The sequence below is a fragment of the Pongo pygmaeus genome, chromosome 11 (genome assembly GCF_028885625.2).
Source record: "Pongo pygmaeus isolate AG05252 chromosome 11, NHGRI_mPonPyg2-v2.0_pri, whole genome shotgun sequence".
Classification (NCBI taxonomy): Eukaryota; Metazoa; Chordata; class Mammalia; order Primates; family Hominidae; genus Pongo; species Pongo pygmaeus.
The window spans coordinates 24,977,983-25,508,336 of NC_072384.2; the positions used below are offsets into that span (position 1 = coordinate 24,977,983).

The window sequence follows — 530,354 nt, forward strand, 5'->3', positions numbered from 1 at the left end:
AAGCCCATTCTGGGTGACACAATGGGTTTATTTTGTGGTGGTTTTGGTAGCCCAGTATCCATTCCCTTCTGGGGAACCACAGCCTGGCCAGGGTGCCCTCTAAGGCAGCGCCTGTGGAGACACCATCCACACTCCCTCCACCTCCACTGCTGCCCATCTTCCATCTTCCTGTCAGTCCTTATCTTTCCAGTGAGTTGTTTTCGCTACTTATTGGTGGCTTTCATTACTTATTGCCAAAAAATTCCTTTTAGAAGAGCTCCTGGTACAGGTGATTGAATCTGGGTTCTAGCCTCTCTCCATACATCTCCAAAAAGCAGAGAAAAGCTCCTTAGTTTCCAGGGCCCAACTGGGCCTCTCTCCCAGGCAGAAAACAGAGGGGAGAGGGAAAGAGACTTTCAACTTTTCTCAGCTTTGCCAACACCCATATGGTGCAGTATGACTCTGCCCAGCAGAAGTCCTGAAACCAACCTAGGTGGCACTGTTCCTCACTGGATGGTGCAGTGCAGACCTACATAAGGCTGGGGGCTGGTGGGCGCCAAGGGAAGGAGAAGTCAACCCCTGCATACTCTCTACTACATGCTGTGACACATACTTCATGTGCCATTTCAGACAAAAAACCTGAGGTATTAAGCAGTAGAGCCCAGATCCGATGCCCAAAGCTGTGGTGATACTGCAGCATGCCGCTCCTTGGAATGACCACTGTGCCTTCCAGGATATGCTGGGGATGACCAATGAGGTTTTCAACCTTTGAAAATGCCCCTACTCCCAAATCTACACCACAAACACGGAAATCAACCTAAAAACAGTGCAGCTGCTTCTGCTCACTCCCTCAGGTTCGTACCAACAGTGGATCTGGTCTAACAACTCTGTTGAGGTCAGCATGTAGGAATCACAGTTCCAAGAAACAGAAACAGTGCACAAAAACATGAATGTCTCACGAAGTTTTATTTGAACTGAGTTACATCTAGACTTCTCATTTCAGTGTACAAACAACTCAGTGCAGTGTTTCTAATACAAGTCATATAAAACTGGAACACACTAAATGAATAGTGCACTTGATAGAAAAATAAATTACACTTTAAATGCTACTGCAAAGTTTTACACATATTAAGGGTAAACACAAAATAGTTAGTGAGACCCTCATAACCACTTATCATATCCAGATAAGGAGATAAAAGGGGCAAAGGGATCTGTGCTATAAAAAAAAAAAAAAACTCTCTGAAGAGGAGAAATCCTGACAAGTAACTGAATGATCATTTCAAGCAATGTGGTGACATAGGGACTTACAGATCCTATCTCTTAGAACTGGGAAGGAATCATAGCTCTACCAATGTGTTAACACAACCCAGTTCAGCTCAGGGCAAATTTCTATAATTCAAACAAATGTCCTCATCCTAACGCCTAATATGTAGGAAAAGTTTCCAACTTTCTTCTGACCACTGAAGAGGTACAGTGTTTAAATTTTTGAGAGGATAAAAAGGACAAATAATCTAGAAATGTGTCTTCTTCAGTCTGCAGAAGACCCCAGGTTTCCAAGCAACTACATGGCCAAGGGCATGAATAATTAAAAATCAGTGGGAACTCACAAAGACTCTCAGAGCTGAGACACCCACAACAGCACCTCGTTCAGCTGCCACATGTGTGAATGAGGATGCAATGTCCAGAAGTGTTGGCTGCCTCCAAGTGACAGGTAACACTGCAGAACCCATCTGAGTACCTGTTAGCCTCCCGTTTCACGCAGCCACTCTGCTGCTCTACAAAGTTTCACATCAGGGGTCAGCAGCTTTGTAAAGGAGACTCCATAGGAACACAGCTGTGCTCAGGCTGCTGCTGCTGCTGTGCTGCACCAGCAGAGCTGAGTGGGACAGTATTTACCATCTCTGGTCCTTTACAGAACAAGACTGCTGACTCCTCTCAATGACAAGACAAAAACTCTACTTCTTGAGACTGTTACTTAGAAAAATAGCAGATTTTTCTCTCTGTGACTGATAAATAATTCTGCTAGCAAGACTTCTGAAGGAAATCTTCATTTTTGGGGCTTAGCTAAGAGAAGAAGAGGTGCAAGTTTTAGCCAGAAGTGAGAAGCATAAGATAACAAGTAGTCCAGATCCAAAAACCCAAGAACAACTCAGGGCTTTCATCCTTAAATCTCCATAGGATATCTGTGATTGTACAAAGGCAAAGGCTAGAGACAAATGTTAGGAGACTATAAGAAATATTTTTAAAAGTTTTTTCTTAAAATAATGTATAAATGTTAAGGAAGTAAGCACACAAGGAACAGAATCATTCCTCTGTTCAGCAGTGTCTCCTGAAGAGCAAGAATGAAATGACCATGACCTCCTGTGTGTCAAAAGATGATGCTACTGACATGTTACAAATTAGGTCTCACTGATTCATTCACAAGTTCTCAGGCAAAGTCTAGAGAAGATAACTGAAACCTTCACATCTTATTTTAAACCACCCTGTCAACTCCCACTTCCCCTATCAGGGCTACGAAATGGACTGAGTTGAGGTTCCTCTCCTGTCTGCCCGCAGGGAGGCAGCACTATCTGCTCCCCGCCACCCCACCGTGCTCAGAGGCGTGCACAGCAAACCCTCAGCAGTGCTCCTGGCTGCCCCTTCTCCAACCTCAGCCCAGTCTCACCAGCCTGCTTCTCACCCACTATCATCTCCAACCTCTCTCTTTGCCAGCATCCTTGATGGGTTCACACATGCTTCTCTCTGAAGAGACAGACATCTCCCCTTCCCTACCTGCCACATTCGTAGACCTCCTCAGCCCTGCCTCTCCCCACCACACTGTTCTCAGGGGAGCAGAACAGGAAGAGCTGTTACAGCAGCTCTGGGCATGGCAGCAGCAGCAGCTATGACAGGAAACCAATCCCCGACAGGCATCTAATCTGTTGGGACCAATTCAGCATTCAAGTATTAACTTCCGTGTTTGCCACTTCATGTCAGCGCATGAGACAAAATTTCCTCTTAGCTTGAAATTCAAGTGAATTTTAACAAAGTCCCTATCAATATTCTAACTGTCAAGAATACAGGTATCCAAAGACATAAAGGTCACAGACTGTGTCCAACTACCTAATTCCTAATTTTATGAAGTTTAAAATAAGGATGATGTCACCTCCTGAACTGGATGGGAAATTTAGGTCTTCCAAGCCATAATGCCTCAGCTGCTCTGTGGTTAGCAGCACAACGGTAATCCTGCAGGACATCTACGGTTGCCAAGACACTGAAAATGTGATGCTCATTCCGTCAAGTCCTGGGTCAAGCCCCTGGTTCTAGGTGACACTTTCAGCTTTGAGAAAATATGTCCTATAATTAAGAACTGGCAAGAGCCCCACCAGTGAAACTCAGAAGCTGTGTTTAGCGTAATGGCTAAGGGGAGGCAGCCAGCAATAAGTGTTGACTTTCCTTCTGCAAAAATGTTTTGTGCAAAAGTGGGTTCCAATCACTACAGCTTCCTGGGAAACAGTGCAAGATTAAAATTCCTGAGCTTTCCAGTCAGACACTAGCGTGTGTTTGCCTGGACACATGATTATGTTATAAGGAGCCCAGGAAAGTCCAATCCATGAAGTTTTAAAGATCTAAGACTGGATGTTCTTTTATGCTAAGCAGTACAAATTAGTGCTTAATTATATACATATTGCAGGACAGAAAACTAGAAAGCAAATTCCAGGAGGTACAGCTTAAGATCAGTTCTCCATAACAAAGGATTAACAACTTTACCAATATGGTTTCTACATCATCCTTCTTCCCCATGGCAACTGAGGTTTGCCTTGTTCATTCGAAAATTATAAAGCTAAATAGTGTTATTTCTGGGTATTAGAATTACAGATGGACATTGCTATACTTTATTTTTCTGTGATGAGTATATATTATTTTAACATCCAGAATTTCTTTGTACAGGCCCAAAGGGATGGGGAAGTTTTAGAGATCTCTTTTAAACTAACACAGAATTCCTAGTGCAATGCAAATTCTTTCGGTATATGCTGTGTATAGCTGCTTACATGGTAGGTATTTGAGAAACAACATCCCTTCACCCCTGTTCCTATTCCCTATTTTGGTCCTGGTGTATTTATTTTGTTTCATTTTTCTTTCCAGTTTGAAAGCTCTAAATTTATTCAGCTTATACTGAAAGGAAATAAGTCTATGTCCAAATAGGAACCAATGTGGAGTACAGCTGTGCTGTGCCTTCATTACCTGAGACTACAGCAGCCTGCATTCCCCACCGGGCTCAGAGGAGTGCAGATGCCTGAGGTAAATACCCCAGGGTCTCTTCAACAGTAACCCACCCCACTGATAAGTTACACGATATGTGTGTGGTGCCTGTGAGTGCTTCCTGTGGAAAGGCAGGCTGAAAAAAATATGACAGGATTTTATTTGATTTCTCTGTAGTTCTTCTCAGGGTTTATCTTGCGTAAACTTGAAATATTAAGATAGCCAGTACAGTAAGAAATCAAAAGAATGGGAGACATTTAAAAACTCTCTATATTCTAAACTTCTCTTTAGTATTGTAATAATTGTAAAAAAAAAAAAAAAAAAAAAAAAAAGTTGGCCCTAAGTCTGCCTTTATAGTGTCCACATTAATTTCCTAAATTCTTGATTTCTAGGTAAGTCAGGGAAAAGTGCAATTTCTCTAACAGGCAACCAGATCAAGGATGCTCACCCTGATACTAGATGGAAATAGCTTTCAAAAGGCTGTTGACTACCAGAGGCAGGCTTGTTATGAAGTTGTTATGAACAAATAGAACCGCTAGGTGGAGCCAAGAGTTTGAAGGAAACCCCAGAAAAAGAAATTCCCTTGTTTCAGGAATTTGTAACATTTATAAAAGTATAGAAAGTTCAAGACCAAACACTCTCGTTTGGGCAGCTATGCAGTGTGATTCAACACTTCCAGTTGGACGGAAAATACAGCTGTCTTTTTTACGGAGTTGAAGTCAAATCTACGTGCAGCTTTTTTTTTTACCTACAAATAATGGACAAGCTCCTGAATCCAACATATTCTAGCTGAAATGGATCCCAGGACGGAATGCTGGAGAGATGCGTATTCCAGTTACAGGCCCTTAGAGCTCAGTGGTCAGTAAACACTTCTGCTTCAGGACAGCTTCTTCCACCAAAGTGGGATCAGAGCTGAAAGGAAGAGAGAATGGGTTACTCAGGGAACCCCTGGGGTTTGGGGGAGGACATTCATGTCTCCATTAGTGCCACACAGAGCATTTTGAGGGTACAGCAGATTACAGACCTAAGTCAATATGTAGTAACACCTAACCTGGCAATGAGATAGTCCATAGAAGGGAAATTTCTGGATAAACACTGCTTATTTCATTTTGAAATAAAAGATAAAGATAGCACAATTTCTCCTTCTTAGCAAATATGCTAAACACACACTTAACCATTTCTTAATGAGTCAAGGTTAGTATGAGTATCAAGAACAGTGCTGTGCTGAACACAAGGGCAACACACTCAGGCTGTTCTCTGCTGCTGCTGCTCCTTTTTTTTTTTTTTCTGTGAGACGGGGTCTTGCTCTGTCGCCCAGGCTGGAGTGCAGTGGCATAATCACGGCTCACTTGCAGCCTCAGCCTCCTAGGCTCAAATGATCCTTCCACCTCAGCCTCCCAAAAGTAGAAGTAGCTGGGACTATAGGCCTGTGCCAACATGCCTGGCTAATTTTTGTATTTTTTTGTAGAGATGGGGTTTCACTATGTTGCCCAGACTGGTCTCAAACTCCTGGGCTCAAGCCATCTGCCCTCCTCAGCCTCCCAAAGTGCCGCGATTACAGGCGTGAGCCTCTGCACCCAGCCCTGTGTTTCTTTACATATTCCTAGATGGCTGTGTCTGTGTTCCTACCAGTTAATCTATTTTGTTAGAGCTGCGTGAAAAATAAAAAGACATGGGCTCTGCATGAGGGTTCATGAGTTTCTGCTATCAGTGAACTGCTGAGTTTAGATGCAAGGAAGTAACATCTAATTTGGTTTCATAAAAACTTAAAACATGCTGGGTAAGGTGGCGCACGCCTGCGATCCCAGCACTTAGGGAGGCAGGAGAATCGACAGACCAGGAGTTCGGGACCAGTCTGGGCAACAAAGTGAGATGACGTATTTACAACAACAACAACAACAAAAATAGCCAGGTGAGGGTGGTATATGCCTGTAGCCCAGCTACTCAGGAAGCTGAGGCAGGAGGGTTGTCTTAGCCCAGGAATTGGAGGTTGCAGTCAGCTATGATCATGACACTGCACTCCAGCCCAGGTAATGGAGAGAGACACTGTCTCTAAAAAAAATGTTTAAAGACATAAAACGATATCAAAGTACATAATACAAAGGACATAATTTAAAATGTCAAAAGTGGTAACAAGATTTATAAATGAAACAGCAGTCACCTGTACCACTCTCTATTCCTACTTCGAGGGACAAACACTTTCAACTGGTTCTTTTCCTGGTATTTTCGTTCACTTTTCTGTGTCCCTAGTTCTCAAAGTGGGGTCTCTAGAATTTGGGAGAAATGCAAATTCTTAGACTCCACCCCAGATATACTGAATCAGACTATGAGGGTGGGGCCCAGCAGCCAATGTTTAAACAAACCTGCCTCCAGAGATTCTGCCTCACAACCCCCCAAAGTTCTGACTGTTCTGGGTGATGTGTTTATACAATGACTTCCTCCTATGGACTATGAAGGCTTACCTTTCTTCCACCCTCTCCCCAGCCCCACAATCCTGCCTTCTTATCTTTTCAGCACAGCTATAAGACCAATTTTGATGATGTTAAAATTCAGTGTTTGTTGTAATTACGTAAATATTTTCACAACTATCAGTATATTTCATGATTTATGTAACTTTTATTTTCCCTGAATAAGTGCCTCATTTTTTTGTTGTTTTGACGGCTTAGTGGGTTTTTTTGTTGTTGTTGTTGTTGTTTAGAAATGAAGTCTCAGTATGTTGCCCAAGCTGGTCTTGAACTCCTGGTCTTAAGCGATCTCCTTGCCTCAGCTTCCCGAGTACTTCTCAGTTTTCTATACAAATCTCTCATCTATCCCTAACCTCTCAGGTAAACCATGGATCTCTTCTCAGTACATTCAGACATGTAATATAATTTTTTAAAAACTGGAGGGTGAGGAGCCTGTTTGTGTTTTTCTTGGCAAACTCCTTTCTGCAACTCTATATCCTCCTTTTTGAATCTGGACAGGTTCCTTTCTAGACCCATTGGGCAGCTACCATCTTGGAACTTCCTTCACCTTTCTCTGGGTAAATCCCTGCACCTCTCTACTGCCTCCTGGGTCCCACGACTTCTTTTTTGGATAAAAAAGAGGAACATATCTTCCATTTTAGATGGAACACATCTTCCAGTAGCTTCCTGAGGAAGGCTACGTGGAAAGTATATATTTTAGGGAAACTGTATGTCTAAAAATGTATTCTAATCTCACACTTCACTGATAGTTTGGGAAAACTCTGGGTGAGAAATTATTGCCCTCCAGAATTCAGAAAGCACACTGCTCTATTATCTCCAGCTGTCAGTAAAGCCTGCTGCCATTCTGATTACCAATCCTTTGTACGTACTCCATTTTTCCCCTTTGCTGGAGACTTACATCCTCTCTTAACTTTGACCTCCTAAAGATTCATGACGCTCCTTGGTGCAGTCTATTTTCATTCTGTGTTGGGTACTCAATAGACCCCTTTAATCGAGAAACTCAAGTCCTCTGTTCTGAGAACGCTTGATTCCTTTCTTTGACAATTTCCTCCCTTCCATTGACTGTAATCTTTCTAGATCTCCTATGATTCATATATAGGATGTCCTAGGCCAATCCTCCAATTTTCTTTTCTCTCCCAGTTTTCATCTTTCTGTTCTACACATTTTGGGAGATTGTCTCAATTTTATCTTTTACACACTCTTTGGATTTCATTTTTAATACAGTTAATAATTTCTAAAAATGCTTCCTTGTTTTCTTTTTTTTTTTTTTTTTTTTAGTTTCCTGTTATTGTTGCATGGATACAGTGTCTTCTCTCTAAATTTAGATACTATCATTTTGTGACCTTTTCTTTTGCTATTTACACTGCCTTTTTTTCCTACTTCTATTTGTCAAAATTCACATTGCCTTTATTTCCTTCTTTTTCAGTTTACCTGTTCTGGTCTTTCCTCACATATCTGACAATCGTTAGCTCTCTTTGTATTTCAAAGAAAGAAAAGCTCTGGAATCTGTCTGGGACCTGTGTATATATGGGCAAAACTCATCAACGAATGGGTTCTCTGGTGATTATTTGGCAGATGAATGTGCAGGCCTTTTTCTCTTTGGTTGGTTGGTTTCTCCAGAGAATAAGCCTCTTACTTTTTCAACTCAGACATTTACACTTAGCTAACAGCATTCAGAAAACTGAGAAAAGAAGGAACGTTGGAAATTTCACCCTTCAGTGTGTGGACTTTGAGTTAGTCTTCCCGTGTTCAGTCTAGAGCCTTACTCCAAATGGAAATTCCCAGATCCAGAGCCTCTCTGGCCTGGCTCCTCCCGAGGGAAAACTTCAGAATTATGCTAAAATGGGCAAGGGTGGTGGGATGGCAGATGGGTGAAACAGGCATAAATACTTTCAACCAATCCCCATATTCTCAGCCCCACCTTGTACCCCATCTTCACAAGTATCTGGTACCTACAATTTCGTTGCCTTTTCAGGGTTCTGCAGTGTGAACTGGCTTGCTTTTTATTTTCTGTTTCTACTCCCCCCCATTCAGGCTTAGATTTTATTTTACTCCACTCTGCTAAACTGGTTACTACTTATCATTTAGCTGCTTCCCAAAACTTGTTGAGGTCTCTTAATTGCTGATGTCTCCTCTCCTGTTCTTTGTCCTCATGATTTGATGCCTTTGAAACACAGTATCACACAGAGAACCCTGCAAAGTAAATCTAAATCTGCGGAGATGGGACCCAGTCATCATTTTTAAAAATTACTATAACATCCATATATTAAAGCACATAAGGCATGAGTTTACAGCTTGAACAACTTTTTGCAAATTGAATACACCTCTGTAATCAGCATGTAGACTATGAAACGGAACACTACTAGCACTCCCAAAGCTGCTTTTGGGCTCTCTTCTATTCACTAGCACATCAAGGGCAACCATTATAGAGTTGTGCTTCTGTTTGAACTTGATTTTGTTTATCCTTATTACAGTGAAGAAACTCCAAGATGAACCCCAAACCCAAAGATCTCCATCTCCAGCTGTTCACACTCCTATGTAATCTCTAGCCCTTGGGTGTGGAAAGGACTTGTGACTTGCTTTAACCAACAACAGAATATAGCAAAGGTAAAAGGATGACATTTCTTTGATTAGACTATACAAGATTGTGACTTCTGTCTTGCTAGCAGACTCTACTGCTTTCTCAGTTTGCATGCTAGAATAAAGCAACCAACTACTTTGGAGAGGCCCACATGGTAAGGACTGAGGGCAGCTTCTTGCCAATCACCAGCTAGGAACTGAGTTCCTTAGTCTAACAGGTCTTCAGATCCTGAATCCTGCCAAGAGCCCTGGCTGGTGCCTCTTCTTCCATTGAGCCTTCAGATGAAAACCTGGCCTTTGCCAATATTTGACTGTAGCCTGTGAGAGACCCTGAAGCAGAGAACCCAGCTCAGCTACATCCAGATTCCTGAGCCACAGAAAATGAGATTATAAGTGTGTATTGTTTGAAGCTGTTAAGTTTTGTGGTAAGTTGTTGCACAGAAGTAGAGAATTAATACAATTATGTTTATGTGATTCATCTATACTGCTATATTTTAGTTGTAGTTATTAATTTTCACTGCTCTTTTCTAATATTTATCTAGTCAACTGCTAATGTGCAGTTGGAAGGTTTTCAGTTTGGACTATTATGAATATAGGTGCTATAAAAATTATTGTACATGTCTTTTGATGGACATATATTCATAGTTCCATTGGGTATTTACATAAAAATAGAATCACTGAATCACTGGATATGTTCAGCTTTAGTAGATATTGCCAAACCTACTTCCAATGTGATTACTCCAATTTACAGAGTTTCAGTTGCCCCATATCTTCACCAACACTTGGTACTATGTGTCTTTCATTTTAGCTGACTCATTTTAGCAGACTCATTTACTCATTCATTTTAGCAGACTCATTACTATGTGTCTGGTGATAATGTAGCACTGTGACATGGTAGTTTGAATTTACATTCCCCACAGACTAATCAAGTTGCACACTGTCTAGAATGCTTACTGGCCATTTGGATATTGGTTTGTGAACTGCCTATTCAAGCTTTTTGCCCATTTTTCTATTATGCTGTCTTTAGCTTACTTATTTGGAGGAGCTCTTTCTAAATTCTAGATATGAGTGGATCCTTTGCCATACAAAGTTAAGACTGAGGTTGGGGAGGAAGGAGAAGGGAAGGGGTGAGAGAGGGAGACAGAGACAGAAGGAAGGATGGAGAACAAATGTTTTCTCCTATTCTGTGGCTTCCCCTTCCATAATATCTTGAAATTACATCTTTTGATGAACAAAATTTCTTGATATAATCCAAGTGATTTTTTTCCTGTAAGACTAAAGCTCCTTGTGAGCTGTTTAAAAGATATTTGCCTATTCTAAGGTCACAAGTAAGTTCACTCATATTTTCTTCTGTAAGTTTATTATCTGATGTTTCATATTTGGATCTGCAATCCATCCAGAATGGATTTTTGCGAATGGTATGGAGTTGGGTCAAGATTATTTTTTTTTCCCCACAGGGACAACTATCTGTCCAGCTGATTTACTAAAAGACCATTCTTTCCTTATAGCATTGCATCATCATTTTTTTCATAAACCAGAAAACTGTATTACGTATGAGTTTGTATCCAGACTCTATTCTGTTCCACTGGTTTATTTGTAATTTTTATGTCTTTAAGCCCTTTATTACTCCTTTCCATGAGTTCTAGGAAGAAAGAGATAAGCTCTGCTTTCATCTGTAATTTTTAATTTGAAAGTCCTTAAGAGCTCACATTTTATTGTGTAAATTCATTTACAAAGGATTACCATCGGGTTCTCTGTATGCAGCTCTATTTTTACAGTGATCATTATTAGGCACACAAATGCTTAGAAAAATAATCCATTACATTTGTATAAAGTGCTCTTTTACTAGATGTAAGCTTCCCAAATGTAGGTCTCTCATCTGTCTTGTTCACTGTTATCCTTAGTGTCAGATATCAATCAATGCCTGGTACATCACAGACATTCAATAAGTGTTTGCTGAGTGAGTAATATGCTACTTTGAACACTGTGGAGACAAGAGAACAATTTTGAAATTAAACTGAATTTCTTTCAAGTTAATGATCTCTAATAATTCACCCCACCTTTCTCTAATTAGGAAAGCATGTATTTCAACCGACCCACATTTTCAAGGAGGATATGTGAAATGTGGGATATATTCAGAAAAAAGGTCTGAGGTAGGAGTGAAGGCAATTCTAAATCTTTGGTAAAACAGGTGCAGTTATGGTTCTAGCAATCAAAAGTTGAAGAACCAGATGCTGAACAAAAAGCTCTAGTTTTTGAGTCTAGTTTCTGTCTGTAGCAAGCAACGCGTTGCAATGAGCTCACAACATGTATCGGTAAAGCCATCTCAGGGCTCTCACCCTGGGAGTATCCTAACTTACCCATTTATACTGCACCTCTTCACCTGTGTTGACGGGCACCATCATTCATCACTATTACAGTAGGCATAATCATAATAGTAAAGCATCAAAGGAAACAATACAAATTGATTTTAAAACAAATATTACAAAGATAAGCCTGTTAATATCTTTAGCAAAGACTTGATAAAGAAACGCTAATACAATCTACTTCATAATTTTGTAGAAAATTGCTACTGACAAGAAAAAGCCACTACACTAAATAACAAACAGAAAAAAGATTTGTCCAATTTCAATATAGTTCAGTTAGGGAAGAAATGACATTGCTGCTTTAGAGATGATGCCTAAGAACTGCAATTGAGAAATAATTTTCTCACCTGGTCACAGCATCTACCAAGAATGGCGCTGGGGGAGAGATGAGTGAGAGTCCATCCTTATTACCATGTCCCTCCTTCCCTGCCGAAAGCACTGCACATCCCGCAAGTCCATTAGACATGGCACCACTCTGCTGTGGGGATACACACATCTAAATACAGAGGTAACAATACCTGCCTGGTCAGCACTTCAGCTCCAAATCAAGCTTCACTAATGACTATTAGATTAACGAAGATGGTTTTGATAATTATGACTGTTTTGTTTTCTTAACTATTCTTCATCTGAGACTTTTACTTTTGTTTCTGCCAGCATCCTGACAAACATTTACAACCAGAAAGGGTAAGCCACTAGCTTGAAGCCATTAAGTTCAATTAACAAGGCTTTGATAACAACCCTCATGTTTTTAAGGAAAAACAAAGAACCTAGTAATCCTTTAGGCCTTACCCTGAGAAAGTAGCCAGAAGAAAAATCACAAATAACATGAACTTACCGGAACAATCCACCGGGGTGTGATCATGGATGTGGAAGACACCTAAAATAATTTTATGTATGTATTTACTTTTTGGAAAGACTGACTTATTTTCATACTTATAATACTTATATCTATTATGAAATCCATTCTAGGAGGGCAATTCTTAATTCTTAATGGTGGTCCTTGAGCTGACATGAACTTCTAAATCCAAGACCCTTTTCTATTATACAACACAGATGCCATCCCTCACCACTTAAGAAAGTGTCATAACTTTGAGAATCTCTTATCTAAAAATTTACCATTCAAGAATCTATTACTACTTTCAGTTCACTTAATAGGACTGCCCCTACCCCACACCCAGTATTCAGTTTAACATTTTCTGAAATTTCAGTTAATTACAAATAATGATAGCCTTCTTGATAGCAGCCTGAACAATGGATTGTGACCAATCCAAATAAATGGCAACAAGAAAGTACACAGAAAAATAATCTGTTTAGATACAGATCATTCTCTAATTATCATGTATGCATGAAGATAGCGCAATAAAAACACCCATATTGCTCCTGGTTCACAGGGCCTTTGATATATTATTTTTAAATGTTTAACTTTCTATTATAGGTCATCTATGTGTAGAATTATAAACTAAGGAAACCCACCCATTTTACTAGTAATTTAGACTAGTCCTTGCATTGGTGGCCTTACATACTCATAAGAAAAAACTAATGTTAAGTCCAGGTATTTATTAATAAATTAGATAACCACCAAAAGAATAAAAACACAGGCTGGGTGCAGTGGCACACGCCTGTAATCCCAGCATTTTGAAAGGGCGAGACGGGCAGATCACGAGGTCAAGAGATCAAGACCATCCTGGCCAACATGGTGAAACCCTGCCTGTACTAAAAATAAAAAAATTAGCTGGGAATGGTGGCATGCGCCTGTACTCCCAGCTACTCGGGAGGCCGAGGCAGGAGAATCGCTTGGAGGCGGAGGTTGCAATGAGCTGAGATCGCGCTACTGCACTCCAGCCTGGCGAAAAAGCAAGACTCCATCTCAAAAGCCCCACAAAATATGACTTTCCTACCAATACTTTTTAGATGCATGTTAACAGTAGGAAATGAGAGAAAAAACATCATCAATAGTAAACGAAAAATAGTTTGACAGACTTTTCCACACTTGCAGTTAATTCTTATCCTTGGTGAAGTCTTTGTTTATTAATCTAAGCTGGTCATTCCCAATGGGTGGTTCCCAGACCACATCTGCACCACCTGGGAACATGTTAGAAACACAACTTTTCAGACCCCACCCAAGATATACCAAAATTAGAAACTTGGAGGTGGGGCCCAGCAATCTTGTGTGTTAACGTCCCCTCCAAGTGATTCTGATATACACAAAAATTTGAGAATTAATGATCTAAGCAAACATTCAGTACCACAGAAAGTATCATGTGTATTTCCAAGCCTTCAGGATGGCATCTAGCCCCTACAGCAATTCTCGTCATATCACTCATAAGGTATAAAGTTAGTCATTTCTGGTTTTTTTTTTTTTTTTTTTTTTTGAGATGGAGTCTGTGTCGCCTAGACTGGAGTGCAATGGCGCTATCTTGGCTCACTGCAAGCTCCATCTCCCAGGTTCCAGCAATTGCCTTGCCTCAGCCTCCCGAGTAGCTGGTGCTACAGGTGTGCACCACCACCCCTGGCTAATTTTTGTATTTTCAGTAGAGACAGGGTTTCACCATGTAGGCCAGGCTGGTCTTGAACTCCTGACCTCAAGTGATCTGCCCGCCTCAGCCTCCCAAAGTGCTGGGATTACAGGCATGAGCCACTGCGTCCAGCAAAGTTAGTCATTTCTATCTCTCTCATCCCTGGAGGGAAGGAACTGTTTCAGTTGGCCCTCCATATCCATGAGTTCTGCATCTCTGGATTCAACCAACTGTAAATCGAAAATTTTTGGAGGGGGAAAAAAAGGATGGTTGTGTCTGTACTGAACATGTGCAGATTTTTTTTCTTGTCATTATTTCCTAAACAATACAATATAACAACTGTTTACCAGCATTTACACTGCATTAGATATTAGAGGTAAGCTAGAGATTATTTAAAATATACTAGAGGATATGTGTAGGTTGTATGCAAACGCTACACCATTTTATATGAGATTTAAGCATGCGTGGATTTTGGTATCCAAGGGGAGTCCTGGAACCAATCCCCCACAGATACTGAGGGACAACTATACTTAATACAGTATCTTCCAGACTGTAATAATGATTGATATGTTCAATGCCATTCTTACGCTCTCATCTTTCTATAAAACTTTTTTAAAAATTAAATATATCCTTATTGTCTTAAGAAACTGCTTGATCCCCATGTTTTCTCTCATGTTATTTAATATGATGTTGAATTATAAAAGGCTTATAGAGACATGTGATTTCTATACAGTGATACACAAATTCAAAGTGGTAAAATTTTAGGACAGAGAGAGAGGCAATGCTAAGTGGTTATTAAAACATAAACTCTTATCAAATGAAAAGTTTAACTGCGAATTATTAAAAAGGGAAAAACTGGAATCTAGCAGGAACATTTTTCAAAACAGAAATTTCTTTCCATCATACTATTTTAAAGCATATTTACCTGAGGTGCAACTGTGTGATCAATTAGATTCTCAGTTAGAGATGCAAGCAAGGCATCCAATTCATCTGTAGCTTCCTATGGAAGACAGGAATCTAGAGTTGTTAAATGACCCTTTATCATCAGATGTTAAGTTTTTTCCATATCCTCTCAATTTATAATTCTGACACAGGCCTGATTAGTGTTAATCCTTTAAACACACAGGGACACTCATAAATCATGGTTGTTAATGATTCCACTTCTGCATGGAGGGAAACCTGTACTACAATCAGGATGTGAAAAAGCTAAAGTGCTATGTAAATTTTCAAATAGCTATTCTCCTTTGGTAAGACAAAACTTGGGTACGGTTATGACTATTCTGGCTCTTAACTTTTTCTTTTTAATTACAAAAAAATTTTTTTGGCTGGATGCAGTGGCTCACACCTGTAATCCTAGCGCTCTGAGAGGCCAAGGCGGGAGGATCCCTTGAGCCTAGGAGTTCGAGATCAGCCTGGGCAATATAGTGAGACCTCATCTTTACAAAAACTGAGCAAAACTAGGTGGGCACAGTAGCACTCAGCTGTAGTCCCAGCTACTCAGGAGGCTGAGGTGGGAAGATCACTTGAGCCCAGGAGGCAGAGGCTGCAGTGAGCCAAGATTACACCACTGCACTCCAGCCTGGGTGACAGAGCAAGATTCTGCCTCAAAACGAATTTTAAAAAAGTAAATACAGCCGGGCGCTCCTGGCTAACACGGTGAAACTGCGTCTCTACTAAAAATACACAAAATTAGCTGGGCGTGGTGGCGGGAGCCTGTAGTCCCAGCTACTTGGGAGGTTGAGGCAGGAGAATGGCGTGAACCCGGGAGGCGGAGGTTGCAGTGAGCCGAGATCGTGCCACTGCACTCCAGCCTGGGTGACAGAGCGAGACTCCATCTCAAAAAAAAAAAAAAAAGTAAATACAATAAAAATAATTAAAAAAAATTGAGACAAGATCTTGCCCTGTCCAGGCTGAAGTGCAGTGGCACAAGCATAACTCACTGCAGCCCCAAAATGCTGGGCCCAAGCAATCCTCCCACCTCAGCCTCCCAAGTAGCTGGGACTACAGGTGTGCACCACCATGCCCAGTCAATTATTTTTTTATAGAGACAGGGTCTCACTTATGTTGCCCAGGCTGGTCTTGAACTCCTGGGTTCAAGTGATCCTCCTACCCTGGCTTTCCAAAGCACTGGGATTACAGGTGTGAGCCACTGTGCCCAGCCTTTTAACTTTTAGACTAGATGAGAATGGCACTACTCTGTATGGTAATATCACACTTTGAACTTAAAAAAAAAAAACAAAAAAAAAAAACCAGTAACAGGTTCAGCACAGGAGATAGTGGATAAAGGAGGTGCCTAAATTCCAAATGCTCCTTTATCTAGACTTACGGGTGCTTCTGTTTGTAAAATAATACAATATGAACCCTCTCCCTGTAAATGTTAATTAATACTTTTTGTTTAACCAGTATTTGAAGTACCTTATAAAGGACACAGTTCTCTACTGTGAGGGAGCGGGTCTGGCAGAATTTTAAAACAACAAAAGATAAAATGCCAATATGGCAATAAACAATAGGAACCTAGGGCATAGCACACAACAAAAACGGGCCCTTCATTCATACATTTCTTTCTTTTTTTGGGGGGCGGTGGGCAGGTCGGAGGGACATGGTCTTGCTCTGTCACCGAGGCTAGAGTGTAATGGTACAATCATAGCTCACTGCAGCCTGAATTTCCTGGGCTTACACGATCCTCCCACATCAGCTGCCCAAGAAGACAGGACTACAGGCATGCAAAACTATGGCTGGCTAATTTTTAAAAAATTTTTGTAGAGACGGGGTCTCCCTATATTGCCCAGTCTCATCTCAAACTCCTGGCCTCAAACCATCTTACCGCCTTGGCCCAAAGTGCTGGGCTTATAGGCGTGAGCCACCACACTTAGCCACCCATTTACACATTTCCATTTCTGCCTATATGCCTTCAGGTCTTGGAGAATGTCCTATTCATATTTCAACATGCAACTTAATTTAAATCACAAAAACATGAAAAATTGTTCTCTCCTCTCGCATCTTCCCACCCTGCTGCCTGGACTAAGTGCACCATAACAGCTTGTGCAAGTCTACCACAATGTATTATGATTCTCTCTCCCGCTAGACTATATGCAGTTAAGCTGAGACCACGTTTCATTCATTCATTTTTGAATCTTTAATGCTTAACAAGTTGTCTGGTGCATACTATATATGCAATAAATCTTTGAACTAAATGTCCTTCTCTGCTTCAAAAACATCTCAGGTTCTGCTTAATGATTTCCAATGATTAGTCAGTGTATCTTTTCATATTTTCATCAGCAGAAAAGAAATGCCTGATTGAAGATATTTTAGGTTGGGTTTTCTCTTTAACCCTAAAAATCTGAAAGATACTTATATACCTAAATACCAACTATACACTTTCATTGAGTAGTGAGAATACAGGTGATCTTTAATTTTTCCTTTTTGTGAAGTATTTGGCAAATTACAATAGATGTACATTATGCAATAAAAGAGACAAATGGTAAGTGTTCATGCAAGGGCAATTTTCAATTTAACTTGCAAATTAAAACATTCATTGGCAATAAACTGGGTTTCTATGATTTCCAAATTGTTAAGGGTTTAGCAAGTGGATACAGAAAAGGCAGAAGTTGGGATGAGGTGGTTATGCTGCAATGCAATTAGTGATAGGTCCCTGTTATTTCAAAAAGTTTGTTTCAATCAACAAATATTTAGTGCCTACTAGGTACCAGGTACTATTTGAGACACTTAGGCTGCCTATAATCCCAGCACTTTGGGAGGCCAAGGTAGTAGAACTGCTTGAGGGCAGGAGTTTGAGACCAGCCTGAGGGATACAGCAATGAACAAAACAGGTCAAGTCTCTCACACAGCTTACATTCCCTAGAGCAGCAGTCCCCAACCTTTTTGGCACCAAGGACCAGTTTTGTGGAAGATAATTTTTCCAAGGACCAGGTTTGGGGGTGGGGTATGGTTTCGAGATGAAACTGTTCCACCTCAAATCATCAGGCATTAGATCCTTATAAGGAGTGAGCAACCTAGATCCCTCATGTGCACAGTTCACAGTAGGGTTTGCACTCCTATGAGAATCTAACAGCACTCCTATGAGAATCTAACACCACAGCTGATCTGAGAGGAGGTGGAACTCAGGCGACAATGGTTGCCTGCAGCTCACCTCCTGCTGTGTGGCCCAGTTCCTAACAGGCCATGGACCAGTACCGGTCTGAAGCACAGGGATTGGGGACCCCTGCCCTAGAGTAAATGAAACTACTAATTCAACAAGATCCCTTAATTCTTTCATCTAAGAAGCACTTAGTCACTATTTGCATGCAACACTGTATCTTAAAAGGAAATATGAGTGGAAGCATAGCCAACATTCAAAACCACCCCCAAAATATAAACAAAGTACATACAAACTGGAGAAGAAACCCTAAGATCCTCTTGTGAGTGGTGTGGCAACAGGATTCTCCCTAGAGAACTGTGGCTCAATGCTTTTATCACTTTTTTTTTTTTTTTTTTTTTTTTGAGACAGTCTCACTCTATTACTCAGGCTGGAGTGCAGTGGCGTGATCTCAGTTCACTGCAATCTCCACCTCCCAAGCTCAAGCGATCCTTCTGTCTCAGCCTCCTGAGAAGCTGGGACCATAGGCACATGCCACCATGCCCAGCTAATTTTTTGTATTTTTGGTAGAGACAGGTTTTGCCATGTTGCCCAGGCTGGTCTTGAACTCCCGAGCTCAAGTGGTCCGCATGCCTCGGCCTTCCAAAGTGCTGGAATTATAGGTGTGAGCCCCTGTGCTCGGCTGCTCTTCTCACATCTTAAGTCCCAGTGTCACTCAGTAATCACTAGATGCCCTTGGTTATACTGCAAGATTCAATTCAAAACTGTCTTTGGCAAAAATTTTAAGAAGTAAAAGTATTCTTACCTTTAGAACAGAACCACTGTCAGCAGGTGTGATAAGCGTCAGAGTCTCAAGAGACTCTTTGGGGAGGGGCACATTATTCTCATTTAACACAGCACTAGGAAGAAAAAGATAAATTCACATCATGTAGGACCTGTACAGGTACAGGCAGGATTTTCAAAGAAAGGGCTTAGGAAACAAGTGCAACAAATTCATGTAGGGGAAGGTATATGAAAAAATGCTCAACATCACTAATCATCAGGAAAATGCAAATCCAAACTATGATGAGACATCATCTCACTCCAATTAAAATGGTTTTATAATAAAAAAGATAGGCAATAACAGATGCTGGTGAGGACCCATAGAAAGGGTAACCCTCTTACGCTGCTGGTGGGAATGTAAATTAGTACAGCAACTTTAAAGAACAGTATGGAGGTTCCTCAAAAACTAAAAAGAGAATAACCATATGGTCCAGCAATTCCACTACTGGGTAAATATCCAAAAGAAAATCAATATATCAAAAAGACATCTGCACTCCCATTCTCATTGCAGCTCTACTCACTACAGTCAAAATATGGAACTGACCTAAGTGTCCACCAAGTGCTTAACGTATTGTCACATGTACCCTGAAACAAAGTACATCTATAGTGCATCAATATTTTAAAAAGTTAAAGAAAACCATGGACAAAGTAAAGGAAACCAAGAAAACAACGTGCCAACAAATACAGAATATTAAAAAAATTATAAAAAGGAATTAACTTTGAAGCTGAAAAGTATAATTTTTTTGTAACTTCAGAGGTACATGTGCAGGTTTGTTATATAGGTAAACTTGTATCATGGGAGTCTGTTGTACAGATTATTTTGTCAGCCAGGTATTAAGCCTAATACCCATTAGTTATTTTTCGTGATCCTCTCCCTCCTCCTGTGCTCTACCTTCTGACAGGCTCCACTGTCTGTTTTTCACCTCTATGTGTCCATGTGTTCTCATCATTTAGCTCCCACTTCACGCAATATTTGGCTTTCTGTTCCTGTGTTAGTTTGCTAAGGATAATGGCCTCCAGCTCCACCCATGTTTCTGCAAAGGACACAATTTCATTCTATTTCATTCTTTTTTATGGCTGCATAGTATTTCAAGGTGTGTACATACCACATTTTAAAAATCCAGTCTGCCATTGATGGGCATTTAGGTTGATTCCATGTCTTTGCTACTGTGAATAGTACTGGAATGAACATATGTGTGCATATGTCTTTATGATAAAATTATTTATATTCCTTTGGTTACATATCCAGTAATGGGATCGCTGGGTTGAATGGTGTTTGTTTTAGGTCTTTGAGAAATCACCACACTGTTTTCCACAATGGCTGAACAAATTTACACTCTTGCTCTCCCTCTCCCTCCTCCTTTTTTCGGTCTCCCTCTCCTTTTTTCAGTCTCCCTCTGTTGCCGAAGCTGGACTGTACTGCCATGATCTCGGCTCGCTGCAACCTCCCTGCCTCGGGCTCCTGTGATTCTCCTGCCTCGGCCTGCCGAGTGCCTGGGATTGCAGGCGCACGCCGCCACGCCTGACTGGTTTTTGTATTTTTGGTGGAGATGGGGTTTCGCCGTGTTGACCGGGCTGGTCTCCAGCTCCTGGCCTCGAGTGATCTGCCCGCCTCGGCCTCCCGAGGTGCTGGGATTGCAGACGGAGTCTCGCTCACTCAATGCTCAATGTTGCTCAGGCTGGAGTGCAGTGGCGTGATCTCCGCTTGCTACAACCTCCACCTCCTAACCGCCTGCCTTGGCCTCCTAAAGTGCTAAGATTACAGCCTCTGCCCTGCCGCCACCCCGTCTAGGAAGTGAGGAGCGTCTCTGCCTGGCCACCCATCGTCTGGGATGTGAGGAGCTCCTCTGCCCGGCTGCCCCGTCAGGGAAGTGAGGAGCGCCTCTGCCCGGCTGCCCCGTCTGGGAAGTGAGGAGGACCTCTGCCCGGCCACCCCGTCTGGGAAGTGAGGAGCGTCTCTGCCCGGCCACCCCGTCTGGGAGGTGAGGAGCGCCTCTGCCCGGCCACCCCGTCTGGGAGGTGAGGAGCGCCTCTGCCCGGCTGCCACCCTGTCTGGGAGGAAGTGAGGAGCGCCTCTGCCCGGCCGCCCCGTCTGGGAGGTGAGGAGCGCCTCTGCCCGGCCGCCCCGTCTGGGAGGTGAGGAGCGCCTCTGCCCGGCCGCCCCGTCTGGGAAGTGAGGAGCGCCTCTGCCCGGCCGCCCCGTCTGGGAGGTGAGGAGCGCCTCTGCCCGGCCACCCCGTCTGGGAGGAAGTGAGGAGCGCCTCTGCCCGGCCACCCCGTCTGGGAGGTGAGGAGCGCCTCTGCCTGGCTGCCACCCTGTCTGGGAGGAAGTGAGGAGCGCCTCTGCCCGGCCGCCCGGTCTGGGAGGTGGGGAGCGCCTCTGCCCGGCTGCCCCGTCTGGGAGGTGGGGAGTGCCTCTGCCCGGCCGCCCCGTCTGGGAGGTGGGGAGCGCCTCTGCCCGGCCGCCCTGTCTGGGAGGTGTACCCAACAGCTCCAAAGAGACAGCCACCATTGGGAGCGGGCCATGAGGACGATGGCGGTTTTGTTGAAAAGAAGGGGGGAAGTGTGGGGAAAGGAAGGAGAGATCAGATTGTTGCTGTGTCTGTGTAGAAAGAGGTGGGCATAGGAGACTCCATTTTGTTCTGACTAGAGAAGTTCTTCTGCCTTGGGATGCTGTTGATCTATGGCCTTTCCCCCAGCCCCCTGCTCTCTGAAACATGTGCTGTGTCAACTCAGGGTTAAATGGATTAAGGGCGGTGCAAGATGTGCTTTGTTAAACAGATGCTTGAAGGCAGCATGCTCTTTAAGAGTCATCACCACTCCCTAATCTCAAGTACCCAGGGACACAAACACTGCAGAAGGCCGCAGGGACCTCTGCCTAGGAAAACCAGAGACCTTTGTTCATGTGTTTATCTCCTGACCTTCTCTCCACTATTATCCTATGACCCTGCCATATCCCCCTCTCCGAGAAACACCCAAGAATCATCAATACTTAATAAAAAACAAACACAAAAAAACAAATTTACACTCTTACCAACAGTGTATAAGAGTTCCTGTTTCTCTGCAACTTTGCCTGTTATTGTTTGATTTTTTTTTTTTAATAATAGCCATTCTGACTGGTTGAGATGGTTATCTCACTGTGGTTTTGATTTGGATTTCTCTAATGGTGATGTTGAACATTTTTCTTTAAGCTTGTTGGCCACATATATGTCTTCTTTTGAAAGATGTCTGTTCAATTCCTTTGCCCACTTTTTAATGGAGTTGGATTTTTTTTTTCTTGTAAATTTGCTTAAGTTCCTTACAGATGCTGGATATTAGACCTTTGTCAGATGCATAGATTACAAAAATTTTCTCCCATTCTGTAGGCTGTTTACTTGGCTGAGTTTCTTTTGCTATAGAAGCTCTTTAACTAGATCTCATTTATCAATTTTTGCTTTTGTTGCAATTGCTTTTAGCATCTTCTTCATGATATCTTTGCCTGTTCCTATGTCCGGAATGGTATTGCCTAGATTGTCTTTCAGGGTTTTTATAGTTTTGGGTTTTACATTTAAGTCTTTAATCTGTCTTGAGTTGATTTTTGCACATAGTATAAGGAAGTGGTTCAATTTCAATCTTCTGCATATAGCTAGCCAGTTATGCCAGCACCATTTATTGAATAGGGAAGCCTTTCCCCATTGCTTGTTTCTGTCAGCTTTGTCACAGATCAGATAGTTGTAGGTGTGTGTCACTATTTCTGGGCTCTCTATTCTGTTCCATTGGTCTATGTGTCTGTTTTTATACCAGCAACATGCTGTTTTAGTTACTGTAGCCCTGGAGTACAGTTTGAAGTCAGATAGCATAATGCCTCCAGCTACCTCTTTTTCCTTAGGATTGCCTTGGCTATTTGGGCGCTTTTTTGGTTCCATATGAATTTTAAAATAGTTTCTTCTAGTTCTGTGAAGAATGTTATCAGTAGTTTAACAGAAATAACATTGAATCTATAAATTGCTTTGGGCAATATGGCCATTTTAATGATATTGATTCTTACTTTTTTTTTTTTTTTTTTTGAGACGGAGTCTCCCTAGGTCACCCAGGCTGGGGTGCAGTGGTGCGATCTCGGCTCGCTGCAAGCTCCACCTCCCAGGTTCACTCCATTCTCCTGCCTCAGCCTCCCGAGTAGCTGGGATTACAGGCGCCTGCCACCACGCCCGGCTATTTTTTTTTGTTGTTTTTTTTTGTTTTTTTTTTTTAAGTAGAGATGGGGTTTCACCATGTTAGCCAGGATGATCTCGATCTCCTGACCTCGTGATCCACCCGCCTCGGCCTCCCAAAGTGCTGGGATTACAGGAGTGAGCCACCGTGCCCAGCCAATATTGATTCTTTCTATCCATGGCCATGGAATGTTTTTCCATTAGTCTGTGTCATCTCTGATTTCTTTAAGCAGTGTTTTGTAGTTCTCCTTGTAGAGATCCTTCACTTCCCCAGAAACCAAGAAAATCCTAGGTATTTTATTCTTTTTATGGCAATTGTGAATAGGACTGCATTCCTGATTTGGCTCTCGGCTTGACTATTGTTGGTGTATAGGAATGCTAGTGATTTTTGTACACTGATTTTGTATCCTTAGACTTTGCTGAAGTTGTTTATCAGCTTAAGGAGCTTTTAGGCTGAGACTATGGGGTTTTCTAGATATAGAATCATGTTGTCTGCAAACAGGGATAATTTGACTTCCTCTCTTCCTATTTGGATGCCCCTTATTTCTTTCTCCTGCCTGATTGCTCTGGCTAGGCCTTCCAATACTATGTGGAATAGGAGTGGTGAGAGAGGCTATCCTTGTCCTGTGCCAGTTCTCAAGGGGAATGCTTCCAGCTTTTGCCCATTCAGTATGATGTTGGCTGTGGGTTTGTCAGAGATGGCTTTTATTATTTTGAGGTATGTTCCTTGAATATTTATTTTATTGAGAGTTTTTAACCTGAAGCATGTTGAATTTTGTCAAAAGCCTTTTCTGCATCTATTGAGATAATCATGTGGTTTTTGTCTTTATTTCTGTTTATGTGATGAATCACATTTATTGATTTGCATATGCTGAACCAACCTTGCATCCCAGGGATATAGCTACTTGATTGTGGTGGATTGATGTGCTGCTGGATTCAGTTTGCCAGTATTTTGTTGAGGATTTTTGCATTGATGTTCATCAAGAATACTGGCCCGAAGTTTTTTTTTTTTGTTGTGTCATTGCCAGGTGTTCGTATCAGGAAGGATGATGCTGGCTTCAAAGAATGAGTTATGGAGGAGTCCCTCCTCCTCAATTTTTTGAAATAGTTTCAGCAGTAATGGTACCAGCTCTTCTTTGCACATTGGGTAGAATTCAACTGTGAATCCATCTAATCTTGGGCTTTTATTGTTTGGTAGGCTGTTTACTACTGATTCAATTTTGGAGCTCATTATTGGTCTGTTCAGGTTTCAATTTCTTCCTGGCTGCCTTGGGAGAGTGTGTGTGTCCAGGAATTTATTAATTTCTCCTAGATTTTCTAGTTTATGTGCACAGAGGTGTTTGGTAATATTCTCTGATAGTTATGTGTATTTCTATGGGGTCAGTGGTAATATCCCCTTCGTTGTTTCTGATTGTGTTTATTTAGATCCTCTCTCTTTTCTTATTAGTCTACCTAGCGGTCTATTATTTTTTCAAAAAGCAACTCCTGGATTCATTGATCTTTTGTGGGTTTTTTTGGATTTTTTTTTTTTTTTTTTTTTTTTGAGACAGTCTCACTCTGTTTCCAGGTTGGAGTGCAGTGGTGCAATCTCGGCTCACTGCAACCTCCGCCTCCCAGGTTCAAGCTATTCTTGTGCCTCAGTGTCTGAAGTACCTGGGATAACAGGCGTGTGCCACCCCGCCCAGCTAATTTTTGTATTTTTAGTAGAGATGAAGTTTCACCATGTTGGTCAGGCTGGTCTTGAACACCTGGTCTCAAGTGATCCGTCTGCCTCCACCTTCCTAAGTGCTGGGATTACAGGCGTGAGTCACTATGCCCCGCCTCATTTTTTGAATGTTTTTTTTGTGTGTCTTAATCTCCTTCAGTTCAGCTCTAATTTTTTTTTTTCTTATCTTCTGTTAGTTTTGGGGTTGGTTTTCTCTTGGTTCTCCAGTTCTTTTAGTTGTGATATTAGGTTGTTAAATTGAGATCTTTCTAACTTTTTGATGTGGGCATTTAATGCTATAAATTTCCCTCTTAACACTGCCTTAGCTGTGTCCCAGGGATTCTGGTACATCATATCTTTGTTCTCATTAGCTACAAGTAACTTCTTGACTTCTGCCTTATTTTTATTATATACCCAAAAGCCATTCAGGAGCAGGTTATTTAATTTCCATGTAACTGTATGGTTTTGAGAGAATTTCTTAGTTTTGATTTCTAATTTGATCGTGCTGTAGTCTGAGAGAGTGGCTGTTCTGATTTCAGTTCTTCTGCATTTGCTGAGGAATACTCTATGTTCGATTATGTAATCAACTTTAGAGTATGTGCCATGTGGCGATGAGAGGAATGTATATTGTTGTTTTTGGGTGGAGAGTTCTGTAGATGTCTATTAGGTCCATTTGACCCAGTGCTGAATTCAGGCCCTGAATATCTTTGTTGATTTTCTGCTTCGATGATGTGTCTAATACTGTCAGTGGGCTGTTGACGTCTCCCACTATTACTGTGTGGGAGTATAAGTCTATTTGAAGGTCTCTAAGAACTTGCTTTACGAGTCTGGATGCTCCTGTATTGGGTGCATATATATTTAGGATAGTTAGTTCTGGTGTTGAACTGAACCTTTACCGTTATGTAATACAGGTCTGTGTGCTTTCTCTGTGCACTGCAGGCAGGGGTGGTTGCTCAGGATGGGGGAGAATCTGCTGTTCTCCACGCCTATTTTCACTCCTGCCACAGTGCTGGCTGGCCCTGTGCTTGCCAAGGTTGTGACTGCAGTGGCAGTTGGTGGAACATGGGAGAGACCTGCCCTCCTGCTGCAGCAGTGGCAGGGGAGGGTGCATGGACATAGGTGCACTGGTGGGGCAAGGAAACAAAGCCAGCCCATGCACACACATGCTAGCAAAGCAATGTGGGGCATTGCTGTAGCCCCAGGGGGAAGCTGAAGTGTGGGGAGGGTGTGGGCAGGCTGGTGCATGGCCGTGGGGACCGCCCTACAGGAACTCTCTGCAAGTCAGGCACAGTCTGCCAGTGCAAAAGCCAGGATGCTGGCTCCCAGGGCACCAGAGGCTTCCCTGCAAGCAGGTATGGCCAGGCTGGGGTCCTGAGGGACCAGCAGACCAAGGGGTGCTCAGTTCAGAGCAGCCCTGCCTGATGGACAAGATCGCCCTGCAGAGTTCAGGTCTGACAGTTCTCCTTGGGCTAAAGTTTCCTATGGGAGCAAGTTGACCCTAGCGGGATGGCTGTCCTTGGCCATGCTCCGCAATAGATGCTCCTGCACCAAACCCTCTCGGCTCCACATCAGCTGGCTTGCTGCCCCACTGCTTTTCTAAGCAGCTCTCCCTGCAACTTGAGTGTCCATGGTGGTGGGGCCTCTTCCTGCCAGGATTCCAGAGGCCCAGGGTGACAGCAGATTGCTACTTGCCAGTTAAATTCACTCATCCCCTTGGAGTCATTGGGGGCTGGGAGCAAGCCCCAGTGTGTGGAAGCCCCATGGGGGGTGCCCAGCTTCTGTGTCTCCATTTTTTTTTTTAATAAAAAAATCACTAGAGGATTTCAATAGCAGATTCAAGCAGGCAGAATAGTCAGTGAACTTAAAGACAGGTCAACTGAGATTACTGAGAATCAGGAGGTGAAAGAAAAAATAATGAAAAAAATGAACAGAGCTTGAGACACTTGTGAGACATAATCAAGCATATCAATATATGTATTATGGGAGTTCTATAAGGAGAAGAGAAAGGGATAGAAAGATTATTTGAATAAATAATACTTGAAAATTCAACAGGTTTGATAAAAGACACGAATCTACACATCTAAGAAGCTCAATGAACTCCACATGATAAACTCAAGAGATCCCCAACAGACATATTAATTAAACTGTCGGACGACAAAACAATGAGAGATTCTCAAAAGTGGCAAGAGAGAAATGACTCATCATTTACAAGGATCCTCATAAGAGTAATAGCCATCTTCTCATTAGAAACCATGCAGACCAGAAGGCAATGGGATGACATATTTAAAAGCACTGAAAGAAAGTACCCTGTCAACTAAGAATTCTATATTCAACAAAACTAACCTTCAAGAATGAAGGCGAAATTAAGACATTCTCAGATAAACAAAAGCCAAGAAAGTTTCTTACAGGTAATCTTCAAGCTGAAAGAAAAGAATACTACCCAGTAACTCGAAACCATATAAAGAAAAATAGAGAAAATTACTGTTAAAGGTAATTATACAGGTAAGCATAAAAGTAAGTATTTTACAATTTGGGTATAACTTCTCTTTTATTCCATTATTATTTAAAAGATAAATACATAAAACAACAATTACAAATTAACTTTAATAGGCCCACAATGTGTAAATATGTAATTTTTTGTTTGTTTGTTTTGATACAGAGTCTTGCTCTGTCACCCAGGCTGGAGTGCAGTGGCATGATCTCAGCTCACTGAAAGCTCCGCCTCCCAGGTTCACACCATTCTCCTGCCTCAGCCTCCTGAGTAGCTGGGACTACAGGCACCCGCCATCACGCCCGGCTAATCTTTTGTATTTTTAGTAGAGACAGGGTTTCACCATGTTAGCCAGGATGGTTTTGATCTGACCTCGTGATCTGCCCACCTCAGCCTCCCAAAGTGCTGGGATTACAGGCGTGAGCTACCACGCCTGGCCCATAAATATGTAATTTGTGACAATAACAATATAAAGGGACAGAAACACACACAGGAGAACAAAGGTTTTGCAGAGTATTGAAGCTATATATAGTATTAATTCAAACTAGGCTGTATAAGATGCTAATTTGATTCCAAAATAACCACTAAGGGATAAATTTTTAAATATAGGGAAGGAGGGGCTGGGCGCGGTGGCTCACGCCTGTAATCCCAGCACTTTGGGAGGCTGAGGCAGGCAGATTACCTGAGGTCAGGAGTTCGAGACCAGCCTGACCAACATGGAGAAACCCTGTCTCTACTAAAAATACAAAAAAAAAAAAAAAAAATTAGCCGGGCATGGTGGTGCATGCCTGTGATCTCAGCTACTCGGGAGGCTGAGGCAGGAGAATTGCTTGAACCCGGGAAGCGGAAGTTGCGGTGAGCCAAGATTGTGCCACTGCACTCCAGCCTGGGCAACAAGAGCAAAACTTGGTCTCAAAAAAAATAAATACATAAATAAATATAGGGAAGGAAATGCAAAGGAAATCAAGGGGTATGCTCATGAAAAAAACATTAAACACAAGAGAAGACAGTAATGGAGAAATGAGGAACAAAATTGACAAAAGACATACAGAAAACAAATACTACAATGGAAGAAGTCCTTTATCAGTAATCACTTTAGATGTAAGTGGATTAAAGTACAATTACGATGGTAGAGAGTGGCAGAAAGAATTTTTTAAAATGATCCCTCTGTATGTTATCTACAAGCCTCACTATGATCCAAACGTGAATAGATTGAAACTGAAAAGACAGAAAAAGATATTTAATGCAAATAGTAACCAAAAGACAGCTGTGGTTGCTATACTAATATCAGACAAATAGACTTCAAATCAAAAGATAAAGGACAAAAGACAAAGAGAAACATTATACATTGATAAAAGATTCAATCCATCAAGAAGATATAACAATTACAAACATATACACAACTATCAACAGAGACCCAAATATATGAAGCAAAATATGTAAAGAACTGAGGGGGAAAAATAGACAATTCTATAATAGTAACTTGATATTTAAATATTTCACTTCCGTTCATCATTATGGGTAGAACCACCGGAGAAAAGATCAATAAGGAAATAGAATTAAACAATAATATAAACCAATGAGCCCTAATGAACACATATAGAACACTCCACCCAATAACAGCGGAATGTACATGTACATTCTTCTCAAGAACATACGAAACATTCTCTACCAGACTGCATGTGTTAGGCCACAAAACAAACCTCAATACATTTAAAGAGACTAAAGTCATATCACATATCTTCTCTTACCATAATGAATGAAATTATAAATAACTTAATTGGAAAACTGGAAAATTCATAAATACAGAAATTAAATAAAACACTCTCAAAAAACAAAGGAAGAAATCACAAGGGAAATTAGAAAATATTTTGAGATGAATGAAAAAAACACCAAAATATTTGAAATGCAGCAAAAGCAATGCTCAGAATAAAATTTATAGCTGTAAATCCCTACATTTAAAAATAAGATCTTAAAATCAATAACCTAACTTTACACCTTAAGGAACTAGAAAAACAAAGAACTTAGAAAAACTTATATCCAAAAGTTAGTCCACTGAAAGATCAACAAGATTGACAAATATTTAGCTAGACTTATGAGGAAGAAAAGAGTCAACTAATTTTAGAAATTAAAAAGGGTGAAACCTCTCAGTAAAAAACAAATAAAAAGGATTTGAAGAAAATACTATGAGCAATTTACTCCAGTAAATTAAATCGCCTAGGTGAAATGCAAACATTCCTGAAAACAAATTACCAAAACTGACTTAAGACGAAATGGAAAATCTGAATAGACTTACAACAAGTAAAGAGATTGAATCAGTAATCAAAAACTTTCCAACAAAGAAAAGCCCAGGACCATAGCTTCACTGGTGAATTCTACCAAACATTTAAAGAATTAACAATAATCCTTCTCAATCTCTTCCAAAACACAGCAGAAGAAGGAACACTTCCTAAACCATGCTATGAGGCCAACATTATTGCCCTGTCACCAAAGTCAAATAAAGACATTGTAAGAAAATTACAAACCAGCCAGGCATGGTGGCTCACAGCTATAATCCCCAGCAATTTGGGAGGCTGAGGTAGAAGGACTGCTTGAGGCCAGGAGTTGGAGAAACCTACAGACCAATATCCCTTATGAATATATATGCAAAAGTCCTAAAAAAAAATGTTATCAAACTGCATCGAGAAGAATATTATTAAAAAGCTTACATAACATGACCAAGTAGGATTTGTTCTAGAAGTGCAAGAGTGGTTCAACATCAGAAAACCACACCATATTAACAGAAAGAAGGAAAAAATCTCAATTGATGAGCATCTCAATTGATGCAGAAAAAGCATATAACAAAAATGCAACACTTTTTCACGATAGAAACAAACAGAATAGAAGGGAATTTCCACAGTATGGTAAAGGGCATATATGAAAAACATACAACACTCAATGGTGAAAGACTGAAAGCTTTCCCTTTATCCCTTTCAGGAATAAAATAAGAATGCCAGTTTTTGTCTCTTCTGTTCAACACTGTACTGGAAGTTCTAGCCAAAGCAATCAAGTAAGAAAAAGAAATAAAAACTTCCCAATTGGAAATAAGGAAGTAAAACTATCACTATTCACAGATGCCATAGTCATGTATAGAGAAAATCTTATAGAATGCAGAAAAAAATGGCTGGGTGTGGTGGCTCACACTTGTAATCTCAGTACTTTGGGAGGCCGAGGCGGGCAGATCACCTGAGGTCAGGAGTTCAAGACTAGCCTGGCCAACGTGGTAAAACCCCATTTCTACTAAAAATACAAAAATTAGCTGGGCATGGTGGCAGGTGCCTGTAATCCCAGCTACTCAGGAGGGTGAGGCAGGAGAATCACTTGAACGCAGGAGGCAGAGGTTGCAGTGAACCAAAATCACGCCATTGCACTCCAGCCTGGGTGACAAGAGCAAGACTCTGTCTTAAAAAAAAAAAAAAAAGGGCCAGATGCAGTGGCTTATGCCTGTAATCCCAGCACTTTGGGAGGCCGAGGTGGGTGGATCATGAGGTCAGAAGATCGAGACCACCCTGGCTAACAAGTGAAACCCTGTCTCTACTCAAAATACAAAAAATTAGCCGGGTGCCTGTAGTCCCAGCCTCTTGGGAGGCTGAGGCAGGAGAATGGCATGAACCTGGGAGGCGGAGCTTGCAGTGAGCCAAGATCACGCCATTGCACTCCAGCCTGGGCAACGGAGCAAGACTCCATCTCAAAAAAAAAAATAATAATAATGCAGAAAAAAGCCTATTAGATCTAATAAACTCAGCACAGTTGTAGAATACAAGATAAATACACAAAAATCAGCTGTGTTTCTATACACTAGCAGTGAACAGTTCGAAAACAAAATTAACAACTATATTACAACAGCATAAAAGATTTAAATACCTAGGAAACAATTTAACCAAGGAGACAAAAGACTTGCACACTGAAAACTACAAAACACCAATGAAATTAAAGAACACCTAAATAAATGGAAAGACATCCTACATCATGTATTTGAAGACTTAATACTGTTAAGATTATAGTACTAACCAAAGCAATCTACAGGTTCAACACAATCTCTATTAAAATCCCAGCAGCCTGTTTTGCATAAAGGGAAAAGCTGATTCTAAAATTTATACAAAATGGCAAGAGATCCTTAATTTTCAAAAGAATCTTGGAAAAAAGTTGGAAGACTCACACATCCTAATTCAAAACTTACTACAAAGCTACAGTAATCAAAACAGCGTGGTACTGGCATAAGGATAGACATATAGATCAATGGAATAGAACTGAGAGTCCAGGACCAGAAGGAAATGGCCAATTGATTTCGATAGGACTGCCAAGATCTAGGACAGAGATACCCATTTAGCCACAACCAAAAGAATGAAGTTGGACCCCTACCTCACAGCATATACCAATTTTTTTTTTTTTTTTTGAGACAGGGTCTCGCTCTGTCACCCAGGCTGGAATACAGTGGTGTGAACATGACTCACTGCATCCTCAACCTCCTGGCTCAAGCAGTCCTCCCAAGTATCTAGAACTACAGGTATGCACCACCATGCTTGGCTAGTTTTTTTTTTCTTCAATTGTAGAGACGGGGTCTTGCTATGTCGACCAGGCTGGTCTTGAACTCCTGGGCTCAAGCAATACTCCCACATCAGCCTGGATTACAGGCATAAGCCACCATGCCCAGCTGAAAAAATTAACTGAAAATAGACAGAAGATCTAAATATAAGTTTCCTATACTGGAAGTTGTAGCCAAAGCTATGCAACAGTTAATCATTATGATCTTGAATTTGGCAATGGTTTCTTATATAAAACACTAAAAGCACAGGCAACCTAAGAAAAGTAGATAAATTAGACTTCATGAAAACAAAGAATTTTTATGCATCAAAAGGCTGATCACTAAGAAAGTGAAAAGACAATCCACAGAATGGGAAAAAATATTTTCAAATCATATATCTGGTAAGAGTCTAGTATTAAGAATTGATATTCAATCAAGGACTCCTACAATTCAACAATAAAATAAACCCAATTTAAAAATGGGTCATCTGTCACGGGATTAGAAAAAAAAAAGAAATAAAAATAAATGGGGTGGGCAGGCACAGTAGGTCACAGCTATAATCCCAACGCTTTGCAGGGCCAAGGTAAGAGGAGTGCCTGAGGCTAGGAGCTTGAGACCAGTCTGGGCAACTTAGTGAGGCTCCATCTCTTAAAAAAAAAAAAAAAAAAAAAACTTTTTTTTTTTTTTTTTTTTTTTTAAATTAGCTGGGCAGGGTGGTGTGTGCCTGTAATCCTATAATCCTAGCTACTCAGAGGGCTGAGGCAGGAGGATCACTTAAGCCCAGGAGTTCAAGGTTACAGTGAGCTATGATTGTGCCACTGCATTCCAGCCTGGGTGATTGAGCAATAATGTCTCTAAAAAATAAGAAAATAAAATAAAAAATGAGCAAAGGACTTGAATAGACATTTATCCAAAAAAGTTACACGAATGGCCAACAAACACATGAAAAAATCCCCAACATTCTTAATCATTAGAGAAATGCAAATCAAAAGTACACTGAGGCTGGGTATGGTGGCTCCCACCTGTAATTTCAGCACTTTGGAAGGCTGGGATGGGAGGATCGCTTGAGCTCAGCAGTTCGAAGACCAGCCTGGGCAACATAGTGACACCTTGTCTCTTCCAGAAATGAAAAAAAACTTAGCTGAGCATGGTGGCATGTGCCTGTAGTCCCTGCTACTAAGGAAGCTGAGGTGGGAGGATCATTTGAGCCTAAGTTTGAGGCTGCAATGAGTTGTGCTCGTGCCACTGCACTCCAACCTGGGTGACAGAGCAAGACCCTGTCTCAAAAAAAAAAAAAAAAAAAAAAGTATGGTGAAATACCACGAGAGTGTAAAGAAATAAAAACCCTCACTCATTACTGGGAGGAACAGAAAATGGTGCAGTGGTTGTAGAGAACAGTTTGGCAGTTCCTTAAAAGGTTAAAAACAGAATTACCGTATGACTCAGGAATTCTACTCTAGATGTGTAACTGAAAAACAGGTGTTCAAACAAAAAATTGTACATGACTATTCATAGCTGCAATATTCCTAACAGTCAAAAGGTGGAAACAATCTAAACGTCTATCAACAGATGAATAAACAAAATGTGGTATATCCATACAATGAAATATTATATAGCCATAAAAGGAAATAAAGTCCTGATACATAATAGTACAAGTATGGACGACCCTGGAAACATTATGCTAAGTGAAAGAAGCCAGACACAAAAGACCTCATATTACAGAGTATCATTTATATGCAATGTCCAGATAGGTAAATCTATAGAGACAGAAAGTAGAAAAGTGCTTCCTCAGGGTTAGGGGAAAGGCAGTGCAGGGTAGATGGGGTTCCAGTTAAAGAGCAGGGGATTTCTTTTTGAGGTGACGAAAATATTCTGAAATTTGTTACTGATGGTGGTTGCATGTACTAAATACAGAATGTACTAAATGTACAAAAATGTACCAAAAACTATTGAATTGCACACTTTAAATGGATGAATTGAGTGGTATTTGAATCAAATTTATCAATGAAGCTGTTACTACAAAAATAAATGATCTGAATAGACATTTCCCCAAAGAAGACATACACAAAAGGATGTTCAACATCATTAGTCCTTAGGTAAATGCAAATCAAACCACAATGAGACAAGACACACTTTATACTCACTAGGATGAGTATAATAAACAAGGAGAATAATAAGCACTGTCAATGACACGGAGAAATTGGAATCCTCATACATTGCTAGTAAGAACGAAAAATGTTACAGCCATTTTGGAAGACATTTGGCAGTTCTTAAGAAAGTTAAATATAGAGTTACCATATGACTGAGGAGAAATGGTGTTACTCCTAGGTATATACCAAGGAGAACTGAAAGTATATTTACAAAAAAAAATTTGTATGCAAATATTCATTTCTAGCTTTGTTCATAATAGCTAAAGAGTGGAAACAACTCAAATGTCCATCAACTGATATATGGATAAATAAATGTGGTATATCTATATAATGAAATATTATTTAGCCATAAGGAGGGACAAAGTACCAATATATGCTACAATATGGACAAACCTACAAAATATTATGTTGAATGTAAGAAGCCAGACACAAAAGGACACGTATAATTCCATTGACATAAACTGTCCAGAGTAGGTAAATCCACAGAGACAAAGTAGATTAGTGGTTGCCAGGTGCTGGGGAAGAAGCAGAATATGGAGTGACTGCTAATGGGTAAAGTGTTTCCAGACCTTAGGTAAGGTAGAAACCTTCATACTCACTATAATACTCATCCTAGTGAGTATGAAGACCTTAGGTAAGGTAGAATGAGGATGAGTATATATGAGAACTAGGATGAGTATTATAGTGAGTATGAAGGTTTCTACCTTACCTAAGGTCTGGAAAGGGTAAGGAGTGAGGGTAAGGAGTTTCTAGACCTATGGTATTTCTAGAACATTCTCAATGTTCTAGAATGTATTATAGTGGTAATGGTTGTACAATTTTGTAAAATTACTGAATTGTGTATTTTTAAAGAGTGAATTTTGTGGTATGTGAATTATGTCAGTAAAAAAAAGACAAATGATCTAAATCTATTATGGTAAAATGTTAAGATGTGACAAAAGCTTGATATCTGGTATACAGGTATGTATTATATACTTCTCCATAGTGTCTCCGTGCCTAAAATATTGCATTTTCAAAAAGGAGGTACAGTAAAACAAAACAGTGTTGTATAGCATGGGAAAATAGATTAACAGAGAAGGAAAAGATCTAGAAATAGACCATGTTTATACAAGAACCTAGTATATTTCAAAGGATGCATTTGAAATCCTAGGGGAAAAATAGGTTATTTAAAATATGAACAGGCATTTAGAAAAATAATCTGGATATATGTTCTAGGCTCCTTCCAGCTTCAAGAGTTCAATGAAACTCCTGATGAACATGGGGCAGTCCTGTTCCCATCATCCTTCTCCTGGCAAACAAAAAATTTTATTCTGAAAGACTTCAATAATAACAATAGTACTAAAAATGTTATTACTAACAGTGGTTATTAGAATTTTCTTTCCTTTTTTTTTTTTTTTGAGACAGAGTTTCGCTCTGTTGCCCACGCTGGAGTGCAGTGGCACGATCACGGCTCACTGCAACCTCTGCCTCCTGGGTTCAAGCAATTCTCCTGTCTTGGCCTCCCCAGTAGCTGGGATTACAGGCGTGCGCCACCACGCCCAGCTAATTTTTGTATTTTTAGTAGAGACGGGTTTCACCATGTTGGCTAGGCTGGTCTTGAACTCATGACCTCAGGTGATCCAAAGTGCTGGGATTACAGGCGTGAGCCACCGCGGCCTGGCCTCTTAAAAAAAGAAACCAAGGTCTCACTCTGTCACTCAGAATGAAGCGCAGTGGTGCGATGATAGCTCACTGCAGCCTCAAACTCCTGGGCTCACGAGATTGTCCCTCTTCAGTCTTTTGAGGAGCTAGGCCTATAGCGTGGATCACCATGCTCGGCTAATTTTTTATTTTTAATTGTAGAGACAGGATCTCACTATGTTGCCCAGGCTAGTCTCAAACTGCTGGCCTCAAGTGATCCTCCTGCCTTGATTTCTGAAAGTGCTGGGATTACAGGTCTGAGACACTGTGCCTGGCAATTAGAATTAGTTACAAGGTCAAGTTGTAATTCTAGCTTTACCCTGATCACCAGTTAGTACTTTTGTTGAGTACTAACTAGTATAATATAAAGTGCTATATACTACGCATGCTATGTGCAGTACTATGTTGATTACGGTATCTGGAACTGAATATGATTAATCATAAAACCCTTGACTGAATAAGTTTTGAACAGTAAAAAAAAGAAACAGCATTTATTTGCTCAACATTTTTTAACACTAAGCAAAGAACATCAGATTCACAGTGATGAAGAAAGTCAATGGCCATAAAGCGTGGAATAAAAGCCTAACTAACAAGACAAATAAATGCCAAAATACTCATTAAAGGGAAGAAGGGCAGAAGAGACTTGGAGGGAGTAGCAAAGAAAGTTAACTCAGTTACTGTGAGAACCCATGGCAAGTAAGTTGATAAGAACAAGGCCATTGTGATAACAGGATGACATGAAAGTTTACTGTAAGAGAATAATACACACTCCTTACCAGGTGACTGAAAAGATTACACATATCTTTAAGATGGTTTCTGCTCTGTTGGTTCGGATCAGTTGAAGATAAATGGGAATGTTGGGAGACTAATTAGGAACATCTTCCAATAATATAAAACTAGGTACTAAGTGGTCTGTAATGGATACAATAGAGTGAATTCAAGCTATCTTTCAGACAGACATCCTGAAACCATGTAGTGACAGACTGAGAAGAAAAAAAAGACAAAAAAGATAGTAGATAAGAACATCAATTTAATTGTCTACCCAGAACTGTACCTGTTTGTGGCAGCATCCTGAACATTGGCATTTTTATGACTTAATAAGCTATCTTCTTTTGTAACCTAAGGAAAAGAAATATTAACAAAAGTAAATCTTTATTGAGGATACTAAAGTAACAAGAAATTTACATTTCTTTCTGGTAAAAATAGAAATACCAGTTTGCTTTAATTAAAGTAAGAGGTAATCATACCTTATCTATGGAAATATCAGCAGTGTACCTAGTACAATCTTACCCCATACCTAAATTAATAATCAAAGATTCATTTTTTTTATTTGGTATACAAATTCACACGATCTTACTAGATGGTTCTCAATAATGCACCCACTTTTTATTTTTTTTGAGATTGAGTCTCACTCTGTCCCCCAGGCTGGAGTGCAGTGGTACAATCTCAGCTCACTGCAACCTCTGCCTCCCAGATTCAAGTGATTCTCCTGCCTCAGCCTCCAGAGTAGCTGGGATTACAGGTATGTGCCACCACACCTGGCTAATTTTTGTATTTTTAGTAGAGACATGGTTTCACCATGTAGGTCAGTCTGATCTTGAACTCTCCTGATGTCAAGTGATCCACCTGCCTGGGCCTCCCAAGGTGGTGTGATTACAGGCATGAGGCACCGCACCTGGCATCAATAATGCACCAATTTTTTTTAAAGTACAGTTCAATAAATTTTTTTTAAAGGCATACAAGTGTTTAGCCAACATCATGTAACATTTCTACTATCTCCCCCACTCCCCGCCTCAATATTCCCTTGAGGCTTCCTACATAATCCCATGAAAAAACCCTTATTTGAGGTAAATGATGATCTATACTTTACACAGTTTCATATAATTGGAATCACAGTACCTATCCTTTCCATCTGCTTCTTTAGAGCAGCATGGAGATGTCTTTGAGATTCACTCATGTTGTTGTATCAATCACTAATTTATTCCTTTTTATTCAGACATTTCATTGTATAGACACATCACAATCATCTGTTTTTAGCTATTTCAGATAAAGCTGCTAGGAACATTCACGTACTAACATCTGTGTTAACCTGAGTTTTGATTTCTCTTGGGCATATATCTAAGAATGTAATTGCTGGGTTAGATGATATGTGTATGTTTGGTGCATTGCCAAACTCTTTTAAAGTGTTTATACCATTTTATGTTCTTACCAGCAATGTATGTGCACCGCAGGAGCTCCACCATCACCAACACAGGGATGGTCAGTGTTTAATTTTAGCTATTTCAGTGGACGTGCCTTTCATCATTAATTATGATGTTGTAGATTTTGTTCAAAAATGCTCTTTATCAAACTGAAGGAGTTTCATTCTATTGCTAGTTTGCTGAGAGTTTTTATCATGAATAGAGTTTTTATCATGAACAGGTGTTTCATTTTATGAAATGCCTTTTCTACATGAGACAATTTTATGTATTTTTTAATATGGTGAACTATATCTTGGGTTTTGAATGATAAACCAACATTTTCCCCAAGATAAACCCTACTTGGTCATGATGTATGATCCTACTTATAAAGTTTTGAATATATTTTGTTAAGAACTTTTAAGTTAATGTTCAAGAGGAGTAGTAGTCTGTAGTTTCTTGTAATTTTTTTTCTGGTTTTGGTATTGGGGTGACACTAGTCTCATAAGATGAATTGGGAAGTGTTCCTTCCTCTTCTATCTTTTTGAAAAACTTTGTAGAACTGCTAATATTTCTTCCATAAATGTTTAATAGATTTCACAGTGAAGGTATTTGATCCTGGATTTCTCTTCATGAGAAGGTCTTTTCACTGTAAAATCAAATCCCTTTTCTTTAGGGTTACTCATGTTATTTCTCTATTCTTCAAGTCAAGAAAGATCCAAAATGATAACTGAAATGTAAGGTAATGATTTCTTAGTCCATTCAGGCTGTTCTAACAAAACAACATAATCTGAGTGGCCTATAAATAACAAATATTTATTCCTCGCAGTTCTGGGGGCTGAGAAACCGAAGATTATGGCACTGGCAGAATTAGTGCTTGGTGAGGGCCCATTCCTCATAGATGGCACCTTCTCACTGCATCCTCACATGGTTGAAGGGTTAAATAAGTTCCCTCTAGGTTCTTTTATAAGAGCACTAATCCTACTCTTGGGGGCTCTACCAAAGGCCCCATCTGTTAATACCATGGCTTTGGGGATTAGGTTTCAACATAAAAATTTTGCGGGGGGATGCAACCATTCAGACCATAGCAAATAATAACTATTACTACTACTGCTACTATAACTATTGAGGGTCAACACTTTCTAAATGCTCATTATGTGCCAGGCACTATTCCATGTCCTTTAATTACCTTATTTCACCTTTACAACCCACCTTAAGGTAGGTACTACCATTATCCTATTTTATACATAATTAAACTGTGGCTCAGAGAAATTAACTTGCCCAAGTCACAAAGCTAGTAGGTGATAGAACAGAAATGAGATTCTAGAGTCAATACTATCATATTTTATATTTATTTTATATATAAATATGTTATAAAACATGTTTATATTCTAGGGAGAAAATGGATAAAGAACATGAACAATATTCCTAAAGTCCAATCAGGTCTCTTCAAGGCTTGTACTTGAGGACAGGATGGGTAAAGTGCATCTTCTCAATAACAGGTGAATTTGAAATCCTGGTTGACAACTGACTTAGTGAGGCAGGCTTCTGTCCTGGTTTTAGGACAGAATGTAAGTTTGAAAGTCACAGAGAGCCAAGGAAAAGCTGATTTTGAGAACAAGGCTGCCGCATCTCTCATGGAAGCTAGTCCCTACCCACTCCATCCTTCACCATGGCACAGCCCACTCTTCACCTTGTACCTCACTCTTTTTGCTAATTACATAAACATATTGAGGGTAGATGGGTTGTGGGGAAAAGTGGATGGATAAAGACAGCCCTAGAATCATAGATTTAATACTGAAATAAGGCTTTAAAAATCACAAGGCTTTCTGGCTATCAAAGTGGCAAACATTGAAGGCTCACTTCTATACAAATTTGGCTTTTTTAACCTTCGTATCCCCCTGAGCAGCTTTACTCTTATTTTTTAATGCCCTGACTGCACCCTTAATATAGCTTGATTAGAATTTAGAGTTGGGGAAGGCAACTCTCTACATCCCATGCTCTTTTCACTTCACCAGGGCTATCTATCAAAGGCAGCTTACCTTATGCACTGCTTCTACTTGAGCCTTCAAAATGTTACTCTTGAAGTCAGGAGGAACTCTCATGGCATTCAATCCTGGGTTCTCAATGACATTATTAAGGCATTTCTCAGTCAACTTCACCACTTCCTCCTAGATATTTTAAAAATATACTGTAATCAACTCTGATGCACTATAGTTATATGGAAATAGGAAATAGACTGATGAAAGTTCATCTTCAGACAATCAGGAAATCATGTGTCTTAAGCAGCCATATCTTATTTCAGGCATAAGCAACTCTTAGAATCACCTATCTGTGAAGAGCTCTGGATTTAAAGGGAACAGCCTCTGTAGGGCCTAACCTAAAATTGTAGCAAACTATAACCCAAAGGGCAAATCTGGCCAACCACCTGTCGTATAAACACAGTTTACTGAAATTCAGCCATATTCACTCCTCTGTGCTGCTTTCATGCTACAACTGGCAGAGCTAAGTAGCTGTGAAAGAGACTACGAGGTTCTCCAAGACTAAAATATGTACTATCTGGTCCTTTACTGAAATAATCTGCCAACCTCTGGTCAAGAGAACAGTCTTCATGCCCTACTTTTCATCTTTTAGACCAAAAATACTAGTTGCTAAAGGTCACATATGCCTTAATTGCACCCACTGTCCTCGCTGAATGCAGTTGAGATTCTGTTCCTTTATGCTTTTAAAACAAAGTACTGCTCATCAAAGAACAAGAAAAACTGATTCCTGAAATAAAATTTGAAGATAAAGAACATTCTGAATTGCCTTAGGAAATTAAGGGGAAGGAAGTAATTGAAAAATCTATAGATCTTGATATGGCATAAATCCTAAAGGATTTCAGACATAGGTCAAGAGAAAACCGAAGTCTGGAAGGGGATAATGAAGGAGACAAATAAGTAATATAAATGTATTTATTACCACTGAACAATACACTTAAAAATGGTCAAGATGGTAAATTATATATGTATATTTTACCTTTTTTTTTTTTTTTTTTTAAAAGAGAAAGCACAGAGACTAAGTTGCAGAGAGGAGGAGGGATGAAGAAAGAGAAGAATCTTGACAACTCCTAGAATCACAGCATCTCAAAGTTGGAAGTTAAGAGAGTCCATCCAACGACCAAAATACTTCAAGAGGTGCGTAATTTTTAGTCCTAGCCTGAGAAACATCACACACTGGAGAACTTGCTACTTCCTTGGTCAGATGACTGTTAGGAAACACTTTCCTGTGTTAAGGTCAAATCTGCATACCTCTAACATATCCATTGACCTTAACTCTTCCCTGAGGCCATTAAAAAGCAAGTCACATTAATTCCTCTTTCACATAATAGCTCTTCATATATCTAAAGATGGTTAACATGCTCCCTCCTGAGATTTCTATGTGGCAATCATCTAGCTAATAATCCCAAATTGTAACTTAGTTTCAAGACCCTTCACCATACAGATCCTTCTCTTCTCAAACTGCCACTTTTCTATATCATTTTTAGAGTGCTATCCAGAAATGAAAAAAATAGTTGAAGCTCCCCTTCTGAACCCTTTGAATTAAGACAACATAGCTCTTTTGCAGCTGATTCATATTTCATTTACATATTCTTACTTTTTAAATACATGCTGCTGTAATATTCTAGTCCCCTACCCTAGCCGTGTACTTATGATGATTTGTCAGTCTATGTTCTTAAACCCAGTCTGTCATTCCAATCTATTCAAGCCTTCATGGATCCTGATTTTGTCTTTCAAAAACTGTGCTTCCCAGCTGTTATCATCTGAAAATTCAATTAGCATAATAGACCTGGGAAAGAAAGTCGTCACTGGAGATGGCCATTTGCAATATTAACTTCTGTGGGCTTTAGACAGGGCTAAAGTTTCCTGAGGGCCAAGAACTTGTCATTCGTCTGCGAATTCCACACAGTATTTATTATTTTATCTTACAAAAAGTAGGCAATAAACACATTTTTAGAACTGAACCAACAGTACATAAGGCATGTCTGGTGACTGTATAAATCCTGCATAATGCAGGCCGGATGTGATCTCTCTACAATGGGCTCTTACAACACTGTCAACTCTGCTGTCAGTAGTGCTAGTCTGAGCCTTAAGATTAGGTTGCTGGCTAAGACATTCTCAGTTCTTAGGGCAAGTCATCCAACAAATCATGCTTTACTTTAGAATCATGTATTTTATTTTCAGTAGGTTTTCTTCCTAAAATTACTTTAGTCAGGCTGACATTAAGATTAATTTGCATTCCTTAAGCAAACAACAACTGTTGATAGTAGAGGTAGAGAAATCAGCCTTTATTAAAAATGCATCACATTAATAAAACATGAATCAACTTTTTCACAATACAGGTTGTGCATCCCTTTTCCAAAGTGCTTGGGACTAAAAGTATTTCAGATTTTGTATTTTTTCAGATTTTGGGATATATGCATTATACTTACTGGTTGAGCATTCCTAATACGAAAATCCAAAATAAAAAATGCTCCAATGAGCATGTCCTTTGTGCATCACATCAGTGCTCAAAAAGTATTAGATTCTGGATCATTTTGAATTTTAAATTTTCAGATCGGGGGGCTCAACCTCTACTCAAGTTGACTAGAGTTAAGGCAAGGTAGTCAGATGTCCTTTATTAGTAGTACAATACTGAATTCTTCCTTCTATTCTTTAAAGAAAATCTTTTCTATTTTTATGGGTACATAGTACTTGTATATATTTATGGGGTACACGAGATATGTAGATACAGGCATACAATGTGTAATAATCACATCAGGGTAAATGGAGTATCCATCACCTCAAACATTTATCATTTGTGTACAAACATTCCAATTATACTGTTATTTTTAAATGTACAGTAAGTTATTGACTGTAGTCACCCTGTTATGCTATCAAATGCTATATCTTATCCATTCTATCACTCTAACTATACTTTTGTAGCCATTAACCATACCCACTTTTCCCCACACCCTCCATACTACCCTTCCCATCTGGTAACCATCTATCTCCACAGATTTAATTCTTCGTTTTTTGGCTCCCATAAATGAGTGAGAACATATGAAGTTTGTCTTTCTGTGCCTGGCTTCTCTTAACATAGTGTTCTCCAGTTCCATCCATGTTGTTGCAAATGATAGTATCTCATTCTTTTTATGGCCGAATAGTGCTTCATTGTGTATATGTACCAGATTTTCTTTATCTATTCATCTGTTGATAGATATTCAGGTTGATTCCAAATCTTGGCTACTGTGAACAGTGCTGCAATAAACATGGGAGTGCAGATATCTCTTCAATATACTGATTTCCTTTCTTTTGGGCATATATCTAGCAGTGGGATTGCTGGATCATATGATAGTTCCATTTTTGGGTTTTTGAGGCACTCTGTACTTGCTGTACTAATTTACATTCCCACCAACAGTGTACAAGGGTTCCTTTCTCTCCACATCCTCGTCAGCATTCATTATTGCCTGTCTTTTGGATAAAAGCCATTATAACTGGGGTGAGATGATATCTCACTGTAGTTTTGATTAGCATTTCTCTGATCATCAGTGATGTTGAGCACCTTTTCATAAACTTGTTTGCCATTTGTATGTCTTCTTTTGAGAAATGTCTAGTCAGATTTTTTGCCCATTTTAAAATCAGATTATTAGATTTTTTTCCTATTGAGTTGTCTGAGCTCTTTATATATTCTGGTTATTAGTCCATTGTCAGATGGGTAATTTGCAGATATTTTCTACCATTCTGTGGGTCATCTCTTCACTTTGTTGATTGTTTCCTTTGCTGTGCAGGAACTTTTTAACTTGATGTGATCTCATTTGTCTATTTTTGCTTTGGTTGCCTATGCTTTTGGGATATTATTCAAGAAATCTTTGCATAGACCGATGTTTTGGAGAGTTTCTCCAATATTTTCTTTTAGTGGTTTCATAGTTTGAGATCTTAGATTTAAGTCTTTAATCCATTTTCATTTGATTTTTGTATATGGCAGAGATAGAAGTTTCATTCTTCTGCATATGGAAATCCAGTTTTCCTAGCACCATTTATTGAAGAGACCGTCCTTTCCCCAGTGTATGTTCTTGGCACCTTTGTCAAAAGTAAGTTCACTGCAGATGTATGGATTTATTTCTGGCTTTTCTATTCTGTTACATTGGTCTGTGTGTCTGTTTTTATGCTAATACCATGAGTTTTGGTTACTATAGCTCTGTAGTTATAATTTGAAGTCAGGGACTATGAGTTCTAAAGTTTTGTTCTTTTTTCTCAGGACGGCTTTGGCTATTCTGAGTCTTTTGTGGTTCCATATAAATTTTAGATTTTTTTTTCTATTTCTGTGAAGAATATCATTGGTATTTTGATAGGGATTAAATTGAATTGGCAAACTGCTTTGGGAAGTATGGACATTGTATCAATACTGAGTCTTCTAATCCATGAACATGGAATATCTTTCAAATTTTGTGTCCTCTTCGATATCTCGTACCATTATTTTGTAGTTTTCATTGCAGAAATCTTTCACTTCTTTGATTATTTTTATTCTTAGGTTTTCATTTTATTTGTGGCTATTGTAAATGGGATTACTTTCCTGATTTTTTCTTCAGTTTGTTTGCTGCTGGCATGTAGAAATGCTACTGATTTTTGTATGTTGATCTGTATCCTGCAACTTTACTGAATTTATCAGTTCTAATAGTTTTTCTTTTTCTTTAGGTTTTTCCAAATATAAAATAGTATCATCTGATGATAATTTGAATTCTTCCTTTCCAATTTAGATGCCCTTTATTTCATTCTCTTGTCTGATTGCTCTAGCTAGGTCTTCCAGTACTACACTGAATAACAGCAGTGAAAGTGGGCATCCTTACCTTTTTCCAGATCTTAAAGGAGGCCTTCAGGCATGATACTAGCTGTGGGTCTGTCATAACATGGCTTTTAGTGTGCTGAGGTATGTTCCATCTATACCCAGTTTTTTTAGAGTTTTTTTTTTTTAATCACAAAAGGATATTGAACTTTATCAAATGCTTTTTCAGCAACAATTGAAATGATCATATGGTTTTTGTCCTTCATTCTGCTGATATAAGGTATCACCTTGATTGATTTACATATGCTAACCCATCCTTATTACATCCTGGGATAAATCCCACTTGGACGTGATGACTTATCTTTTTAATATGTTGTTGAATTCAGTTTGCTAGTATTTTATTGAAGATTTTTGCATCAATATTCATCAGAGATACTGGTCTGCAGTTTTCCTTTTTTGAGGTATCTTTGTCTGGTTTTGTTATCAGGGTAATACTGATCTCATAAAATGAATTTGGAAATATTCTTTCCTCCTCTATTTTTTGGAATAGTTTGAGTAGGATAGGTATTAGTTCTTCTTTAAATATTTGGTAAAATTCAGCAGTGAAGCCATCACGTCCTGGGCTTTTCTTTGCTGGGAGACTTTTTATTACAGCTTTGATCTTGTTACTTGTTATTGGTCTACTCAGGTTTTGGATTTCTTCTTGGTTCAGTCCTGGTAGGCTGCATGTGTCTAGGAATTCATCCATTTCTTAAATGTTTTCCAATTTATTGGCATATAGTTGCTCATACTAATCCCTAATGAGCCTTTGATTTTTGCAGTATCAGTTATAGTCTCCTTTTTCATCTACAATTTTATTTATTTGAGTCTTCTCTCTTTTTTTTCTTAATCTGGCCAAAGGTTTGTCCATTTTGTTTATCTTTTCGCAAAACAACTTTTTGTTTCATTGATCTTTTGTATTTTTTTTGTTTCAATTTCCTTTATTTCTGCTCTGATCTTTATTATTATTTCTTTTCTTCTACTAATTTTGGGTTTAGTTGGCTCTTGCTTTTCTAGTTCCTTAAGATGCATTATTAGGCTGTTTATCTGAAATTGTTCTACTTTTGTGATGTAGGTGCTTATTGCTATAAACTTTCCTCAGTACTGCTTTTGCTGTATCCATAGATTTTAGTGTGTTTTGTTTCCATTTTCATTTGTTTCAAGAAATTAAAAAATTTCCTTACTTCTTCATTGACCCACTGGTCATTTGGAAGTATATTGTTTGATTTCCATGTGTTTGTATAGTTTCCAAAGTTTCTCTTGTTATTGATTTCTAGTTTTATTCCATGTGGTCAGAGAAGATACTGGAAATGATTTGTTTTTTTTGAATGTTCAGACTTGTTTTGTGACCTAACATATGGTCTCCTTGAGAATAATCTGTGTGCTGAGGACAAGAATGTGTGTTCTGCTGCCACTAGATAAAATGTTCTATTAGGTCCATTGGTCTACACTGATTAAATCCAATTTTTTGAGTTAATTTTTCTGGATTATCTATCCTCTGCTGAATGTGGGGTGAATTTTCCAGCTACAATTATACTGAGGTGTATCTCTCTGTAGCTCTGATAATATTTGCTCTACATATCTGGGTGCTCCAGTTTTAGGTACATATATTATTTGTAATGTTATATCCTCTTGCTCAATTGACCATTTATCAATATATAATGACCTTCTTTGTCTCTCTTTTTACAGTTTTTGTCTCAAAATCAATTTTATCTAATATAAATAACCTGCTCTTTTTTGGTTTCCATTTGCATGGAATATCTTTTTCCATCCCTTTATTTTCAGTCTTTATGGGGTCTTCATAGGTAAAATGTGCATCTTGTAGGCAGCTGATCATTGGGGGCTTTTTTTTTTTTTTAAATCCATTTAGCCACTCTGTGTTTTGATTGGAGAGTTTAGTTTATTTACATTCAATATTATTATTGATAAGTAAGGATTTACTATTGCCATTTTGATCTGTTTTCTGGTTGTTTTGTGGTCTTCTCTTCCTTCTTGCCTGCCTTTTTGTGAAGGGTGCTTTTCTCTGATGGTATGTTTAAATTTCTTGCTTTTTATTTCTTTGTGTATCTGTTGTAGGCTTTTTTATTTGCGGTTACCATGAGGTTTGCAAATACCATCTTGTAACGTGTTATTTTAAACTGATGACAACACTGATAGCAAAAAAAAAAAAAAAAAAAAAATTAACAAGCAAAGAGAAAACTAATAAAAACTCTATACTTTAACTTCAAACCGCCACCCCCACCCCCAGCTTTTTAACTTCTTGTTGTTTCTATTTATGGCTTATTATATTATGTCTAGAAAAGTTGTTGTAGTTATATTTTTGATAGTCTTTTAGCCTTCCTACTCAAGATATGAGTAGTTTATACACAACAATTTCAGTGTTATAATATACCATATTTGTTAGTGTAGATACCATTACCAGTGAGTTGTGTACTGTCAGATGATTATCTTATTGCTCATTAACATCTTTTCCTTTCAGATTGAAGAACTCCCTTCAGCATTTCTTATAAGACAGGTCTGGTGAAATCCCTCAGCTTTTGTTTGTCTGGGAAAGTATTTCTCCTTCATGTTTGAAGGGTATCTTCAAACAAGGATATACTATTTTAGGATAAAAATTTTTACTTCACTTTAAATATGTCATGCCACTCTCTCCTGGCCTGTAAGGTGTCTGCTGAAAAGTCTGCTTCCAGACTTACTGAAGCACCCTTATATGTTTGTTTCTTTTCTCTTGCTGCTTTTAGGATTCTTTAACATTGACATTTCCCTCGTATGTTATTTGTTTCTTTTATCTTGCTGTTTTTAGGATTCTTTAACACAGACATTTGGGAGTTTGATTATTCAATATCTTGAGGTAGTCCTATTTGGGTTAAGTCTGCTTGGCGTTCTATATCCTTCTTGTACTTGAATATTGATATCTTTCTCTAGGTTTGGGACATTCTCTGTTATTATCCCTTTGAATAAACTTTCTACCACATCTCTTTACCTCTTCTTTAAGGCCAATAACTCTTCGATTTGTCCTTTTGAAGCTATACTCTAGATCTTCTAGGAGTGCTTCATTTTTTTCTTGTCTCCTCTGACTACATTTTCAAACAGTCTGTCTTCAAGCTCACTAATTCTTTCTTCTGCTTGATCAATTCTGTGGCTGAGAGACTCTGATGCATTCTTCATTACATCAATTGAATTTTTCAGCTCTAGGATTCCTGCTGATTTTTAAAAATTATTTCAGTCTCTTTGTTAAATTTATCTGATTGATAGGATTCTGAATTCCTTTTCTGTGTTACCTTGAATTTCACTGAGTTTCCTCAAAACAGCTATTTGAATTATCTGCCTGAAAGGTCACATATCTCTCTCTGTCAATCTGGGATTGGTCACTGGTGCCTTATTTAGTTTGTTTGGTGAGGTCATGTTTTCTTGGATGATCTTGGATCCTTGTTTATGTCTGGGCATTAAAGAGTTGGGTATTTATTGTAATCTCTGCAGTCTGGGCTTGTTTGTACCCGTCTGTCTTGAGAAGGCGTTCTAGTTATTCAAAGGGAACTGAATGTTGTGATATAAGTTTTTGGTCACTCCAGCCATATCTGCATTAGGGGGAACCTCATGCCCAGTAAGGCTGTGACTCTTGCAGGCTTGTTAAGATACAGCCTTGGTGGTCTTGGGTAAGATCCGGGAGAATTCCCTGGATTACCTGGCAGAGTCTCTTGTTCTCTTCCCTCACTTTCTCCCATAGTCTCTCTCTTCTCGGTGAGCGGCATGCAGTTGGGGGAGGAATGACACAAGCACCCCTGTGGCTCCCCACTGACACTGTGCTGAGTCAGACCTGAAGCCAGTGCAGTACTGGGTCTCACCCGAGGTATGTGGTGACTATTGTTTGGCCAACACTGATGTTTATTCAAGGCCCAAATGTTCTTCCATCAGCAAGTGGTGAATCCAGCCAGACTTGTGCTTTTCTCTGTAAGACTGCAGGTTCTCTTCTGGCTCAGGGCTGGTTCAGAAATGCTGTCTAAGGAGCTAGCGCCTGGAGTTGGGAACTGTAGGAATCTACTCAGTACTTTATTTTACCGTGACTGAGCTGTTACCCAAGTTGCAAGACAAAGTTCTTTTTATTCTTCCCTCTCCTTTCCTCAAGCAGAAGGTGTCTCTCCCATGGCCACCACAGCTGAAAATGCCCTGGGTCACACCTGAAGCCAGCATGGTACCAGGTCTTGCCCAAGGCCTATGGCAAGTACTGCCTGGAAACCACTGACCCAAGGATTCTTTTGTCAGCAGGTGATAGATCCTGCCAGGACTGGATACTTTCCCTCAAGACGGCAGGTTCCCTTCTGGCCCACGGTATGTCTAGAAATGTCATTGGGAGGTGGGGCCTGAAATGGAGGCTTTAGGACTCTGCTTGGTGCTTTATTTTACTGTGGCTACACTGGTATCCAAGCTACAAGACAAAGTCTTCTTTACTCTTCCCTCCCTCACCTTTCCTCAAGTGGAAGAAGTCTCTCCCAGAGCTGTAAGCTCCACTGCCTGGGACTGGGAGAGGGTGATGCAAGCACTCCTTTGGCTCCTCCAGCTAGTATCTCTCTAGGTCATGTGTATCCCAGGTCCACTGGCTCTGAGCCCAGCACAGTACCAGGATGTGCCCAGGAATTGTAGTCTTTGTGGCCTAGACTATCTTTCAAATTTATTTAGGACCTTACAGCACTTTAGCCCACAGCAGTGGGCTAGCTGGAACTCAGGTTCCAATTGCTGGGATGGATGATTCTTCTCTGGCTAGGGCTGCTCTAAATGCAGCCTCTGTGGGCACCAGCGAAATTGTGCCCTGCGTTGCTTTCCATTCTGACAGACAGACCAACAGACACTGAGTTCCAATACAAAGTGCCATAGTCACTGTGCTCTCGCTCCCCCAAGCACAGATTCTCTCTCAGCGCCACCCTCCTCCATAGGGGAGGGGTGGCATCAGCCATTCAAGACTGTCTTTCCTACCCTCTTCAGTGCCTCTTTCCTTGGTATAATGTTAAAACCAGGTACTATGATGGTTCACCTGATTTCTGGTTCTTATGAAGGTGCTTTCTTGTATGGAGAGCTATTTAATTTGGTGTTCCTGCAAGGGGGATGATCACTGGAGGGTTATATTTGGCCATCTTGCTCCATCCCCTCCTTCCTTCTATTCTTGTCTGGCATAGAGTAAACCCTCACAAAATATTGTTATTCTTCCTAGCTATATGATCCCCCAAATGTTCTTTGATGGCACTCTGTCCTTCACCTAAAGTGCTCCTTAACTCTCCTATCCTGAACCTACACTCCTTCTCATCTTTTCAAGGCTTCAAAACTAATGCAGCAGACTCTCTGCCTCAGAGGATCAGTTATATCATAGCGAGATATGCAGGACATTTTACAAAAGAAACAAGTAGCTGTTCAATAGATTTCCATGAACTCTGAGCACAGCCAACAATCGCCGCCCCCCACTCCTCCCTACCCCCAAGTTTTACCAGGCTTCATTCTTTAGGGTCATTCCAGTCCTCCACTAAATTTCCATTAGTTATTAATCATTTAAAGCTTTTATCTAAAGTTTGCAATTTATCCTTCTGTCTCTGGCCCTGCATTCCCCTACTTTACAGAGCTATATTTAAAAACTGACACCATGAAAGCAAACAGACAAGTGGGATAGAATACTGAAAAGTCAAGAAAATGGAAAGCTATTTCTAAGAAAAAATATATTAGAAAGAAAGGGGGAAAAAAAGGCTTGGATCCAGAAAGACAGTTTTAATAATAACAGTGCAAGACAGAAGAAAATCACTTTCTACTCTATACTGGTCTCTAAAGAAATTCCAGTTAGTTATCCAAGAATGGAAGAACACTGTGAGTCAGCCGTTCTCCTTTCCTCTTTAAAACAAAAACAAAATTCATCTTGGTCATGTTATTAGTTGTCTACATGTAGAGAAAAAAGGCCATTTCCAGATCATTACCTAAAATCAACTCTTCCATTTAGTGGGGCCATCTGGTAGCTGATATGATTAATTCTAAAATTTCCATCTCATTCAATTTATTTTAGCTCTTTATGTAAGTTACTTAACATAGAAATAAGAAAATCATAGTCAAACTATAAATTGAAGCTAGATTGGTGTAACCGGTATGTATCCCCCACCCCACAACAAAAAAAATTCAAAGGGGACAGGGGAGAGAAAGGAATGATAGATGAAGTTAAAGCATCTGAAATTCTATTCTCTTTCTTTCTTGTTTATACCACAGAGCAGCTCTCTTTAAAACAAATCCTTCTATAATTTCAAAAGGCTTCAGCAAGTCTTCCAACTAGACTGGGTGAATCAAACGTTTAACGCTCATCTTGACTGTGTTGTTTTTTTTTTTTTAAATCATGAAATCACCTTACAATTCATTTTGCTGTGCAAGTTTCCCCCTTCCCTCCTAAAGATCTACATATTTCACCCTTTAAAATGAGAAAACAAGTTTATAAGAACTCAGCACAGACAGATTTCCCAGCTAAAGAAAAAAGAAAGTACTGTCTTTGGAAAGAAAATATTTCTGGGAGCTTTGGAGGAGATGTGTAACAGGTGTATACCCAGGGGAAATCTGAATACCTGGCTGTTTATGTTAACATCGATGTTGGATCGAGGGGACAGCAAAGGACTGTTCTCCATCTCAAGCTGTTTGAGCTTCTCTGAGGTGTCTTTTAATGCTGAAAAGAAAAAAAAAAAAAGGCAAAATAACCCCTCAGTCTGCCAGGCTGTCACAGCTAGCTGTGTGAGGGTATGGTTTTGTCTTGTCTTCTCAACATCAGTTATCATCAACTAAAAGTAATAAACACAAAATAAATATATTTTCTTTCCATAACCAGCTATCTGTCCATTAATTTGACTAAGAGTTAATCCTAAGTAGAAACACCACCCTATATCTGCAGCACTCCTAAAAAGCAAGTAGATGTGAAATCTCCATAGCATGTGTGGTTAAGAAGGTTTACCTAGCCAAGAGACTCAAAAGGCACAGAACACTTGTGACATGATCCTTTTCTTTCATAATCACAACCCAGGCTCATGTCTAACCTCAACACTTTGCCATCTTTGTTGCTTGGCCCTGACTACTGCCTAAAACTAAATTTATGTGGAACAAACTGATGAAGAATATATATTTATTCATTCACTGATTCAACATATTATATATTGGTACCATCAGGTGTGACGCAAGACAAGCATTTTGTCTTCATAATGTTCTTCCTCGTGACGAAATACATTACAAAGTCCTCTAACCACTGAAAAGATAATACATTAAACAAACACAATTCATCTTTAAATGAAGACTTTTAAAATTAACTGTCCTGAAATAATCATATTTGGCAGAGATTAATTTGATGTGCGCATAAAATTTTACACTGTCACTTGACAAAAAATGTTGAATGCCTAATAATTTCTATATAATCAGAAAGAAGAAAAGAGGAGAAAACTTTGAAATCATATCCTCTGGGTCGAAGGGATCTTCTAAAAGTGGCCATCAATTAACTGAGTGGAGGCCCTGGCTACACATTAAGAATCAGCTGGAGAGCTTTCAAGAAACACTCATTCCCAGGGCTCACACAAGAATAATTATAACAAAATCTTTTGAGGTAGGATTCTGGCACTGGTAGTTTTTAAAACTCTCCAGGTGATTTTAAGTACAACCAAAGCTGAGAACCAGTAATTCAACACTGGTCTTCTCAAAATCTTCCCTATCCATTTACTTAATTGCCATCTCCTGGTTTTCTTATGCTTCAAGTTACTCCATCCTGAATACTTTTTTTGTTGTTGTTAAACCTTTTTCTGCTACATTTTTTTGTCCAAGGAACATCCTGCCATGCAGCACAAGCTATTTTGGTTACCATTTGTAACTATTTACCTATGTGAATCAGGATTTTGACATTACAACCAAAATAAAATACACAATTGGATATCAAGACTGATGACCTTAAACTCTTAACATAAAAATGTTCTAATTATTCTCACTGATTGATTTTGAGCAAATGTTATAAGTCTGAATGGAGTAGGTCATATGAATTAAACTCCCACACTATGCAAGAATTTCCTCTGCCACAACCTCGACAACATTCAAGCTCCACTTTAATACCTTCTGTAATGAGGTGCTCACTAACTCTTAGGAACCTTTTTTTTTTTTTTTTTTTGAGATGGAGTCTCACTCTTGCCCAGGCTGGAGTGCAGTGGTGTGATCTCAGCTCACTGCAACCTCTGCCTCTTGGGTTCAAGTGATTCTCCTGCCTCAGCCTCCTAAGTAGCTGGGATTACAGGCGCCTGCCACCATGGCCGGCTAATTTTTGTACTTTTAGTAGAGACCAGGTTTTGCCATGTTGGCCAGGCTGGTCTCGAACTCCTGATCTCAGGTGATCCACCTGCCTTGGCCTCCCCAAGTGCTGGGATTACAGGTGTGAGCCACTGTGCTTGGCCAGGAACCTATTTCTATTATACAGCATAAACAGTTAAAAAACTTCCCCTTACTGATCTACAATCTATTTCCCCATACTTGCAAATTGCTCATCCAAGGTTCACCAATAAAATGCCATAAAACTAATTCTTTGATATATCAGATTGCCAAATATTTGGAGAGTTATATTTCATTTGATCTTTTTTAAGCATCCCTAGTCTATGTAAATCCTAAGCTAATATATTTTGCAAAAAGTATGTACTCAATAAGGGATACTAATACAACACTATTACAGCACTGAAAAAAATAAACTTTGTGAATTAGTGTAATGGATATCAAATGGAATGTAAATAAAATCAATACTGCCATCTCTATAAAGGAGACTATTTTTATTTTTAACCCTGGAAATACTCTGCATTAAGATAGTCGTGGTTCTGGCTGAATCTAAATCCTGATGGCTTTGCTATGGTCTCAATTCTTTCTAGAAACAAAAAGAAAATTTCTTTTTTTAATTTTAATTTAACTTAATTTTTTCTTTTTTTTTTTGAGACAGAGTCTTGCTCTGTGGCCCAGGTGGAGCTCAGTGGTACAATCTCAGCTCACTGCAACCTCTGCCTCCCAGGTTCAAGCGATTCTCATGTCTCAGCCTCCTGAGTAGCTGGGATTGCAGACATGTGCCACCACATCCAGCCTAATTTTAATTTTAGATTCAGGGAGTACATGCGCAGGTTTGTTATAAGGGTATATTACGTGGTGCCATGGTTTCGGCTTCTACTGATCTCATCTCCCAGAAAGTGAACACAGCACCCAATAGGAAGTTTTTCAGCCCTTTCCCACTCCATCCCTCCTTTAGGAATCCCCAGTGTCTACTGTTCCCATCTTTATGTCCCTGTGTAGCTTCCACATATAAGTGAGAACGAGAGCAAGCATTGCTAACAAGAAGTGGAGTCCAGGGCAAGGCTGTCAAAACTGGACTATTTGAAATAAATTACTACAGAGAAAGTACATAAGAAATAGTAATGGGGGATATTTTCTTAATCTAATAACAGACTACTACCTTAAAAAATCAAATTACTTTGAAATTACCAATGTAATAAGTGAAATTCTTATTTCTCTGATCTGAGACTAACAAGCACAATTTAAACATGTTAGATGTCAAAAAAAAAACCATGATGTACCAGAACATTTGTTTGTAGTGATTTCTTAGGAAATAAACAAATTTTTAGCACCACTTATCAGTAATACTTCAACATGTTCTATTAATCAGAAGCACTGTGTGACTTTTCACTAACATTTATTTCTAAATTACTAAATACTATTGTTGTATTTTACAGTCTCAGAGACAACAGCATACTTAGGGCAATTTTCTGAGTTGTTTAATGATGGTGGCTAATTTTAGCCTCCAATAGAAATCAAATTGTCAAGAGCCAAATAAATACAAGCTGCTTTAAAATGAACACGCATTACAGTCAGATTCAACCGGAAACTGCTGTTTATAAACAAGTTATGCTTTCATATCAAACTAAACTCACAAATACATAGACATTTTCAATGAGAGATTTACTGTCTCCTTTTAACCTTCAAAAATGTGTGTGTGTGTGTGTGTTTTAAAGCATCATTCTTTCTGTGTTATTTCTTTTTGTGGGCCTAAGCAATAATAATCCTCATTAATAACAAAATACTTTCTAAGAGCTAATGGGATGTTCAAACATTCATTCAATCCTATGCCCTAGAAAATGTTTCCATTCTAGAAAAAAAGCAAAAAGCAAGTTTGAAGACTCTTAAATGTTTAATGTCTTATAAATGACACACATGTTTAATGACCTCAATTATGTTATCTTAAATATTTCAGTGTTCCCTTAAGTCAAAAAGGCAAGAGGGCATAACTCTTCTGACTTAAATTTAAAAGTTGAACTAGTACAAAAAATATTATTGGAGAAGCTGATTTAAATATCTTATTTCAAAGGAAGATAAAAAGGTATTACTGACGTATAATGGAACATTTACTTACTCTCATATTCAACTTCAGGTTCCCCTAATCCAGGAAGCCTGGTGGCTACATTAACGTCATTCGGTGCTCGGGATGTTTCCATAGTGTCAGATGCCCCAATTACATCACCAATCGTTGTTTCCAATAAGTCTGGGCTATTCAGCAAATCAATATTCAGAGGAATGCTGCAATGGAAATAGAAAATTTACTTAGACCAAGAAATTTAACATGAAAAAATTGAAACACTACTCACCCTCTGTATCTGCAAGTTCCACCACATCTGTGAATTCAAGCAACCATGAATCAAAAATAAAACAAAAATTAAAATTTAAAAAACATAAAAAAAATAGTTTAACAACTATTTACATAGCATTTATATTGTATTAGGTTTTCTATGTAATCTACAGATGATTTAAAGTATATGGGAAGACACATGTAGGTTACACGCAAACACGACACCATTTCATATAAGGCACTTGGGTATCTGTGGATTTTGGTATCTCAGGGAGGTCCTGAAATCTATCCTCCATGTATACTGAGAGACTATACTAACAAGGTCTTTGTTGGAAAAAGATTCATGGAAAAGTTTTTATCTCAAATGGTTTTATTCATTTCTCACAACCCTTTGAGTAGACTTCTCCTCCCAGCCAAAATGGAGTGAAAGGGACTGGTTTGCCCTCCCACCTGAAAACCTAAGGGAGAAAAATAACCTTAATAAGTAAGGTTAAATAAATAACCTAAATAAATAAGTTCCACAAAGTTGCAGAATACAAGATCAATATAAGAAAAATCAATTGTATATCTATACATGAACAATGAGTAAACTCATGAGGAAACTGAAGTTATGTAGACAATTTCATTCACAGTAACATCAAAAGGGATAGAAACTTAGGAATAAATTTAATAAAGGATATGTAGGACTTGTACACTGAAAATCACTTATAAAGGAGATCTAAATAAATAGACTTTTAATGTTCACAGATTGGAACACTTAATATTCAAGATGGCTTCTCCCCAAACTGATGTGTAAATTCAATGTATTCACTATCAAAATCCCAGCAGGATTTTTTTTTGTAGAATTGACCAGCCAATCCTAAGATTTATGAAAGCCAAAGCAGCTAGAATAGCCAAAACAATTTCAAAAATGAATGTACACTATTGAATTTGAAAACTTACTAGAAAGCCACAGTAATCAAGACAGGCTGATATTGGCACAAAGACAGGCATGTAAATCAACAGCAGAATTGAGAGGCTATATTATGGAATATAAGGAACTTTTGACAATATAAGGCTTTTTGACAAAATAAATCAGGAGAAAAGACAGACTTTTTAACAAATGGTACTAGGACAACCAGATATCCACATGCAAAAATATTAATTTAGACCCTATCTCACACTATACACAAAAATTGAATCAAAATGGATAAGCGACCTAAGTGTTAAGAGTAAACACTGTAAAACTTTAGAACAAATATAGAAGAAAAAAATCTTTGTGACTTTGGGTGGGTAAAGTATTCTTAGATATGATACCAGAATATCCATAAAAGAAAAACTGAAGATGAACTTCATTACAACTAAAAATGTTTCAGTGTCAAAGAACCATTATGAAAATGAAATGCCACAAATTGGGGGGAAATTTTTGCAAATCATGTATCTGGTAAGGGGCTAGTTATCCAAAGCATACAAGGAACTCTCTGTATATATATTAGTATAAGTTAATATAGTATACATATATTACTTACTATATTAAGTTGTAGTTAAGTTAGGATGAGGTGATACTACAGTAGGGTGGGCAGCTAATCTGCTATGACTGATATTCTTCTAAAATGGGGAAACTTGGACACAGATACACATAGGGAGAATGCTATGTGAAGACGAAGGCAGATATCAGGGTGATGCATCTACAAACCAAGAAACACCAAAGACTGCCAGCAAACCACCAGAAGCTAGGACAGAGGCACAGAATAGAGTCTTTCTCAGAGTCCTCAAAGGAAGCAACCCTGCCAACACCTTGCTCTTCGACTTCTAACATCTTCCTGAGACAAAGTTCAGTTTGTGGTACCTTGTAACAGTAGTCCTAGCAAACCAATACATCTCATATTCTAAAGACCTGCACAGGACTAAAGGAGAGCCTTAGAGCAGCACATCAGACCATAAAAGAAAAGACAAAAAAATCCCAAAAGGCATTCCATGAGGGAATTCAAAGGACTAAAAAGAACTGTGACTTTTCTCCTTCCTTCCCCAGGAGAATGGGGCATTGTAAAATCACATCAGGTAAATGGAGGCTCTAAAAGAACCTGTGAAAGTGGAGAAAGGCATCTTACTCTGTGGTGGGGGATTACTGAGCGGCAGAAACTACCAGGCGTATGTCAGGTGTGGGTGGCACAGGGAGTGTTCTTAGGAAGATTCAACATATGAATCTGCACATTTGGGAGCATATGTAAATATATTTCCCATGAGTTAAGTGCCTCCCTTAGCAACGAGAGGTCCAAACTCAGTAAGTTGACTGGAGCCAACTTTACCAAGGGAGGAAAAAGGCCAGCAGTTGGACAAGCGGCGTTTCCACTGTTTGGCAGGGCAAGAATGCATAGACTCCCTAGAGGACGAGTTTGGAACAAGCTGCACAACAAAATGCAAAATTACAGAAATAGATAATAACATGCTGAAAAAATCCATGAGTCTATGCTGACAACAAATTATTTCTTTTCAAGGTGGGAGAAAAAAGGAAAGTTGTTCTTTACAGAAGAAAACCAACTTCTCTCTATAGAAGAAATGACAGAACATCACCATATTATAAATATCAAGTTAATAATGGATACAGGCAAAAATTATCAATGAATGCTAAAACTACAGGGTAAAAGACTGTTAGGGAATAAGAAATCCATTCGGTCTTAAAATGACACTCCACAGATTACACAGGAAAAAGTACTTTTACAAAGAACTCTGGTGATATCACCTTAACAAAACATTAGTAAAAATGTTTAACCTCAATCTCATCATGAAAAAACGATCACACAAATCTAAGTTGAGAGGCATTCTACAAAAGAACTGGTGTAGACTCCTTTAAAAAAAAGTCAAACGTTGTGAAAGGTAAAAAAAAATAGGCTGGGGGAACTGTTCATGAATAAAGAAACATGAAAAATGAACTGAAATCTTTATTATACACTGGATCAGGAGGAAAAACAGCTATAAAAGGTATTGAAACATTTGGGAAAATCTTAATAGGTACTGTATATTAGGTAACAGTATCATACCAATGTTAAATTTTCAGAGTGTAACATAAAAAAACATATCTTTGATTTTTGGAGATTCATGCAAAAGTACACAGGAATGAAGTAATGTCATGTCTGCATTAGGATTCTCATTAGCCAGCCAAGAAAATGAAATAGATGCGAGCAAATATGGTAACATATTAAGTTGGTCAATCTAGTGGAAGGGCATATGGTTATTCACCCACCATTCATTCAACTTTTCTGTAGGTTTGCAGTTTTCCAAAATAAAAAGTTGAGAGGAATAAAAGAATGCATGTACTTCCCCTGGGCCAAGTGTTAAGTCCAACTTTAAGCCCAATCAATGAAACTCCAAAATGTACCAAGGTCAGATGATCTAAACAGTAAAAGGGTACTTGTGGGCAGGAGCTGAGCCAGAAATGAGGGGAGTGAAGAATGGTTTCAGAAGAGGTGAAATATGAAGTATATTGCCTGTGTTGGGGAAGTAACTGGTTCTGTGATGGCCTCTGAGAAAACACACTAATGAGAAGCACGAAAGAGCAAGCATTTGCACATACGCCATCACTGGATTACCAAAGAACCAACCAAGTAAGTCTTTGCCCCCTTTCCTCTTCTTTATTCTTCATCCCTCAATGTGAGCACCATAAGAGTAAGGGGAGAAAGTAAAGACTAAAAGAACAAACAGGCCAGGTGCAGTGGCTCACGCCTGTAATCCAGGCACTTTGGAAGACCGAGGTGGGAGGATTGCTGGAGTCCAGGAGTTTGAGACCAGCCTGGGAAACATAACAAAACCCCATCTCTACTGAAAACAAAAAAATTAGCAGGGCATGGTGGCGCACACCTGTAGTCCCAGCTACTCAGGAGGCTGAGATGGGAGAATCACCTGAGCTTGGGAGGTGGAGGCTGCAGTGAGGCGAGACTGTGCCACTACACTCTAGCCTGGGCAACAGGAGTGAGACCCTGTATCAAAAAGAAAAAAAAAAAAAGGGACAAACACTCCCCATCCCCATTCACCACTGCACCACTGTACATTTCGAGAATGGGGAAAGGGGAAACTGTTAAATTAGAAGTGGACTTTTTGTAATTTAAAGTATGTTTCAATGATTACAAGTAAGATGGTTCTTATATCTATAAATGATGAGCTAGAAATGGGGGAAAAGTTAGCTTTATATGGATCAATACAGTAAGAGACAAGTCAAGTGGGATATTCAGCCCTTTCTAAAAACAAGTGATGAACTCCTAGTAATGAAGTGTGGCTCAAGCGAGGGGGCACGTGAAGGGCTGAGAGTGAAAACAGGCACCAGGGTCAAAAATCCAGCACTGGGGAAAATGAAAACCAAAACACCTCATGTGAGGAGGCAGTGAACAACAGTCAGATGCACTACTTGAAACCAGGGGACCAGGTTTTCTAGACAGGAACAGGGGCTGAAAAAGTGCTATTTACAAGTTTAGAGTTTTAGAGTTTCAAGTGAAAAAAAAAAAAAAAACAACTTTGTCTGCAATGAAGGGAAGAATTAGAAATATCTGTGCAACCAACAATCAGACCCACCATATCCTGGGCTCAAGGACTGAAGGTAATTTTTCTAAAAGATCCTACTATAAAACCTTCAGAGCTGAGGATTTCAAAAAGTGAGGCTGAGGAAATTTCAAAACTAACTTACAGGGCAGAAAAAGCATGGCAAGAAGGAAAGAAAACAAACAAATCTGTTTAACATAAGACAATTTGAACTCACAAACAAAAAATTACAAAGCACATGTATCTGATGCTAAGACAGACAACCAACAAACCCAAGAAACAGGAGCATTTACAGTAAGGAAGTAGAAAGGATATAACACAGTCTAAAAAGGAATTTAAGTATATTAAATGTGCTGAAAGATATAAAGGAGGGATAGAATAAAACAGGAAAGCAGGCTGTGAAACAACAGCAGATTCTGAGAGGTGTCATCAAATTAAACATTGAAAAAAAAAAAAACACAGCAAGCTAGACCAAACATAACTGAATTAAAAGATATTAATAAAAATTAGGGAAATCACTAAGAAGGTAACAGAGATAAAGACATAGTAAACATGGGCCGGGTGCGGTGGCTCACGCCTATAATCCTAGCACTTTGGGAGGCTGAGGCGGGTGGATCACTTGAGGTCAGGAGTTTGAGACTAGCCTGGCCAACATAGTGAAACCCTGTCTCCACTAAAAATACAAAAATTAGCTGGGTGTGATGGTGCACGCCTGTAATCCCAGCTACTCCAGTGGCTGAGGCAGGAGAACTGCTTGAACCTGAGAGGCAGAGGTTGCAGTGAGCCAGGATCATGCCACTGCACTCCTGCCTGGGTGACAGAGCAAGATTTCATCTCAAAACAACAAAAACAAAACAAACAAAAAAGACATAGTAAACATGAAAAATAAGAAATACAGAAATTGACATGAATTGAAAGCTGCAACATACATTTAATAGAAATTCTAAAAGGAAAAACAGAAATGATGAAAGAGAAGCAATATTAGAGAGGATAATGATTATCCATTATAATCATGATACTGATTATAATTACCAAAAGAGAAGACATTCATGAGTGATTAAACATTGAATAATGAACACACAAGTTTGACTTCTTTCTCATAAAACTACTCTAGTGTGACAGTATAAGGACAAAAAAGAGCAGAAGAGATTTTTAAATATCTTCTGAAGGCAGTGAAACACATTAACAAGTGGCCATTAATTAGAAGGACTGAGTTAATCTATATCTAATCAAACAGTAGGGAAAGCTTAGAAAAAAGACAAATTTCTGTACAGAACAAGAAAAGTTGCAAATACTTTCCTCCCAATCCATGGGCTGTCTTTTCACTTTCTTGATGGTATCCTCTGAAATACAACAGTTTTAATATTTGATGAACTCTAAACTTAATCAATTTTTCTTTTGTCACACATGTTTTTAGTGACCTATCTAAAAGAACATTACTCTAAAACTTTCATCACTATTAAATTTACATCTGACTGCTTCTCTAAGTGGAACCCTGATCCATTCCTCCTCACTGGGTGGGGCCTCCCTGTGGGGGGGCTTCAGCCACTCTAGCCAGGGTTATACGGACAGAGCTCTAATATCTCCCTGGGACGGAGCTCCCAGGGGGAGGGGCAGCCACCATCTCTGTGGTTTGATTGACTCAGCTGTTCCAGCCTGCCAGCTCTGGAGAGTACAAATGGTCCAGATGAGGAAGGGTCCCCAATGCAGCACAGCTGCTTTGCTAGATTGTGGCCAGACTGCTTCTTTAAGCAAGACCCTGATCCATTCCTCCTCCCTGGGCAGGACCTCCCTACAGGGGCTTCAGCCACTCCAGCCAGGGTTATACAGACAGAGCTCTGATCTCTCCCTAAGATGGAGCTCCCGGAGGGAGCCATCTCTGTGGTTCAGTCAACTCAGCCATTCCAGCCTGCCAGCTTTGGAGGGTCCAAATGGTGCAGAGGAGGAAGGGTCCCCCGCAATGCAGCACACCTGCTCTACCAAAAAAGCAGCCAGACTGATTCCTTAAGCATGTCCCAGGTCCCAGATCCCATTCCTCCTGACTGGGTGAGACCTCCCAACAGGGGTCTTCAGACACCTCCTACAGGAGCATTTGGGCCAATAACAGGTCAGTGCCCCCTGGGACAGAGCTTCCAGAGGAAGGAGCAGGCTGCCATGTTTGCTGTTTCATAGCCTTCGCTGGTGATATTTCCAGGTATGAGAAAAACCAAGGCAACTAGAGTCTGCAGCAGACCCCCTGTAGCAGCCCTATGGAAGAGTGGCCTGACTGTTGAAAGAAAAACAAACAGAAAACAACATCAACCAAAAAGACCCCACAAAAATTCCATTCAAAGGTCAGCAATCTCAAAGACTGAAGGTAGATAAACCCACAGAGATGAGAAAGAATAAATGCAAAAATGCTGAAAACTCAAAAAGTCAGAGTGCCTCTTCTCCTCCAAATGACCACATCACCTCTCCTGCAAGGGCACAGAACTGGGCAAAGGCTGAAGTGGCTGAATTGACAGAAGTAGGCTTCAGAAGGTAATAATGAACTTTGGTGAGCTAAAGGGGCATGTTCTAATCCAATGCAAAAAAGCTAAGAATCATGATAAAAAGGTATAGGAGCTGATAGCCAGAACAGTCAATTTAGAGAGGAACATAACCGACCTGATGGAGCCGAAAAACACAATAAGAGAACTTCACAATGCAGTCACTCAATCAAAACCGCTCAACTACATGGAAACTGAACAACCTGCTCCTGAATGACTACTGGGTACATAACAAAATGAAGGCAGAAATAAAGATGTTCTTTGAAACCAATGAGAACAAAGACACAACATACCACAATCTCTGGGACACATTTAAAGCAGTGTGTAGACGGAAATTTATAGCACTAAATGCCCACAAGAGAAAGCAGGAAAGATCTAAAATTGAAACCCTAACATCACAATGAAAAGAACTAGAGAAGCAATAGTAAACAAATTCAAAAGCTAGCAGAACACAAAAAATAACTGAGATCAGAGCAGAACTGAAAGAGACAGAGACACAAAAAACCCTTCAAAAAATTAATGAATCCAGGAGCTGTTTTTTTTTAAAGGATCAACAAAACTGATAGACTGCTAGCAAGACCAATAAAGAAGAGTGAAGAATCAAGCAGATGCAATAAAAAATGATATAGGGGATATCACCACCGATCCCACAGAAATACAAACTACCATCAGAGAATACTATAAACACCTCTACACAAATAAACTAGAAAAATCTAGAAGAAATGGATAAATTCCTGGACACATACACCCTCCCAAGACTATACCAGGAAGAAGTTGAATCAATAGACAATAACAGGCTCTGAAATTGATGCAGAAAAGGCCTTTGATAAAATTCAACATCCCTTCATGCTAAAAACTCTCAATAAATTAGTTATTGATGGAATGTATCTCAAAATAATAAGAGCTATTTATGACAAACCCATAGTTAATATCATACTGAATGGGCAAAAACTGGAAGCACTCCCTTTGAAAACTAGCACAAGACAAGGATGCCCTCTCTCACCACTCCTGTTCAACACAGTGCTGGAAGTTCTGGCCAGGGCAATCAGGCAAGAGAAAGAAATAAAGGGTATTCAATTAGGAAAAGAGGAAGTCAAATTGTCCCTGTTTGCAGATGACATGATTGTATACTTAGGAAACCCCATCATCTCAGCCCAAAATCACCTTAAGCTGATAGGCAACTTCAGCAAAGTCTCAGGATACAAAAATCAATGTGTAAAAATCACAAGCATTCCTATAAACCAATAACAGACAGAGAGCCAAATCATGAGTGACTCCCATTCACAATTGCAACAAAGAGAATAAAATACCTGGTAATACAATTTATAAGGCATGTGAAGGACCTCTTCAAGGAGAACTACAAACCACTGCTCAGAAATAAAAGAGGACACAAACAAATGGAAGAACATTCCATGCTCATGGATAGGAAGAATCAATATCGTGAAAATGGCCATACTGCCCAAGGTAATTTATAGATTCAATGCCATCCCCATCAAGCTACCAACGACTTTCTTCACAGAATTGGAAAAAACTACTTTAAAGTTCATATGGAACCAAAAAAGAGCCCACATTGCCAAGACAATCCTAAACAAAAAGAATGAAGCTGGAGGCATCATGCTACCTGACTTCAAACTATACTACAAGGCTACAGTAACCAAAACAGCATGGAACTGGTACCAAAACAGATATATAGACCAATGCAACAGAACAGAGGCCTCAGAAATAACACCACACACCTACAACCATCTGATCTTTGACAAACCTGACAAAAACAAGAAATGAGGAAAGGATTCCCTATTTAATAAATGGTGCTGGGAAAACTGGCTAGCCATATGTAGAAAGCTGAAACTGGATCCCTTCCTTACACCTTATACAAAAATTAATTCAAGATGGATTAAAGACTTAAATGTTAGACCTAAAACCATAAAAACCTTAGAAGAAAACCTAGGCAATACCATTTAGGATATAGGCATGGGCAAGGACTTCATGACTAAAACACCAAAAGCAATGGCAACAAAAGCCAAAATTGACAAATGTGACCTAATTAAATAAAAGAGCTTCTGCATGGCAAAAGAAACTACCATCAGAATGAACAGGCAACCTAGGCAACCTACAGAATGACAGAAAATTTTTGCAATCTACCCATCTGATGAAGTGCTAATATCCATAATCTACAAAGAACTCAAACAAATTTACAAGAAAAAACCAATCCCATCAAAAAGTGGGCAAAGGATATGAACAGACACTTCTCCAAAGAAGACATTTACGCAGCCAACAGACACATGAAAAAATGCTCATCATCACTGGTCATCAGAGAAATGCAAATCAAAACCACAGTGAGATCCCATCTCACACCAGTTAGAATGGCGATCATTAAAAAGTCAGGAAACAACAGATGCTGGAGAGGATGTGGAAAAATAGGAATGCTTTTACACTGTTGGTAGGAGTATAAATTAGCTCAACCATTGTGGCGATTCTTCAAAGATCTAGAACTAGAAATACCATTTGACCCAGAGATCTCATTACTGGGTATATACCCAAAGGATTATAAATCATGCTACTATAAAGACACATGTATACTGCGGCACTATTCACAACAGCAAAGACTTGGAACCAACCCAAATGTCCATCAATGATAGACTGGATTAAGAAAAGGTGGCACATATATACCATGGAATACTATGCGGCCATAAAAAAGGATTAGTTCATGTCCTTTGCAGGGACATGGATGAAGCTGGAAACCATCATTCTCAGCAAACTATCACAAGGACAGAAAACCAAACACTGCATGTTCTTACTCATAGGTGGGAATTGAACAATGAAAACACTGGGACACAAGGCAGGGAACATCACACACTGGGGCCTGTTGGGAGGGGGACTGGGGGAGGAATAGCATTAGGAGAAATACCTAATGTAAATGACGTGTTGATGGGTGCAGCAAACCAACATGGCACTGTATACCTACGTATCAAACCTGCATGTTGTGCACATGTGCCCTAGAACTTAAAGTATAATAAAAAATATATAAATTTTGGAGGGAAAGGGTGCAGCACAAACTTTCAGACCATAGTAGAGTCCCTTCAATGGCTTTACCATTTCAACTGGACAGATATTTTAGATGGAGTTTTTTAGATGGAGTTTTGCTCTTATTGCCCAGGCTGGAGTGCAGTGGCACAATCTTGGCTCACTGAGGCCTCTGCCTCCCGGGTTTGGGCGATTCTCCTGCCTTATCCTCCCCAGTGGCTGGGATTGCAGGTGCCGGCCACCACTCCCAGGTAATTTTTTGTATTTTTAGTGGAGACGGGGTTTCGCCATGTTGGCCAGGCTGGTCTCGAGCTCCTGACTTCAGGTGAACTGCCCGCCTCGGCCTCCCAGGGTGCTGGGATTGCAGGCGTGAGCCACTGCACCTGGCCTAAAATAATTTTAATTGAAGGAGCAATAAGAAGAAAAAGCTGGGACAGTTTCTTTCCCATCTCACTTGCAGTTTTTCAAAACTTACAGTTCTCAATCCCCTCATTATTTTAATCTTTAACCCCAAACAATACCATATGAAGACCTTCTTGGGTTTTTTTGAGCTTCCAGGTGTAACAGCCTAGATGGTCACCTTCTTTCTTTCTTTATACTAATTTTATGAATGAGAGGTTTTTTTAAAAAAGCACCTGCTTACATGTCTATGTTCACATCAATTGTGATTAGAATTAAACAATCCTAGGGTGTATGTTCCATTTTAGCAAACTTTTGGTAACTGCTTCTACTTGCCCACAGCTTTTTTTCTTTTTTTTTTTTTTTGAGATTGAGTGTTGCTCTGTCACCCAGGCTGGAGTGCAGTGGCGCAATCTGAGCTCACTGCAACCTCTGCCTCCTGAGTTCAAGCGATTCTCCTGTCTCAGCCTCCCATGTAGCCGGGACTACAGCCATGTGCCACCACGCCTGGCTAGTTTTATTTATATTTTCAGTAGAGACAGGGTTTCACCATGTTGGCCAGGCTGGTCTCGAACTGCTGACCTTAGGTGATCTACCCACCTCAGCCTCCCAAAGTGCTGGGATTACAGGTGTGAGCCACTGGGCCCAGCACCCTGTCACATATTTTTATCATATCCATCTCAGACAACTGAAGTTTTTCTTTTCCTCAAAAATCCAAGATGAGAGGTTATAATAAATACAGTGGAGCATATTTATTTGTATTCTAAACTGGTCAAATAGTCATGTAGATGGAATCTTAGAGGAAAAATTATGAAAGATTTTAAAATTAAAAATGCTTACTCATCTAGCGTACTCTACTGAGTTTTCTTAGCTTTTTATTGTCTTTGAGCTTAATATAATTTATTATGTAAATTATATTGAGCTGAAAATCATGCAAGTGCTTTTGCCCACAGAAATGCAAATTAATTGTCTCAAACAGACATGTATTTGATTATGCTATTGTGGATGTTGACTTGTTTTCATCTCTGTAAATTCATCACAGGTTTTTCTGATCGCCTACATCTATGTACGTTTTTAAATTCTCCTTTGGATGGGTTACACCGTCTTGCTGATTCTCTCTTAACTAAATAAATCTTCAGCATGTGTTAAAAAAAAAAGAAAGAAATGGAGAAAGGACTCCATATTTCATAAATAGTGCTGGGATAACTGGCTAGCTATAGGCAGAAAACTGAAACTGGACCCCTTCCTTATACCATATATAAAAATTAACTCAAGATGGATTAAAGACTCAAATGTAAAACCCAAAACTATAAAAACCCTAGAAGAAAATCTAGGCAATACCATTCAGGACAGAGGCATGGGCAAAGATTTCATGACGAAAATGCCAAAAGCAACTGCAACAAAAGCAAAAATTGACAAATGGGATCTAATTAAACTAAAGAGCTTCTGTACAGCAAAAACAAAAAACAAAAACAAACAAAAAAAAACTGTCAGCAGAATGAACAGACAACTTACAGAATGGGAGAAGATTTTTGCAATCTATCCATCTGACAAAGATAATATCCAGAGGCTACAAGGAACTTAAACAAATTTACAAGAAAAAAAACACATTAAAAAGTGGGCAAAGGACATGAACAGACACTTTTCAAAAGACATACATGCGGCCAACAAACATAAAAAAAAATCTCAACATCACTGATCATTAGAGAAATGCAAATCAAAACCACAATGAGATACCATCTCACACCATGAAGAAAGGCTATTATTAAAAAGTCAAAAAACAACAGATGCTGGTGAGGTTGTGGAGAAAAAGGAATGTTTTACACTGTTGGTGGGAATGTAAATTAGTTCAACCACTGTGGAAGACAGTGTGGCAATTCCTCAAAGACCTAGAGGCAGAAATACCATTTGATCCACCGATCCCATTACTGGGCATATACCCAAAAGAATATCTTTCCATTGTAGAAATACATGCACGCATATGTCCATCACAGCACTATGCACCTAAGACATGGAATCAATCTAAATGCCCATAAATGACAGACTGGATAGAGAAAATGTTGCACATTTACACCATGGAATACTACGCAGTCATAAAAAGGAATGAGATCATGTCCTTTGCAGGGACATGGATAGAACTGGAAGCCATTAAACTAATGTAGAAACAGAAAACCAAACATGTTCTCACTTATAAGTGGGAGCTGAATGATGCAAACACACGGACACAAGGGAGGGGGAACAACACACACTGGGGCCTGTCGGGGGTGTGGGGGAGGGAAAGCATCAGGAAGAATAGCTAATGGATGCTGGCTTAATACCCAGGTGATGGTATGATCTGTGCAGCAAAACGCCATGGCACACATTTCCCTATATAAACAAACCTGCACATCCTGCACATGTACCCCTGAGCTTAAAATAAAAGTTAAAGAAAAAATAAATAAATAAATAAATAAATTTAGATCTGAGACGGGGGTACAATTTTATTCTTTTCTATGTGGACATACAGTTGCCTCAGCACCATGATGAATTTCTTGAAAAGTGGGGTTGACATAATTGGAAAGCCATCTGGAAAATAACAAAATTAGATTTCATTACTCCTATCTTAAACCAAGTTTCAAAATGGATCTGAGATTCAAATGTAAGAAAATTAACCCATACAGTGCTGGAGGCAAGGATAGCTGAATTCCTCTAAAATGTAGCAGTGAGGAAAACTCTATTAAATTCCAGAAACTATTAAAGAAAAAAATGGATCAATCTGCTTATATAAAAACTTTTAAAACTTTTGCATAGCAAAAATACTAAAAGCAAAGTAAAAAGTGAAAAACTGAAAATATATTTTTGCAGCTTAAATAGAGAGTTAATATCCCAATTGTCCATAAAAAAAGCTTCTTAAAAGTAGAGAAGAAAAAGGCCAATGGCCCTGTTTAAAAATGGGGAGCGAGCAGGGAGAGGGGAACAAGCAATTTACGGAAAAAAATGCAAATGGCTCTTAAATATACAAATATGCTACTGAGAGGGATTTAAATGAAAACTACATGGAACATATTCATCATGAATCTTGATTATGGTGTTGGTTTCACGGGTGTGTGTCCAAACTCAAAACACTTTAAAGATGCACTTTATTGCATCAAGTGTACCTCGATAAAGCTCTAAGGAAAAAAAAAACACACTTAGATACCATATATTGTTTTTCAGATTGGCAAAAATCTCAGTCTTTCTTGATCCTTTGTTGGTGAGGCTATGAGAGGTATGAGCACTCTCATACTCTGCTGGTCGAATGTAGAATCCTCAATGAAGGAGAGTCAGGCAATATCTAGAAAAATTAAAATTCATCTACGACCAAATAAATACCGTAATCACACTGAGGGGGAAAGGGAACTAATCCAAGTAAATTTAAATGCAATACTTCAATTATATACTCTGTCTAAAAAGGAGAACCATGAAGAAATACTAAACGTCACTTAGATTTGTTGTTGACAGTGGCATGGGTATAGCAATTCTGAAACTGTGTAGCACATATTATCCAAATAGAAGCCAGGTTTCTCGCAGGGAAGAAGGGAGATAGGAATAAGGAATTAGGGAAGGCAATGAACCCTGGGAACTCACTTGGGAGTTACAGTGTTGGCATAAATTTGGATTAAGAGAACAGAAGAACTTCTAAAGAAGTGGTAATTTCTATTTCTTAACCCGAAGAAAGATACTCAAACTGGAACTATGTTTTATAGACTTTTCTCTATATATTTATTTCACAATAAATTTTTAAAATAAAGGGCAAATGAAAAATACTTTCAAGGGTAACATCCAAGATGTTTTTATTATTTTCTAGTAGAAGCTTTAAAGGGAAAAATCCTTTTGGATTTTTATATTATGCAAATTCCTAGTTGGTACTGTTTTCACAAATACACTAGTCTATTTTGACATTCATTCTTTTTTTCCATAGTAGCATAAAGACTTACTACATTTAGGTAGATGTAGCGGCTCATGCCTATAATCCCAACACTTTGGGAGGCTGAGGTGGGAGGATCACTTGAGCTCAGGAGTTCAAGACTAGCCTGAGCAACACAGGAGACTGTATCTCTACAAAAAATAAAAAAAAATAAAAAAATTAGCCAGGTGTGGTAGCATGTGCCTATAGTCCTAGCTACTTGGGAGGCTGAAGTGAGATTACTTGAGCCTAGGAGATTGAGGCTGTAGTGAGCCATGATCAAACCACTGCACTCCAGACTGGAAGAGAGAGCAAGACCCTATCTCAAAAAACAAAACACCATTCATCATTACTTTTAAGAAAATTTTCCTTCTTTTGGCAAGAAACATTATTTTCATGTTTAAGTTTCCAGTATAAGGCTTTTCCTAATCTTCCTAAATTTGAGGGTAAGAACCAGATTGGTGCAGAAGACTCAATTACCTCCTTCAATCATATAGGAAAAGGAAAGCGCACTGCAGAATCATTGTGAAAGCTGGAGGAAATTATGAGAATACTGGAAAAATGTTTTTTCTAAATTTTAAATCTATGTTGATGGGCATACAATGCACAGAGACATATTCTGTATGAGAAAAACAGCACAAAGTGGGAGACAAAGCTCTACAGAAGCAAAGTTTACATGTACTACTGACATTAAATTGGTATTTAATGTCCAATTAATCCAAACTAGATTGTTTTAAATGAAAATGTTAATTGTAGGCTGGGCAGTATGGCTCATACCTGTAATCCCAGCACTTTGGGAGGCTGAGGCGGGCAGGTCACTTGAGGCCAGAAGTTCAAGACCAGCATGACCAACATGGCAAAACCCTGTCTCTACTAAAAATACAAAAAATTAGCTGAGTGTGGTGGTGCATTCCTACAATCCCAGCTACTTAGGAGGATGAGGTATGAGAATCACCTGAACCTGGGAGGCAGAGGTTGCAGTGAGCTGAGATCGTGCCACTGCACTCCAGCCTGGGTAACAGTGCAAGACTCTTGTCTCGAAAAATAACATAACACAACATAACATAACATAACATAACATATCACATAACATCAGATCACAACATAACATAAAATGTTAATTGTAATCCCCAGGGTAACCATTAAGAAAACAATGTTTTAAAATAGTTAGAGAGGGCCAGGCGCGGTGGCTCATGTCTGTAATTCCAGCACTTTGGGAGGTCTAGGCGGGCGGATCACAAGGTCAGGAGTTCGAGACCAGCCTGACCAACGTGGTGAAACCCCGTCTCTACTAAAAATAAAAAAATAAAAATTAGCCAGGCATGGTGGTGGACACCTGTAATCCCAGCTACTCAGGAGGCTGAGGCAGGAGGTGGAGGTTGCAATGAGCCAAGATGGTGCCACTGCACTCCAGGCTGGGTGACAGAGTGAGACTCCGTCTCAAAAAACAAATAAATAAAATAGTAAGAGAAGAAAAAAGAACTGAAATGGTACACCAGAACATATCTACTTAACACAAAAGGCAGTAATGGAAGAAGTGAGAAACAAAAAAAGACATGACACAGAGAAACAAATGAAACGGCATAAGTCCTTCCTTATCAGTAAGTACACTGAATGTAAATGTTAAACTGTCCAATTAAAAGACAGAGATTGGCAAAATGAATTAAAAAACATGATCCAACTGTATGCTGTCTACAAGGGATACACTTCAGATTCTAACACACAAAAAGACTGAAATAAAAAGGAAAAAATACACCATCCAAACACTAACGAAAAAAGGGATGAAGTGGCTATACTAACATCAAGCAAAAGAAACTATAAGATAAAAATTGTTGCTAAAGACAAAGAAGGACATTTTACAATGACAAAAGGAAAATCATCAAGAAAATATTACAATTATAAACATACATGTAACTAAAACCAGAGTCCCCAAATACATAAAGCTAAATCAGAAGTTTAGAGATAGACAACAATAGTTCTTTCACTTTATGAGCAGAAAAACTAGATAAGTTTATCTTCTGATCAATAAATAAACAGAAGATGAACAGTATTATAAACCAAAGACTGAACAGGCATATACAGAATGCTCCACTGACAGAATATACATTCATCTCAAGTACAAACGGAACATTCTCCAAAACAGACCATACTGCACAGAATAAAAAAATTTTCAAAAGTATATATCTGCTAATGGACTTACATCTTAAATATATAAAGAACTCTCACAATTCAATAATAAAAGGACAAATAACCAAATTTTTTAAATGGGCAAAGAATGAAATGCAGGTGCTCTTCAACTGATGATGGGGTTACATCCTGATAATGTAAATTGAAAATGCACTTAATACAGCAAACCTACAGAGCATTATAGCTTACCCAAGCCTACATTAACTGTGCTCAGAACACTTACATTAGCCTGCAGTTTGACCAAATCATCTAACACAAAGCCTATTTTTAAACAAAGTGTTCAATATCTTATGTACCACATATTACAGCCCAGGAAAAGATCAAAATTCAAATTTCAACATTATGTCAAAATTACAACAGTTTCACACCATCATAAGTCGGAAACTCTTAAGCCATTAAGTTGGAAACTGTCTGTAGATACTTCTCTGAAGAAGATAAGCAAAAAGTCAATAAGCAGATCAAAATATACCAACATTATCCAGCTCCACAATACACTACTTCACAACTAGGATGCCCATAATAAAAAAGACAGGTAATAGTAAGTGTTGGTGAAGATGTGGAAAAACTGGAACCCACGTGGTGTGGCCACTCTGAAAAACAATTTGGCAGTTCCTCAACATGTTAAAAATAGAGTTACTATATGACCCAATAATTTCACTCCTATGGATATAACCATGACAATTGAGAACACATGTTCATACAAAACCTACACCTGAATGTTCATAGCATTATTCACAAAAAGCAGAAATTCAAATATCTATCAACTGACAATGGATAAATAAAACACTGGGCATCATAGAAGGGAATATTATTAAGCCATTAAAAGGAATCAAGTACTGATACATGCTAAAACAGATGACCCTGAAAACATACTAAGTGAAAGTCAGACACAAAAGAACACCCATTGTATGATTCTACTTTTAGGAAATTTCCAGAATGGGCAAATCTATAGAAACACAAAGTAAATTAGTGTTTGCCAGGAGATAGTAGGAAGGAATAATTGATAGTAACTGCTAATAGGAAAGAGGTTTCTTTTGGGGATAAAAATGTTATGGAATTAAATAGTGGTGATGGTTGTACACCTTTGTGAATAAACTAAACCCACTGAATTATACACTTAAATTTTTTTAAATGTAGTTACACATAATATTATTAATCTGTGGCTTTGGTAATGTCTTAGTTCATATCCATCTCTCAAGAATGTATAAAGAAATATGTGAAGACATTCTTTCTTCTACCTATTTCCTTACTTTTCATGGACACTTACCTGTGTAAACTGAAGCAGTTTTTCTTGTCTCCTTCCATACTTTGGAGTAATTTATTGTTAAAGTTGTGAATGATAGATTAGAAAAGCAATGTTACCCTCACCCACATTCTCTGAAAGCCTATTTATCTAGTTAGCTTCTTGTGTTTGTGTGTGCACTTACTAATATATACATGATTTGGTTGCTTTCACAAAAACAGGAACAAACCTCAGACACTTAACAACTTAAGTTTTAAACTCAACAGTGTCACTGATATCCTCTAGTAACAGTACATGAAAACTGACCTGATTCTTTAACAATTACATAGAATGGAGGCAGCATATTTTTATAATACAATCCAGTCTTCCACCAATTGGAATTCATTCTTCACACTGCCTCCTAAAATAGAATTATTACATTCCTTTTTACTCTCTACAATCTGGACCCCAACAACCTTTACAGAGTTATGGAGGCAGTACAGTAGCCAAGGCTGGGTTCTAGGACTAAGCTGTCTGAGTTTGAAGCCCAGTCTCATTGTTCTGTGCCTTCATTTCTTCACTAGCCTGAATGCCTTATAGATCCTCAAAAGGATTAAATGAGGATGCTTTGCTAGAGTGAATACTTACTGCTGTACCTCCAGAACAATGTCTGGCACAGAAGCACTCAAGTATTAGCTATTATCATCACTATAACTTCCCATAAATTCTATACTCTTTACTCAAACCTGATTCATCATTCCTGGACTACATCTTGCACTTAGCTACTTTAGAATTTTCTTTTCCTATAGGTCCCTGGGCCTGTAATGATTTATCCATTCAAAACTCCTCATTCTGTTTCACTGGAAACCTGATGCAAATGCCAAGAAGGCTTCTTAACTTCAACCACTTCTATTCTTGCTTGCTGGATTTAGCACTTCATCAGTTATTTGTAAAACTGTTTATCTCCACAGTTTGAGTATAAATTTCTTGAAGCCAAGAACAGTATTTTGAGTATTTCTGCATCACCAGCTGTGCCAAGACATGCTTGGTATTCATTCAATCAAATAATATATATGGAGTGTCTGAGGATACAGAAGAAAACAAAATAAATGCTCTCCCTTAACAGAGCGTACATTCTGTTGAAAAACACAGATACTCTGACTTACCCAATAGGGTTATGTCCTGAGAAACCCATCGTAAGTCAAAAATGCACTTAATACTCTGATAAACCCATCATAAAGTTGAAAAATCCTAAGAATCATCATAAGGGACTGTCTGTATAGAGAGGACAAACAAACACATACTAAGATGAAAGGAGTGAGAAAAAATAAAGCAGGGTAAGGCAGACAGGAAATAAAAAGAAGACTGGGCAGGGGGTGGGGAACATGATTATTTCAGAGTGGTCAGGAAAGGCTTCTCCAATAAGAAACCTGATGGTGCCGGAATGAACCATAAGAGATTGAAGGGAGGAATACTCAGGAAGCAGTAAAAGTACAAACATCCTGAGAGAACATGCTTGGTATGTTTGAGCAAGTATAAGAAGATGAGTCTTTGGATGTAAGCAAGGTCAGGATTGGTAGAAGATAAAGGGAGGAAAAAGCATGTTTCTATCAACGTGAGGAGCTGAGGTTTTACTCTGAGACAAGGACACTGGCAGATATAAGCAGAGAAATGACATGATCTGCTGTTATCACTATAGCTGCTGAAAGGAGTACCAGACAGTAGAGGAGCAAGGGCAATGGCTAAGAGGCCAGGTAAGAGGGCAGGGCTGACAACAAACAGAAACAGGATGGGTGCAGTAAAGATGGTAACAAGCAGTAGACCTGGATACATTATGAAGACAGAACTGACAGAATTTACTGATTCTGAAAGACATCTGGAGTATGAGACAAAGAGGAGTCAAGATGACTATAAGGTGCTCTGGTCTAAGTCAGTGCTTCTCAAACTTCAGTATGCATTAGAATCTCCAGGAGGGCATGTGAAACAGATTGCTGGACCTCACTTCCAGTGTTTCTGATTCAGTAGGTCTAGAGTAGAGCCCAAGACACGCTTAGCAACACGAAAAAGAGAAATGCCACTTACAAAGCTACAAAAAGCACAAAGATGGAAAAAACTGCAGGGGTCAGAAGATATATGTGGTCCAATTTTGAACATATTAAATTCGGGATGCCCAATATCACCTCTGCAGTATTTTCTCCCAAATCCGTGGCCTCAAACCAATCATGTGAAAATACCACACAAACCCAAATCAAGGAACATTCTACAAGACATCTGGCCAACCATGAAAAACATGGAATGGCTGTCACAGGCTGAAGGGGACTAAATGTAACATGGGATCTCGGGTCAGATCCTGGAAAATTTGTGGAAAGACTAGTGAAACCTGAGTAAGGTCCAGTTTAGTTTGTGGTATTGTACCAATGTTAATTTCTTAGGTTTTGTTTGTTTGTTTCTTCTTAGGTTTTGACAATGTTTTGTCAAAACTAAGAAACAAACAAAATCTAAGAAATTAACATTGGTACAAGTTATGGAATGTATGTGGAATGTTAACAACAGGGGGCCGGGAGCGGTGGCTCACACCTGTAACCAGCACTTTGGGAGGCCAAGGCGGGCGGATCAGGATCACTTGAGGTCAGGAGTTCGAGACCAGCCTGGCCAACATGGTGAAGCCCCGTTTCTACTAAAAAATACAAAAATTAGCTGGACATGGTGGCACACTCCTGTAGTCCCAGCTACTCGGGAAGCTGAAGCTGGAGAATTGCTGAAACCCAGGAGGCGGAGGCTGCAGTAAGCAGAGATTGCGTCATTGCACTCCAGCCTCGGCAACAGAGTGAGACTTGGTCTCAAAAAAAAAAAAAAAAAAAAAAAATTAGGGGAAGGCAGGGCAAGAGGGTGCGGGAATTTCTGTACTATCCCTGAAACTGTTCTGTAAGCCGAACATTACCTCAAAATAAAGAATTTTTAAAATAAGATGCCTATATTAGATGCCTAAGTAGAGATGTCAGATAGGCAGTTGGATATGTAAGTGTGGAAATTTAAAAGTCCAGGGTGATGATATAAACTGAGAAATTGCCAGTGTGTATAGACAGCATTTAAAACCATAATGTTGGATGATATTACAAAGGGAATGAATTGTTACAGTAAAGTTCCTTAAACAGAGTTTAGGGGTTGGAGAGATAAGTAGGCATTAGCAAAGGGGATTAAAAACAATGGCTTGTTAGAAGACAATGGCGTGTTAGAAGGGAGGTTAGAAGACAATAAAAAATAGTGGCATCTCTAAGCCAGGTGATGACAATTTCGTGAAGAAGTGAGCGACTGTTCTGAATGCTAATTGAGCTGACTAAAAGATGGACTGTGGGATTAGAAATATGGAGGTCATTTGTGATCTAATAAAGCTATTTTGGTGAAGTAGCAGCATAACACTATTAGCTCAAGGCAGAGCCTTTATATGGATTAAAACAATGCTCCTCTTAAAAGACACTTCCATCTCTTGCAAAATTGTCAAATACACTAATTTTTTGGAACAAGACACTTAGTGCCATCTGCTGGAAAATCACTGTCATAAATTATGTGAACATCATTCTGCTAAATGTGGCACTCTTGTACAGTATGCAATCTGCACAATCATACCCAGTCCTTTGTGTCAGGGACAATGTTTGATTAGAATGGGTTCAAGAGATTAAGAGAAAGAAGAGATAACAACTATAGACAATTCTTACAAAGTTTTGCTACCAGTGAAACAAAAAAATGGAGGAATTGCCAAAAGAGGTAGATTCAAGGGATAGTTCTTTTTTAAATGATGTGAGCTATCTTAGGAAGTTTTTGTTCTGATGAGAATACTTCAGTAGAAAGGGAAAACTGATGCAGTAGAACAAAAGGGAGGATTGCTCAAATGATGGTCTTGAGTAACTTGAGGTGAGGATCTAAATGACTAGTGAGGACCTGGGCCTTAGAGTATGGATGGTTCACCTAGAGTAACAGCAGGGAAAGCAAGGAACAAATTCCCAAATGCAGGTAAGTTCCCTGATAAAATGGTAGGAGTATAGAGAAGACCTCTTCTGATTGCTTATGTTCTCAATAAAGTAGGAAGCAAGGTCATCAGCTGAGAACAAAGAGTAGGAAGGGAGGAAGTGGTTTGTAAGAGGAGAAAGTCAGCCCAGCATTGTAGGAGAACAAATAGATTAAGGAAATGTAATATGGTATCAGGGAGCATTGAAGGCTCACTTGAGCTTAGTGGTCAAAATTTCAAGACCATTCAAAAATTTTCTGTGTATTTCACATTCACCATCTATATGCAGAGTATACAGAGTTGGATTTAACCAGACGCATACAACAGGAAGAGGGTCAAGAAATTCAGGGGTATGTGGAAAGGCATAATTATAAGTGGCTGTGTATAAAGAAGACCCAATGAGGTACTCTGGTAGGTGTTCAACAAATGAGATGAATCAAAAAAAGAGATATCAATACAAGACTCCTGAAATCTTTCACTGCAACAAATGCCCCAGGCCTCCTTACCAAATGTGGATGACTCAGACTGATATTCAATGCCTTTACTACTCAAATATTTTAATGTTATTACTCCAACATGATTGTGAAATTTCAAAGTGATAACCTCGATATTCCAGAGAACCGAATCTTCCCAGGTCTTTCTAATTATCCAAGAGTTTTGCTGATGATGTCCCCAAAAAGATTTAATGCGAGTTATTAAACACAGGTCTTATCTCCAAACTTCTACAGAGTTTATAATTAAATAATTCCTGAAGCTATTGGCGGAGCTACAAATACAGTTTTGTAATAAGAAACTCTTCTCTGTTAATGGGTATAAATTCCAACGGTATTGTGCATCCTCTAATGTTTTCCACAATTTATCTGAATACTCCTCTAACTAGTTCCACAAGGTAAATCAAGCCAGCAATCATCTTCCTATTATCATAACCTCTTATTTTTCATTTTTTAACTCTACCCCTAATAAGTTAAAATATTTTGCATTTATTATTATCAATGATTAGTCAAATCTGTAGATGTGAGTTTTATTAAGGAATCTGCAATTTCTTACAAATCTTAATCATATACTGGATCTCAATTCTTTATTAAAAGTAGTTAAAAACAAAACAAATGAAACTTCCTTCAACAACAAAAAATGAGCTACAGCTGTCAAACCTGTTTTTATGAGGAGGTACATTATTACACCATTAAGGAAGTCTTCAGTTACAACCCTTGGAAAACATTGTTCTCTGAATCAGATATCTCTTTTCCATGCCAATATAAACACAATGCTGGCCAGCTGTCAGGAACAAAATGTAAAATGTTCACTCAAGCACCACCACCTAGAACTGAGGCCACAGCTTGTAACACAGAAGCTTAGGTAATTATCTAATAATAATAAAATTGTGAGAACAATTCCTTCAGGAAGAACAGGAACAATTGTTTTTCTACTTCAGTATAAAAATAACAATAAAAAAGCCAAAGTTATTTTCCTTTCACCAATTTCTTTTAAAATTTTCTCTTCTCTTCATTGTTGAACAAAGACACTAGGTATTTCCCTTCTCACCAGCCCAAAGTGCTCAAAGCAACTGAAGTGCATTACTACATTAGCAATTGTTGAGAATTGATGAAAGAAATGAGGTTCCTTGACATATTTTACACTGAAAGTGACATGCTTCATGTCCTAATTTCTACCCCACCAAGGTTAACGTTAATGGAACAAGATTCCATTCTCACAATGTTTTCATGTGACTAAAGTAAAAAATTTTACGAACAGAGGATGAGAAAATTTTATGTTCTGCAAAAGGGGGGTAGAGGAAGACTACCGTATCTAAATCCACATGACTCATAATATCTGGAAAGGATCTGACAAATCACATTTTATACATGGGGGTAGGGGAAGAGGCCGGCATGGAGAAGGAAGGAGAGAAAGTTGTTTCCCCACCACAGAATTATCTCCAAATCCTAGCCCTTATGTAAAAGCATCTCACATACAAGCATTCACAACAATCCTGGAAAGCAAGATATAACTGATGATGTGGTATAACACATATTAAAATTCAGGAAGGAAGAATGTGGTGGGAAAGAGATAAAATGTTATTGAGACAAGATGATTTTGTTTTAGCAAATCCATAAGTCCTAATACCAACCATAAAAAATAGTAACTGTAATATTTTCAAACCAATATTCAAAGACTAACACTAAAATAACAGCCTCTCAAAGCAATGAACTATGGTTTAGAAATGAAGAGTGTGCCCTGACCAAAGACAGTACCACGACTCAAACAACTGTAGCTCCCACCACTGGGACATGATGCACTAATAGGGGACAACCACCTTCAAACTTGTTCAGTTTACGCTGGTGAATAAAAAGATCCAACCTGGCGATGTACCTTTTGAACAGTGAACAACAACAAAAAGAAATTTTTAAAAAAAGATCCAACCAAGTGTTATAAATAACATTTTTTGGCCAACACTTTAAATAAACTCCCCTGCAAAAAAAAAAAAAGATGACTTGAATTATACTGGTATTACAATATTAGTGTTTGTATACTAGGTGCTTTTCAAAACAGACATATTATACACATAGAAGGACAAATAAAACTTATTTTTCTCTGTAAATTCATTTAAAAGTATATTATCTATGATTATCCTATCAAGGTCAGAAATGTTAGGTCTTACTCCAAGATAGGTAAACGCCTTTGAAATGCAACAAAAAGAAACAATGATCTTATGAGCTCATTTATGTTCATGCGTGAAAGTGTGAATGTCACTAGCTTTGCTGTGTTTCTACAAGTTTCCTTGACTGTAAAAAGTCAAAATATAAACAACCTAATTCAAGATGTTAAATTAGTTATGTTAAATAAAATTAGCCAAAGCACTGTAAATTAAATGACATAATACTTAAGTTCTGTGCTGATGACACCCTTTGATCAAAAGGATGGTGACACAGTAAGGTGCTTCTGGAGGTTATTACTTCTCTAATTCCGAATTTATAATCACTGACTCTTTAGGCATAATAAAATGTAGAGTGTTAAGTAGGTTAGTGACAATTTATTTAATTTAGGTTGAGCTACTTGTAAATACCTGATAGCTCTGGAAACAACATATATATCCATCTTGCAAATATCAGTAAAAAGAACAAGTATTTGCAATATCTGATATGAAATTCTGAAGCATATGGGAACTTCTATAAAATAGACAAGTTTAATTTTACTACCATCCAGCCTTAGCCCTTTACTTTCCTCATCCCTATTGCTGCCTCCATCCCTAACACCCCTTCAATCCAGTTTCTCTCATCAGGAATTCACAAATCAATTCTTTACAACAAGGTTTTCAACAAAAGAAAAACCATGATGTGAATCTTCCCTTAAATGTAACAGTACTGATTAACTCAAATTATAAATATAGAAATGGCCACTTTCAATATGAACTGAAGATCTTACTCTTCAATTACAATCTGCTAAGATATATATGGGGCATTATATGAGCATCTGTCCTGCAGATTAAGAATAATTTTAAAGTGAGTGAAGTCAAACCTTACAACTTCATTATGCCTCTTTGGTTTTTATTATAGAAACAGTACTTTTTTTAATGATATACATACCCATGAAATCTTTTCTTGAATGGCACAACCCAGAGCTTCTGTGCTTAAAATATTATAATCCAAATTCCTCTCTTTTAAGAAAAAAAATCAGCCATGACAATATTTAGCAATTATCATCTGAGCTATTTTAAGTAAAGTCTAAAACAACTATAAGGGCCATACATTAGTGGCCATTTTTAAGCTTGCTAAACGACGATGGGCTTATAGAGGTGGGAGCTGGGCTATTTAAGATACAGATCTATTTATATTTAGAGGATGTGCTAAATACTTTTGAGTGGCCATCCTCTTACACATAATTATACTGAACTCAGATTGAAACCTGCCTACAAATTTCATTCTTTAAATATTAGTCAGTTCTGCTTATTTAGGTCTTCTATGGACAAACTGCAACCAACCATTCAGTATTAAACCAATAGTCCAGTATTAAGCCCTCTGAAACCTTAATCTTTGTCTGGCAGGAAGGATTTGAGATATAAAACCAACGTCTGTGTGAGCAGGATGCATTAAATGAGTTAAGCTGTTCATAATGAAGCTTCATTATCTTGAAGCATTATAAACTCTTCGAAATATAAAATATCTATAAATTTCTATGTATATAGTTTAAAAGTTTGAAAATTTTTCTAAAATATAAAAGAAAACTAAAAAAAGACAGAAGAAATGCTTCCCTTAACATGTTTTCCTATCAGAAATGGACTTTTTTCCAGCTAATTCACTTCTATTAATTAAACCAAGGAGCTTGAAATTCTAAAGTTCAAAAAGGATCAAAAATAGTAATACAATCTAAAAATCATATGGTTTTGGCTTCAGAATTTTATTTTAAAGGTTATACAGGATCAGATTATGAGACTGTTGTAAACCTGGGTAATCTGTCAGGTGTATGAGATGAAAGAGAAAAGCCAGTAAAATGAAAAGACAAAGTAAATACGTTTTTCATTTTATATAACCATTCAGTAGTAATGTAACCATTCAGTTAACCACTGGTTAACTGTTATGTTAACTGAATGTTAATCAGTTAACCATTCAAAACTAACCATTCAGATTTCTCTATACATGAGCCACATTATTTATGTGATCTCTAAATCTTTTGGTAAGTTAAAATATTTGTGTTTATTAAAAAGTAAAAGTGTTTGTAATTAAAAATTACATTAATTAAAATCTTAGGCACTTAAATTAAGGCATGTGTCACTTTAGACATATTAAAATAGTGTGTAAGAACAAGTTTTTAATAAATATCTCAAAAGGCTGATATATTATGCCTGGACATGCTTCCACTGTCTTTTTAGTGTGTCTGATTCTTTTAACCTCGATCTCTTTGGATGGCATGTGGCGGGGGAATAATGGGCACCTTGTTCACAAACATGAACCTTCTCCTGAGATACAGTCTGGTGATGTGTGAACATACTAAGATCTGAAAACTCTTCCAAAATCACAATGGTATACACACTCTTTTCAATACAAACATTTGTCATTATCATTGATGGTATATGGCTTCTTCGATTCCTTGCCCCTTTCATGGAAGAATTCAATTACAAACAGCACTAAACAACTAGCGACTCACTGTAAATTCTCCCAAATACTCCTAATGCAATCAATCCTTTATAAACACCAGATAATGTATACCATCAACTTGCATGACAAAGAGTCCCAATGCCTAAGAGGCTCAACACTCATATCTCAGTCATGGCTGTATGGCCAGGAAAATGAACATCATGACGGATTCCTGCATTCTTCACATTGTGCTCATAAACAAAGTCAGTGTAGTTTCTATGTGCGGTCTGGGGTGAGGGCAAGGCCCTTGTGTTCCACTGGTTTCCACCACGTTGACAGCAGTCGCTGGCAGCAGAGAGCCTGGATGGTTGGGGAGTGGGAGGGGAGCACAGTTAGTCAATAGGAATAGGAGAAAATGGATGTGTAAGAGATAGTAAACGTGAAAGGTAATGTGACTAGCATGCACCGCTGCTATGAGTAGTTACCAACATCTACTCCATGCAATGATAACATTCAAGAATAACAAAGTGGGGGAAATCCACAAAGTTACATGTAATGAAAAATACCAATATGGAAATACATGTAAGTAATCTGAGTCAGTTAAGTGAATTAAAGAAGAAATTTCTCAGAAAGCAAGACACTCTGTATCTGTCCCTGATGTTGTTACTAATATTAAAAGCAGAAATGTTGTTAGGGGTTCTAATCAGAAGAAAAAAATATTCATAATCTACTTGCTTCAAATATTTGAAAAAAGAACTCTACATAAGGACAAAAGCATATATGGAAAAGGAAAACTTTGAAAATTCTTCCTCAAATTATGGGATTTCACAGAACTGAAATCCAGGAAACAAAATTCAGAAACAGCACTAAAAATAAAAAATCTACCTTCAGAGGCCATGTAATTTTACATCAATGTTCCCAATTAGCAATAGAGAATCATCGCTCCTTATATAATCAAAGTTCACAAGACCTCAAAATGAAATTCAACAGGTACAGATAATGTGATGAGATGATACACCCTCTCCAAGAAGTAGTTTAGTAAGCATATTAGGCACCTTTTATCACAGTGCTATAGAAAAGACCTATAGAATTCTAAGAGTGAAACATGCATACACACAGTTCTTGGTTAGAATTGATCAGAGTCCTCCAGTAGAAAGAAAGCAAATCAAAGTCTTGTGACATGGCAGAAAGGGCAGCACATATTTAAAATAACTACAAAGGAAAATACCGCCCCAAATATAAAATATGTGCAAAAATACATTTTTAGTAAGTGTTATCTTTCTAACTCAACCAAAACATTAATCTTCACCTTTATCCCTTAGGGAAACTGAAAATAAATTAACTAAAATAATTTTTCAAAACAAAATTGGAAGGCTTTTTTATAACAAAATCATCTTTCTTTTAACTGAAATACAATTTGTTCATCAGACCTGGCTCACGGAAATCACAACCCTCAAGTTACGGTCTCTAAAAATTTAGAAAACTAAATTAGGTTTATGTTCTCCCCTACCAATGCAAGATTTTCTAAACACCATTCAGTTTTGTTTCTGTTGTTGCTTACAAATGATTTATGGGTTTACAATACATGAATTGTTTCTCAAAACGTGAAATTTTAAATACTTGATTATTCTAAGCCACTGATACGCCAAATCATTCACTCTAATAATGGTGTCATTTAAAAGATACCAGCAAAAAAATGCTGAAGACTTGAACAGGGAGTAGGTTTAGATTAAACTGGTTCAAAGTTATCTGCCAGAAATAGAATGGTCCATTATTCTGCCCAATTGTTCAAACATAGGAAGCATTTCCAAATTTTAACCACTTATCACTTTCTAAAGGAGGACTGCTTTATATTCTTTTGAAAGCATTAACAAGAATCAAAGCATGCAGAAAAAAGAATGAAATGCAGAACATATGTGAAATTAAGGCGGGAGAGTCCATTATCTCCAAAACATGCCAGCTCTATATTCAGTTCCATGCCCTTGTTGACCTACACTGAGGCTTATTATGTTATAAAGAGCACTACTTTACTCTATTTCAGCAAAGGAGGTCTCAGCACAACCACATAAAGAAAGGAGAACACACAGCTCCAAATTTTTCATTTTCCTTAAAATTTAATAAATTCAATGCTCTTTCTAAAGGATGCATCAAAGAAACCAAGTAGTACCTAACAAATAAAATCAAACAGATTTAAAAAAGATTCAGTGTCATAATATAGTATGCCAACTAATCAGACTCTCACTCCATATTAATGTAAAAGGCAAACAAATAAAAGACACTTCTTTTATAGCTGAAGTCTCAGTACTATTTTTCCTTGCAAACAGAACTTGGTGGTAACATCAATGAGATAAAACATAACTGCTTACAGGAGCTGTGTTTTCCATAAGAAATTGAAGAAACTTTCTAAAAATGACTTTCAAAAATAAATTTGACATTTATAAGCCTCACTCTTTACACTTTTAAGTGTGTCCCCAGATGCACATAAATATACCCAAAGTATCACCACCACACACCCATGTAGAAAGAAAATAAAAAGGAGAAAATGGGGCCGGGGGAGAAGGGAACTCAATCTTATAAACTAATCACAAGTTATTTGGAACTGAAGTAAAAATATGCCCAAATATCAAGAGCAAGGCACCTTGCAGTTAGTTAAGCCAAAATAACAGTGAAAAATAATCACATAGCAAAGACTGAAAATAATCACCAACCACTGTTGACCCACCACCATGAAGGAAGAACTGGCTGCACAGAAAGCTGACCAAAACCTTGAGATCACCACAGAAATGCATTAGATTTCAGGTACTAAACAAACTAAGAGCAAGAGAAAAAGAGAAAAATCCTATGAATTATCAAAATTCATTTCACAAACAGACAAATAACTTGAACAGGTGATACACCCAACATGACCACTGAATCAAATAATCCCTAAGGAGCCCCCACCAAGCCACATATATTTATTTGGGAAAGGATAAACTCAAGTGATTAACTCCAATAAGACACAAAGTATCCATATTTGTATATTTACTATTAATCTAAAAAAAGAACCTGGAAGTCTAAATAATTAAAGTATCTTTTTCCTGTCATCAGATTCTCTCTCAGTCTCCTTAGGGTATCTCATGCTTTATTAGATTTTAATCATGTTTTGCTTCTGACTTTACCCTTCGTCTTTAATGAGAAAAACACATTCAAAGTAGCATCATGTTGTGTGGAGTAACAAGTAGTGGATATACTTTCTTTACGGACCTGGGAAAATATTCTACTGTCTTTTTCAGCAGAGAATCATCCACCACTACATCAAGCTAATAAGGGCAGATTTATTTTAAATGTATTAATGTTTTGTTTCAAATAAATAATAAGTAAGGACAGCTGTCTGATGGTCTTCATTTAGACAACTGCACTCCCTTTATCACCAACATCCTTATTTTCCCCATCTCAATATGATTATTTAATAATATGCTTTCCAGCTCACAAATATGAATAATTTGCTTTCAATCATATTTAAAGTACTTTAAGATTATGGCTTGGAATTCCAAATACAATTAACTAGGCGATATTTTATTTTAGTTTAAGGAATTAACAAACCATTTCCTGTCATGCTGGTCTGTTCCAGGATTCTGTGGAAGATTCTCTATCTCCACTGGCACAGGAGCAGAGGAAATGGAAGGACTCACAAGCAGAGCAGATCTCATCCCCCAAGCCTTTGGACAAAAATTATAAAAATTATCTATTTTGCCTCGATAACAGATCTCTTCACCAACAAATACTAAAATGGAGTACTATTTACAAAGCCAACAATTAAAATGTATACAAATGCTTGAATTTTATATACACCTTAGAGATAATGAATGAAATATTAGTAGTCAGTTAAATTATGTTCTTGGATTCACAGAGACATAAAATGTTTTATAGAGCACCTGTTTCCTTTACAAAATCTTAGAGAATAAAATAACAGGAAGTTATTACTGAACCACTTAAGGGAAAAGGAAAAGAAAATGCACATAATTTGTGCAGGGTTACATACACCACTATGAAAATCCAATCAATACTACTACTGTTACCATAATTAACGGGTGATCCAGTGTTTTAGAAGCTTAGTGTTGTCTTACCTGTTGGGAGCCATTACTTTGGGTCGAAACATTATTGTGAACACTGTAATGGGAAAAAAAAAATCAATTAAAAACGAAATTTCAGGACTTCATTTTGTAAGACAACACATACACTAATAAAATATTTATTTTAAAGATATTAACGTTTTGTTTCAAATAAAGAATAAAACTACTGCTAGTACCTAAAATAAGAATGTCAGATACCTGAAAACATTTGTTCTTATAGGCAAATAACTTGCTTTTCTACAGTTGCTCATTTGATGTTTCCATATAACTATAGTTTAATCATGCCTTAGAGGTATACTTCACAACTAATGTTTATTCATTGGACAACAGCTGTCAAGGATGGCCTAACAAAGAAAGCAACACAATTCCACATAAACTTATCTGTCACTTCTTTTGTATGTTCCCACCCTCAAGATTTTCCAGTGTCGGCAACGACTCAGCATTTTATAACTCAGAAGGCTTTAGTATAAAAGGTTTAGAAAGTTTGAAACTTCTGTGTGTACACCTTCCTCTCCAAATGACTTATAAATATGTTCTAAAATTTTCAGTTTAGGCCAGGCACGGTGGCTCACGCCTGTAATCCCAGCACTTTGGGAGGCTGAGGTGGGCAGATCACGAGGCCACGAGACTATCCTGGCTAACACGGTGAAACCCCATCTCTACTAAAAATACAAAACATTAGCCGGGTGTGGTGGCAGGTACCTGTAGTCCCAGCTACTAGGGAGGCTGAGGCAGGAGAATGGCGTGAACCCAGGAGGTGGAGCTTGCAGTGAGCTGAGATCGCACCACTGCACTCCAGCCTGGGCAACAGAGCAAGACTCCATCTCAAAAAAAAAAAAAAAAAAAAATTCAGTTTAGTTTGTACCCATCCCCACCCCGCCATCCCCACAAAAAGCACTTGAAAAAACCCTCAACCTTAATACAAAAAAAAAAAAAAAGAAACTATAGAACAGCAGAAAAAAATTCAATAAAATAAAAACTCAAAGATGAACTATAACTCACAACAAAATGAGAAAAAAAGTTTCCTAATGTCAGACATTCTAAAACAAGGATAAATGGTATCCCTGAAGTAAGAAACTCAACTAATGTAAAAAATAATTCAAAGATATAAAAAAATTCCTTGAAAGTGAGAAAATAATTTACAGATTTAATGACAGCACTGTGTTTCAGGAAAATGAGACAGAAAATGAAATGCAATCAATCCTATATTGTTCAGCCACTAATCTTCAAGGATAAGGAAAGAATACTTCGGGTACCCCGAATAGATTTAAAAGCAAATCACTACCAATTATCAGGTTGGCAAAGACCTCCCATAGCAGTAATCAAGAATATTATTTTATAAACAGCCAACATGTCATTCTACTAAGAGGAAACAGGCAAAGCTCTCAAGCACAACCTCTGAATAGAGGATCCAGAAGCCCTTCTAACAAGGTGAGAGCAAAAAACCACTACCTGATAATGAAAGCCAACCAGTTAAGAACCTAAGAATGAAGAGAGGCCCTGCTAAAAAGCTGGGGAATGAAGAGTGAACATATTTTATATTCTATTTTTTTAAGAACTACAGATCAATTACAAATTGAGTCACCATAACTTGCACTATCACTGTCTGGGTTCAAAGCCAAGCTGTGTCACTAGGTCTATTCTGTACACCTTGGGTTACTCATTTGCATGAGACTGTTAGAACGACTAAATGAGTTAATATTAGCGAAATACAAATAACAGTGATTACAACAACAACAAAATACCTTTCAAAGAGATACTATTGGTGAGGCGTGGTGGCTCATGCCTGTAATCCCAGCATTCTCAGGGGCCGAGCCGAGGCAGGAGGACTACCTGAGCCTAAGACTTTGAGACCAGCCTGGGCAACAGAGCCAGACCTCCAACTCTACAAAAAATTAAAAAATAGCTACGTGTGAGGGTGCGTGCCTGTAGTAGTCTCATATACTTTGGAGGCTGAGGCAGGAGGACTGCTTGATCCCAGGAGGTTGAGGCTACAGTGAGCTATGATCATGCCACTGCATTGCAGCCTGGGTGACAGGGCAAGACCCTGTCTCAAAAAACAACAACAACAACAACAACAACCAAAAAAAAACCCCACCCCACCCCTCCAAAACACACAAACACACACACACACACACACACACACACACACACACAAAACAAACAATTTAGTGCAGATCCACTGCCATGGCAATTTTAAAGATTATACCCATCAGGCACAATTTCTTTTTACTAACCATGTTGTTCTTCCTAGAATACCCATGATCCTAAGTCTTAATGAAATCTCACCCAGCCTGCTTGGTACAGAAGTTAGACCTACTAGTCCATGGTTCCTTGGTTATTCTCTGAAGCTTTTCCTTTAACTAGAAATAACTTTAGTAGGTGATCAATAAGAATAACATGAGAACAAAATACTTATAAGTGATGTTAATTGAATCATAGCTTCCCGTTTTAAATTGTTTGAAATACAGAAAGCATTATTTTCTGATAATTATATACCTTCTTTCACTTCCATGAATATGAAGGAATTACTGAATTATTTCTCATTACTAACCCAGTTCAAGCTTCCCTTTTTAAAGGACTACATACAATAACTGACCCTTTTTGCTTTTACATAGTATACCTTCTACTCATTTGATTTCCTCTACCATTTTTTCTTTTCCTCTTTCCTGTCTTCAAGACTGCATATTAAGCCTGTATAAGAAGTACTAGTAATTGAAATGTCAACTATCCTTTAAAACATCACCTCTTAAAATACTTCATAGTATTCATGACTCACAAGAATAGTTAAGAGCTAAAACAGTACAAGAAAAACGACTGACATCAGCCAATTAAAAAATCCGTTATTCAAATGGGCATTTTACAAAACTGCAGAATACAAGGTTGAGAAACTTTTCAGGTCAAATAGTTGTGTCTTTTCAAACAGTACTGTTTTCCATGGTTCAATGGAGCAAAACTGTTCATACAAACAGAACTGGACAGGCAAGAGTGAAAGGGCATACAACATGCCAGTCTGAGCTCAGGTTTTCTCAAGCACTGCGATGGGTAGTGCTCAATAACCTCCAGGAGAGTTGGGTCCCCCCCACATCTCATTTCTAAAAGCTTAGTCTAAAAAAAAAATCATTCCTTAAATATACCATTTCTGCTATGTTTTCCAGAGCCAAAAGCATCACTAATGAAGAGACACTAACATTTAGCCATTAAAGTTAAATTAATCATAATTCCAAAACAGGCACTATATATATTCATATTTTACCACAAATGTGTTTCAGAACATCTTAAAGAAAAACCTCCTATTTTGCAAATAAAAGCCTTAATTTTTCAACTACGTACCATTGCTGAATACTTTGTTTACATTTCTGCTAACTTTAGCAGGTACTCACTTTTTACTTTAAGCTCTAATATTCCATATCCCAGCCTCCTTTTCAGGAAAGCAAGACATAATCCATTAAATAAACAAAATAGCTTCAAAGGTAAGAAAAATCTCAAACATTACTCCATTTTTCTTTTTCTTTTTTTTATTTGAGATGGAGTCTCACTCTGTCACCCAGGCTAGAGTGCAGTGGTGCAACCTCGGCTCAGTGCAACCTCCGACTCCAGGGTTAAAGCAATTCTCCTGTCTCAGCCTCCAGAGTAGCTGGGATTACAAGCACACGCCACCACGCCAAGCTAATTTTTGTATTTTTAGTAGAGATGGGGTCTTGCAATGTTGGCCTGGCTGGTCTCAAACTCCTGACCTCAGGTGATCTGCCTGCCTTGGCCTCCCAAAGTGTTAGGATTACAGGCATGAGCCACTGCTCCCAGCCATTACTCTACTTTTCTGAAAAACATAGCTTATAAATAAATCCAAGAAAAATAAAAGTATACAGCACAGAAAAGGCACAAAATGTTGTTTTTTTACCTAATAAAAATTTCACGGAGAGAATTTCACAGAAATTTCAGTTCCTCCCTGTTATATTTATTTATTTATTTTCAACAGCCTATTGACAGCTAAAGAAACTTGAGGGGAGTCCTTGTTCAGAAAGCGGAGTGCTATTATAGTCAATCACTAATCATGGACTGGCTTTAAACAGCTTTCAAATTGAAAAAAAATGGGCATTTCAAGGTGAGGCTGATGATACTCAATATCAACTGAATATTCAATTTCTTTTGAAAAAGGTCTAGTGAGACACCTGCCATATAAGAGTACAGAGAAATTCAAAAATAAACTAGATTTGTGGGTATGGTCTGAATCTTATCTTTAACAGGCATTCTAGGAGACTCTAATACATACCAATTATTAAGCATTACATGAGACTACAGATATAGCCTCATTGTAATAAGTAATATTAAAATTAATGGAGCCGGCTGGGCGTGGTGGCTCACACCTGTAATCCTAGCACTTTGGGAGGCCAAGGCAGGCAGATCACTTGAGGTCAGGAGTTCGAAACCAGCCTGGCCAACATGGTGAAACCCTGTCTCTACTACAAATCCAAAAAATTAGGTGGGCATGGTGGTGCATGCCTGTAATCCCAGCTACTTGGGAGGCTGAGGCAGGAGAATCACTTGAACCTGGGAGGCAGAGGTTGCAGTGAGCCAAGATCACGCCACTGCACTCCAACCTGAGCAATAGAGCAAGACTCCGTCTCAAAAAAAATTAATTAATTAAATTTAATTAATAGAGCCATCAGAAGCAAGACCTTCAGAATGGTAATTTGAAAACAAAAGTAGATACTTTCTCCAGTGAAACAAACATTTAAGTGGTTTAAAAAAAAAAGATCAGTAAGCTTGAGGACAGGTCAAATGAGATTATGTAGTCTTAAAAAAAAAAGGTATAAAGAGAAGCAAACAGACTCAGAGACCTGCAGGACACCATCAAATGTAACAACTTACATGTTAATGAGAATTCCAGAAGGAGAAGAGAAAGACAGCATAAAGAATATCTAGAGAAATAATGGGTAAAAACTTCCAGACTTGATGAAAAGGTTATATCATGGAAAAGCAACCATATGAAAACTGGACTGGCAATATTTACATCAAATAAAATCAACTTTAAAACAAAAGTTACTAGAGATAAAAAGGAACAGTCCATCAGGATAATATAACAATTAACAACACATACATACCTACCCCTAATCCACAACATACATGAAACAAAAACAGAAAGAACTGAAGGGAGAAATAGACAATAGTTGTAGACTACAATACTCCACTCTCAATAATGGATTAAATCTAGGCAAAAGATGAACAATGAAACAGAAGATCTGAACGCAATAAACTAACAGACATCTATAAAACACTCCACTCAGAAACAGCGAAATATATACTCTTCTTAAGTACACATAAACTATTTTCCTGGGTGACTCATATGGAGGGGCCATAAAAAAAGTCTCAATAAGTTTAAAGAGATTGAAATCACACAAAGTATGTCCTCTACCCATTATGGAATAAAATTAGAAAAAAATAAAATTTTGACATTCACAAATACATGGAAATTTAGCAACACACTCCTAAGTAATCAAACAAGTCAAAGAAGAAATCACAAGTTAGAAAATAATTTGAGGTAACCAAAAAACAAGAACACAACATAGCAAAACTTACTGAATTAAAGCAGTGCTTGAAAGGAAATTTAATATCTTTAAATGTTAAAAAATAAAGATCTCAGATAACCTAATCTTCCACCTTAAATATTAGAAAAACAGCAAACCAAACCTAAAGCAAGTGGAAGGAAAAAATATTATAGAGCAAAAATTAATGAAACAGAAAAACAGAAAAATCAATGAAACCAAAAGCTTTTCTATTTGAAAATGTCAACAAAATTGACAAACCTTTTGCTAGACTAGTCAAGAAAAAAAAAACCTCAAAATACTAAAAATCAGAAAGGAATGAGGAGATATTACTATGGAACTTTCAGAAATACAAAGGAAAAGGGAATACAAACTGTATCCCCACAAACTAGATACCATAGATAAAAGAGACATAACTCTAGAAAGACACAAACTCCCAAACTGAATCAAGAAGAAAAAGAGAATCTGGGAGGGCCTGGCGCTGTGGCTCACGCCTGTAATTCCAGCAAGATGGGAGGCAGAGGCAGGAGGATTGCTTGAGCCCAGGAGTTTGAGACCAGCCTGGGCAATACAGGGAGGCCCCATCTCTACAAAAAATTTAAAAATTAGCCAGGCATGATGGCAAGTGCCTGTAGTCCCAGCTACTTGGGAGGCAGAGGTGGGATGATCACTTGGGCCTAGGAGGGTGAGGCTGCAGTGAGCCATAAGCCATGCTCAAGCTGCTGTACTGCAGCCTGAGTGAAAGAGCTAGGCCCTGCACGCCCCCCACCCCTGCCCCAACAAAAAAAAAGGGAAGAAAAGAAAATCTGAATAGATCTCTTGTAAGAATTTTTAAGCTTCATATAAAGAGAAAGATGGCTTTAATGGTGAATTCTACCATACATTTAAATGATTAATACCAATTATTTACAAATTCTTCCCAAGAAATAGATGAGGAGGGAACATATACAAACTTATTTTGTAAAGCCAGTATTACTCACCCTACATAAAAAACCAGACAATGACATTGTAAGAAAACTACAGGCCAATATTTCTGATGAATAGACACACAAATCCAAAAACATACTAGGCTAATGAAATCCAGCAAGATATAACATAAAGAAGGACTATACACCACAACCAAGTGGGATTTATCCCAGGAAGAAAATTGCTTATTTGCAAATCAACCTTTCTCCTTTGTGCTCCTTGTGTATAAGGATCATAATTTATCTTTAGATCCTCAGCCACTTGCCAATAACAAACGTATGTCATTCTCTTTATGAATGGCTCATCTGCCCCGACCCCATTCTTTACTTCCTTAAACTGCTTTAATTTTTCATCATGTCAATTTTATCTGGCATTACATGTTCATTTATTCCCTGACATATCCCTGGTGCCTTACGGACAACTTGACATTTTGATAGGTCTTAAATATTTGTTTAATGATAGCAACTACATACATCCCAAACATTCTATATCAATTCCTAAGTTGCAAAACATTACTTACCTAAGTTCTTCAGGTTTTGTAGCACATGCTAACAGAAGAAAAAAGATAACGCCTCATTAGTTTCACCTTACATGATAAACTGCTGCACTATTCAAAGCAAAATTTTAACTAATTGCTTTACAAGCCGTGTTTCACAACCATAAATTTATTTCTTTGAGAAAGGATCTTTCATGTTTTTGTAGAGATAGGGGTGGGCCTCACTACTGTTGCCCAGGCTGGTCTCAAACTCCTAAGAGTTGAGCTTTTGGGCTCAAGCAATCCTCTCACCTTGGCCTCCCAAAGTGCTGGGATTAAAGGTGTGAGCCACCACATTTGGCCTCAACCATAAATCTAAAAACCTTCAATTCACCGAAGTGTTTTGGGATTCACACCATAGAGTCAACAATGACAATTATTTTCATTTTTCAAATAAAGCAATACAATGCATATATATCTCCTCCTTTTAAACAGAACCGATCTGTAAGCCTCCAGAGTGAGCAGACTGATTATGAATTATCATCAGTGGAAACCAAGAGGAAACTTAGGGTTTTAAAATCATCACAATTCACTTATAGCTGTATATTTAATTTACAGCCACACCAAAACTTATGAGTATAAATCATTTTTATAAAAAAGTCAATACTGCCAAACATCAGATCATTACAGTTGTTTTTGGACAACTGGTGATGACTCTGACAGTGGAAATACTTAAAATTAAATTTGCATTTTAATGCAAATTCATTTTAATGCAAATTCAGTTTAAAACCGAACACAAGGTTTAATTTATTTGTCAAGGTAAACCGTGCTTTTTCTTATATAATTGACCTTAATCAGCAAGTAACAATTATGAATTAGGAAATGTCTATGTATAACAATGATGAATATATTTTAAAATAGTATTTAATAGAATCTTTAATATTATAATACAATATGAAATAAATTTTACTTAAAAAACATTCATCACAAGACAATGTTTTGGCCAGGAATGCCTGTAATCCTTTTAGGATTTGGGAGGCCAAGGTGGGCAGATCACTTGAGGTCAGGAGTTCAAGACCAGCCCAGCCAACAAGGCAAAACCCCATCTCTACTAAAAATACAAAAATGAGCCTGGAGTGGTGGCGCATGCCTGTAATCCCAGCTACTCAGGTGGCTGAGGCATGAGAATCACTTGAATCTGGGAGGTGGAGGTTGCAGTGAGCTGAGATCATGCCACTGCACTCCAACCTGAGCAACAGAGTGAGACTATCTCAAAATAAATAAATAAATAAAAATGTTTTTAAAAATTCCTAAGGGGATTAAGGGATGTTTTAGAATGAGATCTATAAGTCAAAAAGGGAGAGAATATGTTGCTCTACAGAAACAGTTTTGTATACAAAAACTGAACATAACCTCAGACTATCATTTGAATTGGGATTAACATAAAGTTTAATCTCTGCTAACAATACAGGCAATTTTTCTCTGTGTATCCCATGAAATTGATTCTGCCAGAAAAGTACTTTAGTTGACTGGAACAGACCTGAGGAGGAGATTCAGGTAACTTCCTCTTATGGAAACACCACCAACACATAATTAATTGTCAAGGAAAAATAATCCGTTGAAAGAGGGTTGCACTTCACCTTTCATTTGTAGAGTTCGTCTAGAATATCGTTTGCTGGGCCTTCTTTCAAAGGATGTTGATCTTCTTGCTTTATTGGTTTTTGTGGTCTGATACTCCGTTTTCCCACTAAATGAGGCATAACAGAAGTAAGGGAAATTTTAAGTCTACAGTAATAAAACACACACAAATAAGACAGTCTACATTCAGGTTCTCCTTAAAAGACTCATCCTAAACTTCATCGCACAGGAACAACTACTAATAGTCTTGATCTCTCTCTTTACCATATGCTTCTTTCACTCTTTAGGCTTTTGTGAAAGATGCAACAGATTATGTTGGTTTTATTTTTCTCGTATGCATGCATATCACCTAAGTACACATTAAATAAGTTTGGAATATCTGTCCTTTCATGGAAACTCCCTCTCTTTCCCATCTACATTCCTCAGTGCAAAGTGTGTAATTAAAAGAATATTTTCAGTTACTTTTTCTAATTGTGATATTCACTTTTCAGTATAATTTTCCAGAAATGTTTTTTAAGACTATTGTCTTATTCTCCTTGATTTCCATTTAAATTCTGTTCAGAAAATGCCTCCTTACTTTTAATATAAGTAGAATAAAATACTACTTCTATTAACGCCACATAATCAACTGGCCCCATTATTGGTACAATCCATTCCTTCTTTAACTGATTTCCATGGCATGCAGAAAACTCACAAGCAATAATCCACTCTCCAGTAAACCAAAACATTTCTAACTCATGACAACAAACAAGGAGTCATGAGAATAATGACCTTCAGGTTTATAAAGGACCACAAATGTTATCCAGACTAATATCCCATTCAGTACAAGAAACCCTCTTCTATATGGGTATCCAGTGGTGGGTGGAGAGTCCATAAACCTCTTGTTAAATAGATAAACTGGGAGTGGGTTAATATATAAAGTAAACATCCAGAGGGATATAAAAGCCATTATACAATTACTGTTTCCCATCTATTCAAGAAATTATAACCAATAACAATACCATTTTTCTATTTTATTTTGGCCAGTGGAAGACTCTGGCAAACCACTTTATTCCTCTCTACCTTAGTTACCATATCTGTAAAAAAGAGAAGGTTGGCCTAAATTTTTTGGCCTGTATGCAATGAAAGATAGATAAAACAGCTATTAAAATTAACCTATATCTAAATCGTGATCCTAGTCGAATAAATCCTGATCGATGAGAACTCTTTTGGACGGGGCCTCGAAGGCGGAAGAAAGCATGATGCTCCACAGCACATTTCCATAAATGTTTGCATGCTTTTGGATGATCCAGTCTAAAGACAAATGTATGTTCCTGTTCTTTGCCCTGAAAAAGAAAAGTATATATAAAAGGATGATTACTAGCTCAAACAGTCCTATCTCCTATTCTGAGATACAAACACATCCATGAATAAAGGATCTAGTATGCTCCCTGAAATTGACACTCTTTATAGTATCAACATAATAAAGGCAGAGTTGAAATCAAGTTGCTCATTTCATCAGCCAATACAAAATTATTCCTAGGAGTTATTCCCCTCTACTTACATGATCTCATTTGTCAGAGAGATATAAAATGAGATTTCATCTGCCATTATTTGGGATAACTGTATAATTATAATTTGAGGAATCATATCAGATCTGGCAGTATGTATCAACAGCCCTAAATATGCTCACATTTTTGTCCTAGTAATCTCACTCCCATGAGTCTAATTATAATAGTTAACATTCATATAGAAATTTTTCTAAGGATTTCACATAAATTATCTCAATGAGTAGATACTATCATTAGCCCCATTTCATAGATAAGGAAACTGAGGCTCAAAGAAATTAAGCCCAAAATCACAAAGCTATTAAGAAAGAAAACCAGAAATGAACTTAACCATTAGTCTTGCTCCAGAATCCACACACACCTCTAACAACTAAGTTATACTGCCTCTCTGGGGAAAATTATTTCCTAAACATCAAAAGTTATATATGAAGATGTATATTTCCTCAGTCTCATTTATAATAGTAAAACTTGGTACAAACCCTAAACGTCCAAAAAAAGAGAAATGGTCAAGTAAATAGTGGCATATGTAAAAAATTATACAGAGGGATAAATGAATAAATGATGAATGAATGAATGTGCTATTGTTTATTCATATTACACAATAGCATATATATATGTTAGATCTACATAGGTACACGTTTAGATAAAACAGGCAAGCTGCAAATATATATAATTATGCAAGTTTTTAAAACAATTCTAATATGTGTTAATATTTGGAAAAAGTTACAAAATACATATAATACCCTCCAATATTGGTGACCAGGTACCAGAAAAAAGGGGGTAGGTAGTCAGGGGGTTAGACTTTAGTTGGTATTATTTATTCATGCACATAATTGTATTTATCTTTCTCTAAAAGGGATCTGAAGCAAAATGTAAAAAATGTTAAATCTAGATCATGAATAAGATGGTTATCTATTTTATAATTTTTGGTACTTTTCAGGTTATTTAAAGACACTATTAAGACAGTAAAGATGGATATGCTAACTACCCTGATCTGATAATTACAAATTGTATACATGTATCAAAATATCATTCTGTATGCAATAAATATGTACAATTATTACATGTCATCTAAAAATAAAAGCAGTGGAAAAAGGGCAAAACAAGGAGTAGACAATACTTGCAACACTAATATCTGACAAAGAATTAATATCCAGAACACACAAGGAATTTTTTCAATGAATAAAAGGCACATGACCTAATAGAAAAATGAGCAAAAGATTTGAGTAGGCATTTCATAAAGAAGATATCCACATATCCAATAACTACATAAATAAGTACTAAATCAGAGTCGTCATTAGGGGAACACAAACTAAAACCACATTCTACTCCACAAGAATGGCTACAATGAAAAAGACAGAATTCCAAACATTAGCAAAAAAGAAAAAAAACACCAATAACATTGCTGGCGGGAGTATAAACTCATATTAAATACTTTGGAAAGAGGTTTGGCAGTACCTACAAAAGCTAAATATACATACACCTTAGTGTTCAGAGCAGCACTCTTTTTTATTTTTTAACTTTTATTTTGGGTTTGGGGTACAAGAGAAGGTTTGTTACATAGGTAAACACGTGTCATGGTGGTTTATTGCACATGTTATTTCATCACCCAGGTATTAAGTCCAGTTATCTTTCAGTTAATTATCTTTTCTACTCTTCTCCCTCCTCCCACCCTCTCCACTCAAGTAGATCCCAGTGTCTGTTGTTGCCTTCTTTGTGTTCATAAGTTCTTATCATTTAGCTCCCACTTGTAAGTGAGAACATGTAGTATTTGGTTTTCTGTTCTTGCATTACTCTGCTAAGGATAATATCCTCCAGCTCCATCCATGGTCCCGCAAAAAAGATCTCATTCTTTTTTATGGCTGCATAGTATCTCATTGTGTGTTTAAAATGGGAAAAGTATAGCAGTCAAATTACTGAGCAGAGGAAAATGAAAGAACTGGATTAAAAAAAAATCTTTTCATCGTTATAAAAATGTTTAAACAAACAGAAAAACTGAATACCCATATACATAGTGTCTAGATTCAACAACTGTTAACATTTTGCTCAAATTGCTTTTATCTATATCCGTATGCATATGTTAAAATTTATTAATTTGCATAAAGTAAAATTCTTCTTGCCTTTTCTAAAGTATCATATAAATGCAGTCATTCAATACATAATTTTTTAAATCTGGCTTCTTGCATTAAGAACAATGCATGTGAGTTGCATCCATGCATGTATCAATTAAGAACTACACTGTAACTGATACAAAGGTAATCTTTAATTCAAAAGGCTTTATTATTATTAGGTAGATCTTTTTGATCAGTTAATAAAGAGATAAAGTTGGTCTGCCACAGTGGCTTACTCCTGTAATCTCAACATGTTGAGAAGCCAAGATGGGAGGATTACTTAAGGCCAGGAGTTTGAGAGCAACCTTGGCAACATACTGAGATCCCCTGTCTCTACAAATAAATGAAAAAATTAGCCAGGCGTGGTGGCATGTGCCTGCAGTCCCAGCTACTCAGGAGGCTGAGTGAGCGGGAGGATCACTTGAGCCCAGAAGGTCAAGGTTACAGTGAGCTATGATAGTGCCACTGCACTCCAGCCTGGGTGACTGGCTGGGTCACTTAAATGTAATTTTTTATACACCTCAGATATATGATCAATGAAGAAACAAGAAGACACTTTTATATTATTTTTTCATCCTAAGGGCAGAAAACCATATTTTTAGCATGGTATGACCCAAGTAAGGAAATTATTTAAAGCATTAATTATACTGTCTGCATTCTGTGGCTCTTTAAAACAATGACGTACATTCCCTCTTTCAGAGAAATACGTTACCACATAATACAGTCACTGCTAAATTAAACAAGTAATATAATATAATTTCATTCCTACCTGATCATCATCTTCTACAACCACCAAGGTTAATTTATTCTTCTTAAAATCCAATCTGGTTATCTTTGGCCTATAATATAATAAGAGAATAAAAGCCAAATTACAAACAAATGTTCTCTAAATATGAAAAAATTGTTATTTCAAATACATTTAACCATCTAACTCCTGAATTAAAAATTGACAGGAGGGTAAACATTACTTGCAATGCCCATGAAAAGACAGGAAACAGAAAAACACAGCACATATTTCAAAAGCAACATCTCTGACAAAATTGAGGCTGCACATATCAGACATTAAAAATGTTAACGCAAACGAAATCTATGTATTTGATAGGTCTCGATTATGGTGTAAGAGATTCTTTAGGTCTAGGGAAAATTGTTTCAGTGTTAAAGCAGAGCAGCAGCACAGGAACTAGACATAGGAACGACCATAAAGCTTAAAAAAGAAAGCCATAAAGAAAAACACTGATGATGGATTTCAACTCTTTACGTTTGTTTGAGATAGGTTCTCCCTCCATCGCACAGGGTGGAGTGCAGTAGTGTGTTCATAGCTCACTGCAGCCGTGAACTTCCCAGACTCCAGTAATCCTCCTACCTCAGCCTTACTCCCACACCACACCAGGCTAATTTTTGTGTTCTTTGTAGAGACAGCCTCGCTACGTTGCCCAGGCTGGTCTCAAATTCCTGGGCTCAAGTGATCCTCATACCTTGGTCTCCCAAAGTGTTGGAATTACAGACGTGAGCCACTGCAACTGGCCTCAACTCTGTTTTCAACGAGAATTTTGGTTTGAGGAAACACATCTTAATTTTTTTAACCTCGCTTTATGGCCCACTTTCCAACTGTATCTCCCACTTGTAAATTCCAAACCACCTACCACACATTTGAACTCTGTATTTCCATAAATTGTGAATGTCGAAACAATGTGACACTCTGATTGACTAATCTTTAAATATAACATATGAAATAGATGTAAAACATAACTTTACAAGAGCTTTACTAAAACAATAATGAATAAATAATAGCAGGAAAAGGAAAGGAAACAGAATCTCGCTCTGTCACAAAGGCTGGAGTGCAGTGGCGTGATCTCAGCTCACTACAACCTCCACCTCCCGGGTTCAAGAAATTCTCCTGCCTCAGCCTCCAGAGTAGCTGGGATTACAAGTGCGTGCCATCATGCTATGCCTGGCTAATCTTTGTATTTTTAGTAGAGACAGGTTTTCACCATGTTGGTCAGGCTGGTCTTGAACTTCGGATCTCAGGTGAGCCCCCCGCCTTGGTGGGGATTACAGGAGTGAGCCACCTGGCCTGCCCTAAGTATTCTTCTAAGTGCTTTACAAGTATTAATTAACTCTCAAGACAACTTTATAAAAACGTAGAAAAGGAGCCTTTATCTCTCTGCCTAAAGCATTCTTAGGCCTGGAAGCAGGTTCCATTTGCCCACAGGACAAGCTGGAGGTATGAGGGGATTTAACACCCAAGAAATTGTAAGATAATTGCCCAAGGTTCTTCACACATCAAGGGACAACTGTAAAGGTGTTCAACTCAAGCCTCTCACAGAGTCCCCAGCAAGAACACTCAGATGCAAAACTAAATGAAATACTACCTTCGAGAGCAGTGGTTCTCCCAGCATGGAGTTTGAGATCTGAGAACGGACAGACTGCCTTCTCAAGTGGGTCCCTGACCCCCGAGTAGCCTAACTGGGAGGCACCCTCCAGTAGTGGCAGACAGGCATCTCACACGGCCGGGTACCCCTCTGAAACAAAGCTTCAAGGGAAACAATCAGGCAGCAACATTTGCTGTTCAGCAATATTCACTGTTCTGCAGCCTCCGCTGGTGATACCCAGGCAAACAGGGTCTGGAGTGGACCTCCAGCAAACTCCAACAGATCTGCAGCTGTTGGAAGGAAAACTAACAAAAAGAAAGGACATCCACACCAAAATCCCATCTGTACGTAACCATCATCAAAGACCAAAGGTAGATAAAACCAGAAAGATGGGGAAAAAACAGAGCAGAAAAGCTGAAAATTCTAAGTCAGAGCACCTCTCCCCCTCCAAAGGAACACAATGGAACAAAGCTGGATGGACAATGGAACAAAGCTGGATGGACAATCACTTTGACGAGTTGAGAGAAGAAGGCTTCAGATGATCAAACTTCTCCGAACTAAAGAAGGAAGTTCGAAACCATCACAAAGAAGCTAAAAACCTTGAAAAAAGATTAGACAAACGGCGAATTAGAATAACCAGTATAGAGAAGTCCTTAAATGACCTGATGGAGCTGAAAACCACGGCGTGAGAACTACGTGACGCATGCATAAGCTTCAGTAGCTGATTCGATCAACTGGAAGAAAGGGTATCAGTGATTGAAGATCAAATGAATGAAATGAAGCGAGAAGAGAAGTTTAGAGAAAAAAAGAGTAAAAAGAAATGAACAAAGCCTCCAAGAAATATGGGACTATGTGAAGAGACCAAATCTACAACTGATTGGTGTACCTGAAAGTGAAGGGGAGAATGGAACCAAGTTGGAAAACACACTGCAGGATATTATCCAGGAGAACTTCCCCAATCTAGCAAGGCAGGCCAACATTCACATTCAGGAAATACAGAGAATGCCACAACGATGCTCCTCGAGAAGAGCAACTCCAAGACACAGAATTGTCAGATTCACCAAAGTTGAAATGAAGGAAAAGATGTTAAGGGCAGCCAGAGAGAAAGGTCAGGTTACCCACAAAGGGAAGCCCATCAGACTAACAGCAGATCTCTCAGCAGAAACTCTACAAGCCAGAAGAGAGTGGGGGCCAATATTCAACATTCTTAAAGAAAACAATTTTCAACCCAGAATTTCATATCCAGCCAAACTAAGCTTCATAAGTGAAGCAGAAATAAAATACTTTACAGACAAGCAAATGCTGAGAGATTTTGTCACCACGAGGCATGCCTTACAAGAGCTCCTGAAGGAAGCACTAAACATGGAAAGGGACAACCGGTACCAGCCACTGCAAAACCATGCCAAATTGTAAAGACTATTGATTCTAGGAAGAAACTGCATCAACTAATGAGCAAAATAACCAGCTAACATCACAATGACAGGATCAGATTCACACATGACAATATTAACCTTAAATGTAAATGGGCTAAAAGATCCAATTAAAAGACACAGACTGGCAAATTGGATAAAGAGTCAAGACCCATCAGTGTACTGTATTCAGGAGACCCATCTCACCTGCAGAGACACACATAGGCTCAAAATAGAGACATGGAGGAAGATCTACCAAGCAAATGGAAAACAAAAAAAGGCAGGGGTTGCAATCCTAGTCTCTGATAAAACAGACTTGAAACCAACAAAGATCAAAAGAGACAAAGAAGGCCATTACATAATGGTAAAGGGATCAATTCAACAAGAAGAGCTAACTATCCTAAATATATATGCACCCAATACAGGAGCACCCAGATTCATAAAGCAAGTCCTTAGAGACCTGCAAAGAGACTTAGACTCCCACACAATAATAATGGGAGACTTTAACACCCCACTGTCAACATCAGACAGATCAACAAGACAGAAAGTTAACAAGGATATCCAGGAATTGACCTCAGCTCTGCACCATGCAGACCTAACAGACGTCTACAGAACTCTCCACCCCAAATCAGCAGAATATACATTCTTCTCAGTACCACATTGCACTTATTCCAAAATTGACCACATAGTTGGAAGTCAAACACTCCTCAGCAAATGTAAAAGAACAGAAATTATAACAAACTGTCTCTCAGACCACAGTACAATCAAACTAGAACTCAGGATTAAGAAATTCACTCAAAACCACTCAAATGTACATGGAAAATGAACAACCTGCTCCTGAGTGACTACTGGGTACATAACAAAATGAAGGCAGAAATAAAGATGTTCTTTGAAACCAATGAGAACAAAGACACAACATACCACAATCTCTGGGACACATTTAAAGCAGTGTGTAGAGGGAAATTTATAGCACTAAATGCCCACAAGAGAAAGCAGGAAAGATCTAAAACTGACACCCTAACATCACAATTAAAAGAACTAGAAAAGCAAGAGCAAACACATTCAAAAGCTAGCAGAAGGCAAGAAATAACTAAGATCAGAGCAGAACTGAAGGAGATAGAGACACAAAAAATCCTTCAAATAATCAATGAATCCAGGAGCTGCTTGATTTTTGAAAAGATCAACAAAATTGATAGACCGCTAGCAAGACTAATAAAGAAGAGGAGAGAAGAATCAAATAGATGCAATAAAAAATGATAAAGGGGATATCACCACTGATCCCACAGGAATACAAACTACCATCAGAGAATACTATAAACACCTCTACGCAAATAAACAAAAAATCTAGAAGAAATGGATAAATTCCTGGACACATACACCCTCCCAAGACTAAACCAGGAAGAAGTTGAATCCCTGACTAGACCAATAACAGGCTCTAAAATTGAGGCAATAATTAATAGCCTACCAACCAAAAAAAGTCCAGGACCAGACGGATTCATAGCCAAATTCTACCAGAGGTACAAGGAGAAGCTGGTACCATTACTTCTGAAATTATTCTAATCGATAGAAAAAGAGGGAATCCTCCCTAACTCATTTTATGAGGCCAGCATCATCCTGATACCAAAGCCTGGCAGAGACACAACAAAAAAGAGAATTTTAGACCAATATCCCTGATGAACATCGATGCAAAAATCCTCAATAAAATACTGGCAAACCAAATCCAGGAGCACATCAAAAAGCTTATCCCCCAAGATCAAGTGGGCTTCATCCCTGGGATGCAAGGCTGCTTCAACATATGCCAATCAATAAACGTAATCCATCATATTAACAGAACCAATGACAAAAACCACATGATTATCTCAATAGATGCAGAAAAGGCCTCTGATGAAATTCAACACCCTTTCATGCTAAAAACTCTCAATAAATTAGGTATTGATGGGACGTTATCTCAAAATAATAAGAGCTATCTATGACAAACCCACAGGCAATATCATACCGAATGGGCAAAAACTGGAAGCATTCCCTTTGAAAACTGGCACAAGACAGGGATACCCTCTCTCACCACTCCTATTCAACATAGTGTTGGAAGTTCTGGCCAGGGCAATCAGGCAGGAGAAAGAAATAAAGGGTATTCAATTAGGAAAAGAGGAAGTCAAATTGTCCCCGTTTACAGATGACATGACTGTATATTTAGAAAACCCCATCATCTCAGCCCAAAATCTCCTTAAACTGATAAGCAACTTCAGCAAAGTCTCAGGATACAAAATCAATGTGCAAAAATCACAAGCATTCTTATACACCAATAACAGACAAACAGAGAGGCAAATCATGAGTGAACTCCCATTCACAATTGCTTCAAAGAGAATAAAATACCTAGGAATCCAACTTACAAGGGATATGAAGGACCTCTTCAACGAGAACTACAAACCACTGCTCAACAAAATAAAAGAGGACACAAACAAATGGAGGAGCATTCCATGCTCATGGATAGGAAGAATCAATATCATGAAAATGGCCATACTGCCCAAGGTAATTTATAGATTCAATGCCATCCCCATCAAGCTGACAACGACTTTCTTCACAGAATCGGAAAAAACTACTTTAAAGTTCATATGGAACCAAAAAAGAGCCGATATAGCCAAGATAATCCTAAGCCAAAAGAACAAAGCTGAAGGCATCACGCTACCTGACTTCAAACTACACTACAAGGCTACAGTAACCAAAACAGCATGGTACTGGTACCAAAACACAGATATAGACCAATGGAACAGAACAGAGCCCTCAGAAATAATACCACATACCTACAACCATCTGATCTTTGACAAACCTGACAAAAACAAGAAATGGGGAAAGGATTCCCTATTTAATAAATGGTCCTGGAAAACTGGCTAGCCATATGTAGAAAGCTGAAACTGGATCCCTTCCTTACACCTTACACAAAAATTAATACAAGATGGATTAAAGTCTTAAATGTTAGACCTAAAACCATAAAAACCTTAGAAGAAAACCTAGGCAATACCATTCAGGACATACGCATGGGCAAAGACTTCATGTCTAAAACACCAAAAGCAATGGCAACAAAAGCCAAAATGGACAAATGGGATCTAATTAAACTAAAGAGCTTCTGCACAGCAAAAGAAACTACCATCAGAGTGAACAGGCAACCTACACAATGGGAGAAAATTTTTGCAATCTACCCATTTGACAAAGGGCTAATATCCAGAATCTACAAAGAACTCAAACAAATTTACAAGAAAAAAACCCCATCAAAAAGTGGGCAAAGGATATGAACAGACACTTCTCAAAAGAACACATTTATGCAGCAAATGGACACATGAAAAAATGCTCATCATCACTGGCTGTCAGAGAAATGCAAATCAAAACCACAATGAGATACATCTCACACCAGTTAGAATGGCGATCATTAAAAAGTCAGGAAACAGCAGGTGCTGGACAGGATGTGGAGACAGAGGAACACTTTTACACTGTTGGTGGGACTGTAAACTAGTGCAACCATTATGGAAGACAGTGTGGCGATTCCTCAAGGATCTAGAACTAGAAATACCATTTGACCCAGCCATCCCATTACTGGGTATATACCCAAAGGATTATAAATCATGCTGCTATAAAGACACATGCACATGTATGTTTATTGTGGCACTATTCACAATAGCAAAGACTTGGAACCAACCCAAATGTCCATCAATGATAGACTGGATTAAGAAAATGTGGCACATATACACCATGGAATACTATGCATCCATAAAAAAGGATGAGTTAATATCCTTTGTAGGGACATGGATGAAGCTGGAAACCACTATTCTGAGCAAACTATCGCAAGGACAGAAAACCAAACACTGCATGTTCTCACTCATAGGTGGGAACTGAACAATGAGAACACTTGGACACAGGAAGGGGAACATCACACACTGGGGCCTGTCGTGGGGTGGGGGGGGGGAGGGATAGCATTAGGAGATATACCTAATGTAAATGACGAGTTAATGGGTGCAGCACACCAACTTGGTGCATGTATACATATGTAACAAACCTGCCCGCTTTGCACATGTACCCGAGAACTTAAAGTACAATTAAAAAAAAAAAAAAAGAAATACTACCTTCAATTTTTTGAGAGAAATAATTTTCAACCTAAAATTCTATCCTCAGCCTAATTATCAAGAAAGAATAAAAGATAAAAAAATCATTTTAAGGCATTTAAGGATTCAAACAAATTACTTTTCTTAGGCAGTTACTTTCTTTACTTAGGCAGTTGCCGGGGGCAGGGAGGACAAAGAAAAAGGAAACCATGGGAGGACCACACAGGACCCTAGCTGAGAACACGGGAAAGGGAAGTCTCAAGATAAAAGCTGGAAAGCAACCTGTGCAGCAAACAGTTCCACGGGGAACAGAAGAACCATTTAATGTAACCCTTGATAACTTAAAAAAAGCTTGAGGAGAAGACAAAGGCAGGTAATTTAAAGGAATGTGTGGGGTATGTGAGATGGGGAAGCCAAGAACTCTAGAATAAAAACAAAAAGCTAAAAAGAAAGGAAATGTAATACCAGTTGTGAGTTCCAGGACTTCAGAGCTGATCAAGAAAATGTACTGCATAACAGGCTTTATTGAGCAGGGTTTGGAAAGGGTTGCCTGATAGGGGTGGTCCTTCATAGCAGGTGACCTTCCAGAGACAGCAGCTGCAAGGCTACCACCAGATGGGGAGGAGGGCAAGGAAACTCTCAGTAAAGAGGGGAATCTGAGAGGGGGCTTAAGTGCCTAGGGGATGGCATTCAGCAGTTAAGTGTGAGGGATCTGAGTCAGAGAACTCAGAAAGGCAGCAGTGGTTTTGGGGTCCTTTAACCTACAGAGCTTGACTTATCTATGGCCAGTAGATGTTAGGGTGCAGTTTCATGGGATATATAAAGCAGAAATGGCTAAAAATATACATAGCGGGCTATGTTTAAAGTAACCGGATGTGTCAGAATTTGAGTTTGATGCCAGAGGTCTTTGCACTAACAGTCCCTGTCTAGTGTACAAAAGTAAACACCTAAGCTCCGTACTATTCTGATAGAGACATCTTATTGTAAACATTACCCTGATTCTCAGCTTTTAGAATACCAGACAAAATCTGATGGACTTAATTATGGCCAAGAAATCCAAGTAAAATCTATCCTTGATGTAAAAGTAAAACATAAATGTAATTTAAAAGTATGAACGATAAAAGCTGGAACACTATAAGGAGCACAGCTTAGAGAAGGGATAAAAATATTAGTATCTTCCTCTTACACAATAGAGAGTAAAGGGATTGTGGAATAATAAATATTGAAAGCAATGACATGACTACATGGAGGGAGAAAGTGCCCATGTGAACATCTGATACATATAAAAATATAAATATTTATATCAAGATATAGATTGTGGTATACTTTGACACTAATGGGAAATACAGCTAGAAGAGTTTTAATAATTGCCTCTGGAGAGGAGGAATAATGATGCGTAATAGTGTGACAGGAGACAGTTGCTTTCACTGACAAGTTTTTCAAAACTATTTGATTTCCAAACTTGTTTATGTATTAACTTTATTTACTCATTAAAAACCAAAACAACAGTAAGTATCTTTGACAATAACTCTTGCTTACCAAAAAAATAAGCCAATTTTGGTATCTCCTTCAAAAACAAGGACTCCTGTTGGTGTTAGTCCCAAACTATAGTCATTCCCATCTCTAGCCTAATTAAGGGGAGAAAAATGTGTTAGCTTTATTTGTACAAAACAGGTTTCATATTGACACAACTTTTAAATTTTATTTTTGTATTGAATTGTATTAATTATATACAGGCTAATATTAATATATGAGATGTTTTCAACAATTAGAGTATCCATAATAACATTCTCAGAAAAATTTATGCATATATTTTTATTTCTAGTCATTGAAACACTAGAGTTTTAAAGTGTATCTTCATTGAAAGTGAAGTTACACTCCCACTACAAACAAAGCTGTTTCCACATTCTTCCCATATTGTACTTACCACTTAAATCACGTATTTTGGAAAAGACTGCTGATATGGTTTGGCTCTGCGACTACACCCAAATCTTTTGTCAAATTGTAATCCCTAGTATTGGAGGAGGGGCCTGGTGGGAGGTGACTGAATCATGGAGACGGACTTCCCCCATGCTGTTCTCATGACAGTGAATGAGTTCTCACGAGAACTGGTTGTCTGAAAGTGTGTAGCACCTCCCTCTTTGCTCTCTCTCCCTCCTGCCAGCCATGTAAAGATGTGCCTGTTTGCCCTTCACGTTGCCCCATGATTATAAGTTTCCTGAGGCCTCCTGAGAGGCAGAAGCCTGTACAGCCTGCAAAACCATGAGCCAACTGAACCTCTTTATAAATTGATGTCTTTATAGCAGTGCAAGAACGAACTAATACAACCACCTTTCTGGAAAAATGTTACTAGTTAAACTAGAAATAACTTAAATCACTACAAAGCTATTCCAAAGTTTATCAAAGTCTTTAAGCTATAAATCTTCAACTTTGCATCCTGAATTATTTTAACAGAGCCTACTCAGTGTAAGTCATGTAATAGGAAGTAAAAAGGATAACAAATGGCTCAAAAGCTTAAAACAATTTTTTATAGCAAAAAAATAAAATAACAGCTTAAAAGGACCAAGTACCTTGTTAGGGATATTGGTTGCTTCTCTTCTTTCTTATAATGAACCTTTCTGTGAGATTCTAGTCATTCGGTATTTAATCTCAAACTTTTTAACCATACATCCAAAGTAACCAGTGCTAGCTTAAGCAAACTCCATGCCCTCCCTCATACTGAAAAATTCCACAGTCACTGTGAACCTCCAAAAAATAAATTTTTAAAAAAGCATCACAACACAATGCTTACCTTGACCACATGCATATCAACCCCATACATTTCTAGCCATTTGGCTTTATTCAGATAATTGGTTTCAGCCTGTGCTGGTGTTTGACCTCTGAAATTTAAAACAATGATTTTTAAAGTAACAATAAATATAAAATAAATTCTATACCAAGGATAGAAACAGAAGAAAATGAATATAACTGTTGTGATGATTTTAAAGAAAGTATGGTCAAATGCCAGATACCTGTATTCCTTCCATTTCTCAAAAATAGCCAGTTCCATCTCTTCAGTCTGAACAGGCACGAATCTGAACTCAGAGACAAGTTCAGGACTATGCTCAGCAAGATCATAGTCACCAAGTTCAGCTATAAACATAAGTTTCAAAAGTTATATGTATTTCCTGCTAAATCCTTCAAAAACCATTTCATTAATGAAAACTGCTAAGATTAGAAAGATTCTTTCTTAGGAATTTCTTACAAAAATTCATAATACTCAGACAAGTCTCCAAAAGTAAATGTAGCATATTAATCATACGCATATATCTCATATTTATTGTTGGTAGTGCATTTTTAATTACATATCTTTCTCTTAATGTATTCACACTTCAGTGCTTACTTAACCTTTGAAAACTGCTTTCTAGACTTCCATAAAGAAACACCTCTGACCTTATAGTGAATAAATGAAAAAATTTAGCTATCGTTAAAAGACTATTAACTGGTATCTATAAAGAATATTACTAAGGCTGGGTGTGGTGGTTCATGCTTATAGTCACAGTACTTTGGGGGGCTGAGGTGGAAGATCGTTTCAGGCCAGCCTAGGCAACATAGCAAGACCTCGTCTCTAAAAAAAAAAAAAAAAAAGTACAAAAATTAGCCAGGCATGATGGCCTGTAGACCCAGCTACTCAGGCGGGAAGATCGTTTGAGCCCAGTAGTTCAAGGCTTCAGAGAGCTACAATCATGCAACTGCACTCTAGCCTGGGGACAAGAGTGAGACCCTGTCTCAAAAAAAAAAACAAAAGAATATACTGATATACACTGAATATGACCCCATATACCAATCTAAATATAGTCCCTGTCTTCCAAAATTTTAAAATTATTAATCCTAAAGAAATAACTGAAAGGAACTAAAAAAAATCGGGGGGAGAAAGCAGCAGGGAAAAATCTGAACAATGCACAAACATGTATGTACCCATCTGTGGTTATTTCTCAACAAAATGTGGGTTTGGAGCAAAAGGACTGCTACGCTATATGGCTTCAGCAACAATTTACTCTTATATAACTGCATTTCTTTAAAGGAAAAAGTTAGCCGAAGGCCCATCTTAACATTTACAGACTTATCAGGTAGACTACGACGTTTCAACACTTTAGGTGGAAAGGGCGCAATTACATGAAAGAGAAGACAAAGGCGGCACTGTTCTAAAACAAGTAAAAGTCAGAGTTGGACACTGATACAAGTATATACAAAAACAGTGTTGTTTCTTTTCTTGCACATAATTAGAATCTTCTTTAACTAAAAACACACAAAAAAAGGATTTACTCGAGTCTTAACAGTCAACCTAAGAAGTGCTTACCTTGCAGATTATAAGCTGCCAACTGCACTGCTGTATCAAAGGGACAGTCTAATCTGAGACCAAAACACAAGTTTGTTAGACAAGCTGATTTCATAACCTTCATTTTAAGACAAATGAAAATAATACATGTTTTATGTTGACCATTTCTTTTTCGCAACTATAAACTTATTTTCAAAATAATTTTTCAACCACTCAGGAAAATGTGCATTTATCCTTAAATAACTAATACTCACTTTCCACTGAGAATATCTTGTTTTAACTGAAGAACAAATAAATACCTAAGAAAAATAAAAGGCACAAATTTAACCGAACAGCACAATCTACTGTGAAAGAAAATCTTACACTCCTAATTTGAGAAGTATTATTTCATTAAAAATTATTTGTATTAATGTATAAAAGATGTACATAGTTTGGGGATATGTGAAATAATTGAATACATTCATATAATTTATAAGGATCAGGTCAGTATATGTGGTGTATCCATCACCTTAAATATTTTTCTCTTCTTTATGCTAGAAATATTTGAATTATTTTCTTCTAGCTATTCTGAAATGTAAAATACGTAACTGTAAACTATAATCACCCTACTGATCTAACACTAGATCTCAGAAGTATTCTTAATTATAGGCCCGGCGCAGTGGCTCACACCTATAATCCCAGCACTTTGGGAGGGCGAGGCGGGCGGATCACTTGAGGCCAGGAGTTCAAGACCAGCCTGGCCAACATGGCAAAACCCCGTCTCTATTAAAATACACAAATTGGCTGGGGGTAGGAGCACGTGCCTGTAATCCCAGCTATTTGGGAGGCTGAGGCATGAGAACTGCTTGAACCTGGGGGAACAGAGGTTGCGGTGAACTGAGAACATGCCATTGCACTCCAGCCTAGATGTCAGAGCAAGACATCTACTTCTTATGTGAAGGGATACAGGCATGGATATAACTACAGATGATAGCTACAATCTCATTGTCAAGGTGTTCTAGAGGAAACCCTTCTAAAGGAACTCAAAAGCTCAACTTTTTCATTTAATAAATAGTATGTGTATATGGAGCAATGAATTTATAATACAGACCATGAATAAATACAAAGGAGGCAGGATAAAATTAAAATAAGTATATACAACATAAGGTTTATTCAAAACTATTCAAACCAATCAGAATCTAATGTTTTTCATTAATCAATGACATTTCAATGAGTAAAGAAAGTTGGGCGCCAATTTGAATAAACTCCCTGTGGCCAAAGATAGATTATTTTCAACATCAATAAATATAATATTGCAATGTACTGAAACATGTCAATCCTGTTAATATTCCTGAGCTGAGAGTGATACTTAAAAAAAAAGAACTCACTAGTCACCTTTGGAGGATGCTAAGGAACCAACTCTTCATTTTGAAAATGATAAAGGAAAAGAATCATACACTTAAAAAACACATCCCAAATAAAATTCTATTATTTGAGGTCTTGTTACCAGGGGACAGGAATCCATTTTATTAGCTGGCTATAAATTGGAAACAATATAAAGACAGTCTTTCAAAACTATCAAAATACCCCTGGCACAATTCTAGATAGTGTTCTTACCGGGTTAGCTCCTCACGAAGGTTATTTGGTTCTGAGGAATAAAACTTAACTCGAAGATGCAGACAATAGGGTGAACCAACTGTCATTTAAAAAAAAAAAAAGGTTTTAATAAAATAAACTACTTAAATAATACTTTTCAGCCAGAAAATTGGTCAAAAATCTACTGAAGTGAGACAAAAGATCAGGTTTTTATGGCATTATTGCAGGTTAGATCATAGGCTTCAATTAGATTGTTTTTTAATGTACCAAGCCATCATATTACTATTATCTCTCATCCCAAGGATAGCTCTAGATTAATTCTAATAGTTCAGAGCCAAACGCATCAAATAAAAGTCTTGACTGTGCAATCTAACAGCCCTGAAAACCTGCTACACTGAAGAATGCCTATGTTATTAACTGCTCATGGTGAATCTTCCCACACAAATACACTTCAGCAAGTTCATTAACTTCTATAATCTCAGTGGTCTCATTATCTTGCGACAAGAGTTCAGGTGCCCTAATAAGACTGATAAAAAGTCAAGTTGGATAATGAATAAACAATGGTGTTCTCTATCTGAATGACACTAACATTTTATGTGAATTGTTTCATTTTTCTTAATTTTAAAATATTATCACGAAGTCTCAAAATACTTTCAATATTAGGACAGATGCCAAACAGGAAAATTCCAACACAAATAATTAGCAAATAACCATTAAGCATTTCGGGGAAAGTCAATCCCATCTGCAAGCTGCAAGGTTTTCTCCTGGAAAGGTAAGCTCCAATGCAGTTTAATCTAGATTAGTATCAAGCCTATATGACTTGGGGAGTAGCTCAGTGTATCAGAATAAAATGATTTCTAGAAAATGGAAATGCTAAAAAACTCATCTGAAACATGATTTCTTACGTCCTATTAGAAATCAGAATTTCTAATATATTCTATTTCCTTTCCCCCCCAACAAATAATTTTTTCTGCACTTACTTTTTACTTGCTTTTTGATGCTTTTTGTACCATCCAACCAATGCTGAAAAACAAAAACAAAAATTTAGTTAAGCAGATGACAGAACTTTAAAATTTGAATTACCGTAAGTTACTTTGCATTGTGCCTACACTGATAACCGCAAGGAAATACTTCACAAGAGAAAAACCAAAGTGAATGAGAAAAGAGGTGAGAAGGAAGAGTATCTAGCCAATATCCACAGCAAGCTTATGAGACACATGAACAAAAACGACCTAAAACCTGACAGATGACTTTTTTTTTTTTAAATACTTTAAGTTCTAGGATACATGTGCAGAACGTGCAGGTTTGTTACATAAGTATACACGTGCCATGGTGGTTTATTGCACCCATCAACACATCACCTACATTAGATATTTCTCCTAATGGTATCCCTCCCCTAGTCCCTCACCCTCCCAACAGGTGCCAATATGTGACGTTCCCCTCCCTGTGTCCATGTGTTATCATTGTTCAACTCCCACTTATGAGTGAGAACATGCGGTGTCTGGTTTTCTGTTCCTGTGTTAGTTTGCTGAGAATGATGGTTTCCAGCTTCATCTATGTCCCTGCAAAGGACACGAACTCATCCTTTTTTATGGCTGCATAGTATTCCATGGTGTGTATGTGCCACATTTTCCTTATCCAGTCTATCATTGATGGGCATTTGGGTTGGTTCCCAGTCTTTGCTATTGTGAACAGTGCTGCAATAAACATACGTGTGCACGTGTCTTTATAGTAGAATGATTTATAATCCTTTGGGTATATACGCAGTAATGGGATGGCTGGGTCAAATGATATTTCTGGTTCTAGATCTTTGAGGAATCACCACACTGTCTTCCACAGTGGTTGAATTTACACTCCCACCAAAAAAAGCATTCCTATTTATCCACATCCTCTCCAGCACCTACCTGTTGTTTCCTGACTTTTTAATGATGGCCATTCTAACTGGTGTGAGATGGTATCTCATTGTGGTTTTGATTTGCATTTCTCTAATAACCAGTGATGATGAGCTTTTTTTCATGTGTTTGCTGGCCACATAAATGTCTTCTTTTGAGAAGTGTCTGTTCATATCCTTCACCCATTTTTTGATGGCATTGTTTTTTTCTGGAAAATTTAAGTTTCTTATACATTCTGGATATTAGCCCTTTGCCAGATGGATAGATTGCAAAAATTTTCTGTACATTGTACATTCTGTACATTGCCTGTTCGCTCTGATGATAGTTTCTTTTACTGTGCAGAAGCTCTTTAGTTTAATTAGATCCCATTTGTCAATTCTGGCTTTTGTGGCCATTGCTTTTGGTGTTTTAGTTTGAAGTTTTTGCCCATGCCTATGTCCTGCATCATATTGCCTAGGTTTTCTTCTAGGGTTTTTATGGTTTTAGGTTTTACGTTTAAGTCTTTAATCCATCTTGAGTTAATTTCTGTATAAGGTGTAAGGAAGGGTACAAGTTCAGTTTTCTGCATATGGCTAGCCAGTTTTCCCAACACCATTTATTAAATAGGGAATCCTTTCCCTATTGCTTGTTTTTGTCAGGTTTGTCAAAGATAAGATGGTTGTGGATGTGTGTTGTTAATTCTGAGGCCTCTGTTCTGTTCCATAGGTCTATATATCTGTTTTGGTAGCAGCACCATGTTGTTTTGGTTACTGTAGCCTTGTAGTATAGTTTGAAGTCAGGTAGCGTGATGCCTCCAGCTTCATTCTTTTTGCTTAGGAAATGTCTTGGTTATATGGGCTCTTTTTTGGTTCCATGTGAAATTTAAATTAGTTTTATTTCTAATTCTGTGAAGAAAGTCAATGGTAGCTTGAAGGGGATACCACTGAATCTATAAATTACTTTGAGCAGTACGGCCATTTTCATGATATTCATTCTTCCTATCCATGAGCATGGAATGGTTTTCCATTTGTTTGTGTCCTCTCTTATTTCCTTGAGCTGTGGTTTGTAGTTCTCCTTCAAGAGGTCCTCCACATCCCTTGTGAGTTGTATTCCCAGGTATTTTATTCTCTTTGTAGCAATTGTGAATGGGAGTTCACTCATGATTTGGCTCTCTATTACTGGTGTACAGGAATGCTTGTGATTTTTGCACATTGATTTTGTATCCAGAGACTTTGCTGAAGTTACTTATCAGCTTAAGGAGATTTGGGGCTGAGATGATGGGGTTTTCTAAATATACAATCATATCACCTGCAAACAGAGGCAATTTGATTTCCTCTCTTCCCATCTGAATATGCTTTATTTCTTTCTCTTGCCTGATTGCCCTGGCCAGAACTTCCAATACTATGTTGAACAGGAGTGGTGAAAGACGGCATCCTTGTTTTGTGCCGGTTTTCAAAGGGAATGCTTCCAGCTTTTGCCCATTCAGTATGATATTGGCTGTGGGTTTGTCATAAATAGCTCTTATTATTTTGAGATACTTTCTATCAATACCTAGTTTATTGAGAGTTTTTAGCATGAAGGGCTGTTGAATTTTATCAAAGGCCTTTTCCGCATCTATTGAGATAATCATGTGGTTTCTGTCATTGGTTCTGTTTATGTGACGGACTACGTTTATTGATTTGCGTATGTTGAACCAGCCTTGCAACCCAGGGATGAAGCTGACTTGATCGTGGTGGATGAGCTTTCTGATGTGCTGCTGGATTCAGTTTGCCAGTATTTTATTGAGGATTTTCGCATTGATGTTCATCAGGGACAGTGGCCTAAAATTTTCTTTTGTTGCTGTTGTTGTGTCTCTGCCAGGTTTTGGTATCAGGATGATGCTGGCCTCATCAAATGAGTTAGGGAGGAGTCCCTCTTTTCCTATTGTTTGTAATAGTTTCAGAAGGAATGGTACCAGTTCCTCTTTGTACCTCTGGTAGAATTCGGCTGTGAATCCGTCTGGGCTTTTTTTCATTGGTAGGCTATTAATTACTGCCTCAATTTCAGAACTTGTTGTTGGTCTATTCAAGGATTTGACTTCTTCCTGGTTTAGTCTTGGGAGGGTATATGTGTCCAGGAATTTATCCATTTCTTCTAAATTTTCTAGTTTATTTGTGTAGAGGTGTTTACCATATTTTCTGATGGTAGTATATATTTCTGTGGGATCAGTGGTGATATCCATTTTATCATTTTTTATTGTGTCTATTTGATTCTTCTCTCTTTTCTTCTTTATTAGTCTGGCTAGCAGTCTATCTATTTTGTTAAAATAGAGCTTCCTTCAGGAGCTCTTTACAAAAAATCAGGTCCTGGATTCATTGATTTTTTGAAGGGTTTTTCGTGTTTCTATCTCCTTCAGTTCTGCTTTGTTCTTAGTTATTTCTTGTCTTCTGCTAGCTTTTGAATTTGATTACTCTTGCTTCTCTAGTTCTTTTAATCGTGATGTTAGGGTGTCGATTTTAGATCTTCCTGTTGCGCTGATCCCTTTACCATGCGCTTCTTTGTCTTTTTTGATCTTTGTTGGTTTAAAGTCTGTTTTATCAGAGCCTAGGATTGCAACCCCTGCGGTTTTTTTTTTTTTTTTTTTTTTTTTTTTTTTGAGACAGTTTCACTCTTGTTGCCCAGGCTGGAGTGCAACGGCGTGATCTTGGCTCACCTCAATCTCTGCCTCCTGCGTTCAAGAGATTTTCTTGCCTCTCAGCCTCCCAAGTAGCTGGGATTACAGGCATGCACAACCTCACCCGGCTAATTTTTGAATTTTTAGTAGAGACGGGGTTACTCCATGTTGGTCAGGCTGGTCTCGAACTCCCAACCTCTGGTGAACCACCTGCCTTGGCCTCCAAATGTGCTGGGATTACAAGTGTGAGCCACTGTGCCTGACCAACCCCTGCTTTTTTTTAAACTTTCCAATTGCCTGGTAAATATTCCTCCATCCCTTTATTTTGACTCTGTGTGTGTCTTTGGCCATGAGATGGGTCTCCTAAATACAGCACACCAAGGGATCTTGACTTTTTATCCAACTTGCCAGTCTGTGTCTTTTAATTGGAACATTTAGCCCGTTTACATTTAAGGTTAATATTATATGTGTGAATTTGATCCTGTCATTATGATATGGGCTCCGCCCAGTCCGAACTTCCTGGCGGCTTTGTTTACACTGTGAGAGGAAAACCGCCTACTCAAGCCTCAGTAATGGTGGATGCCCCTCCCCTCACCAAGCTTGAGCGTCCCAAGTCGGCTTCAGACTGCTGTGCTGGCAGCAAGAATTTCAAGTCAGTGGACCTTAGCTTGCTGGGCTCCATGGGAGTGAGATCCACTGAGCTAGACCACTTGGCTCCCTGGCTTCCTGCAGCCAGCTCATTGTCTGCCCAAACGGCCACCCAGCTTTGTGCTTGAAACCCAGGACCCTTGTGGCGTAGGCATCTGAGGGAATCTCCTGGTCTGCAGGTGGTGAAGACCATGGGAAAAGCGTAGTATCTGGGCCAGAATGCACCGTTTCTCACAGCACAGTCCCTCATGGCTTCTCTTGGCTAGGGGAGGGAGTTCCCTGACCCCTTGTGTTTCCCGGATGAGGCGATGCCTCACTCTGCTTCGGCTCGCCCTCCATGAGCTGCACCCACTGTCTAACCAGTCCCAATGAGATGAGCTGGGTACCTCAGTTGGAAATGCAGAAATTACCCGCCTTCTGCGTTGATCTCACTGGGAGCTGCAGACTGGAGCTGTTCCTATTTGGCCATCTTGCCAGCCATCATGGGACTTCTTAAAACACTTCCTCTGCTCCCTCAGCAAGAAGGCTGACATTCTAAATTTTGCCCTTACTTCCCTCACTATTCCCAAATAAATGACTCTTGCAAAACTGTTAAAATTAGAGAAAAAAGTATCCCCATATTCCAGTGCCTGATTCATTCTTATAATAAAATGTAAAATTTATTAGCAGATTATAACCAAAAATTAGGTGAAACAATGTCCGCCAAATTTTACAAAACAGATGCTCCTCAGAGGTAGTACTCTTTAAAAGAACCTTCAGAGTAAAATTAGATCTTTCTCATAATCAAGGTTCTATTAAATAAAGAAGTCTTTGTTCCACAAATAAAAAATGTTAACATTGTGACTATGAGACTTCAAAATGTCCATGACAAAAATAGACCTAAAAACCTATTCCAGATATTTCCACTGATAAACCATTCCCAGCTCACTTCTCATTATTAATTCCTTTATGCCACCAAGTCCTAACAGTGACAGGACACTCTCAACCAACTAAGATATACGTGACTGTGTTCTCTCTGGCATGCTTTCAATTCCAAGCACTCTAAAGGAAGGCTAACTAGTTCACAGAGCCAAGGAATCCAATTTCAGAAACGCAGATAGGCAGAGTGGGTAAACAAAGCTGCACTGTAACTGTTTACTTTTCTTGCCAATTATTTGCCTAGCTGCTTCTCTCCATTCTCCAAGATCCAAAAGTGCAATTCACTGAACTATCAGTGTGGCAGCAAAATACCTTTCCGTGTTTAAATAAAATGTTCAGCAAATATTTTTTAAATGCTATGCAATATTTTCTTGAGATCTCAAGTGCGTGGGCTACTGTGCCATCTCTCATCTTTTAATAAATTCAGTTGGACATCTACTTTTAAGCCTATTTCAATCTAGCAATCTTTAATCTTTCAATCTAGGCTGGCAAGATGGCCGAATAGGAACAGCTCCAGTCTGCATCCTTCCATTAACAGAACACTAGGCCTGCCAGTAGGCAAAAAACAATTCAATTTTCTTTCAGTAGAAAATTCTTCAACCTACAGCAGTAAACAGTTCATCCATCACTGTCCAGCCCAGAAATCCAATATCCAAATATTCCAGACTTAACTGACACAAATACCTACTACAGCCTGATGCAAATCATATACTGAGTAAGAGAAAAAACTAGTTTTCATGCCCCAGATTTTCTCCCCAAAACCATGGAACTGGGAGTTGTCCTATCTTCCATGGCTGGTCACCTGGGCACTATTTCATGTAGCCTCTCATCCACCATAGTGAGTGCAAATGAGCACAACCCTTCCAGGAAGCAATTTGACTAGACAGTAGATAATGTCTCAAAAATAACTATGTGTCTTCAACCCAGCAATTCTACACCTAGAAATCATTATGGATGTGTGTAGATTTACCTACAAGAAATTACACCAAAGAAAATTAGGACAGCCTATGTATCTAACAAGAGTGAAATGGTTAAAGTATTTTAATATAATAGAGTACTATATATCCACGAAAAATAATGAAAGCAAATACTTAAGAATTTGAAAAATTACTTATATTGTTAAATTTTAAAAGGCAGGTTATAAGATATTATAAATTGTTTTGTCAAGATATACAATTTTGTATTAAATACATATTTTCATTCACAGAGATAATCTGTAATAATAATGTAACAGAGATGTTATCTCTCGGCTGGTTGCAATTGCTAGTGATTTTTTTTTCTTCCTTGTGCTTTCCTATATTATCCGCTTACTCAACAATGAACATATATTACTTAAGGCAATAATCATGGACCCCCTTATTTTAATGTTTTATGTAGGTAATATATTCAAATGGTTTAATTTTTTGGTAATATTAAAAACTATATGGTCATCAGTTCCCCCAAGGCTCTGTCCCCTATTACCCACATCCCATACATAACACAGGCACTCCTCCTCCCCAAGATGTTACTGTTTTCTCTTGATTCCTTCCAGAGTTTCCTCAAACAGAGAAGAAGAAAATTTTTCAAGTGTGTGAGTATGTGCACACACGTGTGTTGGCAGAGTGAAGAACATTATCAGTAGACTGAAAATTAATAGGCTAAATATAAATTTTGACAGAATAAGTTTTCAGGGATATAAAAAGAAAACAATTTTTAAAAAAATAGAACACTATTTCAAGAACAATCTCAGCCAGGTAAGGTGGCTCACACCTGTAATCCCAGCACTTTGGGAGGCCAAAGCGGGCAATCACCTGAGGTCAAGAGTTTGAGACCAGCCTGGCCAACATGGTGAAACCCCGTCTCTACTAAAAATACAAAAATTAGCTGGGCGTGGTGGCAGGTGCCTGTAATCCCAGCTACTCGGGAGGCTGAGGCATGAGAATTGCTTGAATCCAGGAGGCGGAGGTTGCAGTAAGCCAAGATTGCGCCACTGCACTCCAGTCTGGGTGATAGACTGAGCGAGACTCCATCTCAAAAAAAAAAAGGAACAATCTAAAGTCTTTCTTAGACAGTTAAAACTTAAATTTCTCCCTGTTTAAAACTATTTAGGACTAGTCTCACAAATATACCTTTCTAGTCTAATTTGTCACAGTAGCTCTTGCTTATAATCACAGCTACTCAGGAGGCTAAGGCAGGGGCATCATTTGAGGCCAGGAGTTTGAGACCAACCTGGGCAACATAGTAAGACCGGTCTCTTAAAAAAAATTTTTTTTTTAATTAGCTGAGCATGGTGGCATGTGCCTACATTCCCCCAGTTATTTGGGAGGCTGAGACAAGAGGGCTGCTTGAGTCCAGGAGTTTGAGGCTTCAAGGGAACTATGATACTGCACTCCAGCCTGGGTGACAGAACAAGATCCCATCTCTAAAACGTTAAGTACGTAAATAAACATAAAATCACCCTAGTGAGAAAAAGGATCATAGTTATCTTCCAGGCAGGCATTTTCATCTCTTTTCTATTTATATATAATAGTTTCTAATACCTGCACTCCCTTAAGATGACCCAAAACTCAGATAAAGCATCAAACACATTTTAAAGTGAGCTTTAGGAGCTGTGGGAGTTCTGGGTGATGTTCTTCTGGGAAAGGTCTGAGTTCATGTTTGCATATTCTCAAGTCTGTTTTCTTTCATCTCCTCCACATTCCAAGACCGAGGCCTGGAAAATTCAGGCCTCAGAGACAGGCACTGATAGTGTTTTCCTTGAATCAGGGTCTTTAGGAGTTGAGTTTATATTACACTAGAAGATAAAAGTGAAAGCACACAGATATAGATTACTAGTAAGATTCTCCTTCTTCACTGTACCTTAAAAAGGAGACAACTTCCCTTCTATTTCCTACTTTTAAAGTTTAATTGATAAAGATATATCAAAGGATGTAGAAAGCTACATTTCTTTCCATCCTATTGAACTAGGCATGGAAGAACAATTATCTACTTGTATCTTAAAATATAAATAATACATAACCACAAACATAACAGCCATAAGTAAACCAAACAAAGAATCACCTAGGGAGTGTCCATAAAACACTAACATACACATACCCTCACCCCAGACCCTATCGTCAAATATGGTCTGTAAATAGCTCTTCAAATGAATGACTCCTGCCTTCTAACCACTTAACCTACATGCCTCTAATAAAGAAATGCACCACCACTACTCTTGCTCAAAGACCAAAGAGCTTATAGCAGAGAAATGTTAACCATCTTTCAAACCAATTGCCTCTGCAAAAAGTATTTCTGTGAGTAGAGGTTTATGCTCTGAACTAAAGAATTATTTTAAAACAAATTTTTACATTTTGAATAATCTTAAAAGTTAAAAACCTACACTAAGAAAAGAGAGGATGGATACATAGCATTACTGTGTTCTAACTGAAAACACTTCAATTTGATCTAGATTCCACTATAAACTTCCTGAGTGACTACTTTTTTTGAGTTAACAGTCTGTATTATAAGACATTCCAAATGAAGACTTAAATCACCATTAAAATATATCTTTCACTGTGCCTTTCTGCATATTATTAGCATGCTCTAAGGATTTTTGTTTCTTTTTTCTTTTTTTTTTGAGACGGAGTTTCACTCTTGTCACCCAGGCTGGAGTGCAGTGGCGCGATCTCGGCTCACTGCAACCTCCGCCTACTGGGTTCAAGCGATTCTCCTGCCTCAGACTCCTGAGTAGCTGGGATTACAGGAGCCCACCACCACGCCCGGCTAATTTTTATTATTTTTAATAGAGACAGGGTTTTGCCATGTAGGCTGGACTTGAACTCCTGACCTCAGGTGATCCGCCCATCTCGGCCTCACAAAGTATTGGGATTATAGGCGTGAGCCACTGCACCCGGCCAGGATTTTTTTTTAACCTTTATTTTAGATTCAGGGGTGTATGTGCAGGTTTGTTATACAGGTAAATTGCATGTCATGGGGGTTTAGTATACAGGTTATTTTGCCACCCAGGTGATAAGCATAGTACACTCTATAGGAGTAATATGGTCGTTTTTTCACGAGTTATGTTATATATTCACTTTCCAAAGACAAAGTACATAATCTATTTTGGAAATACACTTTAAAAAGGGAGGCAGCTTGCTGCCAAAATTGCATAGGAGCTCACTAGGTTTTGACGGTCATTTTTACACTTAATTCACTTTTTTTTTTTTTTTGAGACCAAGTCTTACTCTGATGCCCAGGCTAGAGTGCGATCTCGACTCACTGCAACCTGCGCCTCCCTAGTCCAAGCAATTCCCAAGCCTCAGCCTCTCAAGTAGCTGGGACTACAGGCATAAGCCACCACGCCTGGCTAATTTTTTTAAATTTATTTTTAGTAGAGACAGGTTTTCACCAGGTTGGCCGGGCTAGTCTTGAACTCCTGACCTCCTATGATCTGCCCGCCTCAGCCTTCCAAAGTGCTAGGAGTACAGCTGTGAGCCACCACACCCAGCCCACTTATTTTATTTTGTTCAACTATGTATCTATTCACAATATAGTCAAACTCACATTCTGACCACTTCAAAATACGCTCTATTTTAAAACAGCTAAACACATTTTTAGAACCCAGTAAAAGTTCATCAGAGCCTTATATGATCTTATTTCCCACACTCCTTATCACTATTTTTAAACAGAATTCTCTGTGTTATTCAGTCCATATCTTAATCTTAAGAATCAAAATACATAAATTCAAATCCAGTCTCTAGAAATCACTAGACCTCACTTAAACATTTTATTCTCCACAGGAGATTTTTCTGAGGATCAAATTAAAAAACTATTGCCTCAAACCCCATAATTATTGAACAAATAAAATGAATTATATCTACATTTCTTTAAATGAATTATTGAATATTCATAATACAGCATTTTATAATGTAGCAATAAATATTAATTGAAACAAAACAACACTATCTAGATAAAAGAAAACATACCATTACTTTCATACACTGATAAGTTTAATTTGTAAATATAATCAAACAGCTTTAAAGTCTATCTCTTTGACCTGATGATTCCATTCCTTCTAATTTATTTTAATTTTTTAAAAATCCAGAATACTGACAAGGATTTACAAAGATGATCAACTTCAGAATATTATTAGCCATAAATTATAAACAATCATTATTGGGCAGCAGTAAGATCAGGAGTTTTCCTGAAAAATTCAACAAGGTCATCCTTCTCTAGACTTACTCTTTCAACTTTTTAGTTCTTCCTTGTTCAGCAAATATGTGTGTTACAATATACACATATATACATTTAACATGTTATTTATTTCTATGTTTTTCACCTCCTACTATCTTACTGAATCCTATTGTGTTCTCCGTTGAATCCCTGAATACAATGCAATCATTTGCCAGTGATAATTTTATTTCCTTCTAATCTTTATAATTTTCTCTTCCATAGCTGCATTTGCTGGTACTTCTACTATGAAATTAAGTAGCAATGGTAATAGTAGGCATCCTTGTCATCTTCTTCTCTTTATTAGAAGTGCTTATAATATTAATCTAGGGATCTCAAAAAAATCAAAATCCAGTATAAAAAATAAAAAATGGAGAGCTAGTGAGCAACTACCAGCTCTATTCTCCACAGGTGCCACATGTTGGACCATCTGTCTACCCATGCTTACATCAAGAACCAAGGAAGTTTTGAAAGAAAATTACAGAACATAAACAAGCTTTCCAATCAATTTAAGAAAAAGACAAAACATAATTAATGCTGACATCTTAAAATTCTTTAAATATTTATGAGAAATGCTATCTATGTTTTCCTTTTCTAAAAGCATAATATACAGTATCATGTTATACAAGATACACATGATGCATGATACCTACCATCTAAGTAACTTATTTTTCTTTAAAAACTTCACTGAATAGGCCGGGTGTGGTGGCTCATGCCTGTCATCCCAACACTTTGGGAGGCCGAGGAGGGCAGATCACCTGAGGTGAGGAACTCGAGACCAGCCCAGCCAATGTGGTGAAACCCTGTCTCTACTGGGAAAAAAAAAAAAAAAAAATTAGCCAGGCATGGTGGTGCGTGCCTATAGTCCTGGCTACTCGAGGAGCTGAGACAAGAGAAGCTTGAACCCGGAAGGCAGAGGCTGTAGTGAGCTGAAATCACACCATTGCACTCCAGCCTGGGCAACAGAGTGAGACTCCTTCTCAAAAAAAAAAAAAAAAAAAAAAAAACACACTTCCCTGAACCAGTTAAAATTCTAATCTCTAAATATAACCTTTTCAAACTTCACCAAGCACAGATATATATTTTTGAGGATTAAATTTTGCTCCCAAGACATGGTTTGTTTGTTCCAAGCTATGTTTATTTTTTAAGGTTTTATTATGAAATAATTAGACATTCACACAAAGTTGGAATGATAGTAAGAAGAGGCCCGGTCCTGTGTACACTTCTGCCAATGCTTACATTTTAACATAACTACAGTACAATATTAGAATCAGTAAACTAACATTGGTACAATGTGCATGTATAGTTCTCTGTCATTTTATCACATTTAGATTCCTATCCTAATACCACAATCAAGATAAAGAAATACTCCATTATCACGAAGAACTCTCTCATATTACTCATTTATAGTCACCACTCCCCCAAGTCCAATATCCCTAACCCTTAGCAACCATTAATTTGATCTCAATCTCTATAATTGTGTCATTTCAAGAATGTTACATAAATAGAATCATATAATATACAACCTTTTGATACTGGCTTTATTTCCTATTCAGCATAATGCCCTCTGAAATCCATCCAAGTTGTTGCGTATCAATAGTTTTTTCTTTTTATTGCTGAGTAGTATTACATGGTATGATTGTGCCACTGTTTAATCATTCACTTACTGTAGGACATTGTGGTTGTTTCAAATTTTTTGCTACTACAAATAAAGATGCTATGAACAATCATGCTCAGGTTTTTGTGTGGAAATAAGTCTTCATCTCTCTGGGATAAATGGTCAGGCATACAACTGATTAGTCATATGGTTTAAGGATATGTTTAGTTTTAAAAGAAACTGCCAGATTATCTTCCAGAGTAGCAATATCACTTTACAATCCCAACACCAATGTATGAGAGATCCCATTTCTGCACATTCTCACCAAAATTTGGAGTTGTCACCATGCTTTACTTTAGCTGTTTTAATAGACGTGTAGTAAAAACATCTCACTGAGGTCTTAATTGGCACTTCCCTGATGGCTAGTCTAACATCTTTTCATGAATTTGTCATCTGTATATCCTCTCAGGTGAAATGTCTCTTCATGGGTCTTTTGTTCATTTTTGAATTAGACTGTTTGCTTTCTAATTGTTGAGCTGAGGAGCTTGTTTTGTTTTGTTTTTGGTTGAGACACGGTTTCGCTCTGTCGCCCAGGTTTGAGGTGCAGTGGCTGTCGCAGCTCACAGCAGCCTCCACCTCCCAGGTTTAAGCAATCCTCCTGCCCAGCCTCCCCAGTAGCCACGACACCAATCTTTTTTTTTTTTTTTTTTTGTAGAGACAAGGTCTCACTATGTTGCCCAGGCTAGTCTCGAACTCCTGAGCTCAAGTGATCCTCTTGCCTTGGCCTCCCAAAGTGCTGAGATTACAGGCATGAACCCCTGCACCCAGCTAGGCATTGTGTATATATGCTAGACACGAGTTCCTGGTCAGATGTGTGATACATAAATACTTTCTCCCAGTCTGTAGCTTAGCTTCTCGTTCCATTAACAGGGTCTTTCCCAAAGCAAAAGTTTTTAATTTTTATGAAGTCCATTTTATCTTTTTTTTAAATCATCCTTTTGGTATCATGTTTACTAGTAACTCTTCTCTAAACTCTAGGTCCCACAGATTTTCTCCTGTTTATTTGTCTGTAAGTTTTATAGTTTTACATTTTATATTTAGGCTCATTATCCATTTTGAGTTAATTTTTGTATAGGTATAAGGTTTAGGTCAATGTTTTTTTTGTTTTACAGATATCCAGCTGCTCCAGCACTGTTTTTTGTTTGCTTGTTTGTTTTTCCTTCTTCCACAGGTTCTAATCCAGCACCATTATTAAGACTATTCTTCCACTGAATTACTTTGGCATCTTTGACAAAAATCAGAGGTCATATTTGTGTATGGCTATTTCTTTCCATTGATCTACATGTCTGTCGCTTTGCCAATACCACACAGTCTTGATTATGAAAGCTATATAGTAAGTCTTGAAATTGGGTAGCATGATTCCTCCCATTTTATTCCCTCTTTTTAAAATTACTTTAGCCATTCTAGTAGTCCTCTGTCTTTCCATATAAATTTTAGAATAATCTTACCCATATCTACAAAAGATCTTACTGGAATTTTGAGAAAAACTGCATTAAACCTGTGTATCAATTTGGGGAGAACTGGTATCTTTGTTGAGTCTTGCATTCAATGTAGAATGTCTTTCCATTTACTTTCATCTTCTTTGATTTCTCCATCAGCCACGCTATTTTTAAAAATGTTTAACAACTTTTTAAAAATAGACAATTTAACCTAGAAATCTGGATTTCAGCTTTTCTTGAAATACCTGAAGAACCAGCAATGCTGGTACAACAAACCTATTTAACAGCAAATGCCTAGAGCTAGGTGGTAGTTGCCGTACACTCTTTTGCAGGTAAAGGAAATATGCTTCCCACTTCACCACATCCCCTCCATCAATCCTTTTTGATCCTCTACAGTCTGCTGGATATCAGCTATGATTTATCATCACGCTATCTATATTTCTCTATCTCTATACCTATCAAAAATGAGAAAAAGGCTGGGCACAGTGGCCCACACCTGTAATCCCAACACCTTAGAGGGCCAAGGCAAGAGGATCACTTGAGGCCAGGAGTTCCAGAACAGCCTGCGCAGTCTCTACAAAATTATTATTTTTTAAATTAGCCAGGCATGGTGGTGCACACCTGTAGTCCTACCTACTTGGGAGGCTGAGGTGGGTGGATCACTTGAGCCCAGGGAATCAAGGCTACAGTGAGCTCTGATCATGCCACTGCACTCCAGCCTGGGCAGACACAGACAGCAAAACCCTGCTTCTTTTGTTTAAAGATAAAATAAAATGAAGGAAAATACAAAACATAACAAGTATGCAGCAAGATTTTTTTTTTAAATGAGAGAAACCATATTTCTTCTTGGAAGTAAATAACCATGCAAAATCTTTAATGTGCACACCAACCTGCTTCCCTTCTTTTGCTCTCCTGCCTGGTCCATGTAAACATTTGATTTTAAGACTGAAAATTGTTCCTTCAAAATGTATCAAACGTGTTCTCCAGGAAATCGGTACAGTTAATTCTCCAATTATTTTGCAAAGTCTTATTGTACCAACCTAAAACCACTCAATATCAAAATTAAAAATATATTACTTCTACTGTGGAAAGTCCTGTATACAAGAAACTACCCAAAATTGTCACTTTTTTAACCACTAATATTGGCAGTGCTCCTGTCATGGGTGGCTTTGCTACACATACTATTTTTATGACAGCAAAAAAAAAGTGTTTCCCTAAGCCTTCTTCAAGAAAGAATATATTACCATAAAAATATCTGTTTAGTTATACAACAAGATTTAATAACAAAGTTGTACCAACAGCAAAAAAAAAAAGAGATTATAAATGTTTGACGGCATAACTGTCTTAAAGATTTAAACGGAAAAACTCACAAATTTATACCATTATCCATCTTCCCTTAAGCTGTCGGTTATTCATTTGCTAAAGAAGGGTTACTAAATTGGAGAATTCATAGTTGGGCTTCGGGGATATCTGAATTACTATGTATAGACAAAACGTTATGTGTATGTGCATTTTTCTAGGGTAAGAGTCCATAGATTTCATAACTCTAAGTTTAAGATCATCACTGGACTATATAAAAGGATATTAAATTACATTTAGATTTTAAAATAGATGATGGGGTAGTATTCTGCAGTCCACTAAAACAAAGATGACCATATATTCTGGTTTACCAGAATAATACTGGCGGCTTGTGCCTACTATCCCAATCCCTCATTCATTAAGTACCCCTTTTACTCTCTAAAGTGGCCTACTTGAAAAACTGACAAAAAACAAACAGAAAACATGGCCAGACGTCGTAGCTCACACTTGTAATCCCAGCACTTTGCGAGGCTGAAGACGAACTTGCATCCAGGAGATCGAGACCAGTCTGGGCAACATGGTGAGCCCCCATCTCTACAAAAAAATAAAGAATTAGCCAGACATGGTGCGTGCCTACAGTCCCCGCTACTCAGGAGGCTGACATGGGAGAATCGCTTGAGCCTGGGAGGTTGAGGCCACAGCGAGCTGTGATGGCATCACTACGTGACAAAGTGAGACCCTGTCTCAAAATGGAAAGAAAAGAAAATCTGAATACACCTGTAACAAGGAATGAGTCAATAATCAAAAACTTCTCACAAGCAAAAGCCCAGAACCAGATGGTTTCAATGACAAATTCTACCAAATGTTGCAAGAATTAACACTAATCCTTCACAAGATTTTCCAAAAAAATACAAAAGGGGGGATGGTTTTCCCACCTCGTCTACAAGACCAGCATTACCTGACACCCAAACCAGAAAAAAAAAAAAAAGTCACAAGAAAACTACAGACTAATATCATTTATGAATACAGTACCAAAATAATCACCAAATACTGGCAAACCAATGGTCAGGTGTGGTGGCTCACACCTGTAATCCCAACACTTTGGGAGGCTGAGGCAAAAGGATCGCTTGCATACAGGAGTTCAAGACCAGCCTGGACAACGTGGCGAAACCCCGTCTCTACTAAAAATACAAAAACTAGCTGGGCACAGTGGCGCTTGCCTGTCGTCCCAGCTCCTTGGGAGGCTGAGGCAGGAGAATCACTTGAACCAGGAGGCAGATGTTGCAGTGAGCCAAGATCACGCCACTGCACTCCAGCCTGGGCAACAAAGCGAGACTCCATCTCAAAAAAAAAAAAAAAGACTATAAACCATGACTAAGTGGGATTTATCCCAAAAATTCAAGGTTGGTTTAACATTAAAAAGAAAATATCAACATAACATACCATATAAACAGATTTTTTTAAAACTTCATATCATCCTCTCAATAGATGCAGAAAAAGCAATTGACAAAACCCAGCAACCCTTCATTACGAAAGCATCAACGAACTAGGAATAGAAAAGACCTTCCCTCAATCTGATTAAGGGCATCTATAAAATTCCCACATCATACTTGATGGTAGAAGACTGAACATTTTCCCCACTAAGATCAGGAATATGTCAAGTGTGTCCACTCCCACTGCTTCTATTCAACATTTTATCGAAGGTTCTAGCCAGGGCACTGAGGAAAGAAAAGGAAAGAAAAAAAGACAAGACATCCAGATTCTAAAGGAAGACATAAAACCATCTTTTTGCAGATGACATGATCTTATACATAAAAACACACTAAAACTAATAAAGATGTTCAGCAAGACTACAGCATACAAAATAAATATACAAAAATCGGTTGCAGTTCTATACGCTAACAATGAACAATCCAAAAATGAAATTATGAAAACAATTCCATATAAAATAGTATCAAAGGAATAAAATTTAACCAAGGAATAAATTTAACCAAGGAAGTGAGACTTCTATAAACTGAAACGATAAAACATTGTTTTAAAAAATTAAAAACCTAGGAAGGCTGAGCCAGAAGAATGGCGTGAACCCGGGAGGCAGAGGTTCCAGTGAGCCGAGATCGCACCACTGCACTCCAGCCTGGGCGACACAGCAAGACTCTGTCTCAAAAAAAAAAAAAAAAAAAAAATTAAAAACCTAATACATAGAAAGACATTCCATGTTCATGGATCAGAAGACTTTACATTGTTAAAATGGCAATATTCCCCAAACTGATATACAGATTCAATGCAATCCCTACCAAAATTCCAACTGCCTTTTTTGCATAAATGGATAAGCTGACCCTAAGATTTATATGGAAATGAAAGGGACTCAGAATAACCAAAAGAATACTGAAAAAAGAAGACAGCTGGAGAACTCACACTTCCCAATTTTAAGACTTACTACAAAGTTACCATAAGCAAGACACTGTGGTACTGGCATAAGGATCAACATAAAGATCAATGGAACAGGCCGGGCACGGTGGCTCACGCCTATAATCCCAGCACTTTGGGAGGCCAAGGCAGGTGGATCGCCTGAGGTCAAGAGTTTGGGACCAGCCTGCCAACATGAACAAACCCCATCTCTGCTAAAGGTGCAAAATTAGCTGGGCATGGTGGTGCATGCCTGTAGTCCCAGCTGCTTGGGAGGCTGAGGCAGGAGAATTACTTGGACCCAGGAGGCAGAGGTCGGCGGTGGGCCAAGACCGCACGATTGCACTCCAGCCTGGGCAACAAAAGTGAAACTCCGTCTCAAAAAAAAAAAACATATATATATATATATATATCAATGGAACAGAAGAGGGAATCCAGAAATAAACCCACATATCTATAGTCCGTAGTAAATAGATTTCCAAGCATGCAACAAGACCCTTCAAGTCATTTTAACATGTGGTGTTAGGATCACTGGATATTCACATGCTAAAGAATGAAGGTGGACCCCAACTTCATAGCATATACAAAAATTAACTCTAAATGAATCAGATGCCTGTCGTCCCAGCTACTTTGGAGGCTGAGGCAGGAGAACTGCTCGAACCGGGAGGTGGAAGCTGCAGTGAGCCGAAATTGCACCACTGCACTCCAGCCTGGCGACAAAGTGAGACTCTGTCTCAAAAAAAAAAAAAAAAACTTTTAGAAGAAAACGTGTAAATCTTTATGACCTCAGAATAGGCAATCGTTTCACAGGTATAACACAAACAGCATAAGCAACCAAAGTAGGTAAACTGAATTTCATTACAATGTAAAACTTTTGTCAAAGGACACTATCAAGAAAGTGAAAAGTAGGGGAAAAAAATTTGCAAATGTATCTGACTAGGGCTGAGTACCCAGAAAATATAAAGAACTCTTACAATTCAACAGCAGAAAGGCAAATAACACACTTTAAAAATCACACAAAGGATCTGAATAGACATTTCTCCAAACAAGATACACAAATGGCAAACAAGCACATGAAAAGATGCTCAACATCATTAGTCATTAGGGAAATGCAAATCAAAACCACAATGAGACACCATTTCATACCAACTAGGATGGCTAAACCAAAAAGAAGGGGAAATCACAAATTGGCAAGGATGTGGAGAAACAGGAATCCTCATACACTGCTGGTAGGGAGTGTGGAATAGTGCTGTCACTGGAAAAGTTTGGCACAAGCAATCCTCCTACCTGAGCCTCCCAAGTAGCTGGAACTACAGGCACACACCACCACACCTGGCTAATTTTTGTATGTTGTAGAGACAATGGTTTTGCCATGTTGCCCAGGCTGGTCTTGAACTCCTGGGCTCAAGCAATCCGCCCATCTCAGCCTCCCAAAGTGTTGGGATTACAGACCACCATGCCCAGCCTTCAGAGCAGCATTATTCATAACAGCCAAATAGCAGAAATACTTCAAATGTCCATCAATGGATGAGTAAATAAAATGTGATATATCCATACAACAGAATATTATTCAGCAATAAAAAGGAATCAACCACTAAGATATGCTACAACACGGATGAACCGTGAAAACATTATGCTAAGTACATTTCCAGATTCCAAAGCCACATATTACATGATTCCATTCAAATGAAATTTTCAAAATAGGCAAATCCATAGACAGTGTTTGCCAGATGCTGTGGGAGGGGTAAATGGGGAATGACTGGTAACGTGTAAGAGGGTTTCTTTGGGGGTGATGAAATGTTCTGGAATTAGTGATGATGGCTGCATAATTCTAAACATACTGAAAACTCTGAATTGTACAATCTAAAATGGTGAACTTTATGGTATGTAAATTATGTCTCTTTTTTTAAGTGGCCTACTTTACAGAAAAAATGACATCGTCATGCTAATTAAAACCAACTCCTTCTTTTACTTAAGCATGCCTTCTCTCTTCTCTTTAAGCCTCCTACTCCAAACCAAATCTCTGAGGTAATAACTCTTCAATACAATTGTCAAACGAGTGCTTTACGTTCCACTGTGTATTTGTAAGGTGACAAGTTTCACAATCCCTTCTTTTTTCCAAATAATTCAGTCCATCCAAGATCAAAGAAACAGGAAAAAATAAAAATAAAAAATAATAACTCAGTCCAGAAATAATTAGGTTGTCTGAGCAAGACCAGCATCTACACAGGGAGAGGCTAGAGACTGGTTCCATACATGCTGAGTGATCAATATAGTAAACCTACTGGTGATAATCATAGCCTGGTTTCTATAGAAGAGAACAACAAATATGGAAAGAGAAAAAAAAACTACAAGAAGCCCTGTAGTGTTAGACTGGAATTTCAATTATTTATGGGTGTTGAAGTTATGGTATTCATGGTATTCGAGAGAGAGATATGGAGAAATAAACATAAACACATATTCCCTAAATCTGGTCACAAGACTCATTGGAGAATTGGCTAATTCCAGGGCTGGAGTAGGGCACTGCAAGATGAACATGGCATACCTTCATAAGCCAGAAAGTAAGGCAGAGCTCAAATAATGAAGGGGCCATGTCAAATGAACATAGAAGCCATCTTGAAGCAGCTCCCATTAACCATACTTGGGAAAATTTGAGCAACAAATTAAATGATAGTAACAGGTACAACCCATTGAATTAAAACAGGAATCTATTAGTTCATAAATAAATAGAAAGTTTGATGAGGAAGAGTCTCAACGTAACTGCCCACAAAATAGTTAATGACAAAGGGAAAAAAGAATAACTTCATAGTGGTGAGGCCTAGCAGACACCATCTTAATCAAGGGATCAAATTTAGTATCACTAGTAATGGGACCAAATGAAAGTACATGACACCCAACAGGACAGAATGAAACACAGAATCACTTCGGTTATTTTTCTGCCAAAGGTGCCAAGATTAATCTACTTTATAAGGGAACATCAGACAAACCCAAATTGAGGGATGATATACAAAATAACTGTCCTGTGTCTTCAAAAGCTTCAAAGTCATGAAAGTCAAGGCAAGACTGAGGAAACCACACTATTCCAGGTTAAAGGCAACTAAAGAAACACGAAAATTAAATGCAAAGCATTGCCAGGTATGGTGGCTCACACCTGTAGTCCCAGCACTTTGGGAGGCCAGGGTGGGCAGATTACGAGGTCAGGAGTTCAAGACCAGCCTGGCCAATGTGGTGAAACCCTGTCTCTACTAAAAATACAAACATTAGCCAGGCATGGTGGTGTGCACCTGCAGTCCCAGCTACTCAGGAGGCTGAAACAGAAGAATCACTTGAACCTGTGAGGTGGAGCTTACAGTGAGCCAAGACCACGTCACTACACTCCAGCCTGGGTGACAGAAGCAAGACTCTGTCTCAAAAAAAAAAAAAAAAGCAGGAGGTTCCAAGATGGCCGAATAATAACAGCTCCGGTCTACATCTCCCAGTGTGAGCGACGGAGAAGACAGGTAATTTCTGCATTTCCAACTGAGGTACTGGGTTCTTCTCACTGGGGCTTGTCAGACAGTGGGTGCAGCCCACCGAGCAAGAGCCAAAGCAGGGCGAGGCATCGCCTCACCCAGGAAGTGCAAGGAGTCAGGGAATTCCCTTTCCTAGCCAAGGGAAGCTGTGACAGGTAACTCCCAACCTAATACAGGCGGCACCTGGAAAATCAGGTAATTCCCAACCTAATACTGAGCTTTTCCAACTGTCTTAGCAAACGGCACACCAGATTATATTCCGTGCCTGGCTCAGAGGGTCCCACGCTCACAGAGCCTCACTCATTGATAGCACAGCAGTCTGAGATCAAACTGCAAGGTGGCAGCAAGGCTGGGGGAGGGGCACCCACCATTGCTGAGGCTTGAGTAGGTAAACAAAGCGGCCAGGAAGCTTGAACTGGGTGGAGCCCACCGCAGCTCAAGGAGGCCTCCCTGCCTCTGTAGACTCCACCTCTGGGGTCAGGGCATAGCGGAACAAAAGCCAGCAGAAACTTCTGCAGACTTAAATGTCCCTGACGGCTTTGAAGAGAGTAGTGATTCTCCCAGCACACTGTTTGAGATCTGAAAATGGACAGACTGCCTCAAGTGGGTCCCTGACCCCCGAGTATGGGAGGCACCTAACTGGGAGGCAGACTGACACCTCACAAGGCCGGGTACCCCTCTAAGATGAAGCTTCCAGAGGAACAATCAGGCAGCAACATTTGCTCTTCAGCAATATTCACTGTTCTGCAGCCTCCACTGGTGATACCCAGGCAAACAGCGTCTGGAGTGGACCTCCAGCAAACTCCAACAGACCTGCAGCTGAGGGTCCTGACTGTTAGAAGGAAAACTAACAAACAGAAAGGACATCCACACCAAAACCCCATCTGTACGTCACCATCATCAAAGACCAAAGATAGATAAAACCACAAAGATGGGGAGAAACCAGAGCAGAAAAGCTGAAAATTCTAAAAATCAGAGTGCCTCTTCTCCTCCAAAGGAACGCAGCTCCTCGCCACAAATGGAACAAAGCTGGATGGAGAATGACTTTGACAAGTTCAGAGAAGAAGGCTTCAGATGATCAAACTTCTCCGAGCTAAAGGAGGATGTTCGAACCCATCACAAAGAAGCTAAAAACCTTGAAAAAAGATTAGACGAATGGCTAACTAGAATAACTAGTGTAGCCAAGTCCTTAAATGACCTGATGGAGCTGAAAACCATGGCACGAGAATGACGTGATGCATGCACAAGCTTCAGTAGCCGATTTGATCAACTGGAAGAAAGGGTATCAGTGATTGAAGATCAAATGAATGAAATGAAGTGAGAAGAGAAGTTTAGAGAAAAAGAGAGTAAAAAGAAACGAACAAAGCCTCCAAGAAATATGGGACTATGTGAAGAGACCAAATCTACATCTGATTGGTGTACCTGAAAGTGAAGAGGAGAATGGAACCTAGCTGGAAAACACACTGCAGGATATTATGCAGGAGAACTTCCCCAATCTAGCAAGGCAGGCCAACATTCACATTCAGGAAATACAGAGAACGCCACAAAGATACTCCTTGAGAAGAGCAACTCCAAGACACAGAATTGTCAGATTCACCAAAGTTGAAACGAAGGAAAAGATGTTAAGGGCAGCCAGAGAGAAAGGTCAGGTTACCCACAAAGGGAAGCCCATCAGACTAACAGCGGATCTCTCAGCAGAAACTCTACAAGCCAGAAGAGAGTGGGGGCCAATATTCAACATTCTTAAAGAAAACAATTTTCAACCCAGAATTTCATATCCAGCCAAACTAAGCTTCATAAGTGAAGGAGAAATAAAATACTTTACAGACAAGCAAACGCTGAGAGATTTTGTCACCACGAGGCATGCCTTACAAGAGCTCCTGAAGGAAGCACTAAACATGGAAAGGGACAACCGGTACCAGCCACTGCAAAACCATGCCAAATTGTAAAGACTATCGATGCCAGGAAGAAACTGCATCAACTAATGAGCAAAATAACCAGCTAACATCACAATGACAGGATCAAATTCACACATGACAATATTAACCTTAAATGTAAATGGGCTAAATGCTCCAATTAAAAGACACAGACTGGCAAATTGGACAGAATCAAGACCCATCAGTGTGCTGTATTCAGGAGACCCATCACACCTAAAGAGACACGTGCACAGGCTCAAAATAAAGGGATGGAGGAAGATCTACCAAGCAAATGGAAAACAAAAAAAAGCAGGGGTTGCAATCCTAGTCTCTGATAAAACAGACTTGAAACCAACAAAGATCAAAAGAGACAAAGAAGGCCATTACATAATGGTAAAGGGATCAATTCAACAAGAAGAGCTAACTATCCTAAATATATATGTACCCAATACAGGAGCATGCAGATACATAAAGCAAGTCCTTAGAGACCTACAAAGAGACTTAGACTCCCACACAATAATAGTGGGAGACTTTAACACCCCACTGTCAACATCAGACAGATCAACGAGACAGAAAGTTAACAAGGATATCCAGGAATTGACCTCAGCTCTGCACCATGCAGACCTAACAGACATCTACAGAACTCTCCACCCCAAATCAGCAGAATATACATTCTTCTCAGCACATCGCACTTATTCCAAAATTGACCACATAGTTGGAAGTAAAGCACTCCTCAGCAAATGTAAAAGAACAGAAATTATAACAAACTGTCTCTCAGACCACAGTGCAATCAAACTAGAACTCAGGATTAAGAAACTCACTCAAAATCGCTCAACTACATAGAAACTGAACAACCTGCTCCTGAATGAATACTGGGTACCTAACGAAACGAAGGCAGAAATAAAGATGTTTCTTTGAAACCAATGAGAACAAAGACACAACATACCACAATCTCTGGGACACATTTAAAGCGGTGTGTAGAGAGAAATTTACAGCACTAAATGCCCACAAGAGAAAGCAGGAACAATCTAAAACTGACACCCTAACGTCACAATTAAAAGAACTAGAGAAGCAAGAGCAAACACATTCAAAAGCTAGCAGAAGGCAAGAAATAACTAAGATCAGAGAAGAACTGAAGGAGACAGACACAAAAAACCCTTCAAAAAATCAATCAATGCAGGAGCTGTTTTTTTGAAAAGATCAACAAAATTGATAGACCGCTAGCAAGACTAATAAGAGAGAATCAAATAGACACAATAAAAAATGATAAAGGGGATATCACCACCGATCCCACAGAAATACAAACTACCATCAGAGAATACTATAAACACCTCTACGCAAATAAACAAAAAATCTAGAAGAAATGGATAAATTCCTGGACACATACACCCTCCCAAGACTAAACCAGGAAGAAGTTGAATCCCTGAATAGACCAATAACAGGCTCTGAAATTGAGGCAATAATTAATAGCCTACCAATCAAAAAAAAGCCCAGGACCAGACGGATTCACAGCCGAATTCTACCAGAGGTACAAAGAGGAGCTGGTACCATTCTCTCCGAAACTATTCCAATTGACAGAAAAAAAGGGAATCCTCCCTAACTCATTTTATGAGGCCAGCATCATCCTGATACGAAAGCCTGGCAGAGACACACAAAAAAAGAGAATTTTAGACCAATATCCCTGATGAACATCGATGCAAAAATCCTCAATAAAATACTGGCAAACCGAATCCAGCAGCACATCAAAGAGCTTATCCACCATGAGCAAGTGGGCTTCATCCCTGGGATGCAAGGCTGGTTCAACATACCCAAATCAATAAACATAATCCATCATATAAACAGAATCAATGACAAAAACCACATGATTATCTCAATAGATGCAGAAAAGGCCTTTGATAAAATTCAACAGCTCTTTATTTATGCTAAAAACTCCCAATAAACTAGGTATTGATGGAACGTATCTCAAAATAATAAGAGCTATTTATGACAAACCCACAGCCAATATCATACTGAATGGGCAAAAACTGGAAGCATTCCCTTTGAAAACCAGCACAAGACAGGGATGCCCTCTCTCACCACTCCTATTCAACATAGTGTTGGAAGTTCTGGCCAGGGCAGTCAGGAAGGAAAAAGAAATAAAGGGTATTAAATTAGGAAAAGAGGAAGTCAAATTGTCTCTTTGCAGATAACATGATTGTATATTTAGAAAACCCCATCATCTCAGCCCAAAATCTCCTTAAGCTGATAAGCAACTTCAGCAAAGTCTCAGGATACAAAATCAATGTGCAAAAATCACAAGCATTCTTATACACCAATAACAGACAAACAGAGAGGCAAATTATGAGTGAACTCCCATTCAATTGCTTCAAAGAGAATAAAACACCTAGGAATCCAACTTACAAGGGATGTGAAGGACCTCTTCAACGAGAACTACAAACCACTGCTCAACAAAATAAAAGAGGACACAAACAAATGGAGGAGCATTCCATGCTCATGGATAGGAAGAATCAATATCGTGAAAATGGCCATACTGCCCAAGGTAATTTATAGATTCAAAGCCATCCCCAACAAGCTAACAATGACTTTCTTCACAGAATTGGAAAAAACTACTTTAAAGTTCATATGGAACCAAAAAAGAGCCGATATAGCCAAGATAATCCTAAGCCAAAAGAACAAAGCCGAAGGCATCACGCTACCTGACTTCAAACTACACTACAAGGCTACAGTAACCAAAACAGCATGGTACTGGTACCAAAACAGAGATATAGACAAATGGAACAGAACAGAGCCCTCAGAAATAATACCACACATCTACAACCATCTGATCTTTGACAAACCTAACAAAAACAAGAAATGGGGAAACGATTCCCTATTTAATAAGTGGTGCTGGGAAAACTGGCTAGCCATATGTAGAAAGCTGAAACTGGATCCCTTCCTTACACCTTACACAAAAATTAATTCAAGATGGATTAAAGACTTAAATGTTAGACCTAAAACCATAAAAACCCTAGAAGAAAACCTAGGCAATACCATTCAGGACATACGCATGGGCAAGGACTTCATGTCTAAAACACCAAAAGCAATGGCAACAAAAGCCAAAATTGACAAATGAGATCTAATTAAACTAAAGAGCTTCTGCACAGCAAAAGAAACTACCATCAGAGTGAACAGGCAACCTACACAATGGGAGAAAATTTTTGCAATCTACCCATTTGACAAAGGGCTAATATCCAGAATCTACAAAGAACTCAAACAAATTTACAAGAAAAAAAACAAACAACCCCATAAAAAGTGGGCAAAGGATATGAACAGACACTTCTCAAAAGAACACATTTATGCAGCCAACAGACACATGAAAAAATGCTCATCATCACTGGCTGTCAGAGAAATGCAAATCAAAACCACAATGAGACACCATCTCACACCAGTTAGAATGGCCGTCATTAAAAAGTCAGGAAACAATAGGTGCTGGAGAGGATGTGGAGAAACAGGACGACTTTTACACTGTTGGTGGGACTGTAAACTAGTTCAACCCTTGTGGAAGACAGTGTGGAGATTCCTCAAGGATCTAGAACTAGAAATTCCATTTGACCCAGCCATCCCATTACTGGGTATATACTCAAAGGATTATAAATCATGCTGCTATAAAGACACATGCACACGTATGTTTATTGCGGCACTATTCACAATAGCAAAGACTTGGAACCAACCCAAATACCCATCAATGATAGACTGATTAAGAAAATGTGGCACATATACACCAAGGAATACTATGCAGCCATAAAAAAGGATGAGTTCATGTCCTTTGTAAGAACATGGATGAAGCTGGAAACCATCATTCTCAGCAAACTATCATAAGGACAGAAAACCAAACAACGCATGTTCTCACTCATAGGTGGAAACTGAACAATGAGAACAATTGGGGATGGCGAGCATCACACACCAGGGCCTGTCGTGGGGTGGGGGGATGGGGGAGAGATAGCATCAGGAGATATACCTAATGTAAATGACAAGTTTATGGATGCAGCATACCAATGTCACATGTATACATACGTAACAAACCTGCATGTTGTGCACATGTATCCTAGAACTTGAAGTATAATAATAAAAATTTTAAAAAAAGAAAAAAACGCAAAGCATGATTCTGCGGGATCTTTTGGGTATAAAAAACATACCAGGAACAGTTAGCATTATCTTAATACAGTCTAAGGAGACAAGATGGTGGTACTATCATTGTGTTAATTTCCTGGTTTTGATGGCTGTATTGAGTTATGAAGTGTGCTTGCTTACAGGAAACACACACTAAAGAATTCAGGTGTGACGGGACATCTTAACTATAACTCTCTCTCACATGGTCCCAGAAAAATGGTTATTTATACCATCCTTGCAACTTTCTGTAAACATGAGATTGTTTCAACTATGAAATTAAATATGTGTACATGAACATAAAATAACCCAGTCTAATAAAAAGTAAACAATTTTAAAAACAGGGCTCAGATTATATGTCTATATAAGAAGAAAAGTGAACTTTGGCTTCATCAATTTACTAATTTTGGTTATCTCCATGACGACTCCATAATTCTATAGTCATAGACGTTTTGGACTGATCTATAGTGACCAATAAACTAAAATGTGGCACACTAACTTTACATATATGGACATGCCATATGCTGAAGGTGAAATTATAGCATGTAATTCCTTGGTCGCTTTTTACGCTGCCCCTCACCCCACTTTGGTTTCATTTCATTCTGAGGTTGAATATGGCCACACAACAAGCTGATTGTTTGTTTACGTCATGAGACCCATGGATTCAAGTGAGTAAGAACTTGAAAAATTTAGCTTATCTGGAGTTCATTTTTAATATCTTTAATCTACTAACTCTTCTTCCAGCTCAACTCATAGTTTAGTGTTTTAATGAAGGAAAAATAAAATGAAGTAAAAATAAGCCTATAAGTTTAATTTTAACACCTAGATTTCTGGTTACTGGAAGGAATAAACTAGAACTAAAGAGTAGGGATTAAATATCCTAATCCTGGCTTTACCAAAAATTTATTATTATGACAAGAAAGGCACTATATGTGTATCAAATGAGAGAAAAAAATCAGTATGGAATTCAGTAATTGCTGATATTAGCAAAGAGCTAATAATACAACTTAGTAATGACTGCATGTTTCTTTCCACAATTACTTAAATATTAAGTACCTCAAACCTAACTTTGGCATACTTTTGCTTTCTTTTCCCTCACACTGCCTCAAAAAACAGGAAGTCACAGATTGTTTATCCTTAATATCATCTGTTCATTCATCTGATTGTAAGGCTTTACTATTATTCTAGAAGTGAAACCTGAATGATATTAAAATTAATAGGCAACCAAGATTTTATCAAACTAAACAGAAGTCCAGAATTAAATTCAACAAAGGTTTTGTGTGCCTACTACCTGCTGGACAGAGGTATGTAAGACTAATTCCCTACCATTAGTGAATTTAGTCTAATAAAAGAGAATTAAAAACATTAGAAAGAAAAATAAAAGAAACATCTCCTACACTAACGTCACCAAGAGATCAGAAACTCTGAAACTATGAAAAATAGTTTCATAATTTTTTCATGTATATGCATGGCCATATATCCTTTTTTTTTTTTTTAAGAGACAGGGTCTTGCTCTGTTACCCAGACTAGAGTGCAGTGGCATGATCACAGCTCACTGCAACCTTGAACTCCTGGGCTCATGTGATCCTCCCACCTCCCAAGTAGCCAGGACTATAGGCATGCACCACCATGCCTAGCTAATTTTTTTATTTTTGTAGAGACAGGGTCTTGCAATATTGCCTAGGCAGGTCTCAAACTCATGGCCTCAAGTTATCCTCCCTCCTCAGCCTCCCAAAGTGCTGGGATTACAGGCATGAGCCATTGCTCCCGCCCCAGATTTTTTTAAAAAATAGAAAAATTCAATTATACTGCTTTATAATCCTTTATGACTACTTCTACCACTCCATATCAATTAGCATATTAATACTTAAAAATCACCATTTTGTTTTGTTTCAGAAATAAGGTCTCACACTTTGTCACCGAGGTTAGCAGTGCAGTGGTGCAATCACAGCTCACTGCAGCCTCCAACTCCAAGTTCCTGGGCTCAAGGGATCCTCTTGCTTCAGTCTCCCAGCTAGCTGGAACTAGAGGCATGCACCGCCACGCCTGGCTAATTTATTTATTTATTTATTTTTTTAATAAAAATCACCTTTTTGTTTTGGTTTTTTTTTTTTTTTTTTTTTTTTTGAGACAGGGTCTCGCTCTGTCACCCAAGCTGGAGTGTAGTGGCGCAATCTCGGCTCACTGCAACCTCTGCCTCCCGGGTTCAAGCGATTCTCCCTGAGTAGCTGGGACTACAGGGGCACGCCACCATGCCCAGCTAATTTTTGTATTTTTAGTAGAGAGAGGGTTTTGCCATGTTGGACAGGCTGGTATCAAACTCCTGACCTCAAGTAATCCTCCCGCTTCAGTCTCCCAAAGTGCTGGGATTACAGGTGTGAGCCACCACACATGGCCAAAAACTGCTATTTTTAATGAGCTGCATAGTATTAATTTCAAGGACGCACCAAAATTTGCCTAACCAATACCCTGCTGCCATATGCTCATGGTTACTTAATTTGGAGGCATGATGGGAAGGGCTGTCATGAAAAAAATGACAGCTAAAATTATTCACAGCTGTAAACTTAGCCCAGATGCTTTATAAAGTCAGCTAGGAGTTCCCCTCTAAACACACACACACACACACACACATTTCCAGAAAAAAAGGCTTAATGCCATGATATCCTTATCATCTGTGGCCTCTTCCTCTGTCTCCTACTGTCCAGGCCTTAATATTACTTTTATCCTAAAGTATTTGTAATAACTTTCCCTGACTTCAATCTCTGCCCATTCCAAATCCTACATATCTCTACATAAAACTTCCTGAAGGAAAATAAAACCTCCCTGCTTGAAGACTACCTAATCCCAATTATTTGAGAGTAAATATTGCCAATTTATTATTTAATACTTTGGGCATTCAGTTTGAATGATATAACCACTAAACCACCTCCCAATGTTTTCATCTGCCACTTTCTTTCAAACATCCTCCAGTAAAATCCTAATATAGTAATCAGTTATTTGAATAGCCACCAACTTTCTACTCTATTATGCATGCTGTTCTCTCGTCAGAAATGCATGTCGAAGTACCACTATTTATAGACACAGAATCACAGATCTGAAAGGGAACTTAGAGCTGTCCTAGTCTACTTATCTTAATTTGCAAATTAAAAACTACTATTGTTTACCAGGAGCCCACGAAACTCCCATTCTAGCATTCTTTCCAGTACACAGTGTTTCTCAAATTCTTGTGTGCCCAAAAATCCAGATAAGAGTTATCTTATATTACAAAGATTCTGGAGCCCCATCCTGAAAACTTTTGTTCTTGTAATTCAGGTTAGGAAATTAGGACCAGAACTCACATTTTTTAAAACAAGTACTTCAGGTGATACTAAAGCAAGGGGGTGTGGGGAGGGAGCGGTGTCAAAGCTTTGTATCACAATAACACATCGAGAATATGAAGCCTTACAGCAATTAGTATATCATCTGAAATTTCCTGTTTCTTCTCCTTATGCTAAAACTTCCAAAAAACAGTTACTCACTGCTACTTGTGCTGAATCCATAAATCTCAGACCAAAATAGTCGCTTTCAATAAGGTCCAGGTGGTACATAATCTGATCAAACAACTCTTGTCCTTTGGCTTTTTTCTGAAATGGCAAGAAAATAGGTAAATCAATAAGTGGTTTATAAGATCAACAAGCCTGAACAAAAGAAGGTTTTAGTTACACAAGATCTCTTGAAGAAAGGAGGACTTGCAATACCAAAAGTATTAGCATGTGGCAGATAATGGATAAGACATTACAGTTTTCTAATAAATCACTTAAGGCCAAAAACAAATTTGTGATTTATATGTTTTCCTGGAGAGTGTTACTTCCAATCAACCAACGAAAATTACCTATTTTGAGATACAAATATTTGTGTGCGTGTAAGGATAAATTCTTGTGTTGTCATCAATTTTTAGAGTCCCTACTTTAAAAGGGCCATAATGTCATTGGAAAAAGAAAATACAAAAAACTTAAGAGTACTTTAGTACAAAATATGTGAAACTACACTTGCAAACAGATTTTAGAGAAAAGACAGAAACTAGAATAATCAATGAAGGCTTGATGGAGAAGAATCAGTCAAACTGGAAGAGAATGTAAGGCAAGAAATAATAAAACTGGGAGGTAGGGGGAATATGAGATCATAAGAAAAGTACTGTGATGATGTAGAAGACACCAGATAGTAGGGTAATAAATAGCAAAGAAACTTTGTATGGAAAAAGCAGTTCTCAAAATGTGGTCTCAAGATCACCGAGGGTTTCCAAGACCCTTTCAAAAGATTCATGAGGTCCTAGGTTTCTTATATACCTGAAACAAAACAACACATTGCAACACAGTGAACACAGAAGCAGATAAGAGAATCCAAGTACCTTCTATTAAACCAGACATTAAACAGATTTGCAAAAGTGCTTAAAACAATGCCACTTTTCTAAGCTCTTTGTTGTTTTAGAAAATAGTTATTTTTATAATATGTTTTATATTACGTTAACATAAAAGGGATATGTTGTTGCTATATTAATAGACAATCAATTATTGATTAATCAGTTAATCAATAAATATTTAAAATTTTTTGTTTTAATTTCTAATACTGTAACTATTGGTAGGTATAATCCACATAAGCAAAAGCATTGTTGGGATCCTCAATTTTCATAACTGCTCATCCATGCCTCTCCCATCTGTAGAATTCTAAATTGTGATTTATAGTATTTTCCTATTAAAAAATGAACATATAGTTGGTTTATCATATCAATCTCTGCCTTTTAACTGACAAGTTTATTATTTCAACTGTCCTTTGCTTTTTTAGATAAGTAAATTTGTCATCTGTATTTCCTTTCATCAAGACAAGAACTTGACCATGCCTTCATGTCCTCTAATCTCCCCTCCACCCAATTCCCATCAAGTTTTATAGACATACCTCTATTTTTTCTTTTTTATTCTTAGCTAACTTTTTAAAGACAACAACTTCTACTTGGGTATTTCAAAAATGTACATGTCTTACATGTGTACATTACATGTCTTGTAGCATCTGCTAGATTTGCAAATACTCATTTGAGTTCTTTCTCCAAAAATGTTTCCCATGTGGCTGTTGTATGGCTTACCTTCTAAGGCTTTGGCCTTCTATATTTGAGAATATTTTAATCATGCCCTCACTCGAATGACAGTTGGATGGGTAGAAATGTCAAGGTTCACAGTTTCTTTCAATACTTTCTCCAATACTCAAAAAAAATTATTCCATTATCTTCTTGCAGTCAACACGGATACTGGTAAGTGTGATGTCAATCTCAATTTTCTTTCTTCGTAATGTTACTTGTTCACTTTTAGATTCTTTAATTTCACTGTACTGTGTACAAGTGTGAGTTTTTCTTAATCATATTGTATTCTATATGGACCTCTTCAACCTGAGATCTTTCATATTTCTTTAATTCTAGACGTCAACCTCTATTGTTTTCTCAAATATTTCTCCTTTGCCATTTTAAGTCTCCTACGTCAGTGCTGCCATCTTTTCTTAGCACACATTACCTATCCATTTAAATATATATATATCAAAAACACAGACAAAAGTTCAGAAAGCTTTAGTAATATGACAAAATTACATTTAAAACAATGACAAGCCTAGAGTTTGAATTTTGCTCTATCTTCCAAGTTCAAATTCACTGAGGAATACATACCTGATCTAGATTTCACCTGGAATGTCACCTGAGATCAGTAAGTCAGATACCCCACTTCTTAAACAACTTCTTCTAGCTTATTCACAAAATTACTTTCTTTTTTTTTCTGAGACGGAGTTTCACTCTTGTTGCCCAGGCTGGAGTGCAATGGCGCAATCTTGGCTCACTGAAACCTCCGCTTCCCAGGTTCAAGCAATTCTCCTGCCTCAGCCTCCCGAGTAGCTGGGATTACAGGCATGCGCCACCACGCCCAACTAATTTTGTATTTTTAGTAGAGATGGGAGTTCTTCACGTTGGTCAGGCTGGTCTCGAACTCCCGACCTCAGGTGATCCGCCCAACTTGGCCTCTCAAAGTGCTGGGATTACAGGTGTGAGCCACCGCGCCTGGCCACAAAATTACTTTCAATGCCTAAGTTTTCCAACCACATGCGGAATTTCCAGTACACTGAACCCAACTTCACAGACATCAGCCTCACTTCTCCTTTTTATAAAGTATAACACAATTTGCCATTTTAACTATTTTTAAGCATAAAATTCAGTGCCATTGAAAATATTCACCATGTTGTACAACTGTCACCACTATCCATTTCCAGAACTTGTCACTATCCCAATCAGAAACACTATACCCATTAAAAAAATCATTCCCCACTTGCCCTTACCATTACCCCTAGTAACCTCTCTCCCATTAATACTTTCTGTCTCTAAGAATTTGCCCATCCCATGTATCTCACATAAGTAGAATCATAACAGTATTTGTCCTCTTGTTTCTGGCTTATTTCACTCACCCTCTCTCCTACTTTCTGTCTCTATGAATCTGCCTATTCCATGTATCTCGCGTAAGTAGAAGCATAACAACATTTGTCCTCTTGTTTCTGGCTTATTTCACTCATAGTATTTTTAAGGTTCATCCGTATTGCAAAATACATCAAAATTTCATTCCTTTTTAAAGCTGAAAAATATTCCATTGCATATAAATACCATTCTGTTTACTTCTTCAAGTGTTGATGTACATTTGGGATTTTTCCACCTTTTCAGTTTGGAATAATGCTGCCATGAACACTGGTGTGTAAGTATCTGTTTGAGTCCCTGCTTTCAACTCTTCCTGGTATACACCTAGGAGTAAAAGTGCTGGGTCATATGCTAATTCTGTGTTTAACTATTTATATATTTTTTATTTTTTCTGAGATACAGTCTCACTCTGTCGCCCAGGCAAGAGTGCAAAGGTGTGATCTAGGCTCACCGCAATCTCCATCCCCGGGTTTCAAGCAATTCTCATGCCTCAGCCTTCGAAGTAGCTGGGACTAAGGTGCACAACCATGCCAGGCTAATTTTTGTATTTTTAGTAGAGATAGGGTTTTGCCATGTTGGCCAGGCTGGTCTCGAACTCTTGGCCTCAAGCATCCCAAAGTGCTGGGATTACAGGAGTGAGCCACTGCACCCAGCCGTATGTTTAACTTTTTGAGAAACCATCAAACTGTTTTCTACAGCAGCAACACTATTTTACATTCCCTCTAAAAGTGTATAACAATTCCAGTTTCTCCACATCCTTGCCAACATGTTAATTTCTCTTTTACTTTTTAAAAACAGCCACTTGATAGGTATGAATAAGTCTCTCTCATTGTGGTTCTGATTCAAATTTCCATTCTGATTAGTGATGTTGAAAATATTTTAATGTGCTTATTAGCCATTTATATATTTTCTTTGGAGAAATGTGTAAGTTCTATGCCTTTTTTCAAATTGGCTTTTTGTTGTTGTTGCTGAGTTGTAGGAGTTCTTTATATATTCTGGATATTAATCTCTTATCATATATCTGATTCGCAAACATTTTCTCACATTCTGTGGGTTGTCTTTTTACTCTCTTGGCAGTGTCCTTTAATACACAAAAGTTCTGATGAAGTCCAACTTATTTGTTGTGCTGCCTGTGCTTCTGTTATCATATCCTACAAAATCACTGCCATATCTAATGTCATGAAGATTTTTTCCCTGTTTTCTTCTAAGAGTTTTATAGTTTTAGCTCTCTATGTCTTTGAGCCATCTTTACATTAATTTTTGTATATGGTATAAGGAAAAGGTCTGACTTCTTTCTTTTCCATTTGGGTATCCAGTTTTCTCATCGCCATTTGTTGAAAAGACTGTCTTTTCTCCACTGAGTGGTTTTGGCACCCTTGTCAAAATCATTTTACCATATTTACAAGGGTTTGTTTCTAGTCTCTCTATTCTATTCCATTGGTCAATGTCTGTCTGTATTGCCAGTACCACACTGCTTTTTTTTTCTTTTGTAGAGATGGGGTCTTGCTATGTTGCCCAGCCTGGTCTTGAACTCCTGGTCTCAAGCAATCCTCCTGCCTCAGCCACCCAAAGCACTGGAATTACAGGTGTGAGCCATCACACCCAGCCCCACACTGTTTTTGATTCTGTAGTTTCGTAGTAACTTTTGAAATAAATCAGGAACTGTGAGTCCTCTAACTTTCTTCTTCCTTTTCAAGATTGATTTGGCTCTATTTGGGTTCCCTTCAGATTCCATATGGATTTTAGAATGGGTTTTTCTATTTCTGCAAATAACATCGTTGGGATTTTGATAGGAATTGCATTTAATCTATGGATCACTTTGGGTAGTACTGTCTTCTTAACAAGATTAAGTCTCCAAATTCTTGAACGTGGGATATCTTCCTTATTTACATGTTCTTTCATTCCTCTCAGCAGTGTTTTATACTGCAAGTCTTTTGCCTCCTTGGTTAAATTTATTCCTAAGCATTTTATTCTCTTAGATGCTATTATAAATGAAATTGTTTTCTTAATTTTGTTTTCAGATCATTGCTAACTTATTAGCACCATAAGGTTTTTTTTTTTTTTTTTTCCGCAAAATCTTTGGTTTTCTACATATAAGACCATGTCATCTTAAATAGAGATAATTTTATTTCTTCCCTTCCCATTTGGATGCATTTCTTTTTTCTGCTGAACTGCTTTGGACAGAAGTTTCAGTACTATGTTGAACAAACGTGGCAACAGCAGATATCTTTATCTTGTTTCTGATCTTAGGGGAAAAAGGAACTCCTACTTTTGAATTTCATTTATTTCTTAATTTTTATTTTATGCTTCCTATTATATCTTTTCTTTCCTCCTAGGGAAAGAATTCCTAAATATGATCTTCCAACTCACTAATTTCTCCTTCACCCTAACTGATCCTAATTTCATCCCATCAAATGTGTTCTATAGATTATACTTCTTATACCTAGTATTTTCCTTTGGTCCTTTTAAGTAAGTTTTTGTTCTTGTTTCATGTTGTTAATATCTTTTAGAAAATTTACTAGACTTTTCTTTTTATTCCATCTGCCTTTGCTTCTACTATATACATAAAGATATTAATAACATAAAACAAGAAAACACACACATACACACAGTTTGTTATCTTTTACTTGCCTTTTGAGGTGCTTGCGCTCATTTGTCTCCTTATTTTGGACATATTCATTTGGGAACATGAGTTACTTTCTCTAGATTATGTGTAACAAGAGAAAGGCCTGATTCTAGTCTGTATCAGCAACATTTAGCACTGAGAAACCCCTGGGGGAATAGAAGAATTCTAGGGAGGAGAGCCCTAACAACGAGAACATCACAGTTAATCACTTTCCATTATACAAACAACTCCCTCAGGTTAATAATTCATTCTTTGTCCACAGATGAAAGTAGCATTGGGAAGGAGGTATTTTCTACAATAATAATTCACTGCCCTCTAAGAGTTTGGTGGAGAAAGGGTAGGAAATTTAGGTAAGGGAATTTTAGGGATAAGGATTTTTAGAGGTGAGAAACTTTTTAGGCAGTGCTATTATGATTTATTCTTGAAGACACTTCCACCCACTGTCTGAGTTATTGCTATCACACCCCTTAAAAGAGATACTAATTATCAAGACAAACTTGGAGCAGGGGGATAAGACCTTCATCCAAACTGCCTTTTACCTCAATTATCCTTCCACAGCCACAGTAGCAGCCCCCTAAACCAGACTGCAGCCACCATTACCACACACACACTCCAGTACCAACACTCCTTACCTGGGGCTAATTTTTCTGTCTTAAGTTTTATGATCATTCATGGGTTAATCTTAGGAGAAGACACTAGAAGCCTTTATTACTTCAATATCTTGTCCCAAACAGGGCAAGAATTCTCATTAAAAATTTATGATTGGGAATGATTTTAACTTCCTTCAGGGATGAATTTCTTTTAAAATTAAAGGTCTGTTTCAAATACTATTCCTAATTTGATTTATTCAACAATTTTTTTTAAGAGATGGGGGTCTCACCATGTTGCCCAGGCCGGAATTCAGCGGCTGTTCACAGGTGTGAAGACAGTGCACCACAGCCTCAAACTCCTGGCCTTAAGCAATCCTCCCACCTCAGCCTCCTGAGTAGCTGGGACTACAGGCACTCTGTCACTGAGGTTGGTTTATTGAACAAACATTAATAGAGCACTTACTATGTGCCAGGCACTGTTCTAAGCAACTAAACAGGAAAACAAAACAGGTAAGCCCCTGCCTTCAAGAAGCTCATATTCAATTAAAGAAAAAAACAGCCAGGCATGGTGGCTCATGCCTACAATCCCAGCACTTTGGGAAGCCAAGGCAGGAGGATCACTTAAGACCAGGCGTTCCGAGACTGGCCTGGATAACACAGCAAGACCCTATCTCTACAAAAATTTTTTTTAAAAAATCTTTTTAGAAGAAGCTTACATCCTAGCAAGAGAAGAAAATATTATGCTAGCTAGTGATAAAGGTTATACAGAACAAGGTAACTATGGGAAATGGTGTTTACATGGGGCCCATAATAAGGGAGATTTGAAAAAAGACTGAGTGACATAACTATGTAATTATCTAGAGAAAACAAATCCCAGGCAGAAATTACAACAAATGCAAAATTCCCAACTGTGTTTGTGTGTTTAAATAATAAAACAAACCAATTGAATATTTCAACATATTTGTTCTACCAACACAATGGAAAAGGAGGAGAAAGTCATTATTGGAAACAAAAAAGAAAACTACTGGTTTTAAACAATGCTTATAACAACAAAGTACTGCTAACAGTTTGACTGACTGATTTTGAGATGGGGTCTCGCTCTGTTACCCAGGTTACAGTGCAGTGGCACGCATAGCTCACCACAGCCTTGACCTCCAGGTCTTAAGAAATCCTTTCGGCTCAGCCTCCCAAGTTGCTAGGACTACAGGTGTGCACCATGATGCCTGGCTAATTTTTGTGGTTTTTTTTTTTTTTTTTTTTTTTTTAACAGGGTTTTGCCATGTTGCCCAGTCTGGTCTTGACTGCCTCAGCCTCCCAAAGTGCTGGGTTATTGGCGTGGTCACAATGAGCCCAGCTAACAAATTTAATTATGCTAAAATTTGCTAATGGAAATGACTACACTACAAGTATTTTTATTCTACACTACAAAATATTTCTACACTACAGCAGAAAGCCACACAAGTCTTCTGCTGAATTCATCTATCTGGTACCAAACTTACATGTTTCCATTACTTTCATTCTAAGGCGTATCTCTAGAATCAATTTCATATTCCATCAACATTCTATATTTGCTTCAAGACCAAAGGAAAGCATTGCTTTAAAAATAACTCTCCCCCTTATTCTGCCAAAGCATCATTTGCTAGACTCTTGAAATACAACAGTTGTGTTCTAAGGTGAGAAAGAATGGGCCTCTGCCAGCTAGACAGCTGCCTCCTCAGAACAAAAACCTTTTCAAGGTTATACATTGACTCCTCCTTAACAGATGCTAGTTTTAAGACAACCAATAGTGAACACAAGACATTTATAGGTTCCTGAAGTAAATGATACATGATTTTATCTTTTCAGACATGACAACTCTGTTGTCCAGGCTGGAGTGCAGTGGTGGGATCTTGGCTCACTGCAGCCTCAAACTCCTGGGCTCAAGCAATCCTCCCACCTTGGCCTCCCAAGTAGCTGGGACCACAGGTGTACACCATCATAGCTGGCTAGTATTTTATTTTTTCTGTAGAGACAGAGTTCTCACAATGTTACCCAGACTGGTCTCAAACTCCTGGGCTCAAGCAATCCTCCCACCTCAGCCTCCCAAAGTGCTGGGATTATAAGCATGAGGCATCACACCTGGGCAACAATGCACAATCTATTTTAGGTTGGTACAAAAGTAATTGCGGTTTTTGCCATTAAAAACTATTGCAAAAACCATACTTACTTTTTTTTTTGAGATGGAGTTTTCCTCTTGTTGCCTGGGCTGGAGTGCAGTGGCGTGGTCCCAGCTCACTGCAACCTCCACCTCCCCAGGTTCAAGCAATTATCTTGCCTCAGCCTCCCAAGTAGCTGGGATTACAGGTGCCTGCTACTACGCCTGGCTAATTTTGTATTTTCAACAGAGACAGGGTTTCACCATGTTGGCTAGGCTGGTCTCGAGCTCCTGACCTCAGGTGATCTGCCCACCTTGGCCTCCCAAAGTGCTGGGATTACAGGCATGAGCCACCATGCCTGGCCCATAATTACTTTTGCACCAACCTAATAACAAAATTCTGATATCCCAAAAAAGAATTTCTCAGAACATCTTACTTTTAGAGATAGCATGTAATTTTTTAAATACTTCATTGAGTCTAGCCTTCCCGAGAAAAAACTATACCATTTCATGAAAATAAGTCACAGATAAGAAGTAAATGCAGTAACTGTAGTATGCTGGTTTCAGGAAGATTTCTGATTCTAACCCAGAAATAAAATGTTATCATTGATAAGATGGAAAGCATGGTCATGATAATATTATTCTGGGTGACTGAATACCTGACTCAATCATAATTAGAGAAATAATTATCAACCTGCTAGTATCAACACTAGAAATGGTGTTCTAAATCAATTGGTTCTGTTCCATTATATATTTTCAGAGTTTTTAATTTCATTACGCACTTAATACATACAGGAAAATTTTCATTACAGGAAAAATACATTTTTGACATAATATTCAATTCCTAGACAGACACCTATTATGGGTTAGATGCTAGTTATACAGATGAATATGCTTATATTTGCCCTCAAGCAATCACAAGGTTCTTAACTAAGAATAAAATTATAAACAACTACTTTAAACACAATAAACGTGAATGTTACTCTTAAAGTATAACAAAATGCTAAAGAAATGAGGGTGAGTTGTTCATTCTGCCTCACGTATTAAAGGCTTCAGAAGATTCTATACTCAAAACTGGGCCTGGAAATGTGAACAGAATTCTGTTAACCTAGATAAAAACAAAATAAAGATCTGAAATCTTGACAGTATAAGGAAGGGTTTAGCAAAGAAAAGACAGTAGGCAAGAGTCAGAAGACAAAGTGACAGAAGCTGCCAATGGACTGTGATCTGCCTAAAACTGCCACACAGAATGTCACTCTGTTCTTTAAAATCCTTTAATCATTCCTCATCATCTACAGACCAATGTGCAAACTCCAGGCACAAAACAGTCCTTCCTAGCTGCTCCTTGCTTATTATTACATATCACAGCCTATTTCCTCTATCATTTCAGCTTTTTTGTTTGTTTGTTTTTGAGACGAAGTTTCACTCTTGTTGCCCAGGCTGGGGTGTGGTAGCATGATCTCGGCTCACTGCAACCCCCATCTTCCGGTTTCAAGCGATTCTCCTGCCTCAGCCTCCTGAGTAGCTGGGATTACAGGCGTCCACCAGGCTGAGCTAATTTTTGTATTTTCAGTAGAGACGGAGTTTCACCTTGTTGGCCAGGCTGGTCTGGAATGCCTGACCTCATGATACGCCCACCTCAGCCTCCCAAAGTGCTGGGATTACAGGTGTGAGCCACCGTGCCTGGCCCATTTCAGCATTTTTATCTGCTTATAAGCTCCCCAATAAGTCATGCCTCTGAACCCTTGCAAAATGCATTTCTTTCTGCTTAGAATGTCCTTTATGCCTCTAATGAACTTAAAAAAATTTTTTTTTGTAGAGATGGAGGTCTGGCTACATTGGACAGGCTGGTCTCAAACTCCTGGCCTCAAGCAATCCTCCCACCCCAACCTCCCAAGGTGCTGGGATAACAGATGTGAGTTACCACACTGGCCCCTTCTAATGAACTCTTGATTCTGGTTTCTCAATAATCAGTATATCACTGTTGCCTTCCAATAATCCCACAGAGAATAAATCCTGCTTCCTCTGTACTATCTTGTACCTATAATTCTAATTAGTATAAAGCCAGCATAGACTTGTAATGGGTCTATCATGTTTAGGCAACAGTAAGAAGGTCCAGGATGGTCAGAGTGTGTAGAATATGGATGTGAGATCTTGACTACAGGTTCAATGTCTTGTTTATTTTCATAAATTAAAAATAAAATGTTTTTCTCACCTTGTAGCTATTGAAAATGAACAAACTGGAAACAGGAAAGTGAAAACAGACCCACAAAGCTCTGGCCCACTACAAATTCATTAGTCATCTGTATCTACACCAGTACCTGCTACTTATGTTCTTTATCCCCACCTAACAAATTTATTTCAGGTCACCACCTCTTTCAGATCCAGCCCTCACTTCACCTCCTCTTTGCAATGATTAAGTTCATCAAGGTATTGTTACCACCCAATGGGTTCACCTTGCCCATTGCCTAGACAGAAGCGATTTATCAAGACAGGGGAATTGCAATGGAGAAAGAGTAATTCAAACAGAGCTGGCTGTGCGGGAGACTGGAGTTTTATTATTACTCAAATCAGTCTGAGCATTAGGGGATCAGAGCTTTTACTGATAATTTGAGGCTGGGGCCAGGAGTAGTGGCTCATGCCTCTAATCCCAGCACTTTGGGAGGCCGAGGCAGGTCGATCACCTGAGGTCAGGAGTTTGAGACCAGCATGACCAACATAGTGAAACCCTATCTCTACTAAAAATTAGCTGGGTGTGGTGGCGGATGCCTGTAATCCCAGCTACTCAGGAGGCTGAGGCAGGAGAATCACTTGAACCTGGGAGACGGAGGTTGCAGTGAGCCGAGATCACACCACTGCACTCCAGCCTGGGCAATGAGAGCGAAACTCCGTCTCTAAATAAATTAATTAATTAATAAAATAAACATAATTTGAGGCCAGGCACGGAGGCTCACACCTGTAATTCCAGCACTCTGGGAGGCAGAGGCAGGCAGATCACCTGAGGTCAAGAGTTCAAGACCAGCCTGGCCAATATCGTGAGACCTCATCTCTAGTAAAAACACAAAAATTAGCCGGGCATAGTGGCATGCGCCTGTAATCCTAGCTACTCGGGAGGCTGAGGCAGGAGAATCACTTGAACCCGGGAGGAAGGAGTTGTAGTGAGCCAAGATTGCACCACTGCACTTCAGCCTGGGCAACAGAGCCAGACTCCGCCTCAATAAAATAAAATAAAGATAATTTGGCAGGTAGGGGCTTGGGAAGAGGGGAATGCTGACTGGTCAGGTTGAAGATGGAATCATAGGGGTCAAAGTGAGTTCTTCTTGCTGTCTTCTGTTCCCAGATGGGATGGCAGAACTGGTTGAGCCAGATTACCGATCTGGGTGATATCAGCTGATCCATCCAGTGCAGGGTCTGCAAAATATCTCAAGCACGGATCTTAGGTTTTACAATAGTGATGTTATCCTCAGGAGCAATTTGGGGAAGTTCAGACTCTTGGAGCCAGAGGCTGCATGACCCCTAAACTGTAATTTCTAATCTTGTAGCTAATTTGTTAGTCCTGCAAAGCCAGGCTGGTCCCCAGGCAAGAAGTGGGTCTTTTCAGGAAATGGTTATTATCAATTTTGTTTCATAGTCAAACCATGAACTGAATCCCTTTCCAAAGTTAGTTAGGCCTACGCCCAGGAATGAACAAGGACAGTTTAAATGTTAGAAGCAAGATGGAGTCAATTAGGTCTGATTTCTTTCACTGTCATCATTTCCTCAGTCATAATTTTGCCAAGGCGGTTTCAATCCCTCCCTTTGTGTTTCATAGAACCTTATTCTCAAGGTGTGGGCGACGAAGAATGGAAAAAGCCGTCGATAACTCTGGCTTCTTCCTGCTGATAGGGGGCGTAGTGGAAATAGGAGCTGACCCTAAGGTGAGAGGAGTGGAACAGCTTTGCAGCTGAGTGTATGCATGCAGGCAGGGCTGGGATTCCAAGGCTTGCATGACAAAGGCAGTAGTATTTTTATCTATAGTTTTTGTACAGCATTTAAACGGACAGTGTACTATAAGGTAAATAATGAGTTTTAGGTTAAGGATTACAATTTCCAGTTTTAAAAGTAAAGATCTGAAAGCATTAGTTTGGGGACTTACAGTCCACAAAAAATTTAGGATTTAGTCTAAAGAGAAGAAAAATAAAAACTCAAAAACAACAACAGGTGTATTATAGGCAGTTTCAGTATTATCTTTTCATCAGCTTTCTGTCTTTCTCAGCAGAAGGTATTTCTCCTAGAATGTTCTTCCTCCCATCTCTACCTATGTATATAAAACCAATTACCTATAATCCCAGCACTTTGGGAGGTTGAGGCAGGTGAATCACTTCAGGTCAGGAGCTCGAAACCAGCCTGACCAATATACAAAATACAAAATTTGTATATTGTATATACAATACTAAAAATCTCTACTAAAAATACAAAAATTAGCTGGGCATAGTGGTGGGCACCTGTAATCCCAGCTACTTGAGAGGCTGAGGCAGGAGAATTGCTTGAACTGGGGAGGCAGATGTTGCAGTGAGCCAAGATCATGTCACTGCACTCCAACCTGAGCAACAGGGTGAGACTCTGTCTCAGAAACAACAACAACAAAAACCGCAATTACTGAGGAACGTTTTTCCTACTCATTTAAAGACACTCAGATCTGCCCTAACCAGCCATTCTCCAGCTGCCATGCTATCTCCTTCCTTCCATCTATTGCCAAATCTCATAGCAATCCTGCGTTTTCCCTTCAGGCGCTTCCACCAACTAATCAATATTAAGCACCTACTATGGGCAAGGGACTATAAGAGGTCCAAAAAATATGACCGTCTCCAATAATTCCTTTTGGAAATTATTTTCCTTTTGGAAAATCTGGCTTTCAAACACACCATCCCACCAAAACTGTTTGCTTCACTTCCATCCTTTTTCTCTCTTCATGACAGCAGACTATCTTCTCATGATCTTTGACATAATTGATACACCCACCTCCCATCAGAGTTAGAACTGTATTTTACTCATCTTTATTCCCTCCCCACGCTATATCCAAGTAGTAAGCACTAGTCTTCACTCCCCTCCCGCCAACCATATCCATGTACTAAGCAGGCACTCTTTCCTATGCAGCCTCACTGTCACTGTAAGTCTGCAGCCTCATCATCTTGTATCTATATTACCGTAGCAGTCTCCAGGCATGATTTTTTCTTCTGTAACAAATCAAGCATTATCACCTCTAAATTAAACCTATATATCTTTCTTTTGTTGTTTTTTTCTCTGTTGCCCACACGGGAGTGCAGTGGCATGATCATAGTCCACTGCAGCCTCTACCTCCTGGGCTCAAGCAATCCTCTCACCTCCAGCCTTCTGAATAGTTGGGGCCACAAGTGTCCACCATGACACCTGGCTAATTTCTTTTCTGTTGAAACGGGGTACCCCTGTGTTGCCCAGACTAGTCAAACTCCTGGACTCAAGCTATTCTCCCACCCTGGCCTCTCAAAGTGCTGGGATTACAGGCATGAACCACTATACCCAGTCATGTTTCTTACTACTAAAAAATCTTGAGTGGAATAAAATACAAATACACAAAAATCAATGCATTCTTTTTTAAAAAAAATAACTTCCGGCCGGGCGCAATGGCTCACGCCTGTAATCCCAGCACTTTGGGAGGCCGAGGCAGGAGTTCAAGACCAGCCTGGCCAAAATGGTGAAACTCTTTCTCTACTAAAAATAACAAAAATTAGCTGGGTGTGGTGGTGGGCACCTGTAATCCCAGTGACTCGGGAGACTAAGGCAGTAGAATTGCTTGAACCCAGGAGGTGGAGGCTGCAGTGAGCCGAGATCGCGCCATTGCAATCCAGCCTAACAAGAGCGAAACTCCATCTCCAAAAAAATAAAAAAATTTAAAGAAATTTAAAAAAATAGCTTCATTGAGCTGTAAGTCACATACCTTCACCCATTCAAAATAAACAGTTCAATGGATTTTAGTATATTCACAGATATATACAACCATCACAAAAATCAATTTTAGAACATTTTCATCACCTCGAAAAGAAACCCTAAGCCAGGCACAGTGGCATGTGCCTGTAGTCCCAGCTACTTGGGAGGCTGAGGTGAGTGGTGCATCACTTGAGCCTAAGAGTTCAAATCCAGCCTAGGCAACGTAGCAAGACACCATCCCTAAAAAAAAGAAAGTCCATATATTATAGTTGTCAACCCCTACCACCCTGTCAGTTCCCACTCACTCAGGCTGCCCTAAGCAAGCACAATCTATTTTCTTTCCCTTACAGATTTCTCTCTTCTGGAACTTCACATGAATGGAATCACATGGTCTTTTGTGACTGCCTTCTTTTAACAGAATAATGTTCTCAAAATTCATCTATGTTTTAGCAGTACACTTCATTTCCTTTATGGCTAAATAACATCCCATTATATGGATATTACAGATTTTATTTATCCATTTACCTATTGATGAGCATCCAGGTTGTTTCTACTTTTTAACTGTTATGAATAATGCTGATATGAATATCCGTTACAAGCTTTGGTGCAACATGTTTTCCATTCTCTTGGAGATATACCTAGAAATGTAACTGTTGGGTCAGGTGGTACTATTTGAATAACTGCCCCACTATTATCCAAAGCAGCTGTGCCATTTTACATTCCTACCAGCAGAGTCTGAGAGTTCTGATGTGTCCATATCCTTACCAACACTTAATATTATCTGACTTTATTTCAGCCTTCTTAGTTGGTGTAAAGCTGTATCTCACTGTGGTTTCATTTTGCATTTCTGTGATGACTTATGATGTTGAGCTTCTTTTCATGTGTTTGCTGGTCATTTATATAACCTATTTGGAGAAATGTCTATTGAGATCCTTTGCCCATTTTTAAATTGGGTGTTCTTTATATATCCTGGATACAAGTTCCTTATCAGATATATAATTTGCAAATACTTTCTCTTATTCTGTGTGACAGTCTTGTAACTTATTTGATGGTCTCCTTTGAAGGCTAAATGAAAAATTTTTCATTTTGACGAAGTCCAATTTATTTACTTTTTCTTTAGTTGCTCACGCTTTTTATGTCATATGTAAGAAAGTGGTGCCAGGCCGGGCGCGGTGGCTCATGCCTATAATTCCAACAATTTGGGAGGCCAAGGCAGGCGGATCACTTGAGGTCAGAAGTTCAAGACTAGCCTGGCAAACATGGTGAAATCCCGTCTCTACTAAAAATACAAAAAATTAGCCATGTGTGTGGCAGGCGCCTGTAATCCCAGCTACTCAGGAGGCTGAGGCAGGAGACTTGCTTGAAGCCAGGAGGCAGAAACTGCAGTAAGCTGAGATCGCACCACTGCACTCCAGCCTGAGCAACACGGCAAGACTCCATATCAAAAAAAAAAAAAAAGAAAAAGAAAGTGGTGCCAAATCCAAGATCTAAAGATTTACTCCTAAATGTTTGAGGTGATGGATATCTCATGTACCATGATTTGATCATTTACACATTATATACATGTATCAAAATAGCACTATGTACCCCCAAAATATGTACGACTACGATATATCAATAAAAAATTCCAAAAATTATGCCTATTTTTTTTCTAAGGATTTGTAGTTTTAGCTCATACTTTTAGGTCTTTATTCTGAGTTAATTTTTGTATACAGTGTGAGAGCCCAATTTCATTCTTTTGCATATGGCAATCCCACTTCCCCAAGTACCGTTTGTTAAAAAGACTATTCTTTTTAACATCTTGGCATCTTTGTCAAAAATCATCTGACCCATGACCGCATGGGTTTATTTCTGGGTTCTCTATTCTGTTCCACAGACCTATGTGTCTATCCTTGTGCCAGTCGCACACCAACTTATTGTTGCTTTGTAGTAAGTCTTAGAATTGGAAGTGTGTGTCCTCTTAGTTATTATTTTTCAATATTGTTCTAGCTATTAAGAGTTCCTTACAATATCTTAAGAATTTTAGAATCAGCTTGTAAATTTCTACAACTAGGTCAGCTGGAATTCTCATGGGGACTGCACTGAATGTGTAAATCAATTTGAGGTGTACTGCCATCCTACCAACCTTAAGTCTTCAAATTTATGAACATGGGATGGTGTTCATGTATTTAAAAGTATAACTATACACAGTCTTACATAATTTAAAGCCTTTAACATCTCTACAAGAAAGTAGGTATATAAAAATTGTTATCTATTAACCTTAAATGTAAATGGCCTAAACGCCCCAATTAAAAGACACAGACTGGCAAACTGGATAAAGAGTCAAGACCAATTGGTGTGCTGTATTCAGGAGCACCATCTCACCTGCAAAGACACACATAGGCTCAAAATAAAGGGATGAAGGAACATTTACCGAACAAATGGAAAGCAAGAAAAAAAAATAGACACAATGAAAAATAATAAAGAGGATATCACCACTGATCCCACAGAAACACAAACTACCATCAGAGAATACTATGAACACCTCTACGAAAATCAACTACAAAATCTAGAAGAAATGGATAAATTCCTGGACACATACATCCTCCCAAGACTAAACCAGGAAGAAGTCAAATCCCTGAATAGACCAACAACAAGTTCTGATATCCAGGCAGCAATTAATAGCCTCCCAATCAAAAAAAGCTCAGGACCACATGGATTTACAGCCGAATTCTACCAGAGGTACAAAGAGGAGCGGTACCATTCCTTCTGAAGCTATTCCAAATAACAGAAAAAGACCCTCTCTAACTCATTTTATGAGGCCAGCATCATCCTGATACCAAAACTTGGCAGAGATAAAACAAAAAAAGAAAATTTCAGGCTAATATCCCTGATGAACATCGATGCGAAAATCCTTAATAAAATAACAGCGAACCGAATCCAGCGGCACATAAAAAAGCTCATCCACCTTGATCAAGTCGGCCTCATACCTGGGATGCAAGTCTGGTTCAACATACGCAAATCAATAAACATAATCCATCATCTAAACAGAACCAATGACAAAAACCACAGGATTGGCCAGGTGCGGTGGCTCACGCCTGTAATCCCAGCACTTTGGGAGGCCGAGGTGGGCGGATCACGAGGTCAGGAGATCAAGACCATCCTGGCTAACACAGTGAAACCCCGTCTCTACTAAAATACAAAAACAAAATTAGCTGGGTGTGGTGGCAGGTGCCTGGAGTCCCAGCTACTCGGGAGGCTGAGGCAGGAGAATGGCATGAACTCAGGAGGCAGAGCTTGCAGTGAGCCAAGATCACGCCACTGCACTCCAGCCTGGGCAACAGAGTGAGATTTCGTCTCAAAAAAATAAACAAACACACACAAAAAAAACCACATGATTATCTCAATAGATGCAGAAAAGACCGTTGATAAAATTCAACAAGGCTTCATGCTAAAAACACTCAATAAAGTAGGTATTGATGGAACATATCTCAAAATAATTTAAGAGCTTTTCATGACAAACCCACAGCCAATATCATACTGAATGGGCAAAAGGTGGAAGCATTCCCTTTGAAAACTGGCACAAGACAAGGATGCCCTCTGTCACCACTCCTATTCAACACAGTATTGGAAGTTCTGGCCAGGGCAATCAGACAAGAGAAAGAAATAAAGTGTATTCAGATGGGAAGAGAGGAAGTCAAATTGCCTCTGTTTGCAGATGACATGATTGTATATTTAGAAAACCCCACTGTCTCAGCCCAAAGTCTCCTTAAGCTGATAAACAACTTCAACAAAGTCTCAGGACACAAAATCAATGTGCAAAAATCACAAGCATTCCTATACACGAATAATAGACAAACAGCCAAATCATGAGTGAACTCCCATTCACAACTGCTACAAAGAGAATAAAATACCTAGGAATACAACTCACAAGAGATGTGAAGGACCTCTTCAAGGAGAACTACAAACCACTGCTCAACAAAATAAGAGAGGACGCAAACAAATGGAAAAACATTCCATGCTCATGGATAAGAAGAATCAATATTGTGAAAATGGCAATACTGCCCACAGTAATTTATACATTCAATGCTATCCCCATCAAGCTACCACTGACTTTCTTCACAGAATTAGAAAAAACTACTTTAAATTTCATATAGAACCAAAAAGGAGCCCGTATAGCCAAGACAATCCTAGGCAAAAGAACAAAGCTGGAGGCATCACACTACCTGACTTCAAACTATACTACAAGGCTATAATAACCAAAACAGCATGGTACTGGTACCAAAACAGACATACAGACCAATGGAAAAGAACAGAGGCCTCAGAAATAACACCACACATCTACAACCATCTGATCTTTGACAAACCTGACAAAAACAAGGAATGGGGAAAGGATTCCCTATTTAATAAATGGTACTGGGAAAACTGGCTAGCCATATGCAGAAAACTGAAACTGGACCCCTTCCTTAACACCTTATACAAAAATTAACTCAAGATGGATTAAAGACTTAAATGTAAAACCTAAAACCATAAAAACCCTAGAAAAAAACCTAGGTAATACCATTCAGAACATAGGCATGGGCAAAGACTTCATGACTATATCACCAAAAGCAATGGCCACAAAAGCCAAAATTGACAAATGGGATCTAATTAAACTAAAGAGCTTCTTTTTCTTTTGCCCAGCAAAAGAAACTATCATCTGGCAACCTACAGAATGGGAGAAAGTTTTTGCAATCTATCCATCTGACAAAGGGCTAATATCCAGAATCTATAAGGAACTTAAATTTACAAGAAAAAAACAAACAACCCCATCTAAAAGTGGGTGAAGGATATGAATGGACACTTCTCAAAAGAAGACATTTATGCAGTCAACAAGCATATGAAAAAAAGCTCATCATCACTGGTCACTAGAGAAATGCAAATCAAAACCACAATGAGATACCATCTCATGCCAGTTAGAATGGCCATCAATAAAGTCAGGAAACAACAGGTGCTGGAGAGGATGTGGAGAAATAGGAACGCTTTTACACTATTGGTGGGAGTGTAAATTAGTTCAACCACTGTGGAAGACAGTGTGGTGATTCCTCAAAGATCTAGAACCAGAAATATCATTTGACCCAGCCATCCCATTACTGCATATATACCCAAAGGATTATAAATCATTCTACTATAAAGACACATGCACACGTATAAAGACACATGCACACGTATGTTTATTGCAGCACTGTTCAAGATAGCAAAGACTGGGAACCAACCCAAATGCCCATCAATGATAGACTGGATAAGGAAAATGTGGCACCTATACACCATGGAATACTATGCAGCCATAAAAAAGGATGAGTTCATGTCCTTTGCAGGGACATAGATGTCACTGGAAACCATCATTCTCAGCAAACTAACACAGGAACAGAAAACCAGACACCGCATGTTCTCACTCATAAGTGGGAGGTGAACAATGATAACACATGGACACAGGGAGGGGAACATCACACACCGAGGCCCTTCAGGGAGTAGGGGGTTAGGGGAGGGATAGTATTAGGAGAAATACCTAATGTAGATGACGAGTTGATGTGTACAGCAAACCACGATGGCACGTGTATACCTACGTAATAAACCTGCACGTTCTGCACATGTATCCCAGAACTTAAAGTATAATTTAAAAAAAGGGAAAAAAAATTGTTATCTATTGGTTAATTGACCAAACATTTCCTAATTTAAAACTTAGAAAGGTTTTACATTACAAGCTATTTACCAATACTAAGCTCTTAAATTAAACAAGTTTACTGTCGTATTTTCAAAGAAAAAAATTAAAAGTTAGATAGAAATTTCTACCTGATACCTTTGTCATTCACTGAAAGGCCTTCTCACCCTATTTAATTTTTTTTCTTTAAAGGAAGAAGATGGCTAACCATAATCACTAGTGACCCTTATCCTAATGGGAAATGAGTATGTGCTTCATTCAATTTCTAAAATCAATTCTAAATCTTCTCCCAGAATCACAGTAGACTGGTTGAGAAAATAAATCTGAAAAGGGGAAATCATTTCTTCTTTTTTAGAAATTATTATTCTTCTGGCCTATTTTTTCCTTTAGTGACAATTTAGTAAAACAGGCCAATGACCACTTTATATCCATGCATGTACCTAGAGTTAGGTTAATAAGTACGATTTCACCTACAGAATTGGAAAGACAGTTGTTCCTTTTTTTTGAGACGGAGTCTCGCACTGTCACCAGGGCTGGAGTGCAGTGCTGCGAATTCAGCTCACTGCAACCTCTGCCTCCTGGGTTCAAGCGATTCTCCTGCCTTAGCCTCCCAAGTAGCTGGGATTACAGGTGTTTGCCACCACGCCCAGCTATTTTGTATTTTTAGTAGAGACGGGGTTTCACTATGTTGGCCAGACTGGTCTCAAACTCCTGACCTTGTGATCCGCCCACCTCGGCCTCCCAAAGTGCTGGGATTACCAGCTTGAGCCACTGCACCCAGCCCAATTGTTCCTTTTTTCTTTTTTTTTTTTTGAGACGGAGTCTTGCTCTGTCACCCAGACTGGAGTGCAGTGGCGTGATCTCAGCTCACTGCAATCTCCACCTCCCAGGTTCAAGTGATTCTCCTGCCTCAGCGTCCTGAGTAGCTGGGACTACAGGCACATGCCACCACGCCCAGTTAATTTTTGTATTTTTAGTAGAGATGGGGTTTCACCATGTTGGCCAGGCTGGTCTCGAACTCCTGGCCTACGGGGTCTGTCTGCCTCAGCCTCCCAAAGTGCTGGGATTACAGGCAAAAGTCCAATCTATAACTCCAGCTGTTTCACTACAATTGTCCCCATGAGAGACTGGCTAGTTTATAAATTTGATCAAGCATCACATACACCCAGCTAAGCATACAAAGTTTAGGAAACCATTCCAGATCAGTAACTAGCCATTTGTTCCACTACTTTAAAAGCTAGTGTTGTTTCTCCTCCACACTGCACTGCGTTTTTAAAAAGCTTTTTGTTTTTTTACAAATTCTACTCTCCTACTATCAGCTTATCCATCAACAACCCTGAGACTTCATACTTCAAACATTAGGTAATAAGAGATTTCTTTCCAGTCTCTTACACAGCAATCTCAGGCTCTCAGGCTTTTCACCACATATCCAATGATATTTTAATGAAATAGTAAACAAAACTCTTAAGATTCTTATCAAATAAGAAATGAGTATGAAAACTATCCTCACAAAATATCTCATGTTGGAATGTCTGATAAACCCTCAAGAAGCACTTACAGGAAGAAAATTTAGATGCTTTCAAGTTGTCCAGAATCAAAAACCCTAAAAATATACATTCTTATAGACAAAGATAACAAATACACGTAATGATGACTTCAAAACACTTCAAGAAATCCTGAGTCTTTGATTAATTTTACCATATTCTAATATTTTAAAATGTATAATGTACATATCTAATACATTGCAAATTATTAAGTTAATCAGAACATCCATTTAAACAAACTCTCCAATTCCTTATACTCTCACTTGGTGAGTTTAAGGTCTTCCCGAGCTTATTCAATTATGTATTACAGCAGCATGTAGGCTATCACTTTGCTCGAAGAGACTTTTTAAATTTAATTTTGGGTAGATGAGTGTGTACTAAAAAGACTGTGGGGAGGAAAGACATTAAGGAATATCCTATGAAGCTCACATCAAATGACATAATTTACCGTTAAGTCTTTGAATGCAGAACAAAGACATGGGAAAGAGATTTGGTATTAGTAAGCAACTCAGAAAAATATTCAACTGCCCAAAACCAAAACGCCAACCTTTTCTTCCCCTCCTCCACCCAAAAAGTCCTGTAAAAAAATAAGCTAACCCCTTTCAAACATGTCGGATTGTTTCACACTGAGTTATGATTATGCATTTCTGCAAAAAAAAAAAAAAAAAAAAAAACCTACCCAAAATGCAAATATAATTACAACAGCCTGTCTTGAGATAAAGACTACAGTGTATGAAAAACCTACAATGCAAAATACTTCGGGAGCAAAGAGACAGGCAGTCAGAGCTGAGGGGTATCAAGAAAGTCCTTTTTCTCACTTCACCTCATTAATGTCTGCAAGTAAACCAAATTGTGGGGAAATATTTATTTAGAAGAAAGTAAGGAGAGTTTTAAAAAATACAGAAGTGCATAGAAGCTAAAAGTCTTACAGTACACATTTAAGTGTTGTTATTCTCAAAGATTCACAACGTTTTAATAATGGTTCAACAAGAGTTGTCAGAAATCCACTAGACTACATCATGTGCTGCCATCACAAAGAACACATAGAAACACACACGAAACAGACTCATGCCAATAACTGCCCTATCATTTAAATGTTTCAGGTAATTGCCACTAATTCCAAAGAGAAATACCACCAATCCAAGTATTTTTGGTCTACCGTTATCTGATCCATGTACTTGAATGTTACAGGGCCTGATCTATACTAACCCATAATACTTTTATCTATTTCCATCCAGAAGTTATCAATACAAAGCTTTTAAACAAACAAACAAACAAAGACAGTAATCGCAAACAGAATTTGGAGCTCAGCAAGACCTACTTACTGGTAAGTCCACACTAACATCAGTACCATCCAGAAGGGACACCCGACACGTGATGATGGACTTAGAATCTCCAGCTGCAGGAATATGTGTGGCGGCGCGTTGTGCTTCTCGGAGTCGTTCCTTCTCTGCATGTTTACGCATAGATCGACGCCCTAGTGTTCTACGGAAGAAACTCAGCATTTTTGTCACTATAACAACAGAGAGAAAAAGACGGCATCAGGAAAAAAATTATATTCTCCACAACTTGCAGTCAGTCAAATGGCATTATTTAGTCAAGTCCTGTGGACATTAGTAGAAATGCTGCTAAAAACGATGCCTGGGCTGGGTGCAGTGACTCACGCCTGCAATCTCAACACTTTGGGAGGCCTAGGCAGAGGGACTGCTAGAACCCAGGAGTTCAAGACCAGCCTGGGCAACATAGTGAGACCTAATCACTACTAAAAATAAAATTAGCCAGGTGTAGTGGAGCATGCCTGTGGTCCCAGCTACTTGAGGGGCTGTGAGGCAGAAGGATCACTTGACCCCAGGCAGTCAAAGTGGCAGTGAGCTGGGATTGCGCCACTGCATTCCAGCTTGGGCAACAGAGCAAGACCCTGTCTCAAAAAATAAGTAAATAAAATAAAAAATAAAAAGGGCTCCTGGTCAAGTAAATTTGAAAAAAAAAAAAAATCATTAAAACCGGCTGCTTTTTATAAATATTTCAAGACATATTATACATGATAAATATACACAATTTTTATTTGTCAATTAAAAAGTAAATTAACTAATTTAAAAAGCTGGCTACTTTAATTCAAAGTTTTAAAAGACTTGTATGTATAAGACACAGCCACGGTTTGGAGCTTTCTAAATTTACCGGACCATTTTATCAGGAACTGATCTGGCAGGAGAAGGCAAACATTCATAAAGTTCATCAGGTCTTCTAAATAGATAAATTATATGTACAACATCTTGTATATCCCAAGATGATGTCAGACACTAAGGTATCCTTTGATGATCACAAAAATTCTGAGAAGTGGCTGGGCGCAGTGGCTCACGCCTGTAATTCCAGCACTTTGGGAGACCAAGGCAGGTGGATCACGAGGTCAGGAGATCGAGACCATCCTGGCTAACATGGTGAAACCCCGTCTCTACTAAAAAAAAATACAAAAAAAAATTAGCCGGGCGTGGTAGCAGGCGCCTGTAGTCCCAGCTACCGGGAGGCTGAGGCAGGAGAATGGCATGAACCCGTGAGGTGGAGCTTGCAGTGAGCTGAGATGGCGCCACTGTACTCCAGCCTGGGCAACAGAGCAAGACTCCATTTCAAAAAAAAAAAAAAATTGGCCGGGTGAGGTGGCGGGTGCCTGTAGTCCCAGCTACCGGGAGGCTGAGGCAGGAGAATGGCATGAACCCGGGAGGCAGAGCTTGCAGTGAGCTGAGATGCACCACTGCACCTAGCCTGAGTGGCAGAGCGAGACTCTGTCAAAAAAAATCCTGAGAAGTTCCATTTCTTTTCTGAGCATTCATAATAAAAATATAAAAACAATCATCTATTTCAGCTAAAATGCAAATATAATTCAAATTTCCTAAGTTCTGTCAAATATTCTATTACATACAGATTTTAAATAACTACTTAACACAAATCTTTTTAATATCAAAGTACTTTAATGCTACTTTTTTCCTTAACTCTATAAAGAACATTAATGTTAATCAAAACAGTTAAAACAGGTTTTAAAACATAGCACACTAAATGGAAACACAAAATCAAAGTCACTTTGCTATTCTAATGTGTTTCATTTGCACAACAGAGAGTTTAAGTACACATAAGCCAACAAATAAGCCAAAAAGACTATTAATTCCAAAGACAACAAGAAGCTGTGCAGAAAAAGAAAAGTAAATCACAATACACTACATGACTCAGCTGCTAATGATTTAAATGTCAAATACTAAATACTGATCAAACAATAACTACAACAGAGAGGAGGTATATAATAAGAGGTAGGGGATACAAATATGGAAAGAGCTAATTCCTCATCATGCGTAACAGCAAGCCAACAGGTCATTACTAAAATTAAAAAATCAAGAATTAGCAGTAAGAGCATTTGATTTAAAATGTGAAAATGATTGCCTCAGGAGAGGGAGCAGAAGAATTCAGGAGAATGCTGTTTATCCAGAGAAGCCTTCAGATTCAATGACTTTTTCAACTAGATTTATTTATAAACCCGATAAAATCCAACTTTTAAGATATTACCATATTAAAATGTCTATACACTGAAGATTAACCTACACATTTTACACATGTATACTCTTGTGTAATTAGGTAAACTAATCCCAAGGAAATAACTAAAATTTTAGTTAGATAACTTTCCAGTGTTCCAAACACTCATATATAATACCTGGTCCCAGTCTCTTTCTCCAGATTTTTTTTTTTCCAGATATTTCTCCCTTTGGAACTTGCTATCCAGTCTCATTTCAGCTGCCTAAGACTGTACTTGTTATCCCAGATTTCTAAAATCCTGTGTCACAGAATCCCTGCATATTCCTTTTAACTCCACCAGTATCTCCCAAGAAACATTTTATGATATCCCACCACTGCACTCCAACCTGAGTGAGAGTGAGACTCTATATCAAAAAAAAGAAAAAAGAGCAAGACACGAAAAAGTCCTAAAAGATAATTTAAAAGATGTTCATAAAAACGAACACCTTTAATTTTAACAGTATCCAAGAAAATCCAAATAAAAAAAATAACATATTGTCTGTTATTTAAAGACTCAAGATAGTGTTAAAAATAATGTGAGAAAAAATAATCCTCATACATTGGCCTTTTTTGGAGGGAGACTTGACCATGCTATTAATATTTTTTTAATTTTTTTTTTTTTTGAGACCGTCTCAATCTTGTCCCCCAGGTCGGAGTGCAATGGCACAATCTCGGCTCACTGCAACCTCCGCCTGCCGGGTTCAGACGATTCTCTTGCCTTGGTCTCCTGAGTAGCGGGGATTACAGGCACCAGCCACCACGCCCAGCTAATTCTTCTACTTTTAGTAGATACTGGGTTTCACCATGTTGGCCAGGCTGGTCTCAAACTCCTGACCTCAGGTGATCTGCCCGCCTCGGCCTCCCAAAGTGCTAGGATTACAGGCGTAAGCCACCTCGTCGGGCCAATATTAAAAATTTTAACATGCATACTCCTTACTCAATAGTTCTATTTCTGGAAGGACAACCTAAAGAAAAAAAATCACACATGTGCTTTAAGTTGTAGGAACAGGATTTTTCGGGGCATAACTGATTTAAGAAAATTTTAAATGTGTTCATCAATGTGCAAACAGTTCAACAAGTTATGGTACACACAGTGGCATACAATACAGTTGTTTTATTTTTATGTTTTTTTCTTTTTAGAGACGGTCTCACTCTAGCACCCAGGGCTCACTGCGGCCTTCATCTACCATGCTCAAGGGATTCTCCCACCTAGGGCTACAGGCACGTGCCACCCCACCGGGCTAACGGTTTTTTAAATGATTTTTTGTAGAGACAGGGTCTTGCTACTTAGCCAGGTTTGTCTCAAACTCCTGGCCTCAGGGAATCGGATTCCTCCCACCTCAGCCTCCCAAAGTGTTGGGATTACACGCATGAGGCACCAAGCCCAGCCATAATACAGTTGTTTTAAATAAATAGTTGACTTAGATATGACAAAATTTCCAAGTGAAAAATCAAATCACGAACACTGAAGAGAGTTTTATTCTACACTGAGATGGGATACATGCACACACACAGAGACACTAAACACACACGTAAACTGTTGAGATTCTCTCTGAAGAGGGACATGTCAGAGGCCACAACAAGAATATATGGCTGGGTACAGTGGCTCACGTCTGTAATCCCAGCACTTTGGGAGGCTAAGGCGGGACTGTTGGAGGCCAGGAGTTCAAGACCTGCCTGGGCAACATAGCAAGACCCCACCTAATTTTTTTTTTTTTTTTGAGACGGAGTCTCGGTCTGTTGCCCAGGCTGGAGTGCAGTGGTGCGATCTCGGCTCACTGCAAGCTCCGCCTCCCGGGTTTATGCCATTCTCCTGCCTCAGCCTCCCAAGTAGCTGGGACTACAGGTGCCCGCCACTATGCCCGGCTAATTTTTTGGGTTTTTTTTTAGTAGAGGCGTGGTTTCACCGTGTCAGCCAGGATAGTCTCGATCTCCTGACCTCGTGATCCACCCGCCTCGGCCTCCCAAAGTGCTGGGATTACAGGCGTGAGCCACTGCGCCTGGCCTAATTTTTTTAACGGAAAAAAAAATAATATGAATGGGTCATTAAAAGTTGTGGGTTTTTGTTTTTTTTTTAATGATTGTGAAAAAAGTTTTCTCATACTCACTTTTCCCTTCCCACATGCACTCTTCCAATTCCACTCTTCATGTTGCAGCCACTGGATTTTTGGCAACCACAAATCTGATCCCTGTTCTAAAATCTTTAATGGCCCTGGTCCTAGATGCAGCTCCTCCTACTTGCCTGACCCATCTGTCAGCCTACTCCCCTCTGTTTGCTCTGCTCTTGTACTCTTTCTGCTCGGCCCGAGAGTCTTTTTAATTCTGGCCATTTTTCATTAGCTGTTTCACCTTTCTGGATTGCTCTTTTTCCACTTCACCTCTCTTCCACCCTCTCCCACTTCACTGGACCAAGTTCAGACTTATGGTTGAAATGTCTTATTCTCAGAAAAGCAATCTCAGACTTGTGAGTCTAAATTCGATGTCCTTTTAGTACTCTTAGCCTTTTCTTTATAACAAAGAAATTGTAATTAAATATCTGTTAATTATTATTTTTTTACTGGCTACTTCCCCCACTCACACACAAGGACAAAGACTTCGTCTGGCTTGTTCACTACTTTGGCCCAACAGCTGGCTTAACCCGCATCTCGCCTGACACACTAGAATGACACAGTGGAATTTTTGGATGGTAGGTTTATCGGCTTCCAAAAAACAGTAGTTTCTACTCTAGTTCCTAACTAGAAGGATTTCCTTTAGAATCATAAAATGCAAATGTAAGCAATCCTATCAGAAGTTGGTTAAAAAAAGTATCCAAAACCCAAAAGCTGGTCATGAAATATGTATACTCTTACATGACTGGTGGCCACAATATGGTTAATTGCTTTTTGATAAAGCAATATAACAACATACAGCAAATGCCATGAAGGTAACACTATATTTTGCCCCAGTAATCCCAATAAAGAAAATGCAAGCGAGTAATTCAACAGCAGTTACGCATATCGTTTTCGAATAATGTTAGCCTATTTTCTAAAGCCTGCACACCATCTTATATGCACAAATAATCCAACAAGGTTAACTAGACCTCAGCAACGGGTTATGTTAGAAACTGAGTTAATGCAGTCGTGGGTTACATTAGAAATGTACACGGTTATGGGAATTTTCCCCGTAATTCTTTAAAAACTTGTAATATTAGTCTAAAATATTGCCAAACGTTTTAAGAGTTGGGTCTCGCTCTTAGGTAGAATTCGAGTAACCACAGAGACAATTAACATTTACACCCGAAAGAACCCATCATTAGCACGACAACCGTCCCGGGTGGGGGCGGTGCGGGCCCTTCAGACTTCGTCTTTCATGGGAACACACCTGCCTCTCCGTTCCCAAGAGACTGAAGTTTTTCTCAAATACAAGTTAGCTCGAAAAATCCACCAAGACCGTGACACAAACTCAGTTCGTTTTTCCCCTTCCCTTGCGACTTTTGTCTCTCCCGTTGGACTGCAGCCCCGCGGACCAGCGAGGGGTGCCTGCGGCCCGGGGAGCGCGTCCGCTCGGCAAACATTAACCCGGCTGCCCCGGGCCCTCCGCTCCGGCCCGTCGCGCGGTATCGACCGAAACTCGGTGGCCCTGCCTCATTGGCCGCCGCCGCCCCTCCCTCCGGCGGGATTAATGCCCTGCCGGCCCGACGAGCCAGGGCCCGGCCGCCCTAGGGTCTGGGTGCGGCCCCCGCCCGCCTCCCCGGGTACAAGGCCGCCACCGTAGGCGCGGGCGAGGAAGGGTCCACTCAGCTAGGAGGGCAGCGGGCTGTACCGCGGCGCCGCCGGGCCTCGCGCTTACCTGAGCTGGGGACGGCGCGGCCCCGGCGACCAGAGGGGAAAAGAGCCCAGCAAGGCTGAGGAAGGTGCGGCTCCTCGGGAGACGCCGAGAAATGGCGCCCACAACGAGCCCACCGGCTCTAATCCGCGGAAGACCCCCGGCCTCCCGCCCGTCCGCCCCTTAAAGCTCCCTCCCAGCTCCGCCCCCAGGGCGGAGCGCTCCGCTCTTAAACGGGCGATGACACCGCCCCGGAAACTGGCCGGCAGGGCGGCTGGAGAAAAACCGGCGAGGCCGGGCTCGGCCGGCCTGGAACTAGCGCCAGCAGCCGGGCATCCGCTGCTGATTTAATGGGGCGCTGCCGAAACCCAGCTCCCGCTGCGGCCCTCCGCCCGCGGAGGAGGCGCACGGCCGCAGACAGACCCCAGGTTAGTCCTATCACGAAGGAGGCTGGTGGAGCTGGCTGCTAGATTCATTCATCCATTCGTTCAAGAGATTAATTCCTTCGCAAATACTTACTGAGAGCCTGTCACGTATTTCCTCCCTTTTTCTCCTTTGTAGGGATTAAAATACATTTAAATCTCTGCTGTTAAAGTAACTTTCACTCTACTGGGGAGAGAAACAGTAAACAAATAGGTGTCAAAAGGTGATTAAGTGTAAATGAGGAAAAATAAAACTGGGAAAGAGAAATAAAAGATCACTGCTTAGCAGTGTGTGGTCGGGGGGTACTCTAACAAGGTGACATTCAGTCCGTTCATTCTACAGGTAATTTATTGAAGTGCCTACTTACTATGAGTTGTGTGTTCTAGACACGAGATACGGCAGACAACCAAGACAGACAAAAATCCTTCCTGGAGTTTACGTTATAGCAGGAACATAAACGAGACATAAAATAAATTAGTGAAATTAAATACTGTCAGACATTGGTAAATGCTAAAGAGAAAAGTACAAGTAGGGAATAACGACAGGCAGTGAGGGTTTGCGATTTTACATAGACAGCAGGTCTCAATAAGAAGGTGGCATTTGGCTGGGCACGGTGGCTCACGCCTGTAATCCCAACACTTTGGGAGGCCAAGGCAGGCGGATCACGAGGTCAGGAGATCGAGACCAGCCTGGCCAACATTGTGAAACCCCGTCTCTACTAAAAATACAAAAATTAGCTGAGCATGGTGGCGTCCGCCTGTGGTCCCAGCTACTCAGGAGGCTGAGGCAGGAGAATCGCTTGAACCCGGGAGGCGGAGGTTGCAGTGAGCCCAGATTACGCCACTGCACTCCAGCCTGGTGACAGAGCCAGACTCAGTCTCAAAAAAAAAAAAAGGTAGCATTTGAGTGAAGACCTAGAGGAGGTGTGGGAGGAACCCTGTGGCCATCTGGGGAGAACCGAAGGGAACAGCAAGAGCAAAAGGCCCTGCAAGGGGACAGGTCTGTCTTTTCAAGGAAGGCCAGTGTGGCTAGAAGTGAGGAAGCAAGAGGAAGAGGAAGAAGAGGTGACAGTCAGAGAGGAAAGGGGTAAGATGTAGGGCCTTGTGGGCCCTGGCCAGAGCTCTGAGAGAGGTGGGGGAGCCACCGGAAGGTGTTACCTTGAGGACCCTCCACTCGCTGAAATGAAAACAGACAAATACTCATTGAGCGTCTTGTCGGGATTTGGCACTGCCCACTCCTCCACCACCCCAAAACGTAGTAGACAGGCTTGGCAGCTCATCTCTGCCCCATGTGGTGTTGGCTGGGCAGCTCAACAGGTGCTGGAGCTGCCAAGGTGGTTTCACTGGTCTGTGTGGCATCTCCGCTGGGGTGGCTGAAAAGAACAGCTGAGTTCTGCCTGGGCTACTCTCTTGCAGGTCCGTTGGTGTGGCAAAACAGTGAAAACAGAAGCTCTGAGGCCTATGAAGGGCTATGCCCAGCAGTCACAGAGCGTCCCTTCTGCTGCCTGTTAATGGTTTAAGCAAATCACAGAGCCCGACCAATTTCAAGGAGATTAAAGAGACTCTACCTCTTTTTTTCTTCAAATGTTAAAATAGAGAAATTTTCCTTCTCCACCTTTTAAAAACATCTTTATTGAGATATAATGCACCCACTTAAAGTGTACACTTCCATGGCTTTGGGTATTTTCACAGAGTTGTAGAACCACAACCACAATCTAATTGTGGAATATTTTCATCCCTTTTCATGAGAGGAGCAGCATGGGTGTTCAGGGATGGGAGGAATTGTTGCTGGTCATCTTGCATCTTTATCTCAACAAAAAAACGAAATGATACAGCAGGGGGAAGCAGCAATGGTATAGATGAAACAAGAATGGGCCATAAACTGAGACTGGGTGATGGGGACGGAAAACTATTCTATCTAAAATTTTTCATAATAAAGTCCCTTAGACCGAGTGTGGTGGCTCATGCCTGTAATACCAGCACTTTGGGAGGCCGAGGCAGGAAGATCACTTGAGGTCAGGAGTTCGAGACCAGCCTGACCAACATGGTAAAATCCAATCTCTACTAAAAATATAAAAATTAGCTGGGTGTTGTGGCACGTGCTTGTAATCCCAGCTACTAGGGAGGCTGAGGTAGGAGAATCATTTGAACTCGGGAGGTAGAGGTTGCAGTGAGCTGAGATTGCACCATTGCACTCCAGCCTGGGCTACAGAGACTCTGCCTGGGAAAAAAAAAAAAAGTATTTAAAAAAATACCACCTGGACACCTGTAATCCCAGCACTTTGGAAGGCCAAGGCTCAAGAGTTCTAGCTCAGGAATTCGAGATTGGCCTGAACAACATGGTGAAAACCATCTCTACTAAAAATACAAAAATTACGCAGGCGCAGTAGCCTGCTCCTGTAGTCCCAGCTACTCGGGAGGCTGAGGCAGGAGAATCGCGTGAATTCAGGAGGTGGAGGTTTCAGTGAGCTGCTTTCTCTGCACTGCACTCCAGCCTGGGCAATGGGAGTGAAACTCTGTCTAAAAACAAAACAAAACAAAAAACAAACAAACCAACCCACCTGGGCCAGTTACCCCTGAAAAGCATTCCTTCTTCCCAGGGGTCTGATTAGCCAGTTGGAAAACTGCAGGGTCTTCAGTGCCATCCCTTCAGCCTGTCCAGACTGTCTCTCTCCATGTTTACCTGATGTTTACTCATTTGAAAAGTTCTGGTTTATCTCATTACAGATCAGAAATGGAAGCGAATTCTGTCAATACTTATAAACATATCTTATTCTTCTAAATTGTTGGAAAGCATACCAGTTTTGAAAAACAGTGTCCTCTTCATCCATCCTGCTCAATCTTTTTTTCTGTCCCCTATCAAAGATGGAATTGGGGCTGGGCACGGTGACTCATGCCTGTAATCCCAGCACTTTGGGAGGCCGAGGCGGGTAGATCACCTGAGGTCAGAAGTTCGAGACCAGCCTGACCAATAAGGTGAAACGCTATCTCTTCTAAAAATACAAAAATTAGACAGGCGTGGCAGTGTGTGCCTGTAGTCCCAGTACTCGGGAGGCTGAAGCAGGAGAATCGCTTGAACCCAGGAGGCAGAGGTTGCAATGAGCTGAGATGGCGCCACTGCACTCCAGCCTGAGTGACAGAGCAAGACTCCATCTCCAAAAAAAAAAAAAAAGGTGGAATTGAAGGAGGCTGTGGATGAGGTTAGAGAAATCCGTTGAGAAAGATGGTTATAGGCTAAGGGAAATATGAAGACTTGAGGAAAGGAGGATGAAACTTAAGGGCCCAAGTCATAGAAAGTTGTTCATGTTCTAATTATGTGAAATTATTCCTAATAACAAATCATTGTCTCCCCAAATCCTCTCTTCTAGACATAGGGACCCTCTGTAACACATGTTTTGTGATAAATTCACCAGAAAATTGACTTCCACCAGAGACAGAGAAAGCCCTCTCCTTAAATATAGCTGTATCAAGGAAAAAATGCATTTGGCTGGAAGTAACGGGAAATTTTAACTGTTATTTGAAAAATAAGGAGTTTATTTTTCTCACATAAGTAATCTAGAGGTAGGCAGCTATTAGTACTGGTTCTGCTCCTCAACAATGCTGTAAGGATCCTAAACCCCTTTACCATTTCTGCTCTGCCACCCTTAGCATGTTGACCTTGGTTTTCATGCTTCTAGCCTACTGGCCACAGGATGGATGCTTATCTCCAGCTTTCTTGAGTTTCAGGAATAAAAGGGAAGGGGAAAAAGACCTTTACCTGAAGCCTTGTCTTTTAATTCAGAGAAGAAAGTACCAGCACCCCCTCTCTCCGGCCAGAACTACACTACCTGCCCTAACTCAGACCAGTTAAAGGCCATAGGGAAAGAGAATAACATGACTGGCTTAGAGCAGTCAGAATTCGCCCTTGGGAGCTGGAGATCAAGGGCTCTCCTTAACTTTTTGAACAAATCCAAATTCTATTAGCCTCAACGAGGGGATGTTGCTGAGACAAATAACTGTGTGTAGCTACAGAAGGTGCCTACCAGCCTGGCACGGCAGCTCACGCCTGTAATCCCAGCACTTTGGGAGGCCGAGGTGGGTGGGTCACGAGCTCAGGAGATCGAGACCAGCCTGGACAACATGGTGAAACCCCGTCTCTACTAAAAAAATACAAAAATTAGCTGTGCGTGGTGGTGGGCGCCTGTAGTCCCAGCTACTTGGGAGGCTGAGGTAGGAGAATCGATTGAACACCGGAGGTGGAGTTACAGTGAGCCGAGATCGTGCCACTGCACTCCAGCCTGGCAACAGAGTGAGACTCCATCTCAAAAAAAAAAAAAAAAAAAAAAGAAGGTGCCTACCACAACCCACTTCCTGGTGGCATTGTCTTGGCCCATGGAAAGATTTTCTTTTACTCAACTAATATATTGAACAGATACCCTCATGTGAGATTTTCACTTCTATCCTAGGTCCTGGTTTGCTCTCTGGTTCCACACAGAAAGGGGTATATCCAGTTTTTGTGAAACTCATATACTGTAATTTGGTGGTGGGGGAGGAGGTCTTTAGTTGAAATAACACAAATTTAAAGATTCAAAATTAGGTACAGCGTCTTGGAAGGAGGCCACACAATAGCCCTAAAGCTTAAACCAGATTATCTTCACAGTAAATCTACCTCTACCCCTAAGAAAAAACATAATCTCTCTTTCACTCACAACCCTTTAAATAATTGAAGACACTTGTCCCAAGCCTGCAAAATCTTCTCTTGTTCTGATTTCCAGGCTCTTTGCTTCCTTGGTCAGCCTTCTCTGAACTGGTCCACCCTGGTGAGGCCATTCATTCGTGTCAAAGTATTCTGAACAGATTGGCTTAGAGAGAATTCCAACATAAGAATCAGTTCTCTTGGAGACTGAAGGGGTCCTGCATTCCAAAAGAACAATGATGGCCATGATGATACGGTAGGGAGGAAGCAGCGAATGTACTGGTGAAACAAGAATGGGCCACGAAAAGAAAATACCCTCAGAAGAGTGAGTATCATGAAGAATTTGTTTCTCAAACACTGAATCTAGGAGAGCATTATCTATTCAAAAAATGTGTACAAATAAAATAAATCAACAACAAAACCAGGCTGGTCATTGTGGCTCATGTCTGTAATTCCAGCACTTTGGGGAGGCCGAGGCGGGTGGATCACGAGGTCAAGAGATCGAGACTATCCTGGCCAACATGGTGAAACCCTGTCTCTACTAAAAATACAAAAATTAGCCGTGTGTGGTGGTGCGTGCCTGTAGTCGCAGTTACTCGGGAGGCTGAGGCAGGAGAATCGCTTGAACCTGGGAGGCAGAGGTTGTGGTGAGTCTGAGCCAAGATAGTGCCACTGCACTCCACCCTGGCAACAGAGCAACACTCCGTCTCAAAACAAAACTAAACTAAACAAAACAAAACTAAAACCAGTCATAAGAAACTTCCATGGCCAGGCACGGTGGCTTACGTCTATAATCCCAGCACTTTGAGAGGCCGAGGCAGGCGGATCACCTGAGGTCAGGAGTTCAAGACCAGCCTGACCAACATGGAGAAACCCTGTATCTACTAAAAATAAAAATTAGCCGGGCATGCTGGTGCATGCCTGTAATCCCAGCTACTTGAGAGGCAGAGGCAGGAGAATCGCTTGAACTCAGGAGGTAGAGGTTGCGGTGAGCCCAGATGGCGCCATTGCACTCCAGCCTGAGCAACGAAAGCGAAACTTCATCTCAAAAAAAAAAGAAAAAAAGAAATGCCCATAAGAGAGACAATTTTATTAGCATATTACAAGGAGCCCGGAGTTTGGTTCGGAAGCTAAAAGGCCCCAAACAACTTTAAGTCCTGTAAAATGAAGATGATGCCAGCTTCCCCACAGAATAGTTATGAACCTTATACAAAATAAATTATCTAACATGTTTTCAAAATCATGCAATACTACATATAAGACAATGCAAATTTTACAGACCTAGGAGCAAAGATAACCTTTGTGCTATGAATGGAAGACTAGGATCTCCTGAAATGGAGCCACGGCCCAAGCCTACTTTCACGTGATTTGGTGGCTCCCTTTACCCAGCTAAATCTTTCCTGAGCCAGAATCGCATGTTTGAAATTCCACCCTTCCCTTCTTTGCAAATATTCCTGGAAGGAGTAAGACCTTAAACTAATTCATACTAAATGATTAGCCACATTGGCTAATTGAAGGACACACTAACAGAATGGGGGAAGGCAGGGGTTGGAAGTATGCAGGGAAGAGACACAGAAGGATGAATTGGAGACAAGTCATTTCTTTCTCCAAAGCCTCCAGGCTTTCCCCCTGCTTCTGGCTACTCAGGGCAAAGGACCTAATGCAACATTTTGTTCAGAATTATCTGGAACAGTGTCTTACTTGGTAGCCTATACTCTTTATTTATACTGTTAGGAAGAAAAAAAAATCAGAAAAGCTTTGATGGCTCCAGGCAAGTTCATGATATTGAGTAATAGGCAGAAGTGAAACTATTTCACCACTGGTTTTGCCTGCTGGTGAAACCATGATGAGACTGAGACTCAGGGGAAGAAAAAGGTAGGAGCCAAGGCTCAATGCTTCTAGAAGTTAATGTGTATATGAGTCACCGGGGGATCTTATTAAAAGGTTTAAGCCTGGGGTGGGGCCTGAGATTCTGCCCTACAAACAAGCTTGCAGTATGTTGATAGAGGACATTAGTGGTCTAAACATTGAGTAACTTGGTCTTTAGGTGACTGTTCCCATACCTGTGACTACTGCTTGACACCAGGGCCAGGGAAGGTATTAGGAGACCATGTGGTAGAAAGATCAGTGGCGACCACCTGCTACTGACTCATTTGGACAAGGCATCATTTTTCCTGGCATCAGTTTTCTCGTGTGTAAATGAGGTAATTAGGCCAGGCGCAGTGGCTCACGCCTGTAATTCCAGCACTTTGGGAGGTCGAGGCAGGCAGATCACTTGATGTCAGGAGTTCGAGACCAGCCTGGCCAACATGGCAAAACCCTGTCTCTACTAAAAATACAAAAAAATTAGCCAGGCGTGGTGGCAGGTGCCTGTAGTCCCAGCTACTCGGGAGGCTGAGGCACAAGAATCGCTTGAACCTGAGAAGCGGAGATTGCAGTGAGCCAAGATTGCACCACGGCACCCCAGCCTGGGCGACTGAGCGAGACTCTGTCTGAAAAATAAAAAATGAAATAAAATGAGGTAATTAGAAGAGAAGATTCTAAGATCTCTTCAAGATCTTAAAACTTATTATTCTAAACCTGTTCCTATACATAAAGAAGATTTTCTTTAATGTTACATTAATCTCAGATACAAAAAATCTGGGTTTAGAGATTATTAGAGTTTTGTTAAAAATAACTCAAACCTCAAGTTTCCTTGAAAGAAATAATTTTATCACACTTTAAATGCCCATTTTCCAAAATGTGTTGGAGAAATATGAGGTGCAGGTTAAAGTTATGACAATACTTTTTCAAACATATAAATTGGTATAGTTCCTTTAAAAATAGTTTCTCTCAAAGAATATTTAATTTGGCTTTAGAGTCAGACAGACCTTCATTCTGGTCTCTGCACTCCATATACCAGCTATTTAACTTCCAGAAGGGCACTTAAACTCTCTGAAGCTCAATTTCCTCATTTATAAAATAGAGATAAAAGTTGAAAGAATGAGCTGGGCGTGGTGGCTCAAGCCTGTAATCTCAGCACTTTGGGAGGCCGAGGTGGGTGGATCACCTGAGGTCAGGAGTTCGAAACCAGCCTGGCCAACATGGGGAAACCTCATCTCTACTAAAAATACAAAAATTAGCCGGGCGTGGTGGTGGGCACCTGTAATCCCAGCTACTAAGGAGGTTGAGGCACGAGAATCACTCGAACCTGGGAGGCGGAGGTTGCAGTTAGCTGAGATTGCGCCACTGCACTCCAGCCTGGGCGACAGAGTGAGACTCTGTCTCAAAAAAATAATAATAATAATAAATAAAAAATAAATTTAAAAAGTTGAAAGAACGTAATGCAAAGGTGGAAACTGTGTAGTTTAGGGACATTATTCTTAGTGCCGTTAATGCCAGAGAACAAGGGAAGAGTGGTGGGAGATGAAGCTGGGTACTTAGGCAGAAACTACTTCACAGGGCTCTGGATTTTCTCATTATAATCTTTATCCTCTGAGGATTTATTTGGTTTCCTGGCAACAGCCAACAGTCAATCAGAATACCATTCAGTGAGTGTGTTGAAAAATAAGGTACCTAAAAACAATGTATTGAGAGAAGTTGGTGGAAATGGCAGAGTAAAAAATCTCTGAAAATCATCACCATAGAAGCAACAAAATGCTGTAAAAAATGTTCAGTATCAGTTTTTTCAGAACTCTGCATATTAGCCAAAGACATACAACAATCTGGCAGATGTTTATTCAGGAAAAATGGCTGAATCTTGATAAGAGCAGTGAGTTTTAGGGCATTTAAACTTGCACTATTCTAATCTCCCCTTTCTAGTTCCACGACAGCCTTAAAAAAGGCAGCCTGGCAGCCCCTGGAGGAGGTAGAACACAGTAGCAGCTTCTTCAAAGTCCCATTCCCAGAGAACTGTCACTACATGATGTCTCGTGGTGCCCTAGAAAACCCCATGGACAAAACTGTCTTTATTTGACGTGACTCAAAGCTCATTCAGGTGGCCGGGAACAGTGGCTCACACCTGTAATCCCAGCACTTTGGGAGGCCGAGGTGGGCAGATCACTTGGGGTCAGGGGCTTGAGACCAGCCTGGCCAACATGGTGAAACCCTGTCTCTACTAAAAATACAAAAATTAGCCAGATGTGGTGGCACACACCTGTAGTCCTAGCTACTCAGGAGGCTGAGGCACGAGAATCTATTGAACCCAGGAAGTGAAGGCTGCAGTGAACTGAGATCGTGCCTCTCACTTCAGCCTGGGCCACTGAGCAAGACTCTATCTCAAAAAACAAACAAACAAACAAACAAAAAACCAAACCTCATTCAGGACAAAGCACTTTTTTCCTCAGGGTATTTGCTGAAGACAACATTATGGATGCCTGAGGCAGCTGAGTAAATAATAGGCCAACAACAACAACAAATAAGCTCAAAATCAAAAGTTGGGGATGAGATGTCCTTAGGGTCTTTGAAAAGCTCTGATATATTTAAGGGAATCTAGAAGGCCCCTTGTATGCAAAGGGCTATGAATGTGACCAGTGCTATAAAGATGGTCAAGAAAGATCTGAGAACACCCTGAACCCCTAGTGAGCAGGAAGTGAAAAGCTAAGCCAGAGTTTTAAACTACCTGGCTAAATGTTGAAAGGTCGGGCGCGGTGGCTCATGCCTGTAATCCCAGCACTTTGGGAAGCCAAGGTGGGCAAATCGCTGGAGCTCAGGAGTTTGAGACCAGCATGGGCAACATGGTGAAACCCTGTCTCTACCAAAAATACAAAAATTAGCCAGGTGTGTTGGCATGTGTCTGTGTTTGTGGTCCCAGCCACTCAGGAGGCTGAGGCAGGAGGATACCTTGAGGCAGAGGTTGCAGGGAACCGACATTGTGCCACTGCATTCCAGCCTGGGTGACAGAGTGAGACTCTTGTCTCTAAATAAATAAATAACGTGTGCCCCAGCAAACACATAAAGCCTTTTAGCAAAGACTGGGAGAATTACTGCTTCCAGGCATTTAGGGTGATCACTAAGATAACTGAACAAAGACTTCCGTAGTTACATACAATAAAGAATACAGACTACACAGAATTAGCTCAGGAAAGTTGTGAAACAAACAAATGACAACAACAACAACAAACAGCAACAACAAAACACCCTAGAGAAGGGGAGATTGTAAATGCCAAAGTTTTCACATTGTATTCTTTTTTTTTAAATTTTACTTTAAGTTCTGGGATACATATGCTGAACATGCAGGCTTGTTACATATGTATACATGTGCCATGGTGGTTTGCTGCACCCATCAACCCATCAATCCTTCATCTAGGTTTTAAGCCCAGCATGCATTAGGTATTTGTCCTCATGCTCTCCCTATCCCTGTACCCCACCCCCCGACAGGCCCCGGTGTGTGATGTTCCCCTCCCTGTGTCCGTGTGTTCTCACTGTTCAACTCCCACTTATGAGTGAGAACATGTGGTGTTTGGTTTTCTGTTCCTGTGTTAGTTTGCTGAGGATGATGGTTTCCAGCTTCATCCATGTCCCTGCAAAGGACATGAACTCATTCTTTTTTATGGCTGCACAGTATTCCATGGTGCATTTCACATTATATTATTTCAAATGACCAGTTTTCAAAAAGAAAACATTAGACAAGGAGCAAGAAATTATAGCCCATACACAGGGCAAAAACCAGTCAATAGAAACTGTCCCAGAGGAAGTCCAAACACTGGACTTATTAGACAAATAAGTTAAATCAGCTGTTTGGTTGAAAAACCAAATGAGGGTCCAGCATGGTGGCTCAGGCCTGTAATCTCAGCACTTTGGGAACCAAGGTGGGGAGTCACTTGAGCCTAGAAGTTCAGGCCCAGCCTGGTCAATATAGGTAGACCCTGTCTCTACAAAAAAAATTAAAAAGTTACCCAGGCATGGTGGGAGGTCAATGGTGCAATGAGCCGTAATCATGCCACTGCACTCCAGCCTGGGAGACAGAGCAAGATGCTGTCTCAAAACAAAACAACAAAACACACACACACACACAAACAACAACCAAGGAAAACAAATGTAAATTACTAAAGAAAACTATAAGACTGATGTCTTAAACAGAGAACACAGAAAAAAATTATACAAAAAGAAGTAAATAGTAATTCTGAATATGCAAAAGTACAATAACTGAAATAAAGAATTCACTAGAGTAGATCATTTGCAGATTTGAGCTGGCAGAAGAAAGAATCAGTGAACTTAAATGTAGGTAAATTAAGACCATCCGATCTGAGGAACAGAAAGGAAAAATAATGAAGAAAAATGAACATAGCCTCAGTGATCTGTGGGACACTGTTATGAGTTGAATTGTATTCCCCCAAAGGTATGCTGAAGTACTAACCTCCAGTATCTGTCAGTGTGACCCTGGAAAAGACCCTTTAGAAAGGGTCTTTACAGATGTAATCAAGTTAAGGTCTAATGACTCGAGGTCATTAGAGTAGACTGTAATCCAAAATGACTGCTGTTCTTATAAGAAAGAGAACTTTGGACAAACAGACAGACACGCCCAGAGAAAAGACTATGTAGATAAAAACAAGGGGAAGACTAGCCATATGACAGACAGAGACAGAGATTAAAGTGAAGCATCTAGTAGTTAGAAATTCCCAGGATTGCCATGGAACACAAGAAGCTAGAACAGGCAAGGAAATATTATCTACTGGATACTTCAGAGAGAGCATGGCCCTCCCCACACCTTGATTTAGGACTTCTAGCCTCCAGAAAAGTGAAAAAACACATTTCTGCTATCTTAAACCATTCAAGGTTGTAGTCTGTGAAACGTTGTTATAGTAACCTTAGAAAACTAATACAGACATTAAGTGTAACAACATATGTACAATCGGAGGTGCAAAAGAAGAGGAGAGAAAAAAGAGTAGAAAGAGTATTTGAAGAAATAATGGCTGAAATTTGCCAAATTTGTTGAAAACATTAATATACATGTTTAAGAAACTCACTGAACTCCAAGAAGGATAAATTCAAAGACATCTACACCTGAGTATGTCATAATCAAACTATCGAAAGACAAAGACAGAGAGAGAATTTAGAAAATAGCAAGAGAAGCATGACCCATTACATACAAGACACCCTCAATAAGATTAATGGCTGATTTCTCATCAGTAACCACAGAGGCCAGCGGGCAAAGGGATGACATATTGAAAGTGCTGAAAGAGGCCGGGCCCAGTGGCTCATGCTTATAATTCCTGCGCTTTGGGAGGCCGAGGTGGGTGGATCACCTGAGGTCAGGAGTTCGAGATCAATCTGGCCAACAGATGAAACCCCGTCTCTACTAAAAATACAAAAAATTAGCTGGGCGTGGTGGCGGGCACCTGTAATCCCAGCTACTTGGGAGGCCTGAGGCAGGAGAATCACTTGAACCCAGGAGGCAGAGCTCGCAGTGAGCTGAGATCTCACCACTGCACTCTAGCCTGGTCAAAAAGAGCAAAACTCTGTCTCAAAAAAAAAAAAAAAAAAAAGGAAGTGCTGAAATAAAAAACTGTCAACTAAGAATTTTCCATCCAGTGAAACTGCCCTACAAATGTGAAGGATAAATTAAGATACTCCTAAATTTTTTTTTTTTTTTTTTTTTTTTTTTTTTTTTTTTTTGAGACAGAGTCTTGCTCTGTCACCCAGGCTGGAGTGCAGTGGAGCGATCTCGGCACAGTGCAACCTCCATCTCCCGGGTTCAAGTGATTCTCCTGCTTCAGCCTCCCAAGTAGCTGGAATTACAGGTGTGCACTACCATGCCCAGCTAATTTTTGTATTTTTAGTAGAGACAGGGTTTAACCATGTTGCTCAGGCTGGTTTTGAACTCCTGACCTCAGGTGATCCACCTGCCTCAGTCTCCCAAAGTGTCGGGATTACAGGCGTGTGCCACATGCCCAGCCAAGATATTTCTAAATTAAAACAACAACAAGGAGCCAATTTCTCACTAGCAGACCTGCCCACAAAAAATACTAAATGTAATCTTTTAGGATGAAATGAAAGAACACTATATAGCAACTCATATCTGCAAAAAGAAATAAAGAGCACTAGTAAAAGTTACTCATAGATAACCATAAAACACAGTGTATATTCATTTTTTGTTAACACTTGGTCTCCCATCTAACTTAAAAGACACCTGCAGAAATAGTTTATGTTATCTATGCTGATATGTATACACAGTATAAATATTTCATATAATGACACAGCACAAAGGAGGGGTGAGAAAATGGATAAATATAGAGGCCAAGTTTTTGTATCCTATTGAAATTAAATTGGTATTCATTCACACTAAATTACTATACATTAAGCTGCCCATTATAATCCTTAGGGAAACCACTAAGAAAACAATAAAAATAATAAAAATACATATAGTAAAATAAATGAAGTAATTAAAATGGCACATGAGAAAATATCTAGCACAAAATCAGGTAGTAATGGAAGGAGAGACAAAATAGACACAAAACATATTTAAAAAAGTAGTTAAGTGGCAGATTTAATAGTATTTTATCAGTATTACATTAAATGTAAACGGGTGGCTCACGCCTGTAATCCCACCACTTTGGGATGCCAAGGTGGGAGGATCACCTGAGGTTAGGAGTTTGAGACTAACCTGGCTAACATGGTGAAATCTCGTTTCTACTAAACATACAAAAAAGTAGCTGGGCGTGGTGGTGCACACCTGTAGTCCCAGCTACTTGGGAGGCTGAGGCAGGAGAATCCCTTGAACCCGGGAGGTGGAAGTTGCAGTGAGCTGAGATCGTGCCACTGCACTCCAACCTGGGCGACAGAGTGAGACTCTGTCTAAAAAAAAAAAAAAAAGTAAACAGATTAAACATTTTAATGAAAAGAAAGTGACTTGTAGAAAAGAATAAAAACATTTTTTGCATAAGCCCTAGGCAGGTTCTGAAGATGACTACCTATAGAAATTCTGATCATCACCTTCAATATTGAAATAAATGCCTGGCATCTATACTTGACTATTTAGGACAGTGCTCATTCAGATATGAAAAATGGTAGCATGTCAATTTTAAATGAATGAGTCCTAAGCCAGGCGTGGTGGCTCACGCCTGTAATCCCAGCACTTTGGGAGGCTGAGGCGGGTGGATCACAAGGTCAGGAGTTCAAGATCAGCCTGGCCAAGATGGTGAAACCCCATCTCTACTAAAAATACAAAAAATAGCCGGGCATGGTGGCAGGGGCGCCTGTAATCCCAGCTACTCAGGAGGCTGAGGCAGAGAATTGCTTGAACCCAGGAGGCAGAGGTTGCAGTGAGCTGAGATCGCGCCACTGCACTCCAGCTTGGGCAACAGAGCGAGACTCAGTCTCAAAAAAAAGAAAAGAGTCCTAATTCAGGTGAGATTTGATGACACAGAAATTGGACATGCATTACTTTCCTGTAAAATGTTACCAAGTCAGAAGTTCTTTCATCTACTTCTTCAGTAACCCAGCTGAAGTATGGTTACTGAGGTAGCAACCCAGACCCAAAGTTACCTAAGATGAACATAACAGTACAGATCAGAAAATCTAACTTGTGCTACTTCCCATAGTCATGTGAACATCATCAACTCATCTACTCCCTGGGTTCATTTTCAGGTTGAATGATTTCAGCTCCTGTTTGTGCTAGCATGTGAGAGATCTGAGAGTCTTTTGTATATGTGAACATTACCACATAGGTAAGGTGAGTTAATGAGTTTTGGAAATACTGGTTTTAGGCTTTTCTGTCCTGCTGAATTCTCTGTTTAATTTCCTAGTGAAGCTTCAAGTTTGCCTTACCCAATCTTCTGGGCCAGCGCATCTTTGTTAGGGATAAGCTAGATCTGTAAGATGCCAAATCTGTATTTGAACCAATGACATTTTAGTATCAGAATGAAATATGAAAACTGCCAAGTTGATAGGGTAAAATATGAATCATTTCTTTTCTTTTCCTTCTTCTTCTTCCTCCTCTTCTTCTTCCTCTTCTTCTTCTTCTTTTTTTGTGACACAGGGTCTTGCTGTGTTGCCCAGGCTGGAGTGCAGTGGTGGAATCACGGCTCACAAGCCTCAATCTCCCGGGCTCAAGCAATTCTCCCACCTCAGCCTCCCAAGTAGCTGAGATTACAGGTGCAACCACCATGCCTGGCTAATTTTTATATTTTTTTGTAGAGATGGGGTTTCATCATGTTGTCCAGGCTTGTGAGTTCAAGCAATCCTCCTGCCTTGGCCTCCCAAGGGCTGGGATTATGGGCATGAGCCACCGTGCCTGGCTATCTATTTCATATATAGTTCAACCTAATAATTAGTATTTTCATTTAGGAGGTTTATTAAACTTAGTACGACAACCTGAACTCCTGCTTTCCTCCAATTTTTTTCTTAAGGAATCCTCAGGGCTTACACTAAGTGAAAGACATTTTTAAAAAACACTGTGAATATAGGTTTTAATATTCCACTTAACATCAACGTTTGCTTTGTATTCGAATACATGGCTTAGAGAAGACAAAGGAAAAGATTGGGTAGGAGTCTTCCTAGGTTTGGAAGAAGTTACTTTTATTCATGATAGTCTTTTAAATTCAACCAATTTTCACTTATTAGCCAAATTTTATCTAAGATAGTAAACCCCACTGTCTACCAAAAAAGCATCAGTTTGGATTTAATCAGGAAAAAGAATTTTAGGCCACAAAGATAATCTTCAAGATAATATTTTCAAAAAGGATAATCTTTTCTAAACAAAGAAAAGTGAAGAAACAAAATCCGGCAGCACATAAAAAAATAAAACACTGTAAAGAAAATGGGGGATCACTTAGGGAATTTTTTTTTTTTTTTTTTTTTTTTGAGACAGAGTGTCACTCTGTCACCCAGGCTGGAGTGCCATGGGGCAATTTCAGCTCACTGCAACCTCTGCCTCCTGGGTTCAAGCCTCAGCCTCAGCCTCCCCAGTAGCTGGGACAACAGGCATGCGCCACCATGCCGGGCTAATTTTTGTATCTTTAGTGGAGACGCTTGAACTCCTGACCTTAAGTGACCCTCCCACCTCGGCCTCCCAAGTGCTGGGATTATGGACATGAGCAACCCCGCCCAGCCAGAATGTAAGGAACTTTCAATTACATGAAGTCAATAAAATGTGGGGAAAATTCACACGATTATTACAATACATGCCCCCAAATAACACTTTATTTAACTAAATAGCTATTTGTGATTAAAAAATGGTGAACTATGATAAAAAGTTCTTTAAAACAGTGAACAGTATGAATCAGAAAATCAATGAACAGTATGCATCAGATAATCAACAGAAAACATCATACAAAAACTTGAAACACCATTAAAGTAGCACCAACATACAAATGTTTCTTAGCATGGTTATTATTCAATAGTTTGCTGGTTGGCCTAGGTGGCCAGAAATAGAGAAAAAATAAGTAATCAATATTGAAAAGGAAGAGACCAAATCATTATTTTTACATATAAAGTCAAAAGGAGCAAATAAAAACCTATTTAAAATTAACAAGCGGCCAGGTGCAGTGGCTCATGCCTGTAAATCCAGCACTTTGTGAGGCCAAGGTGGGCGGCTCATCTGAGGTCAGGAGTTCGAGACCAGCCTGGCCAACATGGTGAAACCCCATCTCTACTAAAAAAAAAATAAAAAATTATTTGGGCGTGGTGGCAGTTGCCTGTAATCCCAGCTACTCTGGAGGCTGAAGCAGGAGAATCACTTAAACGCAGGACACGGAGGCTGCAGCAAGTGGAGATCGTGCCATTGCACTCCAGCCTGGGAGACAAGAGTGAAACTCCCTCTCAAAAAAAAAAAAAAAAAAAATTAACAAGCCATTACCAGACTGAAGAAAATTTAAAAAATCAAGTTTTCCTTTTTATCATAACAATAATTTATTGGGAAATATAAGTTTAAAATTCCATTTATAATATCAACCACTACTTTCAGTATTTAGAAAAAAACAATATTTAAAACTTAAGAAAATTACTGAAGGACATAAAAGAAGATTTGAATACTTGCAAAGATGTTACATGTTCTTTTAAGAGGATCCTCATTTTGTGTAAATGTCGTTATAAATCTACAGGTTTAATGTAATTTCAATAAATAAATCTCAAAAGTATTATTATTAGGGGGTGTGGCTTTTTGTGGAAAGATAAGAAAAACCACGAAAACAAAGCACAGAAGACTTACTTGTCTATCAATACTTTATTACGAAGCTACAGGAATGAACATAAAGATAAAAGGAACAACTTCGGGAAATCTTTATATGTAAGAGAATTTATTTTATTTATTTATTTTACTTTACTATTTTATTTTATTATTTTAGAAACAGAGCCTTGCTTTGTCACCCAGGCTGCAGTTGAGTGGCACTGCAGCTCACCAGCTCACTAGTGGCACTAGCTCACTGCAGCTTTGAACTCTTGGGCTCAAATGATCCTCTCATCCCAGCCTCCCAAGTAAGTGGGACTACAGGCACATGCCACTGCCTCCAGCTAATTTGTTTTATTTTAAAATTTTTATTTTGTAAAGACTGTGGTCTCACTTTGTTGCCCATGCTGGTTTTGAACTCCTGGCTTCAAGCAATCCGCCCGCCTCAGCCTCCCACAGTGTTGAGATTATAGGCATGAGCCCTCATGACTGGCCAGGGAATTTATTATACAATAAAATATCTTTCATAATTATTGGGACAATCAGAGTCTTTTTTTTTTTTTTTTTTTGAGATGGAGTCTCGCTCTGTCACCCAGACTAGAGTACAGTGGTGCGATCTCAGCTCACCGCAACCTCTGCCTCCAGGGTTCAAGTGATTCTCCTGCCTTAGCCTCCCGAGTAGCTGGGACTACAGGTGTGTGCCACCATGCCCAGCTAATTTTTATATTTTTAGTAGAGATGGGGTTTTACCATGTTGGCCAGGCTGATCTCGAACTCTTGACCTCAAGTGATCTGCCCACCTTGGCCTCCCAAAGTGCTAGGATTATAGGTGTGAGCCACCGCACCCAGCCTGAATCAGAGTCTTAACCTGACACAAATGGATAGGCTTCCAAAGATTCATAAGAACCCTGATGTTTTATGCAAAATTTTGTATGTGTGATGTACATATTTTGGGGGAGACTGTCCACAGCTTTCCTTCCATTTTTATTTATTTATTACCTTTTTTTTTTTAAATTTTTTCAAGACGGAGTCTTGCTCTGCCACCCAGGCTGGTTGTGGAGTGCAGGAGCGCGATCTCGGTTCACTGCAACCTCCGCCTCCTGGGTTCAAGGAATTCTCCTGCCTCAGCCTCCTGAGTAGCTGGGATTACAGGCACCTGCCACCACGTCTGGCTAATTTTTTGAGACATTTTTGATTGTTCATAGAATCAGCTTGTCAATTTTAGGAAAAAAAAACTGCTTGGATTTTGATTGGGATATTTTGAATCTATACATCAGTTTAGAGACTACAATCTGAACACTATTGAGTTTTCCAGGCCATTTATTTACGTCTCCTTTAATTTCTCTCAATAATGTTGATAGCTTTGTGTACAGATTTTGCACTTGACAGAATATGAAGCCATTTATGGTGAAAACTTTCAGGATAGTAGCATTAGAAGGATACTTCTTCAACGTGGTAGAGGAAAGTCTAAAAAAATGCCTACAGCTAATATTACATTTGACAGTGAAAGAATGAACACTTTACCTCTAAACTGTAGAACATAGTAAGGATGTCCACTCTCGCCACTTCTATTCAAAATTGTAATGAAGGTCCTAGTCAATAAAATAAGGAAAGAAACGGGAAAAAAGGGCATTTGGATTCAAAAGCAAGATGCTAAAGATGTTAAAGACTCTATGAAATGGAAATTAGAACTAATAAGTGATTTCAGCAAGTTTTCAGGGCACAAGATTAATAAACACATCAATTATATTTCTACATACTGGACACAAACCATTTAAACTTGATATTTTAAAATACTAGTTACAAAAACATCAAAAAAAATTAAATACCTTGGATAAATTTAACAAATATGTGCAGGCAAACTTTTCTAAGAAATTATTTGCCTCCAATAAGCTGCACCCGTTTAAAGTGTACAATTCAGTTCCTTTTTTTTTTTTTTTTTTTTTTTTGAGATGAAGTCTCACTCTTGTCGCCCAGGCTGGAGTGCAATGAATGGCATGATCTCGGCTCACTACAACCTCCGCCTCCTGGGTTCAAGCTATTCTCCTGCCTCAGCCGCCCGAGTAGCTGGGATTACAGGCGCCCCTCACCCTGCCCAGCTAATTTTTGCTTTTTTGGTAGAGATGGGGTTTCGCCATGTTGGCCAGGCTAGTTTTGAACTCCTGATCTCGTGATCCGCCCGCCTTGGCCTCCCAAAAGTGCTGATGTGTCCGGAATTGGTGGGTTCTCGGTCTCACTGACTTCAAGAATGAAGCCGGGGACCCTCGCGGTGAGTGTTACAGTTCTTAAAGGTGACGTGCCGAGTTTGTTCCTTCTGATGTTCGGAGTTCCTTCCTTCTGGTGGGGTTCGTTGTCTCGCTGGCTCAGGAGTGAAGCTGTGGACCTTTGCAGGTAAGGCAGCGCGTCTGGAGTTGTTTGTTCCTCCTGGTGGGTTCGTGGTCTCGCTGGCTTCAGGAGTGAAGCTGCAGACCTTCGCAGTGAGTGTTACGGCTCATAAAGGCAGTGTGGACCCAAAGAGTGAGCAGCCGCAAGATTTACTGCAAAGAGGGAAAGAACAAAGCTCCCACAGCGTGGAAGAGGACCCCAGCCAGTTGCCACTCCTGGTTCTGGCAGCCTGCTTTTATTCTCTTATCTGGCCCCACCCACATCCTGCTGATTGGTCCATTTTACAGAGAGCCGAGTGGTCTGTTTTGACAGGGCGCTGATTGGTGCCTTTACAATCCCTGAGCTAGACACAAAGGTTCTCCAACTCACCACCAGAGTAGTTAGATACAGTGTGTGGATTGGTGCATTCACAAACCCTGAGCTAGACACAGGGTGCTGATTGGTGTGTTTACAAACCTTGAGCTAGATACAGAGTACCAATTGGTGTATTTATAATCCCCTAGCTAGGCATAAAGGTTCTCCAAGTTCCCACTAGACTCAGGAGCCCAGCTGGCTTCACCCAGTGGATCCTGCACTGGGGCTGCAGGTGGAGCTGCCTGCCAGTCCCGTGCCGTGCGCCCACACTCCTCAGCCCTTGGGTGGTCGATGGGACTGGGCGCTGTGGAGCAGGGGGCGGCACATGTTGGGGAGGCTCCAGCTGCACAGGAGCCCACGGAGGGGGGTGGTAGACTCAGGGCTCAGGCATGGCGGGCTGCAGGTCCCAAGCCCTGCCCCACGGGAAGGCAGCTAAGGACCGGTGAGAAATCGAGCGCAGGGCTGGTGGGCCGGCAGGGCTGGTGGGCCGGCACTGCTGGGGGACCCAGCACACCCTCCGCAGCCGCTGGCCCGGGTGCTAAGCTCTTCATTGCCCGGGGCCGGCAGGGCGGGCCGGCCACTACGAGTGCTGGGCCGCCGAGCCCACACCCACCCAGAACTCGCACTGGCCCGCAAGCACCACGCGCAGCCCCAGTTCCCGCCTGCGCCTCTCCCTCCACACCTCCCGGCAAGCTGAGGGAGCCGGCTCCAGCCTCGGCCAGCCCGGAAGGGGCTCCCACAGTGCAGCGGCGGGCTGAAGGGCTCCTCAAGTGCCGCCAAAGTGGAAGCCCAGGAAGAGGAGGCGCCCAGAGCGAGCGAGGGCTGTGAGGGCTGCCAGCACGCTGTCACCTCTCACTGGGATTACAGGTGTGAGCCACCGCACCCGGCCAATTGAATTACTTTTGATAGTTTTATATGCCCGTAAAACCACCATGATCAAAACAGAACAGTGTCACTGCCAAAAGATTCCTCCTGTTCATCTTTGGACCGTCCCTCCCCTTACCACCAGCCCCAGCAACCTCTGATCTGCTTTTTTAAAGACTATTTATATTTAATATGATTATCAATATAACTGGGTTTCAATATGACATCTTGCTATTTGTTTTATCTGCTCCTGGTTCCTTCTTCTTTCCTTGATTAATATGGAATTTACTGAATATTGCTTAGGATTCTGTCTCCACTTAGGGTACTGAATATTGCTTAGGATTTTATCTCCACTACAGGCTTTTAAAAAAAACGGGCCTACTGGAGAAGGAAACATATTGTGATAGCATATTCTCAGTGTTTGCTTTTAAAAATGCCTTCCTGTGTCAAACTTTGAGTCACTAAAAGAAAACAGTTTATGATGCAACCTAAAGAAAGCATGCTTACGTTTGCCTTTTAAAGCTGGATATTGTTGTTGGCACAATATAATATAGTGCATAATGGGGAAAGAAAAAAGGTTCTAATAACCTAAAGTTTTGCTTAGAAAGTATCTTATTCATGCCAGGCGTGGTGGCTTACGCCTGTAATCCCAGCACTTTGGGAGGCCAAGGCGGACGGATCACGAGGTCAGGAGATGGAGACCATCCTGGCTAACACGGTGAAACCCCGTCCCTACTAAAAATACAAAAAATTAGGCGGAGCTTGCAGTGAGCTGAAATGGCGCCACTGCACTCCAGCCTGGGCGACGACAGAGTGAGACTCCGTCTCAAATAAATAAATGAATAAATAAATAAATAAATGTATCTTATTCATCAAGCATTTCCATTCACTGAAAGAAAACAGTTAATGATGGATCTTTAAGAAAGCAAGCTGCGGCCGGGCATGGTGGCTCACGCCTGTAGTCCCAGCACTTTGGGAGGCTGAGGTGGGCAGATCACGAGGTCAGGAGTTGGAGACCTGACCAACATGGTGAAACCCCGTCTCTACTAAAAATACAAAAATTAGCTGGGCGTGGTGATGTGCACCTATAATCCCAGCTACTTAGGAGGCTGAGGCGGGAGAATTGCTTGAACCCAGGAGGTGGAGGTTGCAGTGAGTAGAGATTGCACCACTGCACTCCAGCCTGGGCAACAGAGTGTCAAAAAAAAAAAAAAAAAAAAAAAAAAGCAAGCTGGCCAGGCCAGGCACAGTGGCTCACACCTGTCACGCCTGTAATCCCAGCACTTTGGGAGGCCAAGGTGGGCAGATCATTTGAAGCCTGGAGTTTGAGACCAGGCTGGCCGTCATGGTGACATCTTGTCTCCACTAAAAATACAAGAATTAGCCTAGCATGGTGGTGTGTGCCTGTAATCCCAGCTACTGGGGAGGCTGAGGCACAAGAATCACTTGAACCTGGGAGGCAGAGGTTGCAGTGAGCCGAGACTGCGCCACTGTCCTTTAGCCTGGGCGACAAAGCGAGACTCCTCAAAAAAAAAAGAAAGCTGGCCAGACGTGGTGGATCACTCCTGTAATCCCAGCACTTTGGGAGGGTGAGGCAGGAATGATCACTTGAGGCAGGGGTTTGAAACCAGCCTGGGCAACATGGCAAGACCTCGTCTCCACAAATATATGTATATGTGTGTGTGTGTGTGTATTAATACACATATGTGTGTATATATATGTGTTTTATACACACACACACACACACACACACACATATTAGCCAGGTTTTGTGGCACACACCTGTAGACCTAGCTACATGGGAGCTTGAGGTGGGAGGATTCCTTGAGCCCAGGAATTCGAGGTTACAGTGAGCTATGATGGCGTCACTGCACTCCAGCCTGGGGACATAGCAAGACCCTGTCTCTTAAAAGAAAGTTCTGTGAGTCACCAATAAGAAAAAACATTGTAGAAAAAAAGAAAGAAAGTTTACATTTACTTTTTACTGGTGGATTTCTCTATTGGCCTACTGGCGCCTATTAAAGAAACATCTCATCATATTCTCAATGTTTGTTTACAAATGCCTTTCTATGTCAGACTCTTCAATTCATTGAAATAAAATAGTTGATGAATCTTTCAGAACTAGCTTTAAAAAAATCACCAAAAATCTAAGGGGTTATATTTCAGGCACTGTTCTAGGCACTGGGGACACAGCAATGAGCAATACAACATCCCTACCTTTCGAAAGCTGATATTCTAGCACACAATTAGACTGTAAGCCAAAATAAATAAGTCAAATATATAGTATGTGAGGTCCACAAATAAAGCATGAGAAGAGGATGGGAAATGTTGGGGGTGGGGCTGCCTGTACATTTTTGATAATAGGCTTTATTTTTTTTGAGCAGTTTGAGGTTAACAGAAAAATTGAGGACAAAGTAGAGTTTCCATATAACTTCTACTCCACAGTTTTCTCTATTAACGTCTTGCATTACTGCTGGACATTTCTTACAACTGATGAGTCAGTATTGACGTATTACTAAAGTCCATCAATTACCTTAGGTTTCACTCTGTGTGTGTTGCACATGCTATGGATTTTTGTTTTTTTTTTTTGAGATGGAGTCTCTCTCTGTCGCCCAGGCTGGAGTGCATTGACGTGATCTCTGCTGACTGAACCTCCGCCTTCCAGGTTCAAGCGATTCTCCTGCCTCAGCCTCCCGAATAGCTGGGATTACAGGTGCACCACCACACCTGGCTAATTTTTTTTGTATTTTTAGTAGAGACGGGTTTCACCATGTTGGTCAGGCTGGTCTTGAACTCCTGACCTCAGGTGATCCACCTGCCTTGGCCTCTCAAAGTGCTGGGATTACAGGCATGAGCCACCACGCCCGGCCTACATTCTATGGATTTTGACAAACATATATAATGACGTTTATCCACCATTATAGTAGAGAACAGGATAGGTTCACTGTCCTAAAAATCCTGTGTTCTGTCTATTCATCCCCATCTTCCTCCTCACCTATCACTGATCTTTTTATTATAGTATCCCCATAGGTTTCCTTTTTCTAGAATGTCATACAGTTGGTATAGTACAGTGTGTATGTAGGCTTTTCAGATCCACTTTTTACACTTAGCAATTAATATGTATTTAAAGGCTGTAGGTCTGAGTGGTTGCTGCTGAAATGAGCAAGTTCATGAAAACCTGGGAAAGTGGTGTTTGTCCTGGCCATACGCTACTCTGGATGCAAAGCCGTCATCGTGAAGAACATTGATGATGGCACCTCAGATCGCCTCTACAGCCATGCTCTGGTGGATGGAATTGACCACAATCACCGCAAAGTGACAGCTGCCATAGGCAAGAAGATCCAAGAGGTCAAACATCAAGTCTTTTGTGAAAGTTTATAACTACATCAAATCACCTACTGCCCACAAGGTACTCTGTGGATATCCCCTTGGACAAAACTGTTGTCAGTAACGACGTCTTCAGAGATCCTGCTCTTAAATGCAGGGCCCAAAGAGAGGCCAAGGTCAAGTTCCAAGACAGGAACAAGATGGGCAAGAACAAGTGGTTCTTCCAGAAGCTATAGTTTTAGATGCTTTGTTTTGGTCATTAAAAATTTTGAAAATATATGCATTTAAGGCTCTTCCATGTCTTTTAGTGACTCAATAACTGATTTCTTTTTGTTGCTGGATAATGTTACATTGTATGGATGCACCACAATTTATCCAATTACCTATTGAGAGAAATCTTCGTTGCTTCCAACTTTTGACAATTATGAATATAGCTGCATTTGTGTGCATGTTGTTGTGTAGATATCTTTTTTTTTTTTTTTTTGAGATGGAGTCTTGCTCTGTTACCAGGCTGGAGTGCAATGGCGCAATCTCTGATCACTGCAACCTCTGCCTTCCGGGTTCAAGCGATTCTCCTGCCTCAGCCTCTCAAGTAGCTGGGACTACAGGTGTATGCTATCACACCAGGCTAATTTTTAAAAATTTTTTGTAGAGACAGGGGCTCGCCATGTTGCCCAGGCTGGTCTCACATTCCTGAGCTCAAGCAATCCTCCCACCTCAGTCTCCCAAAGTGCTGGGATTATAGGCATGAGCCATCGTGCCCGGTTTAGTAGCCTTTTAAAGGTTCCACATATAATTAAAATTATGCAGTATTCTTCTGTGTCTAGCTTAGTCCAACCAGCATAATGTCCTCTAGGTTTATCCATGGTGTTGCAAATTCCTTTATCCATTCATCTGTCAACAGACACTTAGGCTGTTTCCATATCTGGGCTATACTCTGAATAATGCTGCTAAAACATGAGAGCGCAGAGATCTTTTTTTTTCCCTTTCTGTACTTTTTTTTTTTTTTTTTGAGATGGAGTCTTGCTCTGTCACCAGGCTGGAGTGCAGTGGCACGATCTCAGCTTACTGCATCCTCCGCCGCCCAGGTTCATGTGATTCTCCTGTCAGCCTCCCGAGTAGCTGGGATCACAGGCATGCACTACCATGGTCGGCTAATTTTTGTATTTTTAGTAGAGAGAGAGTTTTCACCATATTGGCCAGGCTGGTCTTGAACTCCTGGCCTCAGATGACCCACCTGCCTTGGCCTCCCAAAGTGCTGGGATTACAGGTGAGAGCCACAGCGCCCTGCCTCTTTCTGTACTTCAATGGATGAAAACAGCTATCTTTATGATGTACTGATTTCACTGCCTTTTCGGAAGATATCCGGAAGAGAGATACTTCCTCTCTTATCTTTTATCGTATCTGGATCATATGGTAGCTCCGTGTTTATTTTTTTCGATGTAACTATGCTGTTTTCCATAATGGCTGTACCAATTGATATACTCCCACCAACAGTGTACAAGGGTTGCCTTTTCTCCACACCTTCACTGACACTTAATGATTATCTTAGTAAGTGTGAGGTGGTATCTCATTGTGGTTTTAACTTGCATTTCCATGATTAGTGATATTGAGCACATTTTCGCATACCTGTTGGCCATTTTTATGCCTTCTTTGGTAAAATGTTCAGGTCCTTTGCCCATTTAATAACTGGGTTATTTATGCTATTGGGTTATTTATTTTTGCTATTTAGTTGTGAGTTCTTTATATATTTTGGATATTAACCCCTTATCAGATATATGGTTTGCAAGGCCGGGCTCACGCCTGTAACCCTAGCACTCTGGGAGGCCAAGGCAGGCAGATCACCTGACATCAGGAGATCGAGACCAGCCTGACCAACATGGTGAAAACCCGTCTTTACTAAAAATACAAAAATTTGCTGGGAGTGGTGGAATGTGCCTTAGTTCCAGCTACTCGGGAGGCTGAGGCAGGAGAATTGCTTGAATTGCCTGGGAGGCAGAGGTCGTAGTGAGCTGAGATTGCACCATTGCACTCCAGCCTCGGTGACAGAGCGAGACTCTGTCTCAAAAAAAAAAAAAAAAAAAAAGATATATGGTTTGCAAATATGTCTCAAGTGTGGGTTACCTTTTAATTTCGTTGTTTCTTTTGCTATGCAGAAGCTTATTAGTTTGATGTGGTCCCACTTGTTTTTGCTTTTGTTGCCAGACCTTTTGGTGTGATATCCAAAAACATTATTGTTAAGGCCAATGTCAGGAAGTTTTCCTATGTTTTCTTCTAGGATTTTTACAGTTCCAGGTCTTATGTTTAAGTATTTATTCAATTTTGAATTGATTTTTGTGCATAGTGGAAGGGTCTAATTTCATTGTTTTGCATGTGGATTTTCAGTTTTCCCGGCATAATTTGTTGAAAAGATGGTCTTGGCATCCTTATCAAAAACCATTTACCCATATCAGTGAAGGTTTATTTTTGGACTCTATTCTGCTCCATTGTTCTATGTGTCTGTTTTCACATCAGTACCGTAATATTTTGATGACAGCCTTGTAATATAAGTTGAAATCAGGAAGAGTGATGCCTCAACATTGTTCTTTTTTTTTTTTGAGATGGAGTTTTGCTCTTGTTGCCTAGGCTGGAGTGCAATGGTGTGATCTTGGCTCACCACAACCTTCGCCTCCCAGGTTCAAGCAATTCTCCTGCCTCAGCCTCCCAAGTAGTTGGGATTATAGGCATGTGCCACCACACCCAGCTAATTTTGTATTTTTAGTAGAGATGGGGTTTTGCCATGTTGGTCAGGCTGGTCTCGAACTCCCGACCTCAGGTGATCTGCCTGCCTTGGCCTCCCAAAGTGCTGGGATTACAAGTGTGAGCCACCATGTCTGGCCCAACATTGTTCTTTAAGATTGTGTTGGTTATTTAGGGTCTTTCTTGGTTCCATACACATTTTAGAATTTTTTTTTCTATTTCTCTGAGTGATGCCTTTGGAATTTTCATAGAAATTGTGTTGAATCTGTATTCTGGATAGTACACAGGCATTTTAACCATTTTTCCAATCCATGAATATGGGATACATTTCCAATTTATATCTTCTTCAATTTCTTTTATCAATGTTTTATAGTTTTTATTGTACAGATATTTCACCTCATTGGTTAAATTTATTCCTATGTATTTTATTCTTTTTGATGCTATTGTAAATGGGATTGTTTTCTTGATTCCCTTTTCAGATAATCATTATCGCTGTGAAGAAACAAAACTGATTTTTGTATGTTGATTTTGTATCCTGCAACTTTACTGGATTTATTAGTTCTAATAGGTCTTCTTTGTGGAGTGTTTAGGGTTTTTACATATAAGAACATGTTACTTGCAAACAGGATAATTTCACTTCTTCTTTTTCTATTTGGATACCTTTTATTTCTTTTTCTTGTGTGATTGTTCTTGCTAGTTCTTCTAGTACTCTGTTGAATAGAACTGGTGAGAGTGAGCCTCCTTGCCCTGTACCAGACTAATGGGAACATTTTCAGTTTTCTCTCATTTATTTTGATGTTTCCTGTGGGCTTTCATTAATGGCCTTTTGCATTAAGGAAATTTCTTTCTATACCTGTTTTGTTGAGAGTTCTTATCATAAATGGATGTTAAGCTTTTATCCTTATTCTGTTAATGTGTATCACAGTGATTGATTTACATATGTTACACCAATTTTGCATCCCAGGGATAAATCCCACTTGGTCATGGTATATAATCTTTTTGATGTGTTTTGAAATTCAGTTTGCTAGTATTTTATTAAATAATTTTCCATCTGTTCATCAGATATATTAACCTGTGGTTTTATTATCATGTCTTTGTCTGAATTTGGTATCTTGGTGATGCTGGCCTCATAAAATGAGTTTGGAGGTATCCTCTCTACTTCTATTTTTTAAAAGAGTATAAGAAGTGTTGGTATTAATTCCTCTTTGAATGTTTGGTAGAATTCAGCCATGAAACCATCTGGTTCTGGGCTTTTTTTGTTAGCAATTGCTACTTCAATTTCCTTATTTGTTAGAGTTCTGTTCAGGCTTTCTATATCTTCTAGATTAAGTCCTGGTAGGTAGTATGTTTCTGGGACTTTATCTATGTCTTCTAGGTTATCCAGTTTGATGGCATATAATTAATTGTTCATAATAGTTTATGATCCTTTTTGTTTCTGAGGAATCCATTGCATATCTTCTATTTATTTATTTGAGACAAGCTCTTGCTCTGTTGCCCAGGCTGGAGTGTAGTAGTACTGTCATAGGTCACTGCAGCCTCAACCTCCTGGGCTTGAGTGATCCTCTCACTTCAGCCTCCCAAGTAGCTGGGACTATAGGCACACGCCACCACACCTGGCTAATTAAAAGAAATTTTTTTCTTTTTTTTTTTTTTTTTTTTTGTAGAGACTGGGTTTCCCTGTATTACCCTGGCTTGTCTCCAACACCTGACCACAAGTGATTCTCCCAACTTGGGCTCCCGAAGTGCTGGGATTACAGGCATGGGCCACTGCATCTGGCTGATATAGATTTCCCTAGAACTTTAAATATGGCATCTCACTGCCTCATGGCTTCTGTTGTTTCCAGTAGAAATCTGTTGCTAATCTTATTAAAGATTCCTTCTACCTGATGAGTCTCTTCTCTTTCTGCTTTCAAAATTCTTTGTCTTTGGGTTTTGATAATTTAACGTATCGGTGTGTTGAAGAGAGCTTATCCTGCTTTGTGTTGAGTTTTCTGGTTTTTGTTTTATTTTTGAGACAGGGTTCCACTCTGTTGCCCAAGCTAGTGCAGTGGTGCCATCAAAAAGCTAAGATGTTCTGAGACCAGCTTGGGAAACAAAGCAAGATCCTGCTCTACAAATAAATAAATAAATTAGCCAGGTGCAATGGCATGGCTGCTCTGGAGCTTGCGGGGCTCATATGGGAAGATTGCTTGAAACCGAGTTCAAGGCTGCAATGAGCTGTTGTTACCCCACTGCACTCCAGTCTGGGTGACAGAGACACCGTGTCTAAAAAAAAAAAAAAAAAAGAAAAAAGAAAAAAAAAGAAAATGTACAAAAGGATACTAACTATATCAATTTTAACTGCAAAAAAATTTAAAACTGTCTGCATATTTTTCAACAGAGAAATTGCTACATACATTGTAGAAGACCACATATCTGATGGGATCAGAACTAGTACTTGATTAAATTAAAAACCATTTAAAGGAGGAAAAAAACTACATGCATTTGGTTTTAGCTTAAAAAACACAAATGTATATTCGTGATTCTTTTCATGTACAGCCAAGGCTTTTATCAATAGGTTTAAGCCTCCTTGTAATCCCTTAGTCTTTCTTGCAAGCAAAACAAAAACAAAAACAAAAACAACCTTAAGTGTGTCACCTATATTTTTGTTAGTCTCTCATAGTTGTCTTGGTCATATCTGTTTTCAATAAATTAAAAACATTGATCCTTAGGCTGGGTGTGGTGGTTCACACCTGTAATTCCAGCACTTTGGGAAGCCAAGGTGGCTGGGTAGGTGGGTGGGTCACTTGAGCCCAGGAGTTCAAGACCAGCCTGGGCAACATGGTGAAATCCTGTCTCTAAAACAAACAAACAAACAAACAAAATTAGCTGGGTGTGGTGGCACACACCTGTGGTCCCAGCTACTAGGGAGCCTGAGGTGTGAGGATCACTTGAGCCTGGGGTACAGACATTGCAGTGAGCTGAGATCACATCACTGCATTCCAGCCTGGGTAATAGAGCAAGACCTTATCTCAAAAAAAATTTAATAATAATAATAGTAATAAATAAAGAAAAATAAAAAAATAAAAATCCTTAAAATTTTAATCACTCACTTTTAAACGCTTTCACAAAAGCCCAACCTTCTTTTCACACTCTCATTTCATTGGCTTATGTAATATAGAATTAAATGACATAATAAAGATAAATTTGTATGCATATGAAAGCACACAAGCACAACTGATTTTAGCAAGCTTACAGCTTAACTGGTGGAACTGGAAGAGCTCTAGCATAATTGAGAGCAGTCAACAAGGCCACGGAGATCAAAAGTAGAAAGCAGAGTATCAGTCTTCTGAGTTGGTTATTTGGATGGTGGTTAAGAAAGCTTCAGTCACAAATGGAATGTGACTAGGAACTAGAGTAAAGCCTTTGCAGGTATACACCAAAGTCATCAAGATTGGTATGTTTGTTTATACAAGCATTAAAAATGTCCTCATATCCCTCCCATCAGCCCCCAAAACAAAGTCAAAGCACAGTGGGTTTTTGCAACATATATGACTGACAAATGACTAGTTTCCTTAATTTCCAGCATCTTACATGATTAAAATGTCAAACAACCAAAATAAAAATGAGGAAAGGCAATCAATATGGAATGTAGTGTAAAAAATAGAAGGGATCAATAAAGCTACTCAACCTTACAGAAGAAATGAATGTCAAAATATTTCTTCTCTGAGATAAGCAGGTAAATTAAGTTTCATGAAATTCTAATAAAAATGTGGAGAAACAGACATTCTCATATGCTTTGGTAGAAGAGTATAAACTGGTATAACTGTGTCTGAGAACAATTAGACAATATTAGTACCTAAAAATGCAGGTGCCCTATGACCTAGCAACCCTACTGCTAAAAATTTACCCTATGCATACAGTTGCAACAATTAACAAAAATGTTTGTATGATTTTCATTGCAGCTTTGTTTGCACAGCAGAAACGGAAACCATCTAAGTGTCCATTAAGAAATTAGAGTATAACCATATGATAGAGTTCTAGGCAGTGGTGAAAAAGAATAAGATAGATCTGAATATGCTGATATATGTATCCCAACATCTGTATATATCCCAAGACGAAAAAGCAAGCTGCAGAAGAACTTACTGTACAACCTTGTTGGCTTTAACAAAATGTGTATGTACACGTACACACAAATGTAAGTACACATTTTTACCCCAGAAGAAAATACCAGAAATTGAATAGACGTTGCCGTTGGTTTGAGGGGGCTTTTCTTAGGGGGGATATGAGGAAGAGGATGTCAAAACTCATTTTGATCTTCATTATAGTGTTTGAATTTTTATCATGTACATAAGAACAAAGGCATGGCATAATAAAAAATCACCTTTCTGCTTTATTTATTACCTGTTCTCTAGGTACTTCTTTTCTTTCAGAGGAAAAACAGCATATCTAACTGCACTTAGGCAAACTGACTTCAGGGATAGAAGGAAAGGTCCTTTATTTTGCTTGACAAGGTCTTACCTTAGGATTACCAGAATAGAGGGTTGGTACTGGGAGAGGACAGGAGTCAAGCAATGGCCACAATTAAAGAGAAGCTTCTCTTCGGACAGTTTTTTTTTTTTGAGATGGAGTCTCACTTTGTCGCCAGGCTGGGGTGCAGTGGCGCAATCAATCTTGGCTCACTGCAACCTCCACCTCCCAGGTTCAAGTGATTCTCCCGCCTCAGCCTCCTAAGTAGCTGGGACTACAGGCGTGCGCCCCCACCCCCAGCTAATTTTTGTGTTTTTAGTAGAGATGGGGTTTCTCCATGTTGGCCAGGATGATCTCGATCTCCTCATGATCTGCCCGCCTTGGCCTCCCAAAATGCTGGGATTACAGGCGTGAGCCACTGCGCCTGGCCTCTTCAGACACTGTTTAATCTTCTTAATCCCTTTTAGTTCCTCATCTACTCCCTTTCCTCAAATACAGCCACTATGTGAGTCAATAACTCCAGAAATAAATTTTACGCTTGTCATTCTCTCCATTCCTGATAACCAATTACTAAATATAACCACTGTTAGAAAAGCCCATGAAAAACTCCCATAAAATAATCTTCAAAACTTCTATACTTTAGATTACTAAAGCACATCTTTATTTTGCAATTGAACATTAAGAGTCATAGCTAGAGTTGTTTTTCATGTTTGTACCTGAACAACTGTTTCTCAAAATGAAATATGGCCAACAAAATATGTGTAACAGCATTTCACATGATATAAATTGCTCTTAAGACTAAAACAGTATTAATGCAAACCAGCATTTTTATCTTGTTTGCTGTAGTTATAATTTTTTGTACATGAATGGCAGAAATTCTAATTTTTTCACTAAAATTAAGACAAACACACAAGGCCTTTCAAGTATACAGTAAGCTGCAGTGACAAATGCAGAGTGATTTCAAATTATGCAGTGTTGACCAAATTCAAGCTTATACAAATTTTAAATAAACCCTTAGCTTCTTTGCCTCAATTATGAGAGCATATGGAAAGAGATATTTTTATGATACAGGGGGAAACGTAATCTAAAAAACTAAGGGACCAATTCTGTTTTGCCACTAGTTTAATAGAATCAAACATGAAATGTATAATTGTATTTTAATTATGACATAAGCTAGACTTTTAACTAAGTGACTTTTCCCCTTCATATTTACAAATAGCACCTGTTACAAGAAAAAAAATCCCAAATTAAAACACCCTCCACATAGAAATAATTATTTTTAAAACTACTACTTAAAAATATCAATAATGCAGATAGTAAATTATCGGTTCTAAAGTTAAGCCTACACTGTAGAGAATAAGGAGTAGCTTTTCTTATTTGAAAAGATTACAACATAGATTACAACTGTAATGTCCTGATGCTGGAGAACACGGGGTTGAACAATTTTTATTTTTTTAAGCAGATAGAGTCTACTGGCAGAAAATAAAAACAGTTTAATGTAAACTGTTTCAGTCTCTTAAATCGTGCCCCTCAACATGTACATAAAGTGTCAGGACTTTTATTCCCTTAAACTTACTTGTGCAGCATCTACTTCTCCCTAGGTACTACACTGAAAACAAATGGATTTCCAAGTATTCATGTGATGCACAAAAAAATCCAAAGCAGAAATGATAATAAACCAAGCTTAGATGAAACTAGCTGTGAGAACTCAAGAGTCCAGTAACAGTCAACTGGGTATCCTTTATTGTGCTACATAAATTAAAGAAAACCCACAAAGCTAAGATCACACAAGTTGCCTCTTAAACATCAAATAAGCTATGAAGAGATCATTATATTTAAACTTGGGTCCAATCTAATGACCTCCAACACTAATTCAAATTTTCCCATATTTACAAAACTTCTAGGATAATTTTATTTTAAAATGTATAAATTAAATTGGTGATCAGCATGAAATAAAGTGCTACTATTTAAAATTGAAATCAAATTTAGCATTGAAATTTGACCTACTCTAATCTTGCCAACTCATTGAAAGATTGGAAAAGACAGGTGCCAGAGAATCCCAGACTTGGGTTAAAATTTTCTTACCCAGGAAGGCAAATAACTTGAACACTACAATTCAGGAGTAGAAACTAAAAAGCTTCTTTGAATATATGTTAAAATGAGCTCAACCGTGACGATACTGGGGAAGTACCCAACTGCCGATTTGTGGAGAAAGCATGAACCAGCACCTATTTGGGTCTAAGGGTGTGAGCAGGGCTATCTCCTCCTTGATGGATTCCTGGTAATAACTGTACTTAGCAATGTGGCATTTAAGCTTATCACAAGTAATATTTGCTAAATTCTGGAAACTCCCAGGGTTGAGAGAGTCTGACACCAATCCTTTCAACAGCTGTAGCAAATTTCATGAAAGAAGAGATCACTTTGTACTTGAGTACTTAACAAAGAGTTAAGTTAGTGATTTTTAAAAAGTTGGAGAGGTGGAAAGAGAAATAAAAATAATGAAGTCCTCACTGAGTCAAGTTTAATGAGTAATAAATAATAAATACTACCTTTTAAAGAAGCTGTTGCACGTATTAATCATACCTACAAAGGTGGTTTGAAATGTAGTTTTTGTTCAGCTGAATTAATATAAACTCTAAAGCATATAAGATACCACTGCTACAATTCAGAGTTGGGCCAAGTTGTCTCAACTGTCCAAGACATTGGGAATAAAAAGGCAAAAAGCATTTATTGGGTCAGGGGCCTCTGCACATACTCACTGTAATGAATCTTAGGCACAGTTTCCTGGCTTCACAAAAGTCACACCCTCACAACAATGTCCTCATTTGACAAAGCCTGGAAACGTTCTCCATGGTAAACACATGCAGCAACACATTTATTACCTTCACACACAAACACCCTTCCACACTCCAGAAGTCTAGAATTCAATTATTTTACACTTACAAACAGTATGTGCAAATTTTCTGAAGTTTCTATTCTAGAGGCAAAGCAAAATGAAAAACAATGTATATTATATCTGAAATATGCTTCAATAATGATTGCTCTTGTTTATAATGAAAATTAGTTTTTCTTCTAAAATTACATTTTGTACAATGAAGTGTAATACTGTTCCTTTTCTTTTCAATCCCGTGTAGACTTTAAAACAAATAGAGTATCCTTAGAATCAAGCCATAATTCTAATGACATTTGAAAGATACATTCATTTTCTTTACAGCATGAAAGACATACAAATATCATTTTATCTCCTTTAAACAATGAAATTAAAGAAGTTAACAGTTTCAACCTTCTGTCCATAGAAAAATATTTTCTATATCCTTTACACAACAAAGGTAGGAAACTCTACAGTGTTTAACTGAAACTTTTATGAGCTTAACAAGGCTTTCAAACATTTTCATTCTTGCACTGAAAAGTTTAAAAGGTTTCAGGAAGTTAAACCTTTGAACTTTCCCCTAATATGGTAGTCTTTAACAAGCAATATTGCTACTACCTTTTGCTTAGTAAAATTTTTTTAAACTGGTTTACTTATGTATGCACTGAACCAATGCTGATGGATTGCACCCTAGCAGGTATTACTTCTGGTTGCCCATTTAGCTTGGATTACTAAAAATTATAACTTCAGAAATCAATAGCATACTACAGTAGAAAAACATACAAATAAATAGCAGCAAATTTATATGCAAACAGAAATAACTATGTGGTGTCTACTCACAACAAATTCATCAGGACTGTAAAAAAATGTCTAACTTCTGGCAGAAACAGAGATTGCTGTTTGTTTTTTATAACATTGTAAGACACACTGTAGTAATTGCTGAGAATCAATGAAGTCTATATAATGGTTGCAGACATGGTAAGTTGAACAAAAAGCATACAAATTAGGGATTAATTTACTGGGTTCTTAATAAAATTGCTGAAATTATCTATTATCAATTAGCCCTCAAAAATGTTTTAGGATTATGTAATTTCCATTTTATCTACATAATTCTCTAAGAGTTTTATAAAATGGTTGCTACAACTTGTATTGTGATCACACTGAGACACCAATAAATCTCTGCCAACAGATCAGTAAGTCTGATATTTGATAAAATTAATCCAGTAGGTTTTAATAACATAGTTATTTCACTTGGAGGAAGCACCACAAAAAGAATGATTCCAGCAATTGTAATCAGATAGGTGAAGCAAATGGGGGAAGTAAGCAATGTTAATACAAAGTATTAACTGTGGCAGCTTACATAATGCACCAGCTTTCATCAAAGCAGGCTGTTGCATAATTTATCTATGTCCTATTACATTATTGAGATTTTTATTCCAACAAATATTTACTATACTGTATTTACTATAAGTGACTGAAATGCAAATTCATCTGAACTATAAAGTAACTACCACAAAATAAAAGAGCCTGTAAACATATCCCACATTACTGTGGTATAAACAATTTTTATGAATTCAAAATTACTTTGGCAACCTTACCATCAGAGTATTTTAAATGTTCAAAATACAGATATTAAATAGCAGTTATAAACTAATGCTTCCTTCTCTCTTACTGATATTATAAAACAAGTAATGCTTTATTTACTTATCTTACATGTTCACATTATGAACATAAATTATTTCATTATAAATGGACATATATTCTAAATCTTAGTTCTATGTTTTGAGTGCTTTTAAAAAATTAGTCTTCTAACTGCAGTCTATAATGTTTTCATACTGCATGTGTATCAGTCTAAATACTTTACAAAAGCTTATGTTCTGTCAGGCAGGCATGACTAGCAAACTGAGTGGGGGTCCTAATTAGAATCACTTCTTAAGCCTGCTTATTTTCTAACTTAAGTGACATCTTTTAAGGTTGTCATAGTTATTAAGTGAAAACACTGGCTGAGTATGCTTCTCTACTGGAAACAGACAAAAATTCACAAGAATTTATGATATTCACATAGGTTATAATTTATTGAAGTTCCAGTATAATATAGGAATACTAGATAGATAATTAGAAAAATGATCATATAAGACCAGACTGCTAAATCAATAACCATTGCTGGAGCCTGTTTCCTAATGCTGATAAAAATGGGCTAAGTGAAGACTGGATAACATTTTTCAAGTTCCTTTCAGCTCTCAAGCTGCAGTACTTCTAGTGGAGATAGAAGACAGGAGACTTTTCCTTAAATACTCTAGACCTGATCAGACCCTGCCAGCAGATGATAACCCAGAAGTTAAAATAATCATTTTCCTCTGTGGGCATTAGCCTTTGTGAAATATACATATAAATAAACACACAAAAGTATCTCTATGTGTGTGTACACATATTTGAAACCTTCCAGCAATTGTCTTAATGTCTTAACATACCTTTGCACAACTGAAGTCAGATTCCACATAATGTTCCCTTTACTCTTGATTAAAATCATCAACCATTCCCCTATCACCTCTTTCTCCTAGCAGACTGTAGAAAGGAAATCATTTCTTAGGCTGTTTACTCTGCCTCTATTTTGAATGGATGCACTGGTGTAACAAATACTATCAATTTTCTGGTGAATGTAAAGTCTATTCCAAATACCCCTCATCGTATTTACATGGTGCTGACACAAATCAGATGCTCAATAAAACACCTGAAATGAACATGAAAAAACAATCCTAACTCAGAAAGGGAAGGTTTTCACAAACACTTCTTAGCATTTACAAAATCCACTTGATTAACCACTACTGATTTCCACTTGTCAGAATAAAAGTCAGCATTGCTTTCTTAAGGGTGTCAAGGTGGGAGGTAGGGGTGGCTGGAAGAGTGGGAGGGTAGCTTAGATACAAGACACTTGGCATTTTATCACACAATGTTACACTGATATGGACGGAGGCTACAACTACATGGTGTATGAAAGCTAGGATTATTTCTAGAAACCTATTTAGATTGATATACAGGTTAAAAAGTTCTTAGATGTAATGGATAAAGTCTTATCTATTAGCATATTCATTTTAAGAAGTTGTAAAGGATAATTTAAATTTAAATAAGATCCCAATAAATATGGTTTTCAAAAAGGATCTTTTCTGCACATAAAAATAATGACAGTGGGTAGTTCCCAGATGAAAAATTCATATATGAGAAATTTAAATGTAATTCTAAACTTCTAATGATTGGCATTTAAAGACAGGCATTGATGATCTAAAAAGGCAGCAGTACTCATTGCCAAGAAATTATTAAACTCACAAGTATAAACAAGGCCCTAAATTAAAGAACATGCCAACCATGACTTTTGTCTCTTTACATCTATACAATGGTATCTTTTGGTCTACGGTTGTCATATTCTGTCCATACAGATAGAACAGACAAATTTTATTTTTAAATTCAGGTGAAAAACTGCCAAAACACTTATTTAATGTGTAGACCCCGACATAATTTTACTTTCTCAGTTTTTAATTTATCATGTTATATAGCAGCCTACATTATATTTGTCTGTTTATAGAACAGAATGATCAAATAAGATTATAAGTTACTTTTACTATCTTATACTGTTTTGACTGTGAAGTCAGGAAACAGATTAAGAGAATTTCTCTTTGACATAAGTTTATGTTTACTTCTCTCTTTAAATAAACTTAAATATTTTAATATGATAACTTATTTGGTATCTTGGCTATTAATGTTTAGGAGCTTAATTTCCTGAAATTTATTATTATGAGTTTTGAATGTCTGAAATGACATCGTTTAGATTATACCAAAGATTTAAAATGTGTACTTTTCCCCTCATACTAAATGGCTTTCCAAAATATCTGCCATTTGACTCTAAACTTTATCAAGATCTTACAGAAATATTCAGAAACTGCTAGGAAATGAATCTTTTAAAACCGCAATCCACATAAAATAATTGTGTAAAATAACATTTGTATAGGTGAGCAAATTTTCACTTTTATCAAACTGGGCAATGTTAAAGTTCTATCTCTCTGTAGACTTAAAAACAAAAAAACCTGAAGAGGAAAATATGGGAATTCCCACATCCTTAATGGGAATCAGATCCTCCATTAGGCTGGACAGTCAAAAGTCTCCCTATTAACATGCTTATAACTTAATAAGTATATATAAAATGGAATAATTTAATTGTACACAAAAAAAACAAGAAAATTCTCAATTTAGTTACTGAGTTATTACACTTAGAAATAAGTCAATTATGTTTCATTCTTCGTTTGAAGAATCCTGATCAATATATCAATGTGAACAAAGTTTGATATTAACTGAAATGAGTGCTAAAGAACAATATTTTAGTTATGGATATGAATAAATCACAATTATTTGCTCTAACTTTAGCTTAGAATATCAATATGTTTAACATTAATTTGCATGTTAGATGTCTTCCTAAAGTTAGGCATGAAATAAATATGAAATTTGAAGCATAAAGCATCTTTTAAAGTTGAGCTGCTAAACTGTAACCCCTCAGTCCCTCAAGTAAAGGAATGTGCAGATTTTGAACAATTCCATAGCAGCAGTGTGCACTCAGTAGAACACAAATTATCTTTGCTTCTTATAGCAAATCACAAGTACTGAGTAAGAAACGATTTCCTTACCCTTCTTTGACTGTATAACACTCAATACAGCTGTTTTTTAAAATGTGAACTTATTCAAAATGCATAAAAATATACGAATGTACAATATACATATATACCTCCTAGTGGGGTCAAATGAGTGCCTTTTCGTTAGACATACAAGGACGTCTCAAGGCACTTAAGGGGTTAAGACACAATGCATGCATTCCTTTACATCAAGTATGTGAAATCACATGATTTGGAATAAGCCAACCTTATGATAAATATAAGTTACATTATTAAATCCAAGAGAATTTGTAGATTCATATTTATATTTTCTATAAGATGCTGGTAAATGGACAATGTGCAGCATTTCCTGGGAACAGCAAATTCCATCTTTCTTCTTCTGAGCAGCAGGCAGGTCTCTACAGGGGGTGTGCAGGGAAAAATGTGCTGCATCCATAGGCAGTGTATTGGCTAATATTAAGAATGATATTGCTAAAATTTTAAAAATAAAATCTGGTAATCAGTATAGTAAGTACGCAAACCACTGCAAAAGACCAGAGCTGACTCCTGATGTTTACTTCTTTTTGCTTTCATGATACAGGTTATAACAGAGATGATGAGAATTTTGAGCCTTGTTTGTGGCAATTCTACCAAAAGGGGATTGCATGGCACCACCACAAAATTTCATAAATTACCCTGAACATACTCAGTTATTTACTATTTGTTCGGAGCAAAGCATGAAACAGTCTTCAAATACATGAGTTATAGATTTTGAAAGAGTGACATTTTTTAAAACATAAAGTGCAACAGTGCTGAAGTTTTCAAAGTTTTTTTGAGTTCTTCATTTTTTTTTTGTAAAATGCCATTTCCTGCGAGCAGCATTATGGCACAGTGAACATAAGGGAAAGCAGTTTTCCAACACATATCCCAGATCTTTTTGCTTTCTTATTTATTTGATGATGTTGTTAAGGGTTTAACAAAACCTTCTTCATAAACTTTCAAAATAGCTTCACATACAAATCTGTATTGACTCTGAAAAATACAATATAAAAAACAGAACTGATCAGAAAAGTCAGAAAACCGTCCCCTCTCCCCCCAAAAAAGACAAACATCTCACTTGGCTTGCTTACTTAAAAAATGCAAAACAAAACTGCATAAAGATACCATTTTTCACTAGCAGTCTAGACTGGTTAAAAAATACAGTTTGGCAATATATTTTGTTGGCAAAGCTCACTTATATGTTGCTGGTAGGGATGTTAAAATACTGCAGTCTCTATAAAGGGGAATTTGGCAGCATATAACAAAATTAACCTAATTTACCTCTTCACCCAGCAATCCCACTTCTAAGAATCTATCCAAAAAATAAACCAGAAAAAGAAACTGAAAACACATATTCACAAACGAGGCTATTCATTGCCTAATTATTTGTAACAGAAAAGGTGGAAATAATTTAATTGCCATTAATAGGGACCAGGTGACTACTGTACATTCTCAAAATGGAATACTAGCTAGTCGGGAAGAAAAGGGATAAACGTCTACAAACTACTAGAGAATGATTCCAGTTTATTTTATTAAGTAAAAAAAGCAAGGTAGGTAAAGTACATATAATATATTATATTACCTTTATAAAAGAAAGGAAAATACAAATATCTATCTCCGTGTATGTTAAGAAAAAAAAGCAATGGAAGAATAAATTATTTTAAAAATAGTTTCTTGGCCGGGCGCGGTGGCTCACGCCTGTAATCCCAGCACTTTGGGAGGCCAAGGCGGGTGGATCACGAGGTCAGGAGATCAAGAACATCCTGGCTAAAACGGTGAAACCCCGTCTCTACTAAAAATACAAAAAAAACTAGCTGGGCGTGGTAGTGGGTGCCTGTAGTCCCAGCTACTCAGGAGGCTGAGGCAGGAGAATGGCGTGAACCTGGGAGGCGGAGCTTGCAGTGAGCCGAGATAGCGCCACTGCACTCCAGCCTGGGCAACAGAGAGAGACTCCGTCTCAAAAAATAAATAAATAAATAAAAATAAAATAAAATGAATAAAAACAGTTTCTTATAAAGGGATGGAGGGAAAAGGGAGCAGGAGAGGGACACAGACTAGACTTCCTTAAATATACCTTCCTTTTTAGATTTATACTTTGGAATAACGTAAATATAGCATATAATTACAAAAATCTTAAAATCCCTAAGAATTGACAATATCATGAAACTAATCAATGTGTGTATCTAGTTGATGACAACCATATAGAGGAGAGCTATTTGAAGGGACATTTTTTTTGAGACGGAGTCTCACTCTGTCACCGAGGCTAGAGTTCAATGGCGCAATCTTGACTTATTGGAACCTCCGCCTCCCGGGTTCAAGAGATTCTCCTGCCTCAGCCTCCAGAGTTGCTGGGATTACAGGCACCTGCCATCATGCCCGGCTAATTTTTGTACTTTCGTAGAGACAGGGTTTCACCATGTTGGCCAGACTGGTCTTCAACTCCTGATCTCAGGTGATCCCCGCCTGCACTGGCCTCCTAAAGTGCTGAGATTACAGGCGTGAGCCACCGCACCCATCCCTGAAGGGACTTTAAAACAGCAATTTGGCTGGCCATGGTGGCTCGTGCCTGTAATACCAGCACTTTCATAGGCCAAGGTGGCAGTATCTCTTGTGGCCAGGAATTCAAGATCAGCATGGGCAACACAGCAAGACCCTGTATCTACAAAAAAAGAAAAAAAAATTAGGTGGGTGCTGTGGTGTGTGCCTGTAGTCCTAAGATACTTGGGAGGTGGAGATGGGAGGAACATTTGAGCCAAGGAGGTTAAGGCTGCGATGAGTGGTGATCACACTACTGCAAACCAGCCTGGCAACAGAGCAAGACTCTGTCTCAAAAATACTGCAGACGAACAAACAAACAAACAAACAAACAAACACCTCAGTAATTTGACTGCATATCTGTGGGAGAATATACTCAAAGGGCAAAAAGAACTGTGAAAAAAAGGAAAACTCTTTTCATTAGCCATACTGTTTATACTGGTAGTGTTGTTATTCTGAAACAGTTGTGTAATGTGGAGTATTTGTGATATTCTAAATCTTTCATTGCTAATATTGTAGAGAACCAGTATTCTTGTTAAAGATGTAAAAGAAGCTAAGTAAAAACACTGTGGTCCTGAGTTTGCATTGGAAGCATAAAGTATTAACCTATGATAAATGTATTTTACTGGTTGTGCAATTTATCATTTTGAGAGACAAAAATTAACCCAAGCAAATACAGTCCTTAGTGCCCAGAGGCTGGTGCCTAAAATAGTTTCTCAATAAAAAGAACCGGGCTTCTTGGAGAAACTACTGATTCTAAATCATGGGCACAAGATGTACAAGATGGGCCTGGATATATTTTCTGATAGTAACAAAGCTATCAAAGTTACCAGGGTCTTGACAAAAGGACTCAGAAGCCAAGGTGAACAGGCTCCCACTGGCCAAAAATAGGACAATTTGGATATCATTAAGAAAAATAACTACAGGCTAGGCACAGTGGCTCACTCCTGTAATCCCAGCACTTTGGGAGGTCGAGGTGGGTGGATCACCTGAGGTCAGAAGTTCAAGAACAGCCTGACCAACATGGAGAAACCCCATTTCTACTAAAAACAAAATGAGCCAGGCCTGGTTGCGGGCGCCTGCAATCCCAGCTACTTGGGAGGCCAAGGCAGGAGAATTGCTTGAATCTGGGAGGCGGAGGTTGCAGTGAGCCAAGATTGCGCCACTGCACTCCAGCCTGGGCAACAAGAGCGAAACTCCGTCTCAAAAACAAAACAAAACAACAACAACAAAAAACTACAATGGGTTGAAATACATCAACTATGTTTAAATCCTTGATTTCAAAATAATACCCAAATAAATTTAAGTCATCACCCTTGGAGGAAGCTAGTAAATGATTCATTATATTGAAAGCTTGTAGATAAAGGGAAAGAATCAAATGTTTTTCTTGCCTTTCCTATACATGCTATACCACTTGCTAACCAAATAGTAGATATGAAGTTTCTCTTTAAAGAAGTAGTCCAACTAATAAAGACAGAATGATAGAATTAGAATATCATTATTTTGCAAATCCAATGAATTAATGAATGCAGGGATTGATTACTCAAGGGTGCTAACTTCACAAAAAAAAGACAATCAGACATTATGTGCATCTGAAGAAAGAATATGTGACCTAAGATGCTCAAGCCATACATGTAACCACTTTTAGGAAACACAGAGACCACCTTGAGGATGTAAACTGGCAAAATTCACGCCGTCGGAAATATGTTGCAAACAACCTGATTCGTTTATCAAGTAAATTACCAAAAAAAAAGATAAGAAATGAAGGAGGAAGCTTTCAATTAAAAGAGATTTAAGAGACATATAAACCAATCAAAATGTGTAGACTGTATCTGAATTCTGATTTTAAACAAATTATGAAAACAAAACCAAAAGCCCATGTGTGCTATGATCCAGGAATTCCTCTTCTAGGTATATACCTGAAAGAAATGAAAGCAAGGTCTCAAAGAGATCTTCATACACCCATATTCTTAGCAGCATTATTCACAATAGGCAAAAGGAAAAAGCAACCCTGTCCACTGATAGATAAATGAATAAAGAAAATGTGGTATGTTCACCCTTGGAAAGGAAGGAAATTCTGACTTATGCTACAACTTGGATGAATCTTAAGGTCATTAATCTAAGTGAAATAAGCCAGTCAGAAAAAGACAAATACATGAATTTACTTACGTAAAGTATCTAGAGTAGTCAAACTCACAGAAACAGAAAAGTAGAATGGTGGTTACCAAGGGCTGAGGAGAGGAGAAAATGGGGAGTTTTTTTTTTAATGGATATAGAGTTTTGGTTTTGCAAGAAATTGCAAATTGGTTGCAAAAAAATGTAAGTATACTTAACACTGCTAAACTGTATACTTAAAAATGGTTGAGCTGGTAAATTTTATGTTATGTGTATATTGCCATAATTAAAATCTTTTTAAAAATCTTATTATGTAAGAATATAGATACAGGACCTCAAGAAAATGCTAGCAAATCAAATCAGGCAACATATAAAAAGCATTACATACTATATCCAAGTGAGATTTATCTCAGGAATGCAAGGTCAATTTAACATCTAAAAATCAATGTCATATACCACCTTAATAGAATAAAAGACCGAAAACCACAAGATATCTCAGATGCAGGAAAAGCACTTAACAAAACTGAACACACTTTCAGGATGAAAACACTCAATGAACAAGTAACAAAGGGATCTTCTTCAACTTGATAAAGGGCATTTATAAACAATCCATGGCTAATATGATAATTAGTGAAAATATAAAACTTTCCCTCTAAGATTAGGAAGAAGACAAGTGTTCTGGTCTCATCACTTCTATTCAACATTGTACTGGAGGTTCTATCCAGGATACTTATACAAGAAAGACAAAGAAAAAGGAAAGAGGCATCTAGATTGGAAAGAAGTAATTTATATCTATTTGCAAATGACATGATGACATAATCTTGTCAACAGAAAATCCTAAGAAATTCACTCTCTCACACACAAAACTATTGGTTAATAAAGTAAACAATTCCATTTACAATAGCACCAAAACATACTAAAATACTGAGGAATAAATTTAAATAAGCGCAAGACTTGCATGCTGAAAACTACAATTAAAATTAAAGAATACCTAAATAAACAGAAAGACCATCCTGTGTTCATGCTTTGCAAGATGTAATATCACTATTATGACAATACTTCCCAATTTGATCTAGAGATTCAACCCAATCCCTATGAACATTCTGGTTGCTGGGTTTTTTTTTTTAATTTTTTCAGAAAGAATAAACTTATTCAAAATTCATATGAAAATGCAAGGGACACAGAATAGCTAAATCAAGCTGGAAAATGAAAAAGAGTTATGGATTTACATTTCCTGATTTTAAATTTTACAACAAAGCTACAGTAATGATGACAGTGTAGTACTAGCATAGGAACAGAGATACAGATCAATGGAATAGAATTAGAAGTCTAGAAATAAACCCTTACATTTGTACTCAACTGATTTTTGACAAGAGCCCTGAGACAATTCAATGGGAAAGAACAGTCATTTTAACAAATGGTGCTGGGACAAGTGGGTAACCACATGCAAAAGAGTTAAGTTGGAACCCTACCTCAAATCACACACAGTAATTAGCTCAAAATGGATCAGTCCTAAATGCGAGAGCTAAAACTATAAAACTTGTAGACTCACTTATGGGTTAGGTAATAATTTCTCATCTATGATACCAAAAGCATAAATGATAAAGGAAAAACAGATAAACTAGACTTCACCAAATTCAAAACTTCTGTGCATCAACTACTATAATCAAGAAAACAGAAAGAGGAAATGGAAACAAATATTTGCAAACCACAGATCTGATCAGAAACTTTTATCCAGAAAATATAAAAAAAACTTACAACTCGACAATAAAATGACGACCAAATTCAAAAACATGCAAAAGATTTGAACAGTTCTCCAAAAAATATATGCAAATAAATAGCTCATTATCACATGTAAAGATGCTTAACATCATTAGTGATATGGTTTAGCTGTGTGTCCTCACCCAAATCTCATGTCAAATAGTAATTCCCAGTGTTGGAGGAGAGGCCTTGCGGGAGGTGACTGAATAGTGGGGGCAGACCTCCCCCTTTCTGTTCTCGTGATAGAGTTCTCTACAAGACATGGTTGTTTGAAAGTATGCAGCACCTCCTGCTTCTTTCTCTCTGTCTCTCTCCTGCTGGCCATGTGAAGACGTGCTTGCTTCCCCTTTGCCTTCCACCATGATTGTTTAAGTTTCCTGAGGCCTCCCAGCCATGCTTCCTGTACAGCCTGGGGAACTGTGAGTCAACTAAGCCTCTTTTCTTTATAAATTACCCAGTCTCAAGTGTTTATTTGTAGCAGTGTGAAAACAGACTAATACAATTAGTTATCAGGGAAATGCACAACAAATTCACAGTGAGATACTACTTCATACCCAGCAGGATGGCTAAAATAAAAAAGACAGACAGTAACATGTGTTGATGATGATGTGAAGAAAACAAAAGCCTCATACACTTCTAGAGGAACTGCAAAATGGTACAGAAATTTTGGAAACAACTGGCTGTTCCTCAAAAGGTTAAACAGAATGAAAACATGACCTGGCAATTCCACTCCTGGGTATGCCCAAGATAAATGAAAACGTATGTTCACATAAAAATTCATGGCAGCATTACTCATAATAACCAAAAAGTGGATACAAACCAAATAAATGTCCATCAACAGATTAACGATGAACACAATGTGGTAAAAATCTATACAATTAAATATTATTGAACAATAAAAAGGAATAAAGTAATAATACATACTGCAGTACAGATAAACCTTTAAATATGCTACTTAAAAGAAGCCAGTTAGAAAAGACCAAACTGTATGATCTCATTCATATAAAAGGTCCAGAATAGGCAACTCTGCGGAGAAAGAAAGTAGACTGGTGATTGCCTAGATTGGAGGTTGGAGGTTGGGGGTTGGGGGAGGTTAGAGAGGTTATGAGGGGAAATGGGAATAATTGTTAATGAGCTTGGGGTTTTTTTGGGCGGGAGGGGGGAGGGGTGGGTGGCGGGGAATGAAGATGTTTTAAAAATTGTATAGCCAGGCCTGGTGGCTCATGCCTGTAATCCCAGCACTTTGGGAGGCCAAGGTGGGTGGATCACCTGAGGTCAGGAGTTCAAGACCAGCCTGGCCAACATGGAGAGACCCTGTGTCTACTAAAAATACAAAAATTAGCTGGGTGTGGTTGCGGGTGCCTGTAATCCCAGCTACTCGGGAGGCTGAGGCAGGAGAATTGCTTGAACCCGGAAGGCGGAGGTTGCGGTGAGCTAAGATCATGCCATTGCACTCCAGCCTGGGCAACAGAAGCGAAACTCTGTCTCAAAAAAAATAAAAAATAAAATAAAAATAAAAGTTATATAGTAGTGATAGTTGCAAGCCTCTGTAATACACAAAACCCACTGAATTGTATACTTTAAGCGGCTGAATTTTATGGTATGTGAATTGTATTTTAATAAAGCTGTTATAAAATTTAAAAAGACGGTTTTTAGTAAACAACTAGAAATTTAAATACTGCCAATTTGATAATATTAACAAATTGATGGCCGGGCGTGGTGGCTCACACCTCTAATCCCAGTACTTGGAAGGCCAAGGCGGGTGGATCACAAAGTCAGGAGATCTAGACCATCCTGGCTAACACGGTGAAACCCCATCTCTACTAAAAATACAAAAAATTAGCAGGGCATGGTGGCGGGTGCCTGTAGTCCCAGCTACTCGGGAGGCTGAGGCAGGAGAATGGCGTGAACCCGGGAGGCAGAGCTTGCAGTGAGCTGAGATCGCGCCACTGCACTCCAGCCTGGGCGACAGAGCAAAGACTCTGTCTCAAAAAAAAAAAAAAAAAAAAAAAAATTGATTACATTTCTTGATAATTGTACTGTGGTTTTATTTAAAAGGGAAATCAATCCTTATCTTTTAGAGATACACACTAAAATATTATGAACAAAATGATATGATATCTAGGATTTGCTTCAAATACAGAGAAAGTGAACAGCTATACAGATGAAACAATATGGCAAATGTGGGATCTGAGTATAAACATGATATTCATTATATTGTCTATGTTTGAAACTTTCTGTAATTAAAAACCAGGCTGAGCATGGTGACTCATGCCTGTAATCCCAACACTTTGGGAGGCTGAAGTGGCAGGACAGTTTGAACCCAGGAGTTCAAGACCAGCCTAAGCAACATAGTGAGATCCTCTCTCTACAAAAAATAAAAAAATTAGCCCGATGTGGTGGCTCATGCCAGTAGTCCCAGCTGAGGTGGGAGGATTGCTTAAGCTTGGTAGGCTGAGGCTGCAGTGAGTTATGATCACACCACTGCATACCAGCCTGGGCAACAGAGTGAGACTCTTGTCTCACAAAACAAAAACAAAAAAATTATAGGCACTTACTGGATCACACAGGTCAATTTCCTTCAAGTAACCTATTCCACCAACACTGCTATTATTTCACAATGTCTTAATCAGTGCAAAAGATAATTTTAACACTAAAATTCCATGATTCTTCTTTTGGCTCCTGAAGCATAATTAATAGTGTAGAATACACTAAAAAGTACCTTAATTTCTGTAATTTTTGTTGTTGCAATGTAAGTTCTTTTTTTTTTTTTTTTGAGACTGAGTCGCACTCTGTCGCCCAGGCTGGAGTATAGTGGCACAATCTCGGCTCACTGCAAGCTCCGCCTCCCAGGTTCATGCCATTCTCCTGCCTCAGCCTCCTGAGTAGCTGGGACTACAGGCGCCCACCACCATGCCCGGCTAATTTTTTTGTATTTTTAGTAGAGACGGGGTTTCACTGTGTTAGCCAGGATGGTCTCGATCTCCTCACCTCGTGATCCGCCCGCCTCAGCCTCCCAAAATGCTGGGATTACAGGCATGAGCTACCTACTGCGCCCGGCCGCTGCAATGTAAGTTTTTATGTAAAAAGAAAAACAATTTCACCACAGCTATTTCACAGAAAGCAGGTCTATCAAGATTCTCCAGTTCAGGGATAATATCATTCTCAGCATTCAACTTGACTAAATAATACAAAGCAAGTTCCTCTGTGCCTGTTTAAGCACTCAATATTTAATACGCCAGGCAACTTGCATGTTAGCAAAACTTTTTCTGTAAAAGGCCAGATATTAAATATTTTAGAAATAGTAGGCCACATGGTACCGTTGCAACTTCCAAATTCTGCAGCTATAATATCAAAGCAGGCATAGATAAATGAGCATGGCTGTGTTCCACTAAAATTTTATTTACAAAAACAAGTGGCAGGCCAGATTTGACTAGCGGGCAGTAGTTTGCTTACCCCTGTGCTAGAGGTTATTTGACCATGGCAAGGAATTGAAAAGATAAAAAAGGATAAAAATATGATTTAGGATACGCAGTGGCAACAAAAATCATCATGTTAAGAATATACACTTGTATATGAAGTACAGTACTCACAGGTGTTTGGATCATCATGGCTCGCTGATCTCTCATTGTTCTTACAATATCTAGTGGATAAACTGGCTGATTGCATTCAATGAGACACATGGCTGTTTCCATAGTAATAAGAACCCCAGTTCTTCCGATTCCAGCACTAAAAAAGACAAATATAGGCAAGATCTTACTGATACTATTCTGTTAAACCACTTGTGGCTTTTGTGCATAAAACTGAATTATAACACAGAAGAACAATATCATTTTAATGTTTTATATTATAAAAGTAGTAAGCCAAATACAGAATATTTTGAAAACAGAAAAAAAATGCACTGACTTAATTACTTGTTCTGAATCTTCCATCTACCACGTTAGTTGGAAAAATACTATTTTAAAGCAGTTAAATTTAACTTTTTAAAATCTGAACAAGGAATAGAAGCTTACTGGAGCAACTCCTCTTAAAATGCAAAATGATAGAATGACAATAATAAACCATCGATGAATGCACAAAAGACAACAATATTTTAAACTCAAATATATCTTTTTTTTTTTTTTTTTTTGAGACAGAATCTCACTCACGCGGCCTGGAGTGCAGTGGTGCGATCTCGGCTCACTGCAACTTCTACTTCCTGGGCTCAAGCGATTCTCCTGCCTCAGCCTCTCGAGTAGCTGGGATTACAGACGTGCACCACCACACTTGGCTAATTTTTTTTGTATTTTTAGTAGACACAGGGTTTCACCATGTTTGTCAGGCTGGTCTCGAACTCCTGACCTCAGGTGATCTGCCCGCCTCGGCCTCCCAGAGTGCTGGGATTCCAGGCATGGGCCACCGCTCCCGGTCTGATTTTAAACTAAACTTTACCACTGAGACAGCCAAGAACAACTTTTTAACTTCTAATCTGTGAACACGAATGCAGTAGTTATCAGGGACTTGGGATATAAAATGGTGTTTCACCATTCTTGCTACTGTACCTCTCAAATTTTGGTCTATAATCTGTTTTGATGATTTGAAACTCTACTCTTAAAGTGTGTTGGAAAGTCTAAGTATAAAGAGATACCTCAAGATATCCTCTGAATAAATCACTTAACAAAGGTGGCCGTAACAGGGAGGGAACAACTGTCTCCTAATCTCTGGATCAGTAGCAGTAAAGACTGGAGGGCAGAAGGGGACTTGGGTCTCAAAGAAAGAAAGAGTAACCTGCTGTTTACTTCAAGCTTTTAGAAGTAGCATATCCTTTGGTAGGGTCATTTCAAGAGAGGTAGGAGTACTCAATGAATGTCCTAAGAGGAGCCACAGGCAAGGAAGAAGGAAGAGAATCTAAATATTAGGCTGTAACCTAATGCCTAAGCCATTGTCTGAATGTGTCCCATAAAATTCCTATGTTAAAACTTAATCACCAATGTGATAATATTAGGAGGTGGAACCGGTGAGGCACAGTGGCTCACGCCTGTAATCCCAGCACTTTGTGAGGCCAAAGTAGGTGGATCCCTTGAGCCCAGGAGTTCCAGACCAGCCTGGGCAACATGGCAAAAACCCATCTTTACAAAAAAATACAAAAATTAGCCAGGCTTGGTGGTGCACCTGTACCTCTAGCTACTCTGGGGGCTGAGGCAGGAGGATCACTTGAGCCTGGGAGGCAGAGGTTACAGTGAGCTGTGATCATGCCATTGCGCTCCAGCCTGTGTGACAGCATGAGACTCCGACTGAAAAAAAAAGAAAAGGTGGGACCTTTTGGAGGTGATTAAGTCATGAGGGCTGACGGGATTAGAGCCCTTATATAAAAGGACTTCAGAGAGTGGGTTCACTCCTTCTGTCCTTTCTAGCATGTGGGGAAACAGTATTCATCCCGTCCAGAGAATGACACAACAAAGTGCCATAATGGAAGCAGAGAGTAGTCCTCATTAGACCCTCATGAGAACCTGTGTGTACCCTGATCTTGAACTTCCCAGCCTCCAGAAGTATAAGAAATGCATTTCTGTTCCTTTTCAATTACCCAGTCTCAAATATTTTGTTACATAGCACAAATGGACTAAGACAGCCCACAGTACTGTATTTCATCAAATCTATTGTAAATTGTTAAGACCAATTTCAGAGGTGTCAAAATATGAAAAGGAGGAGCATCTAAGAATCAGTGCAATCAGTATTATTTTTATATCTTATGATAAAGTTACTGCCAATCATATGTTAGAACATATCCTTTGCCTCCTACCTTCAGAGCATAGCTTTGAGTTCTAATTATTACAGTGATAATAACACCATAAGGACAAAATATGTACTCTCTTTTAAAAATGACATATCTGTTCAGCTATACATTCATAAAAGACGGAAAACAGAATACCTGCAATGGACAACAATGGGTTCTTCTTTCCCAGCCCTCTTGTTTCGTACATGACAAACAAAATCTAGAAAGTCACTCGAATCATCAGGGACTCCATGGTCAGGCCAGGCTATGTACTGGATCTGAGTGAGTGGACGACTTTCATTTTTCTAAGAACAAATGAAAAATTATGCACCTTGACTTATGTATTATTGAAATTGTCCCTATAAACCTCATAAAATTAATCAGGAAAGAAGGGAGGGGGAGATAGAAAACTAAACACAGCTTGCAGCACACTTAGCATTGATCACTAGGTCAGCTGCTCTCTGACCCGCGTCCTCATAGTTGGTTGGTGCCTGTTGCCTCAGAATCCCATAGACCCATTACAAGATTATAGTTCCCCTTAACTGCTCTACAGGTAACAACTTGGGACATTATGAAATGTTAGATTTCCCCTTTGAGACATTCTTTTGGGTCCTGCATACTGATGAAACTACTGACTCAGTTGGTCTAAAGGACCCTGAGATAAGCTAACTCACCAAAGAATGCACCTCCTGATGATTTCATCCACCTTATCCCAACCAATCAATGATCTTAATTTCCCAGCCCCTTGCTCTCCACCATCCCCTTAAAAACCCCATCCCAGATCCCATCTCCTCGGGGAGATGATTTGAGGGTCTCCTCCCATCTCCTTGCTCGGTACCCTGCGATCATTAAACTCTTTATCTGCTGCATCCCTGCTGTCTCAGTGTATTCGTCTGTTATTGCACAGCAGGAATATGAACGTGTTGGTACTATGACAGTATCTTTAAAATATATTCATGTCATTGGAATTTTAGAAGGAAAGCAAAACCAACCACTCCTCTTCTCCACCAAAAGTTATGTATAAACTCATTAGAATGCAAAATTTCAACAAAAAGGAAAGAAACTATTTTATAGAAATAGTTGTATCCATTTAAGTATGGCTAATTACATTACTACTCTTTTTATAACTCAATTTCTATATGTGTAAAGTATTTTAATGGTGATAATCAAGTATATAGGTAGAAACAAATTAAGACCCAGAGAAATGCTTAAAGAAAACTAATGAATTCTTGGGTGAGCAAAAATGGTAAAGTAAAAAACATTTTTTGTGAACAAAGCTGACCTAATCCTCACACAATGCAGATGAAATTATGGAAATCAGAAAAATAAAATCTCAAGATAAATGTATATTAAAAATTGGAGTTAATAAAAACACAAAGTCAAATCAGTGGGATTATTTCTTTTTGGAGAGCCAAGGTTGGTATAATGGAGACAGTAAGAGTAGTGGGTTTAGATACATCTTGGTTCAAATCTTGACTCTGCCAGTTATAGCATCCAATGTTTCAGAAAATAATTTCAACTGAAAAATGAAATAACATCTGTACTTTAAAGGATCAGTCTTATGCTAAAAAGACTCCATGAGGAGACCTGTACATCACCCAATCAGCTACTTGGCACCATATAATCAATAAATGGTTGCTATCGTCATTCAACACTATAATTATAACTATGGTTATTGCCATTTACACTAAAGAGAGCTTCCTGAAAAGTAAAAGTAAAAGGTATTCAAGACTTGAGGTAGTATCTGCTATCATTAATCCATCCAGGTATGTTTTTATTTATGGGAGCAAACTTATTTTCCCAATTATGTTTGGCTCAAACTTTAGAAACTAACTCATGTCTTCGTTCTAATGTACTCAGGGTGTGTAAAGAAAAGCCACTATGGTATATAAAACTGTCATGGATAATCTACAGGTGGAGTATAATAGAGACTATGCTAAAGATAGACATTATTGCTAAAGATAGACATTATTTTATATAAACATACGTAGCCTATCTTTCATTATCTATTTGAGAAAATGAAGAAATATCATATTGGCTTGACCTGTTACATTAGACCATGAGCTACACAGTATATGTCCCCAAACCCTAAATTCATTCTGATGGACTCTAGCCCATAAAATTTTGAAATTTTAAAATTCTTGTAATTTTAGCTTTATTCAATGCCAGATTTCTTTTCTATAAATTAGCACAACTTCTGGCTTCTTCCCTTTTAGTCAGTAAGGCTCTGTCTCTCTGGTTTCCTTTAATCATGCTCTTGGGGTTGGAGGGGAGTTCTCATTTCCAAAGCCTTGACCATTGATGGGATAGTCCTGGGCATTCATAGCTTGGGCTATTTGCTCTTCTCTAGCAGTTACTTCCTTCTTTTAGTCCCTTTGAAAACCAAAGGTGGTGGCAGAGGGATAGCTAGCTGCAGGCAGAGAAAGTAGGGTGCACTGTCTCTAGCAGCCTGACAGAACTGGCAGCATGATGCTCTCTACATACATCTTCCAATTGGGATACTGAGCCATCATTTATTAATCAGTTTCATTTGAAGCCAAGGGGACTGACTCAGGCAGAATTAAGAGCTGGCAATTAGAAATCTACACCCCATCTGCTGTCAGAAGGTCCTGGTTACAACCTTTTCCTTCTTAATATGTGGGGGACTGTGAAGTTGCTCTCCTCTACTCTTTTAAAAAAGGAAAATAATTTAATAGCTTTCAATTGTTTTTTCCATTTCCACAGACACACCCAAATACTGTACTGATACTACTTGGAGTAAAAGTTTTTTTTATAATGAAACATATCTAAATAGCTGTGCTGAATAGGCGAAGTAGTAACAGTAGTATTATTTACCAGACTACTTTTTCACTGACCATTCATATTTAGTCATAGAAACTAAGAAAAACATTAATTTTATAATAGAATAGGATAATACTCTTAATAAAATTCCAAAGTACCCCATTAAAGCAGATAAACAATTCAATAATTCTTATAGTATTTCCTAGTAACCAATACTCAAACTAAAAACATTTTCAGCTTTCAGTCTTTACCTTGAACACAACAGTTCTAATGAACAGATATCCCGCCTTCTTACCTCTTGGTTAAATAGTGTCATCTTCCTGAAGATATAGGCAGTGTTTCCTTCTTCAGAGTGGCAGGTAACTTGGTAGCATCCATAAGATGAACTGCCTGTGGGTTCTGGCCAATACTGGTGACATTTAACCTGATATTGATATAAATAAATAATAAATAAATAAAATTATACACACATGGATTCATGTTCTCCAATTTTTAAAAATGTTTTAATTTTTAATAAATTTTAAACATAGAAAAGTTACAAGAAAAATTTAATAAATTTCATCTAGATCTGCTGACTAGTGTTTTTTTTTTGAGATGGAGTTTTGCTCTTGTTGCCCAGGATAGAGTGCAATAGCACGATCTTGGCTCACTGCAACCTCTGCCTCCTGGATTCAAGCGATTCTCCTGCCTCAGCCTCCCAAGTAGCTGGGATTACAGGCATGTGCCACCAAGCCTGGCTAATTTTGTATTTTTAGTAGAGACGGGGTTTCACCACATTGGTCAGGCTGGTCTTGAACTCCTGACCTCAGGTGATCCACCTGCCTCTGTCTCCCAAAGTGCTGGGATTACAGGTGTGAGCCACTGCACCCAGCCGACATTTTTTCTTTGTCACTTTTTAATAGTAAGTAATCTGGCTATATTTTGAGACAGCAAAAATCCTCATTAAATCTTAAGATTTTTTAAAACAGCTGTAATGACAAGTAATTCATACACCATACCGTTCACTCGTTTAATGCATACAATAGTTTTCAGTATATTCACAGAACTGTGCAACCATCACCACAATCACTTTTAGAACATTCCCATTACACCCAAAATAAACCCTATACCAATTAGTAGTCATTGTTCATTCTTCCTCATCCGTTCCCCTATTCTTACCCCAGATCTAGACCACCACTGATCTACTTCATGTCCCTACAGAGTTGCCTATCCTGGACATTTCATATAAATGCAGTCATATAATATGTGGTCTTTTTGACCTCTTTCACTATGCTAAGTGTTTTCCAGGTTTACCCATGTTGTAGTATGTATCACTACTTCGTTCCTTTTTATTGCCAAATAATATCCAACCATAAGACTATACCACATTTTATTTGTATATTTGAGTTGTTTCTACATTTTGGCCATTACAAATAATGCTGTTATGAATGCTCATGTACAAATTTTTGTGTGGACAGACCTTTTCAACTCTTTTGGATTTAGGAATGAAAGTACTAAGTTATACCAACTCGACGTTTAACTTTTTGAGGAACTACAAGACTGTTTTCCAAAATGGCTGGATGATTTTACAAACCCACCATAGGAGGGTTCTGTTTTTTCCATATCATCCCTAGAACTTGTTTTTATACGTCCTTTTTATTTTAGCCATCCTCTTGGATATAAAGTCTCATTAAGGTTTTGATCTGCATCTCCCTGATAATGATGTTGAGCACCTTTTCTTGTGCTTCTTAGCCATTTGTATATCTTCTTTGGAGAACTGTCTATTCAGATCCATTGCCCATTTTTAAATTGCATTATTTATTTTACCGTAGAGTTGTAAAGAGTTCTGTAGATATGTTAGACACAAGACCCTTAACAAATGTATATTAATCCCTTTAAATAATAACAATGACAGTAATGGCTAACACTTATGTCACATTTATTTATGTGTTAGTCACAGTTTTATGCACTTAACCATGATGATTTAAAACAAGAAACCACAAGAAAAGAAGATTAAAGGTTACAAAGGCTTAAATAAACATGAATATTTTGACTACATATGTGCAGTATAACTTGAAAAAAGTCCAAGCAATGTGTAAGATTCAACTATGACTTACTCTGCCACGTTCAACTTGTGTGGTCAACATTACAACCATAGAGGAGCCTTGTTCCCACGTCATCTGCCAAAAATCTGTACAAGTGTGTGGTAATGGCCCTTGACAAGCAATGTACTGATTTATAATGCTGGAAGAAGGAATTTCCATCTAAAAAGAAAAGGACATGAAAATAAATGTTTTGCATTACTTTTTACAGTAATCAGGAATATGAAAATCATCCACTAACTGTTATAGTGAATACAACTAATCTCAATAAACTGCTGTCAGTAAAACAAATCTTTATTAACAATTTCTTATTTTATCTGTAGAAGAAATTTCATGGCAATGTTCAACAGTTATATGTATTTATCTTTTAATTAGTGGAAATAAGAATTTAAATATTTTCCAAATATTTTCCTGGGCTTAAGCAATCCTCCTGCTTTGGCCTCCCAAAGTGCTGAGATTACAGGTGTGAGCCACACCCGGCCTATTATGATTTTTAAAAGCAGCTTAACAGAATTTTGTTTCAGAGGCAGAGACTTGGTAAAGAAATAAAAAATACTTATCTGTAAATAGTTTATTGGTAAAATTTGTGAGGAACAAAAATTCTGCCATTGGTTTTAGCTTGAATTTTTACATATAAAATAACTTTAGAGGATACCAGAATAATATTTTAAATTCATAATTTTCAGAAAGAGGTAATTACGATAGTATTTGGGAAAGTTGAGACATCAGTCATTATCCTACTACATTTTGAGATTAAATTTTTTTAAAAAAGGTGATATATGCACATGACAATTCAAAGAATAACAAAGAGTGAATAAAGAAAGTCTCTTCTCCCATTTCAGCTTCTAGTTTGCACCCAGGAAGGTAATCTTTTTCTCTGTTTGTCATATAGCCTTCTCAGGGATATTCTATATACAACATACAAACATATATGCAACTTCCCACTTTTCTGTGTAACTGTTGTTTAAAAATGGTAGTATACTATATATATAATGTTGTTCTGCTTATTTCTCCTTTTTACTTCATCTTCAAGATCATGTTTGATTAGTAAATAAAATTTCATTCTTTTAAATGGCTCTACTGTATAAATATACAAGAAAATAAAATATTTAATGCAGACTTAAGGCCCTCATGTTTTTTATTTTTGTAAACTTGCCCCAACCTGTGCTCATTTGACAGCAAAATCTGACCTGAACTGACCTAAGACTATTTGCACTCTTTATTAGTCTTACTTAGGGAGAATATCTATAGTTTGCTGTTAACTATTCAGATATATTGATTATAGAGCGCTTGTCCCATAGCCTGCCAGCGATGCTACTTATTATAGTATATGGTATATGTACTAAATACCCTTTCAAAATTCCAAAAATTCGGAATCCCAAAGCATACTTTTCTACATCCTCCCACTCACTGCCCCTTTATGTGGAGAATGAGGTCTTCCTATGTTGCCTAGGCAGGTCTCAAACTCCTGGGCTGAAGCTATCCTCCAGCCTATGCCTCTCTTTAGTGCTACTGTGCTACTGCGCCTGGCCCCATAGTATATTTAACCTAAGGTTTCACATAAAGGATGTGGACCTACATGTAGTATTATGAAACTTTTGCTCTTTCAATCTCATAGGTGAAATAGTAATTCCTTGAAGTTTTCATTGCACTTTTCTTTTTGTAAATTGCATGTATTTTTCATTTAACTCTGATATTATTTTTCTAAGTGTTAAAATAGTATTGTGGTTTTGCTACCAAAAAAAAAAAGGCCTTATCAGAGATATATTCTTAAGTAGCTAATCCTTCATCAAGAATTCTCTATTTGCAAATTTGACTACTTGCTAAAATTTATGCATAACCCTCAAAACAGTTGCAGGGATTTCTTGGTCATCTAGTAGACATACTTAGAGCAGTGAAAAATGTGAGTCATCTGAAGACATGCACATTTATTTCCAGGTGAGATCAAACAAACCAACTCTGACATTTTGTTTTAGCTCTCATACTGTAAACAAGTGGCCTTTTTGCATTCTATGTAGTGCCTTACTTTTCACCTTTTGGGTTTTTTTACTGGTGATTTTGCTGTTTAAAAATGGCCCCCAAGTGTAGTTTTAAAGTGCTGACTAGTGTTTCTAAGTGCAAGAAGGATGTGATATACCTCATGGAGAAAATATGTATGTTAGATAAGCTTCCTTGAGGTATGAGTTATAGTGCTGTTGACTATGAGTTAAATGTTAATGAATCAGCAATATATATTAAATAAAGTGTCTTTAAACAGAAACAACATTATGTATTGATCAGCTAATGAAAATGTTGTGACTTTTGGCCTGGGGGAACCTAACCCTGTATTTTCCCTAGAAGCAATGATTAAATAGTCTCTAATTTAGCATGTACAAAGACTTTCTAGAGCATGACAACATCGAATGGTGAGAATTAACTCAACTTAAATATACAGTGACATATTTGGGCTTAAAAATAATTTGGAGGTTAGTATTTAGCTGAAATAAGATTGGCCACTAGTTGATAGCTCTTGAAACTGGGTAAGAGGTATGGGGGGACTCTTTTATATTATTCTCTCTACTTTTGTATAGATTTAAAAATGACTATTAAAAATGTCATTTGCATAATTTCCTTTTCTATGAATTGTCTTTGCATGTCCTTCATCCATTATTTTCATTGAACTTTTTTTTTTTTTTAGACAGGGTCTTGTTCTGTCACCCAGTGACAGTCATGTGATCATGGCTCACTGCAGCCTCAACCTCTCAGGCTCAAGCGATTCTCCCACCTCAGTCTCCTGAGTAGCTGGGACAACAGGCATGCACCACCATGACTGCTAATTTTTATATTTTTATATTTTTATTTTTATTCGAGAAATGGGGTCTCAATATGTTGCCCAGGCTTACTTTTCTTATTCATTTATGAAGCTCTTTGTATATTAAATAAGCCTTTTCTAGTATTTAAAAAATTCCATTTGTCATTTGATTTTAGTAGTTTTTAAGCATACCAAAAATAACAAATTTTACCTTGTCAAATTCATCTTTAAGCTTAGACATGTATCTAAGCTTAAAAAACCTCCCCTTGAGATTTTAAACAATTTTCACATATTTCCTTCAAGTAATTTCATAATTCCACTTTAAAAATTACATTTTGATATATTTGAAATATATGTTGGCATCAAGAGTGAGTAGAGGTGAAGTATTTATAGAAGAATGATATGATATAAAGATCTGCTTCAAAAGAACCTGGAAAAGGTGAAACCAAGTTTGTCATGAGTTGACAAGTGCTGAAACTGAGTGATGTGTAGATGAAGGTTGATTTTACTGTTTGGTTTAATTTTGTACATTTGAAATTTTCTAATTACAGGGTTAAGAAAAAAATAGTAATTTTTTTTTCCAGGTAAGAAAAAAAAAAATGCCTCTTTACAATGACATATTCTAGACTAGTGGTCCCCAACCTTTCTGGCACCAGGGACTGGTTTCTTGGAAGACAATTTTTCCATGGAGTGGGGTTGGGAGGGTGGGAGGTGGGGATGGTTACAGGATGAAACTGTTCCACCACAGATCATCAGGCATTAGATTTTCATAATGAGCATGCAACCTAGATGATTACCAGTCCATGGCCCAGGGGTTGGGGGCTCCTGTTCTAGACAGTTGACCCAACCACCCATTCACTGGATAGTCTGTTTTATCTCCAATGATTTAAAAGGCCACCTCTACCATCAACAAAATTCTAGTATCTAAGTCTATTTATGAACTGGACTATTCCATTCCACTGCTCTACCTGTATATTAATACACAAGTACCAAAGTATTTTCTTTAATATTACTTCGATAATATTTTTCATAGCTGAAAGTTTTAATATTCTATCCAGGTTAGGATTTTAACAAAAAGAACCTCAAAGTTCATAGTGGCTTGTATTTTTCCAAATGGCAAAGACATAATAAAAATAAACTTACATTTATATAGTTCGCATTGATGTAGTCTTCATTACCTTTTAAAATGACCCGTGTGGCATCATCTAAAAAAATTTAAAAGAAATAATGTTTTAGTAAAGTTATGTTTAAAAGATTAAATTTAACAGAGACAATAAGATACTCACAAGGCGAAATATCTCTGTATCTATTTTTGGAAATATTCTGAGGTAATTTGGCACAGGACATTGTCATTCCAGGTTTTTTCCGATACAGTTGCTAAAAAAAAAAAAAGGGACAGTTCCAACAAAAGCCATAAACAATTTCTCTTTTGTTTACCAGACTTGTTTCTATACTAACAGGAAACAGGTTTTTTTGCCTTTGAATAGGTCATCTATACAATGATATACCATAGTCTAGTAGAGTACTGAACCAGATTTGCAAAGCTGAATTCTTCAGTTTCTAACATAAATTATGTGTCATATTTTGAAAAGTGGTAAAACTACTGAAACCAATTCTGCTTACAGCAGGAGCACCTGAAGTTGTGAGTAGCAAATCTGCAGAAAACATTTAACTTTCATTTAGTTTGGAGGTGTTTACAGTCTATGAACTAAGAACTTTTGAACAAAAACAAACATATCCTAAATGTTTTATAGTTAAACACTTACCTATAACATATATGTCAGAACAACAAATATTAATGATGGTCATTTCTAAAAACACATTAAAAACTATCCAGGGAGCCTGGCATGGCTGTGCATGCCTGTAATTCCAGCTACTTGAGAGGCTGAGGCCGGAGGATTGTTTGGATGTAGAAATTTGAGATCAGCCTAGGCAACATAGTGAGAGGCCGCTTCTCAAAAAAAAAAAAAAAAAAAAAAAAAATTCAGGTTTACTAATTTAAACAAATTAGGTTGATACAGTCTGAATAAAACATTTCAAAATCCACTGGGTGATCGTGGGTCAAAATGCATATTATAAGCACTGAAGAAGCATTCTAGTTCATTGGATATAATGATCTGTCTGGAAGTTTTGGTTTTTCCAGTTTTCAAGATTGCACTAATGAAAAATAAACAAAGATTAAATATGACAAGGTATAAACTGCAAAAATAAAAGTTATTTTCCTTTAGCTCAGGATTTTATTTATTTATTTATTTATTTTTTGAGATGGAGTCTCGCTCTGTCGCCCAGGCTAGAGGGCAGTGGCGCGATCTCTGCTCACTGCAAGCTCTGCCTCCCAGGTTCATGCCATTCTCCTGCCTCAGCCTCCCGAGTAGCTGGGACTACAGGCACCCGCCACCATACCCGGCTAATTTTTTGTATTTTTAGTAGAGATGGGGTTTCACCATGTTGGCCAGGATTGTCTTGATCTCCTGACCTTGTGATCCGCCCACTTCAGCCTCCCAAAGTGCTGGGATTACATGCGTGAGCCACCACACCCGGCCAAGCTCAGGATTTTAAAGTATATAATAGCCTATCTTCATCTGCCACCTTTCAAAAAAATAGCTATTTAACTATAGAAAAAAATTTAGTTTGATGAATCTGTATAAAATTTCCTTATCCCTCTTTTTAAAACATATTCTATTTATATAATCATAGCTAGTATTTTGGGAGCAATTTTTAAAACTTGGCATTTTAGAACTCTTTATGTCAAACATTTCTCAGAATATCATTTTAGTTTAGAAATTATAATGCATAGATTAGGCACTTAAGAAACTATGAAACTAGTTAGAAAATATCAGCAAAATGCTTTTAATATATAATGATATTACTTACATCAAACTGTGTCAGGACTGTTCCAGTGATAAGCCCCTCAGCTAGCTGGATCATTGACTCCCGCAGGGAATGGTCATCCTGATGCACACTATCTAGTGGGGCTTTCTCAGGAATATACTGGAAATCTGGCTCATTTTCTAGCTTTTCTTCCACTACATCATATACAGCTTAAAAAAAAAAATCAAACAAACCCCAAAATGTGGAAATATTAATGAATTCACATGATAGGAATTTACCAGATACACAGTATAATGTTTTGTTCAAAAAATAATTCATTTGTGAAGAATTACACCAGATCTGAGGCTGGTGTCACTATGGGGGACAGAAAGTAGTTGTGGAGTTGAGGGGCTTTGCTGTACCTTTGGAGGGAAGAAGTGTTCTTGGCTACATTGCTGAAAATGTCTACAACTTGAAGAGACAATAAGAAAGAAGAGCTGCTGAGAAGCAGCTGTGAATACACCCACTCTTAATTTGTAGGGGACCTAGGGCAAGAGTACAAATAGAGACCTATATACCATATGTTTAACTATGAGAAGTTACAAAAAACTTGAACACAGTGCTAAACAAAATATGCTTCATCCTCTTTCTGTGACATACCTACAAAACAACCTGGGAGGCCAGACTTCAAACGAGAATTCTAGGCCAGAATTCATGGTCATGGTAATGTGAGGAGATTCAGACCCTAGATCCTAGGCCTGTATTCCACCGTTACCCACTCTCAGTCCCATTTTTTAACATAGGGGCTTATAAACATACATGTGAAGATCCCAGCCCACATGCAAGATATATCTATACCTCTCCCTCCACAAACTGTAGCCTCTTAGCCACCTTCTAGGCTAGGATACACATACCATATGAACCCACCTTGAGAGAACGGATGTGTGGAAAATAACCATGAAGATCTAGAGAGGCTCAGGGTTATCTGGACTCAGAACTGAGGTTTGAAAAAAAGTGGCATAGAAAGGGAATGGAGGTTATAGCTTGGCATGTCCTTTTGGTCCTACAAAATTATGACTCCACTGGGAGAAGAAAGAGAGCCAAAGCAGGGCCTTCTAAAACATGGAGCCAAGGTAGGGGCCTCTTTACCCTTGCCTAAGAGATCTGGTTCCTCCTTGAATATCTATACTTTTTTTAGAAAAATAAATTTCTGAAATGAAGAATGAAAAGACAAAAAGGTATGACAACATTTTGCCTAAGAAGAAATAAGAATTAAAGGGGAAAAGATCAGAAAAACAAAAATATATTCTTGGCAAACACAGTTTTAAATTTTAATTATATGAAACTTTACGAATGGAAAAGATAGACCCACACTGAAAACAGATGCAGGTTCTGCTCCGTATTTTGACTACGAAACAATTTAGAAAGATATTTTGCAAGAAGTAGACCCCGGTGGGTTCCTCTCATACTATAAAGCAAAGGATGAGATCTGGAATTGTAAAAAGGCTGGGTCTTTGCCATCATATGGATTTTTGTTCATATTCTGGCTCTGTACCGTCATGAATCTGTGAGCAGGTAACTGAATGTCTTGGTGTCAAAGTATCTTCAACTCTAGAATGGGGATAATTCATCTATCTCATTGGATGTCTATGAGGATTAAATGAAAATATACAAAAGAGCCTAGGTGCACAGAAAGCTTTTAATAACTATTAGCTAATATTATTGAGTTCTTTAGGATCTATTATCAAGAGAAAAAATAATACAATAAATACAGAAAAAAATGTTATTCCTGGTTTAAAATTTAAGTAGCTGTATGTGACAGAAAACACCTAATGACTCACCTAAGTATCAAGTCTAAATGAACAAGTTCCTTGAAAAGTCAAAATAGAATGTTCTGTTGAAGTCCTTTTAATCTTCCTAGAAAGCCAATTCTAGACCATGAATGGAAAAGAACACAAAGTGGAGAAGATAAAATGAAAACGCCTATTTGTGAACAAGAGGTACAAAGAGGATTTTTTATTTTTTGTTTATAAAAAAGAAATATCCTTGCAAAATTTTGCAGGGTTGGGTGTGATGGTGACAAGTAGAACTCGAATGATATTTCACTTTCCTATGGTACATATTCAAGTGGTAATATGGCATTAACAATAATTATTCTGTGGCTAAAATAATGATTAATAGTAAATTGTACAGAACAAAACCAGAAGAATATGTCTAATCCTGGGATATTAGACATACAAAACTTTTTTCTTAGAGCAGACTGATAAAGTGTTGAGGGAACTCTAAACAATGCCATATGAACACTGGCTGAAGACTCTAGGACTGTTAAACTGGAGAAAGGGGAGGTGGGTTTCTGGTAAAATTAGTTATTGTCAAAAAACTGAAGGAAAGGGGGTTAAACTTATAATGCATAGCACAGAGTGACAGAATTAGGAGCAGGACTGAAGAAAGATGGACTTTTAATTCAATTTATAGTTTGAGCTATCCAAAGATGGAATGACCTGTTTCAGGAGCCACAGAGTGCTCTATCTATATTGGTAGAATGTTCTTGAGGTTATTGTGGAGGAAATTCATGCAATTAGCCAAAGAGCTAGAGCTTATGGCGTTCAAGTTTTCTCCAAACCTGGAATTCTATGACTATGAATTAACAAGTCAGCTGTCCAGATTGGGAGATGACATGATTAGGCAAGTAGACATCATATACTGAAAACAAAGGCAGTATTTTAAAAACACTTTAACTATAGCTTGTTATGGCATTTTCTAAAAGTGGAACAGAGTTCAAATTTACTCATTCATTCAACTAGTATTTATTGAGTACTGGTACTACAACTACTATCATTTAGGGGAAATGGGAGACCATTTTAGCTATGGTAGTCAGGAGGGAAAGCCCTTCTGAAGATGATATCTGAGCAGAGACCTGAATGAAGTATAGGTATAAGTCATAACAAAATCAAAAAGAGTATGTCAGCACAGGGAACAGCAAGGATAAAAACCCTAATAAGTCGATTAGATTGGAAGATCTGAGGAACTGAAAGAAAGCTAGTGTAGAAGAGAGGAAAGTAAGCAAGGCTGAGTGGGAGCAAGGGGTGGGGGGCAAAGAACTTGAATTCTGCTCCACGTGTCAATGAAAGCCACTGTGCTTTGAGCAGGAAACTTAGGTGACTTATGTTTTATGTCAGAAATCTGGCTGCTGTGTTCAGTAATGAACAGTAATAAATTATTATAAATTATCTGGTACTACATAGAGTACTCACCATTAGGTCGAACTAGAAGCATGAGTTCCCCAGAATGTCTCTCACAACTAGCTTTAATAAACAGCACAACCTGATCATGAGTGTGTTCTGCAATGTCCCGACCATTGATCAGTACAACTTGGTCCCCTTCATTCAGTCTAGGGACACAGAGGTCAGCCTGTAATATAATACAGATAAGGTTTCAGATTGGCATGCAACTTTCTGAAAGTAGAGCACAGGAATTTATTTTAACAGACCCAATAGCAGGAGAACTAAACTACATATAGAAAAGTATCTTTCATTTATTCATCTATTTAAAAAATGCAGAAATCTAGCTTTGCCAGAGAGAGCATTTTTGTTCCTTCTTCATTCAACAATTTCTTTCCTGATGACCTATTATGTGCCTAGACATACAAATAAAACTGATGATTTCCAGGTACATACACACAAGTAGCTTTAGCTTTATACTGTCTAGATACATACAAACTTTCAGTTACCATGATTTAATGAAATAACACCAGTCCCCCAACAATACGATTCAAACTTTAGTTACCACAGTGTATTTACCGTGAATAACTGTAAAAAGTACAAACTTTGCTGCTAGCTTCAATACGAAAATCACTACATAAATAACAGACACACATCATAATCAGTGGCCAGTCCACATCAGTTCTTCCAAAGTCTGATGGTCATCTGTTTTCAGTTCAAGTGCAGACAGGAAAGCATGTAGTTGGGCTGCCTCCTAGTCTCCCAGTGATAAACCCATATTAAAATGAATAACCTAAATCTAAAGAGGAAATTGATCACAAAAGATGAAAGCGCAGCAAAGTGAATAATGCTGGAAGTGAAGTTTGAATTGACCATAAATAGAGTCAGAGAAGCAATAGATGACCATGGGAATGTTAACACTGTTGTTGGAGGGACTCTAGATATGCAGCCAAAGGAACTTTTGGAGATATTTCACAACATCAAAAGTTCAGAGGACAAAGTACTGAAAGCGTGTCAAGTAGACAGTATTATGACGATTTGCCGAGGCAAGAAATGAAGCTCATTTGGTATTCTAAGCTGTACCACGGGGAGGAGGCAAGCACCGTTTAAACTACTCATGATGAGTTTTCACAAGAAAATAAAACATTTAAACTCTCAGTGTTTCTAATGTTTTGAATTACAGGACACAAAATCCTATATTAGCTTTACTTTTTTTTTTTTTCATTTCCTTTTACCTTTATAAGAGACAGTAAAGGAAATTCTTAATGTTTTGACAATACATTTAAAGGTCACGGGAACAACCATAATTTTTCCCATTAATCATCAAGATCCTGCATGATTTCATCTTGCATGGTCATTTTTATAGTCTTGCACTATAGTGCAAAGTGAGAAGACAAACAGCAATTAAGGTAAAAGGACAAAAGAAATAGAAATATGGACATGTTCTGGGAACATAGCAATGAAAATATATGAGAGTGAATTTTGAGGAATGATAGGCCAGGTTGAGAAGGAAATGATGGGGTTGGATCTTACAAAAAAGGGAACTGCTTGTGGTAAAGGCATGAAGAAATAAAAGCACAACTACTGAAATTCTTTATCAACACAAAGTCAATAAAATCCAATAAGGCACTATCATTAGCAGAAAAAACACTGGTCTAGAAGTTGCTCTGCTGCTTCTGAAATGTGTGATCTTAGACATCTGAAGTTCTGAAAAGACATCTGAAAATGAAAAGTTCTGATTATTTCTTAGAGTTCTTGTGAAGATAAAGATGAGATAATTCAACCCAAAGCTTTAAAATCTGGAATGTTCAAATTTAGAGTTATGCTCATTCTCTCAAGTTGCTTTTTTGTCTACTTATGTAGTGAAGTAGATGACAGACATTCATATACTCCCTCTGTGCACTAGCAGTGTGATGCTTTTGTATACCAATTAGTTCCAAGTTTTTGTAAATGTCTTTGAGATACCTGAAGTATAGTGAATTGGGAGCCAATGGTACTGGGGAAAACGTAGTAACGGGCTATAGCAGACAGAGCTTTCCCTCACATTATTTTGTGCATAGTGTAGTTGGCAGAAAAAAAAGAGGTGGTCTATGTGTTAAAGAGGATAGCTATGAATCTCTTACTGTATCTATTATCACTAAAGGGAACTCTCTTATAGTTAATATGCCTTTTGTCAGATATGTTACAATTTTTAATTTCCATTTCATTCTGATCTGACAAGTCTAAATAAACTGTTTGTGTGTATATATACATACATACAGAGCAAGAACCTGCCTTGCTCAAATATATATGTTTGAGGGTCTTGCTGTGTGTGTGTGTGTGTGTGTGTGTGTGTGTGTGTTTCAGACAGGGTCTTGCTATATATTTGAGACAGGGTCTTGCTCTGTTGCTTAGGCTGGAGTGTAGTGGTGTGATCACAACTCACTACAGCCTTGATCTCCTGGGCTCAAGTGATCCTCCCACTTCAGCCACTGGAGTAGCTGGCATCACAGGCGTGTGCCACCATATCTGGCCAATTTAAAAATTTTTTTTGTAGAAACAAGGTTTCACTATGTTGCCCAGGGTAGTCTTAAACTCCTGAGCTCAAGCAATCCTCCCACCTTAGCCTCCCAAAGTGCTAAGATTATAGGTACAAGCATCACACCTGGCCAATAAACTGTATGTTAAAATGAGTTTTGTTGGAGCAACAGCTTTTGGCTAAGATTATCAAACAGGAAGAGAATCATAACTTTAATTGGGAGTTATTTTATCCATTTCAGAAGATGTCCAATATAAAAAATGACAACAAAATATTTGAACCCCATAAACATGTGCAACTATTATGTATTCATAAAAAAATGGAAACCTTTTCCTTTTCTCCCAACTGCCTAAACTGTGGTTTCCAATTAGAAGGTTGTGGTGATCTCTAAATTAACAAAATAATACAAAAATAATAAATTCCTATGGTTTTAATTTTTTCCCCCAATAGAATGACTATGTTTTAATTTGTTCTAAATTCCAGCCAATATTTATGGAACATAGTTCTACATGGCAGAAGGGAAAAATTACCAACAATATGTACAGATTAAAAAGAGAACTTAAGAGTCTTAGAATTCTGTTTGGAAATGAATATATCTATAGAATATTCTTGGAATCCTTGACTTAATTGAAAACTATCCATATTCATTGCTCAGAAAAATGAATACTTTTTTTATGCGTGTGAGTCATTGACTATTACAACCGTCATGTAAATAATGTGTATTATCTTTTCTAATTATAAGAGCAATATATGCTCATTGTCATGATCCAGACAATTAAAAAAATACAGAATACCTGTAATTCCATTACCCACATTAAACACTGTTAACTTTTTTAGCATGTTTCCAGAATTTTTCTATGTATCTAATATTTTAATAAACTGGTTCAAACATATATGTAAAATTATAACATGTATTTTTCCATAATGCCATCTTATGGATATATTTCCATATTTATATAGTTACATTATCATCTCAATAGACACAAAGCAACATATAATTTGTTTCCCCAACTTTAACGATGAATATTTTGATTTTTCATTTTAAACTGTTAGAAACCATACTGTAATTAATATCCTTGTATAAGTATTCTTTGTTCCCTAGTCCACATTTGATTATTTTTCCACTTTAAACTGTTATAAACCATACAGTTAATATCCTTGTGTAAGTACTCTTTGTTCCCTAGTCGAATTATTTCATTAGGAGAAATTCCTAAATGTGAAACTGTCAGGCCAAAAGATATACAACTGCTTTTTTTTAAGTCTTAAATTTTTGTTTTTAGCAAAGTTATAAATCACACCATTAAAAGATTTGACTAGGTCTATAAGGTTGTTAAGAAACTATTTGTGTTCCTCCCTACCACCTCCCCATCTCTAGAGGCAACTTTTTTCAACACTTTAGATATATCCTTCTGTATTTGCCTCTGCATCTCTAACATCTATTGTTATTCTTTTCTGTTTTAGATATTATCTATTAACTTTCTACATGATAGATAATTCATCAATCCTTCATCCCTTCATCTGCAGTCCCAATCATATTCATATTTCCCACCAAATATATATAAAATAAATAATTTTGGATTATCTCTACCATCTTTGTCCCCATCTTTTACATACATATTAATAGTATGTCCCCAGGAGTCATTTTATACATAATATCCCCGGTCTCGTCCCCCAGTCACAACAGACTTTTTTCAAATAAGGAAATATGATCCACGCTGGGTCTATTAAGGGTTTACATCCCAGGAGTTTATAATTTAGACTGACAGGTCACTGTGGGCTACTGAGCTGGTAATATACAAACCTGGAAGTTATTAGCAGTCATATCCTACTACATGGATTGAGGATCACAATAGCAGTAGGTAGTTACACAATTTCTATTTAGTGGAGACTTAGGAGTCACAATCTGATATGTGTGTGTGTGGTAGTGGTGTTACAAAACTCTGCTTGAAGCTGCTACTAAGTACACTGCTTTTACTTAAACTGGAGTGTTTATCTGGAGTGGCTTGAGAGGAAGGCTGATTCAATGTACAAATTCATTCACACTGAGAGCAATCAATCACATAAAAAGAAACAGATGAAAAGCAGAAAAGTCCTGATGATTTTAAAAGTTTCTTGTAGAGGTATGATTGCATTCATGCTCTTTAGTTTTGTGTGACACCTCAATAGCTATCTGATGTATTTATATTTAAATAAACTATTCTGTGTTTATGCTCATGCCAGGGATATTCCATGAGTACCCTGTTATTTTCGCAAAAAACAAGGTCCTTAAAAACCAGAACCAAAACCACATAACATGATATCCTTGATCAATCTCAATTGTGATTTTCAAACCAACTCTGAGGTTGCTGCAAAGCACCAAAAAAAGCATAGCTGGCCTCCTCCTCTCAGGCTGCTGGTTCATACCTTTCCTAGGACAGAGAGATAGTTAAATGATAAAAGGTGCTTGAAGATCATTTAGGTAAGAAAAAGGAAAGTAAACAGAGTAGACAACATAAATGGGAATTTGAAAGCAATACTTGTTATATAAAACAGTAATAAAGATGATGTACCTACAATTAGTTAAGAATTGTCCTATGATGAACAGAAAGTTCATGATTGTGGAAACTGAACAATGAGTAATAGGAGATTCATCATAATGGATATATAAGTTTTCTCTACTTTTGTTTAGAATGTTCATAATAAAAAGTTTTAAAAATTGTCCTTGTAGTATCATTTCCATTTAAAGTAAAATTTTAAAGGAGTGCGTAGGCAAGTATAATGTACTTAAACTACTCTAATAAAAAATAAACAAGCAAACAAAAACCCCCACAAAACTATACCTCTGTCTATATTTTGTTTTTTAAGGGGGTTATTTTGATAGACTCTGTTAATGCTTTAGAAGCAATGAAAGTCATAAATAGCCTCTTTATAAAAACAGGGATTTTAAAAACTTACAGAGAACAAGTAAAAACTAACTTCCCAGCAACTTAAAGAGATTCAGCCAACATTTGACACTTGATAAATAAAAGAAATGATGAAATTCCTTGTTTTATTTAAACTAGCAAGAATTATAAAATAAGTAAATATTCTTGAAAACAGTATTTATTTGAAACATTTAGATAACTCACAGGTGTTCCTGGTGCTACTCGAGACACAATCACAGGCATCTTCTGATCATATCCTCCCTTAAAAAGAGAGTAAGTAAAATGTTAGTCAAATATTACCAAAATAAGAACATCTTAATTTAAAAACTGAGTATAAAATAAATTCCAGGTTACCTTTACATTGAATCCAAACCTCCCATTTTCATCAGGTTTCATTCTGATTAGGACAAGATTATCATGTGGAATACCACCATTAGGCTTAAAAAGACAAAATTAAATAACTTGAATTTTCTTCACTTAAAATCTATTCTTCAGATATATAGGAAACATACTTTTTGCATGCTTATATTATGTATAGTTCGTAAAAAATCATAATTCTAATAAAAATTTTAGTTCAGAAGAGTAAATTCTTTGACTAATAACTTGCAGTTAGCCCAACTAGATATATCCTCTCATGCATTCTTGCCAGCATATGCTAGACTATTAAGTGACAGGAGGAAGAGGGGCCATGTCTGTCTTTATTAATTGCTATATCCGTAGAATCTGGCTCATAGCAAGCCAGGTTCATATGTATGAGTACACAGAGGGTGCTCATAAGTGTTACATGAATTCAAATGATACTTCCTCTGCTTGATATACGTGATTTTAAAAAACAGCTTTATTGAGATATAATTCACGTATCATTCACCTATTTAAAGTGTATATTTCCATAATTTTTACTCTTGTCACAGAGGTGTACAAACATCACTATTATCTAATTTTAGAATATTTTCATCAACTCCAAAAGAAATCTTGTATCCATTAGCAGTCGTTCCCCATTTCCCCACCTGCCATCCTCCAAAGCCTAGTCAACCACAAATCTACTTACTGTCTCTTGATAGATCTGACTGTTTTGGATATTTCACATGTATGAATTCATACAACACATGGCTATTTGTCCTGGGCTTCTTTCATTCAGTATGTTCTTTATTTTTATTTTAATTTTTATTATTATTATACTTTAAGTTTTAGGGTACATGTGTACAACGTGCAGGTTTGTTCAGTATGTTCTATGCCTGCTCTTTGAAGGAAAAAATCTGATTAGTTCTTATCAGAGATGATCTCTTCTAGGAATCTTCCCTTAACCCCACAGCTTATTTAATTATATACTCTGTGTACTCCATGATCACTTCTAATTATAGAACTTATATTGAGTTTCATCATGGCACAATTCAGGACCAAATAATATGATGAAAAAGAGAAGGTACTGTAATACAACTTACAACTAAAAAATGCCACAGTACAAAACAAATTTCATTTAGGATTTTAAAAATTCAAATAAAAATGAGAATATCTGAAGAAGCTACTTACAGTGGGTTTTTCAGGAGAAGATGGAATATCAAATGTTTCATTAATATGACTTTCTAGATCTTGTTGCGAATGTGAATAATGAATTTGGTTCCAACTGTTTTTCTTTGATTGTTTGGGTGGTAAAGCTGGAGGCTTCCCATCTCCAGGGGTCTCTTGTGATCTAGACAAGAAAACAAATTTGGAAGTTGTTTCATAACTTTTTTAAAAGTTAGGGTCAAGCAACCCACATATTTACAATGTTTGGTAGGAGGCAGGCTCTAAATACCACATTTATTTGGAAGTGCCACTTTTTAATGAAAATTTTCCTAACTTTGAAGTAATAAATCTAATTTCCTACTTTATCAAATTTATAAGCAGTTATATAATAAAATATATTTTCAAGGTATTCCTGTGAAGATACCTATTAATCTATTATAACAAAGTAAACATCTTTCCAAAAAAAATTTTTTAAGGCTTTCAGAGGAGTCATGGGTAGCCAGGAATAAGGTAGGCAAGAAAATCCAGAACTGATAATTGGGTAGTTCCACAGATAAAATAACTATTCCAGCCTAAACAGCTTAAGAGATTGGCCTAATCTATTTAGAAATAAAATACGATTCATGGAAGTAATGAATTCAATGATGCAGTGAGGACTGGAAATCTGAGTAAGAGTGCTGAGATCATCACCAGAGCCAAAACTGGTTGAGATATTGTCAGAACATATGATTTAAGGTGAGAAAACAAAATCCAATTAACATTAGAGAGCATAAGCCTCAATTTGTGGCAACAGGAATTGATAAAAAGAGCTAGATATGATAAAGGTAACTTCAGGGCAGAAACTCTAGCTTTTAACAAGCATAAAATGTATAAAAACATTACTTGTGAGCATTCCACAAAGGCCAAAAGTGGAAACTTGTGGTTCAACTTGTGTCTTAAGAAGTATGCATCCACAGAAGTTGTGGATTTGGGAGAAGTAAAAGATTAAATAGGTAAGGGGAAAATTGTTCTTGATAAGAACACTGACCACTATTGGCGTTATTATCTGATAAAAGAATTACTGTCTTATTGCCTAAGGACAGGTATAAGAGAGATGATAGCTACTGGGTCAAGCCACATGGCTGCTGATGTGGCACTCAAGCACACATTTTACACCTAGTATCTGCTCTTCTGTTGACTGACGGGACACCTAACATCCAAGCTATAAGGTCTGGAGATAGGGAAAATGTATTAGATGATATTATCATTAAAAAAAAAAGTTCTCCTTCCCCCCACTGACATTAGGCCTGGCCATGTGACTTGCTTTGGCCAATGACATGTGGGTAGAAGTGGAATGTGTAACTTTTGAAAGGAAGCTTTAAGAAACAGTTTATGGGCCGGGTGCAGTGGCTCACGCCTGTAATCCCAGCACTTTGGGAGGCCGGGGTGGGCGGGTCACGAGGTCAGGAGATCGAGACCACCCTGGCTAACATGGTGAAACCCCGTCTCTACTAAAAATACAAAAAAATTAGCCAGGCGTGGTGGCACGGTGGCGGGCGCCTGTAGTCCCAGCTACTCGGGGGGCTGAGGCAGGAGAATGGCGTGAACCCCGGAGGCGGAGCTTGCAGTGAGCCGAGATTGCGCCACTGCACTCCAACCTGGGCAACAGAGCAAGACTCCATCTCAAAAAAAAAAAAAAAAAGAAAAAGAAACAGCTTAGGATTTCATTATGCTTCTTTTTTCCCTTGGCCATGAGACTAGCCATGTCCCTAAACAGGGAATGCTACCAGTCTGGGACCCAGAATGAAGATAAGGTAGAGCACAGCCACAGATGACACATAATGTACATATAATGTAAGAAAGAAAGAACCTTTGTTATGTCACTTTAAGTTAGGCTCATTTGTGATCAAGCATAACAAGATAACTGATACAGAGATTTACTGCCAGAGTGACCCTTGGATACATCTGTTCTCCCTTGTAGAGGAGGTGTAAGCTTACTGAGAGGCTGGCTGCTAGACACCTAGTAAATAAGTGTTGTGAAACTGAAAGTATGATTAGTGCCAAGGAAGTCAGCTAGGATTAATAGTGAATAATGTGATTGTATGGTCCTCCAGAGAAGTTTCTCCTAGGAAAGATTAGAGTCTTTCTGAAATTTTATAACATGGTATAAAATATAACTGCAAAAGAAGCAAGTGAACAGTAATGTCCACTTAGCCTAGATGTCTGCATAGAAACACTTCAGGGCACAAATGCTCTAAATTCTGCCAAATCTACAAAGACTGCATCAGAGCATACAACCCTCTTTTTCAGCGAAAGCTTCATTGAGGTCTGCTTTAATGGCCAGGGCTTCCAGGTCCCAAATGTGGTAGTTCTTATGTTACTTTCAACTGCCAAGAATACAAGTTTCTAAGGGCCCATACATTCAAGTATTGCTTGTCTAGGGAAACGTTTCCATGGATTAGAATAGAGATATGTAACTCAACCATGGCCTACTACATAGGATTAGAGCACACAGAGATGGACATCCCTTAGCAGAACTTAAGAGATGCAACATTTTAAAAAGCAGTTGATAAGAGTCTCTAAAACTTTACAAACACCAGAAGTAATTGGACTCGACATATATAACAGCTCTCACCCTTTACTTGGACCTAAGTGTAACCACTTAGGCAATATAATTAGAAACTTTTTCTGCTTTTGCATACAGTTGTCATAACCAGGAAACATTTAAAAGCTAAATTTAAAAGCTGAGAAAAAAACATTCAAAACTAAAAGCCTGTGGGAAAGGGTATAAGGTGGAGAACATATGAAAATGGAGTCAGGGCAACCTTCCTTATTCTTGGTCCAGCTATCAGTTTAAATACAGCGCCAAAATATACAGGAGAAACTCAAGCCTGATCAGCAGTGGCATATCTAAGTGAGCCAAACCTGGTGGGTATGGGCCTAACAGTTTCAATACTCAGTTACATGAGAGGGACAGCACTGACTCTATGGTACATTTTGCTAAAACTGTTGAATCTCTACTTCTGGGGTTACAAAAAACACCTCCAGAGGTGGTTTTTATTGTGCAATTCTGATTAGACATTATTGTCCTAAAAGAGCAGTTATAAATTCATGGATTATGGGCCAATTTTGGCCAACATACATTTGGACCATTCATTGTTTTTATAAAAATAATTGAGTTAAACAATTACATTTTTTAAATTGCATACAAATCTAGATTTTCAAGATGAAAAATCTGGAAGCTCCGGAAAGAATGGGCCTGCAGTACCAGTTGTCAAACACTGTATAAAAGCCAAGTGGCAGCTGCTGTCTTTAGATGCAGCATGAGCTCTATAATCTACACAAATCTCCATCCCGTGCTACTTGCAAGACTCCAGGTATTTGAGAATAACCTCTTTTAACCTCTTTTTAAACATTCAAAACAAGCAGGAAGATACAAATAGGAAAAGAGCCCAAGTATAAATGCTGGGGTTGGGATTTAAGCCAAATTATAAGGAAAAGGTGAGGAGAATGGAGTATAGATTAAGATGAAGACGAAAGGACAGTAAAACTTTGGATTTCAGGACAGGGCTACCTGCCTTCTCACTGTCTTATGTAACTTTCTTATTAAAGTAATTTTTCAGAGAGTGGCAGACAGGCTCTCCATATGCCTGACTGCTGCAGAGGGTTAGGTTAGTCTAGGGAGCTCTTATAATTTAATTATGTACTCTCACAGTAATCCCTGTAACTGTTTCCCTTTTCTATACTTCCAATTTCAATAACCAAACTGTATACATACATAACCAAACTCTACACACGCACACACACACACACACACACACACTAAAGTCTATAAAAGTAATCAAGGATGTCAACACAGACTCCTGAAATTCAAATATTGGGCAAAGTTATCAATCATATTTTTTAAAAGACATACTCCAAGAATATAAATTCAATTTACTTTAATGAATAACTTTCTTCTTCATTTCTGTTGTAGAGCTATCACATATATTTATTACTTAAACAGTTATCTAGGAAGATGACTTTCATAGGTAAACCTTGCATTATAATTAGAAATGATACATTAAAAATAATGTCATGAAACAGTCCAATCCTTAAAAACAATACTATTTCTAAGTGCACACACACAAAAATCTGCCAAGTGTAAGAGAATGAAGAGACATAATGCAATATGGAGAATAACCAGGCAGCATAGTGAAACACAGCCCTGTCAGAAATTATAGCTGGTACCCTCAAGGAAGAGACTTTTAATTTTCAAAGAAGGCCAGCATTTACTACTAACAAGCAGTTTAAGCAAGAGTAGGGAAAGAGAAACTAAAGAAAGAAGTAGGGATCAGGGTTGTAGCTGGAGACATACAAGTAGAGGGAATCATCTGGCTTTAAGGAAGGGAGCTGGAAAAGATCTGAGTTAGGGAAAGTGAGAAAAAAATGCAATCCTGAAGGGATTATTTTATTACTTCTAAAAAAGAAAAATGAACAACCCTTGAAAATCATGAATTTTTTTAAAAAACGGTAAAGGCACAATTGTACATAGAAATCTGTCACAGAAGCATAAAATTTATTCCAATAGACTAGAAAACAAAAAGTATATTCTTGTTAGACACTAATACAAATGTTCCAGAAATGATGGCTCTTTTAAAAACTCTTATTTTCCAGCCTGGCCAACATAGCAAGACACCATCTCTACAAAAAATTAAAAAAAAAAAATTAGCTGGGGATGGTGGTGTACACCTGTAGTCCCAGCTACTCAGGATGCTGAAATGGGAAGATCATTCAAGAACAGCAGTTTGAGGCTGTGGTGAGCTATAATTGTGCCACTATGCCCCAGCCTGGGAGACAGAGAGACCCTGTCTCTTAAAGAAAAAAACAAACCTTTATTTTCTAAGATGTAGATCAAGAGATCATGTCTCATTTAACTATAATCACTACTGTTATTCTAGTCTTCAATTACGCATTTAACCCAACTCGTACTCTACTTATATTACATTAGATACAGAAAAAATTCTGATTCAAAATTCAGGCTTCTTAACACTATGGCTACTTTATTCTGATAATGAGTGTTTCAAAGTAAACGTCATTTCAGGTTGATTACTAATTAATGCACAAGGCACTTTAAAAAGCTCATGTAAACTATCAGGGATATGAGTAATATCTAAGAATAGAACTGACAATGTCATGTGATTTTATCAGTAGGAATCTATTCCAGAATAAGCCTCCCAGCGACCTGAGATTCTTGGTTTCAACCAGACTCAAGGTGTCTGCCCTTAGCTCCCAAGTGCAAGTGACAGAGCCTTTAGCTAGAGATGAATGGTAGGTAAGCATACCGCAGCTAGTGTCCAGGGACCTGTAATTAGTCTTGATGCCATGAATACAGCATCTGTTACATTCTCTAAGTCCCCATGGCTTGATATCTCCCTTCTATTCAAACCTTTGATTTTTTTATTTCCTTGTCCTAGAATAGCCTAGTATTTGAAGAGTTCACAATATATGGCTAGACTTGATCAAGACTGGAAGAGGAATTGGGGACAACTGAGTTGTAGATGGACATCATCAGTGCCAGTAGCTGAGAGGGGTGGAGGAAAGGCAAAGCTTTGAAGACCAAGCAAAAGGAACTGAAGAGGTATGGACAAAGCTGTGGGGATTCATTAGGTAAGACTAGAATGGAATAGTCCAGGAAAGAATGGCTCAGGGAAATGGATTTAACACTTGAGGATGGTCAGGCATGGTGGTTCACACCTGTAATCCTCCCAAACAACTTGGGAGGCTGAGGCAGGTGGATCACTTGAGCCCAGGAGTTCAAGACCAGCTTGGGCAACATGATGCAACCCTGTTTCCACAAGAAATACAAAAATTAGCTGGGCATGGTGTCATGCTCCTGCAGTCTCAGCTACTTGGGAGGCTGAGGTGGGAGGATTACTTGAGCCCAGGAGGCCGAGGCTGCAGTGAGCGGTGATTATACCACTGCACTCCAGCCTAGGCAACAGAGCAAGACCCTGTCCCTAAATACACGAACAAAAAGCCATTTGTGGATTATGAAGTCTGCCTAGAATATCTTGTGATTAGGGATGTAAGAATAAAGTTGAGAATCTGGAGAATTCCTCACTGTCTTCAACCAGATGCTCATACTTCAAATATCCAGACAAACTGTTGATAATATAATAAAAGTTGTCGGAATATATCCCAAGAGCTTAACTGAAAAAAGCTATATAATTATTATATGCTTATAGCAACTCTTTGAGGTAGATATTATTATCACCCTGTTTTTTAACAGTGAGGAAACAGGCTTACGGAGATAAAATAACTCACCAAAGGTCACCTAATTAGAAGTAGTAGAACCACGTTTTAAACCTAGTCTGAATCCAGAGCTTGTGCTCGTAACCACTATGATATATAGTTGCATCTAAAAGAAAGTAACTGCAAAAAGGAGGAAAGTTATTTTAAATCAGAGGTTTCCAAACTTTTTGTAGCAGTGGAATCTTTTCTTAAAAAAAAAAAAGTTTCTCAGAAGCCAATTTATAAAACAGATAAATGCTAATAAGCATCCCCCCGCCGTCAGTATCTGAGGCCTCAACAGAACTCCCAAAACTTATCAGAACATATCCAGAATATGACTATTTTAAATCACTTCGTTTTGGTTATAAATGGTAATACTGCTACATTTTAAATTCTAACAGAAATTACTTATATTTTAATGAACAGAAAGCAAGATTAGTAAATATCAGGGCTTATATACATCCATATTTACTTTAATTGATAACATTTCTAACTCAATTGTTTTAATATATTTAAAACCAATAATTTGCCTAAAATGTACTAGAGGAGGGGGCACCAGGGCTCAAAACACATACTGTACACAGTTTACCCACATAAAAAATTTACCCACATTAGCCAGGCGTGGTGGCTCACGCCTGTAATCCCAGAACTTTGGGAGGCCAAGGCAGGTGGATCACAAGGTCAGGAGATCGAGACTATCCTGGCTAACATGGTGAAACCTTGTCTCTACTGAAAATACAAAAAATTAGCCGGGCGTGGTGACGGGCGCCTGTAGTCCCAGCTACTCGGGAGGCTGAGGCAGGAGAATGGCGTGAACCCGGGAAGTGGAGCTTGCAGTGAGCCGAGATTGCGCCACTGCACTCCAGCCTGGGCAACAGAGTGAGACTTTGTCTAAAAAAAAAAAAAAGTTTACCCACATAAAAAAAAAGTACTACTCATGTTAACTTTTGGTTGTTAGGAGAAAGAAGAGATGGCAATATAATTCTAAAAGTGTTCCAAATGCCCAACATTCATATTGGGGCTTTTTACCAAAAATAACTTGCTTATCTTTAACTCTGACTTTTTTTTTTTTGGTTTTGGTTTTTAAAAGATGGTGTCTTGCTGTATTGTCCAGGCTGAGGTGCACTGACTATCCACAGGCGCCATCATGGAGCAATACGTCCTCGAACTCCTGGGCTCTAGTGATCCTTCTGCCTCAGCCTCCTGAGTAAGCTTGGACAACAGGTGCACACCACCACACTTGGCAATCTGACATTTTGGAAACTGTTAAGTGGAGGGTAAATAATGAAAATATTATATTCGAGTGTACTATGCTGGTAGCAGAGCAATATATTGTCACATAGTAGCAAAAGGTTTGTTAGAAATGTCAATCAAGATGTGTGAAAAAATGTGCACAATTTATTTCAGTCCACTGAGCTTTAAATTTTCTTATAAATGCTTCAACAACAGCAGTGAAAAAAGCTTACTTTGCAGTTAATGCAGCTCTCTGTTGCCGCCTTTAGAAATTTGTATCCTAATAAATTTAACCATCCAATTCACATGCTGTGTTGTAGACTGTGGTCTCCTTTACTTTATCCTTAGCCTATAAATGGTAGCTTTATTCTAAACAGTATAAGCAACCTCCTGTACTCACTTAAATAAAGAATTGGTAGGATGATTTTATCTGACAATTACAAAAAGGAATATGTGAAAAACCTTAAAAAAATCTATTTCATTACATGTTGAAATGTTCTGTGCTTAATCCAATACATCATTTAAATTCTTTTCACATGTGGACAACAGAAAAACTAAAATCTATGGATTCCAAGTTGCAAAGTATTTTATTTAAATTGCAAATCAAAAAACATCTATAACATCTTGTTGGGGATACAAAGTTCTCCTGGCTGATTCTGCTACAGAAAGCCTGAGTTTCTGTTCTGTAAATTGGGACAAGTGTTCTTAAGTGTGGCTTTCTTATCTATAAAATGGATATTACATATCTTTCCTATTTCACTGAATTCTCCTGAATAGAACAGTGAGATAGTTTATGTAAAAGTGACTGTAAGCAACTAAGTAAGTTATTATTATTAAGCTTATCTTTTCAGAACTCTCTCATTATTCTTAAGGTTAAAAACTGGTTGAATGTCAAATGCAGTAATATAGATTCAAAATGGAATACAAACACATAAACCTTATAAAATATATGTCCAAGGAGAAGGCTCCAAGCATTTTATATTCTTGTGCACAAGAGAGAAGAAGCAAAAACTCTTCACAGTTCCAAGCTACCCTGAACTTGCTTCTCCACTCAAGTCAGGAAAGTAGAATAAAGGTGTTTTGAGATGGCAAATGTATTAGTCCATTCTCATGCTGCTATGAAGAAATACCTGAGACTGGGTAGTTTATAAACAAAAGAGGTTTAATTGACTCACAGTTACACATGGCTGGGGAGGCCTCAGGAAATTTACAATCATGGTGGAAGGCACCTCTTCACAGGGCAGCAGGAGAGAAAATGAGTGCACACAGGGGAAATGCCAGACACTTATAAAAACCATCAGATCTTGTGAGACTCATTCATTATTACAAGAACAGCATGGAAGAAATGACCCCCATGATTCAACTACCTTTACCTGGTCCTGTCCTTGACACCTGGAGATTACAATTCAAGGTGAGATCTGGGTGAGGACACAGAGCCAAACCATATCAGCAAGTGATTTGGGGGTTTGTGAATCTATAAAATTTACACGTGAGGCTGGGCGCAGTGGCTCACGCCTGTAATCCCAGCACTTTGGGAGGCCGAGGTGGGCGAATCACGAGGTCAGGAGATCGAGACCATCCTGGCTAACACGGTGAAACCCCATCTCTACTAAAAATACAAAAAATTAGCCAGGCACGGTGGCTGGCGCCTGTAGTCCCAGCTACTCGGGAGGCTGAGGCAGGAGAATGGCGTGAACCCGGGAGGCAGAGCTTGCAGTGAGTCAAGATCGTGCCACTGCACTACCGCCTGGGTGAAAGAGCGAGACTCCGTCTCAAAAAAAAAAAAAAAAAAAAAAAATTTACATGTGGAAATATTCAATTGTGTTTATATGTCTTTCTTTGGAAAAGGCCCTTTAAAAATAGATAAAGATAATTTTGTTAGGCCTCAAGAATTATAGTGGTTTGGTTTGTAATAATTAGGCTTTTTGATTCCTGCATATGATTCATTTGCATGTCACAAAAGCATGTAATTTTAAAAATCAAATCAATATTTCAATCATGTCCTTAATTACTATACTTTTTAAAGTTTCCAAATTAGAACATATATAATTATTAAAAATCAACCGGAAAGTTTAGAATTGTAACTTCTAAAGTAATAAAATATTAAATCTCCCATCAATCCTATTTGTTGCCAACTAATTCCCCACAGGTATCATTGTACAGTGTGTATCTGTCCTATTTCTCCATTTTTAATAATATATACACACAATCAAAATGTTTTACCAAGATATACATCACGCAGGCTGAACTCCTACTTGTTTTGATAGCTCGGCCAGTCTTCCTTGGTTTACCCTACCCAGGGACAAACATGACCCTACACCTGTACTCTCTTCCACCTACCACTCTTGGGCCCACACTTTACCCCGATCACATTCACTATATCTTATACCAATTTCTCCTTCTCAAGAAATAAATCTTCTTACCTATCTACATAGGTAAATTAAAAAATCTTCTTACCTATCTACATATCTTGTAAGTATTTTAATTTTCTCAACACTTTTTACTCATACTTATGGTTCTTTTCCTTTAAAAATATTAAGAAAACTCTGTTTTAACTACCCTCCTCCTTGACCAGAGTGCTACACTATCTGCAGAAATATTTGAATTTATACACTAAAAACTGAAGAACTGTCTAAGTCAACAAACTAACAACACAGTGACTGGGTGGGGGAGGGAGAGGCAACAAGAACTCTCAGGAACAAATGAGCATAATTGCAAATATATAAATTTTGAAAAGTTGCATAATTAAAATCTTGTATCGAATATCCTAATTTCCCAGATTATTTTAAGTAAAGCAATTTGGGGCATTTGAAAATGCAGAGGAAGCAAAATAAAAAAGCTCTTACGGTGATGATTCCAGAACAATGCTATTAGCTTGTGTTGATGATGGAGATCTCTGATTCACAAACACTTCGCTTGGGGAAGTATGAACCATATGGTCTACCAAATGACCAACTGAAGATGGTCGTAACCGGGTTCCTTCCTGCGTGAATGTAGAATTTCGACTAAATAAAGAGGGAGAAAAACTGAATAAAAATATGCTTTAATTCAAAATTTCCAAGTTTACATCAGAAAGTGGGTGTTTTTAAGTCAAGCCATGTTGACTAAGCAATCTCTGAAAAAGACAGTGTGATATAAACAGAGAGAACAGAGAAGGGGAAGTCAGTGATCTGAGTTACAATCAACAATCTGCCAAGGATTCTACCCATAAAGCTACCTACTATCTCTAAGCGCCTTAATGTTTCTAGGTATTAGTCACTATGATTTTGTCTTATTCAGCATTTATAAAATAAAGGGATTAGAATAAATGATTTAGAAATATATTCTAGTCTGAATTATTTTTTAATTGTTATAAATGTTTTTATTTATGGGACTTTCTTTGAATCCTTAGAATAGATACTGAATACTACACTGCCATCCTCTTGACAGTCACACAAAGAAGTGTTATTACAATTTTTAATTACAATATTTCAGTACTTATGTATGTGTCAGACATTTCTCTAAGCATTTCATTTAATCCTCATAACAGTACTATAAGAAAGACATTATTATAAATATAATTTTGTAGATGAGAAAAATGAGACAGAGATTAACTTGCCCAAGTTCAAGCATACAGTGATTCCAGGGCCCAAGCTCCTAACCACCACCTTGTACTATCTCTTCAGAATTGTAGAAAATCTTTTTAGATTATACCTAAAATTGTTTCATTAACCAGAAAACTTAATCAGAGCTACTGCTAATTAGTTATGTGAGTACTTTGGCTTAAATTGCTATTATTTTCTATAACTTGCTATTATTGTTCAGTGTTACTGGTACAAATGGAGAAATAGCTGGCTTGTGCAAAAAGGGAAGAGAAAAACAAGGTCTGAATTTTCTTCAGATAAGCTAATGAGGCTTTGAATATATGCAATCATTTATAAGAAAAAATGATAAAGCAACCTGAAACTGGCAAGACAGAAATTACTAAGTCCATTTTTTTCTAGGAGTAACTTTAACACGTTAAGTATTAAAGCTCTGTGAACCAAACTGTTTACGTATAAACTGTTCCAATATGGTAGAAGTTTATTCTTCAGCTGATAATAGCCTTCAATGCTGTAGCTGTTAGATTTTTTTTTTTTTTTTTTTTTGAGACAGGCTCTCACTCTGTGGTCCAGGCTGAAGTGCAGTGGTGTGATCTCAACTCTGCAACCTCTTCCTCCTGGGTTCAAGCAATCCCTGCCCCACCCCCCTGACAGGTGCACGCCACCATGCTCAGCTAATTTTTGTATGTTTTTGTAAAGATGGGGTTTCACTATGTTGACTAGGCTGGTCTCGAGCTCCTGAGCTTAAGGAATCCACACGCTTCAGCCTCCCAAAGTGCTGGGATTACAGGAATGAGCCACTGCACCCAGCCACGTTTAGAATTTTATACAAATTTATTAAACACTAATGTGCGTAAAACATTTATGAAAAAAGACATCTTCAAATATTATATTTCATACCAAAATTCAAGTATTTTATAAGTGAACCTTACGGGTTAACAAAGTATGTTAATATGGTGGCACACAGTTGTTTACCATTATCTTAATTACATACAACATTTGTAATACTATCAAATTAAGATAATCAACATCTTTGGCTAGTGCATTTGGCTAGTTTATGATCTTATAATCATTTACACCAAAACATACAACTTTTGTGAGCAATGTCAGACTGAAGTACATATATGGTAAGTGCTGAATCACACAGTGCTTTTCAGCTCAGGGAGAGCTAAGCTTATGGGGACTGGTGCTGGAAACCCCTTTTCCTAGGCCATAGAATGTGCTGAAGTCATGGTTGAGGTGGGGGTTTAAGAGAATCACAATCACTTGCAAAGCATTTTCAAACAAAATATGCTCCCCTAGAAATTCTGCTGGGAATCCACATGAAAAATGAGTATGTCAACAACAACCATACAAGATTTTAAGTCTAACAGATCTTCATTTATCAGGGACTCTTAACTGCGAAAGTTAACTGTTGAGGAAAGTGAGAGTGGAGGGTCCTTATTCAATGCGCTACTCTCATTCCACAAGTCTATACCATGTTACTTCTGCAATGAGCAGCAGGCGAAGAGAAAATAATGCTCTGGAGCAACAAAAATCATGTTTCACCAAAAGAATTCAATTTTTGCGTATCTTTATCTTCAGGCATAAAAATATACAGCCAATAATTAGAAATTAGCAAAATTCACACCTGATGTTGGTCACAAAATTCACACTTACTGATTAGGAGTTCCTGGTGGAGATCGTGATGGAAGGCTTTGTGTTTCTAACCTGTCATCAGATAATGAATTTCTGCTTACTACTTCCCAATCCATTAATTTCCGTGCCAAGGGCTTACTTGGGGATCTGCAGAAATAAATTAAATAATATGTTAAAAGTTTTATTTTTATACCCCAAACTATGAATCAAATCCTACAATTTGTTTTCATAGATTATGTTCTAGATGAGCAACATAAAGAGTTTACTTGTAAAAAATTAATGCATTTAGAGGCTATTTACCAAATAACTTCCTAAGAATGTACATTGGCTTTATATGAAGAATAAAGGAAAGATAGGCTAGGAAGAGTAAGATAGAGAATAAGAAGGATGAGAAAAACAGAAGAAACAAGAAAAGGAAAGAGAAAAGTAAAAAGGGAAGGGTTTGCTACCAAATGTTTTCTCAGATGTTACTGACAAGACAGATACTACCTACTTCTATTCCAGAGTATCTGGAACACTAGCTTATCTTGGGATGTATTAAATAACTCCTAGCACATTATCTCCTGAATGCTTCTATATCTAAAGCCCAATCCTCTGCCTCAATGCAGACAGAACAAAAATAATTATGCATATTACATTTTATCTACTTAAAAAATTGTTTACATATAGTAGGTTAGTGGATTTTTCCCTTTTTTCCAAAAACATTTTGGAGGGTTAATAATTCTGTCTATTGGTGGGGAGTAAAAGGATATGTTTTGTTACCAATCTATATATTATCAGCTATCCTAATGATAAAGATGAAAACTAAGTGATGTTTTAAAAAAAGATCTTGGCTGGGTGAGGTGGCTCAGTGCTGCAATCCCAGCACTTTGGGAGGCCCAGGTGGGAGGATCACTGGAACTTAGGAATTCAAGACCAGCTTGGGCAACATAAGGAGACTCTGTCTCTACAAAAAATAAATTAGCTGGGTATGATGGCAGGTGCCTGTAGTCCAAGCTACTTGGGAGGCTGAAGTCAGAGGACCACTTGAGTCCAGGAATTTGAGACTGCAGTGAGCTGTGATAGCACCACTGCATTCCAACCTGGGTGACAAGAGTAAAACCCTGTCTCAAAAAAAAAAAAACAAAAAAAAAAACAAAAAAAGAAACAAAGATCTTCATATTGATTCATTCATTCAGATCAAAAGATACTGATCTATGCAGAGATCATAAACCCTTAGAATTTTAGGAATGTTAACAAATAAAGTATTTTATATGCAAATTCAGATAATAGACAAAATTAGCTGAAAATATACGTTATCTCTTTAAATGCCTGGCTTTATGAAGTGCAGAGTTAATGTGGAAGCGAATAATTTAAGCTACATATATAAAGTATATAATAAATCATCTTGTAAACAGTTTTATATTTCAGTAATTAACTGAAGCATATAAAAACTATATATATTTTCCATTCCAGCACAATTTACAAAAAATGAAACATCCTGTTGTCTTCCTACAAAAATCAGATCACAAAAATTTAGGCAGTAATGCCTATTTGAGTAAAATTTAAAAATGAAGAGTATTTTTGGTTATAGTTAATAAGAATCATAGGCCTTTGTTGTGTGACTTTGGATTTATTTTCAGATTTTCCTATATTGATAAAGAATCGCAGGTAGTATTGGACTTGCTTTTTAGCTCATTGGGATATTTTCCTCTCATCATGTACTATGTATGCACTTCTGTATGGCTAAAAAAAAAACCAATTACCAAGGAAGGCACAAAGCAAATGCAATATTAACTCATCTGATTACATTAAAACTTAATAACATTAGAATTCTGATACATAATGATCTCATGAAGTTTGAAGTTTCACTATCTGCTAGAATTTCCTTTCCAATATGTTAAACGTGTAAAAAGAAAGGTTGGACTAACATGCACAATAACACTGACCAAAGAGAACTGAACAAATTGTTATTATGTGTACAGTAGGAAGCATTAAAATAATGATAAGGACTCTGAATTCTAGATGTGGCTTCCTATTAGACAGACCTCTTATGTTTTTATATCTAAATGTATAAATTTATTAGCAATAATATGACCCATAGGTCTCTCCCTACCTCCTGAATTTTATGATTTATGAATATCCAAATTTTCAGGGCAATATTTTAGCCTATTAATTTTACTAAACCACGAAAAATTTAAGTTACTTATGAATCTACACCACACAAGTGTCCTGTCATTTCAGCAATTCATAGCTAAAACTTTTTTAGTTTGGCCTAATGACATCTCCTTAATCAAAAAACTTGTAGGCATTTTCTAAGACATGGAATGTTACTAGTTTTAAAAAAGATACATTGACTCACATTTCATTTTCCATAAGTGAATTCAAAGTAACTTAGGTGTGAACTTTTCCCATTATCACAGGTTTAAATTATAGGATTTTTTGATTTGAAGACAACTCATGACACCGTTTAGTTCAACTCCCTCATATTGCAGTGCAAATTTTATCAGTCACAACAGAATGAAAATAAAGTATATTATCTCATGCATAAAACTTTAATTTTTAAAATAAAGACTAACATTTATGGCTCTATTAATGCTAATTCATAATGTAATAAACTATTATTTCCTCAAATTTTAAACTACGAAATGTAAGCTGTATGAAAGTTCACTAACTGTAATCAGTAGATCAACTACTTTCATTTTCTAAAAGCTGGAAAAAGTCATTTGAAGAAAAAAAATTCCAGCACACTCACCTAGTCTGAAGCGTCAGAACACTTTATTGCTGTTAATGGACTAAACATGGCTGGACACTTTGAACTTAAAACCAAACTTCATGTATTTTATTTTATTAACAGTGTTAACCTCAGGGACCCACCCACTCAAGTTTGCTGTCTATGTTTCCTGTTGAGTGTGGAAATTTCAGAGAAAAAAATACCACACAGCATCAGTATGTTTGCAATGTGGTAAAGCTTCTTTTCTGTCTAGGGCACCTTATTTTTCTGTTGTATGAGAACATTGTTTTTCTCTTTTCTTAGATATAGTATATGACAATTGCAAAATGTGAAAGCAATTTGAAGAGGTGATAATCAGTATATGTGCTGCTGAGACGAACACGAAGAGGTGATAATCAGAAAAAAGAAAAAACATTTAATGATTTCTAAAAAATTATTATATGAAAAGTTTAAGCAGGAGCCTTTTCTATCTATTCATATTGCCAACTAAAACCCAAAGAAAAAAAAAGAACTCTAGAATTATCTGGTACTTTAATAAAATAACTTAATAATTACTAAAACCATTAGAGAATTTTGGTAGACATATATCTGTTCATTACAGTTAGATCCTAACATATTAGAAAAACAATCCCAGAAAAGCTTATCTTTCAGAGAAAGAGAGATCACTCAACTGCCCAGTACTATTACAGCCTCATTGTAGCTGATACCTTATTATTTCAGAGGAACCACACAATTCCAGAAAAACAAAAGGAAGAGAGTTATCTGAGGCTTATAATATTGAAATTTTACCTCTACTATTCATGGAATAATGGCTGTTTTATAAAATAACCTATTAAACAACTATACATTTTAATAATGAATATACAAAATGAACAACTAAAATGCAGGTATAACTCTGCTTATTTCTAAAATCTGATATGATCAAAACATTAAAACATTAACACTTATAAAGAAACCATTTATATGTGATATTAACTTAATATATAAATACACCTATGATCTGGTACTCATATTGGGATATGCTACATACAACTAGTGGTCAAATCACATGTTCTATACTTTTTATAAAAGTCAAGCAAGAAAGAAGACACTTGTTAACAAAGGAATAAAAAAGTTTTAAGTATATTGTTACGGTGTTACAACACTAAGAATCAGAAAAATATTTTATGAAATGTTATTAGTTTTTAAAAAAATACATTGACTCATTTTATTTTCCATAAGTGAATTCAAAGTAATTTAGATGTGAAGATTTTCCACTATCACAGGTTTAAATTATAGGATTTTTTGATTTGAAGACAACTCATGACACCATTTGGTCTAACCCCCTCAAATTGCAGTGCAAATTTTCCTATCAGTCACAACAGAATGAAAATAAAGTATATTATCTCATGCATTTGATTTTTAAAATAAAGATTAACTTACCATTTATGGCTCTTCTATTAATGTTAATTCATAATGTAATAAACTATTATTTCCTCATATAGTAGACTACTAAATGTAAGCTGTATGTCACATATTACTGTGACATCCTTACAAAGTCTTAATTTAACAACAACTCCTACTCTGGAGGCAGGGACGTGGCTCAAGTAAAGGGAGGAATCCTAAAAGTTAAGTTTACAGTTTACAATCAAAGAATTTAACTGTTAAAAGATTTATTGCCATTATAAATGACTAGATTTTTGAACAGCAAAGAAAATGTGCATGATATGCTAGATGATAAAAACAAACAACAAATAGTATAAAACAATTTGGAAACAAATATACACACACATATAAAAATGTCTCTGTGAGTATATGCATAGAAAAATCCTGAATAATGAGTATCAAAATTTTTTTAAAAAGTTGTCTTGGGATGATAAATTTTCTTTATGCTCTTTGATACTGTTGGAGTTTTTAAACATAATGAGCTGTCACTTATATTACTAAGGGAAAAAAGGAATTTCCACTTTTGGAAGAAGGAAGAAAAAAACCAAGAACACAAAACTCCCTTTACTCCGGAAACACAAAGAAGGAAGGTCTCTTAGATAAAGACTTAAGAACAAAATTTAAACAAAGTGAAATCAAAAGCAAACTTTCTAGTTCTCTTTATTAAAACTCAAGCCTCTAATAGCAGTAGATGCCAAGCACATAACTAATTAAAAGACTTAGCCTCTCAAAGTAATTTTAACTGAAAACAAACTCTTGTCTCTAACACACCTGTATCCAGTTGGTCATCAGCTTCTGCTAGTTCTGCCCACAAAACGTTCCTTAAATTTGTTCCCTATTTTCCATTCCATTACCAATGTTTTTGTTCAGGCCTTTATTATTTTCACTTGGATTACCGCAATTACCTTATAGTTTCTGGGTACCGAGGCTTTCCTTACTAATCCATTCTCTACCGTTGCTCATACTACTATTTTCTAAAACATAGTTCTTATCATGTCATTTCACTTGTTAAAAAGCAAATTGGCTAGGTCGGGAGTGGTGGCTCATGCCTGTAATGCCAGCACTTTGGGAGGCCAAGGTGGGGGGGGGGAATCACCTGAGGTCAGAAGTTTGAGACCAGCCTGGCTGACATGGTGAAACCCCGTCTCTACTAAAAATACAAAAATATTAGCCAGGTGTGGTGGCATGAGTAATCCCAGCTACTAGGGAGGCTGAGGTAGGAGAATCACCTGAACCCAGAAGGCAGAGGTTGCAGTGAGCTAAGATTGCACCGCTGCACTCCAGCCTGGATGACAGAGTAAGACTCCGTCTCAAAAAAAAAAAAAAGCAAATTGGCTATGATAGACCCTAAAGAAATAAAGACAATAAATGGTAAACAAAAATAAAAAATAAAACAACTTATCTCTTAACAATATAATTTAAATAAATATGGAAATGGCTTGATAACATGAAATAAGTCACTATATTTCTCAAAAATGTTTAAAAAGCGGAGCAACCTCGAACAAAATATTATATTAATAACATAATATTTGATCAGCCTATTCAGAACTACAATGCCTGGCACACTATTAATATAAAAAATGAATCAATAAACTAGATAAGCTAGTTTATCATTCCCTCAACATTATTTACTGTTAAAGAATTGTGATAATTCTGTAATCAAAAATTTGAAATATTTAGAAAAACTTTAGAAAAAATATTTAGAAAAACTTTTTAGTAAACTCAATCCATCTTTTTAAAAAAATTCAGACAATGAAACAGATTTGGCTTACCTTGCAAATACCCTGTCTTTATTTGCCTTTTCTTTGCCATACTGAACTGATTGGACTTCAGTTCTCCCACTGAAATATATAAATACGCACAACGATAAAGTCTTAAGAGAACTATAAGATAAAATGACAACACATAACATGATTATAGTGTAATTTCCTAAGAGACAAGACATTTCTAGCAGAGAAAAGGAAGCAGAGAATAAAAAGACTGGACAACATTCCAGTTCTACCTGGATGAATGAAGCTTAGTTACATTTCTCTCATTAATGAAGAAAGATGTGTTCAACTCCCTCCATGTCCAGACACAGAACAGCTCCAGATTTTTGTTCAGAGGAAGGAACTAAGGCAGAAAAATGGTGGGGGTTTGGCACTAGGAGATTTGTTTTCAAGCTGATTTGTCTAGAGGGAAATTGTTGATAGAGAGAAACTGATCTTCTTCTGAGGTACACCAATGTGTTCAGATGAAGTTTGTTAATAAAACTTCTCAGAGCATTTATTTGAGACATTCTCACTACTTAACTGTGAATGAACATAAATTTGTGGTATATCAAATGTAACCATATACAAATATAGATATCTAATGCATATAAAAACAGCCAAATGCCAGTTTTCATAGTTAAGCAAGCAATTTTAAGACCATTTTCCATGGATAAATATCAGTAAATATGAACTGAATGGCACTTCTACGAGATTTTAACGGAAAAATGAGAAACATTACCATGACTTTCAAATTTCAAGTTGAATTTTCCTAAGAAAATATTTCTTCTAAGAGGGAGGTAATAAATTAAAGTTCGTCACTGTTTTGTATTTCCACATTAGAATAATGATGTTAATCCTCTGGATACTTTGGAACAGAGATAAGGATATGTACATGAAGAGACTGGTGGAGAAAGTAATAGATCTGATAGACCCAGTACCATCTGTCAGTCAAAAGACTATTTCAACATTTTTTAAGCATGACAACAGTTCCAGTATTCTCCACCACTGCTTATTATGAAGGGAAAAAAAGTTTATTTAGTGCATACTCATTAGGGACAGGACTGTGTCCAGCTAACATTTTTTATGCTCCCATTCCTACTTCATTTACAAGATGTCTAACCACTTTGATGATTAAAAAGCGCTTTGGATATGTTTTAAAGTTCTTAAGGACTACAATCGCAAAGCTTAACTTTTTAAAACTATAAATACATACAATTATGTATATACAATTTAATGTGCGAGCTGTCACAGGCCCAGTCCTGTCCTGTGCCCTATGTTTTGCAGGGGCTATGATAAACAAATTCCATTTTCTAGATTATTTTGCCTTAGGTTCTGCTTTTAGAAGGTACTGGTAGAAGATCAGAAAGTGGAGAAAGGCAGAGCAGGAAACTGGTAGCTGCTGGCAGCTGCTTTAATAGTCATGGGGATAGGGTATAGTGAGAAAGAGTATCCTGTAGATGGTCCCATCCTTGATTAAAGCAGTACTTCTCTGCAAGATACAGACTGATTTTTCTTCACTGGAAAATTAATGTATCAGTCAGAGTTCAGTCAGGGAAACAGAGCTCTAACAGTGTAGTAGCAGGTGTAGTTTATGGACTCCAGCCCAGGGATGACCCATGCATCTGAATTTTAAGCATTACCCCTTCTTCCTGTTTTGTTTCTCCATAACCATGTTTCCTCCCTTTTATTTTCCCAGCATTTCCAACAACCATGTAACTAATTTCCTCAATTAAATTGCTTTTGTTTGAAATGCCAAAACGGCTTTCTGTTTCCCTGACTGAACTCTGACTGATAAATTAATTTTCCAGTGAAGAAGATTCAAATGGGACACTATTACTCAAAAGGCTGGGGTAACAAGTTAAATTTCATAATAAAGAAACAATTTTTTTTAAATTAACGAGAGAAAGGCTTATATTTCATATTGTCCATAATACAGACATTAGGGATTTAGTATTATCATTACAACAAAATGAAAAACTGTTCCAGTTTCAGAACACTAAACTTTCAGAGTAAGATACTTATCTTTTGAGCAATGAGAAAGTTCTCTCTCTCTCTCTCTATATATATATAGGCTTATTATAAGTTATTCAAGCAATATAGAAAAATACAAAAAGAACAAAAAAATTGTTTTTACCCACAGTCCTATCCATAAAGAAATCATCACCATTATGAGCAGGTAAAAACCATTCTGAAATTCATGTATATAAACATTAAAAAGGCTAGACATACAGACACAATAATTTTATTACAATGTAATTATGGTATATATGCCACTTTTAATGAAAAAAAATTAAACTGGTTTCCAGTGAAATAAAAGATAAACAAGACTGCCATTCATAAAAAAAAAAAAAAGGAAAAAAGATGAAGAAAACCTTAAGAACTGCTGTGTTAATGTCTAAAATTGTTTCAAACTTTAAGGATTCAAATACTTCCTCCCAGTAGTACCCTGCTTTTTTTTTTTTTTTTTTTGAGACGGAGTCTCACTCTGTCGCCCAGGCTGGAGTGAAGTGGCTCCATCTCGGCTCACTGAAAGCTCTGCCTCCCGGGTTCACACCATTCTTCTGCCTCAGCTGCCTGAGTAACTGCGACTACAGGTGCCCGCCACTATGCCCGGCTAATTTTTTGTATTTTTAGTAGAGATGGGGTTTCACCGCATTAGCCAGGATGGTCTTGATCTCCTGACCTCGTGATCCGCCTGCCTCGGCCTCCCAAAGTGCTGGGATTACAGGCGTGAGCCACCGCGCCCGGCCTCATTTTTTTTAAAGTTATATTATTTACTCTACTTTGGCAAAGTTTATACCATTTTAATTTTATTCTGCAGTTATAATTCTCACGGTTGTCAAGAATTGTTTCTACATAGAGAGGATTTAATCTTCACTCTCAGGGCTTTTTATATAAAAATAACTTTTTATACCTGATAAAAAGTTATTTTTTTAATCAGGATTATTCTGATTTATCTCCTGGTTTGCTGAATTTTACTACTTAATAAATGTTTTCAGGAAGGTCTTGGAGATGTTATATTCTCTGAGTTTTTGCATATTGGATAATGTCTATATGTTGGCTTTGGACTTGAATGGCAATGTGATCATGTTTAACATTTTTTGGTCACGTTTTTGTCTTTAGGACTTGGTTGACAAAGGATGGCCCACAAGTAACATAAGCCTGAAGATATAAGTTTTATTTGGAATACATACTGTTTGTTGTTGTTTAGAGACAGGGTCTTGCTCTGTCACCCAGGCTGAAGTGCAGTGGCCTGATCATAGTCCTGTAACTTTGAACTCCTGGCCTCAAGTGATCCTCCTCCCTGAGCCTCCTGAGTAGTTAGGACTACAGGTGTGTGCCAAAAGCCCAGCTAGTTTTTAAACTTTTGGTAGAGACAGGGGTCTGCCTATGTTGCCCAGGCTGGACTTGAACTCCTGGCCTCAAACAATCCTCCCACCTTGGTCTCCTAAAACACTGAGATTACAGACCCCCATGCCTGGCCTACATTATTTTAAAATATTTAATTCAAACTGATAAACCACTAGCAGACTAATCAAGGAAAAAAGAAGACACAAGTTACCAAGAATGAGAGAAGCAACATTATTACATATTCTAGAGAGATTAAAAAGAAATGGGGAATATTATAAACTCTGTGCCAATAAATTCAACAACCTAGATGAAATGGATAAATTTGCTGACAGACACAAACTACCATATCTTGCTCAGGAAGAAAGACAAAACCTTAATTGCCTTATCTATTAAAGAATTTGAATGTTCAAAACCTTCCTATAAATAAGACTCCTGCCCCAGATGAATTAATTTGCAAATTCTATGAAACATTTAAAAATGAGATAATATTACTACTATGCAGCCTCTTCCAGAAAATGGAACTTTCTCAACACTTTCATGATTCCAATTTGACCCTAACACAATAAAATCTGAAAATGGTATCGTAAGAAAGAAAACTACAGAGATATATCCCTCATATGCAAAAATCCTAAACAAAATTTAGCAAAGTGAATCAAACAATATATATAAAGGATATCATGGCCAAGTGGGGTTTATCCTAGGAATGTAGGGCTGGCTTAACACTTGAAATGCAATCAAAGTAATTCATCATACTAACATCAGATTTCAAAGTCTGAATATGATCATTTCTTATGTGTCAGTTATACTTCAATAAAGCTGTTAAAATAATTGTTCAACTTTCTAAAATGTACATATCTCATTTAATAGTCCTTAATCTCAGTTTTGTTGAAAAACATGTATAATTTGTCAATACTAGGCCAATCTTCCCCAAGGGCAGTACCAGCCTTCTGAATGGCAGGTGTTGCTCCCTTCCTGGCCGATTTTTTTTTTTTTTTAAATCAGATTGTCCCTGAACTTGCTTTTATTAATATTTATGGTACAAATTTCCTTCTGTTTCAGTGATGATTTCCTCCCAAATAGGTTTTTTCAACTGTCTTTTGTATTTGAAGTCACCATATGTAAATTTTATGTTTGCTTTGGTATGGTTTGGGTAACTTCCTTGACTTTTTTTTCTCATCTTGTCTGAGTCTTGCTTGAATTATAGTTGAAGACTGGTTATTGGTCCTACTCATTTCTTTGTACCTAAATTAAATGGTGTGTGTTTATGTCACATTTGCAAGGACAAAGAGGAGAAAAAAGAATTTGAACAGAGGGTAAGAGTAGTCCTTGTATAACTACCCTGGTAACCAATTAGAAATTAAATTCATTGAAAGAATACCTTTAGGGTTTGTACTGTTCTCATTTCACATAAAGCCACGGAGATTTCTTCTGTCCTTGCTGAGATTTATTAACAGTAAGTAAGGCTCTTTGCTTTTTCCTTGACTTTCATTATAGATCTGATACTCTCTCCTTCCATCTATTTACTTTTAAATTTGCAAGTACTGTCATCCTACTTTGCTCAAAATTGCTTTTCGGAAGGCAAAAAAAAAAAAAAAAAAGGAGTTAAACGTGACAGCAAACCACTTAGGAAATTACTGTGCCTTTTGTTTGGTTAAAAATATTCTAATTCTGTTTAATTGTTACTACTGAACTTTTTAGCCACTTTTACTAATTTTTCTGGGGTTGGAGTAATATATTTCAAGTGACATATCCTGTACTAAGCTTCATACTGTTATTTTTACTGAGATTACAAATTAGGCAATTATAAATGTTTAGGTTTACAATTTAAATCTTTTCTGGGAACATCTAAACATTTTTCTCATGAACATATAACATGAATTAATCTTAATACATAATGGTCAAGGGTTTTTAATTTTATTTTATTTTTATTTTTGAGATGGAGTCTTGCTCTGTCACCCAGGCTGGAGTGCAATGGCGAGATGTCGGCTAATGAAACCTCTGCCTCCTGGGTTCAAGCAATTCTCGTGCCTCAGCCTCCCACGTAGCTGGGATTACAAGCGCCCGCCACCATGGCCAGCTACTTTTTTGTTTTTTGTTTTTGGTAGAGACGGGGTTTCACCATGTTGGCCAGGCTGGTCTTGAACTCCTGACCTCTGGTGATCCGCCTGCCTCGGCCTCCCAAAGTGCTGGGATTACAGGTGTGAGCCATTGCAACTGGCCAAGGGTTTTATTTATCAAAGACGAAAAATCTTATTTTGTGAAGCATAAACAAACAAGAATGAATAACATTTGTTTTACTAAAAGATAATGAATAACTTTCTACATGATTCTTACCGGGTTCCACTTAAAAACTAGCTTGCATGGGCCTTTTAAGAATTCCATAGGTAAAACTAATCAGAGCTTCTTCAGATTTAGTTATTCCCCAAAGATTTGTTGCCTTCAGGAAAAAATAAAAGCTATCAAGAATAAAACAATTTTAGGAAATGGAACCTGGGGTTACTGTTCAATGACTAAATCTGATTTCGCCTTGTGACTGTTTTGAACACTTTACAATAAAGGGTTTGACAACCGAAAAATATGCTAAATTCTAAATTAAAAAACAATAATTATATAGTTTTAGGCATAAGATATCTTGGGTGTCTTAGAACAAAGAAAAGTTTTCAAGCAAATATCTAATAAAGACACAATAGAAATTATGTCATCTGTCTTTATTGTAAATAAGTAAATATAGTTAATTTACTCCAGAAAATAATGACCAGCAAATACAGAAAACAGAACTGGTTTCTCAAGCCTGTAGCATATCACAAGAACCTATAGAACTTTTTAATGATACTGATATAGAGGCTGCAATCCATAGGGATTTTTGACTCAGTTAAGTATGTGTAACAAAGGTTGTATGGTTCCATAAACTACATCTTTATTTTAAAGAAAGGAAAAAAAATCCAACAATAAAGCCTTAACACAGAAGCAATACTTACCAGTACCGGAATTTTGAACCTAATGTAAAATAATGTGCAAAAAAATTCTTTTGAGGTGGAAGTGGTCTGTCCAAACGGAAGAATGTGTGATGTTCTACACATGCTTTCCACAAATTTTTACATGCTCTGTAATTCACCATATTAAATCCCAATAATGTTTCTCTAGATTCATGCTGTAATAAATGACAAAACGCAGAGAATACCAGGAAAATGTCAGGATCTAATGCTCCATTTAATTTACTTTTGACAGATAAATTATTCTAGCCTTGTAAACATGAACTTGTTAATGCTATAGATAGAACCTATAGGATCTTTTATCTAGGATCTTTTTTGCTTATCCAATAAAAAGGCAATGAAGTATACGCAAAAGCCTGCAAAATCTGGACCTAACTCAGTCTTTTTTTTTTTTTTTTTGAGACACAGTCTCACTCTGTCATCCAGGCTGGAGTGCAGTGGTGCCATCTTGGCTCACTGCAACCTCCACCTCATGGGTTCAAGTGATTCTTGTGCCTCAGCCTCCCGAGCAGCAGGAATTAAAGGCATGCACCACCACACCCAGCTAACTTTTTCTATGTTTAGTAGAGATGGGGTTTCACCGTGGTGGCCAGGCTGGTCTTGAACTCCTGACCTCAAGTGATCTACCTGCCTTGGCCTCACAAAGTGCTGGGATTACATCATGAGCCCCCGTGCTGGCCTTGTTCATTCATATTACAACTCTTAGGAACTTTAACCTTAGATCATAGTGAGAAATGAGTTCAAACTTTTAGTATGTATCTGTTTTCAACATTAGCTATGACTCTGTTTCAAAATATAATTCTAGGCCATAAATTAAATGTTAAAATATATCATCACAACTTTTAACAATATTCCTAATTTAAAATATGTCTAGATTGTAAATAAATAAGAACATTCAGCAGCTCTGAACACTATTACGTAATTCAAATTTTAAAATTAGCACTAAAATAATTTTCCATTTTCTTGAAAACTGGTACAAATTTCTAAATAAATAATTTCATTAAAGTAAACCACATATAGCAACATTCACATCCCATAATTGCACAGCTCTGATTTTCACACAATAAATACAACCATGTAACCTTTACCCAGTTCCAGAAATGGATCACTACTACCACCACAGAAGTATCCTTTGTCTCCCCTTTCTACCAGATTACCTTCCCAAAGTTAATCACTCTTCTGCCTTTATCACCATAGAATAGTCATGCTTGTTTTTGAACTTTATTGTACATACATGGAATCACACATATGTGTCTTTAAGTCTGGCTTTTGTTCAGCATTATGTTTCTGATATAAATTCAAAGTTTACGAAGCAGTAATTCACTAATTTCCACAGTACTCTATTATAATGAATTTAACAGTTAACTTATCTACTTTACTGTTCACAGACATTTGATATTTCTAGTTTGGGGATATAAGAAGAATGCAGCCATGCATATTCCTGTATGTTCTCTGGTGTACACATATGCACATTTCTGTTGCTGGGTCATATGATATACACATATGCTCAGCTTTGGTAGATAATGCCCAACAGTTTTCCAAAATGGGTAGATCAATATATAATCCCTCCCACCAGTAGCATATGTGTCATATATTCACCAACCACTGGTTTATCAATCTCTTTCCCCTTACTATTCTGTTGTGTATGTAGAGGTAGCACATTTTGGTTATAATCTGAACCTCCTTTATAATTATTGAGGTTCAATGTTAATGGCCACGTGGATATCCTCATTTGTGAAGTGTCTGTTCAATTCACTGGCATATATTTCTATCAGGATGCATATACAACCAAGGATTCTGTGTGTATTATATGATATTCTATACTATTTCACTCTCTTAGTGATATCTTTTGATGAACAGAGTTATTAATTTTAACATAGTCCAAATCATCAATCTTTTAAGGGTATGAAGGTTTCCTTCTATGTCCGGTTAAAGAAATCGTTGCCCATCAAAAGTTCATTAAGATATTTCCTGTGACTAATACACAAATAAATGCCCATGTATCAAGTATTAAACTATCATATTAGAAGGGAATATGCTTAAAACATCACTTCTTGATTAGCAGAAAATTAAGTCTTAATTATGGTTAATAGTTGTTTTGTTTGCACTAACATATATAGTTTATATGTTTTACCATATGCCATAAACATTACACAAAATAACAGAAAATGTCTCAGCTACTATAATGCACTAATGCTTCTCACTGTCAGCATCTAAGATGCATACATATTCACCCATTTTGACACTTCGTATACTTTTCAAAAAGTCTATAAGTAATTTCCATATTCTATCAATTATATTTGAAATGTAACAAAACTTTTTCTTGTCCAATTTCTAAACAACACAAAAAAAGTTGTACTGAGAGATAAGTATATTGTATGAAGTTTGGGTATTTAAAAACAAAGAGATGTTTTAGAGAGAAAACATTAACAAGGCCACCTTTTACAGAGTACGCCTGTATACTGTCTTTTTTTTTCTTTTCTTTTTTTTGAGACAGAGTCCCGCTCTGTTGTCCAGGCTGGAGTACAGTGGTGCGATATCGGTTCACTGCAACCTCCACCTCCTAGTTCAAGAGATTCTTGTGCCTTAGCCTCCCAAGCAACAGGAAATACAGGTGCGTGCCACCACAACCAACTATTTTTTTGTATTTTAGTAGAGATGGGGTTTCGCCATGCGGGCCAGGCTGGTCTTGAACTCCAGGCCTAAAGCAATCCACCCACCTCAGCCTCCCACAGCGCTGGGATTACAGGCGTGAGCCACCGCGCCTGGCCTGTATACCATCTTTACTTTCTTTCTCCTATCAGACAGGTTGTAATGTGCCTATGCTGTAACAAAGTCTGAGGAAGGCATATCTCACCCAATAGCATGAAAATCTAATTATCATACTTATGAACCACAAAAGGATCCCTGTATACTGTCTTTAATCAACTGTCAGTTAGCTATTATTGCTGTTATCACTTATTGGTAAATACATTTTTAACTGGTACACTACTTCAGAAAATGAGAGTGAGGATTCAGTGATATGAAAATGACTGCATAGTAAGTTCTCAATAAAGGCTGGATATTATAACTATTATTAATAACACTAGTATTATGATGGGATATTATTATAAGTCAAATTAGAAAAGTTGACTTCTACAGTGCCATCTATGATTACTTAAAGTAAAATATTTGTCCTCTAGCTTCCAGATAACAATATTACATTTTAATCACCTAAATTTTAAAACATGTAAAATAATTTCCATTAGCAGCATTAGTCATAATATCCCCAACCTGGAAATGGCAAAGCTGTCCATTAGCAGCAGAATGAATTAATAATTTGTGGCATAGTCATTCAGAGGACTACCATACATAAATGGAACGAACTAATGTTATATGCAACAACATGGATGAATCTCACAAAAAATATTAAGGGGAAGAAGGCAGACAGTAAAGACAACAACTGTATAATTTCAATTTTTAAAGTTCAAATATAAGCAAACTAATCCATGGTCATACAAATGAGAGTAATGTTTACCTTCCAGGAGGCTTAATGACTGGAAGTGGGCATCAGCTCCAACAGCAACATTTCAAGCATCTGGGGTGCTGGTAAAGTTCTACATATTAGAAGGCAGTACATATACTACATATCTTGGAGGTGCTGATATGGATATGTTCACTTCATCAAGTTGTGTACTTAAAATATGCACATTTTTGGTACTATGTTTTATTTCAATAAAAATTCTCTTGAAAAAAATCCCTCTATATTTTATGAACATAAACGATAAACCATAGTTTATAATCACGTAGTAGATCAATACAACAGAGCTGATTCAAAGACTTTCTTTATTTTTCAAGAGGCAGTGGTGTCCTGCTCTGTTGCCCATGCTGGAGTACAGTGGCACAATCAGCTCATTGCAGCCTTGAACTCTTGGGCTCAACCTATCCACCCACCTCAGCCTTCCAAGTAGCTGAGATAACAGGCAGAAGCCACGACTGTACCCAAAGGCCTTTTTTTTTTTTTTTTTTTTTTGGAGACAGAGCCTCCCTATGTCATCCAGGCTGGAGTGCAATGGTGTGATGATAGCTCATTGCAGCCTTGAATTCCTGGGCTCCAGAGATCCTCCCACCTCAGCCTCCTGAGTAGCTGGGACTAGAGGCACACATCATCACACCTGGCCAATTTTTTTTTCCATTTTTTTTTTTTTGTAGAGACAGTGTCTCACTATGTGGCCAAGGCTGGTCTGGAACTCCTGGCATCAAGGGATCCTCCCACCTCAGCCTCTCAACGTGCTGGGATTACAGGATTGAGCCACTGAGGACAGCCCCAAAGACATTTTTATGGTTTCAAATACATTTTACACACATACACAACCATCTTGAAATCTGCACTAATTTGCCAAGACTTCTCAGATTTCTAAGAAATAATGTACATCAAAGGATAAGGTTAGTTTGATTTAATGAAACAGATAAAATCATTTACAAGATGAAATTATTTCCAACACTGTACTTTCCATGACAACTCAATTTGTTATTTTTAATATATAAAGCCATTACCACTCCAACAAAGGGAGGCAATGTGTTATAAGTTCATGAACTTGTAACACTCAGTTCCCCTAAAATAAAATGAACTTATATACAAAAGTAAGTACTATAGATTTAGTAGGGAAAAAGGGATATATGAAATGCTCATTTGCTGCCCTTCATAAATGGACCCTGAGGTTTTCAATGAACATTATGTGTGAGAAATCAGTTTCTAAGTTCGAGAAACAGCAAGAGGAATATCTAGAAGAACTTTAAATTAGAACCACATACACATTGGAAAAACAAGTACATTTTGTTATAATAAGTGAATTCATCACCTCAGCAGGCAGTTATCCACAGTATTAATTGCACTTTCACTTGTACTAATAATAGAAAAGTTCTGTCATGAATGGGTATTTCTTAAAAGGCTTCATTTATATCAATAATTATTAAATCAGTACTCACCAATTCTTTTCTAAGCTGAATAAAAAACTGTTTGCATTTAAAAGAAATTTTTACAATCTTCAACCTGGACAAAAGACAATAAATTATTCAAAGTATTAAATAGTGATAAAAATATTAACAAATTATGAAAAAATGTTTTAAGTGTATATTTAGTAATACCTAAACATTTTATCATATATACATACACATAGTACATAAAGATTTGAAAGTTTGTGGTGCTTCATGGAAAAAATAGTTAGTATTTGTGTTCAACTGAGGAAAATTTTGTATCTACAGAAATACTTAAAAACAGATGTCACAAATTAAAATTTCAGAAACTATCACTAACTCAGTTGTTTACTCTCTAAAACTATAAGAAAGCCTTGGAAAAATGTAAGATTTCATTACTTTATGGAACAACCCTAAAAACACTTTTAATTTTAAAAAGCATTAAATTTTAAAAATTTACCTTTGTACACCACACTTCTTCTTAAACGCAACCCACATAATGCCATAAGCGTTCTCAAAGCCTTATTAGTACAATAAATATGAGCTAAGTCATTTTGTCTCATTCAAACTATATAATAAGTAACACAGTAAACACAGTCTTTGTAAACTTTAAGATATAAGGGTAATAAGGCTAAAGAGATTTGATCTTTCTTACTGAGAAAAATGTCCTTCAGGATCCTGTCTCAATCTTCTAAGTAAATATTTTCATGATAATTCTAAGTCTTAATCTTTATGGCTTATGGCCCTATCTATCCAAGAAGCTCTTAGCATTCTCAAAAAATAAACTTCTCACACTTTAATCACTTGAAGAGGCAAATGCATGAGTCCAAGCATGCATGTTTGGAGTAGGGAAGAAGAGGTATGTTTAGGTTTCTGATTTGAAAACTTTGTATTTTACTTTTGGATACTGAGCTTTCACTCGACAGGGATATAACAACATGGGAAAAATATTCTGTCATAGAGAGAGGGCATTATTTCCAGAAGAAAAAAAAAATTGAGTAACTATTGACTGTATTTATGGAAAAAAAGCCAGGTGCCTCAATTCAAAAAGTCCTATGAAGACATACTGATATTTCAGAAGTTAAACAACAAAAAACACTGTTCATTTCTAAATGATCAAGAGAAAGGAAATCTAGGCCAGTTTCAAATCACCTTAATTTCAAAAATTCCCAGGAAGGTATCAATCAGTGAATAAAAATCTTTTCACTGAATGCTCTGTGTGGCACAATATATATTTTGTATAACTTTTATTTTCTTATAAATGTATTTTGTGTGACTTGTATTTTCCACAAAGTTTTTTCAGAAAAATACCAATGTATAAATTAAAAATCTTTCAAACAGTATCTATTTTATATAGCAGTAATATAGCTATAACCATTTTCTTTTGGCTTCTATATGCCTGGTTTATCTTTTTCAATGTTTCTGTCATTTTGTATAACATTTTAGGTATGTCTCTTGTAAACAGTATAAAGACTGATTTTTTTTTTTAACTGGAACAATCCCTTCCTGTAGTTAATAAATCATTAGACATACTACGCATTTTTCACTTGACATCAGAGGTTTTACAATGACTTTACATTTCAGTTTAAGGTTCGCCTTTGCCATCTTAAAATGTATCCTATTACAGGCATGGTTTTGCTATGTTGCCCAGCCTGGCCTCAAACTCCTAGGCTCAAGTGATCCTCCTGCCTCAGCCTCCTGAGTAGCTGGGACTATAGGTGTGTGCCACTGCATCTGGCTCAGATTGATTTTTAAAAATCCAGTTTGAATAATCCAAAATATATGAAACAATAATAAGTACTTGAAAAAACACTCATTATCATTAGCCAGCAGGGGAATGCAAATAAAAACTACAATGAGATACTACTTTACACTCACTAGAATGGTTATAATAAAAATGCAGATAACAAGTGCTGGTGAGAATCTGGAGAAATTAAACCCACATGCAATGCTGGTGGGAACATAAAATGATGCAGCCATGTTTGAAAACAGTTTAGCAAACCCAGGTATTCCACTCCTAGATATATACACTCAAGAAAAATGAAAACACATGTCCACACAAAAACTTGTACAAATGTTCAGAGCAACATAATTCTTACTAGCTAAAAAGGGGAAAAAATCGGTGAACTGGTTATCAAAACATGGTATAACCATAAAATGGAAAATTATTCAGCAATAAAGGGGAAAGCAAAACTGATACATACTACAATGTGGATGAACCTCAAAAATGAATGAAAAAAATCAATCACAAAAGACCACATAGTACATGATCTCATTCAGTATTAATAGAATATATAGAATAGGCATATCTATAGCGATATATGATAGTGATTAGTGATTGCCTAAGACTTCTGGCAAATAAAAAGCACAGAAAAGAACAGGGAATTACTCCTAATAATTACAAGGTTATCTTTTAGGGGTAATATAAATGATTCAAAATTAGATTATGGTGATGCTGCCCCTGAAACTATACCACAAACCACTAAACTGTATACTTTAATAAGCAAATTTATGGTACGTAGATTATATCAATAGTTATTTAAAAATTCAGTTTGATGTTTTCAATATGAATATTCAACACATTTACAGTTTTGATAATAATTAACATACTTGGATTTATCTCTACCATAATATTTTTTTGCTACTTGTCCAAAGTTTTCTGTTTCTACCGGAATGCCAATTATGTAATCATATAACTATTTTATACTGTTTTACTGATTAACTTTCACATGGTTTTGGAAGGCAGCTAGGCTCACCATTATACCACCAATGCATCTTTTCATTTTCCCTTTTAAGCATTTTATTATGTATAACTGACATGCAAAATGCACATATTTAAAGTACATACTTTGGTAAGTGTGACATACATACGTACTTATCAAACCATCATCACAGTCAAGATAGTGAACATATCTATCACTTCCAAAAGATTCCTTCTGCCACACAGTAATCCTCCTCCAGAACTCCAACACAGCAACCCATCCCACCTACGTAACCACTGACCAACTTTTCGTCCCTACAGATTGAATTTTCTAGAATTTATATAAATGGAAGCATACAGTATGTATTTTTCTTCATCTGTCTTCTGTCACTCCGCTTAATCATTTAGAGATTCATCTGCATTGTGTTTTTCACTAAATCTTTTCTCCACTTTGCTGAGGAGCATTCCATTCTATGGATATACCACAACATGGATGGAAATAGCCATCACTTCATGATGAATATTTAAGTTGTTTCTAGTTTTCGGCTATTACAAATAAAGTCACTTTGAACACATGTGTGCAAGTCTTTGTACGAACATTTGCTTTAATTTCTGGTGGTCAAATACCAGGTAGGAGTGAAACAGCTAGGTCATATGGTAGATATATTTCTAACTTTTTAAGAAACTACAGAATAGTTTTCTAGACTGGTTGGACCACTGTATATATTATAATAATATAGTCATTCTAGTCTCCTTAATGCTTACTACTTGCATGGTACACCTTTTTTATCTCTTTATTTTCAGCCAATCTATATATATATTTTTATCTATAAGGAAAGCCATTATATTTTTTTCTTCCCCATTTGTTTGCCTTTTATTCCTTTTTCCTTTTTCTTTTTTTAAAACACTAGTAAGGACCTGGTGTACAAAGCTGAAGAGAAGTAGTGAGATGAAGCATTTATTTTCCTCATCTTATATAAAAAGCATTGAGACTTTCACCACTTTGTATAATATTAGCAGATTTTTGGTAGATGCCCTTAATCAAAATAGAAAGTGCCTCGTATTTACAGTCAGCTATGTCTTTTTTTTTTTTTTTATCATGAATGGTCAATTTTGTCAAACTCTTTTTCTGCATCTATTGAAATGCTCAAATCGTTTTTCTATGTTATTATAATAGTATGGTTAATTATACTGACTGACTTTCAGATGTTAAAGCAATCTTATATTCTTAAAATAACCCCCATTTGAACATGATGAATTGTCATTTTTATATATTACTGAATAGAATTTGCTAAACTTTTATTAGGTATTTTTGCATCTATGTTCATGAGTAACTGCAGTTTTCTTTCCTTGTAAGGTCTTAGTCTGGTTTTAACATCAAGGTAATAATCACATAAACCACGTTCCTTCTTTATTGTCTAGAAGAGCTTATGTAAAATTGGCCTTACTTCTACTTTAAATGTTCAACAGAATTCACAACAAGGGGCCTGGAGTTCTAATGTTCAAAAGGTTTCTAATTACAATTTAAACTTCTTTAATAGATACAGATCTATTCAAGTTTCTTTTCTTCTCAGGTCATTTTTAAATTTGTGTCTTTCAAGGAATTTGCACATTTAATCTATGTTGTGAAATTTATTAATGGTATTTGTATTAGTCTATTCTCACACTGCTAATAAAAACATGCCCGAGACTGGGTAATTCACTGGGGAAAGAGGTTTAATTGACTCACAGTTCAGCCTGGCTGGGGAGACCTCAGGAAATTTACACTCATAGCAGAAGGCAAAGGGCAAGCAAGGTACTTTATTCACAAGGCAGCAGGAAGGAGAAGTGCAAGCAGGGGAAATGCCAGATGATTATAAAACCCAGCAGGAAGGAGAACTGCAAGCAGGGGAAATGCCAGATGATTATAAAACCATCAGATCTCATGAGACTCACTCATTATCATGAGAACACAATGGGGGAAACTGCCCCCATGATTCAACTACCTCCACCTGGTCCCACCCTTGACACATGGGGATTATGGAGATTAAAGTCAAGGTGAGATTAGTGGAGGAGTGGAGAAGGGGGCAGGACACAGAGCCAAACCATATCAATATTCAAACATTCAAATCTGCTCACAACATTATTTTATTATGTTTTTAATGTATGTAGGGTCTGTAATGATATCCCCTTTCACTCTGGATATTGGTACAGCCAAATTTTAGAGATACTGAGGGCTTAGTTCCAGACTACCACAATAAAGCGAATACTGTGATAAAGTGAGTCACACAATTTTTCGGTTTCTCAGTGGATATAAAAGTTATGGTTACACTATACTGTAGTCTATTAAGAGTTCAATATACTATGATGAAAACAATCTGTATAATAAAAAAATCAGAGTAATATATAAAAAATTCTAATGATCATCTGAGCCCTCAGGAGTTGTAATCTTTTTGTTGGTGGAGAGTCTTGCCACATTGCCAAATACTATTTGATAGCATTTACCTACACTAGAACTTCTTTCAAAACAGTCAATCCTCTTGACCCAGCTGCTGCTTTATCATGAAATAGTCTATATTCTTTGTTGTCATTTAAACAATGCTCACAGCATCTTCACCAATAGTAGATTCCATCTCAAAAAATCACTTTCTTTGCTCATCCATAAGAAGCAAATCCTCATCTATTCAAGTTTTATCATGAGATTGCAGCAATTCATCCCCTACCCCATCTTCAAACTCCACTTCTAATAATAGTTCTCTTGCTATTTCCCCCCCACCTGTAGTTACTTCCTCCACCGAAGTCTTAACCCCCTCAAAGTCATCTATGAGGGTTGGAATCAATTTCTTCAAAATTCCGGTTAACATTGCTACTTTGACCTTCTACCATGAATCATGAATGTTCTCAATGGCATCTAGAATGGTAAATCCTTTCCAAAAGGTTTTCAACTTACTTTTCCCAGATCCATCAGAGAAATCATCCTCAATGGCCACTACAGCCTTACAAAATATGTTTCTTAAAAAAGATTTGAAAGTCAAAATTACTCCTTGATCTATCAGCTACAGAATTCATATTGTGACAGCAAGCATGAACTTCCTTGCCACCTCTAACAGAGCTCATGGGTGGCAAGGTGCATTCATTGTCAATGGGCAGTAATATTCAGAAAGGAATCTTTTTCTAAGCAGTAGGACTTAACAATGGACTTAAAATATTCAGTAAGCTATGCTGTAAACAGATGTGTGGTCATCCAGGCTTTGACGTTCCATTTCTAGAACACAACTAAGGTAGATTTAGGACCCAGCATTTACAGAATGGTAAATGAGCATTGGCTTCAACTTTATTCCGTAACAAGAGAGTCAGTCAGTCCTTTGAAACATTGAAGCCAGGTATTAACTTCATCTATGATGGTATTAACTTCATCTATGATAGTCCTAGATGGCATCTTCTTCCAATAGAAGGCTGTTTCATCTACATTGAAAACCTGTTGTTTAGTGTAGCCATTCATCACTTAGCTAGACAGCTAGATATTCTGTATAACTTGCTGCTTCACTTTGAACTTTTATGGATGGAGACGGCTTCTTTTCTTAAGCCTCATGAACCAATCTGCACTAGCTTCAAACTTTTCTTCTGCAGCTTTCTCACCTCTCTTCTCAGTCTTCACATAATTAAAGTTAGGGCCTTGTTCCGGATTAAGCTTAAGGGAATGCTGTGGCTGGTTTCATGTATCCACACCACTAAGATACTCTCCATATCAACAATAAGGCTGTTTCACTTTTGTATCATTTGGGTGTTCAATGGAGTAGTACTTTCAATTCCTTCAAAAATTTATCCTTTGCATTCACAATTTGGCTAATTGGTGCAAGAGGCCTAGCTGTTGGTCTATCTTGACTTTTGACATGCCTTCCTCACTAAACTTAATCATTTCTAATTTTTGATTGAAAGTGACAGAAGTGCATCTCTTCCTTGCACTTGATCACTTATAGACCACTGAAGGGTTATTAATTGGTCTAATTTCTATACTGTTGTGTCTCAGTGAACAGGGAGTTCCGAGGAGAGGAAGAGAGACAGAAACGGCCAGTCAGTGGGGCAGAAAGAACAAATATTAATACAATATCTATCACTTAAGTTTGCTGTCTTATATGGGTGTGGTTTGTGGCATGCCAAAACAATTATAATACTAAGATCAAAGATCACTGATACCATAACATACATAATAAAAAACTTTGAATTATTGTGAGAACTACCAAAATATGACACAAAGACACAATGTGAGCACATGCTGGCGGAAAAATGGCAACAACAGAGTTGCTTGATGCAGGGTTGCCACAAACCTTCAATTTGACCATTTGCATGTCTTTTTTCTGAGAAATGTCTATTTTAAAAAATGAATTATTAGGCTGGCTTTTGCTGTTCAGTTCCTTGTTATTCTGGATACCAGGCCCTTGTTGGATATACGATTTGAAAATATTTTCTCCAATTCTATAGGTTGTCTCTATACTCTGTCGACTGTTTCCTTTGCTATGTAAAAGCGTTTTAGTCTGATAGTCCCATTTGACTATTTTTCTTTTTGTTGCCTGTACTTTTAAAGACCTACCCATAAAATCTTTGCCTAGATCAGTATTCTGAAGCATTTCCTCTATGTTCATTTAGCAGTTTTATAGTTTCAGGTCTTACGTGTAACTCTCTAATCCATTTGGAGCTGATTTTTTATATACTGAGATAAGGGTCTGGTTCCATTCTTCTGCAATAGATATCCAGTTTTCTCAGTACCATTTACGGAAAAGGGTGTCTGTTCCCTACTGTATGTGCTAGGTGCCTTTCTCAAAATTCAGTTGGCTGTAAATACGTGGATTTATTTCTGTGTTCTCTATTCTGTTCTGTTGGGTCTATGTGTCTATTTTAATACCAGTACAATGCGGTTGTGAATACTGTAGCTTCACAGGATAATTTGATGTCTTCCATCTTTGTTCTCTTGACTCAGTATTGTTTTGGCTATTCAGGATCTTTTAGGGTTCCAAACGATTTTTTTTTTCTTAATAGAGAAAGGGTCTCATTCTGCCATCCAGGCTGAAGTGCAGTGGTATGATCATAGCTCACTGTAACCTTAAAGTGCTGGGCTCAAGTGATCCTCCCACCTCAGCTTCCGGAGTAGCTAGGACTACAAATACATGCCATTATGCCCAGTTAATTTTTAAAAATATTTTTTATAGAGACGAGGTCTTGCTATGTTGTGTAGGCTGGTATTAAATGCCTGGCCTCAAGCAATCCTCCTGCCTTGGCCTCCAAAAGCGCTAGGATTACAGGTGTGAGCCACTTGGCTCCCCACCCATATGAATTTTGGAATTGCTTTTTCTATGCCTGTGAAGAATGTCATTGATATTTTGACAGATGTTGCATTGAATCTGTAGAATGCTTTGGGTAGTGTGGTCATTTTCACAATATTAATTTTTCTAATTCATGAGTATGAGATGTTTTTTACTTTTTTTCTGTTCTCTTCAATTTTTTTCCCATCAGTGTTTTGTAGTTTTTGTTGTAGAGATCTTTCACCTCCTTGGTTTATTCCTAAGTGTAACATTTGGTAGGTACTGTAAATGAGATTGTGTTCTTGATTTCTTTTCCAGCTATTATTGGTGTATAGAAACGTAACAGATTTTCGTACATTAATTTTGTTCTCTGCAACTTAACAGAATTCACTTAATAGTTCTAACAGACTTTCAGTGGAGTCTTTAGACTTTTCTTTATGATCAGGTTTTCTGCAAAGAGGAACAATTTGACGTCCTGTTTTCTTATATGGATGGCCTTTATTTCATTCTCTTTCCTGACTGCTCTGGCTAGGACTTCTAGTACTATGTTGAATAAGAGTGGCCAGCGTGGGCATCCTTGTCTTCTTTTAGTTCTTAGAAGAAAAGTTTTCAGCTTTGACCTGTTCTGATTGATGTTAGCTGTGGAATTGTCATTTATGGCCTGGATTGTGTCAAGATGTTTCTCCTATACCTAATTTGTTGAGAGTTTTTATCATGAAGGGGTGTTGAATTTTATCAAATGCTTTTTATGTGTCTACTGAGATGACTGCATGGTTTTTGGTTTTCAATCTGTTGATATAATGAAGCATTTCACTTACTGATATTTGTATGTTAAACTATCCTTGCATCCTGGAAATAAACTCCACTTGATCACGTGTAGATACGTGAAAAATGTTTCTTTTTCACGTATTATTGAATTTGCTTTGCTAGTATTCTGTTGAGGAATTTTGCATCTATATTCATTAGGAATACTGGCCGGTAGTTTTTTTCTGTCTTTTCTTTTTTTTTCAGACAGGTCTCACACTGTCGCCCAGGATGAACTCCTGAGCACAAGTGATCCTCCTGCCTCAGTCTCCCGAGTACCCAGGACTACAGGCATGTGCCACCACACCTGGATAATTTTTTCTTGTTGTTAGTTGATTTTTATCACTTCAAAAAATACAAATTTCAATTTGTTGATCCTTTGTATTATTTTTACAGTCTCTACTTGATTTAGTTCTGCTCTGATCTTTACTGCTTTTTCTTTGACTAAATTTGGGGCTTGGTTTGTTCTGGCTTTTCTAGTTCCTTGAGATGCATCATTAAACTGTTTATTTGAGCTCTTTCTACTTTTCTGATGTAAGCATTTATTGCTATAAACAGCCCTCTTCTCATAGGTTCTAGTATGTTATGTTGCTGTTTTTATTTGAATAAATTTTTTTATTTCTGTCTTAATTTCTTCATTGACCCAATAGTCTTTCAGGAGAATGTTGTTTAATTTCCATGTATTTGTACAGTTTCCAAAGTTCCTTGTTATTGATTTCTAGTTTTATTCCATTGTGGTCTGAGAAAATACTGGATATAATTACTATTTAAAAATTTTTTTGAGACTTGTTTTGTAGCCTAACATATGGTCTTTTCTGAAGAGTGTTTCACGTGCTGAGGTGAAGAATGCATATTCTGCAGCTGTTGGATAAAATGTTGCTTAAATGTTTATTAGGTTCCTTTGGTTTACAGTGCAGATTAAGTCCAATGTTTGTTTTCTGTCTAGATGATCTGTCCAGTGGTGAATCTGGTGTGCTGAAGTCCCCAACTACCATTGTATTGGAGTCTGTTTCTCTATCTTTAACAATATTTACTTCATATATCTGGGTGCTTCAGTGTTAGGTACATATTTACAATTGTTATACCCTTTTGCTGAATTGATCCCTTTCTCATTTGATATTGACCTTGTCTCCTTTTATGGCTTTTTACAAAGTATATTTTGTCTAAAATAACTGCTTCTGTACGCTTTTGGTTTCCATTTACATGGGATTTTTCCTTCCCTTTACATTTAGTCTATTGTGCTTTTTACAGGTGAAGTTGAGTTTCTTGTAGGTAGCATAGAATTCGGTCTTGTTTTTTTACATTCATTCAGCCAGTGCCTAAGTTTTAACAGGAATTTAAACCATATACATTCAATGTTGTTAAGTGTTAAGTAAAGATCTATTCTTGTTATTTTGCTAATTGTTTTCTGATTGTTTTGTACATCCTTTATTCCTTTCATCCTCTTATTGTTTCCCTTGATTATTTGGTGTTTTTTTTTTTTTTTTTTTTTGTAGTAATAACCTTTGACTCCTTTATTTTTCTCATCTACTCTAGATATATCTTATCTGCTCTGTCAGGGAATTTTATACTTTTGTGTGTTTTCATGATAGTTCATAGTATCCTTTCACTTCCAGATGTAGGACTCCCTTAAGCATTTCTTGTGAGATCCATCTAGTGGTGATGAATTCTCTCAGTTTTTTCCTATCTCAGAAAGACTTTATTTCTACTTCATTTCTGAAGGGTAGATTTGCTTGGGTGATGTATCCTCAGTCAGCATTTTTACTGGTTTATCTGCACTTTGAATATACCACCATATTCGCTCCTGGCCTGTAAGGTTTTTGATTAGGAATCTGCCATTGGTCTGATGGGGATTCCCTTATGTGTGACTTGATCCTTTCCTCTTGCTCTTTTTAGACTTCTGTCTTTGATTTTCAACAATTTGACTACGAAGAGCCTTGGAGGAGACCTTTTCGGGTTGAATGTCTGTGGGGTTCTTCGAGCTTCTGGTATCTTAATGTCTCTACTTCTTGCAAGAGGTGGGAAGCTTTCAGCTAGTATTTTCTTAAATAGGTTTTTTTTTTTTTTTTAATGCCTTTGCCCAACTCTTCTGAAATTTTCAAAATTCAAATATTTGGCTGCTTTACAGTGTTCCATTTGTCATTCAGGCTTTTTTAGCCTTTTAAAAAAATTACTAGGTTATTTCCAAAGACCTGTCTTCAAGTTCAGAAATTATTGTTACTGCTTAATCTAGTCTATTGTTGATGCTTTCTATTGTATTTTTTATTTCATTCACTGAACTCAGTTCCAAAATTTGTTGGCTTTTTTTTAAAAAAATATCTTTCAGTTGAATTTCTCATTCAGATTATGAATGGTTTTCTTGATATCTCTGTATTGTCAAGCTGTCTTATATCTCATTGCATTTCTTTAATATCATTATTTTATTTTTCAGGCATTTCATTATTTCTTCTGTCCTTATACTTTGATATCTGCACATCTAGTGTAACAGGTGCTTCTTCCAATTTTATGAATTGGCTGTCATAGGAACAAACTTTTTCTTGTGATGTACCTATAGTGTTGGCTGGATAGGGTGCTTTGGCTTTGGTTCTGGATGGGTGCAGTAGCACAGTCTTCACATTATTTGGCTCTAATCAGTGTCAGAGGTGTCTGTGAGTTCCTCAGTGGCTTAGGGTGTAGAGGTTGTGGTGAAGCTGTATTGGGTGTGGAAATGCCAGGTAGGCTGGTTCATGGGCACCAGCTATGGTGATGGCAGGCTGGGCATGCCAGTCCTTGGGTCTCCAGGTGGTATGCATGGTGTCAGTAGTATCAGTGGGCTATCCCTCGGGGTCCTGAGCTATGCATGTGGGGGACAATAGTGGTAGAGGCAGGGTGGAGGCAGGGTGGATGAGCCAGTCCCTGGGCCCCTGGGAAGTGCCCACAGGTGTCAGTGGCAGGCAAGGTGGGTCCATTATTGAGCCCCTGAAAGGTGTGTGTGTGTGTGTGTCAGCAGGTGTGTGTGTGTGTGTCAGCAGCTGCAGGTATGGCCAGCCAATGCCTAGACCCCAACAGTGCCTGGAGGTGGTGGCTGAGGGCGAGGCACATCTATCGTCAGGCCCTTGGATGTCATGTGAGGGCCCTCACAGTTCTAAGTGGGGTAGGTCAGTCTCTAGGTTCGTGAATAACATATACAGGTGCCAGCAGCTGGGATGGTCCTCTGTTCAGGCCCTTGATGTTATTACTGGTGACGGTGGACAGGGCATGTAAATGTCCCTAGAAGGTGTGCTCAGATAGGCCAGTCCTTAGCCCCCCGAAGGCACGTGCAGCTGTACAGTGGTCTTGCTGCTGGAGGATGTGAGTTGCTGTCAATGGTAATGTCCCTGTGCAGGCAACTCTGAGGCTGTGGTGAGCACATGCTTCATCTCCCTTTATGACGGGTACAGCCTCCTTGGCACACTGCACTGCCCATTCCCCAGGGTGAAGGACACTGAACGAGATACAGTCTCGAGGACCTAGCTGCATCCTGGGTGCAGTTAGTCTTGCAACTTTGCAGCCCTCTGTGTGGACATGGAGGGTTGTCAGTGGGGAAATGCAGGAGCTACTGGGCCTCACTGCAGGATGTATTCTGACGGGGGCTGAGCTCTCAAAATGGCATTGTGTTGCAACTGCCTGGGTCTTAGGGGGTGTGCAGAGGGAGTGCAAACTCCCTCTCTGAAACAATGCCATGGTGTGGACTTCAGGCAGCTCCCTATGCTAGTCTCACAGCCCATGAGGGCCAAGGGGCTCTCTCATATAAGTAGGACTGCAGTAATCTTTGATGCAAATGTGAACTATTGAGGATCTCTTGCTTACCTTTTCCTTGCAATGGGCAATTCCTCCTGGCTCTCAGGTGATCCTGGCTAGGCTGGCTACTTTGCTTCCCTCTCCTGCTGTGTCTCAGAGGTTCCCTGTCACTTCCTTGTTGAATTCTTCTGTTCTCTTTTAAATGTCCTATTCATTGTGTGTTTATCTACTTGCTGATTTGGTCCTTCTTTGTGAAAGACACAAGTGCTTCCGTGACTCTAGTCAGCCATCTTGAAGTCCCCTCTCTGCTTTCTTTTCTTTCTGTAGATCCAGATTCCTGTCTTGTATTATTTTCCTTTTCTGTGAAGAACTTCAACATTTCTCACAAGGCAGGTCTACTGGTAACAAATTCCATCAATTTTTGTTTGTGTGTGTGAAAGTCTTTATTTCTCTTTCACTTCTGAAGGATAACTTTGCTACAGACTTCTAGGTTGGTGGGTTTTTTCTTTCAACACTTTAACCAAAATGTTTCACTCCAGTTTCTTCTCGCTTACATGGTTTCTGAAGAGAAACACAACATATTTTTTACCTTGTTCCTCTGGGTTAAATGTGCTTTTTATGCTTTGGTTTTTAAAAGATTTTCTGATTATCTGCAGCATGACTATGATATGTGTAAGTGTGGATTTTTGGGTTATTTAACCTGCTAGGTGTTCTCTGAACTTTCTGCATCTGTGATTCGGTGGCTGTCATGAATTTTGGAAAACTATCAGCCACTATTTTTTCAGATATTTATTTCTTCTGTTCTTCTCTCTCTTTATTCCCATCACGTCTTAAATACTGTTCTTTCATTCTTTTTTCCCATCACTTTTCAGTTTTTGAAGTTTCTATTGACATATCTTCAAGCTCACTCATTTTTTTCTCGTGTATAATCTACTGATAAGACCAAAGGCATTCTTCATTTCTGTTACAATGCATTTTATTTCTAGCATTCCTGTTTAATTCTTTCTCATAAGGTTTCTGTCTCTGTGCTTACATTTCCATCTGTTCTTGTACGTTACGGACTTTTTCCATATGCTTTTCCCTTAGTATATTAATTACAGTTATTTTAAATTTCTGGTATAATACTTCCAAAATTTCTTCTATATCTGGGTCTGGTTCTCATCCTTGCTTTGTTTCTTCAAATTGCGTTTACTGCCTTTCGACACGTCTTGTAATTTTTTGCTAAATGCTGGATATGATATACTGGGTAAAAGAAAGAAAGAAATATGCCTTTGGTGTGAAGTTTTATGTAGACCTGGCAAGGCATAAGGCTATGTTTAATGTTTGTGTACAAACTGTAGGTGTCAGAGGTTATAATTTTCTCTATCTTTGTTTTTCACATCCCTGCTGTCTTCGGGTTTCCCTAAGGGACTCCTAAACAATCTGAGCCTTACAGTTATTTTAGTTGTGATTCCCTGTTATTATTTATGAGCCATGCTGATGTGGCAGTAAGGTGTGGGATAGGGAGGAATCATTCCTTCATCCTGTAATTAGGTCTTAGTGGTTTAGTGGTCTGTGCCTCTTGGCTGCGATCTTTGGTGCTTCTCAGGTCAACCCCTCCTTAGGTGAGATAAGAAAGCAGGAGGGGTCTAAATTGGGTATTTCCATTCTCCCACTTTGGTTAAACTCTGATAAAACCCATACTGGTTAGATGCTGGTAAAACAGTTTGCCCTGGGGGCAAATCTCTGCTAAAAAGACTGGAAAGCTCTGATCATCTTTCAAAAATTCCATAAAAGAAAAATTCATAAGTAATAATTTTTAATAAGTAATTTTCAAATAAACTATTCTGGTGTCTTCTGGTAGGTGCTAACTAAGTGGGATAAAGTATAAAGTTTATCTCACAAGTAAAATGACAACATTAAAATAGTTCAACAGCCACTGTCTTTAATATAAATTATTATATTTAGTAATACAGTGGTAAACATAAAAGTATCAATAGATGTTCTTACCATGGAAAGGTATTCATTCGTACCCTGTTCTTATAAATCAGAATTCCTCCTGACATCACTCCAATCATAATTTCATTGTTACTCTGATCCTTCAAAAAAAATGAATAAAAACATGATAAATCTAAATTAATGGGCTTTGTTAGAGATATATTTTTAAAATAGGATTCTTTTTTGAAAACTAAACATGGCATTTTTAAAGGTTGCAAAGAACTGAATACTAATTAGAAACCCAAAGGGTAATTATTACCAAATAAAAATAAAGAACAAATTTTAAACCAAACTGAAATGTCTTATTAAAATTCTTTAATCTAAAGCAAAATGGATCTCAGGATTTCCCGCAATTTATGACTAGAACTGACTCTTTGGAATAGGAACCAAGGATTCAGAAATCAGAGACCTTTTCCTTAGTATTCATTTTACCATTCCTAAAACTATTACAATCCATTTACTAAGTAACTGTGATGCTAACATCACAAACATGAATAAAACATGGAGGAATTCAGAGTTTGGTGAAAAGGAACCCAATAAAGCGATATTTACAACATAATGAGACGTCCTATAACTAATGTAATACATTAGAAACATCATGAGAGTATACAATAGAGAACAATTCTTAGAGAGTTTAGAAGACCCCAGAGAAGAACATTTGAATTGTGCCTTGAAGAATGAGTGAGAGTTTTCAAACTAAATGACCCAATTTGAATAGCTAACCTACACTAATGAGAATGGGTAGAATAAAAATACATTTCTTAGATGCTAATTTATCTTGAAACCATTTTGCTTCTTTATTTAAAAGATTCTACAAGTAACCTAATACAGAAGGCACGCTTTTACCACCTACCATTCATTTAATCAGAAGATAGAACTTACTAATAAAATATAAACTAGATTTTATCATTGTCTTCCTAGAACAAATACTTTATAGTATCAATAACTTCTAATGAAATAAAATCTTATTAATCTGTTAGGTAAGATAATACATAAATGGTCAAATGCAACAGTGTATATTAATTTGCATGGCTGCCTTTGACTAGCAATAATCAACATTATTTTAGTACACTATTATCAGAGTATTAAAAAGCATGTTTTAAAGGACATCAATTAGAAGTCTGGATCAAGATGTGAAGATTGAGCCTAAATGATGCAAGGGTAAATATATACTCCTATTAGCCTATCTGCTCCCAACCTCATAAAACATTAGAGAAGATATACATTAGGGAAGATATACATAAAGCAAAAGAATCTGTAATACTTAAAAACAATCTATAACAAATGAACATATGTTATCAATGGACCAGACATCTTGAGGAATCCTTAAAGATATAAAGTGGTAAGACTAGATTTACTAAGAGGAAAAAAAAAATTCATAAAACCACAGCCCAAACTATGTAGGAAAGAGACTGCTCTATGTGGAGGTAAAAAACAGAAATGAAATTTTCAGGTACAAGTTCAGTTACCATAGATAAAAGAATTAAGAGAGGCCTGCAAATTACTGTCAGGATAATCAGGTAGGGAGCAGCTGTGGTAATTAACTCCAAACAGTCCCATAATCCCACTCCAGCTGGATTCAACTATAGGAAATGAAAGTGTGAAGCCCGTCTAAAACAGCAATTGTGGACAGTAGGTCCAAAAATTTAGAATTAAGGGTAATCCTCAGAAGGAATGAATGGAGAACCCCAAACCGAAAGAGGCAAACTATAGGCACATTGTAGCTGGCTTTGTATTCCTTCCCACCTTAACCATCACGTAAGGCAGGCTACAGTAAAGAGAAATAGCATTCGCAACCAAGTGAACCAGAAATCACAAATACAAAAGGGAGTACATAACCAAAAATCACCAAGTATTTGTGGAAAGCTAATACCATTAGAGAGATATACCAAACTCAATAAACAGAGAAGCCAATCAAGATACAATGTTAGTAGAAAAACAAGTTTAAAAAATAACATATTCAGAAATACGTAGGAACTCAAGTTTTAAATTATAAATATCTAGACTGAAGGGGCAGTTCCCAAGGCATTCCTAGAGTTAGGTAAGATAAAACGAGAGAACAAGTATTATAGCCTTCAGGGACACAAATGTTATTAATTCCAATGTCTAGAAAAAATACACTTTGACCACCTTAATTTAAAATACCTTATTTTGCTTTTCTTCATATCACTTATTAATACTGTATTATAAATCTAATAAACAAATTATTCACTAGAACCCAAGTAACAAGGAGTAGAGCTATTTATTGGATTCTTAGGCATAGAAAAAAGTACCTCGTAGGCATCGAAAAAAGTACCTTGTGCTCTTTTGCAGCATGAATGGCTCCCCATTAGTGTCTGTATGAAAATGTCTTAGCTGTTTAGCTTGGGATCCAAGGCCTTTATACAACTATTTCCATTTAATCTCTCTTCCCTAACTGGTAAAAATCTTCTACTCTAGCCAGGCCATTTTTATGATACATTTTGTGTGCCCACAATTCCACGTTAAAAGTGTTCTCATATCTCTGATCTTATCTCCCTGCCAAATCAAGCCAAACCAAACCAAAGTCTAGCTTACATCTCAGTAAAATTTTATTAGCCCACATCTACATGTTTCTCTCATATTTATCTGTTTCTTAAACCACTTATCTGAAAGACCTAATTATTGTAGAGATAAGGGCTGAGATTGTGGGCAACAGTGTCTTTCAAACTACATGTGGAAAAGGACCAGTTAGGTTTTGTTGTTTTTGTTGTTTAAGTTTCCAATCTGTCAGCTACTGATGCTTTTGCAAAACACACTAACATGCTTTATGTAAGACTGCTATAAAAGTAGCTAAATCTTACACTTAATTTCTGCATGTGTCTCTTCATGGACCAACTACAGTTTACAGACTGGCAACAGTCTGTGGATCGTACTTGGAACATCAATGAACAATTACATCATTTCACACTCCTTCAAAGAGCCTACTTATCAAATACGTTATTTGATTTCCGATGGTAATTTTATGCTTACACTTAGCCAGTCATATTACTAGAAAATGTTTAATATAAAATCAGATTATAAAGATTTGTGATGAGCTTTAACTATGTAGTTATCTTTGGAACTATGATTAAATGATAATTAAAGGGGAGAATTTATAATATGCAGTGGCTATATGGTTTGAAAATGTAAATTCATAAAGTTAAAAATTTTCATTGTTCTAGTAATAACTGATATGGTAATTATAAGTACTATCTTTAATTACAGGATAGCATGAAGCAAGTAAATAATTATAGGATATGTGAATTGTAGAATTCTTTGAGCCCTAAGAACCAAAATATTCTGTGTATCTCAATATAGATATAGAAACTAGTAAATTCCCAACTCTGTTCACTTAAAAAGCCTAGAAACAATGACCAACCCAGTAGGAATAAGCATCCTTAGCACTCACACTGAGATTTTTGAAATATCATTTTCCATTAAAAGGGCTTCTTGGAGAAATGGATAATTTCATGTCTGTGGCAAAACATCTTAAAAATACTAGATAGCATAAAAGCTATCAAAGACTAGACCAAGATCATGTCAAAAGGACTTAGGAGGCTGGGTGTGGTGGCTCATGCCTGTAATCCCAGCACTTTGGGAGGCTGAGGCAGGTGGATCACTTGAAGTCAGGAGGTTGAGACCCTGTCTCTATCAAAAACAAACAAACAAACAAAATTAGCTGGGTGTGGTGGTGTGCACCTTCAGTCCAGCTACTTAAGAGGCTGAGGTGGGAGAATCACTTGAACCCAGGAGGCGAAGGTTGCAGTGAGCCGAGACTGCACCACTATACTTCAGCCTGGGTGACAGAGTGAGACCCTGTTTCAAAAAAAAAAAAAAAGTCTTACGAGCCAAAAGAAGACCACTCCCCACTGGTGACCAAAGATGGGCTAATTTGAGCTTTAATAAGGAGAATAATTATACTGTATTAAATCTTACCAGTAATATCTAATCCACCACTTCATATTCATTACCTTGAAAACCAGGTAAATAAAAGGAAAAGAATCAAACATTCTTTTCCATGTGTTTTCTATATGAACTATACCACTGGGTAACTGAATAGTAAAAGAAAGAAAACGACCCCTTATAAAATCATTCCAGCAAATAAATAAAAACAAAAATATATCAGGATATCTCCATTTTGCTGCTTCCAATAAATTAATGGATCTAGGCATCCAGCATAAATGGCTGCTAGCACAGAATAAGAGCAAAACCCAGGCATTATGCACCACCTGAAAAAAGAACATAACAGTCATCAATCTTGAATCTGAACATGCTGCTAGATTAAGCTGCCAATCTGCAGGAAATAGAGAGGACAGCAAATTATGTTGAATTACATTATGAATATGTGATCAAGTAAAATCCAGACTGTTAGAAACTACAGGTAAAATAATCCAGTGCTTTACAGGTAAATTCTAAGCACAAGAGAAGAAGCAACAACCTGTAGATTAAAAAGAGAGATCTCAGTTACTGTGAGTCAAATAAAACACACTAAACAACAGCAAGACCAAGCCACAGTTTCTAGCAAGGCACACGTGGGTAACAAAAATTATTAAAAAAAAAAAAAATACTATGTAGGAAGGAGCCGTTATTGGGAAAAGGTTTCTGGAGTAACTGGCAACATTCTACCACTTGAACTAGGTGGTAGTTACAAGGATGTTTGCCTTACTGTAATTCAGTAAGATATACATACCTGTCTGTGTTTTATTTTACAACAGTATGTTTAAAAAGAGCAGGAAAAAAATGATATTTACACTGAATATTAATAGATGTTCTAACATTTTCTGCACATACCCTAATTGTTCATTTCACTTTCTCTTGTGGTGTATAGACCGCCATCCCCTCCTTTTTTTTTTTTTTTTTTTTTTTGAGACAGAGCCTGGCTCTGTCACCCAGGCTGGAGTGCAGTGGCGCCATCTCGGCTCACTGGAAGCTCCGCCTCCCGGGTTCACGTCATTCTCCTTCCTCAGCCTCCAGAGTAGCTGGGACTACAGGCGCCCGCCACCACGCCCGGCTAATTTTTTGTATTTTCAGTAGAGAGGGGGTTTCACCGTGTTAGCCAGGATGGTCTCAATCTCCTAACCTCGTGATCTGCCCGCCTCGGCCTCCCAAAGTGCTGGGATTACAGGCGTGAACCACTGCACCTGGCCTTTTTTTTTTTGAGATGGAGTCTCGCTCTTGTCACCCAGGCTGGAGTGCAGTGGCGCAATCTCGGCTCACTGCAACCTCCGCTCCCAGGTTCAAGCAATTCTCCTGCCTCAGCCTCCTGAGTAGCTGGGATTACAGGCGCCCACCACCACCACGCCCAGCTAATTTTTGTACTTTTAGTAGAGACGGGGTTTCGCCATGTTGGCCAGGCTGGTCTCAAACTCCTGACCTCAGGTGATCCACCCACCTCGGCCTCCCAACATCCCCTCCTTTCTTTGGAGACTACTACACTATACACAAACTAATTACCTAGGGTACTTAAATGTTCTGACCTCTCTACTATCACATGTTAACAGTACAATAACCCAAACCCACTCAATGTTATGATGTACATAAGAACAACATTAATTTTACGTGGTGGAGACAGCTGTTAATTTTCTTAATTACTTTTAATTATAAAACAATTTCAAAACAATATACAACAATTTCAAATATCAAATAAGAAGTCAAAGACTCCCCTCATCACCTTCCCTGCCTCCTTCCCTAATTCCCAGAGATAACCGCTATTAACACTTTGGTGTATATTTTCCTCTATCTTTATACAACTTTTTCTAACACATCTATAAATATTTTAAAGAATGGAGTTTCAGTAATGGAAGTGAGCAAAGATTATATTCATATTAATATTTGTCCCCCAAAAGATTGGTACAAATTTATATTTCAACAATGTATTAGAGTGTCCACTTTCCCATACTCAGGCAAAAAATAGTTATTTTTAATCCTTTGAAGTTTTGCTAATCTGATAAAATTGATATCACCTTGTTTTCATTATTAGTGACAAGTGCATAATACTGGTCACCTATATTTCTCCTGTGAAATGTTTATTATATCTGTATGCCATATGTTTCTACTTACAAGTTTAAAAAAAATTATTCCTTTGGGGAACTCTTTATAAAACATGAATATTAAAAAATTTTCTGTAACATATGTTGAAATTATTTTCTTTTATCCTGTAGCAGTATGTTCTTTTCCAATATATCAATTGTTTAAAATTTTCATGTCTATTTTTAATGTAGTTAGGCATAAAGGCTTATACATTCATTAATGATGAAAAAAATGTTTGTATGTTTTATATAGGCCTAATGGAGTATGAGAATGCAAACAAGTTATTCAGTGAAAATGAAAACAATTAGTGACCTATTTATGCTTTCATAAAGATGCTTGATATAGAAAGATGGTTGACTAAAAATAAAATAATGCTATGTCACAATGAGTGAAAGCACACATCAGAATTATGGAAAACCATTATGTGATCTGAGTACAGTAGAGTGACATGGATAAAGTCATATGTATAGCTCCAATTTTGAGAAAAGAGTTCCTTTCTCTGTTCCAAGAGATTACATTTGTAAATTGTTTCATTATTTTAATGGATCTGTCAAAAAGTCTTCAAATACATGCAGGTTAAAAATGAGGTTTTGGAAAGAAGCTATAAATTGGCTCTTAATACAGAAATAGGGATTACATGGTCACATTACTTAACTTTTCCGTGTCTCATTTTCCTCATCTGTAAAGTGGAGATAATAATACTCCTGCCTCACAAGGCTATTGTAAGGATTAAATGGGATTAACATACATAAAGCCCTAAGAATGATGGCTGGCACGTAGTAAATGCTATATAGGCGTTTCCTGTTATTATTATCTGTGTCCTGTAGAGCAAAAGCCCTCAAAATTACTGTTCTCAGTTTTTTTTTTTTTTTTCATATTCTCTCATCACTCTTTGGCCATCACTGCACCTCCAAACTGCTCTTGAAAAGTCACCAGTGACCTCCACTTTTCTAATCCAGTTCTCTGTCCTCATTTTATTTGACCTAACAGCATCATCTGACAAAGCTGACTGCTCCTGATTTACTTGGCTTCAGAGACACACATTTGTGTCTTTGATAGAAAGAAAGGCTCTCCTTTCTGAATGGCTGCTCCTTCTTGGTCTCCTTTCCTGGTTCTTCTTCATCTCTTCAAATTCTAAACATTGAAGTGTTCCAACTTTGAGGACCTATTCTCTTCAACATCTACGAAATTTACTCCCTCAGTGCTCTCATCTCATGATTTTAACTACTAACTATACGCTAACAATTCCCAAATGTATTATTTCTAGTCCAGACTTTTCCTCTCAACTCCAGGTCCATAAATTGAATTGCCTACCCCTTTTTCATGAGGATTTACTTCTCTTCAAATTTCACATGTCCCAAGATAAATTCTTGACTTATGCTCCTACTAAATGTGCTTCTCTCAGGTCTTCCCCAGTTTAGTAAAAGTTCAGGCCAAAAGCTTTGGAAAAATTACCAAATCCTTTTTCTCTCACACCCATAGCCAGTACACATGAGTAAAAGCTGTCACTTCCATATTCAAAATATATTCAAAATCTGATTACTGTCCACCACCCCAATACTACAAGAACCATTACCTTTCACCTGGATCACTCCAACAGTCTCTTCCCTTAGTATCTTATAGTATACTCTCAAAACAAAAGTCATTGTTATATTTTAAAAATGTAACTTCACAACATGTCTTTTATTGCCTCAAAACTCTCTAATGGTTTTGATTATAATTAAAAGCCAAAGTCCTTAAAATGTTTTATAAAGATTTGGTGGCTCATGTCTGCAGTCCCAGCACTTTGGGAGGCCAAGGCAGGTAGGATTGCTTGAGTTGAGAAGTTTGAGATCAGCCTGAGCAACATAGCAAGACTCCATCTCCACTTAAAAAAAAAAAAAAAATTCAACCGGCATGGTGACACATGCCTGTGGTCCCAGCTACGTGGAAGGCTGAGGTGGGAGGATCACTTGGGCCCGAGAGACCAAGGCTGCAGTAAGCTGAGATTGCACCAATGCACTCCAGCCTGGAAGACAGAGCAAGACTCTGCCTCAAAAGAGAGAAAGATAGGCAAAAAAAAAAAAAAAAAAAAAGTCTTAGAAGTTCTTGTCTGCTTTGGTCTCATTTCCTAATACTCTCCTCTCCTTGTTCACACTACACAAGCCATACTAAACTCTTAGCTATTATTTGAACTGCTATATACACTATTTCATTGCTCTTTCCTCTGCTTAGAATAATCTCCTCCCAGATGTTTGCATGGCTCTTTCAGATCTGTTTACTTTCTCAGTGAGACCTTCCCTGATCCCTCATTTGTTTGTCTTAATTCCCCTTTCTCAGCTTAACTTTTCTTCATAGCATCTATCAATATCTGACATATGACCTAGTTAATTTTTTAAAAGAACTGAAGTACTATATAGTAAAATGCACATTTCTTAAATGTACAACTCAAAATTTTACACACATACATACACGTACCTATTTACACTCCAACATAACCATCACAAACCAATATATAGAACATTTTGAAAAACCCAGAAAGCTCCCTCATGAGTCTCCCAGTTAATAAACACTCCTCCAGAACTGACTGCTATTCTGACTTCTAGCAATATAGATTGGTATTTTGCTAGTTACTGAACTTCAATGGAGTCAAATAGTACATACTCTGATATACCCATAATTGTTTGTTTATAGTTTTGTTTCTTGTCCCACAGAATGCAAGCTTGGGGGGGGTTCAGTTTTATCTACTTTACTCACTGCTGTATCTACGATATCTATAAATGAGACCATATTACTGCATGCAGCCAGAATCGAAGTCTACGTACCCTACTCAACCCAAACCATAGATAAATCTTCAGGAAAAAGTCCTCTCCTACAAAAGCAAATTCAAATATAAGCAGCAGCAACTATTGCACCAGATGCACAGATACAATGCAAGCACACAGGAAACATGAAATAGCAAGAAAATATGGTATCGCCAAAGGAATATAATAATTCTCCAGCAATAGATCTTAATCAAAAAGAAAATTTCAAAATCCCAGCATGAAATAAAGAATTCAAATTATTGACTTGAAAGCTCAGTGAGACACAAGAGAATTCTGAAAAACAATACAAATAAGTCAGGAAAACTATTCAGGGTATGAATGAGAAATTTACCAAAGAGATATTTTTTTAAAGAACCTAATAAAAATTCTGAAGCTGTTTCATGCCTGTAATCCCACACTTTGGGAGGCCAAGGTGGGTGGATCAACTGAGGTCAGGAGTTTGAGACCAGCCTGTCCAACGTGGTGAAACCCCGTCTCTACTAAAAATACAAAAATTAGCCAGGCATGGTGGCATGCGCCAGTAATCCCAGCTACTGGGGAGGCTGAGGCACGAGAATCACTTGAATCTGGGAGGTGGAGGTTGCAGTGAGCTGAGATCACACCACTGCACTCCAATCTGGGCAACAGAGCAAGACTCCGTCTCAAAAACAAACAAACAAACAAAAAACTGAAACTGTAGAATTCACTGAAAAAAATTCAAAATACATTTGAAAACTCAACAATAGCCTACATCAGTCTGAAGAATGAATCTTGGAACTTGAAGACAAGTCTTTCAGAATAATCCAGTCAAAAAAAAATAAAGAAAAGAGATGAAAAGAGATGAAAAAAGAATGAGCAAAGCCTTCCTGAAATTTGAGGCAAGATAAGGTGACCAAATTTACATGTTATTTGTATCCCCAAGCAGATAATAATGTAAAGAGGTGTTCTCCATGGAACATTATAATCAGACTGTCTAAAGTCAAACTTCAGGAACAAATCCTAAAAATAGCAGAAGTGTCTCATCACCTATAAAGAAAACCCCACCAGTCTAACAGTGAATTTCTCAGCAGAAATTTTATAGGCCAGAAGACAATGGAATGATATATTGAAAGTGCTGAAAGAAAAAACCTGCCACTCAAGAATACTATATCCATCAAAATTATCACTTATAAATGAAAGGAAAATGAAATCATTCACAGACAAATAAATCCTATGGGAATTCTATACCACTAGATCAGTTCTACAAGATATGCTCAAGAGAGTCCTAAACTTGGAAGTGAAATGATGACATTTACCATCATGAAAACACACAAAAGTATAAACTTAATGGGTAAAGAAATATAAAGGAGGAAGAGAAAGGACTCAAACAGTATCACTACAGAAACCCATCAAAACAACAACCTATAAGAGAAAAAGAAACACAGAATACATATAATAACCAGAAAACAATTAACAATATGAAAAAAACAAAACCTCACATACCAATAACTTTGAATGTAAATAGGTCAAATTCTCCTCTTAAAAGATACAAAATGGCTGAATGGACTAAAATACATAATTCAACTATATGTTGCTTAAAAGACACTCACTTTTTCATTAAAAACACATATAGACTGAAAATAAAGGGATGGAAAAAAATACTCCACACAAATGAAAATGAAAAGTTAGGAGTACCCCAACTTTTATCAGATAAAACAGATTTTAATTATTTCAAGAACAGTTAAAAAAAAAAAAAAAGACAAAGAAGGTCATTATATAATGATAAAGAGATCAACCCAGTAAGAGGACATAACTATTCTAAATATATAGGCACCAAACACTGGAGTACCCAGATTCATAAAACAAATATTACTAGATCTAAAGAGAGACACAGACTGCAATACAATAATAGTAGGGGACTAACACCTCACTCTCAGCATTAGACAGATCTAGAAAAAAAATAAAGAAACACTGGACTTAAACTAACATTAGATCAAATGGACCAAACAGACACTTACAGAACATTCTACTGAACAATGCAGAATATGCATTATTTTCATAAGCACATGGAACATCTTCCAAGATAGGCCATATGTTTTTGCCACAAAACAAGTCTCAACAAATTAGTTAAACAACATGCTTCTAAATGACCATTGGGTCCATTAAGAAATTAAGATGGAAATAAAAAAATTCTTTGAAACAAATGAAAATGGAATACAACATAGTAAAACCTGTGGGATACGACAAAGGCACTGATAAGAGGGATGTTTACAGCAATAAATGCCTACACAAAAAAAGGAGAAAGATTACAAGTTAACATAACAACGCATCTCAAAAACCTGGAATAGCAAGAAGAAAACAAACCTAAAATTAGTAGAACAGAAATAACAAAGATCAGAGCAGAAACAAATGAAATAGTGACCATAAAAAATATGATGGATAAATGAAACAAAAAGTTGGTTCTTCAAAAAGATAAACAAAATTAATAAACTGCTAGACTAACCAAGAAGACAGAATATCCAAATAAGTAAAATCAGAAATGAAAAGGAGACATTGCAACTGATACTACAGAAACACAAAAGATCATTGAGACTTTTTTTTTTTTTTTTGAGACGGAGTCTTGCTCTGTCGCCCAGGCTGGAGTGCAGTGGCACGTCTTGGCTCACTGCAAGCTCCGCCTCCGGGGTTCACACCATTCTCCTACCTCAGCCTCTCGAGTAGCGGGGACTACAAGCGCCCACCACCACGCCCGGCTAATTTTTTTGTATTTTTAGTAGAGACAGGGTTTCACCGCGTTAGCCAGGATGGTCTCAATCTCCTGACCTCGTGATCCACCCGTCTCGGCCTACCAAAGTGCTGGGATTACAGGCATGAGCCACCGCGCCCGGCCCATCGGAGTCTATTACGAACAACTACAAGCTGACAAACTGGGAAACATAGAAGAAATGAATTCCTGGAAACATATAACCTACCAAGACTGAATCAAGAAGAAATAGAAAACCTGAAGAGACCAATAATGTGTAGTGATATTGAAATCAGTAGAGAAAGTCTCCCAACACAGAAATGCCCAGGACCAGATGGAATCAAAGCTGAATGTTACCAAACACACAAAGAAGTAATAACATTCCTGAAACTATTCCAAAAAAAACTGAAGAGGAGGGAATTCTCCTAACTCATTCTATAAGGTCAGCATTAGCATCATACCAAAACCAGACAAAGATGCAAAAACTAGAAAAAAGAAAACTACAGGCCAGTATCCCTGATGAACACAGACACCAACATCTTGAACAAAGTACTAGCAAACCAAATCCAACAGCATGTTAGAAAGATAATACACCACAATCAGATACAATACATTATATCAGGAATGTAAGGATAGTTCAACACACACAAATCAATAAACATGATATATCACAAGAACAGAACGAAGAATAAAAACCATATGCCCATCTCAAAAGACATTGTAAAAGCATTTGAAAAACTTCAACATCCCAACAAATGCACAGAAGGAACATACCTCAAAATAATAAAAGCCATATATGACAAACCCAAAGTCAACATCATACTGAATACAGAAAAGTTGAAATTGTTCCCCCTAAGAACTGGAAAAAGACAAGGATGCCCACTTTCACACTCTTATTCAACATAGTAGTGGAAGTCCTAGCCAGAGCACTCAGGCAAGAGAAAGAAGGAAAAGGTATCCAAATTGGGAAAGAGGAAGTCAAATGGCCTCTTTTTGCTGATGATATGATCTTATATCTAAAAAAACCTAAAGACTCCACCAAAAATGCTTAGATTTCATAAATAAATTCAGTAAAAATCAACACATTAAAAACCAGCAGCACTTCTATACATCAATAATGATCTAGCTGAGAAAGAAATCAAGAAGGCAATCCCATTTACAATAGCTACAAAAAATACCTAGGACTAAATTTAACCAAGAAGGTGAATGATCTCTACAAGGAAAACTACAAAACACTGATGAAAAATTTAAGATGACACAAACAAATAGAAAAAATCCCATGTCTTTGCATCTGAAGAACTAATATTGTTAAAATGACCATATTGCCAAAGCACTCTACAGATCCAGTGCAATCCCTATCAAAATACCAACAATGTTCTTTATAGAATTAGAAAAAACAATCCTAAAATTAATATAGAAACAAAAAAGAGCTCAAATAGTCAAAGCAATCCGGAGCAAAAAGAACAAAGCATCAAATTACCTGATGTCAAAATATATTACTAGGCTACAGTAACCAAAACAGCATGGTACTGATAGAAAAACATACACACAGACCAATAGGACAGACTAGAGAACCCAGAAACAAAGCCAAATATTTACAGCCAACTGATCTTCAACAAAGTCAACAAGAACTTACACTGGGGAAAGGACATTCTCTTCAATAAATGGTTCTGAGAAAATCAGATAGCCACATACAGAGGAAGAAAACTGGACATCTAGCTCTTACCATATACAAAAATCAACTCAAGACAATGAAAGACTTAAGTGTAATACCCAAAACTATAAAAATACTAGAAGAAAGGACAGGATCTTGCTGTCACCCAGGCTGGAGTGAAGTAGCATGATCACAGCTTACAGAAGCCTTAGACTCCTGGGCTCAGCTGATCCTCCTGCCTCAGCCTCCTGAGTAGCTGGGACTACAGGCATGCACCACCATGCCCAGGTCATTTTTTAAATTTGTAGAGATGAGATCTCATTATGTTTCCCAGGCTGGTCTTGAACACCTGGGCTCACACAATCCTCCTGCCTCGCCGTCCCAAAGTGTTGGGATTATAGGCATGACACATTATGCCCGGCCCCTTTTTATTTTTAACCATAGTTTAATTCATATATTTAAAGTTCCATCTGTTTTAAACTTTATTATAATAAAAAACAAACTAGTTACACAAATACTGACCAGTACATTACATTTTTAAGAATCATGTTCAAAAGATATAGGCCCTAAATAAGGAAGGAAAATAAAAGGGCATATTTTAAAGAAAGCAGAAAGTTGAACTTAAAATAAAAGTTGAAGGAAAAAAAAAAAGAAAGCTGAAGGTTTCTAAGAGACACGTTTTAAATGGAATTAGACAAAAAGATTTCCAAGTAACACTCAGAATTACAAGATAAAATCATCTGAGGAAAGCAACTCATCTGGTCTTTTAAAGGAAAGATTGACATAAGCTTTGTGAAACATAAGAACTAATGTTCTTCTCCCAGAACATGGTCAGGTAAGGTCCTAAAGGATAAAACCATTACATGAAGTAGAACTTTGAGTACTTCAACAACTATCTGTGTACCTGTGAGTCTCTGAGTATTAAAATGATTGAAAATAATTATCTAAGAAAAATATTGGCTCTGAATTCTCTTTCAGGTTGATATCCTTTTTAGGCTCAACTATTCATTCCCAAGAGAAGATAAATGCTATCACCAACTCAACTGATGATTATAATTCCACTTTTCACTGGGTATAGAATAGCTGTACTCCAAGTACTTTTGATAAAGAACTCAAGAAAAACATGAGGAAACACACAAATACAGGATAAACACTCACAAATATGCTTATGCCAGGAGGTTACCAGTTTTTCAAAGGGAGCAATGTTTGACACAAGGGAAAAGAAGTTACACGGTATAATACAGAAAAAGTCAGTGACTATAAATTCCACTTCAATACGGGGATGGGAGAGAGATAAAAATATGTTAATACGCTCCATGTTGTGCTTTATAAATAAAAACTCATAATAGTGCTATTAAATGATGAAAACAAAGTAAGTGCACTAATACAGGCCTCAGTGATGTGAGAACATTTTTAATGATCATTATTATAAAAGTATACAAAAGCCACTTTTCCTATAGCTTAACAATTACATTTTAAAATAAATATTCTAAAGGTACTATATCTTATGGTCTATAAAAATTATCTTTACATATAAAACACTACCTTGAAGAATCCACATTAACCATCCTTAACATTCAGGAATTGAATCTTAAGTTATTGTGAAAATACTTAAATTCAGAGGAAATTTTCAGTGCAGCTATGTCAGCAGCAATCATAACTTATTCCATTTGTTATCTAATCTTAAAAAATGTTATACTGAGTAACGGAGCCTAACTCAACAACATCGAAGTAAGTTTTCTTCACTTACCCTTGCATAGTGGAATTCAACTCCATAGAGTTCTAAGGTACGTGCTGTGTTTAGGTAATTAAATTCTGCTTCTGCAGGAGATAAGCCTCTATAAAGACATTATTAAGTTAAAAATTAGATCAAGCAATCAATCAATCAATCAATCAAATATGGCTAAATTAGAAAAAGGCTATTTATCTGAAAAAAACTGAGCAGTCTAATTAAATCTACAAAACACCATGCAGGACTACTCCTCTAACTTACCTGGAGGGCACATTTTCAGTAACCCAAATTATTATTTTCCAGAATACTGTCTTATTTTCTAGAAATACAAGAATACAACAAGTTTTTAAAGCTCCTCACTATTTATATGGATGACTATAACAAAACCCCTCACTTTTAGATATAACTTAAAAGCAGTATTTCTCAAAATTTGGTTCATATAAGATATCTGCATTTAAATCACACAGGATATCTCTGAAACTTGCAGATTCTAAGCCAGCCTCCAGGGCAGTGCTTCTCAGAGTGTGGTGCACAGACAGAGGTTGATTCACAGTATGGAACCTGAGTGTTGGAGGTTTGTATAGCAATCTGCCTGGATAATATCTGTTAAATCTAACAGTAAAAAACAAAACAAAAAAACAAACAAATGAGGACTTGTATTTTTTACGTCTTTGTTTTTTCTCCACTTTATTTTTCTAGTAATTAATTTTTATTATATTCTACAAAATATAAGTAACAATAATAACAGCTGGGGGGAAGAAATCATCTTTCATCACAGGCGGTTTAAGAAGACTATCTGTAGAGTCTGATTTAGAAAGGATGAGGTCAAAACTGTTTATATTTAACAAGAATACCAAGTGATTCTTATAAACACAAGTTGAAGAACCATTGCTCTAAATGTAAGGCCTTTAAAAATAGATTTACTCCTATTTCACATATAGTTTTAACAACCTTAGTTATCTGTTACTATCAGACAGATAATATCAGCAGAGCAAAAGCAGCAAATTACAAAAACAAAGATACAAACTTTCTATTCACTAATGCTACTAGAAAAGGGAGCCAACAGCCCGCTAACGCATGATCATAACACGACTCCTCAAAAGCAGCAGTACACTTCCAATTTCTATAAAGTTAAATTAAATATATACTCCCTCCAGTTAAAGTGGATACTTCTATTTTTCTTCATTTAAAGATCTGATGAATCATTTACTTAAACCAAATAGAAACATATAATCAATAGAAATATATAATCAATAAGCTTTTCCTCAAGAGTCTTTTCATTATCGGTAAATTTTAAAAATCTGGCTTATCTTCAAACTCTTGATTCTGATATGCTGTATGTATAACTTTCACTATGAATGGAATTTACTTAGACTAAAATAGCCCCCTCACCACATTAGGCAGTCCATTAAAAACTCTTAGTCATTAGTCTATTTTAGATCAGGAATCAGCAAACCTTTTCTTGCAAAGGGCTGGACAGTAAATATTGTAGGCTTTTAGGACATACAGTCTCTGTGGCAACTATTTAGCTTGGCCATTGTGCGAAAACAGCCATAGACAACATATAAATGAATGACGGTATCTGTGTTCCAGTGTTTTATTCACGAACACTGAATTTTATAAAATTTCACATGCCACAAAATGCTATTCTTCTTTTGATTTTCTGTAACCACTTATATAACAATCTTAGCCTGTGGGCCATATAAAAATAGGCAATGGAGGCTGGGCGTGGTGGCTCACGCCTGTAATCCCAGCACTTTGGGAGGCCAAGGCGGGCGGATCATGAGGTCAGGAGATCAAGACCATCCTGGCTAACATGGTGAAAACCTATCTCTACTAAAAATACAAAAAATTAGCCGGGCATGGTGGCGGGCACCTGTAGTCCCAGCTACGGGGAGGCTGAGGCAGGAGAATAGCATGAACCCAGGAGGCGGAGCTTGCAGTGAGCCGAGATCGCACTCCAGCCTGGGCGACAGAGCGAGACTCCGTTTCAGTGGGCCATGGTTTGTTATGCTGTTTTAGACACATGAGTTATTAGTAAAAGAAAGTAAGTTTTCTTAATAATAACAACAGCTAACATTTCTTCAGTGCCTACAATGTGCTATGTATGGTTCTGAGAACCTTATGTATATAAACTCATTTAAGACCTACAATAACTCCAGAGATAGACAGATACTTTCATTATCCCCAGTTTACATAAGGAAACAGAGAAGAAGAGGCATAAAGCAGTTTGGCCAAGGTTATAAGACAGTAAGTAATCTTACAGAATTTCAAACCAGGCAGTCTGGCTCTTTAGTTCAGACTCTTAGCCAATATGCAACACTGCCTTAGTTTTTCCCTGAGTATTCTGAATTGTATATTGAAGCACAACTGAATTCTGAACCAATAAACAATATTACTTTCTATTCAAGGCAACAAATCTCTTTTGAAAAAATAATATAGAAAATTATACTCACACAAAAAAATCAAAGTTGAATGAATATTGTTAATGAACGAATATTGATAAGGTTAAGTATCTCTTATCTGAAATGCTTGGGATCCTAAGTGTTTCAGATTTCAGATTTTTTCAAGTTTTGAAATATTTGCATACACTTAATGCAATATCTTTGTACAGAAACCAAGTCTAAACATGAAATTTATGTTTCATATACACTTTATACACATAGCCTGAAGGTAATATTATATAATATTTAAAATAATTCTGTGTATGAAACAAAGTTTTCACCGAATTTTGACTGAAACCCATTACATGAGATCAGGTGCAGAATTTTCCACTGTGATGTAATGTCAGTGCTCAAAAAGTTTCAAATTTTAGAGCTCTCTGAATTTCAAACTCTTGGGTTAAGGATGTTCAACCTGTACTATTTTTAAAGAAATATTTTTTAAAAATTAATTTAGTATTATATAGAGTTCCTGTTCTCCTCTTGGCTCACTACCAAGGAGAATCAAGTCCTTTATACCTAAAAACTGAGAAAGAATTATTAAGCAGACTGATCTCTATATTGTGACTATACTATTTATATTCTAAAATTACTTAAGACTATCACACAATAGCAAATAAATATCTGTTTACACATAGCTTAATGGCTCTTAATAGAAATGAAAATGAGCTTCTTATATTCTATGAAATCATTTTTTAGCACAGATCACCTATATTTCTTTACAATAATATTATTTTAGGTAACAGTAATTGTTCTATATTAAATACAGCCATCATATTAGAATTTCAAACATTTCTCTAGAAAGAATGCCATTAAGAAGTTTATCAAATATAAAACTAAAAAACTCTTACATGTGTTGCTGATGTAATTTTGCAATTTCTTTTTCAAAATCTTGAGGTTGATTAGGAATGAAAGAATAATCTGAGAGGTAGCCCGGCAAGTTCTCTGACTGATCGTAGTCTCCAAGTTCAGCTAATAATGAAAGGAAAACATTCATATTTTAATAAACAAATTTTTAAATTATTATAGTCAAATCAATGATGCCATTAATTCTATTTCTGGATGTAAAATACTTATGTTTCTAATATAACCATTTAAGCAAGCCACAGCAATCCATTTAACATTCTTCTTGGTCTCAATTTCAGAGGAAATTTTTTTCAAAAATCATAGTAATTTCTAACTAACTGGAGATTTCATTACATTTCCACTGCAGTCACTATTTTCTATATAGCAACATGTCTAAAGAACTCCCACATTAAAACCAATGTACTAGCAACACAAACCACAGTTAGATGCTATTTGACCTAAAAATGGGCTGATACTTACACTGAACAGCAAATGAAGCTAAAAGGGCAGCAGTATTAGAAGGACAGGGTAATCTAATAAAACAAAACAAAAATACATAACCGAAGGTTAAACATAGTAATTTCAAAAGTGCTATAATTTGTTAAACAATCACACTTGAAGTTTCATGTGATTTGATTTTAACTATTAAGAAATAAACTTATCTGATGAAAGGAATTCACACTACATGTAACCTTCTTAAATAATTTGTTTGCAATGACCATGAATTACTTAACACAGATTTTAGAAGTATTTTTAAAGTCCATTACAAAAAATTTTTAAGAAATTTAAAGAGCCCACCTTCCAGTAAGAATGTCTTGTTTAATTTGCAAAAAATACTGGTACCTTAAAAACAAACAAACAAAAAGGATAGCATTTACTAGAATTGTAACAATTTCAATTTTAAGAAACTGTATACTTACATTAACAAATAAAAATATTTAAATATTTGCTTTTATAATTTACATATTAAAACACGTAAAGTAGTTTAAAAATAAGATTTCATAAGCTTATGAATCTAAATCTTTAAAACTCTTTGATGTATGAAATTTGTATTTCGAATGTCTTGTTTCCACTAGCTTCCATTATAGAAGCCCTCAAGATTTCAAACAGTTACATGACAGAGGGAGAAATACTCTTGAGGGTTGGTATATGCAGAAAGTAGAAGTGGGAAGCATAGAAAACCTGAGTATCACAAACATGGAAGAGCACTGTAAGCAATGCACTAGAGACCAGCAATGATTTTCGCTGGTCTGAGATAGAAAGCCAGCTACAAGGACAGGCCAGCGTTTTGATCATTTTATCATCAGATGGCAGGAAGCTGCCTGTTACAGAAAAGCACCTATACACTTCCATGTGAATTAAGGAAGTCTCTCTTTGATTGGGGCGGGGGAAGAGCTCTTTTGTCTACTGTTGTTAGAATTGTCAAGTATTCAATTTCCTGTGAAACCAACAAAAACTTAAGTTTTCTTTAACAAGCCTGCTGTCATTGCTTACAAGATAGCATTGTCCTTTAGTCTCTGCTAGTGTGTAACCCACTCAAAGATTTGTCATACTTGGGCAAAGTCACCTGTGTTGTATAGGGATGGCAGAAGACCAAACTTTGTGGTTTTAAATGTTTAACCAGGAAATCTTAAGATTTTTTATTTCACTAAACTAAAAAAAGTACATATTCCAAGAGTCAAAAGTCATTAGAAATTCTAGTTTGGCTGATTAAGTCATTGAAGAGCTCCATGAAAATATTCAAATTACCAAAGAGGTTTTCAGAGAATCAGATATTCATTACAAAAAAAAAAAAAAATAAGAATACAAACATCCTGGCTTCATATATAACTTCTTGTGAGGCTTAGTGCATAATATTATAAATATAATCTATTTACTCAATCCAAGACAGTATATTTCTATCAGGCCTGTTTTGGTTTAATAATTCAAGGTTATCTGGGAGGCCGAAGCGGGCAGATCACAAGGTCAGGAGATCGAGACCATCCTTCCTGGCTAACATGGTGAAATCCCATCTCTACTAAAAATACAAAAAAAAAAAAAAAAAAAAATTAGCCGGGCGTGATGGCAGGCACCTGTAGTCCCAGCTACTCGGGAGGCCAAGGCAGGAGAATGGCGTGAACCCGGGAGGCGGAGCTTGCAATGAGCTGAGATCGCGCCACTGCACTCCAGCCTGGGCGACAGAGTGAGACTCTATCTCAAAAAAAGAAAAAAAAAAGAAAATTCAAAGTTAAAGGTTCCCGGTGAGAAATAATCTTATAGTCAGGATTTAAAGGTCATGTATATCCTTGACATAATATTGTAAATCTGACATAAATAATGCCTATACTTGCCAAATTTTACTTACATACTCATTTAACCAAGAGGCAAGAACTTAACTGTTAAAAGTAGAAACCAGAATTTAAGTCCTAGGCAAAACTGGCCTGTGATCTTGGGCAAATTAGTTAAAATGTGGCTGAGCCTTAGTTTCTACATTTGTAAAAAGAAAGTAGTATCAACTTGCCTAGTATACGTATCTCAGGAATTGGAAAAATTCAATTCTAATGATGCTAGCACCTGCTAAAAGTAAACGGTGTTTAACCTGGTGGAACCTGTTTGACTCCATTCTTTCCGGCACCCCCCCCCCACTATTTCAAAATTAAAGGAATATTTTTCACTAATTAAACTAAACTAATTCACTAATTAAAGGGTTATTTAAAAAATTAATTTAGCATTACACAGAGTTTATTTTCTCCTCTTGGCTCACTACCAAACAGAATCAACTTTCATATAGCTAAAAACTGAGAAAGAATTACTAAGCAGATTCATCTGCATATTGGGAATATACTATTTACATTCTTGAAATCTCAAGGTAAGGAGGTGTAGCAGATTTTCTGTTTCCTGGGGTCTAAACTAGTTCTGAAAACTTAGCAGCTGTGGCAGAAGGTGCACTGTTACTAATCATAACCATCACATTAAGGCTACTCAAGCATTAAAACTTTGTCTAATATGCAGCCTTGGCTACATATTAGAATCATTTGGGAGAACTTGTACATGCCTATGCTCAGGTCCCATCTAAGACCTGTTCAATCAGAATTATCTAGGGATGTGGCCAAGACATCATTATGGTTTAAAGCTCCCCCAAATGATTCTAATTTCTAATCAGAGTAGAAAAATCACTGATATACACTATGGTAGTAAAATTTACAAAAAACTAGACATTTACCCCATTTTACCAAATAATACCAGTTATAAGATTCCATAACATTCCATTATAAAAGGGTCTGAGAACAAATTAATTCCTTGACTACCATCAAACTTGATTTTACTTTCTTCTGCTTCAGGCAGTTATTTCAACTTATTAGTGAAGCATATTTATTTCCTTATTATGTTTTCAATGCAGGCTATAAAAGAATCAACACATTCTACTTCCATTCAGAAATTCAAAGACAGTTTTTCAAGTGAAGTACATTATAAACATAGTTATAACTGACAATATTTTAAGGGCTACAATATTACGCTAACGTGTATACATATAACACAAAGACGGAGTCTCACTCTGTCGCCCAGGCTGGAGTGCAGTGGCATGATCTCGGCTCACTGCCAGCTCGCCTCCCGGGTTCACGCCATTCTCCTGCCTCAGCCTCCCCAGTAGCTGGGACTACAGGCGCCTGCCACCACGCCCAGCTAATTTTTTGTATTTTTAGTAGAGATGGGGTTTCACCGTGTTAGCCAGGATGGTCTTGATCTCCTGACCTCGTGGTAACGCCCGCCTTGGCCTCCCAAAGTGCTGGGATTACAGGCGTGAGCCACAGCACCCAGCCACAACTAGTTTTTCAAGAGGAATTAGCTTGGATTCTACTAATAGTTGCAAGCATTAGGATTACACAATCCTGAGACTACATTACTGAGTTCTCCGATTTGTTAAAAAAAAAAAAAAAAAAAAAAAAAGGAACACCTGCGCACCCACCCCAAAACACACTGAAAAGAAATCTCTAGAATTTCAATCTAATTTTTCTCACTTGGTTTACTACCAAACACTCTGCAAACACCTTAGAACTGGCAGCTGCAGCTAATTAAATATCTTTAATTTATCCTTTTGTTTCTCCAAGACAGTATCCTAAATGATAACCAATACATTAAAATTTAACATCCCATCTATAGGTAATTTTAGGTATGGATTTTTTAATTTGACACCTATCTTTTAGAGTAATTCTGAATGTAGTCACTGGCCTATATTCTTATAACTGAGAATTTTACAGAGAGTATAACATGCTAATTTTTAACTGTCTTTTTAAAATAACTAATTACTAATTACTAATTCTGTCTTTCAGGCAACACACAAAGTTGTCATTCAGGTTAATACCGACAGCTACTACACTGTTGGTATTTCTCCATTTCTACCTTCAATATTTCACCTTACATTCAAGAACATTATCAAAATGTTCATCTAGATCATTCATGTGTATATACTCTGTCAAGTCGAAATGACCACAGAATTAGATAGTAACATAAGCTGAGACTTAAAATGGAGAGTCAAGTGGGCATGTAAAGGCCTCAACATGCTAGTGCACTCTCTGCAACATCCTTTATAAACTCCATTACATTTTTTTGGAACCAAAGATTAAAAACACATAGGGGACAAAAGGTACCTACTGACCCGCAAATAATGGTTATATATTTTATAAATTCTATGTTCTCCCCAATAAAAAAAGATACTAGAATATGCTTTCACATGGGGAAAAAAAACCCAAATTTCTCATCACACAGCATCCTTTGGATACAATTTCAGCAACATCTGATGACCTCAATTAATTATAGCCACACTTAAGCAGTGTTCACAAGTAGAAATTTTTAATATTTATATGGTTCAGGAGGCTGGGGCTGGACTGGGCAGCCCTGAGGTTTTAAATCCCCCTATGCTCTCCCAGCCAACCAAAAAAGGAGGAAAACGTTATCTTGGAATAGCCATAACTTATTCTGTGTACTGACTGGAAAGCTCAGAATTACACCACAGTAATTTCTTTTTGCCTAATTAATTTCAAAATTTCATATTAGAGTTTTGACAATATTTTCAAGAAAAATATATCCATAAACCCACCTTGTATATTCTTCTTGTAACTTGTTGGGGTCACTTACAAAAAATTTGACTCTAAAGTTCAAACTGTAAGGAGATCCTCCTAGAATTAATAAAAGTAGTTCTAATTAATCAGACTATATTAATCCTTTATCTTTATAAAGTAAACTTGCAAAACGCTAAGTAAATATGTATGCTCACTCTTTAGCTGCTTCCTTATTGGTTTGTTTGGATCCAGCCACCTCTGAAAAATAAATAAATAAAACTGATTTCTTTTTTCCTTGAGGAACTACTATATTGATTCTTGCAAATCTGTTCCATGTGGAGATTAATGCTAAAAGCTGCATTTCAGAAAAGGCCTAGGTAGGAAAAAAATCATTACATTACAGACAATATTTTTCATACCAAATGTAATAAAATTATGCTAGAAATTAGTGAATGTGTTAAGATTTTGATTTGACTTTTCCATCAAACTGTACAATGTGCAACAACCTCTATTTCAAAAGTAAAGATAGTTAATAATTGCAACAACCTGAAGTGAATGTGAAGTGATTCACATTAATCTATTTCTTAATAGTCTGGCAAGTTTTCAAAATTCTCTTCACCCTTCTCACACACACACACACACACACACACACACACACACACACACACACACAGGCTCTTGGGCTTTATACTCATTCAGGCAAAATTCTACTACAGAACTTGAAAATCCACTGAGGAGAAATTTTATAACATTTACCTCATCCCTTTAAAAATAAAATATCTCCCATCTGAAAAAAACCCACCAATTTTTTAAGATATAATGTTTAGTTTTGAGAATGACTGATTTTTATGTGTGAGAAATTTTAAGCAGTTTCAATACTTCTGAAGGCCAGTTTAGCTCTATTTCTGGATAATTAGGACTGAATTCAGAAAAATTTCAACTGCTAACATGTTTCAATTAAAAAAAAATCAAAGAACCCAAAATGAGGTACTAGATGTGGTAGTATTTTCCAAGTAAGTTTATGTATCATTATTTATAAACCTAACTTCTACCACCCATAATTAAATCCAGGCAGAACACATAGATTTTTAATAATAAATAAATGGCTGGGAGTAATTAATAATGATTTCCTCTCCACTGTCCATAACATCCAACACATCAAATCCAACTGAGTCTATCTTCAAACTGTATCTAGAATTTATCAATTTATCATCCTTATCTCTCTAGTCTAAGCTCTGCCTATCGCCTCTTAATTGCTCTCCCAGTTGATTTTCTCATCACCATGTCCCTCTTCATGCTCCATAAAGAAGCAAGAATAGTCCTAAAACATAAATTTGAATATGTCACTCATTTGATTAACACTTCTTGATAATTTCTCAGTACCAGATCCAAAGTCCTTACACTACAGCTTGTATGGTCTCTTCTTACCTCTTCCACCTCAGCTTACTAAATTCCAGCCATAATGGCCTCCTTTCTGTTTCTGAAAGATGCCATCCTAAGGCCCTCAATTTCAAGCTTCCCTTTCACAGAATGCCCTCTAGATTTCCTACAGTACTCTTCATTATCCGTAAGTCTCAGCTTAAAGCCTGCCACCTCAGAAAGGCCTTCAACTGACCACCCTACCAAAAGTATGTCATACAGCTCCCATTTAACAAGTAAGGAACATTATATCCCTTCATTACATTACCTCAATTAAGTTTGTTTCACCTTTTTTTTTTTTTGTCTGACTCCTTCATTAGATTATAATGAAACCAGGGATAAAAGCTGTTTCAGTCAATACTGTAGAGTCAGCACCTAGCACAGCGCTTGACATAATATGAATTAAAAATAGTGTCAAAAGCAGTGGCACACACCTGTAATCCCCTGTCTCAAAATAAGAAAGTAAGCAAAGTACATAAGTAAATAAATAAATAAATAATTTACTGAAGGACTAAACCTGTTGAATAACTCAATAGCTGGGGGTAGGGTTTTCAGCCCTGTTTAATATACTTCTTTCCTCAATCTATCTACCCATTCATCCACCTTCCCATCCATCTATCTATTAATCTAGTGATTTTTGTTCTTCATATCTTCCAGGAAAAGTCATAAATTATATCCACTTTAATGACTGTCTACAATCAAAATTTCATATCAATTAATCTATTGAAAGCCTGTCTTCCTCATTCAGTTCTCCTTCAAAATATTCTGGTAAAAGAAATACAAACACATTTACATACACAGATGTGTCAAGCTGACATAGCTTAGAAGTACAAAGATAAGCACTGAGAAATTTAATTGCTCTCATCAATGATATCAGTGAGATAAGGTTAAGGTTCTTGGTTTAAACCAGGAAGATGGAACAGTGCTATAACAAGCACTACTGAATGGTAAAAATAGCATTCATTTTAAAAATCCATCAAGTTGCGAAACAAACTAGGAAAAAACATAATATATAAAGAAGTTCTACACATCAATAAGAAAAAACTGATACTAATAGAAAAACAGGCAATGAATAAGAATGGAGGTTCACAATCAGGAAATACAAATGGCATTTAAGTATATGACAAGATAGTCAATATTGATCATAATTAGAGAAATACAAAAGTAATCTACATTGGGTTATTATTTTTCAACAGTAATATTGGGCAAAGACTAAAACGTTTGATGACATACATGTGAGAAGAACAGGCACTCTCATACATAGCTTCTGAAAGTATAAATTGTATCATCTCAATGGAGGATAACTTGGCAAAATTTATCAAATTATAAAATGAATATGCCAAGACTCAGCATTATTTTTATTATTTTTAGTGAGATACATTTCACACACCACAAAATTTACCATTTTAACATGTATGTGTCATTATACTTTAGTATATTCCCTATGGTGTGCAACCATCATCACTATCTAATTCCAGAATATTTCCATCACCCTCAAAGGAAATCTTGTACCTACTAGCAGTCAGTCTCAATGTACCCTTCCCTGTTGCCCCTAACAGTCACTAACCTACATTCTGTCTCTACGAATTTACCTGTTTTGAACATTTCATAAGAATGGAATCATACAACAGGTTGCCTTTTGTGTTTGTGTGCTTTCACAGACAAGGTTTTCTTGGTTCATCAATACTGTAGCACGTAACAATAATTCATTCCTTATTATGGCTGATACTGGGTTGTGTCTACTTTTTGACTATTATGAATAATACTGCTATGAACATTTGTGTACACATTTTTGTGTGAACATATGTTTTCAATTCTCTTGGGTATATGCCTAGCAGTAGTATTGTTGGGTCACAGGATAATTGTATATTTAACTTTTTGAGAAACTGCCAAACTTGTTTCCACAATGGCTGTACCTTTTTACAGCTCCAATATCAATGTATAAAGATTTCCATTTCTTCACTTCCTCATCAACACTACCTTTAAAAAATTATAGCCATCCCAATAAGTGTGCTGTGGTATGCCATTCCTTTTTATTGCTGAATATTTCATTGTATAGCTATACCACATTTGGTTTATCTAGTCATCACTTGATGGACATTTGGATTGTTACCATATTTTAGTTATTATGAATAATGTTGCTATGAACATCTGTGTATAAATTTTTGTGTGGACATACATTTTCAAGTCTCTTCAATATATATCTGGGAGTGGAACTGCTTAAAGTAACTGTTTTAATACATCTTGAAGTCACATATTATAAACCCTTAATTTTGTTCTTATATAAATGGGCATTGGAGTTATATCACTACCTATATTTAGTTACAGACTGCATTTTCTGTGCCAAGAACTGCTGTACTAACTGGATTACTGTGCTACATCTGAGAAAAGCTGAACTGTCTGCAATGCAATATATATGAATTTTAAATGTCATAATATTTTATTAGAAACTATAACTATCTAGTTCATAGTGATAGCTAATAAGAGATGGTACTACATCATCAACTCCATTCACGAAGGAGTGTCTACTTAGGGATGGAGCTCTGTTTCTAATCTTTTCAAACCTTTCAAAGCGATTAGACATTGCTAATCGGTTACCTGATGGCTCATGGTTTCTAATCTTTTCAAAGCCAATTTCCCATTCTTTTCCCTGGGAAGAATCTCTTGTTTACTCTATATACTGCTTCATATGACAAAGTTAATTTTTGTATCTGCCAAAACGTAGTAATAAAATTTCTACATTTGAGATCTGCAGGGTTTCTACTAAGAAATCCACTGATTATTTTGAGGCGCACTTCTATGTGACAAGTCACTTTTCTCTTTCTCTTGCTGCTTTCAAAACTCTTTCGACCATTTTCATTGTACTTGGAGTTCAGTGAGCTTCTTCTATTTGTACATCTGTATCTTTCTGCAAATTAGGGGAAAGATACATGGCAAGACCATGTCTCTACAAAAACAAAACAAAACAAAACAAAAAAACAGAAAAAATTAGCCAGGTGTGGTAGTGCATGCCTATAGTCCTGGTTACTCGGAAGGCTAGGAGGTTGAGGTTCAGTCTGAGAGGTTGAGGCTGCCGTAAGCCATGATCGCACCACTGCACACTGCACTCCAGTCTGGGTGACAGAGCAAGACCTTGTTTCAATCAATCCATCAAGTAATTTAACTCCAAACTGTTCAGGGTTCCTATTGTAAACAGCCTTGGTCTTAAAGAAAATATAATTTGGACAAATTACAGCCATATATTTATTTCCTTCGTCTGTTTCAGTATCACTTTGGAGATTAAATTCTAGCTTATATTCTTTTCCATAGTATCAAGTTTTAGATGTATATTTTTTTCCCTTAACTCGTTCATTATTTGAAGCCTATTTTCTATAAGGCACTGTGCCAGGTACTAGGGTGATATAAGATCAAAACATGGTTCCTATCCTCAAAAACTGGTAAGTCATGAAGCATATCACCTCAAGAAAGTATCATCACTGCTACAGATAAAAAAGAAAGAGGTAAATTGTACCTGGGGAGTAGTGGTAGTCAGGAAAGGCTTGAGAGGGTGACTTTGAGTCTTAAAAAATGTGAAGGTAAGAGGGGTAGGGTAAAGGATGTGATGGGAGTGAAGGATGTGAGTTAAAGTAAAGGTAAGATATTTCAGGAAGAGAATGTATTTATGCCCAAGATAGCAAAGATCAAGTACTGCATATTTCATCTCTAAAATATTCCATTTTCTATCCATTTTTAGAAATCTTTAGCTGTAATATCTGCCATTACTCATCTTAATGGCAGCTGTATACATTGTGATATTAACCTTTTGTTTCTCTTATAAATCAATCCTATTTCTTACTAGAAATTAAGTTAGAAACTTGGGAGGAAGAGCATCTCCCAAATAAAGTAATTCTGGAGAGTCACTAGATCCAGTAAAAAACCCAGGGCTTAGTAAAACAGTAGAAATAAAAGGTGTGGAAAACTTGGATTTGATCCCAACTTTACCTTTCACTATGCTAAATAAAATAAATAACAAAAACAATGGCTACATAAAATTAAAACAAAATTTAATTTAATAAAATTAAAACAATGCTGGAGAACTAGTGGGGTTCAATAAATCCTCGTCTGAATATTTTCCCACTACAGCTCCCCTTTCACCTCTCAAGTCTTTCATCATTTTATTATAAAATCAGGTGACTTAACCAAATGGGTGACTATGAATGAGTCAATGAGTATCAGACTCACAAAGGGACTTTCTTCAGATATTTAAGTGAATAGACCAACTAACCATGAATCTCTAGGCATAGGGTGTCAGCAATTTTTTTTATGTTTCCCAAGGGACTTGGAAGCATAGCCAAGTTTAGATGAATGATCGTTTATCCTTTTGTTTTCTATAATAAAATTATTACTAAAGTAACAGTATCAATATAAAACATTCAAGTTTTTTTCTCTCTCTCTTTCTCACACACACACAGAGAAAAAAAAAAAAAGTCCTTTATTATGGCTCTTCCAATTCTACTCTTCCATCCAAAGAGGTAGCCTCTGTTCACATATCAGTCAGTATACCTTATAATGCTGTGGTACACCTGCATACAAGCATTTAATAATGATAGATGCTGAACTTAGTGCCAACACCCAATCAGCATAGTGCACTATAGTCCAGAACTCCTGAGCTCAAGTGGTTCTCCTGCCTCAGCCTCCCCAGTAGCTGGGACTACAGGCAGGCATCACCATGCCCAGCAGATGTCACATACTTTATTCAACTATTCTCTTATGAGGGTTTCAGGTTTTTCCATTACTATTTCCTATTAAAAATAGTGTTGCAAGAGAAATTCTTCCATACAATAATTTTTTAATTTTGATATATGCTGCCATCTGCCTTCCAAAAAGACTTTTTCACTTTACACTCTCACCAACTGTCTTGAGAATGCACATTTCCCCTGAGCCTTTGCCGGAAGCAGGTAGTGTGAATCTGTATTTTTGCTAATCTAGTATGCAAAGAGTGTTATCATTGTAATTGGCATCTCTCTGATTAACCAGTGAAGCTGAATATCTTGTCACATTTATTATTAATAGTTACTCTTCTTCTGTTCATGCTATCTTCCCATTTTTCTATTGGGTTATCTGACTTTTATTTACTATTTGTAGAAGCTCTTCTAGATTTTAATATTATGTTACATACGTTGCAAGTATTTCCCTCCAGTTGGTATTTTGTCCTCAGTGTATACTCTATATGTTATGCAGTGAAATCTATCAACATTTCCTTTACAAATGCATGAACTGTTGTTGCCTAGGATGATCATAACAAATATTATTAAAAATGTTTCCAACTCTTACCCAACATTTTTATACTATTGTTTTACATTTAAATTTACAATGGAATTTATTTTTATATATGGTATCTGTTAGGAATCTAAATACATATTTTCCCATCTTTAACCAATTGTTCCAATACCTATCTTGAATATCATCATTATAATAAATTATGTTCTCATATAGACAAAAATTGATACTTGGGCTGTTTCTTCTACCCCACTGACTTATATCCATACTAAGAACACACTATTTTAAGTACTATGTCATCATATTACATTTTTATACCTGTTAGGACAAGTTGATTATATTTTATATATCTGGCTAAGTTTATCCAGATTCTCTTCCAGAGGAAGTTGAGGATCCTATTGTCAAATCTTCTCCCCAAAAATTCCATTCAGATACTAACCAGCAATACCACTGGTTTTACCAATGAAACTGAAATAGTGCTGAGATCTTTTACAACACTGAGCATTCCTCATTATGAGCATGGTATGTCTCCATTTATTCATAATTTCTATTATATCTTCCTGCAAAGTTCTATATTTTCTTCATATGGCTCTTGACACTCCTGCTTAAGTTCATTCCTAGATGTTTAATGAATCTGGGTTTTTAAAAAAATGTGATTTGCTATTTTTTGGAGTATGTCTCCTAAATGGTATATAAAAAGGTACTGATATTTGTTTGTTGAGCTCTAAGTCTTACCAGTTATAATAGTTTTCCAAATGATTCATTTGAGCTTTCAAGGTGGATAATCATATTGCTAAAGAAAAATGAGTTCTTCCCCCAACAACCATACCCTAACACACAGCTTTATTCCACAGGGAACTGTATCTGCCGCCCTCTGTTCAATTAGAAAAGGGGAAAAGAGGAGGCCAAGTGGCCTCAAACAGTTTCTCAGTTAATCACTTTGATACTCGTACTACATTACCCAGAAATCTCTCCTCTTCAACACCTTTTTGGTAAGTTTTCCTCTGGTTTGACTCTTCCACCAATCCTGTCAACACCGAATGTCAACATTTAATCTTTTAAAAAATCTTGAAAATTTCTTGTCTGCTGATGGCATTCATTTTTATTCTCTGTGTGTTCATGAGTGTACTATTTGACACTGGAAAGCAACCAAAAGTAGGCAGAAAGAGGAGGAAAGTCTACTCTTGAAAAACAGAAAAACTGCAAGGGCTGAGATATATATCAGCAATCTCTGCCTAAGGGCAAGTTCAAATCCTACACAGGCAGAGGACATCCTTACTAACTTGAGGTGTCAGAGGACAGAGTTTAGGAATGGCGGGGGGGGGGGGTGGGGGACAGAAAATTGAGGAGGAGATTCTGAAAAGGAGAACTCAGAAAGAGGATTAGCTCCAAACTCTGGCTGACAGCTGAACTATACATGTATAGTTAGACTCCAGAGTCCCAAGAAAGAGAAGGAGTTTGAACCTTTAAGAAATTAAGTAGAGATACTGCTCCCAAATTGGACACAGAATACAGACTGTGGGTCCAGCCAGGTTAACTGCACCCGTTTGCAATATGCAGTTTAAATTGTGACAAATGTATACAGCCAGGTAACCACCACCATCCAAAATCAAGATATTTCTATCACCCTAAAGTGTTTCCTGTGCTTCTTTGCAATCAGTCCGCCAAATCCTAGGCAACCACTGATCTGCTTTTGGTCACTATGTGTCAGTTTAGCTTGTTCTGTAAGTTAATATAAATGGAACCATATAGTGTTCTACTCTATAGATATACAGCAGTTACTTTTCATCCCTTTGTTTATTGACGAACATTAAAGTTAATTCACATTTGGGCTATTATGAATAAAACTACTGTGAACATTTGTATACAAGGCTTTATGTGACATGTTTTCATTTCTCTTGGATAAATAGCTAAAAGTGGGATTTCTCAGTGGTATATGCCAAGACCAGCTCAGTCGGGGAGACCCTAACCCAGCGGCGCTAGAGGAATTAAAGACACACACACAGAAATATAGAGGTGTGAAGTGGGAAATCAGGGGTCTCACAGCTTTCAGAGCTGAGAGCCTCGAACACAGATTTACCCATGTATTTATTAACAGCAAGCCAGTCATTAGCATTGTTTCTATAGATATTAAATTAACTAAAAGTATCTCTTATGGGAAACGAAGGGATGGGCCGAATTAAAGGAATAGGTTGGGCTAGTTAACTGCAGCAGGAGCATGTCCTTAAGGCACAGATCGCTCATGCTCTTGTTTGTGGCTTAAGAATGCCTTTAAGCGGTTTTCCGCCCTGGGCGGGCCAGGTGTTCCTTGCCCTCATTCCGGTAAACCCACAACCTTCCAGAGTCGGCGTTATGGCCATCATGAACATGTCACAGTGCTGCAGAGGTTTTGTTTATGGCCAGTTTTGGGGCCAGTTTATGGCCAGATTTTGGGGGGGTCCTGTTCCCAGCAGTATATATTAAATCTGTGTTTAATTTTACAAGAAAATTTCGTTTTTCAAAAAGTGGTTGTATCATTTTAAATTACCACAAGCAATTTTATCAGTTGTTTCACATCCTCGTCAACATTTGGTATTGAAATAATTTTTCATTTTAATTATTCTAGTGGATATACTACTTCACTGGATATACTACTAGTGGGTATACTACTTCTAGAGGAAGTACTACTTCATTGTGGTTTTACTTTGCATTTCCTGGATGCATCTTTAAATATTTATTAAATGTCCTTTGTCACAGTAAAAAGGTTCCTTTCTTTTCCAAGTTTTGTTGGGTTTTCATTATGAATGGCTGCTGAATTTTATTCTCTGTAATTTATGCCTCAGTTACATTGATTTAGGGAAAAAACTCAAAAGTATACTTGATGGGAAACAGTATCTTCAGTATTTTCCTCTAAGATCGGGAACAAGACAAGATAGTCTGCGCCTATCACTTCTATTCATCTTTGCCCTGCTGGCCTCGGCCAGTGCAATAATGAATTAAAAAAAAGAGAAAAACAAAAAGGATAAAGACTTGTAAGGAGGAAGTAAAACTGTCCCTATTTACAAAAGACATGATTATTTACACAGAAAATCCTAAGGAATCAATGAAAACAACTACTAATAGTAATGTGTATTAGCAAGGTCTCAAGATACAAGGTTAATACACAATCAGTTAGTTATCTTGGGGTTTATCCCAGAAACACAAAGTTGGTTTAAAAATTGAAAAATCAATGTAATTTACCATATATCTACATGATAATCTATGTACAAAATTCTATAGAATTTACAAAAAGCTACTAGAATTAAGTGAGTTCAGGAAGGGTAGAGAATACAAAATCAATAAACAAACTTAACTGTATTTCTATATGCTAGAAATAAACATTTTGAAATGAAAAAGAAAACCAACAATACTATTTGCATGTTTTTTCTATTTACCAAGTTGCCAAAAGCAGAATTTGAAGTAGTAACCTTGATTTATCCCTTTTCCTCATGAACTCACTGTATCTGAATCAAATCAACCACTCCTGTTGTCTTTATCTCCTAACTGAATTATCTTTAGCACTCATCTTCTTTTCTTCATTCCGCACAGCCAACCACTACTTTCTTAGCAATTTCTTTATTCCAACAATCTCCCAACTGTCTATTAGTTGCTGGCTACACTATAACCACAGGGATATGTGAAAATTCAAGTCTTGTGTGTAGTCATATAAATAAATTCATAGGTAAGTTTGATTTTATCATGGATTAAAAGGCATTTCATGATATCATGTACTGCTCAAACCTCATCTTTTACCCCTTCTCCTTTTATTAAATAAAAGTTTAATACTAAAACTTTTTTCCAGTTCTTCAAATTCAGCATTCCTGTTTCTTCACTCTTGATCTCTGCATATGCTCCTGCTTCTTTCTTAAACACTTCTGTGCACCCCAGGTCTCTTTGCCATTCCCTCTCAAAATACAACAGAGTTAAACGAGACAAGAGCAAAAAATTGCATTTAGCAGGCTATCAAAGAGGTTTACACAACAGGCAAATAAGAGCTTGAATTAAGATATTACAGTGGAAACATATGAACAGATAAGAGAGAAATAGTGAAATATATAAAATAAATTTAAGCATTTTAGCAACCACGTATTCAAACATGGCTTGTTGAAATAACGGTCAGCCTCTATGTGACTTTTCCCATATTTACTCAAACCTAATGAAATAAATAATGTAAGAATTGAGTTATATTAAAAAAATCTTCAAAGGGTAAATAAACTTATCCCAAGTAAAATATGTCATAATTTAGTAGTGTTAATTAACAGCGTACTGGGTTAGAGCAGTGATTTTCATAATATAGTTCCTTGGACTAACAGCATTAGTGATACAAGGAAACTTATTTGAAAGGCAATTTCTTGAGTTCCAAAGTAGACCTTCTGATTCAGAAATCTCTAGGCATAGGTCCCAGAAATCTGTATTTTAAGAAGCCTTCCAGTTGTTTCTCATGCAAGCTCCAGTTTGAAAACCACAGGGTTAGGAGCTATGCAAAGATGAGTAAACCAGTCAAATATCATAATCCAACAAAAACTACCAGAAGAATAAACCTGCAGAAAGATCAGGCCAACAATAATTAATAATCTACCCTCTATCCTACTTAAGAGCAGTATAATTCAATTTAATAGGGAAAGAAACAGTAAATGCACAGGAATAATATAATCTCAAGGCTCTGTTAAATAGCATACTGATAAAGACCACTAAGAAAAAGCCACCTTTAACTACTCATAAAATTAAAGAAATAATGAGTAATGAATTATAACCACAATATTATTTTCCTCATTCATTCAACATACATTTACTGACTATTACTACTACAACAAGATATTATGCTAAAAGCTAAAACTGTGATAAACAGGTCTTAAATTAAAGCAGGAGAAATTGTGAAAAGTCAAAGCTTTAAGTAATTTTCTTTGTTGCACTGGAACTCATTACCAAGGAAGATTCTAAAGGAAAAGACAGTCAGCTATTATTCTGTATTTGTTATTTAATACTTATGAGAAAAAAACAAAATGCTAGGTGCCTTTTAAGTTTATCAATTATAAACTCAATTACATTAATTTCAATGTCTAAGGCAACAGTTCTAATTCTCTAAAACTAATACATAAAAATATGCATAAAAACACATAATATATACATACATGTGCATATGTATATGTAACATACATAAGTTTTAAGATTTAAAAACTATGAGCTAAAGATAGGTGAGAATTAATTCTTGTAGAATCTTATCAAATTCCTTTTGATCACTGATAGTAATTTTATTATATGGTTACTTCCTCTCCTTAATATGTTCATTTACTCTAATATGCAAATCCTATGCATCCATATCATCATCACTTGGGAAGCAACATCATATGGTAGAGAGTACAGGCTTTGAAGTTAGATCTGAGTTCAAGTCCTTTCTCAGCTACTTCACTAATTTGCGTGACATTAAACAAATTAGTTGACTTCTATAAGCATTAGTTTTTCATCTTTAAAATGATTTTAATGACACTTTCATCATAAATGAGGAAAGTATTGTGAGAATAAAATGGAATATTATAAGCAAAACATTTAGTTGATTAACAAATTCACAGTAGATGTTTTATAAATGATAGTCCCCTACTTCTTCCTCTTGAAGCATAGCATCTTTTTCCTTCAGTCCGTTAATTATCCTCAAAGCCTTAATTTCACATTGACAACGAGAATTGGAATGCTACTTATAAGATTTGTGCTCTTGACAACTAGAAATGGGACACTACTTATAAGATCTGTGCTCTAAAGATCCTTCTGTGGACACATTTTGGCATCTCAGAAATTCTTCCAAATATTTAAATAATGAAACTGCAGTGCAGTCGACAAGACTAGCATGGGGAGTTAGGAGATCCAGGTCCTAGTTTCACTAATGCCAGGAAGTAGCTTTGGATTGTGATAATGTCTTATGAAAAACTAGAGTGTGAGGCTAGATAATCTCTAAAGCCTCTTTTGGACCTTTAAAATTCTATGATTCTAACTTTTCTGGAAGAATTACTTTGAATCATAAACAACTGGACTCTTGGAACTTGGAATGTATCTTATTTGAGAAGGAATACTCAGGATAGAAGGACAAAGAAAAAGTAGGAGACAGCAAAAAGATCAATCTAGCGCCAAATACCTTTTTCCCTACATTCATTCTGGTGTAATTAGCTCTACATCTTTTTGTATATGATATGTCTTTTTGCATACAAATTTATGTGATAGAATTTTTATCTCTTGTGGTATACATGATCTCAATATTAATCCTTCTGGAGCACTTCCTGAAAAGGATGGTTTTCATACTTACGGTAGTGACTACAGTGGTGAGTCACTGGTCTCTTCCTCTTTCGTCATCTTGTCACTTACCCCATCAATCTAATGCCAGCCTATAGCTTGAGGGCCTAACTTATGAGGGTCAGCAAGATCTAAGAATTATCTACTTTTTCTCTTCATGAGGTATACTTAATGAGGTATAACAGTCACCTTTCAGGCATTTGCTTGGCTCACAATTTGCCTTTCTGGTAAGAAAGGAAAAAAACCTTATATCTGAGGAATATGAGCACCTTTAAATGATCAGGACAAGAAAGGCATTTAAAAAGCAACAGCAGTCACATCTCACTCTCCCTTCAGCTACATAGTTACCTCTTGAAGCTACTTGCTATGTGGGCTGTAGACTGAAGCCAAGTAGCCATAAAATGTTATACACCCTATAGTTCAACCATGTATAGCCAATCGCTAACCAATGTTATTTCTGTAAATCAATGAGAATTCCTGAAGAACAACTTTTGCACTTACTCGCTCTCCTGAGTGATCCTCTTTATTCTTTAAAAACTTGAACCTTTCTTATGTTCTCCAGAGCACTCTCCAAGGCAACTTGCAAGTGTATCCTGGGCTGAGGTCCTCAACCTTTGCACTTGAATAAACTCTCTTTAAACTAAATTCTGGCCCTTTTGATTATTTTATGTTCAACCTGGGAAAGGTTGCATTACTGACATTTCTACTCACTTCCATTTTCACATGGGTTTATTTATCAGGAAACAACAGTATAACTCTAGGCCCCTGAAGAAGCTCAAGTGGTCTAGTGAAGGCATCAAAGTATAAGGAAAGTTTATTTTAATTTTAGTTCAGTATAAAAGCATTTATTTTCACTGAGACTAGCCAGCCCTTGGTTTGTTTTTCTTTGTGTCATCCTCATATTTTTCCATGGCTGGTTTGTAATACAAAATCAGTAAATGATGTCAAAAAAATAAGTGGTAGTATTTAACGTTTGATATATAATTCCCACTAGCTATTCATTCAGAGAATGAAGATCCCAACCATGAGAGAGAGGAAGAAAAAAACAAACCAACTTTTCTTATAAACATTATTTGTATTTTCTATAGCCCTTCTATTAATATAGCCTTATAAACAGATTTCTAAAACATTAATCCAGAACCATTTCTTCAGCCTCCTAATTTTTCTAAAAGTATACAAAATATTCCCTTCAAAATGGAGATCCTCTTACACTAATCAAAAGAATATACTTTATTGTAGAAGTCCCTCACTATATAAGCATATAAATTTACAAAGAATTCAATCAGAATTTGCTTGTATACCCTTTATCTCAGTTCAGAGTAAGGTACATCCTTTAGTGCATTTTATAACACTTAATTGTCAAAGTAAACATTTCTATTATTCATCACATGCTATCTTCTATTTCTATGATGTGATCTATCTAATTAAAAGAACCACAATTGCAATTACTGAAGAATAAGTAAAAATGCAAGCAATTTAATGCCAAATAATTGTACAGCTCTGAAATTTAATCTCTATCTTATTTGTGAGGGTCTCTGATGAAATTTGGAAATTTGACATTGAATAAATTCAGAATTTTTATTAGAAATAGCTCTCTATAAATACAATAAAAAACTAATTTTACTTTAGTGCAGACTAATTTATATACATCTGAAGGTATTTTAACCTTTATGCCCAATTTCCTCTCTTTCAGTCAACAGGCATAAATTGGATTTACTTTTTAGTTGTCTGAGACACATAATTAATGAAAGTGACATTACCTGACATAATTATGAAAACCTTAAAGTTAATAACTTCTGAAAGATTAAAACGTCAAGAAAAGAGGAACAAAAGCAAAAGAATTACCTCTATTTAAGTCAAGTAAAAAAAAACTCATCAAATCAGTGAACATTGTAAATCAGAAAGGACTTTCTATACTAAACTGAGAGGAAAAACTAAATAAAAATGAGAGACAAAACTTAAACTTACTGGGTTATCTGTGGAATCATCAGCCAACTGTAAACCAAAATAGTCCTGCTCAGTCAAATCTAGATGCTTGAAGACTATATCCAACAAGACTTGCCCCTGATCATGTTTCTGTAAAAAAAAAAAATGGAATGAAATCAACTTTGATAGGTTACAATCTTCACATTTTTTAACCTGGTTGACTTTTGTCCTCATCTATTAACCCATTTATGCCAGAGGTAGCAAACGTTTTTTGTGTGAAAAATCAGGCCTTGGCAATGACCTTGAGCAGTAGGATATAAATAACTCCCACAAGCTTAGCATGCCAATAATGGAGCACCAGGCATAAATGGGTTAACTTGGTAACTGTTTCCATACCAATGACTTGGTTGAGAAAAAAGACTTCACATGTGACATAGCACTTTTAGAAAACAACCTGACCTTAGGCAAACTGGTTTAAAGAGCATATAATAAATATGAAAATATAAAGAAACATTTGATTGAAAATACTTTCACTTTCAGGCTATCACGATATTTTTGTTAGTTTATATTATTGTCACATTAACTCATGCATATATCTATATCATTTTGTTATGCTTTTATTCTTATATTTAAATTGTGACTGGAAAGTGACATATTTGGCTAAATATTACTTAAAATATAATTTTGTATTAAATAAATAACGTCATAAAAGGGGAAATGAAGATGGTAACAATTATTTATAGCAAATTGATAAAGGATTGCTAATATTTTCATTGCCAAAGTACTCAGAGAACTTTAGAAAACTATCTCATTTTAACCTCATACTAATTCTATCATGTAGGCATTAAAGAGTAAATACAACTTCCCTAAGTTCCAAAGCTGTTAAACTGTGGTACAAAAGGCATGATTAGATAATCCCCCCCAAACGGAAAATATAACTTATGAGTAAAAACAGACAAATGATCAACATGTTCAGTTAAAATAAAAAAAGAAAATGGGAAATTATAATGACATGCCATGGGCAAACAACAACCCCCAAAATAAAATCCAATGATAAAAAATAAAGACAAGAAATACTTATTGCTGCTAACATGGTAGAAAGATATCTGTTGGGAAAGCAATTTGACAAAACAAGCAATAACAATATCAACTACTCCGGCATCTTAACATAAGTAGCAAACAAAATCTAATACTGGAGGAAACTTCTATACCTATCAATAAATTCACTAGAGAAGTTTATTCTCGTTACATTTATATACAACATATATTAGAAAAACATGTGCAATGGTTTGAGTTTGTCCCCTAGAATTCATGTGTTGAAAATTTGGTCCCTGGTATGGTGATTTTGAGAGACGGGACTTTTAAGAGGTGATTAGGTCATTTAGAAGGACTAATGTCGCTTTCCAGGGACAAGGTTAATCCTCAAGGGAGTGAGTGAGTTCTCACTATCACAGTACTAGATTAATTACCACAAATGGGTTGGTATAAAGTGAGGCTGCCCCTGGAGTTCTACCCCTTTTACATGCACCCACTTCCCCTTCTGCTTCTCTGTCATGTTATGACACAGCATGCAACCCTCAGAACAGACCAGATGTGGCCATCTGATCCCGGACCTCCCAGCCAAAATAAACATTTTTTTTTTTTTTTTTTTTGAGATAGAGTTTTGCTCTTGTTGCCCAGGCTAGAGTGCAATGGCACGATCTGATCTTGGCTCACTGCAACCTCCACCTCCCACGTTCAAGCGATTCTCCTGTTTCAGCCTCCTGAGTAGCCAGGATTATAGGTGCATGCCACCATGCCCAGCTAATTTTTGTATTTTTAGTAGAGCCAGGGTTTTATCATATTGGTCAGGCTAGTCTCGAACTCCTGACCTCAGGTGATCTGCCTGCCTCAGCCTCCCAAAGTGCTGGGATTACAGACGTGAGCCACCATGCCTAGCCAATAAACCTCTTCTTAAAACAAATTACCCAGTCTCAGGTATTCTGTTATAGCAACACAAAATGGATATGGTAGAGAACAGCAATATATTTTACCACTAGTTTTTCTTCTCATTGGCTATAGCAGTTTAGAAGCTTCCAGTTACCAGTCAGAATTCAAACTTATGGCTGAAACAGTAAGGACATTTTTTTTTCATATAATGGAAAGTACAGAGGCACAAAGACTCCAGCGCAAGCTAATTTGGCAGATGAGGGACATCAAGACTAGGTTTCTTTCCATCTTTCTCATCTGCATTCCAAGTGGCGGCTATATTCGTGAGCCTTTAGCAAGATGCTCACAGCAATTCCAAGATTCATATCCACAGGTGACAACGTTTAAAAGAACAAGCTTCCTTGTAAAAGTTACCGTACAAAGACTCTTATTGGCCAGAATTGGGTCAAATGGATATCTGAAAAAAACTCATCAATGATGGGAAGTATGTGCTTCAAACAGAGCTTCTCAATGTTGGCCCCCATTTAAATCACCTGCAAATGTTTTATATACTGATACAGTCTACCTCCCTGACCTGTGTCTCATTATGATTATATTTGTCTGGGGAAGAGACCAAGCATTAATCTTTTTAAAGAGCTACTAAGGTGAATCCAATGTACCTTTGGTTGAAGAAACTATTCTTTCTTCCACTAAATGTATGGATTTATTTCTGGACTCTATACCTTGCATTTTCTTTTCACTTCCTATATATCACAGACTGGGTACTGTAGAATTCTGTTACCCAGAAATGCCAATAGGTGCTGATGAAAGAGCCCAAGAAAAGCCTGCTTTCTCTAGGAAAAGGACCAGATAAGGGTACATGGTAGGACAGAAACCTGACAATGCCAAACTCAATGGGAAAAAAACTGAGCCCTTCTCTACTAGTGTCCACGGAAATCAAATAAGAAGCCTAGTTTCATTTGCCACCTGGTTTGAGCAGGCAGCAAGTGAAAAGCCTGAACGTCTACCCACTTCCAAACTGTACCGAGTAGTACTTCATAATATCTCCTCTAGGGTGGTGTTCAGCAGAAGCAGAAAACATATCCTGAACTTTCACTTAGGCTTATTGGTAGCAGGAGGTGTTCGGCTTCCCCTATTGAGTTGGTATTAGGAGAAGCTGAAGAGGAAGCCTGGACTTCCACTGCTATCATCACATAGCTGTAGCAAGTGGTGTCTCCCAAACAGACAGGAGGAAGAAGATTCGGGAGAAAAGGTAGATGGAAAAAGGGATAGTTAAATCTTGAAATGTAATCCTGGATAGGACACTTAACAATGAACTAACTACATGTAAAACTGACCAAAATTTAAAAAGTAAGCCAAGACCCGTATGCTACCAAGGTGACTCCCTACTACAAAGACAATTAAATGCGATCCAAAGTCTCATAACAAAATGTCTCAAATGTCTGAGATACTACCTAAAATCATTTATTATAGCAAGAGCTAGGAAAATCTCAACTAGAATAAGAAAACACAATCAACAGATGTCAACACTGAAATGAATCAGATGTTGGAATTATCTGACAAAGATTTGGAAGCAGTCATCAGAAAAAATGTTTCAATGGAAGCAACCATTATGAATGCTGTTAAAAAGAAATTAGAAAAAAACAAAGATTATTTCAGCAAAGAAATAGACGATATAAAAGAACTAAATGCAAATTATATAACTGAAAAATACAGTAACAAATAAAAACTGATTAGATGGGCTCCACAGAAGAATAAAGAAAGAAAAAAAATAATCAATGAACCTGAAGAAAAAGCAATAGAAATTAGTCAATAAAAACAACACAGAAAAGGGCCAGGTGCGGTGGCTCACACCTGTAATCCCAGCACTTTGGGAGGCTGAGGCGGACAGATGACGAGGTCAGGAGATCAAGATCATCCTGGCTAATATGGTGAAACCTTGTCTCTACTAAAAAAATACAAAAAATTAGCCGGGCGTGGTGGCATGCGCCTGTAGTCCCAGCTACCTGGGAGGCTGAGGCAGGAGAATCGCTTGAACCTGGGAGGCGGAGATGGCACCACTGCACTCCAGCCTGGGCAACAGAGCGAGACTCCATCTCAAAAAAAAAAAAAAAAAGAAAAAGAAAAAGAACAACAGAAAAAACAGACTGAAAAAATAAAAAGATGACAACAACCAGACTGTCAGCAACCTGTGGGACAAGAAAAAATGAGGTAACATTCATTTCACTCCAGTATTTAAGAGATAAGAAAGAGTTTCTAGGATGATAAAATAATAAAACATTTGGGTATTTTGTTTGTAAAATACAATTTTTACAAATTTGGCAAAAACAAAAATGCAGATTCAAGAATCTAAGTGAACCCCAAACAAAATGAATCAAAATAAATCTACCTTATAACACATCATAATCAAAATACTAAAAACTAAACACAAAGTAAACATCTTGAAAGCAACTAAAAAAAAGAGAGAAATTACCAATAGGCAATGACAATTCAAATTACAATGAATTTCTCATCTGCAACCAAGAAGGCCAAAAGGAAATGTGTTAGGCTGTTCTTGCATCACTGTAAATAAATATCTGACACTGGGTAATTTATAAAGAAAAGGAGTTTAATTGGCTCATGGTTCTGCAGCCTGTATACACAGCACAAACATCTGTTCAGCTTCTGTTGAGGGCCTCAGGAAGCTTACAATCATGGCAGAAGGCAAAGTGGAAGCAGGCACATCACATGGCAAGAGCAGGAGTAAAAGAGCCAGGGTGGGAGGTCCCAGAATCAACCAGATCTCAGGTTAACTAACTGAGCAAGAACTTGCGTATCACCAAGGGCATTGTCATAAGCCATTTATGAGGGATCTGCTCCCATGATCTAATTGACTTCTACTGGGCTCTACCTCCAACACTGGGAATCACATTTCAGCATGAGATTTGGAGGGGACAAACATCCAAACCATATCAGGAAATGTACAAAAAAACTTCAAGTGCTAAACAAACAAACAAAACCCAAGCCTGTCAATCCAGAATTCTATGTCAACAGAAAATACTCAATAGGAATGAAGAGTAAATGATAATATTCTCAGAAAATTTTAAGGAAATTATCACCAACAGATCATCTTCCTAAAATAATGCTCTAGGAAATATTACAGGAGTTATTAAGAAATTATTTTAGGCAGTTAGGGTAACGAGTCCTCGGTAAGGTTTTTTTTTTCTTTTAGTAAAAGCAGCTCCTGAAACATTTCTTTTTTATTTTTTTTGAGACGGAGTCTCACTCTGTCACCCAGGCTGGAGTGCAGTGGTGTCATTTCGGCTCACTGCAACCTCGACCTCACTGGTTCAAGCAATTCCCGTCTCAGCCTCCCCAGTAGCTGGGATTACAGGCACACGCGACCACGCCTGGCTAACTTTTTTTGTATTTTTAGTATAGACGGGGTTTTACCATGTTGGCCAGACTGGTCTGGAACTCCTGACCTCAGGCAATCCGCCCGCCTTGGCCTCCCAAAGTGCTGGGATTACAGGCAAGAGCCACCGTGCCCTGCACTTTTCTTTTCTAATAGAAAAGCAGCTTGAAAAGCAGCTACCTGGGAGGCTGAGAGAGAATTCCCTGAATCTGGGAGGCAGAGGTTGCAGTGAGCCAAGATCACACCACTGAACTCCAGCCAGGGTGACAGAGCGAGATTCCATCTCAAAAAAAAAAAAAAAAAAAAAAAAAGAAAGAAAGAAAGAAAAAAGAAAAGAAACTCAGGGAGCTAAAACTCATCTTTTAATCTGGGAATCTGAAGCTCTAAAGGCCTCTGACCAGCTAAAACAAGCCTTGCTTAAGTTAAGGCATCAGCTCTCAGCCTTCCTGTAGGGAAGGCCTTCAATCTGTATCAGAAAGAAAGGGAATGGCTGTAGGAGTTTTAACACAGGCCTGACGACCAGTTCAACAGCCAGTGGGTTACCTAAGCAATGAACTTGATTTGATGGCTAAAGGATGGCCAGCATGTCTCCAAGCCATTGCCTCAGTGGCTCTGCTGGTTCCAGAAGCCTCCAAATTAACCCTGAGAAATGATTTAACTGTTTACACCCCATATAACGTGGTGGGACTACAGTACTCTAGGGGGAGCCTTTGGCTAACAGATAGCCAGCCCCTTAAATATGATGCCCTGCTATTGGAGGGTTCCAACATCCAATTAAAGACCTGTTCTCGCCTAAACACAGCTGCCTTCCTCCCCAAGGAAACGAGAGAACCTGAGCATAACTGTGAACAAGTCAAGTACAGACCTATGCAGCCAGGGAAGACCTCAGGGAAACTCCCCTAGAGAACCAGGACTGGACCCTCTTCACAAATGGGAGCTCTTTTATAGAAAAAGGGATCAGTCAGGCAGGATACCAGTAGTCACTCTAAATGACATCATTGAAAGTGCGTCTTTCCCTCCAGGCACAAGCACTCAATTAGCTGAGCTAACAGCTCTTACAAGAGCAACTGAATTAAACAAAGGAAAGGTAGTTAACATTTACACTGACTCCAAGTATGCTTTCCTGGTTCTCCATGCTCATGCTGTCATTTGAAAGGAAAGGCATTTTCTTATTACCAATGGATCTCCTATAAAATATCACCAGAAAATTAACAGGCTATTACCTCAGTTTTCCTTCCATGAGAAATAGCAGTGATGCATTGTAGGGGACATCAAAAGGGAACAGATGAGGTAGCCAAGGAAATAGATTAGCTGATTAGGCAGCTACATCAGCGGCAAGGAAGCCTCAAGACATCAACACACTTCAAACCCCTCTAATCTGGGAAGGCTCCATAAAAGAAATTAAACCTCAGTGCTCCCCTACAGAAATAGAATGGGCCACTTCTCGAGGATACTTTTCAGCCCTCAGGATGGCTACATTTAGAGGGTGGCAAACTCCACTTGCCAGCCTCCAGCCAAAAGAAAGTCCTTAAAATCTTTCACCAAACTTTTCACTTGGGAAAGGATAAAACTTATCAATGTGCCAGAGATTGTTTTCACGAGAGAACTTACTAAAAACAATCAAGCAAGTTGTTAATGTTTGTGAAGTCTGTCTTAAAAATAATCCCCTGAACAGGCAACTCCTTCCTCCTCAAACCCAAAGAATAGGAAGCTATCCAGAGGAAGACTGGCAGGTAGACTTCACCCATATGCCAAAAACAAAAGGCATTCAATACCTGCTGGTATGGGTAGATACTTCACTAACTGGGTAGAAGCATTTCCATGCCATACAGAAAAAGCCTCTGAGGTAATAAAAGTGTTAGTTAATGAAATAACTCCCCGTTTTGGTCTATGTAGGTACCTTCAAAGTGACAATGGGCTCTCATTTAAGGCAGCTGTCACACAGGGGTCTCAAAAGCCTTAGGCATAGAATATCATCTCCGCTGTGCTTGGAGACCCAATCCTCAGGAAAAGTAGATAAAACGAACGATATTATCAAGAGACACCTCAGAAAATTATCCCCAGAAACTCACCTTCCTTGGGTCACTCTTCTTTCTATGGCCTTGATACAAATAAGAAACACCCCTTCAAAATTAGGCCTTAGCCCTTTTGAGATGCTGTACAGACGGCCTTGCCTTACCAATGATTTTCTATTAGATCAAGAAACCTCTGAGCTAGTTAAGCATATAACCTCTCTGGCTCACTTCCAACAGGAATTAGCACAATTAGCAAAAGCCCAACCCCAGGCAATAGGGCCACCTCTATTTAACCCAGGCGATTTGGTACTGGTAAAGGCTCTCCCTTCTCTCTCTCCCTCCCTCCCTAAACCCAAGCTGGGAAGGGCCTAACACTGTTCTTCTTTTAACCCCCTAGGCAATAAAAGTTACAGGAATAAAAGTTACTCCTGGATACATCAGACTTGAGTCAAAATCTGAAGAACTGAGGCAGCAACCCCTGACAGCCCAGAAGAATGTCCTGAATATCAATGTGAAGAAATAGGAGATCTTGGCCGGGCGTGGTGGCTCACGCCTGTAATCCCAGCACTTTGGGAGGCTGAGGTGGGCAGATAACGAGGTCAGGAGTATCGAGACCAGCCTGGCCAATATTGTGAAACCCCATCTCTACTAAAAAAATACAACAAAATTAGCTGGGCATGGTGGCATGCACCTGTAGTCCCAGCTACTCAGGAGACTGAGGCAGGGGAATTGCTTGAACCCAGGAGGCAGAGGTTGCAGTGAGCCAAGATCACGCCACTGTACTCCAGCCTGGGTGACAGAGTAAGACTCTGTCTCAAAATAAAAAAAATTAAAAAAATATAAATAAAAAAGAAATAGGAGATCTTAAGCTGAAAGTCACAAAAGATAAGTAACTGAGTAAGAACTATTCATTTTACTCAGTCTCACCCCTACCTCACCAAATACTTTTTGCCGTGTCTACCTCTCCTTTCAAGATTCATTGCCAAATATTAGAATTTCTTTTTGATGGAAGTTATTTACCATGCCACACCTGCAGGAATTGCTACACTCTACTATTTGCAGTAGGATTATAGACTGTAGCACCCTCAGGGTACAATATTGGACAGAGAATCTCAATTACTGTAGCATTTTGCTTAATTATTATCCTCCTAGTAGGAATAACAGTTACTAACAGGAAGTAAACATGAGCGTTTTACTACCAATAAGTCTGTTAGGACTTCTTATCAGACTTAGTAATACGTCACATCCTTTAGCTCCTGCAGTATCAGCCATGGCCCATTTGGACAACAAGACTAATTGTTGGGTCTGTCCTAAGTGGTTTGCTCAGTTTAATGACACTAAGGAACCCTTCAATGACCCACAACTCACCATCGTAGGATTCCCTTTGTTAGCTTTTTTTTTTTTTTTTAATACTTTATTTATTTATTTTTTCTTTTATTATTATTATTATTATTATACTTTAGGTTTTATGGTACATGTGCGCAATGTGCAGGTAAGTTACATATGTATACATGTACCATGCAGGTGCGCTGCACCCACCAACTCGTCATCTCGCGTTAGGTATATCTCCCAATGCTATCCCTCCCCCCTCCCCCCACCCCACAACAGTCCCCAGAGTGTGATGTTCCCCTTCCTGTGTCCATGTGTTCTCATTGTTCAATTCCCACCTATGAGTGAGAATATGCGGTGTTTGGTTTTTTGTTCTTGGGATAGTTTACTGAGAATGATGATTTCCAATTTCATCCATGTCCCTACAAAGGACGTGAACTCATCATTTTTTATGGCTGCATAGTATTCCATGGTGTATATGTGCCACATTTTCTTAATCCAGTCTATCATTGTTGGACATTTGGGTTGGTTCCAAGTCTTTGCTATTGTGAATAATGCGGCAATAAACATACGTGTGCATGTGTCTTTATAGCAGCATGATTTATAGTCCTTTGGGTATATACCCAGTAATGGGATGGCTGGGTCGAATGGAATTTGTAGTTCTAGATCCCTGAGGAATCGCCACACTGACTTCCACAAGGGTTGAACTAGTTTACAGTCCCACCAACAGTGTAAAAGTGTTCCTATTTCTCCACATCCTCTCCAGCACCTGTTGTTTCCTGACTTTTTAATTATCGCCTGCACAGCAAAAGAAACTACCATCAGAGTGAACAGGCAACCTACAAAATGGGAGAAAATTTTTGCAACCTACTCATCTGACAAAGGGCTAATATCCAGAATCTACAATGAACTCCAACAAATTTACAAGAAAAAAACAAACAACCCCATCAAAAAGTGGGCAAAGGACATGAACAGACACTTCTCAAAAGAAGACATTTATGCAGCCAAAAAACACATGAAAAAATGCTCACCATCACTGGCCATCAGAGAAATGCAAATCAAAACCACAATGAGATACCATCTCACACCAGTTAGGATTCCCTTTGTTAGCTTTACCTTTAACCCTTAAAGATTTACAAGGCATAAATGGGACATAGTATGGGGGCACTTTTAACTGGGTAACTAACTCCTCTCAGGAGAACGCTCTTCCCCCAGTGCCAAAGAACACTCTCCCCAAAGATAAATTTCACACCCTCAGGCTGGTAAAAGTTGATTGGGTAATAGCAAATGGCTCCCTCTGCTTTAAAAGCAGTAGGGAAGGAACATACTTGGGAGATCTCAGATACTGTAACATCACACTTGTAACTGCTGATAGTTCAAAGATGTGGGGAGGAAAACGCAACAGGAGCGATCTAAAAGGATGAGAAGCCCTAATGGGGGGCTTTCAGAATCTAGCCTCTCCTTCTGGTTGAAAGTCCCGATGGGAGTGATATGCTCTAAGTCACCACGTTGACTATAATGTAAAGAATAACACGGGCCGGGCGCGGTGGCTCACGCCTGTAATCTCAGCACTTTGGGAGGCCGAGGTGGGCAGATCACAAGGTCAGGAGATCGAGACCATCCTGGCTAACACAGTAAAACCCCGTCTCCACTAAAAATACAAAAAATTAGCTGGGTGTGGTGGCAGGAGCCTGTAGTCCTAGCTACTTGGGAGGCTGAGGCAGGAGAATGGTGTGAACCCGGGAGGTGGAGCTTTGCAGTAAGCTGAGATCGCGCCACTGCACTCCAGCCTGGGCGACAAAGAGAGACTCCGTCTCAAAAAATAAATAAATAAAATAACACAGGAGCCTTTCCAAACATTCCCCCATGGAATTTCAGACCCTTGTATGATGCTTGCTCATAGTAGCAGCTTACAAATCTGTGGGGGAACTGGAGACATCTGGACTGACAGCCCTTGCCACAGGATCATCTGAGATATTGGCCAGGGCATATTACGTCTCTAATTTTTCCAAACTCCATTTGTCAGGTGGATCCTTCTCACTTGGCATGTCAAATTCCAAACGGCATCGTAAATGACTATCCTAAATATGGATATCCTTATCCCAAGGATGCCCCTATTATATGTAAAGAAGGGAAACTTCTAAGATATGAGAAAAATCTGCCAGTGTCTCTCACAAGCCACAACTTAGAACCGTCCCTTCAAGGAACAGGGCTATATTTTCTTTGCGGCTCCTGGATAAACTTAACCCTCCCAAGGCCTTGTAAGGGAACTTGTACTATAGTAGCAATAGTTCCCAACTTGTTATTTTTAAAGTCTACCGAGACAGCAGCATCATCTGGGGACATCCCTAACTTAGGGTCTTTTCTGGAAACTGCATTATCTTGTATATGCTGGACAAAGAGATCTATCACTTCTATGCCCTTGTATGGAGATTTAACTGAAAGGGTAGACTGGGGAGGACATGCACATGATAACATCATCTTAGAAAAATCATGGATGAGAAATTCTACAGACAGAGGTCTATTCTGGTTTATGGGCACCTCTCTCCTTGAAAGATCAGTACTTAGTATTTCCATTATGATACAACAAGGATGGAAAGCAACTCTAAGTGCCATAGAGGCACAACAGCAATCTACAGACTTTTTAGCCTCAGTAGTAGCATAAAATAGACAGGCCTTAGATGTCCTTATAGCTGAAGTAGGAGGTACCTGTGCACTTTTAAATGAAACATGCTGTTTCTGGATTAACACCTCTAGTCAAGTAGAAGAAAACATACAGGTACTTAAAGATCAAATCAAAATAACTGACAGGCTAAGAAAAAAAAAAAAAAAAAAAAAAAAATGCAGGCTTCAGCCCAGGTGGCTACAATCCTTCTTTAATGAATTCCAATCATCTTTACGGAATTGGTTAGCTCTTTTATTAAGCCCCCTCTTGCTTACACATCTTGTATTCATATTTGCACCTTGTATACTCAATACTATAACTCAAATTGTTTTCTCTTGCCTAGAAGCAATCAAACTCCAAATGGTGCTGCAAAGCGAACCATGCATGGGCAGGCCATTCTTCCGACGACCCTTAGATTGACTCCAGGAGGAACCCTAGCTGCTCTTCCCCACTTGATGCCCCTTTTCAGCAGGAAGTGGCCAGAAAGAGTCGTCGCCCAAAACCCTCTAACAGCAGTTAAGGTGACATCTCCTCAGGGGGGAATATTATAGGAGTTATTAAAAAATTATTTTAGGCAGATAGGGTAAGGAGTCCTCAGTAAGGTTTTTTTTCTTTTAATAAAGGTAGCTCCTGAAACATTTCTTTTCTAATAGAAAAGCAGCTTGAAAAGCCAGGCCAGCAAGCTTTGATATGCAAATGCTGGTGATTAGAAACTGGGTCCATTCAGCATGGTAATTCCTCCATCTCCTCCTCATCACCATGTGTGTCAAGTGTTATGGCTGCCTCCAGATGACTCCGCATGTGCAGGACATCATGGAGACCTGCATTTGCATATTAAAAGGCCAGGGTGGGAGAGCCAGGTTTTTCGCGGACTATGTGAATGACACACTTGGTCAAACCAATGCCCTGAGCCCTAGGCAAATCAGACACCGCCTCCTCCAGCCTCCTAATATAACGGACTGTTTTCTGGTGCACTCAGGGTTTTCCTCTTCTTTCAGAGCCCCCTCCCTCTGGCTCTCTACGGGGGAGCCTTTTCCTTCTTTCTTATTAAACTTTCCGCTCACTGAAACCTTGAAACCACACCACATGTGTCCGCGTTGTTTATCTAATCGGTCTGAGACAAAGGACCCTGGTGTTCCTCTAGTCATCAGAGCCCTATCAGAAGTTCTCCAACCAGAAAGTAAATAACACGAAGAAACTTGGAACAACAAAAAAGAAGAAAGAGTAATGAAATAGGAGAAATGGAAGTAAATAAAAAAGCCTACTCTTCTCTTTAAGAATGAATGTTTAAAGGCTAAAGCAAAAATTATACCTATTTGATGTGCTCCTAATGTATATAGAAAAATACTTAACACAGTTATATTGGGGAAAACACAATAATATTGTATTATAAAGGGGGAAGGTAAAGGTCTCTAAAAGTAGATAAGGTTTTTATATGTACTCAAAGTGGTAAAATGTTGTTAATGATATAACATAAAAAATTTTAATGTATATTATAATAGCAAGAATCACCTAAAAAAGCTATCCAAAGAGATACTCTCAGACACTATAAAAACAAAAATGAAATTCTAGAAAATGCCACAAATCTAAGAAAAGCAGAAAAAGTAAAACAGAAATGAAAAGCAGAACAAACAGACAATAAGGAAACAAATAATAAATAAAACTAGTAATAAAAGGGCAGAAAACAACTTAAGCCATAGAAAAGGGACAAATATAACTAGGGATGTCAACATCCCTCTCTCAGCAATTGCTAGATTAATCAGCAAAGATGTAAAAAAGAAAATCAGCATGGATATAAAAGAACCCAACAACATATTAACTAATAGGATTGATTGACATTTCTAGGGCACTCTACTCAACAACAGCAGAATATATGTTCTCTTCAAGCATCCATCAACTTTCACAAGACAGGCTATATCCTGGGTCATAAAACAAACCTTACTAAATTCAGAATAACTGAAATCACATAGTGTGTTCTGTGACTATAATGAAATCAAAATAGAACACAGTGAGAGAAAGATAGGAAAAATTTGGAAATTAAACAACTTCTAAATAACCCACAGGACAAAGAGGACTCTGGAGAAAAACAAAACAAAACAAAACAAAACAAAACAAAACAAACACTGAACTGAAAGAAAACTCAACATATCAAAACTTGTGGAATATGGCCAAAGCAGAGCTGAGAGGAAAATTTATAAACCTAAATATTACATTAAAAAAAGGGAAGGTCTCAAATCAAGTCTAAGCTCCTACCTAAAGAAAATTAGAAAAAGAGAAAATAAACAAAATTAGGGAATACAGGAAAGAGCAGAAATCTAACTATTTGAAAACAAAAAATAGACAAAATTGGTAAAACAAAAATCTGGTCATTTGAAAAGATCAATGAAATTAACAAACCTCAAACGAAGACTAAAATAAAAAGGGGAAAAAAAGACACAAATCAACCTTTACAGAATTGAAGCTGTTGGAAACAAGTGCTTGGTGTAGCCAAAAGAAACCCGCACTTAAACAGAAAATTTCTCAGCAAGGCAGTTTTACTTCGGTGGAAGGGTGTTGCCTGCACCTGTTACAATTGCAAGAGCACACTGAACAAAGGAAGGAAGGGGTTTTTAACCCTAACACAGCTCCTATTTCTGTGTCCTTCCCCTGTTGGCTGGGGTCGGACCGCACAATCTAAGCTGATCCCTGTTGGCTTAGACCTAAATTTTTTTCCCAAATAGGGTAAATGCGCAATTTGCAAGAAAAGGAGAAGCGGGAAAAAGGAGGAGGTAGGGTTGATTAACAACTTATGACCAGGAAATTGAGTCTTTGAAGAGGAATTTAGTTGTCCCAACAAAGCTGAGGATGTAACTACACACTCCAAAAACATTTACAAAGTAACAAAATAGGAGAAAGGAATCTATTAAGCATAAATTTGAGAACTTGGATGAAGCAGACAAATTCCTCACAGACCAAAACCTACTAAAATTCACCTAATATGAAATAGATCATTTTAAAAGACACACAATAATTTTAAAACTTGAAATCATAGTGTTACAGGTAGTTAGGCAGGCATAAGCCAGGCAGGAGAGGGCTCTCCCCAATCCACCAGGAATGTCAGGTGATCAGGTGATGGTTCCACAATTATCGCATTGCCTCTCTAAAGATAATTCAGCAGCCGGAGGCAGGGACAGACAATCTCCTGATAATCTACAGCTGTTAACATTATACAGTGTTAATTGAATGCAGGCGCCAGGGAGAAGCAAAAAGGGTTTCCAATAAAATCTCAGGTGTTGGGTGAGGGAACCCAGGCATATGCATTAAGAGACAAAATAGCAGAGCCTGGCTTTCCGAGGGCACACCACTGGAAAAGGGAAGAAAGCCTCAGATGGGCATGTGTAAAACTTCCTAAATACATTGCATGTGCTCACTTCCAAAGGGTAAGAAGGGCACTGTGCATGTGGACAGCCCACCCTAAGGAAAGAATTATGGGGAAGGGTTCCAAGATGCCAGAAGTCCTATAAAGTCCTAGGATCACAGTTAAACGTGGCACTTGACCTTCTTGGTGCCCACTTGGGTCTCTTCCAAGTGCACTTTCCTTTCTTTCCTGCTCTAAAGCTTTTTAATAAACTTCCACTCCTGCTGAAACTTGCCTCAGTCTCTTTTTCTACCATATGACCCTCAGTGGAATTCTTTCTTAAAAGGAGACAAGAGTTAAGGTTGCTGCAGACCTGTAAGGATTCACTGCCAGTAACTCGGGACACCTTCCACCGGTAACAACAGTTTCAAAGCAAACCTCCCCAAAAAACAAATCTCCTGGGCCTGATTTCACTGGAGAAGTCTACAAAATACAAATCATTTAGATGAGAATTAAGAATAATTCTACACAATCTTCCTCCAGAAAATAGTAGAGGATGGAACTTCCCAAATCGCTCTATGAAACCAGCATTGGTCTGATACTTAAACAGAAAAAGACAGTATAAAAGGGAAAACTACAGACTAATGTTTCTCATGAACACAGATGCAAAAATCCTCAAAAAATATTAATAGTAGCAAGGGAACTGAGCAATATCTCAAAAGGATTATACACATGACCAAATGGGGTTTTACCACACATGCAAGGCTGGTTCAGTGCTTAAAAATCAATCAAGTGATAATGTACAGAAAGGAACTCTATGGATCTGCTCCTGAGCATAACAACTACTATTAGGGAAAATTATAAAACAGAAACAAAAAGCAAGAATTTAGTCTTGGAGAATTCACCTAAAAGAAAGCAACAAAGAAAACAGCATTTATTTCACAAAGTCTACTAAATCTCAATAAGATCAGCAAGACCCTGTGGCACTTGAGCCACAACCCACTCCCTCCTTCTTCCGCCCCGGCCAATGTTCCACTCTGGGAAAATGTGGCCAGGAAGATGCAAATCCCTTTTCCCCCAGATCCTAGTCAAGGGATATAGGAGAAGCAGACCACCAGCATTTCTCATGCTTCCCAGCAACATTATCACAATTTAAATTCCAGAATGGTGTGTCAAAGAATCAAAAGCAACCTTTCTCCACCCAAAGCTTACAGGGCAAGACTCTACCTCAGACACAGACGGCCCAGAATACTGAGCCCTAATCACCCTTGCCTCAGCTCATAGGGCAGAAATTCCATGTAGGGAGAGGCAAATCAAGTAAAGGACACTGCCCCTACAAGAGCCCTGCTTGTAAGGCAGGAGTTTCACTCCAAGAGAAGCCGAACACTGTCCCCACCCCAGCTCCAGAGCAGTGGAGAAGCTGTGTTAAAGGGAGACAGGCCACAAGAACAGAATACTTTAAAGCTCTACCCAAAGAAACTGACTTCATTTGGTAGCGAGTACAGAGAAGTTCCAGCCTAAGAGTGCTCTTGAAAACAACATACGTCAGCTAGTTTACCAGAGAGAACCAGGGAAATACGATAAGCAGGTAAGACAAATAAGGTAAGAATCCTCCTAGAGTCAGAACAAACATCAAAGATTGGCCTCAAAAACTATCCCTGCAAAGGGGCTTAGATTTAACTGGATCAAGACTGTGGAACAATTTATGCTCTATTTATACATTGATGAAAAAAATGTAGAAATTAGACAATAATTATTGGAGCTTAACAGCTGCATATGAAACTGACAGAGGCAGTTAACCTAACAGAAATCAGAGGAGTCAAACAGAGCCCTGATAAACCACTGTCATCCCAGGGTGACTGTGAGAATGCCTAATGCTGTGCACTGTGAGAAGATATCAGAGGCTCAAATAGTTCAATCAAATCACTGAAAAACAAGCAAACAATAACGACAAGCCTTGGAAGGGAGGGGTCAATATATTATCAATAGTTACAATACACAATCTAAAATGTCCGGTTTGCTTGGACGCGGTGGCTCACACCTCTAATCCCAACACTTTGGGATGGCTGAGGTGGGTGGATTGCTTGAGCCCAGGAGTTCGAGATCAGCCTGGGCAACAAGGCGAAACCCCACCTCTGCAAAAACAGTACAAAAATTAGCCAGATGTGTTTCTGTAATCCCAGCTACTTGGGAGGCCGAGAGGGAAGATTAACTGAGTCTGGGAGGTTGAGGCTGCAGTGAACCATGATCACAACCACTGCACTTCAGCCTGGGTGACAAAGGAACACCCTATCTCAAAAACATATAAAATAAAGTAAAACGTCAAGTTTAAACAAAAACATAATACAGGAGAAGAAACAGAAACATATAAGAGAAACAGGAGAAAAATAGCAGGTAACAGGAACTGCTCGTGAGAGGGCCTACATGTCAGACTGAACAATACTTCAAAGCAGTCATTATAAATATATCCACAGAACTAAAGGAGACCATGCTTAAAGAGGTAATGAAAGGTATGATGACAATATCTCAGATACAAAATATAAAGAGATAGAAATCATAAAACAAAATCAAATGGTTTTTCATAAAAATACCTGTCATGAAAAATATATTTAAGGGGTTCACCAGTAGATCTGAACTGAAAAAAAGATAATCAGCAAACTTGAAAGCAGATCAACAGCTTATATAATCCAAATAATACAGAGAAAAAAGAATGAAGAGGCCAGGTGTGGTGGCTCACGCCTGTAATCCCAGGACTTTGGGAGGCCGAGGTGGGTGGATCACGAGGTCAGAAGTTTGAGACCAGCCAGACCAACATGGTGAAACCCCGTCTCTATTAAAAATACAAAAACTAGCTAGGCATGGTGGCATGTGCCTGTAATCCCAGCTACTCAGGAGGCTGAGACAGGAGAATCACTTGAACCCAGGAGGCAGAGGTGGCAGTGAGCCGAGATTGTATCACTGCAACCCAGCCTGGGTGACAGAGTGATATTCTGTCTCAAAAAAAATAAATAAAAAGAAGAAGATAAATTAAGAGCCTCAGAGAAATGCAAGCACCATTAAAAGCCCACCAATGTATGTATAATGACAGTACCAGAAGGAGAGGAGAGAAGGAAACAGAAGAAATTATTTAAAGAAATGTGGATGTGGGCTGGCCGTGGTGGCTCACGCCTGTAATCCCAGCACCCTGGGAGGCCGAGGCAGGTGGATCATGAGGTCAGGAGATTGAGACCATCCTGGCTACCACGGTGAAACCCTGTCTCTATTAAAAATACAAAAAATTAGCCGGGCCTGGTGGTGGGCGCCTGTAGTCCCAGCTACTCGGGAGGCTAAGGCGGGAGAATGGCGTGAACCCGGGAGGAGGAGCTTGCAGTGAGCCGAGATCGAGCCACTGCACTCCAGCCTGGGCGACAGAGCGAGACTCCATCTCAAAAAAAAGAAAAAAGAAAAGAGAAAAAAAAAAATAGAAATGTGGATGTGAACTTCCCAAATTTGATGAAAAACACGAATCTACTCATGTAAAAAGCTCAATGAACTGTAAGTACAATAAATGCAAAACGATCCACACCAAGAAGCATTAGAGTAAAAATGCCCAAAAAAAACAAAGAATATCTTGAAAGCAGCAAAAGAAAAAATGACAACTCCTCACGTACGAGGAAACTCCAAAAACATGAATAGCTGACTTGCCATAAGAAACAACAGAAGGCAGAAGACACTTGGATATATTCAAAGCACTGAAAGAGGCAAAAACGCTAACCAAGAATCTCGTACTCAGCACATCTTTAAAAGATGAAGGCAAAATAAAGACATTCATTTCCACATAAACGAATACTGAGAGTATTTGTTGCCAGCAGATCCACCTTACAAGAAATACCAAAGGAAGTTCTTCAGGCTGAAAAAAAGTGACCCCAGACAGTGATACGAATTTACATGAAAAACCAAAGAGCACTGCTACAGGTAAATGAGTAACTATAAAATAGAGTATCTCTGGCCAGGCACGGTGGCTCACACCTGTAATCCTAGCACTTTGGGAGGCCGAGGCGGCAGATCACCTGAGGTCAGGAGTTCGAGACCAGCCTGACCAATGTGGAGAAATCCCGTTTCTACTAACAATACAAAATTAGCTGGGCGTGGTAGCGCATGCCTGTAATCCCAGCTACTCAGGAGGCTGAGGCAGGAAAATCACTTGAACCTGGGAGGTGGAGGTTGCAGGGAGCTGAGATCACGCCATTGCACTCCAGCCTGGGCAACAAGAGCAAAACTCTGTCTCAAAAAAAAAAAAAAAAAAAAAAAAAAAAAAAAAATATATATATATATATATATATATATATCTCCTTTTTTCTTAACTGATTTATTATAGTATAAATAGTATAAAACCATATGTGTGTATATATATACTCCATATATATTGTTTTTTATATGTATACATATATATGTATATGTATATAATTATAGTGGAATCAAAGCTGTTTTGGCCTATGGAAATGATACCAGATGGTGACTTGAATCTATAGAAAGAAATGAAAACCACCAGAAATGACCAATAGAAGGCTAATATACAATTTCTATATATACATACTTGCTCTCCTTCTCTTCTCTCAGACTAGACATAAAATTACATAAATTATATAAAGTAATAATTACAGAATATATTTTGGGGTTTGTAATATATGTATATATAAGAATAATAGCACAAGAAGGGGAAAGAGGAAATTGAGCTATATAAAGTAACATTTCTATATCTCACTGTAATGAAGTTATTATAAGCCTGAAGTATTCTGATAAAGATGTATCTGGTTAAGTCCTAAAGCAACTAGTTAAAAAAAAAAAAAAAATTGAAAAACCATTAAAGGAATTCAAATGTTACATAAGAAAATATGCACTGAATGCAAAAGAAAGCAATAAAGGAGGAAAAGAGAAACAAAAAAAACAAAAAATAAAATAGTACAAATATAAATCCAACCATATCAATAATAACATTAACTGACATAACAAAAATCAATCAAAAGGCAGGGATGTCAGACTGGTAAAAAAAAATAATAATAAGACACAAGTATATGCTGCTAAAGAAAGACACTTTTCTTTCAGAAATACAAATATATAATAAGCAAAGGATTTAAAAAGTTATACCCTAAGGAAGGTGGAACAGCTATACTAATATCACACAAAGTTTTAAAATAAAAATGTTACTAGAGACAAAGAGGGAAATTTTATAATGCTAAAGGTCATTCCATCAGAAGATACAAACATAAAAATATATGTACCTATAAAACAGACAATTCAAAAATGGTTGAAGACTCCCATACTCAACTTTCAATAACATATTAAAGAACAAGGCAGAGATCAGTAAGGAAATAAGAGACTTGGAACAATGCCATAAACTAACGAGACCAGACTGACAGGTCAGACAGAACACTCCATCCAACAACAGCAGAATGGGCATTCTTCTCAAGTGCACATGAAATATTCTCCACAATAAACCATATGGTAGGCCATGAAATAAACCTCAGTAAATTTAAAGGAACTGAAAAAATACACAATATATTCTCCAACAACAAATGGAATCAAACTAGAAATCAGTAACAGAAAGAAATTTGGAAAATTCACAAATATGTCGGTATTAAATAGCACACTCATAAATAACCAATGGGTCAAAGAAGAAATCACAAGAGAAATTAGAAAATACTTCGATATAAATGAAAATGAAGATAACAACATATCACATTTGACGGGATGCAGGCAAATTGGAGAAAAATTTATAGCTACAAATGACTGCATAACAAAAGAAAAGATCTCATATAAAGAATCTTTTACCTGAAGACACTATACAAATCTAAACTCAAAGCACAAAGAAAGGAAAGATTAGTACAGAAACGTATAAAATAGAGAATTAAAAAACAATAAAGAAAATCAACAGAACCGAAAGTTAGTTTTTTGAGATCAGGAAAACTAATAAACCTTTAGGTAGACTGAGAAAGAACAAAAAGAGAGTAAAAAGTTATTAAAACCAGGAATAAAAGAAGGTACATTAATACTGAAGTTATAAGGGGAAAAAAGAGATGTTAAGGAACATTATGAACAAATGTATGCCGATAGATAATGTAGATGAAATGGACAAATTGCTAGAAAGACTCAAACTACAGGTATTAACTCAAGAAGAAATACAAATTTTAAATATACCTATCATAAGTAAAGAAACTGAATTAGAAACAACTTTTCATAAAGAAAAAATCAGATCCAGATGGTTTCCCTGGTGAATTTAAAGAAAAAAATTACATTTAAAGAAAAATTCATACCAATTCTTGGCAGACTATTATAAAAAAACTCAATATAATCCACCATATTTAGTTTATTTGTTTAAAATGTATTTGTTTGTGGTAATCCACTATATTAACAGGCTAATGAAAAGTCACATGATCATATCAGTAGACAGACAAGAATCATTTTTAAAAATGCAACATTCGTCCGTGATAACTTTTAGCAAGTTAGTAATAGAGAACTTTCCTCAATGTGATAAAGAACATCTATGAAGTCTCACAGCTAACATCATATATAATACTTAATGCTGTATTTTGATAATTGTTACATGAATCTAGACATGTAAAAAGTAACACATCCATGCAAATACACACACACACACACACACACACACACACACAAACAAATGAGAGCATGTAAAAACTGGTGATACCTATAAAAGATCTGTAGATGGTACCAATGTCAACTAATGGGACTTTAGTATTGCACCACAGTTAGAGATGTTACCATTGGGTCTCTGGGAGAAGCTGGGTAAACAGTAAATGAGACCTCTCTGTACTATATTTGTAACATCCTGTGAACCTACAATTACTTCAAAAGAAAAAAAAAAAGAAACGAAACAACCAAAACCCTACTCTACACATGTCTATCAATAGTAGGCATTCAATAACGATTTTATTATATCATGAGTCCACCTGAATTTTTCTATTTTCTATAGCTTTTTTTTGAGTTGTCATCTTGTGTTGAGTGGGTTTCCACCATGAAAACGGTTGGCCATGAGTTAATAACTGTTATAAAGCTGGATATACAGAAGTTCATTTTTACAATTCTTCTACTTTTATATGCTTACAACTTTCCCTAGTAAAAATCAAAGTAATAAGGCCATGTGGTCTCTTTCTTAGTCTTGAACCCTACACTAATGCCTTTAAAGACTTCAAAATATTTCCTCTCAAAAGAGAATTCATTAATTTGAAGACTTTTATTGAGCCTCTGTTATTTAGTAGACCTTATACTAGGACCTGATGCACACGTGCTTCCTTAGATTAGAAATGCAATATAATTCATCAAAAACAAAACAAAAGTTCCACCATTTATAAACTGTGACCTTAGGGAACCTTCCTTATCTTTCTGAGTTTCACTCTACTCCTCTGCAGAACAGATTAAAATCTACATGAGGAATAAATGAAATCATGTGTTGAAATGAAATCATGTGTTGTAAATTGTAACAAATTATAATTCATTCTTAGTTTGCTTAAATGTTGAGAGAAGATATTTCCATGAACTAACCTGATATGAATATGGATTCATTCTTCTCAAGTTCCCAGGATCTTTTCTTACAGATAGTGTCACCCTGAATCTAGTTAAAATTAGTTACCTCAAACACCAGCAAATTTTAACACCAAAACTATGAAAGAAACAACAGCAAGCTTATGTCTTCTTAACCAACTTTTCAATCAATAATGTTATTTTTCCACCATTTACTGTGCTAATCTGATTAAGTAGTAAAAGCCCATGATTATTTACTTTAGAAGGCTGCTGAGTAATGAGCATGGAAAAGGAGAAGAAACAGATACATTCATAAACTGGTAGAACATAAATTGTGTAAATCTACACAAGCCTTTTAGATGGGAGTGTGTGACTAAGATAATTAAAAATGTAAATCCCTTTGAGCTAGCAACTATACTATTAGTACTACAGCTGGAGAAATAGATATATATGCATAAATACATCTCTGCTTCATTGTAATAGAAAAACACATGCATTCAATGGAATATCTGCAATCATTAAAAAGAACCAAAAAGATTCTTTGTATGTAGAAAGCATACAAAAAGAGGAAAAGTAGCAGGTAACAGAAAGCAGGAAGTATTCCATGACTCCAACTCTAAGAATATATAATATATACATATACACACATACACACACATACACACATACATATATGTGTATATATGCTTGCATATGCAGAGAAAATGTGGGAATACACAAGTTTATTACAGTAATGTGTAAGCACAAGGGTTTTTAACTTTGTATTTTACACTTTCAAACCCTCTAGGGTTTTATTAATGAGAAAAAAATATTTTCCAAAATAATTTTTAAAATTATGATCTGGTGGGCGGTTAAAATATAAGAAAATATCCAAAAGCAATCACAACAAAAGCAAAAATTGACAAGTGGGATCTAATTAAAGAGCTCTGCACAGCATTAAAAAAAAAAAAAAAAAAAGCCTATCAGAGTAAACAACCTACAGAATGGGAGAATATTTCTGCAATCTATCCATCTGACAAAGGTCTAATATCCAGCAGCTACAAAGAACTTAAAACAAATTAACAAGAAAAAAACAAACAACTCCATTAAGAAGTGGGCAAAGGAAATGAACAGACACTTCTCAAAAGAAGACATATATGCGGCCAACCAAAAAGCTTAACATCACTGATCATTAGAAAAATGCAAATCAAAACCACAATGAGATACCATCTCACACCAGTCAGAACGGCTATTAAAAAGTCAAAAAACAACAGATGCTGGTGAGGTTGTGGAGAAAAAGGAATGTTTTACACTGTTGGTGGGAGTGTAAATTAGTTCAACCACTGTGGAAGACAGTCTGGAAATGCCTCAAAGACCTAGAGGCAGAAATACCATTTGACCCAGCAATCCCATTACTGGGTACATACCCAAAGGAATATAAATCATTCTATTGTAGAGATATATGCATGCCTATGTTCATCGCAGCACTATTCACAATAGCAAAGACATGGAATCAACCTAAATGCCCATCAATGATAGACTGGATTAGGAAAATGGGGTACATAACGCACCATGGAATACTATGCAGTCCTTTGCAAGGACATGAATGGAGCTGGAAGCCATTATCCTCAGCAAACTAACACAGGAACAGAAAACCAAATACCATATGTTCTCACTTGTAAGTGGGAGCTGAATGATGAGAACACAGGGACACAAGGGAGGGAACAACACCTGTGAGACCTGTGAGAGGGTGGGAAGTGGGAGGAAGGAGAGCATCAAGAATACCTAATGGATGCCAGGCTTAATACCTAGGTGATGGGATGATCTGTACAGCAAACCACCATGGCACACATTTACCTGTGTAACAAACCTGCACATGTATCCCTGAATTTAAAACAAAAGTTGGAAATAAAAAGCAAGCAAACTATAAAACCAGAAATCACCTGCTGAAGAAAAATGCAAGAAGATTTAAAAAGGAAAGAAAAGTATTTAAAAAAAAAAAGTGTTCACATTTTCTCTCTGAAGTCTCCACTGAAACCTACTTCTTCTATTAGTCTGAATTAAATGGCCTTCCTGTTTTCCCCTCATACTTTCCACTGGAAGGAAGCCTGTCAATAAGTCACAAATCTAAGGTATAATTTCTCAAATTCAATACAACTTACTCTCTAAGCAAGCTACATACTGATGACAAAATTTTAAATACAGTCAATTAACTAGATGGCTTAGCAAATATATGTATTTGCAACATATAGCAAAATGTATATGTCCTGTAATGTATTTTGTATAATAATTTCACATTTGTTGATATTTACTTAAGCACTGAAGTATCTTCAAATACTGTTCATAATAAGGAACCTCTAATTATAAAAAACACTTGAACACTTTGGTCTACAGTCTCATATCAGTGTTTGGTTGCCTGCTTGCAGTTTTATTTTTATTGCGATTTTTAAAATGTAAACTAACCAAAAAAAGTATTTTTAAAATTGTTGCTACTTCTGATATGCTTAACAAGTGAACTAAATGATTTTTAAGTGTTTCTTGGACAAAGGCAACATTTAGTAATCATATTTATGTGGTTGAAAGTTTTGCCCTCTCATCATTCACTTCAGAAGATTCTGGAAACAATGTCTTGGAAGAGAAATACTATACATGCATTATTAGCACTATAAATCTTCTGCGAGTATAAGAAATGCAATAAATATATATTGAGCATCTGCTATGTGTCAGAAACATTGCTAGGACCAAAAATACAAGACTAAAAAAACCTTATGATAGCAAATTCTCCTAAAATTAATATTGTTATGGGTATCATATTGGAGAAGGGGACTTGAGGTGAGGGTGTGGGAATGAAAACTAATTAAAATAATTAATTTAATTATGATAAGAAAGCCATAGGGGAAAAAACCCTTAATTCACTCGAGTGCTAGAAAAACCTTCCTGAAATAAGGGAGTTTTAAGTTACAATTAAAGGATGAATAAAAGTTCACCAGGTTTGGAGGCGGGTATTTCAGGCAGACAGAATAAGTACATAAGAAAACTCACAGGCAAAAGGCAACACTTAACTGTAAGAAAGAGAGATAAATGTAATGGTAAACTGTGGCCAGAATTCTAACATATACCAAAATCCCCAGTAGGCTGTTAAATAAAACAATCAATACATATTTGGTTAGCTGAATAAGTGAATGAATGAATGATAAAATAGCAAATAGAAGCAATTTTAAAGTTTATGTGCTTTTAGTTCCTTTGCCAGTGTTGCAGATTCTTGTCTTTCTTATTTCACAAGAGGACCAGCTAGAGAACAAGGCACTTGAAAGAATCTCTAAAGCTCAAGGGATAATACATCTACAGAGAAACTAATTTACTGGTTATTGTTTCTCTAAAGATGAAGAGACTGGTCCCGACAGATCTTATTTAGCTTCATCATTAGAATTTTAAGTCAATAACAACTGCCAGGCAAAACGAGCTTCTTGTTGGCAGACCAAGTACAAGGAGAGAGATGTTAAGACAAGTTTGCAGGAAAGACAAAGCAGCAGCTCTGCAGACCTGCAGCAGGGGAAAATACTTTGGAAGGTAGTATGTTTCCAAGCCAAAATGGAAACAGTAAATATTAATGTCACAGGATCCATGGGGTGTCACTTCCACAGCCAGAAACCTCTGTTTCTGCCTGAGTATTGCTCATACCCGCTGGGCTTGTTCTGCCCACTTGGCCTGGCAGGCTACACCTGGTACATGTGCAGGAGTACATCCTGCACATGTACCCCTGAACTTACAATAAAAGTTGGAAATAAAAAAGCAAACAAACAATAAAACCAGTAATCAACCATTGAAGAAAAATACAAGATGATATAAAAAGGAAAAAAAAGGTATTTAAAAAAAAGTGTTCACATTTTCTCTTTGAAGTCTCCATTGAAACCTACTTCTTCTATTAGTCTGAATTAAACGGCCTTCCTGTTTTCCCATCATACCTCCTACTAGAAGGAAGCTTGGCTCGCGCTACCGGCCTGGATTCCACACCTGCCAAGGGCGAGTCAGGCGCGGAACAGCGAGGGGTGTGTGGGCAAGTGAGCACAGGGTCCAGCCACTGCGCACAGCCAGGGCAGGCAGCCCCAGGCACTGGCATAGGTGCTAGCTTCATGCAAGGCTGTGGCTGGATCAGATGTAACACACGAGACTTCCAATGCGGGCATCTGAATCTAGATGAGGGGAACACGGTGGTGCCTGGAAGCTTGGAGATGCCAGGAACACAAGAACCCCAAAGAGGGTGTCACAGGTCTGGGTTTCTTTTCAGCTTAGCTACGTAATTAAAAGGGTACCCTAGGTATGGGTTCCCCGAAGGGCTGCAGCTCTTCTCTCCTTCTCGTTGCCCACAAAATGGCGAGCAGGGGGCATGTTTTAGCCTTGTTTGTGTTACAGTTCTCAGTACTGCCATTCAGCGGGTCCAGAGTTCTTGTCCTCCGACCAGGAAGAATGAGGTATGTCAACAACTGGAGGTGAGCAAGGCAGAGAGGAGTTCACGGAGCGACAGAATAGCTCTCAGGAGACCCACAGTGGATGGCTCCTTTCCACAGGCAGGTCGTCCAGACAAGTGTCCAGCTCTCAGTGGAGAGGAGACCTATGGCGGGTGGCTCCTTCACAGGCAGGTCGACCCGACAAGTGTCCAGCTCTCAGTGGAGAGGAGACTCCTGATGGGTAGCCCCTTTCCACAGACAGATTGTCTCGAAGAGTCGAGGAGACCTAAACCAAAGTGGGTAGCTCCTTCCCACAGCTGGTAAATCCCAACATCTGTGTGAATCGGGCTGTTTTTAGGGACTTCAGAAGGGAGGAAGTGCATGCTAACTGGTCCACGGGTGGCCATGGGTGGGCCCAGAAAAAGCACTTTAAGTTATCCCCCTCCAGGCTGTGGACTCAACTTGGAACTGACAGCCCAGCCCCCATGCTTCCGGTCATCCCTGGCTTGAAGGTGGGGCTTCACCGGGAACCTGCCCCTTTACGCCCAGGAGCCTGTCAGCTTCCTGCCGCCATCAATCATTTTGTCCACGGTGCCCAGGCTGCCGGAGCTGAGGGTTGCCTGGAGGCCCGTGCCGAGCCATCCTCAGCCCCCTACAGGCTTCCCTCCTGTGCTCATCAGCGCCCAAAGTCCAGAGTGGGTCGAGGCAGAAGGGGGCTGGTGTGTTAGCACCACCTGCGCACACACACACCCAGCCAGGTCGCCACAGCGCCTGGGCTTGGCCTCAACTTTGGAAATTGGAGCAGGCGCTGGGAGCGAGGAGAGGCCAGGCAGTAAGAGCAGGTACTTCCAAGCCTGCAGGGGCTGAGGGGCTTCCTGGACCCCCCGAGAGCACAAGGATGCCCAGGTCTGCAGCCGTGGCTGGGCAGCTGCAGTTGCCCCCAGAAGGGCAGGTTTCCCACTCTGCCAACTTGGAAAGGGGGCAGGGCTCCCACCTGTTCCCAGCTCCCGCAGGCTCCGTGGAGTGCACAGCCCCAGCTGCGCGTCCCCCACTGCAGTTGGTGTCTTTGCAGCGGCCGCTCCAGACAGGCTGCCGCTGCCATCACTAAGGCTGAGTTCTTATTTAGCTAGTTAGTAGTCTTCGGTGAAGTTTTCTTGCTACACAGGCCAGTTTCATCAACCCTAAACTACAAGAAAGACCTGATTAGCAGTTCCAGAGTTCTGCTGTGTAATGTCTAAGGCTCCTTGAGTGTCTCGGGCTGAGTTACTGAGGAAGAAAAGTCTAAGAAGGCCAAATCTGGGCTCCTAGCTTTAACTATAATAATGAACTTGATTCGTCATACACATATAAAGTCTCCATGTGTGTAGTGGTGTATGCATGTATGCGTATCTTCACTGGAAAGACACTTATTTTTAAGTGTCTAAAAACAACTAGTATAGTGATCTCTGAGGTTCCTTCCATATTTCTTTCTTTTTTTTTTTTTGAGACAGAGACTCACTCTGTCGCCCAGGCTGGAGTGCAGTGGCGTGATCTCGGCTCACTGCAACCTCCGCCTCCCAGGTTCACTCCATTCTCCTACCTCAGCCTCCCAAGTAGCTGGGATTACAGGCACCCGCCACCATGCCTGGCTAATTTTTTGTATTTTTAGTAGAGACAGAGTTTCACTGTGTTAGCCAGGATGGTCTCGATCTCCTGACCTCGTGATCCACCCGCCTTGGCCTCCCAAAGTGCTGGGATTACAGGCGTGAGCCACCATGCCCGGCCGGTTCCTTCCACATTTCTAAAGATGCTCTCCTGAAGATGGACAGAAGGACTATTTTCCATATAAGAAAAAACATAATTATTTAATAGGTTGGGCAGGTCAGTAAGAAAGTCTGTAAGAACCAGTTCGTTCCATAATGTTTAGTCCAAAGGCATACAGACTTAACAGTGACTGAAATCCTTCAGATCCTTATAGAGAATACAGACTGATCACCTCAGTGAATGAAGAATCTATCATAGGAATACATCTTCACATGGGGGAGTGATTAATAAGAGAAGACAGAAACTTCAAGAGATAACATAAACGGCCAGGCGCGGTGGCTCATGCCTGTAATCCCAGCACTTCGGGAGGCCGAGGCGGGTGGGTCACGAGGTCAGAAGTTCAAGACCACCCTGGCCAAGATGGTAAAACCCCATCTCTAGTAAAAATACAAAAATTAGCTGGGCGCAGTGGCAGACGCCTGTAATCCCAGCTACTCAGGAGGCTGAGGCAGGAGAATTGCCTGAACCCAGCGGACGAAGGTTGCAGTGAGCTAAGACTGTGCCACTGCACTCCAGCCTAAGTGACAGAGTGAGACCCTGTCTCAAAAAAAGAGATAACATAAACATACTGATTTTGATAAGAAAAAGATTACTTACTGATGGATAACTTAAAATTTAGTAGTGGCTGAAGGAAGTGACAATAGACTCCATTTTCCGCCCTGAGCTCCTTTATAAAGCAGGAAGAAGGGAAACCAAACAATACAGTACTCCAAATACAAAGTATGGACTCTATCATTGAAAATGAAAAATGCTGTCTATATGTAAGTCAGTGGAAAATTTTTCACATACAGGATAAGAGCTCTAAGTAAGAGTTATATCTAATGAAGTTAATAACAATAGTAATAGCTAAACTTATTCACTGCTTACTATTGCCAGACACTGTTGTTCAGTGTATATGGATTGACTCATTTAATCATGAAAACAACCCTATGAAATAGGTACTATTAAGACTCTAAAGATAAAAAACTGAGGCACAGGGAGATTACACAGACTTGTAAAGATCATTCAGGTCATGAGTGGCAGGACTTATACTCTACCCCAGATTATCAAGCTCCAGAATCCATGCTTAGAGCCACTATGCAATACTTTGCTTTAAAGACAGTTTTTAACTGTGTCAACAATGGAAGGGTATTATATTTAGTACTCCCATCTGAAGGGGGAAATTCTTTCAGCCAACAATATACAATTACTTTGTATAGCTTATTTTAAAATACCAACTTCCTTTTCCAGCAATATGGCAGACTAGATAATCTAGAAATCTCAGCAACAAAATACTTAAAACATGCTGGATAATATTAACAAATACCCTTTTAATTACATAGCTAAGCTGAAAAGAAATCTCCAGTGTGCAGAAAGGAAAAATAGAAGTTGGGTGTAACTGTGCTAGGGTTGTCATGGACAGGTTTCTTAAAAAGTAAGCCATGGGAAAGGTGTGTGAATTTTGGGGAGAGGTGATGAGGTTGTCTGATGGAAGAAATACTAATGTTCCTCAGTAGAGTAGGGTGACTATAGTTAAAAACAAGTATTATATATTTCAAAATACCTAGAAAAGAGAATTTGAAATGTTCCCAGCACATAGAAATGATAAATACTCAAGGTGATGGATACATTAAACACTGATTTAATCATTACACATTCTATGCATGTAACATGCACTCCGTATCACATGTACCCATAAATATGTACAAGTATCATACATCAATCAGAAAACAGGTGGGCACTGGAAAAAAGAGAGGGGAAAAATAACCGAGCAATTTGGGTTTATCACAAACGGGTGGAAAAATGTGCAGGCCCTGGGCCTAAATAAGGTGAGATACAGAACTAAGTCTTTCCCAGTGAAAGCCCAGAGTCTGGATAGCAACATTTCTCAATGAAAGGTAGACTAGGAGGGGGAAAAATCCTCCCATAAGCCCAAGATGAGAACAAGTTAAGTTTTTCTGCCTCCACATGGGATCTGGAATGAAGAAGGAAAGTCTCACATGGGTGTGAAGTTTGATTTTACATTATATACTGTTTACAGAACCCCAAAGGTAAAACACTGTGATTAAAAAAAAAAAAAATTAGTCCGAGGTAAAAATAAAACATCTTCAGGAACACATCCTTAACTCCAACTAAAGGTGATTCACAGAGTTAACACTTACCTGATGACCAGGTCACAATACAAAATTATAAGACACAAGAGTAGTCAATTTATTAACAAGAGTTAGCAGGACTCAATTATATCTCTTTAAAACGTCAAATAATTATAACTATAGAGATTATAAACTTAAATGATTAAAAGTATTAAAGATACAAAAGGATTTGCTCTATCCAATATAAAAACTTATTTATTAAGCTAAAATAATTAAGACAATATGGATTGGCATGAAGATACACCAAGAGACCATTAGAATAGGAAAAAGGGCCCAGAAAATTGACCTGCACAAATGTTATTTACAACAAAGTAGTACTGAAAAGCACGGGAAAGGAAGGTCTTTTTCAATGAGATAACAATAAGCCAACTAGATAGCCACATGAAAAGAATAAAACAATCAAAATCCAAACTGCACCATACCACAAAATTACTTAAAGATGGATTAAAAAGATTAACAACAAACTTCTGACAAGACTAGATAAGAACAATGAAGGAAGTGAAAGAAGCAAATTAAACAAACAGATCAGAATAAAAAAGGGAACAGAATGATAGAGCACTTAGACCTATAAGCATTAAAGAAAAACCAGTAAGTGGTTAAAAATCTCACACATAAAAATCATCTGACATTGAAAGCTTTTATCAAACGTGTGAAGTTCTAACAACCTTCAAAGAGCAAATAATCTCCAGTTTACTTCAACTATTCCAAAGAATGGGAAGGCAGGGAATGTTACCCAGTTAGTCTTATGATTCTAATTCAAGAGGGAGTGTGAGTAAAAGAATGTATAAAGGCAAATCACATGCAGGAAGAGATGCAAAAACCTCAAATAAAATATTAGGAAACCGATTTTGCATCACAGTAAAAAAAAGGTACAAGAATTTCAGGAAAATTCAGTATTGCAAATGCAGTACACGTAATTACTAACATTAACAGAATAAGGAGAAAAAGATATACAAGTATCTCCTTAAAAATAGGGGAGAAATCAAATTGAAAAATCAGTAAGAAAAAAAGTTGATTCTTCACATCATACAGAAAAATTCAATATAAATTTAAAACACAATTATAAAATTTCTAGAAGAAATTATGTGAGAATATCCTTATATTTTCAAAATAGGAGAAACTTTCTCAGAAAAAGATCCCAAAGTATGAACAATAAAGAAAACAAGTAAATAAATCTGACTATATTAAAATGAAAACTTTCTGTGCAAATAAAGACACCAAAAAAAATGACTACTCTTTTTGACAGTACAGGAGATTATGTATTATAGAAAACTCCTCTCAAATACAATAAAATTGCCAGATAAATTATTTTCAAAACTTTTTGTTTTAGTCTGTTACTGAGCTAGCATGGAAAAAAAGTAGAAACGAAGATTCAAAGCAAAGTGAAACCAGGGAGCCTATCTAGTAAGACCTGTTAAGGTCAGTTTCTAGTCCTTAAGTTTTCTACCTCCGATTTTGATCACAGAATATATATGGGAATCAAAAGTGATATTAAGGTCTATTCAGGATGGATATACAATAAGACACCCACAAGCTTTCTATGAGCTATTCTCACAGAGTAAAAGTAAGCAACAAAAAAAATCATACCACATAGAATGGCAAAGAAAAACAAAACAATAACTTAAAAAATAAAATCAAAATTGTCTGTCTGTTGAGAACTTACTATGATGTAGTCAGAAAACCCAAGTGAAAAAAGAAACTTCAAGTGGTTCTGGTATGATGATGCCAACAGGTTACTTGCAGAAGTAAATAAAAGTCCTCTCTGTAGGAATTCAAATTTCAACCAGGACTCAAATATTGGCAGAGTATATATAAAAACATGACCCAGATATATGTTGTCTCAAAGAAACTCAAAATATAATGATATAGGTAGATTCAAAGTAAATGATGAAAATGATTCACCATGCAAACATTAATCAAAAGATAGATGTGCCTATAATATCAAATAAAATAGATTTCAGAGCTAAAGAGTTTAACAGGGACAAAGAATTATTATACAATGACCAAAGGGCCAATCCACCAATAAGACATAGCAATCCTAAATGTGTATGCACCAAAATAATATTTAAAAAGAATGTTGGAGAACTCACACTTCCTGATTTCAAAAGCTTCTACGAACCTATAAGACAATGTGGTGCTTCTATAAGGGTAGACATTGGAACAAAAAATAATAGAGAGTCCAAAAATAAACTATTCCATTTATTGTTGATTTGTAACAAGAATACAAAGACCACTCAAGTGAAAATGAATTATTGTAGGTGTCCCCAACCCCTAAGCCATAACCAGTATCAGTCCATGGCCTGCTAGGAACCAGGCCACAAAGCAGGAGGTGAGCGATGGGCGGGTGAGTGTTGAGCTAGCAAGCATTACTGTCTAAGCTCCACCTCTTCAAATCAGTGATAGCATTAGATTTTCATAGGAGCATGAACCCTATTGTGAACTGTGCATGAAAGGGATCTGGGTTGCAAACTCCTTATAAGAATCTAATGCCAGATCTCAGGTAGAACTGTTTCATCCCCAAACCACACCCTACTGCCACCTCCCATCCATGGAAAAATTGTCTTCCTTGAAACCAGTCCCTGGTGCCAAAAAGTTTGGGTACTGCTTAATTATTGTATTAGTCTGTTCTCATATTGCTACAAAGAAATACCCGAGACTGGGTAATCTATAAAGAAAAGAAGTTTAATTGGCTCACAGTTCCACAGGTTGTACAGGAAGCATGATGCTGGCATCTGCTTGGCTTCTGGGGAGGCCTCAGGAATCTTACAATCATAGTGGAAGGCAAAGAGAGAGCAAGGTGTCTCGTGTGGCAGAAGCAGGTGCAGGAGACAGAGGGTGAGCCAGGCACGGTGGCTCATGCCTGTAATCCCAGCACTTTGGGAGGCCAAGGCAGGTGGCTCACTTGAGGTCAGGAGCTCGAGACCAGCTTGGCCAACATGGTGAAACTCCGTCTCTACTAAAAATAAAAAATTAGTGGGGCGTGGTGACGGGCGCCTATAATCCCAGCTACTCTGGAGGCTGAGGCAGGAAATTTGCTTGAACCTGGGAGGCCGAGGTTGCAGTGAGCCAAGACCGCGCCACTGCACTCCAGCCTGGGTGACAGAGTGAGACTCATCTCAAAAAATAAATAAAGAGAGAGAGAGGGCAGAGGTGTTATACCAGTTATCATAAGAACTCACTATTGCGAGGACAATACCAAGAGAAATGGTGCTAAGCCATTCATGAGAAACCACCTTTATGATCCAATCACCTCCCACCAGGCCCCACCTCCAACACAGGGGATTACAATCTGACATGAGATTTGGGCGGGTACACAGATTCAAACCATATCAATTGTCATTTCAACAAATGGTGCTGAGACAAAAAGATACCCACATATGAAAGAATGAATTGGACCCCTACCTCATACCATATAGAAAATGAACTCCAAATGAAGTTTGGACCTAAAATTAATAGCTAGAACTACAAAAGTTTTGGAGGAAAATATAGGAATACACCTTTGTGACTATGGCCCATGAAACATTATTATGCAGTACATGACTGCAGTCTCAAAAATAGTGTAACCTACAATGGTTACAATGTAACCACTTGACACCTACTAAGATAGCTATTAAAAAAAAAAAACCTGGAAAATAACAGTGCTGGTAATGATATGTATAAATAGGTACCCTGGCACATTGCTGGTGGGAATTTAAAATGGTGCAGACACCACGTAAAATAGCTTGGCAGTTTCTCAAAGGTTAAACACGGAATTATCACGTGATCCAGAAATGCTCCTCCTAGGTATAGACTCCGAAGAATTGAAAACAAAGACTTGAACAGATATGTTTGCAACATTAATCACATAAGTAAAAGGCAGAAACAACCCAAGTGCCTGTCAGCAGATGAATGAGTAAACAAAATGTGGTATACCCATACAATAAAACATTATTCTGGAATGAAAAAAAGTGAAAGTTCTGATACATGCTACATGCTACCTTGAAAACATTAAGCTAAGTGAAATAAGCCAAACACAATAAGACATATATTGTATGATTCTACTTATAACCAATATCTAGACTAGGTAAATTCATAGAGAAACAAAGATTAGAGGTTAACAGGAGCTGAGGGGAGAGAATCATGGGAACTACTGCCACATGGCTAGAGTTTCTGTTTGGCAAAATAAAAAAGTTGGAAATAGACAGACACGAAAGGTTATACAACATTATGAACTTAATTGATACCACTGAATTGTATACATAAAAATGGCTAAAGTGGTAAATTTTGTTATATGTATTTTACAACAATTTTTAAAAATTAACTGTGATACATAAAAACATTGAACCATACACTTTTAAAGGGTGAATCATCCACTTTAATGTGAATCACATCTAAATTAAACCGTTCAAAAAAAAAAAAACACAAAGTAAAAAGCTGACAGTCCTAAAAGAAGAAATGGACAAATCCCTCATAGTAGGAGATTTTAGCATGAGAAACAAAAATCACTGACAAACCACAGAAAGAGTGAGATAAGAATTGGAAACCTAAATGGTCAACAAATATATGGGAAGAAAAACCCAAAAAACACCATAAATAAAGGGTGGTGGATAGTGGACATTCTTACCTTGTTTCCAGTTTCAGGGGAAAGCTTTCAGTACAGTCATGTGCCTCATTAACTGCTTTTCAGTCAATGATAAACTGCACATACTATGGTGGTCCCAAAAGATTATAATGGAGATAAAAAACTCCTATCACCTAGCATTTACTATCCTATACCTCTTATTGTAGAGCCTTCTACTTATGTAAAAAAGAAAGTGAAAAGATGTTGGGAAAAGAAAGTGAAAAGATGTTGGGAAAATTCACTAACAGAAGGTAAAACCACAATGAAATACTACAACATAAGCAACAGAATGGCTAAAATTTTAAAATATAAGGTATTTTTGAAGATGTGGGACAAATGCAGTCTCATAAACTGCTGGAGCATACATGCCTATAGACACTTTGGAAAACTGTTTCACAGTGTCTCCTAAAGCTGACCCAGCATTTCCACTCTTAGATAATTGCCCAACAGAAGTGTATGAATATATTCACCAAATATATATTGTAAGACTGTTTAGAGCTACAGTATTCATAGTAGCCCCAAAGTGTACAAATCAAGGGTCCACCAACAGTAAACTGCATAAATTTTGGTATATTCATGCAATGATGCCTCATTTTACGTTGCTATGCAGCAAATACACCACAATGCTAAGACAAATACACAAACATAAACCAAACAAATATTAGTATTACTCATGGTTCTGTGGGTTGACTGGGCCCACATGGCGGTTCTCACTTGTTGCTACATTTAGACAGCAGATAGTAAAGTCATCAAAAGTTTGATTGAATCTGACGTACAAGATGCCTTGCTCATATGGCTGGCAACTGACGCTGACTGTTGGCTGGGAGGTCAGCTGGAGCTAATGACCACAGCACTGACACATGGCTTCTCCATATGGTGAGAACATCTCACAGCATGACAGCTGAAGTCTAAAATGGACTGTCCCCAAGAGTGTGTGTTCTAAGGAGACCCAATTGGAAGCTGCAAGGCTTCTTATGACTAGGAGCCACAAAGGGTAACTTTACTGTCAGGGTTAAAAGTGAGTCACTTAGAAGCCAGCCAAGATTCAAGGGGTGAGGGACTTTACAACAGTGTGAGTATCAAGTGTATGTGTAGGGGGCCATCTATTGACACTAGCTACCACAAATGCAGTATTATACAGCAATGGGGAAAAAATACTTAGGTTGAACTATATATATGAAATTGCTTATAATTACAACCTATAAAAACACAATCTCATGTAGTTTACCTCAATAACATTCAAAAACAAAAACAAAACTAGACTATAATGACAGACCTCAGAATGGTGACTACTTTAGGCAAGAGACAAATAATAACAGTAAGGAAGCACAACGGATGCATCTGAAGTACTGGTAATATTCTATTATCTTGATCCAGTGATAGTTTCACAGGAGATTTCACCTTATAAATTCTTGCCTTACATTTAAGATTTGTTCTTTATTGTATATATGCTATACTTGTAATAAAAAGTTATTTCTGGCCCACTTGCACTGCCAAAATCCTCAATAAAATACTAGTTCACATTCATTCGGAATGGGAAGTTTTTGTTTGACTAAGGAAAATTAGCAAGTAAACAGCTCAATGGAGACTCTCATGTAATGCTGATGCACACAAAACTTGCAAATTTTACTTTATATTTTAAATGCTCCCTACTTCAAAATTAGTACTTTGAAACATTCTACTTTCCCTCTTTGCCTTCCTTTAAAGGTTAAACTCAAATAGATTTTCCCCCCCAACAGGGTGATAAAAGATTTGTGAATCGGTTTGTTGATGCAGTTATACCTATTTATCCATTGTGTGATTAGTATCTTCAAGCAACCTTCAAGTATTCTCACAACACACACTATCAGCTTAGGAAGCAAATGTGTATGTATGGGGTATGGCTACAGACAAAACAGAATCACTTGACTCAACTTTCTGAAGAAGAAACGCCTAGTTAGATCAAAACTGCAGCTAAAAAACTATTATATTTTTAGAGATGGAGTCTCACTCTGTTGTCCAGGTTGGAGTACAGGGACACAATCACAGTTCACTGTAACCTCGAACTCCTGGCCCAAGCAATCCTTCTGCTTCAGCCTCCCAAGCAGTTAGGACTACAGGTGCATGCCACCATGCCTGGCTAATTTTATTTTTTATTTTTGTAGAGAAGGGGTTTGCTATGTTGCCCTAACTAGTCTTGAACTCCTAGCCTCAAGCAATCCTTCTGTCTCGGCCTCCCAAAGCACTGGGATTACAAGTGTGAGCAACCACACTCACCTAAGATTATTTTAAAACTTTACTCATCAAAAATATGTTATTGAATATTAACCTTAGAGCACAGTTTTCCAACTTTGACACTGTCAATATTTTGTATTAAGATCATTCTCTATTGTGGGGGACAGGGGAGGGATTGTACTGTGTATTGTAAGGAAGTTTAGCAGCATCCTTGGCTTCTAGCCACTAGAGGCCAGTAGCACCCACCATCCAACTGTGACAACAAAAAATGTCTACAGACATTGCCAAACGTCCCTTTGGGATTGGGTTGGGGCGGTGCAAAGTCTGCCCCATTTAGGAATCATTGCTTTAGAGTTTACAGTTCCCTTAGAGTTTATAGTTTCCGGTAAGGGCTCAAAAGCTCTGCTAAACACTACCCTTGTACAGATTATTTTCTCATTCAGCTTTAGAAAAACACTAAACAGAAAATCCTACTCCATGAGTGAGGAGAAAAATAAGTATAGTGCAGCTAGGTTTTAACATGGATTTTGATTCTGTCCCACTTGATATATGCAATGAACAAACAGGAAAATGTGTTCTATAAATATATGGCTAATTATAGAATGTTAATGAGGCCAAGGCAGTCTCCATCTCTCCCAACTGTGTTTCTCTGTAAGGCCAGAGAACATGTGCATCACAACTATCTTGTGTACTCATTTAATATATACACACCTGGGTCCCAACACAGACCTATAAAATTGAGGTGGAAAAGCAGCAATCTGAACTTCTAACAAACCTTCCTTAATAGCTTACTATTACATTCTTATGTTCAACGAAAGATAAGAAAAACAGCATCACGGACTATTTATCTTTAGTCTTTCATGGCCATAACTTTTAATTTTTAAATTTGTGTCACTGTTCACAATGACATATACAGATGAAACAGAAGACCATCCAATTGATAGCAGATGTTGTGGGAAATAAAAACACCAGTTTGAAGGGTCAAAGGGCTTGGACTGGCAGAGCGTGGTGGCTCACACCTGTAATCCCAGCACTCTGGGAGGCCAAGGTGGGTGGATCTCTTGAGGTCAGGAGTTCAAGACCAACCTGCCCAACATGGTGAAACCCTGTCTCTACTAAAAATACAAAAATTAGCCAGGCGTGGTGGCGGGCATCTGTAATCCTAGCTACTCGGGAGGCTGAGGCAGGAGAATTGCTTGAACCTGGGAGGTGAAGGTTGCAGTGAGCAGAGATGACACCAGTGCACTCCAGCCTGGGCTACAGAGCAAGACTCCCTCTCAAAAAAAAAAAAAAAAAAGGCTTGGATTCTAGTCTTGGCTCTACTACTCAGCATGTGGCTATGGGCAAGCCACAAAATTCCTGGATTTGATTTCTCTATCTGTAAAAAAGAGATAACTGCCCCACCACATTGTTACTGACAAGAATAAAACAAATGTGAAAAGTGAAAACTCTGTGGAAATAATAAACACATTACTATTACTTGATAGATATTAATACCTATGACTAAACTGAAGGCCATATCCCAGTAAAATTATGGTAATATTAATCTGGATATATAAAAAAAGCTGTTTCTACAGAAACATACTCTAAATATTATTCAAAACTATTAAAACTAAAGCATATCTCAGTTAAGCAAGTTGACAGATGGACAACACATTGAAAAACAAGATAATTTCCACAAGTTGAGAAGCTGGGAGAAGTTATTCAGTTTATAGAAATAAGTATATGCGTAGGAAAGATCTTATACAACTACCAAATAAAAACTTGCTTTGTTTTAATATGGCTTAAAAATGTTTATATTTGGCCAGGCACAGTAGCTCATACCTGTAATCCCAGCACTTTGGGAGGCTAAGGCGGGCGGACCACTTGAGGTCAGGAAATCGAGACCCAGCCTGGCCAATATGGTGAAACTCCGTCTCTACTAAAAATGCAAAAATTAGCTGGGCGTGGTTGCACATGCCTGTAATCCCAGCTACTCAGGAGGCTGAGGCAGGAGAAGTGCTTGAACCTGGGAGGCAGAGGCTGCAGTGAGCCGAGATCGCACCACTGCACTCCAGCCTGGCAGACATAGCGAGACCCATCTCAAAGAAAAAAATGTTTATATTCAACTCCTTACATAATAATAAAGGAGTCATGTCACCAAAAAGAAAATCACAGTCCCAAATGGGTATTTAACAACAGGGCTCCAAAATACAAAAGATAAAAATTATATAACTGAAAGAAATAGATAAATGCACAATTATACTTGAAGACTTCAATGCTACTCTCTCGATAATTGATAGAACAAAGTTAAAAGAAAAGCAGCAAAGATATAAAAACCCTGCTGTGTGCCTGTAATCTTCACTACTTGGGAGCCTGAGGTGGGAGGGCTGCTTAAGCCCAGGAGTTGGAGACCAACCTGGGCAACACAGAATGTCTCAATTTTTTTAAAACATAAAAACAAAAATACTACTAACCAAGTTAACCTAACTGATATTTCTAGCCCTTTCCACCGCTCCGCTCCCCCCACCGCAAAGAGTAGAACAGACATCCTTTTTAAGTGCACATGGATTATTCACCAAGATATGTCATATTCTGGCCCTTAAAACAAACCTTATCAAATTTAAAATAATTGAAATCATACAAAGTATGTTCTCTAGCCATAACAGAATTGAAATAGAAATCATTAAGCAAAAGATATATGGAAAATCCTCACCTATTTGAAAACTAAACAACACACATATAAATAATGCCTGGGGGAAACAGGAAGTCTAGAGGGAATTTGGAAAATATTCTGAACTAAATGAATATGAAAAGACAACATATCAAAAAGATATAGTTATACCATGTTGTCTTTCCACAGGGTCTCCACATGGTGGCCTCAGGGGAGCCAGACTTCTTACAGGGCAGCTAAAAGTTCTTCAAGAGTGAGTTTACCATAAAACAATAGCAGAAGCTGAAGGGTCTTTTCTAAGCTAGCAAGGGAAGTCATGCAACATCTCTTTCAACAGATTCTATTGGAAGAAAATGGCACTCACAAAGGCTCACCAAGGTTCAAGTAAAGGGAATACAGCCTCTCTCTCTCAGTAAGAAATATTTCGAAGATTTTAAAACCACCACTGAAATCTTCAGCAGACACAAAGTTTGAGTTGTGGAAAGATATCCAGACTAGAGATAACAGATACCACAATCTTCAGCAACCAGGAAATAATTGAAAGTGAAAAGATACAAAAGACAATAGTAAATCCTCAAGGAATACTGATATGTAAGAAACAGATGGGCCGGGCACCGTGGCTCACGGCTGTAATCCCAGCACTTTGGGAGGCCGAGGCGGGTGGATCACGAGGTCAGGAGATGGGGACCATCCTGGCTAACATGGTGAAACCCCATCTCTACTAAAAATACAAAAAATTAGCCGGGCGTGGTGGCGGGCGCCTGGAGTCCCAGCTACTCGGGAGGCTGAGACAGGAGAATGGCGTGAACCCGGGAGGCGGAGCTTGGGGTGAGCGGAGATCGAGCCACCGCACTCCAGACTGGGTGACAGAGCGAGACTCCGTCTCCAAAAAAAAAAAAAAAACAGAAACAGATGAAGTATATCCAGAATGTGATCACAGAGAAGAGAGCTTTCCTTGAAATAAGGAGCAGTACCAATTTTTAAAGCTCCTAGAGGTCAAACAAAATAAGCCTTGATAAACTGATGAATTTCTTAACTAGATAATAATCACTGAGGAAGCAGTTACAGTAAAAGAATAAAGGTTGAGATAAGATTGCAATATTTAGGTGCTTGATTACAAACTGGTTAAGGTGACTCTTGTTATAGTCCCCAAAACACATATAAAATAGAAATGTGGGGAGAGGCAAACTTCAAAAATAAAAACTTGATTTTAATTAAAATACAAGAATGTGATTTCAAATGTCATGGCAAACCACCATCCACTGTTGTTATTCTTCTAAAGGAAAAAGAATTAATAACTTACTGTTCAAAAATGCTTAAACCTACGGTTAAATGTGATGGACTGAAAATGTGTTTACCTTTACTCATTCCTGAAAGCCCATTAATTTGAGGGGAAAAAAAAAGAAGGAATCTACTAAAAACATAAAAACCACAAGAACAACAAAAGGAGAGAAGATATCGGCTAAAGAGATACTAACACACAGGCCGGGTGCGGTGGCTCACGCCTGAAATCCCAGCACTTTGGGAGGCCGAGGCAGGCGGATCACGAGGTGAGGAGATCGAGACCAACCTGGCCAACATAGTGAAACGCCGTCTCTACTAAAAACATAAAAATTAGCTGGGCATGGTCGCACATGCCTGTAGTCCCAGCTACTCAGGAGGCTGAGGCAGGAGAATCACTTGAACCCGCGAGGTGGAGGTTACAGAGAGCTGAGATCACGCCACTGCACTCCAGCCTGGGCAACAGAACGAGACTCAATCTTAAAAAAAAAAAAAAAAAAGTGGGGGATACTAATACACTTTGGAAGATAAAAAGCATGTGGAAGAGACAGCAGAGCTAAACACCAAGTACCTGCAGAGAAAGATACCAACAGGAAGCAAATCAAATATACAGAAAGGCTCAAACATTGGAGGATAAGTGTGAGAAACAGCAAGATAAAGCATGAGGCTAAAAATGGGAAAGGAAGGTTGAAGATCCCTGTAGGGAACAGTTGTGTCCCTCAGTTCTCAATCCCATACCTCCCCTGAATTATTCTAAGATAAACTGAAGTGGCTTCAAATCTAGGGACATCAAGCATAGTGGAAAGCAAAAGAGTGGCATATTGCAAGCTGGTGGATTTCATGCACAATCTACATGAAATTTAAGCAAAAAGAAAAGTGAAAAGGAAAACATGTTTTAAATGTCTACAAACAATACGTCATACATAAACAATCAGGAATTGAAATAGTATCAGACTCCTCATCAGCAATATTAATAGAAGGCAATATTTTCAAAACTCTGAGATTTTATTTCCAATCTAAAATTCTCTACCCAAACTATCAATTAAGTCTAGGGTAAAACTTAGACATTTTCAAAAACGAAGGATATAAAGAACTAGCACACATCCCACACAAGATATTCTTGATGAAGAAAAATGAAAGTCATCTCACAGTGATTCAAAGTAAGTGATGTCAAAAAATACAGTGAATCCAAAGTTGTAAATTAACCTAGTGCTAAAATTAAGTACCTATTTAATGTATCAAGTGCCTATCAACATCCAGATTTTACATGAAAAAATTAAATAATTGCAAAAGAAAGCCAAAACCACGAGCTCTGAAGTTTATCCTAAACAAATCAAATGAATCATCAAAAGGAAATGTCTGCACATTCAAAAAAATGTGTCATAATACTAATACTAATTCCTCACATAGTACAGCTGTCACTTTTCTTTGCGGAAACCAAACTGATACATTAAAAATTATAGAGGCCAGGAGCGGTGGCTCACGCCTATAATCTCAGCACTTTGGGAGGCCCAGCCGGGCGGTCAAGAGATTCAAACCATCCTGGCCAACATGGTGAAACCCCGTCTCTACTAAAAATATAAAAATAGCTGGGCGTGGTGGCAGACGCCTGTAGTCCCAGCTACTTGGGAGGCTGAGGCAGTAAAATCACTTGAACCCGGGAGGTGGAGGTTGCAGTGAACCGAGATCGCGCTACTGCTCCAGCCTGGTGTCAGAGTGAGACTTTGTCTCAAAAAAAAAAAAAAAGAAAAAATTATGGATAGAATTCAAAAGATAAATGGAAAAATAGAGTCATAAAATGTCACTAGGAATAATATTTAAGAGGAAGAGCTACAATACTGAATTACCAAGAGGATAAAAGAGTTTCAGGATAAATATTTTCAAAAGTAAATCTTGCTACATGTGTGCATACATGTATATGTGTATACATATACATATGCAAGTATGGCTGTACATACACACACGTGTGTATATAAAGCTGTGTATATATATATGTAAAGTATACATATATATATGCAAGTCCAGCTTTATTTTAAACAATTGGAAGCATAATTATTAAGTCTAATTATTGAAAAGAATGTTAAATAATAAGGGCAAAGACTCAAATAAATGGATATTACCTTTAATATGAAACCAAATTCCTGATATACAGATACTGAACTATCCAATTTGAGTTAGGAATAAACATTATGAATGGTGGGTTCAAAGATAAGACGCAATTTCTTCTCTAGAGTATTATGATCAGCAGAGCACATCCATCAACATCAACACCAACACCAGCATCTGGGCAAAGAGCCAGACTGGGCACCAGGGCTTCCTTGGGGGATTCTTGAATCCACATGGGAATCAGGACAGACAATTACCCAGGGGAAGCAGTGAGGCAGCAGAGAGTGAGTCATGTAGCTTCCTTATGTGATAACTATAACTCTTTCTATGCTCACCAACTCCATTCCAATGAATACCGAAAGCTTCTTTTTGCAAGTACTAGGAAGAAAACAGAGCTATGTCACACATCCTTTCCCAAAGAACAGATCACATCTATCACAGATGGACATGCTATTAAATAAGCTTCAGGAGAGACATACAAAGCACTATGATGGCAAAAATATTTAAATGATTATTCCCTTCAAGAATATGAAATAAGTCAAAAGGCAGCACATTTAAGAGCCAAATAGGCCAGGCACCATGGCTCATGCCTATAATTCCAGCAGTGTGGGAGGTCGAGGTGGGAGGATCACTTGAGGCCAGGAGTTTGAGACCAGCCTGAACAACATAGTGAGACGTCGTCTCTAAAAAATTTTTTAAATTAGGTGGTCATGGTGGCACATGCCAGTAGTCCCAGCTACTTGGGAAGCTGAGGTGGGAGGATTCCCTTGAGCCCAGGAGTTCAAGGCTGCATTAAACTATGGTGGTACTACCACATTCCATCCTGGAAGATAGAGCAAGACACTATTTCTAAACAAAACAAAAAAAAACAGCCAAGTATTCCTTACACACTGTGAATACAGTAGAGAAAAAAAGGGTATAGGCTAAAATATTTATTAAATATTTTTAAGATGCTAGATATGTAAACAACAAACAAAAAAAGTTAAATAATTAAGCATTAATAATTTATCAGCCAAGGATAGAAGCTTCTCTGACAACGGCTATGCCCAGATCAACTTGTGTGAAGGTGCATCTCAAATGTGGCAGATGAAATCTTCTAAAATATCAAATCCATTAGCCCAGCTGTTTAGGGTTCCATCTTTGGAAAGCAAGGGCCATTTCGATTTTATAAGATGAATATATTTACTATTATTAACTAAGATCTAAGTCCTATTTGGCTCAACTATTTGGGTCAAGTAAACAATGAATCAGAAAATACAGCAAGTAACATGTTAAATGTTTCAAATCAAAATTCACTGATTATATAATGAGATACATTTTCATACTTTAAAATAATGAGGATTTGGGGTTCTGATCATATACAGTAGCTGGTATTGGAATATTCTCCTGTTACAAGCATCTATAAAAACCGGACCAAATATAGACCAAATAAAACATGTATGTAACATTTACAAGCAACGGATACCAACCAGCACAGGGCTATGATCTTTGGGAGAAAAGGGCAGATGAATCAAGTCTCACGCTGGCTTTCTCCTTGGGGGCACCTGCCAAACCATACGGTGGAGAAACAAAGCCCAAGCAGACAGTGGCAGTCCTGCTAGGATAAGAAAACTAAAATTAATGTTTAGGGTTGCTACGGTGCCAGGGTTTTGGGGATAGGTTATTAGAACGGAGAAAGTCAAAGGAAAAAAGCTATAAAAATACACATGAAATTGCCCTATGGTCCTTACTTGCTTCATAGGATGTGCATACACAGGGTTAGAATTTCTAGGAGAAAACAGCTGTTAACTAAACAGAGATTTCAGGGGTTCTGCAGTTCTGAGAAGATGTGGTCCAGGCTCAGAGGAGAGATATCTTGATGAACACCTTAGTCACCTAGTTGAGACCTTAGACAAACTGTGTCCTAGGAGTAAGAACAAAGGTGAAACAGATCTACCTTAAAAAGCTTAAAACTAACCTCCATAAGATCAAAGTGATCTGCTGGCTATTTAACTGCCTGCCATAATATAATTCACTATTATTTAGAGGGACATAATAATCCAGAGCTCCAACAAAAAAGGGTCCAAACCTTTCCTATAAAGGGCCAGAAAGTAAATATTCTTAGGCTTTGAGGACACATAGTCTCTGTTGTACACTCTCTTTGAAAACAGAGGCTGGGCATGGTGGCTCATAGCTGTAATCTCAGCACTCTGGAAGACTGAGGTAGGAGGATTGCTTGAGGCCAGGAGTTCAAGACCAGCCTGGGCAACATAGCAAAAACAATAACCTTTAAAAATGTAAAAAAACATTCTTAGCTATAGGCCATGCAATAACAGCCAGCAGGTTGGATTTGGCCCATGGCCATAGTATGTTGTCCATTACTCTACATTTCACTCACTATGTTCAACATACAACGACAAATTAGCAGATGTTTTACGTAAAGCAGGGGAAAGTGACTGACAATCAAGAGACAAGGCAGTCAATAAAAACAGACTTGGGGTGATGTAAATATATGTGTAGACAAGGAGGCTCTCGCTTACCACTCCTATTCAACATAGTATTGGAAGTTCTAACCAGGGCAATCAGGCAAGGGAAAGAAAAAAAGGTATCCAAATAGGAAGAGAGGAAGTCAAACTAACCCTGTTTGCAGTAGACATGATCCTATATCTAGAACCCCATAGTCTCAGCCCGCAAGCTTCTTAAGCTGATTAACAACTTCAGCAAAGTCTCAGGAAACAAAATCAATGTGCAGAAATCACAAGCATTCCTATACACCAACAAGAGTCAAGCCAAGAGCCAAATCGGGAATGAACTCCCATTCACAACCACCACAAAAAGAATAAAATGTCTAGGAACACAACTAGGGAAGTTAAAGATCTCTACGAGGAGAACTACAAACAACGGCTCAAAGACATCAGAGAGGACACTAACAAATGGAAAAACATTCCATGCTCATGGATAGGAAGAATCAATATCGTTAACATGGTCATACTACCCAGAGCAATTTATAGATTCAATGCTATTTCTATTAAACTACCATTGACATTCTTCAAAGAACTAGAGAAAACTATTTTAAGATTCATATGAAGCCGAAGAAGAGCGCAAATAGCCAAGGCAACCCTAAGCAAAAAGAACAAATCTGGAGGCATCACACTACCTGACTTCAAACTATACTACAGGGCTACATTAACCAAAAACAGTATGGCACTAGTACAAAAACAGACATATAAACCAATGGAACAGAATAGAAAGCCCAGAAATAATGCCACACACCTACAACTGTCAAGAAGAGCAACCCCAAGACACATAATGGTCAGATTCACCAAGGCTGAAATGAAGGGAAATATGTTAAGGGCAGCCAGAGAGAAAAGTTGGACACATGTATCCCAGAAATTAAAGTATTAAAAAAAAAAAAAAAAAAAGCAATGGGGAAAGGACTCTGTATTCGATAAATGGTGCTGGCATAACTGGCTAGCCATATGCATAAGGCTGAAACTGGACCCCTTCCTTAAGCCATATACAAAAATTAACTCAAGATGAATTAAAGACTTAAATGTAAAAGCTAAAAGTATAAAAACCCTGGAAGACAACCTAGGCAATACCATTCAGGACGCAGGCACGGGCAAAGATTTCATGACGAAGATACCAAAAGCAATTGCAACAAAAGCAAAAGTTGACAAATGCATTCCCTTAACTCAGGTCTGTTCACACAGCTCTATGGCAACTTCTGAGATAGGTCTCAGCTTTCAAAAGAATTTGAGCATTACATGGATCTGTGACCCATTTGTGAATAAACCAGGTGAATCGACTTTGTCCGTGCTAGAAGAGAATCAACTGCTTGAGATTGCAAATGATGGTAGCCTTATAAAAGTATGTTTGAGACAACTTCACATCTCTGTAAATTCCAGATTAAAGTCAAGGTGGAATATCCTGAGATTGCTACAACAGCACTGAAAAGCTTGCTTCCATTTCCAACATCCTATCTTTATGAAGCAGCGTTTTCTGCAGTGACAGCAACCAAAATGAGATTATGGAGTAGACTGGACATAAGCAACACACTTTGGGTGTCACTGTCTACCATCACCCCCAGATGGGACCATATAGTTGCAGGAAAACAAGCTCAGGGCTCCCACTGACTCTACATTATGGTGAGTTGTATAACTATTTCACGATATATTACAATGTAGTAATAACAGAAATTAAATACACAATAAATGTAATGTGCTTGAATCACCCTGAAACCATTGCCCCACACCCAAGTCCAACGAAAAATTGTCTTCCATGAAACCGGTTCCTGGTGCCAAAAAGGTTGGGGACCACTGCCATAGATTATAGATTTTTAATTTTTGATTTTTTATTTATTTTTCAGAGACAAGGTCTTGCTATGCTGTCCAGGCTGAACTCAAACTCCTGGGTTCAAACAACCCTTCCACCGCAGCCTCCTAAGTAACTGGGACTATAAGTGCCTACCACTGTGCCTAGCTAAGATTTTAATACTGTATTTTTACCATACCTTTTCTATGTTTAGATACATTTAGATATACAAATACCATCATGTTATAATAGCCAGTTCACTAACACGCTATTCAGGTTTGTAGCCTAGGAGCAACAGGCCATACCATATATCCTAGGTGTAATAGGTTATACCACCTACATGTGAGTACACTCTATGATGCTCAACACAATGATGAAATCACCTAATGACACATTTCTCAGAATGTATGCCCGTTGTTAAGTGATGCATGACTATACTTAGAGGAGCACAAGGGAATCCTTTTTATTGAGAGAAATATTCAATGCCTTAATGTGGTGGTACTGCACAGGTGTATACATAAAATAATTCATTGAGTTATATAATGAAGATCTGTGTACTGCACTGTTTTGTGCATTATACCTATTACAAAAAACAATAAAATCTACATGTCATTTCCAGAGAAGGAAAACCAAGCTGAAAATCTTTCTAAATAGAATCCAACATCTCTCTCATAATTTAATGGCTGCCAACTATTTTTGAATTATACTCCATAATGTATGTTAGGTATTCAATAATTATTAAATAATGTACATGAATAACTACAATTTTCTGTAGGATAAAAAAACCTAATTCTCAAAAAAGTAACACTTGACAATTGTTTTCTCTTTACTTTTTACAAATAACTGGCATTTTAAAAATTTGTGTATATATATTTTTAATGAATACTGCCAGGAAACAAATTGGGTTTTGCAAGCAGTATATGTACACCAATACATGGATGAAAACGTTATATATGCACATCAAACAATTAGTAGATGGCTATTTTGTGGAATTTCAAAAATAACATGCTTCCAAGAAAACATTTCTGGAACAAGAGAATGGATCAATTGGATTACAAGCAAGAGAGGAAAGTCAACCTTTCTAAATGCATAATACTAGTCAGATACATAAACAGGCACTTCACCAACATTCTTGTTTAATGCTAAGCATCCTAATGTCAGGTAGATATTATTCTCTCTTAACAAAGAAAGCATATGAAACACAGACAAGAACAACTTGTGTATAGTCACAGAGTAAGTCTTCAAAATAAAGATGTATAAAATCATCATTGAATAACTGCCCAAGAATCTTTCAATAGAAGTAAATATCATTTTCAGTAATAGACTTATGCATGGCAAATATAATATGAGACCCAAGAACTATATGCCTGATGAAACCACAGCAAGGTGAAATAATAAAACAAGAAATATGGTCACCTTAATTGTGCTCAACTCTAAATTTGATCGATAAAATAATTTTCTAGTGTTTAATATGATTATAGCCTAGAAAAAAAGGATTTCAAAATAGATAAAAGCTTTAAAAATCTATCATACACTATAATGTTGGACTTTTCATATACTATAAAAGCTGACAAAATTATCATGTCTTTTTGTACTAAAGATAACAAATTCCACTTTAACATCTGATTTTATTTTTTAAAGTTTGGTATTTAATAAATTCTCCTTCAAGGCAGGCACTGTTGACAATCAACTTGAGAGATGTCAAGGTTAAAAATGAGGAAGGCTGAACATAAACATTTGCTCAAGGCACACTAAAATAACAGCATAGGTATAATAGTAATGAAAGAAAAGACTACCCCTAAGAAAATTTTGGAAAATGAAAAGCAACTTAAGTGGTCACCTTAAGTGACAGAAAAAAAGCTAAATGAAAGTTAACAGTGTGAGAAAGGCCTAGGAGCAAGTTCATTTACCCCACAAACTCTAGAAATAGGAGTACAAATTATCTTTCAAAAAGAGAAGGCAGGGGTCAGGACTGAAAAAATGTTGAGAGTCTATATAAGTAACAGCCCCTACATGACTTCTCTCACTTCCCCTCCCCTACAGCCAATCACCATGAGAACTGGAGACTTACTCTCTGAAGAAAATGAACCAGAAGGACTCTGGAATCAGCAGCATCATGTGCAGCTGATTAATTTGTACTGTACTAATTGTACAGGCAGATTATACTGCCTGTATTGTACAGACAGAGCCTGCATAATAAAAAATCTACACAGTGAATAGGTAAGTCCTCTCCAATCCCTTCCTCTCACTCAACTCTAAAAAGACTGGCAGTGAGGCTCTACAAACTCAAGACCTATAAAACTATATGGTTTTGAAAATTGTGTAAATGAATATGCCAATTACATGTACATACATACACTTATAAAATAAAACATATAAATCAAATTTAAAAGATAGATGTGTGTGTGTCACACACATATACATTTTTTTTTAAGTACGGCACACCTGGATAAATAATTTAAATAACAAACACAAAGAGCAAATAATAAAAATTAAACCTGTCTTTCATCATCTCTGACTCCTTAAATATATGGTAGCTATCCCTTGAGAAGCAAAGGAGACAGTTCTGGGATGAAATTTCTGGGTATCTATGAAAGTAGGAAGATGGGTACAGCAAGTGATGAGGAAGAGGCAAAATGGACACCTCCACAGGATGCCATATTGGCAGACTGTATTTTCCCAGTAAGTCCACGGCAACATTTCTGATCCCACATGATGATCCTCCACTTTTTATCAAGATGCAGTCTATTTCCTTTCACTTAACTCTGTGACAACCTTGACAAATAGAACATGGAAAAAGTAACATTACATGGCTTCCCAGGCCAGATTGGAAAGGCAATATGGCTACAGTCTGGCTCTCTCTCTAAAGATGCTCACCCTTAGAAACCAGCCACTGTGGCCGGGCACAGTGGCTCATGCCTGTAATCCTAGCACTTTGGGAGGCCGAGGCAGGTGGATCACCTGAGGTCGGGAGTTCAAGACCAGCCTGACCAACATGGAGAAACCCTGTCTCTACTAAAAATACAAAATTAGCCGGGCATGGTGGCACATGCCTGTAATCCCAGCTACTAGGGAGGCTGAGGCAGGAGAATTGCTCGAACCTGGGAGGCAGAGGTTGCAGTGAGCCGAGATCGTGCCATTGTACTCTAGCCTGGGCAACAACAGCGAAACTCCGTCTCAAAAAAAAAAAAAAGAAAGAAACCAGCCACTGTGCTATGAAGAAGTCCAGGATATCAAGAGGTCATATATAGGTGCCTCAGCCTCAGCTACGGTTTCAGGTAACAGCCATGTGAGTGAATAAGCCTTCGAATGATTCCAGCCTCCAGCCTTTGAGTCTTCCAGCCAAGGACTGACACACAATGGAGCAAAATTAAGCCTTTTTTTTGTGTGTGTGAATCTCTGACTCACGGAATCCCTGAGGACAATACATGGTTATTTTATGCCACTAAGTTTTAGGGTAATTTCTTATGCAGTCACAGTAACTAAAATAGGCTGGTCTTCCCAGCCCTTCCTTGTTCATCACACAGGCTAACGTTAATCCGCTGCACCAAAGTAAAAGTCAAGTCAAAAATTAGGGGTAAAAATCCTCATAGATTGAAGACATCAAACCATGTAGTATGGACACTAGGCATTTTAAAGTATTTAATGCAAACATATTTAGTGAGATGAATTCTCATATCATGAATTCATTTAGTGACAATGAATTTATGGCATGAGAGGGACAATACACTCCATAGGTTGGCTACAGTAAATAAATAGTTATACCAAAGCCACAGTGAAAATAGGACTTGACATTGAAACAACACAAGCCAACACAAACCCAATGATAATAGGCTTATCATTCCTATGTCCACAGCAGAGAAAAAGCAAGATCTAGTGAAGTTACATCAACTCCTTCATTACAAAAATTTGCCTCAGAAAATACAGAAACAGCTTTGATGAGATAACTACCAGATGAAACAAAGCAGGCTTTGGCAACATGAATATTTTACCTGTGGTGCAAAAATCTTTCATGAAAATCAATGGCTCCAATGGTTGACTTTACAAATCATTGCCTGGTAGTCTCCAAAGGAAACTGAGTAGTTCTCCTTCTTGGTGAACAGAGAAATGCTGGTGAACCTGGCAGCTGCCCACAAAGGATTTCTGAGACTTAATGGTACTAAGTGGACACAAGAAAACAAACACCACAACTCTCAAACCCCCAATTAGTTTGCAGGCTGCCACATACCACTCCACAGGTTGTAAAGTACATAACTGGAGATTTATTCACATAGATTAAAAGATAAATAATCTACCTAAAAGTACAAAGCAACTCTTTTGGTTTGAACGGCTTGGGTTCAAATACCCAGAGGAATAAATATACTACATAACCAACAATTTTTCATAAATATTGTTCCTCAAGTTTTTTGATGACCTGAGATAACGGTAGAGAAAGTTTCTAGCACCACAGAATGGTAAGCTTACTTACCATTCTAGGTAATATATCCAGGTCTATTGAAACTGCCAGCTAAATATATGTAATATATATTTTTAAAATATAAACATATGAAAGTACATTAATATATATGTCTTTCTAAAAGAGTAACTAGACAGCACATTGATTACTACATTGAAAAACACAGCATACTACTGTTAACTAAAGTGCTCAACAGAAAATTATGCTAGCTGAGAAACATACCAAACCTTTTTACAATATTTTGAAATACATTCAAAACTACAGTTAAAATGAAAACTAAATATTAACTAAATTTAAGCTAAGACAAAAGTTATTAAGTTTATGCCTTTTCCAAAAAAGAATTCTAACACATGAATAATAGGAAAAAAAGCTTATTTTCTTATATCAACTGTCTAATACATGAGAGTTTCTATTAAACAGAAATTTGTACGAAGTAGAATTCTCTTCATTTTATATTATCTCTGTTTGGCAACCTATATTGCAACTATATATTAACAGATGATAGAATACAAAAGAAATCAAAAGTTTAGCTTTTTAGAAAAGCACACTAAATCTGTTGGGTATTTTAGATAATGTTGAAGGTATTTTTAATGATAATGATGTAATATTCACCACTCTGCAGCCCCTTTTTCAATGTGAAATAGCTTGGAATTTGAGATAAATTCATAATCCTGCTATATAGTAGTACACAGAACATTTTAAGCTTAAACTGGTAAATAAGAAAGATTCATTTTTTAAAATTATTATACTTTAAGTTCTAGGGTACATGTGCACAACGTGCAGGTTTGATACATAGGTATACATGTGCCATGCTGGTTGGCTGCACCCATCAACTCATCATTTACATTGGGTATTTCTCCTAATGCTAGCTATCCCTCCCCCAGCCCCTCACCCCCCAACTGGCCCCGGTGTAAGATTCATATTTTATATTACTTAAAGATTTCAAAGTATAGAAATACCCAAGTAATACAGCAGAAAACATCCTGAAAAATTTGGAAATACCAAAACATCCTGAAGAATAAGAACTCAGTTTGAATACAGACTGCATATATTATTATTTTCATAAAGTTAAATTTAGGGATGTGGTAATTATGAGACTCTCGGAATACTAAAGTACTTACTTTCAAAAGGTTCAGGAAAAAAAAATCATGTAGAGAGAAGGAAACATAAAGCAAATGTGCAAAATGTTAACAGTGGGTCAATTTAGGTAAAGGGTATAAGGGTATTCATTATAATATTATTTCACCTTTTCTATATAGGTTGAAAAGTTTTTAAATAAAAAGGGAAAATACATTTTTATATGTATCAAGATATGTACAAGAATGTTCACAGCAGTATTATTTGTAAGAGCTCAAAGTGGAAACAAATCCAAATATATACCAACAATAAACTGGACAAGTAAATGGTAAGTGAAGGGATAAGTAAACTATAGTATATTCATACAAAAGGGTACTACAGAGCAATAACAATGAATTAACTACTGTTAACACACCACATGGGTAAAACTCACAAATAACAATGAGCAAACAAAGCTAGACACAAATAGGATGAACAAATATTTGTTAAATAAATATTTCAGACGATAGATAAGATCAGGGCTGTCATTTATTTTTGCTTGGCAAAAATTATACTCACAGACAGTACAAGTAAAATTACCATGAATATGTATAAATTATTTAGAAGAACAAATTCTTTTCAGGCACCCTCAAGCACACTTATGAAAACCACACACATACTATGGATCTGCTCTACTAATCATAATGCACACTGTTGGTTTCTCAACGTCCAGTGAACAACACTTTTTAAAAAGACCCAGTTTGAATGAGAGCATGCACCTAATACAATCTGCACCAAAAAGACTTTTTTACTTGAATAAGACTTTTCAAACTGTACTATAATTTAATAATCCTAGCTTACATATATGTCTAAATTCAGACTTATAGCCAGAGATTATTTTTTAAAAGATACAAAATACTTACATTGACTTTGAAAGCTTGTACAGTGTTATCCAGAAGAAGGATGTTGCAAACCACTTCAGTATGCTGTCTGTCTCGGGCCAACTCTGATGCTCGTACATTGTAGGTTCTGCCAGCAGGCAATCGGAAACGTGAGGTCATTACTGTCCACACAAAGTCTAAGTAAAAAAAAAAAAAAAAAAAAAAAAAAAAAAAATTCACTAAATAAAAGGTTGGTAAAATATAAGCTGTAGTTTAAAAGGCAAAGTTATTATATATTTCTCGATTAAAACTCAGGTGGAAAACAGTTATAAATTTTGAAACACCAGAATAAGAATTGTAGGTATAAGTTACATATATATAGTTCATCATCAAACTAAAGTTATCACTGCTTTGAAGAAGAGGTTTTTTTTTTAACTGCTCCATCCAGAAGATTCAATACATAAATTTTTTAGGAAGTCATATTCCAATTCAAAATATGTAAACTTTGGAGTAGCCAAAAGGGGCGGGAAGATTATGCTGCCTCAGGAAGTTGGATATTACTCATTGATGCAAGTATTTTAAAACACTGTAGAATGACAACAGGAGGAAAAATTATTTAACTTTGGCAGGCCCTTCCCTTTTTTAAAAAACTTAAGGTGTTGGAGAAACCAAGAAGTTTAAAAAAAAATACCCTTCATTTTAACCATCCTCAAAATTAAACCTAATAGTATTATTGTTATTATTCCTAAGAAAACAAAATAGAAAAGGCGACCAATCTTTGCTTCTGAATTTTTAACCTAAGAGATAAAAACTAGATGGCCTATAAAACAGAAATCACAGTGATATCAGCAATACTAGATGTTTAAAGACAACGAAGCTGTAGCTTCAAAGTTGTGAAAGAAAATTCTTTGAAACACTGACTTATATACCTAGAAAATTAACATTCATGGAGGAGAAAAAAAAACTCTTAAAACACTCAGGCATTTAAGGATTCAAACTTTAAAACACGTAATACTTCTGTCTTAAAGACAATTAGGTAAAGGAAACACACTAAACTAGAAGAAAGACTAGTATTTGGGATGTTTGAATATGAGTAAGCAATAAGTAGTAAGCAGTATGAACAATGAGTAAGCAAAATATAATAAAAATAGTATTTCTAATCAGTGATAATAACTGGAGCTGATCTCTCATAGATTATTCATTTCAAAAGATTAAAGCTCAAAGTAAAAGTCAATGTTATATAAATATAAAAATAATGTAGGGGAAAAAAGTCTTACTATGTTGACAAGGAGACGCTTGCCAAGTAAAATTCCACAATTAAAAGACAGTGATTGGGCTGGGTGAAGTGGCTCATGACTGTAATCCCAACAATTTGGGAGGTGGCAGGATTGCTTCAGGACAAGAGTTTGAGACCAGTCTGGAAAACACAGGGAGGCCCTGCTTCTACAAAAAAGAATGTTTTAAAAATTAGCTAGGCCTCTTTTACATCATTGAGCAGTGGTTTGTAGTTCTCCTTGAAGAGGTCCTTCACATCCCTTGTAAGTTGGATTCCTAGGTATTTTATTCTCTTTGAAGAAATTGTGAATGGGAGTTCACTCATGATTTGCCTCTCTGTCTGTTATTGGTGTATAGGAATGCCTGTGATTTTTGCACATTTATTTTGTATCCTGGGACTTTGCTGAAGTTGCTTATCAGCTTAAGGAGATTTTGGGCTGAGATGATGGGGTTTTCTACATATACAATCATGTGACTTCCTCTTTTCCTAATTGAATACCCTTTATTTCTTTCTCTTCCCTGATTGCCCTGGCCAGAACTTCCAACACTATGTTGAATAGGAGTGGTGAGTGAGGGCATCCCTGTCTTGTGCCAGTTTTCAAAGGATATGCTTCCAGTTTTTGCCCATTCAGTATCATATTGGCTGTGGGTTTGTCATAAATAGTTCTTGTTATTTTGAGATACGTTCCATCAATACCTAGTTTATTGAGAGTTTTTAGCATGAAAGGCTGTTGAATTTTGTCACAGGCCTTTTCTGCATCTATTGAGATAATCATGTAGTTTTTGTCATTGGTTCTGTTTAGCTGATGGATTACGTTTATTGATTTGCATATGCTGAACCAGCCTTGCATCCCAGGGATGAAGCCAACTTAATCTTGGGGGATAAACTTTTTGATATGCTCCTGGATTCGGTTTGCCAGTATTTTATTGAGGATTTTTGCATCAATGTTCATCAGGGATATTGGTCTAAAATTCTCTTTATTTGTTGTGTCTCTGCCAGGCTTTGGTATCAGGATGATGCTGGCCTCATAAAATGAGTTAGGGAGGATTCTCTCTTTTTCTATTGATTGGAATAGTTTCAGAAGGAATGGTACCAGCTCCTCTTTGTAACTCTTGTAGAATTTGGCTATGAATCCATCTGGTCCTGGACTTTTTTTCGTCGGTAGGCTATTAACTATTGCCTCAATTTCAGAGCCTGTTATTGGTCTATTCAGAGATTCAAGTTATTCCTGGTTTAGTCTTGGGAGGGTGTATGTGTCCAGGAATTTATCATTTCTTCTAGATTTTCTAGTTTATTTGCATAAAGGTGTTTATAATACTCTGATGGTAGTTTGTATTTCTGTGGGATCGGTGATGATATCCCCTTTATCATTTTTTATTGTGTCTATTCGATTCTTCCCTCTTTTCTTCTTTATTAGTCTGGCTAGCGGTCTATCAATTTGTTGATCTTTTCAAAAAACCAGCTCCTGGATTCATTGATTTTTTGAAGGGTTTTTTGTGTATCTATCTCCTTCAGTTCTGCTCTGATCTTAGCTATTTCTTGCGTTCTGCTAGCTTTTGAATGTGTTTGCTCTTGCTTCTCTAGTTCTTTTCACTGTAATGTTAGGGTGTCGATTTTACATCTTTCCTGCTTTCTCGTGGGCATTTAGTGCTATAAATTTCCCTCTACGCACTGCTTTAAGTGTGTCCCAGAGATTCTGGTATGTTGTGTCTTTGTTCTCATTGGTTTCAAATAACATCTTTATTTCTACCTTAATTTTGTTATTTACCCAGTAGTCATTCAGAAGCAGGTTGTTCAGTTTCCATGCAGTTGTGTGATTTCGTGTGAGTTTCTTAATCCTGAGTTCTAATTTGATTGCATTGTGGTCTGAGAGACAGTTTGTTGTGATTTCTGTTCTTTTACATTTGCTGAGGAGTGCTTTACTTCCAACTATGTGGTCAATTTTGGAATAAGTGCAATGTGGTGCTGAGAAGAATGTATATTCTGTTGATTTGGGGTGGAGAGTTCTGTAGATGTCTATTAGGTCCGCTTGGTGCAGAGCTGAGTTCAATTCCTGGATATCCTTGCTAACCTTCTGTCTCACTGATCTGTCTAATGTTGACAGTGGGGTGTTAAAGTCTCCCATTATTATTCTGTGGGAGTCTAAGTCTCTTTGCAGGTCTCTAAGGACTTGCTTTATGAATCTGGGTGCTCCTATATTGGGTGCATATATATTTAGGATAGTTAGCTCTTCTTGTTGAATTGATCCCTTTACCATTATGTAATGGCTGTCTTTGTCTCTTTTGATCTTTGTTGGTTTAAAGTCTGTTTTGTCAGAGACTGGGATTGCAACCCCTGCTTTTTTTTGCTTTCCATTTGCTTGTTAGATATTCCTCCATTCCTTCATTTTGAGCCTATGTGTGTCTCTGCACGTGAGATGGGTCTCCTGAATACAGCACACTGATGGGTCTTGACTCTTTATCCAATTTGCCAGTCTGTCTTTTAATTGGGGCATTTAGCCAATTTACATTTAAGGTTAATATTGTTATATGTGAATTTGATCCTGTCGTTATGATGTTAGCTGGTTATTTTGCCCATTAGTTGATGCAGTTTCTTCCTAGCACTGATGGTCTTTACAATTTGGAATGTTTTTACAGTGGCAGGTACCAGTTGTTCCTTTCCATGTTTAGTGCTTCCTTCGGGAGCTCTTGTAAGCCAGGACTGGTGGTGACAAAATCTCTCAGCATTTGCTTATCTGTAAAGGATTTTATTTCTCCTTCACTTATGAAGCTTAGTTTGGCTGAATATGAAATTCTGGGGTAAAAGAGGACACAAACAAATGGAAGAACATTCCATGCTCATGGATAGGAAGAAGCAGTATCATGAAAATGGCCATACTGCCCAAGGTAATTTATAGATTCAATGCCATCCCCATCAAGCTAACAATGATTTTCTTCACAGAATTAGAAAAAACTACTTTAAAGTTCATATGGAATCAAAAAAGAGCCCATGTTGCCATGACAATCCTAAGCAAAAAGAACAAAGCTGGAGGCATCACGCTATCTGACTTCAAACTATACTACAAGGCTACAGTAACCAAAACAGCATGGTACTGGTACCAAAACAGAGAGACAGACCAATGGAACAGAACAGAGGCCTCAGAAATATCACCACACATCTACAACCATCTGATCTTTGACAAACCTGACAAAAACAAGAAATGGCCCTATTTAATAAACGGTGCTGGGAAAACTGGCTAGCCATATGTAGAAAGCTGAAACTGGATCTCTTCCTTACACCTTATACAAAAATTAATTCAAGATGGATTAAAGACTTAAATGTTAGACCTAAAACCATAAAAACCCTAGAAGAAAACCTACTAGGCAATACCATTCAGGACATAGGCATGGGCAAGGACTTCATAACTAAAACATCAAAAGCAATGGCAAAAACAAACAACACAAAATAGACAAATAAGATCTAATTAAACTAAAGAGCTTCTGCACAGCAAAAGAAACTACCATCAGAGTGAACAGGCAACCTACAGAATGGGAGAAAATTTTTGCAATCTATCCATCTACGAAGGGCTAATATCCAGAATCTACAAAGAACTTAAACAAATTTTTAAGAAAAAAACAAACAACCCCATCAAAAAGTGGGCAAAGGATATGAACAGACACTTCTCAAAAGAAGACATTTATGCAGCCAAAAGACACATGAAAAAATGCTCATCATCACTGGTCATCAGAGAAATGCAAATCAAAACCACAATGACATACCATCTCACACCAGTTAGAATGGCAATCATTAAAAAGTCAGGAAACAACAGATGCTGGAGAGGATGTGGAGAAATAGAACACTTTACACTGTTGGTGGGAGTGTAAACTAGTTCAACCATTGTGGAAGACAGTATGATGATTCCTCAAGGATCTAGAACTAGAAATACCATTTGACCCAAAGATCCCATTACGAGGTATATGCCCAAAGGATTATAAATTATGCTACTATAAAGACACATACACGTGTATGTTTGTTGCAGCACTATTCACAATAGCAAAAACTTGGAACCAACCCAAATGTCCATCTATGATAGACTGGATTAAGAAAATGTGGCACATATACACCATGAAATACTATGCAGCCATAAAAAAGGATGAGTTCACGTCCTTGCAGGGACATGGATGAAACTGGAAACCATCATTCTGAGCAAACTATTGCCAAGGACAGAAAACGAAACACCGCATGTTCTCATTCACAGGTGGGAAATGAACAATGAGAACACTGGACACAGGAAGGGGAACATCACACATGGGGTCCTGTCGTGGAGTGGAGGGCAGGGGGAGGGATAGTATTAGGAGAAATACCTAATGTAAATGACGAGTTAATGGGTGCAGCAAACCAACATGGCACATGTATACCTACGTAACAAACTTGCACGTTGTGCACATGTACCCTAGAATTTAAAGTATAATTATAGAAAAAAAATTAGCTGGGCATGGCGGCATGCACCTGTAGTCCTAGCTACTCAGGAGGCTGAGGTAGGAGGATCCCTTGAGCCCAGGAGTTCAAGGTAACAGTGAGCTATGATCATGCCACTGTACTCCAGTGTCAGAGACAGAGAGAAACCCTGTCTCTAAGAAACTAAAATGACAGTGATTGGCGGGGTGGGGGTGGGGATGGGGTACATGGCCCAGCTATAATGCTGTCTTCCAGAAACTCTCCTCACATATAACAATACAGGCAGGTAGAAAGTACAAGGATGGAAAGAGATGTATCATGGAAACATTAATCAATAGGAAGAAGAGTACCTATATTAGTATCAGATAAAGTAGACTTGGGAACAAATAAAATTCATAAGAACAGATTAGGCATTACATAATGATAAAATGGTCAAGCCACCGAGACATTACCAATCCTAAATGTGGATGTGCCAACCAACAGAGCTGCAAAAATATATGAAGCAAAACTGTCAAACTGAAATAAAAAAAGATAAATCTCACAATTATAGGAGAGCTCAACTCCCCTTTCTCAATAATTGATACAACTATGTAAATTAGCAAGAATATAAGAGAACTTAACAACCAATAGGATCTAATCATGAATATTTATAGAACACTCTAGCAAAGACAACAGAATACTAATTATTTTTAAACATCCATTGAACATTTCAAGAGAGACCATATCCTGGGCTAAGAAACAAATCTAAATATTTAAATAATTGAAATTATGCAAAATGTATTCTGAGAACAATGGAATCAAACCAGAAATCAACAACAGAAAGACAACAGAAAAATCTCCAAACACGTAGAAACTAAACAAGTCTACGTAATCCACTGGACAAAGAGGAAATCTTAAGGAAAATCAAGATACACTGATTGAATAAAAATGAAAACACAACATATCAAAATTTGTGAGATCCGACTTAAGCAGTGCTGACAGAAACCTACAGCAATATATGCATACAACAGAAAACAGGAAATGTCTCAAATCAGTAATCTAACCTCCCTCCTCAAGAACCTAGACAACGAGCTAAATGAACTCATAGCAAACAGAAGGAAGGAACTAACAAAGGACATAAATCAATGAAGTTAAAGAAAATAAAAATAGAGAAAATCAATAGGGGAAAAAAGCTAGTTCTTTAAAGGATCAATAAACATAATAAACCTCTAGCAAGGCTAACAAAGAAACAGAAAACACAAATTGCTAACATTAGGAATGAAACAGAGGATACCACATAGACTTTGCAACCATTGAAATGGTAATACTACAAACAACTTACACATTAATTTGACATAAAAAGAACCAATTCCATGAAAGGCACAAACTGCCAAAATTCAGCCAATATGAAACAGAAAATTTAAACAGCCCTATAAATATTTTAAAAATTGAATTCATAATTCTAAAACTCCCCCAACAGAATATTCAAACACAGAGGGTTTCCTGGGAAAATCTACCTAACATTTAAAGAAAAATTAACTCAATTTCTAGATGATCTCTTCCAGAAAGCAGAATAGAAAAGGATACTTCTCAAATCATTCTATGTAGCCAATTTCATCCTGATGGAAAAAGCAGCAAAAACATAAAGAAAGAAAACGACAAACCAATATTCCTCATGAACACAGACACAAAAACCCTTAATAAAATACAAGAAACCAGAATTCAGCAATATGTAAAAAGAATTACATACCATGTACCAAGGGGGTTTTATTTCAAAGGTGCAACAAGGTTCACCCAATATTTTAACAATCAATCAATATAATCCACCTTATTAACAGACTAAGGGAGAAAAATCACATGACCTTTTCAATCAATGCGGAAAAGCATTTGACAAAATTCACCACCCATTCATAATAAATTCTTAGAAAACTAGAAATAAAGGAATCTTCTTCAACATAATAAAAAGCATCTACAAAAAAATCCACAGCTAACATCATACTTAATGGTTAAAGCCTGAATGCTTTCCCCTATAACCAGGAATAAGGCAAGGAAGGACATCTGCTCTCACCACTCATATGCAACATAATGCTGGAAGTCCTAGCCTATGCTGTGAGGTTAAAAAAAGGAGGAGCCCTGGGCGTGGTGGCCGGTAATCCCAGCACTTTGGGAGGCTAAGGCAGGCGGATTACAAGGTTAGGAGATCGAGACCATCCTGGCTAACACGGTGAAACCCCGTCTCTCCTAAAAACACAAAAAATTAGCTGGGTGTGGTGGCGGGCGCCTGTTATAGTCCCAGCTACTTGGGAGACTGAGGAAGGAGAATCGCTTGAACCCAGGAGGTGGAGGTTGCAGTGAGCCAAGATTGCGCCACTGCACTCCAGCCTCGGTGACAGAGTAAGACTGTCTCAAAAAAAAAAAAAAACGGAAAGAAAGAAATAGCATACAGGAATAAATTAAACATTTGCAGATGAAATAATGTTTACAAAGAAAATCCCAAGGAATCTACAAAAGCACTCCTAGAACTAATAAGTAAGTTCAGCAAGGTCACCCAATACATCAACATACAAAAATCAATTTTATTTGTATATGCTAGGAATAAAAATGAGGAGTCAAACTTAAAATACAGTATCATTTGCAACTGCTAAACAAAAAACAAAATACTTAGGTGTAAATCTAACAAAACACATAGAGGACTTCTATGCTAAAAACTACAAAATGCTGATTAAAAAATTAAAGAAAATCTAAATAAATGGAGAGACATAATTATGTTCACGGATTGGAACATTCAAACTAGTAAACATGTCAATTCTCTCCAAATAGGCATACAGGTTTAATGTAATTTCTATCAAAATCCCAGTACTTTTTTGTAGATAATTTTATTTTAGATAATTTTATTCTAAAATTAATATGGAAGGCCAGGTGCAGTGACTCACGCCTGTAATCCCAGAATTTTGGGAGGCCTAGGCAGGCAGATCACTTGAGGCCAGGAGTTCAAGACCAGCCTGGCCAACTTGGCGAAACCCCATCTCTACTAAAAATAGAAAAATTAGCCAGGCGTGGTGGTGCACATTTGTAATCCCAGCTACTCAGGAGGCTAAGGCAGGAGAATCACTTGAACCCAGGAGGCGGAGCTTCAGTGAACCAAGATCGTGCCACTGCACTCCAGCTTGGGTGATAGAGCGAGACTCTGCCTCAAATTTAAAAAAAAAATAAAAAATTAATATGGAAAGGCAAAGGAATCATTAGAGCAAAAACAATTTTGAAAAAGACTAAAGTGGGAGTAACTATACTCCCACTCCCAAAGAAAAATAAACTGGGAATCCCTCTCCCAGATTTTATGATTATGTACCTACATTTATCAAGACTGTTGGTAACGACAGAAGAAGAGACACCGAGATCACTGGAACAAAACAGAATTACCACACAAGTACAGCCAACTGATTTTTAACAAAGGTACAAAAACAATTCAACAGAGAAAGGATGGCCTTTTCAACAAACAGTGCTGAACCAGTCAGAAATCCATACACAAAATGAAAAATGAACCTCAACCTAAACCTCACACCTTATGCAAAAAATTACTCACTGACTCAGATTTAAATGTAAAACCTAAAACTGTAACTTTTAGAAGAAAACATATTAGAAAATCTTAGGGATCTAGGTATGGTGAAGTGTTCTTAGATGTGACATCAAAAGCATGATTCATAAAAACAAGAACAAAAAAGACAGATATGTCATCAAAATTTAAAACTTACAGGCTGTAAAAAAAAAAAAGTCTGCAAAACATTTATCTGACAATGGACTAGTACTCAGAATATGTAATAAACTCTCAAAACTCAACAGTAAAAAAAAAAAAATCAAATAATCCAATTAGAAAATGGGCAAAAAAACATAAAAAGACATTTTACCGAACAGGATATTCAGATGGCCATTAAGCACATGAAAGGATGCTCAATCTGAGCCATGTGGGAAATGTAAATTAAGACCATTATGAGATACCACCATATACCTATTTAACGACCAAAATAAAAAATAGTGGCATTTTGGTAAAGATGCTGAGAAACTAGATCTCTGACAAAATCCTGGAACAAATACAATTCAAATATCTTACTATAAGTGGGAGGTAGAGGAATGTTAAAAATAATGATTGCATCCTCTTAGAATTAAAAGAACGTATGAGAACAAAAGGCTCTTTAAAGCAATCTGGAGGAATGAAGTCATTACGCATTTTTCCTTTAATAAGGTATTATCTCCCTTTTTCCCAAAAAGAATATATCGACTCACAATTTTTTTCTATTGTATCTTCTATACGTAACTTAAGAAAATGAAGAAAATTCTGTATAAAATTACTTTCATAATGGTCAAAGAACACATTTTTATTTTGCAAACTAGATCACTGGCGGAGTCTAAAGTTTTCTATATGGTATTTTTCTTGACCAGAAAATGATTACATTAAAAGCATGATCAACTCCTGATTTTATGAAGTGAAGACACAGGAAAAGAGAACCAGCACTTGAAGCTAACCCACCTAGTCAGCTTTAACGTCTTTTCCTTCTTTTCCGTTTCCTGTGTTTCTGGGGGAAATGTTTTGGAATTATAAACCCCACCATATTCTTTCAGTTCCAAGAAGAGTGAATTCTGGGGTGAAAAAAGTGCCTAAATTAGGCAAACTTCTTAGAAAGGTGAGAATCTGTAAGCTCAATTATTTCAAATTTGCTGAGAGAGGTGGCAGACTTATAGCCAGATACAAAGGTAATTCTTCATACTCCCAACCTAAAGTATAATAACCAAATTACCGTGTCTAGTACTTCCCTTTTAAATGGCCAACTTTAAAACGAAAAATTTGCCATTACTCACATGTCTTATTTCTATGGATTCTTAACAAGGGTTATCATTAACTGAAGTGTTTTTTTATTTTTCAAATGTTCTACTAATTTGTTTGATAACTTTGGATTGGACAGTTTGTCAATAAAATATTTCCAATACTAAGAAGCAGTCATCATTGAAATAATCACTGTTCCTGTTTTATAACTTTTCCGCATTTCACTTACGGAGGTTAAAAATAGCTGTGACAAAAATTAGTATCAGTAGTTTGAACTTTGCTACTACAATCTCTACAGACCAATAGAGGAACATTAATTCATCCCAGTTTCCAATTATCTGAAGCCGAAAAATAACATTCAAATGTTCCTAACAACTTCACCTGCCATAGCAAGTATGAAAGATGATTGTATAGAGCTACATTTTGGTTATCTCCTGGGTTTTATAAGGTTTATTACTGGATCAGAGAGAAGCCGAGGAGGAGCCATCAAACAATACATCCAATAAAGCAATCATAACTATCAACAGTATATTTTCCACCCTTCAGGCCCTGACAATCAGCACTCCTCCCAGCCTGCTTTTCTGCCTCATACTCCACTAGTTATGGCTGTGAATAAATTAGTCTGACACTATAAGCTGAGTCTTTGAAAATGAATAAACAATAGTTAATAAAACAGTATATCTGGAGAACCTACCTGAATATGGTATTAATCTATCCAAATAAATATAGACCTAAAGCTTAAGTGAATTGTCTAATCAGCTCTTGATTTTTCCATAAACTAACACAATATTTTTAGTTACCAAGGTATCAAATATATTCCCACTTCCTGCCACATTTACTTTTCATTTCACAATCCAATAATTCTTAATTTCTGGAGAATTCACTACTTGAAAACTCTCTCTTTGGGAAAAAATATGCTAAATCTTCATGTTTTAAAAGGGGAAAGAAGATCAAATAAAATTATCTATGACATCTTTACTCTTCCATTTGAAAGGTGTTGCAGCTGGCCGGGCATGGTGGCTCATGCCTGTAATCCCAACACTTTGGGAGGCCAAGGTGGGCAGATCACCTGAGGTCCAGAGTTCAAGACCAGCCTGGCCAACATGGTGAAACCCTGTCTCTACTAAAAATACAAAAATTAGCCAGGCATGGTGGCGGGTGCCTGTCATCCCAGCTACCCGGTAGGCTGAGGCAGGAAAATCGCTCGAACCTGGAAGGCGGAGGTTGCAGTAAGCTGAGATTGCACTCCAGCCTGGGTGACAAGCGCAAAACTCCGTCTCAAAAAAAAAAAAAAGATGTTGCAGTAAAATTGGTATGTATGTATAAACAGCTGCTGACAGTAGGTAAGAGCCCATTTCTTTTAAAAAAGGATTATAAATAATAATCTATAAAAATGTTCATTCCTTTAAACATATTTAATGTGCCTATAAAATTGTAAATATTCTAAAAGTTTGAAAACCAAGATAAATCTACTTTTTATGTTCAAAAAATATGTAAAAAGTTATATACATTATGTTAAGTGAAAAGAGTTGAACATAAATGATGTTCGAACTATAAAAGATATGAAAAAATACAGAAAAAGAAGAAGCGCTTAGGCAAACGCACACCTTGATTGGGGAATTAAAATTCTGGGATACAATTTTTTCATATTTAAAATTCTGTTAACGTTAATATAATCTAGTTTGTTTAATAAAAATATGCATGCTGTTTCCGACCTTGTTTTAACTTCAAAGGTCAAATGGCAAAAACTTAGTTTATTTTTTCCATTACCATAAATAGAGATTAAAGGGTTTAGGCCATAGAAGATAAATGACATGACCATATGCAGCAGCAGCAAGAAAGCACAAGAAAGATGGACTGAAGGTGGCAGAGAATGGAGGAAAGATCAGCTGGATCTTCTTGACCTGATAAAGGACATCTACAGAAAACACATTTAACATCGCACTTAATGGCAAAAAATTCAACACTTTTCATCTAATATCAGGAACAAAACAAAGATATCCATCTACTTTTACCACTTCTAAAGCAACTCTGAAAAAGATGGACACCATAGGGGAGTATATCTACCTGATTTCAAGACTTACTATAAAGCTAGCAAAATCAAGACACTGTCACACAGGCATCAAGATAAGACAACAGATCAATGGAACAAAACAGTCCAGAATAATACCCCCATATATATGGACAATGTAACTTTGCCAAAGGTAAAAAGGGAATTCAGTGGAGAGTGGCTAATCTTTTCTTCATCACTCTTTCGACATCATCAAAATTAAACTATCTGTTGTTCAAAAGGCTCTGTTAAGAAGAATGAAAAGACAACCCAGAGGTTGGGAAAAAATTTGCAAAAGCACATAGGATTTGTATCCAAAATATAAAGAACTCTCAAAACTAAATAAAAGGAAAAAAAAAACGATTAAAAAAACAAGGCAAAAGATGTGAACAAATACTTCACCAAAGAAGATATACCGATGGCAAATAACCATACAAAAAGATGCTCAACATCATGAGAGACATTAGGCTCAGGCAAATTAAAACCATGCGATATCACTACCTACCTATCAGAATGGCAAAACACACACACACACACACACACACACACAAACAGTGACAGTGCCAAATGCTGGAAATGATCTAGAGAAAATACGTCTCTCATTCATCACTGGTGGGAATATAAAATGTTACAATGTTGGAAAACAGTTTGGCACTTTCTTACAAAATTGAACATATTCCTACTTTATGAGCTATCCATTGCGTTCCTAGGTAACAAATACATAGATCCATATAAAGATCTGTACATGAATGTTTTATTATATCCCCAAACTGGAAACAAGCATCTAATAGGTGAATTGGTTTATTCATATGTGATATTTATTAATTGACCTGTAGTATATCAATAAAATGGAATACAAGTAATAAAACAGAACTATTCATACATGCAACAACATAGACAAGTCTAAAAATAATTACAATGAGAAACAAATTAGACCAAAAAAAAGAGTATATACTATATGACTCCATTTATATAAAATTCTACAAAATGCAAACAAAGCTATGGTGATAGACAGCAAGCAAACCAGCAGTTCCCTGGGGATGAGAGTCCAGGGGGGGAGCTGTGGGAGAAGGGATTACATCAAGGCACAAAAAAACTTTCAGGAGTAATAGATATATTATTTTTATTGTAGTGGTGGTTTAATGGATGTATACATATGTCAAAATAATGGTGGCAGCAGAGGGCCATCCGGAGCAGCCACTGCCATCATGCCAGCTGCAGTGGGGAGGCCAGAGCAGTGGCAGCAGGAGCAGCTGTGGGAGCAGTAGTGGCGGCAGTGGGTCCCTTGTGTCCTGTGTCCCTGAGGCAGCCTCTGGGCCACCCCCATCCTCACATGGCAGGGTAGGACCCATTTCCAGGCCCGAAGCCTCGGCAATCATGCCCCCCATTGCATCTCAGGGGCCCGCAGGCACCCCAAAGAAGGTGCAGTCAGGACTCGCAAGGCTGGCCCCAAGTGTAGGGTTCATTTGTGCAGGGTTTGCCTGGCTGCAGTGCCACTTGCACCTTGCCCCCACGCCTCCCCCTGCCCCCGAGCCATTGCGATGGGGCTGGGCAAGTCACCCACCAGTGAGGGAGCAGTGATGTTGGGCACAAAGGGGTGGGGATAGAGGACACCAAGGCAGAACTGGACCCAGGGTGGTGCCTTGCTCCACAGAGCTGGTGGAAGCCAGGAGCAGGCAGAAGTCCCGCCCTCCCAGGCTTGGATGTTGCTGCTAAAGTTACAGTTGTGGACCCAGGCATCTCTGCACTCTTGGGGGACCCAGGAAGGCCCCCCCTTGCCCTCACAGGCTCAGAGGTGTCTGCTCCCACTGCCTGGCCTCTCCCTGTTGTCAATGCCAGCTCCGACTGTGGAGCCAAGTTGAGGCCAAGCCCAGGTGCTGTCACAACTCAGCCAGGTATGCGCACACCAGAAGCAGTACTGACATGCCAGCCCCCTGCCACTTTGGCCCCCTCTGGACTTTGGGTGCCAACGAGCACAGGAGAAAGGCCGAGGAGAGGGTGAGGGCCACTTAGCACTGGTCTGCAGGTGCCCCTTGGCACAAATAGGCTGGGCACCATGAACGATGGCAGGAATCAGGCTCCTGGGTGGAAGAGGACAGCCAGGTCCCCGGTAAAACCCCACCTTCAAGCCACAGAGAGCCTGAAGCCTGGGGGCTGGGCTGCTGGTCCCATGGACCAGAGTGGGAACTTGTGGTGCCTTTTCCAGTCCGCCCATGGCCACCCATGGACCAAGCAGCAAGCACTTCCCTCTGAGGCCCATAAATCCCCAGACTCAGCCAGACACCAGGAGATGATGGGACAACCAACTGCAGAGAGGAGCTGCCCACCTCAGGGTCTCCTCTCTGCTCAGAGCTGAGGAGACGACAGGACAACCAGCAGCCAAGAGGAACTACCCTCTCCGCTGACAGCTGAAGAAACAATGGGATAGCCAGCTGCAGAGTGGAGCTACCCTGTCTGCTGAGAGCTGAACACTCATCTGGACACTCTGACTACAGAGAGGAGCTGCCCACTGCAGGTCTCCTCTGAGCTGTTCTGTCGCTCAATAAAGCTCCTCTTTGTCTTGCTTACTCTCTATTTGTCTGCATACCTCATTCTTCCTGGACACAAGACAAGAACTCAGGACCCGCTGAATGGCAGGCTTAAAAGAGCTGTAACACAAACAGGGCTGAAACACACCTCTTGCCCACCACATTGCTGCAGGTGACAAGAAGGACAGAAGAGAGGAGGAGAGAAATGCTACAGCCCTTCAGGGAGCCCAGACCTAGAAACTCTCCAAGCCAGGGCTCTGACACCCTCTTTAAGGCTCCATGATTCCTGGCACCTCCAAGCTTCCGGGCGCCCCACCACATTCCCCAGTGTCAGCCGTGGAAGCTGCTTATGGTATGCTTGATCCAGCAACAGCCTTGCACGGAGCCAGCACCCATGCCGACACCTGGAGCTGCACACCCTGCAACAGCCAGCATGCCTGGCTGTGCACAGTGGCTGGACTCCAGCTCCACACACGCCTTGCTGCTCCACATCTGGCTCACCCTTGGCAGGTGTGGGATCCAGGCTGGTAGTGGGAGCCAAGTACAGCCTGCCATGCCAAGTGGATGGAACAAGCCCAGCAGGCCAGAACAAAACTCAGGCAAAGGCGCCACTGGCCACAGAGGTTTCCAGCTGGCTAAGCAATACCCCATGGATCCTATAACAAAAACATCAAGTACTATACTCTAAACATATGTCACTTATTACATGCTACTTTACCTCAATAAAGCTGTTAAAAAAAAATCTGGTCAGGCGCGGTGACTCAAACCTATAATACCAGCACTTTGGGAGGCTGAGGTGGGCAGACAGCTTGAGCCCAGGAGTTCAAGACCAGCCTGGACAACATGGCAAAACCCCATCTCTACAAAAACAAAAAACAAAAATTAGCTAGGCATGGTGGCACGCACCTGTAATCCCAGTTGAGATAGGAGGATCACTTGAACCCAGGAGTTCGAGGCTGCCGTGAGCTATGATTAAGCTACTGCACTCCAACCTGGGTGAAGACTGAGACTATCACCAAGAAAAAAAAAAAAAAAAAAAAAACTAAAAATGAAACAAATAAACAAACTATATGGTCAAACCACCTAAGAAGCAAAATACACATGGATTTTTGACATTTGTTGCAGGAAGTCAGGGACTCCGAACGGAGGGACCTACTGAAGCCATGACAGAAGAACACAAATTGTGAAGATTTCATGGACGTTTATTAGTTCCCCAAATTAATACTTTTATAATTTCTTACACCCGTCTTTAATGCAATCTCCAAACATAAACTGTGAAGATTTCATGGACATTTATCACTTCCCCAATCAATACTATTATAATTTCCTATGCCTGTCTTTACTTTAATCTCTTAATCCCATCATCTTCGTAAGCTGAGGATGTATGTCACCTCAGGAGCCTGTGATGATTGCGTTAACTACACAAATTGTTCATAAAGCATGTGTGTTTGAACAATATGAAATCTCAGCACCTTGAAAAAAGAACAGGATAACAGCGATGTTCAGGGGACAAGGGAGATAATCATTAGGTCTGACTGCCTGGGAGCCGGGCAGGACAGAGTCATATTTCTCTTATTGCTGAAAACGGGTAAGAGAAATATCACTGAATTCTTTCCCCAGTAAGGAATATTAATAATTGACAGCCCTGGGGAAAGAATGCATTCCCAGGGGGAGGCCTCTAAAATGGCCGCTCTGGGAGTGTCTGCCTTATGCAGTTGTAGGTAAGGATGAAACACGCCCTGGTCTCCTGCAGCGTCCCCAGGCTTGCTAGGATTAGGAAATTCCAGCCTGGTGAATTCTAGTCAGACCACTTCTCCACTCTTGAACCCTGTTTCCTGTTAAAATATTTATCAATGACAATGCGTGCACAGTGGGACATGAAACTTCATCAGCAATCCTAGTTTTGCCCTGGCCTTTTGCCTTGTGATATTTTATTGCCTTTGAAGCATGTGATCTCTGTGACCCACACCCTATTCGTAAACTCCCTCCCCTTTGAAAATCACTAATAACAACTTGCTGGTTTTGCAGCTCAGGGGGGCATTACAGAACCTACTGACATGTGATGTCTCCCCCAGACACCCAGCTTTAAAATTTCTCTCTTTTGTACTCTTTCCCTTTATTTCTCAGACCGGCTGACACTTAGGGACAATAGAAAAGAACCTACGTTGAAATACTGGGGGCTGGTTCCCCGACAGACATTCTGGTTCACAATCTCCTGGTTATCATCAAGATTAGTTTAATTTGGCAAAATTCATACTTTGGTAATTTTTCTTCATTATGTTAATAAAATGTTGCTTATTTCTTTCAGTGATGATAAATGTAAGTGCAAATTAAAAATTTTAACATTGGCTTTTAACCTCAGACGTTGTAGCGGTTCAGCTATGCATTGTTCTATAGATTACAGCCATAAAACCTGTTAATAAGAAAAGAACAGTGATAACCAGTTGTGTGTTTATTCTAGTTAGCCTCTCTCTGCCTCACTTGCTTCACTGAAATGGACAAATAATAACAGCACCCAACTCAAAGGGCTATTGTAGGTACCAGGAAATATAGGTACTGCACTAAGCTAAAACACAAAATGACTCATCTTTAAGTGATCAATTTACCCTAAAGAATAATTTATATAAGTGGTTCTATACATTCTAGCTCAAATATAAAAGAAACCACTTTATAATGTTTTCAATTTAAAAATCCTTTTGAAATAAAAGGACAGTTTAAAAATGACATCTCAATTTCCATAATCATAAATCGAACCTTCTACCACTGTCAATAGAAGAGCGCAACAGCAGATTCAAACAGTCGAAGAATCAGTCAACTTGAAAACAAGTTAACTGAGAATATCGTCTCAAGAACAGAAAGAATAGACTGAAAAAAAAAAAAAAAAAAAACCATGAACAGAGCCTGAGACCTCAAAGACACTAACAAGCATACCAATACAGTCACGATAAAAGTCCGAGAAAGATAGACAGAAAAGGGGGCTGACAGAATACTTGAAGAAATAATGGCACCTACCTCCTCAAATTTGACTTAGAAAAATTAATCTACACATCCAAGAAACTTAATGACCTCCAATTAGGATAAACTCAAAGAGATTTATACCTAAACATACCATAGTCAAGTGGTCAAAAATCAAAGAGAAAGAAAATCTCCAGAGCAAAAAGAAAGTAACTCATCACTTACAAATGATCCTCAATTACAGGACAAGGCAATATCTAGTCCGGAAACATGAAGGTTAGAAGGTAGTAGGATGACACATTCAAAGTACTAATAGGAAATGGCTATCAAAAAGAATACCATATGTAGCAAAACAAAGCTTTAGAAAATGAGGAATAATTTTAAATATTCCCAGAGAAACAAAATCTAAAAGAATTTGTCACTAGCAATCTGTCTTAGAATAAAAAGTACCAGTTAAGAGTAATTAGATAGCCTAGGCGAGGTGGCTTAGGCCTGTAATCCCAGCACTTTGGGAGGCCAAGACGGGTAGATCACAAGGTCAAGAGATCGAGACCACCCTGGCCAACCAACATGGTGAAACCCCATCTCTACTAAAAATACAAAAAGTGGCTGGGCATAGTGGCACATGCCTGTAGTCCCAGCTACTCGGGAGGCTGAGGCAGGAGAATCGCTTGAACTCGGGAGGCAGAAGTTGCAATGAGCTGAGATTGCGCCACTGCACTCCAACCAGACGACAGAGTGAGACTCCATCTCAAAAAAAAAAAAAGAGTAATTAGATAGCTAAATGTAAACAACGGTAGAAATATATTTTGTGTTTGTAACTCTTTTTTCCTCCTATCTGATTTAAAATATAACTGCATAAAGCAATACAATGTTGATGGGCTTACAATGTATAAAGATGCAATTTGTGTGACAGTAATACAAAGGAAGGGGAAAGGAGGATGTGCTATATAGGAGCAAAATTTCTGAATACTACTGAATTAAGCTGCAGTTCCCCCAATGAGATAGTTATATGTAAATACCCAGGGCAATCACAAAAACATACAGTGAAATAAACAATAGAAATAAAATGACAAATTTAAAAATATCAACATACAACAACAAACAATAATAGATGAATAGAGAAACAAAAGGGACCAAAGACATATAAAACATTTGCAAAATGGTGCTAGTTCGTCAGTAATTTCATTAAGTATAAATGGACTAAACACTCAAATCAAAAGGCAGAGATGAGCAGAATGGATTTTTAAAAACCTGCTCCAATTATATGCTCTCTACAAAAGTCATATTTCAGATTCTAAAACATAAACAATATAAAAATATATATAAATATATACCCCAAAAAAGTAACAACAGAGCTACCATACCTATACTAATACTAATTTCAGTCAAAATGAGATATTTATCCAAAAGTGCTACTAGATAATAAGTTTTATTCTTATTGTATAAGAACAAAAGGGCAGACAATTATAAACATATATGCAGCTAAAAACAATGTCCCAAAATATATCTAGCAAGAACTGACAGAATTGAAGGGAGAAATAGACAATTTGACAATAGTAGGAGACTTCAATACTTCATTCTCAATAATGAATAAAATATGCAGAAAAATAAACAGAACATTTGAACAACATTATAAACCAACTAGATCTAACAGACATTTATAGAACACTATGACCAACAAAAAAATATATAGAATCTATTCAAGTGCACATGGTACATTCTCCAAAGTAGAATAATATATATTAGGGCCATAAAAAATCATCAGTAAATTTAAAAGGACTGAAATCATGCAAAGTATGTTATTCAACCACAATGGAATAAAATTAGAAATGAGTAACAGGTGGCCAGGTGTAGTGGCTCACACCTGTAATCCCAGCACTTTGAAAGGCCGAGGCAGGAGGATCACTTGAGGTCAGGAGTTCGAGACTAGCCTGGCCAACATAATGAAACCCCAGTCTCTACTAAAAATACAAAAAAAAAATTAGCTGGGCATGGTGGTGCGCGCCTGTAATCCCAGCTACTCAGGAGGCTGAGGCAGGAGAATCACTTGAACCTGGGAGGCAGAGGTTGCAGTGAGCCGAGATCACACCACTGCACTCCAGCCTGGGTGACAGAGTGAGATTCTGCCTCAAAAAATAATAAAAAAGAAATTATCAATTATTAACAGGAAATTAGGAAAATTTACAAGAAAGTGAAAATTAACGCATTCATAAGTAATCAATGGTCAAAGTAAAACACAAGAGAAATCAGAAAATCCTCTGAGATGAATAAATGAAAACAAAAATAACAACACATCCAAATAGACGGGATGTAGAAATAAAACCCTGCATACACAACTCTTAGAAGAAAACATAGGAATAGAGCTTCATGGCACTGGATTTGGCAATAATTTCTTTATATGACACCAATAGCATGGGCAATAAAAGAAAAAAACAAATAAATTGGACTTCATCAAAATTAAAACCATTTGTGTGTCAAAGGACACCATCAAGAAAGCGATTTTAAAAAACACAATAGAGAAGAAAATATTTGCCAATCACATATCAGATGAACCTAATGTCTGGAATATATAAATAACTCCTATAACTCAACCAAAAACCAAACAATCCAATTTAAAAAGGACAAAGAACTTCAATAGGCATTTCTCCAAAGAAATGGCCAATATACACATGAAAAGATGCTCACTATCACTAATCATTAGGAAAATGCATATTAAAACCACAATGAGATACCCACCTCAGACTTATTTGGATGGTTACTACTTTAAAAAGAAAAAAGAAAAATAACAAGTGTTGGCAAGGATAAGGAGAAACTGGAAGTACACTGTTGGTGGGAGTGTAAATGGTGCACCCACTGTGGAAAACAGTAGAGTTGTTCCTCAAAAAAATGAAAAATAGAATTATCCTATGATTCAGCAATTTCACTTCTGGGTATATACCCAAAATAACTGAAAGCTGGGTCCCAAAGAGATATTTGTACACGCATGTTCACAACAGCATTATTCACAATAACCAAAAGATGAAAACAAACCAAGTGTCCATTGAGGAGATAAGCAAAATATGGTATATCCACACAATGAAATGTTATTCAGCCTTTAAATAGGTAGGCAATTCTGACACATGCTACAATGCAGATGAACCTTGAGACATTATGCTAAGTCAAATATGCCAGTCAACAAAATGACATATATTATATATAATTCCATTATATGAGGAATCTGGTACATTCAAAATCACAGACGAAAAGCAGAATGGGGAATGGAGAGCTGTCTATTGAGTACAGAATTTCATACTCTAAAGATGAAAAGCATTCTGAAGATGGATGGTGGTGATGGCTCCACAGGAATGTGAATGTACCTACTACTACTGAACTGTACACTTAAAAATGGTTAAGATGGTAAATTTTAGTAAATTTTATGCTATTCATATTTTACCTCGATTAAAAACAATTTTTTAAAACATAACATTTTATGAAGTGATCTAAGTTTCTGTAATCAACAAATGTTCAGAGGTGTGTCAGGCAGTTAATTAGTGAAAATATTGTATTTTTGAATTTTGTGAAATTTGTGGTATTAGCATCTCTTAATTTGTGATCTCTCTTATTCTAAATAAATACACTCAATTGGATTTCTTCCTCCATCATCTTTTTAAAAATACATTACCTATTTTCAAAAGCCTTGTCAAAATTTGCAAACAAGTTAATCTGGGGAGAAAAAGAAAACCCTAAGTTTTCTTACGAACACATCAATAAAACTACTGTAACACAAGGGTAAATTTTTAAATAAACCAAAATAAACTTTAATTTTGTTTAATATGTCATATTTATTCCAAATAAAACTTATGTTGCATGAAAACGCATAAAGATTTCAACACTTAATTTAATAATGCACTGCCCTACTCCTAGGGGCAACATTCTATTTTTAAACTTCAGTGCCTAAAATGTCTAATACTAGTCTTTAATACCAGCAATTTCTTCTACTCACCACACATACTGGGCTTTAAAACTAGAAGTGGAAAACACATACACCAACTTAGGGACTCATACCTGATGCTTTCAACCGATTTTTATATATAGTGTGTAAAGAGAGATTAACTTTATTTCTATAGATGAAGAAATAGAACTACATAGGTTCCACAATCCCCTCATTGTCACACTGCTAGAAAGTACAAGACCTAACGAGCCAGACACCAGAGGCTGCAATCATTCTACCATACCTTAAAGATTCATTTATTTATTTAATAAAATATGTATTAAGCAGCCACTCTGTTCCAGGTACTACACTAAGTACTGACAACTTACTAGAACTAATGTATTAGCTAAGGCAGTAGAAAATATTTGAAAACCAGTTTGGAATCTTTGAAGTATTACATACATAAAGTGTTAGACAATACTACTTCTAATAGCAGTATCACTATTAGTAGTAATCATAATGTATAGATCTTGAATATTAATAAGAATACTACTTAAACATTAAAGTGTCAAATAAAAGGAGCTTTACCTTTGTATTTCTCTTAGCACCTAGTACTGAGCTCTGTACTCAGCAGTATTCAAAAAGTATGTATTATATAGAAACATCAGTATCACTTTGGCCTCTGTTTCCCTCAATGTCCTTCCCCAGCTGGGTTCCTGGAACACTAGCAGTCAGGTTTATTGCCCAGGCAGGATACTGGTAATCCCTTTGAGAAAACTAGCCACCAGCCCAGGAGATTTGTAAATGCTAAAACCTATACACCAAAAACAGAACCACCATGCACCCACATGTACACGTGTGCACCCACACACACCTACACACCCATTCACGAGTTTCCTATTAGCCTTTTGTTATATCTCCCACCATTGTCCCATATTACGTCTACTGCATAAAGGTATAATAAGGTGTCTTCCAAATGTATAGTAGTTAAATTAGAACTGTATTATAGTAAGTGCCCAACCTAAAGCTATGTAGGACCAGGTCAGTGGTGCCTCTCAGGTTGTATCTGTGGGGAAGGGCCAGTTTCTTCCATTTTTAATCTATCACAGGCTATGGCAGATTGTATTTTAACAAAAATGACAGCAACAATTTTCTACAATTTTGCCACTACACCAAGAGGTGGAGTCTATGTCCCTTCCACCATTAATGTGGGTAGACCTTTGTAGCTGCCTCAGTGAATAAGAGGATAGCAGAAATCACGCAGTGACTTCTGAGGCTTGGTCACAAAAGGAGATACAATTTTTACTGGGTTTGTCTGGGGATACTTATCCCCAGAATCCAGCCACCCACCTCCAAGGAAGCCCAGGTCACATGTGGAAAGGAACTGAGATCCTCAGCCCTCAGCACTGACAGAATCTCTGCTCAGAGCCAGCACCAATCTGCCAGATATGTGAGTGGAGCAACTTCAGTTGAGCCACTACAGCTGACTGCAATGAAAAGAGAAAAGTCTTCCTTGCCAAGTCCTGCCCAAATTACAGACTCATGAACAAAATTAATTACTGTTATTGTTTTAAATCATTACATTCTGGGATGGTTACACAGCAGTAGGTAACTAGAACACAGACCAATACAATATGTTTGCAAATACAATAAAAGTGACTAGAAAATAAAATTTTTTAAGACACAAAAAATACAAGTCATAATTTTTTATTATTAAGCAGAAGGTGAAGTATCTCTCAACTGTTATAAAATACTAATACTAAATACTCACTCTCATTTACTGTACTTATTTCCTCATAGGCCAGGGACTGGTACCCAGTCCATCGACGATCTGTTGAGTAGCACTGTCCTAGGCTATATGAAAGGAGGAGAAGTGTAATTTGACTGGAGTGGCATTAAAACCACTAAATAGTAAGGAAAGAAAGGTGTTCAACTAAGCACGCATTTTTAAAACTTTGCAATCCATTACACTAAATCAACTCTGCTTGAGAGTAAAGGTATCCTGATTAAATACCATGAAGATGAATGGATCAGTCTATCCACATGGGAGCACTTATACTGCAGAATCCTACACCTGTCTTTCCTTTACTTGGATTTCATACATACTATGAAAACTTCTGATTGCTCTCTCCCTCTGTCTCTCTCTCTCATACACACCAGGAAAGCTCTGATTGCTCGCACGCGTGCACCCACACTCTCACACACGTAGACACACACACAAAGCAAACATGGCAAAATTGTAACAGCTTTTGATTCTCAGTGGTAAAGTATATAAGTGTTTATTATATGCATCATTCTTTTAATTTTTCTGTGTTTGAAAGTTTTCATAATAAAGCTGAGAAAAATAATTAAAAAACAAAAATTTCATGAAACAGGAATGGATATACTATATACACTAATAATCTATGGAAATGGAACCCAAAATAATACACAATATATAACAGTATATTTAACAACTCTACTATGCCATTAATCTGACCTGAAACCAGTATATTACCAGTGAGTGAAGCATTTATATACCTCTTAGTCATTCAGCTTTTAAGGATAACCTATATCAGCATTTCTCTCACTTAAGTGTGTATCAGAATCATTTGAGGAGTTTCTGAAAAATACAGATTTTTGGGACCCAATTCCAGATTCTGAAAAAATAACACTTCAATAAGTCCCACAAGTGATATTAATGTGGCTGGTCCATATCAATATCTTTGAGAAACATGAATGTAGAGCAGTGGTTCTCAAACAGGGGCAAGTTTGTCCTCCAAGGAACACTTGGCAACGTATGCAGACATTTTTTGGTTCTCACAACTGAAGGGTAAAGTGCTACTGGCTCCAGTGCAGAGACACCAGGGATGCCATTACACATCACGGATTGCACATGACAATCACAAATAATGATCTGGCCCAAAATGTCAATAGTGCTAAAGTTGAGAAACTCTAATCTACTGTTAACAAACAGTATAAGAGGAAGTTTAGAGGTATTTCTTTTCCTCAATATCAAAAAATGAGTAGAAGAAAAATGGAAAGGATGAGGAACCCAGACTGATACAACTAGAAACTTTGACTTATGCTGCTTTTAATGCCAGACACTCCTCCCTTCAAGAGTTAGAAGACTGACCAGGCATGGTGGCTCACACCTGTAATCTCAGCACTTTGGGAGGCTGAGGCTGGCAGACTGCTTGAGCTCAGGAGTTCGAGACCACCCTGGGCAATATAGCAAAACCCCATCTCTACAAAAAAAAAAAAAAAATTAGCTGGGCAGCTGGGCGCAGTAGCTCACGCCTGTAATCCCAGCACTTTTGGGAGGCCAAGGCAGGCAGATCACAAGGTCAGGAGATTGAGACCATCCTGGCTAACACGGTGAAACTCCATCTCTACTAAAAAATACAAAAAATTAGCCAGGCATGGTGGCAGGCGCCTGTAGTCCCAGCTACTCGGGAGGCTGAGGCAGGAGAATGACGTGAACCCGGGAGGCGGAGCTTGCAGTGAGCCAAGATTGCGCCACTGCACTCCAGCCTGGGCGACAGAGCAAGACTCTGTCTCAAAAAAAAAAAAAAAAAAAAAAAAATTAGCTGGGCATGGTGTTGTGCACCTGTAGTCCCAGCTACTTGGTGGTAGGCTGAGGCATGAAGACTGCTTGAGCCCAGGAGACTCTGTCTCAAAAAAAAAAAAAAAACAAAAATAGGGAGTCTACATCACCTCTCTTGATTCTGGGGAAGGAGGGGTGGGGGAAGAAGCTTGAGACTTGTAATTGCTTTGACCAACAGAGTATAGTAGATGTGATGCTATATGACTTCTAAGACTACATCAGAAAAGGCCTTTAGCTTCTATCTAGCTCCCTTGGAACACTCACTCTCAGGATGCTTCCCTTCAGAACCCAGCTTCTAACATGCTGTTAAGAAGCCCAAGCCATATGGAGAAACCACACATAAGTGCTCTGCTCAACAGTCCCAGCTGAGCCCATCCTTCAGTCATTAGACATATGAATAAGCAATCTGGGAAGTGGATCCTCCAGCTCCAAGTGTTCCAACCCCCAGCCATTGCCAATGAGCAAGCAGACACTGTGGAACATAAAAGAACTATCACTCCTGTACCCTGTTTGAATTCCTCACTGAGAGATCCTGTAAATAATAAAATGGTGTTTAACTTATGCTACTAAATGTTGGCATGGTTATGCAGCAACAATAACTTAAACATCTCACATTCTGTCATTTATTCTTAAAACAATGACAGTTCCTTATGTTAATCCCCTCAGAAGGACTAAGTGGCTTGCCTATGGTTACGCAGGCAAAAGTATAGAGCAGTACTTGAATCCAGATCTGTCTAATCTCAAAGATTTCCACCATATCATAATGATTTCTATTTCTTCATGCTGAAATTATTCTGATTGTTATTTTCAAAGTCAACCACAGAAGCACCTAAACTAATTGAAGGTATCACTGAAAAAGACACATTACTATTTGTAAGGTTTGCTAATCTTCAATCTGATCCACTGCACTCAATATATTATTTCCTCAATCTCCACCTCAACACTTGCCCCAGAAAATTAAGGGGAAAAGAAGTCACAATCACACATACTGAGACCTTTGTTACAGTAAGGGCTCACAAATGAGAGAATAACCCTGCTCATGTATGTTGGTGACATTAATAGAAAAAGGATTACAGCTGGACAGAGAATCAATAGTTTTGTTGTTGTTTTACTTAGCATACCCTAGTTTTTCTAACCTCTCCCAATAGCTTCCTATGTTCCTAAATCAATGTACAAATGGAAAAATGTCCTTACTGCAAAAATGAATGAATACAAATGAGTGAAAACTGAACTCAAATGAATGAATGCAAATGAGTGCAAAGCAGCAAAAACAGGGCACCCACTTCAGCCAATCATTAAGCTCTCAAAATACAAATATTTCGATGTTACTATGCTGCACTCATCTGGAATTTAGCAAAAAAAAAAAAAAAGTGTTTTCAGCCAGGTGTGGTGGCTCACACCTGTAATACCAAGGCAGGAGGATCACTTGAGCCCAGGAGTTGAAGATCAGCCTGGGGAACATAGGGAGATCCTGTCTCTACACATTTTTTTTTTTTTTTAATTAGCCGGGAGTAGTGGTACATGCCTGTGGTCTCAGCTACTCAGTAGGCTGAGGTGAGAGGATAACTTGAGCCTGGGGGGTTGAGGCTGTAGTGAGCCATCATCATACCACTGATCTCCAGCCTGGGTGACAGAGTGAGATCGTCTCAAAAAAAAAAGGGGGGTGGGGGGGTTTCATAGCCTAACACAGGGGTCTTTCTTTTCTATTACAAATGTCACAATTGTAATATCTAGTAAGCCACTGATTCACTCTAAACCTGTTACTGTCTATCTATTACCTTGGAGCAGTCACTTCATTTTTCTGAACCTCAACTTCCTGATCTGTAAAATGATAGAACTTTTTGTGATCTATAATCTGTACTGTCCTATACAGGAACCATGCCACATAGGATGACTAAGCATTTGAAATGTGACTCATATAACTTAAGAATTTTTTTTTCTTTTCATTTTTTAGACGGAGTCTCGCTCTGTCGCCCAGGCTAGAGTGCAGTGGCGTGACCTCAGCTCGTTGCAACCTCCGCCTCCCAGGTTCAAGCGATTCTCCTGCCTCAGCCTCCTGAGTAGCTGGGATTACAGGCGCCTGCCTCCACACCCGGCTAATTTTTTTGTATTTTTAGTAGAGACAGGGTTTCACCATGTTGGCCAGGCTGGTTTTGAACTCCTGACCTCAAGTGATCTGCCTGCTTCGGCCTCCCAAAGTGCTAGGATTACAGGCGTGAGCCACCGTGCCCAGCCAATAATTTTTTATATTTAATTTAAATGGCTACATTTGGCTAGTGGTTATCCTACTGGACAGTATAGGACTACAGGAACACTAAATATCCTTCTAATTCTAAAATTCAATCATTTCCAATTTCCAACATTTAAAAAAAATTCCTTTCTCCCTAAAATTGAGTAAATAAATGAATCTAATAATATATAACACAATCACGCAGAAAAAAAAAGGATTCCAGTAATTGTTAAATATAATAGTATCAAAATTGACAAACATTTTCAGTAAGGAGCCAGGCAGAAAATATTTTATGCTTTACAGGCCATAAGATCTCTGGTATAACTACTTAATTCTACCTATGTAGCATGAAAGCAGCCATAAACAATATGTAAACGAATGAGCATAGCTGTATTCTAAATTCAGATATTGAAGTCTGAATTTCACATAATTTTCATGGGTCATGAAATATTTTTTATTTTTTAAAAGAACTTAAAAACTTAAAAAGCATTCTTAGTTCAAAGGCCATACTGAAAAGGTGGTGGTCAGATTTGACCCACAGGCCCCAGTTTGCTAACCACAGCAGAATACACTGAAGATAAATCAAAAGAAACATAAAAAACTCCAAACTTTATAAAGTTTGTTGACAGTGGTCTTGATGCAACATTCTGAAACTATTTTGTGTGTATTATAGGATTGAACAAATGAATAAATATTGATATTGTTGAGAACCAGGAGTCTGGCTACAGGAGACAAGAGGTCAGATATGGCATCAGAGATGGTTGCAGTACTGGGTGAGAATTAGAGGTACTGGTTAATCTCATTTTTAAAAAATTATCCACTAGAACCTAGAAGTCAAAATACTCCAATAACACTGAATATACTTAATCTACTATATACTATTCCCCACTAAAAGAAATTAGGACTCTGGAGAAAAAAGGCTGATTTCAGAGCTGGGGCAAGGAAAATACAAGGTGAGGCTAAATGTCTTGTACTGGTAAGTAAGGAAGTAAGCCCTCAAAATCTAAATGAGGACGAGTCAAAGAACAAGAGAGGCAGTTTAAAGAAACTCCTACCAGGAAATATGAAACAACTTAAGTTCCAAAAGAAATACTAGATTATAATACTCTGAATAAAAATCCCTAAGTCCAAAGTGATGCTAATGTTTTTAAGTGAGGGAGAGGAATAACTCTTTTTTAAAAATAATATCGAATGATAAATATAGAAGGAATAACAGAAATAGCAAAATGCCATTTTACAGTTACTATAACTGATTCAGGCAAGACTTAACAAATGCTAAAATCACTGGGTGAGAGTTGTTGGGTAACAAAATACATAGTCCAAAAGTATCACCCCATAAATTACTTATTAATTACAAAGGGGAAACGATATCTTTACAATGGAGAAATCTGTCATATCCCACCTTAACCAAATAATCAAATTTAACATCACCAAAACTGATATCATAGACACCCTGATGTCATATACTGAGAACATAACACCTTATATAGTATTCTTGCCAAAAATGTTTAACTTGAATCTAGTGATGAAATAAATAAAATTAAAACAATGAGACAAATCCAAATTGAGGAACATTCTAAAAAATAATTTGCCTGGAGTCTTCGAAAATGTGAGGAGTAGATGTAAAAGGATGGGGGAGCATTGTAGATTTAAAAAGATAAAACAACCTACTGCAATGTGTAGCTCTTGATCCAATCATGGATTTGGCGGCGGGGGGCGGGTAGGGTAGAAAGTATAAGGGACTTGCTTGAACAACTGGAGAAATTTGGAATATAGACTGCATTTTAGATAATAGTATTGTGTCAATGCTAAATTTCCTGAGTGTGACCATGTTACATAGAAGAACGTGTTTGTTACCAAAAGATGCATGATTACATGCTGAAACATTTAGGTAAAGTGTTATGATCATGATATCTGCAATCCTCAAATAGTTCAGAAATTTTCAAAGTACATACAAAGAGAGAGCAAGAAAGCAAAGTATCAATTAATGAATCTATGCAAGAGTATATAGATGTTCAATATACCATTCTTACTACTTTTCCATAGGCATGACATTATTCAAAATAAAAAGTTGTGAGGAAAGAGTTAAAAAAAAAAATTATTTCAGCCAGGTGTGGTGGCTCATGCTTGTAATCCCAGCACTTTAAGAGGCCAAGGAGGGCAGAGTTCTTGAGTCCAGGAGTTTCAAACCAGCCTAGGCAACATGGCGAAGTCCCGTCTCTACAAAAAATAGAAAAAATTAGCTAGGAGTGGTGGTGAGTGTCTGTGGTCCCAACTACCCAGAAGGCTGAGGTGGGAGGATCACTTGAGCCTGGGAAATCGAGGCTGCAGCAAGCCAAGATCACACCACTGCACTCCTCCTGGGAGACAAAGAGAGACCGTGTCTCAAAAATAAAAAATAAAAAAATTATTTCAAATTCTGCTTTTATACTTAACAAATGCATACACAATAAAACCACAGTTATCAAAAATCACCAAGCAATTACCCACCTAAAAAGTATCCTTGATAGCTGACCTTTTTTTTTTTTTTTTTTTTTTTGAGACGGAGTCTCACTCTGTTGCCCAGGCTGGAGTGCAGTGGCGCAGTCGGCTCACTGCAAGCTCCGCCTCCCGGGTTCACGCCATTCTCCTGCCTCAGCCTCCCGAGTAGCTGGGACTACAGGTGCCTGCAACTATGCCCAGCTAATTTTTTGTATTTTTAGTAGACATGGGGTTTCATCGTGTTAGCCAGGACAGTCTCAATCTCCTGACCTCATGATCCGCCCGCCTCGGGCTCCCAAAGTGCTGGGATTACAGGCGTGAGCCACCACGCCCAGCCGACAATTCTTTACACTTATTTGAAATGGAATATTCCCAACTGGACCATCTGCTTTGCTACAAACTTAGTTTATTACACAATGTTTTGTATGTAACTATAAATTCAAATGCTGGTAGTATAAGATAATGGACTAACTTAGCTTATTGTTATAATGCTGTATACAAAGAAGGTTCCCTCAAGCCATGTGAACTGAACTTGGCAACAGAACGGGCCAGATTCCCTTAGGATAGTGCTACCAAAACTATGAACTATAAAACTGATACCCTGTAGAAGAGAAAAACAATTCAAATGTAGCAACAGGTTTTGCTCTAAAATTTATCTCTCTGTACTTACACATAGCAAACACATTTATATAGAAGTCATTATGCAACAACTTAAATAAGAAGCTTCTTATTTAAGAAATGGTATACGACAACAAAAAAGTATTCCTGGTAATCATGTGCAAAATCAATCATCTGAAACATGAATGCATAACACTGGACCTACACAGGGATTCACTGATGTACAGACAGCATTTTCAAAATGTCCTTTGTATGTCCTCTACTCAATTGTTACCGACCTGATAAGAATAAAGAATTACAATGTCGAAATAGGTTTGATATTAATTAACTATACGTTAAATACAGGAATCTAATTTGTGCCATTTCTTGCATCAAATTGATTTACCTAAGGCTTTTCCTTTTTTATTTAACTTATTTTAATCTTTTGCAACTCACTATATCCTATTTATACATTTCAGCATTTAAAGTACTGTGTGTGCAAGAAACACACTCCCAGACCCACTAAGGCCCTACAGAGTTCTCTAAACCTATGCCTTCAGTATACCTGTTTATTCACGTAACACTAAGGCCCTACAGAGTTCTCTAAACCTATGCCTTCAGTATACCTGTTTATTCACGTAAGTATGTGAATAGCTCCTAGTTGCTAGACACAGTGCTAGATGCTAGAGATACACATATGCACACATCTAGATCTCTGCCCTCAAGAAGCTCAGTCTAGTTAGGGATGGAAACTAAATAATTCAGTGAAATTATTTACTAAAAAAGATGTAAACAAATTAATTTAGTGAGTCAAAGGACTACTCTTTCTCCTATCTACAGTTCATTATCTAAGTACTAGAAACATGAGAAGCAGCCAGCTAGTTCTTTCCCTCTCTCCCTCTCCACTTTCTAAATTTCTGTCCTTTGGTCTCCTCCTGATGAGATTCCAACAATAAAGCCAATCTTTCATAAGTGCTACCAGTCAATGAGAATATTTTTATTCTTGTCTAAAAGGAGGCAGTCTTATAGTGTATGTGGTATTATATTTAAAGCTTTATTGTTCCTCTCTTCCCCAGCAAAAATTATTTTATTAGTTAGGGGTTTAATGCAATTTTTTAGAGGGAAAAAAAAAAAAAGAATGCTGGTCTCTATAGAGTTTTTATCCTTCCTCCAGAAAGCAACTGTTTCCAGTGGTCACAGTAGCTCACGTCTATAATCCCAGCACTTTGAGAGGCTGAGACCAGAGGATCCTTTGAGCCCAGGAGTCCAAGATCAGCCTGGGCAGTATGCCAAGACCTCAGCTCTTAGGGAAAAAAAAAAATTAGCTGGGCATGATGGAACACATCTATGGTCCCAGCTACTAGGGAGGCTGAGGTGGGAGGATCGCTTGAGGCTGGGAGGTTGAGGCCGTAGCGAGCTGTGAGCATGCCACTGCATTCTAGCTAAGGAGACAGAGCAAGACCCTATCTCTAAAATAAATATATATAAAATACTCTAGTTACACCAGAATTAGCAGAATATTTATAACTAAAGGCTTGAATCAAGTGTCCATATGTTAGGCAATTAGATAAATGTTCCTCTTTACTTTTCCCTAACCCCTCCCATGTTCAACATATCTATTAAGTACCTCACACTGTGCCAGACAGGAAGAAGCAACATGAATATATCGACAAAGAAAACAAGATAAAGGTCCTTGCCCTCATGGAGCTTCCATTATAATGAGGAAAGAAAAAATATATATTGTATAATGTGAGGTGGTAAGCAAAGGAGAACAGCCATGTAGGCGTAGGAAAGCAATTTTAAATAGGGTGCTCAGGAAAGCCATGGCTGAGAAATTTGCTTTTGAGCAGAGACTTAAAAAGTAAAAGAGTGAGCCATGTGCATACTCCATCTGCCTGGAACACTTGGGAGAAAGGTGGGTGTTCAAGGGAGAAGGAAGAACAAACATGAAGACCTGAAGTAGGAACAAGTCTGCCAGTGCCAGGAACAAAAAGGAGGCCAGTGTGCCTTGAGAAAAATGAAAAAGAAGAGTGGTCAAAGATAAGGTCAGAGAGACAGCCAGGTCCACAGACCATGTAGGGCTTTTTTGGCCACAGTAAAACCTTTGGCTTTTACTCTAAGAAAGAATGGAAGCCATTAAAGGATTTTGAGCAAAAGAGCAAGATCATCTCCTTTACCATATAAATACAGTTGACCTTTGAACAATGCAGGGTTTAGGGGCACTGACCCCTGCACTGTCTAAAATCTCCATGTAACTCTTGACTTTCCCAAAACTTCACTACTAACAGCCTACTGTTGACTGGAAATCTTACCAATAACAAAGTCAATTAACACATATTTTGTATGTTACATGCATTATATATACTGAATTCTTCCATAAAGCTACAGAAAATGTTAAGAATCCTAATGAAGAGAAAATATATTTACTATTCATTAAGTGCAAGTGGATCATCACAAAGGTCTTCATCCTCACTGTCTTCACATTAAGTAGGCTGAGGAGGAGGAAGAGGAAAGATTGGTCTTGCTGTTTCGGGGTGGCAGAGATAGAAGAGGTAGAGGAAGTGGAAGGGGAAGCAGGAGAGGCAGGCACACTCCACGTAACTTTACAGAAATACACAGTAATTTCTGTTGGACTTTTTAAAACTTTCACTTAAAATGTTTACATTATGGGCTGGGTGCGGTGGCTCACGCCTGTAATCCCAGCACTTGGGGAGGCCGAGGAGGGTGGATCACGAGGTCAGGAGATTGAGACCATCCTGGCTAACTTGGTGAAACCCGTCTCTATTAAAAACACAAAAAAATTAGCCAGGCGTGGTGGCAGGCGCCTGTAGTCCCAGCTACTCTGGAGGCTGAGGCAGGAGAATGGCGTGAACCCGGGAGGCGGAGCTTGCAGTGAGCCAAGATCGCGCCACTGCACTCCAGCCTGGGCAACGGAGTGAGGCTCTGTCTCAAAAAAATTAATAAATAAATAAATCTTTATATTATGGTACCAATCCTTCTTCTACCATTTGCTTTAGTTTCAGTGCCCATATTTTAGAAGGGTCCATGTTGTAAAAGAAGTTAAAGGCAGTCTTGAATAACTGGAACCCTTCTGCCAGACTGTCTATAGTTAATTTATTTTGTGGCACTGTTTCATCTACATCTTCTTGCTTATCATCTAGTACTGGTTTGGAAGCACTCATCTCCATCAAGTTATTTTCCGTTTATTCCTCTGGTGTGGTGTCTAATTAGCTCTTGAATTTCTTCAAGATGTATACCTGAAACCCTTCATCCTCAACCTTTAAAAAGAATATAGATATAGATATAGATATTCACAATCTCTTTTATGAGTTCCCTGACTGACTCTGTTGTAAATCCTGTGAAGTCATGCACAACATCTGGACAAAGTCTTCCGTAGCAGGTATTTACAGTTTCAGGCCTGATGGCTTTCACAGCTTTTTCTATAACAACAATGGCATCTTCAATACTGTAATCCTCCAGACTTCCATGATGTTCTATCAGGGTTCTCTTCCATAATGCTGACAATCCTTTCCATAGAGTATCATGTGTAATGAGCGCTAAAGGTCCTTAGGACTAATCAATCTGGAGTCTGAATTAGAAATGTTGTGTTTGGAAGAGCGAGCAGACCACTTCAACATAAGGTTAAACTCACAGGGTTCCGGGTGGCCAGGGGCATTGTCCAACATCAAAAGAACTTTAAAAGGCAGTCCCTTACTGGCAAGGTAGTTCCTGACTTCAGGGACAAAGCACAAATGAAACCAATACAGAAAGAGTTACTGTCCAGGCCTTCTTGTTATACGACCAATAGACTGGCAGCTGGTATTTATCTTATCCCATCAAGGCTCGGGGGTTAGCAGCTTTGTAGATAAGGGCAGTCCTGATCATAAACCTGACTGCATTTGCACAAAACCGTGGAGTTAGCCTATCTTTTCCTGCCTTAAATCTTGATGCTCACTTCTCTCTTACTAATAAATGTCCTTTGTGGCTTCTTTCTTTTTTTTTTTTTTTTTTTTTTCAGAATAGGGCACCTTCATCTGCATTAAAAACCTGTTAGGCAGATATCTTTTCTCCTCAATGATTTTCTTTTTTTTTTTAGCAGTCTCGCTCTGTTGCTCAGGCTGGAGTGCAGTGGCGCGATGTCGGCTCACTGCAACCACCACCTCCCAGGTTCATGCGACTCCTGACTCAGCCTCCTGAGTAGCTGGGATTAAAGGTGCATGCCACCATGCCTAATTTTTGTATTTTTTAGTAGACGGGGTTTCACCTTGTTGGTCAGACTGGTCTCGAACTCCTGACCTCGTGATCCACCCGCCTCAGCCTCCCAAAGTGCTGGGATTATAGGCATAAGCCACCATGCCTGGCCCTCAGTGATTTTCTTAAGGGTGCCTAGGAACTCATCTGCTGCCTCTTGGTTGGCAGAAGCTGCTGTTATCCTGACATTTTTTAAGCTAAACTCTAAAACTATCAAACCATCCTTGGATTGTGTTAAATTCTCCAGCTTTAGATCCTTCACCTTTCTTTTGCTTTAAGTCATCGTATAATGACTTTGCTTTTACTCAAATCACATTAGAGTCTATAAGTGTGCCTTTCTAATAGCAATCCTGCACCCATAAAAAGCTGCATTTTCAATGTGAGATAAAAAAGTATTTCACAAAAAGTGCAAGATTTTTGCACCTGCTGGTGTAGCTGTAGCAACAGCTTCACAGATTTCTTTTAAAAACAAAACAAAACAAAACAAAAACCAAAAAAAAAAAAAAAAAAAATGGTCTTTATCCTGGATTCATTTCTCTTGAAATGGCAAGCAACCAAAGCTGCAGACCTCAATCTATGGTACATATCAAGCCATTCAACTTTTTCTTGTAATGTTGGGACATTTCTTTCCTTGGGAGCACTTCCAGCATCACTAGTTGCATTTCATATGGGTTCCATGGTGTTATTCAAGGTTTATGATTTGCACTAAACATGATGAAACATAGCTGAAAAATACTCAAGAACCACAAAAGATCACTTTTTATTGTGACAGGCAATTAACTGGAGAGACAAACTACTCATGTGGAGATCATTAGCATCACATGGCATTTTAAATGGATACTTTCAACACTTGAACTCACTAGAAATAGAGGTGGTTATTAAATTATTACAGTAATACTTTATGTAAGATAGTTAATTTTATGCAGTTGATTTAATACTGCATCATTATGTTTATTCACATTTCTCTCAACTACAAATGATGCCATGTATGGTCTGTGTAAGTTTTGTTAAATTTTAACATTTTATAATAGATTTGTGTATATTTTATAGTAGTAAATGATAAAGTAAACTAGTATCTATATATATTTTATGTATTCATGACATCTAATTTTTCCTTTTTAGTTTTCTTTTTTTTTTTTTTGAGACAGAGTCTTGCTCTGTCACCCAGGCTGGAATGCAGTGGCGCAATCTCGGCTCACCGCAACCTCTGCCTCCTGGGTTCAAGTGATTCTCCTGCTTCAGCCTCCTGAGTAGCTAGGATTACAGGTGTGCACCACCACGCCCAGCAAATTTTTGTATTTTTAGTAGATGCAGGGTTTCACCATGTAGGTCAGGCTAGTCTTGAACTTCTGACCTCGTGATCCACCTGCCTTGACCTCCCAAAGAGCTGGGATTACAGGCATGAGCCACCGCGCCCAGCCAGTTTTTTTCTTAATTGAAAAAAAGTCTTGATATTTTTAGGCTATATAGTTCATCTGTGTTTTTTTCAGATTGTCCCAAACCTCCAAAAATTTTTCCGATATATTTATTGAAAAAAAAATCCACGTATAAGTGGACCCACACAGTTCAAATCCATGTTGTTCAAACATCAGCTGTATATGCATTTTCAACTTGTAGCATTTTCCACTAATATGCTAGATACAAGAACTTAGAATGAACAGAAAACCAATTAGTATCTATGATATTATAAATTAGTAAGAAAAACTATTCACCCTAGCAGATAAACGAACAAAAAATTTGAAGAATATAAGAAATGAAATTAATAAACATGAAAAAATGTTCAACTACATTATCACTAAAAAGAAGTACAAAAGAAAACAAAGTACCACTTCTTTCCATTGCTAGGAAGTTGGTGGTTCAGCTCTACAATCCCATATCTGAGATCTCTAGCTTCAAAACACTTTCAGAAGTGTTTTGAATTTCAGAGTATCTGGGACACAGACAGGTGATACGGCACAGATACCTTACATTAAGTAACGTTCTTGGTTCTAGGGCAGCACCCTGTATTCAACCATATTGTTATTTAAAATTTCTTTAAGGGCCAGGCACGGTGGCTCACGCCTGTAATCCCAGCTCTTTGGGAGGCCGAGGCAGGTGGATCACTTGAGGTCAGGAGTTCAAGACCAGCCTGGCCAACACAGTGAAACCCCGTCTCTACTAAAAATATAAAAAAATTAGCTGAGTGTGGTGGCATGAGCCTGTAATCCCAGCTACTTGGAAGGCTGAGGCAGGGGAATCTCTGGAACCCGGAAGGTGAAGGTTGCAGTGAGCCAAAATCATGGCACTGCACTCCAGCCTGGGCAACAGAGCAAAAGTCTGCCTCAAAAAATAAAAATAAAATAAAATTTCTTTAGAGAATCTGAAGAATGTACACTGTAAGTGGAATAAATGAGACTAAGTAGCCTCATCTCAGTATAGGTCAAGTTTGGTTGCCAAATTAGTTAACAAAACTTTTGGGTTTTTTAGGGATATGGGAATTTCAGAATTGCATATAACAAACTGCTGGTTATGAAATTCTTCTCGTAAACAATTGTGATAACACAGATCAAAAGCCATAAAAATAGCCAGATACAAAGTGAGTCACAGTATCAGAATCACCTAAGAGAACTTTTTCAAATCACGATCCCTTCCCAATGAAGACACTCCATTTTCCCTAGTAGCTTCTTGTAGTAAGCCACTATAACTAACTGGATTTTGTGCTAGGCTGGAAACAGTAAGATAAATTAGAAAGATTTCCCTTATTTCAATGCAAATGAAACAATTTGGAAGTCCTTGGCATTTGTAATGATATTTTGCTTTCATGAACAAGTATCTAAAAAAGGAATAGACAAAAATAATATTATCTTAAAAACTGGTATTTCCCAAATAACTCTAATCCTCTTGGAAAACTCCTTCATTTTATTTTATAGAGAGATGGAGAGATAACAAAAGAATTCTGATCAGATATGAATGTCAGATCACTCTGGCTACAGCGTAAAGGAGATTATAAAGGGCAAAACTATAGCAAACTGCACTTAAGAAGACTACTACAAGAGTCCAGACAAGGCATAATGGACTTATAACAACTAACATCAAGAAAATTTTAAATCATCCCAAATAATTTCAGAAGTTTTGCCAAGTTTCACACTGACAAACTAAAACTCAAGGGCTGATAGGGCTACAATACAGAAAATTAGGGGAGAAGAGGGAAACTCGCTAATGATGATGAGAGGCAATACAGACAGGCAGTTAGAAAATAGTATCCAGAGCTTATAGTACCAGACAAGAAGCAGTGATCCAGGCAAGCAGGTCCTTAGCATCGTAGAGGTCAGATAAGCAGGTGGTATCCCAGCGATCATGGAAAAACACAGTAAGGAAACATGGCAGCAGGCAATGCTTACAGCAAACAGCAGAGAGCTCCAGCTACAAGATTGAGTACAGGAATTTAAAAATAGGACATTGTTAACACAGAAAACCAGGACAGAGCAGAACAGATACAGATCTGCACTCAAATAAACCTACTTTTATTTATTTATTTATTTTCAGACAATAAGGATTTATATGTCTCACAATTCCCTGGCCAGGAATTGTGTAAAAGCTAGATTAGGCAGCTCTTCTGCTGCACTGGAAGTCATCTGGCATCATTTGGGATCATTCACTCATCTACATTCAGTTGATGGCTGGGCTGGGATGAAAAGTCCAAGAAGGCATCACTTTCATGTGTCCTCACTGAAGTACTCATTCACATGGCCTTCTGGTCTCTCCTGTGAGAGTCTGGGCTTCTTCACAGCATGGGAGTCTCAAGGTAATCAGACTTGTTACATGGTAACTGGTTTCTACTGAGTAAAAGCAGAAGCTGACAAGATTTTTAAAAGCCTGTAGTTCCAGCCACTTGGGAGGCTGAGGCAGGAGAATCGCTTGAACCCAGGAGCCAGCGGTTGCAGTGAGCAGAGATCACGCCACTGCACTCCAGCCTGAGCGACACAGTGAGACTCCGTCTCAAAAAAAAAAAAAAAAATTAGGCCCTTTAGATGCAGAAAAGTCAGGCAGGTCATTAATGTAAAATGCTTCAGGGAGCACTAGTTCATACAGAAAGAGGTGAAAGGAAATGGGTTACACAAGTAAAAGGGTCTAAAACTTAAAGTTTAAATAATTAGAATTAGTTAGCTTAACAGTATATCTATACAATAGAACATACTACTATATTTTTTAAAAAGAAGAAGAAAAAAGGGACAGCTCTTTATATCTGAAGTCAAATGATCTCCAAGGTATATTTTAAATTTAAAAATTATGGTACAAAGCATTAATATAGTAAATACCTTCTACATAAAAAAGGTAGGGGGAAAACAGTAATCTTTATATGTGTTTCTATTTGCATAAATACCATAGAATATACAAAAAATAAAAGTAGTTACCTATACAGAACAGGAAAGAGAAGGAGTGGTATCAAGACTTCTCATTATATGCCTTTTTATATTATTTTGAAACTTGAACCATGTAGCCATATTGCCAATTCAAATACGAAAATACAATTTAAATACAATTTTAAAATGACAAGTCTGAGAATTATGGTAATATACACTGCTGTATTAATTAAACATTGACTTATCTGTACTTATTTTGCTGTAGACTAACATAGTTACCTATGACTTATCTGTACCACTTCTAGCTATATACTAGATTTCAAGTTCCTCTGAAGAAAGAACAATAATCTTGATGATAAAGAGCATGTCTTATTCAATTCTGTATCCCCACAGCCAAGCACAGTGCCTAGTACCTAGCTGGTGCTCAAAGAATACATTAAATTAGCCCTGGATTGGATTTCCCTCTAAAGTCACCTCCAATTTTGGACACAATTTTTAATTGTATTGCTAGTGACTCGTCTATATACACGAATATACTTAGAATTCGTGTTTGTATAAAAATGAGCAAAGAGAAGCTCTTTATACAACTGTATAACAAAAACACAAGATACAAATTTAACTAAAAACAAAATAAACAATGACCCTTGGATTACTCCAAAGACCTATCAAAAGATGGCATTTAAAATGGGAGCAGGCAGCTATCCCAGATACATATCAAAGTTCACTCAGGGCATTTTTTTGACAGTAGGTGTTGCTATATAGTTTTGCTTACCCAACTTTAAAATAACCACTACAGTTTCCTTCTCTTAATCCCAACAAATGTTAAGACGTATGTAACCCTTGAAACACAATGGTATTTTTCTTGATGCTGTCCCCTATTCTTCCATGACCTGAGGTCTCTTACCTCTATGGCAAACTTCTCGAAGAGCTGTCTCACCTATATTCATTGTACACTTGGTTTCCTCAATTTAGTTTATTACACCCTTCTACTATAACTCTTCTGCTAAAGCAACAAACCTCAAACTAGTACACCTCAGAAGAACCTTAGCATTTCAACAGATTTTTCCAGGCTACCACTTCCTGGCTCCCCACTCCCCCTTTTAAGAATCTACAAGGTCTGAGATGAGACCTGGGGAGTTCATATTTTTCATTAGTATCTCCATAATTCTGATACAGGCAGCTTGCCTGAACACACTGGAAAACCAACTAGCTGAGATTATCAATAACTTTCCAACAGTCAAATGCAAAGCCTCTTGGTCTTCTCTTTTTCTCTCAGCAGCATGACAGCTTCATGAAATTCCTTACCTCATCATCATCTAACACACAACCACACTGCTCTCTCACAACCTTTCTTTCAGTCTTCTTCACTGGCTTCTTGATTTCCAAGAGCCCTTAATCTTTCAGTGATGGTAGTTAGGAGCTCTGTCAGTGTGCCTCTTCCTAACTTTATATATACTTCATAAGCAGTCACAGTCACACCCATTGCTTCACCTACCATCTATACAACCTTAAATCCTGCCACTTTGGATTCCACAGATAGTCAGAGGCTATGCAGTACAGGAGAAAAAAGATGTTTCAGTATCAGACGAATCTGAATGCAAAATATTGACTCAGCTATTTACACCGTAACATGCCTAAAGACACACACCTTTTTGAATTTCAGCTCTGTTCTCCTTTTAAAACTGGGAATAGCACCTTTCTAACAAATTTCTGTCCTGATTAAATGAAGGGGGAAAAAAGATTAAATGAGAAGTTCTCTTTACTACATGGACCTGACAGCATGCCCTGAGGACCCCATGCCACAGGCCTCAGAGGTGGCAAGCAAGGAGAAAGGAGACAACTAATGTGGGGTCAGAAGACTGGCACATACAAAGGGATTGAGCAAATAAGTAAATACACTGAGGAGATAATAGGAACCAATTTCTCACTGCTGGAGAAGAGATTTACAAATACAGAAAGGGAAAAGGCTAGATGAATCCTGAGATGTTAGATTGGAATTGGTTGTATCAGTGTTAACTTTTAAAATACCTGTACATAGGCATAGAAACAGATTCAGATGTGTGTATACATATATGTATTTACTAGCTCTATCCCCCTAAAAGTGATGACATGCCAGCAGAAACGAACACACTCAACACTCGGATCTCAGTTCCTAAATAGCATCTCTACTTAAAAAAGTAAAATAAAATCAGGATTCCTTGGAAAAATAAATGATTTCAGAGCTGGGATAGGAGAGTACTAACATCATCTGGAACATCTTGTTAGGCCAGAAAGGAAGGAAATAGACCAAGGAGGGGGACAGGTCAAGGAGACAGAGGAGCCAACTTAAAGGCCAAATTTGGGACAATTTGACCAACAAAATGAAATTTTAAAATGACAGTAACTAATAAAAACCACTAAACAAAAACAAATCCAGGAGTATATATTGATATAAATGAATGAATAAATAAATGTATGGAGAAGAAGGAGAAAATCTTCTTTCAATAGTATATGAACTAATAAATGTAGGTGACAACTTTCACAGTTGTGGCTGATTCAGGTAGCAATCATCAGACCTGAAGGCTGGTGCTTAGAGCCTTCAGCTCTATTGAAACACTCCTAGATATCTTCTCACATAAGAATTCCCTGTTACAGAAGGAAAAAACGATAACTTCACAGTAGAGAAACCCAGCAGACTTGAATTTAACAAGTGTTCAAAGTTAAACATCGCTAGTAGCAGGACTATACAGCACATCTCTTAGTGATGTACTAAGAATATCACAACATTATTTCTACGGCATTCCTGCCAACAATGCACTCGGTCTGCCCATGAGGAACCACTGGTTGAACTTAAGTTGAGGAAAACATGTTACAGAAAAAAAGGACTCTGCTCGTTAAAACTGTCAAGGTCATAAAGGACAGGGAAATATTGAGAAATCATTCCAAACTGATGGAAACTAAAAGATGTGACAATTAAATGCAATGTGTGAACCTGAATTCGATGCTGGACCAAAAAGAAAAGAGAGATACTACTGGGATAGTTGGAAAAATTTGAATGGCATCTAGGGACCTGAAGGTAGTGTTGTATCAACGTTGATTTCCTGATTTGGCGGTTATGTAGGAGACCGTCCTGTTTTGCTATATACACACTAAAATATTTAGGAGTGATAGGGATCATGTCTGCAACTTGCTCTCAAATAATTCAGGAAAAAAGTCAAATGAAATTAGAAATGGTGCATTCCCCTGAAATAGAGAAATAAGGATTAAAATGGACGACCAGAAATGAGAAATGATGAGGTTGTTTCACTGAAATTTGAGGATCCAATTAGATACAGTAGAAAAAGGGAAAGGGTTGAACACAATTCCAAGGTTACCACTTGGGATATCTGGAAAAGGCCTTACTGAGCCAAGCACGAGATGTTCCAGGCTCATCTTGTGTTGTGTATACACATGGTACATAGCTAGCACAATGCTAAAAATTAGTTTAAGGCGATTCGGGAGCTCTTTGTTGTAATTTTCTTGAGATTTCTCATTAGGTTTAAAATTATTTCAAAATGTTAAATGAGAACTCGTGACAACTTCGCTGTCTAGCAAAATACCTGGCTCACTGGAAGTGCTCAATAAAAATAATCTGGCCTTCCCTTGCTAAAGAAGGGAAGCTGCCAAAGAAGAAATCCTAGCATCATCTTCAACTCTTTCCCCCCGTCCAAATGGACTCTCAGGTCTAGTGAAACTACTCAGTTTTCAGTTCTAATCTCATATTCTTATCTATATTGCCCTATTTCTGGTTCCTATCATCCCTTCCCTGGACCACTGCAACAGCATCTGGTCTCTCTGTTCCATTTCTAACCTCATCCTTGCATTATCCTAGTATCTTTGCATCATTATCTAGAAGTCAGGAGTTACCTTTCAAAACCTGCATCTAATCTTATCATCCCTTATTTAAATACCTCTAAATTGTTCCTGAATGTTAATGCTGATTTCCCAAGAGGCAGACAAAATGCATGTTTAGGGCACCAGTAACGCAAGGGCACCAAAGAGATATTACACACACACACGCACACACACGCACGTGCACACACACCAGTGAAGTGGGGGAGGCAGTAGGTAAAGGGAGAGAAAAAGAGAGAGAAAGAGGAGGGACTCTGACTTAAGAATTCTTAAGTTTACCTTAAGCTTACTTTAGGATTTGATATTTATTTCTGATTACATAGTGGATGCCAAGGGTGACTGGGAACCATAAACTTTCTAATACTTACAGTCTCTAAAAAAGTGGTTTTCCCAATCCTTTTCCCAACTTGGCAACAAAGAAAATAATAATTTCTTAGCATGTTGGGATAAGCCACAAACGCTATTCAAAGCCAAAAGAAACCATCCTGGGGCGGGGGTAGGGAGGGGGATCTGATATGCCCAGGTCCCATAAACAAGGGTATCTTGCTCTCCGAAACACTGGTAAACCATTCATGGCACACCAGTTGGGAAGCTCTATTTTAAAGGTCTTAAAATGATCCCACTCATTGCCCAAACACAAGGACCCTCAGAAGGCTTCATTTCCCACTGCAATCAACGCGCGCACGTGTGCACGCACACACGCGTGCACGCGCGCACACACACACACACAGATTCACACACAGGAACAGACAACCACACCCACCCAGAGACAGACATATCCAACAAGACAACTTACATTTCTCCAAACACACCACACATCCTTTCATACTTCGACTTTTTGTACATGCTGTTCTCTCTACCCAGATCAATTCCAAATGATCCTCCAAGACCACATTCAAATGCCACTTCTTTTCCCCAGATCTTATTACACTGTCACTATGAATTGTTAATTGTTTGTTGACATGTGTTACCACCCTAGAATTTGAGCTCAAGGACAAGAATCATGTCTTATTTACCTTTATACCATTGCTCCTACTACAATGGGCATTTCAAATGTTTGCTTAACTAACATATAAAATAATGTTCATTACATCATCACCAAATAAATTTTCAAATTACATTAATTAAAACAATGAAATACAATTATAAAATTAGCATTTTTTCTTCCCATAACAAGAACACCCACTGTAGGTACTTTTGTAAGAGAGAGATCTGGCATAGAAATATTCATGACACTTCACCATTATCCCAGTCCTAGGGTTTTAAACTGAGGAAATAAAAAACCGGTTAACAAAATGTAAATGTCTAAATCAGTTATGGTATATCACCTGAATGTTTAACTAACCACTTAAATTATATTCATTGACCTTGGTGGCTTTGGGTAGCTAAAATAAATAAGTAATATTCATGAAGATGGGAATAGAAAAATGAAAAAATAATACCAACTATCACTTATTGATCATCTCTTCTATTTAAAGCACAGCGCTAGATGCCTTACATATATTATCTTAATCCTCACAATTCAAGGCCACCTGACTCAGAAATTAGATAATCTGCCCAAGGTTTTTGAGGCTAGATTCCACACCAGATTTGACTCCAAAGTCTATGATCTTTTCCCTACGTTGCACAGCCTCTACTATACAATGTTCCCATTATATTCCTCTCAAAATTCTCTCTACCACACAACTTTATTTTTTAAATATGAACAATTACCTGGAAAGAAACAAAAAATAGCTATTATGGTGGTGATCAAGGGTAAATGTTGTTACAGTATTTATCTTTTTTAAAAATTAGCAACTTTTAAAAGCAGCATTGTTGAAAAATGAACTAAATTCATAAGACAATACAAAAGACGCAATTCCTATTTTAATTTTTTTAACCTAAGAAAATTAAGGAAACAGAGTAGGTAACATAAAAACTTAAGAAAAAAAAAGCTTAAGAAGATACTAAACTATATCTAAACAAGCATACATTAACCTTAGCGTACTTATTACCAGGATTCATTAACCGATCCTTGTGAGTGGATTAAGCAGCATTCTTCCAGAAACAGGTGAATTTTGAAAAAGGTTTAAAGAAGAGGCACGTGAATTGGAGATGTTTAAATTACGGAAACGAGGACAAAGGAAAAAACAAGACTATTTTCTTTTTAAGCAAGAATGAGAAACAAGGTTAATGAGACGAAGTTGGTAGAAAGTCTTCAAGGTCAAGCAGGTAAATTTGGAATTAATTTGATAAGCACCGGGGAACTCCTATATATTTTTAAACGGGAAGGTGGCATGTTAAAATATGGCCTTTAAAGATTCAAACTTTGTTCCATCATAAAGTACTGCCTTGAGTTACACAATGTTTTTGCCAAACAGTTGGGGAGGTGGGGAATAATCCACTATCCTCTGTGTGCTTTATACATACGCTTCTCAAAAAAAGAAACTGACTAAACAAAAATCTTTAGGTAATGGGTGAGCATATTGGGGAGGGGGATCCTTTCAGATATAATGCTTGTGAATATTAAATGCTACTGTACGTTTTAATAAGAATCACAGAACTTTAAGCAAGAAGGAACCTTGGAGATAATCTTTTAGTGGCAACCCCTTCATTTGCACACCAGATTAAATTGAAGCCCAGAACTAAATAACTTGCCTAATGCCATGCATAAACTAGTGGAAGATTAAATACTATAACTCAGATTTTCTAAGCAGTAAGACCTAAAGCTATGCTGTCCAATACTATAGCTACTAGCCACATCTGGCTATAAATTTAAATTGATTTAAATTAAATACAATTTTAAATTGAGTTTCTCAGACACACTCGTCACATTTTAAGTGCTCCATAGCCACACATGATTAATGGCTACCATAACTAACAGTGCAAAAAATATTTCTATGATATTTGTCAATTATACTTCAATAAAGTTGAAGGAAAAAAGAATATTTCCATCATTGCAGAAAGTTTAATTGGACAGAACCGATCTAAAGAATAAGTTTTAGAGAATTCCACTTACTAGAAGTATGAACCTAGACAAGTTATTTCATTTCCCTTAGCTTCTATTTGGCAGGGAGGGGACAGGGTATTAATAATAGCTACCTCATAAAGCGTACTTGGTGAGTGGGACAACATGAAAAGCCCCTTATACAATATCTGACACTTTACAGACAATAAATACTAACACTCTTCCCCTCTGGGTCCTTTTTTCTTTCTACTACTCTATATAAACTCCTTGTTAAAAAATACAAACACAATAACCCAAATTGATATTTTCCTCATGATAGTCTATACGATGTAATTTTCATTTTGTTCTTACTAATTAATTCAAATACTTGCATCTCTCTTCCAAAGTTTCTACTTAAGAATAATGAAACGAAGAATGAATGTGAGGGAAGATATCTCTAATGAAATGAAAGAGTCTAATAAATTTCCCCTCCTCTTTTTCCCCATTCATGCAAAAGATAAGAAATTATGCTGTTCCTAGACAATGGTACTTCCATATCAATAAAGAAGATTCTACGGTATTTCTACATTATATCCTATCTCATCATCTATACTACTAATTAAATATTAAATGAAGAGATAACAACACCTTCCTACAGTGCTTTCCTGGCAAACAATAAAAAGGATTTTCAGAATGCTAAGCCAAACTTAAGGCTTCACAGCTTATTCTAGTAAACTGGCAAATTTAACAAATCTGGACTATAGTACATAAAAAACTTCATAACATGCAATAACCCAGGAAAACAACAAAATTCAACTCAGTTAGTAAACTTCTACCAATAACTAAATTTTACATAGGAGCAACAATTCATATTTAGCCACAATAACCATTCCTAGCCACAACTAACCATTCCTAGTGAGTTGATCAATTTTGCATTCTAACTAAGAATTTACGCAAAACTTTAAAACATTTGCCCTTAAACATACACCAAACAAGATTTCCACATATTTTTGGAAAAGTTTTCTTGTTTAAAAGTGGCCATATTAACTCTCAAGCGGGGGGCAGAAGTACTCTCAATAACAAACCTCCTTGCAATTCTCTGCTAGTCTCTTACTTGGCTCCTTAAAGACAACTTACTAAAAACCATGATCACTGATACCGCTTTTAGAGTTTGTAAGTCATAAATAAATACTAAACAGATAACAATGGATACTGTACTGTACACCTCAATTATGTTTAACAGAAAAAACTATTTTAAAAATACAAATCACAGTTTAATAACAACCTAACGAAGTCATATAAGTTAAAAAAAAAAAGCTGTGAAGTTTTTATTACCATCTCACGTAAATTGTATTACTATCTCACTTTATTATACTTTTTTAAAAGTTAGGCATCTATGCCCAAACTGATTAAATCGAGTATGAGAGATCTATACTTTTTTTAAAAGTCCTTCAACAAAAAAAATAAAATAAAATAAAAGTCCTTCAACAATAATGAAGTGTATACTGGTCACAGAATAGTTCAAATGAAATTTCCTGAGGCTGCATTCTAAGTACATCCGACCCAGAAAGTATTTTTAGCAAGTATGTTCAATCAATGCTGGTTTTATGCCTAGCCTAAATTAGAAATTGGGTGTTAGAAATTTAAAGTAACAATGTTACTGGGACATTTTAAAAGATATTTAATTAAAACATAAGAAAAAAACACAAGTTTGACTCAATTCAATACCTACAGCTCTGAAGCTAAGATGTTAGAAAATGGGCAGTAAGAAAAATCACATCCTCATCTATTACTACTTTTGAGGAACCCGTGATTTTCTAACTTAATAAACGTGGACCTACTCAATTAATATTTTTAAAAACTACAAAATAGTGGTGCCTCCTTGGATTTTAAAAACCTCTTGTCAAATTTTTAAAACAGACTGGCAAAATCACAAACATTCCCATGTACAAAATAGACTGTTTCTCTAATAAATCACTGAAGATCATGATATTATGGGACCGTGCGTGTTTCAATGCAAAATGTAACAAAGATATGTGTACCATAAAAAATGCGAAGAGACATAAAAATTGCTTTTGTGGTAACTGGAGCATAAATTTATTCTGACAGAAAAATGGTGATGTCCACAAAATGATCACACTTACGAGCTAGTGAAGAGGTTCTGTAGAATACACAAACTTTTGCTTACGAGTTTTTTCTTTAAAAGAAAGCTGAATTTATATTAATCAAATTCAAGATTTAGATGATATACCTAGCTCTATTCCATTAAGCACACTTCAGGCTCTGGACAATATTTTAAGGCCATCTCCTTCCCCCTTAAAACTGAAAAAAAAATTTTTTTCCTCTGGCACGTTAAAGTTCAGAAAACCAAGATTTAAAAATGCCCTGGCTTTTACTGTTCCAGTCTTCTTTCTACTCTAATTGTCTTTTGCAAGTCGGACACATTGGCCTTTTGTTTTTATCTTTCTCCATAAATATGTTTTAAATGTGACCAATCAGCTGTACTGTTTCAACTGGGCCCAAGATCTGGACACAGAAACTTAATATTACTGAAACCCCTTATTCGAAAAGCAGCTGGCATATTGCAGATGTATAACAAGTTATCCTAGAACAAGGGTTCTGAAAAATCCTACAAATCGTCCTTGTACATACTGATGTCACTACATGATGCAAGCCCAGACATAAAATCTTCCACCCTAAGTTTTGCAGAAACATCCACACATCACCTGTGCAACTGTAAGCTGTTCCATTTTATGGAAACCCTGCGAAATGCATCACTATTTACCCACATCTCTACTTTATTTTTTTTTTTTGGGGTCAACTACAGATTCCCAAATACAGGTATATACTGGTAAAATCATAACAGGCTTAAAACTTCAATGGTAGGAATAGTTGGCTCATGCAGCGTGCAAGAAGCGCTCAAATGAGCCAATCAAAAAAAAAAAAAAAAAAAAAAAAAAAAAGGAATTCTACCAGCAATGGAAAACTCAAGATTCCAAAGCTTTACCTAGAGTTTAGGTACTGGGAACATTCCATCTCCGCACCTATTCCATCCCTTGTCCCTTCGCTGACCCGTAACAGAGATTCCAACTATAACCCCCGCAAAAGCAGAGGTCCCGGGAAGAAAGGAAAGAAAGCGTTTTTGGGTTTTTTTTGTCTTTTTTTCCTTCCTTTTAAATCATCCTCGTACCTCCGGCTTGCCCCACCTGGCTCACCTCCCAGGAGCCACACACGCAGGTAAGAGCCTCGCGTTCAACGTGCAGGGCCGAGAGGCCGGCGGGGACCGGAGAACCTCTTACCTTCGTATATCACAGCCGCGTCCTCTCGGCTGGAGAAAAAAAGCCTCGAGGCCCCGGCGCGCAGAGGAGAAGCGCGTCCGCTGTGCCGCGCCGGGGGGCTACCTCAGCGCCCCCCGAGCAGCCGCCGCCGCAGCGGTCGCGCCACGACCCGGAGCCGCCAGCACCACCTCATGCTGCTGGGCAGCCGCGGGCCGGCGCCGCCGGGGAGGTGGCAGGGAGGCGGGCAGCCGGCGACCTCTCCTACCTCCCTGCAGGGATGAGCTAATCCACACCCCCAAAAGTGCGTGGGGGAGGGGGCCTGGCCCCAATCCTCCGACCCCTCGGCCAAAGCCAAGTCTTTTTCCTCTCCGGCTGAGGCCCAATTCCGGCCCCTGGGACCCAGGAGTCCTGAGAGAACAATGTTGGTGGTGGGGCGCGAGGAGCGGAAAAGCGCACTGCGCGGCGTGAGCTGGCGGGTAATCCTGGGCAGCGTTTGTGTGTGAGAGTGCAAGAGGAGCTCAGTCACCCCCCTCCTTCTCCACCTCCTCTTCCTCCCCCTCCGCCTCCTCTATCTCTTCCTCCTCCCTCAAGCACACCCCCTCTCCTAGGCCGCAGCATAGCAACCGAACATGGCGGCTGCGCAGGCGCTGCCAGTCAGTGGCCAGGAGCGGCGGCGGCAGCAACAGGAGACGATCTCGCGAGAGGCGAGGCCAAAACCTTGCCTCGCTAGCGCAGGGAGAAGTCGCACCAGGCGGAGCGCGGAGGGACACGCAGGTGCGAGAGAGAGCCGCCTAGGAGGATTGGGAGGGCGGATTGGAGGGGGAGGCGGAGCGCTGTGGCCCCCGCCCCGCAGCCGCGTCGCGATTGGTTGTTTGGACTGCGACCCCTGCTGCACCCACTGACCTGAGGGACCGGTTAGTGCGACAAGAAGCGTGTGTTAAAAGGGAAAACCAGACCGCTTGGCAGCAGGTCGTCCCAACCTCAGTGCTCCTGGAGGATATAGGTTTTGGGGGGCAGTTTTGAATCATTTCCTCTCCTAAACATAGGCTCCAAAACAAAGCCTCAGCAACCAACCTGCGTTTATAAAACAAACGTTCGGGGGTGCCTTCTGTGTGCCTGGAACGGTGTGCTTTTTAAAATTTAATTCATTCTAATAACGTGAATTTGGTGTTATCACGCCAGGGTTTTTAGCCAGGTGCATTATAATATTTTATTGGTGATACAAACTTATTGGTAATAGGACAGTTGCCTACTGGCGAATGATCTCAGCTGAAATGGGGGAAGAAGGGATTTGGGGACCGCCACACTTCCTTTTTGCCCAGTTTTTGTTAGTGCCCTTTTCTGTCGCCAGGCGCCTTCTTTGTCCTTCCTTGCTCTTAGCTTGAGCATCCTATCAGAGCCTACCTTTATAAAGACGATCTTTCAAAAACCACTTTCCCAAGCCGACAAAATGACTACAAATCAGGGGAATGTGAACAAATCTGGAAAAGACAGAAATTTCTATTGACTGTCTTCTCCCTCACACCTGTTAGTTTTTCCATTTGAAAAAGACAACTTGTCAATCCATGTTTCCAGCTTTACTTCCTTCACTTGCTTTTCTTCCCAGATCTCTGTTGTAGCCAGTGCTCATTCATTCCTCCCTAAATATGCATTCCTGCCTCTGACTCTCCATTTTCTGTCTTCGATCATGCCATTCCCTCTGCTAAAATGCTCTTCGCCTCATTGTCATCTGTCAACATCCAGTCATCCTCCAACCAAAGATCATATGAGACTTCCACCAGAAATTGAATGTTTCATATAAATAAATAGAATCATACAATATGTAATTTTTGTTTAGAGGCAAGGTCTCTCTATGTTGTCAGGCTGATCTCCAACTCCTGGGCTCAAGAGATCATCTTACCTTAACCTTCGGAGTAGCTGGGATTACACATGTGAGCCACCTGGCTTACATGTAGTCTTGTGTCTGGTGTTAAGCAAGACACAAAAGTTCCTGAGTGGAACTTCCCCTGCAAGTCACCAGGATGGACCCTTTGAAGTTACCAATACTCACCATTATTCCTTGAAAAATCTGAGTTCACCTTAAATCTACCTGCCTGCAACCCTGGAAAGAGAAGAATCAATAATTGTCCTTAAAAAAAAGAGAGACAGCTTTAGACTGTGCCCCAGGCTCACATGGGCCCACTGAAAATTGAATTGGGAAATAATAAATTAGTATATCTCACACTTTAATGTACATGCTGATCACCTACAGTTCTTATTAAACTGCATGTTCTAATCCATTAGGTCTAGAGTGGGCCCTGAGACTCTGCATTTCTTTTTTTTTTTTTTCAACAGAGACAGGCTCTCACTGTGTTGCCCGGGCTGATCTTGAACCCTCCTGACCTCAAGCAATCTTCCTGCCTTGGCCTCCCAAAGTGCTAGGATCACAGGAGTGAGCCACTGCACCTGGCCTAGAGACTCTTTCTAACAAGCTCCCTGGCTTTTGGACCACCCTGGAGTAGCAAGGGTGTAGACTACTGTTCCTTAAACTGGAATCTAAGAAAAAATATATGCAAATTATCTACAAAATATGTAAATATTTTGCTCTTACTTAAATTATGTTCTTTTAAAAGTTAATATATTCTAGTCACTATGCTGGATCATTTGATGACCACCTTGTAACGAAACCCTGCACTTGATTTTGTATTTGGCACTAACCACAAATTTAATTTTCTGGGGCTAATGGGAAAAGAATAGAATACTTCTTGTGGAAAGGACAGCATTCTGGCTAAGTGAACGTCATACGTCCTTTACGGCACACTGCACAAAAGTTTAACAGAAATTCAAATAGAGAAGAATGTTGAGATAATTAAGTCAATTATAAGCATGCCAAACAAAAAAGTGCATACCATAGCAGTGAGTTCCACATTCTCATATCAAAGGACAATTTAATTTCAGCAAAACAACAAATATCATTCACCACACATTACATACATCATATTAATTGAATTTTTTAAATTTGTGAATTTAATTTCTAAAATTGTTTTAGTTTTATAGACGTGAGCTATAAGAATAAGAAATTATTACCTAAAGTTTACGTATAATTAAGAGACATAATTAAAATGACTTAACAGTTGGAAGTTAGCAAGAATTTTTTTTTTCATTCAAAAGTGGCCTCAAACATTACTGGATATTGGCAGACACTGCTATTGACTGTTTTTTTTCCTTGTCTGCAGTCTGCCCTTGACTGTGCTTTGGGAGAGTAAGAGCAAAGGTTGTATCCACACTTGGAGGATGTTGGCAGGCGAGGACTGGCCGTTTTGCACTGTGTGGTCAATGGTAGGACCTCTCTTAACCCTGGGTAGCTACAGCCAGAAGGGAACAAGCATTTGTTCTTGCCTGTATGGGCCTTGGCAGTGACCCCAGGCAGCAGCAGTGGAGAAGAAACTTTGACTAGGCACTGTGGCTGACTCACCAGCCGCCCACTATCAGTAACTGGAGAGGACTCCTTTGGAAGAAATGAGTAACCGTGGGATCACTGGGGATACTTAGGGAGCAGAACCTCAAGGGAAGGTTGTACTCTACTCGCTAGGTAGAGCTCAGAGTGGTATGAATTTTAACTTCAAAAGGCACATGACTTAAACTGACTTGACTTTGTTGCCTACGCTGGTGAGGTGGGACATACAAAGGTATACAGGCTTTCAGTCAAATGTGAGTCCTATCTAACCTGGTCCCCAACAGGAGACCTTGGTTAGGTACCTGTCTGCCTTAGCTGGTCAATTAAGGGAGAATTTCATCTTTTTACCTGCCTGGAATCTTCATGCATAAATTAAAAGCAAAAACAAGCAAATTTAAATAATTTAAACCTTTAAAGAGGTGTCACACATGTTTCCAATAATTCAGGATTCTGTGGCTTGGGCTTCCTTTAATCACAGAGCTATGTTAAATATCCTTAAAAAAATTCAAAATCCTATACCATATACCTCTGAGGCAGTTGGCCCAGATTTGTCACCATGTCAGCATGGCTCTCTCCCTCTTCATTTTCAGCAATTCTTTCCTTTTTTTCCTTTCTTGCTGAATAGCAGCAAAAGACCCATTAGCAATCCTGATATCAGGAACTCTACAAAAAAGTGTAAAATTTTAAAAATCTAAGACTTCTTCCTACTGTCAGTCCCACTCCCAAAAGGTAGGCACTATTGACAGTTCTTGTGTACACTTCCAGAATTTTCTCTGAATATATAAGCTAAACCTACATCTCTTTTCTCCACACACAAGGGATTATACCATATTTCACTTGCAAATGCGTGTGGAAATCATTCCTTAACAAAACATGTAGATACATGTCATTCTAAGGGCTGAGCCATAATGTATTTAACTTTCTCTAATTAATGGGCATCGGGCTGTTTCTAGTACTTTGCTGTTACAAATAATGCTCTAAAGAACATTTTCATCATAAAGCTTTGTACACATAATGAAGCATTTCTTTAAGACAAATTCCTGGAAATGCAATTGCTGGGTTGAAGTGTATGGCCATGTTTAACTTTGATAAATGCTGCCAAATTGACTATTGATTGCCTCACTGTTTGAGAGTTATTACTGCTATAATCCACCTCTTCCTTATCATTCTGGGTTTTGTATTGTTCACATTAAAAAAAAATCCCACATTTTCTTCTAGTACTTTTAGTTGCGTTTTTAAAACACTTAAAAATCCATGACCCTGATCTCAGGATTGCTAATGGGTCTTCTGCTGCTATCTGGGAAATAATTTTGGTGTAAGGGGATAGAGATGTAGCTTTTTTTTTTTTTTTTAAATAACTATCCAGTTGTCCTAATACCACCTTATGGAATAAACACACACACACACACACACATACACACACACACACACAAACCAAATTGCTTCCATCAGATACGAAATTCTCAAAGTTTTTGTTGGATCTAGACTGTTTTTTTACTTCATGCCATTGAACTATTTACTCCATCTCTATTTTCATTTCTTGTTGCTGCTGTAACAAATTACCATAAATTTGGCTGCACATGGTGGCTCATGCCCGTAATCCCAGCACTTTAGGAGGCCGAGGCAGGTGGATCACTTGAGGTCAGGAGTTCGAGACCAGCCTGGCCAACATGGTAGCCAGGTATGGTATAGATGGGGTTCCATCTATACTAAAAAAATACAAAAAATTAGCCAGACATGGTGACACACACCTGCAGTCCCAGCTACTCGGGATGCTGAGACAGGAGAATCACTTAAACCTGGGAGGCAGATGTTGCTGTGAGCTGAGATCACACCACTGCACTCCGCCTGGGTGACAGAGTGAGACTCTGTCTCAAAAAAAAAAAAAAACTCCCAAAAAACAAACAAGAAAATTACCATAACTTTAGTGGCTTGAAAGAGCACAAATTTATTATCTTATAGTTCTGGACATCAAAAGCCCAAAATAGGTTGCCAAGCTGTGTTCTTTGAGGAGGCAGGCTCTAGGGGAGAATCTGTTTCCATGCCTTTTCCAGCTCCTGGAAGCCACCTGCATTCTTTGGCTCATGGCTCCTTCCACCATCTTCAAACCTAGTAGCATGGCATGAAGTCTCTCTCTCATCATCTTTTCTGCCTTTTTTTCTCCCTCTTGCCACCCTTTTATAAGGATCTTTCTGATTGCATTATGTCTACCCATATAATCCAGGATAATATCCACATCTCAAAATCTTTAACTTAACCACATCTGCAAAATCCCTTTTACCGTGCAAGCTAACATTCACAGGTTCTATGGATTAGGGATCTTTGGAGGCCATTATTCTGTTGCTATGGTCTCTAATCCCAGGCTGTTTTACTATTGGAATTTATAATGAGTTTTAATATCTGAAAGAGTTCATTGCTGCTTATGACTTCTTTTTCCAAGATGAACATATTTTTAATTATGTGAATTTAAAATATGTGAGTCCTTGATTGTGACTGAAATAATAAATTACATTGACAGCATATATAATGTACCTAGTATAGCTGGTATAGATTATCTGAAAAAAATTATCCATTATAATTTTGTATATAGAATGTAATGTGTCTATAGAAATGTGTTCTTAGGACACTGATTATACATATTATAAACCACTTAATCTGTATCTATTTCTTCTTAATGCAAACATTAATGCAAATTAGTCCTCATAATTTTCATTCGTTTAAAAAAAATATTGCTCACTTACTATTTGCTAGGCACAAGAGGTTACCATTGCCCTCAAGTCAAGTATTTTTTATTCTTAGGATTGTGACTTATTAGTGGATTGTGAAATCAATTTGGTGGATCATGACTAGCATTTTGAAAAAAAAAGGAACTGGAATAGTCTAGAAAATATCAGAGTGTATTGCACAACATGAAGATAAGCATTGTACTATGAAACTTTAACTTTGGTTGTATGTTTGAGTGTTTGTGTGAATATAGGTTGCAATATAAAATCTCTTTCTTTCTTACTTGGATATGGTGGCCAAAAAAGTTTGAGAGCTTCTGGTCTGAAGGGAGAACTAATAAATAAATAGACAACACAAATTAGAATGAAGAGTGCTTTCATAGATTAAACTGTAAACTCCGTGAGGACAGAACCAAGGCTATTTCGCTCATCATGATTCCACCACAGCTTAAACTAATGTGTCATAGAACATCAGTCCTCAGTTACTGTTCTTGAATAGATGCATGACTGGTGTGGCCCTAGAGTGCTAGGGAAAGCCATGGAAGGAGATCAAACAACCAGGATGTTCAGTGCCTTACATTTTGCATGATTTCCATTAGGAGTCTTGGACTGTGGGGACAAAGTTTGGTGAGGAAAATGATCTGATGTAAAATTAAAGACCACACAAAGTCTGTGAAAGGGAACCTTGAGGGACCTTGAGTGACATCTAGTGGATTCTTTGACCAACGGGGAGACACCAGCCTAAGGAAATCTCTTTCCCATTAGGTGACATGTTATTGAATATGCTGTTTGCTTTTGAGAGACAGAGGGAGAGAGTTGGGCTTCATCCATCCATAGTGTATCAATGTTACTTTATTTGTGGGTGAATATTGTAGGTTTATTAATCTGTGCCCTTTGTTTTGTATTGGTTTTGTCAATAGGAGCTTTATCATCAGATTGGAAAATCTTGATTAAGCTTCATGACTTTATAATGTGTTACTCAGCACCTGGTACAGCACTGTCAGGTGTGTAATAAACGCCTGTTGTTGGCTGGCTGACATGTTTTAGTTATTCATTCAACCTGTGGTCACTGATTGGATACCACCCACATTAAGGATTTCATTCCTGGCTGGAAGTTAGAAGCACCAAGGAAGTTTTTAGTAAATGCAGATGCCCTTGCCACACCCTAATCCCACCTCACGTCTCATTTAATTGGTGACGGTGGAGCTGAAGCTTCTCTCTATAGAGGGATATAAAGATTTATTTTTTTCAGCTCTCAAGGTGATTCTGCTGTGCAGCCAGGTTAACATTTGGACAGGCACTGAATGTCATACACCATCAATGTAAAACAGGGATCCCTATCCTCTATACTGGTACTTCTCAAACTATCTGGGGTGAAAGACCAATTCACCATGGACCAATATTTTTGTAGAAATAAATTACTATAAAATGAAATGAAAAAAACCAAAGACATACAGCATAATAAAAAACTCCAATATTTTATCAGATTCAACAGAAATTAATTACTCTGTCAAATTTCTCTAAAATGTTCTAACTCTTACTCTCAATTTCTGGATTTATCTTGTTTTGGACCAGTGACAAACCATTTACAGCATGGCACTTTGAGTCACACTGCTCCATGTTACATTCTAGATGGAGATGGGGGCAAGGAGAAGACAGAGGAGATGCAAAACACACAAGTAACCATAGTAGCAGGACACACAAATCGTTCTTATTGCATTTAAAGAGGAGGCCTGCTGACCTCTTAGTTAGTGCCTTCCATGTGGCAGAGCCCCATGGAGCCACCAGGGCCCAGAGCCTAGTCCTTGGCTTTACAGAGCCCAAATTTTGATCTTCTCAGAACACATACATTAATCAGGTACTTGGCACTGTCCATATGCTAAACTGTTTTTAAGAAACTTGTTATAAAGAAAATCACTCTCTTTTTAAAAGCAAATATAACTTTGGAAGGGACCAGATACTGATGTTTGCTATAATGACAGCCACTTTCCAATATGAAGGTCTCCAGGCATGAGAAGGTTATTTAGGGAACATAGAATAGAGATCTCTCCCAGCCCTACTATGGAGCATCCCCCTCTAGTGATGACAATACTCATGCCCAACTGATGCATGTGTCTGTCCCTTGGACAGTGCTTAATAAGCACAGACAGACTTTGACAGCCTGTCACACTTCTAGGATGTTCCCTTCTGTCCATTGCCACCAAGCAGGCATATTCAATGAACTGGTTTGAGTCAACAATTTCTCTGGTTTTAGCACTTCTAAGTATATCCCACATTACTGCGATTGGACTTCAGTGATCCCCAGATTATTATCAGCAATAGATATGTCAACTATCTCCCGCACAGATTTGGTCCACAGATGACTCATCCATCCTGAGCTGGTCACTCCTTCTCACCTTTTTATATGCAGTCTTTTCCTTATGCCTTTAATGCCCTGCCTTCCCTTTCTTTGCCAAACTCCTTCTCACCTTTTGGATTTCAGCTCTCAGATTGGCTCCTCCCAGAAGCCACCTTGACCTCCCATCACTCAAGGCTCAATTCTCTGTGCCCAAGCAAAGCACACAGCCTGTGAGGCTGCAATGGCCAGTTTCCTCTCTTCTCTCCAGTTGACTTTTGTGCTCCTTAGAACAGTGATCCTGGCTTTTGTTTACTCTTGGGTCCCCCAAAGCCATACATGTTAGAGCCTAAAATTTAAAAAAAAAATTGTTGAAATAAACTGATTTTTCCAGCACCATTCTCAAAGGGTAATGTAATGGCAAGGGGTAGTACAGGAGATATAGCCAACTTCTAATCTTATGAAGCTTTGTGATGATGGTAGGAGGGAGAGGTACAGTGTTTCTTGAAAGTCAAGCTGAAGAGTATGAACATTAACTGGTAGATGATGAACGTATGTAAGAAAGGGAGTATGATGATAAAGTGAATGATTTAAGAAAAATTAATGTCATGGTATTGAGGAAGGAGAGATTACATTTGGGCAAGGATTGAACCTGCACACTGGTTAAAACAGTGGTAGTATCTCCCCATGAGGGGCATCTCAGAATCACCTGAGATGCTACATCAACACCCTTCCTTTCCCCACCCAGTTTCGATGTGTCACCCACACCCTTCTAGGTCCCATCCCTGGTTAGTAATCACTGCCGTGGGAACCTTTGCACTGAGGGGAGTCTGTTCTATGCCTGAGGTGTAGGGGAAGGAAATTCAGAAGTCTGTTGTAATCTTGTAGGTGTGAGGTACTAGAGATTTGATGTGTTATCATTATATATTTAAACAGTTTAAATAATGTTTCCAATTTTATATGAGAACTTTTGCTGGAGGTAAAGCAAAACTTATAATAGATTATAACAAATGGTGATCTTAAAAGCTTATTGCTAGTCACTTGACTAAAATTTGTATTAATTTTCAGTAAAGGCTGTTGGCCCCCCTATTTGTTATAGTTCCTGAATTTTCTACTGAATGTTGACAGGTTAACCCAGCATTTTACTGTGGCCTAATAATTTTCACTGGAAAAACCAACTAAGTTATCTAAACTATATTGTAGGCATTCAGCAAGTTACATACATTTTTATTCTTCAATCTGAATGTCCGGGAACACATTAAAACAAAAATTAAGGTTGTGCTTCACTCTTTTTAGGTTAACTTTCTCAGAATTAAAAGACAAACTGCCCATTATGAGTGAGACAAATGTGTCTTTCATCAAAATCAGTGACTTACAAAGTCTTGCAATTGCTGGTTCAAGTTTGCAACTTCTAGTTTCTAACTACTTTAGGTTCTTCTCCTGTCAATACTAGCACTAAGGATTATCGAAGTCACACAGTTTAGAACCCAACTTTCTTTTTTCTTTTTTTTTTTTGAGACAGAGTCATACTCTGTCGCCTGGCTGGAGTGCAGCGGCGCGATCTTGGCTCACTGCAAGCTCTGCCTCCCAGGTTCAAGCGATTCTCCTGCCTCAGCCTCCCGAGTAGCTGGGACTACAGGCACCTGCTACCACGCCTGGCCAATTTTTTGTATTTTTAGTAGAGACGGGGTTTCACCGTGTTAGCCAGGATGGTCTCGATCTCCTGACCTCATGATCTGCGCATCTTGGCCTCCCAAAGTGCTGGGATTACAGGCGTGAGCCACTGCGCCTGTCCTAGAACCCAACTTTCTATCTGAGCATCAGGTTTCAGAGAGAGAGAGAGAGAGAGAGAGAGAGAGAGTTGTAGGTGGAGGGCAGGGCAAGGCTTAAACCTGAGGCTTAAATTTTGTGTGCCTCATTCCTTCTTATTGATGACAATCTGACTATCAGGCCAGTCCAAACAGGTCTATATACCTTCCTGAAATACAGACCCAGGTGTCCTCTGGTGTGCAAAAAAAGATGCTATAATAATAAGAAAATCACATATAAATGGAATTTTCAATTACAGGAACTCGAAAGTACAGATGAGTCATAAAGATTTAATCCAATATGAATTTGTAGGCTGTTAAAATCAAATTTAGAATTAAGTGAAGGAATCTGGGAATAGGCAAAAGATATACATAATATTTGACAAATCAATCTCAGAGAACATCAGTTTCCTTTATTGCCCCTACTTCTATACTGCTTGTTCTCAGATCCTTGTTAATCCTGAAAGGGCATCAAGGGGGTCAGCCTGTCTGTCGTGGGGTGTAGGGTCCAAAGAAATGCTCTTAGTCATTTTGTATTCACAATGATTCATTTCTTGGGAACTGATGAAAACTTATTCTAAAAGCCAAGTTGGGGTCGGAGGAGAGAGGATAAGTACAAGTGCTCTGGCAGGCTAGAAATAACTTACAGAATCAATAGTTTCCAAGTTTCTGACAGAGCCAGGTTAAGGATGTTGGAATTGCAGCAGTTGTACCTACTTGCTAAAGCTGACACACACATCCTTAGACAAATGCGCACTTACATTAAGGATGCTGAGTTGAATTGTCAAGGGTCCTCCATCCCAGGACTTAAAAAAAAAATCCTGGGAGAACAATTTTGATGCCCAAGAAAAGGGAATCAATAAATTGAGTTATGGTTTAGCCATGCACACATAGAATGGTATTCAAGTATTAAAAATAATGTTTATAAGATTTACTGACATGAAAAAATACTTATGCAATATTAATTTAAAAACTGCAAAATTAGTATATGTAGCATTAGCTCTGCTTAAGAATGGCATGCATAGGGAGGGATGAACAGGTGCAGCACGGGATTTTGAAGGCAGGAAATTATTCTGTATGATACAATAATAGTGGATACACATCAGTATGCATTTGTTAAAACCCATTGAATGTACAACACAAACAGTGAAACCTAATGTCAGCTCAAACTTAATGCATCAATATCAGCTCCTCTGTTGTAACAAACACACCACACTAATGCCTGATGTTAACAATAGGGGAAACTAGGTGAAAGGGGAGGGGAGAGGGAATGTATGGGAACTCTTTGTACTTTTTGCTCAATTTTTCTGTAAACCTAAAAGTGCTCTAGAAAATAAAGTCTATTAATTTTTTTTAAACTGTATTTTTAAAAGACTGAAGGGAAATACAACAAAATGTCAGCCAGAGTGTGCCATCCTATAAGATAGTGATAAGCTCAGATTTCTTGAGATCAAATTCTGTCTCCTCTACTTATTGCTTAGATTAAGTACTTGAACTGTCTGTGTTTCAGTTTCCCTGTCAATTAAAATGGGAATCATGATAGTATTTATCTCATAAATTTCTCCAGTAAATCCACATTATTTTGCTAATTATGAAAAACTATATATGCATTGTATTATAAATTATATATATGGAAAATTATGTGTGTATATAGTTTGTATTAGTTGTCTATTGCTGCTTAGCAAGTTACCTTGGCATAAAACCCCAGTAAACTGTTACCTCACAGTTTCTGTGGGTTGGGAAAGCGAGAGTAGCTTAGCTGGGTGGTTCTGGCTTAAGGTCTGCTGTAAAGTTGTGGCCAGGGCTGCTATCATCTGGAGCTGAAGTCCAGAATGGGGCTGGAAGATCTGTTTCTGAGATGGCTCACCGCATGGCTGGCCAGTTGGTATGGGCTTTTGGCAGAAGGTGAAATTCTCCATAGTGCTGTTTGAGTGTCCTCACAACATGAGGGCTGGCTTCCTGCAGAGAAAGTGATCCCAGAGAGGGCAAGGTGGAAGCCTCCGTAATTTTTTACGCCCTAGCCTTGGAACTCACCATCATGCCTACAATATTCTATTTGTTACACAAGTCAGACATATACATTGTAGGAGAGAATGACATAAGGGTGTAAATACCAGGAGGCAAGGATTAGGACCATCGTGGAAGCTGGCTACCATACATGTACATATGTATATATCTGTATAAGTCAATGTGTCTGTATATGCCTGTGTCCGTGTGTGTGTGTGTATTTGTCACCCTGCTAAAGCATTATCCCAGTGCACCTGCATGTACATTCTTGTCTTGTGTATTCTATTGAAGCAACCCTCAATGCTTTTTTGGCTGCCTAGCACTTGGTCCTAGCAACGACTTTCTTTATTTCCTTCCTTCTTTCCCTCTCATCCTCCTCCCTTTCTTTCTTCAAGAGATGCTCATTATATACCTATTAAGTGGCAGTGAGTCATCTCTGTCCACCCCTCTGACTCTACCTCTCCTGCAGTTGCCCTCTATGCCTGCCTGTTCTCAGATGCCCCTCCACCCTCCCCACCAGCTCTGGTCCCTGCCCACCGTCCATCCCATCCGTGCATGGAGTACTCAGAGCACCTAGGCTAGCTGCAGATCCCTTGTTATGCTAATGCATCAGTCCTCCTGTTGCCGTTAACAGGCAGCTGAGACTTAGTGTGACGCTTAGCATGATAGCTGGGAAATCACAGAAAAACACACCCAGAACAGCTCAAGAGGGACTATTCACGCAGATCAAAGAGCCTAATATTTTATTCTGAGGTTTTCATTCTCTTATAACCATAAAACTCCAAAGCTCAATAAAAAGTCAGCTTGGATAGCTTACTATGATTATTAACAATAGACCACTAATAAATACATGGTCTGTAAGGCACTTAGGGGCTCACAAAGGGGAACAGCTGAGACACACGGGTCAGCCTCAGCCTCCTCAGTTCAGCAGGGGGGCTCCTAAGAGACCTGCACATAGGCAGAGAAGAAGCAAAAATTAACAAAAGAATCCAAGAGACTGAGATAGTCCCTTCCGCATTTGGCAGAAAACCTAAAATACAGTGGCTCATACAAGGAGAGGTTCGTGTCCCTGTCCTGTGAATAATTGAGGGAGGCGCTCCTGGGCTGGCATAGTGGCCCTGCTCTGTGATGTCCTCAGGGACCCAGGCTCTTTCCAGCTCCTGCTCTGCGATCCCTAGGGTGTGGCTCCCATCTTCATGGTCTAAGTTGGTGATTAGGTCTCCAATACATCCATATTCTAGGTGGCCACTGGAGGAAGAGATAAAGAAATGGGGGCAAAGGCAGGTGCCTGCAGCTCAAAGGAGAGTTTCCTGAAGCTGGCACATGTCACTTCATCACTGGCCAGCGCTCAGTCATGTGGCCACACCTTGATGCAAGGGAGCTTGAGAAGCGTGGCCTCCACTGCAGGGCTGCAGTGTTCCCAGCTGAAATGTGAGGCTTCTGCACTTCTAATACTGAGGGAGAGGGGAGACTGGGAACTGGAAGATCCGTAGCAGCATCTGCCACAGTGAAGGATGAATCGCCGGCAATCCAGACCTCAGGCCCCTCCCCGTTCCAGCACATCTCCATCTCCCTCTCACACATAGCATTTCCACTGTGTGTCACAGTTGACAAAGAGCTGTCATGTATGGGACCCATTTTAAATGTACTGCATTTTGATTTTACTAATATATTAAAAATTTATTACATACAAGGCAAGCATGTCCATTGGCGACTGCTCCCAAGCTTGGGCCCTCCCCATCAGCCATGAGTTGACTGCTGTGGTCAGGCTGGCATGTGTTCTTCCCAGGCTCTTTCTATCAGGCACGCGTTGAAGAGCTGCTGCTAGCGTTGGGGAGAGGTCTGAGGTCTCCACAGAAGGGGCTCTACACCCTGTGCCTAGCGTCCAAAGACAGTTACTTAAACTACCAGACAACATCCCCCTACCTGTTCCTTGCTGCCTTCCCTCAACCCTCCTGGTCTTCATTGAATCCTCACGTGGCCCCACGAGCTTGGAGGTCTGGGCCAGTTGCTCTGGTTGAAGCAGGCTCTCCCCTTAATTTTCATTTCTTCTTCTTGGATCAGGTCTTTTACCAGGCAACTGTCAGGATAACACATGCCCTGGCCCCATCTTAACCTGTGCTCTGAGCCTCCCTTTTGACCTGGACAAACTGGGTTGCCCTCCTCAGCAAGGACAGCATCTGCACACTGGCAACCGTTATTGAGTGCTTGTCCCCTGCCAGGCACTGCTGTCTGCACTTTGAAGGTCTTAACTCCTTTGCTTCTCTCACCCACACAGCTAATAAGCACAGCTTTGCTAACAATGCCAGGCTCTGGTCCTGTCTTGGAAATACTGGTTCTGTGGAAGGAAGTTGGGCTGTGGAGTACAACAGATTTATTTGTTGTATGTTCTTAGGCAAATTACTCAACCTCTAAAAATGGATTATTGACACCTGCAAAGTGTGAGGAACATTAAAAGAGATGGCATACAAAGCACTTAGCCTAGTGCCTGGTACATAGTGTAATTAATTAATGGCAGTAGTTGTTTATGAAGATAAAAAGTAATTCAGTAGTGTCTGATGGGAGAGTAGATTATTTTAAGATCCTGCCCAGTGCTCCATCAAGTCACTGCAGAGTGCCTGGGGTGGGGAGGAAATACCCTTCCATGTACTCTCTCTTCAACCACTGGTTTTCCTTGCTACTACAATTGGGTCTTTGCCCTAAAATTTTTCCCTTTTTCTTTTAGTGCTTTAAGACATTTCTGATTTAAGTATGCTTTGGTAGGAAATCGAGAATTTTTCCAAGTCTGTCTGGGCTTGCAGCATTTGGAATTATCGTGCATATCAGAATCTTTCCACATATGAATGTTTTATATGCTTAGGTAATAAGAAAGGGAAGGAAAGATTTTACAGAATCACAGATGTAGTCTTAATGGGAAAAGAGCAGGAGAAACATCAACCAAAAGAGGAGAGAATTGGAACTATATCTTCATTTGGTTTATAGGGAAGAGGAAGCATGTGCCACTATAAAGTGTGATCACTATGGTGTGCCTTTTTTGTTGTTATTGTTATAAGAATTCCAGAATCTACACATTCAAACTAGTACAGTCTTCCAACTTAGTTATTTGGAGAAGTTATATGTGTTTCCAACAACTTGACAATTTCTCAAATATTATCAACTGATATCTTATTTTATCACTACCATCCAGGTTCCTGTATGAGAGGGTACCAATATCTGTCCCTTGTAGGTACTCTGTCATCCCAACCCGTATTCTTAACCAATTCTAGTTGAAGAAGAAGATAAACTAGGACTTCTAAACCCACCAGCACTTGGCTTAGTTGAGTGCCTTCTCTGTGCCAGGCATCATGCCAAGATCTGGGTTTGCAGAGGTAAATATAACACAGTCCCTGCCCTAAAGGATTTTGGAGACCAGAGAAGGGATGATCTAAAAGCCTATACACTTATTCTCCCTCTCTTTGCAAGGGGTAAAATTTCCAAGTGTTCATGGTGTTGAGACCAAGCAGTGAGAGAACTGTCTGTATTGATATAAAGCACACACTCCAGTCCCTGAGTCATCCTGGAGCACCACTACAGTCATCCTGGGGCACCTATGGTTGTTGCCAGATTGGCAAAAATCCAAACCAAGAAGAACTAGGTAAATGCTGTGACTGTGGAGCACTTTGCTCCAGCTAAAAGTCAAGTTTACCTAAAGGGCAGCCACAAATGCCTCTGGCTTGAAGCTCCTCCAAAATGAAGGCATTGTGAAATGGCAATTTTGAAAAAGGCAAAAATATCAATCTCTTTGAAGTAATTTCTAAACTCCTTAATTTACAGCACGATAGATTTAATTTTGGTCTGAATTATTTTGGTATCAATGATGTCAAAGCAATTTGTCCCTGGATCAATTCAGTGAAGAAAAAGCATCTTCAATGTATCAAGAGGTTGTTTTTTTTGTGTGTGGTAGAGGACATTCTATTGCTTTTATACTAACATTCTAGAAATTAGTCCTTATATTTTATGTTCCCTCCAAATCATTTGTAACGTATTTATTAAAAACTCCAAGTGTACTTTCTGGTACATACAGTTAAAATAAATGCATTAATTTAAATGATCAGCGGTCATGAAGAGGCAGGGTCCCTTAGTGGGTAAGAGTATAGTTTCTGGGCCAGGCGTGGTAGCTCACGCCTATAATCCCAGCACTTTCGAAGCCCCAGGCAGGTGGATCATTTGAGGTCAGGAGTTCAAGACCAGCCTGGCCAACATGGTGAATCTCTGTCTCTACTAAAAATACAAAAATTATCCAGGCATGGTGGCACGCTCCTGTAATCCCAGATACTTGGGAAGCTGAGGCAGGAGAATTGCTTGAACTTGGGAGGCGGAGGTTGCAGTGAGCCGAGACCGTGCCACTGCACTCCAGCCTGGGTGACAGAGCAAGACTCTGTCTCAAAATACAAAACAAAACAAAAAGAGTACAGTTTCTGGCACTACTCTGCAAGGATTGAAATCTCCCTTTGCCACTTACTATCTGTGCGATTTTGGATGGGCTATGCGAACCCCCTGTGCTTGTTTCTCCATCCATAGAATAAGAATAATGGTATCTACCTCATAAGATTTTTATGAAGATCAAAGGAACTAACGACATAAAGCACCTAGAACCATCCTGGCACAGAGTAAGATCTGCTCTATAAGTAGTAGCTGTTATCATTGATTGGACACTTACCATATGCCATGCCTGTTATATATATCACTGAATTTACACCTCCCAACTCCCCTCTGAGCAAGTATTAGTATCCCCATTTAGCATATAAGGAAACTTGAATTTAGAGGTTTCAGCAATTCAAATCAGACACACAGTGTTTCAGACTGAAGCTTAGTCACATCATTACATAATGGTCTCCCAAAATGGAGCTGGACAAATCAAAGAGTGTAATAAAAATGCAAGCAACCCAAGTTATTAAAGGTAAAACATTTTACCTATTAAAATGCAATGTCATGTGTTTCTGTCTCCAGCTAGAGTAGAGAGAGCCTAAGCCAATAAGGCTGAAAAGATGGGCTGCCTTTGCATTTCTATGTCATGAATTATGTGTTGGCATCAGAGAAGAGCCATAGAAGGCTTCTAAAGAGTGGAGAAATGTTCACTCCGTATTTTATAAAGACCACCATCATGATGGTGACACATAGGCTGGGGGGTAGGGTGACCATAAAGGTGGGGATCAGTTTCAGACCCTTGTAATAACCCAGAGGGTTATGATATATGTTTGATCCTGGGTGGAAGTTGTGGATATACAAGAGAACAGAGATACCTGAGATACTAAGTAAATAGAAACAATATGACTTGATCTATCTATTACATGGTGGAACCCAGGTTTCTGGCTTGGCCAAGTGGCTGGATAGCTGGTAGTGCCAGTCACCAAGATCAGGAGGCACAAGAGAAAAGGCAAGTAAGAGAGTATGGTTAGTCCATTTAGCAGAAGTTGAGCCGGGAGTAGTGACTAACACCAGCAAGCCCAGCATTTTGGGAGTCCGAGACAGGAGGATCAGGAATATGAAACCAGTCTGGGAAACATATAAAAACCATCTCTCTAAAAAAAAAAAAAAAGCCAGGCGTGGTAGTGTGTGCTTCCAGTCCTAGCTACTTGGGAGGCAGAAGTTAGAGGACTGCCTGAGGATTTGAGGCTGCAGTGGGCTATGATGGTGCCACTACACTCCAGCCTGGCAACAGAGCAAGACCCTGTTTCTAAATAAATAAATACAAGTAATTGAACTTGAGGAGCCTGTGAAATTCTATCCAAAAGTCAATTAAACATACAGATCTGCAGCTCAGGTCTCCAGCCTGCGGTGGAATTAGAGATCTGAGATGGTAGTGCACGTCATAAGGATAGTGTCTGGAGAGAGAAGAAAGGAAGTAAAGGGAAGAACCCTGGGAATAAGCCCCAACATTTGGGAATAGGCCCCTGTGGTAAACCAGCCTGGAGACTGAGCAGCCAGAGAGCTCAGAAGAAGGTGAGGAGAGAGTAAGGCCCCAGGCACCAAGGGAGGAGAGAGCCTTGGAAGACTGTGGAGGGGTTGACAGTGCCATGTGCCACAAAGCTGAGTAAGCTGTGAGTGGAAAAGTGTGCAAGGGAGTGGGGAACTTAATATTCATTCATGACCTTTGCCAGACAGTTTCAAGGGAGAAACTGGGGTGGAAGCCAGATGTCAGGGAGTCGAGGAGGGAGTGGGAAGTGGGGACTTTAAATGAATACAGGTGACAAGGCACTTAGCTGATTAAAGAAGGTGAGAGAAATAGAAAGAGGGGACAGAATTGGGGGGAAGCTTTGGTTAGAACATACGTAGTTCTAATAATACTGTGTCTGGCCAGGTGCAGTGGCTCATGCCTGTAATCCCAGCACGTTGGGAGGCTGAGGTGGGCAGACTGCTTCAGCCGAGGAGTTCAAGACCAGACTGGGCAACATGGCAAAACCAATGTGTGTTCGCTAAAAATACAAAAAATTATCCAGGCATAGTGGCACATGCCTGTAGTCCCAGCTACTTAGGAGGCTGAGGTGGATCACCTGAGCCTGGGAGGTCGAGGCTGCAGTGAGCCATGATCACGCCACTGCACTCCAGCCTGGGTGACAGGAGTGAGACCCTACCTCAAAATAATAATAATAATAATAATAATAATAATAATAATACTGTGTCATGGGATTCAAGTCTCCATAAGGGTCAATTGATATTCTCTTCTTGAAAACCTGTAGTAAATAAAACCCAAACCCAAGGTAACCATTTGGTAAATGAACCGTCTGTGCTTTCCTAGCTCCTCTGGGATTTGGGAGCACCCTGAAGGGTTGCGATAGCTCCATCCATAGCCTACTCAACCACCATTGTGTTGGCCCTTTCTTCTTGCTAACAGAACCCAGTGTTGTTGATGTGGCCATTTGCCCAGCACCACAGTATACATTGTGGTTGTTGTAAGACAATCAACACAATGTGTTTCTCTTTGCCAGTGACTGGTCTAGGGGTGTATGCGACCCAGTCCTAGCCAATGGGATGTTGGAGGACATTTTCTGAGGACTTCTAGAAAAGATTCCTCCCTCTTCCTCCCAATCACCTCATTCCCTCACTATAAGAAGAGAGAAAAGTGAGGAGAAAGCCTTTTTTCCACCTATCCCTTTCCATTCTGTTTAGGGCATAAAAATAATTGTAAGGACATTCAACAAAGTTCTTTTTCCAACAATGATTCCCTTGATGCAGTCTTAGAAAAATCAATTTTAAAATTATTTCAGAAGCAAATTTTTAGGTGCTCTTTCTTTGCGGGTATCCTAAGCAGACATTTATTTAGCTTATTAGACAATCTAACGCTGACCTTGAGCAAATTTCTTAACTTGTATGAGCCTCAGTTTCCTCCTTGATAACCTGGGGAATGAGAATAGCTACTACATGGGCCTGTTGTGGGAACTGAGATGGGACGTGCAAAGTGCCTAGCATAGCAATGATAGTGCTCGACTCCTATTTTCCTGTGAGTTCTTTTTTTTCCTTTGAGCTGGAGTCTCGCTCTGTTGCCAGGCTAGAGTGCAGTGGCGCAATCTCAGCTCACTGCAACCTCTGCCTCCTGGGTTCAAGTAATTCTCCTGCCTCAGCCTCCTGAGTAGCTGGGATTACAGGCATTGCACTACCACGCCTGGCTAATTTTTTTGTATTTTTAGTAGAGACAGGGTTTCACCATATTGGCCAGGCTAGTCTTGAACTCTTGACCTCAGGTGATCCGCCCATGTCGGCCTCCCAAAGTGCCAGGCTTACAGGCATGAGCCACCGCGCCCGGCCTTCCTGTGGGTTCTTTACACACACCCTCACTAGGAAAGACTAGGAATGGCCAGGGCTACCAGTAAATTACTGATAGCCAGTGACCTCCCCAAGGGACCCTAGAACCTGGGATCCCACTTTCCACACCTGCAGGTCACCCATTGGCTGCCAGATCCATGTCAGGTTCCTTCGAGTTCAGCTGCAGCCTGCTGACTTGGGCACTTCCCCCCACAGCCTGCTTGGCTGACCACGTCCCCCAGATGGTTCCAAACTGTCAGCCTTTTGAGCCCACAGACATGGTGCCCAGACCTTGTGTCCCCTCCCTGCACCAGTGCCTGTGGTGCCCAGTTTCTCCAGCCCTTGCCAGCCTGTTCCCAGCTTCTGGCCCTGCCCGCTGCATGGTCATCAGAATTCTCCTGGGCCTCATCCTAGACCTGTGTTACAGCAGGTGACAGTCAGTCAGTCCCACTCTGTGACAAATAAGCCACACAATAAACCTTGTGTCCAGAAGGCAACATCTACCTAATCTATACCCTTAGCTATTTTGCTGTCCCTTGAGGGAAGAGGACACGTGCCTCTGTCTGACGTCTGTGTCTCTGTCTTTCATCCTCAGCTTAGAGACACAGTGCTGAGTAATGAGAGTTTGTGCTGGGGCTAAGACAACAACAAAAATCCCAGCTTCTGCACTTTATTACAGTGCTGAATTACTTAATTCAAGTGAGCTATTTAACCCTTTAAATCATTACAACATCAATAACAATAGCACCTAATGTTTATTGGTTGCATATTTGTCTGCTAAATGCTTTGAGAGGCATTCTCTCAATCCTCTCTGTTACTATGAGAGAGGTTTAATCTTCTCTCCACTTTAAAGAGGAGGAACCCGAGACACAGAGAGTTAAGTAACTTGCCTGAAGTCACTACTGCTGAGTAGAGGAGCTAGATTTGCCTGATTCTGGAGCCCAGACTCCCTGGGACTCAACTTCCTCATCTGTGAAATGTGGACAGTAAAAATGACTTCACAGGACTGAGCAAGAATAAGAGACATCACTTCTACAGGGTCCCTACTAGATGCTCAGCAATGCTAGGGGAGCAATTCTCAGCTCCCCTAGCTGTCCTAAAGGAATCAACATGAGCCATTGAGATGTTGGCTCTCAGTAAAGATTTGTTCCTATGGCAGAGATTTCCTAAGATGAACTGATTTGCAATGGGAATTGCAGGTGATGAGCTGGAAGGCCTTCATCAGCCCTTCTGGAAGAGATCTTGCAGATGCCAGCTGCTTTTCAACTCAGGACATGGAACATGCAGACACCAGCCCTGCTGCTGAGAACAATGTCTGTCAGAAACATGCTTTCCCTGAGAGGACAACCATTATTAGTGGGGCAGGACTCAGACTCTTTTTTGAGACAGAGTCTTGCTCTATTGCCCAGGCTGGAGTGCAGTGGCGTGATCTTGGCTCACTGCAAGCTCCACCTCCTGGGTTCACGCCATTCTCCTGCCTTAGCCTCCCGAGTAGCTGGGACTATAGGCGCCTGCCACCATGCCCGGCTAATTTTTTGTATTTTTTAGTAGAGATGGGGTTTCAACGTGTTAGCCAGGATGGTCTTGATCTCCTGACCTCGTGATCCCCCTGCCTTGGCCTCCCAAAGTGCTGGGATTACAGGTGTGAGCCACCGCGCCCCGCCAGGACACTGACCCTATGGGGATGAGGGGAATGTAGATACCAGTTGCGTGTGAAGCTCCTCAGAGTTGACTCAAGTGTATCATTTAGAACTGCACAGAAAAATTACTTTTTTGAGAAAGACTCAAAATTACTGAAATGGAACTTCTTTCTTTCCAAAATGTGAGAGCAAAGTACTGTCAGACCGACCTCCACTCTGGTTTTCCCCACCCTCTCTTAACATCATTTAGAGGTTTGTTTTTTGCTCTTCCTTCCCCCATTCATGTCTTTCCTGTCTCTTTTGGGAATAACGTAATTTGGAGTGGGATGTTTTTTTCTTTCCCTTTTGGTCTGTGCAAGTGGTCTGCGGGTTTATTTTATTCCAGATGTTTCTCCCCAACCTGCCTTTTGAAAGAAGCCCAGAATTATTTTTAAACAGAATTTGGAGGCTTCCAAATACAACAAATATTCGAACTGCCTGTGGGTTCCTACATTACAAGTCCTTGCTTTGTGGTGGGGAGAACAGAGGCTATGGAGCCAACGGCTCTGGGGACATAGGAGGCCTCGGAGGCTTGCTGCGTGGGCCTGAACTGCCTTCTCTTGCTTTCTCTTCTCCGCTTCCTGGGCATCAACCCAAGTGCCCTCTGGCTGCCCCCTGAGATGCCTACCTGAGGAACCCACTTCTATCCCAGGAAACACACTGCTTAGCTCTTCTGCTGAATTTTGCCAGCACCTCTTTCTCCCCAGAAGCTAACCTGACAGAGAGATTCATATTAAGGTAACACCGTAACACTTCATACATTACCTCCTTTCCCACTTCCTCCATTACCAGGGACCCTTAATGCCTTGACCCAGTGGTTTTCAACTCTGGCCGCACATTAGAATCATCAGAAGAACTTACTGAGATACGGATGTTTGAGCCCCACCCACCCAGGTCTGAGGGTAAACTGGAAACTGGATTAAAAAAAATAGTTTCTACTTTTAATTATAAAGATAACCTGTACTCATAGTTCTTGTTATTGCCGTTAAGGTAAACATTACAGAAATGTTTTAAGCAAAAAGTAAAAATATCCCCTCCCTCCTTGATATTCCAATCCTACTCTTCAGGAGCAAACACTGTTAATGGTTTCATGTGTCTCCTTTTGGAAGTTGTCTGTGTATTCTGCTAAATCATATATATATTTTTTTACACCCATGTGATCAAATTATCACACTCACTTTTGCATCCTCAATGAACCTTGGAGAACTTTCCACATCACTACAAACTGAGCGATCTCATTGTCCCTGAGGCTTACATCACTTTGCTGCTGTGGGGGGCCACAGCTCTCTGGTTGACTATGAAGCTCAGGCCGCTGGGGAGGATCGGCTGGAGAGGAGGCCCCTTCACAGGGGAAGGTGGTCAGTGCTCTCTAACATCTCCCCTAACTTCCAGAGCCTCTTAAGAAAATGCATTTTGGAGAAGGAAAGCTTTTCCCTAAATTGTACTCAGAGTGTAGGCTGATTGTGCGAAAATGCCTCGATAGAGACTTTAGGTCTTCTGTTGAATTTCTTCAGCATCCCTTTTCCCTAGGGGCTAATGGGAATGATTGTCTATAAGCTAAAACCATAGCACTAAGATAACGCCACAGCCTGTCACTCCTCCCAGGTGATACATGTACGACAGCCTGTGTAAATTGCAGAAAAACACATACTTTGAAGAAGAACTTCAAGTACATCCTGGCCCTCAAATGCTTTATTTATTTAAATATGGGTCTCAGGAACACTCTAGAGGACCTTGGGAGGAGAGGTTTACCTGGATAGTTCCCCAATAGAAACATAGGAAAGAGTGGGCACATCTCAGGGCGATGGTTTTGAGAATGAATCAGTGACTTCACAGAGATGACAAGACTGGCATAACATGCAATTTGATTTCTTACTTAAACTAATGTCTAGTTTCCCACTGTGTAAGAGCGGTTCCCCTCTGACTTCTTGGACTGTGTTCACCACCCTTTTCCGTAGGGTGAAGGTAGAGAGAAAGCTTCCCTCTAGTCTGGCTCTGTCATGGCCTTGGCATGTGATGTTTCCTAAGTCTTGTAACCTAACTGGGAACCAGTCTCCTTATCTAAGAAATGAGGCCAGTACAATAGATGATTTTCTTTTATAAAACCCAGGCGGGTCTGAAGGTCAGATGGTTTTTAAGGTCCTTCCTGGCTTTTAAATTCTAGGTTTCATGACTATGACCACCCACAAACCATACAGGAATTTTTTTTTTTTTAAGCCACAGCTGAATTTAGTTCTTTGGAAAAGAGGCGGTGGAATCGCATTACCCAGCTGGGTGCTTCCTATTTAATCTGCTGTTTTCCTGACTCGTGTAGCTCTTTTCCTCCCAAAGCTTTCTGTGAGCCTGTAGCTTGACAGCATCTAGGCTTGATGGTTTGAGCTTTCTTTTTTCCATGATTACCACCACCCTGCCACTTATCTCACTAGGATATCGTCCAATTTAATGCATTGTAATAATAATTATGTCTTATATGTATATAAGCTTTAACAGCGCACCAATAATGGTATTTTAGAAAGCACATGGGTTTTTTAGCAAGACATTGTCAGAGTTTGAATTCCGCCTTGTAGCAGCTGCAAATTTAGTTGCAAACACAAACTGTTTCTGGTTAACTTTAGCAGAGAAGGAATTTACGTGAGGAGCAGTGGGAAGCGCATAGAATCATGGGGCCGCTGGGAGGCCTTGGCGGGGGCAAGATGTAGAGGAGGACTGGCACAGTCCAGAGGCCACCTCGAGAGCCACTGACTTGGGAGGGGCACTTGTCACTACTGTTCACGGCCACCTCATCTAATCCCTAAATGACCATGTGCTTTGGCTTGTCTCCCTAAAGGGTGAAAGCTTTAAGCAACTAGAGAGTGGGAAGCTTCCCCTTCAGCTTGGTTTCTGTAGTGGGCAATGGAATCTTCTGTAGCGGGCAAATGGAACACTTACCCTGATGTTCCTCCCAAATAAGAAGTACTGTATATCCACAAGTGGACATCCAATACAAAGAAAAAGAACCCTGATGCTTACCTGACACCGTATACAAAGATTAACTCAGGTTGGACCACAGACCTAAATATAAGATTGAAAACTGCACAACTTCTACAAGAAAGCATAGAATATCTAGATGCTAAGCAGCCAGAATGACCAATGTCCACCACAGGGTTCCACCACCTACTACTACTAGCTGTGTGACTTGGTCAAATGAGGACAATCCCTGTCTCCAGGCAGCTGGGTGGATCCAGTGGGAACCTGAATAAACCCCTCAGCCTGGGCCCTGCCCTCATGTAGGGATTTTCTCCTGAACTAACCTGCAGCGTGGACATTCCCGAGCATGTCCCAGCCTCCAGGTGTCCCTCTGCCAGGAGGTGGGGGTGCATTCTGAGAGGGGACAGACCATTTTGACACCTCTTGTCTTTTGCAGCTTTGAGAGCCCTGAGATTCAGCCCCTGCTTGGGACATAGTAGCTATAGGGAGGGTCTTCTCAGGCAGTGAACCGAGAAAGAAGGTTGCATGGGGTCCTCTTGAGACACATCTAGGCACTCTGAAAAATATTTCGGTGAAACTTCTATGGGGAAGTGCTGGAGGCTTGTGTCAGCAGGTGGGAGGCCCCAGTGACATCTGTTAATGTGGATTAATTTGTCCCTCTGGTGCTGGGCCTGAGCAAATTTGGGATGCACATACATCCTTTCATTGGATTCTTGTTATATCCCTTTGAGGTCAGCATAGCAAGTACTGTAGACTCATTTTTTTTTTTTTTTTTCTGCAGAGGAAGAAACTGAGGCTAAAGAACAAAAACTTGCTGAAGGTCACTCAGCTTGGGCTGTGGGGCTTGTTTTCCTGCCCCGAGCCCAGCGTCCTTCCCACCATCCAACACTGTTTCCTTTCTTGGTACCTCCATTATTAGAACACCTGGATATTCTTAGCTAACAATGGATGACATAAATAAACACATGGTCATTTCCCCACATTTCCGCACAGGTCCTCTGCAGATGGCAGAGCCCTTTCTCTAAATGCACGGCATGAAAAGGCATTTCAAAGGTTGGAAAGAGAGCTTCAGCATTAATCATGATGGGACAGCGGAAACTGGCTTTGCAAGGGATGGACTGGACTTCAGGGAAGATGGACAGCCTGAGCTCACTTTCAGGAGAGCTCACTTTCAGGAGATCAGTCAGGGTTGTCATTCCAGGGCCTGGGTGGAGGGCTTCTGCTGTGCCAGGGAACAGGTGTCTGGACTCGGTCTCCCAGGGCGAGCGCCGTCTGCTGCCAGTCCTTGCAGATACTGGACTGAAGCTCTGAGTGCATAATTTGTAGGCCAGGATCCTGCCCTGCCTCTGAGGCTGAGGCCAACATGGGGGTGGCTGCCTTTAAGGCTGGTCTGGGATTGTCCATGTACTTACTGAGCCAAGGAGGAAGAACCAAAATAGATGCTGGGAGAAAGCAGAGGTCAGAGGCTCAGAGAGGCAGGTCCTGTGTCAGGCTGGAAGGAGATAGTAGAATTGGGGATGTAGTGGGGGATGATGTCAATAGCCAGTGGGAATGAGGACTAAGGGAAGAGCCCATCTCACAGGACTCCTATGCCTAGCAGAGGGTAGGTGATCAATGACTATTTGTTTAAGTAATTAATAGTTCAGCAACAAAGGACAGTCTTGTGGGGGTAGGGGCAGCTCCTAAAAAGGGCTGTGGTAGGAAGGGTGGGGCAGGAAGTTCTATGTGGCTGAGCCCCTCTGGGACCCTCAAACTCCAGTGTCAAGTCTTCTGTCCTTTTGAGCCCAAGTGACACCACTGATTTTTTTTTACTCTATCTTGAGGGAGAAGCAGGCCCCCCACAAAGGACATAAATCTCTACAGATGAAGATACCTCACTGGGCTTTTGTTTGTCAGGTAAAAAGGGAAAAGTAAGCACTTGTCTAATTTTCTCAAATTTTAACCAGCCAACAGGTTAGAGATCATTTTTTTTTGGCTTTTAAAATAACCTTTATTTTTTAAAAGTTAAGATGTGCATTATAGGAAACTGAAAAACACAAGAAGCAAAGAACAAACTCATTCACAATCACAGGCAGTTTATAGTTTGACATGCTCTTCTAGGTCCTGTGCGTGTGTAGGCACAACATCCAATTTTATGGGACTGAGATTGTACAGTATGTATCATGATTTTTCACACATCATGAATATTTACCAATTCAAAATCCCAAAGCTATATGAGTATTCTGATAACCAAGAATACACTACACCAACTCAAACTGTTAAAAGAAAATGTAATCCTGCCTTTCTTGGGACAAAAATTTCATGAGATCATGTTTTAAATGGAGAAAGAGAAAGGAGAAAGCAAGAAACTTGAATTCGCTCAATTACTCAGAAAACTTTAACCAAAAAGCTCAGACAAATTAAGGCTGACCTTAATTGATCTGTTTAGATGTTAACCTTTAGAAAAAATCTGTATACATACAAAGTACATTTGTGGCTTTGAACAAACATTTATGATTCATGGAAGGTGATGACTGCTTTGGCAAAATGGCATGGTTCAGTTTGAAGTCGGGCAGCTCTATTCATCCGTTGTATGACCTTGGTCACTTGGTCCCAGGGTCCCTTCCACCCTTGCTGGGTGAGTGCACAGAGGCGGACCAAAGTGCCAGTTCCAGCCCCCATTTCTTGGCTGCTTGGCTCTCGAGGCGCCCGACTTTCTGACTCGTCGGGGGCATCCAGGTTCTGATGGCTTGGTTGGCCCTCAAGGATGCCTCTTGGCTGACTGGGTTCTGTTTTCTTTAGTTCTCAACTTTCCTTGGTTTCTTAATTTCAATGTTATGTCATCCCTTGGGATCCTGTTGGCCAGGCCCATCCCTGGAGGAGGGTTGACCTCAGCTTTCTTATTTTTCTCCCTTTCTTCCTTCCCTCCTTCCATGTAAGATGAGATGGTTGGACTGGACCAACTCTAGAATCCCTTCCCGTTCTGACTGCTCCATGGTCTGATGAAGGTGGCCACTGAGACATTTGGGCAGGGGCCCCTCTCCAAAACCATGGAGGTAGGCACGTGGTAACTCCCCCAGCTACGTCCATACAGCTATTCTCCTGTGAGAAGAGTTGAGATGGCTTTCTGCACAAAGTGAGAAAGCAAAAGAGCCAGACAGGACCCATGGGGAGAAAAAGGCAGGACAGAAAGCAGATAGCAAAACCAACCTGCCCTCCGAGGGCATGCCCGTCACACGCAGGGCTGCTTGCAAAGTGGGTTTTCGTCCTGTTCTCAGGCTTACAAGCAACTCATTGTTCTCAGAAAATAGCAGCTGCTTCTGGGGAGTATTCAGCATTGGGTGTGACTACTTAGGGAGGCGAGTTTTCAGCAGAAGGCCTGAGCCATCCTCTGACAGGAAAGGAGGAAGTCATTCTGGGCAGGGGATTCGTTTTCTATTGCTGCTGTAACAAATTACTGCAAATGTAGCGGTTTCAAACAACATAATTTATCATTATACGGTTCTGCAGGTCAGACATGAGCCTCACCTGGACACAAGAATGCATCCCTTTCTGGAGATTCTAGGGGAGAATGCATTTTCTTGTCAGTTGGCAGAATTCAGTTCGACAAGGTTGTGGGACTGAAGTTCCCATTTCCTTGTTGGCCGTCACTGGGGGGATCCCTTAGCTCCCCCCTGGAGGCCTCTCTCTCATCCTTGTCTATGAACCCTGATATCCCAGAACCAGCAGCAGGGCTCCTCCTCATGCTGCCACCTCTCTACCTTTCCTCAGTTTTCACCTTTCTCTCTCTCGGACCATGAGTGCAGAAGGTTCTCTACTTTTTTTTGTTTGTTCGTTTTGGGACGGAGTCTTGCTCTGTCGCCCAGGCTGGAGTGCAGTGGCATCATCTGGGCTCACTGCAACCTCCGCCTCCTGGGTTCAAGCAGTTCTCCTGCCTCAGCCTCCCTAGTAGCTGGGACTACAGGCACCCGCCACCACGCCCGGCTAATGTTTGTATTTTAGTAGAGGTGGGCTTTCACCATGTTGGCCAGGCTGGTCTACATGACCAGCAAGCAAGCCACCCGCCTCGGCCTCCCAAAGTGCTGGGATTACAGGCATGAGCCACGCACCTGGCTGGTTCTCTACATTTAAGGACTCGTGTGATTAGATTGGACCCACCTGAACAACCCCGAGTAGTCCCCCCATCTCAAAGTCTTTAACTGAGTCACATCTGCAGAGGCCCTTTTGTTTGCCATGTAAGGTCACCTATTCACTAGTTCTGGGCATTAGAAAGTGGACGTCTTTAGGAGGCCGCTAGCTTGCCACCCACAGGCAGATTAGGCCATGTGATTTGCTGACCCTCTGCAGATGTTACACTGAGCCAGTAAACCTTTTCCAGGTGACTCATACCACCTGTGCACATCGGGCGACAGAGTCATGTGAACTGCAGCAAACCAGTGCCAGCTGGGCATTGTGCAAAGCAGGACTTGAATGTGTCCATCACACGCACTCTGTGGTCGAGCCATCAGATGCCCTGAGTAATTAATGTTCACAAGGCTTTGTGAAATACAACTATGTAGGCTAGCTCGTAAAGTGTTTTTACAAGAGCTGACACCAGTGGAACCCATTGAGCTTGCTTTTCCTGCTCCAGCTTTTTCAGGCACAGTCAGGACCCCCCCTGGAACTTCATCTACTGCCAGCTCCCCCATTCCCCTCCCACGAGTGTGGGTGGCCCCTTTTAGCCTCTGACCGCATACTGGAACCTGCAGAGGCAGTGTTACCAGACCTGAGGTCTTCCTCTGCATTTCATTTGCTGTTCCCTGGCCTGCAATGCCCCTTCCTTCCCACCTCCCCTGAGGGCCTAGCAGCCCCTCCTACGCGGCCCTTTAGCCCGTCTGTGCTCAAAGTGCATCTGAGGACATCACCTGAGAGCTGTAGGAAATGCAGGATCTCAGGCCCCACCCCAAACCTACTGAAGCCAAATCTGCTGTTTAACGCGATCCCTGGAGATTCATAAGCATGTTGTCTGCGCAGCACGGAGTGAGGGGCGGCTCCTCTTCGCTGCACCCCTTCCTGATTACCCCTAGGCCCAGCCAAATAAACTCTTCTTCCTGCTCCCTTGTGCCCCATTTGGACTTCATTCATAACAAGGGAATATAACTGGATGGTAAAAGGGACTTTTCCTGTTATCTAGACATTTCAGCAGAGGCCTCAAAGGCAGAACAAAACAGTAAGTGCAAGGAGCCACACATCTGCACAGTGCTGAGACCCTGCCCGGGACAAGCTTGGTGAGTGGAAAACTTCCTTTGTCAGCCCTTCGCCCACTTCCAGCCTCAGATCGAGGCATCAGGGAGGGTTTCCTTGAAGAGGGTGGGCTGAGGGCTGTGTGCTCCCACCACCCCTGTTGCCCTTCCATGGGGTGGGGCAGCAAGTGCTTCCCCTCACCTCAAGGAAGTGACAAGGGCTGCACGGGGAGCTCTCCCCACACCTTTCAGTGTTTGGGGAAACGTGAGGACTGGTCTGAGAAGTCAGGGCTGCCGTGGCCAATGGTGCCTGCCCCAGAGGGCAGTGGGGTGAAGGTGTGTGGCTCCCAGGGACCAGATGGGGGCCTTTTTGAACAGGACTCCACCCAAGTGGGCTGCCAGGAAGGGCAAAGGGACCCAACAGAGATGTGGGCCACTGGAAAACCAGAGACCCAAGGGCTGCTGCGACCCTGCCCCACAACTACACACATCCCAACCTCATAATGAAAAGTGTAGTTGAGGTAGGGTTGCCAGATTTTACAAATAAAAATACAAGATACTCGTTTAAATTTGAATGTTAGGTAAACAACATGTATGTTTTTAGTATATGTTACATGAAATATTTGGGACATACACTAGATCTTTTTTTTATTTTTATCTATCTAAACTTCAAATTTAATTGGACATTCTGTATTTTTATCTGGCAACCCTAAGTTGGGAGCTTTATAGCAGAAATTCAAGTGGCTTCTCCAAGAAACCCACAAAAGCACCCCAAAGAGAAGTCAGCCCTAGAAACCCCAATGGCAGCTCACAACTGAAGCAGTCAAGTAAGATCATTTCTGCTCTGTCATCCTGGTCCCCCACCTCAATGCCTCATCAGGATAGGGAGTGGGAGATGGAAGAAGGGAGGGGACAGGAGGAGGAGATGACCACCTCCATCACTTCAGGCTTCCGAGCCAGAGACGAGATGCTTTAACTTTAAATGAAATCGAACATTTTGATTATTACTTGGATCAGACACAGACATACAACTACTCTTCTTGTGACTTAAAGAGACCTATGATGTCTGCCTAAGACGGCATGTCTTAGATGGGGAAGGAAGCAGGTCCTGGAGCCAGGTGGAAAAGACAGTGGGTGAAAGGAGAGTTGCTTCAAGAGTGTGCTCAGCTGAGTAGCAGTGGTTCCCAAACCGATGGCTTGTTTGCAGAGCTGTCTTTCTCACTAGCATCTTAGCATTTGTTTGTGTCCCCAGTTCATGGCACGTATAGTAGATGCTCAGTAAATATCTGACTATGTTGTTTTTTTGAGACAGGGTCTCAGGTGCCCAGGCTGGAGTGCAGTGGTGTGATCATAGCCTACTGCAGCCTCAAACTCTTGAGGTCTTGTGATCCCTCCTGCCTCAGCCTCCCAAGTAGCTGGGACTACAGGTGCATACCACTACACCTGGCTAATTTTTATTTTTTTCTTTGTACAGACAAAAAAGAAGAAAATTGGGTCTTGTTATGTTGCCCAGGCTGGTCTCCAACTCCTGGCCTCAAGTGATCCTCCCAGCTTGTCCTTCCAAAGTGTTGGGATTATAGGTGTGAGCCACTGTGCCTGGCCATGTCTGAATGTTGAATGTTGACAGCTTCAGTGAATTGACCCATCTTTCACCTATGGGACTTATGAAGAGAGAATCTTTCTGGCATTGCATAATCCTTCCCAAGGGTACTTTAGCTGTGGTAACCCTTCTTGTTATAAAACATGCCAGGTATGATGATGGAGATCAGCTGAGCTGGACTTAGAATCTTCTCTAAGAACATTTGCAGGCACTCAGCGTTAACAGCAGGGCAGATGTAGGTTTCTGGGAACCTGAGGCTTATAGGAACTGGGGTTCATTCTAAGAAAAAGAATATCAAATTATGAAGACAAAATTAGGCATCAATGTGAATATTAATTTAGGAGAAATCACAACAAATCGCACATCCTAAAAAGCTAACAAATACTGCATACATCGCAAAATCTAGAAGCATAACAATATTTGTATTGGTTAACTTCGACATATCACTATAGCATGCTTTTTTTCTACATTTTTGGGCTATATTTTTTTCCTATTCTTTTTGGTTGATGTCCTTGTACTAACATGTAGCCACTAACCCTAGTAGTAACTAATCCTGGTAGTAGGGTTCATGTTATTGTTGTCGATGTCTGTATTTTGTGATCAAATCACCAAGATTGCAAATCCTTTTTTCAACATATTCATATGATTCACTCCCCTTCATTAAATTGGGTTATTCAAACAATTATGCTCCAAATTTATCTCTTCCTCTTAATCAAGTAGTACTTTGGCATGATCTGATTTTTATAATTATTCTCTCCTCTCGTCTTCATTATTTATATTTTCTTAGCTATTATGATTCTTCTCAATTTCATGCTTTTGTCTATCAGGCTTTTTAGCTTCTGTTGTGATAGAACAAAAAGAGTTTTTGACATTTTGTAACTTCTTCCAGTCTTTTATCTTTCAGTTTTTGTCTGAGACTTCTACTAGGATGTTTTCTTCTCAACACACTTGATTTTTGTATAGTTAATAATTTTGAAATAAAGGCATTCTCAAGAGCAGTTCAAATGCATTTGAAAATTGCTGAAATGTATTGAGTTACATATTGCATAATCAAATTACTTTTTTGCCACATAGACTGATCTATTGGTGAGTATGTGTAGGGGTTTCATTATCCTGGAGTCCTTTTTCTTTGCTTTTTTTCCCCTTTCTTTCCATTTCTGCGGCAATTTGGTGTACAGTTTCATCAGGAAGTGTGAGACTTCATAAAGGCAGGAGGATCAGATACTCTAAGGGTGATCTGTTCAGTTTCAGTTGGCACAATAAATCTGTGGAAGACATCATATGAACAGTGGAATCTTCTTTCTTTGCAGAGAAAAGTGGACAAGCATCCAATTTCCAAATCAATTCTTGGGATAAATTGGTATGCCTTGTTGGAAAGCAGTTTGTCAGTATGTATTGCAAGCCCTAAAAATATTTATGTCCCCCTCAAATACATGCACATTCCTATAGTTTGACTGAGTAATTTAATTTACGTATATTAATTTTAAGAAAACGTTCCTGAAAATGAAAAAGGTATTAGGCACAAAGATGGTGTTAACAATATATTCCTTAAAACATTTTTAGTTTTTTTTTTTGAGACAGAGTCTTGCTCTGTCGCCCTGGCTGGAGTGCAGTGGTGTGATCTCAGCTCACTGCAACCTCCACCTCCAAGGTTCAAGCAATTCTCCTGCCTCAGCCTCCCGAGTAGCTGGGATTACAGGCACCACCATGCCTGGCTAATTTTTTTGTATTTTTAGTAGAGACGGGGTTTCACCATGTTGGCCAGGCTGGTTTCGAACTCCTGACCTCAAGTGATCTGCTCACGTTGGCCTCCCAAAGTGCTAGGATTACGGGTGAGCCACCGCACCCGACCTCTTAAAACATTTTTGGAATAAGTTGCTCCAACAATAAATGATTGGTTATTTAAATTGGGAAACATCAACTTGATGGATATTATTACTATTGAAGTTTATAGAAGGTTTGATATATGGTACAAAATGACTCTTACATAACATTAAGCAATACAAAAGCAAAATACAGTATTGTATATACATTTTGGTCTCAGCTAAACTAATACTAAATCCCATGCGCAGAAAAAATCCTGGAATATACATGATTTTAAAATGTACACTCTCTAAGTATACTATATATATCATAAACACCCTCCCATGTCGACAAATATAGATTGTGACATAATTTTTAATAGTTGCATAGTATTTCACTATATGCATGAACAAAAATTTTTCTGATCGTCTAAGACACTCAGACAGCTTCAAATATTTTTGTTTTAAGTACACTGCAATGAACCATCTTGCACATTAATCTTTAGCCAGTTTTCCAATTATTTCCTCAGGATAAATTCCTAGAAGTGGAATTGCTGGGTCAAAAGCATTTTTAGGGCTTTTGAAACCTATCGCTAAATGACATTCCAGAGAGACTATAAATTTACGCTCTCACCAGCAGCGTACGAGCACATGGCCTTTCTCTGGTGCCTTTGCCAACACTGGCTCTTCAGTGTGCTTTAAAATGAAGAAAATAACTTAAGAAAATATGCCTGCAGTAGATTTGAAACTTATTAAATATATTCAAGTCTTTATTACACAATCCTGGCTTGCTATAAAAACGTTGCTAGGAGTTAACATCTATTGCAGAGTTATCATGTCCCAGGCAATGTGTGATATGAGTTAATTCTCATAGTGCTGCAGATGACTCTGTGAGGTAGGGGCCATCACCCATCAATTTCATATGTGAGGAAATGAGATGCAGGGGTGCTAAAGGTAACAAAGTCGAAGGTAATGAGGGGCTGAACTAAGATTTCAACCCAGGCCACAGCCTACACCATACTGTACAGCATCTCAGTCCCTGCTGAGATGTTCCTAAGCATGCAGTGAACCTTTCAGCTCAGGATTCACCACGGCACTGGAAATTCCTCTAGTCCATATTCGAGGATGAGTCTTAGTTTAGGCAGAGGCCCCAGAGACAACCATTTAGAAGATTCCGAGAATCTGCCTACTAGCATGAGGTAGGCTGCCTGTGCAGGACCTGCCAGGAAGGTATAAACCTGGCCTGCCAGCTCTAGCCCACTGGTCACTTGGGCCAAAGAGTCATGAGAAAACGGTTATTTGGGAGAGAGCTGAGTGTCATGATGTGCCCACCGCCCTTGGGTCAGGTGACTGTTTCCTCCTGGTTTGCCTGGGACTCTCCTGGCTTTAGCAATGGAAGTCTTGCATCCTGGGAAACCCCTTAGTCCTGGGCAAACTGGGTCAGCTGAGCACCATATTTCTGGGGGAAGGTTCTGGTATTTCCTTCCTACCTCAAGACAGGTGTGAGGGGCTTTGAGGGGCTCTGGAGCCATGGGCCTGGGGACAGAGCTAACACCCATGCATCAGACACCCAGAGGACCCATGCCAGATCACACTGCTGTGTTCAACTCCCTCCCTTCTCCCACTGGGCCTGGCCTCAGATGGTCTGAAACCCAGCTAGTGAGAATGGGGGCTGGGAGTAGAGCCAGGAGAAAGAGACTAGCAGCAACACAGACCCCCACTCCTCCTCGGGCCGCTTCTAAGCCTGGAGCAAGCCTCAGATTGTGGGAGGAGATTGAACTTAACAAAATCTAAAGTTTGATGTTACACTGGCTTGGACATTTTAAGTCACTGAAATGAGACTTGAAAGGGCTGAGAAGCACTGTGGGAGCTGCCAGGGACGTCCCCCGGGGATGGGGAGGAATGATGACAGAGGGCAGGGGAAGGCTGAAGCTGCTTATGAGCCAGCACTGCCAAGGGCGACCCTCTCAACAACCAGGCTGCTTGGAATGGCCACTGTGGGCCCCACCAGGGCCTTGCCGCCACCTCCCAGCCAGGGGTGGAACCACAGCTGCTGCCACTTCTACTGCCTAAGGGCAGGGGTGGGGGGTAAGAACCCAGGGTCCCCTCACTGCCCCCTGCCCATCAGGCTATGGCAAGAGCCTTTCCTCACCCCAGATGCTGCCTCCTCAAATGGAGTATCCCAGCTCTCCAAACCGCCAGAGCCCGTCCTTCTCCTCCCGAGCAACCACAATAATAAATGATAGCTTGTTGACACATGCGAGACACCAAAATAGGTTCTTAATAGACATTGTCTTCTTTTGTCCTTATAATTTACCAGTGAGGTATTGTTACCATCCTTATTTTTCAGAGGATCAGAGAGGTTAAGGAACTTGCCCAGCTATTAAGTAGTGGAGTGGAAACCTGTTCTGTCTCCACCCAAAGCACATGTCCAGTTCACAATTCTGCACGGCTTCCTAGCTCTTACCTAGCCTAACCTCCCAGCTCCCTACCTGGTGCCTGGGAGGGACATCTTTGCACTGGGACCTTGGTGGGATAGCTGCGTTTCCACTATTCCTACTTGAAACCTGGAATGTGTTTTTTCATGGAAACAATATGATGAAGGGTTCCTTCGACTCCACGGTGGTTACTTATTGGTTAAGTCGCCCTTTGTGACCTGGCCTGGGGTTCTGACCACACTCGATCATGTGATTTCCCAGGAAGAAAACACATCCTGGGTTCTAAATAGCAAATTCCAAACACACTGTTAGGACACAGTTTATTTGCGAGTTAGGGAATGTCTGCCTGTAAATGATTTTAATTTGAGCGACAAGAAAAATAAACTGGGCTCTTTCATTATGCTATTTGGGTTGTTGGTTTACATAGAAGTGAGGCTGCCCCGCAGTTTGTCCTTCTACAAGGGCGTCGTCTGTTTGAATTATTCAATCTCTTCAAAGAGTTTGTGGCTAAGTGTATGGTACTGGAGAAGCATGTGGTTTAGTGAGTGAATTAAAAGTCAGGAGATGTGGGTCCAGCCCTCCCCTTGCCCTTAGCCAGCTGTGTGACTTTGGGTGAGTCACTGTACCTCTCAGGTCATCTGCTTCTCAATCTGTACAATAAGGAGGTGACTCTCGAGAATCCCCAAGTTCCCTTCCAGTCCTCAGATCCCATGAAGAACAAAGAGCCTCAGGTGCAGAACTGCCAAGGAGAGGGCTGCTCAGAAATCATGTTTCTTTCTTTTGCTTCCCTTTGTAATTTTTCAAGAAAAATTCTTTAGTAATGGTGTTCTTGGGCTATGGCAGATGAAAAAAAGAGAAAGTCAGGTTCTTTGGGGTTAAATGGAGCATTTAATGACGGTTTAAGCAAAAAGATGTGTGCTGGGCCTTTTTCTCACGTTGGATGTTTGGCTAATCGATCAGCAGATCCTGGCACCCAAGTGACAACCTGCATTGAAAAGGCGAAACTTGGCTCTCCTGCCCTGCCAGCTGTAAGAGCTTGAAAGCAAAGCTATGGGGGGAATGTCTTTCATTTCCCCCTGGAAGCTGGGAGGACGTTCAGCTTAGCATTGCCAACTGTGTAATGTGGGCTTGCCTCTAAAAGAAGCCTTTTTCCTTGGACGTCTTTCAGGCCGCAGTATTCCCTTTGGCACCCCCACCCACTTGGAACAAAGCCTGATGTAAAGTCTGGGTGCGACTCAGACCAGCCTGGGAAAGAATTTATTTAATAAATGGTGGAAAGTGGCTTCCTTAACGTGTCTTTGGTGGCTTTCTTATAAAGCATTTGGTTTGTCTACTCGTCTGTTTTTGCGCCATCTCTTTCCACAAAGATGGTTTATAGCAGGGATACTTACAACAAAATGATGCTGGGAAAACAAAAACAAAGAAGTAGAGAATTAGGCCTGAGAAAACTAGGAGTAGAGAGTCAAGATTAGATACAGAGGAGCATAGATGTGTAGTCTAGGAAGGCCAAGTAGTTGTTACAGCTGAAATTCAGATTCAATTAGCTAAAATGTTCCTAGTGTCAAAGGAAGAATGGGCCACACAGTTGCATAATCCTTAGTATTAGGGAGAAGGAAAAGGTTCCAGTTATTCAGAGGAATGTTCTCTTGCCTTATTCTTTTAATAAGTATCTGTTAAAGGCCCACCATGTGCCAAGCACCATGCCAGGCAAGCACTGCACTCACCTCCCAGGAACTCGGTGTCTAAAGGAGACTGGGTGAAAGAACTATATTTGTGTGCCTATGACATGTCAAATACTATGCATTTAGTTATGCAGTTACTGTATGTTAGACACTATGCATTTAATTATTTATCTGCTGTATATCAGACACCATGCATTTTCATTTAACCCTCATAAGCACTTATGTCAAGTAGACACTGTTACCTCTTTTTTACAGATGAGAAAACAGAGTCTCTTCCCACAGCTGGTAAGTATCGAACCTAGGATTCACATCAAGGCCATTCTCCCTTATATATGGTGCTAGACTGTTGGTGGTCTTTCTAACTTCCATTATTTATTTTCCCTTCCCTTTCTTTTCTTCTTTTCCTTTTCCTTTTTTTTTTTTTTTTTTTTAGAAACAGGATCTTGCTCTGTTGCCCAGGCTGGAGTGCTGTGGCACGATCACAGCTCAGTACAGCCTTTACCTCCTGTTTTCAAGTGATATGTCCACCTATCCCCTCCTAGGTAACTGGGATTACTGGTGTGTGCCACTATATTGGCTTTTTTTTTTTTAACTTTTTGTAGAAATGCGGTCTTGCTATGTTGCCCAGGCTGGTCTCAATTTCTGGCCTGAAACAATCCTCCCAACGTGGCCTCCCGAAGTGTTTGGATTACAGGCTTGAGCCACCACAGCTGGCCCCCGTTCCCTTTCTAACAGAACGTCAGCTTTGTTTAATTATTTACCATGCCTCAAAATAGCTAACACGGGCCAAGGGTCAATGACCCCATTTCTAGGTTCTGGTGAGCAGGATGGGAAGATTGATTAGCCAATCACAATAATCCCCTGTGCTTGGTTTAAGAATCTGGGCTTAAACCAATCATTATGTGACATTCTCCTGGTGATTGTCTTAGGCCTAGGATGACATAAGCGGGCACAATAAGACTGACGGAATGGTCATCGATTCCATATTTTGGGGAAAGGCTCTTCTATCTCTCTTGCTGGAAACAGACTAGTAGGTATGTTGCTGCTGGCAGCCCTTCTGTGACTCTGGACGAGGCTGACTCTTCTGACACCAACTGTTCTGACACCAACTGGTGTACTGTAATATGATTCCCCAGATGCAAATACAAATACCCAGAGTTAGTGGAGACTCCACACGTTAAAGGGCATGGTCCCCTACAAGACTGTTTCACTTCAAATGCCAACCACAAGGTGGGGTCTCAGACCACCAGCATTCCTGACCAGCTGGCTACAAATCTGGGTGTTTCCATAATCCCTCTCAGGTGCAATAATTTACTAGAATGACTCACAGAACTCAGGAAAGCCTACATTATGATTATAGTTTTATAATAAAGAATATCAATCAAGAGCATACTGCAAGGCCTAAGAGCTTCTAGAATGCAGAGCTTCTGGGCCCTCTCCCCATGGAATTGGGCCATATCACTCTCCCAGTGCATCAGTGTGTTCATTAACCAGGAGCTCCACTGAGCTTCAACATCCAGAGTTTTTATTAGAGTGCCATTCCATTGGTATGACTGAACATTGCCCATGTGGTTGAACTCAATCTCCAGCTCTCCTTCCCTCCTTGGAGGCAGGGCTGGTTCAAAACCCCAACCCTCTAATTACGTGGTTGGTCTTTCTGGTGACCAGTCTTAATCCTAAACCATCTCAGCATAAACTCAAGTGTAATCCATGGAGCTCATGAATAACAAAAACACTCCTATCCCCTGGGAAATTCTAAAGATTTTAAGAAGCTCCGGGCCAGGAACGTGAGACAGGACCAGACAAATTCTTTATTGTACAACCCTGACCTTCAGACAAACCTGAAGGTTATGGAGAAAATACTGATAGAACAGAAGAGAGACAAAGCCAGAGCCCACACTACTCTGCATTCTCTGAAATATGAGCTAGTACTTTCCTCATTATTTAAGCCAGTTTGAATTGGGTTTCTGCACTTGTAGCTAATTGATCTTACATTGACTATTATACTTTGAACTGCAAGAAACAGAAAACCCAACAAAAAATAAACAATAAGAACTATTATTCCACAAAGTGAAAATCTGGAGGTAAAACAGTTCTAGAGTTTTCACTTTTTCACTCAGGGCTGGGACAAGGCTGGCACAAAATTTCAGGAGTCCAAAAAAATTCAGTCAGCAAGATAAATAATATTTATGACAATATTTTAAAAATGAAAATTAATGCAAAAAGTTGACTGGGAATAGGCCAGGCACGGTGGCTCATGCCTATAATCCCAGCACTTTGGGAGGCCGAGGTGGGCAGATCACCTGAGGTCAGGAGTTCGAGACCAGCCTGACCAACATGGAGAAACCCTGTCTCTACTAAAAATACAAAATTAGCTGGGCATGGTGGCACATGTCTGTAATCCCAGCTACTCGGGAGGCTGAGGCAGGAGAATTGCTTGAACCTGGGAGGCAGAGGTTGTGGTGAGCCGAGATCGTGCCATTGCACTCCAGCCTGGGCAACAAGAGGGAAACTCTGTCTCAAAAAAAAAAAAAAAAAAAAAGGTTGGGAATAAAATATCAAAATTTTAAGTAAAGACAATCAGCATTACTGATTTTTTTCCCCCCACTGGGCTTCAATATCACTCAGCATGGCACTGTTAGTAACCCTGTGTTTATTTAAAATTTTGATATTTTTTCAAAATTTTGGATATTTGCATTATTTTTATTTTTAAAACTGTTAATTCTAGGCTGGGCACGGTGGTTCATACCTATAATCCCAGCACTTTGGGAGGCTGTGGTGGGAGGATTGCTTGAGGTCAGGAGTTTGAGACTGGCCTGGGCATCATAGGGAGACCCCCGTCTCTACAAAAAAGATAAAAATTAGCCAGCTGTGGTAGTGCACGCCTATAGTTCCAGCTACTCGGGAGGCCAAGGTGGGAAGATTTCTGAAGCCTGGAGTTCGAATGTGCAGTGAGCTACGATTGCACCACTGTACAACAGTCTGGGTGACAGAGTGAGACACTGTCTCTAATATATATATAGAAAATCTTGATTACTGAGATTGAGATTTTGGGCACCCCTTAAACTTTGTGCCCTAGGTGAGTGCCTCCCTGACCTGGGCCCATTCCCATTCCATTTCACCTTCCCATCCTCAGATGTTGACTGGAGACCTCAGCTGTTTCCCTTTATGATTGTAAGCTGACTGCCACTATTCTGGGAACAACAACCTCAAACAAAAACCAAAGAGTGTTTTGTTCTGTGCATCTTTTTCATCAACAAGGAAAACTTTCCCAAAAGCTCCCAGCAGACTTTCCTCACTGGCCAGAATTGCACCACATGCCATGTCTAAACCAGTCACTGACAAGGCTGGGGGAGCACCCACGCTTGGCTTACAGCAATCACACTCTGAGCCTGGGGAGGATGTTGCTTTCCTTGAGCACCTGGCCTCGGGGAGGTTGGACACCTGATCAAGTTCAAGACTTTACCCCAAAGAACACATACTATGTAAAGTTTAGAAAGAAGCCACACATCTCACTTCTCAGCCTTTTGGCTAAGATTAAGTGCAAAAACAAGCCACACTAGTCTATGGCATAGAGCTCAGGAGTGTTGTCACCTTTGGGGAGGTGGATGAGGGTAGTGATTGGAAAGGCGCAGGAGGGCAGCTTCTGGGATACAAGGAATGTTCTCTGTTTCTTAATCTGAGTCATGGGTACTTGGGTGTGTTGACCATTAAGCTGTAGGCATGATTCGTGAACTTTTCTGTATGTATATTTGAGGCTCAAAGTGTGGTCCATGGCCCAGCTGCATTAACATCACCCAGGAGCTTGTTAGAAATGCAGAATCGAGGTCCCAGCACCTACTGAATCAGAAGCTGCACTTTAACAACATTGCCAGGCAATACACTCACACATTAAAGTTCAAGAAACACAATACTATACTTCAATTTTTAAAAACTGCTTTCATAGGAAACATCGGGGCTTTCCCAGCAATGAAGGTGGGGAGATTGGGTTTGGGTAGAGCAGGAACAGTGCTGACTCGAAACCCTGTTACAGGGTTTACAAAGTAGCTACTCACCAATCCCTACTCAGTGGCAGCTGTTTCTGCTGCTCTTCCTCTCTTCAACTGTTCTGCACTTTCTCTCCTTTCAACAATTTGTTTTTCATAAAACAGGGGCTCAGGCAGCACCTGGGGGCTCAAAACACACTGGATGCGGACCTAGTCACGCGGTAAGGACAGCCACGTGAAGTAAGAGTGAGACGGCGATTTCCTCTGAAATATGAGCCTCATTCCTTTGAAAGTAGCCAATAATTATCCAGAGGCGTTGGGAAAATAGTAAGAAAATCTTACCTCTATTGAGAAAGAGTGAATGCCAAAGGCCTCCCTTCACCTGCTGCATTGCCTGAAACCAAGCACTCGCCCACCTCAGCTGGAGACATTAGATTGAAAACAAACCCTCAGTCCCCGTTTAAAGAGGTCAGCCCTGGGCAGTGAGGATGGGATGCTCATGGAGGTGGGGTGTGTGGTGCCCCTTAGTGGGGGAAATGACTTAAAATATACATCAGCGTAATGGTGATTTCAGCCTGACACAGCTTGGTAAGGAACAGTGGTTCTGCAAGAATCCTTTGTATATGGTTTGCCAGAAGGAATATAAACTGAGATTCTAAACTCTAGAAACACAGGCATTTTAGGAACTGTCCGCTTTATTCCTTTTGCTCTGATTTAAGATAAAAATTCTGCTTCTGATTCCTGCCTGCAATTTCAGCTTACTCAGACCCCTATTTGTGCCCCCCCTCCCTTGGTGCTGAAGACTCCCTAGGGACAGCGGAACGAACCAGCTCGGAGAAGGGACCGGGAAGCAGGAGCAGGGGAAGAGGTATCAGCTAATACGTATCAGGCACATCCTCCTTTTAAAGACTCAAGTCGGCCAGGTGTGGTGGCTCATGCCTGTAATCCCAGCACTTTGGGAGGCTGAGACAGGTGGATCACCTTAGGTCAGGAGTTCGAGACCAGGCTGAGCAACATGGCAACACTCCATCTCTACCACAAATACAAAAAAAAAAAAAAAAAATTAGCTGGGTATGGTGGCGCACGCCAGTAATCCCAGCTACTCGGGAGGCTGAGGCAGGAGAATTGCTTGAACCCGGGAGGTGGAGGTTGCAGTGAGCCAAGATCGCACCACTGTACTCCAGCCTGGGTGACAGAGAGAGACTCTGTCTCGAAAAAAAAAAAGACTCAAGTCAATGGCAAAGTCAGCCATGGGGGAACTGAGAGAGGTTCAGGAAGCTGTGGCCTAGTAATCAGACAAAAGGTGTATCTACCACCCAGGGGCCCACAGAAAAGCTCCTGGGTAACCCACACCTACACTCATAACTATGGGCAGGGCCAGCTTCCTGAGGGTGCACCCAGTGCAGGCATATGGGGCCCCACACTCACAAGAGCCCTGTCACTGTCTCAGACTTTCTTTCCTTTCCTTTTCTTTTTTTTCTTTTTTTTTTTTTAGATGGAGTCATACTCTGTGGCCCAGGCTGGAGGGCAGTGGTGCAATCTTGGCTCACTGTAACCTCCGCCTCCCGAGTTCAAGCGATCCTCCCACTTAATTAGTTTACGCAAGGGGCCCTGCATTTTCATTTTGTACTGGGCTCCCCAAATTATGTAGCTGGTCCTGAATGCTAGAATGGCCAGCAAGGGGAGATGTCTTTTGCCTCTGCCCCACCCTGAGGCCCATGGTGTCCCATGAAGAATCGGATCTTGGCAAAAGCCTGTCCCTTTTGTATTAACCATAAAGAGAAACTGACGGAAAAAAGAAGAGAAAAAGGGGTGGGGGGAGAGAGGTGAAGGAAGAAGTAAACATATTCATCATCTCTCGATTTATGTTTTTATGTTCAAAACTCCCTTCACTACTTCCACCTCTGTTTAGCACTACTATGCCTTACGCACTTGAAGATCTACACAATTTTTAAACTTTGAAGGAAAATGTACTTATGAGAAAGTGATAGGAATCATACCCATTGAGCAGATATAGGAATTGAGGTCTTAGAAAAGGTCTTTTCAAAAAGGAGACTAGAAGAGAGAGACCCCCAAATAATTGCATTTCCCTCTTCTGCTTCTGAATATGGGATCTATATTCTGGATCTGACTAATTGCCTGAGACTCTTGAATTTCCCTGGAAAGTCTTCAGTCCCTTCCTCCCTCTAAGGTTCTCCCTTCCTTTGAAGGGGCATGTGGAGCTCCAAGTCAACACAAATTGTTCCCCTGTGGGTCCCTTACACCCGTTTCTCCCCTGGCTGGGACTCGAGCATTGCAAACACGAGCTCTTGGGCATATTGCTGAGAGAGGATCCTGGCGTGGCAAGTGCAGCCAGCTGGTCTCGTACCCACATCTTTTCAGTAAATTTCTCTCAAGCATATGTACACACACAAATACGCCTTCTGTTGAAGGCAATGAAATAATCTTTCACTGCAGAGGCTGGAGAAAATGTGCAGAACCATTAAATGAAAGCAGTGCTTTCGGGTCTGGGGATGGTTTTTCATGGAGTAGAGACCCTGTTGTCACCATCGCTGAGCACTCGCAGGCCGCGTGGAAGTCTGGTGGGACACGCTAGTCTCCAGTGCGGGCTCCTGGGAGAGGCATCCCTGTCCAGCCTGGCTAAGGAGGCTCCACAGTCAGCCCCATCGCAGGACCTGTCTTCCTTTCTTGGCGGCGCAGATCACTCTCGGATATCACTTTATGGATCTGCTCGTGTGTTGTCCAACTCCCCACCAGAATGCAAGCCGAACCATCTGTTCTGTTTCCCGGTTTCCCCAGTGGACTTAGATGCCCAGTCCACTCTGTCACATGCCTGGGTGTGGGTAAAGTGTGTCTTTGTTCTGGGCCCATGGGTCACTGCACTTGTGGGTTGGGTCACCCTGCCTTCTGCCGCGGGGTTGCCTACCTGACCCAAGCTGCTGGCCCGTCTGCTTCTCCCTCTGGGGAATCTGACTTACAACACAGGGACAGGCTTTGCCAGCTAGCGATCACCTGGCAGGAGACATGGGGTGCACCGGGTCCTGGGGAGCTGAAACGATAAGAAAGCAGAGGAAGCTGGTTCCTGCCAGGACTGGGGCAACAGCAAGGGAAGCCGAGGTTCCGCTGGTCCTTCTCAGGGCACCGTCCAGTGAGAGAGAAGCAATGAGCCCTTCCAGTTCAGCACCGTGGTGCTCTCACAGGGCCGGCTCTGGGCTGCTGGGCACAGAAAAGCAAACTGCTCTTTCCCTCTGAGGGCAGCCTGGGAAGGCTTCCAGAGGAGGGGATCTTGAGTCGAAACTTGAAGAATGAGTGGGGACATGCTGGGGGTGAGGAGATGAATGCAAATCCCGTTACTGCTGCTGTGCGAGATACTCTCCCTAAAAGAAATCGTCTGTCTGTCTCTCTGTCTCTCTCTCTTTTTCTCTCTGTCTTTGAGACAGGGTCTTGCTCTGCTGACCAGGCTGGAGTGCAGTGGTGAGAACATAGCTTATTGCAGCCTTGACCTCTTGGGCAAGAATTCTCCCACCTCACCCTCCAGAGGAGCTAAGACCACATGTGCAAGCCACCATGCCTGTCTAGTTTTTGTTTTTTATTTTTTGTAGAAGTAGGGTCTCACTTTGTTGCCCAGACTGGTCTTGAACACCTGGCCTCAAGTGATCCTCCTGCCTTGGCCTCCCAAAGTGTTGGGATTACAGGTGTGAGCCACCACACCTGGCCTTCCCAGTTTCTTTCTCTGTGAAAGAGTGATAAGAGCCTCCATGCTTTGGGCTTTTGGGGGTCATGACAATGGGAGCTCAAGTGCCTGGCTCCTAGCACTTGAGGCAGGTAGTTCTTATTCCAGGTGACAAGGTGGCATACACTTCCTGTCTGCTCTCTGCCCTTCATTCCCTCCCTATTGCCTTGTCTGGGTTCAAACCCTCTTCCTTGCCCAAGCTTGCATTGCAGCTGTTGCCTGTACCAATTTCACGATTAAGTCCCATGCGCCTCAGCCAGGGCTGTGGGGTCAGTGTGACCCCTGACCAGTAGCCCAGGCTGCCCCCTGGCCATTTTCTTGCCTTCATCACTAGGATCTAAGCAGCCCCCTGGGGCTTGCAGTGACCCCCAGCACAGCTGCTGTCATGGCCTGCCAACTCCGCCTGCCTCACCCTTTGCTGTTTCATAGCCAAGCCCCTAACCAGGCTGGGTCTGAGGAACAGAGTAGGGGCAGATCGAAGGAGTGGTCATTTGAGGGGCATCCCATGAGAACATCTCCAGCAGCCAGATTCTGCTGCTTTGGGGAAGGCACCCATGCTTTGTCCCACCTTCTTTTTCTATATTTTTCTCAGGGCCATGGAGAAAGGATTCATGAGCTCATGTCTCGGAAATGCTTTGAAGATGAGAAACACTGAGCATTTTCCCAACAGCCCTCAATTTACTTTTTCAGCATTCTCTCTGGGTTGTCAAGCCTTTGTAGTTATTTTTATAAATAGCAATTGCTGGCTGCTTCCATTTTTACCCAGGAAAACTCCACCTCCAGCTGGAACTGGCTGCCATCCTATAGCAGACCAGCCATGGGGCTAGATCTGTCCCCATTTCTCTTGACCAACTCCTTTTGCGCATCCCTCCCTTTGTTGCAGACCCCACCTCACTGTCTCTTGTATGCCTCCAACTCCAATGCCACCCTGTCTCCCTGTCACCAAGTCACTGATCTGTCCCAATGACTCCTCTCTTCATACACAGCCCAAGTTCTCCAACATGGCACACAAGGCCCTCTGTGCCTTGGCCACCACTCATCTGTTCAGCCACATCCCTGGTCTCATCCCCTACCACTTCTGGGCTCAGTCATCCTGAACTACCTGTTGTTCCCTGAAGCGGCAGGCCAGGTCATGGCTCCAGGCCAGGAGGGAACACGGTCCATAGAAAATGGAGATGGAGCCTGGTGGTGGGTCTGCCCTGGTGTGGAGGGTAGAGCAGGCTCCTTGACTGATGCACAGTTATGTTTTATTTTGCTTTTTGGAGACATGCCCTCACTCTGTCGCCCAGGCTGGAGTGCAGGGGCACAATCATGGCTTACTGCAGATCCAAGCTCCTGGGCTCAAGTGATCCTCTCACATCTGCCTTTCAAGTAGCTGGGACTACAAGTGCCAGCCATCCCACTTGGCTAATTTTGTTTTAAGAGACAGGGTCTCTCTATGCTGCCCAGGCTAGTCTGGAACTCCTGGCCTTGAGTGATCCTCCTGCCTCAGGCTCCCAAAGTGCTGAGATTATAAGCTTGAGCCATCATGCCAGGCCAAATGGTGCACAGTTTTTAAATGAAATATTCAAATCATATAAAAACTCATGGGTAATAATATAATGAATATAATATGATACAAGAATACAATGAATAACACAATGGCCTAATAAATGACAAGTCACCTTTATTATCTATGGACCTCTTTTTACCCCTCCAGCTCTCCCCACCAATGAAAACCATTATCAGGCCGGGCATGGAGGCTCACACCTATAATCCCAGCACTTTAGGAGGCTGAGATGGGCAGATCACCTGAGGTTGGGAGTTCGAGACCAGCCTGACCAACATGGAGAAACCCTGTCTCTACTAAAAATACAAAATTAGTCGGGCGTGGTGGCGCATGCCTGTAATCCCAGCTACTCAGGAGGCTGAGGCAGGAGAATCACTTGAACCCAGGAGGCAGAGGTTGCGGTGAGCTGAGATCGCACCATTGCACTCCAGCCTGGGCAACAAGAGCGAAACTCCGTCTCAAAAAAAAGAAAACCATTATGATAAGTTTGGTGTCTAATATTTCTAGACAAGTCTTCATGCTTATGTGTATATGTACCTAAATAATATATAGCATTGTTTTGTGTGTTCTTAGACTATGTAAATGCTGACTTAATGTACATATCCTTATGAGATTTACCCCCTGCTCAACGAGCTAACCCTTGCTTTCTTGCTGATACCAGTAATAACCTTTTCATTACAGTCTTAACAAGAGTCATGCCAGTCAGTGAGGTTCTAAGGATGGGAGTGGTGGGAGCAGTCCAGGCTGCAGGAAGGAACATTTTGTCACTGGTATTGTTTAGAATTGCTGGTGCATGCATGCTGGTAATAAAAAGCAGACCAACTTTCAGTGTCAGGCTGCCCTAACAAAGTACCATGGACTGGGTGGCTTAAGCAACAGACATTTCTTTCTCACAGCTGTGGAGGTTGGAAGTCGAAGGTCAAGGTGTCGGCAGGGTTGGTTTCTCCTGAGGCCCCTCTTCTTGGCTTGTGGATGCCGCCTTCTTGCCATGCCTTCAGGTGGCCTTTTCTCTGAGCCCATGCATCCCTGGTGTCTCTGTGTATCCAAATTTCCTCTTATAAGGACACCAGTCACACTGGATTAGGGTCCACCCAAATGACCTCATTTTAACTTAATCATCCTTAAAGGCCTTACCTCCAAATACAGCCCCATTTTGAGATACTGGGGGTTCAGGCTTCAACATATGAATTAGAGGGGACACAAGGCAACCCATCACAATCACCAAGCCCCAGTGTCCATGGGGGTGAAATATCTGCTGCTGTTGGGCACTGCAGAACCACGCGGCAGGAGAGAGTACAGAATTGAGAGCAACAATCCACCTATCAAAGTGAGGTGCTGTCTCCATTTTTTTTTTTTTTTTTTGAGAGCAGGTACTCACAATTTTTATTGACAGGGTTCATGATCAAAATTGTTTAAAGAGTACTCATTTGTATCATACTACTTCTTATAGCTCCAGTCTCAAACATGTGTCCAGGACTTCCTAGGTCCTTTGCACTCTTAAGCATTTATTTTAGCATATATATATGTGTATATATATATTCAAGAAACAGGCCCAAAGACCAGCCCCAGGCCACATCACATATCTAGGAAGCCGCATCAAGGGGTGCCTCAATGCCAACGCCTCAGACAAATCCAGGTCTTTTTGCTGCCCTGGAGCGCGGCTGCTCCACCTTTTTCTTGTTCTCAACCCCCAGGCTCTGGACCTGTCTCCGTCCTCAGGATCATGTATGTGGAAATTCTGCTGCCAGGGCCGCCAGCCCATAACTTTTGGGAGAAACTCTCCCATCAGGTGTCCAGTGACAGCTGCCAGTAGGTGCCAGGCTAACAGGGTATTTGTGTTCCAGGTCATCTGGTGTACTTTGCTCCTTCCCCACCCCAGGACCCTCATCTCAGGGAGCCTGTTCTGGTGACTTCTGGAAAGGCCTGGACTCCTTTGTTCCATGGAGTCATCAGGTAACTGCCAAGAGTCCTCAGTTTGCTTTTCCCCAGGGCCTTGTCGAGCTTCCTTGGGTGTCCCAGGTCTTGCTGTGTTCAGTGCAGCTTGAGTCATACTTGGTCTTCTTGGGCAATGACAAAGGTGGCTTTTAGTTAGGGAAGGAAGACAGCCTCAGAGGGGAGAAGCCTATCAGCATTTCAAGCCCCAGGCGATGTGAAAAACTGAGCCTTTGTTTGGGAGTGTCAGCCCCCCAGGACTTGCGTGTTTCTGCCCTGAAGCGTTTTCTGCTTTCTGAAGGCTGCAGTTCTATTCCTCGTTTTATTGACTGCCTATGTACCAGGGGCTTTGTGAATACTACCGCACTGAAATTCCCAATACCCAGCAAGAAGGCATTATTATCCTCATTTTACAGATGAGAAAATAGAGATTAAACAACTTACTTAACTGTTTGAACTCCGTGGGGCACAAACATGAAATGATTCTATTTTTTTCTCCAGATCTTTTTAGAGATTTATATCAAATCTCCTTTTCATAATTCCATAGCTTTTTGGTTGTTTTTAGGTATTTAAAAACCCCTACGGTCCAGTCCACTTTCTTTTCAAAGCCTCAAATCTTGAATCTGATATCATATCCACTGCCTGCGCTTCCCTCAGACCAGCCTGCCTCGAGCCAGGCACCTGTCGTGACGGTGGGGTGGTCGGTCTTCATCCCTCTCCTCCCTCTTTTGGTCCCTCTCTCTTCCTGTGCTTGGGGACTTGGGGAAGAGGAGAGAGTGCAATGGGGAAGATAATCTTTTTGCTTCACTGGGCATTTGATTGTAGCCTCTTCTTTGCAGGTTTTGTGGGTTCTCTACTGCTGTTCTCAAGATGGCAGGTGTCGGGCCAGGCGGTGGCTCACGCCTGTAACCCCAGCACTTTGGGAGGCGGAAGCGGGCGGATCACAAGGTCAGGAGATCGAGACCATCCTGGCTAACACAGTGAAACCCCGTCTCTAATAAAAATACAAAAAAATTAGCTAGGGGTGGTGGCAGGCGCCTGTAGTCCCAGCTACTCGGGAGGCTGAGGCAGGAGAATGGCGTGAACCTGGGAGGCAGAGCTTGCAGCGAGCCGAGATCCTGCCACTGCACTCCAGCCTGGGAGACAGAGCGAGACTCCATCTCAAAAAAAAAAAAAAAAAAAAAGATGGCAGGTGTCCAAGTGCCATCTCCCAAGGGGGATGACTTTGGGTCCCTCCCTCAGCCTCTCCCTCTGACAGCTGGAGTCCCTCTGTCCGGGGTGGGCTCCTGGGGGCAATGCCGGTAGACAGGCCAGGAAACCTGCTGCCCCATGAAACTCGCGGGTAGGGCTTGGGCATGTGAGCTGCTCCACTGCAGACTCCTCCATCCTGCCCCGTGGATGCTCAAACGTGCTGCTTACGGGCATCCACGATCTGGAATTCTCTTGCAGTGCCTCCCTTGACTGAGGAGGGGAGAGCCAAAATACTGCCCAATACACTGCTCCTATAAACTCCAGGGTATTTCCCCCTGGAATCTCATCTTCTGCTTACACAGTCTGAGGGGATGGCAAGGCTGGGGTGTGGCTGGGTCTAGCAGAGCTGAGTTGGGACATTCTAACCAGTTTATTTCTATTGGGGTGAAATCCACATCAAATAAAATTAGTTATCCTAAACTCAAAATTCAGTGGCATTTAGTATCTTCACAATGTTGTGCAACCACCACTTCTATCTAGTTCCAAAACATTTTAATCACCCCCAAAGAAAACTCTGCACCCATTAATCAGTTACTCCCCATTTCCCCTTTCCCCAGTCCCTGGCGACCACCAATCTGCTCTCCATCTCTATGGGTTTACAAGTGTGTACATTTTGACATCTTTCTTTTGGGTCTGCTTTCCCTAAGATTAGCTGCATGACTCTACCAACCATTGAGATGGAGTCTGGCTCAGTCACCCAGGCTGGAGTGCCGGGGCGCGATCTCAGCTCACTGCAAGCTCCACCTCCCAGGTTCATGCCATTCTCCTGCCTCAGCCTCCCGAGTAGCTGGGACTACAGGCGCCCGCCACTACGCCCGGCTAATTTTTTGTATTTTAGTAGAGACGGGGTTTCACCATGTTAGCCAGCCAGAATGGTCTTGATCTCCTGACCTCGTGATCCGCCCATCTTGGCCTCCCAAAGTGCTGGGATTACAGGCGTGAGTCACCGCACCCGGCCTAATATTTTTATTTCATTTTATTTTTTGTAGATATAGGGTCTCACTATGTTGCCCAGGCTGGTCTTGGACTCCTGGGCTCAAGTGATCCTTCCCTCTTGGCCTCCCAAAGGGTTGGGATTACAGGCATGAGTCACCATGTCTGGCTCACCAAAGGCTTCTGATATCCCTAATGGATCAAATATTTCTTGAAAATTCAAAGGGATTGTAGTATGTGGTGAGATTTTTAGGCAGGAACCACCAATTATTAACTTTCAGTAACCATCTCTAAATGGCCACGACTGCACTGACCTCAGAGCCACAATCTTTCAGGCAACAGGCACTTAGTGAGGACCCTTGTTTGCATTTCATAACACAGCAGTGGGTGCCATAGAAAAATGGAAAGAGACACGCATGGTACAGTGGAAAATCCACCCAAAGTGGATGCCTGTTCTGATGCCAACTTGCTATGCATTCTTAGACAAATTACTTAGCTTCCCTGGGCCTCAGTTTTTTTATCCATAAGATGAGGGATGACATATTATTTATGCAAATTGTAAAACAATAAAAAAGAAAAATCAAGTCTCACAATAGGGAACCTTTAAGTTTTCTTTGATGTTAAGGTCATTATGAAACTTAGTTCTTGCCTCTGTGTGGCATTACCTAGTATGAGGAAAACAAAACAAAGACATGTAGAAAAAACCAAGCTGTGGCTCAGTGACTTGGAGTCTCTAGGGGTCCAGAAAAGGGAGGAGAGGGTGTGTGCCCTGTGAGTGAAGGGCTGTGGACCAAAACTGACAGGATAGTTTTTACAAAGGGTGCTGTGAGAAGTGGGCATGAGCAGGGTGTGCCAGTGCGACTGTGTGTGTGTGTGTGTGTCTGCGTGTGATTGTCTAGTGAGGAGGACTGCTTAAGATTAAAAGACGCTCAGGAGACATATCTACCAAATGCAATGTGTGAACCTTGTTTAAATCTTGATTTGAACAAAGCAACTGTAAAATAGACATCTTTGGAACAATTGGGGGAATTTGAATATGGATTGCATATTTGATGGCCATAAGGAAGTTTTGCTCATGTTGTTAGGTGTGTTAATTTGTGAACACGGGTGTGAACAACTAAATATGCCTGTTATGTAAGAAAATGTCCTTATTTTTCAGAGATACATGCTGAAATCATTTAGCAACATTATGATGCCTGAGATTTTTTTCCCACAAAAATAAAAATAGATGAAACAAATGTGGCAGAATGGTAATCATTGTTAAAGCTAAGAGATGGGTGTTTGGGTATTTCTTGTATGGTTTGTATGAGTCAGGATCTAACCAGGAGACAAAGACCACTGGAGTCTTGAAAACAGAAGGACTTTGAGGCAGAGTATTGGTTATTGGTTACGCAGTGGGTGGGAGACTGAGCAGCCAAACACACAACCCTGAGATTAGTGTCAGATGTGACAACCCTGGGCTGGGGGGCAAGGCCAGGAAAGTGCTGTCGCTGGAGAGCAGAGGCTGTAGCACAGGGCAAAGCAGAAACCACAGCAGGCCTTTTGGGAGAGGCGCTAGAGCCATGGCAGAACCGCAGCTGCAGCAGGGACACTACCCGAGGTAGAAAGAGGGAAAACCTTGGCTTGTCCCATCCTCCCACCTCCCCGTCTCTTGCTAGTGCTCCCCGTTGGCCAAGCTCCATCTCCAACCAAAATGGAGTCATCAGGGGCAGCTCCATGCAACACGGAGTGGAGGAGGGGAGGGGTGAGTGGCACGGATGTGAAGCCAGACAGGTCCAGGGTCTGTGCTCTGTTCTCTCTGTGCATTTTTGTTTGTTTGTCTCATCTCTACCCTGAAGCATAGTTTTCACATTAGCATCTCATCCCTTCAAGCTTGCCATGGAGGCCTCTTGCCACCTTCCAGAGAGCTCTGGACAGCAGGGCCCTTGGGGCAGAAGAGCCATTATTTCCATTTTACAGCAGCTGCTGGAAGCTCAGATAACACCTTTCTGGCAAAGAAACCAAGAACGTTTCTGTGTCAGCTTTGCCTGCTGACAAAGACCCAGAAAGAATCCACTGCTGTCACTGCAGAACCTTCAAGCTTTGAGGAACCATGGAGATTTGGCCTAATTCTCCACAGTGGTCCCAGTGGTGACCTAACCCAAATCCATTTCCTTGTCTTCCTGCCACCAGAACCTTGATTTTGTTCAGGCTGACAATGTGCCCAGCTAAACAAATTTGCTTCCCCAGTGCTCTTGGAGTTACTGATGATCATGTGATCAAGTTCTGGCCAATGAGATGCAGATGGAAGTCCTTGGGGTGGGTGATCCTTCCAGAATAAAAACGCAAGTCTCAGGCCGGGCGCAGTGGCTCACGCTTGTAATCCCAACACTTTGGGAGGCCGAGGCGGGCAAATTGTGAGGTCAGTAGTTCGAGACCAGCCTGGCTAACATGGTGAAACCCTGTCTCTACTAAAAATACAAAAAATTAGCTGGGCGTTGTGGTGGGCGCCTGTAGTCCCAGCTACTTGGGAGGCTGAGGCAGGAGAATCACTTGAACCTGGGATGCAGAGGTTGCAGTGAGCCGAGATCATGCCACTGAACTCCAGTCAGGCGACAGTGCGAGACTCCTTCTCAAAAATAAAATAAATAAATAAATAAATAAATAAAAAGGCAAGTCTCTTTACTCTCCCACGTCTTTCTGTGTGAAACATGGGTGCAATGCCTAGTGATGCAGCAGCAGCCTTTTGACCATGAGGGCTAATGTTAGATGCTGGGAGAAGAAGAAGGCTGGGACAATGATGACATTTTTGAGCAGCTTCACTGGTCCTGGAGTGCCTAACCCTGGACCTCTTGTAAGGTAATTAAAATAAATCTCTTACTTTTAACCCACTGTTTCTCGGGTTTCGTGTTATTTGCAGGTGAACACATACCTGATTCAAAGCAAAAAATATGTTTTTTAGTCAACAAAAGAAAAAAAAGGAAGCTAGCTTTTCAAGGAGGTAACACAAAAGAAGCAAAGTCAGTTACCAAGGAAGAGACTAGCAGCATTACCTCTATGGCCCAGCACTAGCCACTCAGCAAAGGAAATATATGCTGACAAATGGGTGAACAGATGTGAACAAATGAGTGGCCATCTGAGCAGTGAATCTGAAAAGCATGAAGACTCCTAGTGGTGAGGCCACCCCTTCCATTTCCCCACAGGAAACCAGCAACAAATATTGCCAGAATTCGGCCGGGCGCTGTGGCTCACACCTGTAATCCCAGCACTTTGGGAGGCCGAGGCGGGCAGATCACCTGAGGTCAGGAGTTCAAGACCAGCCTGGCCAACATGGCGGAACCCCGTCTCTACTAAAAAAATCACAAAAAGTAGCCGGGCGTGGTGGCACGCAATTGTAATCCCAGCTACTTGGGAGGCTGAGGCAGGAGAATTGCTTGAACCTGGGAGGCAGAGGTTGCACTGAGCGAGACTGCGCCACTGCACTCCAGCCTGGGTGACAGAGCGAGACTCTGCCTCAAAAAAAAAAAAAAAAAAAAAAAATATATATATGTGTATATATATATATAGCCAGAATTCCTGGCATTGTCACAATTGCCAGGGGTTAAGGAATTATTTCCTGAATGTCATGGTAATAATGCAAGTAGATAACACAGAAGGAAAATACATATGTTTGCTCATCACCCAACAGGACTCTAAGGTGATAGGTGTAGTGGACACACCCTAAAATGGCCCCCAATGAGTCACACCCTGTATAACCCCCACTGTCTATTCTCGAGTGTGGGAGGAAACTGGGACTTGCTTCTCATCAACAGAATATGGCCTGGCCAATGTGATGGACTGTCACTCCCTTGATTAAGTTATATTATATGGCAAAGGGGGTTATACACACACACACACACACACACACGGATCTGAGTGGGCTGAAAGGAAAGAGGAACTCGTATGTTACTGTATGTATGTGCTGACTTTGTGGAAGTGAGCTGCCATGTTGTGAGAATGCCACATAGCAAGGAACTGTTATGTTCCTCTAGAAGCTGAGAGGGGTTCCTGCTGACAGCCAGCAAGAAAATAGGGACTTCAGTCCTACAACCGTAAGGTGACAAATTCTGCCAACAATCTGAATGAGTCTGTGAGACTTGGGAGACCTTGAGGCTAGTCAACAGCGTGTGCCCAGACTCTGAGACCGGCCCCAGTCCAGCCTCCAGATGAGAATGCAGCCCAGCTGATCCTTTGATTGCAGCCTTGTGAGTCCCTGAGCAGATGACCCAGCTAGGCTGTACCCAGGAACTGTGAGATAATAAATGTCTGCTGGAACAAGCCACTAGGTTTGTGGAAACCTCATACACAGCAATGGAATAGAGAATAAAGATGCTTTGGTGCAAGAAGGCTTTGAAAAGTCAGCCTGGGACCTGGCCTGGGGAGGGGAGATCTGGGCAGAACATTCATTTGTTCATTCATTCATCAGCTGCTTAAAAAGAGCTACTAATGTGTGCCAGGCACTAGGTCACCAAATGAGCCTTTTTTCTCACACTCCTTTTTTCAGTTTTAGCCAGAGCCACAACTTTCCCTTCCAGATGTGGTTGAAGGGATAGGAAGGGGAATTCAAATTATACTGAGTTCCCAAAGGACCTGGGCACAGAACCAGATGCTTTCCATATGTTGACTCTATCATCACAATGACCCATAAGGCATAGATTAATATAACCATTTTACAGATTTATAACGCTGAGGTCACACAGTGGTAGAGCTGAGATTCTGAGAAATTAAGTCAGCTCCTCCCATTCTAAGCTGGGTTTTTGGCTTAGGGAAAAACCAGGTCATCTGAGCTCATGTGGCCTACTTTATTTTCTTATGTTTGCACAACAATGAAAATGTGTCCTACTTTATCAAGCCACCTTCCTCCTCCTTTCCTCCCCTTCTTCTTTATCAGAAGCACATTCTTTTTTTTTGAGACGGAGTCTGGAATGCAGTGGCACAATCTTGGCTCACTGCGAACTCCACCTCCCAGGTTCAAGTGATTCTCCTGCCTCAGCCTCCCAAGTAGCTGGGATTACAGTCATGCGCCGCCACGCCCAGCTAGTTTTTGTATTTTTAGTAGAGACGGGGTTTCACCATGTTGGCCAGGATGGTCTCAATCTCCTGACCTCGTGATCCACCCACCTCAGCCTCCCAAACTGCTGGGATTACAGGCGTGAGACACCACACCCGGCCTTAAGAGTTAAAATATTATGCATTAAAAAAATACAACCTGGTAGTAACTTATGGCAGCTTCTAAATGGAATAAATGTCTAGAGTACCTTCTTCACTTCCTTTGTCAGCATGTTCTTCCTCTTCCACGGAGGCATTATTAGATCATGCTTTCAAATGCTTTCTAAATTTGAATCTGGTGTCAACACTCCTTTCAGCTGCATTCCACTGCATTGCTGTGAGGGTTTAGTGAAATAACACAGATAAAGTATCTGCCTTTTTTTAAACACGAAGTTCTGTATTTTTCTCTTTTCACTTACCATGTGCATTGGTCAGAGTCCTGGCAGGAATGGCATTCATACGGATGCTTCAGATGAAGGGCTATTTAGCAAAGGATGATTTACAGAGATGTGGACAAGTTTAAGGAAACCAACAAAGGATGTTGAGGCACCCAGCAGTTGGCAATAGCAGGAAGCTGTTACCACCCTTAGGATCAAGGGGGTAAGGGCGAAAAATGGTGGTCACACAGTCCAAGGGGAGGCTGCCCAGTGGAAGCTGCAGTCCTGGAGGCCCTGAGACAGGCAGAGAGTGGAGGAGACAGATCCCAGCCTCTCCTCCCAGCCTTCCGTCTTCTGCTGGTGTCTCCTGTTGGCTGAATCCAGCTTGGAGCCAGAGGGGAAGGGAGTTGGGGTGATGCGGAGCATGGGACCAACCTCCTGGGGTGCGGGGCAGGGCAGAGCATGATTCTGGAAGAACGAATGAAGAAAAACAGCCACATTATATGTGAGCACTATCCCATGTCATTAAATATCCCTGGACGCCGGGGTTTTTAACTGCTAAATAACATTTAATCATACGGTGGGACTACAAGTTATTATCAGTAGCAGTATGAAGGGACATTTGGAATGGCCCCTGTTCAATGAGTGTGATGGGCATCTTTGCCCATAATTATTTGTCAACATCTGCCATTTTACATGACTCAGTGGATGGGGCCTCTCCACAGGCCACAGGCTTGGAGAGTTCAGGCGAGAAACCCCAGAGGCCCAGCCTCGCTCCCAGCTGTCCCAAGAGGTCCCTGGAAACCATGATGTGCCATCAACTCCTACTTTCTTTGTCCAGTTACAAGGCAGAAGTAGCACCCAAAAGAACTGTTCTAGAGGAAAATGCAGGGCTGGGCCCAGGGCTGAGGGCTGAGGGATAAAAGTCTAACGGTGACAAAGGTGCCACTCCCTAGCAGGCTAGTAAAGCGAGGAGGCACTCCTAGCTCTCTGGGCTTCCATCAGCCCTTCTACCGGGGGCTCCTGCTGAGCCTGCCACGCCCTGGGCCACGGTGAGCTTGCTCCCCCTGCTGGCCAGACAGGGCATCTGCGGGAAACAGTGCCCAGCGGGCTCCTGCTGATCACAGGAATTGGCCACTCTGAGGATAGTCAATAGCATGCCCCCAGGCTCTGGTACCAGCCCCCTGAGAAGTTCCCACAGGGCTTTGAGCATCCAAGGGATGACATCCCCGGGATAGAGGACAATTTTGGTTAGAGCAGGAGCTCTGACACTATTGGAAATTTAAATTGGCATACATATCAAGAACCTTAAAATGTTCAATTCAGCCTCACCTCCTCCATGAAGCCTTCTGCAATCACACTCCCCCAACCACCCAGTGCAATCTTTATGCCCTTTTCCCTTGCTCCCATGGCATTTTTGCTTGTCTCTGACTCAGGTGAATAAGAAAAGTAACTTTATTTTGCATTAATTTTTACATTTTTATTTTGAACTCCAATTCCACCAAAAAGTGGTAGTAACTTAATTTTAGTCATTTCAGGGTTCTCTCCTGCCCTTTCCCTGGGATTATGTCCTAGAGCAAGGTGGGTGAACAAAGGAACTCTTATGTAGTGCCAAGACATAGGAGCCACCAATCCTCTTTGTCATCTGTCCTCATAAGCACCTTCTCACTCACTGCTGAGATGTTCCTGGGCAGCAGCCAGCAGCCAAGGAGTCCCCATGAGAGGCCCCACATTCCTGATGGTGGGACCCCTTCACTTGTTACATTGGTGAAACTGCCTTTGCAGTATTATAACTGAGGAGATGATGACAGTGAAAGAAATCAGACCTAACCGACTCCATCTTGCTTCTAACATTTAAGCTGTCCTTGTTCATTCCTGGGCATAGGCCAAACTAACTTTGGGAAGGAATTCAGTTCACGGTTTGACTATGAAACAAAATCAGTTCTTGCCTGGGGACCAGCCCGGCTTTGCAGGACCAACAAATTAGCTACAGGATGAGAAATTACATTTTGGGGGTCATGCAGCCTCCAGCTCCAAGAGTCTGAACCTCCCCAAATTGCTCCTGAGGATAACATCACTATTGTAAAACCTGAGATCCATGCTTGAGATATTTTGCAGACCCTGCATTCAATGGATCAGCTGAGAAACTAGACAGGTAATCTGACTCAGCCAGTTCTGCTATCCCACCCAGGAACAGAAGACAGCAAGAAAAGCTCACTTTGATCCTCTCTGATTCCATCTCCAATCTGACCAATCAGCACTCCCCACTTCCCAAGCCTTCCTATCTGCCAAATTATCTTTAAAAACTCTGATTTTAGTAATAATAGAGACTGACTTCAGTAATAATAAAACTCCCGGTCTCCCGCCCAGCTGGCTCTGTGTGAATTCCTCTTTCTCCATTGCAATTCTCCTGTCTTGATAAATCGGCTCTGTCCAGGCAGCTAGCAAGGTGAACCCATTGGGCGGTTACACTGGGATTCACTGGAGCCCCTCTGTGGCCTTGTCACTGCTCTGGGACACTGGACTTTCTGAAAGAACAGGTAAGGAGAGCTGTATTCAGCTCTCCGCACCCCACCCCCAACCGGGCTCCCCCGACCCCCTAGGGAGATGAGGGCCAGGCTCCCTCTGCTCTCAATCCCCTCAACCCACCCACGGTCCTGCCACCTCCCAGGGCCTCAGTTAGGAGGCAGGACCCAGAACCCGCTTTTCACCTTTTTCCCTTCACCCAGCCCCAGGAACCTTAGCCTGGGCTCAACTTCCTCTCTTTTGCTCCTGTTGTTTTCTCCTAGATCTTTTGTCCAAGCCCAAGTAACTTTCTGTTCCTCTACGGCTCTAGCAAGGCTTGGAAAACAAAAGCCAGGAAGCAACTACTTTTTTCTGCTTTCTGCTCTCATACCTCTTCCCTGGGGCAAAGGACACAGCAGCTTAAATAGGGAGAAAAAAGGAATAAAGGGAAAAGGAGGTTGGAGGGATGGGGAGGAATAACCTGCTGTTCCAGAACTACCAGGTCACCACACATTCCTGCCCTCCTGCTTCCACCTCTGTCCTTGGCTCTCCTGTCCCCAGGATCAGTCAGGCCTGTGGCGAGTCAGAGAAGAGAAGGCTGTGAGCCTTTTAGGGACAGCGTCCTCCCTGTGATCCCGGTTGCCAGCACAGGCCTGGCCTGAGGGAATTGCAAATGCATGCATGTAAAGATCTCAAAACAGGCAGAAAAAGCAAGGTTACCTATTCATGAAAGAGGCCGAGACAGCTGCAGAGAAAAACAAAGCCACGTGGATCTCCTAGGACAGAAATCTGCAGGAAAAACTGCCTTTAGTGAAGCGAGCACTTGCCTAGGAGCCAGGAGACCTACAAAATGGTGTTTCCATTTTACCATAGGCCAGGTCTTGTCATTGAATCTGGGAGGCAGAAGTAAAGAGAAAAGATCATGGCCTTTGCAGTTGATGCTGCCTTTGAAACATGGCCCGATGGTGGGTGCAACTGTGGGTAAGTTCTTAACCCTTAACCTTTCCATAAGTCTCATTTTTCTCATCTGCAAAGCAGAGAATCTCCCCATTGCAGTGTTGTGAGGATTAAAGGAGAATATATATCAGAAGACCTAACATAGTACCTGCCTGGCGTATGGAGATGGGGCATTCTCTCCACGTGGACAAGCTCGAGTTGACCATTGCTTTAAATGTCCCTGAAAGCCAAGGACAATGCCATGGGAACTCTCAGGCTCCCAACAAGAGTAAACTGAAAGAAACAATGATACCGGCCTCACCTTGAAAGTCACTGGCCTGCAGATTCCCATGGCACTCACCTTCCTGCTTGTTTCCTCCTACGATCCATGCCCCAAGTACACCCACCTCTTGTTCCCGTTCCTGTTTCCTGTTCTTCTTTCTTTCTGTTTCCTTTTAATTGCATTTATTTTATGCTGAATTTATTCCAGAGCCATACGTTTTTGTTTCTTTAGTTTCTTCTGCGATAACTTTTTCTTCTGGGCAACCTCCTCTTCTGGTTTAGGAACAATTTGTTCCTTTCAGTAAGGATGATCTCGATGTGGCAGGGAGAGCTCATGTGTGGGTTAATCAACCATGAGCTCTGTAAGTCTGGAGGGGCATTTTAGGTGCTTTATTCACCTGGATGTGCTCAATGACCAAAGAATCTACATCTAAATCCTTAAGTTCAGCATTGCTCTCTCCATTTTTAAGCTAGTGCAACAAAAACTCAGCATTGTTTTTGGACCACTGACCTTGTGTCCAGCCTCACTTCTTGGCCTGGGCACTACCAACTCCCCCATTGTAACGTCAGAATGGCACTGATATGGTCTGGCTCTGTGTCCCCATCCAAATCTCATCTTGAATTGTAATCTGAATTGTAATCCCCACGTGTTGGGGGAGTGACCTCGTGGTGAGACAGCCAGGTGGGAGGGGGTCCCTGGAAAAACTCCAACTGGCTTGCACCCTGGGGTGGAGCCTTGGGAAGTTCACTCCATTTGCAGTGGGGAGGAGCGCGGCCCCTCCTCTTCCTGTGTGGAACCTGGGATTCCAGCTGCAAGTGGGAAGCACTCTAGCAGGGACTCTAGCCTAGCAAGACAATGGAACCCTGTCTTACTCACCATTCAAATTGTCTGCGAGCCTGGGTTTTCATAGCTGTGGGACAAAGAGCCCTGTCTTCAGCAGGAAAAGTCCTGCCACAGCGGGAGGGGATTGGATCATGGGGGCAGTTCCCCCATGCTGTGCTTGTGATAGTGAATTCTCACGAGATCTGATGATTTTATACAGGGCTCTTCCCCCTTCGCTTGGAACTTCTTCCTGCCATCTTGTGAATAAGTCCTTGCTTCCCCTTCGCCTTCTGCCATGAACGTAAGTTTCCTGAGGCTTCTCCAGCCATGCTGAACTGTGTGAGTCAAACCTCTTTCCTTTATAAATTACCAAGTCTGGGGCAGTTCTTTATGGCAGTGTGAAAACGAACTAATACAGGTACACACTGTCTCTGTAAAGTGACATCGTTCAGACACTTCATGGCTTTTCGTATATGCACACCTTTGATGACCTGGGCAGTTTCACAAGTGTCCTCTTTTTTTGTTTGGAGACAGAGTCTCACTCTGTTACCGAGGCTGGAGTGCAGTGGCTCCGTGTTGGCTCACTGCAACCTCCGTCTCCTGGGTTCAAGCAATTCTCCTGCCTCAGCCTCCCAAGTAGCTGGGATTACAGGTGCCCACCACCATGCCTGGCTACTTTTTATATTTTTAGTACAGATGGGGTTTCACCATGTTGGCCAGGCTGGTCTCGAACTCCTGACCTCAGGTGATCCACCCACCTCGGCCTCCCAAAGTGCTGGGATCACAGGCGTGAGCCACCACGCCCAGCCTCACGAGTGTTCTTAAAGTGAACACCAAGATGGAAACATCTTGATTTGCAAGATTTAGTAGGGTTTTCTGGGTCAAATGAATAGCAAACCATTTTCACAGATCATCTCAAGCCACTTAGGAGAAGACCCCCATCTGCTGTTTCACTTCCATCCTAGGTTCCTCTTCACCCTGAAGTTTGGTCATTAGAACCAGTGAGCCAATAACTTGCTTCCTTACCTCCTGTTGTTCAGCCAGGATGTCTTGGCACCTGTGTGCAAGCTGCTGGGGCTCAGAAAATTATACCTCAAAGTATGGTGCTTCGGTGTGCTGAGCACTTTTAAATGAAAGGAAGTTGGAAGGCCTTAGAAGCGGTCTCAGAACCAAAGACTTTCTAGCCTTCTCTTGTTTCTTCCCCCACCTGTGCAGGGAGGGGATCTCTCTGAAGTTCCCTCCAGAAGGAACACTTTGACCCCCTTCCTAGGGATCTCATCAAATAACCGGAAAGATTAACCACGGGAGAAGAGAAAAGAATAAAAGTTGCTACCACACCCAGGCAGACTTTTCATCTGTTCTTCTGAGGGCTGCTCCAAGAGATTACCGGGGAGACTTTGCCTGCATAATAAGGCAACCTTTGTTCACCGTGAAGTTCCGCCCCTCACCTTCCTGCAAGTTGGCATCACCTCCCCTGGAGCTCAGAGGAACTTTATCCCAGGCTATTGTCTGTTTTTTAGGCGCATTCATTTCCCCTAAAAATAATTTATTATGCCTCAAAATTGCCCATGTTCCCCCACCTCCCTCTCCCCTATGAAGAGGGTGCTATTTAAGCTCCAGCCATCTGGCCCTTCTTTGAGCCTCATATTTTGTATGGCTCCTGTGCATACTTGCACATTCATACATTTGCATGCTTTTAATCTGTCTAGTATCGGTTCATTTCAGTGAACCTTCAGAGGGTGGAGGGGAAGCCCTCAGCGAGGTTGCTGTGAAGAGAGGGAGACAGAAAGCAAGGAATCCAGAGTGAGAGAGAGAGAGGAAGCGGAGGGAGCCACGACAGCACAGACAGAGGGGAGGGGTGAGGAATCAAGCAGTTTTCTGGGAAGGGGGTCCTGCAGTGCTTTAGGCAGAGGGAACAACATGTGCAAATATCTGGAGATAAGAAAGAATAGCCTGGATTTTTTTTTTTTTTTTTTTTTTTTTGAGATAGAGTCTCTCTGTTGCCCAGGCTGGAGTGCAGTGGCTCCATCTCAGCTCACTGTGACCTCCGCCTCTTAGGTTCAAGTGATGTGATTCTCCCGCCTCAGCCTCCTGAGCAGGCACACACCACCACGCCCTGGTAATTTTTATATTTTTAGTAGAGATGGGGTTTCACCATGTTGCCTGGGCTGATCTCAAATTCCTAGGCTTAAGTGACCCACAAGCCTTGGTCTCCCAAAGTGCTGGGATTACAGGCATGAGCCACAGCACCTGACCAAATAGCCTGTACTTCTACAGAGCTGGATCCCTAAAGCAGGCACATGTGGAGACGGGAAGTGGAGGCAGACCCTGACCCCGCAGTCCTGTTTAGGAGTTTGGTTCCGTGTTTTGTTGTGGTTCAATTCAAGGCAAGTTGAGTGTGACCAGCACCTCTGGGAACTGTACCTTTGGATCTCCTGAGGAAGCCAAGGTGTGCTGGAACTGTCAGCACCAGCCTGCAGCTGGTCAGCCAGGTCTGTGTCTGGCCATGTGAGAATTTCTCCAGGGCAGGGTGCTTCCCTCAGAGACCAGAGTAGCTGGAGAGACAATGGATTTCAGCAGCAGAGTGAAGGTAGAACAAAAGCTTCCAGACAAAGACGGGAAAACCCCTGTCCATTCTTCACAAGACCCTATACAATCTGGCTCCTTCCCCCACCTCCCTAACGTCATTTCCACTTCTCCCCCCCACCTCCCTGCTCCAACTTCAAATGTGCCAGGCCCGCTCCTGCCTCAGGGCCTCTGCCCTTGTCTCCCCTCTGCCTGGAATGCTCTTTCCCCGGATTTCCACTTGGTTCACTTCCTCTTTGCTCCATCGTCACCTTCTCAGTGTAGGCTGTCCTTGGCCACACTGTTGAGAAATGCATCTGCCCCCTATACCCAGCCCTTCCCATCCCTTGTCCCACTGCTGCCCTGCTCATCATCCTGGATGCTCTATAATGACTTATTCCTTGTTTATTGGCTGTGCCTCTCACTAGAATATAAGAGCAGGCATTTTTATCCATTGTGATTTCTCTAGGACCCAGAACAGAGCCTAACACAGAACAGATGTTCAATAAATGTGTGCTAATAAATGAAGGGTTGGTGGTAGAGATGTGGCAGGTCTGTGTGAAGCACTGCCCCCACACCGTGGTCACCATGAGGTCCGTGACAAATGATAATCCCAGCAATAGACCTTCTCCCCAGGTCTAGTCCTACTGGGGTTTACAGTACCCTCAATAATGACCTCAACAGCTGCCACCCAGCTACACTCTTCCCTTGGTTTTAGTTTAATCCCTGAGGACTGAGCTCTGCCCTCATGCTTTTGAACAGCTGGGATTTCTGAACACTGTCCCCATTCAGGCTGCCTACATCTCACTCATGCATTAATTCACTGCATGCCTCCTGGGCCAGGCCCTGTAGGATGGTCTGCAGCCAGAGATGAGATGGTCACAGCCCCTTGCGCCTCTCCCTGGTCTGGCTCACCCCTGAGGTCTGAGCTTGCCCACAGACTCAGGGCAGCTGCACACCTTTTGTTGGGTAAATCAAACAGTCCTAGGTTTCAGGCCAGGCTGGGCCATGCTCGCAGTGGGCCCCTGCAGAGCCAGTCCCTTCTTTTGCTGCTGAGGCTTCCCAAGGCCACACAGCTGGATGGGGGCAATGCCAGGACTCAAAGCAAGATGCACAGTCAAGGCCACTGCCATTTTTGCTACACACCACATAAACTCTGTAAATCCACTCTCAAAAGAGGATCAACTGTGTACAATTTACTACCCCAGGGTGCCGTGAACTTCAAAAAAATAACATATATGAGAGTGTTTACAAACTGATAAATATGTCTTACAAATCTGGACTTTTCCCCAGAGACTTGCGCTGTGACTTGTACACAGCGGGTGCTCACAAAATGCTTTTGGATTGGATTCTCAGCCCACAGCCCTCCCTGCATGGCGCTTCCTCCCCGCCTCTCTGCCCTTGCTCCATTTCCCATACCCCCCACCCACTCATCAGTCACTGAGCACTCCAGCGGACCAGGTGCCCAGCCAGGTGCCCAGGATGCAAGAAGGAAGGCCAGGCCCTGCCTGCGAGACATTCACAGCCCAGTTGGGAGAGACAGACAAGGAACCGGACAAAATGCAGTGTGAAAAGTACATGGCAGAGTGTGCCAGGCTGCCATGGGAACAGAGGGGAGGGCTTGTAACCACAAGAATGAAAACAGCTCCTTACATCTGTGCATTGCTTTCTGCTTTTCAAAGGGCTGGGTGTGAAAGGTGGGGGAGGGATAGAGAATGAAGACATGTCGTTTTCCCAGTCCCATTTGTCCACATTCCGGGGCTGTCACCTTCGTTGAGCTTATGCTCTTTCAATGGAAAAAAAAGGAAGGACACAAAGAGACTCTTTCCTACCCAGAAATGAAGCATTTTTAGCAGCTCTGTGTTGCACAATCATTGCCTGATGTTTGTTTTTCAGAAGGGCTTTGCTGTATCCACTGACGCTAAGCAAAGACCCAAGCATTAAAAATCTGCAGCACTGCCTCTCAGGAGCAGAATTCTCACCTCTGCTTAATAAGCCACTCCACATGTCCTTCTAGCTTAGTGCCCAAATGACATGAATTGTCCAATAGAGTAAGCAAGCCCTTGTGGTGGTTTGGCTCCTAAGTGTGGCATAGGAGCAGGCTGGGGTAGGTGATGCTGTGGTAACAACCCCCAAATCTGGGCCTTAAAAATACAGAGGCTTCTTTATTGTCCTGCCACAGGCCCATGAAGCAGTGGGCTCTGCTCCCCGCCATCCTCACCGGGAGCCCAAGGTCTGGGGCCCCATCAGGGGCACGTACAACAGAGAAGGGCACCTTGGCTCTCAAATGCTTTCATGGAGAAGTGACCCTGCGCATATCAAATCCACCGGCCAGAGCAGTCATGTGGCCACACCTACCTTCAAAGAGGCCAGGAGGAGGATGGGGACAGTGCCTGGCCAACAGCACTGTTGCACGCACAGGGTCCAGGGCAGAGCCCGTTCCTGCACTAAACTCCAGCCCTGCTGTCTCTGAGGGGCCCTAAGTCCCTACTAAGAGCTGACCCACTCTCCCTGCACCTCTGCTTCAGATACGCCGAGAATCTGGTGGGGGCAGTGAGTTAACATCACCCTTCTTTAGGCTGGACTTCCAAATGCTGCCTGAGGGGTGTGTGTGTGTAGGTGTGTGTGTGTGAGGTGTGAGGTGTGAGGTGAGTGGTGTGTGTGGAGGTATGGTGTGTATGTGTGTGTGTATGGTATACCGCACAGGTGTAGTATGTTGCACATGTGTGGTATGTGTGACGTGTATGTGGTATGTGTTTGTGTTGTGTGTGCATGGTATGTTGTGTGGTGTGTTTGTGTTGTGTGGCATGTTGCGCGTGTGTGGTATGTGTGAAGTGTGTGGCATGTGGTATGTGTATGTGGGATGTGTTTGTGTGTGGCATGTGTGTGGTGGGTATGTTGTGCGTGTGGTTATGTGTGGTGTGTGTGCCTATGTGTGATGTGTGTAATGTGTATGCGGTATGTGGTGTATGCGGTATGTGTTTGTGTGTGGTATGTTTCATCTGTGTGGTGTGTTTGTGTGTTGTGTGTGGGGTATGTGTGATGTGTGTGGTGTGTTTGTGTGTTGTCTGTGTGTGGGGTATGTTGTGTTTCTGTGGTGTTTGTGTTGTGTGTACAGTATGTTGCATGTGTGGTGTTTGTGTTTTATGTGTGTATGCCATGTTGCATGTGTGTGGTATGTTTGTGTTGTGTGTATGGTATGTGTGATGTGTGTGGTATGTGTGATGTGTATGTGATATATGTTGTGCATATATGGTTATGTGGTATGTGTATGCAGTATGTGTTTGTGTGCTCTGTGTGTGGTATGTTTGTGTATGGTATGTGTGATGTGTGTGGTATGTGTGATGTGTATGTGGTATGTGGTGTATGTGGTATGTGTTTGTGTGTTGTGTGATGTGTGTGGCTTGTGTGATGTGTATGTGATGTGTGGTATATGTGGTATGTTTGTGTGTTGTATGTGTTTGTGGCATGTGATGTGTGTGGTATGTGTGATGTGTAAGTGGTATTTTTGTGTGTGGTATGTGTGATGTGTATGTGGTATGTGGTGTATGTGGTATGTGTTTGTGTGTTGTGTGTGTGTGTGGCTTGTGTGATGTGTGTGGCTTGTGTGATGTGTATGTGATGTGTGTGGTATGTGTGATGTGTAAGTGGTATTTTTGTGTGTGGTATGTGTGATGTGTATGTGTGTCTTCTGTGACTCCAGCTGGTGGGCAGCGGTCATGTGGGTGGGTCACGTGGCACCCGCAGGAGCCCTTTGCTTCAGGTGTGGCTGAGGCCTTTTCCCTCAGAAGGGGCTGCATGGGCTTGAGAGGCTCTGCCCTCGGGTATTTAGAGAATGTTAGCCTCAGTGTTGGCTTCCCTAAAAGCAATGAATCTTGACCTCTAGGGCACACACGGGTCAGCTCAGAGAGAAGCTTGTGCAGACAGCAGCCTCTGGATCTTGCCTGTGGACGGTCTGAGTGGCTCCCAGGCCAGCCTGAGATTGCATTTAACAAGGGCCAGGTGGTGCAGACGCTCCTTCTCCAAAACCCGGCCCAACTTCACTCTGCATCTTCCTCTCCTCGGAGGAAGTTTTAGGAGAGACCGATCTTTAGCAGTGAGGCCTCTGGCCAGCTCTGTCATATGAGGACAGAACAGTGATCGCATGACTGAGATGCCCATTCAGGGCTCCTGGGTGCCCTGTGTGCTACTGCGTCAAACCCACTCCCCAAAAGCACCCTACTACAGGGCGGGGCACCCCAGGGTCTCCAGGGGGCTTTGCTGCTCCACAAAAGGGTGCTGCTGTGGCCCCTATCTCCTCACTGAGGCCACGGCCTTGACCTGTGACCCCCTACATCCTCACTGCGGACTCAATCTGGACAGGGAAACAGCACAGGCTTTACGTGCGGATGCCACAGGTCCCCATGCTGGCCCCACTGCCTACAGCCTTGTGTAGTGGACCTAACCTCTCTGAGCCACTGCTTTCCACATGGACCTGGGGACAAATCTCTGCCTTTTTTTTTTTTTTTTTGAGACAATCTCACTTTGTCACCCAGGCTGGAGTGCAGTGGCGTGATCTCGGCTCACTGCAACCTCTGCCTCCCGGGTTCAAGCGATTCTCCCACTTCAGCCTTCAGAGTAGCTGGGGTTACAGGTGCCACCACCACACCTGGCTAATTTTTGTACTTTTAGTAGAAACGGGGTTTCACCATGTTGGCCAGGCTGGTCTCAAACTCTTGACCTCAAGTGATCCACCTGCCTTGGCCTCCCAAAGTACTGGGATTACAGGCGTGAACCATCACACCCAGCCTACCTGTCTTTCTCTAAAGGATTCATGGTGGCTGAATGAGAAGGTGTGGAAACAGCCTGACGCACTGTGTGGAGAGGCTGGGATGTTGTTCCCTGAAAGAAGTTCCAGCATGGAGCTGGGCAGAACAGGCCAAAGGGAAGCTTCACCTCAGGTGAGGCACCAAAAGCCAACTCTGCCACCTCTGCGGAGGGCCACCCCAGCGCCAACCTCGTCATGGGTTGGTGGGAGCTGCTGCTCGCCTGGGAACATGGCCTGGGCTACACCTCACGGCTCCCTCCTCGGGCCACAGGCCTTCACGCTGGCTGGACCTCTCTAGCTGTGTCCAGGCTTTCTTCCTCCTGCCCTTTGCTGGGCTGTCAGTTCAGCCTTCCCCAGGTTAGTGCAACCTCTGAATAATTCAGCATATTTCCCCTTGCTCAACTGAAGATCTTAGGAGGCAAAACAAAATTGATTCATATGGATGCAAGCATTTTCCCAGCAGCTGCCACCAGCTCAGGCACAGATGGCTTCTGACACCCATTTGGCTGACAGGGAGAGCCTTAGGGCCGCATTCAAAATGGCTCCAACAGGAGTTGTTAGGAGGTAGAGGAAGTGAAGGGTCTCCAGGCTTAGGAGAGGGAGGCAGTGACAGGCCAGGATGGGAAGCTGTGGCCCAGCTCCCGAGTGGTCTTTGCATCTGTGACATCGGTTGTGCTTCCTCTGCAGGGGTGGAGTCCAGACTGCGAGGCTGGGCCATCTGCAGGGACCAGCACACGACAATCATGTGTCAGGACGTGGGCACGTGGCTCCGGACCTGGGGATCGGTGGCTGAGGGCAGCCTCCAGCTGCTGCCACAGCAATGTCACCAGGTGATGGGGACCTTTCAGCGGAGCCTAATCCAGAGGGGACAAGTCTGGGGTCTGCAGGCTTTGCCACAGCAGCCTCTCCCATGTGGCCCCCAGAGAAATGTGTGCTGAGCTGACCTTGACAGGGCAGGACCTCTGGGGACCCCCCACAGGCCGCACTCCCTTCCCTTATCTCACACGGGCCATGTGTCCAGCAAACACTTCCTGAACAGCGACATGGTCCAGTACTGGGAAGAAGAGGAGGATGTGGCCCACTGCTGCCCCTTACAGAGGTCCCAGCTGGCAGGGGCATCAGCAACATCAATAAAACCATACTGGGGGATTGAGAATGTTGTGTGGGGCAGTGCTGCCAACCCTGACTCACCTCACAGCCACCTGAGACATCTCCAAAAGTATCACCCTGGGCCAGCTCTAATTCAGTCACTGCTTGACAACTGCACCTTGGGCGATGACTGGTGAATGGAAACTATGCTGCGTTTCCTCAGGCTTTAACTCTGTGCCAGGCACTGTCCAAGGTGCTTCACAAATATTCACTCAAACCAACCCCAGGGGCTGGGCACTGTCATTATTCCCATTTACATATGAGGGAAGCTGAGGCACGGAGAAGCTCAGGAATGTGCCCAAAGCAGTGAGTTGCAGAGCCGGGATCTTAGCCTGGGTGGTCTGGCTCTGAGGCCAGAGGCTGCCTGGAGAGGCACCCACAAATCTGCCCCCCCGGCAAGGGCACCTCAGTGGACTCCAGGCTTCTAGGACTCTGATTCCAGGTCCTTCCTGCCTCAGAAAATCAACAAAGACATGCATGCTTCAGGCCTGCAGAGCTGCTCACAGCTGTGGAACCAGAAGGGCCTTCCCAATCTGCTGTGCTTAACTCTGAAGTGGACCAGCCAGGGACCTGGGAAAGTGAGGGTGTCCCTGCTGTGGGGGAAAAGGGCTAGGACTTTGGTCTTTCACATGTGGATAAAATTAGGGAAAACTCAACACTGACGTTGATTTCAGGTCTTGGAAAACTGAGCCAGTGAGCTGAAAGTGTCCACCTGATGGGGCTGGGTAAAAGCAAGCATAATTCCAGCCAGGCTGTGAGCCATCCATGCTTAACTAGCCAGCCAGCGTCAAGGTGTTAGACTCTGGCAGGTCTCATTTGATGATGACAGTGAAGTCTATAAACACGCAGGGTGTGATGATAGAGCAGTGACACTGCTGTCTGTGTGGCATGTGGACGCCGGCTCCCTCCCTCTCTCCACGTGGGCTCTGCTCTTCAGTTTGCTCCTCAGGCCCAGGCCCCAGCTTAGGCCCTGCAGCCTTTGTAATGCTTTCAGGGTTTGGCATGAGCACCCTGTCCTCACAGCCTGCTGGGGAGAGGGTAGGAGAGGTATGGGGTAGGGATGGGCTGTATTAGTTCATTCTCGCATTGTTATAAAGAACTACCTGAGACTGGGTAATTTATAAATAAAAGAGGTTTAACGGGCTCATGGTTCCACAGACTGTACAGGAAGCATGATGGCTTCTGGGGAGGCCTCAGGAAACTTACAAACATGGCGGAAGGTGAAGGGGAAGCAGGCACGTCCTACACAACTGGAGCAGGAAGGAGACAGCGAAGGGGAAAGTGCCACATACTTTTAAATAACCAGATTTCGTGAGAACTCCTGAGACAGCACCAGGGGGACAGTGCTAAACCGTTAGAAGCCACTCCCACGATCCAATCACCTCCCACGAGGCCCCATCTCCAACACTGGGGATTACAATTCAACATGAGATTTGGGCGGGGACACAGATTCGAACCATGTCATAGGTAATAACAAGAGTCTGGGTCCATTGCTATGACTTACCTTTGACCTCTAGCAGGGAGCAAGCCTTTTTGGGGAGCAAGGGCTCTAGGGGGCTGAGACTGGAAGAAATCCAAAGCTAGGGTGGCTCTGAGTCCAGGTGGCTCTGGACTTCTTACAAGCCAGTCCTCATCACTCCAATCCTCTGTTGTTATAATAGTAATAATATTCCTTATAGAATAATAATCCTTTATATTAAATTCTCTCTGTTCACATTACAGCGTGGTTTCAATCTCTTGGTTGGACCCTGATAAAGCCTACATAAACTATCTCATTCCTGGCTTTGTACAGGCTGTTCCCATGGCCAGTTTCACTTGCCTAAGTGAAGGTGGAGTGGTTAAGGGCACAGACATTAGAGCCAGACTGCCTGGGTTCAGTTCCCAAGCCCAGCACTGGCTGGTGAGAAGCCATTCGACCTCTTTATGCCTTGATTTCCCCACCTGTAAGATGGGGATAATAGGATTGTTGTGGAAATTTTATGAGTTCTTATATGTAAAGCACTTGGCACAAACTAAGTGTTAAATAAGTGTTTGGTATTATTGTTGTTGACTTCCTTCCATTCACTCGTAGGGGTTTCAGCAACAGGGTCACCTCTCCTGGGAAGCCCTCCCTGACTACCTCCCATTCCGGCTGAGTTGGCTGCCCTCCTCCTATGCTCCCTCACACATCTTCACAGCACTGAACTCACGTGTTGTCACTGCAGGTGTACTTGTCAGACAGTCTCTTCTGTAGCACTCTGAGCTGGCTGAGGGTACTCACAGCAAGTGTCCCCAGGACCTCACACTGCACCTGACTGAGTGAGGGGTAACCGTGTTAGTGGAGGTCCTCTGAGAACCAGACACAAAGACAGGATTGCATGAGTAAGAACCATATTGGGGGAACTGCCTGTGAAAGACAAAGAAGGAGGGGATAGGAGAAGGCAGGGAGATCCTTTAGACCACAGTACAGGTCTGACACCCATGGAGGAGCAGGGAGGATGGGCCTCAGACTTCACAGCAGTTCTGAGAAAGGCTTGCCCAGGCCACTGGGGAGTTCTCGAGCCACAGTCACCCACTGGAGGAGTCCCATGATCCACCTGCAGCAGTACTGTCCCCACGCTCCATCACTGGTGGAAAGCAGCCTGTGGAGGCAAAGCACGGGTGGACGGAGAGAAACAGCAGCTGGGGCTGTCAGTCAAATCCGCTCTGCAGCAGGTCTGAGCGGCACATTTTCATGGGCACCACAGTAACTGATAGACAGAAGGCTGGCCATGCCCCAAGAATGCAGGGCCAGAAGCAGGGATGCCAGAATCTGTCACCTTGATGCAGGGAGAGGGTGGAGGTCCAGGGTACCTCTGAGTAGGCCTTCGTGCTTACACACAGTCACACGCTGCATGATGACATTCAGTCGGCGAGGAACCACGTATATGACAGTGTCCCATGAGATTAATACTACCTTATTTTTACTTTTCTATGTTTTGATACACAAATGCTTACCATTGCGTTACAACTGCCCACAGTATTCAGCACAACAACGTGCTTTACAGGTTTGGAGCCCAGTAGCAGCAAAGGCGATACCATCTAGCCTAGGTGTGTAGGAGGCTGTGCCATCTAGGTTTGTGTAAGTACACTATGATGTTCACACACAAAGATGAAATTGCCTTCCAAGGCATTTCTCAGAACATATCCCTGTCGTTAAGTGATGCGTGACCGTAAATACACATAGTGCTAAGTCCTTATTATTTGAATTAATAAAATCACTCAAAATTCCCCTATAACACAACTACTTTAAATTTTGTGAATTTCCTCCTAGGTTTTACCATGTTTACATTATTGCAATCACCATGCGGATTCTACCTCATTTTTAAAAAAAGATTTGATATTTATAACTAATATTTCCCCATGCTTCTACTGTAGTCTTCATAATTATACTTTTTAATGACTGAAAATGTTCAACAAATGAATACTTCCAAAGTCACTGCTATTCAACATTTCCATTATTGTTATTTTGTTGTATTTATATCTACCGCTTTTATGTACCTCTTTGGGCATGTAGTATTCAGTTTCTATGGGGTTACAGCCCTAGGAAATACATAGGTTTTAAATTACTGGGTCAAAGGATAAACTTTTATGATTGTATCAAGTTTTGCCAAATTGCTTTCCAAAAACATTATGCCAATTAATGGAGTATGAGTTATCTATTTCTGCGTACCAAGTTACCACACCAAATGGCTTACTACAACATGGATTTATTGTCTTGTTGTTTCTGTGGGTCAGGAATCCAGGCACAGGTTAGCTGCTTCTCTGCTCCAGGGGCTCTCAAGGCTGCACTGAAGGTGCTGGCTGAGGCTGGGGTGCTATGATTTGGCCTTGTGTCCCCACCCACATCTCATCTTGAATTGTAATCCCATAATCCCTATGTATCACGGGAGGGACCTGGTAAGAGGTAACTGAATCATGGGGATGGTTTCCCCATGCTGTTCTCATGATAGCGAGTGAGTTCTCAAGAGATCTGATGATTTTCTATTTCCATTTTCCCTGCTGACACTCATTCTTTCTCCTGTCGCCCTGTGAAAAGGTGCTTTCTGCCATGATTGTAAGTTTCCTGAGGCCTCCCCAGCCATGTGGAACTGTGAGTTAGTTAAACCTCTTTTCTTTATAAATTACACAGTTTTGGGTATTTCTTCATAGCAGCATGAGAATGGATTAATACATGGGGTCTCATCTGAAAGCTTGAGTAGGGAAGGATTCTATTCCAGGCTCACATGGTTCTTGGTAGGATTCAGTGCCTTGCAGCCCAAGGGCCCCAGCTGTTAGCTGGCTGTTTGCTCAGAGGCTGCCTTTAGTTCCTCGCCATGTGGGTCTCTCCAACATGGCAACTTGCTTCAAGATAAAACATGTGAAGCCAAGAAGACAAGGGTCTCTTAGCAAGACAGAAGTCATAATCTTTTGTAATCTAATCACTGAGGTGATATCCCCTCAATGTTGCTGTATTCTATTGTTTAGAACCAAGAGGAGCAAGGGGAGTGGATTATGAACCAGGGCCAAAAATATTAGGACCAGGGATCACTAGGGTCATCTTAGAAGCTGCCTAACACAAATGTCACCAAGGGCATATGCTTGTATCAATTTTACCACAACCTTACTAACACTGAATGCTTTAGTATTTTAAAATTACCAGTACGGGCCAGGTGAAGTGACTCACGCCTGTAATCCCAGCACTCTGGGAGGCTGAGGTGGGTGGATCTCTTGAGAACAGAAGTTCAAGACCAGACCGGGCAACATAGTAAAACCCCATCTCTACAAAAAATAAAAAAAAAATTAGCTGGGCATGGTGGTGCACACCCGTATTACCAGTACTAGGGTGGCTGAGGTGGGAGGGTTGATTGAGTCCAGGAGGCCAAGGCTGAGTGAGACTCTTCTCAAAAGAAAAAGAAAGAAAAGAAAGAAAGAAAGAAAGAAAGAAAAAGAAAAACATTCCCCGTGGAGTAGGTGTAAAGGACCACCTTCCACGCTAATGCCCTCTTCTCCAGCCTGGTGTTTCCCCCTAAGGACACATGGGTTCTCTGCTTTCAGTTGCTGCCAAGTAACTTCCAAAAGATGTCAACTGATAGCCCCTTGAAAAATTGCCGTAACTGAACTGGGGCTTTGAAAAGCTTTTAAATAAAGCGGTATTAGGCAGCAGCGAGTTCTCTGGAAATTGCTGGTATTTGGGCAGCAACTCCAAGACCTGAACACCTTATGCCATTTAGAAGCACTAACATTTAGAAAATCAATCTTTTTTTAAAGCCTACAATATACCCTCACCAGGCTCCACATTTTGCAAACTTTATTTCACTTTCATCATCAAAACAATCCTGAAAGATATATAGGAATGCACCCATTTTACAGATAGGAAACTCAGGACCAGAAGTCACTTGTTCCAGATCGCCCTGTTAAAGTGGTAGGCCAGGATGTGAACCCACGGCTGGCTGCCCACTCCGCTCTCTCCCTACCTCCTGAGATCCCCTTTCCTCAGCTGGTGCCTCCTAGAGCTCCATGACACCCCGCCCTTCCATCCTGTTCCCCCTGCTGCACTAAATATGGTAGGCTGGTTGTCCCTTTCTCTTCAGTTAGCTGGAGGGGTCTCCTTGGAAGTTCTGCTCAGTGACTATTTTTTCCTAATAAAAATAGTGAGCCTGACAAAGTTACTTCTAACCCAGCATGAGGAAAAGGGCTATGGAGTCCACAGTATAAGTTTGCACCATGAAACTTTCAGGCTAAATAGGACAGTATAAATTTAGTGTTTTAAGAATGATACCTGGAACCAGACTGCCAGCTTCAAATCCTTGTTCTGCCACTTACAAAGTTTTATGATTTAGGGCAAATTTCTTCACCTTTCTGTAATGTTCCCTTTCCTGTAAAATTGAAATGATAATATTACCAACCACATGCCCCAATTGGGAAGAAATGAGAAAATGTCTCTAAGAACCTAGCACAGTGTCTGGAGGATAATAAAGGCCCCATTATGTTACTATAGGGACATGGTGGGGAGAAGACAGGCAGGAGGCCTCGCCGGGTGAGGACCCACGCATTGATCTGGAACTCAGCCTGTGATCTACACACACATGGGGATCAGGTTTGTGTGTGTGTGTGCGCATCCAGCTCCAGGCAAGGCTGAGTGGAACCCTGCATTGTGGACACTGGTGGGGACTGAGGCAGCAGGGCTAGGAGGGTCAGTGAAGGGCAGAGCCAGCATCAGCGCCATGACTCTGAGACTCCCCTCCTTGTATTCTGGCTGTGTCCAGATGTGTGTGTGCGTGTGTGTGTTTGCGTGTGTGTGTGTGCCTGCAAAGCGGGGTGGGGGGGTGGGCTGAGGAGGGGGAGTCTTTGTGTGTTGTAGTTTTCTGTAAGTCGGCCAACTCCTGGGTCTGTTTATGATTGCTCTGGGATGTCGGGCATCTTTGCAAGTTCATACCCAGAGAACCATGAACCTGGGATGGAGAGAAGCGAGGCCTAAGCCAGGAGAACAATGTTCACAAGGGATCTAGGACAGAGTGCTAATGATTCCGGCACACAGCAGGCATGGGAGAAGGACAAGTGCAGGGTGACAGTTACAAGGCAGCTGCCTACCACCCAACTTAGCGACAAAGCCCTAGAGCATGTTTCTTAACCTTTCTGAGATCAACCTCTGACCTGTGTGTAGGGACGCAATATTATAAAAAAATCCTTCTAAAGCCAGGGTCCCTGGTGCCTTGGGTAGTAATCTGTGCCCTACAGGAAGTGACCCAGAAGTGTCCTGATTTCCCCACTGATGTCAGCAATCATGGATGACTAGGGCCAGGCTCTGTCCTTGGCAAGTCCCAAGGTGGGAAGCCAGGACAAGGTTGGATAGGATTCAGCATGGCCGCATACAGGGAATGCAGCCAGCCTTGTTGTAATTGCTCAGAGGCTTTTAGGAAGCTGGGGCTGTGTCTGTTATAGCTTAGAGCCCTGTTCATTTGTTAAAAAATATTGTTTCTAGTTACTGAAACTGCAAAAAATAAATATTATGGAAAGCCTCAATTTAGAGCTGTAAACAAGATACACAATCCTGCCATTGCAGATTTTACATTTCAGTGGAGGAGACGCTAAGCCGCTAGCTCCACGGTAACTTAATTAGTCAGCAGTAGGGAAGGAAGAGGTATTGGGTGTATGACAGTGCACAAACGGGCATCTGACGTGAGACAGGGAGGCTTCCCTGGGAGAAGCAACGCGTGAGAGAACAGGTTCCCCTGGGCATTCCAGCAGGAGGAACACTAAATAACTGAGCACCAGGCAGGCTGTGAGACCGCAGCCCAGATCAAGGACACAGCGAACACGAAAGCTGTGTGGGGAGGAGGGGAGAGTAGCTGAGGAACCAAACTGCAGTGAGGCTAGGATCCAGAGCCAGGGGAAGTGGGACACGGATGGGCAGGAGATGCAGTTTTCGCCAGAAAGCATGGGGATGTCCCTAAAGGGCTTTAGGCAGGAGAGTCACCCAGTCAAACCTGCACTTCCAGGAGCTGAGAGAACTGGGAGAAGAGTCAGGAGGCCCAGTGGAGATGAAGAAAAGGGAATGGAGCTGAGCGCTACTGGGAGGGAAAGCACCAAGGCTGGGTGCTGGGTAAATCATGTAGCGGGAGGATGGGAGGGGGAAGAAGGGACACGGAGCTCAGCCAACCTGCCAGGGGGGCTCTCAGTGGGAGGGCCTGAGGTGGCCTGAGCCAGGCTGTGGAGGATTGGAGGATGTGCAGAGTGCAGCAAGGCGGAGCAATGTGCGTGCGCACATACACACACACACACACAGGCACACACACACGCACACATACACACACACACATAAGCACACACACATGCACACATGCACACACATGCACACACACACACCGCTGGAGGATGTGTGCACCAAGGTTGGAGGGTGGCATGTAAGGATTGTGTGAGGACTGGGAACAGGCCGTGAGTGGAGACAAGGTCTGTGACTTGGAGTAGAGGGAGCTGAGTAAGCAGCCGCTTCTCCCCAGCGTGGGGCTGCCTTCGCTGATGGTTCGGGCAGATCAGCAGGAATGCCTGGAGCTATCATGGCCCCTGCAGTACTGAGAGCAGATGGGCTGGGGGTGGGAGTAGTGAGAAGGTGGAGCCCATCAAATCCAGGCCCCAGACCATACTGCTCAGGAATGAGGTGGCCTCACATGGCCTTGTGGCCCTTTAAGTACAGCAGCAGCAGGTGGGTGACACCCCAAGGGGCCCCGTGAAATGGTGTGTCCCTGAGTGAAGACTGGTTCACCCAGCCACTGCCTCATCCATCCACCTATGTACTCCAACCCCGTGTCCAATGCCATCCTAGGTACCAGGGCCTGGAGAATGAGCAAAGATGTGCTGCCCTCAGGAACACAGCCTGTTCAGGTCCAGTGTGAGGACCCATGAGCTGGCACAGCACACTGAGCTCCAGCCCACAGTGAGGGGCCCAGCAGGGAGGTGTGCCATTCCCACTGCATTCTGCAGCCCCCCTGGCTTACTCTCCTCTCCAGGTCTCCTGCCAGGAACTGCCACCACTGTGTTCAAATACTTTCCCAGGGAAAACCTAATCTCCAACTAAAAGATGTCATGAAGCCAAATTGGGTCTGGCTCCCTGATCACAACTCTCCTCACCTCGCCCTGCTGTGGTCCCCTGTCCAAGGATCTAACCCGGGGGCCGGCTCCATCCACCACTGGAGGGCTCAAGGGAAATAAGCAGGGCAGGGCTGCAGTCTCCCCTGCGTCCTGAGTGGGACCAGGCCTAACCCACTGCCCACCTCCACCCCTCTGCTCTCCTTGCTGACCCCTACGAGCCAAGCTCACCCCCACCTTGCTGCCTCTCCTCTCCAAGCCCTGGTCATGCTGTGCCTGGGGAGGCTGACAGCTCTGGGTGGTGCCAGTGAGCTCCCTCCCTGCAGGGCCTCTGTTTTACAATGGTTTGTTCCTTCCTCTACATTTGAGTGAAGCTCTTGCCAAGTCTCCCATGCCACAGGTCTCGGAGTTCTGGAACACCTCCCCTCCCCTCACGTCCAGGGACTCTCCTGGCACTTGCTGGTCTCCCTCTCCCTGAGTGTGACATCTGCATCCACGGGACCTTGACTGACACAACACTCTTAAGGCCCCCTCGCCTTAAAACAGCCTCTCAGGCCCACACTAACTTCTCATCTTGGGCTCGCTAGTCTTTTAACCTCTACCAGAGTGGAGGAAATTTGGGATTTGACCACCACTTAAATTGAGGGGTGGTTCTTTGCTGTAGGAAAGTGTTCACATAACTGCAAGTACCCTGGTGGTGAGGTGTGGCCTGACTCCCACAGCCTGGTGGCACTTAAGACCAAGAAGGAGGCTGGGCGAGGTGGCTCACGCCTGTAATTCCAGCACTTTGAGAGCCTGAGGAGCGTGGATCACTTGAGTACAGGAGTTTGAGGCTGCAGTGAGCTATGGTCACCACTGCAGTCCATCCCGGGCAACAGAGTGAGATGCTCTCAAAAATAAAAAGACCAAGAAGTAGGGATGTCTGTTTATTTACAGCGCACCCTTTGCGCCAGGCCCTTATGTTCATGACCTTACCCAACTCTACAATCTTGCAAGGTACTTTACATCATCTCCACTTTACAGTTCAAGAAACAAAGGCTCAGATTCATAGTCCCTGAGTTCATAAGTAGTGGTTATAGTACAATCTAAGCTATTTAATTCCAAAGCCAATGATTTTTCTGGCCTTGAGCTATAGGTCCAAAGGCTCCAACAGGGCCCTCCAGACTCAATGGCAGGGTGGTGTCTGCACAAGCTGGAAGTGTCCTTGTGATGAGCCCATCAGGAGCGGCCCGGGTTGAGCATCACCCTCCACATCTGCAGCACAGAGTCCCGGCGGGTGGTGTAGGGTAAATGTTTGATTCGGAACAAGTGTCTGGGGACGATGTTCCCGCTGGGTGTATACAGCTTCTCCCCCTCTTTGCCCAAGAGACTGCGCAGGGCCACGTTGCCCGACAGAAGCTTCTCATAGAACTCCACTCCACCACAGGCATAGGCTGCAGAGAGGGAGGCCGTGCGGCGGTCCAGCCAGGACTCCACGGCATGAGTGAGAGAATCCTGGGAGAAGGCGTAGGCCACAAAGCCTGCCACTGCTGCCACCAAGCTGAAGGCAGCCCGTAAATTCATGGGGCCTGCATGGAGCCCCAGGGTATACTTGGCACCCACACCCAGTGCCCAGGTCCCTGCCAGGCAAGCTGGGGCCAGCAGGGCCTGCAGGGCAGTGGTGCTGCTTTCCAGGTACACCACTTCCCTGGCCAAGGCGAACTTCTGGGCTTCACGGGACAGGGTCAGGGAAGCTCTCAGCCGGGCGCCTGCTGGGCTCCGCCAGTCCACTGTATGCCCATGTATGACCACGGGATGGTTAGTGTTGATCACTAGGTCCCCTAAGAAACTGGCAGGGATGCCCACCACAGCCCCAGCAGGGAGTCTTGGGAAGCCTGCACTCACAGGCTGGAAGGTGAAGGTGGTGAAGGGCTTGTAGCAATGGCCTGAAGGAACACCTATGTCCTGTAGCACCTCTTGGAAGAGGCTCTGCAGCTGTGGAGGGAGCGGAGCTGGCTGGCCCTGAGGCCAGTACTGGTAGAGCCATTGGACCACGGGATCCGGGAAGAGGTGGTACGAGATTGGAACTCCAAACAGGCCTGCACAGGAACCCACCAAGAGGCCTGTCCTGTGTCTCTGCACAAATGCTGCGGTCCGCCACAGGGGACCTGCCATGAGTATAGTCACCGTGGACAATCTGGGCCAAGAAAAAGAGAAGTCAGCCAGTTTCCCTGGGTCAGCCTGCAGATTAAACATCCTCCAGGATCCACACCCTTTTTAAACCAAAGCAACACAGCATAGTGGTGAAGAGCGTGGGTTCTAGAGCCAGAGTGCCTGTGTTCAAATCCCAGCTCCATTTCTGTGCATCAATTTCCCATCTGCCAAACAGGCGTGTCGTAATGGCCCACCTCTAGGGTGGCTGTGATGAGCACATGAATAAACATATATAAAACATTTAGTGTCTGGCACAGCAGCAGATATTCCTCATGATAATGGCTGTAATGACTTTTATTCCCATCGCTGGGCACAGCACTCCAACTGCCTCATTCCACTCATCCCATGGTAAAGCCCTATGATTACTAATTTATAAGAAAAACGTGTTCAATTTATTGAGTGCTTACTATATGCTAGACTCAGTTCTGAGCACTCTAACAATTGAACCCTCACAACCCCATGACCTACTTACTACAGCTACCCCTATTTCAAAGCTGGGAAAACTTAACTGGCCAAAATCCTAAGCTAGTAAAGTGACAGCGTTATGGGCTGAATTGTGTCTCCTCCTCCCTAGTTCATATATTCAAGTCCTAACCCCCAGTACCTCAGACTGTGGCTGTATTTGGAGACAGGGTCTTTAAGGAGATAATGAAGATAAAATGAGGCCACCGGTATGGATCCTAATTCAATTTGACTGGTGTACTTATAAGAAGAGATTAGGATGCTAACAGGCACAGCGGGAAGATCATGTGACGATCCATGGAAAAGGCTACCACCTACAAGCCAAGAAGGGAGGTCTCAGAAGACACCAACCCTACCCTGTTAACACCTTGGTCTTGAACTTCCAGCCTCCACAACTCCCAGAGGACAAATTTCTGCTGGTTGGGCCACCCAGTCTCTGGTACTTCGGCATGGCAGCTCTAGCAGACTAACACAGGCATAGTATTTGAGCACAGGCTGTCAGGTGTCCACAGCAAACTTTTTGTTTCACAAAACTCGTTATGCTAAATTACAAACATATACCAAAGTAGACAAAATAGTACATCCATCAACTTCAATCCCATCAACTCATGGCCAATCTTGTTTCATTTCTCTTTCCACTCACACCTCTGTCCAACTGGTTTATTTTGAAACATCCCCGGGCATCCTATCACTTCATCCGTGAATATGTCAGTAAAAATTCACAATTATTTAACTTTGATTGAAACCTACTGTATTCCTGTCCGTGAAAAGTGCTTAATGAGCAACGAATGAGTTGCCGCAAACAAAAACGCAGGGTACCGCTTGGCCTATCTTAATCAAGAACTCCTATAAGAATCATTATCATTCGGACTTTTTTTTCCTAATGCGGAAAGTGAGGCTAAGAAAGGAAAGGTCCAGACCAAAGTCCAACGTCCCTGGGACCACCGCGCTGCGGGGTCGGCCTAGGAGAGAGTACCATGCAGCCCGCCGGTGGCTGGGCGAGGAGGGGTTGCAGGAGCCCGGCAGAGGGGTCCTCGCTACGCTTCCACTCTGGGCCCCCTAGGCTACTCCGTAGTCTGAACGCGTTACCGGGTCACATCAGGCCGGAAAAGGGTCCCTCCCGCTTGTCCGTGCGCTCACCTCTGCCGCAGCCCGGAACGCCTACAGGTGCGCGCGGCAGGCGGCCGCAAAGCATGACGGCCCGGGGATCTGGGGGCGGGGACTTCGGGAGGCGGAGCTCGCCGGCCCCGGATCTTGGGACGGGGACTTCAGGGGGCGGAGATCTCCGGCCGGGGATCTCGGGGCGAGGATTTCAGGCAGGGGAGCTCGCTCGACGGGTCTAGGGGCGGGGACTAAGAGAGGGCTTGGGGGCGGGGCTTGGGGGGGCTCAAGGGGATGTCCGTGGGGGGCTCCGGCCGCCGCAGAGGCTCCTTCCGTGACTGTGCACCTTGGGGTGGGTCCGCTAGCACTTCCTCCTCTGCGTTGAAATGCGTCTTTGATTAACACAAAAATTAGCTGGGCTTGGTGGCGCACGTCTGTAGTCCCCAGCTGCTGGAGAGGCTGAGGCAGGAGAATCGCTTGAACCTGGGAGGCAGAGGTTGCAGTGGGCCGAGAATACGCCACTGCATTCCAACCTGGGCGACAGAGCGAGACTCCGTCACACACACACACACACACACACAAGGTGTCTTTGATCATGCCGTTGAACCCCCGAAGGAACGGCAGCCCCGCGTGGGTCACCACCAGGCGGCCTATGGCAGAGCCCCCATCAGAACCCATGCCCATCTGACTGGCCGGCCCGTGTACTTCTCCGTCTGGAAGCGCTCACCCTTGGCTGGGAGCTCTGAGCTTTATGTTTATTACCATGTTCTCTGCCCCCCAAGCTCCTCCCAGGTGCTTCACACTATACAGTCCAGAGCAGCGTCCCATCTGTCATTTCTCCTTTCCAGCTGCTCTGTGAGGTAGATGAGGGATCAGCTGGTCTGTGCACCAAATCCAGCTCTCCAGCTGCTTTTGTAAATAAAGTTTTATTGGAACACATCCATGCCCAATCCTTTACAGAAGGTGAAAACAGACTGCCCAGGGTTAAAGCCTGGCTCCACCCCTTACTAGCTGTGTGATAAAATGAGTTGGTGTGTATGTATCCTGTGCCTCACGGTTTGTGCCGCCTAGCCATTAGCTATTATTATTAAAGTCTGTTCTGTTTCTGAGACCCCCCAACTTTGGCTGCTCAGTTGTTTGTATGTAAATAGTGCAATGTGACCTCAGCCAAAGCCAGAATGTGGGACATTCTACAGGGCAAATGACGTGGTTTATCCAACAAATCAATGGCATAAACAGGGAAGGAGGGGGACTCAAAAGAAAAGAGACTTGAGAGTCATTGCAGTTAAATGCAGTATGTGACTTTTATTGGGATCCTGAACCAAATAAACTAACTGTAAAAAAGACACCTCGGGCTGGGCGCGGTGGCTTACGCCTGTAATCCTGGCACTTTGGGAGGCCAAGGAGGGCAGATCACCTGAGGTCAGGAGTTCAAGACCAGCCTGGCCAATATGGTGAAACTCCGTCTCTACTAAAATAGAAATGAGCCAAGCATGGTGGCACACGCCTGTAATCCTAGCTATTCAGGAGGCTGAGACGGGAGAATTGCTTGAACCTGGGAGACGGTGGTTGCAGTAAGCCGAGATTGCGCCACTGCACTCCAGCCTGGGTGGCTGAGTGAGACTCTGTCTCAAACAAACAAACGAACAAACAAACAAAAGACACCTTGGAGAACTTTGAATTTGGATTTGAATATTAGATGATATTAATGAATTATTGCTTATTTCGTCAGATGGGATGATGACATGGAGTTTATATAAACCAAAAAATTCTTACTAGAGATGCATACTGAAGTATTTACAGATGAAATGACACAATGTCTACTATTTGATTCAAAATATTCCAATGAAACCAAAACCAACCAAAAAAAAAAAAAAAAAAAAACAGGGGCACAGATGAAACAACATTGACAAAGTGTTATTGTGAAGCTGCATGACAGGTTCGGGGATCTTCATTATACGATGCTCTACTTTTGTGTATGTTTGGAAATTTCCATAATAAAAAGTTTCAAAACATTTTTTAAAGTAGGCTGGTCAGTTGGACTCCACCAAAATGAAAAACTTTTGTGCATGAAAAATACTATCAAGAAAAGTGGAAAGACAATCCACAATAGGAGAAAATATTTACAAATCATAGATCTGATAAGGGTATAGTGTCCAGAATATATAAAGAACTCTTAGCAACTCAACAACAAGCCAATTAATAAATGGGCAAATGACTTGAGTAGACATTTCTCAAAAAATATATACAAATATATGCCAAAAAGCATATAAAAATGTGCTCACCAGTATCAGTCACTAGGGCTGATCACAGAGCGGCTAGGGAAATGCAAATCACCACAATGAGATACTATTCACAACCACTGGATTTCTATAAGAAAAAAAAAACCTAGAAAATAATAAATGTTGGAGAGGATGTGGAGAAACTGAAACCCTCATACATTGCTGGTGGGAATGTAAAATGGTGCAGCCACTGTAGAAAACAGTTTAGAGCTTCCTCAAAAAGTTAAACTTAAGCTAAGCTAGGCTCAGTGGCTTGTGTCTGTAGTCCCAGCTACTTAGAAGGCTGAGGTGGAATGCTTGAGGCCAAGAGTTCGAGGCCAGCCTGGGCAACATAGTGAGACCCTGTTTTCTAAAAAAAATAGTAATTTTTTAAAAAAGTTAAACTTAGAATTACTATATGAATCAGCTATCCACTCCTAGAAATATACCCAAAATAATTGAAAACAGGCACTCAAACAAATACATGTACCTAAATGTTCATAGCAATGCTATTCACACTAGTGAAAATGTAGAAACCAAAATGTTCATCAACTGATGAATGGGTAAACAAATTATGGCATAGTTCATGCAATGGAAGATTAGTTAGTCATAAAAAAGAATAAATACTGAGCCATGCTACAACATGGATGACCTTACAAACATTATGCTAAGTGAAAGATGCCAGACACAAAAGGACAAAGACTGTATCATTCCATTTATATAAAATGTCCGGAATAGGCAAATCCACTGAGACAGAGAGCAGGTTAGTGGTTGCTAAGGGATGAGGGAGGGGTAAATGGGAGTGACTGCTAACAGTTACGGGGCTTCTTTTTGCAGTGATGAAATGTTTGTGTATTAGATAGTAGTGATGGTTGCACAACATTGTGAATATACTAAAACCCGTGAATTTTTACCCTTTAAAATGGTTAAAATGGTAAATTTTAAGTAATGTGAATTTTATCTCAATTTTAAAAATGCATATATATGTAGGTTGGCCAATCCTACTGCAGAGCTGATAGAACATTTATCAATCGTTCAACTAAAGCACCTGGGAGAGTTATTTTTCAGGAGTCAGGAGTGAGAACCCATGGAGTAGGCAGGTGTTTTGCCTGAAGCTGGGCTTCCCAATCAGAGTGTGTGGTCATCTGCATCCCGTGCTTGTGGGTACAACCATCTCCAACAGCTCCTCCTTCATTGCTTTCTGGGTATCTGAAATGCTCCCACTTACGTATTCTTACACTTACTCATTCAGCTCCTACTCTGTGCCAAGTGATGGGGGCAAAACACCCACAAGAAAAAGTCACAGCCCTCAGTAGCTCCCTGATCAATAAAGCAGACACACGAACCCCTGGGAGCAAACAGTCCTCCCCTCTTCCCTCTGGTAGGGCCGCAAAGGAGGTAACGGTCGCTTCTCCACAGGGAGGCTCCCTGGTATCTGAACCCTAGAAGACTCTTTGGAATTTATGGGTGGTCAAAGGGGCAGGTTGGAGTGCTTTTCCTGTAGAGACTGGTGAGGTGAGAGTTGGTCCAATCCCAGCTCTCAGCCAGATCATCTCCTGAGTGCAGAAGTGGATGGCATTGAGAAAGAAGTAGCCACAACAAAACGGGCAAGGCCCCAGAGGGAAGCACCTTGGGTGACTTTAGGTTTAGGAGGCAGGCTCTCAGAGCTGAGGCTTATATGGTTCCCAAACCTCCTTACAACCCTCTAGGTGAGGCCAGAGTGTTGCAAATGTCCAGCCCCATCAGCACAGGCTGCCTGGCTGCCAGCTGGGTGCAAGGCAGCACTGTGCTGCTGCTGTTTGTCGGGATTCAGGAATGGCTGTGACAGATCTCTTGTCCCTTCTCCTCCTCTGCTGGGATTCTCCTTTTCAGGAATGTCCTACTCTAGGTCTGGGGCTGGCTGGGGTCTGCTCCTGCTGTAGAGCCCCTGTCTTCCCCCTGCCAGGTGGCCCTGGCTGGGGACAACACCAACACCCAGGAGTGCACTGCGGGGGTTGTGAATTGGGCCCACAATTGTGCCCATAAATGGTGTTCCTGGGCTGCCAGCCAGCCAGGCATCTTAGTGGCAGAACCCACACACAGGCCCTGGCTCTGCTAGCTGGAGTCTGACTTCTTGCCCCCTCCTCTCTGCTACTTGTGGGTTTGGCCAAACTTCCAGTAAGTGTTTGCTCATTCGTTTATTTTATATTTTGTATTTATTCAGCACTTGCAAACATAAGAAAATAAGATATTTTACATTAGGGATAAAGTCTTATCTTTTTTTTTGAGACAGGGTCTCACCCTGTTACCCAGGCTGGAGTGCAGTGGTGCGATCTTGGCTCACTGAAGTTTCCACCTCCCAGGTTCAAGTGATTCTCCTACCTCAGCCTCCCAAGTAGCTGGGATTACAGGTGAGCATCACCACACCTGGCTAATTTTTGTATTGTTAGTAGAGACAGGGTTTCACCATGTTGGCCAGGTTGGTCTTGAACTCCTGACCTCAGGTGACCCTCCTGCCTCGGCCTCCCAAAGTGCTGGAATTACAGGTGTGAGCCACTGTGCCTGGCAGGGATAAAGCCTTATCTTACCAGAGTTTAAAAAAAAAAAAAAAAGGTAGCGTAGGGGGTTCTTAGCTAAGGTGGTAAAGGAAGGCCTCTCTGAAAAGGGTATGTCTATGCTGAGACCTGAGTGAGGGGAAGCATGAGAGGGCTCTATGTGTGGAAAATGTCCTCAGCAGAGGAAATGGCCAGGTCCAAGGCCCAAGGGCAGGAATGGGATTGTGGGCCCAGCGGGCAGAAAGTCTAGTGTGGCTGGTCGAGAGGGAAGCCTGAGGGGAAGGTGGGAGGGAACTTTGGGGAGGTGGGCAGGGGCTGGACCGCCACAGTCTTGTAAGCTGGAGTGAGGTCCTTGCATGTTATTCTAATGGCAATGGCAGGTCATTGGTGACCTAGATGAGAGCTGATCTGTGGAGAGGTGAGCAGGAATGTTCGAATGGTTGAAGAGAGAATGGACAGTGAGGAATATGGACCACTCTTCTGGCTGTGAAGAGGCGTAAAGACGGGGTGATGGTTCAAGGTGCACATGGGGTGCAAGGAGGGCTTCGTTTGTTTTGTTTGTTGCCAGAGAGAGGGACCACTGCAGGAAGGTTCTCCATGGGTAGGTGAGAGGGGATGGGTCTGGGGTAGGGAGGAGGAGGGGGGTCAGGAGCACTTCCTCACTGTAACGGGAGGGAAGCTATGGTCAATGGGCCCAGGCTGGTGAAATCCTGCTGGGAAGAGAGGTTGTCCTTATTGGATGCTGCTTCTTTTTCCCAGTGATCTATGGAGTGAGGTCATCAGCTGAAAGTGCAGTGGGGACACAGTAGGGAGGGAATGGTGAAGGTTTGAAGAAAGCAGAAGAGATGTAAATTTCTAGGTGAGGAGAAAGAAAGACCTTTCTACCAGGAAAATGAAATGATTTTTGTGTACCGTTGAGTGCCCATTTAGGATCTGGGACAAAACCACGACGTTGGTGAGACAAGGTAGTATGGTTGTGTGATTCTTTCCAACAATGTTGGGGTGCTTAGGTACAAGAATAAATAGATGGATAGTTGGGTTTAATTAGAGCTGGGTTTGCCAGTCAAGTACAAAGTGGAGAGAAAGGGGCAAGGTTGGTGAGGGTGTTTGCAAAGAAGTGATGACATAGTGATGGACCATGAACTCTCAGCCAGCAGGGAGGACAGCGAGGGCCTATGGGGTAAATATTTTACTTAACACCTAAATGTTACACACTATGTGCCCTGTGCTGCTCCTAAGCACTTTGTTCCTAGACACTTTGCAGAAGGAAGAGATAGTGAGATCATTGGCCTGGTGGAACATAAGGAATGTTCTAATGGGGTCACCATAGTAAGCCAGGTAGAAGTATAAGGAGGTGAGTACAGGGTGGGTGGGAGTCTTGAAATGGACCTTTCAGAGGTGGTATCCATATTGGTGATGACAAGGTCAAGGGCATGTCTGCGGGAGCTGAGGTGGGGTGGAAGAGAAGATGATTAAAAGTTGAGGGGGTATATTAATGATTTTTATTTTCTATATTTTATGAAGCTTTGACATCTGGGAAGCCTTGCTAATCCTGGAAAGACTGCCCCTCCCAGGGCACTGGTTCCTAGTGATGGCAAATGACTCTCCCGTGAACATGCCTTTCATATGCAAACCAACCAATCCACAGCCCATACCCCAACCACCTCTTTCATTTACTTTTCACACTCCAAGTCAGTATTTCTCCTGGCTCTACATATCCCCAGGATTAGGTACTGGACAACTGGAGAATACCCCTATCCTCCAGAGCCCCCTGAAAGCATCTTAACTATCCAATCCTACACTTGCTTCAGTGTGACTACCCTGCCTTGCCTATTCCTTCAAAAAACCACAAAGAAGCCTCTGGGCCATGCCTTCCCCTGGCTCCTTCTGCCTCCCTCCTGACTGACCTGGTGTTTCCCCAGGTGGGTGGCTCTGTGTGGCAGGGTGTGCCTCCCTCCTCTCAGGAACTGCAGGTGATAAACTATTCTTTCAATGGCATTGGCCATTGGGAAAAGGGGGAGTGGTAAAGAATCAGGGATCACATCACAGCACTGAAACAATTCAAGAATGAGAGGAAGCAACCAGGAAGCTGGTAGATAGCAGCAAGGATGGGGGGTACCGGAATGGTCTGGTGGCATGCGTTTCAAAGGAGCTGGGGTATGTATAGGAGGAAACGGCTGTGGGGAGAAAAGGGAACATTCATTCTGCCCTGATTTCAGGGGAACATGGGGAAGAAAGTGACTTCACTGGAGAGGGCTGTGGTGTCCTCAGCAAAGACAGCCAAGCTTTGGGGAGAGCAAGCAAATGAGAGGAGGTGGGTCAGGGGTTTACTGATGATGGACCAAGCCTGCCAAAGTCACAGTGAAATGGCCCTGGGAGGCCTGCAAGGGTGAGTGACTGGGGCTAGATTAGGCGATAAACAGGAAATGAATACATGGATAAGCCCCCAGGAAATCATGGTTGACATGGCATAAGATGGGTTTAAAAAATTTCTTGGGGAGCTTTTGGACATAAAAGGAATACTTAAGAGTTACTAACATTTTCACTACTGTATTAAAGCAGTAAGTTTGAATACCCTATGTCTCTTAAACATAAAGTGTCAATTTACAAATATTGTCATCTTATTAATAAGTCCAGTAATTTTTGTATAAAAATAAGAATTTTTTTCTACTTAACATTTTTTTCTAACTTGATTAACATTCAGTTAATTCCTACGGTTTACAGATTAAATCTTTCTTAATTATACTGTACCACTTCTGTACTTAATTGATCAAATTTCCTTAGACATTTCAAACCACACTTTCAAATTTAATTTAGCTGATTCTCTTAAATATGCTAACCTGCTGTATTAGTCAGGGTTCTCCAGAGAAACATAACCAATAGAATATGTGCACATGCGCACGTGTGTGTATGAGTGTGTGTGTGAATGTTTATTTAAAGAGACATTGTAAGGAATTGGCTCATGCAATTATGGACACTGAGAAGACCCAAGATTTGCAGCTGGCAAGCTGGAAACCCAAGAGGACTAATGGTGTAGTTCCAGTCGGAGTCCAAAGTGCTAAAAAGGCAGGAGAGCCAAGGCTGAGGCTGAGTCAGAAGGCAGGAGAAGACTGATGTCCCAGTTCTAAGACAGTCAGGCAGAGCAGGAGAATTCCTTCTCACTCTGCCTTTGGTTCTATTCCGGCCTTTAATGGACTAGAGGAGGTGCACCCACAATGGGGAAGGCAACCTGCTTTGCACAGTCCACCTATTCAAATGTTAACCTCATCCAAAACACCCTCACAGTCACACTCAGAACGTTTAACCAAGTATTTGGGTGTCTCTCGGCCCAGTCAAGTTGACACATAAAACTAGCCATCAAGTCTCCCACAGAAAGTAGCGTTTCAAATTTAATAAGTAAAATCTTCCTAAACCTTTAAGCAACTCTCAAAAATCCAAAAAAATAGACACAGAAATGTAACAGTTAAGATTCTCTCTCTCTCTTTTTTTTTTTTTTTTTTTGAGGCAGTGTCTTGCTTTGTCACCCAGGCTAGAGCGCAGTGGCACTAAGACAGCTCACTATAGCCTTGACCTCCTAGGCTCCAGGGATCCTCCACTTCAGCCTCCTGACTACAGACACCTGCTACCATACCCAGCTAAATTGTTCTGTTTTGTTTTGTTCTGTTTTTTTAGTAGAGACGGGGTTTCACTACGTTGCTCAGGCTGGTCTTGGACTCCTGGGCTCAAGTGATCCGCCTGCCTCAGCCTCCCAAAGTGCTGGGATTACAGGTGTGAGCCACTGCGCCGGGCAAGATTCTCTTAACTGTTTCAAACATCTTAAAACTGAAGTACATATGAAACGGTGGAATGATTACAGAACTCCTTATTACAGATAACCAGCATAAATGTATGAATGGAAAATTTGAATAGATTCTTTTATTCTTCCTGGGGTTACAGACATACTCTCCCAACCCAAGGTCACAAAGCCATATCTCAGGCTGCTTCACGCTGAGGTGCAGTAAGCTGAGCTGCTGGGGAGTCCTCATGCTCAGGACAGGGGGCCAGAAAGGCTTCCAGAAGATTCATCATAAGCTGGGGTCTATTAGGCTGGGTATCTGTGGGGAGAATTAGACTATCCAAGACTATTTATCTTTTCTGTTATAGTAGGATCCTCCATAAATTTTCTTTGCCTGGGTAGAGCTGTTAAGATTCTGGACCCCCTACTAGGATTGCAATGAATCTTTTAACTGCTTGATTTGCAATAATGAAATTGTGAAGCTGACCAAAACTTGAGTACTTGAATATAGTATGCATGTAGTTCTGCTCGGTCAATCAACTGTAAACATCATTAAAATCTTGTACATGCCTCTCTTCTTCTTTTTTTCTTTTCTCTTTCTTTTTTTTCCTTTAACATGCCTCATATGGCTCTGCAGAGAACCATTGCTTTCTTTCAAATGCGAAAACCATCATACTTTGCTGATTGAGAGTCCCTTTAAGCCGACTTCTTTAGCCTTTAAAACTGCTCTGGATAGTTTTGGAAGCATACTTTCTTTCTGGCAACAAATTGATGCTTCAGACCCATCTTAATTATCCTTGCTCTAGGATGTAAATTATCCTTGCTCAGATACTTTTCAAGGAACCCTCGTTTCTTTTACTGGGGAACTGCATTTGAGACCAAAATCTGGGTGCTTTGGGCACATGTGAGGTCACTCTACTTGATGCTGGGAGTGAGTGACGGCACAGTAGGCCACATGCGAGGCAGATCCAGAAAATATATATATATATATGTTTATCTTTATTTTTACTTTTGAGACAGAGTCTCACTGTGTCACCCAGGCTGGAGTGCAGTGGCGTGATCTCAGCTCACTGCAACCTCCGCCTCCTGGGTTCAAACAATTCTCCTCCCTCAGCCTCCCGAGTAGCTGGGACTACAAGCATGTGCTACCATGCCCAGCCAATTTTTTATATTTTTAGTAGAGATGGGGTTTCACTATGTTGGCCAGGCTGGTCTCGAACTGCTGACCTCGTGATCTGCCCACCTCGGCTTCCCAAAGTGCTGGGATTACAGGCCTGAGCCACCGCACCCTGCCCAAGATATATTTTTTAAATGTCAAGGGATCATATCATTGTTTTCAGTTGAACTCAACTAATAATTCAAACCTGTTCAAATATATAAAGATTTTCATATTTTTTTGACTTCTCTGAGATACGAGCTTCTCTTATTGCCAAGTACACAATATCCTTTTACTAACTGCAACCTGCCATGCTCTATATTGTGACACTCAGAGACCGAATCCAGTCCTGGATTCCTTGCTGGCCTGAGCTGTACCTCCATTTCACCCTCTTGGTCCTTATTTTTCCATCAGCTATCATTCCTTAGTATCTTTTTGACATCAGAAGCTGGGAATTCTGGTGATGACTGTAGTGTGAATTGTTTGAGTAAAATCGACTCACTGAGTGATAAATAAAATGACTTTTTTCCGCTGTGAACCTCATCTGACTGGAGAAATGACTTTATTTTTCCAGCGATTGCTGTAAACTGCCAGATGTCCAGCTTACTAGCAGCTTTCCTCAGTGATGCAGTCTGTAATTTGTTAGTCAATATCAGTTACCAAGACAGTCTGATTTTGGTTAAAACTCAGTCTTATTGTCTGCTTTAAAACTTCACTCTCGTATTTCACCCAGGGCTGCCCCTACCCCATCAGCACCTCATTCCCAGGGTAGACTAAACTTGCTGTTCCAATGGCTTGGAGCCAGGGGTGGGGTTGGGGTGCTCTCTCACCCATAGCTCTTTTCCTAGGGCTTCTTCTTTTTTTTTTATTTCTTCTAAAAAAAAAAAAAACGGGATACATGTGCAGAATGTGCAGGTTTCTTACATAGGTATATGTGTCATGGTGGTTTGCTGCACCTATTAACCCGTCCTCTAAGTTCCCTCCCCTCACCCCCCACCCCCCAACAGGCCCTGGTGTGTGTTGTTCCCCTCTCTGTAGCCATGTGTTCTCATTGTTCAGCTCCCACTTATGAGTGAGAACATGGAGTATTTGGTTTTCTGTTCCTGTGTTAGTTTGCTGAGGATGATGGCTTCCAGATTCATCCATGTCCCTGCACAGGACATGATCTAATTCCTTTTATGGCTGCAGAGTATTCCGTGCTGTAAAGTACCACATTTTCTTTATTCAGTCTATCATTTATGGGCATTTAAGTTGGTTCCACGTCTTTGCTATTGTAAATAGTGCCGCAATAAACATACATGTGCATGTGTCTTTATAGTAGAATGATTTATATTCCTTTGGGTACATACCCAGTAATGAGATTGCTGGGTCAAATGGTATTTCTGGTTCTATATCCTTGCAGAATCACCACACTGTCTTCCATATTGGTTGAACTAATTTACTTTCCCACTAACAGTGTAAAAGCGTTCCTATTTCTCCACAGCCTTGTCAGCATCTATTGTTTCCTGACTTTTAATAATCGCCATTCTGATTGGTGTGAGATGGTATCTCATTGTGGTTTTGATTTGCATTTCTCTGATGATGAGTGATGTTGAGCTCTTTTTCATGTTTGTTGGCTGCATAAATGTCTTCTTTTGAGAAGTGTCTGTTCATATCCTTTGCCCACTTTTTGATGGGGTCGTTTGTTTCTTTTCCTGTAAATTTAAGTTCCTTGTAAATTCTAGATATTAGACCTTTGTCAGATGGGTAGATTGTAAACATTTTCTCCCATTCTGTAGGTTGTTCACTCTGATGATAGTTTCTTTTGCTGTGTAGAAGCTCTTTAGTTTAATTAGATCCCATTTGTCAATTTTGGCTTTTGTTGCAATTGCTTTTGGTGTTTTTGTCATGAAGTCTTTGCCCATGCCTATGTCCTGAATGGTATTGCCTAGGTTTTCTTCTAGGGTTTTTGGGTTTTACATTTAAGTCTTTAATCCATCTTGAATTAATTTTTGTATAAGGTATAAGGAAGGGATCCAGTTTCAGTCTTCTGCATATGGCTAGCCAGTTTTCCCAACACCATTTACTGAATAGGCGATCCTTTCACCATTGCTTGTTTTTGTCAGGTTTGTCAAAGATCAGATGGTTGTAGATGTGTGGTGTTATTTCTGAGGTTTCTGTTCTGCTCCATTAGTTTTTATATATCTGTTTTGGTACCAGTACCATGCTGTCTTGGTTACTGTAGCCTTGTGGTATAGTTTGAAGTCAGGCAGCGTGATGCCTCCAGCTTTGTTCTTTTTGCTTAGAATTGTCTTGGCTATACAGGGTCTTCTTTGATTCCATATGAAATTTAAAATAGGTTTTTTCTAGTTCTGTGAAGAATGTCAATGGTAGTTCGATGGGAATAGCATTAAATCTATAAATTACTTTGGGTAGTATGATCATTTTCACAATATTGATTCTTCCTACCCATGAGGATGTAATGTTTTTCCATTTGTTTGTGTCCTCTCTTATTTCCTTGAGAAGTGGTTTGTAGTTCTCCTTGAAGAAGTCCTTCAAATCCCTTGTTGGCTGTATTCCTAGGTATTTTCTTCTCTTTGTAGCTACTGTGAATGGGAGTTCATTCATGATTTGGCTCTCTGCTTGTCTATTGTTGGTGTAAAGGAATGCTTGTGATTTTTACACATTGATTTTGTATCCTGAGACTTTGCTGAAGTTGCTTATCAGTTTAAGGAGTTTCAGGGCTGAGATGACAGGGTTTTCTAAATATAACATCATGTCGTCTGCAAACAGAGACAATTTGACTTCCTCTCTTCCTATCTGAATACCCTTTATTTCTTTCTCTTGCTTGATTGCCCTGGCCAGAACTTCCAATACTACGTTGAATAGGAGTAGTGAGAGAGGGCATCCTTGTCATGTTCTGGTTTTCTTTCTTTCTTTCTTTTTCTTTTCTTTTCTTTTTTTTTTTTGAGACAGAGTTTCACTCTTGTTGCCCAGGCTGGAGTGCAATGGCACAATCTCGGCTCATTGCAACCTCCGCCTCCCAAGTTCAAGTAATTCTCCTGTCTCAGCCTCATGAGTAGCTGGGATTACAGGCATGTGCCACCACACCCAGCTAATTTTGTATTTTTAGTAGAGACAGGGTTTCTCCATGTTGGTCAGGCTGGTCTTGAACTCCCAACCTCAGGTGATCCACCCGCCTCAGCCTCCCAAAGTGCTTGGATTACAGGCGTGAACCACTGCAACCGGCCTTGTGCCGGTTTTCAAAGGGAATGCTTCCAGCTTTTGCCCATTCAATATGATGTTGGCTGTGGGTTTGTCATAAATAGCCCTGATTATTTTGAGATACGTTCCATCAGTACCTAGTTTATTGAGAGTTTTTAGCATGAAGGGATGTTGAATTTTATCAAAGGCATTTTCTGCATCTATTGAGATAATCATGGAGTTTTTGTCTTTGGTTTTGTTTATGTGATGGATTATGTTTATTGATTTGTGTATGTTGAACCAGCCTTGCATCCCAGGGATGAAACCGATTTGATCGTGCGGATAAGTTTTTTGATGTGCTGCTGGATTTGGTTTGCCAGTATTTCGCTGAGGATTTTCACATCGATGTTCATCAGGGATATTGGCCTGAAGTTTTCTTTTTTTGTTGTGTTTTTCCCTGGTTTTGGTATCAGGATGATGCAGGCTTCATAAAATGAGTTAGGGAGGAGTCCGTCCTTTTCAATTGTTTGGAATAGTTTCAGAAGGAATGATGGTACCAGCTCCTCTTTGTATTTCTGGTAGAATTCAGCTGTGAATCCATCTGGTCCTGGGCTTTTTTTGATTGGTAGGCTATTAATTACTGCCTTACTTTTAGAACTTGTTATTGGTCTATTCAAGGATTCGACTTCTTCCTGGTGTAGTCTTGGGAGAGTGTGTGTGTCCAAGAATTTATCCATTTCTTCCAGATTTTCTAGTTTATTTACATGGAGGTGTTTATAGTATTCTCTGATGGTAGTTTGTATTTCTGTGGTGTCAGTGGTGATATTCCCTTTGTAATTTTTTATTGTGTCTATTTGATTCTTCTCTCTTTTCTTCTTTGTTAGTCTCAAGTGGTCTATTTTGTTAATTTAAAAAAAAACAGTTACTGGATTCATTTATTTTTTGGAGGGTTTTTCATGTCTCTATCTCCTTCAATTTTTCCCCGATTTTAGTTATTTCTTGTCTTATGCTAGCTTTTGGATTAATTTGTTCTTGCCTCTCTAGCTCTTTTAATTGTGATATTAGGGTGTCAATCTGAGATATTTCAAGCTTTCTGATGTGAGCATTTAGTGCTATAAATTTCCCTCTTCACACTGCTTTAGCTGTGTCCCAGAGAAGCTGGTATGTTGTCTCTTTGTTCTCACTGGTTTCAAAGAACTTCCTGATATCTGCCTTAATTTCATGATTCACCCAGGAGTCATTCAGGAGCAGGTTGTTCAATCTCCATGTAATTGTGTGGTTTTGAGTGAGTTTCTTAACCCTGAGTTCTAATTTGATTGCACTGTGGCCTGAGAGACTGTTTGTTATGATTTCAGTTCTTTTGCATTTGCTGAGGAGGGTTTTACTTCCAGTTATGTGGTCGATTTTAGAATAAGTGCCATGTGGCACTGAGAAGAATGTATATTCTGTTGATTTGGGTAGAGAGTTCTGTAAATGTCTACCAGGTCCACTTGATCCAAAGCTGAGTTCAAGTCCTGATTAGCCTTGTTAATTTTCTGTCTCATGGATCTGTCTAGTACTGACAGTGAGATGTTAATGTCTCCCACTATTATAGCGTGGGAGTCTAAGTGTCTTCACAGGTCTCTAAGCACTTGTTTTATGAATCTGGGTGCTCCTGTATTGGTGCATATATATTTAGAATAGCTAGCTCTTCTAGTTGAAGAAGAAGGGCACATCAGCCTGAAGCAGGGGTGAGGACTTCTGGAAGGTGGGGAGTGGGGAGGTTTGGGTGCATAACAGATCCATTGGCGCCCCAAGCATGGCCAGCTTGGAGCTCCAGGCAGTGGTGACCTTGGGAGTAGCCTGTCCCTAGATTCAGCCTCAGATGAGGTCAACTTCCACCACCAGGGACAGTAAGCACAAAAAAAGCACCCCACATTTGGTGGGCCTCTAGCTTTTGAGATACTGACAGCTGGACCTGAGACAGGGCACACACTCTGTGTGTGTATATGTATTTGTGTGTGTGTGTGTATGTGTAAAGTTTGCACTATTGGTTATGGGGGTGTGTGGGAGGGATAAGCATTCTTTGACTACCTTATATATACACCTCAAAGTGCATTGCTTCCTTGAAAAGTCTTTTCACAGTGGTTTTAACAAACTTCCTGTAAACAGAGTATCAGAAATGAAATACTTTTCCAAGAACACACCACTTTTAGAGAATGGGTCACCAGACCCCTGGGTCCATGCCTTGGCCACGTCCTAAGATCTGATCAGGCTCTTTGGTGGTAAGAAGCAGAGTCACTTAAGTTTTTTCAAGACAGAGGTGGTTTTCAGGTTGGGCCCTGTTCCAGGGGCTGGCTGGGAACGGGGGCAGCAACTCAGCAATGGGTGTGCTTGGGTTTTAGCCCAGCTTGCTTCTTGCTATCTCTTGGTGCATCTACTTTTTTCCTCGTGTTTTCCAAACACCAAAAACCCACTTCTTCATTGCCTACAACTTCAGTCGCTCATGGCCCATCGCAGCTGCCCCACCCAATTTCTCCATTTCATAACTGTCCAGCTTCTGTCCTTGTTGCTAACTTGCTTGGTCTCTCTCTACTTCCTGGTCTAAATTCCTGAAAGAAGGGATAAGGTAAGCTCGGCCTGTCTTGTAATGCCAGACTATCAGTTTCTGGCCTGCCTGGCTTGCTCTGATGGGGCTCATGGTGAGGAGGAAGGGGAGGGGTGCTGTGGCTCTCCCTCATGGTAAGGGGCTGCCCATTTTCTTGGTGCTCCCAGGCCTCCTGCAAGATGTCCTCCAGGAGAGGTAGGTCTCCTTGCCTTCATGCTGAAACCCCTCTCTGTGATGCCATCTAGTGAGAGAGGGCAGAAGGCCGGTGGTCTTAATCCAAAAGGGAAGGCTGCATGGTTTGGGCAAAGAGACCTGAGAGGGATGTCTCCATATCTTTGGAAGAGACATGAGTAGCCCTGGGCCAAGTCCATTCCCCTACCTTCAGGGAGTCCATACTCTAATCATCTCCACTCTTTAAACATTTACCGAAACCTATCCTCAACACCCTGCTGGAAGAGAGACTTTGTGTGTGTGTGTGTGTGTGTGTGTGTGTGTGTGTTTTGAGAAAGAGTCTAACTCTGTCACCCAGGCTAGCGTGCAGTGGTGTGGCGATAATGGCTCACTGCAGCCTTGATCTCCTGGGTTCAAGCAATCCTTCTACTTCAGCCTCTTGGGTAGCTGGGACTATAAGCACGTGCCACCATGCTTGGCTAATTATTATTTTTTTTTCTTTTTTTTTTTTTTGTAGAGATGAAGTCTCACTATGTTGCCCGGGCTGGTCTCAAACTCCTGGGCTCAAGCGATGCTCCTGCCTTAGCCTCCCGAAGTGCTGGGATTTCAGACTGTGAGCCACCACGCCTGGCCTAGTGTTCTTTAGTGCAGTGTTCCATCTCCTTCACCATCTGGAGAGTTCTCTTTCATGCATAGATCCCAACATAGCTATTGGAGCACAGGAGATGAATGGGTGGAGGGGTAGAAAGGATAACTGAAGAAGATGCAGTGGTGAGTGAGGACTCAGCTTCACTCCCTTAACAAATAAATATTGTGATCCTAATAACAGCTAATATTTATTGTGTATTTATTGTGCATTGTGCTACCAGGATGATCTCATTTAACCTCACAACAATTCTATGGCATCAATACTGTTACTTCCCCTTATTTAATAAAAAGCAAGGAAACTGCATGGACTTGATAAATTTACAGAGATGCCACCAATACTTACCAGGTGGGGCTAGATGACATTCCACGTCCTTCCATCTCTGATGTTCTGGATCCTAAATTTTATCTATTAGAACCAACTCCTATATTTTTTATAGCAAATATACTCTATAAACATACATGTCCGTGAAAATGTAAATGAATATTAGATACGTAGTTTTCATATTTCTTTTATATTCCTTAATTCAATAAACATTATTGTTATTTTTTTGAGACAGGGTCTTGCTCTGTTGCTCAGGCTGGAGTGCAGTGGCACGATCTTGGCTCACTGCAGCCTCGGCCTCCTGGGGTCAAGTGATCCTTCCATCTTACCCTCCCCAGTAGCTGGGACCACAGATGTGCACCAACACACCTGGCTAATCTTTTTTGTATTTTTTGTAGAGATGGGGTTTTGCCATGTTGCCCAGGCTGGTCTTGAATGCCTGAGCTCAAGCAATCCGTCCACCTCGGTCTCCTAAGGTGCTGGGATTACAGACATGAGCCACTGCACCTGGCCAATTTTTAAAAAAATCGAGACAGGGTCTTGCTCTGTTGCCCAGGCTGGAGTGTGGTGGCATAATGTCGGCTTACTGCAGCCTTGACCTCTCAGGCTCAAGTGATCCTTCCACCTCAGCCTCCTGAGTAGCTGGGCATGGGCCAGCATGCTTGGCTAATTTTTGTGTTTTTTTGTAGAGACAGGTTTTCACCATGTTGCCCAGGGTGGTCTTGAACTCCTGGGCTCAAGGGATCTACCTGCCTCAGCCTCCCAAAGTGCTGGGACTACAGGTGTGAGCCACCACACCCGGCCTCAAAAAACATTTACTGAGAGGCTGCATTGTGCCAAACATCTTGCTGCATGCTGGGGATACAGAAATGAGTAAGACATGGCTGCTGCTGGGTGGGGCAAACTTACCAGCCGATTTCTTTAGAGCAAAGGACATTTGCTAATTTGTATTTTTTCCCACATTACATATTTTAAAGAATAAATAATTAAGTAAAATACAAATATCATCACATAATATCTTTACTCTTAAAGACCCCAAAGCTGAAAGTTTAAATAAAAAGTTAAAAAATCTAAATCTGTAATATTTTCATTGATTACCATGTAGTAGAGAGAAGAGTGGACTGGGTACCAAGATCATGGCTCACTGCAGCCTTGACTACCTGGGCTCAGGTGAGCCTCCCACTCCAGCCCCCCAGGTAGCTGGGACTACAGGTGCACGCCACCATGCCTGGCTAGGCAACGAAACCTTTGCAGGACACCAAGATCCTGCCCAAACCTGGCTCTTCTGCTAATTGTGTAAGTCCATGAGGCTTTCTGGGCCTGAGTTTCTGCATAAAATCACACTAATAACAGCTACTCTATGTCTCAGAATGTTTTGAGGATCATTGAGAAAATACTTCACAAACTGGAAGTTCTAGAAAGGAAAGCAATAATAATCACTTCTAAAATGAAGCTACTTGGCCAGGCACAGTGGCTCATGCCTGTAATCCCAGCACTTTGAGAGGCTGAGGCGGGTGGATCACTTGAGGTCAGGAGTTTGAGACAAGCCTGGCCAATATGGTGAAACCCCATCTCTACTAAAAATAGAAAAATTAGCCGGGCGTGGTGGCGGGTCCCTGTAATCCCAGCTACTTGAGAGGCTGAGGCAGGAGAATCGCTGGAACCTGGGAGGCAGAGGT

General features: G+C 39.5%; 3 protein-coding genes, 1 non-coding gene and 2 pseudogenes across 18 annotated transcripts; 1 reads left to right on the plus strand and 5 right to left on the minus strand.

Moving 5' to 3' along the window:
* Positions 1-926: 926 nt before the first annotated feature.
* Positions 927-172,898, minus strand: EPB41L5 (erythrocyte membrane protein band 4.1 like 5). 8 transcript variants are annotated; one of them, XM_054477342.2, is made up of 25 exons: positions 172,571-172,866; positions 166,510-166,697; positions 143,708-143,812; positions 113,518-113,560; positions 112,559-112,637; positions 111,217-111,261; positions 110,984-111,036; positions 109,656-109,776; positions 109,436-109,523; positions 108,184-108,272; positions 99,539-99,608; positions 96,267-96,436; positions 95,114-95,220; positions 93,519-93,546; positions 86,481-86,523; positions 85,957-86,072; positions 55,290-55,453; positions 51,451-51,548; positions 40,066-40,194; positions 36,901-36,965; positions 19,050-19,143; positions 15,074-15,148; positions 12,468-12,509; positions 11,980-12,110; positions 927-5,133 (listed from the first exon to the last, which is right to left on the minus strand). In XM_054477342.2, the coding sequence occupies exons 2-25, from the start codon at positions 166,687-166,689 to the stop codon at positions 5,067-5,069; spliced, it is 2,202 nt and encodes a 733-aa protein (XP_054333317.1). In that variant the 5' UTR covers positions 166,690-166,697; positions 172,571-172,866; the 3' UTR covers positions 927-5,066. The 8 variants fall into 8 exon arrangements, 7 of the variants coding, with proteins under 7 accessions (XP_054333317.1, XP_063503435.1, XP_063503438.1 ...); XM_063647365.1 differs by having other exon boundaries at positions 11,980-12,107; positions 172,571-172,728; XR_010122784.1 differs by lacking the exon at positions 927-5,133 and adding an exon at positions 10,941-11,250 and having other exon boundaries at positions 11,627-12,110; positions 172,571-172,727.
* Positions 172,899-196,489: 23,591 nt separating this feature from the next.
* LOC129031860 (large ribosomal subunit protein eL27-like) lies at positions 196,490-196,894 on the plus strand (annotated as a pseudogene).
* A 9,661-nt stretch (positions 196,895-206,555) lies between these two features.
* On the minus strand, positions 206,556-431,085 carry PTPN4 (protein tyrosine phosphatase non-receptor type 4). 5 transcript variants are annotated; one of them, XM_054478748.2, is made up of 27 exons: positions 430,363-431,085; positions 380,865-381,019; positions 326,773-326,880; positions 312,042-312,084; positions 311,865-311,943; positions 307,586-307,630; positions 307,268-307,320; positions 306,793-306,913; positions 303,519-303,606; positions 288,592-288,680; positions 274,072-274,135; positions 269,089-269,261; positions 262,781-262,849; positions 256,892-257,017; positions 254,498-254,656; positions 244,191-244,350; positions 243,015-243,098; positions 242,865-242,921; positions 237,273-237,429; positions 234,082-234,248; positions 232,494-232,584; positions 232,351-232,412; positions 228,432-228,578; positions 226,631-226,759; positions 223,711-223,859; positions 221,396-221,531; positions 206,556-212,384 (listed from the first exon to the last, which is right to left on the minus strand). In XM_054478748.2, exons 2-27 carry the CDS (start codon positions 381,000-381,002, stop codon positions 212,298-212,300), a joined length of 2,781 nt encoding a protein of 926 aa, XP_054334723.1. In that variant the 5' UTR covers positions 381,003-381,019; positions 430,363-431,085; the 3' UTR covers positions 206,556-212,297. The 5 variants fall into 5 exon arrangements, with proteins under 5 accessions (XP_054334723.1, XP_054334720.1, XP_063503441.1 ...); XM_054478745.2 differs by having other exon boundaries at positions 311,865-311,964; positions 430,363-430,972; XM_063647371.1 differs by lacking the exon at positions 307,586-307,630 and having other exon boundaries at positions 311,865-311,964; positions 430,363-430,915.
* LOC129032296 (small nucleolar RNA U13) lies at positions 271,902-272,008 on the minus strand. Its single transcript, XR_008501306.1, has one exon. It is a non-coding gene; the product is annotated as a small nucleolar RNA U13 (small nucleolar RNA).
* Positions 431,086-490,551: 59,466 nt separating the features above from the next.
* LOC129031894 (large ribosomal subunit protein uL22-like) lies at positions 490,552-492,076 on the minus strand (annotated as a pseudogene).
* A 17,119-nt stretch (positions 492,077-509,195) lies between these two features.
* On the minus strand, positions 509,196-512,571 carry TMEM177 (transmembrane protein 177). Of its 4 annotated transcripts, XM_054478753.2 has the most exons (3): positions 512,078-512,571; positions 511,080-511,251; positions 509,196-510,458 (listed from the first exon to the last, which is right to left on the minus strand). In XM_054478753.2, exons 1-3 carry the CDS (start codon positions 512,130-512,132, stop codon positions 509,501-509,503), a joined length of 1,185 nt encoding a protein of 394 aa, XP_054334728.2. In that variant the 5' UTR covers positions 512,133-512,571; the 3' UTR covers positions 509,196-509,500. The 4 variants fall into 4 exon arrangements, with proteins under 4 accessions (XP_054334728.2, XP_054334727.1, XP_054334731.1 ...); XM_054478752.2 differs by lacking the exon at positions 511,080-511,251 and having other exon boundaries at positions 512,078-512,154; XM_054478756.2 differs by lacking the exon at positions 511,080-511,251 and having other exon boundaries at positions 512,027-512,117.
* Between the last annotated feature and the right edge of the window lie 17,783 nt (positions 512,572-530,354).

Excerpts from the sequence above, each read along its gene's own strand:
- EPB41L5 (XM_054477342.2), bottom strand. The coding sequence starts at position 166,689 with ATGCTGAGTTTCTTCCGTAGAACACTAGGGCGTCGATCTATGCGTAAA. Across the intron at positions 99,609-108,183 it reads AAAATTGGCTTATTTTTTTG|GCCAAAGATAACCAGATTGG; the intron begins GTAAGCAAGAGT and ends ATTATATTATAG. Across the intron at positions 96,437-99,538 it reads TTGTAGAAGATGATGATCAG|GGCAAAGAACAGGAACATAC; the intron begins GTAGGAATGAAA and ends TTTCTTTTTCAG.
- PTPN4 (XM_054478745.2), bottom strand. The coding sequence starts at position 381,002 with ATGACCTCACGTTTCCGATTGCCTGCTGGCAGAACCTACAATGTACGA. Across the intron at positions 307,321-307,585 it reads CAAGACATTCTTACTGGAAG|ATTACCCTGTCCTTCTAATA; the intron begins GTGGGCTCTTTA and ends TTGTTTTATTAG. Across the intron at positions 237,430-242,864 it reads GAGTAGCACCAGGAACACCT|GCTGACCTCTGTGTCCCTAG; the intron begins GTGAGTTATCTA and ends ATTATATTACAG.
- TMEM177 (XM_054478753.2), bottom strand. The coding sequence starts at position 512,132 with ATGCTTTGCGGCCGCCTGCCGCGCGCACCTGTAGGCGTTCCGGGCTGC. Across the intron at positions 511,252-512,077 it reads CGTTCCGGGCTGCGGCAGAG|GTGGTAGCCTTTTCCATGGA; the intron begins GTGAGCGCACGG and ends CTTGGCTTGTAG. Across the intron at positions 510,459-511,079 it reads AAATACAGCCACAGTCTGAG|ATTGTCCACGGTGACTATAC; the intron begins GTACTGGGGGTT and ends TTCTTGGCCCAG.